A 576,716-nucleotide genomic window follows, 5' to 3' on the forward strand; every position below is an offset into this window, starting at 1 on the left:
CTATAAGGTCAGATGCCCTTTACTGTCGATTTACATAGGTGCACTATGTGTCTCTGGTTAGTGTTCATGGCTGGGAGCAGTACCCACTGGTGCCCATGTCTGCTTGGGGATTGGGATGGCCTGATAGCTGACCCCTGTCGAATATTCCCTCTGTGTTTCCTGTCCATGTGTGGAATAAACATTTACGTGTGCTGAGGCATGAGGGAATGTGCCCCCCCCTCCCTCTGGGAACAAAAATCCTCACGGTGGGCACTCTGCTAATCAGCTGGGCAGCACTGCCATCTCTCCCCAGCGGCCACACAATTGCACTGCTTACAGGGAACACCTCCCCAGGCCTTTTGAGAATGTTGGCCAAATCCCATTTTGCTCCTTGTGCAGGCGGAAGACGTTCCCCAGAGCTCCAGAAACTAACAGCGTGAGAAGCAGAATTGGAACCCAGGGGCTGCTGCCTTCAGGTTTCCTGCAGGGGGCTTGATTTCTGGAGCCAAATAATTGCTGCAGCAATCTTTGGCCAAACCAGCAAACAGGTTCAGCAGTTCAGGCTTGTGTTGGGGCACAGCTGGATGGGGGCTCTCTGAAGTCAGAGCAACTCCACGAACTCCAGCACAGTCCCTTTGGCTTGGCTCCACAGCAGGATGCCACCCGGTAGCATCACATCTGAGAAGAAATCAGCCTCACTTCAGCAAAACAAAATCAACAAAGACTGGGGTGGCAGGAGTGAGATGGGGAAGTGGAAGAATGGGGAAGGAGCTTCACCTACCAGCCATATTTGGCTTCCAAGCTCCACCCACCACCCCTATTTAATTCTCAGGCCCAGAATTCCCATTCATGAGGCCAAAACAGCCTGGGTCCTTCCTGTTCTTGGTCCTGGTAAGAACATGCTGGAGGTAGTTTCCACACACCCAGCAAGCTGGGCTCATGCTTTGGCCCTTTCTCCCTTCACAGCTGGCACTAGCTGGGCAAGGAGGTGGGAAGACAGGCTGGCATTCCCCTTGGGCTGTCTTTGTTTCTTCACCCCATTTGCTAGGCAGCCAGATGCCTTTTCTGGCTTAGGCATCCCTTTGACTTTGAGCAGCAGCAATGGTGCGGGGATTCTATTGTCCTCGGGCAGGAATGACTGGTCTCCTCTCCCAGGCAGCATGGCAGGGTTCCCTGGAGCAGAGGACCCCAGCAACAGGACTGGATCTCTGTGGGCTTCACAAGTGTTTCCTAGGCCAGTCTCCTGCTGCCCCCTCGGACCTCTGTAATCCGGCACTCTCTCGTCCCATAATACCCATAATTCGGCACGATTTTAGTTAGCTGGACGGCCGCTTACCATACGTCAAGTTTCCTGTGGTCTCATAAAGTTTGTTTACAGCCACCAGTCCTGTTTGTCAGTGTTCTGTGCTGTGATTAGCTGTGATTTACCCCTAAATATCCTCAAAGAGCCCAGTAAGCGGTGGACGTGTAGGTAATGCTGCTAGATGATACTGACCTCCCATGGTCCAGCAAATACTCTGGCTTGGCACCAGTTAGGTCCCCAGGGTGCCAGACTAGGGAGGTTCAACCCACAGTGCAAGATGACAGCCTTTTATTTTTTAAATATAAATATTTTTCTCCCTTCACCATAGCCATCTCTGCTTCACATGCTGTATTGATTTGCAAACACATAGACAGCCCGAAACAAACAAGACGGGTTTACCACTAGCAACAACAGTAAATCCTGTCCCGACTGTTTCATTGCCCCTCCCCTAAACACATACGTGACTCAGTTCCAAGCAGTCTGGTGGGACTATTTCATAAGGCAAGCATGCCGCCCAGCCAGCACTTCCCAGAGACGTCCCTCGTTGCTACAGATGTTTTGCTCAGTTGTCTCTAGTCTTCTTCAGAGGACCAAAGGAAGAAGATTGAGTGCACAAGCGCGTGTTTGTGTATGTGTGTGTGTGTACAGTGGGAGGAGCGATCAAGATTTTGAGGCACAAATATGAAACCGCTCAGCCCATTAAACCAAATGGAAATAATACAATCATAAAAGAAATTCTGGAGCCAACTCGAAAGCAGAGCTACATAAATACTCTCTGGGATTATTCAGTGTTCCTACTGCTCCCGGTCTCTTCCCCCCACAGGGGAAACAAATATGAGACATCACATAACTGTATAATAATAGTGTTTTCCTCCCTACTTCCTTACAGAGCATACAACACGTGGAGGGAGAAAGACGGAGTGCTTATTGGGAATGCCACACCACTTCAGGCAACCCCACAGCTGTGTGTAGAAGATGGTGTATGGACAGCATAACGCACTGGAAAGGCTGTTTGTCGGACAGGCACAATTTGTCTAGTGCCTCTACATATGCAGGAAGGAAAGTGGGCCTCCGCCTGCTCGAACCAGGTGGAGCAGACTGGCCCTCACCCGGTCGCTGCCTCCTTCTCGCTCCTTTTCTGCCGGCCCTGATGCTGTGCTACACAGCAACAGGAGTAGGGGTGAGGAAGCTCTGTGATTGCCCTTCTGCCCTGCATGGTCACTCCATGGCTACAGACAGCCTGGCCCTGAGGGATTCCACAGAGCCTGCCCTCAGGACACCAAACCATGTCACTCCCATTCATTGACTAAGCCCCCCCCCACCTGCTTCTGGTGTATTATCATCAAATTGGAGTAGCAGAGCACACAGCTGGGAAGTGCTTTGTCCTCAGGCCCAGGCTGCCAGGCCCTCACTCCACCACCTCCTCGCTGTGCTGGAATATTCCAGCTGTTTCTGAATCACTGGAGAAAGCAAGATCCATGCCTCAGTTTCATTTCCCTACTTATTCACTGACAGTGGCTACCTGGCTGCTCCCCAGTGGAGGGAGGTACCGTCCGTACAGGTAACACCAGCTGACAGGCTCAGAAAAGAGGCTGGGGTTGGAAGGAGTTGGACGCAGCACTACAGAAGTTTGGGCCCCGGTACTGGACGCGCTGCTGCTTCCTTCAGAGCTCTTTCGTTGTCCAAGCCAGCTTCCCAGAGGCAACAGGAATCTCTGACTTGCTTTCATTGAGAGATGTACTGGGCACTCAGCTGTGTAAGTATGATCTAGGGCAGTGGTTTTCAACCAGGGACTCCCTCAGGGGCTCTGAGCAGGTTTCGGGGGAGACACAATGCAGATCCAGCATTAGAGTTGCTGGGGCCCAGGGCAGAAAGCTGGGGGTCTAAAGCCTGGGACCTGAGCCCCACCACATAGGGCTGAAGCCAACAGCTGAACAACTTCACTTTGTTGGGGGCTTCTCTGGCGTAGGGCCCACATGCAACCCTCTAACGCTGGCCCTTGTGGCACAGGAGGGCTGGGGAGTTTTTTACCATGTTGGAGGCGGAGAGCTCAAAAAAAAAATTGACAACCCCTGGTTGAGGGAAGGTCAGGTAGATGTCATGACTTCTCTGCCAGCTGTCAGGAGCAATGTGGTGAGTGGGGGCCCATGTGGGAAGGGACCATATGAGAGCAACTCACAGCAGAATTAGGCATGTCTGAAAAACCCATTATCCTTAGTTTTAAGGCAGTAAAAAGCTCAGCTCTCTTGGTTCCCAGAGAGATACTGATCATCCCAGACAAGGAATTAAATGGCCAAAGGGGCTGAGGGCATGCAAGTGCTGCTGTCAACATACGAATGGTCATACTGGGTCAGACTACTAGTCCATCTAGCCAAGTGTCCTTTTTCCTGACAGTGGCCATTGCCCGGTGCCTTGGAGGAAATGAACAGAACAGGCTATTATTGAGTTATCGTTGTCCACCCTCAGCTTCTGCCAGTCAGGGACTAGGGATGCCCAAAGCATGGGGTTGCATTGCAGGCCTTCTTAACTAATAGCCATTGCTGGACCCTTCCTTCATAAATTCAGCTCATTCTTCTTGGCCATCACAACATCCCCAGTAATGAGGTCCACAGGCCATCTGTGAGTCATGGGATGAAGTTCTTCCTTGTGTTTGTTTTAAACCTGCTACCTAGTCATTTCATTGGGTGATCCTGGTTCAATCCATATTGAATTTAACTTTATTATGGTCACCATTACTGGGGGGATTCAGCTATCTTCACCTCTTGGACAGATCCTATGGTCCATTTAGGACCAACCTGAAGGAGACTGGTGTTTCTAAAATCTTTCTAAAGAAAGGTACATCTACACTATCCAGGAGATCGACTCGATCAGGGTCAATCTTCTGGGGTTTGATTTCCTGCGCCCAGTGGGGATGCGTGAAATCGAGCTATCCAGGGTTGACAGTCATCCCCTGTACTCCTCATTATTGAGAGGAGTCAGGGAGATCAGCTGGAGAGTTTCTCCCTTTGCCCGCTCCCCAGTGAAGACGGCCAGGTAAATCGATCATAGGTAAGTCAGTTCTAGCTATGCAATTGCAGTACCTGGAATCACATATCTACAATCGACTTTAAGGTCTAGTGTAGACCGTGTTTAGGATTGCTTTTACACTGGGAATTAAGTTCATTGTATTTGGCCATTACATAGCTAAAGAACAGCCATACACATAATAACCAGACTACTAAAAAGCAAGAGTAATCCAGTTTATGATTTTTAAATACTCCTAATTGCTTATTATGATGGCATAGTGAGATTAATTAATCGAGGGTTTTACATTCAAGTCTTTTACTCTTGTTTAAATATAATCATTCAAATGTTAGAAGCAGCAAATAACTGGTTAAAAATGCTGCACTATAAACATCACTTACTACTGAAGAGTCGGAAAGTGCTTCACTAACATTAACGAATGCTTGTAATGTACTCACAGCAATAGCGCTGCAGTTCTGATTTACACTGAACTCTAACTCAATTGCCACATGGAGGCAAGATGTTTACCACCACAGCCCCAGTGAGGGACGGATTTTTGGCGTCATTTTACTGAAGACAAAGTCCTGAACTAGACATAGTATTGGCACAACTGTCTCATTAAAAACCATAGATGAGGATACTAGCTGCTACCTACTTCCACTCGATAAACCCCTGCTTAAGCCATTGTGACCCCCCACTCTTTCCTAGTCCCTGCTCTTCAAAAGACAAACCCCTCCGAGCCTGTCGATGTGGTTCCATGAGGTGACGTTGCCTGGAACGGAAAGTTTTCAGAACGTGAATTTTCGACACAAGGACTGCCCCAGTGAGTCCAGCGCTACAATTCTCAGTCACATGTGAATTTCCGTGGCTGCAATTCAAGCAGCCAGTGTCAAACGGGAGGTGCAGTGTGCCCTCCCTGAGGTGTTACACAGCTGTGTGCCATATGACACAATATTTAGGGCCTTACTCAGAGTTCCCTCTAATTTTTATCCATCCATGGGCAGAATAAATTTTATTCTGTGCACCAAGGCATGTGCTGGTGTGCACCATCAGTAGAAACACAGGCCGCACATTGTGGGAGCTCTGCTAATCAGCGGGGTGGCACCTGAACCTCTCTTGGGTGGCCACTCAAGTGTTCGGCTTATAGGAAAGACTGGCCTTACCCAAAGCCCACTGAAGGCAATTGAACTCCAGGGACTTTGGATCCAGCCTCAAATGGTGTTGTGCACACAGCTGGCATTTTCCATGAGGGAGAGCATTTTTCTCCTGCCTTTTTTTTTGTCACTTGTTATCCAAGCTGCATCTCTGGAAATGACTTCAGCCTTTTGAGCAGCCGTTCTCCTTGGCTTTCTAAACAATGTCTTGATTTTGCCAAAGGGAAAGGGAAAGAGACTCTTTAAACCACCAGACTCCCCTTTTGTTATGTACCGTATAAATCTCAGCTTATCCCAAGTCAGCCCTTCCGGACACGCCGACAGCATTGTCCCCAACGCTGATTAATGGGAATCACAGCTGATAATAAAGAGAAATTTCCTGGCTCCCTTTTTAAATCATTTCAAAATTGAGCCCCAAAGCACTGGCTGGAGGAACACATCTGGCCGCAGGCCTGTGATGCCACATTAGCCATGAATCCCAAGGACTGCCCACTGGAGGTGGCATGTGACCAACAGGAAGAGCCCCTCCTGAAGCACAGCTGGAAGAAGGCACAGCCAGGCCCTGCCAAATGCTAGGAAAATTCAGAGTCAATGTCACGCTGCGCTGAGTTTGTTTATGTAACGCACGGGACTGGCTCATATCTCAATCTTTCATCACCCTGCCCTGGAACAGTAACACTTTAACAGCAAAACTATGGAAAAAATTAGGAGCCCACTCAAAAACAGGGAGGTTATTTTCTGATGCAGATTGAGGTCCGAAAATGCCAATCGCGGCTTCTTTCTGTAGAGAGACCCCCCTTCCCATTTTTATTTATTTAACAGCTCAGACACTTGTGTCATTCTGCAATTTTGAACCTGCGGCACCAATTGTGGAGAGGGACATTTCTTGTTTTATGCATTCTAATTACTGTGTAGGAGGTCTTGCTTCTTTCCCTGGTGGGTCATTAGAACCTATGAGTGGCATGTGGCCACCTGAACGCCCACCAAGGAAGCAGTAGATATGGCAGCTCGCTGGGAGCCTTCAGGACAAAGTGTGCTAGAAGCACCATTGATTGTTGAGCCTTTGTGGGATGGGACTCCAGAAAACAATGCTTTGGCCATGGATAGACATTTTAATAAATATTGTTTCAGCCGGCCTGCATCTCACATGCTGAGGACGTGGTCTTCAACCCTGGACCTGGGTCTGGGATTTAAACTGTATGTGAGTGAAGTAACCAGGCTGTGGGGCGGGGTAGGAGTTTACTCTTAAAGTTCCTGTCACCTTTCTTACACCCAGCTTCTGATAATGAATTGGTGAAGCGAGACAGATGGTACCACATGATGTTCAAGGGACACAGAATCATAGAATCCTAGCGCTGGAAGGGACCTTCGGAGGTCATCTAATCCCACCGCTGCCTATATGCCAGAATAAATAGGAAATCTCTTCACTATCCCCAGAACTTTATTTTTAGTACTGGGAAGGTCTTTGTTCCATTTGTATAGTTAAAAAAAATCCACATATAAAACCTTCAGTTAATTAATCTCACAAAGTCATTAGGATGACCCAGCACAATGGAGCCCCGGTCCAGGAGGAGAACAGCTAAACCCTATTGGAAGAAAAACAATACGACAGTTTACCACAGAAGAATCATAGGACTGGAAAGCCCATCCTGTCCAGTCCCTTGCACTTAAGGAAGGACCAAGGACCATGTAGAGCATCCCTGATAAATGTTTGTCTAACCTGCTTTTAAAAATCTCCAGTGATGGAGATTCCACAAGCTTCCTAGGCAATTTATTCCAGTGCTTAACCACCAGACAGTTAGGAAGTTTTCCTTAATGTTCAGCCTCTACCTTCATTTGTGTAATTTAAGCCCTTTGCTTCTTGTTCTCCTTCCTTGTAACAAACATTCATGTACTTGAAAACTGTTATCATGGGCAGCAAGTTCAAGGGGCCCATGGTACCTGGGCCCCAGAAATATTCCAATATACAATGCGTTTGGGCATTGTTGGCACATATATTGGACAGACTTCTAACTCCCTTAGACAAAGGGTCAACGGGCACAAAACAGACATCAAAACACTCCAGATCCACAAACCAGTTAGTCAACATTTTAATGGAATGGGCCAGTCTGTCAATGACCTCAAGGTATGTGTGTTACTGAAGAAGAATTATCGCACCATTCTGGAAAGGGAAGCAGCCGAGCTGGCTTTTATATTCAAATTCGGCACATTAACACGTGGTTTAAATCATGATGGGAACTTTCTGAGTCACTATAGGGGCTCGTCTGCATACTTGGCTCAGTCTAATTCTTGACCTTCCCCCTCACTCCTCCACTCTCTGATTTGCTCACCTTGATTATCTTTTTCTGATTTGTCCTCCTTGCTTACTGTTTTTGGTTCTCTGTGCCTTAAATATTGAGTCTGTTCTGGTCTGGCTATGGTCTGAAGAAGTGGGTCTGTCCCACAAAAGCTCACCTAATAAACTATTTTGCTAGTCTCTAAAGTGCTACTTGACTGCTTTTTGTTTTGACAGTGTATAGACTAGCAGGGCTTCCTCTCTGTTACTATTTCCTTCAGAACATGTCTTCCAGTATGTCCAGATCATTCTGACTTTTAACCCTATCTTCCAACATGCTTGCAATCCCTCCCAGCTTGGTATCATCTGCAAACTTTACAAGTGGTCTTTCTTTGCCATTATCCAAATCCCTGATGTACCCACTACATCAGCTTTGCACGTTTAAATCATTACATCCTCATGCCCCATACTTACCCACATCAGTTCATTCCCAGCTGTTATTACTCAGTTTCATGTGGATCAAAGCCTATTTACACCAGCTGAGAATCTGGCCCACTGGGTCAAATACTGCTCTCAGTAAGGTTGCTTTGGCAGAAGAGAGAGGGCAAGAGTGTAGCACATGATAGTGTATTTATGAAATGACACTGCAGTATTCCCTTAAATGGATATTTGACGGAATGTCACTTGGGGACCACACATGGGATGTCCTCAGATCTCAAAACAAAAAGCAGTCAAGTAGCACTTTAAAGACTAGCAAAATAGTTTATTAGGTGAGCTTTCGTGGGGCGGACCCACTTCTTCAGACCACGAAAGCTCACCTAATAAACTATTTTGCTAGTCTTTAAAGTGCTACTTGACTACTTTTTGTTTTGATAGTATATAGACTAGCACGGCTTCCTCTCTGTTACTATTCAACATGCAAGGCACCTCAGATCTCAGAATGAGATGTTCCTTCAAAACAGCCCATTATATTAAAAAGATAACCTGCTTACTCTTCTGAACTGCTGGTTTAATAGCCATTGCCAGCACCTAGACATTTGATCAAGCCTCAGGAATGATCAGGGCTGTGGTTTGACCTTTCTGAGAGCTGGACTCTGCATGCTTCCGCCCTCACGTGGGCCAGTCCTGCAGCATTGCCTGCCGCAAAGATTCAAAAATCACGAGTTATGAGATTATCTTTAAAAACAAGATTTTGTACAATAAATGCACGTGGGACTCTGTATTTGCCTTCTGGTTTGGGGGCTTTTGGGGTGCACTCAGGTCTCGTTTTTCAGGCTTTTCTCTGCAACCACACAGGCTGGTGACTTTCTGTAGTCAGGGAAAAGGAGGGGAAAAGAGGAAAAAGAAAGCTCAGGTTCTCATAACTGCTTATGTGAGGAGCTGGGCCTTTAAATAAAATACCAAGTGCTTGTGGTAGCAACACTGGAGAGTTGTTTCCATCATCATATTTACCCACAGCAAGAATGAGATTGCACAAAGCCAGTGAAAGGAGAAACAGCTCAGAGGCCAGATTCCATAGGCATTACTCATGGGCAAATCCCTTTCGATTTCACTGAGACCTGCTGCATGCAAAGCAGCAGGTTTTGGCCATTGGAGACCACTGCAACTATCTCTTCCAAACAGGTGTAAAGTGGGAGGGATCAGGACCCCCAGTTTTTCTGACTTGCTGTGCTACCAGCTGGCCCCACTGTGGAACTTGATCAACACCTTTGGTTCCAGGCATCTGAAGAAGAGTGCAAAAATAAAAAGTGAATAGGGTTGAGTAGAATGTACGGTGATAACACATAGATGCCACACCTGAGGCAAATTGGCTCAGCTCTATTGATTTCAAGAGAGCTGAAGGCTGGGCCCTGAATGTTTGAATGCATATTAAGACTACATCATACTTCCGGCCATACTACTGATACAGCCCCCACCCTCTTATGGCAGCATCATATTATTTCAAATGCTTGTTCTTACAAAGCCCACGGGAGGCAGGTAAATGCTATTATACCCATTTTACAGATAGGGAAAAGAGACAGAGAGACTAAGAGTTAGCTAGACAAAGGCTTTAGGCACCTCTGTGCAAAATTTAGATCCTCAACATCCTTGCTTAGATGTGGCCTAACCCTGTACACAGATGCCTGAAGTTTCTGGGCACCTAATTTTTCCCTGCCGTTGCTGCTGAAGTGCCTACATTTCTTTCAGTGTGTACATGCAAAGGAGTCCAAGTCTTGCTGCCTCGCTCACTGCTAAGCCCTCAGTACCCTTGGGCTAGGTGTTCCTCTGCCTGATTTGCCTCTGGGGACCCGGCTCAGTGGGTATGCTCAGAAGAAACTTCCCTGCACAAACCACAGCTGTGCCCTGTATACCCAACAACCCAATGGTTAGAATGTGCACCAGGTAAACCTTTGTGGGTCTAGCCAGCCAGTGTATGGTAGGGGTCAGAATTGAATTCATGACTCCTGAGTTCCAAGCTTGTAGCATAACCAGGCCCGCTGCTGGGCTGGGGAGAGGAAATGGGGCAATTGACCTGGGGTCTGAAGATTCAAAGAGTCCTGTTGCAGCAGTGGTGAGGGCCAGACCCCAGGGTCCTTTAAATTGCTGTTGGAGGGCTTCACCAGGTGCGCTGCACTGTTCTGAGGGCTGTGGAGACACCGTGCTCTGTGCAGCCCTGAGCTGGCCCTGCCCATTCCACCGAGGCCCCGCCCATTCCAGGATCATAGAGCTCCCCCCACCCCGCCCCAGCCACCATGGTCTGTGGCCCGTGGTGGCTGTTGGCCCCGCTGAGTGTGACCACTGAATCATCCTTCCACTCCCCCTAGATTATAACACACTGATTTCACTGGTGATACAGCAATCTAGCAGTTGAGTGAAGCAATGGTGAATCAGACTCACAGGGACAAAGGGCCCAGTCCCAAAGGGTTAGAAGTTGAAATAAAAAAAGAACAAGTTAAAAATCACTTAGGAAAATTAGATGTCTGCAGGTCACCAGGACCTGATGAAATGCACCCTAGAATACTCAAGGAGCTGATAGAGGAGGTATCTGAGCCTTCATCTATCATCTTTGGAAAATCATAGGAGACAGGAGAGATTCTAGAAGACTGGAAAAGGGCAAATATAGTGCCCATCTATAAAAAGGGGAATAAGAATAACCCAGGAAACTACAGGCCAGTCAGCTTAACTTCAGTGCCAGGAAAGATAATGGAGCAGGTAATTAAAGAAATCATCTGCAAGCACTTGGAAGGTGGTAAGGTGACAGAAAACAGCCAGCATGGGTTTGTAAAGAACAAATCTTGTCAAACTAATCTGATAGCTTTCTTTGATAGGATAACAAGCCTTGTGGATAGGGGAGAAGAGGGAGGTGTGGTATACCTAGACTTAGTAAAGATTTGATATGGTTTCTCATGATATTCTTATAAAAACTAGGCAAATACAATTTAGATGGTGTGTAACTGGCTGGATAACTGTACCCAGAGAGTAGTTCTTAATGGTTCTCAATCCTGCTGGAAAAGTATAACAAGTGGGGTTCTGCAGGGGTCTGTGTTAGGACTGGTTCTGTTCAATGTCTTCATCAATGATTTAGATATTGGCATAGAAAGTACGCTTATTAAGTTTGCAGATGATACCAAGTTGGGAGGGGTTGCAACTGCTTTGGAGGATAGGGTCATAATTCAAAATGATCTGGATACATTGGAGAAATGGTCTGAGGTAAACAGGATGAAGTTTAATAAGGACAAATGCAAAATGCTCCACTTGGGAAGGAACAATCACTTTCACACATACAGAATAGAGAGAGACTGTCCAGGAATGACTACAGCAGAAAGGGATCTAGGGATTATAGTGGACCACAAGCTAAATATGAGTCAACAGTGTGATGCTGTTGCAAAAAAAGCAAACATGATTCTGGGATACATTAACAGGTGTGTTGTGAACAAGACACAAGAAGTCATTCTTCCCTTCTACTCTGCACTGGTTAGGCCTCAGCTGGAATATTGTGTCCAGTTCTGGGCGCCAAAGTTCAAGAAAGATGTGGAGAAACTTGAGAGGGTCCAGAAAAGAGCAACAAGAATGATTAAAGGTCTAGAGAATGTGACCTATGAAAAAATGTTGAAAGAATTGGGCTTGTTTAGTTTGGAAAAGAGAAGATTGAGGGGAGACATGATAGAGGTTTTCAGGTATCTAAAAGGGAGTCATAAGGAGGAAGGAGAAAACTTGTTCTTCTTGGCCTCTGAGGATAGAACAAGAGGTAACGGGCTTAAACTGCAGCAAGGGAGGTTTAGGTTGGACATTAGGAAAAAGTTCCTAACTGTCAGGGCAGTCAAACAGTGGAATAAATTGCCAAGGGAGGTTGTGGAATCTCCATCTCTGGAGATATTTAAGAACAGGTTAGATAGATGTCTATCAGGGATGGTTTAGATAGTACTTGGTCCTGCCATTGGGGCAGAGGGCTGGACTCGATGGCCTCTTGAGGTCCCTTCCAGTCCTCGTGTTCTATGATTCTATGATTCTATGATCAAGAGAAGGACTGATTTCAGAGGGAGGAAGGAGCATGCTGAGGAATCGTGAAGGAGCTGACCATATTCCAGTAATATAAGCCACTAATGCTGGAGCCAGGATAGGCTGATTCCCAGCATCCAGGAGTTGTAGTCACCTCACTGCTGATGCTTTCCTTCTCTCTTCACTCTGCTGAGCAGAGCTCACACGCAGGAGAGAATCTGTCCCGATTTTGCAACAATAAACCCGTTTCCTCAGTCCACTTGGCCATAAGGGTTCAATGAGTGACACACATGGCCTTCAGCAACCTGGTGAAGCTTTCATCTCTGGGACAGAGGACCTCAGCAGAGGAGAAAAGTGCTAATTCCGGGCAATGGAAATGAAACTTGTGACTTGGTTAGCTATCGGCCCATCTGCAGGAACAGCTGCATGAGTTGCACAACTTGGTACTGTTACCAGATAACTGACTCACCCACCACAGCTAGACTCAAGGACAAACGTATCCCTTGCTCAGAGAGCTACATTCAATCACTACGAATTTCTTCTTGCCATTTTTTCTGATGGCTGCAGCCAGTCGCAGTTGGTAGCTTAACAAAAAGACCCTGACAAGAGCAGCTTTTAACAATGACAAGGATCCGATACCAGTCAGCCTTGAAAACGGCAAGCAAATGCTGCTATTACGTGTGGCTATTGATGCACCAGTCTTTCTCTCCATGTAATTTGCATTACGATTCTGAGAACAAGAGTTATAAATATCCTCAAAGAATCATTTCCTCCTGGAGAAATACTTGCTCCTCTTTTGAGTCTGATTTATTAAACATGTTTTAAAAATACTCTTTCTCCTCACCTCTCCCCATCTAGCTGCATGTTGTAATCCCATTGTGGACCAATATTATACAGAGACTAAGAATTCAGCTGTTGTAAACCGATGATGCTGCCTGACTACTCTGATCCACACCAGCTTGAGATACAGCCCCACATATTTGAAATGCAAAGGCACAGTTCTTGTCTCATGTAAGATGTAGATGCTCACCCACTTAGCCCTGTTCCTGGACTACAGTCCCACAGGAAATCAAATCTCTCATGTGTGTCTGAGGAGGCCACACCTTCGAACACCTGACTGAGAACACAGCATGATGGGGGAGCTTTATCGTGCCTGGCTGGAGTAACCATATGAGTGCCCCCAAACGAACCCGGTGAGAACCTAACTGATGAAAGGAAGAAGATTCATATATGCCTGGTGCTCCAGCCACTGTCCCAGAGCAGCACCAATTAACTTCAGGGGAACTACTCCCACCATGCCTGACCCAAAGGTGGTGGGAGCCAAATGGGAGACTTTCCCTGGGCTTCTGCTCAGGCCCGCGCTGCACTTGTAGAAATGAAGGCCCAGCGGTTCTGTCACTGGCAAATGGAGGACTCCGGATGAAACCTGACCCCCGCAAGGAGGACAAGCGAGCAGGTGGAGTGATTGGATGTTTTCCAGAGGAGGGGTAGACCTGTGTACAACTTAAGCAGAGAGAAAAACACTCTTGTGTCTATTCTTTTAATAGGGGTCCTGCCTTCCTCTGCTGTAGTGCTACGCATCCCCATGCCGCCCCCCCGCAGCCATTCTTTGTGGGCCTCCATCTTTCAAACAACACTGCCGTCTTTCTAGGGGATCTCCATCACTGTGAGATGAAGAGTTTGGTCCAAGAAGCCTGGGGCCTGAGTGGAATCCCTGCCTTCACGAAGACCTTTCTCTTAGCTATTGAGGCCCCCGTTGCTCCAGGTATAGTTTTTAATCTTCAAGCTAGTCTCTGCTCTGGCTGGGAAGCACAAATGTAACACCCGTCAGAGCTCCTGGCAGAGCTGGCCAGCACTGCTGCGGAGCAGCATGAGGTATAACCCCTCATCTGTCGTTGAAAGCAGGGGATGCCGGGCGCACCTTGTCCTGGGCTCCCCATGGGTCGGGCGGGGTGTATTTATAAAGGCAGCTGCTGAGGCTGTTGCAGCACATGGTGGAACTGATGCAGTGGACTCCTTCTGAGCCAGACCTGCCCCACTCCTCGGCATGTGGCAAAGGGGTACGGTGATGTCACTCAGACAGAAGGTTAAACCGATCTAACTTTATCTAACCTGATGCCTTGGGCGAGGGGGCAAGACGGCAGCCTGTGGCTCCACACCAGCATCTTGCCCCCAGGCTGTCCCCCACCCTCCACCTGCAGTGGCAGGGGTGTTGCTATGGGAACTCAGACCCAAAAGCAGCCGCAGGGGCCTCCTTGTCCCCCCCTCCACCGCCCCTAGAAAGGCAGAAATAGCAGCAGCGGCTGCTAATAGCCACCCCAGAAGCCAGAATATATCTGATGGGTGAGTGGGCCAGACTGGCTGGTCTCTTCCGCTCCAGCCTGCTGTTGGGCTGTTCTGGCAGCAGCCCCAGGGCAACGGGTGTGGAACGTAATCCCTGAGGGTGATACATGGAGGTGCCTCAGCTGTTCTTCCCAGCTCTCTGCAGACTCAGGCAGACATTGCTCCCTCAGTTACACTCAGGTACGTTCGTGAGCTTTTCGTTGCAACAAGGGCCAGAGACGTACATTTCGTCACCCGAATGAAAGCAGCGATTGCGTTACAGTCTCATGACTGCAGGAACTGGAGACTCAGGCATGGGCTTTTAATACAGCCCTAGTGCGACTCATAGATTCCCTACCACTTTCTCCAGTAGTAGGTAGGTATGGTCAACCTACCACCCCAGTCACGTTCCACCTCAGGCAATTACATGGTCTCTATTCAAATTCCTCTTGCAATTTTAGGGTAGGTCTACACTGCATCTGGGAGCCTGCCTTCCAGCCTGCGTAGACACACATATATGCAAGCTAGGGTGTTAAACACAGCAGAGTGACAGGCAGTGGGTACAGGACCCAGAAGGACCCTGAGGGTCAGGTGGCCTGCACTAGCTCAGCTAGTTTGTGCTATAACACCTACACTGCTGCCTTTAAGTCAAGCATTTTTAGCTCACTGTCCACAAAAGTAGTGTGAGTGGAACTGGCATGAGGCTGTTCCCTGAGCTGAGAGGCACATTTCCAGCAGAAGTGCAGGCATACCTTCAATGGCACACAAGCACTCAGTTTCACTTCCCATTTTGAACGGTGGTGTAACATTTCCATGTTAAAAGACTCACTGTGCTTTGCCCCAGAGGCAGCCGCTTTTTAACAAGAAGGAGGCATGTTCCTGGTAGATGGGTTGTAGTTATGTTAAGTTTGTAAAGCACTTGGAGATACTTTGTGGTGAAAATGCTACCTAGGTCCTTATTACTTAGCCTTGGTCTACATTAGGCAGATAAGTGAATTGTAGGTACTAAATTCTAGCTATGGCAATTGTGGAGCTAGAATCGAGTTATCTGCAATCGACTTACCTGGCCCATCAATCTCCTCTACTCCTGGTGACAGCGAAGAGTACAGGGGTCGACTGCTGAACCCCAGATAGTTTGATTTCTCGCATCTCCACCAGGTGTGCAAAATCGAACCCCAGAAGATCGATCCAGGCCGGGTCAATCTTCTGCGTAGTCTAGACATACCCTAAGGTACAGCTGTCCTAGAACTCACATTCATTGCATGGGGATGGGAATAGGCAGCTGAAATTTGAACCCAGATCTCTACTTGCAGATGCAAAACACTTAGGCTACGTCTACACGTGCACCCAACTTCGAAATAGCTTATTTCGATGTTGCGACATCGAAATAGGCTATTTCGATGAATAACGTCTACACGTCCTCCAGGGCTGGCAACGTCGATGTTCAACTTCGACGTTGCTCAGCCCAACATCGAAATAGGCACAGCGAGGGAACGTCTACACGCCAAAGTAGCACACATCGAAATAAGGGAGCCAGGCACAGCTGCAGACAGGGTCACGGGGCGGACTCAACAGCAAGTCGCTCCCTTAAAGGGCCCCTCCCAGACACACTTTCATTAAACAGTGCAAGATACACAGAGCCAACAACTAGTTGCAGACCCTGTATATGCAGCACGGACCCCCAGCTGCAGCAGCAGCAGCCAGAAGCCCTGGGCTAAGGGCTGCTGCCCACGGTGACCACAGAGCCCCGCAAGGGCTGGAGAGAGAGTATCTCTCAACCCCCCAGCTGATGGCCGCCATGGAGGACCCCGCTATTTCGATGTTGCGGGACGCGGATCGTCTACACGTCCCTACTTCGATGTTGAACGTCGAAGTAGGGCGCTATTCCCATCCGCTCATGGGGTTAGCGACTTCGACGTCTCGCCGCCTAACGTCGATTTCAACTTCGAAATAGCGCCCAACATGTGTAGACGTGACGGGCGCTATTTCGAAGTTACTGCCGCTACTTCGAAGTAGCGTGCACGTGTAGACGCAGCCTTAGGTATATGCCGGAGCGACTTTACTGAGTGACTGTTAAGCAGTAACGGTTTTCTCTTGGCAAAATACAGTCCGATTGTTATGCTCCCTTAATGGCAAAATAATCGTGGACAAAGCAGCCTGAATTCAAAGCCAAGCACCTAGTAAGACCTTAAAATCCCCTTCCCTATCTTACAGAAGTCCCAGAGAGAGGGATGTGTTTGTGATATTAGATGTGAAGATTCAGTTCTCTCTGTGGCAAAGAGAAAGAGCAGTAGCTTCCTAAAAGAAAGTAGGTATTGAAAGGTGAAGTAAGCACTCGCGATTCTATATAGAGGAAGCATATCTGAGAAGGAAGATGTAAGGTAACTACTCTGATAGGAACTATTTTCCAAGGTCTCTGTCCTGTGCTCAATGACATGAATAGGAGCATTGTTACTGGTGTCAATAACTGCAGGATCAACCTTAAGGCCCTGGTCTTACAAACACTGGGCATGTCATAACTTTATGAATGTGAACAGTTCCACTGACAAAGTTAAGCACATCCATAAATGCATGCACGATTAGAGTCTAAACGATCTGTAGCATGACAACTTTCATCTGCTCAGATTACTGCTAGAGATGTGAGTATATTTTACATACAATGAGCTATTGGACGAATTCCACCTTTTTTCCCCCATCCATAAATGGTTTGCAAGCAGATCATTCAGAATCATTTACAGAGTTCTTCAGTGACTAACATGGTCTCCGTTCAGCTGTGAACACTTCCTTGTGGATATTGGTAATCTGTACTCTGTGGTTTTATTATGGCAGTCACATGGTAGCTGTTCCTTGATTGGGTGGTTTATATAAAAAGCCAACAAAGGGCAATCTGTGAACTGGAAATTGCACAGCTGGGAAATTCAAAACTCACTTTTAGCACAAAGTCAAGTTTAACTTGATGTTGCCTTGGTGTTTATGTGCTCCCACTTTATATGAAGGTTCTATCTACAAATGATTAATAATTGACAACCAAATGCTATAAGCCTGTTACAAACATGAATAGTGTATCTTATCGGTGGGCATAAGCACGTCAACAAATGCATTACAGATGGTGATAAACCATGGTTATAAGCAGCTTCTTGACTTGCTGGATTCAAATAATTGATTAACCAAGCCTCAAAACATCTATGATTCCTGTATGAACCTTTTATAGACAAGGTAACCATTGTACTAGCACTGCTTGTGGCTTCAATTCAGTCAGAGTCTTTGAACCAATACTTTGAACATCACAATCTTGGCTTCAAATTGCCATTCAAATTTGAATGAAGAGTCTTCTACATTTTTCCCCCCCCATTTGCTCAGAGTTGGCTATTGCAACCAAAGCACTGGTGAATAGTGACGGAGAGATAGCCGTGTTAGTCTGTATTCTATCAAAACAAAGAGCAGATATGTAGCACTTTAAAAACTAACAAAATGATTTATTAGGTGATGAGCTTTCATGGGATGGACCCCCTGATCTGAAGAAGTGGGTCTGTCCCACAAAAGCTCATCACCTAATAAATTATTTTGTTAGTCTTTAAAGTGCTACATGACTGCTGTTTTGTTTTGAAAGCACTGGTGAGTGAGTGTTACTATAATAGGAGGAGGGCGTGGACTTCAGCCCAAACAAGTACATCCTGGATTCCACTCAATCCTCTGTATCTTTCTTTGTTTAACTGTGATCTCTGCATGTCTAGCAGCTGATTTTATCAGCCCAGCCGCTGTCTCCATCATTCTTCCACTCCAGGATTTCGCCAGAGTCAGAGCTACACCAGCGTATTCACGGTCGCTCCTGTCTGACCTGGGGAAACCTCTGAGCGTATGACAGCCCAAGTCACTTGCTGACACTCTGGCAGGGGATCTGGTAACATATCATGAAGAACAGGGCACTGACTTGCCACCTGGGAGAGGGACGTCAGGATTTGAGAGAAGAAAGCTTCTGGTCATGGGCAGCAAGTATGAGGCAAGAGGGGGCAATGCCTTCCCTGAGTTTCAGTGCTCAGCCTCTCCCCTCTTCATTATTCCAATTGTGACTGCTTCTGCAGGCCCCCCCCCCCCACATGCTGTTGCAGCCTAGTGAGTCTTATTCCAGAGCAGACCTACTAACTTAAACGTGAAAAGCCTTCCAGCTTGCCAGACCTCTTAGTATAACATTGAAGCAGTGAATAGTAACAGAGAGGAAGCCGTGCTAGTCTATACACTATCAAATCAAAAAGCAGTCAAGTAGCACTTTAAAGACTAGCAAAATAGTTTATTAGGATTTTTATAACTATTTTGCTAGTCTTTAAAGTGCTACTTGACTGCTTTTTGTTTTGATTGAAGCAGTGAAAGAGCCATTAAGTGGTAATGAAGCCATAGCAGAGGCATGTGCCAGCCTGAACTTATATACTGTCAAGTATCAGAGGGGTAGCCGTGTCAGTCTGGATCTGTAACAGCAACGAAGGGTCCTGTGGCACCTTATAGACTAACAGAAAAGTTTAGAGCATGAGCTTTCGTGAGTTAACTCACTTCTTCAGATGCTGGTCCTGGAAATCTGCAAGGCCAGGTATAAATAGGCCAGAGCAAGGCTGGGGATACCGAGGTTAGCTCAGTCAGGAAGGCTGAGTTGTATTGTCATCAGTAGATCTGGAGGTGTGAACTCCAAGAGAGGGGAAGCTGCTATATACTGTCAGTTTCTGAATTTAGTGGCGAAAACAGTTGTGCATTTCTGTAATATTTCTGCAGCACCTTAGGTTAAAATGTGCTTGAACAGTTTCATTAATTTGTTCCTGAAGATTGTAAAATTACTTCCCTAAATAATCCTCACGCAGGTTTTCAGATGCACAATCTGGCTCTTCAGACATACAGCTCTGAAATAAATTCTTTAAAAGACTACCATTATGTAAAACACAGATTTTAATTTTAACCACTATAGCACAAAAACTCGCTCTGAAAGTCCCTCTGTTCTCTCCTGCGCTACCTTCAAACCCCTGTTGAAGAGAGCCCTTAAAGGAACAACAGCTGGCAGCTGGACAAATGAGTTTCCCTGTTTTACTTCTCACTATCTGGTGAACTACTTTTGAGAGACCCCCTCCACCAAAATCAGTACCTTACTAAGATATAAAATCCTTTGGTATGCCTAAAATCTTTGGAAAGATATTTTTAACAAAAACATGATGAAATTTCATAAACATGTCTATTGTTATGGAAATCACACAAAATAAATGAGTGTTCGCTTTTTCTAAAATTAATGAACTTTGTTTTGAACACAACAAACCGCTGTGACAGATTAATTTTAAATGATGCATTTGTTTCAGTTTGTTAAGTATGTAGCGTTCTGGAATGATTACTTCATGAAGGCATAAGAGTACATGTAAAATATAAAATCAGCTTAGAAATACTGATGAAGAAAATGTAAAGCTGAGAAGGGCTGCATCACCTATTCCACAATATTTAATGATGTATATGACTTCACCAGGAGAGTGGTGAAGCACTGGAACGCGTTGCCTAGAGAGGTAGTGGATTCTCCATTCCCTGAGGTTTTTAAGTCCTGGTTTGACAAGGTCCTGGCTGGGATGACTTAGCTGGGGTTGATCCTGCTTGAAGCAGGGGGCTGGAGTAGATAACCTACTGAGGTCCCTTCCAGCCCTATGATTCTGTGATTCTGTGCTTCTGTATTCAGCACAACAGCTGGCTTGCCCTTACAACAGAGTTTTATGCGAATATATCTCTACAAACTTCAGGGTATATCACAAAACCTGTGACTGACATTTTTATTCCCAAATTTCATGCTTTTAGTTCGGTGCCTTCTTCATGTCCAGTTCTCCTAATCTGGCATCAAGTGGAAAACGTGTTCCATTTGCGTTAGAAAAGAGTAGTCATGTAGCACTTCAAAGACTAATAAAATAATTTATTAGGTGATGAGCTTTCGTGGGACAGGCCTGCTGTGAAGAAGTGGGTCTGTCCCACAAAAGCTCATCACCTAATAAATTATCTTGTTAGCCTTTAAAGTGCTATGTGACTGCTGTTTTGTTTTGATAGAATACAGATTAACACAGCTATCCCTCTGTCACTGTTGCTTTAGAAAGAAATTTTAGAAGCGTTGTTCTTTGTTCAAATGCTATTTGGTATATTTGTGTTCAGGGATTTGGCTGGAAGGAGTGAGGAGAGAGGGGAAGGGATGAGAAGAAGGCAACAGTGGGGAAGGGGCAGGACCTGGGCAGAAAGGGGGTGGGACCTAAAGAAGCTGGGGCAGAGTATGGGTGGGGCCAAAGACTGGGGAACTTACCTCCCCAAGCATCTCCCCAAGCAGCAGGCTTTCCCACTGCACCGGCTCTTGGGGAAGAGAATGGGAGTCTCCAGCTCCCATGTGGACTCTTGAGAGCCTATGGTGGTGTTACCCAAGACAGCAGTTATTGTGAACTGACAGCATCTAACTGAGCTCAGATTCTGTCCCTATGGGTTGAAATCAGGGTGAAGACAATTGTTGTCTCCCCTAGTTATTGCCTTGCCTTGTGTTGAGCAGGGGGTTATCCTTAGGGCAGGGAGCAGTGCACACAGAAATCACACGGTCAGCCATTGCTCATGGCCAGGAATAGTAAATGGGTGTGACCAGACCAACATGCAAACCAGCTTCTAACTCAGCAAACTGCAGGCAGGGTGGTACCCTAGGCAGCCCCCTCTGGTAGCATTTTATCATCTCATCTACATAGCTACTCTCCTTCTGGGAACTTGACACCTGCTCTTTAAAAGAGGAACCATCATTTTATCCAACTATTGTACTCACATATCTATGGACCCCTTCTCCCCATCCCCATAGCAGGTGAGTGCCGCACAATATCCCCAGTCGGCCAGCTGTTGCTGGCACTGACTCTGATACTGGAAGGCAAACGCGTGTTTCATCCCTCCCCTGAATAGGGCTGTTTTGTGGCTTGAAGCCGAAGGCTGAAAACTTGCTTTGGACATCTAGCAAAATGAAAGTCATGAGTCTAAACAATAGGTTTCCCATGTGTGAGGAAAACTGCGATCGGGACTCCAACAAACACTTAGAAAAGATGGTCACTGCCCCTAACGAATTCACAGGCTAAAGAGACACAACAGCGAGTGATCCGTGGTAACAGACCAGCTCAGCAGAAGAACAGAGACGACTAAGGTCCCCGGACAGAGAAGCTAGCAGCTTAGTTATTTAACCGCTCTGCCCTCAAAAACGTATCTACTGTTCTCAAATGCAGCTTTTCCTTTGATTCACTTACGGAGAGTCTTTTCCTCCTCCTCCTCTTCCATGCTGAATAAAACCAAACACGTTACAACCGTGCTACTGAAGTTAAGTAACAGGTTGCATAAATAGCAGACAATGCACTGTTCTTGCCATTTGCATCACCAGGACATACTCCGAAACATGCAAATACTTTGTTTGGGGGTTGAATTCTGTAGAAATGAATGGAAAGAAACAAGAAAACTGAGCAGGGATGAGTCGAATGGATTAGCTGAATGAGGCTCCAGACTGGGAAGCCATTGATAAGGTATTTTGACTGCAAAGAACAAAACTACATTGAAAACTATGGAGCACTGGCTGCTCGGGGAAAGAGGGTTCTACAACAGGGTAGGAGCAGGGGGGACAATGTTCATCTGGTAGCCACAGGGAGTTAGTTTCTGTCTCTGTTTTCTGGCATTCCATCAAATGAATGAATGGTGATTCCCCTCTGTAATGCAGGCCTGGCACAGACTTGTTCCCCTCTCCCCCACCAGTTAATGACACATATCCAGTCCAGTCTGAGCTGCAGAGCTAGGGTCAACCCTGAAATTCAGTCTGCCAGCTTGGGCTCCTGCAACAAGTGTGGAATTCCAGAGGAGTTAGTGGGATGGTGCACTTGTCTTTGCTTGCAGATAACATTGCAGGGCTGGGGCTTACGGCTGAAGGTCTTCTCAGATGAGATTCCTAACAGGTCAGGCTGGGTTCCAAACACCAGGACCAATGCTGGCCCTGGTAACCCCTTTTCCATGCAACTCCAGAGGTGGGGGAAGGGGAGCAAAATCCAGCTCCGTTGCAGAAGATTTTCTTTCTTGTCTTTTTTGGGAATTCTCCTGATTTTGCTAGAGCAGCAAGTGGAAGGTCAGGAGAGAAAAAATAATGGCAGTGGTGGGGCTGCCTATGTTTTGTACACCCTCCAAATAGGCTGGGTTTGGGATTTGCATGTGGAGCTAGACAAGAGTTCAAGAGGATTTTATTTCATGCAGCCCAATATGCCTCCCACTATTTGGACACTCCTTACATAATTGGTAGCTGTCACAGCAATTTCATGAGTTAGGAGGAGGAATCTCACTGTTCTCAGATAGTCCAATCTGGATCCTGATTGCTAATCAGCTCATGTCAAACAGGGCCACAAGATGGGGCAGTGACTAGAATATGGGCTTGCAAATAGGTTACCCTGCTTGCAGCATATATGACACCTTGGTCCTGTCTACACTACAAAAATAACTTTGAAGTTATTTTCAAGTTACTTTCTACAAAGGAGCAGGGTTTGAAGCTGAGCATCTGCACACACCCTACTTCGAAGCCGGGTATTACTCCATTCCCGGGAATGTCTTCAAAGTTGGACTCCCTTACTCTGAAATTAACTTCGAAGTAAGGGAAAACTTGTGTAGACTCTCTGCTGGGTACTTTGAAGTAGCACCTAGCTTTGAAGTTAACTTTGAAGTTAATTCCTAGTGGAGACACACACCTTATGAAACTTGGAGCAGTTCAGCTAAACCGCCTTTTCCATTAACTTTAATGAACTATGGCCATGAATCTTGCAGTTCGAGCTGGCCAAGCTTTTTCATGATTGGACATTCGGTTGGGACTTTTTTTCAAAGTTTGGAATTTTAACCAAAAAGAGGAATAGGATTGCATGATATTTTTTGGTGAACTTCTGCCTCAGTTTGCTGATTTGCTCTGTCTATTTGCCTGGGTCACATTTACCCCATCTGGGAGATGAACGTCACTTACCTCCTAATATGGTTGTTGTGAAGCTAAACTCAGAGAGCCAAAAGGAAGAGCCAAAGGACTTGTCCAGTATCACAGGACCATCTGGTAAAGGAGTCAAGAATAGAACCAATGTGCCTTCTATTTTTTCCATTCATGTGCAGAATAAATTTTGTTATGTGAATCAAGGCATGTGCAGATGTGTACCACCAACAGAAACACATGCTGCCCTCTGTGTGTGGCTGTGGGTGCTCTGCTAATCAGCGAGGCAGCATCTGAATCTCTCCTGGGCAGCTGCCCCAGTGCTCAGCTTACAGGGAACACTAGATGGAACCCAACCCAGACTCCTTACCTCAACCTCTGACATTATTGCTGTCCCTTTGTTGCTATTCTTGTGCAGATTGGAGCAATTTTGCCTCAAGAGTTGTTTTGAGGACTGGGGAGGGTAACAGAAGCATGTGAGTCTTACTGCCAGGGGCTAAGTAGTAGCTGGGTGAGCTCGTGGACGGGTGATGGAATGAAGGCTGGGGCAATGTGCTGGCAGCCAGTGGAGGGCTGATAGAATGGTTTGAACACCTGTAGCACCCAGGTGAACACAGCCAATAAGCCAGCACCAGGCATTGCCTCAGCAGGGGACTGGGGAAGCACCCAGTAGCAGCACTGACTGCCCCCTTCCAAAACATGCACTCCTTCCAGCCGTAGCAGGTGCCCAGGTGGGAACACGGCCCCAGTTTTTGTGGCTTGCAGCACTATCAGCTGGCACCATGATTGAACTTAATTCTGCATGGATGCACTGATGGGTAAGGAGGTTCTCACGCTCCCCTCCCCCTAATATCCAGCGTTTTCTGGTCAGAATCCCCCAGCTGGTTATTTCTGAACAGTTTCACCTCCCTGTCCGTTCTCACTCCCATCAAGGGAGCTGGGGTGCCAGAACCAGTCTGAGATCAGTGTCAGAGCTGTAGTATTCTTCTGCTGCAGGTGCTGCTCTAACTGGAACAATAAAAAGCAAATGACCCAGAGCTGGGCTGAGTGAGATAGCCACGGCAGCCTGTTGTTGTCATGTGCTACTTATAGTACATGCTCAGTTCCTGTCTCATTTCCCGCTGAATCCTCCTCCTCTGGAACAACAGGGGTGTCTTCTAGCAGGCTGCAGGAGCAGCTTACAGTTCTGCGTGACTGGAGATTCTCAGGTGGACAACCAAGTTCCTGTAGGTCCCAGGCCCCACATTGCAATTAACAACCAAGACTAATAGACTGTAAGTTGGGAGATGACTTATTGCAATGGTTGAGGGAGGGACGGAAGAAGGGAAGTAGTTCTATGAGCAGTGGGGGTGGGGATGGGTTGACAGGGCCTGTCACTTATAACTTACAGCCAGGCGAGCAAGCACATCTGCAGATCAGTGGTTCAATCCAACTTGATTATGGGCTTTCCAAACTCCCTGGGTTTGACCAGCAGTTTATTACCTGGGCATCAGTCCAAGACTAGTATCTGTCTGCAAACCACTGTTCTCTTAGGCTACGTCTACACGTGAAGCCAACATCGAAATAGCTTATTTCGATGTAGCAACATCGAAATAGGCTATTTCGATGAATAACGTCTACACGTCCTCCAGGGCTGGCAACGTCGATGTTCAACTTCGACGTTGCGCGGCACCACATCGAAATAGGCGCTGCGAGGGTACGTCTACACGCCACAGTAGCACACATCGAAATAGGGATGCCAGGCACAGCTGCAGACAGGGTCACAGGGCGGACTCAACAGCAAGCCACTCCCTTAAAGGGCCCCTCCCAGACACAGTTGCACTAAACAACACAAGATACACAGAGCCGACAACTGGTTGCAGACCCTGTGCCTGCAGCATGGATCCCCAGCTGCCGCAGCAGCAGCCAGAAGCCCTGGGCTAAGGGCTGCTGCCCACGGTGACCATAGAGCCCCGCAGGGGCTGGAGAGAGAGCATCTCTCAACCCCCCAGCTGATGGCCGCCATGGAGGACCCGGCAATTTCGACGTTGCGGGATGCGGATTGTCTACACGGTCCCTACTTCGACGTTGAACGTCGAAGTAGGGCACTATTCCGATCCCCTCATGAGGTTAGCGACTTCGACGTCTCGCCGCCTAACGTCGAAGTTAACTTCAAAATAGCGCCCGACGTGTGTAGCCGCGATGGGCGCTATTTCGAAGTTAGTGCCGCTACTTCGAAGTAGCGTGCACGTGTAGACACAGCTTCTGACACTAATATGACCCCCACTTCTGCACTACCCAAACAGTCTTTAGAACATTTATCTTCCACACCCCTGTGAGGTACAACAGTGTTATTCTCTCTGATGCATAGATGGGGAAAGTGAGGCAATGCCAGACTAAGTGACTTGTGCAATGGGTTAGGATTAGGGTTAGGGATAGGGTTAGTCTTAACTGAGGGAGGTTGATGGGAGAAACTCTCTCATCGACCTCCCTTACTACTTATTCCCTTACTGATAGCTTTCTTTGAGAGGATAACAAGCCTTGTGGATAAAGGAGAAGCGGTAGATGTGGTATACCTAGACTTCAGTAAGGCATTTGATACGGTCTCGCATGATATTCTTATCAATTAACTAGGCAAATACAACTTAGATAGGGCTACTATAAGGTGAGTGCAAAACTGGCTGGATAACCATACTCAGAGAGTAGTTATTAATGGTTCTCAATCCTGCTGGAAAGGTATAACAAGTGGGGTTCTGCAGGGGTCTGTTTTAGGACCGGTTCTGTTCAATATCGTCATCAACAATTTAGATGTTGGCACAGAAAGTGTGCTTATTAAGTTTGCAGATGATACCAAGCTAGGAGGGGTTGCAACTGCTTTTGAGGATAGGGTCAAAATTCAAAATGATCTGGACAAATTGGAGAAATGGTCTGAGGTAAACAGGATGAAGTTTAATAAAGACAAATGCAAAGTACTCCACTTAGGAAGGAACAATTAGTTGCACACATACAGAATGGGAAGCGACTGTCTAGACAGGAGTATGGCAGTAAGGGATCTTGGGGTTGTAGTGGACCATAAGTTAAATATGAGTAAACAGTGTGATGCTGTTGCAAAAAAAGCAAGCATGATTCTGGGATGCATGAACAGGTGTGTTGTGAACAGGTGTGTCATTCTTCCACTCTACTCTGTGCTGGTTAGGCCTCAGTTGGAGTATTGCGTCCAGTTCTGGGCACTGCATTTCAAGAAAGATGTGGAGAAATTGGAAAGGGTCCAGAAAAGAGAATCAAGAATGATCAAAGGTCTAGAGAACATGACCTGTAAAGGAAGGCTGAAAGAAATGGGCTTATTTAGTTTGGAAAAAAGAAGATTGAGGGGGCGACATGATAGCGTTTTTCAGGTATCTAAAAGGGTGTCATAACGAGGAGGGAGAAAACTTGTTCTTCTTGGCCTCTGAGGATAGAACAAGAAGCAATGGGCTTAAACTGCAGCCAGGGAGGTTTAGGTTGGACATTAGGAAAAAGTTCCTAACTGTCAGAGTGGTCAAACACTGGAATAAATTGCCTAGGGATGCTGTGGAATCTCCATCTCTGGAGATGTTTAAGAACAGGTTAGACAGATGTCTACCGGGATGGTCTAGACAGTACTTGGTCTTGCCATGAGGGCAGGTGGCTGCACTCGATGACCTCTCAAGGTCCCTTCCAGTCCTAGTATTCTATGATTCTATACTGGTGAGATTGTGAGTACAGGATTTGACTGTCGAACCCCTGATAGTTCATTTTCATACATCCCTACTAGGCATGTGAAATCAAACCCCGCATGATTGACCCTGACCAGGCTGATCTGCTGGGTAGTGTAGAAATCAGTAAGGACTCCAGAATTTGTCCTGTCATCATGGGCTCTAGTTCTGCTCTCACATGCTGGTTTGAAGCAGGAGTGAATTATGAAATCAGCGGAATTACACTGCTATGAGGCCTGTATGCAGGCATTTTTTGGGGGTAGGGGATGTGCTTTTTACGTAAATGTGGACTGTAAATTTTTAAATATAAAGGAGTTTACAACAATCATGCAGTGAGTGTGCATAGGGAGGTTAATGAAAAATCTGAGTGGTAAAATGATTTGTTAGAACATACTAAAATTTATACAGTAATAAAGGTTTTATAGAAATTATCTTCTGGGATCTTGCTGTGGTGTCATAAGTGAAAAACCAATATTACTTCTTCCCCGTCCCTTTTCTGTTGCTCGTGGCCAAGGACATGCTGGGAAATATAGTCCCTTCTCTGCTCCAGGGCCAGCACTCTAGGCAGGGGAGCTGGCCAAGGAATCACAACTCCCAGGGTGCCATGGGTTCCCCCATCATGCCCTCCAGGCCTCTCCTGCACAGTGCAGCAGGGAGAAACAGAGAGAAACTGAATGTGGGGTGGCGAGTGCATTCCCACCCTTCACCGTCCCCTTCTCCTGTATATGGGCCTGGCTGTAGAAATGAGTCAGTGGAGAATTCCTGTCCTGGAGAGATAGCAATCTAAGGGGCGGGGGGTGGAATCTGCCCTTCCGGCACTGTCTCTAACAGCTGCAAGCCATCCCACTGAGGGCAAAGTCACTGGTCCCAAAGCAAGATGAGTGAGGAAGACAGACGTGAGACCAGGCAGGACAGCATGGAAGGACTTCAGTAGTGGTGAGCGTGTGGATTACTGATGATGAGAAATAGGTCAGAGGGATGGTGTGAGGAGGCAGATTTCGTCTGTGTGTGCAGACAGCAGCCTAAACCTTTAGAAAAGGAAGAGCAATCTGCGTCATTATCACCTGTAGAACAAAATAAAGTCCCTTCCAGCAGCCAGCGCAATGCTCAACCTCCATGAAGATGAAACTACGGGATTTATGGAAGCAAGTCAGCTGATTTCAAACAGACACAAATGCAACTTTCTTTCTTTTAAATGGTGTGAGGAGGAAAAACACCCAGAGGAGTTAACATGAACAGTGATGTTACTTCAAGGAAGAAAACATACATCAGCTGTCATGTGTTTCCTGCCTCTCGAGCCACCTTGGAAAAAATCAGAACTCCTTAGCAAATACATGTGCATTTGATGACAATTTGGGTGGATTTAATAACTGCACAGAGACAGAGGCAATGACACACCAACACACCCTTGGTAAGACTAGTGCAAGTAGTGAAATAATTCCTTAACATAAACAATCCTTTGTGAAGTATTCATTCTCTTTGGATCTCCCTCTTGCTGAAAGAAGAAGAGTTAAAACTCAAACCGGCTTGTCCTGATAAATCTGGCCAGGGTTAAAGATGGCCTGTCTTCAGAGTTGATAAAACATGCTTTATTACAGCACACCAGATGTGTTCATTGTGGCCTCTCCTTTGGAGCATTTTTTAATATTTCTATTGCATAATTAATGATGGGAATGTGTACGCAGACTTGAGATCTACAGGCTCTTTCTAACATAAAAGAAGGCATGATAATGCAGAAGAAGGATGAGCGTCTGGCTAAGGCAGAGGGCTGGAATTCAGGAAATAGGGGTTCAGGTTGTCGTTACACCACCATGTGCAGTCTTGGGAAAATCAAACTGATCTGTTGCTCAGGCTCAGCTGCTGAGCTCAGGACCCATAAATGGGGCCAGATTTTCAAGGGAGGGCAGTTCCTATCTAAACCATGGGCAGATTTTGTCTCCTATCTTAGGGCTTCCCCTCTGTGAAGTGAGCTTCATACAAGATGACAACAACAAGTGTGTGTGTGGCGGGGTGCGGGGCGGGGCGGATGGGCCATCTCTCAGCAGTCCCATGAAATCATGCATCTGGCAGTAGGGCTGAAGCATGGGGGATGCACTGGGGTCACATATGCCCCCAGCATTGATCCACCACCGCCACCAGTGGGTGCGAGGACCGCAGTGCTCCGGAGATGGGTGGCACTCCCCACTCACACACCAGAAGCAGCATGGTACTTCCATTGGAAGACCCTGGCAGGGACGGGACGGGACAGGAGCAGGCGGAGGCAGAGTATGGGTGGGGATGGGGATCAGCACACGTGGAGCATGGGTAGGAGGGGGCAGGGCAGGGCCACATGCCTGGTGCTCCTCCCACCCTTGGAATCTGCAACTGTTACCACTGTGCAGAAGTAAAGACTTGCAATGTATAAGTCACAGTACCTTGACCAAGTTTATCTTGGGTGTAATTCCACTAGGGGATCCCACAGCCTGCCCGGCCCCTTAGGCAAAGCGTGTGGGTGGGGGGGAGGGGCAGCTCTGTGCTCCTGAAGGGGCGGGGCCTCAGGCAGAAGGGGCAGGTCCAGGGTCAGCCAGCCCTTCACACCACCAGGCGCATGGCACACCCCCTCCTCCTAGCCCTCAGAGCCACCACAGGGCCTGTGACTCTGGTCACCAGCACTGCCACAGTCGCAGTGGCAGCAGCTGGGAGCCTAGGGGACCCTTGAAATTGCCTACCCTTGGGGGAAACTTCCCCCTTTGCCCCCTCCCGCTGTTGGTGAGGCTGAATCCCAGTGTTTGTCTATTTAGTGTGTGCGTAGTTGCTTAACCAAGCAATGGTATCTTCAGCGGTACAATGCAATTCTTCTAAACATGTAGTTCCCAAACTTTTTCCGGTCATGGAACACTTGGCTATCACGGTGCACTCTGTGGAACATTCTCTTCTTTACATCATCATACTAACTATGAGGAACATTACTAATGGAAAATGTTTCATAATCATATTAATTAAATTATTGTACACTCACAGCAACTCAACGAATTATACTGAAACCAGACATTAACAAAATAAACATAGCAGGACGACAGCTAGAACATAAATAAAAGCAGCATACTTACTTAATAAATTTAAGCTATTAACAGACACAAGCGATGGCTTAACAAAGAAACCACTTGTTGCCTGTTAACAAGCAGCGAGGTTGAGAAAAATTGGTTACTGTATAGTCATTTCAGGAAATCTGCAAAATTAAGAAAGTTCCATCCCAAAATTCATTTTGTTCCCCTGAGACTGGGCAAGAGACCGCCATTACCCAATTTCATTGGCGGAACACTTTGCCATAGCTTGTGGAACACCCTTGTTCTGCCGGAACATAGTTTGGAACCGCCGTTCCAGGCCACCATTGGACGTCACCTGTATTGTGAGACGGCTGCACAAAGGGTGGTCACAAAGACCCCACTGACATTGGTTGCCTACACTGGGGCCTTGCCCTGCCTGTAACCTGGGGTGACAAGGGAAGGGTTGGGAATTATAACAGAGATCCACTCCTCTCGCCAGAATGTCATGACTTTAATTGAAGCATCACCCCACCAGAAGGTACGGCTCTTTTGCCTTTTTTTTTGTTGCAACTAGAGGATAGCGAGGGTTGATGTCTTAGCATATTGTTTAAAAAAGGAGTCTCTTTTCCTGCAATGCAAACGGAGGACTGCGTGAGGGGAATTACAGATGTGTGAGAGGGGCTACGTCTACACGTGAAGCCAACATCGAAATAGGCTATTTCGATGAATAACGTCTACACGTCCTCCAGGGCTGGCAACGTCGACGTTCAACTTCGACCTTGCGCGGCACCACATCGAAATAGGCGCTGCGAGGGTACGTCTACACGCCAAAGTAGCACACATCGAAATAAGGGTGCCAGGCACAGCTGCAGACAGGGTCACAGGGCGGACTCAACAGCAAGCCGCTCCCTTAAAGGGCCCCTTCCAGACACAGTTGCACTAAACAACACAAGATCCACAGAGCCAACAACTGGTTGCAGACCCTGTGCCTGCAGCATGGATCCCCAGCTGCCGCAGCAGCAGCCAGAAGCCCTGGGCTAAGGGCTGCTGCCCACGGTGACCATAGAGCCCCGCAGGGGCTGGAGAGAGAGCATCTCTCAACCCCCCAGCTGATGGCTGCCATGGAGGACCCCACAATTTCGATGTTGCGGGATGCAGATCGTCTACACGGTCCCTACTTCGACGTTGAACGTCGAAGTAGGGCGCTATTCTGATCCCCTCATGAGGTTAGCGACTTCGACGTCTTGCTGCCTAACGTCGAAGTTAGTGCCGCTACTTCGAAGTAGCGTGCACGTGTAGACACAGCTAGGGAGTGTAAAATGCCACCGACTTTGCACAGATGTTAATGATTACACAGGGTGAAAGGAAGTGGCATATCAAGGCCTGGTCAACACTTATTTATCCAGTTACAGCACTCAAGGTTGAGAAAAATGTTGCACACTGTTCACCACCAGTAGGTCATCCTCACCCCCAGTATAAACACAGCTAGATCTCTCAGCCTAGCCACCCCTCCAAGAGGCAGTAGGTGAATAACATCAGTGGAAATCCACTTTGCTACAGTGGCATAGCTGTAGGGCTCTCCCTTTGGTTCTCTAGCTCTTGTAGTGTAGATGGAGAGTGATGGTCTGAATTGTCTTGCAAGGACAATGGAGGTGTGATGCAGGTGTAATATAGGAGCAAGGTCTTTGCTACTCATACCATTGCGCATGGAGAATATTGACTATAACCTGGATCTCCTTCTCCTTCTTCAGCCCATGGAGAGACTTTGAAAGATCTGTCTTATAAATTTAAGACAGGCAAAGAGAAAATCCCTCTCTTGGACTTAGTGAGTGTTTTGCCTTAACAGATTATAGCATCAGAGCTTAGGAATGTCTTTGGTGGAAGCCCATTCACAGTCAGTGGGGGCATCACCTGCCCCCCCACCTGCAAATGCTACAAAATGAAAGTGGGTGCATTGTCATATACATCTTCAGCGGAAAATGTCAATGTTTGTAAAAAACCCAAAGGGTTCAGATTTCTGATGAACTAAAATGAAGCAGACACTTCCCATGAAAATGTTTGTTTACTTAAACATACAATCTCCTATCAAAAGAACATTTGGATGGACCAGGTGCAAAGCCATTAACTCTCTCCCTTTTGTTTTTGGGAGACAAGTGAGCAACAAATGAATGAAGTGTTTTAGTGCAAGTACTGGTTGAACCTCTCTTGCCCCACACCCTTGGGAACTGACCAGTGCTAGATGAGAGTATTTCCCGGACCACTGGCGGTCAATGTTGTCTAGTACATTACCTACACTTCCACTGCTAACTGGGCTCTTTGAAGACATTTAGGGTAAATAATAGCACAGAACACTGAAAGCCAGGAATGTTGGCTGTAAGCAAACTTTATGGGACTGCAGGAAACTTGGCCACACCCATGATAAGCGGTCATCTGGCTAACTAAAATCGTGCCAGATTACGGGTGTTGCCAGATGAAAGAGTTCCAGATTAGATAGTTTCAACCTGTAGTACTTACCCAGGCAAGGGCCCAAACACCTGCGTTTTCCATTACAATTTGCGAGTCTAATTTTGCTCTCCTGGAAGTGAATTGCAGAACTTTCATTGCTTTCAAGATTGGATTGAGTTGACTGGGACCCAATAACACTCTGTACAAGGTTTAGAGGGTGCACAGGTCAAGGGAAGCACCATGTGAGGAGACAGCCTGTGCCTAAGAGGGTTTTGTTGAGTGAGTGAAATAATAAACCAGCCGGTGTCTGCCCAGCTCTTTCCTTGGCAAACAGTATTGTGTAAATTTTTTTGAGTGCCTATAAATCATGCATTAGAAAAGATGCTTAAAACAATAAGAAAACAAGCCAATCTAGATTTAGATATGCAATTAGATTGTTTGCATAACGATGACGTCAGCAAGAGCTCACCCCAGGGGATTACAGTTGAGAGTCCCAGAAACATGTATAAACATTGCTACAAAGTCCTGCACTGCCTTCCTCAGAGATCATGCTGGGTGGATTCTGCTGGTTGTACCTAATGGCCTTCAGGAATAGTCTAATGGCTTTAACCATGACATCTGCTCCAATTAATTTCAGTGTACCAGCTTGTCTCCGATCATGGACCTGCTCTCACATCCAGTGAAGTCCATTTAGGGGTCAATATTGACTTTCATAGCAGCAGGGCTAGGGTCATGATTTTTCCCCACCATTGTGATCTCTTGGATAGCACTCTAAAGCTGTGTCTACACGTGCACGCGACTTCGAAGTAGCGGCACTAACATCGAAATAGCGCCCGTCGCGGCTACACGCGTCGGGCACTATTTTGAAGTTAACCTCGACGTTAGGCGGCGAGACGTCGAAGTCGCTAACCTCATGAGGGGATCGGAATAGCGCCCTACTTCGACGTTCAACGTCGAAGTAGGGACCGTGTAGACGATCCGCGTCCCGCAACGTCAAAATTGTGGGGTCCTCCATGGCAGCCATCAGCTGGGGGGTTGAGAGACGCTGTCTCTCCAGCCCGTGCGGGGCTCTATGGTCACCGTGTGCAGCAGCCCTTAGCCCAGGGCTTCTGGCTGCTGCTGCTGCTGCTGCAGCGGGGGATTCATGCTGCATGCACAGGGTCTGCAACTCGTTGTCGGCTCTGTGTATCTTGTGCTGTTTAGTGCAAGTGTATCTGGGAGGGGCCCTTTAAGGGAGCGGCTGGCTGTTGAGTCCACCCTGTGACCCTGTCTGCAGCTGTGCCTGGCACCCTTATTTCGATGTGTGCTACTGTGGCGTGTAGACGTTCCCTCGCTGCGCCTATTTCGATGTGGTGCTGCGCAACGTCGATGTTGAACATCGACGTTGCCAGCCCTGGAGGACGTGTAGACGTTATTCATCGAAATAGGCTACTTCGATGTAGGCTTCACGTGTAGACGTAGCCAGAATGTCATAGGTGTTAAACTCAGGAATCTCACTCCTGACTAGAAATTTTGGATGCCCGTTTGAGGCAACTAAAGAAAATGCTGATTTTTAAAGGGCAGGTGCTCAGCACTTTCTGTAGATTAGCCTCCTCTCTTTCCATTCAGGAGTCATAAAAATTAGACACTCTAATAGTGAGACACTTGGAAAAATCTCTAGTCACCGTGGAAAGTTCTGACCCAATGGCAGCACAAGGCATAGATAGTCTGACAAAACTGACAAAAAGAGAAACCTTCCCCCTCCTTCAGAAATTTCTGCCCAAAACTTCCAATTTTTCCTATTTTTGGACCATCTAAAATGATTGCTAATAAAACCTTTGCCATTGCCATTGCTACACACTTCTAGCTCGAGATGGTGTTTGGTCCTGCTGAGAGGGCAGGGGACTGGACTCAGTGTCCTCCAAGGTCCCTTCCAGTTCTATTTTGCCCATGGCACAGCATAACAGCACCCACAATATCTCTTCCCTCCTGTAGCCCAATATCCTTTAACCGGAAATCAGGAAGCTGAAAGGAAGCATGCATGGGTCTGGGTGTTGGGGTGAGATATCAGTTTACCAGACGATTTGCTAAACCTTAAGACTCTTTTTGAAAAATACGTTTTTTTTCCCCATGAAAAGCTCATTAAATGTCTTTTGTAGGACATACGAGAAATACCTTGCTCCTACATACCTGTGCCTGGCAATACAGCAGCTATATTATTAAATCACTGTCCTACAGCAGTATCTGAAGCATACAGTAATAAATGTGCCTTGCGTTTACAAACATGGAAGTAAAGATGATGTGTTTATAGAGTTACATGTGTTTATTCTTCTGTTCAGGCACTCCCAATGAGTGGGTTACTATATGACCGCAAGTTTTAACAAATAAATTAGATTACTTTACATTCAAGGTACAGTCTTCCCCCGCCTTACGAGCGTAATTCATTCCTGAAAAACTCCTCTTAGGGCGAATTCTTGTAAGTCGAAAATGTAATTACCATTAATTTCAATGGGAAAAAATTTTATGCGATCCTGAGCCCCAAATTTTATACCCATTTACGCTAAAACAACACCAAATCCAACTAAAATGAACACAATCAGTTCAATAGTTAGCATTAGTTACCATAACACAACCTAACAAGGCATTTTCCCTTCATTAATTACTCTACAATATGTCTGTTTACCTGCAGAGAGAGGGGAACGGAAATTGAAGAGCTCCTGGGAGGGGAGCGTAAAGCTGGGTAGCTGCCCATGGCTGCAGAAGTGGGGCCGGTGCTAGGGGGTCGGCAGGGCAGAGCAGGGCACAGGGAGGCAGCCCGGCCTGAGCACAGCTTAGGTTAAGTGGGAGGGGGTGGTGTCAGGGGCTGGCTGTGTGGGGAGCTAGGCAGGCACAGGAGGCCCCCAGTTGGCAAGGGGCGATGCCTCACTCGTGCGGGGCTGTGCGGCGGAGAAGCCCCGCCAGCAGCGGCCAAGGCGCTAAATGCAAAGGAACGCCACAGGCGGCAAGTGGCGCCTGAGGCACAGCTGCGCAAGGCGGGTGGGGGCTGCCCGGGGAGCGAACGGCAAGGGCAGGGTCGGGATGGGCTGCACGCCCTGCAGCCACACCTCGCGGGAGCACCTGTGAGCCTGCGGCCGCTGGCTGGGCTGGGGCGTGCCGCAGCTGCAGAGCCGAGGCGGAGACCCAGAACAGCCACAGGTAAAGGCTGGGCCGGGGGCTCTGGGAAACAGCCGCCAGGCGCTGAGGAGAGACGCGCCAGGAGGGATGCGGCTGCGGGCAGCCATTGCCTGGAGCTGCAGTCTTCCTCCCGCTGCAGGGCATCCGCATCCCGCTGAGGTGCACGAAATTGAAATCGGTCCTCGTAAATTCGAGGAAATGCCTTGTAAGACAAGGTAGGGGTTTGAAATCAAACTCCTCGTAAACCTGAATTCTCATAACCCGAATGGGTGTATCTCGGGGTATGACTGTATCTCTCATCCCAAAGGCTCTCATCCCAGAGCGTTCCCCCAACAGCACAGACAGACAAACTGGGCAATCTTGGTTGCAAGTGCGCTGAGTTCACATGAAGGGGTCATACCAGTCACCACTGAAATGCAGCCATCTCTGGGGTGCAACTTGGCAGCTCTTAATATTGCACAGCAATACTACAGAGAAGCTAGAAATGAAGATTATTATTTATGGTAACACCTCCAGGCATTACAAAAGCCCTCATTAATAGGCAGAAACCACCCTGAAGAGCTTACAGCTTAAACAGACAAAGGATGGGAAGGCCAAAGAGGTGTGGTAACTTGCCCAGTGCCAAACAAGAGAGCAGCACAACAGGTGTCATGAGTTCAAATCCAGGGCTTTAATCACTAGGCAACACCACTTCCTCACAGTAAGTGAGTGAAACTATTAGTGAATTAAATAGAGAAAGGCTAACCGCTTCCCTTCTTGCTTGGGTCCAGGATGCCTTGCCACTGTCCACTCCTTGAACAGCACCAGGGAATGAAGAGATCCCTATCGAATACCAGAGAGGTAGCTGAGTTAGTCTGTATCTTTCAAAACAACAAGAAGTCCTGTGGCTCCTTATAGACTAACAGATATTTTGGAGCATAAGCTTTTGTGGGCAAAGACCTGCTTCATCAGATGTGTGAAATTCCTCTCATGCATCGGATGAAGCGGGGTCTTTGCTCACGAAAGCTTAAGCTCCAAAATATCTTTTAGTCTTTAAGGTACTACAGGACTTCTTGTTGTTCCTGTAGAATAGGAAAGCAGCCTAACCTTTTCTCATTGGTTCAGCCCGAGGACAGTAAAGACATGCTTCCACCACAGCTTCCCTGAGACTAAATGGACGAGCTTTTTGGTAGGGACCGCCTCCTCCAAAGGCATTTGAAGGCAGTTATCCATTGACCTCAGTGGTCTGAGAATCAGTTCCTGGAGAGGAATTTCATACCACTCCCCTTTCAGGAGCTGGGCAGTTCTTGAGAATATCATTTGCACCACTTCATAATATAGATTCAATGGAATTACTTTTAAATAGAGAGGGAGAACCTGGAGCAAACTCCACTCTACTTGGACCTGGGTTGCCAAGTCAGCTGTTTTATGGAGCACTCGGAGAACTGTAAAAGCTTACTGCATGCTGTTTGAAAAGGTTAAATCTTATCTGGCTGCACAGTACTAAGGTAAAAAACAAGAGAACTAGAATAAAATCATTAGATAGACATCATAAAGGCCATTTTTTTCTTTTCTTTTTTTTCTGGGAAAACGGTAAAGAAAGTTTCTCTGGACAAAAGTTTCAAAAGAAGGGAACCGCACAGACAGACATGCTAGGGGGAAAAGAGTCCACCCAAAAAAGTGGGAAGAGTAGTAGAAGCAAGAGAGATGAAGAGACTTGTCCATGCTAATGTTCCCTGTTCTAGGTTTTTTGTTTCTACTGGTGGTGCACATTCTCACATACATCAGTGCACATTAAAATTATTCCATGCATGGATGAAAAAGATTAGAGGAAACACCAGTCCACAGCCACACAGGAGCTCAGTGACAGAACTGGGAATAAAACCCTGAGCCAAGTCTCAAACCTGGCCTCTGATTATTTCACTTTGTTATGTATTCCAGTCCTAATTTGGTCTCCAGTTTGTACCCTGTTCAGACCTATTTATGTCAGGGACAGCATATGGCCTCTGGATGCCTCTGCAGCTTGGGTTGTCTGGTACACCAGGATATTTTCTGCCTTCTCTTTTTCCTTGTAAAGTTTACAGGGTTCAAAACACTCCATGTGTTTACTGGTTATGAGCATGTCCTCCTGCCTCACACTCAGAGCAGGGAGCTAATTGAAACAGAATGTTCCTTTTCTGTTAATAATGAGTGTCATTTTTATTTGATGTGCTATTTCATGCAAAAGCCCTTCAAAGTGCAGAGAAGAATAGAAGAGCAAGCATCAGAAGGAGGACTGGAACCGTCTAACGCAAATGGCCCACAATGGGAAGAGAAGAGCATTCACAGCACAAGCCTCGACCTCGCAGTCCAAAGAGGGAACAACATGAGTAAAGGACATGTGGTAGAGAGAAACATACAGTCAGAGGAGAGTCAGCTGAGGAGGCTGCCCAGGTGTTCCTAAGCCAGAGAACAACGGGAGACTCAATCTCTTCAGGCTCCGAGCCAAGCAGATGGATCAGTCAGAAGTTGTTCACAGGACGAAGTTCTCACCAGCAAAGAGAAGGCCTGAGCAAAGGGGTTTTGTGTGGGAAAACTGTATGTTATAGGGGGCAACAGTATCCATCTCCCTCATCAGAAACAGCACACGGGCTTCCTGAGAGCGCTAATCCAGTCCCTAGGCTGGCACAGAGGTGAGGGGTCCCTGTGTGCCTTCCATGGGCAGGCTTGGGGAGCTACCTGGTGGTTCAGTCAGTGGCAACCCTGCCACCATCCTGGATCTACTCCTTTAGTTATGCTGAGGTGCAGTCCCTGTACCCTCCCTGCACTGACCTATGAGCCTGCTCCACTGACTTCAGCTTTGAGAGTTTTCCCATTGGTTTCACTGGGCCTTGGGACAGGCCCTGTCTAAAGTCACTTATAAGGGACCCTTGTGAATTGCCACCAAAGGGCTGCAACTCTGTTCCTGTGGCTTGGAAGGCTGTGAGCGGGGGCTCTAGGTGGCGCTGAGATCTGACTGCCTTTGCCCCCCACCTTCTGCCCTCAGCCCCTCCTCTTTGGGGGGCCTGGAGCTGCGCCCCCACCTTGCCCCAGAGGCCATTGTGCTTCTTGGCCCTGCTGTAAGAGATAAATCAGTTCGCTACCTTAGTGCCCTGCTTGTATATTGTGGGAGTGTTCCTGTCAAGCACCCCTGAACCTACAAACCTGCTGGCAATTTTTGTTGCACGAGGACCTTCAGGAGGTGGCTAAACTGCCGGTGTGACACAAACTAGCGCTGTTTGAGTTAACATGCGGAAAATAGCAGCATGGGCTTTGCCAGCCCTTGCCACCACCTGAGTGCTAACTGTCCAGCAACCTGGACCTCTACTTGGGTGGCTGGTCTAGGCTGCAGCTTCCACGCTGCCATTTTTAGCAGACAAACTCTCAGTCTCTTACTAACATGCGTTAATTTCACTTTCAAGAAGCCACCCACAGGCAACTAAAGGTTACACAGTCATCTCCCAGCAGGGTTGCCCGTTTTAATTGGACATATTCCTGGAGTTGTAATCACATGGCAATCTTTTAACTGTTCTGCAGTACCTCCTGGCCTCCTTCATTAATTCAAAAGTGTGACCAAAAACATTTTTAGAGTGTTGACAATTCATCATGCTTTCACAATTGAAGTGTTTTAACCAGTGGTAGGATTTACGTCAGCTAAGGTGCTGTTTCACAGTGCTGCCAGCCATGACAGGCTGATGCTTCTGAAATTCACAGGACAAAGTCCTGGTCCTGTTGATATCAGTTGCAAAAATCCCATTGAGTTCAACAAGTCCTGGATTTCACCCTTATAATATGGCTTGTGCTCTCCAGGGTGGCCTAGTTATCACAGAACTATCAAGCACTCAGATTCCCAGAGCATCAGTGAGAAAACATCATGAGTATGAGTACTGTTGGAAAGTAGAACTCTAGTGTCAAATCACAGAATACTTTTATTTATCAAGCTCCCCCAGAATTAAGGCTCTATACAACATAATGAAACAGTTTTGTTCCTGTTAAAAACAGTCAGAAGACACAGAAAAATAGGAGAGTCAAAAATTAAACCTCTGGAATGGTTTAGGACCAGCTTCTATAGTTACTGCGCCCGTTCTGGAGAGCACAAACGTGTGACTAAGCTAATCAATGCCTGTTCCCGTGCTTAAAGTTAAGTAGTAACAGAGAGGAAGCCATGCTAGTCTATACACTATCAAAACAAAAAGCAGTCAAGTAGCACTTTAAAGACTAGCAAAATAGTTTATTAGGTGAGCTTTCGTGGGACAGACCCACTTCTTCAGACCATAGCCAGACCAGAACAGCTTGGCTATGGTCTGAAGAAGTGGTTCTGTCCCACGAAAGCTCACCTAATAAACTATTTTGCTAGTCTTTAAAGTGCTACTTGACTGCTTTTTGTTTTTAAAGTTAAGTGTGTGCTTTTCTGGATCAAAGACAGAGTGTGTTTTGCACCTCATTGAATCAAGCGTAGATACAGCAGAAGTAAATAGTTAAAGGGGCCTCGGGCTGGCACTCCAACTCAGTGTGTAACATCTGAGTGACAAATTAGAACTCATTTTTAAAAGGAGGTTCTTTTTCTGATTGCAAGTTTTTTATTTTTGTTGGTTCGTTGTTTACTAGGAGTGGCAGCCAACCCTGTTCAAGACCTAATCCTGTGGTCCGTAGTTAGTCATGCACTAATATTAATGGAAACTATAAGATAGGATCCAGGGACAGGTGAATATCCTACTCACTCTATATGTTCTTGGTACAATCTAAATTCTCGTCCTTTTGCAGGAGTTTGAGTCCCATCCAAACCTTGCTGAACTCAATGAAACAAACTCCCAGCAATTTCAGCGATCTCTGGATCAGGCCCCAAATGAACAGGACTACGTGAAGTCCAATACAAACCTTATCCCTAGACTTGGCTGTTCCCAGGAGGGTTCGTTTAGACCCCTGTCCTGCGACAATGTGAAGGATTGTCCAGGCCAACAGTAGGTCACTCCAAAGAAAGGCCTGTTTCAAAAACCACTGAAGTCCACAGAAAAACTTCCACGGACTTCAATAGGCTTTGTAGCAGGTTCGTCCCAAAAGCAAATTCACGGCTACTAGTGAAAAAAAAATGAACAATGGCACCAGTAAATATAATACCAGGAAGATAACAAGAACTTGAATTTCCCTGGACACTCAGTGGCAGATTTAAGGGTGACAGTTCGAAACAAAAAAAAATTTAAAAATCGAATGGAGAGAGAAATCTCTGAGCTGCAATTTATTTGCAAATTTGACTCCATTAACCATGGATTAAACAGAGACTGGGAGTGGCTTGCATCTTACAAAGGCAGTTTCTCTGTTCTGGGTGCTATCATCTTCCCATTACACTCTGACAAAGGCTCACATCTCCCTGTCTGATCTGACTTGTTTTTCCTCTTTTGATAAGTGCTCTTGATACTGGGCCATTTCCACCTTGCTGAATAGACCTTGAAATCTCTGGCCCTCCGTCTTACTGGGACACCACTCTTTAAATACCCCTCTGAAACCACCCCCCACTCATGCATGTGATGAAGCGGGTCTTTGCCCACTAAAGCTTATGCTCCAAAATATCTGTTAGTCTATAAGGTGCCACAAGACTTCTTGTTGTTCAGGAACTTGAATGGGATTTAGAGCAAAATATTTCTGAATCTTTAAAGTGTGCTTTGGGCTTACTCTTTCAAAATCCACTCTTTTCGGGAATGTTTCTTATAAACCATCCCTTCAATGAAAGGTGTTTAATATCAAATGCATTCAGCCTGCCTTAATAAGATTTATTCAAGATACATACAAGCTACAGCCAAAATTTACCTGCTAGTACCAGTTACATCTTGTTGCTATTCCAAGGGTTAACGACTGCATTGTGACTTAATGCACTGCTTCTTTCCTAGCTGCACTCATATTCATCCCTGTGCCTGGCTATGCTAAAAATGGTGTATCCCTTCCTAGGAGGATTCTCATAAATCAATGCCATGTCTACCTGAGATCTTGGCAAATGTAACTTTAAATTCATCTCTCAAATTAATGGCACACATCTTGAGATTTACTATTGAATCCCCGCTTTAGTGTTCAATGTCTTGAAATTGCAGATGCTGTAAGCACGTGGGACCTGATCCAAAGCCCCTGTGTGGCAATGGGAATCTTCCCATCACTGTCATGAAAAATATGGAGAAGCACTCCACACTGGACAGGGAAAGAGGGAAGGAAATAGTGAGAGAGGCATCAGACACCAACGGGAGCTGAGTCCACTGTTGATGATGGTGATGATGATGAAAGGCAAACCCTGTGAATCAGCAATTAGGGTGCTTGTGAATTTGGTTTCCTGGGAACTGAGACAGCTATTCCACTGGTTGCTTTGTGCGTTTCTAAAGCAATGGTGTTATATCAGTCACAAAGGTATGTGGTTTTTACCACTGCAGTAATTAAATCATCTCTTCTGAGATATTTCTTTAGGAGTATTAATTTTTGACTCAGAAAATCCTGTGTTATGTTGTTTTGAACAAGTGTTTCCCAAAAGTATTTCCCAAGGGTATCATAAAAAGCCAGCAAAGTCTACACTGTACTGAAAATACTAATCAGTCCCTGCTGTTGAGATATTGTAATCCAAAGGCAACGTTTATGAAAAGAACATGGCCTAATTAAAAGAACTTTGTAAATGTATGGGGTAGGTCCTATTATGTACATTGGCATAATGCAAAACAATGGAACAGCACTGAGACTCTAAACCCTGATCCAATCTCTAGTCAAAAGAAACCCATTCAGACCCAAACTTCTCTTTAAAATAAGCAAATTGACTTTTCACTTGAGGAAACTATCAGGTTTCAAAGATTTTCAGACCTTCACAAGACTAGGAATGTGCTGAAATGTTGCGAACCATCTCCTATGGCAGCTACAATATTTCTACATTCTTCTGAATAAAATTATTGGCATTTTATTATAACTTGTTTTGAGCTGCAGTTAAAATACTGGCCAGATTTCCAGGTAAGATAACATAGGTCTTCTGAGATCAATGGGAAAAGAAAAATTTGCATAAGTTCTATCTAGCACCATAAGATCAGATTAAGTTATGCGCTTCAGGTCACCACATTTGGCTGGTGCATGGACCCTGGAAACCTCACTTAGTCAGTGAGTGACTTTGTCTTACGGGAGGGGTAAAAAGGAACTGGTGCATACTCAAATATCTGGCCCAAGGTTTTCTGAAAGAAGAATTTCAGAAAAATCTGATGTCTGAGATCACTGTAAATAGAGCTGGTCAACGTTTTTCCAATGGCATGTTTTTCCAATAGAAAAAAAATGATTTGGCAAAATGAAAGCGTTTTGTGCGAATGTACCAATTTTGTTGAAGATTTTTAGGGGAAATTGTTGGAATATTCCATTGTGATGACATCATTCTGAACATTACTACATTATAAAAGTCAAAATGGAAAGCCTCAAATAAGGTCAAAACAACAATAAAAATCAGTAAATGAAAAAAACAATGAGATTTCAATATTTTGTCCTGATTTAGGACAACCAAAAATTGTGAAGTCTTGGAATTTCCCTCAGGATGGAAATTATTTTTTTTTAACCAACTCTAATTATAAGCAGGCAAACATCACTTTTGATTGACATAAGATATAAATACTGACATATGACATTGAGCTTTTTACTTAGACTTCAGTGGAAATTTGCCTGAGTAGGGAATAAAAGAACTCACTTTCTGGCCTTTAAACAATAAATCTTGATGATCACCAGATAATGAAGTCAATATATGTATTGCAACACATATACTGAGGGGCAGATTTTTAAAGACCATAGGGCCAAATTCCTTATGCACAAATACACATGGGATTATATTCCTACATTTTTATGGCTAGCCATGTGTCTTAATAGACATTTGTGTGTCCTCCAACGTCTGCCTATAAATGTGGTAATTTTATGTTCAGATACAGATAACATATGTGAATTTCCTATGATGTGTATTTCATGACTTTCTAGCAACAACAGGACCTGACTATTTCCAGCTACAATAGATGGGACTTTTATGTCATGAATTTCAGACCTGGATTCATTTTCCTTTTCAGGTGAACACTTAAAAGGAGAGATGAAGTTGTGTATACACACACACACACACACACACACACACAAATCAATATTCTAAAACACACACACACACACATCAGTATTCTAATTCACCACAGAGGAGTCATTTGGGAAGTGGAGATTTACATAAATTAACTGAGAGGCCAGGAATATTGACTTTGCTCATTAGCACAGCCAATCAAAATGCAAACATTTGCTCAAGGCATGTGATTGATTGACACTGCTCCACATCTCTGTATTGTTCACTTCCAAGGAATAGATACTAGAAACTTGCTAAACTGCTGCAAGCCATTTTCTAGCCATTCATAAGTCAAGACTTTGTCAGTATTTAACGGCAAAGCTCTGCCAAAAGAAGTCCTTTCTCTCTTGTAATCGCCTCTCCCGTTTCCCTTGCTCTTGCAAGACAGAATAATTTATTGCCTAATTCTCATGCACTTCCAGAGACAACTGATCTTCCCTCACGCCCAGCCTATGAGGCTGACTAATCTCAGGATGCTGTGAAGCCAGGTTCACACTCTAAAAGAGAACCTTAGGATAGGTCTCAGTGTATGGGAGACCTACATGCATATTTTCCCTACCGTGGGTCTATATAGCAGTACAGATGGTGAGGCATAGCTTAGCTGTTTAGAGATGCCCGAAGGATGTGGGTATATATCTGTGTGCCCATCCTGATGTGCATCTCTACTTGCAAGGGCTGTGCCTCCCTGTCTACAGAGCTATTTTTAGCAGGGTAGTGTCCTGCTGTCCCAGCTCCCAGAACCTCTTTCCTCTGTCTGGCAATGAGGAAAGGCTCTCACAGCGGAGAAGCCGTGGACTGGACCCACACTGTGATGGCAATGCTGTGACTGCCTCTGGCAGCCGGGAGGCAGAGACCTGCATCTCCCACTGCCCCAGCCTTTTCCTGCCTCCGTGAAAGCCTCCTGTGGCGAGAAGCTGAAGCTTTAGCTTGATGCCTGTGATCTGAAAGAGCCAGTCACTGACTCATAAGCTATGCGCTGCAGTGTGGATGCAGCATGCCATGTGGATGCTAGCTCAGCTATCTACGTAGGGTAGACACAGCGCTTGGAGAAGTGAGCTCCAAGGGGGAAGTAGGAGAGAAGATAGTACAAATGCAGGTGAAAAGGCCAAGCGCTGCCTTTGGATCCCTGCACGCAGCAGCTGTTTGCACACAGGGGAAGGTGCAGAAATCCCAAGGCATAACTGGGGCTATTAGCATTGCAGTCACTCTTGGGATTCACATGAGTGGGTCTCACACGTGTTAAGTCTGACCACAAATACCAACACACATAGGCCCCTATTCTCCACTGGGAACCACACAGGATAGCTTCACTGCCCACACAAAGCCCCATAAATTTTAATGGGACTCTGGTTGTAGCTGTCTGTCTGCAGAGATCAAAGGGCAGGACCTGCCACACACATGACAACAAGGGAGTTATACATGGTCATGTCTTTCAATTGACTTTCTAGAACTGGCCATCCGATTTTAGCAGGGGAACATGTAATAAGCAGCAAGTGTGTTCTGGAGGTGACAACTGTATTTGATGAACACAGTTTCTCTTCCTCTTTCTGAATTACTTGCAAACAGACACAATTTAGCAAATTTCTTTGTTTACTGAAAGGGAGTCTACAAATAGTCTGCGAGAACATATTTCATCTCATATCTTACTTGGCCAAGAATTGGTCACATTTGCAAAAGCCACAAATTTGATTTATTTTTTTCACAGAAGTGTCAAATACAGATGAAAATTTCATAACATTTTCAAAGAAATTTGAAACACTTCTGGTGTAACTACATATTCATGCACATTCTTCTTACATATGAAAAAAACCCGCTCATTCTAGTGTTGTGTAGAAAGCAATGAAAGCACTTACACATTTGTGAATACTTTCTTTGCCACTATTCACACAGCTGTACTGCCCATATGGAATAGGCCTGTTGGAATACTGTAAATAATAAAGGTCCACACATTTTTCGCTATTGTATAGAATTTCATAAACAATCATATCCTACAGAATTCTCTTCACATCTTCTGCAAATCCCTGTCTCCACCCTGTTCAATTTTGTTGGATTTTTCTATAAGAAGCTTTGTCCTGAAGAGAAAAAAACCCATTTCTAGAATGCATATTTGAAGTGTTGTTCAAGAGTATTGGTCCCAGGACAAGACAGCAACAAGGTGGGAGAGGTAATGTTTTATTGGGTCAACGCTGGTATTCTGGGGTAAAATAAATTTTGTTATGTTCACTGAGGCATGTGCAGATGCGTACCACCAATAGAAACAGAGGCTACCAGCTGTGGGTGGCTGTTGGTGCTCTGTTAATTAGCTGGGCAGCACCTGAATCTCTCCTGGGCGGCTGCCCAAGTGCTAAGCTTACAGGGAACACTGGTCATCACCCCTGTTGGTGAAAGAGACAAACAGCTGAGCTTGCCCAAAGCTGAAGACCAACAAAGTTCTACAATAGATGGACAGGTAGAGAGACTCTTCACAGCGGTGGAGATGAACTGTAAGCCAGCTTAGTTTCAAGGTCTAATGGTCATTCACTGGTGGGCAGAATTGAGAGTCTGGTTTACACAGCTTATCTCTAGAGTCAAAACCACCTGTGCCTAATGGCCCCATGCTACAGTTATTTCTCCATTTATTCAGTGGGTCAGAACTGGGGCTGCCTTTCCACTCCAACTGTTCCTAATACATGAATATAAAAATAGCTGCAACCCTAACAAGCCCCAGAACTTCCTGCCAAATGAACTTCTGTGGCAACCAAAAGACAAAGTAAAGGTTTTGTTCATGGGGCTGTCAAAGGCAGCTTCCCACCCCCCGCCTAATAATGTTCTTGACAGACAGCTACAGAACTGCTCTTCTCTTAAGAGACTCAACATGGGACATTCCAAATCTGTTTGCTATTTTATAATCACCAAGTAGCAGCGCAATAAAAGTCAAGGGACTGCGCCACATGGTTAATGAAATGTCAGATTTCATGCCTGTCAGCCCTACACATGCAGACAGATACCTAAAACCACTCTGAACAAACCGACATTTGAATGAATTACAACTGCTTCGGAGGAGGTTGGAAGAGTGCAGGGTAATCAAGAGAGATGAACCTTCTCTTTGGAGAGACATCATCAAATGACAGGGAGGCTTCAAGAACCAAAGAGTACCGGTGCCAGCCCCACCCCTGCGTCTGAAGCAGAGCAGCAGTGGGTGGAGGAGGCTGGCGTGGCACACTCTTAGCTCATGTGCACTAGAAAGGGCTGCCTGGATAGGGCCACATAGAGGCACAGGGCTGAACTCACGAGGGGGCAATTTCTAGGGCATGAAGACAAAAAAGGGGCGGGGGGGGGTGTCTGCTTCTTCTCTCCCGGTGCAATGACGTTCGAGAACCCTTGCCCCACACTCTCTCTGGCCTCCTGTGACTACAGAAGCTACCCCCATTCTTTCACAGGTGAATTTCCTTCTAATTAGCTCTCCCACCCCCCCAGCCTAAATCTACCCCAGTTTAAAGGTTAATTGGCTGATTGGGCCCTCTGAGCCCAATTCCCTTATTGCAGGGCTTGTACAGGACAGCTGACAGAATTCCTGAGTCTGTGGCAAAGGGCTGGGGGGCTGGCTCTATTCCTCCAGAATGGGCAGGGCCTTGGGTGGATGGGGTGTGACTGGGGCTAACCTCCCTCAGCCAGCCCTTCCATGCTATCTGAAGCACACGGCCTTGGGCTCAAGTGGTGATTTAAGGGCCTGGAGCTCTGGCTGCTGCAGTGGTGATGTGGATGGGAGCCCTGAACCCTTTTAAATCACAAGCCCTTGGGTGCATGCCCCCTACGTCCCCCCAGCCATTGCCAGGATGTGTGGTTAGCACATCCCTCCTCAGCCTGACTTTTAAAAATATGTAGCTGCTAAACAGGCCCCTAAATACCACAAAAATCTGACCCTAACTCACTTTGGAAATGGAATTCAGGGTTAAGTTTTTAAAAGCACCTGGTAGATTTAGACAGTGGTGGAAAAAGTACCCCAAAAGTTACTTGAATGAAAGTACTGCTACTTTGAAAAAAACATAATTAAGTAACAGTCAAAGTATGCTTCTGGAAAACTGCTTAAGTGAAAGTACAATGGTGTTGCAGCTTGATTGTATTCAAATGTCCAGAAGTAAAAAGGACCCATCCTCCTATGGTTAACCACTCACATTATCATAGGGAACCTTTATTACACACACACACAGACACACACGTATGTATGCATATTTATGAAATGTCCATATGTGTGTATATATATAGGGTGTGTGCGCGCGCGTGCGTGTGTGTGTGAGATAGAACTGGAAGGGACCTCAAGATGTCATCAATCCCCTGCCCTCACAGCAGGACCAAGTACCATCTCTGTCATTCCTGTTTGAGATTTATACAATCTGTTCTTAAATACCTCCAATGACAGAGATTCCATGACCACCCTAAGCAATTTGTTCCAGAACTTCAATCACCATGACATTTAGGAAATTTTTCCTAATGTCCAACCTAAATCTTCCTTGCTGCAATTTAAGCCCATTGCTCCTTGTCCTATCCTCAGAGTCTAAAGAGGATAATTTATCTCCTTCCTCCCTGTAACACCCTTTTCAGTACTTGAAAGCTGCTGTCATATCACCCCTCAGCCTTCTCTTTTGCAGACTAAACAAACCCAGTTCTTTCAATCTCCTCTCATAGGTCATATTTTCTAGACTTTTAGTCATTTTAGCTGCTCTTCTCTGGACCTTCTCCAGTTTGCCCACAGCTTTCCTAAAATGTGACACCCAGAACTGGCCACAATCCTCGTACTGAGGCCTAATCAGTGCAGGGTAGAGGGAAGAATGACTGCTCAGGTGTTGCTTACTACACTCCTATTAATGTATCTGAGAATCACCTTTGCTCTTTTTACAACAGTGTCACACTGTTAACTCATATACTCAGCTTGTGGTCCACTATGACCCCTAGATCCCTTTCTGGAGAACTCCCTCCCAGGGAGTCACTTCCCATTCTGTATGTGTGAAACTGATTGTTCCTCCTTAAGCAGAGCACTTTCCATTTGTCCTTATTGAACTTCATCCTGTTTGCCTCAGACCATTTTGAATTCAGAGCCGTTGCAACCCCTCCCAGCTTGGTGTCATCTGCAGACTTCATCAGCGTACTCTCTGCGCTAATATCTAAATCGTTGATGAAGATATTGAATAGAATCAATCCCAAACCTGACCCCTGTGGAGCCTCACTTCTTATTCACTTCCAGCATGACTGTGAACCATTAATAACTATTCTCTGTGAACAGTTATCCCATCAGTTACACACTCACATGTATATTTGTGTACTATCAAAACAAAAAGCAGTCAAGTCGCACTTTAAAGACTAGCAAAATAGTTTATTAGGTGAGCTTTCGTGGGACAGACCCACTTCTTCAGACCATAGCCAGACCAGAACAGACTCTACATGTAAGGCACAGAGAACCAAGTGTGTGTGTGTGTGTGTGTATTATATACTACATACATGCAAATATACTATACATTTATATTTCAAATATGGAATTTAAATATAGTCACAGACTTCACTTATAAAGCTAAAAAGTGACGAAGCTAAATACAGGAGTCAAATTACAGAAATTACAGACTACCAGGAGGTGCGCCAGGACTGGGGCTGCTTTGGCCTGGCTGAAGCAACCCCACCCACAGGGCACCTGGGATGGCTGAGGATGGTGACTGCTCTGCCCAGCTGGAGTGCCCCTCCCTGCAGCACACTGGGTACCACTGTGGACGGGGGGCTGCTCTGGCCCTGCTGAGGGCACTCCCAGGCTGGGCTGCTGCTGCTGGGGGATGCTCTGGCTGCAGTGGAGTGCCCTCCATCTTTAGAGGTTCCACAGGCAAGGATGCTTCAGCTGGACCACAGCAGCACTGGTCCCCCATGCACTGCAAGCAGGGGCACCCCAGCCACCCTCCCACTCCCATGTAATCAGTTAACTGGTTAAACTTAGCATGTAACCAGTTAACCAATTAAACTGGATTTTACATCCCTAGTCTGGGAGGTAGGATGCTGGAGCAGGCTGGGAGTGGAGGTCTGCCTGGGAGGGAGGTGCAGAAGTAGGCTGGGGGGTGTGTCTGGAAGAGTGGGAGGGTGCAGAAGTGAGCTGGGGGTGGGTGTCTCACCAGGGGGTTGGATGTAGGAGCAAGTGAGGGTGTAGGAGGGGGGTGAAGGAACTGACCGTGGTGGGAGAGCTGGGTGGAGGTGGAGGGGGGGTATTCCAGGAGCAGATGGGAGCTGGGAGAGCTGGGTGGCAAGGGGGGGCATTGGAGAGAGATGGGGCTGCAGGGGCTGGCCACGAAGGGGGTGAGGAGGCACTTGCCTGGCTCTGCACTCCCTGCCACTCCCAGGCACTGCCCTCCGCTGCCCCTGTTGGCCAAAATCTGCCCATCTGGAGCGGTGGGCAAACCCGCCTATGAGCTGTTTCCAGCACCAAGTTCCCCCAGCCCGCGGGAGGGTTGCAGCAGTGCGAAGCACCAATCTCCTTCTCCCCTGCATGCCGGATCCAGCTTTTGAATGAAACAGTGTTGATGTGGCTTTTAAAAGGTTTGTGCTTGTTGATTGGTTACTGTGTGGGGATCGCATGTGTTGCGCATGTGGCTGTGCTTTTGGCAATTGGAACGTTTGGCTTGTGCAAGCGTCAGTGGGGTGAGGGAAGCAGCGAGTAACCAAGAGCTGCTGGACTTGGTAGTGGAGTAAAAAGTGCAATATTTTCTTAAAAACTGACTTGAGTAAAAGTCAACGCACGGGAAAAATTACTTGAGTAAAGTACAAATACCAGAAAAATGTCCTTGAGTCATGTAATTAAGTATTTCTACTTAGTTATTTTCCACCTCTGGATTTGGGCGGCTTCAGGTATACTGCTCCTGCAGGGCCTGGTCGCAGCTGCCCTGCTCAGCTGACTCAGGCACACAGAATTCAGGCTGGGGTGGGTTGTAAAATATCAGGGCAGACATTTGGGCCTAGGCTGAGCTCTGAGACCCTTCCTCCCACTGCGTCTCACTGGTTTTCAAAACCTGGGCTGTTGTTTGAGCCCAAATGTCTGCCCGCAAGTCTTAGGCCTGTAGCCCCAGCAGCGTAGGCTTGAGTCATTTGGTTCCAGCTCTGAGACATGCTGTAGTAGGTGGCATAGAGGTACCTTAAATGTCTTGTCAAAATCTCCTTAAATTTGTGTGGGAGAACACAAATAACTAACTCACATGTCTTGTTTTTTTGGTCTAGTGCCTTACCCACAACCAACTCTCCTGAGCGGGTGAGTTAAAGGTGGACTTGACATGGGATGTAACCTGCTCCATCACTCTAACAAGTTTCCCATCATAATCCTGTCATGTTCTGAAGAGCCCGAGCACCACTGAAATCTTTTCCTGGCACTTTTTTCAAAGCTTCAGGCTTTCAAGGAAAAGACGGCAAAGAAAAATATTTGTTAGGACCAAATTCTTGACGGGCTTTGAAAAAAAAAATTTCAACTGAAAAATATGATTTATCCTGGATGACGTTTCCAGGCTAGGGAGCGGCTGGAACATGAGTAAGTGTTTTCAAAGATGTTTTGCCTTGTACCATTTATGGCTCCTGCAAAGATTATGTGTATGTGAGTTCTCATTTCTGTGGAACTGCAGCTGGGTTTGTGTGGTTGCTGCTACAGCTACAGCATCAAAGCAGGCCCACGGAGACATTAGCGGGGTGTAGTTGTGAGACATTGGCCTCTAAGTTCTGCGTGCTTTCAGCGGCAAGAGGAGGCTTTTTACTTTCTCCACAGTGAACACTGTCATAGAGCAGGCATATAACTGGCTGGTGGCTGATTGGCTTCAGTGTTGGGAGAAAACAAGGTAGCAAAAACCAATGCATGAAAGCATCCTCCATGAGGAAAGTTAATACTCTGTGCCTGACTGCAAAACTCCAGAGACCTTTGCAAGTCAATAAATCACAAAGCAGCTCCCCGGGTCTGCTTCTCTAGCTCCTAACTAGAGAGAGCTTACAAATGAAGTGCTCAAAATTTCCAATCCCCAGTGTCTGTCTTTCTCTTTCTGTGTAAACACAATAGACTGCTGGCTGCAGCACTCACGGTCCCCCAACAGGCACTGAGCGACGTCACTGTTCAAATAATCTCACTTGTTTTGCTGGATTTGGTCTTGTCCTCTGCTGCCAAGCTAATAAGGGAGGACTTTTTGCAGTGACATCAGAGAGAGCAACAGCAGCATGGGGAGTCTGAAGAAAACAGCCAGCAGGCCATGGTGTTGACTGAGGAAATGAAAAAAAAATTTTTTAAAGTCGCTGCATTTGGCCTGTAGCAGGAATGCACAGGCCCTGAAGGCATTTGTGAAGAGCGATCGCTTTGTTCGGGTGTCTCACTATGGCTGGGTTTCTGCAAGGAGCAGGTGGTGGCTTATGATTCTTGGGCACAGGGGGTTAATGGGCAGGTTATCTCCTCGTGGTTTCACAAAGAACGAGCAGTCCTGTGTTAGCTTAGAGACCAACCAGTGTATTACGTCACGAGCTTTCCTTGGTAAACCCTACTTCCTCAGATGGATTTGGATGGAAAAACAGAATCCAGGGTCTATAAAGCAGGGAGTGGGCTGGAGGTGGGATAGGAAGTTACCTGTCACTAGGAGGACAAGTTAATGAAGCAAATTAAGTTGGATGTGTCTCATTCCCGTCAATATCAAAGCTGAAGTATCAGAGAGGTAGCTGCATTAGTCTGTATCTTCAAGAACGACAAGAAGTCCTGTTGCACCTTATAGACTAACCGATATTTTGGAGCATAAGCTTTCGTGGGCAAAGACCTGCTTCATCAGATGCACCTGACATCTGACAATATCAAAGCTGGGGAAATTGCCCCTGTAATGCATAAGCCATTTAAGATCTCTATTCAGACTAAGGTTCAAAGGTATTAAATTTGTACATGAATTCCACTTCAGATGTCCCCCTCTGTAATCTTGTGGTCAAATGATTGTGTAGAAGAATGGCTACTTTTAAATCCAGAACTGAATGTCCAGGGAGGTTAAAAAGATCCCCTAGAGGTTTGTGCATGAAACCATTCTTATATATCCTTTTATCCTTTGGTGCAGGGGTGATCTAGTTTATCCAGTGTACATGGCAGAAGGGCATTTCTGGTACATGATGGCCAATATCTGATTAGTGGATGTGCATTAGTGGATGATGGTGTGGCTGACATGGTTAGGTCCTGTGGTCCGGATCGAGGGGGTTCAGACCGGATGGAGATACAGACCCTGCAACAGATACAGTTATGTCTGTATTAAGGTGTCATGACTAGTATAACTTAGTCTTCTTTCTATATGAGAATAGCTTGACAGGTGTTGTATTATGAAAGAGAGTTGTATCCTTTCGAGTCCAGCAGCATTGCTAATGCAGTCCTTCACAATGTTTGTTGCTGGCTTCCCCAGGCTTTCATTCTGCTCCTGTAAAATGTGGATAATGATACTTTCCTACCTCACGGGGAGGCAAAGCCATGACTGAGCCCTGCCGGTAGGTGCAGTGAGGTAGGTAGCCATTTTATGGCCATTTGATAGTTGCAGACACCAAGTTAGAGGCAATTCTAAAAAAATAAAAGTGTTTGGCCTCAGAGTGTGTAAATTACACAGTAGCTGAAATTCTGTTCTTTTTGCACAAACCCAAAACAGAAGTGGGGAACACACAGGGTCTGTCAGAAGCGGGGAATGATCCCTTGATGATTCCCTGTTCTGTTCTTTCCCTCTGGGGCACCTGGCTGATCTCGGATGACAGGAAGCTGGGCTAGCCACATCTTTGGACTGGCCTGATCTGGTTATTCGTATATGCATAATCTCTGCCTAACCCAGCAGAAGAGGCTCAGAATGTCAGAGTATCACAAAGGCAGTAGTACAGCCACACACTGCTACACCCTCTCTCTATTATGCAGGGTTGTGGATTAGCAGGAAGGTAAGCAGTCACTGCTCTGCCATTCTCTGGCAGAGAGAAATATTCACCCAGATCCCCAGAGGGGAATGTGGCATTTCACAAAGATGTTCTTTTCGCTCCCTGATCTCTCCTCTGAGTAGCAGCATGGAAAATGCAGCACTATGTTATAAGCCTCCCAAAGCCCATGAGTTAGTCCAGCCTTCACACATGCAGCAGCATGTGTATGAAACATAGTTAAATAAATTATATTTTACCTATATCTGCGTAACTGTGGATCAGCAGCGCCTCAGGTGAGGTAAATCAGCTTGTTTCTATTGAATACACCAGTTGATGATCTGGCTTAATACCTATTTCTAAACTATGGGGATTTTTCAACAAACAAAATGCCCACTCAATCTGAGCTAATAGTGCTCCTGAGCACGGCAAGGGCAGATTTAAGTTGCCGGTCTGCATCAGGCAAACCATGGATTCGAACCCACATCTCCTCCATATTTGCCTTAACACCCAAGCTGTTCTGGCAGGGGTGACCGTCACCCTAATTTTTTTACACTGCTTTTTGAAAGGCCTTGTTTTCATCTGCTTACAGAATGAAAGCAAAACTCAGACTTTGAAACAGAATACCTGTTTTCTGTCCATCCATACCATAGGGCCTTACACTGTCCCTTTTACAGGATGCATGCCTACATGCAAGGTGATGAAGGAAAATGGAAATTGAGAAAAACCTGAGGGCAATCAGCCTGGTGAGAGAAATTCCCCTAGGTGATATCGGCAAGTAGAGCGAATGTATTTGTGTGATTTAACAAACGAAGAATATGAGGTTGCAAGCAGACTGTTTAGAGATACTTTTTGTATAAGCATATTTTTGTGAGTTTCTGTGGAAATCTTCAAATCTACTCACTTGTGAACCTGTGGGAAAGAGATGGAAGTGGTACATCATTTTCTTGCCTGTGAGCACCTGATTGTACATGTGCTGAGGATCAGAGGAGGGGGATTTCAGGTCTGATGATGCCAGCTAAGATGTCTCCTGGATCTACAAAACATTTTTTTAAAGGACTAAGTTTTACCAGTGGATTAGTCAAATACCAGGGTAGTTTCTAGTCAAGGCAGCCTCTGCTCTGGACACACAATCCAACTCTGAAGAGCAGCACTTTCCAGGAGAAAGAATGAGACTTGGACTAGAAGAATCACAGGTAATCAAAGAGCAAATGAAATAAAGAAATGAACAGGGACAAAGACAAGGCAAAAGAGAAGTGAGGGAGGAAGAGAAAATGCGAGAGGCTCTGAAAAGAGGGAGAAATGAAGAGCAAGAGTGGTGACAGAACAGAGCGGGGGGGTGTATCCTAATTTTAAATACTCAACAGCTTAGAGTCTTCAGGTCTTTGTTCAGACCTACCACCATCATGAGGGACAGTATGTATTTTACATAGGGCATAACAACTAAGGCAGTACGGTATGCCAATGACCTAGAGCAGTGGTTTTCAACTGGTGTGCTGTGAGAACTGTCCAAGTGTGCCATGAAATTTTGTCAGTTTCCCCTCGCCACGACTCTTTCCGGATCTCGTGCTCTCCGGAGCTGTCTCCTCCCCAACTCCACAAGCCACTAAGTAACTGAATTACTCACCATCCCTAGCATGGCACACATTCACTCGCCTGCTTTTTTTTTTTGACCTGTCGAAGACAGTATGTTCTGCGGTGGATTTGAAACATTAATGCGTTTGATCCTTATTTAGCTTGCTGTGCACGCTACTGTCTTGCAAACCTCTCTAGCAAGACCATAACCTTAGCAAAAGTAATGCTTATGAGCAGTTGATTCAACTGAAAAAAAGTGTGTGCGCTGTGGAACTGCTTGTCTCGTTCAAGTGTGCCGTGCTACTGAAAAGGTTGGGAACCGCTGGCCTAGAAGACAGGATAATGGGCTTTGATCTATGGTTCTGACCCTTAGCCTTATGCAAGCCCTTGTAATTCAGTTTCCCCACTTGTAAAATGGAAATAGCAATTTTACCCCCCCTTCCAAAGCACTTTGAGATGTAAGGGCGAAAAGCACAAAAGCTAAGTCCTGTTACAAAAGCTTTGGACAGACATCTTCCTATTGTAATCAGTTATATCTGCACTTGGCCGAAAACAGGGCACCATGTGGCAGCAGCAATGTAAGTGGGCCTTGTTTACTCACTCGTGACTTAAGAGCATTATGATTTGGTGGCCTGCCACATGCCCTTCAAACACATTCTTCACCAATAGCTGGAATCAAACTCCAGCCGAAATGAAAACAACTGTTGGACCTGCTTTGCCAAACAGCCCTCTCTCCAAAGAGGAAAGCGATTCCCCTTTCCCTCCCCACAGTAAAGGTTACAACAATATTTTGTTTGAACTTATGTGCGAGTAACTGCCAGGCATTTCTTTAGTAACTATTGCAGTATGTGTGCATGTGGAAAGTACCTTGGAATTCGTCTGCATTAGTCAAAGTGATTCACTGGTTGCTGCTGCTTCGGGACCTTTGGTCAGTGTTGTACTGCAAATTGGGTCTGACTTTTCCCCCCACCTTCTGACTTTGCAATGCACTGTGTCATTGTGTCTGAGCCCACATGTGCTTTTCCTAGACATTAGCAGTAAGTTCCTCTCTAGTTTTCTCTGTGGGATGCCTACTCACACCACTAATCTCCGTCCCGCTTTATCAGGCCAGATGCTCAAGCCTTCCCAACTCCAGGCAGAAAGGGAACTTCCTTAGCACTTGGGAAACCCTCTTGCATAGATGAAGGTTAGGGCCAGGTGGTTTAAGACCTAGACGGGGTAGGGAGGAAACAGCTTCAGTTCCCTGCCCTGCTGGAGGTTTCCTGCATGACTTTGGCCAGTCTGTTAAGCCTAGACTTAGAGAGGTACTTTGACATGGCAATGAAGCTCAGGTCGAGGTCATCAGATTTTTACTTGAAATGGAGCTTGATCATTGTTCCCTGTGAGAGGGAAGGTTGTGTGAAAGGAAACTTGTTCTGAGCAAATACCTTCGCAAATCTGACCCCATAGCCTCTAGGTGACTCAGTTTCCCACCTGTTAAATGTCAGGGTAGTAGCCCTTTCTTACCACCCAGGAGTGCTGTGAGGATAACTATATTACAGACTGCTCAGATATGATGGAAGTAGGGGCAACATAGCTGTGAGGCAGACAGGTGCCTTTAGCCCAATTACTTCATGCAAGTCATAAGGAATACCATGAGGTTCAGTGGTTACGGCATTATCATGGGTCTAGAGAAATCTGTGTTCAGTTTCTTACAATGCTCCATGTTTTCTGTGTGACCTTAGAAGAGTTACAGGAGACCAGTTATGCTGGGTCGTCTAGGTTTCTAGCCTAGTACCCTGTCTTCCGACTGTGGCTAATGCGAGCTGCCACAGAAAGAATGAACAGAACAATGCTAATCGAGTGATTAGTCTCCTGTTGTCTAATTCCAGCTCCTGGCAGTTGGAGATTTAGGGACACCTGGAGCACAAGGTTGTGGCCCTGCCCATCTTGCTTAATGACCATTGTGGGACCTATCCTCCATGAACTGATTGATTTCCTTTAAGAATCCAGTTCTGCTTTTAGCCTTCAGAACATCCCCTGGCAATGAGTTGCACAGGTTGACAGTGTGTTGTGTGAAGTGGCAGTTCTTCAGGTTTGTTTTAAACCAGCTGCCTAATATTGTCATTAGGTGACCCTAGTTCTTGTGTTGTTTGAAAGGATAAATAACACACCATTAAAGTTTTATACACTTCCATCATATTCCCTTTTTTTAAAGATAATTTCTCTAGTCACCATTTTTATGAAGAACACAAGATGACTTCCCTGCATCCCAGGGATGTAGTGAGGATGAACATACTAAAGAATGGGAGATGCTCTGTTACTATGGCAACAAGGATGCTTTAAGAACTTAAGACAGATGGAGGTGAGGTTCGAACATAGTGTGACTCTTAGTTACTCTAACTTTTGCAAGGTCTATTTTGTTCCCTTGAAGTTTTTGGGATCAGAGGGTTGAAAGGATAAGCTATGAACTTCTACTTCTTTGTGTGCTTACATGTTCCACCTGGGTATGGAATTCCTGAGGCTGTCAGTGGAAATTCTTTTGGTGTGCTGAGTGCAAAATACTGCAAATTAAGTAGAGCTAGTCAGTTAAAAATATTGGAGGGGTAGGGGGAAGAAAATAAGAATGGCCATACTGAATCAGACCCTCTGGCTCAGAATCTTGTCTTCCAACAGTGGTCAATGACAGCTGCTACAAATGGCATGAACAGAACAGGGTAATTTTTTCAGTGATCCTTCCCTTGTCATTCCATCCCAATTTCTGGCCGTTGGACAAATAAGAAATTCCAGACCTGAAAAAGTAGGTCTGTTCCACAAAAGCTCATCGCTGAATAAGTTATGTGTTTTGTCTTTAAAGTGCTACAAGACTGATTTTTTGTTTTATAAAGATACTAACTAACATGGCTACCTCTCTAAGAAATTCACAGTACAGACAAGAGGAAAGAAATGTATGCAAAAAATCAAACCCATTCCAAAGCACAGTCTATCATGTAATTTTAACAAAATGCAAAACTAATAATTTACAGCTTTTTCTTTTCTTTTCTTTTTTTTTTCATTATCAGCTGGAAAACTCATCCACTTCCATGAAATCTTTTTCTTGGAAACTTTTTGTTTTTTAGTAACGTGGGCCTGGTTTCCATTCTTATGCAAGAACAGAATACTTTTCAGATCACACTGTACAGATTTCTGAACAAAGAAAGAAAAGGGCTTTCTCTGAAAGCGGATTTTAAAAATATGCATTTTGGGATGTGAAAATAATTAACGTTTTGTGAAACATTTAATAAGAAAGGAAAACTGAGTGAAATTAGAAGGTTGGATGCTCTGTCCTCGTTGACCTGTGTTTGGTGCAAGACCAGAGTATACTTGCATAATTTGGCTTTACACCAATTCCTTGTTCCCTTGATCCTCACCAAAACATTACTCAGATTAACCCTAGGCCTTCTCCATGATAATACCCAGGACCTCAAGTTCCAGTAGCTAGAAACTTCTGGAGCATGATGTTGTTCTGGCCACTCCCTCTTTCTCCAAGAAATATTCCCCGGACAGGGGTTGGATTGGTAGTGATGTGAACTCATATTTTAGCTCTGTGCTGAGAGCTTAATTTGGGCAGGGGCTCGTTAAAGTGCAGGTGAGGCACCTCTGCTGTCTGTGATGGTTAGTAATGCATACAAGTCTACTTCTAAGTGCAAAGCATGAGCACATGCATAGGGTGCTAGCAAGATCACACTGGACAGAGGATACAATTTTGAGCCTGAGCATCTCTTCTTTACAACTTGAGCAGTGTCTACACCGCCTGAGGATCACTCGAGGACAAGAGATCCCCTAGTAGCCAGCTAAATCAGCTTCCAAAGGGGCCAAAGTTGGGTCAAAGATCTGGTCCTTAAGGCCTAGCTTTTCAAAAGAACTCAGGACCAGATGTGCAAGTTTGCAGCACCCAAAATTGAGGTTGGAGGTGCTGGAACAAGGCTTGCTGAGAATGTGCAGCAGCTTGAAGTGGTTTCTGTTACATACAAAGTTTACCATTTGGTTCAATGGCCCTCAGTACCTCCTCCCCTGCCCCGCAAGAATACTTTCCAGCGCCTTTGAAAGTGATGCTTCATTTTCAAACTGACCCAGCATGTTGATTGCTCTGGAAAATGTGGCTCTCGCTGTTCATGCAATACACACGCTAAGTACGCTCTCCGGGGTCTCATCAAATCAATACGTCATCTTTGCAACCAAACCTTTCCAATAACCCAGCATGAAAGGGGCTCAAACATGGCTGCATCTAACAACAGAGAAGCACTCCTTTGGGCTCTGACAGGCAGGCTGCTTTCTGAACTCGCCTCCATCCTCTACACATTGGAGAGGCTGCATGGCTCTCCTCCCAATGACGCCAGTTAGCACATGAACTGCAGCCAAGTAATTGCTGGACCTCACTGCAGAAGGCTCAGGGGAAAGCAAGGAAAGCCCGGCTGGTGCATGGAAAAAAGAGGGGGAGTAACCCAGAGAAGCATGGCATTTATGAATGGCTTGGCATGGAATTTACTGAAGCTAGCAGCATTTGATACAGTGTCTGGTGGAATCACATGTCAGAGCATAGGCTGGTAAGCCCAGTGTGCCTGTGCTTTTTTATTCATGTCTGTGCCCAAGGTCAGTAACTGGGGGAATTGAAATTTTGCATATGCTCTAAAGATGCAAATGGGCAAGTTCCTCCCGGGCGTAACTCCATTCAAGCCAATGAAGTTAAGTCAGGGATGGATTTGACTCACTTTTTTTTAACCCACGCGCCATTCAAGAAGTGGCATATCCATGCAATGGGCCAGTAGGGGCCAGATCCCCAGCTGAGGTCAAGGAGTGTTTAAAGACAGGATGCTAAGGGATCCTTCCCTCCCCCTCAGGTCTTGAGGATACTCAGTGGTGCATGCCCACAGCACAGACTAGAGAAGTGTGGAGGTCAGAGTCAGTTGTCAATGGCCTTAAGGAGTAGCTATGGTGACTGAGCCCTGCCGACACATCCCGCATTGACAGCTCTGCCACCCTGACAATCCCCTACCCAGTGTGCATGCTCTGAGGGCTAAGATTCACAGGGCTTTGTGCTGGTGGAGCTGCTCAAAGCAACTGGAGCACTGTCTCTATTTTTATCCAGTGTTGTTAGCGTGGTGGACCAAAGAACACTGGAGAGAGCACTGGCTGTAAACACAAGAGAGAAGAAAGCTCATCAGGTGGGGATGAAAAAGAGCTTCATCTCCGATTCAGGAGCAGGAGGAGAATTTCAGAGATTCGGCCCAGGACCAGTGTGAACTGTGAGCTCTTAAATGGGGCTCATTGCTGGATGAGACGGAGAGATAAGCCAGGTTGGAAGAGCGAGCACAGGAAAACTTGAATCTCAGACTATGTCTACACTACATTATAAAGTAAAATTTAAGGCAGTTAGATTGATATTATAACATGACTGTCTTCATGGTAAATAACATTAGCTTGATTTTAGGGAACACTAACGTCGATATGATAACAAAGTTGAAAGCGGCTAGATGTAGCATCAAGTTCAAATTTAAAAATTCGAATAAAGGCCAGTGGAGAAATGTCATGTCTTGAAATCAAATGCATTAGTGTCCAGAAGTGTCCTCTATGTGTCCCACAAAGCTACCCGGTTACCTGCTATGTATGGCTGCTTCCATCTCCTCTGCTCTCCAGGTCACAAGAAACTTGTGAATTTGAATTCAACACCAGCAAGCCTGGCACGTATAAAGGGCTCCCAGGAGCTATAATTTCTTTTACCCATCGCATTGCACCACATTGGTAGCCATTGCATCTGTAGCCATGTGTTGCAATCATGAATAATCTCCTTAGTTGTTCGGGTCGCAAGAGAGCTCCAGCATGGAGCCATCAGGAGATTCTGGATCTGCTTGCAGTTTGGGGAGAGGAATCAGTGGTGAGCAGACTTCGAGTGTCCAAGAGAAATGTGGACATGTTTGAGAAGATGTCGCATGGGATGAGTGCCAGATGTTGGGTGAAGGTGAAAGAACTTCAGCACACATATGACAAAGCCCGGGAAACCAACTGGCAGTCTGGGTCATCTCCAAAGACCTGTTGCTGTTATGAACAGACCCAAGTGCTTCTTGGGGAGGACCCGACCATGTTGCCCATTCTGAATTTTGACAGTTCTGGAGGCCCTGTTCCAGAGTCCGGGGTGAGCCAAGAGGACCTGGGGGGCCAGGAGGAAGAGGCCAATGGAGAGGAGGACCAGGGCAACTAGCAGGGGCCAAGGAAGCTGTTCCTGGAGGTAAGCTAGAATAAACCTCTGGGGCGACTTGTGCTTACCTAGAAGGGTATTTTGTAACGAAGAATAGAGGGAGGCCAGATCTACCCTAGCCATTGAAGTTGATTGTAGATACACAATTTTAGCTATGGCAATGGCATAGCTAGAATCATCTGCAATTGATTTACCTCACCAGCCTGTCAGAGGCAGATTGATGGGAGAAACTCTCCAGTTGACCTCCCTTACTCCATGAGATATTGAGGAGTACAGGGGTCAACTGCCGACTCCAGATAGTTCGATTGTGTACGTCGCTACCAGGCGCATGAAATTCAACTCTGGAAAATCAAGCCTGACCAGATCAATCTTCCACAGAAACTAAACATACCCTGAGTGAACATCATCATCTAACTCCAGCATTTGATACCTCCTGCAATTAAGAGAGCAAAGATTTAGGAATAAGAATTCACTTCTATGCTCACTGAAATTATGGGCATGGGGTCTTGCCATTGACCGGAATCTATCAGGAGCAAAAGCAGATCTTAGAAGATGGAACTTCAATAGTCAGGGGAGGAAGGAGTTCAGCAGAGGCAGGATTAAGGTCAAAGGTGGGATGCAAAAGTAAATCTGTGACAAGAGCGGCTCCCAGATTGAAGGAAAACAGCACGAACTTCTATTAGAGGGGAAAAGTCATACAGACTAGAAACTGCAGTGGTCCAGACCACAACTGAAGTGCTCTTTGGTGAGTAAGAGGACAGTGTAAATGCGTTTTCAGAAGGACTCTCAGAAAGGTCTGTCACATTTTTATAGTAGACTTTCCTCTAATTTTCTCCATCTGTGGGCAGAATAAATTTTGTTATGTGCACCAAGGCATGTGTGGATGTACACCACCCATAAAAACACAGGCGGCTGGCTTTGGATAGGTGTGGGCACTCTGCCAATCAGCTGGGTGACACTTGCTAATCTCCTGGGCAGCTGCCCATGCACTCATCTTCCAGGGGATTCTGGTGACCAGATGTCATGATTTTATCAGGACTGCCCCAATAATTAGGAGCTATGTCTTCTACAGGACTCTTACCTCTCCCCCTCTGTATTCATTGTCTCTTTGTTATCTGGCCACCCGACCATGAGTATCCCCACTGAGTCTTATCTCAATGGGGTTGCTATTACAGGGTACTTCTATGTACTCATGGCACTGGGTGTCAGAGCCTTGGGCTGTGGTGCTACAATTTACAGTGTAGATATTTGGTACTGAGATTCCCCTCCATTACTGTAGGGTCTCAGCCTGGACTGAACAACTACACTGCAATTTTATAAGCCACTGCCTGGGCCAGCTGAACCAAGCCACCCACAATCACACAGCCATACCCTCAATAACCCAACATCGTTCTTCCCAGTAGTATACCAAGCCTGTTGATACAGGTGAGGACTAAGAAATTTGCGATCCTGTTAGAAACAATTGAACCTTGGACAGTTTTAAAAATAATTGCCCGTTAAATTATATACAAAGATTAGTCAGCATAACCATTGGTATGGCCAAGCAGCAGAGGCATCAAATTAACAAACAATATTTAAAAACCGTGGCCGGATCCTTAGCTAGTGCAGGCTTTTGTATTTCCCTTGAACTTATTAAGACCGACACTGACTGACCTCAGCTGAGGAGATGGCTCAGAAGTTATTGGAATTTTGAAATCCCGTGAAAGAACCCACATTTTTCTCAATTTTGCTGCCTCAGTCCCATTTTGTTATGTTCTATTTTTAAACAAATAAAAGAGTGACTTGGATTTTATAATTAGATATAGTGGTTGGGATATTTTTATAGCCCTTTGCTGTTTTTCTTTAAAAGCTGAATTATAGGGCATAAATGGATTGCCTGTGGGGGTCCAGAAGGAGTTTCCTTGCTAGGGAATGAATTTAGGCTGCCAATTTGTAGGCAGCTGCAGTTGGATATATCATTAGCTCATCCATATTAGGCCGACCAGGGAGGAACCACTTCCTATGGTGTATTTTCCAGCATTTGCACGGTCCATTTTTAAATGAAAGAAGCAGTGGCGCTCCGCACGTTTCCCCTAGGGAACTCTTCCACGGACTAACAGAGATCACCATTAGGAAAATTTCCCTGAGACGGCGCTTCAGTTTTGTTCGTTATTATTATTTATTAGTTGTATTATGATAGACTCTGTAGCTCTGATCAGAGTCGTTTTACAAACATATATTAAAAATTACATTAAAACGTAGTGGACATTTGATGGTCTGGTTCCATAATAAACAAATGGCCTCCCTTGGGCTATGACTGCAGAATAACCATAGCACTGGCTCAGAGATGGAATTGTCTGGGAAATGTTTTTTTCCTGTGGTGGATAAAAACTTACGTTTTTCAGGTTTTGACTGAAAAAAAAAAACCCTCCACATTTTTTTTCCCTTACCTCAATTTTTCAGGAACTTACCCCTCCCCCCAGATTTTAGCTAGTCAGGACAAATTTTGGCTAGTCAGGCAAAAATGTCAGAATTCACCAACAACTTTCTGATTTTTCTTTCTTTTTTTGGACACAAAACCTGAAAGAAATTTCACCATAATCCCATTTCCCACATACGTATTAATTTTGAGGGGGAAAAAAACATTTTTCAAAGTAAAGTCATTTCAGACAAAAAGTTTCAGCCAGTTTGGTTAAGTACAATACAAGTACAAGTACAATACAGTCTGGGGCTATATAGTCAGCAAAACCCAACGAACTCAGCTGCAGTTTGGCAGGCTCATAGGCCCCTGGGGTGGGTGTCAGTGGGAATCCCTCCCCCAAAACTCATTGTTACAGAAGAAGGTTCAGAGGTAAAGTGGAAACTCCATTTCTAGTCCTCTCCGTTTTGTCGGGTCATTGTAGGGGTTTTCAGGTAATAGGTGCTCTTCTTAAAAGCAACCACATATGTTCCAAACTTAGGCGGAACGGGGTGAATTAAAGAAATAGGTCCAGCTCTTCCCTTTGAGCAACGCCAATTTACCTCAGCTAAGGGTCTGGCCTGGCAGTCCTCTTTTAACTCTGAATTTCCTGCCTTCTGTGGGTTCACTCCAAGCCTTGACATGGTTTGAACATAGGTTTCTTCCCTGTGGCTTGATGGTTAGCACAGGGTAATAATCGTGTGGCTGATCAGTCATTGCCACCACATGAGAATGATGATGCTTAGACGTGATTACAGACCCTCAGCCATTCCCGTGGTTTCCCGCGAGAGCGCCCATGGAGCTCTGAAATTGCTACTGGAGGTGGAGGGGATTCCCCGCCCCCTCCTTGAAGTTTGACATCTCCTCTGCTTATACCCAGTGTGATGTTTACCATTAGACAAGACTCTATGAACCAAACACGAAACTGAAAAGCTTTGTAAGTCAACAGCTTCCTAGCCTTTTGTGTGGGGAGGGGGACGGGAAGGTGAGGGTTGCATGTAGCAATTCTTGTTAATTATTTCCAGTCTCCTGTCTCCAGCCCTGAGCTCGCGTGTGTTTATTACGAAAATAAACAGGCACTGACTAGAGCTGACGGGTCTGCACTTACCACAGTTCTAACCCTCTTCTAGTCGCTCCCCTCTCCCTCCCTGGTAGCGCTGGAAAAATGGTTAGAGTGGGGGTGCTGAAAGTCACTGAACAAACCTGTCCGCCCTGTATATGAAGGAAAACATTTCAAGCCAGGAGTTTCAGCTCGTTCCAGTACCCCCCTCCCTCACTGTGCTTCCTTCAGGTTTTCTGGATTCCATTGCGTTTTCTCTCCGTTTCCTGAGCGTGCTCCTGCCTCTCCCCCTTACTGGTGTCTTCTCCTGACTCTTGATTTTTTGCTCTTTTCTTGCAGGTCCCTCAGTCACTCCCCTCCCCTTAGATTTGTTTGTCAAATCCTCTCACCTCCTCTCTTTCCTTCCTTTGCGTTTTGTACAGTTTGGGCCTGGTAGAGTTTCTTCACATTTTCTCTGATTCCCTCGTTACACATACCCCACTCACCACAGAAATCTGGTGCCCAGAAATGAGTGGGGGCACCCCAGTCCGTGGTAAAGGGGGTTTTATAAGTTGATTAGAGAGAAGTACAACCAAAATCCCAGGACGTCCTACAGCAGGGGTCAGCAACCTTTCCAAGGCAGAGTGCTGAAAGCTGAGTTTTTTAGAGGTACATAGAGGTGTATGGTCCGAGTGCCGGTGATACTTTTTAAAGTCACTAATAATCTTACCTACAACAGCTTCATTAATAAATACATTACGAGGCAGAGCTTTACCGTTAGGTGGTGGTGGTAGCATTAGCTGGGCTTTTGTTAATCCACAGGTGACATGGCTTTGAGCATGGGGGAGAGGGGTGGGGCTGAGCTACCACCTCACTTGCCAATGAAAATCGGCCCATGTGGCACACTTAGCACCCATCCTGGTGGTTGCTGACTTCTGTCATAAAGCAAAAGTAACTTTCAGTAGGACAACAAGAAGTCCTGTGGCACCTTATAGACTAACATACACCTTATAGACTCCCTTTGCCCACGACAGCTTATGCTCCAAAATATCTGTTAGTCTATAAGCTGCTACAGGACGTCTTTTTGTTCTCAAAGATACAGACTAACACAGCTACTTCTCTGATTCAGTAGAACATTTCTTATCCAGTGACATCAAAGCTCGTTAGGGTGTTCGGAGATTACTAATGAAGTGCCGGCATAATTTATGCATTTTTCTCTTGTATGATTCTATTTTAAAATTTTGTTATTTAAATTCTGTTTAAAATTTTGAGGAGCAAAGGGACTTCGGAGTAGCCCAGGCACTTTGAAGTACCGGCAGTTGACCCTCAGCTACACACAAGCCGGCTCTTCAAAGTTTCACACTTTGAAGTTGCTGCGGGGGGGCGGGGGGGGGGGGAGATTTAGCCTAATGAAGTGCTGCATATGCACCGCAGCACTTCATTAATTATCTCCCAACACCCTACTTGCCACACCCCCTGCAAAGTTGGGGGCTAGTCTAGACACAGCTGTAGTGAATGATAAGAATTTATAGGGACAAAGAAAAAATTGCATTTGATGGAATTCTCATTTTTTTAAAAAAATGTAAAAAGTTAAATGGAAAAAAATAAACAATCCTTTTTTAAGGAATCCCAAATAAAAATTAACTTCATAAAAATAACACTGTATTTTTGAAAAATAGAATCATTTAAATAAAGCATGCACATTTTCCTGTTATTTTACAAAAATACCGTTAACTGAGTTAATGACCCTTGCAATGTTGAGTAAATCTGCAAGCCTAAAATGAATAATTTTTTTCTTGGGAATACAATATTTTCATTTCATTCAAAGAGCCATTTTTCATTGGAAGAAATTTTGATGAAAATGTGGTGACTCATTTTACTCACAGCATAGAGTGATGCTGATTGTATTTAAATACTCCATTTTGTGGGTACTCTAAATGTGCATCATTAAAGAGAGTGGCATGTTACAGTAATAAAATACACTTAATGTTCTTCAAATAATTGGCAGGGTAGTCTCAAAACAAACCACCAAATCGCATGACATCAACCTGAACCTCCTGTAGTATTTTATTTTCATGGGTCTCCTTTTAACCCCTTAGTTCAGGGGTCTTTCAGCTTGCTCCCACTTGATGTTCTTTAACTGATGAGAGCTTTCAACACCAGTCACAGACACTTCCATGTCATTTGGGCAGATCATAATCACCCAACCTGCCCTGTTGGTTGGTACAATGGCTACCCTATCTTGTACTTTAAATGCCACTTGGGCAAAAAGGGCACAGGCATTATTTCAGACCTTCATAAAATTGCCTGTTATGCAACATTTCCCATTGTATTATTCCTCGAGGATACATTTCATTGATGGGAAAGTGACTGCAAACATACCTAAAACTCATAAGGATCTAGAAATGAATGTTAAACACGCAGTGTGAATTCTCTCTCTTCTCCCAACCCGTTTTAGATGAGAACACCAGCAGCACGTGGTGTGGTCTGCAGATCTATAGCCACAAAATGTATTGAAGGAATGCATTGAACTAGGTCATCCCATGGTTTGCACAGTGCATACAAGAGATAAAAGGTGCAAGATGCTGAAAGATGCATAAATTATGCCAAAGCCAGAGCAGTATTGTTTTCCTTCAGAAGGCACTTGAGGGACCCTGGCCTTCAATGGAGTTTGCTGTGATGGCAGCGCTTGCAGGAGGGTTGAGGCTGGAGACATGGACTCAGGGACAAGGGACATGGCCAGCAGACTGAGCAGTAGGCTTCCCCCAACAGCACCCAACTGGGAGCAGTGTGAATTGATTCCTAGAATGAGGTACAGCAGGGCGGAATGGGGAGCACAAGTAGCAGTGAGGGTATGTCCTATGATATGGCCATGCAGCCCCAGAAGAGCATCATCATGGAAACAAAATGAGGGCCAGGACCTGTCTTGGTGGAATAGACAAGACAGGGAGGAAACTCCTGCCTAGACTTTAGCAATGTGGATTGAAAAACTACTTCCAGGTTTTCCTCCACACATGCACCGCTATCCCCATCCGCAACTCAAGGCAGCTTGAGTTTGGGCATTGTGATGGTTGGGCCTAGTCACTCTGCCCATGAAAAGTTTATTCTGCAATCTTCAGTCTGGAATTAAGCCCTGTCCTGGCAGTCAGTCACAGGCTTAGTGGCTATGGTCACTCTTGCATGGTTGTCCAGCTGTTGCCCTTGGGTAGACTGGGTGTGTGTGTGTGTGATGGCACTGTCAGAAATACCACTAGGTGTATTTGAAAAGTGTGAGGCCCAATGGATAGGGCACAGTATGGAGCACTGGAAGACATGGATCCTTATTTTCCTGATGATGACCCAGTGGGCGACCTTGGACAAATCACTAGAGTCCTGAAAATCCACAGATATCTGCTTGTACCTGCATCTGTGGATGCAGCTATCTGTAGCTCATTTTTACAGATGGGGATGTGGATACCAATTTTGTATTTGGAACCCTGTAAATTTGCAGACATCTGCTTTATATCTGCACGTATCCAACCATGGATCATTACTGAAGATGCAGATACAAATTTTGTATCTGTGCAGGACTCTACAAATCACCTTGCTTCTTTTCCTCCCTTTATCATTCTCCTGTAATGAGGTAGAAAGATCTTCTGGGACGGGACTGTCTCCTTGTATTAGCACAGTGTCCTTTTGGCTCTGATCTCCCCTGGGGGCTCTTCCACTACAGTAATACAATAACAACAACCGAGAGATGATACAATGACTATCACATCTTGTACTGCATGAGCACTGTGAGATTTCAGCATCTGCTGAGGGAATGACGACCCGGTCCATTTTGAATATCATGGGTTCAGAGCAAAATCTGGCACGTTGTTTTGATGGATACTTGCAGTTTTGTGCTAGATGAGGGAAAAATGTGTCCAGATAGTTTAAATCTTGTCTTTGCTAATTAACTATCCAATGTGTATCTCAAAACGACACTCCCTCTTCCCTGCCACAGCTCCCGACCCAGATCTTTTAAGACCACCTTCATGCCATGAAGCAGCACCTCCTTCCATGGACTTTTTAATGACAACACAGGGCTGTGTTTTCCTTCTCCTTTGACAAGTTGAAGTTCAAACCAGTTCCTCACCCAGCAGATACATCAGTTCACAACTCTCCTCCAAGGCAAAAACAAATACAATAAAAAGAAGTCAATAGACTTGAAGGAAGGGCAATAAAAATCCATTGTGTGCAAGAACAGGAAGGAGAAGCCGATTTAATTAGGCTTTAAATCACAAGTTAATTAGAAATGTATGTCTCACAGGGACTGCTAATGTCATGCTGCCCTCTAATAGAATAGCAACAAGTGGGACAACAATGGGAAACAGCTTTTAAAAATAAAAGTACTTAAGTTAGCATTTCCAAGGGGGTCTTTGTTTTCTAGCTCCAAGTTTTTCAGATGGTTCAGAAGAAAATGGTTATTAACTAAAGCTGTTGCTCTTCGAGAGGCATTGCTCACATTCATTCCAATCAGGTGTGTATGCGCCATATATGTGACAACGGAAAGAGTTTTCCCTTAGCAGTATCTGTAGGGTTGTCTAGGGCACCCCCTGTGGCAATACTTTCAAGGTGCTCAATAGAGGGCCTTGCTGATCTGCCACCCTCTCTGTTCCTTCTTGCCAGCTACACCGACTGAGTGGTAGGACAGAGAGAACTGGAATGGACACGAACCACATATCTTGAGGAACAATGGCTACAAGAAGGTTAGTAACCATTTTTTTGTCTTCAGGTCAGTTCCACGTCAATTTCCATGAAGTGATTCCCAGGACTAAGTTTAGAGGTGGAGCTGGAGCTTAAATGTTTGCTGACTGAAGCCCCACTCTACCAAAAGTTGCACCATTTCTCTCCTGCTGGATAAGGCCCGATGAGAGGTGAGTCTTTGAAGGGATGACCACGTCACCTCTCCGTGTATCTCCTGCATTGGAATGTGTGGCTGGAGCACTGGTGATGAAAACTATGCCCTGTTGGAGTGCACTGTGAGTGGAGGGCTGGATACCTTTGCCAGGCTGAAGCATTCCAAGATGTAGGATGCGATCCAACATGAAATCCTTTGGGAAGAGACTGGGAAGCACTTTCATTCCATCTGCTACCACGATGAAAAACCGGATGGGCTTCCGAAAGTGTTTGATTTGCTCTTTTTTACCATGCCCTTGGTCAACATGCAAGGTGCTGCTGACAGGCCAAAGGGGAAGAGTGTGAACTGGGAGGGGCTGTGGTTGACCACAGACCTGGTCTGCTGCTGTATGGCCGCAAAATATACTGAGGTACCTTCTGTGGCACAGTGTGATCGCAACGTGAAAATACCCATGCCTCAAGTCAAGGGCAGCACGCCAGTGCCCCGGATTGAAGGAAGGAATGATGGAGACCAAAGGGACTAGGTGGGACTTCAGTTTCTTTGTGAACTTGTTGAGATCTCGCTGGTCTAGGATGGGCCTGAGGGCATCTTGGGCTTTCAGAATTAGGAAACACCAGGAATAGATGACCCCCCCTCACAGCCACCCCTTTAGCCATGGTACTGGTGCCTCCTCCTCTCCATCCAGCACTGCCTGTAGGGACACCTCTCCCAGCACAGAGAATCCTGTGCGGAAGTCTTAAGGCAGCAGCTCAGGAGATGTGGTCATTGCTCCGCAGGTGTTGAAAGAATGCCACCCCCCACCACGTACACACCCCATAGAATAGACCTTCCATGCAAAAAGCTTTTTGGCCTCCTGGTTGTCGGTCCCTGGCAGTCCTGCACATATACAGATTGGCTGTGTCCATGACCAGGGAATCTGGTGGGGCCTGGATATGCAGATATTTCTGTCCTTTGGAGGGGTGAAATGACGTCTCTCATTCCTCTTAGTCATGGGAGCAAAAAGATGGGGGCCAAGGTGAAGTGGCACAACTCAGGTCTCCCTGCAGCAGGCTCCTTGGGCTTGGTTGGGGCAGATCAACCTCTCACAGGCCTCCTTTTCTTCTGGAGCACCAGACATTGGGATTGGTATCTGCCAGAAATCTGGTCATGAGTGGACCATGGCAGAGTTGAGTGTATCTCGAAGAGTCTGCGCTGAGGAAGAGGTGCTCAGAGAGGGATCTGCCAGCCCAGGGTCTGATTGTGGGTGAGTTGCAGCTTCCATCAGGAGGCCCTTAAAGCACTGATCCCTGTCCTTAAAAGGATACACCCCCCTGACCGATTTTGCAGCTGTCCCTCTGATGACTCTCCCACAAACATTTCAGACAAGAAGTGGCATAGATTTGCCACAGTCCTTGTGGGGTTTAAACACCAGGGACCAAGGCATGCCTCTGTGCTGAGGGAGATTTGTGAGGGAGAGAAAAGTCTTTTGGGGACCCCACCAGGACCAGTGCAATTGGCCAGCATACAACAGTCACAGAAGTGACAGGTCAGTGCCGGAAGTGATGGATTCATCACTTCTGCCCCAGGCCCTGCGCCGACAGCTCTGGTTTTATCTATCTGGCTGTTGTGACTGTAGTGTGTGAACCCTCTTAATGAACTAATCCACTGAAAATGGCTGAGATAGAGTGGAATGCTGCCAACCCCATTTTACTGCTGGGAAACTGAGGCAGAGGCTGAGTGACTTGCCCAAGGTCACATAGCTAAGTCTGTGGCAGAGCTGGAACCTGCTTTTAAGATGCATGCTGGCACTTCATGCACCATGCCCACCATAAATAACAGGCAGCCCCAGGGTTCACTGGAAGAACAGATGGATGCAGGTTCTTTGCCACCCTCTCTTGTTAGGCCACACCTCTATCTGTTCTTCCATAAACTCTTCTATCTTCGAGATGCTCCCTCTTATGGCAACCGTTAATTCACATTCATAGTTACTCAGCAGCTTCTGCCTCCTGTGCTAATCTTTGGAGCAGAGTCAGGATAGGCCCCAATACTTTTAAATATTCTTAGCCCTTTGCAGCCTTACACTTCAAGTCATTGTTTGGAGCTGATGACTCCAGCTTTGCTTTCCTTCTTTGCAGGAGATTGATAACTCTCAATATAAACCCTGGGTTGCGCAATCTTCAGCAGCGGGGTTCCTCTAACCCTGGTATTTTCTCACTTTTGTCAATGACCGTCTCTCATATGACTTCAGATTTTTAATCTCAGATCAAGTCTCCTGTGTTTAATTTGGCCTAATCTGAAAGCCCTGTGAGCTGTAAAGTTCATTAGTTTTTCAAGTGCCTTGGGGACAATGCATGGAGTGGAAGAACCAAGGAAATGGACAGTGATTAATTAGCTCGCTGATTTCACCGGGGTTGTGTTTCCAGATTTTCTTGCTTTATCCTAAGTCCATCATTAGATTTGCAGAGGAGCAGGTGCTGTGAATCAAACAGCACTTAATGAAATATGGTGGAATCATGTCTTGGTGTGTGTATGTGTGTGGTAGGGGCTATCCAGTTTGATTTCTAGCATTTCCACTTCAGGTTAACACGCTCTAGCCATAAGGTGAAGGAACTTTCTGATTGATTATAACAATTAACTATTTCTCTCTCCTTTAATGTCTGTGGATTGGGCTAAAGGAACTGCTGAACCTCTCTAAACCAGCATTCTCTCATCCAGTAACATCTGTAATCCAACATGATTTTAGGTAGCCGAACGACCATTTACCATGGGTGTGGCCAAATTTGCTGTGGTCGCACAAAGTTTGCTTACAACCACCAGTCCTGGGTCTCAGAGCTGTGCTGTTACTTAGCTGTGATTTACCCCTACATTTCTTCTAAGAGCCCAGTTTGCAGCGGAAGTGTTGGTAATGCTGCTAGACAGTACTGACCTCCCTACATTTACAATCATGACCTCCCTCTCATTCAGCACCAGTCAGGCCCCAAGGGTGCCAGACTAGGGTGGTTCAACCTGTACTTACATAGTTCCATGTCCCTCACCCTCTGTAACCTGTTTATCTTCCCACCCCCTTTGTGAGGTGGAGACCTACTTGGTGGTCTCAGTTTAGAGGCAAACGTCTTCGCTGTTATGAGGAAGGATTATTTTTAACAGCACTGAACTGAGTAGACTGGAACCTCCATTCTCTGGGTGCCCCTAATCTGGGAACACCCGTGCTATGGAGGAGGAAGAGGCTTTGTGTACAGCTGCTCCCCTTCCCCCTGCTGTGGGAATGGCAGCACAGCAACACCCTTGCCCTGAGGCTTTGCCCTGCTGCTGCCAGAGCAGTGGTGGTCAGTGCCTGGAGGTGACAGCAGAATGGAGCCACATGTGTCCCCGGCAGTAGGATGCCAGATTAGCACCCCCACAACCCCATTCGCTTCATGCCTGGACCCTGCCTTGCCCTACCTGGCTTGGTAAAACCCTTTCTCCGGAATACCCTGTTTCCCAGGATATGCTGGATTAAAGAGGCTCAGCTGCATCAGGTATTTCCTAGCATCTGAACCCAGACCAGGATGCATATCCAGGGTTACTCTGAGGCTTACTGCTGTTGCATAGGGCTTGTCTACATCAAGCAGAAGATCAGTATTGCTACAGTCCGTCAACCGAGATTTGATTTAGCATGTCTAGTAGGAACTAGGAGCGGTCACAAAGAGTAAGGGACCTTCTGCACTGGGGCTGCACTGGAAACTCACTTGCAGGTATCTCAACTCCAGCTGTGCAATAGCTTAGGTCAAATTTCTTTGTTTGCGTAGACCAACCCTTATTATGCAAATATCATTCCCTGACACCAGGATCCTAATGCCAGGATACTTGGAGATCTCAGAAAGTCTATTATTATACACTTGGGTAACACTTAGGAGATACAGTTATGGCTTAGGACTCTGTTCTGGTAGGCGCTACACCAATAAACAACAAAAGAAGGTCGGTGCCCCCAAACAGGTTACGATCTAGCAGCAGGGCTCTTTCTGGGAGAGTAAATTGATTCCACGTTATTTGTATATCTTACTTCTCAGGTACAAAAGAACCCCTGGAAATATCAGTGGGTAAAAATACCCAGAGAAGTGGATCCTGAAAAGCCTGGTTGAAGGGCAGACGTGATTGACACAACATTAAGAGAATGAACCATCCTGCAGACTGCGAGTTTGTTCTGGTTGAGTTTTCTGACAGAATACTTGCAGGGCAAGTTTTCTCAGCCACATGGTATCTTGTACATCCTTCCTTTCACAGAGGTCTTCGGGATGTTCTCTCTAATCTTTTCTATCCCTATGCAGGTTCTTTTAATCCATGTGCAGGATAATTTTTATGTGCACTGAGGAGTGTGCGAATGTGCACCATCAGTTGGAATACAAACCTAGCTGTAGGTGCTCTGCTAATTAGCTGGGCTGCATTTACTCTCTCCTGCGTGACCACACAAGTACCCCGTGTACAGAGAACAGTGGTCTTCAGGTCCATATTTCAAACCAAGGGGCAGTGTTCTGTACAACCTAACTTGACTTAACGTAAACCCTTGTACTCTGGGTGGAGCATAGGTCAATCTCCTCCACTTCATTTTGTCTCAGGACAAAACTTCTTGCTGATCCCAGGAATACCCCAGTTATTGTCCTTCAAGCTCAGTAATCTTCTTCACGTTGTCTGAGGTCTTCCTCTTTTGCATTTTTCTTGTCGGTTCCATTGGAGAGCTTGATGGACTGTACTGGCTGACAGTTTTCTGAATCTAAACCCAAAATAAACCTGTCTACAATTCAGGTGTCCCATACATCCCAGGCATTGCAAGAGCACTTGTAGAAAAGGTAAACCTTCAGCATGGTGTATGGGGAAGTCTGTGTGTGAGCCCCTCCATCAACAATAATGGGAATTACATGTTATATTCGCAGGAATGGGACACATCTACTTAATTGGCTTCATCAGCTGGTCCTACCAATGACAAGTTACCCCCTTTCTCTTCCTCCCTCCTGCTGTATAAACCCTGGATTTTATTTTTCTACTCCATTTTCATTGGAAGAAATGGGTCTTACCCACAAAAGCTCATGACCTAATAATACATTTGTTAGTCTTGAAGGTGCTGCAGGACTGCTTGGTATTTATGTTCCATTCTCCTCAGCCTTGTATGGTCTGATTGCCAAAGTGAGACTTTATATATACAATGGGGAATTTTAGTCTGTAACATTGCAGCATGTTGCTCCGAAGCCAATCGTTAGAAAGCACAGCAGGATGTTTTAATAGCACAAGCCTTTTACATATAACGTGGAAAACATTGCAATCTACTGAGAAATGCAGGGAAAAGTATTGAAGTGTTAGTGTTTCAGAAGCAGTGAACACAAGTGATCAGAAATCCTGCATGTTATATATTGGAACTGGCTTTTTTTTAAGCTTTCTGGCAAAGGAGAAGCAAATCATGTGGGTTAAATTATTTTGTACACTTGGAAAAAATGTTTATTCTCTTACAGTTAGTAGGAGGCATGAAAAACAAGCAAATCTGAGCCTGTATTTATGTTTTTGAAAAGTGGAAGCTAACCATGATGTGAATGTGTTGCAGTACACACTTTTCTCCATGAGTCAACATATACAGACTAGTGATTGGTTTCTGGATAGTTGAGGCAAGTATTGCAATTTGTGATACAGTATCATCAAGATCCCATTGTGTCAGAGGTGGCACATACAAGCAATGAAAGAGTCTTGACCCCAAGACCTCACAATCTGAACAGACAAGGTGGATAAAAGGTAGAAAGGGAAACAGAGGAAGAAGCTTGCCCAAGGTCACACAGTAAGTCAGTGGCAGAACCAGGAAAAGAGCCTAAACCACCTGATTCCCAATGCAGTTCCCTACCTACTGGATCATGCCAGCTAAGTAATCTTGTTCTAGCTTACAGCTGAAAATGACTGATGCATCTCCCCATCTGTGCATTGCACAAAACTACTGCCCTTGTCCACTATAGGCCAGATCCTGCCTTTCTTACATTACCAAGTCTCACACCCTCTTCAGTGTCAACAGACAATCAAGCCATGTTAGAATAGTTGTACTAGGTAGTAACTTTATTAAATACTACCTGTTTTGTTGTTGTTGCTGAGATCTACAAAGGAACCCTCTGTAGGTCTCAAAACTTGTTAAAAAGGAGGCCTGTACTACTACCTCTTGTTTGTAGATGGAGAAACTAAAGCATAGGGAAGTGAAATGACTTGTCCAAGGTCACCCAGCAGGAAAGACAGTTACAGATCCAGCTCTTCAAGACAGGACTCCCAGATTCCCAGTGCAGGGACCTACCCACTAGACAGCACAGCATCCTGGGTTGCAGAAATTAACAATTAGTTGAATCTGAATGTCTTCTCTCTCTCTCTCTCTCACAGACACACACACACACACACACACACTTGTCACTCACAATGTTGAAATATCACTAACAGGGCAAATCCATGAGTTTTTTTAAAGTTTTTAAAATTTCCTTGACAGTTTTTTAGACCTTCGGGTGCACTTAAGACACATTTTGAGCTTTTCTTCACACCCCTGAGTGCTAAAACTTCTCTTAAAAAACCCAAGAGCTGAATTTCTCCTGTAATCCACCAGGAGCAGGGGATTTAAGAGAGAGACAGAGAGAGAAAAAAAGTACCGTAAGATTCATGGTACTATTGCAAAAGCTGGCAGCATTGGCAGCCACCTGCATGAAAAGTTTAGAAGAAAGTCAGAGTGACAGAACGTGTGTAACGTTTAACTCCATAAAAATTCAAACGAAGAGCAATGTAACTCGCGTGCAGCTAGTGGAAATGTGCAGTGTAATATATCCTGTTTGCTTGCAGCTTCACTTTTCTATAATCAGCACCAATGCAGAACACCTCCCTTTGCTCCCGTTAAGAAACGCTAAAACAAGCAGAACACAACCTTTCACTAGCAGTTCCATACAGCCCCAGTGGGGGATGCACAAAATCGAACTATCAGGGCTCGGCAGTCAACCCTTGTACTCCTCAGTCACAGGAGGAGTAAGAGAGGTCCATGGGAGAGCTTCCCTGGTCGACCTGCCTCAGTGAGTACAGCCAGATAAGTTGATCACAGATCCATGGATATGCCATAGTGGGAACTGCATATCTATGATTGACTTTAAGGTCTAGCATAGACCTGGCCTCAGACAGGCAGTAACGTCTGGGTCAGATGACTGCCAGGCACAAGTACTTGCTGGGGAGAGGACAAGTACTTCACTGCCAGAGCTGCAGGTTGGGCTGTGTCTACACCAGCATCGCTTGACCTGGAACCCTCCTGCTGCCTCCAGATGTTAGGGGCTCCAGGCCTCTGGTCTGTCCTTGATTTGGTTCCTGTTCCTGCTCCTGCCTTGCTCCGGCCCGCTCCCCCTTATCCATGCCAGGCTTTGACCTTCCTCCAGCCCTGCATCTGTTGCCTGACTTTCAGGCCCTTGGACAGACTCCAGCCTGGCTTTGACCTTCTGCCTGCATCTGGACCCCAGGTACAGCCCTGATTTGGCTTGTGCATGGACTCTGACTTCAGCTGTGACCACAGCCTGCCTTTGGTTTCAATGCTGCTCTCGACTCTATGGCCAGCTGCAACCCTTCGTATCTGTACTTGATCATGGCACTAACCATCAGGCATGACTGCCTAGACACCCAGCGGCTGGTACTACTTTGCCCTGGCCCACCAATAGCGGGAGCTAAGGGGCCAGTTGTTCCCAGGCCTGGTGTTTCAAATGGGCATGGAACTACAGCCACCAGCACTTCTACTTTGCCAGCTGCAGTGGCCAGAGCTCCACTTAGAGACACTGCAAAGAGCTGTGCTGCAGCTCCATGTGCAGCTATGAGTGGTGTGTGTGTGTGGCGGGGGTGGAGGTGGCCCAGAGCTGACCGGCCTAAGCCCCGCCCCTTTTGCTTGGCTCCACCCCTTCTGCCCTTGGCCCGGCCCCATTCAGGGTGTAGTGCTGGGCACTTCTCCCACCTTGCCCCTGGGCCTTCAGTGGCTCTCAGTGCTTCTGAAGTTGCCAGCCAAAAAAGTGGTCAAATTCAGCAGGGAATGCAGGTGAATGAATAAAGAGACGTTGAAAAGCCCAAGGAAGTTTGCATGGGTGGGGTGGGTAGGGAGTACCTGACAGCCAATCACCTAATCTGTTCCCTGCAGTCACAACTAAAAGGAGGCTGCCGGATCTGAGAAGAGGGGGATAAGGTAGTCTTCCCTGTCCTCCAGGCAGTGTGACATATCCCCTAACCAGTGTTCCCTGTAAACTGACTGCTTGGGCGGCCACCCAGGAGAGAGTCAAATGCTGCTCAGATGATTAGAAGAGTGCCCATCGTGCCCACAGCTGGCAGCATGTGTTTCCACTAGTGGTGCACACCCACACAGGTAGTGGTGCACATGACAAAATTTATTCCACACACAGATGGAAAAAAATTGGAGGGACTATTGCCCCTAATCTCTCTCATGACTGCTGGGGCTGAGAGGGTCTGGCAGTTTCAACAGAGCCCCGCTCACTGTTCCCTAACGGATGACAACGGGGAGACGCTGGATACTTTTGGCAATTTGTCTGCTTCAAGTTAGTTGATTTAATGGGAAGGAAACTCTAGAAAATCTCACCATCAATATACAGCGGCTGGTCTCATCATCCCTCTGTGGTTCCATTTCACAAAACAGTCCTTCGAGGCATTTTTCCATTGCATGGATTGAGCTGGGAGCTACATTATACACCCAAATTTCGACCCGATGTCAGTGCATCATCCAGTTATACAACCAATAGTGGACAGCTCCAGAAACCAGGGTACCTGACTTATTTTTCCTGCCTTTGCCATGTCTTTGTGTCCTTGGTCACATCTCTTCACCTCCCTGTGCCTCCATTTCCTCCTTTGTAATGATAAATAAGGATCCTGATTATTGAAAAGCATCTTTTTTAAACCAAAAACATGAATGGCAAATAAAACATTTGGCTCACAATTTGGAATGATTTCAGTACCATCTCTGGTAGTCTTTTTATTAAATATATCACAAGTACTTTAATAAAAAAAACAATCAGAAAAGTTTGTGAAAAAATGGATTTCTAAAGAAGGCCAGTGTTGAATCAAAAACTTTGTATCTGAAATTTTAACCAGATTTTTTCCTTATATTTGTGTGAATATTTCCATTTACAAGCACTCTCCATCAAACACTCAGCCACTCTAACATGCAAATAGTGATGGACATGGGGCAAATAACTAGTGAGTCATCATCCTAGAGAAAGCTGTCAAATCAATATAAACGTTGTCTCATTCCCATTGTCTGGGCCTCGATTCAGCAATGTGCTTAATTAAACCTGTGCCTAACTTTAAAAACACAAGGGCCGTGTCTACACTAGCCCAAATCTTCGAAATGGCCATGCAAATGGCATTTCGAAGATTGCTAATGAGGTGCTGAAATGCATATTCAGCATCTCATTACCATGCTGCTGGCCACCGCTCTTCGAAATTGCTGCTTTTCGCTGCCACGCGGCTCATCCAGACAGGTGTCCTTTTCGAAAAGGACCCTGCCAACTTCGAAATCCCCTTATTCCTATCAGCTGACATAGCCAAAAAGTCTTATCAAAATCAGGGGTCTACTCATGCATGAAGTTTGCCATGTGCTTAACGGGTTTGCTTCACCCAGCCTTTGGTCTGCTTCTCCTTCATTTTCGAAGGCATCCTCATGCTTCTAGAAGACCTTCTGCTCTGGAGGAGAACGTCAGCTAGTTAAAAAATTGAAGCAGAAGTAAAGGAAAATTAAGAATAAAAATACCTTCCTCTTGGTGCTTTTCATCAGTAGCTCTCAAAGTGCTCTCCAAAGAGGGCCCGTATCATTAACCCCATTTTACAGATGCGGAAATTAAGGCCAGAGAGAGAGCCAGTGCCTTGTCCAGAGTCATCTAGTAAATCAGTGGAAGAGTCAAGAATAAAACCCAGGTGTTCTGTCTGCTCACCTCGTATTAAGTACCTGCTGTCTTCATGAACAACCATGAGAGAACTTGGATGTCAGCACTGAAATGTTTGATGTGAGTCCAGTAAATGCAAATTTTGAAACAACAAATTATATTCAGGTGCAATTTATATTTTGACAACTCCGACCTAGTTTAACTCTGCTTGTAAAAGTACATGTACTGGGAGAGGTCGAAAGGACAGGTGGGCAAGCAGCTGTGGGTAAACGTGACACCAATGGGAGGTGGGTGCCTGTGAAAATCTTCTTAAGGACCAGATCCTTAGCGAGTGTGAAGTGACATAACACCGTAAACTGCAGTGAACCCCTGGCAATTTACCCCAGTTGAAATTCTGCCTTTATATATTTTAATCTGAATAAGTGCTCACCCTGGCCGCAGTTGCCAGCCCCAGTGTCTCTCCCTATTTGCTTCTGACAATTCCTAACAAATAGGTCATAGTTCAGGCGATGCTAACATTTGGATTCAAACATGGGACCTCTGGCACTTAGTGTATGAGTCTCCATGAGATGCTAAAAGCCACCTGCCTATTAGCGAAGGCTGTAGCTGGTCTCAGTGTCATTAGCTGGGACAGTACACCACACGCAGAAGACATGTGGATCACATTAATACTCACAAGTACCTTTATTTTAGCCACGGTGGTTTTCTCTCCAATTGTATTCATGAGCAGTACTATCTAAAAAATTGTCACTTTCCTGTTTCTCTGAAGCACCAAAGTGAGCAATAAAAGGAGGAGAGAAAATGACAAATTCCTTCCCATCCCAAGAAAAATATTTGTAAGTAATCTCTTCACACATGACCATATTATTCTGTAGACTCAGTTTGATGGCATCCAGGAAACCTCTGTTACAAATGAATTGCCGCTGATGTAGAAACATGCACTATAAAATGTGATCTTTATTCTGTAGCTCAGTAACAAGCATTAAAGGCATTATAAAATGCGTGATGGATTTCTACAGTTCCCTTTGCTAGGGACAGGTGTGAGTTTTCGCTCCATGTTTGTAGCCCAATGGAATGCCAGACTTGTAACTTTGCAGACCCTTCTGTTTGTGGCATCACAGTCTGTTGCCACAGAAACTGTGAAGATGTTGTGGTGATCCCTTACTCAACACAAGCCGGCTACAACAAGGATCAGATTGAGCTGTATGGTGCATGGGAAACACATGAAAGTGACTAAGTGCGTAATACGCACACAGAAATGTTGCCCTTCATATTAAGGCAAACATTCTATGCTCGTCTTTGTAAAGAGCCCAGCAACGGCAGCAGATGCAGATACTTATGGTGCATAGTCACAGATTTCCTTCTTCACTGCTCCCTCACAAGTCATCTTTCTTCCTCAAGAGTCAGTCTGGTAGACTCCTTAAATCCCTTAGCATTGCATCTTCCAACCCTGTTCACGGTTGGCCTTGTTCTAAATCCTTCCTTCTACCTGAGCTCTGTAAACATTCTATAAATCTTCTACTGAAACAGAGTCAGGCTGAGCCTCTCCAGTCTGGAACTCTTTTCTCTGGCAACATCTATTAATCCAGAATGATTTTAGTTAGCTGGATGACCTCCTATCATGGGCATTGTCAAATTTCCTGCAATCCCATGAAGTTTGTTTACAGCCACCAGTCCTGGCTGTCAGTGTTCTGTGCTGTTATTTAGCTCCAATCTATCCCTAAATGTCTTCTAAAAGCCCAGTAAGCTGTGGAAGGTTTGATAATGCTGCTAGACAATATTGACCTCCCGTGGTCCTGCAAATTCTCTCAGCCAGCACCAGTCAGGCCCTGAGGGTGCTGGATTAGAGTGGTTCAACCTGTAGTAACTTCAGCTTGTTGGACTTTAACATACTACCACAGTCCTCTTATTCTCAACTGGTGTAAAGAACCCAGGGAGATACATTTGTCATGGAGCTATAAACAAACACGTTTCTCTCTGAAAACAAAATCTAATGTAACAGCCCCCTGGGTCTGATTCTTATTTCCAGTAAGGACATAGTTGCACTGAAAGTTTTTGCTGTTCCAACTACGCCAGTATAGTTAGACAGAAGGGTCTCCCCGCTTCTCTAAATGCAAAAATACTGATCTAAAAATGCTTATTCCAGTACTGAAATCAAAATAAGATATATATCAATATAAGACAACATCACACTAGTTAACTGATACAAGAAGGCTTTTACAGGCATACCTGTATGGGTAAAAATCACCCCTCCTTACTGACATAGTTCTCTGGGAACACTTTAAAGTGCAGATTAGTCCTTAGGCCATTTTGCTGTCATTTAATGCTACTTCACACTAGCATTTCATTTCACCAGTGCCTGATCTCAAGAAAGGCTCAAATCAATGCAAAGACAATTTCATCAGCCTATCTCCCTGCAGTATAGTTTCCAAGCTTAAGTTACCAGCAGTACACCAGAAAATGTAATCCAGTTATCAGCAGGCCATTATATAATAGCGGAATTATTATCAAGCTGCTGAGAGATATAGGAGCATTTTAAACAGACAATGAAGCAAGGAGATGACTTCACTCCTGAGGAAGGATGAGCAAAAATAAACAACAAATTAACATCAAGCCATACAAGCAAACAAACAAAAAGCAGATGCAGGGAGACAGCTGGTCGCGTTGGGTGGTGGAATGTTATAATTTTGTAAAATCTCACATAAAACTCAATGTTTGGAACGTATTTGTGCTTAAAGGGAAAACAAACCAATCTGCTTAACAAAATTTAAAGAAATAAAATGGCGTCTTAAGCTGTTTGGTATGTGTGTGAAATAAAACATCAAAGATGTTGCTCCTTTCACAATTTTGAAAAAAAAAGTGTAAAAATTATAGATGTTGTTTTTGTATTTAGCCTAATTGTGGACCACAAATTTAGAAAACCACGGCACAACTTCCAATCCATATAAATTGTGAATTACAGGCTCCTTCTTGGTGTACTTCGAATGTTTGCTATATTTATGTACAAACCTTGACTTTCTGCCGAAAACTGCCAAGGAGAAGTCTGCTGTGTCAAGCCAAACGTTAAACAAAAGTTTAGGCTTCTCTGGTTTAATGAGATAGTGTTGGTTTTGGTCCCCATTGTCACTGTCTGTGGAAGAAATATATAAAAACAAGAGACCGATCGTGCTATTCTGCATAGTTACATCGAGAACATGATGAACAATCTCAGCTTGTCAGAAAGAAAAAGATCTTGGGTGAAATTTAAAAAAAAAAACAATGAGCTCATTTAGGGCCTGACTATCAGCTCTTACTGGTATTGCTGAAGATTTTTCACCAGGCAAGGAAACTCACTACCCTGGAAACAGCGGGGCCAACAGCCACTGCGAGACCTGGGGTAAGGTGAGGGGGCACCCAGCTCTGTGCCCCAGGAAGGAGTGAGATCAATGAGGAAGGGGTGGGGTCAAGGGCAGTCACCATTAGTGTCCCCCAGACCCTGGCACTGGGCTCCCTTCCTCACTCGGAAAGCTGTGAAGGGCAGCACTGCTCTGGCACTTAAAAGGTGACTGGCGCTTTAGCTGTATCTCCAGACCCCTTTGAAATGTTGGGCTTCAGGATATCCCGCTCTTTGCCCACCGCTGTTGGCAGTCCTGCTTGAAGTTCATTGTGTTTTACCAGCCCCTTTGATTTTCTTTTATCCCCTCATTGCAGTGATTAATGAAGTAACATTATTACCAGAAATAAATACAGCGGGTCTCATTCTCTTTTATGTTAGGCACTTTTTCCATCACTCGTTTTGGGGGAAAAGTGTTGGATTAAAATAACACCAAAACTATTTAAGGAAAGAATAAAGCCTTCTTCATTGGAAAGAGATGGGATATATTTTTCGGGCATGGTGTGCAACTTGTGTGTCGTTCATGCCAATATTGGTCATATTGAAACGTGTTTGAGAGCAGCAGAGGGGCCAACACCTAGTACGGGCAAGGTGGGAGGGGGGCCCCAGCTCTGCTTCTCAGAAGGGGCGGGGCCAAGGGCAGAAAGGGTGGAGCCTAGCACAGTCCAGCCCTTAGCACTGCCCAGATGGCGGCATTGGGGCCCCTCCCCCTCTCTCATAATTGCATAGCACCAGCCGGTCTGCTGAGGCTCTTTAGAGAGGCCCAGAGCTGCAGCCGCTGCCACTGCTAAAGTAGTAGCAGCGGCCGGACCCCTGGGCCCCTTTGAAAGGCCAGGCCCCTGGGGCAACTGCCCTCTTTGTTCCGCCACCCACAGAGCAGAATGAGTTAGAGAAAAATTGTATTTTTAAGTTCTTGTCATTTAGCACGTTCTGTTAATTGGTGTTATATTTGACTAGACTGGAAGCCCACCCAAACCCTGTTGCATTTCTTCTAGTATCACTCCCAGCTTGCCAAAAGGCTATCAAAGGAAGTTAAGAGCTCCATTTTTCCAAAGAAATTCAACAGCAAGGAGCTCTCCTGAAGAGCTGCTGGGTACTCAGTGTTCTGGAAACCCGGCCCACCTCAGTTACACACCTCACTAGGAAGCCAGCCCGAGACTGGGGGGTTTCTGAGCACTTTTAAAAAACCCAGTTTTAAATTAGTACATGACTGGAAACAAAGCCATAAATCTCTCAGCCTCCTTGAAGAAAAGGGGCTAGACAAAGCATAGTCACAGGAGAACCACAAAGGCCTCTCAGCAACCAGAAACAATCAGGAACACAGGGCCAAATGCTGCTCATGGGAGTCACATAACTTGCCCTTCACTGGTTTCTCTGAGCCTCATATCTGCTTGCAGAGGTGCTTTTGAGGTTCTGCTGTGATTATTTTTCATCTAATCTTATTGCCTTGAATTCACAAGGGTTCTTTGCTTATATGCGGCAAGCTATATTTCACCGATGAAGAATATGAATGCAATTATAGTGTCACTGAATAACATATGCGAGCAGTGGGGGTTAATGCATTCCCTGCCAAGCTTCCTATTACTGTTAACTTGGGTCTGTGGTCAGTAGAGATATTGGACTGATATTTTTAAGCATTTGTGTCCATTTGCTTACAAAGAGATTCGCCTGGTTTGGTGCCATGGTAATGATGCACATCGGGTGAAATACTAGGGCCTGGAGGTCAGACCTAATGTTCCCGTTGTTATTACTAAGAAAGAAACCCCAACACTGTTTTAAGTCCTAATGCTCTACACAAGGCCCTGATCCTGAACAGGTAGATCTTGTACTCATATTGAAGCAAATGAGTTGCCACACAGATACAAGCACCTGCCCGTGCAGATCTGTTTCAGGATCAGGATCTGTTTGTGCAGTGTCTGGAACAATAGGGTACGGATCTGTAATTGTGCCGTCTACGCCCCACAGCGATATAAATAACCAAGAGTAACAATACTGGCGCATGTCTTTTCTGATTTGTTTTTTTCAATTAAGTTAATGACCCATGGGCAGATTGCATCAAAATCCATTTTAAATATTTTAAAAATTTTCTAAAAATATGTTGTATTTTTTTCTCCTTTTGTGAAGTTCCCAGCCATTCTCTCTCTATTTCTGCTTCAAGTTTGGAGCGTCGAGGTTTTCTTTTGGGTTTTATCAAATTACATATTGAAGAAAGGCATACTTTTCAGAAACAGATGGATTTAATGTGCATGAAAATACATGCCTTTTAAAGAAACTAAATTAGTAGTTCCACTTCTTCCCCCTTTTATTGAAGACAGAGCTCCCCGAGAGACCTCTGCTATAAAGCAAAACTTTACAGACCTCAGCAAAATGTGATTTATTTGCATGGAAATTTGACAGAACATCAGAGGAGCCCTTTGCTACACCAAACTTGCCCACTTCAAACAGATATGGAGGAAACTGGGTTCTAAATCACAACTAACAGCAAACCATTCTTTTGGTAACCCCTATTTTAAGAACAGCGTGCACAGAATGATTTGTAATGCGATGCATCTTTACTACAGGATGTTCACAAACTTTTTACATATTCTATTTCCTCACACTTTATATGTGTGTTTGTACCACTGTCTTCCTGACTTTCGCTCCTCAATCTTCTCTCTCTCTGGAGGATGCTAGGGGGAATTATCCAATGGTTTGAAATCACATATCATTTGCTATTTAAATATGAGTTGTTTGTTTTTTGGACTTTTAGACATTCACCATTTATCAAAAATAACCAGGAAGGTTTTTTTTTTTTTTTTCGCTCTGCAATTAATAGCATTGGGAGCCACAAATAAGTCCTGAAAAAGTCCCGGTCTAGGTAATCTCTTTACATACTGAGAATGAAAAATAAGGACCTCATTTTCAAAAGTGCTCAGCACCCAATAAATTCCATGCAGTTGTTCCACAAACAGCAGAATCAGTGTAGTTGCTGCCTTCTCTCTCTACTCATCTCAGCATCATTGGTTTGGGTATATCTACACAAGTCTCAGAGCCTTGGTTGACAGACCCAGGCTGACAGGATTCACGGCATGGCCTAAAAATAGCTGCTTAGGTATTGCATAGGCCTATTACAAAAGCAGTTTCTCCCCTCTTGATGTTCCCACCTCCACATTAGCAGCTGACAATGGGCCACATCCCCCCGACTGAACTGACTTGATTTCTCCTTTCTTGATGTTCACAACTCCACGTTAACTGGTGATAATGGGCCACGTCCACCCTGACTGAACAGACCTTGTCAGCTTGGGCCCTCCCCTTTACTAAGACTCCCTCTTTAAATCCTCCTCTGAAACCCTCCACTCATGCAGCTGACAAAGCAGGTCTTTGCCCATGAAAGCTAATGCTCCAAAATATCTGTTAGTCTGTAAGGTGCTAGAGGACTTCTTGATGTTTTTGAAGATACAGACTAACTCAGTTACCTCTCAGATATCTTGAGCTTTGTCATCCACCCCTTGTTGTTGACTGCAGAGTTCAATCTGCAAGGTCTGTGCTTCCATTTTTAGCATTGGAGTATGAACCTTTTGGGCCCAAGTCTGCATGTTTGCAGTAGTCATTTCAAAACTGGCCCACAGAATGGGTGTGGTGATGGGATGGAACAGAAGGAATTGTGGGCATTTAAGTCCTGATTCTCTCAGTTCTTTGGGAGGTGTGTGGGTATCCCATAATACACTGGAGCATAAGGCAGAGAGGCCTGAGTGCAGCACAGAAGATTCTGGAGACATAACTGAAGGCCAGATTCAGTTTACTACTTCAGTACATGCAGTAGTATAAGTGTGTGACTCAGGCTACTGCTACACTACCATTCTCCCGTCAGAGGTGCCATGGTAATGAGGCAGTTCGAAGCAGGCTAATGAGGCGCTAATGTGCATATTCAGCACCTCATTAGCATAATGGCAGCTGCGCGAACAGACTTCAAACTGCAGATTGACAATGAAGAGGGGGCAGCTTCGAAATAAGTGCTCCACTTCAATACTCCCTTACTCCGATCTAATTCTGTGGGAGCAAGTGAGTGACTAAGTGGAGTGCTTATTTCGAAGCTGCCCTCGTCTTCACTGTCAAGCTGCAATTCGACATCTGTTTGCTTGGCTGTCATTATGCTAATGAGGCACTGAATATGCACATTAGCCCCTCATTAGCCTGCTTTGAATTGCCTCATTGCCATGGCACCTCTGACGGGAGAATGGTAGTGTAGTCACAACCTGAGTCTGTCTCTTTGCCATGTGCTTAAATCCTGAGTTGAACAAGGGTGAATTCTGGAATATGCTTACAATAAACCACATGCTTAAAAACTTTCCTGAATGACAAAATTGCCAGATTTCCTAGTAATATTCAGCACCTAGTATATTTCAGTTGTTCTCATAGGCCTGATTCAGGTCAGCATCCCTATTCAGGAAAGCACTTCAGGGTATCCTTATGTCGTTTCCTGAATAGAGAAGGATTTAAACATATGGCTCTTGATCCAGAGCCCTCTGAGTTCAATGAGGCTGCGATCACACAGCCAAGTTACTTCAGGATAACAGCTGTTATTTCAAAACAACTTTGCTGTGTCCATGCTACGCACACACTATTTCGAAATACATTCTAAATAGCTGGTGCGTTATTTCAGAATCAGTAAACCTCATTGCAGGAGGAATAGTGCCTATTTCAAAATCGGTGCTGTTAAGACACAGGATAGTGTTTATTTCAAAATAGCTAGTTTGAAATAAGCACTATTCCCTGTCTTAGCAGCACTTAGGCTGCATTTACACTATGAGATAAAACCAAATTTCAAGGCATTAGCTTGATATTAAAACGTTACTGTCTTCACAGTTAGTACTATTATCTCGATTTATTGAGCTGTAACACCGATTACAAAATACCAATATTACAGGACGGGAATAGCATCAAATTTGAATTTAAAATCTCAAATCAAGGTTAGTGTGGAAGCGCCATGTCCTTAATTCGAATTTATTAGCTTCCAGAAGTGTCCCACATGTATCCCACAAAGCTACGTGGTAACCCTCCAAGTATGGCTGCTTCGTTGCGTGCTGCTCTCAGGTGTGCAGGAAGAAGGTCAAAGCAAGCCCGTGAAGTTTTGATTGAATTTGAATTTGCATTAGAATTCGAATTGGAATTCAGCAGCCCAGCCTGGCAAATATAAAGGGTACCCATTATGAAAAAATTCCTTTGCCCATTGAGTCACACTGCATCAGTAGCCAGTGTAAAACATAGGTAGCAATTATCGACAGCCCTCTGCTGCAGTCATGAGCACTCAGGGTAGTGATGTCCCTAGCACTTCTCAGGCTCTCAAGAGAGCCCCAGCTTGGAGTCACTAGGAGATTCTTGATCTTAATCTTTTATTGCCATTTGGGAAGACCAATAGCTGGTGAAGAGACTTTGGGTGGCGAAGAGAAACACAGCAATCTATGAGCAGATAGTTATTTCAAAAGAGGCGCTATTTTGAAATAAGTGCTATGTGTGCAGACTATGTATTTCAAAGCACACTCTTGTGTGTAGCAGCCCTATTGCAAAACAGCTGTTTTGGAATAGGTATTCCACAATAGCTTATTTTGAACTAAGGCTGCCATGTAGATGCACCCAGAGGCTGGGTCTACTCTCACCTTGAATATCGACGGCTGCTACGCCAATTGCATATCAAAAAAACGATTTTGCAGCTGCTATATTCTGCCCTGTGCCCACTGCAGAATACTGATGGGCGTGCTTCTTCTGTCAGCATTGCTTATTCCTTGCAGCTTGCAAGGAGTTCTGGGGTCAACATTGACCCTGGAATGCACCGTTTCATGTGAAATGACACCCTGGAAGATTGAACCTGAGTTTTTGATGTTCCATGGCGAGTGTTGACCCAACCTGAGAGTCTTAAGGTGGAATTCAATGGGCCATCGATCAGGTTCATGTCTATGGGCTTCCCAGAATCAGGAGAATAGTTTTCAATGAGAGCTGCTGGGGACTGAGCACATTTGAAAATCTGGCCATAAATCAAAACATGATACTCAAGTAACTATTCAGTGTAACAGTAAACGGTTTCTTTTATAAACAGCTGGATCTTTATTAGCAAAGGATGAACATCAAAAATTTCAGAGCTCAGTTCTAATAAGCAGCGGAAAAGTCAGATGCTTATCTAAATCTCAGCTGTTTTATCTGAAGCTCCTGACCCAGCACAATTAGGTTAGTTATTACACAAGACCAAAGTTGTCTTCTGACATTTCTGCCACTTCCAGTATTGGTCTGGGCCAGAACTCAGCAGCGTGCCAACATAAAAAAGAAATGAAAAAGTACGAAAATGAATTTAGAACTTTAGGAAAGGGTTTGGTTCCAGTTCATTCCAGGAATGGCCAAAGGTCAAAATATTTTTTATAAACTGTCTCATTTATCTCCAATGTTATGTCTCCCCTTTTCAAATCCTGGCTGATTTTGTATTTGATCTCATGCTGTGCTTCTTCCTTCTATTTGCTCTGTCCAGCTAGTGATTGAACCAAGATCACCTTATGAAATTAATAGGAAGCAGGTTTAAAACAAACAAAAGGAAGAACCTCTTCTTGCAACATACAGTCAACATGTGGAACTCACTGCTGGAAGGATCTTTTGGAGACCAAAAGTATAAAGGAGTTCAAAGAATTGGATTAGTTGATGCATGATGGCTCTGTCAGTGGTTATCAGCTGAGATGTTCAGGGATGCAACCCCATGCTCCAGATGTCACTTAACATCTACCTGCTAAAAACTGGGCCTGGGTGCCAGTCGATGGATCTCTCAATAAATTTGTCTGCTCTGTTCATTCAATCAGCTGCTGTCAGAAGATAGGATACTGGACTACCAGTGGTTTGACCCACTGAGGTCATTCTTATTTTTTTATCGGACCAATGGATGGATTAGATAAGTTACGATGATGGATAGATGGATTAGATAGGAAGGTCAGATAAGATGGAGTAACTGGTTAAGCTATCTCTGTATCCACACTCCACACCCATCATAATAGTATCAAAGTATGCAGAACTATCAGTGATTTCAGCCTTAACTTTGACAGACTCTCTCAAGTGGAGAAAATGAAGGATGAAGACTCTTAGTCCCAGATCCCCAAAGGTATTTAGCCACTTGCCTCCCAATGAAACCAGTAGGTGTTCAGCACCTAAATACCTTTGAAAATTGGGGCTTTAGCCCTTTGTTTGGATTATACAACTTTCCCCCAGCAGTTCCTTTGTCCTGCTCCAGAAGTCAATGGGTGTTTTTCCGTGGATTTCTGTGTGAGTGACAATCAAGTCCTAAAAGATTTGCCAGGTATGTTTTTAAATGTGGTGGATGAACTATGAACCTATGCAAATTGTAGCTCCAATGACTTCAGCAGGTGGGACACGTGGAACTGAAGATAGAATGTGAATTATGATGTTTTTCAATGTTTTAAATTGGTTCTCTCCATCAGTATCACCCACACCATTGTCTGGGCAACTTCAACATAACAGTCAGCACTCTGAGCACACACCTTCCAGTGGCGTAGAGTATGAAGAGGACAACATTAAATGGGGATAGGAGAACATTATACAAATTTACTAGCGGAAATGGAAACAAAGAAGGCAAGAGATGTACATGGGTGATAAGAAGGTAAATATTAGCCAAGGTAGCCTTTATAATGCTAATATAACAAGATAGCAGTGAGGAACAAATATTCAGACACTCATAGCTGGCTTGATTGTTCCCAGTACCAGCTTGGCTGATAAAACAGCAGCCTGCTGTTGTAGTGAATGTGATTGAATGTGGGACTTTCTTTTTCAGCACTGGGAGTATTCTCTGGTAGGGGCCCAAGCCCAAGACCTCTCCTCTTATTGCTTGGGTTTGTGAGTTTATAGGGCATGATCCAAGCTCACTCTGCCCTCCCTTAGTTCTGACGCAAAGGAGCATCGCACTGCTGAACAGAAGTCCCTATGGAAATTTGACGGACAATTTTGCAGGGAAGCGAATTGATTCATGTTGTTGTGTTGTCTGATTTGATCTCGGGGTGACGGATGGGTCTGTGCATGTGCATTTGTTTACGTGAATCCTCGAAAAGATTGTTGAGTGCTCAGGCCCACTGATGGGGCAGGAAGGGAGGGCAAAGGGGGCAGTTGCCCCCAGGCCCAGCATTTCCAAGGTGCCCAGAGCTCCAGTCGCTGCTACTGCTACTTTGGCAGTGATGGCAGGTGGAGCTCCAGGCCCATTTGCAATACCACAGAAGCGCTGCTCTGGCTGCGTACACCTGTGAGGAAGTGTGAGGGGGTTGCCAGTGCCACGGTCTGGGTGGTTCTGAGGGCTAACTTGGCCCCGCCTGTTCTGGGCCATGGAGCCAGCCCCCCTCCCACCTCACCTCATGGGACACAGTGGCTACGTCTACATGTGAAGCCAACATCGAAATAGCTTATTTCGATGAGTAACGTCTACACGTCCTCCAGGGCTGGCAACGTCGATGTTCAACTTCGACGTTGCGCGGCACCACATCGAAATAGGCGCTGCGAGGGAACGTCTACACGCCAAAGTAGCACACATCGAAATAAGGGTGCCAGGCACAGCTGCAGACAGGGTCACAGGGCGGCCTCAACAGCAAGCCGCTCCCTTAAAGGGCCCCTCCCAGACACAGTTGCACTAAACAACACAAGATCCACAGAGCCGACAACTGGTTGCAGACCCTGTGCCTGCAGCATGGATCCCCAGCTGCAGCAGCAGCAGCCAGAAGCCCTGGGCTAAGGGCTGCTGCCCACGGTGACCATAGAGCCCCGCAGGGGCTGGAGAGAGAGCATCTCTCAACCCCTCAGCTGATGGCCACCATGGTGGACCCTGCTATTTCGAAGTTGCGGGACGCGCAACAACTACACGGTCCCTACTTCGACGTTGAACGTCGAAGTAGGGCGCTATTCCTATCCCCTCATGGGGTTAGCGACTTCGACGTCTCGCCGCCTAACGTCGAAGTTAACTTCGAAATAGCGCCTGGCGCGTGTAGCCGTGACGGGCGCTATTTCGAAGTTAGTGCCGCTACTTCGAAGTAGCGTGCACGTGTAGACACGGCTAGTGTCTGTTAAGGCTGCGGCAAGCACACATGGGGCAGTGGGTAGGCCTGTTCATATTGCAGAATAGTAAAAATTCAAACACATTCAAACTGAATGTTTTCACTCTCCTTCCTCTGAGACTGATTCTCATTGACTTCAGTGGGCATTGGATGGGACCCCACTGAGCAGGGACTTTCTTGTTGCTCTTTTCATTCACAAACTGGCATTCGTTATTCTTTTCTGCTTAGAGCTCTCCCCCCTCCACCCCGACTCTCACTTCTTTGGCTCCTTTTCCTACCTCCCACATGGTGGAAAAATATTCCCTTGCAAGCTGAGTACAATAGGACAGCAAGTAAATTACACACAACAGAGGTGCAGGCCTCTTCTGGTTGTGTGTGTGTGTATGTGTGTTGTTATTTTGTAAGATTTCCTTTGACAACTTATTGCAATTTCACATATTAAAGAGGATTGTTGCCTTGAAGCTGTGTTGTTCGCTAGGCGAGCCTATAATACCGCATTGGAGGAGAAATAGAGAAAAACATACTTTTCAGCAATCAAAAGAGAAAGCTCTCCAGATGCATCAGTTTTCTTTGTGGTTGCTCAATGGCTGACAAGCGTATGTTAAGCCCACACATTGTTGTTATTAATTATGTATACTACAGTAGCAGTTGGAGGCCCCAACCAAGTGTTTGGGGGCGGGGGTGGGGGGAGGGGAGGGAGGAACTATGCTAGATCCTGTACACACACTTGTTGAGAAGCGGTGAGAGTTTACAGTATAAATAGACAGAGATGAAAAGAAAACAGAAAGCACAGAGAGAAGAAGTGATTTGCTATGTCAGTGCCAGAGTCAGAAACTGGACCCAAGGGTGAAATCCTGGATCCATTGGAGTCAATTGCATAGCACTTCTTGAGTTCAACAGAGCTAGGATTTCACCCAAAGTCTCCACAGTCCTAACCCAGTGCCCCATCCTTTAGGTTGAGGTGAAAAAACTTTTTATGTCTGGCCCGCATGATTTGTCTGTGCAATTAGCAGGGCCTCTGCAACCTGTCTAATGTAACCCAAACTGATGGAAATTTGAGTTATGCTCACGTGGAACATATGGTACGTGTAAGAAAATAGGTCTGTAGTATGTAAAAACTGAATTAATTGGTATATAAATGTGAACACACACACACAAACAGTAACAGAGAGGAAGTTGTGCCAGTCTACACTATCAAAACAAAAAGCGGTCAAGTAGCACTTTAAAGACTAGCAAAATAGTTTATTAGGTGAGCTTTCGTGGGACAGACCCACTTCTTCAAACAGTAACATATTTCAAAATTTCTCATGAGATGCTCTAAGCAGAGAAGAGTAAGATACAATGGCTCTCTCTGCAATCTGGCAAAACTCAAAGCCAAAACTAAGGTCATGAAAGTTCTCATTAGGGAACTCCTCTTCGCAGATGATGCAGCTCTTGTTGCTCATAACGAAGACGCTCTACAGTCACTGATGGACTCTCTCTCCAGAGCCTGTAAATTGTTTTCCCTTTACATAAGCATGAAGAAAACTATTGCATTCGCTCAAGGTATACCTCAGCGACCCAATGTCATTCTGGATAACAGCCCATTAGATGTGGTTCAACAATTCTGTTACCTTGGATCTACTGGCACCACAAACCTATCCATGGAAAAAGAACTGAGCGTCAGAATTGGGAAGGCAGCTACCATTTTTGGCAGATTTACGAAAGAGCATGAAACGATCCTAAACTGACAGTGAAAACAAAGATACTAATCTACCAGGCATGTGTATTGAGTATCCTGCTATATGATTCTGAGGCATGGACCACCTACTTGAACCAGGAGGAAAAACTGAACAGCTTACATCTTTGCTGCCTCTGAAGAATTATGAATATCAACTGGCAAGATAAAGTTTCAAATGCAGATGTCCTGTCAAGATCTGGCATACCCAGCCTCATAGCAATCCTCAACAGCAGAAGACTTTGTTGGCTTGGTCATTGAGAAGAATGGGTGATGAACATGTTCCCAAACAAATCCTTTTCGGTGAACTGTCATGTGTGTTGAGAACAAGAGGAAGACCAAAGCTAAGAGTCAAGCATACATGCAAACACTCCATGAAAAAGGTCAACATCGATCCAAAATCCTGGGAATCTACATCATCAGATTGAAATACCTGGTGACAATTGCTTCAATGGGGCACATCATTCTTCGATAGTATATGTGGAAGCCACGCAAAAGAACTTTGTCTTAAAAGGAAAAACTCTCAGACTCCAGAATTTGGAAATAAACTGACGTGATTATTGCAACTGACTACAAATCCAGTGTTGGATGGATAAGCCACGAGAGAAGCTGCAGACTCAAACACTGCCCATAGATCCTCACCAGCACTGCTAACCACCATCTCTTGAGACAAAATCAGGCCATAGCATGAGATGGATGAGCCTGAGGCCCAGCAGCCAATCATGCTACACCACCCTTATGAAATTTCAGCCCCCCCCCACCTGCGGGGTCCCGCCCCCCACTTTGCACACCCCTACGTTAGGCCATATTGCTTCCCTGTCACCATTATTGCTGAATCATCATTAACATTTAATTAAGAAACAGACCCATTTTGATACGCATGTTCACACTGTATGCGGAGATAAAAGCTGAGCAACAAAATGCACCATTGTGGTATTTTATGCAAAAGGCCATACATCACTGCCGTGGAAAGCTGTGTCTTTTATAGCCTGCTCTGGTTTGGCACGTGAGGTGACAAATGAGTTTAGAAATACGTTGTTTCCAATAAAATTATCTTTTCAAAAACAGTTTTTGTTATTTAATGTCAAACAAACCGCTGTGTTTATTATTGAATGTTACAGAGCTCCATGAGAACAGTCTCTAAGATGATGGCTTTGCAGGGATTTTTTATGGCTGATTCCAAAAAAAAACAAAACAAAACCAACAACAGTTTTGCTCTTTTGGATTTTTGTGTTGGCAAAAGGCATCAGAGAGCCTCGTGTGATGAGAGCCATTAGAATTTATTTTCAGAGCCGACTGTAAACAATGTGGATCAAATATCTGCACGTGTTTCTTCCTAAAGACTTACTTGCTTACAATATCTTTTTCCGTCTTAAGAACAGTCCGATCCCCACTGTTCTGTTAACAAAACCAAATAGGAAACATACAGCAAAGACATCTAGGCCCTCAGTGAGATGGAAACATGAACTGTGTTTTGTTTTGCAATCTGGGGGATGGCAGCTGTGAGCAAGATTTAACATGCGTGTTTCTATTTGGTTTGCTTCAGAAGGCGGTTGGAGATGACACAAAATCGAGTCTGCAACACTTACAGTTATTGCTACTTATTTATTGTTTAGTTTAGGGCCTTGTCCACACCTAAAACAAAGGTTGACATAGCTACATTGCTGAGGCGGTTTAACTGGGTCAGCCTCACCCCTGATTTAGGTACAGCTAGGTCAAGGGAAGAATTCATCCTTCAACATCTCTGTTAGCTCTGGGACAGGTGGATTAATGACACAGAGGGCAAAACCTCTTTTGTCCAGGTGGGACGCAAGTACACTACAGCGCTTCATCAGAACTCCTGCAACTCTACAGCCATACAGCTGTAGCAGCTCTTGCATAGCCATATCCTGTGTTAGTGCTTGCAGTCTCTCACCAAGAGGGACCCATTGTGCTAGGCACTGGACTAACACATAGTAAAAGACAGTCTCTGCCTGCAAGAGCTTATGATCTGGACAGACCGAGGGTGGGAGTAGAAACAGACAGAGAGAGTTACCCAAAGGCACTGAGCGAATTGGTCTGAATGACAGGTTTTCTGACATCCAGCTCCGTGCCCTTCCACTAGCCTGCATTGTCTCCGCTTAGGTATGTGCTTCCCTTGCAAGCAACAGGACTACTCAGATGAGTAAAGTTGAGCAGGAACATAAGTTCTTGCAGCCTCAGGGCCAAAAGCTTTGCATATGTCTACACAGCAAAGGTGTTTCAGAATAAACTAGTCCAGAAGAGATTTTCCAGAATAGCTTATTTCAAAATGACACAGCTACACACAAAATCATAGAATCATAGAACCCTAGGGCTGGAAGGGACCTCAGGAGGTCATCTAGTCCAGCCCCCTGCTTCAAGCAGGATCAACTTCCCACTAAGTCATCCCAGCCAGGACCCTGTCAAGCTGGGACTTAAAAACCTCCAGGGATGGAAAATCCACGACCTCTCTAGGCAACGCATTCCAGTGCTTCACCACCCTCCTGGTGAAGTAGTTTCTCCTAATATCTAACCTACACCTCTCCCTCTTTAACTTCAGACCATTACTCCTTGTTCTGCCATCTGACACCACTGAGAACAGTTTCTCACCCTCTTCTTTAGAGCTCCCCTTCAGGAAGTTGAAGGCTATTATTAAATAACCCCTCAGTCTTTTCTTCTGTAAGCTAAACAAGCCCAAACCCCTCAGCCTATCCTTCTAGGTCATGTGCTCCAGCCCCTTAATCATTTTTGTTGCCCTCTGCTGAACCTGCTCCAGCACATCCACATCCTTTTCATACTGGGGGGGGGCCCAAAACCGGACACAATATTCCAGATGTGGCCTCACCAGTGCCAAATTGAGGGGAAAATGAATTTAGAAATAGCACTTAGTTATTCTGAAATAATGCTGCTACACACAGTAGAGCCTATTTCAAAATAGAGCCATTGGAGTCACTATGGCTTGTTTTGAAATAGTCTCTATTCCCTATCTACACTGCCCCTATTTCGACATAGCTATTTTGGAAGAGTCACTGTTTCTCATGCAATGAGGTTTACCTATCTCAAAATAAGCCAACCACTATTTTGAAATTATTTCAAAATAGCAGTTGCATCGTGTAGACACTATCAGAGCTCTTTTGAAACAGCGGCTGTTGTTTCGAAATAACTTTGCTGCGTAGACCTGCCCTTTGTGTGAGAAGCAACATGTGAACTTGAATCACACACGTTCGTGAGTTCTGCTGGGCTTCATTCTGAATTCCTCATACATGCAGAGCTGTCCCCAGATGCACAGGAGACTTCTCTTTGAAGGAATGATGGACTGGGCCTAATAAGGTGAATGTAGAATCCATAACATCATTGTATACCAGACCTAGAAAATTATGTTGATTTTCATACACATTCAAACAAAATTTAAAGTGTTCTGTGCTTTCCCACAAAGCAATTGGTGTGGCAGCCCTGGGGTCTATTCCCACCTTTGCCACTGACCAACAGGATGACCATGGGCAAGTCATTTTAACATTCACTACCTCAGTTTCCCTCTTTGTAAAATGAATGTAATAATACTACCCTCCCTTGTTAAGCACTTTGAGCTCTTCCGATGAAAGGTACCATATAAGAGTTAAGGGCAGTAGAACCTCACAGTTACAAACACCAGAATTATGAACTAACCAGCCAATCAGACACCTCCTTTGGAACTGGAAGTACACAATTCAGGCAGTGGTCAAGCCTTTTTAAGAAATGAAAGCAAATACAGCACAGTACTGCGTTAAGTGTAAATTGCTAAAAATAATGGGAAAGCAGAATGTTTCTTCTGCGTAGTAAAGTTTCAAAGCTCCATTAAACCAATATTCAGTTTTAAACATTTGAAAGAACAATCATAATATATTGTTCAGAGTTCTGAACATGTCCAAGTTATGAACAAATTCCATACCCAAGGTGTTTGCAACTCTGAGATTGTACTATAATATTATTATTAAACAGTTTATAAAAAGCCAGGCCTCAGTATGTGTCAAAGTGTCAAACTCTCCTGTATTCTCTCAGTTTCACTTGAGCCACACATCACTCTTTTATCCCAGTACCAGCCGAAGAACAGTTTTCCACTCAAGGAGAGAAATGGAAAAATTTCTAGCCATGATGAGTGATCAGAACTATTTCTTTCATTTTCAACTTTCACAAAAACCATTCTGCTATCGAGGGATGGAGGCTCAACACCAGACTTCGTTCACAGGTCCGCATTCCCATTTCTGAACATACACTCACAGACTCAGAGACTTTCAGGCCAGAAGGGACCATCACGATCAGGTAGTCTTACCTCCTGCACACCTCAACCACTCCTATAATGGACCCCTAAATGCCGGCTGAGTTACAGAAGTCCTCAAGTCATGGCTTAAAGACATCAGGTTACAGACAAATTCCCATTCAACATAGTCTGATAGCTTTTATGTGAGTTGGGTGCAAAGGTGGAAGGGCATTGAAACTGATCAGAAATGGGCAGCCGAGGCTAGTGAGTGGACCACATGGGTGACTGTCCTTCACCTCTGTGGGCCACAAGATTAACACAATTAAAATGGTCTCCCAGGAAAGGGTAGTTTTGCTAACTGCCCTCACAAACCTAAAATTTGCAGGATGTGTTGATTGCACCAAAGCAGTGCTTTGATTGCATGGCGGGAGTGCACATGGCTTTCCGAGCTAGTGTTGCGTGCAATCAGTGTGAACCTCACTTCATGTGCCCTTGCTTTATGTATTTACGTACTTTAGTAACACTGGTAGGAAAAAAACATACATGGATGGAAACCAGCGGACTCTGGCAGCCCTGTGTTTGGGCAATGGTAAACAAACCGCCTCTCAGGCCACATGCAGAACCCCAATGAACCACACATGGCTCATGGGGCTGCAGGTTGCCCACCACTGCGACTTATGGTCTCATTGAACTGTACGGAGCACAGCCTCAATTGACATAAGATGGCATAACTATATTGAACTACCCTAATTTACACCAGCTCAGAATCTGGCTGTCGGACCCTGTTCCCAGAACAGGTTCTGTGCCCAGTGTGAAAGCAGGGCAGAGTCTTGCTCTTGGGAAAGGTCCTCTGCTGTATTTGTAATATTTAAACGCTGACGTCTGCATCACTCGGCAGACAGTCATTTCCAAAGAGTGGTAAAAATAAGAGTATTTCAATCAAGTTTTAAAAGCATAATTTGTTTGTTCTCTATACCAGCCAACTCACCTCTGATGACACCTTCTTTTCCTCAGCAGCACTGAATTTATAAATGTAGTGGCAGGACATCCTTATTCCAGCCAATTTTAAAAAGTGTCTATAAACACCGTTAATTTCTCTGTGATTTAGCAGAGATATATAGATATATATTTTAAAAGAAAAACATTCCTTTCTTTGTGTGGCACTTCATATTAACTCATACAACTACACATCAAGGTCCCAGTCTGAAATCCCATCATTCGTTGGTGCACAGCAGCTGCTAAGGAAGTCATTGAAACAATTGTCTAAAGTGACTGCCATTACACAGCTTTCACAGCGCTTGATGTTCTGGGTCTATTCCTCTTCGCGCCTGACTTTTGTGATGGGCAAATTCTTCTCTGTTGGTAAGAGAGGAGGATGACATGAGGACCCTGGAACAGCTGATTTTAAAATGGACTTGTTTTACTGATATGTGGCAATAATTTGGAAAGGTATTTCTCAACATCTGGTCGTTGTTGTGTTGTTTACATATTTTTTGTTAACAATTATATAAATTGTGTAATGAGAAAAATGGGATCTGCCTCTTTAAGAATAGGGATGGGGCATGTGCAGTGGTGACGACAGCCACCAGGAGCCCTAGAGCAAGGGGGCGGGGGCGGGGCATAGCTCCATGCCCTGGAAGGGGCGGGGTCTTGGGCAGAAGGGGCGGGACCTTGGGCAATCAGGCTTTAGTGCCCAAAGGGCAGGGTGCTCTAGACTCCTTTGATTCTCCAGTGCAAGCGCTCTCCCTTCAACCTCTCTTCCTCCTCTGTTGACAGACCTGGGCATCTGAAGAGGGCTCTGGACAGTGTGAGCATAGCCCTGTGAGAAAGTGGGCAAAGCAGAACACTCAGCCTATAAGAAGCTCACAAGAAATGTTTCAGAATTCCAAGAATAAATAGAATTCTGCTTCAAAACAACCGCATCATTGAAGGTCCCCAGTGACGTTGGAATAAGCACGTTGGAACGCCTCACCATAAAACAGACCTCACTGAGCTCATCTCCTAAGCAATCCTAGCGTGAAGTAGTCTAGCACTGGGCAAAGAAACCAATTTTTTCAGTACTATGGCCCACCCCCTCCCCCGCCAAAAAAAAAATCAGAGAAGAATAAATTGGTTTGGGTCAGCCCCAAATTTAAAAAAAAAGTTTGATTTTCTTTTCCCAATGAAATGAAGAATGTGAAAAAATTAATTTGTTTTCATTGTTGAGGGTTGTCAATCTTAACAAGCTTTTAAGACCAAATGGAGTGAAATTTCAAAAGGAAATGCCTTTCTCAAATGAAAGGGCAGAGGGTTTCACTTCAGAAACATAAAGACGTACTATTTTCACGTTCCCATATTTTTCCAACTGAGAAGGTTTGATCAAGAGTGGGATTTTTAGAACCCTACAAGAATGGCATAACACTGATCCCTTTGAAATCAGCCATAAAATCAAATTGACTTCAGTGACAATTACAGCTGGTTGAAATTTGGAGTTGAAATTTTGACTTTTCTAAACTTCCTTTTTGGATGAAGATTTTAATTGACAAAAATGCAACTTCTATTGACAAAAAAATGCAATTTTGGTCAAACTGTGAGCAGTTGTGACCATTCAGAAAGCAGGTCAAGGAAGAAGAGTTGCTTTGTCCTTCAAATTTCACTTATACTTTTGAGATCCAGAGTCCAATCTGTTTTGGAACAGATCCCAGATGGACTTCTTCAATTCAGTGAAAATTCTGAAAACATGTCCCTCTTTCCTTCAAACTAAGCATTTTTTTCACAACTTTTTTGAAACTGCCACAATATCTAAGACTCAATTCTTCACCTGCACTACTGAAAATTCTGGCAGAAATTGTTTCCGAAATATCAATATGACATTATTAAAATAATTCATTTAGATAAGGCTGAAGTGCTTCATTCTGACTTTATCATTTGATTATTAAGGTATGTTATATACCATGGGCTTATATCACAAAGCCTTATTTTTTTATTGTACAGTTTACACCTCTCTTGTCTGGCAACCTCGGGACCTGACTGGGTGCCAGATAAGAGAATTTGCTGGGCTATGGGAGGCCAATATTGTCTAGCAGCATTACCAACACTTCCACTGCTTACTAGGCTCTTGGAATAGTAACATAGAGGTCACTGTGTTAGTCTGTATTCTAACAAAACAAACCAGCAGTCATAGCACTTTAAAGACGAACAAAATGATTTATTAGGTGATGAGCTTTCATGGACAGACCCACTTCTTCAGATCTGAAGAAGTGGGTCTGTCCCACAAAAGCTCATCACCTAATAAATTATTTTGTAGGGCTTTTAGAAACATTTAGGGGTAAATTACAGCTAAATAACAGCACAGAACACGAAAGCCAGGACTGGTGAATGGAAACAAATTTTATGGAACAACAGGAAACTCGGCCACACCCATGATAAATAGTTATCCAGCTATCTATAAACATGATGGACCATGGATGTTGCTGAACAATGAGAGTGCCAGATTAGAGAGGTTCAACCTGTATGTCAAAAGATGGTTTTATAACAAGAATAGAGAATTCTATGAGAAAATCAGAATAAGATAACAATAATGAGTACAAATGGGCAGAGGAGGTTGTGTGTGAATCCAAATTGAGGCGAGGGTAGAATTTAAATCTAAACTAAAACTCCGGGTTCGGTTTCAAGGCTAAATGAGGTGTAGATTTTGGATCAGGTAGCACCAAAATTGCAGTCTTTTCATGGGTGAAAATATTAGGAGAACAGTGGTTTGTGTCTGATTTTGGCTTATTTCTAACCATACCCACAAAACAGGTATGAAGGATTGATTTCAATATAGCCAGCACAGATGCCATAATATCCTTGTGTACAATATGCAGGAAATCTTATCTGCCAGAACCAGCACAGAGCACTACAGAATGTTGCAATTCAGGTGATTCCTGACCCGCATTGAAATACTGCAATTTTCTTTTAGATGCAAATTCTTTTTTTCAGTCAGAATTAAAAATGGCTCATTCTGTCCTATGTTTTAATGGCCCATTTGGGCCTAGATTTAGAACCAAGGTTTTGTATTATGCCTTAAAATATGCATAATATAAAATAATCTTTTCTGAAAAGGTATGTAGAAAATACAGAGCAGTGATCACATCAAGAAACAGGAAAAATAATAAATTTATTGAAGCTAATAATTAGCAATTGTTTCAGCAGTTTACAAATCTGGTTATAGAGCAACTCAGTTTAGTGGGGTAAGACATTAGGAAGGCTTTGGGAATTTTTGAGTTTGTTTTCTTTCTCTATATGGTTGATATATTATTTTGTAGTCAATATCAAGGTGACGACCTGATCATAAGAGTTTACTGTAATTGCTCAGCACATAGGTGTTTCTGGTGCTTCACTGTTAGCAAAACAGAGAAAATAAGTAACTGTTTTCTACCAAAATAATGTTTTCACAGAAAGGACCTCATTTTCTTGAAAAGATTCTTTTTCATTGAAAAACTGAAAAAAAATAAAGAAAAGTTCACATTTTCAGCAACTGAGACTTCCATCTCCCAATATTTATTTTGGATTCATTTTATTTTTTTTCGCCAAAAAGCATCAACATTCCAGCTTGCAACCTCTCCACCATTTTCCAACCCTCTGCGATGAAATCTCTACTGCAAAGAGCACTTTGTGATATACTTTCTGTTAAAAATGGCAGGTTTAACAAGATATTTTGTAACGTTATAGGTGATTAAAGAATCCATTTCTTGGATTTCAGATTTTTCTATGCGTCCGGCAGGGAAATACTCTGATGTTTGCTAGATGTGCTCCTAACTCTTATTCCCTTTTCTGCCAGTCTTATCTGATTTTGTTCAATACGTCTTGTTTCAAAACACTCTGGGCCAGATACTACTTTGGCTTGCAGATTGATCTGGTTGCTACTATGGCTTGGCCTGATGCTGATTTCAGGTTGTTGGCTTGCTCTTTCTTGGCTCTTTTGCTTAGTAAAATCTACCATGCAACATTTTTGTTGGATGACTGGTGCTTTATCACGTAGAGGATGTATCCACTGCAACAGTGCTGGGCTTTCACAAATGCTGCTTTTGTAAGACATGCAACCTGTTTAGGTATCCTCATTTTGCATACTTTTATTTTGCCCCTTCATATCCAAAATAGCTCAAAGGTGTGATGGACTGAACTCTTCCACCTCTATAATATCCTGGTGATGGCTTGGTCTTTTCTAGGAGCAAAACAAAGTTAAAATCACTGCAGTGTGACAAGCTTAAGAACATAAAAACCACCATACTATGTCAGACCAAAGGTCCATCTAGCCCAGTATTCTGTCTTCTAACCATGGCCAGACCCAGAGAAATGAACAGAACAGGTAATCATCAAGTGATCTCTCTTCTGTCAACCACTCTCCGCTTCTTACCAGCAGAGGTTTGGGACACCATTCCTACCCATCTTGGCTAATAGCTATTGATGGATCTATCCCCCATCCATTCATCTAGCTCTTTTTTGAACCCCGTTAAAGTCCTTGTCTTCACAACAGTCTCTGGCAAGGAGTTCCACAGGTTAACGGTGCTCTACATGAAGAAATACTTCCTTTTGTTGGTTTTAAAACTGCTACTTCTTTCCTTTGGTGACACCCAAGGAACTGAGGGTCTGATTCTCAGCTCTGGGAGACACACTTGGGCTAGCCCTTATGGAACAGTTGTTCCAATGATTGTAATGTCGCTGCAGTAGCTTGGACTGGCCACCCAGAGTCCAGCAAGGTTAGTTCTTAGGGTGGCTCCTGCTACTCACAGCTGCACTTGTTCCTGTGGCTAAGTTACTGTTTTTAGCATGCTAGGTCGATGATACAGGTCGAACCTCACTAATCTGGTGCTTTCTCATCTGGCAACATCTGTGGTCCAGCATATTAGTGAGCCAGATGTCCACTCATCATGGGTGTGGCCAAGTGTCCTGTGGTCCCATAAAGTTTGTTTCCAGCCACCAGTCCTGGCTCTCAGTGTTCTGTGCTGTTATTTAGCTGTAATTTACCCTTAAATGTCTTCTAAGAGCCCAGTAAGCAGTGGGAGTGTTGGTAATGCTGCAAGATGATACTGACCTCCTGTGATCCAGCAAATTCTCTTATTCAGCACCAGTCAAGTCCTGAGGCTGCTGGACTAGGGAGATTCAATCTATATATAAAGGGCATGTTGCCTTGTTTAACAGAGCAAAACTGTTTCTGAGTTAAGAAGAGTGTCCCTTCATTGTCATTTCCCTCTGCCAGTTTCTTCCAGCCCAGATCTCCGCACTGCTCTGAGGGCTTCATTTGTGATGCTGGCTGGAAGAGTGAGGAAAAGAAAAAGGAAAAATCAAAGGGGAGATTTTCAAAACCTCCTGAAAATCTGGTGTTAATAGCTGCCTCAAAGGCCTTTGAGAATCCCACCCAAATTGCAGTGGACAGCACTTGAAGACGTTTGCTTCCTCACTATTTGTTACCAGCAAACAGCATCTTTTCTGTGTGTAGGACTCGGACACTGGGCCAAAAAAATGCGTTAGAAACTTTGGGTGTGTATTTCTTCTTCCTGGTGAGCTTAAATTACTTCACTTTCCTGTCCTGTCTGCAAACATGCATTCCTTAAAGCTTGGGCTTTGCCAGCGTATGGAGCTGACTGTAATAAACTCTGATGTAACAGTCCCATTCCGGTACAGAAGCATAAATCCTTGACATCTTCATGCACCCAGCACAGTGTGCTGCTGCCCTGATAAATGTGTTAGTCTTTAAGCTGTTACTGCACTCCTCCTTTTTCCTGAAACAGACTAACATGGCTACCCCACTGAAACTTGTAATGATCTTCTTTGTCTTCTGATCTGGGCTATGCACGACCTTTCTGAATGTTTCAAGCATTCACAGATGTTAAGGCCTGGTGGCATGATGACGATAGTGTTAGCCAGCCCAGAGAATTTCAGCCAGTGATCTCCCCACTACCCAGGTCAATAATTTGTGGCTAAACTTGAGTGTATCTTCCAGGAAGTCATTCAAAATTGATTTAAAACATGCTCCCTCCCCCCAGGGCTGGAGAACTTATTGCCCCACAATATCAGGCTGCAACCCAAGGCCATTGAGTATCATGGCCATAGCATCCATCATAGAAAAGGATATTCCACATTTTCAGTTAGTGTTGCACTTGGGTTCAAAATGGTCCACTCCAGCGTTCCCTCTAATATTTTCCATCCATGGACAGGATAAATTTTGTTATGTGCACCCAGGAGTGCATGCATGTGCACCACCAATGGAAAGACATGCTGCCCGCGCTCTTCTAATCACCTGGCTGGCACCCGACTCTCTCCTGGGTGGCCACCTGAACACTCAGATTGCAGGGTACACTGGTCTCCTCTCCATGACTAGCCTGCTCTTTGCCTTATGACTAGAGCATGGCCAACTGTGCTTGTCAGGTAGTATCCCTAAACTGGTGGCCTTGCTACACGCCTGGGGAGCACAAACTGAGTCATTTTAGTTTGGAACCTTTCAATACCCAGTCAGAGCTGTGACTCCATGGAAGCTTAAGCTGGAATAACACTTGAGGTCCAGCTGTTTAAGGCCATGCTTCTCCTTAGTGGTAAGATGGAAAGGCAAAGAAGGATCCAAAACAAAACCCTGGGTCCAAGAAGTGTGTAACATCATGACTGGTGTTGAGAAAGTAAATTAGGAAAAGCTATTTACTTGTTCTCATAACATAAGAACTAAGGGGCACCAAAGGACATGAATCGGTAGCAGATTTAAAACCAATAAAAGGAAGTATTTCTTCACGCAGCGCACAGCCAACCTGTGGAACTCCTTGCCATAGGATGTTGTGAAGTTTATCAGGGTTCAAAAATAACTACACAAACCCATGGAGGATAGCTGCATCACTGGCTGTTAACCAGGATGGGTAGGAACAGTGTCCCTAGCGTCTGTTTGTCAGAAGCTGGAAATGGGCGACAGGGGATTACCTGTCCTGTTCATTCCCTCAGAGGCAGCTGTCATTGGCCACTGTCAGAAGACAGGGTACTACTGGGCTACATGGACCTTTAGTTTGACTCAGTGTGGACATTCTTAAGTTCTTAAGCAAGCCACGGACATTGTAGCTGTTCAGAACTGCACTTCAGAGCTCAGTCATCCATGGTAACAAGACCATGGGAACCAGCTAGTTCAACAAAATGGGCATTCCAAAAAAGTAGAAAAATATCATTACTTGCTAGAGGCAAGGAACATTTTGCTTTTGTATCTGAGACACAGATACATCAGATGCATCAGTTTTTCCTGGAATTAAAATGCAATGTCATCCTGTTTTTTTAATTTCCTTTTAAAAGCCTAGAGAGCCATAATTAGATTTCAGCAATAAAAGCAGAGAACACATTTAAAGAAAGCAAGCTTCACAGGATAGCTGAGGCATAAAACAAACAGCCCATTGAACTGTAGAGAGATGACTCAAACTAACACAACAACTTGAGGAGGAGTAGGAGAAAAAAGGATGAGCAACATTAAGGCTGTATCTTCCTAATTTTTTCCAAATCCTCCCTTGATAACTAATCAGCTGATTTACTTGAAATAAGTGAATTTCCAACACTCAGCCTCATCCCCATGGGCTTCCTCTCTCCATCAGCACATGAAGAGAAACCTGACACAGGTTCCTAGCATACCAGCAAAAGCTAATACAGGCATGGGACAAATAAATATATTAAAGGACTTGGCTGGAGGCTGGAAACCCAAGAAAGATCTTGCAGTAAGTGAAATGTAGAAAAGGTATGTATATAGTTTGGCTCAATTCCCTCTATGGGATGAATAATTACAAGTAACAGAGAATTTTGCAAACATGTATGTTACACTATCAGCCCATATAAATTGCCTTCCCTCTGTTGAAGTCAATGGAGCCGCGTCAATTTACACCCGCTGACAATCTGGCATATCATAATATATTTATGAGAAAAAGGGTGGATGAACTGTACTTGAAAGAGCCTGGGAGTGTCTGCTGCAAACATGGGGACGTGCTAGATGCGAGGGCTTGTCTTCACTTTTGCGAAGATCGAACCGGTCAGAGTTGATCTTCTGGAATTCGATTTTGCATGTCTGGTAAAGACACGCAAAATCGATCTCTCTGGGGTCAGCAGTCAACCCTGCTATTCCTCACTATCATGAGGAGTAAGAGAGGTTGATGGGAGAAAAGCTTCTGTTGACCTTTCTTAAGGAAGGCAGCCAAATAAGTTGATTTCAGATACATCAACTCTAGCTACGTAGCTACCATCGCTAGAATTGTGTATCTGAAATTAACTTATTTTCTTAGTATAGGCTAAGCCTGAGTGTATTTTAATGGGTATAAGAGGTACTGAGTTGGCAATAGACGTGTGCAAAATGTGGTGGCCTGATCCAAATAACCCAGATTTTAGAAGAAAGTGGACCAGTATCTACTCTAAATCCAGCAGTGCAAACCTCTCTGTCTTCTAAATCACTCCTTTTAGTGCCAGGGAAAGGAAGGAAACACAAGTTTCCAGTTTAAAATAAATAATTGTGTCAGAGCATCACGCAGCTAAGGAAAGATGACAGTCTGATTCCTCAAATCAGCCAGACCTCTGATTTGATTTTATTAGAGATGGATCCTCTACCGCATTCCTGTTGCTCTGAAAGCCAGAGGTGCTGAGCACCCTTCAAGTGTTTAAGGGCCAGGACTTCCTATATTCATTAAGCAGGCAAGGGTAGGGACACAAACCCAAATCCATGCACACTTTTATTTGATCCGCTAGTCCATGAGCTAAAAGCAGGATTTTCCTGTCACCTGTGTGTAGTTTGGGACACTGAGTCTTATCTCTTCCATGGAAGCCTGGCTTGCTATTGGCCAACAGAAGAGCATTGCTATTGGCCTGGAGCACTTGACAGAGTTCCAGACATCCCCAGGAGAAGTTGGAAAGTCTTCCATCTGAACTTGCATGAGGAAGGAAGACCGAGGTGGAAGGAAGACCAAACCCTTCATCTCTAAGACCGTGTTTCCCACGCAGCTGTGCAGCCCCACTCAATCTCTTGCCCTGAGCTTTCGTTCCCAATTTCCCAGAGGCTGGTCATGTGAAGCTAACAACTGCGAACCTGAGTGTAACTGGAAGTCTCTCTTCCGCTGCCTGGCCTAAGTGAAATGAAATGAGCATCTTCTCATCTCAGCTGGAAAATAAGTTTCCCAGGCACAGGCAAGCGGGGGTGAGAGAAGTGCACAGGAGGCCACATGACCCCCCCCCCACTGCCTCCCTCTGCACTCACCATGAGGGCCACACTACTTCCAATGAGTATAGGGGCATCCCCCGCTTCCCTGAGTGGTGCAGCCCAAAGGTGCTACTCCTAGGCCGTGCCACTGCAGAGGATGGTGGGGGCGGGGGGTAATGCCTCTGCACCCACCAGAAGAAGGGCAGTGCTTTGGGGGAACACGTAAGCAGAGGCAGGGGAGGGTGCGGCATGGGTGGAGCAGGGATGGGAGGGACATGGGCCAGACAGGGCAAGGGCACAACAGGGGTGGGGCATAGGCAGGGATGGGGTGGACGGGGGAGGGGCATGGGTGGACACATGGTGGAGCATGTGCAGAGCATGGGTGGCAGCAGGAGGAGCCTGGGTGGGCAGAGGATGGGGCATGGGTAGAGTGAGGTGGGTTGGGGTGACTGGCCGGTGCCCCCCAGCAATCCCTGCTCTGGTCGCCTCTGATCACCGGGAAGAATTAAGATCAATTGGAGCAGTCCATATTTCTGCAAATGCATCACCCCAATTTAGGACCACCCAGAGAAGTGCCGTTGATGTGAATGAAACCACCCTGTAAATACAGATTGACATGCTAGGACGTTGGTGGGGAGTTCACTCAAACAGAACTGGAGTGCCTTTACGAGGGGCTTATGAGTGACTTTGCTCCAGCTGAGATGGAAGGAACTAAAGAAAAAAAAAACCCAAACCAAATCGATCGTTTGCTAGCCTGGGTTGAAGAAGGAGGACGGCCTGGAAGTCAAGGCTCTCGGAAGGCTGTGGTTTGAGTCCTTGCTCAACCACACGCTTTCTGTATGAGCCTGGGGAAATCATTTAACCTCTACGTGGGTCACTTCTCCATCAATAAATATGGATAATGATTCATCCCTGGTCTACTAGAAGTGTAAAGCTCTGCAAAGCAGGGACCGCCTCTCATTATGTGCATGTACTGTATGTACAGGTGGAACCTCTCTCATCCGGCACCCTTGGGACCTGACCGGTGTCGGACAAGAGAATTTGCTCGATGACAGGAGGTCAATATTGCCTAGCAGCATTTCCAGCATGTGCACTGCTCACTGGGCTCTGAGAAGACATTTAGGGGTAAATTAGAGCTAAATAACAGCACAGAACACAGAGTCAGGACTGGTGGCTGTAAACAAACTTTATGGGACCACAAGAAACTTGGCCACACCCATGAGAAGTGGTCATCTGGCTAACCAAAATCATGCCGGATTATGGAGTTTGCAGGCTGAAACAGTTCCAGATTAGAGAGGTTCAACTTGTCGTACAGTGGATCCCAGTTTTTGGGTTCCAGGCTGTACAGTAATAGAAAAAGATAACGTTGATGAAAACAGATCTATCATGAAGCAGCAAACAAGATTTTAGTGCCAATCCAGGCATTCAAATAACACATCGTGGGCCCGGTTCCACATCTACTGGGAAGAACCATGGATATTTTGTTATTGATTATTATCTGGCCATTCCTTCCTTTTTCAGTCTTTTTCCCCCTTAGTTTCTTTTTGCTTTGCTTCATAGCTTGCCGCAGCTTTAACTCTACTGACTGCCGTCACAACAGCTACGCAGCTTGAGGTATGCCCCCAAAGTGGCACAGCTGGCTGAAATGCACCGACAATATGTTTATTTTTCAGTTTGTATTTAAATATGGGTCATTATCGTTCCCACTGTGAAGCTGTGCAGTCTGCCAGACCAAGAAACTCTGACCGCTCCTCCACTGAGACTGACCAGGATTTGAAAAAAAGGACATTCTAAAATTAAATGCTGCAATTTATACCTTGAAATTCCTTCATGCAGGATTCAGAAACTGATTAGCTGGTCTATGAATAAAGGACACACTAAAAACAGATGTGGTTCTCTTGTGTAATTTTCACACCCCGGTGATTCCACTGATGTCCATGGAGTTACGCCTGATTTACACCAGTCTATCTGAGAAAAGGGTCCATTCGAAAGGGTTTAAAAAGAAAATGTGGTCTCCTCCACTGAACACAGAGCGCTGATTTAACTGTCATTGTTGGGATTTTTCAGTGATGTCTAATATTACTCTGAGATGGGTGGCATATTTGTACAGTACCAAACACAACAGGGCACCGATCCCTGACTCGAGCCCCTTTGTCCAACTGTAATAAAATAATAATAATCAATCAGTCATTTAAATCATATAAATACTTTTGCCAGCATAACTAAGTACACATCAAAAAGATACTTGCTCCATCAGCATTACCCAGGGAAAACCCAGGGTGGCTCATGTCAGTCCTGCTCTGCTCTGGGCCTTACAAACTGTTATCTTATGGAAAGGACAAAATTGTTTCTCGGTGCAGCTAGCCAAATTCTTTTCCAGTTTAACTGCAATCAGTGGGAGCCAGTCACATAAGCTGCTTGTAGGAACATTGGAAAACCCCATTAGGCCCCAGTAGATGTTGTTAGTGCGTAAGTATCTGTGAGAATCTGGCCCTTACCTACTCCATACTACGGGTGCCTGGAAGACTCTCTCTCCTGAATGCACAGCGGGCATTGGGAGGTTTTCACTGACATCCCCCTGAAGTCAGCAGCAGCTGGTTTGCTCGACCCAGGGATGCCGCCCTCAGGCTCACAGGAGTGTCTGGGTACGTTTTTTTGCTCAAAGGGCAGAACTCATTGCCTTGAACACACTCCCAGAGCCACTGCAGAAAGCCAGGGATCATATTTCAGCCTCAGACTCCCATTCTGCTGCTGCAGGGTCCTGCATTACTTTGCCACCGAAACTAAACCCCAGCCTGGGACAAGACATGGAGGTGAGCTAAGGACAGGAAGGCAGCAGTAGCCTCAGGCCTTTCTTTGGCCAGGTGAGGCCTGGGACTTTGTCAGCGTGCAGCCAGGAGTGAGTGTGCCATGGGAGGACGAAGCCATGGCAGCTAACGGTGTGAGCTGAGTGTGGGGAGGGATGGTTTGAGAGCCCTGTAGCAAACGGAAGACAAAATTGCACTTGTTTTGGCTGTATTGCAGACTGTTACACAGGTGCTGACTTTCACCCAGTGTGCCAGAGGGTGAGGGGGACTTGATCCCTGACTTTGCCCCAAGTCCCACCCTTCCCCCGGGGCCCTGCTGCACCCCATTCTGCCCTCTTCCCCAAGTGCTCTACAACCTTGCTCCTTCTCCCCTGCCTTCGACATGCCACAAAGCAGCTGATCATGGTGAGCTGGAGATACTGAGGGGGCACAGGGAGGCACGGATGGGGCTGCTGGTGGGAGCTGAGCACCAATCATTTGTCCCATGGGTGCGCCCCCCACCCCCCCAGAGCTCCCCCAGAGTCTGCTGCTAGGGTGTGTTACATACAGCACTGATTTTTTTTTTTAATCACGCAATGTGGTGGAACTTCAAAACACACCAAAACCAAAACATCCTCCTCCCCTCCAAATTTTCCTGTTGGCCATTTTGGAAAGGAAACCTTCCAACGTTGGGTTTCAAAACAGTTTGCTGCGACATGCAGCTGAACTGAATTCAACAAAAAGTTCCACTGCCTCCCCCAGATGAAATGACATGTTTCAGATGGTCTGAAACGAAAAGGTTTTCGGGTGCTTGTTGTGGTGAGAATAATTGAAATGGTTGCTTTTCAGGCTGATTCTCAATGATTTGTTTTTGTCCTGGTTTTGTGGCTTAGCCACCAAATGAAGTTATTGGTTATTTGCTCAGCTCTACTTCCCTGTACCAACTATAGCTAGCCCCTGGGCAGAGGTGTAAAATGAAGGGGAAATTCCTTGCACCAGCCTGCAGAGGGCTGGCAAAATTCTCCCCTGGCAGGTTAAATATACCAGGGAATAAGACTCAGTGTTTCCTCTAATTTTTTCCATCCAGGGGCAGAATAAGCTTTGTTATGGGCCCTGAGGCATGTGCAGATGTGCACCACCAATAGAACCACATGCTGCCAGCTCCGGGTGGCTGCTGGTGCTCTGCTAATGAGCCAGACAGCACTTGAATCTCTCCTGGGTGGCTGCCCAAGAGCTCAGCTTACAAGGAACACAGGACATTACACTACAGAGTTTTGCTGACTCAAGCGATGTCGTCTCTCAAAAAGTGCTGTAATAAAAAATCAGACTTTCGTGTTCACACTTGTGCCTTCTGTTGGCCAAGCCCACCCAAAGTTGGGGCATTCACACCAATTGTGCGAACAAGGCCCTGTGGGCAACTCTCCCTCAGTCCAACTTTACACCTTCTGCTGCAAGGTCTTGTGGGAATGTAGAACATGGTGCATCTTGGGATCAGGAGCAATGTCCCATGAGCGTTTGTTTTCTGTGCCAGCATTCTGTGGGTGTCTACTTTCTCTTGTGGCATGTTTCAATAGCCCTGCTGTGCTGTTCACCCAACCATCTCTGTAGAAAGGGATGGTCCCCTCACTGCTCTGATTACTGTCACGAAAAAACTGTGGACATCCCACCTGCCTGACATACTGCACTAAATGATAAGCCCAACTGCTTTTGGCATTCACAAACAGCTGTAGAGGATGGACCATTTTGGGGGCTCTGGACACAAGAACTGAGTTCTATGGGCTTGAAGAATACTTACACTCCTTTGAAGGTACTGCATTGCCCCATCTGTCATCATTTGCCCCTGTGTGTATGGGGTGTAAAAGGTGTAAATCAGAATGGTAGCAGTTTACACATACGTTGCAGTCACTCTGCACAAATCTAAGTGACTAGACGTAGTACAGCAGGGAAACCAGGCCTTTGATTAAGACAGAGCCAGAAAATTTGATTTTTGATGTATTTTGCTGTTTACATATGGTAATTATATTGTTAATGCCCTGTGCCAGAAACATACTAGCTGGCAATGAGTGAACTGAATACTCTATTTGGAAAAGCATCTGTGATTTTTAGGTGCTAAGCAAAACTGCTGAGCTGTGAAACTATCCACTGAAATCATCCACTTCGAATGGGAAAAAAAAAGAGGAGAGGCCCATGCAGCATAACAATATGCTGAGTTTGGGTGGAAGGAAACAATCCACATTTTTCAAAACTTTTTTTTTTTTTAAATCTTTGGGCTGGGACGAGTTTGTATTTTGGTTAAAGGTTTGGGTCCATTCTTACTCCCTCCTTGAAAATTCCCTGTCACTTTTGTGTATTTATTTATTAGGCATTTAATATCGCTTCAGTATAGTCCAAATGCCTTTTCAGTGAGTCACAAAGACCTAGCTCCACCCAAATGCAGCTCAGCTCCCTACTGATTCACAGGAGCATTGTTGAAAGTCCTCCAGCCTTTGTCATCTTGTAATGTTAAGATGAAAAAAATAAACAAGAAGACTGAAAGGAATTTTCACAACACCTATCCCTAGAGAACAGCTCTGGATGAACGGACAGAAATGCAATTAAACAGCACACCGGAGCCAAAGTATCTGTGAATTATTAGGTGGGTTGACTCTTGTTAGGGGGAGGAGGGCGGATAAATTGGAAAGTATCTTTTAAAAAGGCTTCAGTGGTGGTTTCACTGATCACACATCTATTAGGTGCATGGCTATGTATAATTATAACATAGGAATCATAGAATCACAGAATACTAGGACTGGAAGGGACCTTGAGAGGTCATTGAGTCCAGCCACCTGCCCTCATGGCAGGACCAAGTACTGTCTAGGCCATCCCTGATAGACATTTATTTAACCTATTCGTAAATATCTCCAGAGATGGAGATTCCACAACCTCCCTAGGCAATTTATTTCAGTGTTTGACCACCCTGACAGTAAGGAACTTTTTCCTAATGTCCAACCTAAACCTCCCTTGCTGCAGTTTAAGCCCATTGCTTCTTGTTCTATCCTCAGAGGCCAAGAAGAACAAGTTTTCTCCCTCCTCCTTATGACACCCTTTTAGATACCTGAAAACTGCTATAATGTCCCCCCTCAATTTTCTTTTTTCCAAACTAAACAGAAAGACTAAGATTTAGAAGGTCCCTAATTTTTTAATATTTTGCATTTATATGCCAAGTTTCAATGCAGAGATTTCAAAGCCCATCACAAACAGCTATTAAGTCTCAGATTTTGCAAAGTCTGGAAGTAGTATTAACCTCATTTTACAGCTAGACCACTGTGTGCCTCAGTTTCCCTACTTGCCCCAGGTCCCACAGCAAGTAAGTGGAAGAGCCTGGAATACAACCCAGGATTGCCATCTGACTACGCCCAGTTTTAACAACCAGACAGCACATTCCAACACTATTCTGGCAACCTTAGAGAACTTTTAGAAAAAAATCATTGGCTCACGTCTTCTGGAGGTATTAATCAGCCCTGCTATAGAGGTATGTCACTTGATACCCTCTGAGAATCTGGGCCATTTTCTTTTAGTACTGTGTTTAGACTTGTAAGGTGTATATCTATAGATACACATGGTACTCCATAGCCAGTTACTGAGGTCACTGTGGACGAAATGAACAACCACGATATTCCTTTGGGAAGCCAAGAAAAGAAAAGAAACTGCCCCTAGCAGGAGTAGCCACATATTGTAGGGAAAGGGAAATGCTGTGAAATCACCCATCAAGTATATTTGAGAATGAGTCATTCCAAAGGTAATCATGAATATCACGCCAGCTATAAAAGGAAGATACCTATGCATTCTGATCCTTATTTATTTCATACCGTAGTTTTGTACTATAGAAGCCTTTTATAGGCAATAGTCTGAACATGGAAAACTCAGTGACTGAATATTTGGAATATAACCCAATCAGATCTTAGCTGGCATGAATTACCATCCATCCCCACCAGCTGGTTTCAGTAGAGCTATGCCAGTTTGCCTCAGCTGAGGCTTTGGCTGCAAACCACTACAGCTCTGCAGATTATCCCAGATCTAAAAAAAACACTTAAACATGGTCTTACCTTTAATACCATGGGGCAAAATGGGGCTACTATAAGGTGGGTGCAAAACTGGCTGGATAACTGTGCTCAGAGAATAGTTATTAATGGTTCTCAATCCTGCTGGAAAGGTATAAGTGAGGTTCCACAGGGGTCTGTTTTGGGACCGGTTCTCTTCAGTATCTTCATCAACGGTTTAGATATTGGCATGGAAAGTAGGCTTATTAAGTTTGCAGACGACACCAAGCTAGGAGGGGTTGCAACTGCTATGGAGGATAGGGCCATAATTCAAAATGATCTGGACAAATTGGAGAAATGGTCTGAGGTAAACAGGATGAAGTTTAATAAAGATAAATGCAAAGTGCTCCACTTAGAAAGGAACAATCAGTTTCACACATACAGAATGGAAAGTGACTATCTAGGAAGGAGTATGGCAGAAAGGGATCTAGGGGTTATAGCGGACCACAAGCTAAATATGAGTCAACAGTGTGATGCTGTTGCAAAAAACCCAAACATGATTCTGGGATGCATTAACAGGTGCGTTGTGAGCAAGACACAAGAAATCATTCTTCCGCTCTACTCAGCACTGGTTAGGCTTCATTTAGAGTATTGTGTCCAGTTCTGGGCACCACATTTCAAGAAAGATATGGAGAAATTGGAGAGGGTCCAGAAAAGAGCGACAAGAATGATCAAAGGTCTAGAGAACATGACCTATGAAGAAAGGCTGAAAGCATTGGGCTTGTTTAGTTTGGAAAAGAGAAGATTGAGAGGGGACATGATAGCAGTTTTCAGGTATCTAAAAGGGTGTCATAAGGAGGAGGGAGAAAACTTATTCTTCTTGGCATCTGAGGATAGAACAAGAAGCAATGGGCTTAAACTGCAGCAAGGGAGGTTTAGGTTGGACATAAGGGAAAAGTTCCTAACTGTCAGGGTGGTCAAACACTGGAATAAATTGCCTAGGGATGCTGTGAAATCTCCATCTCTGGAGATGTTTAAGAACAGGTTAGACAAATGTCTATCGGGATGGTCTAGACAGTACTTGGTCTTGCCATGAGGGCAGGTGGCTGGACTCGATGACTTCTCAAGGTCCCTTCCAGTCCTAGCATTCTATGATTCTATGATTAAGCACTGCTGAAAGCAGCTGTGGGCAGCCCAGTCTAATGAGTGGACCACATGAGTGGTCATCCTTCATCTCAGTGGGACATAAGAATGGTCATAATGGGTCAGACCAACAGTCCATCCAGACCAGTATCCTGTCTTCTGATAGAGGCCAATGCCAGACACTTCAGGGGGAGTGAACAGAACAGGTCACCAAAGCGATCCCTCTCCTGTCATCCATTTCCAGCCTTTGACAAACAGAGGCTACGGACATAGTGTCAGAAAGGCTCCTACCCATCCTGGCTACTAGCCATTGATGGACCTATTCTCCTTGCATTTAAAAGATTGTCAAAACCAAGATGGGTCTCCTGGGATAGTAGAGTTTTGCTAACTGCGCGTGCGTACCTAGAATTTGTGGGGGCGCCGACTGAACCGTAGCAGCACTTTGACTGGATGCAGAGGGAGCTCACAGCTCTGTTCGTGTTACATGTAATTTGCATGCAGCTCACTTCACGTCTCCTTGCTTTGCACAAGTCACTTTAGTAATACCAGAAGAGGAAAACACATGAAGACAGAAACTAGAGGAGTCTGGCAATTCTGCCTATGGGAGATAATTAAAAAATTCCTCGTGAGTCACGCCTAGGACCCCCATGGGTTGCAACAGGATTATGGCTTAAAGGATGCACGTGAATAAGTGCTGTCTGGCAAAGGAACGCTTAACTCATTGGCTCAGGTGAAGCCAGATTGTGTCAGTGGGTTTTCAGTGGTGACATTTTTCTCAGCGGTCACACCACAGATGCGTTCTTCTCCTAGAGATGTGAAATGAAAATAGCTGACACGTGAAGTACTCGGGGACAGCGCCTGTCATTTGTTTCTGGAAGTCAGTGAATTCCATGTCTCCATTACCTGGCTTGCAGCAAGCATTTTTTGGCAGCACACCTGATGCATCCATCATAAGTGACAAGACCAAGTGGTGTGAGCATCTGAGCACCTGCTCTTGGCTTGGCTGCTTAGTGGGCAGATTGCAAATCGTTTTGTTTTAACAAAGCGAGGTGAAGAAAAGACAGAAGTTCTCCAACCTATAAGCCTGTGCATGAGAGGCTAAAAGAGATTTTAAACTAGTCTTTAGCCAGCTAGACAATAGCCCTTCTAACGCAATCCAGTTGTAAATAGTCCGGAAATCGATTTAAAAGGAGGGCAATAAACAGCAGTAAGACTCACTTAAGTATGACTCTCCTCCCCCAACCCCCAAAGGTATTTCCTGCTCAAGTCATGGGGAAAGCTCCCCACAAAAGGACATTCAGTTCATTCAAGCCAAGTTGGAGCAGTTGGAAGAGACATTAAAATGGCGCTTCAAGGGTGTCTGTGCCAGTCCTCATGCAGGGACCAGGGAAGGATGTTTCCACCAATTGCTGAGCCAGTGCGGAGGGGGCTTTGTACTTCTATAAGGCGCCCCACGTCCCTTCCAAGCTTTTGCGAATGAGCCTCAGAACAGCCTCGTTAAGCTAGTGAAGCATTGCCTGCATTCTGCAGGTGAGAAAACAGACTCCGAGGGAGCTGTGGACAGAACCCGGTTCTTCCAACTTCACTGGCTCTGCCATGCAGAAGAGTAAGTGGGTATAAACCAGTGTGCCCTGTAAGCTGAGCACTTGAGTGGCCACCCAGGAGAGATTCAAATGCCACAGAGAAGCACGCTAACAGCAGACAACATACGTTTCCTACTGGTGGTGCACATTTCCATGTGCCTTGGTGCACATAAAATTTATTCCACACATGGATGGAAAAGAATTGAGGACTCACTGGTATAAATCCTGCTTGGTTCTGCTCAGATGGTGCCTCTGGCTTTGAGGGGGAAATCAAGGGCGACTCGCCTGCTCCTTTGCCCTGCGAACACATGGTCGGGACAGGAGCAGGCATGGGAAAGAGGCCTGCATTTGCCTGCCTGCTTGCCAGCCAGAGTAGCCGTCTGGATCCACAGAGTTCACTGAGAAGCTCCTCCCATCCCATCAGAGGAGAAACTCTCACTCAGTGTCACAGTTTGTTCTTGGGGCTGTCCCTTGAGCAGGGCAGCTCTGCAGTGCTTGCGGGTCAGGGCAGATTACAACAGTATAAACTAGCCCAGCACACCAGTATCACCAGAATGCAGTGGCAATCTGACCACACTCCTGCTTCGTCCCTTATTCTGGGGCCAGAAGGGGGAGCGTTGTAGGGACCACTAGGCCAGTTCTGTGCTACTTCGGAGTTCCTCAAAACACAGGTGTCCTAAGGTAGCTGGGTTCCTTGCTGTCCTGAAGTCCTGGGGCTACTTCAAGCATTTGGAGAGAGTGTGTCTGTTTGTGTTGAATGAGAAGCTGGCTCCGTAGCCCTATAAGGACTTTAACAGTGTGTATAAAAGATAACACCAGGGCTGTGCCTACACTAGCACCCAACTTTGAAGGGAGCATGGTAATTAGGATGTCAGGAGATTACTAATGAAGTGCTGTGCTGCATATGCAGCACTTTATTAATCTAATTCTCCCCCCACGGCAAACTTCAAAGTGCCGGCTTGAGTGTAGCCTTGGCTAACCCGCTGGTACTTCGAAGTGCCCGGGCTACTTCAAAGTCCCTTTATGCCTCAAATAGCCTGGGCACTTTGAAGTACTGGTGGGTTAGCCAAGGCTACACACAGCCGGCACTTCGAAGTTTGCCGTGGGGGGAGAATTAGCTTAATGAAGTGCTGCATATGCACCGCAGCACTTCATTAGTAATCTCCCGACCCCCTACTCACCATGCTCCCTTCAAAGTTGGGAGCTAGTGTAGACACAGCCCTAGTGATTTCGCATGCCTCAAGTTTTGGCTGCCCAAGATGACCCACCTTGAAGAGAACTGATTTTTGGATCTTGCAGAGCACCTGCCCTCCGAGCATGGGACACTTGGGCTACATCTGTGCCACAGCTATGCACAAAATGTGTTTCGAAATAGCTCCCAGCAATCCTGAAACAGCATGTCCGGAGACATAGTGCCTATTTTGAAATAGTATCATTGGATGCCAGTGTGGCTTATTTCGAAACAGCGTTATTCCATGTCCTAACAGCACCTATTTTGACCTATTTCAGACTAGGCACTATTCCTCCTGCAATGAGGTAAGTGTATAATGGATGTTATTTTGAAATAATTCTGTAGTGTGGGTGTAGCCTTATAAAGCTTCTCCAGGATTGGTTTGGTTTTTGAGAAACTCGAGCGCATGGGCTAAATTCCATTCTGCACCACGGCAATGTTATGAGCATTAGGTATTTGAATTCCATTTCAGCACCCAGAGTCCCCTTCCCTTATTCATGGGACACCAAAATACGTAAATCATTACTACTGTGTGCAGGCCTATCACAAGAGAAGGCACAGTCAAAGGCTGCTTCCATGGGAGGCCTAGATTATAATCATCACGGGAAGGTCCCGGTTCAAACTCATTCAAGTCAATGAGAGTCTTTCTATTGGTTCAATGGGTTTTCAATTGGGCTGTAATTCTGTATTCACCGTTTGAACAGCAAACATGGCTGTGTTCTCCATGGCCCGTGGATGTATCCGTTTCCTCTGAAAACCAAAGATAAATGAGTACATTTCCTGTAACTTGCAGCTTTGGATTTCTGAAGGGCTTCCAGTGCAATGGGGAAAAGAGAAGAGGCAGTATTGGTTAGCCTTATGCAAAGTGCTGTTGCAAAACATTACATCCATTATTCTGTTTAATTGCTGCCATCCATCAAGTTGCTGAGAAGAGAGATGAGCGATGCTGCCAGTATTTTTGGAATGGAAACTGCAGTGTTAAACAGCACATTCTCTTGCATACGCTAATCAATGCCAACTTTTTTTTAAGGAGGGCAAAAATTATGCCGGCGCTCGTTGTACTCCTGTATTATTTTCAGCTGTGATTCTCATGCAAGCGTTCAGTGTCACGTGCTGAGTCTTGATGACTTTTAATCCACTTTCCCTACCAGAATCTGTCCAATGATGAGAGACATCCAGTAGTGATCAGTTCTGACGGGAGCACATTGAACTCAGTGTGAATATACATTTCAAAGAACTGGGAAGGATCTTGGGAGGTCATTGAGTCCAGTCCCCTGCTTCTTAGCAGGACCAAGCACCATCCCTGACAGGTTTTTTTTTTGATTCTATTTGCCCCAGACCCCTAGATGACCTCCTCCAGGACTGAACTCACAACCCTGGGTTTAGCAGGCCAATGCTCAAACCACTGTGTTCATTGACTTCAGTGGGTTCTGGATTAGATCCTCAATGGGCAAAATTCCATCCTCGAACATATTGTTGTATGTAAGGAGGGAGAGTGACAGGATGACAAGGTGGGAGAAGCCCAGCATGGACTTTCAGTGGGGTCTTGCTTCCTTACTCCAGCCCAGAATGCACTGCATGGCATTCTGGTGGTGATTTAAAAGGCTCTGGGCTCCGACTGCTGTAGCAGGTGCAACAGCCAGGATCCCCAGGCTATTTGAATTGCTGGGCCCTGGGGCAACTACTCCCTTTCCAAGATGGCAGTTGGAGTTGCCAGTGTGTATATGAAGCCCAAATCACACTCAAAATCTGCAGGTTCTCTGGGGAAAGTTTGAGATGTTTATGTTCAGCCCAAGTAACTGGAAAACCCAGCGCAGTTTTGCATTTCATGAAGTCTTTGGAATTTCTTAAATGACCTCTGCCCACACACACACACCCTCCGCCACAAATGCTTCACATATTGTTTTTTTTTTTCTCCTCATGGAAAATTATTATTAGTTGAATGGAATTATTGAGGGGAGAACCAAAACTTTAAATAGTCTGTGATAACATAATGATGCTGGCAGTGAGTGGTACCTATAGGGCTAGGGAGAGAGATTAGCTCATTGGCTGTGAAAACTCAGGGGTGTGAGGTCAGTCCCTGAGGAGACCTTTCAAGGTTCTGGGGCAGGTTAGATTTTATTAAAAAAAACTACTGGAGATGGTGATAGGTGCAGGGGACTGGACTCAATCTCTCAAGGTCCCTTCCAGCTCTGTGAGATATGTATATTTCCATGTTTTAACCCTGATTATCTGACCTAAATGGGGCTAAAGGATGATTGGATAATGGAAACGGCAGGTAATGTGGAATACTAATGACACAAACAGGTACAAATATCTATAAACTCAATTTATTACTAATTTCAATGAAAACACAATACAACCATTCTTAAAAAGTCTTACATTCATCATGTCAGATAAACAGAATGTTGGATAATTAGGGATCTCCTGTAGTTTGATGTATAAATCCCTGATTGTATTTGCTTGTAACTGTCAGAATTTTGCTCCTTTGAGATTACATTTTCCACAACTGGTCTCCAAACAGAGACAATATGAACCATAGTTTTCTCAGCTTATTTGGAATTATAGTAAAGGACTCTGAAACTGACCTGCTGGGTGACTTTGAGCAAACCAAGTTATCACTCTCTGCCTCTGTTTTCCCTGTTATCTTCTGACTGCTTTGTCTGTTTACACCACAAGGGCTGTTTCTTTTTCTGTGCATGTGTACAGTATCTAAAACAGTGAGGTCTCAGTTATGGTCTCTAAGTTCTAATGGAGCACAAATAATAAGTACTAATAAATTCCTATTTGATCACAAGTATTTTTAATGATATACATATTAAAATGACCAAACACTTAACACAGAAGTCCAGCAAAATAAAAAACTTTAAACCAGAACTAAGGCTGTGAACTAACTGAAGTAGAAAAGAGAAGGTCCATGTTATTTAAAAATAAGCACCAGAGAGCAAATGAATTCCCAGATGTTTGACAGTACGGAAATGTAGCTGGAAATTATCCCAAATTACTGCAACCTGGCGTTTCTGAGGTATCAATGTGGCAAAGGCCAGCCACAGGACATAACAGCTGCAAGGTGCTGAGTACCTGACAGAAATGGCGCTGAGACCACATCGTTTTTATCATTTCCCCCATAAATTCTTGTAGTGTCTATAATTCTGCCATGGTGAGCCTAGTTCTTGGGTGGTAAAACCAGAGCCAGGAACTGAAGTTAGTAGCGCTACACTGGTATAGACAGCTGAGAATCTGGACCCCAATTTCCGGTCCCTACATTTTTATTACATTCTTTTGTTCTCATGGGACCAAATCACTCACTTCTTTATGGGCTCCTTAAGCTGAAAATTACAGCTTGCTCCACCTGTTCTGTAAATAGTCAAAGTTGAAGGGTTGCCTGTTAAAGGATCACTTATTACTGCCAGAATTAATGGACACGTCTACATTGTAAAAAAAAAAAAAAAAAAAACAACCACCCACGGCAGCAAGTCTCTGAGTCCAGATTAACTGACAGGCACTCACAGAGCTTGTGCTGTGGAGCCCAAACTAGCAGTGTGAGTACTCAGACTACAGCCTGGGAGCTGAGACCCTCCCTTGTTTTCAAACCCCTGACCCCAACCATCTACTGTGTTCTGTTCAGCTCAGTAACATAACTACCCTGAGCCTGAATCAGTTGAGGAGGGGTATTAGATTCACAACTCCAGCATTTTATTTTGCAGTGTAGACACATGCCCAAAAACATAATCTGGATAGAATGAACTGCGATCTCTCCTCAGATGATGGAAAAAATATATCCCAAACAAGCTGTGTCATCCCAGACTGACATGCCTGCTGCCAAAACCTGAGTACAAAAGGCACCAACAGAGCAGTATCTTTTGATTCAGCATATGAATGGTTTGCTAGGCCAGGTCTACACCAGACCTGAAGTTGATTTCAGATACAAATTGGAAATCAACTTTTGTGGCTATTTTCACTAAGGAAGGTTGGTGGGAGAATTTCTTCTGTCGACCTCCCTTACTCTTTGCGATAACCTGCTCCAGGCAGATTGATTTTGAGTGTCTTTACTGGATCCATCTTCCTGGAAGTGTAGAGAAGCCCCTAGTCTCCTAGCTTGAGGCATCTGCAGAACACAGTCACCATTCACCGACATTATTTAGGAAATGCTGCAGCTAACTCTAAAATTGCATTTTGAGTGGGGCTGTCAGTTAACCACAGAGAACTCAAGTGATTAATGCAAAACAAATTCACTAGGTTTAAAAGAGAGTCATGATTAGCTATACTTTCAATTGCACTGTTAAGCAACAATAGAATGCTAATTTATCTTTATTACAAAATTTTTGGATTTTTTTCTCAGATTTCCAATGTATTGATTTCCATTACAACACATAATACGAAGTGTACAGTGCTCAAGTTGTATTACTTTTGATTCAAATATTTGCAATGTAAAAACAGAAATAAAGGAAATAATAATTTTCAATTCATCTCAGACAAGTAGTGCAAGCTCTTCATCATGGAAATGCAATTTACAAAGCTAACTTTTTTTTGTTACATTACTTCTCTCAAAACCAAAACAATGAAAACCATTCGAGCTGAAAAGACCACTCAGTACTGCTTCTTGTTCAGCCAATCACTAAGACAAACAAGATTTTTTTGGTATATTAATGGGAAATAATGTTGCCAGCTTTTTATTTACAAAGCTACTTGAAAGTGAGAACTGACACATGGCACTGATGTATCCACCGCTGCAAGGTATTTATGTGCTAAATATGTCAAATACATCATGCTTCGACCATCATGTGCGAGGACATGCTTCGAAGCTGAATTTGAATTGGTATATTACTATTGTTTAACTTTGTGATTAAAAAAGGAATCAAATTTTAATCTCATGGTTAATTGCAATTACTTTTGGTTGTGTGAGAGCTCACATTTTCACACCTGTGAGGTTTCTGTTTAAGTTCTACATTTTGTCCATCCCTGATAGTAGCAGATCTATAGTGTTCAGAACCCATCGCACTTGCTGTCTGAATGCATTTATCTCGATTAATGAAGGTATTCAAAGCACGGAAAATACCTTTAAGTGAAAAAGAAAATATTTTTGTGCTACAGCTTTCAAATAGAATGATTTTTCATTTTGTGTCTGAGCCCACATGAGCACTGCCCCCCTTGATGGAGGTCCAAAGCCAATGTTGAATGGCAGGCCTGCCAACAGGGGTTGGGGAGCAAAGGGGGACAGTTGCTCCAGGGCCCAGGGCTCTGGCTACTGCCACTGCTGTTACTTTGTCAGTACCTTTGAAGTGTTAGTAACACTGATCTGCTACTCTGCACAGCTGTGGGGGGCCCAGTGCTGTGGTCCGAGGGGCGCTAAGGGTGACTACCGTTGGACCTGCCCCTTCCAGGGTCATAGCGCTGGGCTCCCCTCCCACTTTGCCCTGAGGTCCATGGTGGTTGTTGACCCCACTCTTCAAGGGATTTATCCATGGGCAGGAGGACCTGTAGGTTTTGGGGCTTCAGCCTGAGCCCTGGGAAGTGGAGTTTGGGCTTCAGGCTCGATCTCCAGCAAGTCTATTGCCAGCCCTGGCAACCCACTTTGGGATCCTGACCCACAGTTTGAGAAGCACTGTGCTGATTTACAAGAAGGCCTGTAGGATGGAGCCCTAATACTTACTAGTGCTGAGCTATGGCACAACTAGTGCTGCTCCCACCCACAAGCCTTGTTGCCTCATCCAAGGAGAACGTGTTGGTTTGATATGATTTGTCCTTGACAAATCCAACCTGAAAGTTATTTATCACCTTATTATTTCCTAGGTGCTTGAATATTTGCTCCATGATCTTTCTGCAGATCAAAGTCATCTCACTGGTCAGTACTTCCCTGGTTGTCCTTATTCCCCTTTTTAATAAATGGGCAATTATAGTTGTCCTTTTCTCAGGCCTCTGGACTCTGATCATATGATTGTGGGGAAGGGGTCCCAGGGACTGATGATTCAAAAGCGTCTGGAGCTCCCTACTCGTTAGGCAGCTCTTATGGCTGGGCGGACATGGCACACTTTGGGCAGCATTGAGGCCTGGCTGCCCCCAGCCATGCCTCTTCCACCCAAGGACCTGTCCCTTCTGGGAGCATTGAGTTACCCCCAGCCAGCTTGCCCAGTGACCCAGCAATTTTGCTGGCCTCACCTGCACACGCCCTCCAGGAGTTCCCAAGGATGATCACTAGTGGTTCAGAGACCTTTCAGGCCCCTATGCAGGAATTTCTGTGAGTGGGGAGGTGGTGCTTTTTTCTTGTTTTTTGGGAAATGTGGACCAGAGTATTTTTAAATATGTAGTTGTAGGTAGTCCGTTGTGTCTGATGATGATGTCTTGAGCTTGCGCAGGCTCGTTGGTTGTGGACTCACATCTGGCTGAGGAGTCCAAACTTTGAATGGCATGGATGTTCACAGTGGGGGCAAGGGAATTGTCCTGGCTGTGTTGGTGCGGCTGCTGCTGTTGCTTTCTTCCTCTCACGAGCATCAATGAGGCGTACGCGTCGCTGCTCTTCAAAGTTGTCATACGAGTGTCGTACGAGAGCACGCCAGCCTGTTCGGTCTTTTGCATGCTGCTCTCGCTGATCTGGTTTTAAACCAGCATGAGCAATGTTGGCCTTCACGCACTCTTTAAAAATATAGTCTTTTTAAAAAGTCTTTTAAAAACATAGTCTTTTAAAAAAGTCTTTTAAATATAAAGAAGTTCAAAAATAATCGTGCAGTGAGTGTGCATAAGAGAGGTTAATGAAAAATTTGAATGGAAACAATGACTGGTAAAATTGTTTTGTTATAACTATGGCAGACCAGAGGCTGCATACTTCAAGAGCCTGGTGGAGGGGCAGTTTGCTAAGAGCTGGATTAACTCCTTTCTGTTCCCTACCTAGGCTCACAGACTGTGCAGCCCAACTGCCGGTGCAGGCAGCTGGGGCTCATTAAGAAACAACTTGCAACAAAGGCTAATCAGGCACCTGTTGCCAGTTAAGGCACCCTGGCTCCCTAGAAGAAAGCTTGCCGCCAGGAGTAGCAGGGAAGGATCTGAGAGGCTGACGAGGAAGAAAGGCTAGAGGTTGGAGATTCAGAGGAGACAGGTGGTACAGCCAGGTACTGAGAGAAGTGGTAGGAAGAGAGTGACTCAAGAAAAAGGCTGCTGAGTTTGGAGCAGGGAAAAAGCCCCACCAGCTGCCTTTCACTTCGGGTCCCTGGGCCAGAGCCCAGAATAGTGGGCAGGCCTGGGCTCCCCGCACCCTTCCTCTAGAGTGCTGCCCTACTAGAAGGACAGGAATGTCCAAACCTGCTGAAGGGTGTTTGCTTCCCCTGCCCTTGGGACTTGCCGTGATGAGAATAGCTTGGTAAGCAAGGCAGCTTGGCCCTTCCCTTTGGAATGCCCCAAGGAAGTGAAAGGGCCACCAGGAGACTCTGAGGCAAACTAGAATCCACCAGGAATCACCGGATCCTATGGAGGGCTGACAAGGGGCTTGTCACTAACATACTAAACATCTATATGGTAATAAAGGTTTTATAGCAATTACCTTCTCCGACCTTGCTGTAATATCATAAGTGGAAAAACAATACTCCAAAGTACTTATCGCCCTCTTTTTCGTCTTTCCAGTGGCCAAGGGCATGCTGGAAAATGCAGCTCCTTCCCTGCGCCCAGGCCAGCTCTCTAGGCAGGAAGCTGGCCAAGGAATTACAGTTCCCAGGGTGCCTTGAGTTTTCCCATCATGCTCTGCAGGATTCTTTTGCACAGTGCAGCGGTGGGGAAGGGAGAGAAACCAGACATGGGGAGCAGGCTGTGTTCCCACCCTTCACTCCTCCTCACGTCCAGGCCAGATACATATTCAAGGATGTAGTTCTTCAGGCTCTTCTGACCTGAAGACATTTAAGTTGGCTAAATAATTCTTAACTTGTTCTTTCTCACTTTAGCCTCAGCTCCTAACCTATTTACATGCATATTTACTATGCTAGTCATCTGATCAGCATTAGCCTTTCTGCGGAAAATGGAAACCAAAAAGGCACCGAACACTTTGGCCACTGCAGCGTTTTCTGTTATTCCCTTTCCCTCCTCATTGAGTAACGGGCCTATCCTATCACTGGTTTTCCTGTCACTTTTCATGCGCTTGTAAAATGTTTTCTTGTTACCCGTCATGTCCCAAGCTACTGTAATGTTGCCTGAGGCCTTGGCCTTTCTAATGTCATCCCTGCATGCTTGTGGGTTTTTATGTTTATTTATCCATTCTAATTTGATCTAGCTTCCACTTTTCCGTGTGATTCTTTTTCTGAGTTTCAGGTCACTGAAGGACTCCTGGTGACTATGCCCTAAAATTGCTCTTGTGCCTATAATCATGCCTCTTTAAAGAACTGCCAATTCTCCTGTCTCCTTTTCCCTTCTTTGCACTTGATTCCTACAGGATCTTACCTACCAATTCTGTGAGTTCTCTAAAGTTTCCCTTTTGAAGTCCATTCTTTGCATGCCAGAGTTTTGCCTCCTATCATTCATTTCAATCACAATCACTGTCATTTCACGATCACTTTCACCCAGGCTGCCTTCCGCCTTCAAATTTTCAACCAGTTCCTCCCTATGTGTCAGAATCAAATCTAGAACAGCGTCTCTTGTTGCTTTTTCTGCCTTCTGAAGTAAACTATTGTCCCCAGGACGTTCCAAGAGCAAAATTAAAAACAAAACCCTACCAAAACAAAACCGTACACTGCACATACAGTTCACCCCTGGGGAGAGAAAGAGAATGTACCACACAAGACTTCATGTAAACAGTGGTTCTCAAATGTTTTGGCCCAAAGCCCACCTGGCACAACACGAACCTTTCCACAGACCACCAGCCAACCACCACATACAAGATGCATTCACTCATCGCTAAATACCTTAAATATTCAGTTATTCGTAGGAGGCGACTGGATCATAAATATGTAAATACACAGCTATAACACAACGGGTGCGTACACTTCGATCTGATTTTTACATTTTATAACAGAAGGGGGTGCATATGTTAAATCTTCATTTTAAACAAAGTAAAAATTTAATTTGTGCCCAAACCAAAAGGTTTCAACATTGTCTTTATTTATGGCAGGGGTGGGACCCCTTTTTGGGTTAGGGAGGGGGCCACTGGCCCACAGAAAATCAGTCAGGGGCCACACAAAAGTAAGAAAGAACAACAGCAACAAAAAACAACTCACACCTACTCCCATCTGAGATGCGTCACTCCCCTTGTGCTCCCCATGGTGGGTGGCAGAGGAAGGGCTGAGGTTCAGGGTTTCCCACAGGCCAGATTCATTCTTCTGGGAACCCCAGGACTAGTAGGATTTTGTGGGCCACCTTTGGCTCTTGGATGGGGCAAAAAATGAAGGTTTTAGTATTCAGGAAGGGGCTGCCCGGAAATGGGATGGGGTGCAGGGTCTTGGCAGGAGGGAGGGTGCAGGAGCAGGGTCGGGGTACAGGATCTCAATGGGAGGAGGGCACAGGATGACAATGGGGATTTCAGGTCTGGGCACGAGGGCCTTGGGGATCGCTTCCCTGGCTGCTTCCATGCATCACTCTATGTTGCTCCCAGCCAACGGGAGCAGCGGAGAAAGACTCCCAGCCAGCAGTTTCTTGTGCTGTTGTACCTCACCCACATAGAGAGGGTGCCGCGGTGCGTGGAGCCACTTCATCTGCCCACCCGCTGGAGTCGGCCTTCGAGGACTGGTGCTTCCCTCCCACCCCCCAGCAGGAAACTTGGTGGGCACAAGCCCCAAGCTGAAGCCCACCTGTAAAGTGGGCCTGGACCCTTAGTGGGCTGCAGACCACATTAAGAGAACCACTGAGGTAATGCAGCTGAGAACAGATAGGAGTCGGTGTAGAGCGAATGGCTCCATTGTAAGAGACAGTCACTGCTCCAAAGACCTGGCAATCTTCACAGGGCAGACACAGGGGGAGCGAAAGGAATATTGCTCCCAATCTGCAGCTGTGAAACTGAGGCACGGCAGAGCGTAAAGCCCTGATTCAGGGAAGCTCAAATCAATCAATCTTGAGCTCATGCCTACAGTTAAACCAGAGTGAAAGTGCTAGACTTAACAGAGGCCTGCAAAATGTACCCAGTGTCACACAGCAAGTCTGTGGCTTGGAGTTATGCCCAGCTCTCCTCCGTCCTAAGCTAGAGCCTAAATGTCGTCCAAAACCAAAACATGGCAAGATCTTTACTGTTTCTTTTTAATTGTCCATAAACACACTGGGTTTTTGAAACTTAGTTAGCTGTGCTGTTCCCACAAAATGTTCTGTTTTGTTGGAGATACACAGATAGAAATATATAAAATCTGCTGCAACAGCTTTAACAGATGTCTGTCTGTTTTGCAATCAGTTTGCAAGTTACCTACCTTTGTGATTGATTGCAATATAAAAGATAGGAAAAAAAAACAAACCCTGTTTCGTGCGAGTGAGTAATTGGAAGCAACTGGGAAATGTTTCTCAAATGCACTCCTTCATTGACAAGGATTTGCCGTGTCAGTTGTAGGAAGCAGGGTTTAAATCTCTATTAGCCATGGGTGTAAGGGGGAGGGGAACAGAGCGAGAGAGGGAGAAGTGAAAAAGTTCAGGAAGTCAGTGGCTACTAACTGGATGACTAAGTAGCTTTCTAAAGGTTCCCTTCATGGTCTTTACAAAACCATAAAGAATTGCTTTGTGGTAAGACTGGCTCAGAATTCAGTCAAAAAATAAAAGTGGTCACTCAGGTTCTGTGTAACTCCAGCAGCTGCAGACAAACAAACACAGACAGCAGCAGCAGCAAAAAAGAGCGAAAGAAAGCGGACAGCTCTTGTCCAGACCTTCTATATTTGGTTGACATTTTCCAGCAAGACGTCTTGGCAGCTGGACCATACCTCACATGCATCCTGAATACGGTGGATGTTGTGGCAGGGAATGGCCTAATTATACTCACACTGTCTTAGAGTATGAGTGTGGATGGAGAAATCACCACAAATGAATGCGAACCTATTCAAACCCAGGGAGACGCAAACATGGCTGGTTAATATTTGGATGAGTCGCTGCTGTTTATTCACAGATAATTCATGCAGTCTCTGAAGCTTCAAAGCAACTGGGTGCCAAATGAGCCCCTCTTTGAAACCTTTCAGGTGGGTTCATTTTCCACCAGGAAGAGAAATATCTTCTCTGAGATGAACCTGGTATCAGCAAGGATCCAGACAGACATCTAAATGGCTCCCCAAAACTCTGGGGTGAGTAAGTAGACTTTGGATTTAGACTCTGTTTTTCAGAGCCAGGGGCCAGCTGTGAGTGCCTGATACAGACTTCAATCCAAACTTGTGGGCTGATGAGGCCTCAGCTGGAGTACAGTGTCCAGTTCTGGGCTCCATGTTTTAGGAAAGATGTAGAGAAATTGGAGAGGGTCCAGAAAAGAGCAACTAAAATGATTAAAGGTCTAGAAAATATGACCGATGAGAGAAGATTAAAGGAATTGTGTTTGTTTAGTTTGGAAAAGAGGAGGCTGAGAGGGGGCATGATAGCAGCTTTCAAGTACCTAAAAAGGTGTTACGAGGAGGAGGGAGAAAAATTATTCTCCTTGGCCTCGGATGATGGAACAAGAAGTAATGGGCTTAAATTGCAGTAAGGGAGCTTTAGGTTGGACTTTAGAAAAAACTTCTTGTCAGGTCCTGTGGCATTTTATAGACTAAGATTTTTTGGAGCATAAGCTTTCATGGGCATCTGACGAAGTGGGTCTTTGCCCACAAAAGCTTATGCTCCAAAAAATCTGTTAGGCTTTCAGGTCTCAGAGACCTTCTCATTGTTTTTGCAGATACAGATGAACACAGCTACCCCTCTGATATGGGCTGTCAGGGCGGTTAATAACTGGAATAAATTGCCTGGGGGTGGTTATAGACTCTCCATCACTGGAGATATTTAAGAATAGGTTGGATAAATATCCAACAGGGATGATATTTATGGTGCTTGGTCCTACCAAGAGAGCAGGGGACTGGACTTGATGACCACTTGAGGTCCCTTCCAGTTCTAGTAGACTATGAGTCTATGGTCATACCTGCTGCTGTAGGCTTTATAACACATTCATAACCATAAGATGTGAATGCCGCACTGTCACATAATCATAAGCCCTTGATATATTCTGCTCTATTGTATAAATGCATGGACCAATCTCTCAGGCACCTTGCAGTTGGGTCCCAGCTTGCGTGCACAGAAGCATTACATATGCTCAAGCTAGTATGCTAAAACCAGCATAGACATGGCCTCGTGGATGCCAGCATACATGAATATGATCGAGTCTATGCCACAATGTCCAGACTGGTATTTTTAGTACGTCATCTCAAGGAGAGCTAGCACTTGTCTGTCTGTCTGATCTGGGAGACGCATCCCATTTGCACTGCAGACAGACCCTAAGGGATTTGTATATAATTGCATTAGCTCAATTCACAATGGAGGGGCGATTGAATGCTAGACCTGTGGAACGAATTCCTGCAGAGTCTAAGGATCATCGCAAAGCTCACCGCCTTCCGCTCCATTAGTTAGGTACATGCCATAAGAACAGCCACACTGGGTCAGACCAAAGGTCCATCTAGCACCATACCCTATATTCGAACAGTGACCAATACCTGCTGCATTAAAGGGAATGAGCAGAACAGGGAATCATCAAGGGACCCATCCCCTGTTGCCCATTCCTAACCCTGATAAACAGAGGCTAGAGACACTACCCTGCCCACAGCCATTGATAGACCTATTGTCCACAAAGTTATCTAGGTCTTTTTAATCCCCCTTAAAGTCTTGGTCTTCACAACATCCTCTGGCAGAGAGTTCCACAGGTTTAATGTGAGTTTGTGAAGAAATACTTCCTTTTATTTGTGTGTTAAAATGGCGACCTGTCCCTTCCAGCACTAGATTTTATGATGTTGGCCCAATTGTGCTGTGTGCATTACACATACATAAACATAAGAATGCTCACACTGGGCCAGATCAAACGCCTGTCTATACTGGACTGCCCGGCCACTCTCTCAACAAAACAGGCACTCGGGAGCAGGGCAGACAGGATTCCCATTGTTCTGGAAGCCCTGTCTATCGAGAGATGGTCCCCCCCGAGCATCCACACAGCTTTTTTGTCAACAGAATCCGTCAACAGCAGTGTTATGCCTCCTGGCTGAGAGGCAGAACGCTGCCAGCCAAAGTGCTGCGTTTTGTTGACAAACTCTTGACAAAATGCATTTTGTGTGTGGACCTTCCTACAGTTTTGCTGACAAAACAGCTGTGCACAGAGATGCGATGAAGTGGGGCATGAGGATTTTATCCCCCTGGTTCTGGTGTAGGTGTTTCTGACTGTCCTGGAGTAACTCAAGGTGGATACCACAGTTTCTGTTGGCACATCAGTGCATAGTTGGTGATAGGAGTTTCGGTGTGATGACTTCTCACACATATACAATGGTCCTCCATGGCATTTGTAACCCAGGCAACCAGGTGACACCTTCCTAGAAAGGCACTACTGGAAAAGAGGCAGGCTAGTGAAATAAAAATGCCAGGGGTGAGTGGTAATATCTTAATTCAACAGCTCTTTTTCCAGGTCAAACCATTTTGGATACTAGGACCAGACTGCTTACCACTTCTGAAGATGCGTGGGTGGGCTGACATACCCATCGTGGGCACTCTTGGTCAGAGGAAACTGAGCTGTAATCGTCTGCTGCATTTTATAAAATAGACTCGTCTTACAGGGAGGTGATGGGACAACTGTTGGCTAGCACAAGTATCAGCAAACATATATTTGGCATTCCAGAAGCCCAAAGGGTTGAGATTTAAAAAGGCTCTTTAAAACTTTCAGGGGGTTAAAAATCAAGAGAAATATGGAACTGGAAATGCTGGTCTCATTTCTCCGACAGACAGAGTGTGAGATTCAGGGGATAGAGTATTGAATAGGGGACACAGGACACCTGGTAGAACCTCACTTCTGCTGTCACTCCCCTACCTGATTGCTTTCTTCCCTTCTCACTTTTTGTCTACTCCTGTCTGACTTTCTAGGCTCCTTTTCCCCTCCCCTATTCAGCAGGGCAGATGCTGCAATTACTTGTCTTAAGACACAAGACTGTAAGCTCTTTGTAGTAGGATGCGTCAGTCCCCTGTGTTTCCATAGTGTCTACTGTGTTGTAGGCGTTACTATGGTGATACAAGGGTGCTTACCCCACACTTAAGAGCATCTGCCTATCTGTGGTGGTTCCGGTCCCACAGGCTTCACCTTTAACAGGCTTTTCCAAATTGTCCATGGAGGAATTTAGTGACAGGGTAGACAGAGGAGGAAATACTTTGTGCCTTTGTAAAAATAACTTCCCCTTTGTCTCAGAAAGTGACTCCATTTCTCCATCAACCTGTCTGCTCTATGACTGTCCCTGGCATCTGTATAAGATTTTCCCTTGTCTCTTAAAACAAGCAATTGCAGCATCTGTGGTGCTGAGTCGGGGGAAAAAAAACATCTCAGAAAACTCAGACAAAACCTGAGTTTGCTGAGGATAGTTTCTGTCATCAGAGGATGGTTGGGTGTCTCGGAGATTTGCCTACACAGCAAAGAAAAAACCCTGGGATCACAGGGTTCAGGCTGCGGGACTGTTACGCTGCTGTGTAAACTTCCAGGCTTGAATGCTGCAAAATGGGAGGGTCCCAAGGCCTGGGCTCCAGAAATCTCCCCAGCAATGAAACAGCGCCACAGCCTGAGTGGGCTGGCACAGGTTTCTAGCTGCGGTCAGGGCCGCTGGTGGAGGTGGGGGGAGGGAAAGGGAGCATTTGCTCCAGAGCAAGACAGGGCAGAGACCCAGGCCCTTTACATTCCCAATGGGGTGCTGCACTCCAGGGGGGCTCTCAGGGCTGCCTAGTGGGGAGTGGGAGGGGAAGCACAGTGTGGTCTGGGCACAGCTGAGGGCCAGCTGTTGCAGCCCCACCCTTTCTGCCTGAGGCCACCCCCACCACTGTGCCCAAGGGCCTGGCAAATCTGTCAGCCCCTGAACGTGCTGTATTGACATACCTATGCACAGTGCTTCTTTGTAAAAAGGGAGGTGCCAGTGCTCACCCCCCTGGCTGGGGGCAGGGGGACCCCATAGCTCCGGCGCTGGGAGCTGGCTGGGGTGCTGAGCCCTGCTGGCAGTCCCACATGCAGGGGGGAACCCCGCAGTCCCACAGCTGGGAGCCAGCTAGGGCACTGAGCCTTGCCAGCAGCCCCAGCCGTGGGAACTCTGGATGGGGGCAAGGGGAACCCTGCTGCCCTGACACTGATCCCCACCAGCAGTCCCAGCCATGGGAACCCTGGCTAGGCAGAACATTGACTTATTTTAGCAGAGGAGTTGGGACATTGTACCAGCACTTACCGCCACAAAGAAAGCACTGCATGGGCAAGAGAAAGAAACAGAGGATGCGCTTCCCAAAGACATTGGCAGCAGGACTCGTGACTGGTCTACAGGTTTTTGTTCTGGTCTAACTCTTTTGGTTAGAAGGTGAATATATATATATTTTTTTACCAGTATAAACCTTGTGGTTTCTATGTGAATGGAGTTATACCAGGGTAAAGATAACTTACACTGAGGGAGCTTGCTGTCCTTCCCACCCAGGACTAGCAATGCCCATATGGAAGCCCTTTATACTGCCAGAACTGTACCAGTGTAACCCACACACCTCCTGGGTGTGGTTCACTGTCCCATATATTGGCACCTAGACCAATTACAGAGACAAGGTGCTTCCTGTAGCGCCTCAGCTGAGCGCCAGCTGGCTTTTAGACAAAACTGTCAGGGGTCCTGTGCTACAGTCCAGGGTTCAAGTCTGCCTGTGGGCAGTTAGACCAGCACTAGGTGGGGTTTACTGCTTTAACTCTGTCAGAATTATAAAAACAGGACAACTTTCTAGCACAGACGAGGCATGAAGAAGGGTCCCTGAAAACCACCCTTACTATCAAGCAGACTGAGCAGCAAAAGTCCAGCTCGTTCCTGTGCTCAGATCTAGCACAAGTTGAACACACAGTTTAAATCACCGATACCAGGTACGGCTTTAGTGCTGAACAGGCCTCACGTACAGGGATGAATTCCACCCCAAGAGCCAGATAGCCGAGCTGCTCAGACCCTTTAACCATAGATGACTACAAGTGAAAGGAGGAGGGAATGTATTTTCTGTCCCCTTTTATGAATGGCGTTCTTGGCACACAGGCCAAATACTTAATTTTAGTGGGACATCAAAAGCGCCATTGACACAAATGTTCCCAGAGATCATTTTAATACGTGCAAAGAATAAATGCTGCAGTTTATGGTCAGCTCTCCTTAGAATACTGAGCTGACTGATCTCCTGGGAGTTTTTTAAAGTTGGGCGCTTTGGCACATGAAGACCGTCTGGGATTTCAAGAACTAAACATATTTTACTCAGGAGAAGGTTCTGTGAGGTGACCTAACTCTGGGTTATAAATATCTGAAGGAATCCCACAAGAGGCTGCACAGAAATTGAGGCTTTTCACGCTGCAGAGGTAAACGCTGGGGGCATGAAGGCAGATTAAAGATAGTCACTAACATGCAATAAGAAAAATACAGCGGGACATATGCCTGCCTAGCAGGAACCACTTCAAGTCTTGGACACAGCTCTACTAACTTTCATGTATGACATTGGACATGTGAATTAATCGGCCTGTCTCTTCCTTCCTTGTGCAGTTAGAGATGGCAATGTTTCCATGCCTGATCAGGGAGGGATAGGTATAAATTTGCTAACTTTTTCATAGGCATATGCTCCCCGGCTCGCGTTGCCCCCTCTCTCCCTGCACTCACCATGAACTGCCTTGAGGCAGGCACACCCGGCAAGTGAGAGAGTAAATACCTGCACAGGACATTTCCATCCTGAGATTTCCCACTGAGTGTAGTGAGCTTTGGATCTGGTCGGTTTAATCTGTACTAATGCTTATCCTCAATCTCATAATCTCAGCAAAGAAAAGATCACAGTGGAGTGACAGGCCCATAATAGCTCCATAGTGGCTTGCAATGTAACAGTGTGGGTCTGGCAGGTGGAGAAGTGTCCCAGGGAGAGAGCTCTCTGCAGTGGAAATGGGGACAGCTGGGGGCAGCAGAATGCACTGCGAAGAGAGGGATCAGAATCTGAGCCTTACGTTTTGCTCCCATACCCAGCATAGGAAGTGAGTATTCTGTGGGGACGCAGGAGAGTTGGCAGCCAAGGAGAGGAACAGAAGGAGAACCTCTGTGGCTGACTCTTCGACGGTCACAATCTAGAGAAGACTAATATGCCCTTAATTTTAAGCACAAGTAGCCCCATTGAAGTAAATGAGATGCATTGCATGAATATGGTTAAGGATGCAATGTGTTGGGTGGATCAGGTGTTTAGAACATTCCTGTGGTGGGTGGAGTATGGGGAGAGGGCTTGAGCCCCCTACATGCCAGCAATGGTCACCCGAGCATCCATCCTTCTCAGAGGAAAGGTCATCACATCAGGGAGCTTTTCAGGGAAGACTGGCTGGAAGAGGTGGAAAAAGCTAGCAGAGGATCCCTGGTATTGACCAACGAACACCTGTCTTTCAGTACGTATTGAACTTCAATCTGGGTGTGAAACGTCGCATAAGGCCTGCCTTGGTGAAAAACCCTCTCCTGGCAGAGAGACAAATCATCTAGTGCTAGAAACCAGCTAGTGAGAGACATGTTCCCCTTAATCTGATTTCCCATCCGTGAGCGGTTTGCATCTGAGACTGGGTGGCCTAGTGGCTAGGCCCCCGGCCAGGCCCTGTCGGGTGGGTCTTCAACCCCACTCAAAAGTCTATGGATTAAGTTTGGAGCATGGCCCTGAGAATCTAGTTCCCCCTTTGAAAGGAGAGGGGTTACCTGGGGGGGTGCTCTCCCCACTCCCCTCAGTGCCTGGGGAAGGGTCCTGGACTGTGCCCTCTGGCAGCCAAATGGGTAGCAGCTCGGGCTTGGGGCTTCCTGCCTCTTGGCTGGTCAGCCTCAAACTAGGCTGGCTTCCTTCCTTTTTTACTCCTCCAAGCCTGACACTGGGCGCAGGTGAACCAGGTTGGGGATGATTGGGCCAACAGGCCTTGTATAACCCCTGCCTTGCCTGGCCTCCCTCTCACACTCTTACACCATCACAAGAGGTAACCAGCTGAATATCTGAACAGACCTGGCAGGCTCCAGTCTGGCTCACAGCCTCAGGGAATGGCCTGTGTGTAACTGAAGCTGCATGTAATAGTTTCTGTGCTCAAGCGAAGCCAGTGCTTCTTGGTGCTGGCCCTGTCCACAGAATAGCAAGGATGGGTGAAGGGCAGGGAGATATCTTCGAAGAGTTGATTCTGTGAGACCCACAAGCTGATTTAGAACAAGAAGTCCTGTGGCACCTTAGAGACTATCGGATATTTTGGAGCATAAGCTTTTGTGGGCAAAGAGCTGCTTCGTCAGATGCATGAGAGGGTGGTGGGGTTTCCAGAGGGGTGTTTAAAGAGTGGAGTCCCTGTAAAAGGGAGGGCCAGAGCTGAGAGGGTCTATTCAGCAAGGTGGAAGTGTCCCATTATCAGTAGCATGTATCAAAAGAGGAAAAAAACAAGTCAGATCAGACAGGGGGATGTGGGCCCATTGTCAGAGTCTAATGGGGCGATATTAACACCCAATAATATCTCCCCATTCGATTCTGACTATGGGCCCGTCTGATCTGACTTGTTTTTTCCTCTCTTGATGCATACTACTGATAATGGGCCATTTCCACCTTGCTGAATAGACCTTGCCAGCTCTGGCCCTCCCTTTTACTGGGACCCCACTCTTTAAATACCCCTCTGAAACCCCCACCCACCTCAACTCATGCATCTGATGAAGCGGGTCTTTGCCCATGAAAGCTTATGCTCCAAAATATCTGTTAGTCTATAAGGTGCCACAGGACTTCTTGTTGTCCGCAAAGATACAGACTAACACAGCTACCGCTCTGATAAACTGATTTAGGTTAGTGCAACATGGATCTTAGCTGTTTGCAAATTTTGATGAACCACAACCATAAAATCTGAGGAAAAAAACCATACGTTTGATTTGCAGAAGCCAGTGACCGGGGTTGGAATTTTGCTCTGTAAAACTATTTGCAAAATCCTTCACTTTTGCTACAAAAATAATGTCACTACCTCCCATTCCCCCGCATCCTTTTGAAGCTTCACTGGGTTTTATTTGTGATTCCGAGGCATCGCTGGGTAGAGGCAGAAGGTCAAGTCACTACCTGCTGCAGCAAAATGACTCCTCAGACCTGACCTCTCTCACATGTCATCATCCTCCATGGGAGACAAGGCAGGCCAATGGGGACCAGAGCTTACCAGCCAACACAGATGTTTTATTGCTTTGTAGAGGCTCAGTCCTGCATGATGCAGAGAGTTCCCAGGAAGACCTTCAGATCTAAGTCATGCTGCCTACACACAGCCACTGCATACGTCAAGGATCTGGAATAGCTTCATGGATGCTGTACTCTCATAGACATGGGCTTTCCCCGGCCACTCCCTAAACCATGGTGGGAGTGGTGTGGAATCTGTGATGCTGGCCTTGTACCACCTGAAGAGTCCTCAGTGACAGGGTGGAAGGGATTCCTCATCTGCCTCTTCAGTGCAGCTGTCTGTCTGCTTTGCTCTGCCCTTCTGAGGGTTCAGGTTGAGTCCCTTACACGTAATGGAAGTAACTGAGATAAAGCCCAAGGTAAATTAAACAGCTAACAGCCCAAGGTACAAATGAAGAAAGATGCTCACTCACGCAGAAGTCAGACTTGTTTTTCCATGGCCTGTTTCCCTTGGCTTTTTTTGATTGAGAGTTTTAAGTTTTAGTAAGTCCATGCGACTCCATTTGGACTTGTATGGGCTTAACACGGAGAAATAGAGTTGTATATGCAGCGGGAGCACAGGCACACTGAACTAGTCCATGCACAGAAAGATAATCAATCATGTTTCAACCCTTACTATGTTCATTCACAACAATTGCTGAAATTTTTGTTGGCTACGTTTTTCTCTTGGGAAATGCAAAATGGACTAATTTGACTTTATCCGAGTGAAACCTTTGGATGTTGTTGAACTGAAACCTCTCAAAATTTCCGTTCCACAGTATATTTTGAGCTTTTGATTTTTTGTTCCACTTGCAACGACCATACTTTTCAAAAGGTCAGAACTTCCTGCAGAGCAGAAGTTTCATTTTCCGATCATCTCTAATTATTTGCCTTCCTATCAAACACTCTCCTTGTCCCCAGGAAGCTACTGATGTTATTTCCAATACCAAATTTTCCAAAATGGGGAGCCAGGGCCTCCACAACAAAGAGATTTAATGAAATAAATTTGGCATCTTTTTATTTCTCTTCTGCTGTCTGAGGTTTTTAGCATTTTCAAGCTTTTCTTTACAACCACAAGGAACTGAAATGTGCTTTAAAAAAAAAAACCTACCTGAGAGTTTCTCCTAATCACATGACTCGAACAATGTAATTGGAAGGTGTGAAATAAAACTATTAGAGGAGGCACATAGCTTTGTGGTGGACAGGGAACTACTGACTCTTCTAAAAGAGATATTCACTAGCTCATAGTCCAGCTGATTTGTAGCCAGAAAGGGACCTGATCTGAGCCATGGTCTTTTAGTTAACCTGAACAATATTACTAAAATGATTCAAGAACAAAAGAAGCTAAGGCTACGTGTTCAAAAGTGCCTAACACTGGCCTAACTCCACTCCCACTGAGGTCAATAGCAAGATGTCCACTGACACTGAGATTTCAGCGAACATTGAGCGCTCATGAAATGTAAGCGTATCAGGAATAAACTCCAGAGCAAATACGCGATCCTATCCCGATTCTTGCAAGGTACACATGTAGCCTAGTGCAAAAGCATTTTATTGCTACTGGGGAGTCTTCCAAACATAAACTCATTCTTTGCTTTCCTTCCAAAAAGAGGTTATAGATGTTTGCACGCTCTGCTTCACTATTGGATGCATTTGGTATAATTCTTTCCCAAGCATATCAGTCATCAACCTACGGTCACCAGGTATCATTGTAAACATCTCAAAATATCATGAACATATATATACTTTTAAAAAATGAGGTAAATTAAGGTGCGACTGAGCAATTAGTACATAGAATATTATTTACCTGACCTGATTTTCAGCTGATGTAAGATGCCATAAATTTATGGAAACAAACAGAATTTCACTGATTTATGCTACCTTAGGATCTAGCCATAATGGGTTTTTTCGTGCCATTAACTTAAAAAAGGTATTTTTTCACAACATCTGAGCTGTTTATTCAGTGTTCGCAACCATTCAGTCTTCTGACTGAGAGACAAATTCACAAGCCAGATCTCTTGCCTGCTTAGATGCTTATGTGCACATAACACCAATGGGTCTGGGTCTTCAGCAGGAGGGAACAAACCTGCAACCTTAGGGGTTAAAGATCTGTTCTCTATACCACATAAGCTAAAGGCCAGCTGGCTCTCAGTAAAGACTTTAGAGCAGAGACTTCATTCGCCCTAGTATGTTTTCTCGGTGCCTCTATGGGTTACATGTACAATTTCTGTTTACATCATAATTAGGGCTAAATGCGGCCCTCAGTTATTTCCATATGAACCCCTGTGCTCCCCCTGAAATCAGCAGTTAAACAGCAGAATCTGAGCTTTAGTTGACCAAATTCATCCTCCAAATAAAACCAGAGGTGGGAAAAATTACCACAAAAAGTTACTTGAGTAAAAGTGCAGTTGCTTTGGGGGAAAAGGTAATTAAGTAAAAGTGAAGGTGTCTTTCGGGAAAACTACTTGACTAAAAGTACAAATTTATCTCATGTTAACTGTACTCACGTATCTGGAGGTCTCAGTGGGTCTGCATAGGATGGCTGCTTTTTACTTCTGGATACTTGAGTACAATCAAGACATGACACTTTTGCATTTTTACTCACGTAGTTTTCCTAAAGAATACTTTGACTTTTACCTAATTACATTTCCCCCCAGAGCAGTGGAACTTTTACTTAAGTAACTTTTTGGGCTACTTTTTCCCACCTCTGAATAACTCCTAGTGCAGCTGTACCTACCTATGCTGTAATCCTGCCTTGTATTACACCATAGATATACCTCACAGGCCCACCATACACCAAACCTATTAACCAATCTGGGGGGAAGCTTTGATTTAGTGTTAACGGTGTTCCCTGTAAGCGGAGCACTTGTGTGGCCATTCAGGAGAATTTCAAATGCAGTCCAGCTGATTAGCAGAGCCCCAGCAGTTAGGTTTGTGTTTCTCCTGATGGTGCACATTGGTGCACCCAATAAAATTTATTCTACACATGCAAGGAAAAAATCCACACATGGAGGGAAATGATGAGATGGGACACTGTTAACCTAATTTTATTTTAGTTTCAGTTCAGAGTCAATTCCAGCTTTTCCTCATGCTGCACACTCCCGAGCAGGCATTCCACTCCTGGGCTGGTCCCCTCCATGCTGCCTGTATTCCCAGGCCGGCGCTCCACTCTGGCCTGGCCCCTGCTACACTGCTCACACTCCCTGGAGGGTGCTCCACTGCAGGATTGGGCTGGCTGCTGGGTGCAGGGCTGGGGCAGAGCACTGGGCTCGGGGGTTATTGAGGGAGCCACCATTTTCAAGGGGCCACCGAAATTTGCCTGGGGCCACCAATTGGCAAGGACCAGCCCTGCAGTTAAATACACACATCCTAGCCACAAGCTACTGGCTGTGCAAATGCTAGGCAGCCAACTTCTCTGATTTCCTCACAAGCCTTTTGGCATTTGGTGTTTTTCTGGAGGAAAAGAAAATTCTGCTTCTGAGAATCTCGGTTTCATAGAAAACAAAAAGCAGGGGGTGGGAGATGGGGTGTTAGCCCTCCTAGTTGCAGTAAAAGCTTGAAAATGTGAAGTGAAAATGGGTTTGAAAATCAGGAAGCAAGTTAAAATGTCAATCATTTCATTTTTTTCAAGCCTCATTTTTAGACCAATCTCATGATTCTGGGGGCCTGGGTCATGATTTTTGAATGTGTGTGCTTAAGACTGGGGCAAGTCATGGCAAAAAATACCTGTTTCTTTTAAATCTATTTTCATGAGGTCAATGGGAGCTGTTGAATGTTGAATACATCTGAAAATCAGGCAGTCACCTACACGTGAGCCTAATTTTTCAGCTCCCGTTTTTGAAAATCTCAGCTATTGATTTCAATGAGTTGGAGGAGACACACCCTTTGCAACCTAATCCTGCAAACGATAACGACCTAGCACATTGCTTACTCCCATATGCTCCTTGTAGCCAAAGGAAAGGTGGAATGGTTCCTGAAGCTAACGAACAGCCAGTTCAGCAGCTGAGCAGCCATGCAGGAGCCCAGGGAATAGTAAAAGTTATGGTGTTTTAAAAAATCTATTGTCAAAACCAAATTATGCTTCTGATGTCTATTAAATAACATGATTTTTTATTTTATCTTTCCCTTCTTTGGAAAGGATAGCAACACAGTTCTGAAACAACCACACAGATTTCCTTCCTCAGATTTGGTGGCCTTGGTTTGCTAAGGGGCTTCTTGCTCGTTTGTAAATGAGCCTTCTTGTTTATAAAACAGAAGGGAGCCTTATGGTAGGGTTTCCCTGGCTGTGAATAAACTTGAGTCAAGGCTTGGCTGAGGCCACTCCTTCCCTTGTATATTTTCTGCTCATGCTGCATCAGGTCCGATTATCATCATTATCTCAATTCTGTCACACTCTATAAATATATGCCTAAATAAACCAAATGTCATTAACTTTGCTCTTCTATTTCTGTCAGAGTGAAGCACAAGGGAGGGTTTCATTAGGGCCCTGCAAAACATTTTACAGATGAAAATGAAACTAGCCAAGGGCCAGATTCTGAAATCCTGGTGCAGTTTGGGTAGCACTTTACCCTGTGAGCAGCTCTCCAGATTTAAATGGGATGCTTGGTAGAATACAACATTGCTCAATGTACATACTGGGTCAGATCAAAGGTCCATCTAGCCCAGTCTCCTGTTTTCCGACAGAGGCCAATGCCAGATGCCCCCGAGGGAGTGAACAGAGCAGGTGATTACAAAAGCTCTCCTTCTCCTGACATCCACTTTCAGCCACTGACAAACAGAGGCCAGGGACATCATTCCTACCCATCCTGGCTAATAGCCATTGATGGACCTAACCTCCATGAATGTATCTAGCTCTTTTTTGAACTCTGTTAAAGTCCTGGTCTTCAGCCTCCTCTGGTGAGGAGTTCCGAAGGAGTTTGTGAAGAGCAAGACCAAGAACGGCAAAATCAAGTTCAATGTGTGTGTGCGAGAGGAAGGGAATGAAACTCTTTGCAGCTCCTTATCAAGGGCCAGTCCAACTCCACTAAAAGTTGATGGAAACAGTCTCAATAACTCCATGGTAGTGAGATCAGGTGCCCCTAAGTTCCTCCTACTTAGGCTGTTATGTTGTTACATAGTTAAGGTAGTTCTAAAAGATTGCAGGTATTAAGGGAATTGAGTTTCCATAATCCAACAGTTCATTCTCTATCAACAGTTTCTTTGTTACAGGTTGAACCTCTCTAGTCCGGCACTCTAGGGACGTGACTGGCGCTGGATGAGAAAATTTGCATACCTCAGGAAGTCAGTATTTTCAGGCAGAATTACCAACACTTCCACTGCTTACTGGGCTCTTAGAAGAAATTTAGGGGTAATTTACAGCTAAATAACAGCACAGAACACTTAGAACCGGGACTAATGGCTACAAACAAATTTTATGGGACTGTGGGAAACTTGGCCACACCCATGATAAGTGGTCATCCAGCTAACTAAAATCACACCAGATAACAGATGTTGCTGGATGAGAGAATTCCAGATTAGAGAGGTTCAGCCTATACCAAGATGTGAACAAAAAACCGCAGAAGACACAGCTCTGGTGTATGCAAGGAGAAAGTATTGGTGCATCCAAATGAACTAATTGGTAAAATATTCAGAAGCACGGGACTGAGTGATCATCAATGGGACTTGGACTTTTCCCCACTTAGGCATGTTTGTGAATTACATTCAATATATTTTTGGCTAAATTTTCCCAAATGATCTCTAATTTGGGGCGTTTCCATGCCTAGGTGCCCAATTTGAGATTTCCTGTTATTTTTAGAGGCTCCTACTGACTCCTGATGGGAGCCCAAACTTTTGTGAAAATCAGGACCAGGGGATTTTAATGGCAGCAGAGGCTAAAGTGAGAAACTTCCTGGAGCCATTGGCCCCAGCAGTCAGCCTGTGGCATGTGAGGAGTGGAGTGCATAACCCTGCTTTAAATTAGGTCGCACTTTGCCTAACACAGCCAGAAACTAAAGCGATGGGAGTTTCAAGAACAATGAAAGAAACCTGCTTGTTGCCCATGGTATGATTTACCTTTTGGTTCTGCTTGCTCAATTGTTCACTGAGTGACACGTGAATGCCTAATGGAAAAGTTTGCCTCCAAATGGAAGGGGTGGTAATGGGTTACATCATGCCATTTTTGAGAGTTGCTTCCTCTTTCCCTTACTGGAAATGTTTCTTGAGAACTAAGAGCCAGATCTTTAGCTGGTGCAAAGTGGGACAGCAGCTGGTGCAGGCCCACCAATAGGGAGTGGGGCAGGGAGGGTGTCAAGGATGCCTCAGGGCCCAGCAATTCGAAACAGCCTGTTGCTCCCAGGCACCACAGCTAACAAGTCAGTACCTGGAGCCCTGGGCCCTTTAGATAGCTGCTGGAGCAACACACTGAGGGTGTATGGTGTGTGTGTGTGGAGGGGGGGGACGGTGCTGCAGTCTGTGTGGTGCTAAGGGATGGCTGTCCCAGCACCACCCCTTCTACCCAGGACACCCACCCCTTCCAGGTGCACAGAGCCACCCCTCCTGCCAGCTTGCCCAGGGGCCTGGCAAGGCTGGTTGCTCTTCTGCATCTGTGGTGATGTCTACACTAAGGGGAAGATCGACGTTGCCACGGTTGATCTTTCGGGATTTGATTTAGTGTCCTAGTAGGAACATGCTAAATCGAACCCTGTGAGAACATCCATCAGCCACAGTACTTCTCACTGTCCCAAGGAGTAAGGGAAGTCAACGGGACAGTTTTGCCCACGACCATGCACTCCCCCTGCGCACCAGCCTCTCCTGCCAATGGAACCCAGTTCAAGTGCCACTCTTGGCTGACCCCAGCCCTCTGGTATGCCCTACACTTGTGTAGGTGCTCAGATTATGTACAAAGCGCATAACAAAAAGACCTCCATTTCCTCCATTCAGAGCCAGTGTCACAGAACAAATTTAATGAGGGCGGAAGCTGTGCCATCCAGGTGCAACGCAGGTTCATTGTGGAGGATCTCACCGATGCCTTCAAAGGCAAAGAAGACTGAAATCATATCTTCCTCTTTAGCCTTTCCCACAGGGTACTGGAATTTCTGGTGTGAGAGAGTGGCGGTAGGTGAAAATCATTGTCAGTGGGAAGGATGGCTTTCCAGTTAATACCCTGGAGTAGAACCCATGAGATCAAAGTTTAATTCTTGACTGCCACTACCTCCAAGTGAGGGAGTCACTTACTTTCTCTGTACTTCATTTTCTCATCTGCTTTTATCAAAACTCCATTTGTTTACAAAAGAAGGACTACTACAGAAAGAGACCTGGGGTCGTGGCGTAGAACACACTAAATATGAGTCAACAGTGCAACATTGTTGCAGAAAAAGCATCCTCCTGAGACTTAGGAACAGGAGTGTCATAAGGAAGACACGAGAAGTAATTCTTCTGTTCTGCTCTGAGATGATTAGGACTTAGCTGCAGCATTGTGTCCAGTTCTGGGTGCCACACTTCAGGAAAGATGTAGACAAACTGGCAAAAGTCCAGAGAAGAGCAACGTTAAAGATCTAGAAAACATGACCTATGAGGGAAGACTGAAATAATTTGATTTGTTTAGTCTGAAAAGGAGAAGGATGGAAGGCTCACGATAACAGGTTTAAAGTACCTAAAAGGGTGTTGCAAGGAGGGAGAAAAATTATGATGGTAAGACCAGAATCAATGGACTTAAATTGCAGCAAGGGAGGTTTAGATTGGATATTAGGAAGAACTTCCTAATTGTCGGGAAGTCCTGTGGCACCCTATAGACTAACAGATATTTTGGAGCATACGCTTTCATGGACAAAGATCTGCTTCGTCAGATGAAAAGTGGGTCTTTGCCAAAAAAGCTGATGCTCCAAAATATTTGTTAGTCTATAAGGTGGCTACAGGACTTCCCGACAATTAGGAAGTTCTTCCTAATATCCAATCTAAACCTCCCTTGCTGCAATTTAAGTCCATTGATTCTGGTCTTACCATCATAATTTTTCTCCCTCCTTGCAACACCCTTTTAGGTACTTTAAACCTGTTATCGTGAGCCTTCCATCCTAGTTCTAGTTCTAGTGTGTTGTTTTTTAAGATACAGACTAACTCGGCTACCTCTCTGATACTAACAGTCAGGCCAATTAATCACTGGAATAAATTATCTAGGGAGGTTGTGGAATTTCCATTATTAGAATTTTTAAGAGCAGGTTAGACGGACATCTACAAGGGATTGTCTAGATGGTGCCTGGTCCTGTGGTTGGTGCAAGGAACTAGACCTGATGACCCTGGTAGGTTCCTTCCAGTCCTATGATTCCATGATGGTAAACACTAAGGGCAGACACTCTTTCTTAGGGCTTGTCTATACTAAGTGGATGATTGACCCAGTCAGGGCAATCTTGTGGAGTTCGATTTTGCACATCTGGGGAAAATCTGGCAAAATCAAGCTCTCTGGGGTCGGCACCTGACCCTCGTACTCCATGCTATCACGTGGAGTAAGGGAGGTCAAGCAGAGGGTATAGACTCCAGGTTTTCACTGAGGAAATAAGTCGATTCCAATATGTCAGTTCTAGATATGCAAATATGGTAGGTAGAATTGTTACTGAAATCGACATTTCCCTAGTATAGACATAACCTTACTGTCTGCTTGTAGAGAGCTTAGTGCCATGGGACAGGGACATCAGTGAGGGCCTCTAGACATATTTGCCAAGTTGTGTGGGGGATTTAGGCACATATCACAGAAGACATGTCTAAATCTTTGTGAAAATGTTGAACTTCTCAAATAATACCTAGCAGCCCCATCTGACACCAGTGCCCAGCCATGCAAAGGGCTCTCCAAGCAGGAATAGAGACATTATAAAGGTTCTCAGCTCCCCAATACACAGGCACAGCTGTGGCCAGGAGCTGAGTGCAACTTTGAACATCCTTTGTCGGTTTAATAAAATCATAAGAGACATCATGGCAGAATCTTTCACAGATGCTTTACAGAGGTAGACAAGTACCAGTTCCCTCATCATGCAGCTGTAGAAACTGACACACAAAGAAGTGATGCAGTTTGCCCCATGTCACACAGAAAGGGATTAAGTTTGACTTCTGTGCCCATCCACTGGATCATGCAGCCTCCTAGAGATCCTATTTGCAATAGGTAGGGGAAGTGCAGCTTCTTAGCCAATACCCGCAGCATGCCAAGGAGTGAAACCAGCAGCAGTCCCAGAAGAGCAGACACATCCCCGGCTCCTGTCAGATCAGTTTTTCCTGGCTCAGTGCAACAGCCAGATTAGACAACAGATGTGCTAATTGGGAATGTTTGGGGGTTAATTGCTCTTGACACATCTGCATTGTAAAGAGTTTCCCAGGAGGGGCGTGGCCACAGGAGCAGAACACATGAACGCACGTCAAGTAGCGTTCTGAACCTGAAACAACCAGAATCTTGGCTCTTGCCCAGGCCTGTGGCATGGAGGAGCTGAGTGTATTTTCAGAGCAAAAGCCACAGCTCCACCACAGAAAGGTTTTCCTTCACTGGCTGTTGGCTTTTTCGCATTATTCAAGCCAAACAAATAGCACAAACAAACAGCCTGCTTTGGGGGCTAAGCTGTGTCAGGCTGGGACATCGTTCATCCGCTCCAGCCTTGCCAGGAAGGCTTTGTTCTTCACTGAAACATGCTAAGCAGAGCTGCCAACTTGGACTTTGATGCCCCAACAGATGCAACGTCCAGTAAAAGTTCTGGACTCACTAGCAGTGGTCATCGGTCCCGTATGGCTAATGGGTGGAGTATAATCTTTCTCCTACGTCCATGTAACATCCTTTTAGATACTTGAAAGCTACTATCATGTTCCCTTTCAATCTTCTCTTTCTCAGTCTAAACAAACCCTGTTCTTTCCACCTGCCCTCACAGATCAGATTTTGTAGATCTTCAATCATTTTTATTGTTCTTCTTTGGATTTTTTTTTCCCCAATCTGTCCACATCTTTTCAGAAACCTCCGTTGTCTAAGTCTCGTTTTTGAAAGGAGGTTAATTTCATTGAAAGACAACATGACATGGATTCCCAAAGCCCAGATTTACAGACTTTTTTAGTTGTTAGTCCACTCAAAGCTGCAAGGCCTAGCTCCTCAGCAACACTTCGGCATCCCTCTTCCATCGCAATTAAACTTAAGTACTTGAGAGAGTAAATTCCCATTTTCAAAAGAGAACTTCACACTTGGGAGTCTAGAATCGGGCTGGTCAGCCATCAATGGAGTCACAAATAGGAGGCCGACATAAAGAAATCCTACTCATTATCATGTGACGAAGAAGGAGTAGAAGAGATGTCCCGTTGGCTTGACTTAGGAGCCTAAGTACTTATGTCCAATGTTCTGTCTTTATTTTTCCTCATCCATGGGTGGAATAAATTTTATTATGTGCACCACAGCATGTGTAGATGTGCACAACCAACAAAACACATGCTGCCAATTTTGGGCTTGGTGGGTACTCTGTTAATCAGCCATGTGGCATTTGAATACCACCAGGAAGGCTGCTCAAGCGGTCAGCTTACCGGGAACATTTCTAAGTCACTTTTGAAAATGGATCTTATGCATCTATATCTGTTACATTTTTAATTTTTTTAACCTCAGATCTTAAGATTTAGCCTCTTGATCAGCTCAAGCACTTACTAGAAACTCAGAACCCAGATCCTTAATGCTGTAGTGTCTTTATTCAGTCCCTGCCTCGGCAACACTTGTTAACTTCTTTGAGTGTTTTGCCTGTGGTGTGAGATGAGTAGGAGTAGGGAAGAAGGCAGGGACATCAAGAATTGGCCCTTGTTAATAATTTATGTTCAGATGCTTGTTTGAGCCTCTTCCATCTAGAATCGGCCAGGAGCTCAAACCCACAAGATCTGCAGGGCTTCCTGAGTATTAAGGCTAAAAATGTCATGGCAGCAGCCTATTCAAGCTAGACAACATCTCTAGGATAAAAGTCCCTTCACTCCCTGTAGTCTTGTTCTTCATCGCAAGGGCTATCAAGTTTCATAGTATTGGTTTTCTGCCACAGAAAGCCTCTTTTCACATTGCAGAAGTGTGCAGATTCTTGGCAATGGAATGATCTGGATATGCAAATCTGAGCTATACTGTGCAAGTTGCATTGGTCAGTTTTGTAGGGTGGATTATTGGAATATTATTTTTTCTACTCTATTTGTATCTCTGCCCAAAGTCTCTTATGCTTGCAAAGCTACAGAGATTGTTTCGAGGGCATCTTTAGGGTATTCAGCCCTGCCAAACCAATGCACTTGTGTTGTTAGCACTATCCCTCTTCTGTTATATTTTCTTGGAGCACTAGTACATTTCTGGGGACAGCAACTTAATACATGGGATCTCCAACCAAAAACTATTATTCGGAAAGTTGCAAGTGACAAGAAGTGAACAAAGATCTCCTGCTCTCAGTCTTACTTCTGGTGAATGGGAGGAAACATATGATGTACCAAAAAGAATACAGCAAAGGTGAACAACAAAAAACATTAGAAAAATCACAGTTGCTGGATACTTCCCCCACTCTCCCAGGAGTAACTCTTCTCTATCTGTACAGAATGAACAGCTAGGTTAATGATAGCTGTTTAGTTTCAGAGGACATCAGATAGTACTAAATAGGTAACAGCAGAAAAAAGGATGATATTTGGAGTCTTGTAAACTGCTTTTTTCCCCTCTTCCCCTTTCTTCCCTCCATCCCTTTTATCTGGGATAATTCTGAACCAAAGGCTCTCAAAGAACGATGCAGCTCAGGGCAGAAACTGAACAAAATACAAATAACTGCAGGAGTGCTCCCCTGTCATTTTTGGAAACCAGAAATGACTTGGTGGCATCTCTGTGATTAGGTAAAACTTGTAATTTGTGTTTGCTGTAGTCAGCTCGGTGGTATTTTGGGACGAACAGCCACTCTATGCTACATATAGCCTGGAATTTTGCGGCTTTTATATAACTCTCCATTCTATGGTCAAGAGGGGATTAGAAGGCAAAGAGAAGACAAGGACACAGCACCCACGCTGAGACTTCTATGCCAGACTGTAGGACAATATTAGATATATGACCCATTGGGGTCTGGTTTCCAAGTAAGTGTGGTTATATGAATCTTTTATCAGAGCAGAAGGAGTAGCTATCAATACTCATCACATTTGCTGTCTTTTTAGAGGTTTCACCAATTGTATTTGAAAATGCTCAAAAATAACAGAGACTAGACAAAGCAGAACTCCACATCTGAACTCATTTGAATGTTGGGGTGAGTTGGAGTTGAATCTCCAGGCTCCCAGGTACCTTTCAATACCAGTCTCCATCACGATTTTCAAACTGTTCACGGGTTAAGCCCTGGGCATGACAAAGACTGAATTTCGGTCTATAACCCACCAGCCATGCACATCAGGGATAATGCAGATCATACGCCAAAAGAAGCAGGACGTGACGAAGCTGGGGACAAAGCATTCTCTGTCCAGAAGATCTGGCTATGGAACCATCTCCCAGAGGAAATCAGGCAGATCCAGAATATGAATAACTTTGGAAAACATTGCAACCCCTTCCACTTTGAGAAAGCTTTTCCACCATGGCCCAATATGAACGCTTCTTTGAGTCTCTTGCCTTCTAGAACAACTCCTTCATCTTTCCACATCCCACAAAATCACTTCTGCAAGCACAGATCTATCCCGATAAAGAGAAATGCATTAAAGACTCCAGCAAGGCCACTAGGGACTTCGTGATTGCCACTGATTTCATGAGGAAGTTACGTAGGCCTTGTCTGCATGAATCTTCACCTTTAATCTAATTCAGCTATGCAAATACTGTAGCTGAAGTCAACTTACCTACCACAGTGTCTTGTATGTGGTAAGGTCGATGGTGGCTGCTCTCCTGTTGATGCTGGCTACTCTTCTTGTTTTGGTGGGAGCTCAGAGATTGATTTATCGTGTCTACAGTAGACACAATAAACCAACAGCTGGTGAATCAATCACTACCGCATCAATCCACAGTGTAGTGGGGACAAGACCATTACTACTATGTTGATTTACAGCAGTATAAAGGGGGCATTTTCCAATCTGAGTTTCCATGTAGGTGATATTTTGCAAGACAGGCCTAAAAGATTTTGGATTACAGAGGGTGGACATCTCCTAACCACATTCAAACTGACAAGATTTTTGCTATTTCTGTCCATAATCTTGCAAAACCAGTCCCTGAGATTTGGATACACTCTGAAGCCTTGGAATCAGATGCATGCGTCAACACAGATGATGAAATATAGATTTATGAATTTAGAAGCCAAATTTTAGGCCCTCTAGCTGGAAGATTTTGGCCTAAGTAACTGACGAAAGGTCACACAGCAAGTCCAGTGAAAGCGCTGGGAGGAGAACATCTAAAACTTGATTCCCATTTGCCTTCCTATACCATAAGAGCCTCTGAAACCTTCACACTTAACTATAATGTCTGTTCTTGAAATCCTAAATATATTCAAGATGCAGAATTGAACAAATAGTAATTCCACAAAGAATTGGATCACATTTAGAGACTGAATTGTCTAGGAATCTTGACTCCAGGTAAATGTGTGCTGAGATATTGCCAAGTCCTGGAGGGGGCCAAATCTCTGTTAAATCTTGATTACGGGAAGTACGAATGTCGAGTTTTGTATTAAATGGCTGGATCAGGCAAAGAGAATCTTCCAAGAATTTCTCCTTGATTACATTGCTGATAAGAAGGGGAAAAAAAGAAGCAGCAAAGCCAAAACACATGTGACTTTGAACAGACTAACATAGGATCTTTCGACATTTTTGGCTTAAACACAAAATTCATGGCCAAGCATTTATACAAACAACAAGAATAAAAAAGGTAAAGTTGCTAGTTTTCTGCCTGCCGTGGTCCTCTCAACACTCCCATGGGTGAATCGGGTCAGTGTTTTGATGGGAGAGCCTACTGAAAATAAAGGAAGTGTTGGTGCTTGTTCATCATGTCATATTCGTCCATTTGTATCAGTTCTGCATCAAGACCTGGGGCTGGGTTTCGACTGTGCTTTTCATTGTTGAAGCTCTCATAACACTTTCTATTAATGCCAGTGCCGTGGGGAAATTCCAGTGCGGGCAATAACTGGAACAGGCTGACAAGTATCGGAGAAGTAGCTGTGTTAGTCTGTATCTTCAATAACAACAAGTCGTCCTGTGGCACCTTATAGACTAGCAGATATTTTGGAGCATAAGCTTTCATGGGCAAAGACCAGCTTCATCAGATGCATGAGTTGGGGGCCGGGTTCAGAGGAGGATTTAAAGAGTGCGGTTTCAGTAAAGGGGAGGGTCAGAGCTGGCAAGGTCTATTCAGTCAGGGTGGAAATGGCCCATTATCAATAGTATACATCAAGAGAGGAGAAAACAAGTCAGATCAGATGGCGGTGGGGCGGGGGTATATGGCCCACTGTCAGATTGTAATGTGGACGTGTGAACTTCCAGCACAGAGAAGCTGCTTTTGTAAGGGGCCAACCACTCCCAGTCTCTGTTTAATCCTTGGTCAATGGAGTCAAATTTGCAAATGAATTGCAGCTCAGAGATTTCTCTCTCCATTTGATTTTTGAATTTTTTGTTGTTGTAGGACTGCTACTTTTAAATCTGTTACTGAGTGTCCAGGGAGATTGAAGTGTTCTCCTACAGGTTTTAATATGTTGCCGTTCCTGATATTTGATTTATGTACATTTATTCTTTTATGTAGAGACTGTCCAGTTTGGCCAATGTAAATAGCAGTGGGGCATTGCTGGCACATCATGGCATATATTATATTATTAATATATATTTCCTGGACACTCAGTAGCAGATTTAAAAGTAATAGTCCTACAACAAAAAAATTTCAAAAATAAAATGGAGAGAGAAATCTCAAAGCTGCAATTCATTTGCAAATTTGACTCCATTAACCAAGGATTAAACAGAGACTGGGAGCGGCTGACTCCTTACAAAAACAGTGTCTCTGCTCTTGATGTTTACATCTCCACATTACAATCTGACAATGGGCCACATTCCCCCGACTGATCTGACTTGTTTTCTCCTCTCTTGATGTATACTACTGATAATGGGCCATTTCCACCCTGACTGAATAGACTTGTCAGCTCTAGCCCTCCCCTTTACTGAGACTCCCTCTTTAAATCCTCCTCTTAACCCAACCCCACACTCATGCATCTGATGAAGCGGGTCTTTGCCCACAAAAACATATGCTCCAAAATATCTGTTTGTCTACAAGGCACCACAGGACTTCTTGTTGGTTTTGGAACAGGCTGGAATTTTTCTCACTTTCCATAGGTAAAGAGAAAACAAGCTTGTCTCTAAATCACTCTTTCCCTATTACAGCTATGAGAATAGGACTGTTGAGAAGTGGGAGATTTAGATATTTCAAGGGAAACACGAATATTTACTGCTCTACCTGGTTTATGGTATCATCTCCACATAATGCTCCGAAGATACTAACTTCAGCTGATTCCCACTCTCGGACCTTCATGCAGACTTTACAAGAGCTCACGTAGCTGAAAGTTTCAGCCACTGATTTCAGAAGAGACAGTCCTGTGAAGTGTCCTGCTGGGGTATGTTCGGATTCATAGTAATAAGGCCAGAAGGAACCCTTATCCCATCTAGTCTGATGGCCTGCATAGCAATGGCCAGAGAATGTCAGTCCATTCACCCACCCCCACACACAATGAACCCAGTCATGTACTCATTCTTGGCAAAAGCACAATCTATGTTTGGCCAATGCATATTATCTGGAAAGGCATTCACATTTGGCCTCCTCAAGAGGAGGCGAATCGACTGCCTTCCTCCTGTTTACACTGGATCCAGTGTTCCAACCATCATTTCCATTCCAATGGTGGATGAGTTCTTTGCTGGATTTCCAGTGACGTAGCATGGCTCTTTCCTTACATTGTATCCTTGGACTTATTTAAGGGCCAGTTTGGCTCCCATTGAAGTTAACAGCAAAACACACAGTCTATAGCTGTGTGGGTTCAGCCTCTTATGCCTGGGCAATAAAGCAGTCATGCACAGGTGGAAGTGAGGACACGCAGTGTGAGGCAGTGGGCAAGTCTGTCCCGTCTCTGCAAATCTTTATGAGGGAGAGATTTTCAAAGGCACAAATACTAGTTAGGTGCTCAAATCCCATGGAAAGTCAATGAGAGTTAGGCTTTTAGGCCAAGATCCATACAGATAGGCACTTGATTTCCATTGCCTTCAGTGGAAGGATCTGGGCCTTACTACTAACAGCGTAATTGAAAACCTTCTGCCATAACCATGTATGATTAATCCCATTCTCTTAGTCCCCAACATGCAAGATACCCAGGGCCAATCCACTTCTGTACAGGGTGGACAAGGTTCTGCTATCCCTCACTTTCAGGAGAATTGTACTCCACTGGGGTTCATTGGAACTATTTGTGGACTAAGGTTCTACTCAGTGAATAAGCAGATTAGAACCTGGCCCAAGGAAGCACGATGAATTTGAAAAAGGGAATCTCACTATGATTTTTTCCCGCATCCTTCCCCTTTGCCAAACCTGATTCTGTGGTCATGGCACTGGTTGCACTGGAAAGGCCTTCAGGATGGAATTGAGTTGGCTGCATTAGGGAGATTATCAGAAGTGCAGACAAACTCTTCAGCATGGGTCTGGCATATGATGCCAGTAACTGCTACCACTTGACAATGGCATATTGTGGCTTAATTGCAGCAGGAAAAATCTCACTAAAAACTGGAGAAGATCAGATGTGGGTGGGGCAAAACCCACTTGGAAATGCGTGTGAAATTTGGAGTGGTTTACCTCGTTCCCTTGGGCGCTTTGAAAGGCGCAGCCTGAAAGCGTTAATGTAACTGGAGTGGGGAAAGAGCACTGACGGGTTTTGTTTTTAAAGCAAGTCAGCTTGAAGGATTCAAGCACAGTGGAAAACATCTTTTACTTACAGTTCCATGCCATAGATTGGGAGGATGGAATTTGCCTTCATGACCTCACCATGCTCCAGCTCAGAGGACGAGCTAATCAGGGCATCCCTATCCAGCAGAGATAAAATCCAGATCCTCACCGCAGTTATTACTCTGCCAGCTCTAATATAGACTGATGGATGGAGTACACAGGCGATTTGGCACCTTCTTATATACAGTCTATCACTCATACTACCCTACTATACACAGCATGCTACTTTTATAACCCATTAAGAAGCACATTTGGAAGAATATTTGCAGGCTACAACCAGCTGTCAAGCTTCTAAAGAATCCCTAAACATTTGAGTTCAGGTTTAAGTCAGAAAAAAGTTGCTGTAAGACGTAGTATTGCTGCATATGGTACAGCACATAAAGGATCTTAGCAAATGTACTAATCCTCCTTAACATAAAAAAGCCCTAATGTGTTCCATATGCTCCATTGTCCTATTGCTTCTTTAATTCCATCTGAAAGCACAATAGTTAGCAACCTTTGTATTGATGCTAAACACATTACATCAGTTCCAGCATTGATATGTTTTCTACTAATCCAATTCAACTTGTTTCAGCCTTATCCTGGTCAGATAAACACCACTGCTGTTGTGATAAACACTGCTGCTATGTCTCTAGAAAAAAATATTATCAATAGGAATATAAACACTGCCCAGAGAGCTGTGTTAAACAAGACCGTGGCATCATTCTGCTAACAATTTTTTTGCTGTGATTTCAGCGCTGCAGCTACACATGTACAGTCTGTGGCAAATAAGAAACAGCCATTGCCTTGCGGAATAACGATACAATAGTCAGAAGCAAAATAACGCTTCCCCAGTTGAAGCTGAACTTTCTGGTTACTTTTTAGATCTGTGTGAAAGAGAGGGTAGATTCTGACACACACCGCTCTCTGGGCTCCTTGCATCAAAGCTCAGTCGAGGGGGAAGAACAATGAATGTCCCTGTTTGGACAGCAGACGCAGGAATCACTGATGAGGACATAGCCTGGGTGGGAGGTGGGTTTCCAACAAACAGACCGTTCTGCAGTTTGCTGCCACATCACTTTGCCTGTACCACAGTGGGTTCCAGCCAGTTGCACTTCCTGATGTGTTTCACAACCTGGTCTCTTAAAGGCACAATCAATTACAAAGACGCCCTCCCCACCCCACATACACACGCACACAAACATACACTTTTCTGAGCTTCATGAGTGACATTCCACCCCCAGTGAATGAAGGGACACGAAGTTGTGGGGAAGGGAGCTCAGCCCTTCTCTAAGCACCTTCCTGCTGATGTCCTGTGACCCCCGTCACAACAGGCAGAGGACTGCTGTTCTGTAAATTCCCCTCAGACTTGACAAACTCACTACACCTAACATCACTGCCATAGTCGTTACCTGGAAAGAGCTTTGCGTGTGGTATCAGATGAAAGATGGTGACACACCAGTCACTGATATCATTGTGTGTTGTGTGTACAGAGAGTGTGCAAAGAATTAAGTACGTGTGCTGGAAATATGTTTCTAATAGATGTTTTGGGGGCAAACTCGAGAAACAAATCTGCCCTTGATAAAGGAACGTCTGTTTGCCTGTGCCTATAAGGTAATCACACCAGAGGGCTGCCAGAGACAATGGGCAGCTCACTTGCACCTGAGGTAAACAACAGTGGCCCGGAGGTGGAGGAAATAAAGTGCAGGCACAATGAGGCTCAGTATAGAGTAGGGGAGAAAGTTGACTTAAAATACTCAATTCCAGCTACAAGAACAGGAAAGCTGGAATTGACCCGGGAGCAGGAATCAGCAGTACTGATACAGCGAGGCTTGAGTTAGCTTGTTTAGTAGGGGTGTGCTAAATCAAACCCTGAGGGCATCCCTGTTGACACTTGTGCTCCTTGCAGTCATGAGGAGGAAGGGAAGTCTATGGGAGAGTTTCTCCCATCCATCTCCTGCTGTGGTGATGGCAGAGAAAGCCGACCTAAGTGTAGGTGCAGTAAGTGTAGACCTATCCTGAAGGACAAACCAGGGTCTGAACCCCATGGTCAGCCTGACTCTCAAGCCATTGAACTCTGAGGAATGGGACCAAACGGAGATGCAAAAGTGGTCTTCCGGTGATGTTTAAAAGTAACTGTAGGTGAGAATTAAAAAAGCAGTCACGTAGCACTTTAAAGACGAACAAAATAATTTACTAGGTGGTGAACTTTCATGGGACGGACTTCGTGGGACTGACCCACTTCTTTAGATCATCAAGTGGGTCTGTCCCACGAAAGCTCATTACTTAATAAATTATTTTGTTCGTCTTTAAAGTGCTACAGGACTGCTTTTTTGTTTTGATAGACTAAAGACTAAAACAGCGACCTCTGTCACTATGTAGGTGAGAAAAGTGCATCAGACACAGCTTGGTGCCTTCTAAGGTTACATGTAGATTGTTAGGAGCCTGTTTTCTTTAGCTTTGTTCTTATCCATTTTCTGTTTCTATTCTCTCTGCTTCATATCACTTAAATCTCCATTCTTTATGAATCAGGGTGTTTCTGTGTTGTCATAAATTCTTCTCAGGGCTGCTACGCTAGAGGGACACACACCTGCTGCGTTGGGGGTGTGTGCTCTCTTTTTGGAGACAGCTGAGTTGGTGTTCTGTGGGCACCCAGTGACAGGGTTGGATCAGATGCTGCAGTGCAACTCTCTTCTGGGGAGGTGGGGAAGGAAAGGCTGTCTTGCCCTGGAGAGTTGTTGAGTTGGTTAGTAGGCTGGGGCGTCAAGGAGGTGATGAACTGTTTAATAGCAGCAAATCTCTCTCACTAAGGCAGATGGGAAACCAGTTGAGTTACAGTTCTGGATGCCCAAAGGAAGCTGTGCAGATGTGATGGGGAAGCATACTGGATCCTGAAAAGTGGAAGGCAGAGTTCTCTGTAAGTTAAGTGCTTGGGTGGCGACCCAGGAGAGATTCAGATGCTGCCCAGCTGTTTAGCAGAGTGAGCACAACCATCCACAGCAAGCAACATATGTTTCTATTGGTGGTGCACATGGATGGAAAAAAAAGAGGGCACACTGGTGGAAAGTGACTTACACCTCCTCATCCAGACAGTTAGGCTGTGTCTACACTTTCATTCCTCTTTCAAAAGAGGTATGCGAATGAGGTACTCAAAATGCAAATGAGGCAAAATTGCATATCTGACATCTCATTTGCATATTTTTATTTCGAAATAGCTTCTTTCGAAAGAAGAAAACCAGTGTAGACACTGCTCTTTCGAAAGTAAACCCCATCTTTGAAAGAATCCTTCTTCCCTTTTTTATGGGAAGAAGGATTCTTTCAAAGATGGGGTTTACTTTCGAAAGAGCAGTGTCTACATTGGTTTTTTCAAATAAGAAATTGGTTATTTCAAATAAGAATATGCAAATGAGGTGTCAGATATGCAAACTTTACCTCATTTGCATTTTTGATTACCTCATTTGCATACTTCTTTCAAAAGAGGAATGCACATGTAGACACACCCTAAGTGGGGAACAAGATCTAGAGGGTAAGCCATTAGTCTGGAATTCAAGGCCGTGTCTACACTAGCTCCAAAATTCGAAATGGCCATGCAAATGGCCATTTCGAAGTTTACTAATGAAGTGCTGAAATACATATTCAGCACCTCATTACCATGCGGACGGCCGCGGCACTTCGAAATTGGTGCGGCTCGTCCCGATGGGGCTCCTTTTCGAAAGGACCCTGCCTATTTCGAAATCCCCTTATTCCTATGAGCAGATGGGAATAAGGGGACTTCGAAGTAGGTGGGGTCCTTTCAAAAAGGAGCCCTGTCGGGACGAGCCACGCGGTGGCAAGCCGCGTCGATTTTGAAGTGCCGCGGCCACCCGTATGCTAATGAGGCGCTGAATATGTATTTCAGCTCTTCATTAGTAAACTTCGAAATGGCCATTTGCATGGCCATTTCGAAGTTTGGGGCTAGTGTAGACACAGCCCAAGACACGCAAATTCAGTTCCTAGCTAAACCATAGATTTCCTGAGTGATCAAACAAATCACTTAGTTCGTGCCTCAGTTTCCCTTCTGTAAAATTGGGTCATATATTACTACATAGCAGATGTGCTGTGAGGATAAATGCCTTTAGTGAGGCACTCAGATCCTATGGCAACATGGCCCATATAAGCACCTATGTAGATAAAGTGTCTTGACCCACATGCAAGGTGGAGTCCAAAGACATAGGATGAAATCATGGCCCCTTTGAATTCAGTGTGTGAAAGGAATTGGGGAGGGAATTTTATGATTGAGATCTGCTGTCTAGCTCTAAATATATAGAGATTATAGTATGTGTTCATAAGGAATAATACAATAGATAAAACCCATCATACATTTGTAAAAACTCATCCGTAGGCAACCACATACAATGTGCTGCGTGGTCCTGAGTCCTCACATCCAAACACATTTGTAATTACAGCATGTGCTACACAGAAAGCTGCTCACCTGTAAGTTAGAGCAACAGAGAAAAAAAACATTGGTGTACAATGTGGCTCTGATGGTTCTCTTCAGATGCTGTCTCACAGCTTTTCATCTTATACTTTCTTTTCTGAAACCACCTCAGCAGAGAAGCTCGGGGGCTAAAAATCCAAAACAACTGCAAGGATTTAAGTGGACAAATGTAAAAAACTAAAGTCACAGCAATGTCTCTCCAGAATAAGCCCGTGTTGAATATTGTCAGACGACGCTATAAATGCATACATTTACAGAAACATATATTAGTACACAGAAGTGCTTCTGTCTCTATCAGTGAATGCATCCTAGCTAAATCCACACACTCAAGGATTGTGTGTGATGCTACACAAGTGTTAGGTAAAGGGATATAGCAAAATTCCCATGCTATTGAGCAAAAGCCTTTTATTGAGCAACACAAATCATGATTTGTGGCTAAGATACCAATGTGACAAAGCACAGTCTGGTTTATAAACCCCAAGCGCTGCCTTTTAATGAAAAAAAAAAAGTCTTATTGAATAAATTCTCAGTCACTTATGCCTAACCCCAGAACAATTTATTCCTGTGCTTAATCACGCTGACAATTTGAATTTTTTTCCCAATGTCCAATCTAAATCTCCCTTGCTGCAATTCATGCAGGTGTGATTTACTGAATATACTTATCCTAGATGTGTACATATACATAATTTTTGTATCTGAAGTCGGGAATATTGACTGTGTAACAATTATAAATGTTCTTGGACCTAGGGAATGCCCACTTGCAAGAATGCAATCAGCCTGGATGGGCCATTAGGGAAAATTTTGAAGATGCTAATCTCCCTTTTTCTTGAGATAATGTTTTGACACTGAAGGGTCAGATGGTCGTGTCAAATGGTCCTGGAGACCCTCTTGAACTGCAGGTATTTTTTCTCTAGGCTCAAACTAGAAAACAAAAGATTCCTACCTTAAGTATATCTGTTTAAGACAGTGGAATGAAATAATTAAGGTTGCTTCTTCAGGGGATCCCTGTCCATCATGGGTGCTGGAAACACCCAAGACTGAACTGAAGAAAGAGCTAGACTGAGGCTAGAGGCTACGTCTACACGTGCACGCTACATCGAAATAGCTTATTTCGATGAATAATGTCTACACGTCCTCCAGGGCTGGCAACGTCGACATTCAACTTCGACATTGGGCAGCACCACATCAAAATAGGCGCTGCGAGGGAACGTCTACACGCCAAAGTAGCACACATCGAAATAAGGGTGCCAGAAACAGCTGCAGACAGGGTCACAGGGCGGCCTCAACAGCAAGCCGCTCCCTTAAAGGGCCCCTCCCAGACACAGTTGCACTAAACAACACAAGATCCACAGAGCCAACAACTGGTTGCAGACCCTGTGCATGCAGCATGGATCCCCAGCTGCAGCAGCAGCAGCCAGAAGCCCTGGGCTAAGGGCTGCTGCACACAGTGACCATAGAGCCCCACAGGGGCTGGAGAGAGAGCGTCTCTCAACCCCTCAGCTGATGGCCGCCATGGCAGACCCCGCTATTTCGATGTTGCGGGACGCGGATCGTCTACACGTGCCCTACTTCTACGTTCAACTTCGAAGTAGGGTGCTGTTCCCATCCCCCATGGGGTTAGCGACTTCGACGTCTCGCCGCCTAACGTTGATTTCAACTTCGAAATAGCGCCCAACACGTGTAGCCGTGATGGATGCTATTCCGAAGTTGGCGCCGCTACTTCGAAGTAGCCGGCACGTGTAGATGCGGCCAGAATGTGTCTGTCCTGTTAAAGGAATATCTGTCTTTCTAAGCTGCAAGAAGAAAAATAGTTTGTCATCCTGAATCTCTGTAATCTGCTTAAAATAACATTTTGAGTGTAAATTACTATTTGTATCCTGTTTCGGTAGTGTCAACTAGTTTGTGTGTGCTTTATCTGCTTATTAATCTACTTTGATTGGGTTGCTCTCTCTCATAATCACTCAAAAGCCGTTCTTTGTAGTTAATGAACTTGTTTTGTTTTCTATACATCCATTTGTGGAATTCAGAACCGAAGAGGCAAAGAGCTGGGAATATCTTCCTCCACATTAAGGGAAAAGGTGGAGTTCAAATGTGGCTCTGTAGACCGTAACACCAGCTGCATCACACATCTCCAGCCTGCTTCTTGGCCTCCAAACAGTGATGAGTGTGAGGTAAATGTCTTTGGCTATGTCTGTGCCAGCCATAAAGTTGACCACAGATATACAGTTCTAGCTATGTCAATCATGTAGCTAAGCTTGACGTATCTGTGGTTGGCTTATCTGTCTCTACAGGCGAAGATCTTCTACCTCCCTTACTTATTGCAGCTTGCAAGGAGTACAGGGGTTGACTATGACCCCTGAGAGCTCAATTTCACATGTCCAAGCAGGATGCACGAAACTAGATGCTCATCCAAACTAGATGCCTGAAATTAGACCAGCTCAGGGTCACGCTTCCAGGGTTCATCTTCCTCAGTAGTGTAGATGTAACCTTCAAGAGCCTAAGTGGATGTAGACACCCTCTGATCGAACCCCAGAAAATCTGTGCTTTCTCATCTATGGGCAAGAACATCCACGATCACTCTGTGGAGGAGTATTTTACCCTGAGATAGCAAATCCAGCCTGGAGAGAACTACATAAATCTTTACTTGGATTCCATTTCCTCAGCCTGAAACAAGCCCATACCATCTTTTATGGAGCTTTGATCCTTATTCCTTTTTATTGGTACTGGTATTGATTTAAATGTATCATGCCTAAATAGACAGCACTTGAGTCACATTTTCCACTGATTCAAGTTCTTTTCCTGTGCTTTGAAAAGCACTGGGCTTGAATCAGTATGCACAGGCATGTTTGTGGGTGGACAAACATTAAGGCTATGTCTACACTAGCACACTACATCAAAGAAGCCTATTTCGACGTAAGAACATCGAAATAGGCTACTTCAACGCGTATCATCTACACATCCTCCAGGGCTGGTGCCATCGATGTTCAACGTCGAAGTAATGACGGAGAATGTCGAAAGGAGCCGTCCCAGAAGGAAATGTGGAGCGTCCACACACACAAACGCTCCCCGTCGAAATAAGGGGCCAGCAAAGCCCCAAGCCGCTCCCTTAAAGGCCCTTCCCAGACACACTCGCCCTGCACAGCTCAAGATCCACAGATCCGACAACCGGTTGCAGACCCCATGCATGCAGCATGGACCGCCAGCTGCAGCAGCAGCAGCAGGAGCAGCCAGAAGCCCTGGGCTAAGGGCTGCTTCACGCAGCGACCACAGAGCCCTGCAGGGGCTGGACAGAGTGCCTCTCAACCCCTCAGCTGATGGCCGCCATGGAGGACCCTGCTATTTCGACGTAGCAGGACGCGGATCATCTACACACACCTGACTTCGATGTTGAACGTAGGGCGCTATTCCCCTCTTTGGATAGGAATAGCGATTTCGACATCTTGCCACCTAACGTCGATTTCAACATCAAAATAGCTCACGGCATGCGTAGACATGACATGTACTATTTCGACGTGCCAGCTACTTCGAAGTAGCCAGCTAATGTAGAGGCACCCTAAGTGTGCATGCATATGTGTGTTTATATGTATACATGTAAGTGATGAGAAAATATGTGTGTACATACATGCAAACAAGGTAAGTGCTTGTGTCGTATAAATGAGTTTGCACGGGTGACTGACTGATCAAAATCCCTTTGCAGTAGTATTTTTGCTTCCAAGAGTGTTTTCTGGTACTGGATGCAGAGCTGGATTGGCTGCCAAGGAAGATGAGCCACTCTGCCACTGGTTCACTTGCCCCATTATTTACATGTACCTTTCATTCATAGCAGCAGCAAGCGCTTGGCAAGCTTCCCAGGCAGCCCCAAGATTCTGACAGAAGTACGCTTTTAATGGGCACCAAATTTGTACGAACATTATGTTCCTTTGACTAGCTTTTGATTCTGTGGTATTTTGTAACTTTCCTCTTTGTGTGACTCAGCCTTTGGATAAATTCAGTCCCGTACACAAGCCCTTTTGTGGTTAGCAATTTGTGTTTTCACATGCTTATTTATATTTGCTGTGGAAATCTGTGTGCTGGCCCCATATCAAGATGATTGCATTGCTCAGCTCTGTTCAACTGATTTGTATTTGACATACTCTCATATGGTTGCATTGTAGTTTTATCTGCATATAGTCATGCTCAAATACTGTGCGAATTTAAAACATTTTACATTTTCACTTATATTCTAGTTCCACTGCAGGCCCCAGCCAAGAGCTCATTGCTCACTGTGCTGGATGTGGTAAGATAATTCCTGCCTGAAAAAGCTTACAATTTAAATAGACCAGACAAAATGGTTATACCCATTTTACAGATGGGGCAATGAGGAACAAAAAACCTGCCTACAGGTCATAGGAGGTTTGTGGCAGAGCTGAGAATAGAAATCACACTCTTGGGTGCAGATCTGTGCCTGAACCACAAAATCAGCTCTCCTCCTTCAATTAAGGGACATATTGTCCCTGCATGAATTAAATCAAACCAATGAACTCAATATAATGTAACCATACATCAGAGCTCAATCCTGCCAAGCTTTACTGAAGTCAACAATCCTTAGTCATATATCAAGTGCTATACAGGTTTTACCTCTCTAATCTGGATTTCTCTCATCCAGCAACATCCATAATCTGGCACGATTTTAGTGAGCTGCATGACCACTTATCATGGGTGTAGCCAAGTTTCATGTGGTCCCATAAAGTGCGTTTACACCCACCAGTCCTAGTCTCAGTGTTCTGTGCTGTTATTTGGCTCTACAATACTCCTAAATGTCTTCTAAGAGCCCAGTAAACAGTAGAAGTGTGGGTAATGCTGCTAGACCAGTGTTTCTTACGCTTTTCAAGACCACAGAGCACGAAACAATAATAATAGTTGTTTATGTGTACCACCTATGAAAAATGTTCTCAAAAATTGTCAGCCCTCTCCCCACAAAAAAAAGAAAAAAAAAAGAAGAAAAGAAAACCGGCAATGTGTACAGCAAAACCAAAATGAATTAATTTAACCAGGTATCCTAGCAGTGAAAAAGTAACATTGTATCTGGTTTTAATCACAGAAAGTAACTACCATCAGTGTATGATATCAAAGAGTGTCAGACGCTCACAGCATCACTGCGAGTTGTTCACAGAACACCTAAGTTCTGTGGAAACATAGTTTAAGAAGCACTGTGCTAGACAATATTGACCTCCTGTGGTCCAGTAAATTCTCTAGGCCGGAGGATACCTGATTTGAGAGGCTCAACATGTATTACTATTTGCCTAAGAGCAGATTGCTAACACAGAAGAGGCGGCAAAAGTCAGTCAAGTCAACATATGGAAGTACACACATTTCTCAGTGCAAAGGCCAATCCCCTGCCAGATTTCAACTCCCCACTCTAACGTATGTGCGTGTGAACACTTTCCAGTGGAAAGGCCATCAGAAATGTTTTTAATGTTGAAGAACAACTTTATTTTCTCTTGCCTTGTTCTCAGAAACAGCTGAACTCTTTTGGCTAAAATTTGACAAAACAGTTTGGCCTGAAGCAGACACCTAGAATGCAAAAATTCAGCCCACAGTTGAAAGAGCTGAGATTTGGAGCAGCTACATAAGACAGGATCCTGTAATTGGAAAGGAAGTGCTACCAGCCCCACCTGTAACGAACGGAAAACCTAGTATCCCAGCTCTTCAGGAGGCTAAAGAAGGTGTTTCCTGCCCGGATGGCTTACCAGATGTGACACTTTAGCCCTATTTATTAGCACTGCTTTGCCCAGGATTCAAGCTAGCAATTCACATATATTGCGACAGGAGGACTGTAAGAATTTCCAGACTGGATCAGAGCCACATCCCGGCTCAGATGTGGGCGTCATCACACACATCTGAGGGAAATACTTGGCTTAATCTAATTCTTGACTCCCACCCCACCCCTCCGCTCTTTGATTTGCTCACCTTGATTATCTTTTTCTGATTTGTCCTCCTTGCTTACTGTTTTTGGTTCTCTGTGCCTTAAATATTGAGTCTGTTCTGGTCTGGCTATGGTCTGAAGAAGTGGGTCTGTCCCACGAAAGCTCACCTAATAAACCATTTTGCTAGTCTTTAAAGTGCTACTTGACTGCTTTTTGTTTTGATAGTGTATAGACTAGCACGGCTTCCTCTCTGTTACTGTCTGAGGGAAGTGTGAGAACTCTGCAGTGGACAGATGGAGGATAATCTGCTCCCACCACATAGGCTGAGTTTGGTTCAGGTCTGCCAATGAGAGAGAGGGGAAGAAGTGGCATCTCCCATGGGTCATGCAGCAGCTGCAGCCCCAGACCCTTTAAATCACTGCTGGAGCCCTAGGTAGCATGCTCTGGTTGGTGCTAAAGGATAGCCCCAGCCTCACCCCTACTGGGAGCATAGCACTGGCCCCCCAGTATTGCCTAAGGGCCTGGCAATTCTGTGGTCCTCCCACCCCTGGGTTAGTTTCTTAAGATATAGGTTGCAATTAAAAATCTGCAGCTGGCCCATGCCACCTGATTCAGGCAATGGGCTGTTGAATTATGACATGGACCGGGGTGGGCAATAAAAACGTGGCAGCCAGCCTGGTCAGATCCAGTCCACCAGGGTTAGCCCGTGGTGAGATGCTGCCATTATATTTACTTGTGCCTTCACAGGTACTGGGCAATCTCAAGCTCTCATTGGCTGTGAATTGCTGTTTGTGGCCAATGGAAGCAATGGGAAGCAGTGCAGACTGGGGTACTGCTTCTCACTGCTCCCATAGGCTGTGAATGGTGAGCCATAGCCAACGAGACCTGCGATTGCCGCAGCCCTGCTGAGGCACAAGTAGATGTAGAGGTGGAGGCCTGCCAGGCACTAACTCTGGTGCACCAGATCTGGCCTGTGGGCTGTATTTGCCCACCCCTATGAAGGAATTTGGTCTCAGCCTGGACTCTAAGGTCCTGCAAAGTGGGAGGGTCCCATAGGGTGGGTTGCAGAATGTACGCCACAAATAAACAGCCCCTGAGCCCATACCCCATGAGCTAAAGGCAGTTGACATGGGATGGCTGCAGCTGTCTAACTGCAGTCCAGACAGGTCTGATAGCTACACAGCAAAAACCCTCAGCTGTGAGTCTCAGAACTCAGGTCAACAGACTCCAGCTCCTGGGGCTTGTGTCTGGGCTTGAAGTGGGATCTGAGACCCCCTTCCCCAGTGGTTGTCCACCTAGGCCTGAACATCTGCTGTGTTCTATTGAGCCCACTCATTGACCCAGGTTCTGAGACGTGTTGCCACGGATTTGGTTTTCACTGTCAATGTACCTTAATTGTGACATTCTGGTTTAACCCTCAGAGCGCTAACCCTTGATTGCAATCTCCACAGTGCTTTGCCCTGAGTCTCTGTCATGTTACTGGTGTACACAAGAGCATGTCGTCAGGGTAGAGCGTTTCCCCGATTTTTCAGTGGCAGCCGTCTGAAAGGGGCTCAAAGCTGCAGAACAGGAACAGTAGCTCTCAGGGAGCTTAGCAGCTAAAGCGACAGAGTTTGTGGCTGGCCCCACATCCTCCTGGCCTGGTTGTCCTCCCCATAAGTCCAGGGAGACTTCAGCTCTGTGCAACACTCATGTCCCTTTATTCTTTAAGCGTTCTCCCACCATCGCTATTCAGCTATATACAATCTTTACAGGTTTCTTGCCTCCCAAAGCTGGATCAGTCACCAGCAAAAAGGCTTCCACCTTCATCGCTGACCAGCTGGCCTCATCCTTCTGGCTCCCTCCCAGCCTCTGCAGCTTCTGGCTTATCAGAATGGCAGGTGTTGCCAATTGGCAGGCAGATATAAGGCTTTTCAAGTATCAGAGAGGTAGCCGTGTTAGTCTATAGCTTGGAGAACAAGAGTCTTGTGGCACCTTATAGACTAACAGATATTTTGGAGCATAAGCTTTCGTGGGCAAAGACGGGGTCTTCAAAGCGGGTCTTTGCCCACGAAAGCTTATGCTCCAAAATATCTGTTAGTCTATAAGGTGCCACAAGACTTCCTGCTGTTTTCGTAAGGCTTTTCAGTTTATCGCCCTCGCTTGGGGCTGGTGTGGCAGGGGCCGATTAGGTGTGTTTGCAGCAGCAGCCTGCCACAAAGCAAAATAAAGGGATTGTTCGGCACATTGGGCACCTGATACGTTTAAGACATTGTTATTTATTAGAGCTATTTATGCCATGGGCATCTACAGGTTGAATCTCTCTCGTCTGGCACCCTCAGGATCTGAACAGTGCCAAGTAAGAGGATTTGTCAGACCATGGGAGGTCAATATTGTCTAGCAGCATTACACGCTGAGAGCTAGTACTGGTGGCTGTGCCCAAACTTTATGGCACCACGGAAAACTTGGCCACACCCATGATAAGTGGTTGTTGGCTATCTAAAATCATGCCAGATTATGGATGTTGTTGGACAAGAGAATACTGGACTAGAGAGGTTCAACCTTCAATGGCAGATTTCAGCGAGGAGCATCCTTTTGTCAGGAGGGAAAATACTATGGACCAAGTTTTCTGCCGCTCTGACTTGACGACCTGATGGCTCTCTGAGCCTGTAATCTTTAAAGCAAAATTCCCTCTGCTTACAACCGGCGTTGGCTCAGTTCCGATGATTTCAATGGGAGTTTTGCTTGCTGAAGCTACGCAGGTTCAGAGATTTATTTTTCTGTGGGAAAATGAAGGCGCATCCTTAGCATGTAACCATTGCTTGTTTGCGGGAAACATCTAGAATCCAATAGATGCAGGTGGTCTGGATTCAGTATTAAGAGCTCACTCCTGTTCCTCCTATTAAGGAGTTAAGCTACAGAAGCCCCATCCTCAAAACCACATTACCAGAAAGAGGAAGCAGGATTGCCTCGGACAGGAAATGATGTTTCCAAGACATAGGGCAGGTCTGTGATGCTTGGAATGAGAGAGAGCAAGAGAGAACAAGATGGGGAGGGAGGGAAGCAGGTGCATGAACGTGTAGGGCAGCCTCTCTCCTAAAGAGAAGGACTGAAAAGAAATCTCTATAAAGGAGAAGCTCAAAAGAGATTTTTTTCTCCTCCAGACAGGAGGTGGACGGATTGGGTCTCTGGGCATTTTACTGCTGCTGTCTTTGCCAAATAAAAAACAGAGAAGCTAATTGCCAGGGCTAAAGCTTTTTCCATGGTAGGTTACCTACAGTAACACTATAATCTCACCTGAAACGTGCTCGCATTAGGATATGCCTGATGTTAATGTAAGGAATACGGAGCAGACTGGAGTAATATGGAGCAGAAAGGCAAACTTACAAAGGAGTGATATACATAGTTGGGTGTGTACAGCTGGGAAAAAGAACTAATCAAGCCAATACAGTAAGACATGCTTATGGCCACTTTCCAGAATTCAAGCCACCAATCACATGCTTAGATTAAATAGATATAGTACCTCTGCGGTGCTAACTGAAAGCAGAAAAGTACTGGAGTCTAGAGTAGACCAGACACAAACCAATTGTTTTCTAGCAGCACAATTACTGCTCAAACAGTCTCCCCTTCTTTCATCCACTACGTTATCCCTGTTCCCACTCTGCGGCAGCCACTCACTGGTCTCTGAGGCATCCCAGAATCCTTTGCTCCTGTTGCTGATGCCCCACATTGGGAGGGTAACTGCTGTGGCTGGCGGCATAGCTTCTGAGAGGTACTTGGGGCTGGAAAGCACCCACTGAAGATGAGTGAGACATGACAGGGCGTCGCTCAGGAGCTGGGGGACAGAACACCATTGCTAGCAGGAGACAGGATGGGCTAGTCAGAGAAGTGGAGTAGAGAGTCAGAACTCCAGCACTAAAACATTTAGTCCAGCCCCTGTCACACTGGTATTACAAGAACAAATCCAGCTATAGTTACCATTATCTCATGCTTATATTGGGCTTGTATCTAGAGGCCAACCAGGGCAGCCTCCCTTGTGCTAAGCATTGTACAAACATAGATCTCTAATACGTAGAAGCTGTGTAATCTCCGTGTTTGTTTGGACCCCAGTCATGGCTGATCACCAGACACTACTGTAATAATCATAAACAATACTGCATAAATAAAGGACCGCCCCTGCCTCAAGTGTAATAATGTGGCAGCAAAGGCAGTGGCAATTTCAGTTGGGAGGATGCCCATGAAATCCTTGGGGGTGGAAATCTTAAGAAATGTGGCTCTTCCCTGAGAGCTCCCTTGTTTTGAGTTAAGTTAGAAATAATTGAAAGAAATAATCAAATTCTTGTGGCATCTCAGTATTCCTGTTCCCATCTCTGCTCCAAACCAGGAAGTGCAGAGGCGTGTCAAAACAAAACAATGAAAGACAAAGCTAACCAGCCTCTGCACCTCAGACCAGGATGTGTGCAGTGTTACTCAGAACTGGCCACACAAGATGCCCAGCTGGACTGTGGTGGGTGAGAAGCCTGAGCTGACTGGAAAGAAAAGCTGTTGCCTGACTTGCGAGGAACCGAACAAACTATGGGATTCACATCTTGAGCTCTTTGAATGATCTTTCAATGATCAGTCACAGTAGGACAGTGCCAGGAATTTAAAGGAAAGTTGGGCAAATGGTTCCTATTAGCGTAACAGCCTGCATGAACCCTAACTCAGAACTAGAACTGAACCTAGAGCAAATCAGCCTGATGGTTCAAAAATAGTTGGGTATCTTGGAGCCAGGCTCTCAGTTATAACTTCCCCCAGCTGTGTGTAATGCATATTTAAAGCTGCAGAGAATCTCTCAGTCTCATTAAGGCCACTTTTAACTGTTCTGGCAGTGTAAAGGAGCCTTCATGGGAGCGTAAGTGGAATTTACACACACACACACACACACACACACACACACACACACACACACACACACACACACACCCCTTCCCTCCCCACTGCACAGTGCCTTCAGTGCAGGACTGGCAGCTGACTTTGCCTGACCCTGGGAAATGTAGGAAAGGGCTTGGCTCTGGTTCCCCCAGAAGGGGCGAAGTGTAGGGCAGAAGGTGAGGGGCTGAGAGCTAACCTCCCTCACACAGCCCTGAGCACTGCCTGAAACTCCTGGAACAATCTAAAAGACCCAGTGCTCAAACCACTGCCACGGCTGTGATATCGGCCCAGAGACTCTGGCCCTTTTAAATCACTGGGCCACCATGCAACTGCTTCTTTTGTCCCCACCCCTCCATCAGTGGGCCTGTGTCGGAGGATGTATACCAAGGATGGTTCTGAAGAACTTGCAGGGTTTCTGTTAATGATTCATGATCCTGCAAGCCAATGCAAAGCTACTGGGCTCTCTAAGGAGTTTGTGTTGTTTGTCTGAATCAACTTCCTAGCCCAACGATCCATGCTTTCTTCATTTTACCATGCTTTCGTGTTTCAGTTTACTGACTCACTGTCTCTTTTTGGTATCCTGTTTGGTGTTTTGGTCTGAAACCCAGGGAGTGCCGAATAGAACATGTGCTTCCAAGCCTGTTTCAAAAATAAACCAATGGAGGGTAATTTTGTTAGTTATTTTATATTAGGTGGTGCATGGCAGAAAGCTTACATCCACTTTTAGGCTCCTTTAGACTCCAGAGGCATCTATAGGTGGTGCTAGGTCAACCTGGCTCTGTCATACAGGATGTGAAAGTTTTCAGTCATATATCTAGGTTGACCAGGCCTCTGTCAACAATTCAACTGCTAAAGCAGTACAGTCGCAACATAGCAGCTACTCGGCTGGAGGCTTGCATTGTCCAAAGGGGTTTTTCTGTCACTGTAGATAAATCCGCCTCTCGGTGAGGCGGTAGCTAAGTTGATGGATAAATTCATCTTTTATCTTAGCAGCACCTACAGCAGGGATCAGACAACATGTTTTTCACTGCCCTGAGCAGCGTTCCCAGTAAGCTGTGAGCTAGTATGGCCATTCCGGAGAGATTCAAATACTGATTAGCACACATTAGCCATGGCACACATAAAAGAAATGACTCCTCATATGGGTGGAAAAGATTAGAGGGAACATCAGCCCTGAGCAACGGAGTCAGGCTGATCTAATTTTTAAGTGCACAGCCAGCCTTAGAATCAATGAGAATCAGGCCCATTGTGCCTTTTCTAGTGAGCAAACAGTAGCACTCCTACCACAATTCCCTTCATTCCACAGCCTGTAGCAAAGCAGGCCAAGCAAGGCTGGCAGCTTTCCTGACTGACATGAGACGGATTCGGCCTTTTCGGGGGGAAGATGAAGGCCTGAGCATGCAAACCGAAAGGAAGGGATTACCCTAGCAGTGAAGAGTTATAGCAATTAACAGAGCCAAGGAAGGAAACCCCGGGAAGCTTTCGCTTTGGAGTTACGCAGCTGAGAGGTTCCAACAGCTGCCTGGCACAGCCCTTTCCTTTCAGAGACTGGTTCAGGCTCCAGGCTGGATTTAAAGCCCTTTGAAGAAAATGGGAATCTCCCAACTGGCTTTTGCTTGGGCCTTTGCAGTCAGCATGCATTGCAGTGTTAGCCATTGCACTTTGCAGACGGAATTTACTGAGAAAATTAATTGGATCACTCCATTACTGAGTAACTCAGGGCCTCACAATTTCAGTACATTGAAACACAACCATCCTTCATGTACGCAGCTTTCACCACTCCGCTCAGGTACGTTTACAGATAGGGAACTAAGACCCAGGTCCATAAAGGTGTTTAAGTTTGTAACATCCACTGCATTCAGTGGAAGTTGGAGCCTAAAGCTACAGCTACACTAGCCCAGAAGATTGACCCACTCAGGGTCGATTTCCTGGGGTTTGATTTCATGCGTCTGGTGTGGAGACATGAAATGGACATCTCAGGGGCACAGTTGACCCTGTACCCCTTGCAAGATACTAGGAGTGAGGGAAGTTGATGGGAGAAACTCTCCCACCAACCTTCCCTAGTAGGGTCAGCCAAGTTAGCCAAGCACAGATACATTGATTTGAGCTCTTCAATTGCCGTAGCTAGAATTGTGTATCTGTGGTTGACTTACTTTGCCTAATGTAGATGTAATCCAAGCAATTTAGTGGATCTGGGCCCAGAGACTAAGTGATTTGCTCACAATCACCCTGGAAGCAGGACAAGGAAGTGGTCTTGGGTCTGCTGAGTCTTCGGTTAAAGCCCTAGTCACTGGACTTCTCTTCCTCAAGGAGGTATGAGGTGCCAACCAGAACAAGAGGCCTCCACAGTGAGGAATCATGCTATGTGGTTCTAATGGGAAAGGTCCCTGGTCTGATTCAGCTTTACTTGTCTTTTTAAATATTTCTTCTGAATTATTAGTACTCAGGGGAGGGAGAAAGGCATCAGAGACTGATGGTTTTGGAGGCTGACATGGGCACAAGACAGGCACAACATGATCAGTAGCCACACAACACATATGGTAACACTCTGGCATTTACCACTCCAGATAAACCTACGGTGGGAGCAGAGGGGAATGGTTGGTTCAGGTAGGGGGTACTCCTGGAGTGAGCGTGGGCATTCACTGGTGTAGATGGAAGACTTATGGGCAAGAAGGGCAGTAGGGAGAGGTTGGCAGGTCGTACAGAAGGGGACCCTTCTAAAGGAATTCCAGTTTATGTCCTTAACGACACCTGTGAAGCTCTCATGAGCTCACTCAGAGCAGTTATCTTGGCTGAAATCCTACAGATCTTTGTGCGGCTAAATGGAGATAAGATCCTATTTAATTTCACTTATTTCATTTTATTTGTTTAATCTGAGATTTTCACCTTATCCCTGCGTTTATGTCCTTTTCTTAAAAACAGGTGGTTTTAGCTGATTTCCAAGATACAAAGAGGATGGGAATTAAATCCCTCCAATTCCTTATGCTCCAAGAAATTTTAAATTGTACTTTTAATTTCCTCAACCTTGCTCTGCATAGGTAGGTTTGGCATTAGCAAAGTGGTGTGGCAGAAGTCCCAGAGGAAATTAAGAACACAGGTTGCTCCTCCCTAAATTGGGCATCTTTGGGCCAGCAATGTCTATGGTCTGGCAGGACCATGGATGTTCCCAGGCCAGAAAGCCCTGGTGGCTGGGAGTCAGGCAGCTGGAGGGCTGACAGTTCAGAAATTGGCTGGGTAGGGCTGGGAGCTGGGGCTGGGGCATTCCAGCAGGGGCATTGGAGAGGGGTCTGGAAGCAGAGCCAGTGGTGAGCTGGAGGGGGAGCAGCGCAGTGTCAGGGAACCTCCCCTAGTCCAGCCAATTCCCTTGTTCGGGACTGAGCAGGTCCCGAGGGTGCTGGAGCAGGGAGATTCAACCTGTAATGACTGTGTTTCAGTTGGTCATGTGAACATAACTGCTACCAAAAGGAACACATCCCCACACACCACTGCTTTTATTTTTTCGTAAACCTCATAGCAACAAATATTTGTTTCCTCATATTTTCATAAAGCTTTGATTTCAATCAATGTCTAACAATCTCTGGGTGGGCTTTGAGACCTCTCTGAACGTCTGATCAGACTCTCGGAGATTCCTTTGATTTAAATAGGAACCTACTCCAACAACATGGATAGTACACAGAGGAGTAAAATACCAAAGAACCACGTCACATCTTTGAGGCTACCTGCGAACAATTTCATCCTGTGAGAGAGCTCAAATCAAATTGCTGTATGCTGGGTGTCATTTGTAGATTAATGATTTCCAAAAATCTATATTCTAGACCTGGGGATTGCAAAGTGGGGGGAAGGTCCCCTCTGGTTGGGGTGTTGAAATTTTTTAAGGGGGGAGGGAAGCATGATCAACTGCTCAGTCTCAGGCTCATTTTTGTCATTAAAATGTTGAAATGTTACTGTTTTATGTCTGCGTATTCACTTTCATATACCGATTTAATGAAGTTTTCACATTCTACAGACTTATTTTCTTACAAATGCCAAAAGGGACTTTTTTTTTTTACAGGAGCATAACTGAAATTTCCATCGGTTTGGGTTACTTTCAGCAGGTTGGGGGGTCCCTGCTAAGTGCAGGGACAAAAAGTGAGGGCTGACATGACAAGTTTGCTCACTCCTGTTCTAGATTCTCAACATAGAAATGGGCATCAGAAATTTCCGACAGAGTTAAACGTCCAGCGTGCTTCCTTCCTGATAATCTAACTTGGACTTATTCTGCTCTGAAGGGTGTAAATCTGAAGTGACGTCACCAAAAGCAATAGCTTTACAGTGGGGTAATGGAGAGATGGAAGGGGGCCACGTTAATGTACAAAGTAAATCTGGCTCTATAACCTATTGTAAAAGCTCCTAGTTCTAAGACTTGTTTCACTCATGTTTATGACAATCCCTATAACCCCACAGTAGCTCTGTGATGCATAGAAGTATTTTAAGCTCATCATCATCATCATCAACAACCCCGGGCTCAGCGCCCATTGGTGTCTGATGCTTCTCTCACTATTTCCTTCCACCTTACCTTGTCCAGTGCAGAGTATGTTAGCTTCTGTAGATTAGCTCTGCACCAATCTCCGATATCATCTACCCATTCTCTGTGGGGTCTGCCTCTCTTAAACTGCCTATTATACTGAATACCAGGGTCTTGATTTTTCAGTCATTGTTCATTCTGCAAATATGCCTGAATAGCTGTAACTTCCATCGTATAACCTTCTGCAGTCAACCTTGATTACTATTTTTGGTTCTCTATGTCTTAAATAGAGAGTCTGTTCTGGTATGGCTATGGTCTGATGAAGTGGGTCTGTCCCATGAAAGCTCACCTAGGCTACGTCTACACGAGCCCCAAACTTCGAAATGGCCACGCAAATGGCCATTTCGAAGTTTACTAATGAAGCGCTGAAATGCATATTCAGCGCTTCATTAGCATGCGGGCGGGCGCGGCACTTCGAAATTGACGCGGCTCGCCGCCGCGCGGCTCGTCCAGATGGGGCTCCTTTTCGAAAGGATCCCGCCTACTTCGAAGTCCCCTTATTCCCATCAACTGATAATAATTTATTAGGGCCGTGTCTACACGAGCCCCAAAACTTGAAATGGCCCCAAAATTCGAAATGTCTACACGAGCCCCATCAGCTGATGGGAATAAGGGGACTTCGAAGTAGGTGGGATCCTTTCGAAAAGGAGCCCCGTCTGGATGAGCTGCGCGGCGGCAAGCCGCGTCAATTTCGAAGTGCCGCGCCCGCCTGCATGCTAATGAAGCGCTGAATATGCATTTCAGCGCTTCATTAGTAAACTTCGAAATGGCCATTTGCATGGCCATTTTGAAGTTTGGGGCTTGTGTAGACGCGGCCCTAATAAATTATTTTGTTAGTCTTTAAAGTGTTACTTTACTGTTTTTTTGTTTTGATAGTATATAGACTAGCATGGATTTCTCTCTGTTACTTCTGTAGTAGGCTCTCTTTTGGTTATATCTTCCTATACAGGTCCTAACTGAGAACCTTTTGCATCCATCCTATTCTCAGAATCTTTCCATAACAACCTCTCTTGAATGTCAATGTTCTTCTCTTCAAATCTTTCGTTATCACCCATGTCTCACATCCATACATCATGCTGCTGAATACACACATTTCAAGAGGCTTCAAGCTTTGTTCCTAAGCTAATCGCTTTGCTTTTCCAGATCTTGTCCATCACCTTCAGACTTGCTCTTGCTTTCTCTATTTTAGTCACTATTTCCTCCTTCCAGTCTAGATCGTGTGCCGTGATAGAGAAATTGAGATTGCAAGAAGTTAAAACAAGATCACAGAAGAAATCAGTTGTAGTGCCAGGATGAGGTCCCAGTCAGTCTATATTCTGATCTGGTTCCTATCACCAAGGTAGCCCACTAATAAAAAGCAGCATGGTGAACTTAGAATTTGACCCCAAATGCCAGAGTGGACAAATGACCTAATTCTTGTCTAAATGATAATTCTGAGCAGCAATAGCACCATTTGTCTAAGGCTTAAAAGCCCTTTTGCAAGCCACAGTTAGACTACAAAGCTCACCTTTGAGGCAGGTTAACATTGTTCTCCTTTTGTAGCTGGTGAAACTGAGATTCAGTGACTTGTTCAAGTTTCCCAGGTGGTCAGCGACAGAGAAGAAAATGTCATCATGAGTCCCTCACCTTTCTCTTTATGGCATTCTTGGTTATATTGAAATCAAGGCAGATTTATCTTTAATTGTATGAGGAAGCAGCTGTAACTCAGTGTTTTGCTCCAGAGGTCTCCTTGAAGTTTCTTCACTGTAATGTCTATGTCAATAAATGAAATATATATGCAATTAAATAGAAGTGTGATTTTCAAACATATTCACTTCTGGCCTACTTCTGCACCCCAACTGGCTAAAATTTTCATACTTAGGTATCTAAAGTTAGATGTTGTAGAAGGTCAGAAAGTAACTGGAGATTCTGCAGAAACGTTTGACTTTTTGGGAAGACATTTTGGCCAAAAGCGGCAATGGCACCATAGGGCCTCCATGGCAGTTGTAATCTGATTGCCTTCTACTTCCATACTGCTCTGTTGACCAGGCTTTCCAGGCTGACTGCATATCCCCTGAGACACCACTTTCTTCTCCCTTGGCAGAGGAAAAACCTGAGTGCCATAGATGTCCCTGGCCACAGTGCATCATGGGAGATTCAGTGAGCCAATCCATACAGGAGAATGGATGCTTAGGTACAAATTCCATGAGGCACCACAGCACCATTTTGAATAAAAGTTTTTCTTCCCCCACCCTTTTATTTTGAGGGAAAAAATCAAAAGTTCTAAGGAAATAGATACTTTTCAGACAGAAAAGTTTAAATCCAATTCTGTGTCGTAAAAGGCTGTCAAATAGATTAATGTTTCAGAGGTTTTTAAAGACCATTTTTCCATTGACACTGTCCAACACTTCTGAAAATCAGGTCACTTATTTGGAAGCCGAAATTTAGGCATCCATATGTCAAAAGTTTGAGTAAAATCTTTCAGAAAATAGTCCCCATGTCAAATAAAACCTTGCCATAGTGGAAGAAAAATAACTAACAGACTTTTGGAAAATCAGTGCCCCCAAAACATTGGTCTCGGAGGGGTAGCCATGTTAGTCTGTAACTTTAAAAACAACAAGCAGCCCTGTGGCAACCTAGAGACTAACAAATTTATTAGGTCATGAGCTTTTGTGGCTAAAACCCACTTCCTCAGATGAGGTTACATAAAGTTCTCATTAGTCTTTCAGCAGCATTTCAAATATATTATTAGGCCATTTGACAACATGAGTACTTTGCAACGTACTCAAATGAAGACATTAAGGCAATTATACAGAATAGCCCTCGCCAGAAATAACCTTACATTTAAGGACATTTATCCATTTTAAGCTGTTCTGATTCTGCGGCCTGATATGAATGTGTGCCTGGTATTTTAAGTAACATAAACTGGCCCCCTCCTTATTACCATTACATCTTATGGCAGTGATTAGGCCCTTATCAGGATTAGGGCCTCATTTGTGCTAGGTGCTGTACAAACAGAGTAGAAGATTGCAGTGGGATCGACAGCTGCCACAAACCCCGGGGCAAGGCGGGAGGGCTGGTTCTGTGCTCCAGAAGGGGCGGGCCCAAGGCTGGAAGGGGTGGGGCCTAGGGCATTTGGCTTTCAGTGCCGCTCGGATCCCAACACAGGAGCCTCCTGCACAGTGGTGCGGCAGGGCTGTTGCAGCAATTTAGAGTGTCTTGGAGCTCATGGCAAAAGTAGCAATGGAAGCGGTGGGAGCTTTGGACCTCTTTGAAATGCTGGGCCCAGGGGCAAAAGCCTCCTTTCTCCCCTCCCCCTACTCAGTCAGTGGGCTTGGAAGACCGTTCCTGCTCCGAAAGCTTTACTATCTAAATTTACAAGAGCTATAGTGATCCAACTGGGCACATTTCCCACTTCCCTGAACTGCTTCACAGCTGGAGCTGATGCATTTTCTTTGGTCCTGATTCAGCAAACCATCTCTATCTAGCATTAGTCAGAGCAGGGCAGCTGGAATGTTTTTTACAGGGGAGGTGCTGAGAGCCACTGAACACAGCCGGAAACTGTGTCTATAACGGCAATCCCTTCAAGCCAGGGGGTTCAACAGCACCCCTCATTCCAGCACCTATGATTCAGGGTCATTAATAAGGACTTAACGCACATGCTGTAAGTTGAGCTTGTCGTTATATGTCTTGTTGAATTGGGGCCGTAGTGTTTTATTGCCATTCTGATGGAGTCGTAATGGCATGGGGCATCTGGTCAATCTGGCGCTGCTATTTGTACAAATGTTGAGCAGCAGCAAAGGACTTACATGTAAAACATAGTGTCAGGCACATACTGAGCCCTTCAGGTTTTAAAAACAAAAATGAAACACATCATAATGTGACATGTTCATTGACGTTGCAGGGCTGGAAGAGAGGTGTTGGGATGATCCAAAGGCGATGGAAGGGAAGGGGAGAGCAGTGTCAACAGGCATTGCTTCAGGTGTTATAATTTATGGGCAGCAGGAGGCCACCTACCAAGAACTCTATACATCTGGCTGTAGGAAGTATATTCAAATAATTGTAAATAAAAACAAAGGTGCGAATGGTATTCAGCTGTAAAAACTTTAAAAACAAAGAATATTTACCCCCACTCATAGCTATGGGTGCCTCATTCTGACTTCTTTCCCAAGTAGGTGTAAGGGAAAGAAGATGGGAGAGATGGCTTCATTTCTTTGCTCTACCACAAACTCCCCTGCTAGTCCTGGCTAGGTCACTTTGGGTGTCTACAGTACAGTGTAATTCTGGGCTCAGTCTTAGGCTTCATTCCCCATTTCTGTCTGTCTGGCTGGGACGAATAAGCCCTCAGGATGTGGGCCCTAGGACCTAGCGTGTTGGGGCTGATGTCTGAGCTGTGTTTTCATTAGGTCCAAAGGGCCTCATTTTGCACTGTGGAAGCAGCTGGGCCCCACACATCCCGACATGCACCCTGAGAACCCACTAATGCTAGTCCACATTCTCATGGGCCAACATTCCTTGGCTTTTCAACCCACCACAAGGCAATCAATTCTGAGGAAATAGAAGCAACTCCTGGGTCAAGCACAGCTACTTGGTGGTTTTAGGCCTTCCATTTTATTCTGCTACAGATCTGCAAGGAAAGTGAATTATCTTCCGCATTAGCTATGGCCTTCATGGGAAGTCATCCTCAGCCAAGCATTCTGCTAACTGATCAGGGGACCACCATCAGAGTCTGGCAAACCTCTGGGGCAAGTGGAGCAAAACTTAAGCTCAGCAAGAAAGCCAGAAATGTATATCAAGAAATGGCCACCAGCTGGCAATGCTGGGCATTCAATGGACCAGTGACCGCTGCAGGGAGCGGAGTAAGCAGCTGAGAAGATGAGAGGCAAGCAGGAGAATTGTACTTCTGGGAACTCCCTCAGATGGGGTGCTGGATAGTCCACCACACCCTGAGTCCCCAGCAGTTCTCCACAGCTTGATCAGAATGGATGGTGCCCCAAATCTAGTACAGCACTGGAAGGGAGCCAGTGGATCAGGCTAACGAAGGGTCACTGCTGCTCACACCAGCCATCATGGAAGCTATGTGGCCAAAGCAGCTGCAGAAATTCCTCTGTCCATACTGGAAAGAGCTGTTTGATGACTCCACCAGAACAGTAGCCTGTGGTGGAATAGGCAGCAGAAACAGAAATGGCAGAAGTAGCCATGGAAGGATTTACAGTTTATGACCCACTGCACATTTTATTACATGCTAAGGGGAGCAGTGTCCATCTGTTAATGAGAACAGCAAGAAGTCTTGTGGCACCTTATAGACTAACAGATATTTTGGAGCATAAGCTTTCATGGGCAAAGACCTGCTTCATCAGATGCAACATCTGTTAATGGTGGACTGCATGCCAGAGCTTTGCCATCATGTTCCAGAACCCCATGTTGAATTCACCAGGGAGATGGGGAAGTGCAAAGAGGAGTTAAATGAGACTAACTATTGCATGGTTACTACCCAGATATTCTTACAAAATGTGCTGGGGGAGGGGAGGGCTGGGGCTGAAAGTAAGCTCTATTGATTGCCTTCCCGTTGTGTTCACTGCCCAGAGAAATCTATTACACTGCAATGGAACGGGCTGCCTCTAAACTGCATGTAGTGGATGGGTGATGAAATCCCAGTTTGAAATCTAACAGGAGGAGATGGAGTTGCATTCAGTCCAGAAACAGTCCAAGGAAGGGCTGGCTGTGTAGTTCAGTGAGACCCCACATTGTCATGTATGTTTCCATGTCGTCCATAGATCAGAACAATCTTTGTCCTCAGCTGTCACTGCACCCAGGTAACTTCAGGAAAGCAGAGACTTCCAAAGCTTACAGGGAGACAGTAATCATTGTGGAGGTCTGTGCAGCACCCTGTTGATGCCCATATGAATTTTGACTGAATAACAGATGCTAATAGCAGAAAACTATTTCCATAGTAGGAATTCCAGGCTGGGCAGTTTCCTTTAAGGTAAGGATGTGTTTTTGGACTCATCTCCGTAAGACACTCACCTACTCCACTCAGAGATAATTTGTGCAGTCATAATAAGTTGAAAACCTCTCTGGCATATGCTGATGGCTTGCCACTGATACCTTGTACTAGAATGACCCTTTGCCTTCAAGAACTCCTAGGTTTGTCCATCCTTTGGAAGGTGGAACACCTAAAATGACGTTAGCTAGTAAGCCACAGCTATGGCATCCTCCTAACCCCTGAACCATGGCTAAAATGTTCTGCATTTTTTAAACAAATTTCACTATGTTATTCGCTGTGCAGGCTTTCCATGCTGGTTAACTCTCTGGTGTGTCCATGAGACATATAAGCAGTAACAATGCAATGGTTAATCTCATTTAGCGTAAGTATGGCTCTGAGAATATGCTGAAGCCAAGTATTACAAAGTATCATTTTTTTGGCCACAGGTAATTTTCTCTGAGGCTGCACAGAAGCTTTTCTGAAGAACTTTGACATCAGGATGCTGTTTGACATCTCTTGTCCACCTCTGCAGCCCAGCACTTCAGGACCTTTCACTTTGACTGTCCAATCCCAGTCCAATCATGGATTTTACACTGCCACCGAGTGGTCGAAGAAGAAGAGTGGCCATAACCAATTGATGGAGAATGTCCTGGACTGGGAGAAGATATAGGTACGATACCAAGGAGAAAAGGATACGTGGAGAGTAGAAAGGCACAGCCAGGCTCCAAAGCACAAGGAGCAAATTGCAAAGTGCAAGGGTAGTCACACAGTGCAGTTTCTATAGCAGGAACTTTGTTTGAGGAAGGAAGACAGAGTGCAGCAGAAAGACCTGTTTGAGAGGTTGCTCGTGCTAATGGCCACAAACATTCAAGCTTCTGCTCAAACCTTGCCACATCCAGAGTCCTCTCCACGATGCCACATTCGACAGAGCAGGAACACACTGGACGGTACCATGGCTGGATGGTCCATGCAACCAGGACTGAATACTAGTTATCCAAGGCTACATAATTCATCCCATCCTTCATAGCAATGCCAAGTGCATATGAAACATGGTGGAGAAGGCGGGGCAGGGGTACTCCGAAACAGGGGAGCTGTTTGCACTGGTTTCACTGTTCATTGTACTGTGCACTTCATTTTATTACTGGTTTGGGTGTTTGAATGGCAGCTGGCCTGCCTGACCATTCCTTAATGTTGCTTTTTTGTAATGCAGCCATGTTAACAAATAAAGGCTTTTATTTCATTAGAAAAGTTTATTACCATCCCTGCATCATGTCATACGATACGTATATTTTAAAAACGAAAAGATAAAGACATGATAAGGCACAAGCGGGGAGCCGTACCAACACACACGCTCACAATACATCTTTTCGGCCCAAGCCATCGTGAACATCCGCAGTTCACGTCACACAAATAAGGGGTTCCCAGCTCCATGGCACAAGTGGTAATCTGATCCACTCAACCCACCCCATTCTGCAGGCTACAGCAACAGTGCTGAATTTACAGCTAATATTGCTGTACAAATAGACCCATACAGGTACCAGTCTCCCTCTTTCAAGGAAGTCCATAATTGGGCTGCAACAAGGTGTTGTCCGGCTCTTCTCTTTTCAAGCTGCAAACTGCTCTGAGACTTGCTTGGTCTTAAACACCTTGTGCAATGTACTGACAATGCTTTCCCGACCACCCATACAAACTGGTGTTTGTATGTCGCCAGTAGCCCTCCACTTAGATCACTCAGCCAAGCAGGGGTGAGACAGAAAGGGTTTTCCTCCCAAGAGCTCTTGCCAGGCTCTGACCAGTGTTCCCTCTATTTTTTTCCACCCATGGGCAGAATAAATTTTGTTATGTGCACCAAGGCGTGTGTGAGTGCACACTGCTAGTAGAAACACAGCCTGCCCCCTGTGGATGGCTGTGGGTGTTCTGCTAATCACCTATGTGGCCCTTGATCTCTCCTGGGTGCTCAGCTTACAGGGAACCCCGACTCTCACTCCCAAAGCATGCCATGTATCTCTCTCTCTATCCACTCTTCCTCCCCCACCCCCCCAATCACTTCTTTCCAGTGCTTTTTCTCCTTGCCAGGTGAATGGGCACATTAGCCTGGCAGCACTCTCCAGCCCATCCCTAAGCCATCAACCAGGCACCGTTTTATCCCTCAGGTTTACTTCGGTGATCCGCTCTGGCACAGCTACTCTTGTCCCCTCTTCTGTCATGTGGGAGTACGAAAGGTCCCTAATTTTCTCTTGCCAGTGCACATCTTGCTGCAGCTGATTTTGCGAGCTGGGGTGCTGGTTCAGCAATCTGTGGCTGTCAAAGGTCTCTTTGGGCAGATGAATTATTGGGATCTCAAAGTTTATGAAGAGCACAGCAGCGAGCGGGAAGGACACTGGACTCCAAATTGTTCTGTGAACAGCACCTGTTGGCCATATCCACATTCCACCAGCATTCTGCCACTGCTGAGTGCAGTTGAATCCTCTTTGCCCTCTCTTGAGGGCTTTGAGAGAACTTTCACCAGTGGTACAGCTGCACCAGAGGAGCTGCTGGCGTGGAACTGCCATGTGCCCTCTTGTTCTGCTCTGCCTGTGTCTTTTCAGTATGCCACACCAGCTAATATCTTACTGGGAAGGCATACTGGAGCAAACTGCCCTCTTGCAGCAGACTTGTATCATTCTGGATTAGGCAGCTACCAGGTGGTTATAGCAGTCGCCTCCTGGAATGGCAGGGCTGCCATCATGCTTGTCTCAGATACCGGAGAGTGAGTGGCAAGCTTTTTTCATAGCTCCAGAAAAGTTCTACATGTGAAAGTTCTGGGCCCACAGATAGTCTGCCTGGGTCCTCAAACTAATGTGATCCCACCATTATGCATTTGTGGCCCTGCTCTAGCAGTGTCCATCTCTGTAGGAGGTGTCAACATCATACTGAGAGTTATGAGCAGCAAGTTCCAGTCTTCCATGTCTACATCCTCCTACTTTAATTCCTCCAACTGGTGGATCTGAAAATGCTGCTGGAATGTTCACCAGCCTCTTGTGGACGCTCTGCTCCTTCTCTGCCCCAAGGATGAATGCTCATGCAGGACAAGGTTTTCAAAGGGGGACTTTGTGTTGCTGGGAGCATGGAGATCCAGCTTGGCTTGGCAGGATGTTTGCAAGCTGCAGCCACTTTCTGTAAAGTGCCAGCAGAAGTGGAGTTTCCAGCAGTGCACCACAGAAAAAGGAATGAGCGCAGCTGCAGCAGGGAAGGACACTTAGGAAGTTGGTTTGACTCAGGTCTGTGAGGGACAGTTTGGATGCATGAGGGCCAATGCTAGAAATTCTAAAGTTAAGCTCAGTAGTCTGTGGAACTCCTTGCCAGAGGAGGCTGTGAAGGCTAGGACTATAGGAGAGTTCAAAGAAGAGCTAGATAAATTCATTAGGTTAAGTCCATAAAAGGCTATTAGCCAGGGGGTAGGAAAGGTGTCCCTGGCCTCTGTCAGAGGCTGGAGATGGATGGCAGGAGACAAGTCGCTTGATCATTGTCTTCAGTCCACCCCCTCTGGGGCACCTGGCACTGGCCACTGTCAGCAGATGGGATGCTGGGCTAGATGGACCTTTGTTCTGACCCAGTAATGGCCATTTTTATGTTCTTATGTTCTCGTCAGTGTGGGTGCTCAAGAACGGCCTCACAAACACCAACCTCAGGTCACCAAAACCTGGGCTTCCATTACAGCGTAGGCGTACTCTTTGTCCATCCAAGGTCCCAGTTTGTAAAAACAGCGAGGATGGCCACACTACAGACTGGTGAGTGTCATGTACGATCTTAAGGTGGACCACATGAGTAGCTAAGATAGATAGAGAAGTAAAGACATACAACTGGATTATGCCGATGAAAAAAAATCCATGGGAACAACATGCCACAATTTGGAAAAGAAACCTCAAGCTTGAACAGCTCATTACCTTTGCACCTTGAGACGCCATCTGGTAACCAAATAACTGTGCATTTCCAGTAAGAAGAATTCCACCTCCAGCCTCAAAGACAGAGTTCGATTGGGTACTAAGTTCATTCTTTGTGACCTCTGGATGATGATGATGATGACGATGATTAACAATAATTAGGATAATGACTTTAGCAGTTTCTGTGGCAGGCTCAGAAGAAAAAGAATGTCTCCATCCCAGAGACGTTCATGAAGAACAAGACAGCACAAGACAAACTATTCTCAGTTTCCTGACACCTCGGTATCCATCCTCTCTTAAATTGAACGCGTAGCAGCTGAATATGTTGTGTGCTTGTTTACATTGCAACTTTGCTCCCTTGGGGCTGAGCTCTAGGTCATCAGCTCAGTCCATCTGTGCTTACTCACCCATTTTATTACAGTAATAGAGTAAAAATAATTACTATTACTATTATTATTATTTAGGAACAAAAGATGATCTAGTCTCTGGACCACCTGAGAGTCTCTTGCAGGTTATGTTAATAGTTCCCTCTCATCTAATTCTGTCAGACTTGGCCGTGTCATAGAACTGCATAGATTAGCTCCTAATTTATGACTGATGTGGGGAGAGATTTTTCTCCCTCATCAAAACATGCTCAAAGAAAGCTTCTCATGAGGCTGGTTGCCTTTTTAATTTGAAATGCTTCATGACTGATTTCATTATAATTGTAATTTTTGATGAAAAAAATGGGGAGATGAACAATTCTGAATTTTAAAGAGAAGCCCTCTTTCTTGGTCATTCTCCTCGGTATTTTTCCAGCGGGGGAAGCCAAAGTCTTAAAAATGTGAGAGTATATTTTCTCCTAAGGAAATTTAAATACAAATTTGAGCAAAACGAGTATGTTACATTGCACTTATTTATTCCTTTCTTCCTTTTCTGTGTTCACCCTTTTCCACACCACTCTGGTTTCTAAATCCAGCTCTATTACATATACATTTTTCTAACGATAGAACAACTCTATTGTGCTCTATGCATACATTTTATGGTATTCAGACCAAGGACCATGTGTTTTCAGAGGTGGAAAAAGTATCCCAAAGGTTACTTGAGTAAAAGTGCAGCTGCTTTCTTTTCTGGGTATGTGAGTACAGCCCAGATGTGACGTGTGCATGTGCTTTTTCTCAAGTAGTTTTCCAGAGGGACACCAGTAACTTGTACTTAAGTACATCTCCACCCACCAAAACAGCAGCACTTTTACTCAAGTAACTTTGGGGTACTTTTTTCCACCTCTGGTGTTTATTAATGATTTAGCTTGTGATAGTATCTGAGTGATCTGGTTCAGTACGAGCACTGGACCTTATATTGTATAAACAAAGACAGTTTTTGCCTCAGAAATTGTACAAATTAAATAATTACTTGTACTCTTCTAGTGTCTAGCAGTCCCATTCTGGGACTATGTCCCTTGCCGTATACTAGGCACTGGGATTCATATCAAACAAAAAGCTTGACAACACAAGGGGCCTGACGTGCTCTCAGGGGTCTCAGTCAGAAGGTTGCCATTGATTTTAACAAAAGCAGGAACTACCCCTAAGTAATTTTCCTCTATGTTTGGAAAGCACAAAGAAAACCACATGCTGTGTCACAAGCTCAATCATTGTCATCAGCTGCAGCACCGTGAACCAGCTGCATTTGAATCTGTGTGCTAAATTTTAGGCTGCACAAAAGTCAAACTAGGTATAAGTTGAGTATTAAGACGGAAGGAATATATTCTCCTATTTTACTTATTTAAAAATACTATTTTTAAAATAGGATACACACAGGATACAGTATAAGAAATGGGGAAATGCAATTTGAATGAAGAATTCCCAATATGTGCTTCACAATTCCAATTTCACTGGTTCCTTGGAGATGCAGTTGTACTGAAATTATTCTGATTTTCATTAGGTGGGCACCTGGCCCAGTGATTCCAGACCCAGGTGTTCAGAAGAACAATTCTGCAAAGTCAGAGGATGGAACCAATGACCAATGCCTCTTTTCTCTGCAGTGTTAATGAGTTTATATGCACCGTTTTCATGGTTTCAATACACTTGAATAAAAATTCAAAGCAAAACCTAGTTTATCTGTTTTGGTGAGTAAGCCATGCACAGCCACTGTTTGGTTTAGTTTCACTTGAAATCATGACTTGTCCCGATGTGGCTGAAATCTAAACTTGAGATCATGAACTTTGGCAAAACTTCTGGAAAAATACAGAGGCCTAATTTTTCCTAAACTAATCAGGAGTCAGATTTTGGTTAGTTCAGAAACTGAAACCAGTGACTTCACAGGATGTGTATAAACAAAATGCTTTCAAGTCTTAAATGTCTAGCCATTCAGCCACCTCTCAGAATCCATAGGCTATGGTTACACTAGCGAGTTTTGCTGACAAAAGCTCGGTTTCCTCAACAAAACTCGTGGAGCCTATGCACACAAAATGTGTTTTGTCAACAGTGTGTTGAGAAAACTCAGCACTTTTGCCAGAAGCATTCTGCTTCTCAGCAACGAGGCATAATGCTGCTGTAGACAGAGTCTGTGGGAAAAAAAAAAACCAACCTGTATGGATGTTTTGCGCAGAGAAGGCTGGGTTTCTCTTAACTGACAGGGCATCCAGAACAAAGGGGAGCCCTGTCTGCTGTACTTCCGCATACCTGTTTTGTTGAGAGAGCAGCCGGGCAGTCTGGCCAATCTGTCCACAGAGCTGAGCACTCTTCTAATCTGCTTTTAGTGTGTGGAAGCACTGTCAACAGAAGCTTTGTCAGGAAAAGGAAATCTCTTCCAATAGTAACTTCTGTTGACAATGCTGTAGTGTAACTGTGGCCACAGGGTCCTGCGATAAACAACGGGAAGGACTAGAGAGGTAGCCGTGTTAGTCTGTACCTTGAAGAACAACAAGAAGTCTTGTGGCACCTTATAGAGTAACAGATATTTTGGAACATAAGCTTTCGTGGGCAAAGACCTGCGTCATCAGGTGTATGAGTCGGGGGTGGTTTCAGAGGGGTATTTAAGGAGTGGGGTCCCAGTAAAAGGGAGGGACAGAGCTAATAGACCTTACAGCTCTGGCCCTCCCTTTTACTGAGACCCCACTCCTTAAATACCCCTCTGGCACCACCCCCCACTCATGCATCTGATGAAGTGGGTCTTTGCCCCCAAAAGCTTATGCTTGTGCTCCAAAATATCTGTTAGTCTATAAGGTGCCACAGGACTTCTTGTTGTTCTCAACAGGAAGGACTGTCCTTCTCATCAGGTCCCCAAGTCACTAGGACCTTCAAGGAATATTGCGATTAGTGTAAAGGGAGCAAATTGATCAGGAGTTTATTCTAGAATGTGCTAGGTGTGCACTATATGATATTTAACACAATTTCTGCTTCCATAAACAGAAGATAACACTTACTGACCTGACAGGAGCACAATTTAGCATTGAGATCTTCCAATGGAAGATGCAGAAGATAAACTTCAGATAAGATTCCTTGCTGCAAATACAACATATTTGGTCTAATTCCTCCCCTGCACCACCCAACCCCTTAAGAACTGTCATTCATTTTCACTTTCCTTTACAAATACAGACCAGTTCAGCCTCCCCACAGCTCTTTGAAATACGTAATAAACATAATAATCTTTGTTCACACAGAAAGTGCAGACAGAGCGGTTGGATGACTTATCCACTGAAACAGAGGAAGTCAGAATGAGAACTCAGGAGTACACATCAGAGGCTCAGGGTATGAAAGCTCACTTTCCTCTCACAACAGAATGAGACATTAGCTCTCAACAGCTACCTAACCTTACTTCATGGATGGCTTTAAGGTCATTCCTTGACCTGAAAGAAATGGCTGAAATCCTCAGCTAATCACTTTCCAACTCTGTCATTAGCTTTTTCAGGACTACATAGTTCATCCAACCCCCTCAGAAAGCTCCCAATGATGACATTAATGCCTTGCACTCCTGCCCAAGACTTCCATGGCAGCTTGAGCAGCTGAAGTGGCTTGATAAAGGTACTCTACCTCATACCTATGAATACTTGTGTAACCCACCATTGCCAGTCAGAAGATAAAACATATGTTATTGCTGATTCCTTCAAGAGAGCTCTTTTGCTCAATCTGTAAAGACATGCGCCTTTTAGCTTGGGAGGTCCCTGGTTTAATCCTCACCTCACACTTGTGCATTGAGCTACCTATTGTTCTGGTGCAAGGGAGATTGGAGAGTCCAGAAATAAATGGTTATTTGGTTTGTTTGCTTGTTCTGTCACTGAGAGCAGCTAAGAGAAGGCACGGAAGTGCACAGATGTTTCCTTTTTTATGGTAGTCTGAAGAGTTACCCTATGGACATTGAGAATGTTTCTATAAAATAGAATGAAGATGTTTTCCTATGCACCAAATGGCCATGGAGCTGGGGGGAGAGGGGACATTCCAGTAGCATTTAAAAGCCCGTTGTGCAGCTGGGAGCAGGTTAGTGCAGTGAATACAAGGGAGGAGGGAAAGTGAAAGTGCAGAGATTAATTGGATAATTATTTCAATAAGGCTAATGCTGTATGCTACACCACGTTTGAATTCCACAGACTGTCCCTCAACTGGGAAGTATGGCTGTGCATATGTACGCATGTTTACTTCTCCTCCATTCAGGGTATGTCTACACTGCATCAGGGGGTCTGCTTCCCCAACAGATTTGTGTTAGCTGAGCGTTATCTGCTAAAAATAGAGATGTGAACACTGTGGCTTGGGCAGCTCAGATTGTGTAGCTGCCCGGATCCTCTGGGTCTGAGCTTGGGTGGCTAGTCTGATCTGGGGCCATAACGTCCCCGCCACCACTGTGTCTGATCTCTATTTATCAAAAAGTCAGTGGTGAAACTTGAGACACGTCTACTAAAATACACCTTTGTTTTCTTTCTGGCCTGATTCTGATGTGACATAGGCTGGTGTAAACAGAGTGTGACCCCACTGAAGTCAACAACATGATTTCCGGTATACTTAGAAGATGCTAAAGTTGGAATTTGGCCTCATCTGTGTGCGAACAGTCTGTTCTTGGTGAAGTACAAATACACTCTCCGGAGCCAAATTCTGATCTTGGTTATACTTGCGTAAATGAAGAGTAACTGCAGCAGTAAATGGTGGTACACAACAGCACAACAATTAAGCCAAAATAATAAACACTGCTCCAAACTTAAACCAGTGCAAATAAGAGAAGACTCTGGTCACCAGTCTCTTGCATTTCTACACAGAGGCAAAACGTAGAATTTTTTTTTTTTTGGCGCTGTACAAACCTGGAACACAGGTCCCCTCCCACACACATACCAAAATTTGCAGACTGGGCTGATCTGCCAGAGGGCCTCTGGGCCCCAGTAAAATGTATCCTCCCACTCCTGCCCACATTTGGGAGTCCTGTTTCTACATCTGTAGCAGTCACAGGAACCAGATAATAGCTGCTGCAGATTCAACAAGGAGGAGGTGGAATGATGCCAGTAAATTCTGAGAAGTATATTCTCCTCAAGGATCTCCTCAGAAGACACCACTACAAAGAGATGTATTATCCATTGTGCTGATCCTTTCTGGTATTAGGCAAAGTGAAGTTCCCTTATCTCCTTGAAAACTACAGCTGTGTCTACACTACAAAGCTCTGTCCACAGAACAGGCCTTCTGTCCACAAAACTAGGAAGTGTCCATATTGCAAATTAGTTCTGGGATGTCTGGCCACTCTCTGTCAACAGAGGGTGTTGACAGGGGGAGTCTGTATTAGGTGTGGACGTGTTCTGTAGACAGATGTTCCGTTGGCAAAACTCTGTCCACCGTGACTTCCGTAGACAGAACTTTGTAGTGTAGACCCAGCTTTATTGCGCTATGGGATTCTTTCATGTTGGGACATTCCAGACCCGGTATTAATTTTTATAAGAAGGGTTTTGGAAGTCCCCGGACTCCACTCGGAAAGATGAAAAGGTGAGCTGACCCTGCTGGGACTGCAATAGAGCTAGCCAGGAATTTCCCAATGGTATGTTTCTCCATTTGGAAAATGGTGATTTGTCAAAAGCAAAAGATTTTGTGGAAATTAGTTAATTCTGAAAAAAAAACTTTCAGGGAAAGAAGGAAAAGAAGTATTTTCATAAGGTCAGAATGGGATGTTTTGGAATAGAATGTTTCAATTTGCCATTACAAAAGGACCTTGAAATTGCTTTCATTTTCTATTGTAATTGTAATACATTTGTTTGTCCCAGACACTGGAAGGTCTGAGGCTACACAACCCCAATTACTAAAGAGGTTCACTTGGGTTGGATCAGGTGATTCCACTACAAAGGACAGTAGGAAGCTGCATAGAAGGTCGGGGAATGAGAAAAGTTCTTGCTGTCAGGGGAATTTGAGGGTAGGTGCTCCAGGGGCAGGAGGCTGTTGGGCAAAACCCTAATCCCAAACAGAGAGCTGGGAAGCCTGGCAGAAAAAAACAGATGAGGGCAGAAGAAAACCTCTGGCTGTGAGAGACGTCGCCAGAGCTAACTATCAACCTGAGTGTTCTGGTGGTTGGCTTCATTTTCAGACTTTGAGGATTGTTTTAGTTTTGTTATTAAACCAGGCCCAGACAGATTTACTGGAATGCTAGGTGACATATAAGACATTCATTGTCTTAAATTATTCACATAGCAATAAACGCTTAATACCAGGGCTTAGCATAGGAAACAGTCATAGAAAGGAAACCCCATTGGTTAGCATGCACTGGATTGTCCAAGTACACCTGCATGCGATGCCAACAATATGGGACCTAGATCTGCCTCTTTCTGACTGTGGCACATGTAATCATAACAGAACATGAATGGCATGCCAATGGTTAACACTACTCAAGAGACAGCATAACTCAGCACTTAGGGGGCTGACATGGGAGCAGACCAAGTACATGAGACTCTCTGTACCTGAATGCCTCTCCACCACACTTTCTTCCTTAGGGCTCCTGTGGGCTGGGATGGTGCCTTGGCTTTCCAGCAGATTATTATCCTCACCCCTTCCTGGGTAATGGAGTCCCTTAGTTCTAAGGCCAAAACCAGCACCAAAACAAAGAACCTTCAGCCGCTGCTGGGCTCAGCCTTCAGCTCCTTCCTTGCTGGTAGGCCCCATGTTCAATCATCCAGCCGGATCCACCCTCCTTCCAAGGGGCTCTGGCAAGCCAGGCTTCTTGCTTCCCACAAGAGCAGCCTGTTTTCTGTCCTCCCCAGCCAGACCACAGCCACTGGACTTTTTCTCTCTGATGTCCAATACTCCACCCAGGGGTATCAGTGTGAGGCTAATTGGATAGGTCTGGCTGGCACCAACGATTAATGAGGCAAGCTACCTGTTTATATAACTGCCCTACCTACCGCCATGCTTGGTCCCAGGTCAAGACCTACAGCTGGAAGTATCTAGCTTGTGCACTTTGCATGCAGTTATCCTATGATTTCTGCCATAGAGCTGGGTGGGGATGGGGTCTGTGCTTGTTGAGGTTGCAGCTCTCCTTCAAGCTCACTGACCAGAGAGAGTGGGCAGCATCTATCCTCCAGAGTTTCCTGGTGCTGTCCTGCAAAGAATACTAATAAGGAATATGCTCGTGCCCCTGCATCAATTACCCCACAGGACTTTGTACAGAATGAGCAGGACTCGCTCCAGGCCCCCTGAATCTTAAAAGAACAGGCCATCTTGTTACACCCAGAAGCACCTACTCTGAATCCAGTAGGGACTCTTGTGAACATCTAGTCTGCCTTCCGATGTAACACAGGCCATAGTTCCTGCTGGAGTTAGATGAGAACATATCTTCTAGAAGAGACATAGTCTCAGTCTGGGAGAATGTCTCTTATCCTGGGAAACAGCCTGAGCCTGAATGTCTACACCACAAATTTATAGATATGCTGCCCAAGTCAGCTGACCTGGACCGGCCTTGGTAATTTTACTGCAGTGTTGACATAGCCTTGGCTGCTTTGAAAACATTACCCTAAGTGACTTAAAGGTCACACAAGAAGCATGTGGCTTAGCAGGAAATGAAATGCAGATTACATTAGTCCTAGACTGAGCAGGGGGGCTGGAACAATTTATAGAATGTAGTGCTGAGAGCCACTGAACCAAACTGTAAATGTTACATATAATGGAAACCACTTCAAGCCACACTCATAATTCCTGCTTCACTGAGACCATGATCTTGATCATGAGACCTTTTTTCTACTCTTATCCAAGTAACATCCAGCATTATGAGACAATAACGATAAAAAATGCCATTAACAGTCATGGAAGCTGAATGCCTCAGTAACTGAGACCTGATTTCTCAGATGTGCTGAGCGCTCACAACTGCAATTGACGTCCATGGGACTAAATGATCTAAACGTGTGAAAACGAGGCCTTCTGGGATGCTGTAAAGGAATGTCAATCAGACGGGAAGGTGGGCCGGTACCGTGTAAAGCGCAGAGACAGCCATTCCACCCACTCTGTTGGTGGTCCTGCCGGTTGGGTCCAGCTCAGCTGCTGAGGATTGGAGCTAAAGAGGCCACTGCTCTGGGGTCCAGAAATTTTAATGAGCCCAGGGCTATGGTGGCCAGAGCCCTGTCAGGGAGCCGCAGACCCTTCAGATCTCCATGGGAGTCCCAGGGCTCTTGGCCACCATGAAGGATTGGCTGGGGAGTCTGGTCCCTTAGTCTCCCCCTATTCATGAGGCCATGGCCCTTCTGGCAGCCTAGAGCTATACCCTACTTCACCTAGGACTCCTGTACCAGTAAGTCCTGACACTTATTTTCACTCTTGCTATGTACCAAAAGTAGACAGAATAATTTTCACAGACCCTAAGTTATTGAACTAGAAAATGTAGAGATGTTCATATATCTGGGAAGCAACATAACATATGATCTAGACTGTAAGAAGGAAATAACGACTAGAATAGCGAAAGCAAGAGCAAGTTTGAAGGCAATGGATAAGGTCTGGAAAAGCAAAGTGATTAGCTTAAGAATGAAGCTGAGCATCTTGAAAACATGTATTCAGCAGCATGTTGTATGGATGTGCGATATGGGCGATAATGAAAGATTCGAAAAGAAGAATATTGGCATTCGAAAGGAGTTGTTATAAGAAGATTCTGAGAATAGGATGGATGCAGAAGGTCACCAATGAGGAATTATATAGAAAGACACAACTGAAAGAGAACCTGCTGGAGAAGGTTATAAAATGGAAGCTACAACTATTTGGACATATTTTCAGAATGAACAACGAATGAAAAATCAAGACCCTGGTGTTCAGCATAATGGACGGTTCGAATAGGAGAGGCAGACCCCACGGAGAATGGGGAGATGATATAGTAGATTGGCGTGGAGCTAGTCTACAGAAAGTAAGCCACTCCGCACTGGATAGGGAAAGATGGAAGGAAATAGTGAGGGAGGCATCAGACACCAACGGGCACTGATCCCATGGTTGTTGATGATGATGATGATGACTGCACAACCTTTGTGGCAAGGCCGCGTACAGGTCCCTCACTTTCATCAACAGCTAATGCACCTTCATAACTTAGAACACCACCCTGGAAAGTGTATAAGTAATAATAAGAGCTTGATTGAATTCAGGAACAAATATTTTCAATGAATGGCATATTTGTACAGTGTTTAGAACAGTGTCGGAATGTATGCGCCATGTAAGAGGTTATTACTGCTCTATTCTAAAGCCCTCCAGAGACAGTCAAGAAGATGAAGGACCAATGCCTGAGCTTAAAATGTGGTATTTTATTTGTAAATAAATGTGGGTGCCATCTTCCGATGAACCCTGCATGGTCAATTTATGGGGGTCACTTTTGAAAAGGGATAGTTGAATTAAAATGCATGCGAAGATCAGATTCTGACTCTAGTTACTGAATAACTCTGGATTTATTGAGCTAACCTCTCATGGTGTCTGAGTTGGAACAAGGAACACAAAAAAGGGTTAGACAAATTGAAGGAAAGCAACTAGCTAAGGGGAACAGGTTGCACCTCTCTAGTCCAGCATCCTCAGGACCTAACTGGTGCAGAATGAGAGCATTTGCCAAACCACAGCAGGTCAATATTGTCTAGCAGCATTACCAACACTTCCACTGCTAACAGGGCTCTTGTAAGACATTTAGGTTACAACTAAATAACAGCAAAGAACACTGAGAGCCAGGACTGGTGGCTCTAAACAAACTTTAACACCCACACCCAAGACAGGTGGTCGTCTAGCCACCAAAATTCATGCTGGATTACAGATGTTTCTGGATAAAAGTGAGTTCTGGATTAGAGAGTTTCAGCCTGTATAATAAAATGGGCTCCCTGCAATCTTAATTTACTCTTTACACTTTGTTCCACTTCATCTGAGAGTAAGTGAGACGGTGCTTTTCTGAAATGCCTTAGCCTCATTTACATATTGGCTTGTGGAGGGTCCATATAGTCTGACGAGTAAAAGGACTCCTTCACGCAACTGTGAACCCCGACCCCCCCCCCCACACGATCCAATCCCTGTCACAGTGAAATCTACAGCAGAACTCACCCTGACCTTATTAGAAGCAGGAACTGGCCTATAATGAGGCAGAAGCTGCAGGTGACTCTTTTACTGTATGTAAAGTAAATACTTCAAGTAAAATAGAAACCCTATAAAAGGCTCAGAGCAGAAGTTGGACCCATGTATTTTGGCTTGTGTAGCCACGCTGGGGACAGGATTGGGAAGAAAAGGGGATAGATGGGACCAGATTTTTGCTGATAACACAGGGAGTAGAAGATGCCTGTTTAATGCTTTTCCAGGACTTTGTGAATACTTTTGAGGAATTACGTGGTGAGAGGGATTATGTGGGCTGGGGGTAAGATGATTTCAGAAGGAATGTGGCTGGGGGGTCAGTGTGGACAGAGCTCTATGTGGGAAATGAGAACATTAGGAAGTGTGTTTGGGGGTGAGGTCTTTACACAGATGGGATATGGAGAACACGAGGACTTTGGGGGTGGATTTGCCATAAGGAATTTTCAGAAGCAATAGGGGTAAGGGTGGGGAGGGGGCCTTTATCAGTTGGCTGAGGAGCAGAAGGATCTGTTTGGAAAGAAACACAACTGTAACCCTGCCTTCCCTATTTGATAAACTGTTTGTGTATCCTCAGAGGGGCGAATCCACTGCTGTCAGCCATATGAAATTTCCCCACTGATATTAATGCTTTCTGCTATTTTAATCTACAGAACTGTCCCACCTCCCTGTCTACGTGGGGCTTTGGTGCAGCACACCTACGTTCCACCCTATTCTGAAGCTTCTGAGCAAAAGTTTGGTCAGGTCATTGGTAAATATTGCACCTACTTCAGGATGGGACTGTTCATATTGCCTCTGGCCCAATACATCCATCCAAACTAACATATTTAGCAGCCCAAATAGCATTAGGAATTGCCTGTTTTTTTAAAAAAAATATGAAATTTCAAAATTTGCAGAAAATTGCACAACCTCCCTGTCCTACGCCCCAGCTAGGGAATAAGTTGCTGATATTTCAGTGAATTTGGACAATATTTTCAACCTGCTGTTTAGTGGCCAACTTTTTATGGAATTTAGAAATGTTTCATAACTAGGGTGGGAATATTGGGGGAAAATGGAGAAAACTTGCCAACTTAATGATAGGAAAATGTTCCTTTTTTTAAAGCCTACCAACTGGGGTGATGAAAATTGGTCAAGACGTCAAAGTTCATCCTTTCAATGTAAAATCTGTGCTCAAGCTTTGCAGTAAGAAAACAGACAATGCACAGCTAATAACACAAGAGTGCAATATAGCTGTGATGGTCTTGTAATACTTCAATGAAAAATAATGTAAAAAATCTCAGATTCTTGTGTGTCTGTCTCTGTAGTATGTGAGCACCACACGGTCATTAACCTATTTATCCTGGTGTGAGGTAGGGAAGGGCTGGTATTTCCTGTACATAGATGAAAAATGGAGACACAGAGAATCTAAGTGACCTGCCCAGTGCTGCGTGTGAAAAAGAGGGAAACAGATCCCAGACCTTCCTTCCCTCGGCTCATGCACTCACTGATGGGCCATCCTTCCTTTTCAGCTGAACAAAACTAGTAAAATTCACGTGGCTTTATTGACAATAGGAAGCCAATATTTAAAATGCCTTTTTAAGGGAATACGAACTCTAACTGTGACATTAATTTATCCCTGGCCACATAGGAGGTTCTTAGTGTTGTCTTTGTGAGACAATATAGATACACATGCTTGACAGTAGTTAACCTACTACCTTGCTCTACAGACTAAAGTTGGTTTTGTGTTAGCTGATAATTCTGTTTGGAACTCCAGGGCTGTGTCCAGACCAGCCCCCAACTTCAAAGGGGGCATGGTAATTAGGGTGTTGGGAGATTACTAATGAAGTGCTGCGGTGCATATACAGCACTTCTTGAGGCTAAATCTCCCTCCACGGCAACTTCAAAGTGCCAACTTGTGTGTCGCCATGGTCAGCCGTGGGTACGTCGAAGTGTCCGCGCTACTTTGAGGTCCCTTTACTTAGCAAAATTTTGAGGAGTAAGGGGACTTTGAATTAGCACGGGCACTCCCAAATATGCGGCTACACAAATACTGACCCACAGCTACACAAAAGCCGGCACTTTGAAGTTGCCGTGGGGGAGATTTAGTCTAATATAGTGCTGCATATGCACCTCAGCACTTCATTAGTAATCTCCCAACACCCTACTTACCAGGCCCCCTTCGAAGATGGAGGCTAGTTTAGACACAGCCTGGTAGTTCCATAAAGCATTTTAGTGGTTTGGAGTTCACATTGTTATTCTTCATACAGAGACTGATCCAAATTCAGTTAAGGACAATAAAAGGGCACTGGGAGATGGACTTGAGCCATGATTATGTGAGAATGGTCATGCTGGGTGAAACCAATGGTCTACCTGGCCCAGTATCCTGTCTTCTGGCAGCATCCAGTGCCAGATGCTTCAGAGGGAATGAACAGAACCATGCAGTCGTCAAGTCATCTATCCAATCATGCAGTCCAAATTGCTGGGAGTTGGAGGTTAAAGGGCAGCCCAAATATGGGGCTGTATTGTGGACCATCTTGTCTTGTATCTACGGATGAGATTTTGTCATGCAAGTCACTGATGTTGTGACATTCAGATTCCTTCATGATATTTTCTGCTCCAGGTTCAGCCCTGGGGTGGTTGGGGTCCCACTGGTCTCAGATGCTGGAACCCTCAAGATCAATGCTGCCAGTCTTGAAGCTTCAAGCTGCTGCTGTGGATGACAGGAACCCTGGAGCTGTCAGCTGCCACTGTCACAGAGGGAGCTAGGGCAGCTAGTCCTCCTGGCTCCGGTGCTCAGCTCCCTCCAAATGAGTCTCAATAAAAGTCACAGCTAGGTCATGGCCTCCTGCACATTGGTATTTAATTCACATGACCTGTCCATAACTTTTACTACAAATAAACATGACAAAAGCTTTACCTTATTTATAGCCATTACACCTACATGTCTCATAGAGCTAGAAGGGACCTTGGGAGGTGACTGAGTCTCATCCCCTGCCCTCTCAGCAGGACTAAGCCCCATCCCCTTTTTTTTTTTTTAATCTATTTGCCCCAGATCCCTAAATGGCCCTTCAAGGATTGAACTCACAAGCTTGGGTTTAGCAAGCCAAGGCTCAAACCACTGATGAACCTACCCACTGATTTTTTTTTTAAATACAGTTCCACTTTTGACTTTCCCAACTTCCCCTGGCAAGAAGTTTCACAGGTTGACAGTACCTTGTGTGAAGTAGAACTTCCACATGTTTATTTTATACCTGCTGCCTATTTCTGAAAAGGCCCAAAACCTAATGAAGAAATGTTTGCAGCCTTGCATTAATCCATTCCATTTTATTTTTTTTAAAAGACTTATTTTCCAGTTGAACATTCTCAGCCTGTAAATATATTTTTCTCTCCCCCTCACAGATGTGGTATTTTTCAGAGTGAGGGTGGAGGTTTAGAGTATTCAAAAGCTTCAAATATCCCCCATATCATAAAAAGGAACATAAATACTCAACAAAACGCAAGAGAGAAATGAACTTCTCTCACATCTACTGCACAGGATGCAGTATATCAAATCTATCTGAGCACCGAATGAGACCTGTTCTTCAGCAAATACACCCTTTATCCCATAAAGATAATGAGTGTTACATTTATGTTTTTGGATGGACTAACAGAAGAGCTCTGTGAAGTGTCTCTGATTCTCAAAATTTGAGGCTAACAGGAAGCCTTGACAAACCTTTCTCAGGCCCTGATTCCATTTATTTTAGTGCCTAGGAGCACTGATCTGGAACCACAGCCCTCTGTTGCGCTAGCTGTCCACAGACAAATAACAAAGAAACGTTACAGTCAAAGAGCTGGATCAACAGAGCTCCACTGAAGTAATATCTGCCTCCATTTAAACGTACCACAGGAGCATTCGGAGATCGCAGACCATCCCTATGTTCTCTAGCCACATTGTGACTGTCTCTGGGGCCTAAGATAATGAGGAAAAAGTTCCATTCCTTGTCTCTACAGGGACAGGCCACATTGCGACCTAACCCAACACAGGTGAGTGGGAAGTCTCAGTGTTACACACATTTATACCTCTTTGTCCTGAAAGGAAAGCCCCATCCTGTAGTCATGTCCTGGAAGATAATTCACCATGAAAGCTGGCATGTGCCTTCACGTAGGGAGGGTAGTGAGTATTTTTTCTGGGATTTCCTGTGTTATTTTATTATGAAAAAGTCTGAGCTAATGACAAGACTCTGACTGCTGCTTGCAGGCTGGCTCTGTTTGCTTTGGTTTTCAGTGTTGCCAAATGAGCCAAGTCGTCTGATCAGCCGATGCCTCTGCAGCTGTTTGTGCGTCTGGAAGTGCACCCACTCGTGTAACATCCTTCAGTTATTTCAAACCCCCCTTTTTGAAAACAGCCCTTACCCAACCATTGCCTAATGGGGAAATTGAACCCAAATTGCTAATCAGCTCATCCTCTCCAGGCCAGCTGTACATGCTGTCTCTTGGGGTTTCATGACTCTGTAAGGCGGTCGTCTTTGGCCCACTGAAATCAGAGGGAGTTGTACTGTTGGCTTTAATGGGCATTGGATCATGTCCTGAGAGCTGCTCAGTGGGTACAGCTACACTATAAAAAAGAAAACAAAACAACCCCCCACCACAGATCCCTGCAACAGTGTGTCCCAGAGCCACAGTCGATTGACTTAGGTTCACACAGCCCAGAATACAAGACTACATGTAGCAGTGCAGAGTTCTGCTCCGGCTGGTGTCTGGGCCAAAACATTTACACTGCTGTTTTTAGCCATGTAGCAGGAATCCAACTCGGCTGACCCCAGATGAGAGGCTGACCACTGGAAGGTTTTTTGTTTGGTTTTGCTGTGTAGATGTACCCAATGCTAGCAACCTGGCAGGAAGGTATCAAATTTCTTCTCTGTATATGTGGATTTTCTCTGTAGTGTGTGAGGGAGTAATTGGTAAACACAGAGGGCCAGATTCTTCTGTATCTCGTGTAGTCATTGACCCAAGTGAATGTAAAATGTTGCCAGAGCAGAAAAATGTCCACACGGGCAAATGTGACAACACAAAATGTCATGCGACTGAGAAGCACACCCAAGAAATGCAAATGATAACAAGCAATTTGTTGCAACCGGTAAGTTCATAGCTGGGTGCGTCTATACTAGCCGGCTATTTCGAAGTACCTGGCACAACGTCGAAATAATACACGTTGTCTCTACACACGCAGTGCGCTATTTCGACGTTGAAATCGACGTTAGGCGGCGACACGTCGAAATCGCTATTCCTATCTGGAGATGGGAATAGCGCCCTACTTTGACGTTCAACTTCGAAGTAGGGCGTGTGTAGATGATCCGCGTCCTGCTACGTCGAAATAGCGGGGTCCTCCATGGCAGCCATCAGCTGAGGGGTTGAGAGACGCTCTGTTCAGCCCCTGCAGGGCTCTATGGTCGCCGCGTGCAGCAGCCCTTAGCCCAGGGCTTCTGGCTGCTGCTGCCCCTGCTACTGCAGCTGGAGGTCCATGCTGTGTGCACGGGGTCTGCAACTGGTTGTTGGTTCTGTGGGCCTCGTGCTGTGCAGGCCGAGTGTGTCTGAGAGGGGCCCTTTAAGGGAGCAGCTTGCTCTTGCCCCAGAAGGGCTAGTCTAGCCTGTGACCCCATCTGCAGGCTTTGCTGGCCCCTTATTTCGACGGGGAGCGCTTGTTTGTGTGGACACTCTGCATTTCCTTCCAGGGTGGCTCCTTTCGACGTTCCCCGTCACTACTTCGACACTGAACATTGACAGCACCAGCCCTGGAGGATGTGTAGACAATACGCATCAAAGTAGCCGATTTCAATGTTCTTACTTCGAAATAGGCTACTTTGATGTAGTGTGCTACTGTAGACGTAGCTGCTGTGTGTTCTTTAAAGCCACACTTCATAATAAAGATGACCTCTGCAAGCGTAAATAAATCCATTTGTGGATTAAATTGTGGGGAAAGATTAGCTGGAACTCTAGCACAATCTACCACATGCATGAAATGTTTGCAAGGACAGTCACAAGGGATTGTGTTTGGTGTTACATCAAGGGATTTGCTTCCTACAGTTCCAGGTCAGCAGTGAGCTCCTTGCAGATGGACGCCTACTCCCATGTTTGGATCCAAGGAAGGGGCCACATGTAGCTCAGCGCAGGACAGGGAAATAACTTGATCATTAACAGGATTCACTCATTGTGGCCGATGAGCCAGGCTTTCAGTTGTTTATAACTGAGCCAAGCTAGGCTGTGTGTGTGTGTGTATGCCTGTTTGTGTGATGTTTTACACAGTTCAGCTTAAATTCTCACTCCCTTCTCATTTAGAAGCTCTAGTGTCTCCATGCTTTGGAGTGGGGACTGGAAGTATCTCAGGGGGCTAGCCCTGGTGCCAGGGACATGCCTGTGCCATCCTTGTAAAGCATCACGTAAACTGGACCCAAGTGATGACACTGATAATCCAAGTTTGCACATGCTCAGTTCAGACTCTTTCCAATTTGGAAGCTAACATTTCCAGGGAGGATTATGTGCTTCATCACCACGTTGCAACCAGTGAAACACTAACCCAAGAACCTCTCCCTGCAACAAACCCCATTGCCAACTCTGTCTATGTACAAGAGACACATCACAGTACTAACCACAACAGCCACACCACCAGGGGCTCACACACCTGCAGAGCCACTCGTGATATAAGCCATCCTGCGCCATCTGCCACATACATTGGACAAACCGAACGGTTTCTGTGCCAAAGGGCAAATGGACATACATTAGACATCAGGAACTGGAATACACATAAACCTACAGGGGAACACTTTTACCTCCCTGGACATTGAGTAATGGATTTAAAATTAGCTGTTCTTCTACAAAAGTATTTTACAACAAGTTTACAGAGGGAGACATCTGAATTGGAATTCATTTGCAAGTCTGACACATTTAACCTGGGTCTTAACAGAGATCTCAACTATCTTATGTATTACAAGGGCAACTTCCCCACCTTTGATATTGTCAGGAATGGACACACCGTACTTAATTTGCTTCATCAACTGGTCCCTTTTCCCCCTCCTGCTTCCCCTGCTATGTAAACCCTGAGTTCTACTTTGTTCTACTCCATTCATCTGAGGAAGTGCATCATACCCACAAAAGGTCATGGCCGAATCCATTTGTTAGTCTCTAAGGTGCTACAGGACTGCTGGTTGTTTCCCTGCAATTATTGCTGCTGGCTAGGGAGGATTGATGCCTTGCATAGCCCCAGAACGAAGAGCAAGCAGTGTGTCTTTCTTGCGCCCTTGAGGTTCTTTCTACTGGGGCCCAGGCGGTGTGGCAGAGAATGGGGAACAGCCTAAGCGGAACACAGCGGGAAGAGGAGCAGGGACAGGAAGTCTGGCAAGAGGGAGACTGGAATGAGGAGTCAGTGGCAGGAGCAAAACTGGGATGAAGAGCTGGCAAGGTGTTTGATTGCAGATGAGGTGCTGGGACAGGTGGGAGATGGGGCTAAGAGGAGACACATCAGGTGGTGACTGAGGCAGTGGAAGAAGACTTGAGATGGGCTGAGGGCATGCTGGGGCTAGTCCAAAGACTGGCAGGCAGGATGAGAGGGAGAGGTATAACCCTGGAGGAAACAGGCGCATAAGGAGCTGTGCTTCCCTAGAGTACATTCCTTTCCGGAATCTGGGCCCAAACCCACAGCCTCTCCTGCCATCAATATCTGTGAAACCCACAGGCAAAGTGCATGTCTCATCCCCGTCTAGTGCTAGCCCACCCTGTGGATGACAACCTACTGCTGCTGTCAGTCACTCCTTTCTCTCCGGTGGCAGAGGGTTGTGTGGAACTAGAGGTTCTATCCCTGCTCATGACTATACGGTGCCAAAAGGTGGAAATTTGTTTTTTTTAGTCCTCTTGTTTTAAAAAGCTAGGAAATCACACACTAAGAGACATTAAAATTAAGATTGCCAGTGCAGCTGGACTCCAGCTCCCTTGAGCCGACACGATATGTGACAGTCTTTAATCATCTCATCACATATTAGTTTTTCCACGAGGTCGCTGGCTTTTTCAGTGCCCAGAATGCATGGGCCTCACTGACTGAGCAGCCATGGAATATTTTCTGTCGTCATTCATCAATGTCTGGCCCTGTGTCAGATTTACCACACACTCGTCCAACCCTGCGTCGAGCGCAGAATTGTTTATTTCCCTCGGGTGGAAATTACGGCTCTCATCACTGTCACATGAGCACCTCGCAGATATGAATGAGTTCCTCTTTATGGCCCCCTTTGAAATGGTCATTATGCCCACTTTAAAGCTGGGGAGGACAGAGAGTTTCATGTCAAAAGTGTCCTCTATTGCACTGGCAACAGACTTCAAGGGATCCTGGGCAATGTGTATGAGCATGGGAGAGGGGTTCAGTCCTGAACCTACAGAAGGTGGCGGGGCGGGGGGGGGGGGTGCTGCAGCAGGAAAGGGGTGGGGCTATAAGTAGTCATACTTCAGTGCCACCCAGACACTGCCAATTGTCCCTCAGCTAGGCCTCACTGCTGCTGGGGCCATATTGTATGGGGTTCTGGGTGCAATTTAAAGGGCTACCACTGTTGTCTCTGGCCTTTGTTTGTTCAAAGCCCAGCTCCCATTGACTTCAGTTGCAACTGTTAATTTTCAGCACTTATGCAAATCAGGGTCCAGTTGTTTCACAGCCCCCAGAAAATGAGCACCCAGGGGCTCATAGAGAATAGTCTGCTTTATGGGACTTGCCCAGCATCACATAGAAAGTCTGTGGCAGAGACAGGACTAGATTCCACTTTGGCAGAGTGGCATTTAAAGTTTTAAAGAGGAGACCACCTTTTCCTTTCCTGCAGTACCCTGGCACATCCAGAGCACTCTTCCCACCTTGTGCAATGAAGAAGGGCTCCCATAGACAGTAGCTTCTTTAACTACACAATCCTGATTCACTCCCTCAGCACTGGCCACCCTATGGACTGAGTGAGGCAGAGATCCTGGGGGCAGGCAGATGAAAAAAGTGATCCTGTAATAAAAGGCACTGGCTTAATAAATATGCAACAGCAGGGGAGATTTAGGGTTGAACAAGCCGCCTCGATTCTGGCATTTCCTAATTTTCAGGGCTTGAGTTCGCAACTTTCTTGTACTTTTGATGTAGTTTGGAGAATATTTTTTTTACAAATAGCTCCTAAAGGACCAGATTGAGATTGGACCTCAGGGTGCTGTACAACCCCACAGCAAGACAATCCCTCTCCCAAAGAGCTTACAGTCCAGACAGGTACAAACAAAGCATAGTGGAGAAAACAGTCAAAAGCTGACTTACCCACGAGCAAAGGGGAGGTCATGTGATCTGAGCTCATGCCCCCCTCTCCCCCCCCGAGATCTGGAGCTTGGTCTGGACTGAGGAGGACAATAAAGTTCTCCTAAACCCCTGAGGGCAGAACAAAAAGTAATGCAGAAAGGGAGGTTTAATTTAGACACCAGGGAAGACTTCCTATCAGGGTAGTTAAGCACTGGAACAAGTTACCTCAGGGAGGTTGTGGGATTTCCATCAGTGGAGGTTGTTAAGAACAGGTTAGACGCCTGTCAGAGAGGCTTTTGATCACAGCAGTGAAAAGTGTACCACATCCACCCTGCAGCATACAGGGCTTGGTCAGAGGAAAGGCAGCAGGGAAACACTTCGGCAGCTCCTCACTGCCACAGCAATATCGGTTCTCTTCTAGGTCCCCTGTCATGAATGTACAGTGCCTGTAAAGGGTTAAACCAAGAGAAAGTGGGTTCTCCGTGTAGGACCCAGAGGTACTGAGACCTCACCTAGGGGGAGCAAAGTCTCTGCTCTACAGACTCACCTGAGAAGTAGGTGGTCTTTAGACCCTGTGCACACAGGTTCTATCCCTGGTGCCAGCAACCCAGGTCTGCTGGTGCTACATTTGTTACCACTGAAACTTTTTAAACTGGATCCCAGGGAAGTAATTCTCTGTGCTTTAATGCACCCCCTTTTTAAAAGTTGCTGTATAACACGTAGCAACCAAGTATGCTTTAGCAGGTACATCTTTTGTTGCGTTAATAAATCACCTTTCTTTGATTCTTGTGTCCTCCGGAGGGGTCTGTGTGTATGGATGCTGAAGACTGAAGGGTCTGTGATCAATGACTACAGTTTATTGCTTTTCTCTCCATTTTCAAGCTCTCTTCTATGGCAGGGTTAAGAGTTGGGGCTACCCCACAGGGAGAAATCCCAAATGTGTCTTCCTGGGTTCTGAAAAAGGGTGTTTCCCACTTGGGTGGTAGCAAATACCCCCAGGGTCAGGAAATCTGTGTCCTTGGGAAGCTTTTAAGCAGAATCCTGTAAAGTCAAGGTATTTTAAGGTCTCTTGAAGAGACCTTCTGCACTCAGAGTGCCAGAGTGAGGAACAGCCTTAAGAGCCCCAAAGGTCTTTCCCCCTGTGACAGGAAAGGGACCCAGCAGTGGGGCGTAACATTGCTAAATATAGCAGTTGGTCACTAAAAATAGCAGTGTAGCTCCACTCTGGTATTTATAGAGTTCAGCACGTTAGGAATTGTGTGTGTGTATAAATCAGGCTCTGTAGCATCATAATGGGTGGTACTGGGTGCTAAGCACTCCACAAAATCTGGCTCCATTTGTACTGAGCACATAACCATCTGGCCTTGGGCACTTTAGAAAATCCAGCCCCTCAGCCTTCCAGTGCCCTTCGAAAATCCCCAGCATCATACCTGACAACACGATGCCAATCAGGAGTCAGGATCATGTGCTCTCCATGAAGACTGATTGCCGGGTATCCTTTACAAGAATAAGAAAGTTGCATCAGCTCTCAGTCCACCTATTCCACCCAAAGGCCGATAACAGCTGAGCTTTTCCGGCTCCATTTGATCCATCTCTGTTTCTCCATCTGACACCTCTGATGAATAGCACAGTTCCAGCAAAATTACTTGGAAAGGATATCTCAGGGACTGAGCATTACACACATCATGAGTCAGTATATTAAAAGGTCAGTGTCATTAATGGGATTCTGTTTTCATTTAGCTCAGCATTACAACACCTTCCACAAGCCACTCTCATTCTGCTCATAACTCCTAGCTTAAAATAGGTTAGAATGGTATTAGGAAAATGCATTTTCTGATACAACCTAAGTCTAATGCTTCCTGGTCTGGCATGCTCGGAACCAGATCAGTTCCAAACAAGGGAGTCTGCCAGACTAAGGATGGTTAATTTTGGCCCCTCTGCTGCCAACCTCTGGGTTCTCCCCAGGGGCTGCCAGCCTCCTGGCCCATATTCCTTCAGGGCTGTTGAACCCACTGCTGGATCAGGCCCTGCTGTGGCTTCTGGCCAGGCTCCCTGCCTGAAGCCACTGGAGCAGCTCTGCTCCCAGCCCCTTGGCCAACCTCCTGCTTTGCTCCTGACCTCACTGGCCCCTATGCTATGGGACTGGCTGCCGCATCCTCTGCCCCTGGATTCCCAGTTGGCCCCATTCCTAGATGCTGGGGCTCACTGGTCCGGGGACTCTACGATCCTGTCAGATCATGGATGTTGTGAGACTGGAGAGTCCAGGACCACAGATGTTGCTAGACTAGGGGTCCTGGACCAGAGATATTCGGCCTGTGCTCCACCACGCCATGTTGTAAGATGATTGCATCCGATTGGCTATTATGCCCACGAATTGTGCATTCATGTAGTTCATGCAAATACAGTCATTTCAGGCAGCAATGCAGGGGGAACACGCAGCTTTTGCTGTTCCAGGCATAGAGGAAAAGCCAGATTCAGAGTGTGTGCTGACTCCAGCACCCTGCCAGTTAAATGGGGGGTCACAGACAAGGCCCACGCGCCACCCTTCTGTGTGGAAGGGGTATGACCACCATGTGAGTAACATTACCTGCTACCACCACTTGGGTAGCCAGGGAGCTCATTCTGCTCCCTTAGGGTCTCACACAGGCCCACAGTTAGATAGAGAGGAGCCTACTGAAATCTCAATAGGCTCTTCTCTCCCAAAATTCATACCAAGTTGTTTTCTCTGCCTACTGGAACCTGACTTCATGCTTTCAGGGGGACCCCAAATTATTTTTTCCTGCATGTACCTCTAGGAACCAGCATAAGACAAATAAATAATCACAAAATTCCATATATTTTGGTGCAAACCACTTACCAAACACTTTTAAAGGAACACTTGTTGATGCTGGGCCACATCCTCAGCTAGTATAAACAGGCTTAACGCCAGTGAAGTCAATGGACAGCTGGGGAGTTGGTCCAGAGAACCATCAAAATCACCTTCTGCTAAAGAAGCCATTTCCAACATGCACTGAAATACTCAATAGATGTTTACATTGGTGCTATAATGTTTCTGTGAGAGGTGTATTTAAAGCTCTCTTCCAAAGGCAGTCATGCTGCCTATTACAAGTCTTGCCAAGGACACGTTGAACAGAATATCTTTAAAGTTTATATCCCTTTAGACTAACCATAGTAGGAGTAGCTTCAGTTCTCTAAGAAACTGAAAGCATAACATTTGCACAATAACAAGCATGAATGTAGGTGTGTATTATACGTGGGTGACAATGAAATAACCATTTAAACTTTATTAGATCTAGGTTGGGCAAGGATTAGTTCGAGGACTTTAAACAGCAGTCATAGCTGGAATCAACCATTTCAACAAATGGCTGGGCAAAATGGAACTTGCCATTCAATAGTTTAGACTTTGTGTACAATAGTGGTTGGTCCCATTGTCTTGCAAAGGGACTCTGATGGCTCAAGGAGGTTGGTTCTGTATTACAGGCCTTTCACAGAATCACAGAATGATAGGGCTGGAAGGGACCTCAGGAGGTCATCTAGTCCAGCCCCCTGCTTCAAGCAGGATCAACCCCTACTAAGTCATCCCAGCCAGGACCTTGTCCAGCTGGGACTTAAAAACCTCAAGTGATGGAGAATCCACCACCTCTCTAGGCAATGCATTCCAATGCTTCACCACCTGCCTGGTGAAGTAGTTTTTCCTAATATCTAACCTAGACCTTTCCCTCTTCAACTTCTGACCTTTCATCAGTGGTCACTGGTACAGTGGCTACCATCTGAGGGCTGTTTCATTGCCTATGCAGAACAGTTTGTGATGTTACTTTAGTGAGTTCCTAGTGCAAAAGAATCCACCTCACAAAACTACCACCTTAAATAATCAGCTGCTTAGCCTCAGCAAAAAGTAGAAGGACCAAAGTCTACACCTAGAGAACCATGTAAGCACTTGGTTAAATTTAAGCACATGGATAGTCTCATTGACAGCAAAAATCAACCTAATTTATGCAACTCCAGCTACATGAATGGTGTAGCCAGAGCTGATGTACCATAGGTTGAGGGTTCAGTGTCTCTACTGTAGGCGGGGGAAGATGAAGGTAGAATCCTAATGTTTCTTGTTCCAGTGGAGTACCTAATGCAACAAGATAGCAACTGGTGATTGATTTAGTGGGTCTTTACTAGACCTGCTAAATCCACCCCGGAAGGATCAATCACTGTGGTGCTGATCCACTGGGAAGGGTAGACAAGCCCTAACTAAGACATTGCAGAATTGCTGTTTCTCTTAAAGGATTGAGAGTAGATTTTGCTTTGTTTTTAAACCAGTTCTCTTTAAGTGCATCTCATTATCTTCATTAATTCTTTTTTGCTCCTTCCTACCCTGACTCCTAGTGATGAGGGGTTAAGGAGCTGCAGCCTCTGTGCTGTAGCAGGACAGTGTGTGAAATGGCTGGGCGTCTGCACACATATCATGCTGACATCTAGACGACTAGACAGGAAACACTGGTGTGACAAAAGCAAGATGTGGCTCATCATGTTTTCCAAAGATCCTCATCCTGCTTGGCTAGAAGAGACACAATTTTGGATCACCCAGACCCCATCCATCACAGATGTCAGTCAGTCTGCCTCCAAACCTGAGCTGAGTGCAAAACTGATGTCAAGCAAATATTGAGTTGCTGAAGTCCCACTGGCAGTTGCCTGGGATCAAGAAGTGCAGTCTGGTTTCTGAGTACATAGCAGCTTGACAGGCTTCTTAATGTTGGTATCACTCCCAGGACAGGATCAATTCACAGGGCCTGATTCTTATATCACTTACACCAGTGTAAATCAGGAGTGACTCCACTGAAGCGAATTGAATAGCACTGTTTGAAATCAGGTGGGAGTGAGATTTAAATTACAGTGGCCTTCGAATATCCTCTGGGAAATCCTGATTATAAGTAAGTTGTAGCCCTTGTCACTGGGCGAGGCCAGAGGACTACCTTAGAAGGGGAGAGAGGCAGAGACAGCTTGGTTAACAGAGGGCAGTGAAGAGCAGCCGAGAAGAGGCTGTTAGAAATCAATTAGGGCCTGCTGAGCTCATTTGAGGCTGCCAAGGGCCTGTTTAAAAAGCCATCCCTGCTGGGAGAAGGGGAGGAGAGCACAGGAGGAAGGTGGAGTGAGGTGAGGAGGTGACAGCAGATACAGTCAGAGTGAGAGAGAGTTAGAAAGCCGGAGGCTGGGGAGGGCCATTTATCCAACAAAGGCAGACCAGGAAGGCCCAATCCCAGCCACTTCAACCAAAGAATGCAAGTCCAAACCGTGATTAGGGCACGTGAGACCCAGACCCCAGCACCTGGATTACCTGTAGGACTGTGAGCAGAACAAGGAGCTGGGGCCCAGGAGTGAGGCTGACCCTGCCATACCCTATAAAGCTAAACATGGACAAAGACTGTTATTGGAGGGAGGCGAGGAGGAAGGGAGACACGTTATCAGGCTGGACTCGGGCGTTGCACCAATGACAAATGAAGCACAGCTTTTTGGTTCCACCAGGGGACTATCTTGAAACACAACCTGAGTTCAAGCCGATGATGGCATTTTCTTTTAGGAAGAAAATACTCTGTGGATTAATAAACCAGGATGAGACATTTGCTAATCATTTTTCCATTGGTGTAAAACTGCACTGTTCCTTCCCCAGCTTTGGTGAATGCTCCTGCGAGCACACATATAGCAGTAACGACTTTCATTAACAGAGACCTTGGATCCCAATGTATTTTCTCTATTTTCTTGAGGGATTTTCCAAATAAAATCCAGAGAGCTGTTCCACGTTAACTATATAGACAGCTAGAGAATTTCACTATTTCTTAAATGTAGGCTCTTCTAAAATCGAGCACTGAGGTTACAGAGCACTGCATACCTGTTTAGGACAGAAAGTGAAGAATATTACCTTCCAGTGTCTCAGCGGTCAGCTCCCAGATTCCCAAGGGACTAACCTGTAGGCCAGGAGCAGGAGAGTGATTCTTGAGAAGAAAATTGGTATTTGAAAACCTACGGACAAGGTGTTTCCTGTGACGGAGCTGTTAGAAACAAACTCATTAAGTTGGACACCCCCAGCTGCCTTTGCCAGCTGATTTGGGCTCTTGGGCTGTTTCAGTAACCCACCTTGCAGGACCCAGGAGCTCCAGCCAAAGTCCCAATAGCTGCATGGCAATTAAACAGCTCCTTAGTCGGAGTTCCACAAACCCCCGTTGGCTAGAACCTTTGGGCCAGCTGTAAGGGGAGAGCCAAATGTCCATCTGTTTGCACACAGGGCGCAGGAGGCAAAGCCCCTGATGGAAACATATGATGGAATTTTGATGACCATAAACTTAGAAAGTGTCTCTCCCCCTGCATGGGAGTAGCCCCTTCAGGGGATGATATAGCCATAAGTTATCAAAGCAGCAGACTTAGTAATTTGCTTGCAGTGTTGTTGTACAGCTGTCTTGGTCCCAGGATACGAGAGAGACAAGGTGGGTGAGGTAATAAATTTTATTGGACCAACTTCTCTTGTGGGAAGAAGGTACAAGCTTGGGACTGACACATGGCGCTTCTTTGGGTTGGGGGAAGGCAGCAGAGTGCCTGAGCCTCAAGAAATGCAATTTAATATTCCTCCAGTTTTTCCTGAGACATGGTTAATGTTACACTGCTAGCAGCATGTTCTTTGTACAGTGCTTTTTAAAAAGCCAATAAAAGGAGCTATTCAATGGAAAAATAATGCCATATATTTTTTTCCTGGATGTGCCTCCCTCTTGAGGCATTTGCAATGCAATTCATTCCCAAGATTTCCTCAAGTACATTGCAGAGCCCTTTCAAAAATGCCAACGCCCACGTCTTTGGCACAAGCCTTGGGTCATTATTTTTGGTGAGCATTGTGCCCCCTTTCCATTCAGAGAGTGTGGGTACATGATGTCTGCAAACGTTACAGGGTTCAGACTGGCCTTTTTATAATAGCTGTGGAATCTACTATTAGAGCTCGCAGGGATCTATTGTTCGTCTTATCCTCCACAGTAGGGAAGAAAGCAATAATGAAGTCACACAAAGCTCTTTGCTTTGGCAGGCAGTGCTGTTTGAGTTTTGATAAAGTTTAATATTTACCCAGCTAGCCTTCCAAACTGGGAAAGCAAAAACAAATGTCAATTTTATTTAGCAAAGCTGAGATCACCTCATGGTTATCTTGAAGTGGCGCTCACTAGGGCTCATGTGTTGCTTCAAACCCTTAAGCATACAAGGAGCCTTTAGTCATGCAGGTATTACTATTTATCTCCATAGGACAACTCAGGTGAGTAAATACAAGTTAGCAGAATGACTTGCAGGGTCAGGTTCTAACATTGCGTGTGCTTGGTATCAGCTATTAAATCACCATCCATCCTGTCTGGCACATTGATTAGGAAAAAAGGATTGCCCAGTGTAATTTCTCATTCTCATTTCCAAGTCAGAGGCCCAGTACTGCACGTCCTCGTTCGCACAATCTTAGCTCATGCAAACATTTTCCAGTGACATCTTTTAAACTACTTACAGCGCTGGGGCGGGTAAGTGTGCATGTAGGGCCATGTCCAGCAATTATGCGTACCATTCATCTGACCACATTGCTCTAACATCAAGTTTGTACGCTAGAAGTAAATGTTGCCATTAGTTTAAGTCTAGTAATTACCAGATCAATTCACTGTACTTTTCCCAATAGCTCAGGATCCAAGGACGAGAATTAGCTGGAGGATTCTGAAACTGAGGCACAGAGATGTTCATAGACTCATTTATTCCAGTTAAGGAAATCAGTTTTGCCCCAGGATACACCTGAAGCTTGTGGCAGAACTGAACACAGGACATAACTCTCCTTCCTCTCCATCCTGGTCCTTAGACACAAGGCCATCCTCCCTCCTCCCTCCCTATGCAAGCTATCCGAGGCGGAGGATGATTTTACATTTGTGCCTGCATTCACTGAATACCAAAGCAGGAAGGGACCTTGAGAGGTCATCAAGTCCAGTCCTCTGCACTCATGGCAGGACCAAGCACCATCTAGATCACCTCTGAAAGGTGTTTGTCTAACTTGCTCTTAAATACCTCCAGTGATGAAGATTTCACAACTCCCCTAGGCAATTTATTCCAGTGCTTAACCACCTTGACAGTTTGGAAGTTTTTCCTAATGTCCAACCTAAACCTTCCTTGTTCCAATTTAATCCCATTGCTTCTTGTCCTGCCCTCAGAGGTTAAAGGGAACACGTTTCCCTCTTCTCTCTTGTAACCACCTTTTATCTCCCCCTCAGTCTTTGTTCTAAACTAAACAAATCCAATTCTCCCCTCACAGATCATGTTTTCTAGGTCTTTATTCATTTTTGCTGCTTTTCTCTGGATCTTCACCAATATGTCCCCACATCTTTCAGGAAATATGGTGCCCAGAACGGGACACAATACTCCAGTTCAACAAGGAGTCTTGTGGTACCTTATAGACTAACAGATATTTTGGAGCAAGGGCAAAGACCTGCCTCACCAGATGCATGAGTGTGTGTGTGGGGGGGGGTCCAGAGGGGTATTTAAAGAGTGGGGTCCCGGTAAAAGGGAGGGCCAGAGCTGACAAGGTCTATTCAGGAAGGTGGAAATGGCCCATTATCAGTAGTATGTATCAAAAGAGGAAAAAACAAGTCAGATCAGACAGGGGGATGTGGGCCCCTTTGTCAGAGTCTAATGGGGAGATATTAACACCCAGGCAGAGAAGCTCCTTTGTAAGGGTCCAGCCGCTGCCAGTCTCTGTTTAATCTCCTGTTTTAATATCTCCCCATTAGACTCTGACAATAGGTCATATCTCCCTGCCTGATCTGATTTTGTTTTTTCCTCTTTTGATACATGCTACTGATAATAGAACATTTCCACCTTGCTGAATAGACCTTGCCAGCTCTGGCCCTCCCTTTTACCAGGACCCCACTCTTTAAATACCCCTCTGGAATCCCCCCCCCCATGCATCTGATGAAGTGGGGTCTTTGCCCATGAAAGCTTATGCTCCAAAATATCTGTTAGTCTATAAGGTGCCACGGGACTTCTTGTTGTTCTCAAAGATACAGACTAACACGGCTACCTCTCTGATACTCCAACTGAGGCCTACTCAGTGCAGAACAGTGCAGAGAAGAAGAATTACTTCACATGTCTTTCTTGCAACAGTCCTGTTAACACAGCCCAGAATCATGTCTGCTTTTTCCAACAGTGTCACACTGTTGGCTCGTATTTTCTTCATGATCCACAATGTTCCCTTAATCACTTTCTGTAGTACTCCTTCCCCAAACTCTTAGGGAAAGGTTGAAGGACAAGTGCTTGGGTGCTTTTCTTGGATTCATCCCTATAGCTATGAATACAAATGCTGCTCTGTTAAAATCACTCCAGAAGCACTCAGTGAGTGAGGATACTCCTCTATAAAGGACCACCTTTGTCTTCTAAGCGACAGCTAATGAGCATTGGCGTACTGATTGATGGTCTAACCCAGGGGTCAGCAATCAAAATAGCAAGAGGAGCCATTTTTTTCCAGTTTGGTAAGAAAAACTCATTAATTCAAGAGCTGCAATGCATGTGAATATGAGACAGTCCTTTATAAATAACATCAAACCACACTTTTTGTAATCCCTATTTCAAGAACAGAACACACACATTGATTTGTAATGTGCTACATGTTTACTCCAGGACATTCACAAACTTTTTACAAATTCCATTTCCTCACACTTTAGGTATGCATGTTTGTACCATTGTCTTCCTGACTTCCACTCCCAAACCTTTTCTCTCGTTCTGGAAGATGCTAGGGGAAGTTATCCAACATTTTGAGATCACATATCATTTGCTATGTAGATATGAGTTGTTCATTTTTGGGCTTTTAGATGTTCACTGTTTAACAAAAATAATCAGGGTTTGGTTTTTGTTGTTGTTGTTTTGTTTTGTTTTTTACTTTGCAATTATGGCTTCAGGCAGGTTGCAGATCCCAGGCCTAACCCCTACCATGGCCCTTTCTTTTTGTGGATGAGATCATCAATGAAGTTAGCAGACTGCTGAGTCAGATCTCATTCCAGTAAATAGAGTTATAATCCAGGTGAGAGATAAGGCCAATGGCAAGACAGCAGGCAACTTCCTGCTGTAGATGCTCTCATTTCACTTTATTTGCTTGTTGATGGTCACAGCAGCGTCACATGGTTACTCTCTGCCGGGAATAGAGCACACTCCAGACCCAATAGGAAACAAAACCCAGAGAAATTGGAGAGGGAAAGCACTCTAGTGTATTTTCCCTATATACCACCACTTTCCTGTACTTCTCTCCACATGCCACCTTCTCAAAACATTTATCCTTTGGATTTCAATCTTTGAACACGACTGGTTGTCAAGTGACCTCATCAGGTGCTAGATCCGCTCCAAAACACGTGAGACAGTCATCTAACCAGCGTCAAACCTCAGGAGTGATTGCATTAGGTGTCTCAGACACAACTCCTGGGCAACCAGACCAGTCATCGTCCTAAGTGTGCTCAGGCTCTGACTCACAACTGAGCTCAGTGCTGCGGGGGGCAATCAATCACTAGGACTAGCGGGGGGAGGATTATGAATGGTTTTCCCAGCTTCATGTTAAAAGGAGGAGAGAGGCATAGACACTTAATGCTCTCTCCTTACTCAGGGATGATCTGTGGCCAGTTGCTATAGAAAGCACAAAAAAGTATTCAACTGATGACAGGTTGCTCGTTAGCATGGGCTAAAGCTCCATCTCCTGCCACTCCTAGGGGAAGGGAAGTGGTTCATCTTGCATGAGGGATTTTGTAAGAGTCATGCATCTTTTCATTGAGTTACCCTGGGGCAGGCTGGGGGCAGCTGTCCCAGGGTGCAGCAATTTAAAAGGGCCCAGGGCTCCCAGCCATCAATGCCACCACAGTGGGGGTGGTGCTGAGCAGCGTTTCCCTGTAAGCTTTGCACCTGTGCCTCTGCTCAGGAGACATTCAAATGCTGCCCAGCTGATTAGCAGAGCGCCCCCAGTTAGGTGTGAGTTTGTACTGGTGGTGCACATTTTCTCAGGCCAAAGTGCACATAGAAAAATGTATCCTGCTCATGGATGGAAAAGGTTAGAGGGAACATTGGTGCCGAGGGACTCGCTGGGGAGGCTCCACCTTCTGCCTGAGGCTCCACCCCTTCCAGGAGCCTGGAGCTGTCCTTCCACCTTGTCCAGACCACAGGTTTTTGTATTGAGCATAAAGGGACTTCACTTTCTTCAGGCGCAAGGTAACATCCCCACAGTTGCTGGAAATATGCACATCACTGTTATCCTCGCAGCAGGATATTCACAAACAAGAAAATAAAACCTGGCTGTAATCTGGCCCCGTGTGCCTTCGATTGCTGCAATGGCTGTCTCTTCCGAAGCTGCCTCAGGGCTTCATGCTCTTTCGGTTATTTGCATCCTACAAAGGCTGCACAGGCTCAGTTTCACAACAGCCAGCAGGTGCATTGCTGCACAGTGCAGGACAGCTAGGAGTGGAGAAACAAAAGAGGGGATTACAGCAGGGTGTGGGTGTGTGTGCGTGGTGGTGGGTGGTTAATAGGAGATTTCCCAGGAGAATACAATCGGACCTCAGGTTTATGTGCACGTGAAAAAGAAAATTCAGAAATGACCCTTTTCAGGGAGGAGGAGCAAATCTTCTCTGAAGAAGCAGAGTGAGCGAGATGATCCAGCTCTTCTTCGTCCCTGCAGATAGTCAGCATCCTTAACCTTAAACGTTCCCATAAACTGCCGGCATTTAAGCCCTAAGAAGCTTCTGTAAGACAGACAAAGAGAAGAGATCTGTTAGTGAGAGGGAAAAACAGGAATTTTTTAATGGACCTTTACAAACAAACCTCAGTGCCCCAGTATAGCCTGTTTCAAGACAATGTTAAATGAGGGGACAGCCTTTCCTCTGCTTCCACGCATTTGGAAGTTCTCCTTTGAGCCACAGGCTCTCCTGGGACAGCTCAGACTGACTCCTCTTGAGCTTTAGGTATACAGGCTCCAGGGCTGGAAGAGCACACACGTATTCAGCAGCAAGTAAATAGCAGCCATGGACGTGTTTTCTTTTTTATGGCCTGACTTTTAGTGTTCTTGGGGATTTACTGAACACACTGGGTGAAAAGCTACCCAGCCGTCAGATGACTGCACATAACCTGTTTTACAGGGGTAAAGTCCAATTTGTGACTGTTAATTCTTGTCAGGATGCTAAAAAAATGTTTCATTTCCCTGCTGTTTCTTTAGACAGCCCATCACCATGGACAGGAATAACCCAATAGTGGTAACTTCTAGTCACCTCTCTCGCTTTCCATTGGTAACATTTCTCACAGGACTCCTGGGAATTACTACCATTTGACTCCCTCTACTTAGAGTTAGGCCAAACCTGCCACTTTAACTAGAAGTTCTGCCCGATGGGAGACAGGTCAGAAACTCAATTTGCAGTTTGAGGGACTCTTTTACATTTTTTTCCCTGATCTGTAATGAAACTGAATTTATTTGAAGTTTCCCCACACTCTGAAAATTCTGAAACAGACAAGAAGAGCGTCAATTTCATGCAGCCACTGTTTGGACCTCCAGGAGCTGCTCAGGAAGGCGTCACCCCTGGGATACCCTCCTTGTTAGACTGCATATCACATACTGTCCTGCAATTGCAGACCCTGGAAGGGCAACCCAAAATCTCCAGGCTCCCCACTACACAGCAGGGAATCTGGAAGCCGCATGACCCCCCCAGGTTTTCCAGGATGTGTCCCTCATGGGGAGTCTGCAAACCTCTGGAGACATGATTGGAGCAGGATTTCCAGATTTCTGGAGCCACAGACCCTGAAATTGCAGATCCTGCCTGGAGCGCAGTACCTATAGGTCGGGGTAGCTCCAGAGCCAGATCACGGGAGCCCTAGAGTCCTGTGCCCTGGGGTAGATGACTTCAAAGACCGATTTTGCTACACTCAGCTATGTTGTTTATTACAGCATATGCAAATAGTGGGCTGTAATTATCTGTTGCCTATGTGCTGCTTTTATAACAGCAGGATATTGGGCACTACTAAGAATTTTCTGTAACAGGATTTAAAAGACTCCTTGAAGGAGCGAAACAAAATCAAGCTTCCTGTCCCCGCCCCCCACACCTGGGTTCTAAGTCTCTCCCCCTTTTAGACTTGATCCTTCATGAGTAAGGTTGCTCCATAGGACTTTGATGGGAACAGGAGCCAGCTCTCAGCGACCAAATTCATTACACCTAGGTACACATCATTCCTCTGGTCTGCAGGCTCCTGTCCATGCCCTGATCCAGCTCGCGGGGGAGTAAGCCACTCGAAAGCATCTAGCTGATTTCAGTGGGCTTTGGATGAGGCACCTGGAGTTCTAAGGAACCTCTGCCCTGACTCAGTAAATGTTCTCTTTTAACGTAACGTTTTAGAATTATGCTCACGTTGATACGTAGGGGTGACAGAGAAGGGCAATGCATGCCTCTGTTTATCAAGGCACTGAGGATATAACTAAGGTCTGGATTGTACAGTTTGTTCCATGTAGGACAGATTTCTAATGAAATCAGGCCCCAAGTTGTTGCAGGCAATCCATCCCCGTGGAAGAAACTGAAGGGTCATATGGATCATGTTGTGCTGGGAAAGTGAACAGTTCCCACAAATAAGCCCAGTGTTCACCAGGCAGCCCCTCCACAGAGAAAAATCAGCATAGTTCTAGAGTATCCAGTTACACCAGTTATGGTCACTGAGGCTCTTCCCTCAAATTTTCTTCTGAAAACATTACATTCAACAGGTGTTCACACTCTCGTATTTTTTAAAGGGCTTTGATCACCCATTTCTTATTCCCTCCTCATCTGCTTTTTAAAACAACTGTAACCTAAATTGTTTTATTTTAAAATAACTGCAGTACTTAGACTTGCTAACATTCACTGGCTTATGATACAGAAATAAGTATAAAGAATTCCATTCACTCCACTGGAATTTGGATGAGGCCCCATGGAAAACAATATTCAAATTTAGCAATTACTTTAATTGCACTCCTGCTTTTGTTTACTTCCCCTTTGTTCGTGAGATTGTACAAGGTGCAGTTTATGGCTGTTATTCATTGACTTACAGATACATCAAGATCCGGAATTTCACTTCAGTTGTAATTAGAATGATAATTCCCAACCAAATCTGAAGTCTCACAAGGAAGATAGGGTCTAAATCAAAATTCCTGCTGCTCGTCAAACCAGCTTGCTGACTGGCTACCGAAAAGCAAGTCTAATCAAAAGGAGTCAATATATTAAGTGCTAGAGATGGTTTGCCAGCATCTGAGTCATAACACAAAGCTTTCTTTAACCTCATAGAGCAAGACATGCAGTCTCATGCAATCTGTCAATCTGCAGGAGACCAGCACATTTTAAAAATTCTACAGAAGGACAGTGAACAAATTAGTCCCAACTAGTAATTCCCAGATGATCAAAGTCCTAGTGTCAAAGGAGACATGTACCAATGAGGATCACATTGTTTAGAATCAAGTCAGAGACTCAATTTCCTTCTTCGCAATAACAGTCATTTGTTTTTATAGAGCACTTTTCATCATGGAGGATCTCCATGAAATACAGCTGTTTCAGGAACAGATGTCAGAATATAGACACTGTCTGCACAATGATGGTGTTCTTCTGAAATGCCCATGGGACATTTAATCTCCACCCAGGGGAGACAATATTGTGTTTTCCAATAGCTCATTACAAGACAGCCCAACATAATAAACTGTGCTACTGAACTTTGGGCCAGATTCCAGTCTGACGTAAAGGGACATTGCTTCATTCAAATAATTGATCTTAATGGAGCCATGTTGGTTTTAAAACCAGCTGAGAATCTATCTTCAAAGTTACCTGGATGCATTCCATTACATGAGGTGTGGTGTATTTTTCAAGTTTTGGGAATAATCTACTAATTCCCTTTATCATCAGTAAGCCATTCCCTCTTGCTATTTATTTTAATAGATGGATATGGAACTCTTCAATTTTAAAAGAAAATACCTGTAGAATCTTTGGTTTCCATACAGCAAAGCAATCAAGGACATGAACAGCCTAATGGGAGCTACCCAGAAGCTTAAAGTTAAGCACATGCTTAAGTGCTTTGCTAACTCAAGATTTGCAGCACATTTTCTCTTTGAAATGCAAGCACAATCATAGATTAATCTGCATGAATGCAACTAATGTTATAGTGTGACCTGGGCTGCTTGATCAACGCATGTGCATATTAGCCCAGTTTTGAAGTGAATTTGGCTGCTTATTGGGACTCATTCCCAGGGATCATTTGAGCAGTCCAGTCTCACTTGCACTAATGCCTGCAGAAAGTGAGTGTTACACCCACCACATCCCCATTGGACGTAGCATGATCTACTTGGAACTGGACCCTGCTTGACACAGTGAGAGAAAAGGCATCCCACAACAACTCCAAGTCCTGGCACAGAGGCAATTAGATGAATCAGATGAGGATATGAGCACGCCTTTCTCCACCAGGACCACACATAATTCATAGGCGTGGCTGTAATGAAAGAGAATTAAATTTCAACTCTGCACCCACCCCATAAATCATTGATCCAACTCATTTGTCAAGGAATGACGGCTCAGGCCAACCCCTGTGTGGCTTAGAAAGGAACAGGTTTAACATTTCCTAAAGTTTCCCAGTCTTGCTCCTCCTTTACCACTTCCATCCCTCAATGTCTACCCTCTCCAGTGTTCCCTGTAAGCAGAGTGCTTGGGCGGCCACCCTGGAGAGAGATTCAGGTGCTTCCCAGCTGATTAGCAGAGAACTGGCAGTGTGTGTTTCTGTCAGTGGTGCGCATCCACACAGGTATTGGTGGACATAATAAAATTTATTCTGCCCATGGAGAGAAAAGTTCAGAGGGAACACTGGCCCTCTCCCTGAGAGTTTCAACACCTCAGGGGTTTCTTCACACCCTCTTCCTTATGAGCATCATCTAGACCCCAGCGACGTTAATGGGAGTCCATCTGTTGAGCTCAGTACACAGAAATTAGGCTTGTCCATGTCAAACAGGGAACTGCAAAGAATATCACACGACTTACATGATCAATTATAAATCCAGATCACCTCAAATTTGGATCATCATGTATCAAATATCCCCACTGAATTGTCAGAGAGTAAGACAAAAACAGGTTATTTTTTTTTTAAAAAAGCGCAACCCTAAAACCACTTCAAAGACCACAGGCTGCTGTCTCTGCTAACTAGCAAAAAACTTGTCATTTGAAGAGTGCCATACACAGAAAACAAAGACATCACAGTTCAGTTCTGTATGCTCAACACGCTTCCATCTATTGATTTTATGAGGGAAACACCATGGGTATGGTAACGCCTTTTATTCAAATGACTTCTGTTGGTGAAAGGGACAAACTTTCAGTCTTCTCAAAATTCTTTTTCAAGGTTCTCCCTTTCATGAATAGAGGTCGATGCAATAAAAGGTATTACCTTGCCCACCTTGTCTCTCATATCTTGGACCAACACAACTCCAACACTGCCAGTATTAATTTTATGACCAATTCATTTCTGCACCTGTGTGTGGAGGGAGGGGCTTCTTTGTGGACATCACCAACAAAAGGACACCGCGCAAGCAGTTAATCCTGCATTAACAAAGCCTGAGCTGCATTGCGCTACATTATTCTATCATATCTGTCAAATAAGAACTATCTGACTTAACCTTTGTACTATGACTCACACCATGCCCAATGTATATATCTATCTCAGTAGGATGTTTACTGTTCCCTGAATGACTTGGTAAGATAGATATGCCAGCAGCCAATATCTGCCATGCTTAGGTGCATTTCTTCATGCACTTGCAAAGCTGTAGGAATTGTTATTATTGCTGAAGTGCGTAGGAGCTGCAGTCTCCCCCGTATAAAATTGGATCTGTCTGATCCCCCCTATTGTCCCCTTTTCAAGGGCAAGAAGCAATGGGCTTAAATTGCAGCAAGGAAGGTTTAGATTGGACATTTAGGACATTCCTTATTACTAGCATAAACTGGGGTAAACTGCTTACGGTGGTTGTAGAATCTCCATCACTGGAGATATTTAAGAATAGGTTAGATAAATATTTAACAGGGACGATACAGATGGTGCTCCATGCCCTCCTGCCATGAGGGCTTGATGACCTCTTGAGGTCCCTTCCAGTTCTGGTATTCTAACATGACCCTGGAATTTTTTCCATTGATGTCAATGAGAGCAGAATCGAGACCTGCATTTGTTTAATTTGCTGTGAAAATGTCAGAACAACTCATGTTCCATGTACCTATCTGTAGCTGGGTTTTGTTCCGTTTGCTGTCTGGAACTTCCACCCAGGTCTGTGTGTCCTACATTACCACCTCACCCCTTCATATCCTGGTGCTCCTGTTGTACTACACATGTGAGCGGGAGCAAGGGTTTGTGGACTATTTCATTTTATGAGGAGAACAAGAAACAATGAACTGCCATAAGAACAATATGATGGAGGTAAGCAGTACGGAAGGGCAAGCGGGCTCATAGCCAGTCTTTAACCTTCCCACTTTTTCTTTTAAAAAGCTCATTTGGGAGCCGCCAATTATCTTCACCTGAAAAATCCGCCCCTCATCAGAAAATGTGATATTTATCTAAAAAAATATTCTTGGGGGCAAAAACATTAATTTTTGAGGTTAATTTTCAAAATTTATTTTATCGGGGAAAAAACTAGATGAATTATTTTGAAAGAAATGAAAAAATTAGTTTTGGTTTTACTTGAAATGATGTACCATCCCTCCCCCTTTACTACCTCCTAATTTACCTTATTACTTATCACCCTTTTTTGTTCCACTGTGGAAATAATGAGAGGAATAAAAAAGTATGAGAAAACACAGGGCATTTTTTTGTTTTTACAGTTTTCCCAGTCAGAACACGTTTAAAAATATGGGAAAATAGAGAAGCAAATTAGTTTTCAATTAAGTTCTAGCTGATACTTCAGAAAAGCAATTTTTTTTCATTTTATTTTGAAATATCCCATGGAAACCAAAAGTTTATAATTGGAAAATTTTTAAAGAGGAATTTTCTGTGAGAAAAGTTTTGATTTCCTGAGCTGCTGTAGTTAACTTTTCTTCTTCCTCGCACATTACTTCAGCAACTTCTCATCCAGATTTCAGATGGAACTAGAAGCAGAAATAGTTAAATCTAGCAGGAACAACTCAAGATATTCTCAATCACTAGTTCTGGAGCAACAGATTTTATTCGAAATAGACCTGGTCATTTTTTTTCCAAATTTCAAAATATGGATGCACCTTTAGCCATCAGAATTTTGAAAGTACAAAATAGGGATGAGAGAATAAATTTAGATCATATATTTGTGAAGATTTCCACAGTTTGGTGACTCGATCTCAAGCTGACTGAAGCTTTGACAAAAGGAAAGAAACAAGTAAACAGGGAACATTCCTCCTATTTTTCAGCAAGCTAAACCTTTGAATCTGGATAAACTTTAGATCAAAAACCAAACTTAGCAGCCCTAGAAGACATATCCATATTGAGCTGCCAAACTCCAGATATTTTCTGCTCTCTAGATAGTCAGACGGCACAAGCAGAAACATCCCTACACAGTGACTATGTCTACACTGGGGGAAAACAGCTGACAGGAAAAAGGGGATTTTGACATTTGCAGGGTCCTTTAGAGAAAGGGCCCCTGTGTAGACAAGAGATCAAAACATAGCACTTTCGAAGTGACGCAGCCAACAGCATGCTAATGAGCTGTATTCCTCATTAGTATTCTCTGAATTGTCCGTTGGCATGGCCATTTTGAAATTTTGGCCAAGTGTAGAGATGGCCAACAATGTTTAACAAATCCTAGCATGCTCCTACATTAAAACTCAGATAATTTATGCTTCCATCCCAGACTTCTAAGAAATTGCCTCCTTTCAGATTTAGTTGAGAACAATGAACTCTTCTAATATCAGTGTTCTAAGCATTAACTACATTTCATATTGGGGTGAGCTCTTGGCTAGCTAGCTGAATGACAACCTATGCTCTGTGCATGCGTGTGCACACAGTATATATAGACACACATTTAGCATTTAGCAATAAAAGGAGGGTGTTGACTATTTCTAGAAGGAGATTTCTCTTCCTGCCAGCCAGGTCAGCCAGTTGAGCAAGTCCACATATCTACAGTGACTAACAAGTGCAAATGGACGACCATCATAAGCACTGGACCTGAAAGTGGAAAACCCATTAACTCTGGATTTTAACTGTCTACTCCAGTCTGAAAAGCTGAAGAAGTGGGTCTTACCCATGAAAGCTCATTACCTAACAAATACATTTATTGGTGTACAGGTTGTACCTCTCTCATTCAGCACCCTAAGGACCTGAGTGGTTCCGAACAAGGGGATTTGTTGGAAGAGGAGAGGTCAGCCCCCTGTGTTGCCTGGAGGGAGGACCTCATTCCTGCAGGGCTCCCCACAGGCTTGCAGGGCTCCCCTGGCTTCAGCCATGGTACCTACAGCTGCAGGGCTGGTGGTGAGGCTCCCACCCCAGCCAGCACCCTGCAGCAGAGCTGGTGGACAAGGGATGTTGCTGTACAAGGGTTTCAACCTGTACTCTGTGGTTTCAGAAATCAGAGTATGTTACTCCTCATTTGTTTCATGCCTTCCTCCATAGTCTGTTCTTCTGAAAGATGACAATATGACTCCTAGCAGCAGTGCTACAATGAGCAGGGAGCACTATCTGGCTAACAACTCAGTGACTGGGAAATATAGGTTGAACCTCTCTAACCTGGAACTCACTCATCCAGTAACAGCTCTAATTCAGCGTGATATTAGTTTGCTGGAAGACCGCTTATCGTGGGTGTGGCCAAGTTTCCCACAATCCCATAAAGTTTGTTTACAGCCACCAGTCCCGGCTGTCAGTGTTCTGTGTTGTAATTTACCCCAAATATCTTTTAAGAGCCCAGTTAGCAGTGGAAGTGTTGGTAACGCTGCGAGGCAATATTGATCTCCCATGGTCCAGCAAATTCTATCATTTGGCACAAGTCACGTCCCAAGGGTGCCGGATGACAGAAGTTCAACCTGTAGTCAATAGCATCACCTTTTTTTCAAAGCAATGTTCTGCCTGCTGGCCTTAACTGGGTCTCTTCTGGGTTTAGGGTAAAGATCAGGCTCATGCTTTTAATCACCTGGATTAAAAACAATAGCTGGATTGTAGCTTTCAATCATTGTAACACCACTTAAGGACATTAGGTCCTGTTTAACTGAAGAGGATGAGGAACAGATAAGGACCTGTGCTTAGATCTATGCTGACTTAAGGTACACTGACATAAAAGTGAGCACTGTTAGCCAGCAAGAGGAAATACAGCCAGGATAGCTAGCTAGTTTATCGTTCCACAATCCCCTAAGCAGCTTCTCCTCTGGAGCCCTCCACAGAGCTCATCAACATTTCTCAATTGAAAAATGTCACTGCCAGAAATTGGAGTTTCATGGAAAATGTGCATTTTTCATGGGAAAAATGGTCCAGCAAATTCCATCATTCGGCACCAGTCAGGTCCCAAGGGTGCCAGATTAGAGAAGTTCACCCTGCAGTCAATAGCATCACCTTCTTTTTTCAAAGGCACAAGCAATGTTCTACCTGCTGCCTTTAACTGGGTCTCTTCTGGGTTTGGGGTAAAGATCAGGCTCATGCTTTTAATCACCTGGATTAAAAACTGTAGCTGGGAAAAATGTCACTCCAGGTTAAGGTGTTCTGTGGGAATGTCTGAACGATTTGGTTTCAAGATGGAATTCATTGTTCTGATGTTGGAAATATGTACAACGTTTAAAATTTTGTCCCCCACCTTCCTTTTCACCCTTGTGTTCTAGGCTTGCTGTTTGCTTTCAGTTTTCCTGCTCTAACTTTTCCAAAGGTGAAGGTGTTTTGATAATTCAAAGCGCATGTGAGGGATGTGAGGGGGGGAATTAAAGAGGAAAAAAACATCCACCTAGGAAACCCTGAATATTACTTGTTTTATTACACTCTGAACACCAGGAAACAAATGAGGAACTATTTGAATTTTCAAAACTACTAAATTTGGTTTCTCATTTTACAAATATTTTAAACCCTCCCCTTACTCCCAGAAGTCCTTTTGAACCCTGTCAAACAGAAATAACTTGAAAAAGATCAGGGATATTAATTGAGGAGGGTCGGGGTGGGGGAGCGGTCATCAGCAGCTCCCACACTGCAAAATGAACCATCTTTCTTGGGAGCATTCCAGAAAACTTGGCACAGGCCACTTTGGACTCAGCAATTTCTGCTCGGCTCACAAATAATAAGCAGGCTTGTGGCACCTGAGAGACTAACATGTTGATTAGATCTCATAGGTAAAAGGCCCAATTTGTTTTGGTTTTGTGTTTTTTGCAGTGCTACCCTTACATAGTAGGAACATCTTTTTGTGCTTGTTTTATTTTGCCATCTGGACCTACTATGGTAGGGCTTTTATACCAAATTAATGGCTTGGTTCCCTTTGTGCTAGGTACTGTACAAACAAAATGGTAGATGGTCCCTGCCACAAAGTTTGCAGACCCAGGATATAATCTAAACAGGACAGGAGAGAGGGATATAACACACACTAGTGTGCTATGGTTTTTTGAGGAGGGGAGAAGCTAAACAGAAAGACAATAGGAGAAAGAATATGGGGGTAAGAGGGACAAGGCAGGACAGAAGAGGAAGGGGAGGAGGTGGGGCAGCTGTGGATTGAGGTAAAGATGAAGAAACTGAGGGAGGGGGAAGTAGATTGAAAGAAACAGCCAGTCGTTGCAGGACTGAGAAATTCCATCCTAAACCTTATCATCAGTGGAAGATGGAATGTCACTGCACTCATTAACAAATTTGTAGTTTCCTCTGCAAATTCACTTCTGCCTCTGAAATAGGCTCAACACATGGTTGCTCTGTGATGACCCAAGTGACTCAATCATTCATAGGAGAGCCACACCAATTTTTCTTCAACAGTAAGTAATTAGAGGCACATTCACTTCTATTTGCAATATTTCCCTACTTATATAGTTATTTGCTTAGGGAGCAATAGAAGGGCCAGACAAGTTCTCATCTTTTTTTTTTTTTTTACACTTCAGACACCAAGTCCCTCCTCCTTTTGTCCCTGTTCTGCTTCCTCACACTGGCCTCTATGGACATTCCCCTCTATTCCTCCTCAAGTGTCTTCTCTCCTTCACTTGTCACTTTTTTTTCCTTCTCTTCCATCATCTATCTTGACTATCTCTCCACTCTCCCAGCATTTAATCTTCAGGTCCTCTGTCACCCTTTCCCCAGATACTAAAACCCTCCAGAAATTAAAGTGAGAATGGGTTAAACCATAAGCAGTATCTAAAATGACCACCAGAGAAGGTTAAATAAAGTTGGCTGATTTGACAGAGCTGGACCACCTGTCTGATTTTAGCTCTCATATGAAGGGGAAAAGAATTTGTCACTGGCTTCTTGCCAGTGCCACCTCCCCCTGCAGCTCTGGGCTGCGTCTACACGTGCACGCTACTTCGAAGTAGCGGCAGTAACTTCGAAATAGCGCCCGTCACGTCTACACGTGTTGGGCGCTATTTCGAAGTTGAAATCGACGTTAGGCAGCGAGACGTCGAAGTCGCTAACCCCATGAGCGGATGGGAATAGCGCCCTACTTCGACGTTCAACATCGAAGTAGGGACGTGTAGACGATCCGCGTCCCGCAACATCGAAATAGCGGGGTCCTCCATGGCGGCCATCAGCTGGGGGGTTGAGAGATACTCTCTCTCCAGCCCTTGCGGGGCTCTGTGGTCACCATGGGCAGCAGCCCTTAGCCCAGGGCTTCTGGCTGCTGCTGCTGCAGCTGGGGATCCATGCTGCATATACAGGGTCTGCAACTAGTTGTTGGCTCTGTGTATCTTGCACTGTTTAATGAAAGTGTGTCTGGGAGGGGCCCTTTAAGGGAGCGACTTGCTGTTGAGTCCGCCCCGTGACCCTGTCTGCAGCTGTGCCTGGCTCCCTTATTTCGATGTGTGCTACTTTGGCGTGTAGACGTTCCCTCACTGTGCCTATTTCGATGTTGGGCTGAGCAACGTCGAAGTTGAACATCGACGTTGCCAGCCCTGGAGGACGTGTAGACGTTATTCATCGAAATAGCCTATTTCGATGTCGCAACATCGAAATAAGCTATTTCGAAGTTGGGTGCACGTGTAGACGTAGCCCTGGGGAATAGCTCTTACCAGGCCCTGCCTTCTTCTGAGGGTCTCTGTCATCTTTCACTTCTAGAGCTGCGGCTTCCTGACTATGGCTTGGCTTTCTAGCCACATCCCTAACGTGCTCCTGTTCCAGGAAGGTCTAAGTCGTTCCAGAGGAGGGACTCCCCTGAAGTCTCCAATACCCTGCACCACTTCCCAGTGACTCATAGCGGAATCTTTGCCCACCCTCTACACTGTGTTTCAGACTAGGGAATGCATAACAAGCAGCCTATGCCAGTTGGGACCTAACCCTTCCTGCTAGTTCTTTAGGCTACCCTCCTTGTACTAGATTTGCCACCACAAGCTCCCTCCTCCTACAGAGTTACTCTAGGCCACTTCCTGGGCTTTATATAGGCCCTTCTTGTTCCTGTCCAGCTGAGAGCCATTTCCACTGAGTGGCCTACTCCTTGTATCTCTCTTCAGGTGCAGCCTGAGCAGTTAATGGACGTGCTTGTTGCTTTAACACTCCTGATGCTTGTGTAGGGTGGGCATCCCATCAGAGGCTCCTAAGGTTCAAAATCTGAATCAAGATTTCAGGTTTCCAACCACAATGCAGAATCCTATAAAGACAACAGAACATAATAAGCTTAGCTGGCATGCACAAAGCTTTCCAGCCACGTCATTCAATGTAAGGATCATCTCCATTTTATAGGTGGAGGCCGAGAAAGTCAAAGCAACTTACTTAAGTCAATTACAGTAAATCAGCAACACAGCCAGGACTGCAACTAAGGTCTCTCAGTACTATCCCAGTTCCTTGGACCACTGCAATTTAAAGGTTCTGTGAAAAATTAAGAGATCTGAGTTTCAATTACAACAAGGCTTCTAGGCATCACTTTGGCACTATAAAGAGGATTTATAGAGAATGCAGAAATTTAACTTAATGGGCAAAAATGATCTTTAGTGTAAATTAGAGTCAGGTTCTAAAAATCTGGGTGATCTCACTTAGATGTGGGGTGAACTCAATATTCTGCCTGACCATTTTCTGCTGCCTTTCACCACCAGCTGAGTAACTTCCACATGATGGGGTCTGGGAGCAGGATTATCTCTAGGGACTTTTTAGAATAACTTGTTTTTCTTGTCTAGGTTATTAGTAGCTCCATCTGGGGGACAGCTCTTGTGGAATTTCGTCTTGACCAGGATGGTGATGGTCTGTCAATTTGGAAAGGAATGGAATCGTAGAATCATAGAAGAGTAGGACTGGAAGATTTTTACAACTCAATTTCATTCCCTGGCTGCTTTGGCATTAGAACTTCTTTCATGCTTTTTAAACCCTGACCCAGCCCATACTTAATGGAGCTATTTTTCTTAAGTTAAAAAACAAACATATTTTATTGTTTTTTTTTCCCTTCCAGAATACAACCTTTACAGTAAAATCCAATCACTTCTGTATCTGATTGAAATCTAAAATGCTTAAACATTCCACTAAAGACTCTGCTTAATTTTCATCATCTGCTTAAATCCTATGGAAGTTCAGTAGAACTTTATCAGATGCTTTTTAGTTCAATGCATACTTTGCTGAATTGGAGCTTTAGAAACGTGTTATTTGATCACAAGTGATGAAGCTGCATTTAATAAATATATAGCTCCTAGGAGCCTACTCATGGACCAGGATCCTGTTGTGCTAGGTGCCTCACAAACACAAGAATACAGTTGCTGCCTTTAAGAGCTTACATCTGAGTATAAGTCAAGAGACAACCTTGGGTACAAAAGGCAGTCCCACTTGTGGAAGTGGGCAAAGAAAGGCATAGCGAGGATTGCTCAAACTCACATACTGCTCTGAATCATCTGCTTTCAGGGTGAGCACTGCACTGACATTGGTCTTGTATTGAACGTGCTCCTAACACCGGGGTCATAGCTCTTGAGCCAGTGTGCTTGTGCACGTGTATTTTACACACGTGTGTGCACACAGTGTGAGGCTGCCTTTTGCACTGCGGTCTGTGTGGTACTCTCAGGGCCACTGTCCAGCACCATGAGTGATGTCAATACATTTTTTAAACATGGCTCTACTAGCATTCTTTGCAAACAGGTTTTAAAACATCCTAATACTCTGTTAGGATTCGTTGAGGGGTTTTTCCCCTCCTTGTGATCGGATAGAGGGACTGGATTCTTTTCTTATTTAAACAAGCAAGCCATGTGAATAATTGCAAGCATGTCCCTCCTTTGGAGCCCAGGCAAAGGGTTGCAGCTGCCGAGAAGACTTAGTGGAATGAGAAAAGCATCACTCTCAATGTATTGACTGAGTTTTGCAGGAGAGTCTCTCTTTGCTGCCTAAAATAAATCTGGATCTGACCTGAAAAAAGCTGTTTGGAGGTTGGGGTTGCAGGCGAGGAGGAAGGAGGAGGGTAGGGTAGCCGGTGTTGGGGGGGAGGGGAGGAATTCTGCTGTCTATTACACCACTGCCAAGGCAAGGTTTCTCTGCACTGGAGGCAGTGGAGTAACTGGATTTACAATGGTAGCTAATGGAGATCAGAAACAGTCCCCGGGATCAGAATTCCCTCTCATTTTTCCATCCAGGGGTGGAATAAATTTTGTTATATGTGTAACCTGACAGGCACTGACAAGGGAAAGTGAACCTGGGTTGTCGGCTGGAGGGCACAACCCTGTGGCCTTAGGGGCTACAGAGCCCTGCTGTACGGCATGAGCTAAAAGCCAGCCGCTTCTCAGCCCAGACTGTAGAGCAGAGGCATCACTTTCCCTTGTCAGTGGGCTCGGTGCCTCCGGGGTTACCTGTGCGCCCAGGCATAGGGGGATGTGCCCCACCAGTAGAAACATATGTTGCCACCTGTAGGTGCTCTGTGAATCAGCTGGACAACCCCTGGATCTTGGCTGGTGGCCCAAGCGCTCAGGTGGCAGGAATCACTGCCTGGGACTGAGAGCCTCCCGGAGAGCATCAGCACAGACATGTCAGAGAAATGAAGAACTGAGTCCTTGCCCCATCCAAAGGGAAAACAAGGACTCCATGGGGCCAGAGTCTCGTGTGCTGCAGCCCCTTTGTGCTTCTCAGTTGGTTGCCCCTGAGCGAGAGGAGAATCCCACCATGCACTTCTCCCCAGTGTAAACACAGCAGAAGCAGCTCCTGAGTCAGCCGCTCCTTTTCCTCCTCCCACCAGAAAGGCTCTGGTAGGAAGGGATGTTTGTGGGGCTAGCAGCATGGTGGAGCACTGCTCTGCTCCACCAGTTTTCCAGGAGCATGGAGCCTCCTTATGTTCTCCCGTAATCCCCTGGCATAAGATACCTACCTTGACACGTCCTAACATGCCAGGCTGACAAAGCATCAGGATAATGTAACCAGTTCCTTGATTCCTCCTTCCCACACCCCCTCCACCTCTGTGCTGTGCAGAGCTCATACACAGGGGAGAGTTAAGACCAGGTTATTTAAATAAAGACACAAAATTGTCTCAGTATCCTTGGTCACAGTTTCTCCACACAGTCCAACTTTTGTGTATCACATAACATGGTCAGGAGCTGCCACTTTCCTCCCCAGAAGAGACTGCTTTTCTGCAGCACTCCTCGAACTAGCAACATGCTTTGGAATCACAGGGGCTATATACATGTGCAGTTCATTATGGTATTATTAAACATATTCCCTTTTTCACACGTAGGAGGTAAAGAGCACATGTGGTGATTATTTTTTTGTTTTTTTTTTTTGCAAGGCGGCTACGGTCTCTAATGACTCCCCTGGCCTGCTAAGTCCCATGACCGCGTCTTCCAGTACATGTTCATTAGATGTTAGAGAGACTCGCAGCTAACCCCTGACTGACATTAACAGTAGGAGAAGATATTTGCCTTTGTCCAAACATTAATAATACAAGGGAGCATTTTCACAGCACCTTGCAGGCTAGGCTTTGAAAAGGACTCAGTTCCCACTCAGACCCCTTTTGATAGCTGTGTCTGCCCCTTTGGAAAATGTCTATTTTCAAAGCCTTCTGCAGACATTAACTCCTGGAGCCTTCCAGGCACCTGGGCAACAGGTGTGTGTCCACATAACCCTCATTTTGCCAAAGAGAAATGGGATTAGCACACTGGGGTCTCTTAACTCCCTGTTCCTACTGCTCATCCACACTCTAAACCTTTGCATCTGAATGCTGTTCAGAACAAAGCAACCAAACCCAGTAAGTGAGGCCTGTGTTGCCCTGTGGAATGCTCTGCCAGTGAAGGAATTATAAATCATACCCAGTGACCTTGGGAAAGTTATTTATTGGATGTGTGGCCAACAGAGAGCAGCTGGTCCACTAGAGGAGGTTGGTATATCTTTTGGTTAAATCAGTGCAGAAAATGCAAAAATCTCAGGTATAGGCCCTGGCTGCCCACAAAAATACTACTGCTTTAATCATACCAATCGAGTTTAAGGGGAACAGTCTCCATTACTGGTGCAAAGGTGCTTATATTAGTATATCTTATTAGGAGGGGACATAAAGTACATCGCTACAAAGCAAATCTCTGACAGTATATCTCCATCCACACTTGGGGTTGTATTTCAGAAATAAACGAGCAAAAATCCCAATCCTAAACAGCATAGTTATGTTGGTCCCAAACCAAGGCTATAGGAGTCTGGGCCACATTTTTGCATCAAGCCTCTTCTATGGATTTCTGTTGGCATAGCTAGGTCAGTCAGTGGTGTGATCTCTAACGGACATCACTATGCCGGCAGAAGCCCCTAGTAGCTGCAGTAGATTTTTGCATTTGCTGCACTGATTTAGCCAAAAGATGTGTAAGCCTTGGCAAGGGGGACAGCTACTCTCTGTTGGTCACACATCTAATAAATACATTGCAAAAGTGGTACATGGTCTGTAGGTATAAGCATCATTCTCTTCAGAAGTGCTTTGGTGCTGTAGTATATTGGGGCAGGTCTAGAGCAGTGGTGGGCAACAAATATTCCCTCTAATCTTTTCCACCCTCTATGTGGAATAAAATTGTATGAGCACAGAGGCACATGTAAACATGCACCACAAATAGAAGCCTAAAGCCCAGCTGTGGGAGCTCTGCTAATCAACCACGAGACATTTGAATTTCTCCTGAGCAGCCACATGAATGCGCAAGCTGACAGGGAACACTGGTGGACAACCTGTGGCCTGCTGGCCACATGAGGACCATGAGGGTAATCTGCCTGTGAGCTGCGAGATATTTTGCTGACCGTGACCATCTGCAGGCACTGTCCCCAGTAGCTCCCGGTGGCTTCAGTTCTCTGTTCCTGGCCAATGGGAGCTACGGGAAGTGTTGGCCACTGTATTCCTGAGGTTTCTTTGCCATTCTTCTCCCTCAGCCTGTAAATTATACCATTTATACCCACACAAATCCTCTTATGTTACTTCATAACAACTTCCCAACTCGTATCCTACAGATTCAGTTTCCAAACATGCAACCTATCTCCTCTGAGGTTGGGCCATGCTCTGGATTTTTGAGGTGTGCCTCAGAGAACCTCAGGAACAGAACTTAATTGCTGGGTTAGGCTGATTAGTGTGATTGAAAAAGGTATATTGGTAAGATATTAGTCCTCCTTTTACTGACCTGTTTCAAGAGATTTCATGGAACAAAATAGCAGATGAGCACTGCTGATGTGGAGACCAGAGAAGAGTTGAGGTTGTAGGACTTCACACAGTGAGGTGCTTTAGCCATAAGCCCTCTTCTTGGAGCAAGTGTACTCTAGAATAATGGAACCACGCCCATTGCAGCAGGAGGACCCAAAGGGGTTTTAGGGTCCCATGCTGAAGGCAGAAGTTGTAGCAAGCAGACTGTCTGCCATGGATATAGTGGCATATAGGCCTTGTTGGTCTGCCCAAGAAAGCAGGGCAATGTTGACCAGTTGGCCAGACCTGAGGAGGGGATGGAAGGATTCACTCTCCTTAAGAAAGGGTGAAGCCTAGCACTCTCTGCAGTGAATGGGGAATCTTTATGGAGAAGAGTCAGAGCAATTTAATCTGTTTAGAACCAACAAGAATTCCCTCCACTCTGCAATTCAGGTCAACGTTTGGAACTAGAGCTTTCGGAGGTGGAATAAACCAAAGCTCAAGAACCCCCAAACCAAGTGAACTGAAAACTTCCCAGTCAGTTTTGGGGAAAATAAAGAAAACCAAAAGCAGCACATTCCACACAACTCTGAATAAAATCCTTCCCACCATGAACACACTCAACACCGGGCACATCTGTACTACAGGTGCTGCAGTTAAGCTTCTGAAGGCCTGTAATGTAGACAACAATTCTTCTGTCAGCCTAGATGCATCCACAATGGGGATCTAATTGCATTGCATGGGGCATGAAAATTTCCCCAGCTCTTCCTCCCCCAAACCAGTCTTCTTGTCCAAAGAGTAAGCAATACAGGTTTTTAAAATTTTCACCCATAGGTTAGACTTGCTAAATCTTTTATCATTTTTGCTTCTTTCCTCTGGACTCTCCAATTCATCCACAATTTTCCTTGCATGTGATGCACAGAATTGGACAGAGTACTGTGAGGCCTCAGCAGGGCTGAATAGCAGTAAGCTATTACTCTTATGTCTTACATACAACACTCCTGTTAATACACCCGAGAATAATCTTAGCATTCTTCACAGCTGCACCACATTGTTGACTCATAGGCTACGTCTACACGTGAAGCCAACATCGAAATAGGCTATTTCGATGAATAACACCTACACGTCCTCCAGGGCTGGCAACGTCGATGTTGAACATCGACGTTGCGCAGCACCACATCGAAATAGGCGCTGCGAGGGAACGTCTACACGCCAAAGTAGCACACATCGAAATAAGGGTGCCAGGAACAGCTGCAGACAGGGTCACAGGGCGGACTCAACAGCAAGCTGCTCCCTTAAAGGGCCCCTCCCAGACACACTTGCACTAAACAACACAAGATCCACAGAGCCGACAACTGATTGCAGACCCTGTGCATGCAGCATGGATCCCCAGCTGCAGCAGCAGCAGCAGCAGCCAGAAGCCCTGGGCTAAGGGCTGCTGCACACGGTGACCATAGAGCCCCGCAGGGGCTGGAGAGAGAGCGTCTCTCAACCCCTCAGCTGATGGCCGCCATGGCGGACCCCACTATTTCGAAGTTGTGGGACGTGCAACTACTACACGGTCCCTACTTCGACGTTGAACATCGAAGTAGGGTGCTATTCCCATCCCCTCATGGGGTTAGCGGCTTCGACGTCTCGCCGCCTAACGTCGATGTTAACATCGAAATAGCGCCCAACACGTGTAGCCATGACGGGCACTATTTCAAAGTTAGTGCCGCTACTTCCAAGTAGCGTGCACGTGTAGACATGGCTATAGTCAGGTTGTGATCCACTATCACCCCGAGATCCTTTTTGGCAGTACTACCACCTACCCAGTTATTTCTCATTTTGTAGCTTTCGGCTTGTTTTTCACTTCCGAAGTTAGGTACTTTGCACTTGTTTTTAATCAAGTGTCATCTGTGGCATTCAACCTAAGTCTCCACTTTGTCAAGCTTGCTTCAAATCATGATCCTGTCTTCCGGAGTGCTTGCAACCTTTCTCAGGCTGGTAGCATCTGAAAATTGTATACACTTACTTTTCCACTTCACTATTCAAGCGATGAATGAAAATGTTGTCTAGAGACAGACCCAGTATTCTCCCATGCTGGACCCCAGTGGCTGCACGCTCCCAGTCTAACAGTGAACCATGGATAATTAGCCTTCGAATATGGACGGTTGTGAACCCACTTGTAGTAATTTCATCTAGACCATATTTTTCTAATGTGCTCAACCACATCCTTGAGAGCTTCGCTGGATGAGGCCCAATTTGTCTCTCTCACCTCCACTCCACTTTTCTGATAGTCTTGCCTAACTGGAACTCAAACCCAATCATGTTTCAGTTCAAGAAAAGCTTGAAGCCAAGTACTCTAATGGGTTTGCAATGAGACAAAAAATGATGCACTTGTCTTTAATGAAGATTGGCAGGCTGCCTGGGTGACTTGCTGGAGCTACAGCCGTAGAACTGCTATTGTCATTTCATCACTGTGGTATCTTTTTAGATAAAACCGAGAACCTTCAGGATATCTTAGGCAGACTGAATTTCAGCTGTTTTGTGGCATTATCCCTTTGAGGAAAACTTAGTAAAAACGAATTGATGATATGCTGGCTGGGAGGGATTATCGTATGCTGATAAAGAAATATGCATAAAACTTACTGGTGAAAAATGACGAATATGAATAGGCATCTGTATTTAATCCTGCTGCGGTAATAAATAATACTCTCAGACAGCTCAAGATTTGCTTAAATTTAGCTCTCTGGGCACCCTTTCCAGTCCCACAAACCCAGTAGGTGTATATTAACAACTGCAAAATTCCAACCTGGAGAGATTTAGTCATGTGCTTAACTTTGCTCACTGCATCATCCCCTTGAAGTCATAGGACACAAAGTTAAGCAAGTGGATATGTCTTTGCAGGATCAGAACTTACGTTATTAGGTCCTGGTTCAACTCTGTTAATTTAACCAGGGAATAATCAGGCCTTTGCCCATCCACTCTGAAAACTGCAGCTGGCGAATGTTGCTGCTGCTTTGGGACACTTAAACTGCATGCTGGTTCGTCTGAATCATAGCAGGAAGTTCAAGTTATTTTTCACCATCGAAGGGAAAGGCTGGATCCAAGGCACATGGAAACCAAGATGCCTATTTCAAAGACCTCGATCCAGCTCATTCTCATTAAGAAAACTCCTCCTATTCATAAATACATTTTCATGCAGCTGAGTTAGGTGAACTATGCACAACTCACTCATTAGGGCCTTTATGTCCCCTGCAGTGCCCGAGTCACAGAGGGTTTCGCTTTATTACAGCTTTCAACTTGAGAGGCTGTTTCTTGAACCCAAATGGTTGAGACTCTTCATTGTAGTTCTGGAGACCGATTCCAATTCCAGGCAGGGGAGTCAACAGCCTCCAGAAGCCCCGGGGCAAGGTGTGTGGAGGAGCGGTGCCATACTTGCAGAGGGGGTGGGGCCTTGGCCAGAAGGGGCGGGGCTGGGGTAACTACACCTCAGTGCCATCTGCCACATACAGCACAGTGCAGTGTCAGTCACTGACAGGGCCTGGCACTCTGGCTGTGGTGGCAGCAGCTGGGCACGCTGGGCCCTTTTAAGGAAAAATCATTAGACTCCAGGGCAGGTGCCCCCTTGGCTTCCCCACCACCATATCCCACTATCAACCAAGATGGCAGCCATCAGACTGTGCTCATCCACAGCTCGGTCTACTCCAAACCATGGAGCCCAAGTGAGCCACAGCTTATTTGTTTACTGTAATTTATTTGGGTTTTTTTTTCAACTGAAATTGTTCAAATTTCCTTTTCTTCCACAGGCACTGCAGTGAACAGGGCAGGGTTTATGCTCTTAAAATTACACACAAAAGGTTAAAGAGCAATTCTTTGTACAATCTCACTTTGAAAGGAGTATTTTGAAACTATTGATTCAAAAGCATTTCATGAAAGGACAAAACACAGGCACTGGTGTGGTTCCCAGTGCTGCTACCCTTCAAGGATATGTGACTCTGCTCAGAGTCATAAAGGCGCTGAGCTTGCAATTTTTCCTCCCACAAGTCATCCTGGCATATGCAAATGCCCTCTTGCCCTTCATGGATCTACTCACCCCAGCAAGGGCTGTCAGATGGGTCCCAAACATTACACGATAAGTAATGGCTTTGGTGAGCTTCATTTGCCTTCTGCAGAAAGTCTCAGAGTATTTAAAAACTCAAACCAGGGAGATGACAAAGTTGCTGTGCCTGGAAGAGTGAGTCAGATTTAAAATCCGGCCAACATTTCCCTAATGCCTGTATCCAACCTCCCCCCCACACCCGGCTCCAAGGCCAGATTGAAATTTTCAAAGCTGGCTCGAGGATTTAGCTGCTTTAAGGGGATTTGTGTGGCTAAACCCAGTCGGTTCTGAAACTCTTAGCCCCATCTTTACATAGGCTGTTGTTTTATCCCTGATGATGCCTAGAAATGGTATGAGCAGACTTTTCCCTGGGCCTGGGTGGAGCACTGCTGAAGCCAATGCAGGTGCAGGGGACCTCTTGTGTGGTTCTGTTTGCAGGAGTGGGCTCTTCATTGGGCACTGGTTCCCCACAACTTCTAGGGTTACTTGAGAAAACAATGCTTTCTGTAATCATTTAAACATGCATTTTGGGAGTGTTCCAGTTCAGCTTTTAAAACATTATCGTATTCACTTACAGACTGTAAATCTTTTCCAATCTCTCCGTCACTTGGAAACTCCAGGAGAAATTTTCTCAAATTTTGCATCGCTGTGCGATCTGAGAGCACTGTAATCATCGGAAAGATTCCCCTTGACTTGGGTGGACTTCACATCAGGTCCCAAGAGTTTGAATGGACATGCAAAGACTTCTGAGAGCATGTCTATTTCAATAAGAACTCAATGCTCTGTATACTGTGTGCACTGGGGAATGCAGAGCCTTCACCCAGGGTGTGCTACCTGTAAAGAGGAAGCATAAACCAAGGATCAGAGCAATACCCCAGGACTTGGATACCTTTAACTCAAGTTCTGGCTTTCTTGTAGCGTCCCTAGGGCACGCCACTTAACTTCTCGAGATACATTTACATTGCAGCTGGGACCAAGCAGCCCAGCCTGGGGAAGCAGACACATACCAGGTCTGCTTGAGTTAGCATGCTTAAAACAGCAGTGCAGCCTTTACAGCACAGCTGGTGACTAGGGTTACTCACTGGAGCTCAGAGTCAGGTGGGCTTGGATTTGGGTGGCTGATGTGATAAATCACAGCCAGAGCTGCAGTGTCCACCTTGGTTTTTGCAGTGTGCTCACTCAAACAGAGCCAATATGAGTCTGTCTGCCTGGGCCTGGCAGTGCTGGCACAGCACTGTTCCCAATCCCCACACTGAAGATAACAGCATGGCCTTGCCTCTCAGGACTGTCTTGAAGATAACTTCTGTTGTTAGGTGTTCTGGTGCTATAATAATAGGCAAAATGTAATTCCTCAAGAGGGAGCATTGACTTTCTTCCCTATTCCAAAGCCATCTCCTGCTGTTGATTACGTCTTGTTCAGGAACTGGGTGACCCAGTGTACAGAGAGTTAAGAGACCTGCTTTCTCTTCTCACCTAACCCAACCAGCTGTACAACTTGAACAAAGTCCCTTCACCTCTCTATGCCTGTTTACTTTGCAAGATCTTCAAGGGCTGAGACTGTGCAGGAGGGGGAACTGTTTCCCTTTGTATTTGTACAACACCTAACACAGTGGGATGGCCTATTTAGTTGGGGCCTCTTGGTCCTCATGTATTTAATAATTGGATTTTTCCCTGATTAAAAATAATTAATGAGTCTGTCAAAACACTATGGCTGTGTCTACACTACAAAAATAACTTTGAAGTTGCTTACTTCAAAGTACAACTTCGAAGTAGGCAACTTCAAAGTTGAGCGTCTACACACACCCTACTTCTAAGCTAAACTTTAAAGTAGGGCTCTACTCCGTTCCCATGAATGGAGTAAAGATTTCGAAGTCTGGCTCCCTTAACTTCGAAGTAAAGGAAAATGTGTGTAGACTGTCTGCTGGCTACTTTGAAGTGGCGCCTAACTCAGAAGTTAACTTGGAAGTTAGTTCCTAGTGTGGATGCACCCATTAAGTATTACTTGTCAGGAAGCCTGTTTTCTTGATAAATTATGTCTCACAATGCCAATCTCCATAGGCAGTAACATCCATAGAAGTATTCCCATAACATCATAGTCATAGATGTTAGCAAATGGGACTTAACGCTGCTTTCCCTAGACACAGAATAGTTCCAAGGTGAGATTTCATTAAATATGTGGGAGAGGGGAGAAGTAATATAGTTTCAAATCTTGCAAACATCGACAGCAAAAAGTGTTTGTGAATCCCAGTCAGACTCACAGCTATAGTGTGTGGCACTGATTTCCACCGAGGTACATTGGCCACTACCATTTGGAAAGGTAAAAGCAGAACTCTTGGGTCCTTCACTAACCTGGAATTCTAGCAGCTTCAACGAGCCTGACATTCATAGGGACGTGTTTGAGGTGTATTCTGGCAAGAGTTCTGCATGCTTCAGACTCATTCAGTGGTCCACCACTGCCAATCAGCCTACAGGAGGGGGACCATCGGCATGAGATCTCAACCCCTAAACTCAAGGAACTAATGCAAGGCCATCAGAGTTACGGTGCTGTTCTGCTGACAGGCACATGCTATTACAACATTTCCAAATAACAAGCAGTCCTATAGTGGGGTTTATCTACGAAAGCTCATGACCTAACACATTTGTTACTCTCTAAGGTGCGGCAGGACTGCCTGTTATTTGTGAAGCTACAGACAAACACAGCTACCCCTGTGAGAACATTTCCAAACGTTATAACACAGCGTAGTCAAGAAAAGTATATTCTTCATGCAAAAGAGAGGAAAGAATCCACATGAAATGTATGAACATGGTAAGGCTGGAACAGTAATAAAAGATATCACTGGGGCTTCCACTATCTCAGATGTGATTAACTCAGTGATTAGATCTCTTGATTGAAATATAGAAAAACCAGGTTGCAGTTTCTGTTCCAAATCTGGTGAAGCAGGGACTTGAACCTGTAGCACCCACCTTCCATGAGAATACATTAATCACCATCCTGTTGGCTACTTGTGGAGATTACTATTACCGATTTTGACTGGAAATTGCTCCTGATAAGATTTTTCTTAAAAGAAAATTCTGAAGAAAAGTCTTGATCCGTGATTCTGTGTAATGAGCTAGACCTGGTTTATATATTTACTTATCTAGATTTTTATTATAGCCAGAATTGACCCAGCAGAGCTGGTGGGAAGCAATGACCAGTTTCAGCTGGCGTTTGCACTGGGGTACAAACAGCCCTAAGGTTAACACCTGTTTTCTAAGAACCTTTAATGTGCATCCAGAGTGTGTGAAATGGAATCTGCCGTTGGGAAACCATTTATCCATGGTGCAGATTGCACAAGCACATGGCTTCTTCCCTGCTTCTCACTGACAATAAAGGAAATTTGATGACTGATTTCAGTGGGTGTTGGATTAGCTGCATAGTTTTGCAATCCCTGTAGCCGGAAAGTTGCAGAGGAGTGCTGATTGCACCTAGGCAGATCATCTGAAGATACACCATCCTGTTTTGTCTTTGGCTTGTCCCTGCTCCAGTTCTGAGACAAAAATTGGACCAGTCTTTGTCCAGTATCATACATGGATGATGACGTTTTGAAGGGTGTGATCTTTTATGCACTGTGCAGGTGAGGTCACACCAGTGGATGGGGGTCATGCAGTCAGGATAGACCTATCTCATTCCTAGAAGTATTGGAATGTCCAACGTTCTGGGGATGCATCAGTGTTGAACAAAAGGATATTCTTTTTTTCCTGATGCTATTTTTGAATGTGTAGGTTGAGTTGAAGAAGTGCAGATGTCTGTTTCCTGGGAAACTGTAATGGTGCTTTCAGAAGTCAAAGGATTCATTGGCACCTGGAAACCTCCAACTATAGCATATCATGAGGGACTAAAACTCCCAAGTTTCCACCTCCGCAGCAGATAGAACAATGCAATATCAAAAACTGGAAACAACTTTTGTCTACGATGAAGACCACCACTTGATGGAAAAGCTGAGTACATGCAACTTTACATGACATTGGATTCAGCTTTGGGCACTAACACACAGGCCCAGATTCTCAGAAGATTCCCAGAAGATATTTATACATCCAAGTGCTATCAGTTTCAATGGGCATTAGGCACATTTTGAGAATTTGGACCATTGTGCTTTTAACAGTTCCAAGGGCATTTCACCCAGCGAAGTCATTCTCAGATGAGAACAGTGCTGTCATTACTAATATCCACAGAGCATATGGTAGTTGTGGTCTTAATCGTGTTTTAAGATTTGCCCTAACAGAACAATTTCCAGTTCGTTTAATATAGATACACTGACCCAGCATCTTTGGGTCAATATTTTAACTGAAGTCTAGAGAGGTAGCCGTGTTAGTCTGTATCTTCAAGAACAAGTCCTGTGGCACCTTATAGGCTAGCAGATATTTTGGAGCATAAGCTTTAATGGGCAAAGGCCCGTTTCATCAGATGCAATAGGACTTCCTGTTGTTAATTGAAGATGGTGGCTCATTATTTTGCAAATAAAAACACAATATTATTTGACATATTATATAAAAGGCCAACTGTGAGTGTATGCTGTATTAGTGCTAAATACATTTTACTGAAAGTAAAGCAAGGGGCTGGTTCTAAGCCTAACTTTATTACCAGGTAAACTGTTTGAAATGATAATAAAGAACAGAATTATCAGGGAAACAGAGAGAGGATTGGTCAGTTGGGGAAGAGTCAACATCAGTTTTGTAAAGGGAAATCTTGCCTCACTAATCTAGCTCTTTGATGAGGTCAAGCAAACATGAGAACAAGGCTGATCCAGACAATACAGTGTATTAGACTTTCAGAAGGACTGTGACAAGTTCCAGCACCAATGGATCTTAAGCAAAGTGAGCAGTCATGGAGAAGAGAGGAGGTCCTCTCATGGTAACTGGTTCAAAGAAGGAAACAAAGGGTTAGAATGAATGGTCAGTTTTCGTAACAGAGATGTAAATAGTAGGGTTGCCCACAGATCTATACTGGGACCAATTCTGTTCAACATATTCATAAAACATCTGGAAAATGTTGGCAAAGTCTGCTGATGATACAAGATTACTAAAATAGTTAAACCCAAAGTAGTCATGAAGAGTTAAAAAGGGATCTCATAAAACTGGCTACCTACAATATGGTAGGTGAAATTTAATGTTCAGAATTGCAAAGTAAGGCGCAGAGGAAATCATTATCCCAACTATACATTCAAAATTAGCTGTTACCACTTAAGATTTTGGAGTCTTCATAGATGTCTGAAAAAATCTGGTCAGTGTTCAGCGTGCAATGACAGTCTAAAAAGCTACAATAATCCTAGAATCCATAAGGAAAGGGAAAGATAAGACAGAAAATATCATACTGTCACCGTGAAAATTCATGATTTGTTCACACCTTGAATACTGTGAGCAGCTCTGGTCACTGCTTCTCCAAAAGTATTAGAATTGGAAAAAAGTACAGAGACATCAATGAAAATAATTAAGGGCATGGAACAGCTTTCATATGAAGAAAGATTAAAAACCTGGGTCCATTCATCTTGGAAAGAAATGACTGACATGTCTATAATATCAATAACAGTGTGAAGAAAGTGATTAGTGAAGTGTTATTCACCCCTTCACATAAGACAAGAACCAGAAGGTACCCACTGCAATTCATAAGAAGCAAATTTAAAACAAAAATTAAATTCTTTCCAATATACTTTACTTCTGAGACTTATTGCCAGGGGAGGCAGAAAAGGCTAAAAATACACCTGTGTTGAAAAAAAAACACTCAATAAGCCCACGGAGAATAGATGCATCCATGGGTATTTGCCAAGATGGTCAGGGGCACAAACCCAAGTTCTGGATGTCTTTAAGCTTTGGACTGCCAAGAGCTGGGACTGGTTTATGGGGCGGGGGGCGGGTAGAGGGGGGATTGATCACTTGATAAATTGTCCTTTTTGTTTCATTTCCCCTGAACCATCTGACATTAGCCACTTTTTGAAGATAGGTAGTGGGCTTGATGGACTCTTGGTCCATCAAATGCCTGCAAGACAAACCTTGTGTTCTCATCCTGCAATGGCAACTCCTTTCATGGTTATAAAGAACAAAAGGAAACTGGGACCTTAATATATTAACTTTGTAGAAGTTCAATTCTTTTCCCTTGACTCATTCACCACCACCATGAGTAATTTACAGTGATCTTTCAACATTCACCATCTTTATTAGCTTCATGCGTGGGCAACTCTGAAGGTAAGATGTTTGCATGAGATTTAGATTCTAAATCTGGAATTAGCTTTCCTTCACCCACACTGCACAACTGCCGAGGAAACAGGCAGCAGTTTCTGCAGCATTGTTGTATCTGTCTCAGGGTATTTGAGAGACGAGGTGCATGAATCTAGCACACATGAACCTCTGTACTCTGGATGTACCTAATCTGGGAACACCCGTGGTACGGAGCCTGGCAGCAGGAGAAGGAAGTGGCTCTTTGTGCTGTTGCTCCACCTTCCCCCAGCTAAGGGAAAGGCAGTGCAGCAGCACATTGCTGACAGCCGCTGCAGGCCTGGGGACAAAGTGGGAGGGGGGCCTGGCTCCTCGCTCCCGGAAGAGACAGGGCCAAGGGTGGAAAGGGAGGGGCTTACAACAGTCAGCACTCCCTGCCCCCACCTGGAACAGTGACACAGTGCTCTGCAGTGCTTTAAATGTGCCCAGAGCTTTGGCCACTGCTGCTACTACTGCAGGAGCAGCTGGATTTCCTGGCCCTTTAGAAATGCCAGGCACAGGGTAACTGCCCCCTTTGCCGCCCCCATCAGCAGGCCTGTCCATTGCTCCTCTAGTGGGTGGGTGGGTGGGTGGGGGGAGTGTGCCTGGGAGTGGCAGTGGGTGCATATCCACTTGTGCCCATGGGAGCATTGCACCAGAACAGGGCCCCACCCATAACCCCGTCTGGCTCAAACCCCACAGTGCCCTCCTTGGGCTGCTAAATTCTTTAACCCATTTTCTATGGTTGCCAGATTAAAGAGGTTAAATTCTATCTTGTATGAGGGTGTGTCTTCCACGGCTTGATTTTACACACCTAGTAGTGATGCACGAAATCAAGGTCTCTGGGGTCAACAGGTGACCCCTGTACTCCTCAATATCATGAGGAGTAAGGGAGGTCATCAGGAGAATTTCTCCCATCAACTTCCCCCCTCTGAGGACCACCAGCTATTTCATTTGTAGATAAGTCGATTCTAGCTACGCAATTGCCACAGCTAGAATTGCATATTTGCGATTGACTTTAATGCCTAGCGTAGACCTGGCCTGGGACCAACTTCTGGTGGGGAGAGAAAAGCTTTTGCGCTGTACAGAGCTGTTCTTCTGCTCCAAGTATCCTGGCACTGCAGATTCTCACTGGTAGCTGCTGTTGAGTCTAGCTGGCATAACCACTCATGCCTCCTAGGTAGACAGTCACTTCTGGAACAAGGCCACAAGCACAGAGCAGTGGGATAGCAACATCATACAGAGTGGGTGTGACCACAAGTGGTTCCAGAACTTTCATGGGAAGAAAGCAACTTTCCTGGAGCTGTGGAGCAGCTTGCCTCAGCCTTCCACCATACAGGGGAGGTCAGTTTTGCCTGTCTGGAAGCAGCTTGCTGTAACCACCTGGAATTGGCTACCAAAGACTGCCACAGGTCTATGGCCAGTTTGACATCAGAAAACTGACTGTGGCTAAAGTGGTGGCAGAAGGAAGGAAGGAAATTGGGCTTGTAGTTATCTCATGGGGGTGAGCATTAAAGACATTCCAGAGGTGATTGTTGGGTTTAAGAGAATGGGGTTTCCTAACTTAAACAGTGCCATTGAGGAACTCATGTGCCCATAGTTTGTTCTCCTCCAGGAGGAAGTGTCTATAAACTGCAAAGGTGCTACTCCATTGAGCTGATGGTGATGGGGAAAACAGAGAAGGATGTATGAATATTATAATGGGTTGCAGAGGAAAAGTTTATGATGCCAGAGTTTCTCCATATGCAGCAGTCTACACTCATGAACAAGGCAGAATGCTATTCCTACCATACAAGAGACAAAAAGTGTTAGCTGTCCCCACTTATGTTGGGGGATTCTCTGGCACATACACCTTTGGCTTATGAAACTGTACTGGGATAAAAGAAAAAGTTTATTACACTCTCACCAGGTGCAGAAGGCTTGTTGAAAGGACTTCTTGGCAGATTGAAGTCACATGCGAGGTGCCTACAAACGCATGAAGTTACCAACCTCATCAATACTCTCTGCATTTCAGGGGCTTGCTGTGCTCCTCCCACCCTTTGTGAAGCCATTTTCCATGAATGGCCCTATGATTGGAGCCGTACTCTCAGCCCAAAAGTGTAACTACTCTTGCAAGAACAAGTTGCGCCAGGGGCTACATTTACACTGCTTTTTTAGGCAATTTAGGCAAATTGCATAAAGTATTTTGAAATACCTTAAGCTGAAACCGGTGACAACCAAACGGCACCCAAGTTCAGAGTAAGGGGCTATTTCAAATGTTCTATTACTTCGAACTGGAACACCATGCTCAAAACAGCAGTGCTATTTTAGGTGCCTCAAAAAGCCGCAATAACTTTGTATCCTGAAATAGCACCAGGTAGTGAAAGTAAAGGAAGATTTGTGTGCTCATATGATGGACTTGTATGACCCCATGTAACATGGGGAATAGTAAGTAGGTGGCTGTGGGGGCATTTTAGTGGGGGGTAGTGCTATGGGTGGTGGGGTTCTTGATTGCCATGTAGGGTGAGGCACTGATGAAGAGTAAGTTTGATTGTGATGGGGGCAGCAGAATGAAGTTCAGAGAGTGATACTGCTTGCTCTGTAACGCTTAATAACTCCTGAATGTGGTATAGCTTTATTATTTCACAACACAACTGTGTGATGGAGCGTACAGGCAGGTATAAGTTTTATTAACAAGCTGGCATGCTTTGTCGGTAAACAGTAAGCATCTCCGTCTTGGCCAAGCCACCTGCTTTTTCAAGACCATGCCCCCCAAAATATTCTCCTTCTATTGCAGCATGTCCTAAAGTCCCCCCTTCTCTTCCTTAGCCCTCACTTAGCAATGGGAGGAAAAAGGTTGTCACTGGAGAGGGAAAGGGAGGAAGGCCACACAGTCTTACGCACCCTGCCCAGTTCCTCATAAATCAGGAGTGCATGAGCCTCCCCCCAGTGGAAGGGACCAAGCTACTACAGGGACATCATGCCATAGTGCAGAGAGGCCACAGAGGTTGGTGCTCTTAGAATCACTAGAGGATGGCTGGAACGTTCTCTGGGATTTCTGCCCTCCGAATCCATAGCTGTTTTGCACACGCCATTTCTCTCCATGTGGCTGCACCTTTTACCTGGGCAGTGAGCCTCAGCCTCTTTGTCTGCCTACCTGCCAGTGTGTCATTGTCCCCCTCTTTTGCCCCTTTTCTGCTGGTCCTGGACCTGCTGGTCTGCCCTCTCAAAAGCATTGACCATCATTTCATCATGCAAATGTTTCCTTTCCAAATGGTCCATGAGTCTGGGAACAGCTAGCAATATAGGCCTAGGGGCCTGACATAGGTCAAGAAACTATTGTTTCAAGTAGCTCTGGGAAATCTCAAAGATAAAGGGTAACAGCTCTGAATGAGCCCACACAGGGTGCGACGGGATGCTTCTAGTGCTCATGCTCTCTTTGTGCAGAGGCAATGGTGAAAAAAATTCATAACTAATTGCCCTATGGAGGGGGAATCATAGCACCTTCACTGCAACAGAGGCTTCTTCAGGCCTTTCACATAAGGGAAGACAATAGTTTTGGTGGTGGTCTATTGACACCAGTAGTTTTTCTGAGGGAGTAAAGGGAAATATGAAGAAGAGGCAGAGGAGCATTCAAGTGAATAGCAACCAAAATAGTACATTTGCAAGTGGACGGACAAGGCAGTTGCACAAGGAGCACGGAAACTGAGTTCTTCACTTCTCTCCAGGGGATCATATCTGGAATTCCTGCTTCAGGAAAAGTGCAGCTATCAGCAGCCAGGACTGAGTCAGACTCCATGAGGGAATTCACATGATGCTACATTAGCTCACATGTGGCTTTCCTTATTAGTAGTGCAGCAAGCAAAACTCTGAAATCTCAAGCTTTAGTCCATTTCAGCCAAGATAACTGATGAAGGAATGAAGTAGATTTGGAAAGATAAAATACTGTTTCCCAAACACATCACACTCACTTCACAGGCAGATGCTCAGGAGGAGTGAGTGCAGAGTGGTGAATTTCTGAGTCCTGAAAGAAAAAGGGCTGAGGTCAGATTTGTTCAATGATTAAAATAACCTTTTGCGGCTGTGTGTGAAAGTTTGAAAATTTCATCTTGCCATTTGAACCTACCAGGTGGGTGGGAGTGGGGATGGGGGTGTAGATGTGATGCAGGTCAGACTTGTTTTTGCATTGCTTCTTAGAGCAGAAATCCCTCCTTATAACTGTACTCATCTTCCATTTAGAATCACACATTTATCAGACCTGGGGCAGCTTGTGTCTCCACTAGGTTCTTGGCAGCAGGCTGTTCCTCAGGGGTAGGGGCTCCAATCTACGTTTGATAAGTGACCAAGAATTGGCTGTTGATCATGGTGCACAGCCTACACCAACACTGGTTTCACCAAAAGTCACTCTGTGTGGCCAGCAGCAATCAGCCCCAGGCTGGAGTCCTCCTGGCCAATGAGCCATCACAACTCATCATAAAGCCTGGTTGGGTCTGTGCTGGGTACAGGGCCCAGTTCAAATCAGCATAAATGGGCATGCCACTGGTGAGTTGCCCAAGGTGTGATATTTATTTATCCCCGGTCTTCCTTTAGTCACTCTTTAGCCACTTAATTCGCTCCCTGAACTGATCACCTGTGCAGGAAGTCAGCCAAAAAGCTGACAGTTCTGCATTCTACTAGTATTCGTGGTCATTCAGTCCAGGTCATGGTCATTCGATCCAGGTTTACTAGCCTCACGCTAGAACCTTGCTGTACTTGCATGAACAGGAAGCAGCTTGCTTTGAAAAAGCAGCATGGATGGTCTTGGTCTCCATTGTCACCTCATCCCAAAAAAGAAAAATTGCCATTAGAAAAGGTTCAGAAAAGGGCAACTAAATGATTAGGGGTTTGGAACGGTCCCATATGAACAGAAATTAAAGAGACGAGGACTTTTCACCTTAGAAAGGAGGAGACTAAGGAGGGCTATGAGAGAGTTATATACAATTATGAGTGGTGTGGAAAAAGTGTTCCCATAATGTCAGAACTAGAGGACACCAAATGAAATTAATGGGCATCAGGTTTAAAACAAAAAATAATAAATTCCCCTTCACACAGTGCACAGTCAACCTGTGCAACTCCTTGCCGGAAGAGGCTGTGAGGGATAGGACTATAAGAGGGTTTTAAAAAGAGCTACACAAATTCAAGGAGGTTAGGTCCATTGATGGCTATTAGCCAGGATGGGTAGGAATGGCATCCATAGCCTCTGTTTGTCAGAGGCTGGAGACGGATGGCAGGAGAGAGATCGTTACCTGTTCCGTTCACTCTCTCTGGGGCACCTGGCATTGGCCGCTGTTGGCAGATGGGATACGGGGCTGGATGGACCTTTTGTCAGACCCAGTATGGCTGGTCTTATGTTTTTATATTGTAAAGCCTGCAGGCTCCCTAATATAGGGCTTACAGGTCAGTGAACAGGAGACAAGGAGTTAATGCTGACTTGAGCTGCTGCTTTTAACAGAAGTGGGAGGGGATAGCTGCTGCTTGCAATAAAGTACATTGAAGATTGTTGGCCTAAAGAGAATTAAGGAAGATGCCCCATGGAGCTCTATTGTACAGTCAAACCCAGGTCACCTGTGCACCGCAAAGCAAGAGGGCTAAGACCCTAGGTTCTAGCTTAACCATCCAGTATTGTGACACCCCAGGAAAGCATAATTGTGTGTGGATACAGTGGAGGATTGCCTGGAGTGAGGCTTAAAATTTCTGCATGCTTAACTGTTGAAATTTAGCGCTATGGGTCTATGAAGGCAGGTGATCAGTGGGGTTTTGTTTATAGTTGTCAATCAAGTTCTACTGTTGAGGCCCATTGTGCTGTCCAGGAAGTTAAATGCTAGCATGACTGTTCAAAGCGATCCCTCTGTGTTAGGCCTCTCAGTCCTCAGCCTCGAGGGAACCTGCAAACCACCTTCACTAGACAACCCTCGCAGCTTGAATTAATTACTCCGAGACACTACATAAATAAAATCATGGACTGAACATAGCAGATTTATGGCTGCAATCTATAACCCATTAATCCCACTTTTGGTCCTATGATTACATGGGAGTCACAGACCACTTCACGTCGAATGACCCTTAGCCTGTTCTAACCACCTGTGCTAAACTGTCTGATTTGGTACGTAACTGTGACGCTGGGAAAGGTCTGAAAAGCTGCCTAGCTCAAGTTTGCCTCTCACCAGCAGGATTTGGTCCCATAAGATATTTTCCTCACCCATCGTGGTGAAGTCTGTCTAGAAGTCTGCCTGCGGGATATCGCAGCAACGAAATATGGGTAAATCCAACAACAGAAGCAACTGGCCATCTGCTATTTCACCAAATTTCTATGACCAGAATTGCAAAGAAAAATGGATATAACAATTCCTAAAGAACGGTGGGTACAGAATTGGGTTAAACCAGCCATAACCTCAATGTGCAAGGATAAATCTCATGTGTAATCATAACATTACATGTTAAATGACCTCTACATTTTAACAGAGAATCTTTTCGCTTGACCATCCCCAGCTATTACACACATACAAAACACAATAGTATTTTTCTTAATGTGAATTTACTGTGTTATAAATTGTGCTTGAGAAGAGTCATGGGGAGATACACATTTGGGCCTGGAGTCGACCAGAGGTTACCTGCAGTCAATGATCGCACAGTAAGCCAGCATGTGGAGCCACAGCCCAATCGTCCGCCATGCACTAAGTGGCAGTTTGGGTTCCCCACAACTGCACACTTTGGCTACGTCTACACGTGCAGCCAACATCGAAATAGTCTATTTCGATGAATAACGTCTACACGTCCTCCAGGGCCGGCAATGTCGATGTTCAACTTCGACGTTGCTCAGCCCAACATCGAAATAGGCAGAGCGAGGGAACGTCTACACGTCAAAGTAGCACACATCGAAATAGGGATGCCAGGCACAGCTGCAGACAGGGTCACAGGGCGGACTCAACAGCCAGCCGCTCCCTTAAAGGGCCCCTCCCAGACACAGTTGCACTAAACAACACAAGATACACAGAGCTGACAACTGGTTGCAGACCCTGTGCCTGCAGCATAGATCCCCAGCTGCCGCAGAAGCAGCCAGAAGCCCTGGGCTAAGGGCTGCTGCCCACGGTGACCATAGAGCCCCGCAGGGGCTGGAGAGAGAGCATCTCTCAACCCCCCAGCTGATGGCCGCCATGGAGGACCCAGCAATTTCGACGTTGCAGGACGCGGATCGTCTACACGGTCCCTACTTCGACGTTGAACGTCGAAGTAGGGCGCTATTCCTATCTCCTCATGAGGTTAGCGACTTCGACGTCTCGCCGCCTAACGTCGAAGTTGGTGCCGCTACTTCGAAGTAGCGTGCACGTGTAGACGCAGCTTTTATGTTCTATAGCACACTGTGGTCTATTTCTATTCCAAATGGCTGGTCTAATTCTAGAGGTACCAAAAGGATGAGATTTCCATTACTCTCCTTGAGACACAGCTCCACCTTCTAACACAGGAGGTAAGAGACAAGCAGCTTTTCCAACTGCCCATTTCTATCCAGGAGTCAAGAGATTGAATTTCCTTCTATCATCTCCCCACTGATCTATTTACCTTCAAATATTTGTAAATTGTGGTAAATATTTGTCCTTTTAGCCTGGCTATGCCACACATTTAGTTCTTCACATCTTCTCCGCTATCTGCCATTCAGAATGACATTGAATTACAAACTCCTCTACAAATGTCATCCCTTTTATTCCTGGTTCTCTCATAAGAAGGTAGGCCAAATCATAACTAGTGTGCCAGGAGCAGTTGCAGCAGAGAGAGGCGCTGTTAATTTTCTGTTCTGCAATGTTGTGAGTCTGTGTTTTAAAGCTATAAAACCCTGAATCTTTCTTTGTGCTGTCCTGTCTCAAATAGACCCTGTTTCTGTCTTCATATACTGAAAGTTAAGCAGGTGTGTAACTTAGCAGGCAGTAAACTTCCAAACCTACAATGTCACCTACACACACCATTGGCTTCCTTTTCCTGTATTTGCAATAGATCTGCAGGGGAGATGCAAGCTAGCATTTTCAGGCATTTCTAAATTTTCCTGTGACCCTTTATATGTGCTGATTTTCATAACTGATCTCTATTTAGCATCTCTACAGTTTCACTCCAGGGCTAATTACTTCCTCTTTCAAATGAAGTGGACATTCATGCAGTATCCCTCTGATGTCCCCTCTCAGTGTAATTAACTTTGTCCACTATTACCATTGCTTTACACTCCTCCCACCTCTTCCCAAATACCATTGTAAGGTTATATATGCTAATTACTGGAGGCCACAGTCAAGATCAGGAACAACACCTTCATACAGTATCTAGCACTGATCAAGATACATTCTTTGCATTGGAGAACTTAGTTTAGCTGTGAAAGAGCTCTTTGTCCTAAAAAATTGAAGTAGATTTGCACCATCCCCATATACAATAAAGTATTAAGTAGAAATGAACGATGCACTATATATCAGGGGTAGCTGTGTTAGTCTGTATCTGCAAAAACAACAAGTCCTGTGGCACCTTATAGGCTAACAGATATTTTGGAGCATAAGCTTTCGTGGGCATCTGATGAAGTGGGTCATTGCCCACGAAAGCTTATGTTCCAAAATATCAGCTAGTCTATAAGGTGCCACAGGAGTTCTTGTTGATGATGCACCATGTTACAGGGCTGGAATACCTTGGTGGCAAAGTAGCCACACAACAAGATCTTAGTCAATAGTACATGTAAAAAGGGTGTTTACATGCAACTGAGATGTACATCCAAGACAGAGTCCTGATTAGGCCCCAGATCCTGAGCCTCTGAGGTCACCAAGGCTATGTCTACACAGCAGGCACTATTTTGGGATACAAAGGTACCTTGAAATAGCTGGCCATGTCTATGCAACACGCCCCTTGTGTCAAAACATTTGGGATAAGGAATGCACTATTCCAGCATCCCTATAAACCTCATTGCAAAAGGAGTACAGGGATTCCCTGAAATAGGGCTTTATCTTGGCATATGGCACCATTTAGATGGCACTGCATGCCGAAATAGCCTATTTAGAAATGAACTCAAAATAAGATAAGCAATTTGCATAGCCCAAATTGTGTAGTTTATTTCGAGGACAGGGAGCCGTCAGGCAATAGCTCAAGTAAAGCTGTTTTTCCACCAGGAGTAGAGGAAGCGTTTCTGGTGTTCTGATCCAATTTCAATGTTGCCTGTCTGTGGGTCCAATCCAGATTCCACTATAAAAGTTTACAGGATCATTGCTATGCTTTGGGGGAAAAGCTGTGCCCTACGTGTCCTTCTGCTTTGAATTTGTAATCTGAAGCAATACTGGGCAAGATGCTATGTGGTGTTCTGTTTTTATTGTGTTTCACTCCATAAGCAATGTTGTGTAGATTTTTGGGGGTGGAGGAAGGAGGTGTTAGCTGCCAACTTTGCAATATATCTTGGGGTCTGAAAGTCAACCATCCACGGTCATCCCAACTTAAATAAAGTGTCTGTCATTCAGGTGAAACTGACATGCACACTGGTGAGATTACTTGTAAGCTCTTGTTTTTTTGTTTTAAAAGACAGGTTGGAGTAGGTCACAAGCAATGGGGCTGGTTCCTTCTCTTCTAGGAAGTGAATCTGCAGCATTATGCACTAGGCCCATGGCATTTCTATACATGGATAGCACCGGGCAGTGCGTGGAGACATTATTATTGCCTTCCATTCTTTTGTTGGCCAAAAGTAATGAGAGCCTCATCAGAATTTACAGCCACATAAAACAATGGCCACAGGGTTCCATTTAGTTTACAGCACACCAGTGGGAAGTTAAAAAGAATACTTGGAGAGTTTTTGTAGAAGGAAAGGAGACTGGTAATTGAAATCACTCCATTTTATGGAAAATGAGCCATTAGATACAGTGCCAAAAGTAATAAAAGTTATTCCCCACCTTGCTTGTGTTTTCACTTGAAAGACATTAAGGGCCCAGACCCTCGGCTGATGTGAATCAAAGTGAATGGTCCTGCATCTTCTCTGCCAACATCCTTTCAGAGATGAGGGGCTAATGCTCAAATTACTGATTAGACCTATTAGGATCAGAGCTTCTTTAGTAAAACACACCCCAAGCCCCATTGGCTTCAGCACACAGGCAGAGGTATAAATCAGGGCAGAGATGACCATATCATGACCTTCTCCTTCCTCGAGGCTCACCACTTTTTGGGGATATTTTCACATTTGTAAGACTCTGTGATACAGCTTCCAAAGGACCTCTTTTCCTCCTAATCACTAGAGCTGACCAAATAATGTCCAAAGACATGAGAGTTGAATGGTGGGACAGTTAAAAAAAACTCACATAAAAAACATGAATTTCCAGATGTCAACTACCTGTACAGGTAGTCAAAAACTAGGGGCAGTTGCATCTACACAACACAACTGCTATAAATAAGTAAACCTCATCCTATTTCAAAATAGGTGCTGTAGAGACAGAGAATAGAGCCTATTTTGAAATAAGCCACAGTGCATCCAATGACTCTATTTAGAAATAGGCTAGTGTGTAGAATCTGTATTTTGAAACAGATACTGTCTACTCCAGGACAAGTGTTCAGTAGGATTTTCTTGGACAGAATGAAGACAGAATTCATTAGGCAGTTCAGGGAAGAACAGGCCAGCTTCCAAAGCAAGAGATCCTATACTGACAAAATGGCAACTCTCACAGTGATCACAGAACAGCCACTCGAGTAGAACTCTCCTCTGTACACAGCCTGCACAGACTTCGAAAAAAGCCTTTGACAATGTTTCTAGAGACACGTTGTGGAAACTGTGGCAACACCCTGGCATCCCATCCAAAATTATTAAGTTGATTAATTCAATGTGTGAACCCTCAACATGGCAAGTTGTTCACCGTGGCGTCTTGACAGAATCCATCAGCATTCTGTCGGCAGCATGACAAGGGTGCCTCGTGTCACCTTTCCTGCTCTTGATCACAATAGACTGGATTATAACAGGATCACAGATGGCCATCAATGAGACATTCAGGGGACACTTTTCAAACAGCTAGAGGACATCGAGTTTGCTGATGATGTCACCCTTCTTTCACACCAACATGAAAGCATGAAAGAAAAAGTCACTACCCTACACAAAACTGCCTCAGTGACTGGACTGAGCATTAACAAGGGAAAGACCAAGACAATGAGGATCAACCAGTCCAACAACAACTTCATCACACTGGAAGGGAATGACATGCAAGATGTGGAGCAGTTCACCTACTTGAGGAGTATTATGGGCATAGACGGAGGAACAGATAAGAATATCAATGCCAGGATAGAGAATGCAACAGCTGCATTCAAGATTCTCTGTCTCATATGGAGTTCACAAATAATATCTGCGGAGACAAAACCGCGGATCTTCTACACAAACATGAAGAGTGTACTCTTGTATGGATGTGAGACCAGGCATACTAAAAAGTCTTCAAATCACAAGTTACAGACATTCATAAACAGATGCCAGAGGTACATCCTTCACATCAAATGGCAAGACTTCATCACAAATGAGGAGCTTTGGAACAAAGGAGGACAACAGTCAATTGGTATTGAAATCAAAAGAAGAAAGTTGGGATGGCTAGGCCACATTCTCAGAAACCATCATCCAGTATAGTCCATCAAGCTCTCACATGGAACCTGCAAGGAAAGCACGAAAGAGGAAGACCTCGGACAACGTGAATAAGGTCTACTGAGTTTGAAGGACAGCAACCAGGGGTTGTTCCTGGAGCCAGCTAGAAGTTTTATCCTAAGATAGAGTGAAAGAAGTGGTGGAGACTTGTAGATGACCTATGCTCCATGCAGAGTACAAGGGTTAAGTAGTAGTAGCAGTAGCAGTAGCAGTAGCAGTAGTAGTAGTATTTTGAAATGCATTTGTATGTACCAGCATTATTTTGAACTAAACTATTCCACAATAGCTCTTCTGGAACAGCTTATTTCGAAATAAGACAGCCCCATCCATGCTGTGGCATTTGGCAAAACGTCACCAGATGCCTCTGCACTTGTTTTTGTACTCTGATTCCCAGAGTATCTTTACCACCACAGTCCCATTACAGCTCGCCAATAGGAACAACTCAATAGCAGATGAGCCTGAGGCCTGCTAGGGTCCATATAACTCTTTTTTTCTTCATACTGGGGCCAATGACCTTCCTCTGTCAGTTCTTCAGCAAGTATTACTGCTACTCTTCGGCCACTTTCAGGCTTTTCTGCTGAGCCAACTGTACTACCCTGTTTCAGTAGGTTTCCTACCAGTTTCAGGAGAATTGGGGTCTGCCTCTTTTCCTCCCTCCACCAGCCTGGGAAGGAAGAGATTTCACAGCCTTGGCTCCATTTCATTAAAGAATCTCAAAAGCTCAATGCCCCCTGCCCCACGCGCACCTGGTTCCTCCCCTTCCCATCTCTCCCCATCATGCCAAGACTCATCATCCCAGAGATGCCTCCTCTCACAAGCTCTGCTCAGCTTTAACTTCATCTCTTTAAGGAGCAGAGGCTCTTGGGGCTCTCACTTCCTTCTCCTGCCTCCTCCCAGGCTAGTTCTTGAAATAGTTCTGCCAGGAGTTTGGCCTTTTTTGGCATGGGGAAGGTAGGAGGGAGGGGCACTTCTTCTCTTCTGTGGCATCCTTCCACAGAAAACATAGTCCCAGTAATTCCCTTCTCCCTTAGCTGAACTCACATCTGTTTTTAAGTGAAATGCAAATTCTTCCCACCTGAGCCTTATGCATGCCCCAACCCATCAGTTGATCCTGCTCAGTTGCAGATGGGTAGCAAATCCATTACTGGCATGTCCTTCCAACTTCTCTTCAAGGACTAGCCTGCTTGTGACAGATAGTAGCATTCACTGTGGTTTTATGGATAATAGGTCCTGTCAGACAAGATCAGATCACAAGTTTGGTTCATAAAGGGAACTGTGTTAGCATAGCAAACATAAACTTCTGCAAGGCATGTGACTTAGTCCCACATCCTGATAAAAAATATTGTTACACAAAAGGAGTCTACCCTATAAGAAATGGATTAAACGTGGCTAACTGATAGATCTCAAAAAGCACTTGTAATTAGGGACTTGATGAGGGAGTCTTTCATGGCATCCTGCAGGGATCTCTTGTTGGTCCAATGATGTTCAAGGTCTTCATCTACATCTTGGTAGAAAATGTGAAATAACTATTGGGTGACAGTCTCAGATCTGCTCATACAGTAAGTCAGACTGGCTGAGCACACTGGTTCCCTCTGGCCTGAAAAATCTAGGAATTTCTAAATATAAGTTCTTTTATTATAGCATGTTGGTTCACAAGAGTAATATGGAGGCATTGTTCCCTCTTTTTAAGTTTCCTGATTCTATACCAAAACAAGCCTCAAAGCACTTTATAAGCACCAAATAATCCAACTTCACCCCCCTGGTGTACTTATGCTCACTTGAAAATGGGGAAATGAATGTCTTGATGAAAATGATACAGCAAGACAGAGCACACAGTAGAAACCAGGCTCCTGTTTCCTCATCACCCAAACAAATCACAGACAACAAGGAAGTGGTAGAATTCCCTGTTTCTACCTGGGCTGAGTTAAGGTGATGTGGATTTTTGCATGTGAAGCAGCGACTTCACTATGCAGTCCTGTGTTTTGTAATCTTGTGTGCTATTTTTGATGACGTTGACATTCCTTTCAGCAGTATCTGGGGAGACCTAACTGAACATTTCCTGGCTGTCTAATATTTGAGAGGAGTCTCCAAGTCCCATGTTCCCAAGGGGTATAGGAAGCAGAAGATCTTGATGTGGCAGTACCCATAACTCCATCGTAACACAGTGGTTTCTGAATGTATGCCATATAGCTAAGGCAGGAAAATGGATCTTGCTGCATCAGGTAAAGTGTAATAATAATAATACCACTGCTTGTCAGCAGGAGAGCTCAAAGTGCTTTCTTAAAGATGGGGAAAGTGAGGCACGGGGAAAGGAAGTATCTTGTTCAAGGTCACCAGCAGACAAGCCAAGAATTGATGCTAGGTCTCCTGACACTTAGGCCTGTGCCCTACCCCCTAGGCTATACTACCATCCTAAAAGGCAGTGAAAAAGTGTTGTTACTTCAGGACCGTAAAGTAGTGAGTGATCTCCTGCTGCTTTTAGCAAAGACGGGGGTGTGGTCTTTCCTTATTTACTTTAATCCCTGGCAGCGCTCACGTTCTTTGCTTCTGCAGCCAGGCTCAGAGGGGAAAAGAGAGAGCGATCAGGCCCAGAGAGCGAGGAAGGCTTGTTTAACAGCTGTTCCTCAAGGGCTCACTTGAAATTGTCAGCTTGGAAAACAAATCTAGTGTTTATTTGAAAACTGGGCTCTAGGCAACAGCTTTAAGCAATGTTGACTTTTGCCAAAAGCTGTTGTTTTTGTTTTGTTTTTTGTTCTGTATAGCTGTGCTTCAGACATAGTTCTGGACAGGGCCAGTTTAAAGGTTGCTTGTGGTTTCCATGCTGTGGCATTGACTCATTAAGGGGGGGTGGGCAGGACTGATGATACTGCTACACGGCTGCATCATGAGCTATGTGGGACCCTCTTTGTGCTTGCTGGAGTCCCAAAAGGGAATTGGACTGGAAGAAGGATGCTGCAGAATGAGCCGGGATTGGCTCAGAGGAGGGGAATGAACCACTTACACAGGGAGATGGATAGCTCAGTGGTTTGAGTATTGGCTTTGTAAACACATGGTTGTGAGTTTGCTCTCCGAGGAGGCCATTGAGCAGTCTAGTGCAGCTAAATTTTTAAATATAATATATATATCTATAAAATATATCTGTCAAGGGTGGTGCTTGCCCTTGACAGAAGAGTGAACTCAATGACTCTCAAGGTCCCTTCCAGCTCTAAGAGTTACGTGTGTGTCCACCCATTAAGGGGAGGATGGAGGGCCCAGTGGTGAGCACCCTGGCCTTATAACCCCCATGTTGTGGTTTGAAGCCATGAAGGGGCCTTTCAAGGCTCTGGGAGAGGTGAGACTTAAAAACAAAAGAACGTGTGAGGGAAGGTGATACGTCATGGAGGAGCCTGGACTCCAGGACCTTTCAAGGTCTCTTCCAGCTCTGCGAGATGGGAGGAACTAAAGGGCTGGACTCATTCTTTAGTCTGGCAGGGGGCTTTCTAGACCTGTCATTGCACTGTCTCTGCCAAAAAGGCAGCCCATACAGACCAAAAAGATTAGAGAAAGACAGGGAAGAGGAATCATTGCTGCCAACTTCACTAGTGCTGGGACACATGCATTTCAAACCACAGGCTGTGGAGATTCTTCATTCCCCCTCCTTGGCAGGCTGAGGCACTGGGGTAGTGGGCAGTCGGTGTACAAGTGTATCCCTCCATTGAGCCGTCACTGCTCTTCCCGCCAAACTCCATGGAAAACCTGCTGTCTCATGCTCTTTCACAGCAGCTAATGCCTGTGCAGTAATTAGACTCAAGCTATTTGCCAAATAACTACAAGGCCCCCCCCGATGACTCACGAGCGCTGGGCTCTCCTTTTTTTTTTCTAAGCATTCTTAACCCAGGAGGTTTAAAAAACTCAGCCAACTCACTGGAGTAGGAAACTCAGCCACGCTGCCAATTCTCCTTAGCGAGCAGGGTTTCTCTGGAGCTTTGTGACGAAAAAGGCCAGTCTCCACTCTGCCCTTGTGCCAAGAAGGTGCAGCTCACTTCTGCTTGCTTATTGGTGTGTCCTACTTCCTGGCTGTTTTGCCACCAATTCGCCATAATAGATGGGTCCTGGGGCAGGGTGGGAGGGGGCCTGGGTCCATGCCCTGGAAGGGGCAGGGTCAAGGCATAGAGGACGGGGCCTAAGGCATGCGGCCCTCCGGCCCCTCCTCCTGCAGGCACGTGCAGAAGGGTTGTGGGCAATTGACCCCAGGCTTCGGCAATTCAGCGGGGCCAGGAGATTCGGCCATTTCCACTGCTGCTTTGACACTGGCGGCCAGAGCTCCAGACCCCTTTGAAAGGTTAGGCTGAGGGTCAGTTGCCTCCTTAGCCCCTCCGCCCCTGTTTGCTGACCTGATCACAAGAGCTACGTCTACACTGAGATGCAACATCGAAATAGCTTATTTCGATGTAGCGAAATCGAAATAAGCTATTTCGATGAATAGCGTCTACACATCCTCCAGGGCTGGTGCCGTCGACGTTCAACGTCAACGTTGGACAGCACTACATCGAAGTAGGTGCTGCAGGGGAGCGTCTACACACCAAAGTGGCCCAAATCGAAGTAAGGGTGCCAGGAACAGCTGCAGACAGGGTCACAGGGCGGACTAGCACTTCTGGGGCAACAGCTAGCCGCTCCCTTAAAGGGCCCCTCCCAGACACACTCAGCCTGCACAGCACACGGTCTACAGAGCCACAGGCACGCACACCCCATGTAAGCAGCATGGACCCCCAGCAGCAGCAGCGGCAGCAGCGGCAGCAGCCAGAGGCCCACACACCTGCCCCTGGAGGAGCAGTGGTTGCCCTGCTCAGTGCCATGCAGGAGGCAGCTGACCATCTTTTATTTCAGGAAGATGAGCTGTCCGCGGGGGATGAGGAAGCAGCCCCAGACCTTGCTGCCCTCCCAGCTCCCCCCGCACTGTGGAGATACCCCACGAGCACTGACTGGTGGGAGCGGCTGGTGCTCGGCGAGTGGGACAATGACCGCTGGCTCCAGAACTTCCGAATGAGCTGGCAGACATTCCTGGAGCTCTGCCCCTGCCTTACGGCACCAGGACACACCCCCATGCGACGTGCCCTCACTGTAGAGAAATGGGTCGTCATCGCTGTCTGGAAGCTGGCCACTCCAGACAGCTACCGATCCGTAGGGCAGCAGTTTGGTGCGGGCAAGGCCACCGTCGGGGCTGACCTCATGGAGGTAAGAGGACCCGGGGTGGGGAGCCCAGGGGAGAGGTTGGGGGGGAGAGGGGGTGCCCGGAGGGGAGCCCTGGGGGGTGCCCGGGGGGGGGGAGGGCCAGACACACCCTGCACACCCCTCACCAGTGCTCTCTCATGTCCTTCCCCTGCAGGTCGTCTGCCCAATCAATGCCCTGCTGCTCCACAGGCTCGTGCGGCTTGGGGACCCGGATGCTGCCATCGCGGGGTTTGCCACCCTGGGCTTCCCAAATTGCTTTGGGGCTCTGGATGGGACCCATATCCCCATCCGTGCCCTGGAACACAGCAGAGGATGCTTCCTCAATAGGAAGGGATACCATTCGGTGGTCCTCCAGGCCTTGGTGGACAGCCGGGGCCGCCTCTTGGACATTTATGTTGGCTGGCCTGGCAGCACCCACGACGCCTGGGTGTTCAGAAATTCGGGCCTGTGCCACCGGCTGGAGGCAGGGACCTACATCCCCCAGCAGGAGATCCCTGTGGGGGACACCACCATGCCCCTTGTGTCGTCGTAGACGCAGCGTACCCCCTCCGGCCCTGGCTCATGCACCCTTACACGGGCTATGTCATAGCCAGCCAAGAGCGGTTCAACACGCACTTGAACCATGCACGCCAGGTGGTTGAGCGCACTTTCGGCTGCCTCAAAGGGCGCTGGAGGTGTCTCCTCACCCGCCTGGATGCAGGCCTCACCAACATCCCCCAGCTTGTGGGCACATGCAGCGCACTCCACAACCTGGTGGAAAGCAAGGGAGAGGCCTTCTTCCAGGGCTGGGCTGTGGAGGCTGGCAGGGCTGATGTCCAGCCACCCGCTGCCCCCAGTCGCCAGCTCGACCCTGAGGGGATCCGGGTCCGGGAGGCCCTGCGGGCCCATTTTGACCAGGCTGCAGGGTGAACGCTGGCAGGGCCAGCTGCGGGTGAGCCACCCACTGCACCCCCCCAATCCTCCACAACACTCCCTGCCCCCATGCCCACACCACAGAGAACCCGAGAGCGCACCCCCCGCCAACACTTCTGTGCAATAAAATGGAATTTTTTTTTAAACAAAACCTTGCAACCTTGTATTATTAATATTAAAACAGAAGAAGAAGGAGGGAACTATGTACATGGGGGGGGCAGGTACAAAACAGGGGTAGAACAAAAACTATTTACAACTATTTACAAAACTATTTACAAAGATGGGGGGAATAAGTCTAAAGGAGGGGACCTTGGGGGACAACGTTCTCGGCCACGCACCCCTATTGTCCTGCGCCTGGTGTTGGGGGGTGTGACCCACGTCTCGGCTGGAGGCCGGGTGAACCAGCAGATAGGGTCGGGCGGAGTCCAGAGGCCCATGGTCCCCCTGGGTGGCAGGCCCCAGGAAGGCCAATGGTGGAGGGATGGCAGGCGGAGCGGCGGGCGGAGTGGTGGGCAGAGTGGCGGGGGGGCCAAGTGCCGCGTGATGGCATCGAACGTGCACATGAAGACCCCCCCCCCAAGCCTCCTGGCGCCAGGCCAGTGCTCGCTTCTGGAGGTTGAGCCGCCGCTCCTCCACCTGCAGGTGCCACTTGGACACCTCCAGCTGATGCCGGAGGGTGGCGAGCAGCTGGGGGGTCCGTGGACTCCCGCAGATGGCTCCGCTGCTGTTGGGCTTGTCCTGGGGCTGGCCTGTGTTCTGCCGAGGGGCTTGCCTGGTGGGATGGCCCCGGTGGGCTCTCCAGGACCACAGACGGTGCGCCAGTGCTCTCCGGGCCCTCCGATGGTGCAGCTGCGGAACAGAGGGGGGAAGAAGAGTGGAGACAGCCGTTAGTCTGGGCCCTGACCTGTGGCCCTTGTCCCCCCACCCCTCTACTGCTGGTTCCCCATCCCCGTCCCCCGGAGATGCTGCTGCTGCTGTTGATGGGTGTCCAACCCCCCCCCCCCACCCGCTGGGGGACCCTAGGTTCCGCTCCCCCGATCCCCAGGGATGGGGCATGGTGCTGTCCTGCTGGGGGGCAGGGGCTGATGGAATCTTCTGAGGAACTTGCCACTGCTGTCCTCGGGGCCATGGTCATCTGGGTGTGTGGAGGGCCCTGGTCATGTCTCTTGTCCCTGCCCCTTAACCCCGGGGGTGTGCACCGGGGGGGTACATACCTGACGGTCCGCTCCCATGGTCGCGGGACACCCTCTGGGAGGACGCCCTGCTGGAGTTCCAGGACGGCAGGATAATCTGCAGCCCCCCATCGCTGGAGGACCCTCCTCCTCCTCCTCCTCCGGTGTCCCAGGGGTGGGGTCCTGGGGGGGCCCCTGGGGTGCAGGGCTGGCCTCTAGGGCGGACTCCATCTCCGGGGCCTGCTGGGGCTCATCAGCCGATGTATCAAGGGTGGCTGGGGGGGGAGGAGGTGTACCGGGGGCACAGGATTTCCCTGAGCTCCCTGTAAAAGGGGCAAGCGGTGGGGGTGGCCCCAGATCAGCTGGCCATAACCCTGCCGCAGCTCCTTTACCTTACTCCTGACGTGGTCAGGAGTGTGGGCAGTGTGACCCCGGGCAGCCAGGCCCTCGGCCACCCGAGCGAATGCATCTGCGTTCCGCCTCTTGCTCCCCATTACCTGGAGCACCTCCTCCTCGCTCCAGAGCCCCAGCAGGTCCAGAATCTCTGCCTCCATCCAGGAGGGGCCCCGCTGCCTCTTCCCCTGCTGGCTTGCAGGCTGGGAGCCCTGGGTCCCCTTGGGGGGGTGCCCTGTGGGCGCTTGGGGGGCTGGTTGGCTGCCATGGGGTGCAGGGTGCTGGCTTGGGGCTGCTGAGGGACGTGCAGGCTGGGCACGTGGCAGTGCTGCTGCCTGCACGAGCTCTCAGCTTCCTGCACAGGAAATAAGGGGGCAGGGAGCTTTAAGGGGCTGCTGCACGCAGCGACCATAGAGCTCAGGGGCTGGAGAGAGCATCTCTCAACCCCTCAGCTGATGGCTGCCATGGAGGACCCTGCTATTTCGATGTTGCGAGACGCGGATCGTCTACACGTGCCCTACTTCGACGTTGAATGTCAAAGTAGGGCGCTATTCCCATCTCCTCATGAGGATAGCGACTTCAACGTCTCACCGCGTTACGTCGATTTCAACTTCGAATTAGCGCTCGGTGTGTGTAGACGCGGCGGGCGCCATTTCGAAGTTGGCACGGCTACTTCGAAATAGCCGGCTAGTGTAGACGCAGCTAAGGTTTGTTTGCTGCTGCATTCTGCCCTGCTCAGTATCCACTTCCTCTCTGCCAGCGCTTGGCGCTCTTCAGCCTGAGCTCTGAGGCTCAGTTCCCTCCTAACTGATTTTTCAGGCTGGCCAGCCAGGGGAGGAGCACACAGCTGTGAGTTGCCCCAGCACTCGGCCTTTTGCAGCAGCAGCAGTGGCTGGAGCTCTGGGTCACTTTGAAATGCCACAGCACCACTGTGCCACCACTCCATGCTCGGCTCTGAGAGCGCATGGGTGAGGCCCTGGACTGACTGCCTCATGCCCCACTCCTTCCACCCTTACCTCCTCCCTTCTGGTGGGGCTGGGCCCTCCTTCTATTCTGACCCTGAGCCTACAATGGCTGTCAGCCCCACTGGTGATTTTACTTGCGTGTAGCACCCCTAGAGAAACCCTCCCTAGCTGTGGGACTTGATTCAGTCCTCTTCCTTTCACCTGCTCTTTCTCTCTCTCTTCATTAGTTAGACTCTTCCCTTCCACCTGTGTGATTTATTCTACCAGATCAGAATCCCACTGTGCTAGGCATCGCACAAATATCAAGCAAAAGAAAATTCCAGGCCTGAAGCATGTACACCAGCCAGCCATGCAGTGGGAGAAGAGAAGCATCTGCAGTCTGCACTTCTCAGATTCAAAGACAGCCCTCGGAACATCAGCATATACCTCGGCATGTAGATGATGTCAGTTATTGAATTAGGATTGCCATCCACTCTCCCCCCTATTTTTTTTCCACCCATGGGTGGAATAAATTTTGTTATGTGCACCAAAGCATGTGTGGCTGTGCACCACCAATAGAAACATATGCTGCCTGTGGTTGGTAGTCTGCTAATCAGCTGGGCGGCACCTGAATCTCCCCGGGCAGCTGCCCAAGCACTCAGCTGACAGGGAGCACTGTTGCCAGCTCTTCCAGACCAGACAGGGCCCCATGGGCTGGCAACCACATATTCTCAGAGTACTGAGAAGCCAGTGTCAGGGTGTGAGTCTTCGTTTTTCCCTGTCTGGTAAAGAAGAGCTGCAGGTCAGAAGGATATGGCTTCTTTCCCACTCTCTCCTATTATATGGCAGAATGAATCAGTAGAGGAGAGTTTATTAAAAAAACAACAAAACAAAACAGGAAACAAGGGGGAAATCACAACTTTGATGATTCATGTTCTCCCCATCAGGTGCTCACGCTGCACCCCATACTGGTAAGATTTGGAAATCTATAAATGGCCCATAATCTGCTGCTACAAGCTTCAGTTTCTCTTGCCTAGCCAGACCTCATTTCATCAGCCACTGAAGAGGCAGGAGAACAGAGAGGAGCGAAAGGAAACTGAGTTCTCCCACCCTTAGGATCAGCAGAGCAGAGACAATTCTGCAGGAGAATAAGGCAGAACTGAGCTCTTCATGATTCCCCTGAAACCAGGGAGTTGGCAGAGCCTGACTCCAAGTGTTTGATTCGGTGGCTTTTTCCTAGATAGCAAGCAGGACACAGAAATGCAGCTCAAGGTTGTTCTGCCAGGAGGGTTTGTCCAAAGTGTTCAGCATTGGGTGAACACCAGTCTCCTTACAGCTAAAAGTAAAACACCATTTATTTGAATGGGGCAGAGTTAGACCAATACTGGGCTAGTTTTGAAAATTCCTTCATGGGTTCCTTATTCAGGGTAGACGTGACAGACTAAGGAAGCCCTCTTTCTGTCGGACAGTTTTTACCAGTGACAACCATCACAGCCCATGACAAATCTCTGCCTAGATTCATGTCCATTTCCAAAGACATCTGCCTTTGACTCTAGCGTTGAAAGGACAGCTGGATCTGGAACTGATTGCTTTGATTTATTTATCCCCAAATTCTAGAATGAACATGATCCCAAGTTGTACATTTATTTTAAAACATTGCCAGCATGTTATAAGCGTGATATCCTGCTTTATGGCAAACATGCAATAAATTCAGGGCATACAGTTCTGCTGCGGTTGCAGTTCTGCCAAGCCCAAGCTAAACTTTCTACACAACATCCATTCCTAAACAAGTTCTGAAGATGATCAAGCCAGTTCAGATCTGTGAAATTTCTCCCCCTTCCTTGGATCTTTGCCCAAAAATTCCACTAACCTATTAGAGGCTGGGAAAAGTTCTTGGAATGTTGGGACCAGAAGCAAAAAGGACTAGTCTGTGATAAGCAATGCTGTTTCCTGAATTTTTCTGGCTCAAACAGAGGATGGAAGTAATTGCATTCTCAGGACAATGTTGAACATTCCAGCTTCTTTATTTCAGACCTGCAAGGCACCAATCAACTTGGATCACCAAGTAAATTTTCAGGTTGAACTTACCCAGTTTGAACGTCCAAACCTTCTTGAGACTTGCTGGTCTGCAAATGCTAGCCTAAAACAATGTAGCTCTGTGATATATATTTCTCAGAGGCTTTGGGATATTTCTCCAGTGCAAAGCACAATTCAAATAGCAATAATTAATCATGCCATGATATCGTCCTTGTCGTCATCAAGTCCACGTTACAAAAATTAGAAAGAACAAAGAACGCGAAAGGTTGTTCGGTCAGTGACATCTCTGGGTTTGCAAATTCCCAAATATTTTTAAAAACACCATCTGTTTCTAATTCTTTCAGAGCTTTCGACTGGTTTCACTCACTAGATTGAACTAATACAAATACCAGCTTGGCACAGCCCTACGTGATGTAAATCAAGAGAGACGACTTCAGCAATACAATTTAAACGAAAACATGCTTTTTTCCCCCGATCAGATATTTGCTGTCTGTTTGGATGAAGCATGTTTGACTTAAATGGATCTTGTCAGAACTGGCAAACCAGGGGTGGAGAGTATGTGTGTATGAGGGAGAGAGAGAGAGAGACTCCAACTGCAGATGCCTACAGGCCTTATCTAAAATCCACCGAAGTAGAAAGTCTTTCCATTGACTGCAATGGGTTACTGGTAGGCTCTTTGCATTTACACATACAGTATCTATTGTATAGAGCTGAAGGATGCTGCAAAAATATTTGTGAACATTCTTTCGAATAAAACCTGGGAGTTTGCTGTGCTGATATGTTTGAACAGAGATGGCCAGAAATAGTTCGGGGTGAAGTGAAGTATTTTACAAAAAATTGTGATTTGTCGGCAGAAATTTGAACACCAAAATATTTCAGACTACAACAGAAATATTTTGACTCAAACTCAAAGTATTTTGATTTGGAAATGCTGCCACAGTGCCGCCTTGGAGTTGTACTTTGGTTGCCTCATGCTGCTACTCACCGTTATGAGCCATGTTCCCTGATTGGAGTATTTCTGCCAGTGTGTACCACAATCTTTATTGTCTTGGGAAGGGTGTTAGGAGTAAAGGCCTGCAGCAGAACTAGTCTCCAGGCTGTTTCAAACCTTAATTGCCCAAATTAGAAGCTAAAGTTGAGGACATTTTAAAATATTGATCCATGAGAAGGAATGATAGATACCACCATGAAATAATTATTCTTGTAGGTGCTAAGGTGGTCACAGGAATGAGTTTAAAGCAGCAGCCAATTTGCAAATGATTTTATTTTCCCCAAGAAAAGTTTTCCTCAAAAAAAAGATCCTGGGTATTTTACCAATATTTTTCTTCAAAAGGTTTAGTTTTCTTGAGAAACTGACCATCCCACCCCTAAAGTTTCAGCAGATAGACTTTTTCATGAAAAAAAAATCTCTTGTATGAAAAGCTATTTTCCATAGAAAAAAGTCAACAGAAAAAAATAACAAAATCAGATGAAGAGGATCCTACCCATGCAAGCTCATTACATAGTAAATAAATGTGATAGCCTTTAAGGTGCTGCAGGACTGCTTGTTATTTTATTTTATTTTATTTTTTTATTTTGTGAAACTATAGACTAACACAGCTACCCCTCTGAGAAAAATGTAAATCGGTGTCATCTGTAGCATAATGCTTCATGGAGTAATGTAAAATACTTCATCCATCCCTAGGGAGGTGAGGGGACCTGGTATCCAGTCCCTGGCTTATAACTTGCTCTAGATTTTACTATTATTATTTATTTATTTATTTATTTACTTATTTACTCCTATGCCAGTGACACTCAGGAGAGTTTTTGCAAACGACAAGTCCATTGTGCAATCATTATAGGGACACAGTAGGAAGTTAGAACCTAAGATATCCTTTCACTGTGATTAACCCCTGGATAAAGCCACACAAAATGTTTTGAATTTCCTTTAATCTGTTGTCAGATCCCATGTAATTATTTCATTTATTTGCCAGATAAAAGTGACTAGATTTTAGCATTCAAGTGGGACTCCAAAACAGCAAATCAATGTGTTTGCATTTCTGTGTGAGTGAGAGAGAGATTGATCAGAGTAGGGAAATAGACTATACTGTCAATTTTCAAAGAAATTCATAAAAAAGAGATTTTCTAAGTTATAAAAAATATTTTGCTTGTATCATATCAAAGCAAGGGAACTCTGAGATCCAAAAGAACATATGTAAATGGTTCTGCAACATTTATTACAATTGTCATGCGATGAAATAACTCTTCTGTAATAGAATTCATACTTCATGCCAACACGCTACACTTCAAGGCAAAAGACTCATAATCCCATTGGTATTCAGTTTTAACTGCGTGTTATAAAGAGCTCATTGTATTGCATAATACCCAGAGTGAAACTTTGATAATGACTTTGTTCAGAATATTGTTTGCCTAAATATTCCTCCTCAGCATTAGGGCTCAATCCTCAGCTGTTTTGAGCTCACAGTCCTGCTTTGGGATCTGAATGGTTGGAGTGGGGTAGCCCCCCACCTCAGGTTACAATACCCACAGGGCTGCTTTGACTTATTTCAGCTGGAGAGGTCCCCTGTGGAGTGTTGCAGAAGCCCGAAATTCCCGGAATGCAGTGCACTCCTTCTTGGAAGATCCCCCAGGTACAGGCGTAAAGGGGACAAGGCCACCATAATTGAAGCATTAAAATTCACTTGCACGGCTGGAAAGATCCAAAGGGATTTTAGGGAGAAGCTTGGATCTGGTCCTATGTTTTTCATGGTATATGTGCAATAAAATAGATTCTGTGCTAGTATAAAATATCATTGAGCATAACTGCTTGTAGGTCTTCATGAAAAGTATACTTCTCTTGTAAATCACAGGATTTTAGTATCTTTTATTCTCACATATGCAATGTCGATAATAAGAATGCTTAAAAAGGCTCATGGTTTACATTATATCTTGCATCCTCAGGCATATTGGAAAATGTTAAAAACATAAACCTGCTTCTGCAAAGACTATTTCCTTTTAAGTCTTGTAGGCCGAACAAAGAGATGATCAGACTTTTTTCCTCATGAAAATTTTAGATTTTTCAGAGAAAAATTACAATATGAAAAGATAGTTTTGATTTGGAAATATTGCCAGGGTGCACCATGGGAGCTCTCATTTGTGTATCATTCTTCTTTATAGACTGGGCTATCAGTTTGTACATCATCCTGCAAAATCAGCTTAAGGAGAAGATTTTTTTTTTTCTGCTGCAAATTGATACAGCTTTCATGAAGGAAGTGGAAATATGCCAACGGACGATAGCTCGGGCTCTGTCCCCAGGACTTACTCAGCTGTATGAGACAGGTTTACTTGATCAAGAAACTTGAAGTTAGCTACAGTGAGCCAATAATTAATTAATGCATTCATTTGCTGATCTGACAACAGCATAACAATGAAATCATATTGCGGTAATTAAAATGCATGCCCTACTTTGCTCATATGTATTCATTACCCACCCACATTTGGTTTTTTTTTTCATAATCTAAACTCTGATAAAAATCTCTAAAATCTCTCTTCACTAATGAACTAACTATTAACAATGGGCCAGAATAGCTTTTTCATCATTTAATTACAGCACAGTTATTATGTTGTAAACTGTGAGTTGCAGAAAGCTGTTAGGACTTGCAAATGTCATTGCTGTTTACTTGTTTGCCAGTTTAATTATTGTGGCACTTGAAGAAGACCATATGTCTACAATTTTCAAAGGGCCTTAATTATTATTAATTTATGAGGTGTAGGATCATAGTGAAGGGCAGCCCCAGATGAGAGGCAGGACCCCAGAGTGCTAGGCGCTGCACAAATAGACCAAAAAAAGCCAAATACAGCCCAACCAATGGGATTGCAAAGAAATGACAAGACAAAATAGGTCACGATGCTGGGGAGTGGTCTTAGAACATCTGCGGGCATCATGGCAAATACCTGTGGAGGTATTCAAAAGAGAATAATGAGATAGCTTTGCAGATGCTTACAAGTTGGATGCCAAACCTCCAGTCAATTGCACCTAAACCCCTTATGGCTTTTTTGGACAAATCCCCAGCCATAACATGTGCAAGCTCCTCTCTGTTCATCTTCATTGCAATATCTCGTTTTTTCTCATACACACAGATTCCTCCTGACCGCACTAGCCATCTCGGCTCTTTTTGCAAACAGCAGTTATAAATGCATCTGGTTCCCATTACTACAAAACGTTACCTTACTTTAAACTATATTTCTAATGAGTAGGCATGCGGAAGGGGAAAAGGAGGGAGAGAGGAGGGAAATGATGTTGAATCTAAATGGCAATTTGAAGAGCTCAAATGATTTGTATTGGTGGCACAGCTGGTCTTGGTGACTAGGTTTTAATATAAGACGATGATGCCCAAAGTACTGATTAAAAAAACTTTCACACGGTGTATTCATTGTTTTCCAGACTGGCAATGCTTTGGATGGGAAGGATTGTCGAATGAGTGGGATAGTGGATGGATGGACTCAGGAAAACTGGGTACAGTTTCCACCTCAGACCTTGTCTACATGACATGGTGTATTGACACAGAAGCAATCAATCCACTGGCCAGTGATTCATTGTGTCTCATGTAGACACGACCAATCAATCTCTGATTGATGCCAGTACTCCTTCAAGATAAGAAGAGTAGCCAGTGTCAATGGGAGAGTAACCCCCATGACCTTGCCACATGCAAGACTCTGCGGTAAATATATCAACTTCATCTATGCTATTGGTGCAGCTGAAGAAGGTCGATGGTGCCGGTAAGTGTAGACAAGGCTTCAGTCACAAAGGCCCAGATCCCCTCAGGCATTGGTTCTCTCCTTATTATGCTTAACAACTCTCTGGCTCCCATTCAGCACAGACCTCAACCTGGCACTGGCTGGCCAGACTCACTATCCAGTGCATGGGGAGAATCAGGCATTAAAGCAATGGATCCTCAGAAGCCTGTGAGTTGGGCAGGGAGTCACCAGCTGAAGCAGGAGCAAAGTAGGAAGGAAAGGGCTTGATTTGCTTAGTTAACAGGACAGAGGCAGACAATTCCCTTCACTTGGGCTTCTTTCCTCAAGTCACTACCTTGTCTAGGTCAGTTGCTAATGTCCTAACAACTAATATCCTCGGTCTCTATCTCCTGCTCATCACCTATGCCACTCTCATTCTCACTCTACATTTCCCTGTCCATCCCACATCCCACCTCATTGGCTGGTTTGGGGACTTTGCTTCTTTCCCACCTATCACTGTCTGCCTCTGGCCCTCCTGCCATGAGGCCTGGCTGGCAGCAGATCCTAAATGTGTTCAGAGTATGTGTACTGGAACCAGTTCAGCTGAGCCGTGAGGCTTTCTCTTGCCTAGTTTGACAGTCCTGCTTTTGGGCCTCTGGAGCTTTGCCCTCTGCCAGGGCTCCAAATAGCTCATGAGCTGTGGGGCAGCACCAGGGCTTAGGCTGTGCAGCAACAGCCAGCTGGCAAAAGCTTCAGCCCCTTTGCAGTTCAGCACCTCTGAGGAGTAGTTCTGAAAATGTCAGTGATTTCTCAGTGGCAGGCTTAGTGCTTAAAGAGCCAGCAGGACACCTAAGTATCTCTGAACATCTGGGCCAGACTCCCTGGGTGGCCTTGAGCAAGTCACTTCATCTCCTCTGTGCTGATGTGGAGCCAGTAGCATTCTCCTGCTTGCCTGGGGTGTGGTGAAAATGCCAAGCCATTAATGATTACGTGCTATAGTGATGAAGGCCATATGAATACCTAGATAAGATAGCCACATCCCTACTCCCCTCACTTTCTCCTTTGTCCATCTGTGCTGTTGGAAAAAGCTGCGGCGTTTGCCAAGCAAATGCTGCATTCAAAAAGCGACTTTTCACACTCCTTTCATACTGATCCAAACTGCTGGGTCAGCAGCCCTCTGGATAGGAATTGTTTATGTGCTCACAGAGCAGGTACATCACAGAAGGTGCAGCATTGGCGTTCTACCCTGATCAATGGGAGTTGTCACTGCCTTTCAGGAAGAGCAAAAGGTTTTAATGAATGAACTGCAAAAGCAAAAGGTGTTCCATGCAAATGAATTAATTTCAGATGACAATTGCAGCTTCTCAGCTGGCTCCTTAAGGGCTTGAGTCTCTAACCCTTACTTAGGCTGAGTTAGGCCTTACGCTGCCAATCACGCCACAGAAATCCACAGGATTAAGGCACTGTTCATTGTGAGTCAGGGTGTCTCAGTCATGCCCTACGTAAGTAGCCCTACCTGGTGAAATTCCTTGCTGGGTTGCACAAGCGTAAGCCAGGAACTGAGCTGACTTCAGGGACACCACTCGGAGGAGGAAGTGCTGGTCAGGGTGAGTCAGGGCTGTAAAATGAGGTGCTAAACCTGTCAAATGGTGTGGAGCTATGTGCTGGAAAGAACTACACCTCCTCTGCTGGTAGTAGAGGGAAGGGAACTCTTACTGCTGGGGCCACAAGGCTCACCCCTGCACCTTACCCCTAGCCCTAGTGTATTTTCACTCAATCAAAACATTGCTGATCTCAGCTATTAGGAAGGATCAACACAAGGCATTCTATAGTCAAAGCCCAATGCAGGGCCAGTTTGTGGTCTATGCACTGCAGGTGGGAGAGGAGAAGTCAGGCAGTGGTTGGAGTCCCAGGAATCATCCCAGTTCACCTGTGGCGTACATGTGGGACCTACAACCTTTCCCCAGAGGGGAAGGTGTCTTGCCCTCTCTCTCCACCACCAGCCAGCTAAGTGAGCTGATGTGGAGAGAGACAGCAGGGTGGTGGAGGGGCAGCCCCATCTCTCCCTGCCCTCTTTAAAACAGGTAGTGGCCATAGTGCTAGCAAGGAGATGGAGTTTCAGAAAGCCTTGATGCAGAGGTGCCTGATGAATGTGTATGGGGGTCGGGAGGGGTAGCAATACTTTTGCCCTCCTACTCCTGCACACCAGGAGGGGTCCACCATAATCTTAGAGGGTTTTTTTCTCTCTGGAATGTATCAATGATACTATGCCTATGTGCCTGCGTGAAAGACAGCAGAGAACATGGGAGGGACAAGCCTTTGGAGAGTCTGCTGATGCAAACAAAGCCATGTACTGCCAGGGGTATAATACAGACCAGGACCATAGGATATTTTTAAGCAGATGTTTTCATGACCACCACTCAGAATTTCAAGATTCTGTCCAGTAAATGATGCCAACAGAGGCACAGCTTCCTGGCTTGGTAGCCAGAGATGTTCTTTACATCACTGATGTACAGGCCTAGGAAGCCAGCAGCTTGGTACAAAGCCATGATGCATTTGAACATTTTTAAAGGTGCCAATGGGTGACAGCTATGTTGAAGTTTAGGCTGCAAAATAACGGATCTTGATTCCAACTGCCCAACCTTTGAGATTCAAATTGTTGGGTTTCAAACCTGCATGTGTGCCCTGGACACTTATCTGAGCAGTCTGGGTCCTGTAAGGGACAGTTTTGTTGAACTGTCTCCTATGGGATTCAGAGAAAAAAAGTACTAGGGCATCTGAAAACCAGTGACAATGCAGATTTAAATGCTCACTCAAATTCTTCCAGATTGTGGAGTAATTACTCAATGGCCTTGAAGATATGGCCACATGGGATGTGATAAACATACCTGAGGACAATATAATCACCTCTTTGGGTGGTTAAATCAATGAGCATGCTCGAAAGAATGCAGAGGATTAGTGGCAGAAGAGAATGGTTCTGGAAATACAATCATGGATTAGGGGAGGTTTTAGCACCACACAGGTGAGGGAGCAGATTTCACTCTCTGCATTGAGTTGCTTTCTGTAACTGTCATTTTCAGGAGGAGGTGTTGAGAGGCGGATGTGGACTGTTCGCTATGTCTGTGAATGAGTTGTGTTTCTCAGCAGAACAGGGCAACCCTTCACTAGGAAAGAAAGTAGTTGTTACTTCCCTGTAATCTACTGTCACAGCAAGTGAGTGGAAAACACCTGATGCAACAAGGTGTAGCTAACATGGAGATTTACAGGAGCTGCTGAGTGAACTCTTAGTTCAAAGCCTGCCTCCAGCTCCACCTAAGCAAAGGTGGCCAGATCTTCAGCTGGTGCAGATTGGCAATGTCTCCATTAATTTAATGGAGTTAGGGTTATCTACACCAGAGAGCAACCTTGACAAGTGCTCTCTCTCTATACTTTGAATGGAGCTGAAACACTGAGCCAACAGCAGGGGAAATGGCAATACTAAAGAAACCCTGGTACAAGCTCCATAAGCCAAATACATGGACAACTAACAAATAGCTCTGTCAGCCTTACCAGAAATAGGCTCATAGGATTGTAGTTTTGGAAGATACTTCAATAGCGCATCAAATCCAACCACCTGCTCAAAGCAGGGCCATCCCAGCCAGGGGTTTGTCAACCTGGGACTTAAAAGCCTCTAGAGAAGGAGATTCTAACACCTCTCTAGATAATGCATTCCAGCACTTCACCACCATCCTGGTGAAATAATTTTTCCTAATATTCAACCTAGACCTCCCCCACCACAACTTGAGACCATTGCTCCTTGTTCTGTCATCTGTCACCGCTGCAAACAGTCTCTCTCCTTACTCTTTGTAATCTCCTTCCAGCAATTAATGGGGGAGGAATAGTTCAGTGGTTTGAGTAGTGGTCTGCTAATTCCAGCGTTATGAGCTCAATCCTTATGTGGGCTGCTTAGGGATGTGGGTCAACAAGGTTTTAAAAAAACCTACCAAGGATGGTGATAGGTACTGCTGCAAGGGCAGGGGCTGGGACTGGACTGAATGACCTCTTGAGGTCCCTTCCAGTTCCCTGAGATCAGTATCTGTCCATAGAATAGCAGTAGTCAAAGGCTACTATCCAATTTCTCCCTTACTCTTCTCTTCTGTAGACTAAATAAGCCAAAATTCCTCAGCCTCTCCTCATAGGCCATGTGTTCCACCCCCAATCCCTTTTGTTTCCCTCTGCTGGACTCTCTCCAGTGCATCCACATCCTTTTTTGTAATGGGGGGGGCCCAGAACTGGACACAGTCTTACAAATGTGGCCTCACCAGAGCTGAATAAAGGGAAATAATCACTTCCAGAGATCTGCTGGCAATGCTCCTACTCAGAACTCCTCTCTCTTCATTGCTTGGCATTGACAAGATTTGGCCCAACTGCCATCTGGAATTACAGCCCTGTGCTCTGGGGATTGAGCAGGATGCTTGTGCTCCACATCCAAGCCTCAAAAATGAGAGAAGCAGCCAGGTGATTGTTCTACTCCCTTGTGCATTGGTCCGTAGAGCCCATAGTAACACAGGGGATTGTTGGAGCCGAACTGCACAATGCAGCCCTCTCGCTGTGGGGTTTGTGACTTCCAAAGAACAGCTCTACTTGGAAAAGTGTCACGCTGGGGGATCAAGTTTGTTGTCTCTCTGCGTTCACCAAAGACACAGTGCTCAGGTGGGAAGAAAAAAAATCCTCTCTCATGAATTTCCATCCTTCAAGTCCTGCTTATATTCCAACAGTCAAACCTAGGCATTTTCCAACTCACATGTCACTTCGTCTGCAGCAATTAATATCCTGCAAGACAAACCTGCCTCCCGGTGACATCTGTGTATCCTTGTTGTCATCAGATTGTGCCCTTCTCAACATTTGTGCAGCTGCACAGATGTGAATAGGTGTGAACAGCTGTCACTAACTGGATTGTAGTAAATGACTCCGATGAAGTGCTTGTGTGAGAGTAAATTCCGTTCTCTCGGAGCTGTGTGGATTCTGAGGTACTAATAGGAAAGAAAACTTATTTGCGTCACTTATGTGCTGCAGACACAGGGAACCGGACTGTGGAGCTCGGAGGGTGTAGTTTGATATGGTCACTTTTCAGAGCAGAACTTTCTGCAGTCAAATGCCCATCCTAGTACTTGTATGCAGCAGCAAGCATATATGTTTAAATGTCCATCTCCCCCAGTTATATCACATGGGCTGTGATCCCCACTATTTGTTTTGTTCTCCAGCAGATGATTTGTTTTCTGATTTGTTTCTAATGTGGTTTTACACACAATGACGTGTTTGTTTAACTCACCTCAGGAGCAGGAACTTTTGTGAGTTCAGCCTGGTGTGATCCTTGAGGTCAGCCAGTGGCCAGTTCAGGGTAACTTCACCTGCATGCCCTCTCTGTGGGCTGCCAAGGGCACCTACTTTAGGGCCAATGATTTTCTCCCTTTGAACTGGGGCATATTCCCAGGCTGCACAGAACCATCCTCCATTGTTATAGTTCAGACTGCCTAAGCAGGCCTGTTTTGTCTTCTTCAAGAGCATAATTGCTCCCGGTTAGAAGATACCCCACAACTTTTCCTACACAAACACACTTAACTGTAAGGAGAAAAGCATTAGGGAAAAAACATTAAAAAACATAGTAAGGTCAGGGCATCCAGGGGCCAGAAGCTCCTGTCCATCTGCTGGAGCAGTAATCAGGCCCAAGTTAGCTGTACCGGAGGCTGTTACTCCAAAGGTCCTTTCTTTGTCTACTGATTCTCTGGAGAATCCACTTTAAACCATTATATGCATAGCTTTCCAGGTGGAGGTACCTTCTGGGAGGTGTTACAACCTGAATGAATTTGCCTAATCACCCCTTATTAACATGGTTCCTGGAGAGTTGTGGTCCCTTTCCCCCTCCTGGAATGAAATAAACCCCCCAATCTGTAAGGATATAAAAGCTTAATTCAATAAGGCTTGTCAAAGCTACTTCAGGACATTGCCATATGTTGTAATCATTTGTGCTGATTACTAATTTTTACTCCTTCAAGGAGCCTGATTAAATACATTGGAGCCTGAAACTTTCTATCTACAGTGTAGGGAAGGCATGAACATCTGTAGTGTATGTTTCTTTCCATCTGTCTCCTCTGAGGTCTGGAGAACCCAGCTATGGAAGACAGTGGGAAGCTTATTCTTCATATCGGTTTGGTACTTGGCCTCTGCTGATGCTGGCCAACTTTAGGGTGGTGTGACAAGCTTGCAATCACTGCCACAGTGCCTCTTGCCAGAGGTTCCAGGAATTAGCTCAGGTCCTGCTTTGTTGCATGCATCTCCAGGTGCTGTCATGCCTGCCATTAACTACTTCTCCCAAATCTCCACTGCAGCGCCCTCTTAGGACCCACGTCCCTCCCAGACTGTGACACCCATTCCACTGCATACTGCTCTCCAGGCAGCATCTGCATCCAGTTGCTTTCTTACCTGGAAGGCTCCAGTACCCCTAGTCCCACCACTTTCCTCAGTGGCCTACTGCTGCTCTTCAGCTAACCTAACAGGTCTGAATTGGTCACTCATCATGGGCATGGAGTGTGGACGTGATGCTTATTGATCCCCTCTGGCTGCTCTCTGAAACCACACCAAACAGTACCTTCTCTTGGGCCCCTGTGTCAGCGCCTGATCCTGGGAGCTAAGCTGGCTGGAGCCCTGCTGGCTCCCTTGCCTCTCACAGCTCTGCTCTGTAGTACCTGGATTCCTGTGTGGGCAACTCATTTCACAGTTTTGAGAGCAACTGAGCTTCTTCTAGCATTGCAGCTTTTTATAATGCCCAGCCTGGCACAGATTGGCTGCCTTTAGCCTTCTTCCAATTGGCTGATGCCCCCACCCTCTCCAGGGTCTGCCTTTTACCCCTTGTACTCATGTGGAGCAACTGCCACATCACAGGTGGGGATAGGTGAAGCCAATGGAGACATCTATTTGTTAGGCTAGTAATGGTTTCTGAAATGTAAAAGAAGATATATTTAGAAGAGGCCAGTCCTTTTCTGGTGCAAATCAGCATAACTTCAATTAAATTTGTCGAGCTACAGCATACTGAAGCAGTTTTTGGTCTGGTCTACTGTATTGCCTTCCTTCCTCCACCAGTGGTTCCATCAATCACTTCCTGAGTGAGAATGTCAGAATCTGGCCCCCAGTACTAAAGACCAAATTGAAAATCTAATTTTCATGGGCAACTCAAAACTCTGAAAGATTCAATCAGCTCTAAAAATTTGGAATCCACAATAAAAGGAGATGGGAAACTCAGACAGATCTGCTTCCCCCAGAAGCTCATAGACATGTGGAATAAATTACCTAGGAAGGTGATTAAAGCCAAGAGCATAAATGATTGTTTCATGAGCATAAAGAGATTGAAAGTCATGTTGGAAAAACAGGAAACTGGGATTATGGTAAACCAAAGGAACTGAGGAGGCAGATTAGACCATTTGGTCTTTTCCTCTTCTTAACATTTGCTTTTAAAAATATTGTTGTCCTTAATGAGCATGGAGCATCTTCTGTGATGGTTATTTGGTTCCTTGGCTTTTCCCTTCACACTTTAAAAATGTTGAAACTACACAGAGACACCCTCACAGAGGATATAGCAGGGAGAGGAGGAAAAATCCTTCAAAGGAAAAAAATACCCCCCAAAGACCATGAGCCTTTAGGGTTTCTCCTTCCATGGCTTTATTAGGCAGATAAGGGTAAACAAACCATGACAGAGTAAAGCTGACTGGCTATTTCTCAGTTCTATGCTTGCCTTGTGGCAGGTGGACGGTCAAATGCCTCTTTTTCTCAGAAGTCAAAAAATAAGAGAGATGTTCACAAAAGCTGCGTCTACACGTGCACGCTACTTCGAAGTAGCGGCAGTAACTTCGAAATAGCGCCCGTCACGTCTACACGTGTTGGGCGCTATTTCGAAGTTGAAATCGAAGTTAGGCGGCGAGACGTCGAAGTCGCTAACCCCATGAGGGGATGGGAATAGCGCCCTACTTCGACGTTCAACATCGAAGTAGGGACGTGTAGACGATCCGCGTCCCGCAACATCGAAATAGCGGGGTCCTCCATGGCGGCCATCAGCTGGGGGGTTGAGAGATACTCTCTCTCCAGCCCTTGCGGGGCTCTGTGGTCACCGTGGGCAGCAGCCCTTAGCCCAGGGCTTCTGGCTGCTGCTGCTGCAGCTGGGGGTCCGTGCTGCATATACAGGGTCTGCAACTAGTTGTTGGCTCTGTGTATCTTGCACTGTTTAATGAAAGTGTGTCTGGGAGGGGCCCTTTAAGGGAGCGACTTGCTGTTGAGTCCGCCCCGTGACCCTGTCTGCAGCTGTGCCTGGCTCCCTTATTTCGATGTGTGCTACTTTGGCGTGTAGACGTTCCCTCGCTGTGCCTATTTCGATGTTGGGCTGAGCAACGTCGAAGTTGAACATCGACGTTGCCAGCCCTGGAGGACGTGTAGACGTTATTCATCGAAATAGCCTATTTCGATGTCGCAACATCGAAATAAGCTATTTCGAAGTTGGGTGCACGTGTAGACGTAGCCAAAGTGGATTACCCCCTGTCCTGCCCCTTACAACAGAGGACACGGCGCAGAGCAGGGGTCTTGCCCAGAAGATTGACAAGCCTGTGGGCCCTGCTGGCAACACATGCCTTTGGTATCTCTGGCCACTGGACATTCTGGGTCTAGTTTTCCTTTCTCTAACCCTATTTCTACACGACTGCCATTCCACTGACTGGAAGAGAATTGCTCCTGTTTTACACAGGTGTAAGGGGTGCGGAACTGAAAGCTTGGAGAAAACAAAACTCTCCCAGGCTATACAGTAAGAGGTTAATTTATTTGTTGAGATTTAGGCCAGTTTTATTCCAAACTGGCCCAGCACTGGCACTGCCATACAGCTTACGTCAGCTGCTTTGTGCTGTCTGTGTTCTTTCTCCAAGGGCCCACGCTTTAGATAGCAAATGTGAGACAGCCTAAACCCTCTACTTCGGCTATTTATGCCTCCTAACAAGGGCTGCCTTCGTTGCTTTTGACTGAATGGGGACCCAACAGCAGAATATACAATAATGCTCTTTCCAGTGATGCCGCAGACTGGTGAGATGGGGCTGCTGTTTGTGCCAGGACATGATGAAATCCTGTGGCAATGATGAAATTGGGTTCTGTTGACATCACAAGAAAAAAAATAAGGGGCCCATATTTTTTAATAAAAACACAGTATAGTGCTGAGTGTCTCTCCTCAAGCTGTACAGTACCTCAGTGTATTAGACCAAGGAAAGAGTTTTAAAAAAAGTGGAGAAAATAAATAAAAAATGTAGAAAACACCAGATTTTCAGCTGGTATAAATCAGCATAGAGCTGTTATGGCCCACAGGCAACACAGATGTCATCTCAGTTCCCTGAGCACTCTGAATCTCCCCTTTGCTTCCCCTTGATTTGGGGTATCTAGAAATGCAGATGGTATAAGCTCTCATTTCAAAATAACCAGGTAGATACCTTGATAATCAAGATGTCCCCTTCCACTTCCCCGTGGTGGGTATGTAACCCAAGCATGCATTGCCTCCATGAGAACAGCCCCTACAGTTGCCTTGCCCACCCTGAACTGGCGCTTCGCGGACTGGTAGCTCTCCGGGGTGGCCAGCTTCCAGATGGTGATGATGACCTGTTTCTGCAGGTGAATTGTGGGCTGCATGTGGGTGTCCTGGTGCTGGAGGGTGGGGGGCCAGCCAGTGACACAGATCCATAAAAGTCTGCTTGGTCATGCAGAAGTTCTTGAGCCAGGAATTTTCATTCTACTCCCCCATGACGAGCTGGTCCCACCACCTGGAGCTTGTTCATAGCTCCAAAGGCACCAGATTACCATGGGCTGTGGGTGCAGACAACAGTCTGTGGAGAGGCCTGCAGGACCATGGCTGGGTGGGTGGCCCCCCAGAGACTCTGGAGGACAATGAGGAGCACCATGGCCAACAGGCCAACCATGGCCTCCAAGGAGTTCCCCGTCGGGGATCTGCTGGGGATCTGCCTGCCTGTGGACTGGGCATCTGCTCCTTGCACCGGGTCCGCTGTGCTGTCTGTGGCAAGGCAGTCCTCAGTGTGTGCAGGCTCAGGTGCATGAGAGGGAATCTTAAAAGGAGTGGCTGGCTGCAGCCCCCAGAAGGGCATGTCAGCCATGCGACCCCATCCACAGCACTTTCTGGCCAGCTCTTTCTAAAGAGTGTCAGGGGTGGTGCGGATGACCTCCATTGAAAGATCAGACTGGTCTTTCGAAAGAGTGGATTGAAGGCTTGATCCACTTTTTGTGTGTGGACACTCTCTTTCGAAAGGAAATCTTCCAGAAGACACCTGCTGGAAGATTGCCTTTCAAGAGCAATCTGTAGTGTAGATGTAGCCAACAAGTTTAGTAGCCAAAGTCCTCTCTAGACTTGATTGAAATACCCATTGTGACTAATATTTGTCATTAAATTAACTCCTATTTCTGTTCATGACTCCTGCCCAAAGTGATTTTTTTAAATCAGTCTATTACTTCTTCATTGATACAATTTTCATCTGCGGATTGTCTATGAATTGTTCATAGTAATATTGGTAACTCTTATAGAGCAGTTTTCACAGAATATCTCAAAGTACTTCACAAAGGAGCACTCCATCATTAACCCCATTTTACAGATTTTACTGTCTATCCTTTTAATGCTTTATACCCTCATCCCCAAAATGAAAATTGGTTTTGAGGGATTTTATTTTGAACTCCTTCCATCCCTCCTAAAAATAAAGAAACACTTTTTTTTTTTTCAAATTCTGCTGCATTATAAAGTCATTTTGGATCAAGTTGTGATTTAAAGGAAGAAATCTGACCAGGTTGAGGAAAGAGTAACCAATAACAAATGTGAAACCAAATAATTTAACATGACAAATAATGGTGAACCACATCATGTTTTCTATTTTAAAAAAATATTATTTCTTCAACTAGTCTTAATCTTGAGAGTTGAGGCCTCTTCAAAACCTGGCTCTCTGTAGCCACCTAGCAATCAAGCCAGCATGGTTCATGTTACTTTAAATGATCTTATTATTCCAGCACTTTGACTGGTATTATCTTTATAGGAGCATGCCTGTATCACGTAAGTCACTACATTCTTCTGTTTTTCAAAAGTGGCTGCTATGGTCCAAGCTCAAGTTTTTGGAAGTAATTTTTGTTTCCCCATCTTGACTGTTATAAAGGGGCTTGATTTTCAGCAAATGCTGAGCCCCCTCTTTCTGAAAATAAGACTCCTTTATGCTGTCTCAAGCTAGGCACCCCAACTCATTAGCCACTTCCAAACACTTTACCTTCAAAACCCAGTGCACAATGGGCTAAGTGCAAAATGAATTTTTTTGAAACAAATTCTTCTTTGTGGTTCCAAAGTTCTGGTCAGGAGTCCAGAGGAGAAATTCCCAGGACATTACAGTGTACTCAAGGATAAGTCACAGAGACGGCAACAACCTCAAACTATTTTCAAGAGGGAAAGAAAAACACTTATTTGTTTTCTGCAGTGGCTTGTTTTGTCTGCTTTTTTGGCTGGATCAGACCAATGGTCCATCTATCCCAGCTTTCCATTTTCCTACAGTAGCCGTTGCCAGATACTTCAAAGGGAATAGACAGAACAGGTAATCCATCCCCTGTCATCTTCTCCCAGCTTATGACCCCTGACCTTCACAACTTCCTTGGTGAAAAGTTCCACGCGTTGACTGTGCATTGTGAGAAGAAGTGTTTCCTTTTCTTTGTTCAAACCAGATCTTATTAATTTTATTGGATGAGCTCTGAGTAGCAGCTCTCATTAGAAGGGGAAAAATAAGTGATGAATTTTAGCCAGGTTGGCAGGATGGAAAAGATCAATTTAACAAACCAGCCAATTAGGTAATGATCTTCCAAAGATGTAAATAGATAAGGAATATCAAAACCAAATCTGTACGTATAAACAAACAATCACTCTTAGAAAGGTCCAGGTTTAGGATCCAAGAAATTACTGGGCAAAACATCCTGGATTGTTCCCAAAACATGGAAATGCCTTGAAGCATCAGTTTGATGAGGGGGTCACATAATATGTAAACAAGTCTCCTTTGCCATGTCACTCACAAGTAACTTAACAGTTAGTTAAGACCACAGTCTACGACACTGACCAGTATTGTGCTACTGTTTCCTTGTAATCTTCCATTGGCTTGTGTCCATCTATTGTTTATTAAGAACATAAGAATATAAGAATAGCCATACTGGGTCAGACCAAAGGCCCATCCAGCCCAGTATCCTGTCCACTGACAGTGGCCAATGCCAGGTGCCCCCAAGGGAGTGAACCAAACAGGTAATGATCAAGAAATCTCTCTCGTGCCATCCATCTCCATTCCTTACCCATCATGGCTAATAGCCCTTAATGGACTAACATCCATGGATTTATCTAGCTCTTTTTTAAACCCTGCTATAGTCCTAGCCCTTACAAAATATTAAAGCCACAGCTGAAGTTCCATCTGTAATACTTCATTCTTTTTGGTAGCTGTTCTCAAAACAACAGGGGATAATGTTATATCATTACTATTCATTATTATTAATAGCAAACCTATCACTCAAGCAATCAAAAATAGATCTAATGTGATTAGGGATGGAGGCTCCTCAAATGTTCGGCATTTCATTCTGAATGATTATCCAAAACTTCAGATGTTGAACTGAATCTCATCCAGACCTCTTGGGGCTTTAAAACTGGTTTTCAAATCTCACAAGATTTCTAGACTGACATTTCCTGTGCATACTGATATTTCTGTTAGGAAATCTGCTGAAACAGCCTCTCATTCAGTTTTTTAGCATTTTGAAAACATGCTCTCAACAAATTTCTAAACACTAAAAAGAAATTCACCAGATTTGAAGTTTTGTTGAAAGCTTGAAAATCAGACTAGGTTTAAAACAAAAAGCAGTCAAGTAGCACTTTAAAGACTAGCAAAATAGTTTATTAGGTGAGCTTTTGTGGGACAGACCCACTTCCTCAGACCATAGCCAGACCAGAACAGACTAGGTTTACTGAGAGGTTCATGAGCATTCATGAATCCTTTAGGATATTTTGGGCAATAAGCTTTGAGGCCAGGATGGGTGACAGTTTTGCATCACCTTCTTACAGAGTGTGTGGTTTGACTGGCATTGTACAAAGTTAGGTGACACTCAAGAGAGGTAACTAAAATTAATCTTCAGATAGTTTTATTTGCGTAAACCCCTGTCTGTCATTATGGAAAGCAAAATGCTGGGGAATGCGAATTCATGTGGCTTGAAACCAGATTAAATTCACTCAATACACAACAAATCAAAGTCATTGAACTTCTCCCAGCTAGGGAGAAACTGGACAGAGATTTTGTATTTAGGTTTTACTTCCAACCCAAGCCTAGCTGGGCACGTCTGCTTCCAGAAAGAACAAAGAAGTGAAGAGACAAGGAACGATGAAACAAACCATTAAAATACATTAAAAATGAGACCAAAAAAAAGAGATTATGTCTGGAGTTGAGTGTATTCCTATTCTTAGGCAAAGTTATTCACCCAGTGCTTAGCTAAGCCACCTGGTTGTACTCATATGGCTGCATCTACACTAGTAAGTTCTTTTGGAAAATCTTTTTCTGAAAGAACACATGGAGCAGCTAGACACAAAGGCCGTTTCTGCACAGGCTACTTCCTTTGGAAGTGGCATGCTAATACAGGGAGAGAAAGATGCTAATGAGGCATGGATGCAAATTCCCTGTGCCTCATTAGCATAAATCACATGACTTGGAGTCTGGAAGACCATTCTTCTGGACTCCAAAACACTGTGTAGAAGTGCAGTCATGGGGGTGGGGGGCTTCCGGAAGGAACTTCTCCTTCCAGAGGCCCCTGCTTCCCAAAAATTTTCGGGAAGAAGGAGCCTCTGGAAGAAGGACTTCCTTCCGGAAGACCCCCCTCGCAGCTGTGCTTCTACATGGCTTTTTGGAGTCCGGAAGAACGGTCTTCTGGTCTCCAAGTCATGTGATGTTATGCTGACGATGTGGGGGGAATTTGCACCCGCGCCTCATTAGCATCTTTCACTCCCTGTGTGTAGAAACGGCCAAAATGTGGTCTTTCGATCCTAAATCAAAAGAACACAGCTCTTCTTCCAGAAGCCCTCTTCTGCTCCCAGATTAGGAAGATCACCTTCTTTTCAAAGCTGCTTTCGAAAAAGGTGCATGCAGATGCTCTATGGACCTTTTTTTTTTTTGAAAGAGCTGTCCTCATGGTGCTGGAGTTTTCAATCTCTGGCCTACTCTTTTGAAAGAGCGGGGCTGTTTGGAAGTTCTCTATCAAAAAAGCAGACTGATTTTTATATGCTTTTATGTGTGTGGACGTGTTCTTGCAAAAGAAGATTTTTCAGAAGAGATCTGCCAGAAGAACTTCTTTCAAAAGATCACTGTAGTGTAGATGTAGCCATTGTGTGCCAGATCTAGTGAATATTATAATAGAGACATCACACTGCAGGGCCAAGTCATGTAATCTACATGCAGCTCTGTGCAGCTGTGTCTACACGTGCACGCTACTTCGAAGTAGCGGCACTAACTTCGAAATAGCGCCCGTCACGGCTACACGTGTTGGGCACTATTTCGATGTTAACATCGACGTTAAGCGGTGAGACGTCGAAGCCACTAACCCCATGAGGGGATAGGAATAGCGCCCTACTTCGACGTTCAACGTCGAAGTAGGGACCGTGTAGTCGTTGCGCGTCCCGCAACTTCGAAATTGCGGGGTCCTCCATGGCGGCCATCAGCTGAGGGGTTGAGAGACGCTCTTTCTCCAGCCCCTGCGGGGCTCTATGGTCACCGTGTGCAGCAGCCCTTAGCCCAGGGCTTCTGGCTGCTGCTGCTGCAGCTGGGGATCCATGTTGCATGCACAGGGTCTACAACCAGTTGTCGGCTCTGTGGATCTTGTGTTATTTAGTGCAACTGTGTCTGGGAGGGGCCCTTTAAGGGAGCGGCTTGCTGTTGAGTCCTCCCTGTGACCCTGTCAGCAGCTGTGCCTGGCACCCTTATTTCGATGTGTGCTACTGTGGCGTGTAGACGTTCCCTCGCAGCACCTATTTCGATGTGGTGCTGCCCAATGTCGATGTTGAACGTCGACGTTGCCAGCCCTGGAGGACGTGTAGACGTTATTCATCGAAATAGCCTATTTCGATGTAGCGTTCATGTGTAGACGTAGCCTGTGGGAGCAGTAAGGAGTCTTGAGGAGTGACCGGAGACAGAACATGTCAAGAGGTATAACCCTTCCTCGGGCTGGTTGATGCTCTAGGAGTAGAACAGATCAACTGGACATGATAGCAGCTAGGGATCTGACCACAAAATTGGTATTCTGAACTTTTTCCTGCAGTGGGGGATGGAAGTGGAAGTTACTTGGGCGGTGCATACCCACCAGAGGGCTGATTAAATCTGTCTCTTTAAAGAGGAAAACTACCAGGAAAAGAAATTCTGAACGAATGAAGAAGGGCACGTTTGGAAAAATAAGACAAAGAGAAAACAAAACGAGCAAGCAGAGCACTTCCATCCAAGCTTTCTTTAAAGACAGGCTGTGTCTGAACTGTCCCTGCTCTGTGCGAGCATCTGACTTTTTCATTTCCAATTAACTTGGAGATTGGAAACATCTTGGTGGAGTACATTCAAATGGGCTGCCACAGGATGTTCTTTATCATCTCCTTGAAAAGCTCTCTCCGTTTCAGTCATACATTGTTTGAATTGGCAGCTGGCAATACCCACATAAACCAATCCGCAGGGGTATTTTAACAAGTACATGACACTGCTCACAGTGCATGAGATAAAATCCCTGATGTGGAAGGCTTTGCCAGAGAGGAGATGATAAAAACCATCTGTCTGCGTAAGTGTTACTGTACTGAGCACACTTGTGGCTGAAAATGTCTTCTTTGATAGAAGGTCATGGCACAGAAAGAGATGGGGGCTGTAAGTAAATGAGTAAGTCTTCAAAATCACATTCTCAAGTGTACTGAACACCAGCGCTCCCTCTTTTCCTCCACCCTTCGGTGAAATGCATTTTATTGTGTGCGCCCAGGCATGGGTGGACGTGTACCACCAATAGAACCACATGCTGCCGGTCATCAGTGGCTAATGGACTGGGTGGCACCTGAATCTCTCCTGGGTGGCTGTCCAAGTGCTCAGCTTCAGGGAACACTGATGGACATCCATCAGCACTCACTGAATAGACTACAACCTTCTGAGTGTTCAGCATCTCTGGAAAGCTGGTCCTAGGTGCCAGAGTAAGAGGTCTACTGGAAAAATATGACTGTATATTGGGAACTGAGGGTTTTGGGGTAAAATGACCCCCAAAGTGGATTTTTTTCTATTTGACTTTGAAATTCAGGTGACTGAGCCCTCACTGTGCCCAAATCATGTGTTTCCTAATCTAAGTTTTAATGAGGTTTCCTCACAAATCTGACAATGGCAAAATAAAACATCCTGGGGTGGGTTAATCAGCCCCTGCATTCCTGCTTCTGGAATGCATTCCAGTTGTTCTCTGTGCATCTCACTTGTCAGTAAATGTACTGGCACTTTATTTTTTGTTTCTAGGCCCACTTCAAAGTCCCTTGGAGTCATTGAGAGGATCCCCCACCCCAAGATCAGCCTCTGTTTATCCTGGTATTACGTACAGCATCCTTATAGAGCCAGGCTATGTTCAAAGCATGACCATACCAGTTACTAGCCCGCAAACTTTTCCTAGTGTTGATTTACCATTGCAGTTGTCTTTCACACTGTTCATTTCATGTAAGCATTCGTTATAAGAAAATTAAATATCAATTTACAGTGTATATTCATAACCCAGGAGACAGAGCTGGAGTTGGCTCTCAATTACAGCTGTGTAAATTGAGAGTAATTCTAGTGAAGTCAGTGGAATTGCCCTAGGCAATGTCAGATGACTTAGACCACATATTGCAGCTGCATTTGTGCATAAATCTGCAGCTATATATTACTGTTTCCACCAAAGGCCCATGATGCAAGTGGCACAGCCGGAAAGATACCAGAGAACTATACCACTTAAAAATGAGTGATAAACTGTGAAGAAGCCTAAGGACTTATGGGTAGTTCACTCAAGTGAATGCAGAAAGATTTTTGAGATTAAAATAGCACCGAAGCACATAAGCGGTTTGTCATGCCTGGAAGCGCATGGTAAAAACAGTGAAATAATTATAACAACAAATGTACAACACAGATGGATTCTGTTTCATTTGTTGGACAGTATGATTATTAATTATTTACATTATTGTAAAGTCTAGGGAGCTCAAACATAGATTTTAATCCCTCTTGTGCTAGGTAACGTGCAAGACAGAACGTAGATAGTTCCTGCCGTACAGTGCTTACACTCTAAGTGTAAGAGGAGCAAAAACCAATAGATACGGTATGTGGAGAAAAACAGAAGAGTACAAGGAAACAATGAGATAATATGGTCAGCTGAGACACGGTGGTCTCAGCTGACCCACAGAGCAGTTAGTGTCAAGGCTTTCATAGCTGGATAACTTTGCTGGGAAAGGCCCATTGGTTTGTTGGGAGCAGTTTTTATTTTTTTTCCTCCCAAAATAGACCAATATAAGACTTTCAGGCTCTCAGCCTCCACAGTCAGGGCCAGGTTTCCAGAAGAACCCAACTTCCAAGAACTCGCATGTTGACATTTGAGGCCAGACTTTCTAAAGAGCTCACCACAGGCAAATTAATAATATTTCTACACAAGCTGACCCCATAAAAGACACACTGGAACAAAAGCAGCATTGGAATTTGTATGAGTTTAAGCTGTCCCTGCAAAAGAGAGACTCCCCAGCCAGCATCTCCCACCCTGACTTGGTACAGCATCACTGGTCCTTCTCATCTGGTATGCCCTGCAGTGATTTGCATCTTCTTGTGACTCAGCCCTAGGCCAGAACATTCATAGCCCTCCAGACACCTTCTGAATTAATAAAGGCCCACTAACAGATAGTTCAAAGACCTTTCATCAGTCACTGGGTAGTTCTTATACCCATGGTCTGAGGGCTGGATGACTTCATATGAAGATGTAAATTGATTTATTAATGGTAAACATTATGTATTACTTTTACTGTTGCTCATTACACTGAGTCATTAGTCTCATATCATCCTACATGGTGCCCAGTAGTTCAAACTACCTTTTCCCACCACCTTTTCTCATCAACAAATTCAAACCTAGATGTCCACATCCTTCATCATTTGTGCTCCATCTCGTGTTCTCAGGCTCTGGTATTCCACAATTTCATAACAATGGGACCCAAACTTCATTACGTTATTAACATTATTTTTATTTAAAGAGCACTAATCCTTTATGGTGTTCTTCATAACCATAACTCAAGGTTATGAAGAAAACCTTAAATATATCAATTAAAAGTAAACTGATGTACTGTTGACTTTTGGGCAGCCTGAAACAACAGTTCTAAGAGTAGTGCCAACTGCTTCATTTCTATTTCAGGACTAATAGTTAAATACAACAATTTGTGTCTTAATGTTGCCAACTATTTTGCTGCTGATCATTTTTCCAGAATCATGTGTTAACCTGGAATGCCTCTGAAGCTTTTCCTGGATCAAAAATCAAATTAAAACCTCCAGCTTTCCCCTAGACACAGATTCTGCTTCCCCAGTAACTTTTCAAGGTATCACTTGAGCATAGCTGACAAAATAATTGTCTTTATGATTGCATCATGCAGCCGATTGTGGATGGCTGCCTAAAATTACTGGATTTCATAGTGACTTGACCAGTCTGTATTAGACAGGGGCCATTTGTTCGCATTGTGAAATAGTTTGATGAATTATTTACCATATATTACAAATCCAATTAAAGAGCATTAATAATGGTAACTAAGAGGACTGAAAATTGGGTTTTGGACAAAAACATTATTTCAAGGAAAGTATCTGCAATCAGCTGAAATTATTGATTTGTCAAAAAGTGGAGTGCCTGAAAATGGAAAACACTCCCTATTTTTTTGGCTGAAAATAGAAATATATTTATTCTGAAATGCTGCTGCTGCTTCAGGGGAGTTGTGGTTTGGCTGACTCGTGTCTGCATTCTCCTCTCTGGGCCAGAGTTTCCAGCTGGACTTTGAATCCCATGATGCACTGTGACAATGGGCCTGTGAGGGTGAATTGCCTCCTGTCACCAAGAGGAAGAACCTGTGGACCACTGTAGAAGACGTGGTCTGACAGATAACCTGGCCCACAGTGAAGAATGAGCATATGAGGACCTGGAATTATTTTAGGGAAGTTGTATGGTATGTAATGAGGAGAATAAGATTAGCTGATCAAACGGTACATTCTGACCTTGAACTCTCTTTATCTACAACTCATCGAAGTCACCACTGAAGCATTCCATGTGGAAATAGTTTGTGATTTGGCCAAAATATTTTTATAGAGTCATAAGGCTGGAAGGGACCTCAGGAGGTCATCTAGTCCAGCCTTCTGCTTCAAGCAGGATCAACCCCCACTAAGTCATCCCAGCCAGGACCTTGTTAAGCCAGGACCTAAAAACCTCCAAGGATGGAGAATCCACCACCTCTCTAGGCAATGCATTCCAATGCTTCACCACCCTCCTGGTGAAATAGTTTTTCCTAATATCCAACCTACATCTCTCCCTCTGTAACTTCAGACCATTGCTCCTCATTCTGCTATCTGTCTCCACTGAGAACAGTTTCTCACCATCCTCTTTAGAGCTCCCCTTCAGGAAGCTGAAGGCTTCTATTAAATTATCCCTCAGTCTTCTCTTCTGTAAGCTAAACAAGCCCAAATCCCTCAGCCTTTCCTAACAGGTCATGTACTCCAGCCCCTTAATCATTTTTGTTGCTGTCCACTGAACCTGCTCCAGCACATCCACATTCTTTTTATTAGACTTAGACTTAGGTCCACCTGTGCATCTGGGCACATTTGGCAACAAGTGCTCATCAGCGATTTCGGTCGGCTGCAAATAATTCCACCTTCTCCCATGATATACCAATGTTTAATAAGTCTTCCTTAAATGTGGTGTGCCAGGTCTTGAGTGGCCTGCCTCTCTTCCTTCTTCCTTCTGCCAGTGTCCATCTCATTGCAGTCTTTGGGTTCTTTTTATACTGGGGTTTTAATTTTTAATTTTAATTTTTCTTTATAAATTTCTGGGAAAAGAAACTAAACATTTTATAACATTTTATGGTCAGCTCTAATCACAAAATATTCAGGCCCTGATCCTACCAACACTTACACTCCTGCTTAGCTTTAAGCATTTGAGCAGTCTCGCTGAAGTCAACAGGACTACTGATGTGCTTGAAGTTAAGCAGAGATGTAAATGTTTGCAAAATTTGGACTGTTACATTGTTGTAGAAAGCAGAGTCTTCTGGCACCTTCCTGATCCACCCATACGATCACAACTCACTGAAGATTCACAGCCAATTTGGGTATCACTACAGCAATAAGAAGATACATCACTCAAACTGGGGTCACTCTCTAAACCATGCCAAAGCTCTTTAATAATGCTGAGTGTCTATCTTGAGACTATCATTAAATACAGCACAAAACCGGGATAGTCAGAATATTTCATTCCATTCTTATGCAACATCCAGTTACTCCTTGCCAACAAATGTGTTTTCTTTTTCGTAAGCTTTGATTGCTTACCCTTCCATTGGAGATCTCCTCTTTACATATTTTAACATGGAGTCTTGGTAATCAACAGATACTTCCAAGAGGTGGCCAAGTTTGACACGCTTTGGAAATTGCAGAACCAAACAGACCCTACTGAAGGGTGAGTAGTTCATCACGGGCCATGAAGAATGAAAGCAAGGGAGGCAGGAGCTTTCACACCACTCTTGGGAGCATTGTTGGTTAACTCATTTTGTCACTGCTTTCCCTTTGTGAACTTCTACACTGCATGGTTTGGGTCAGACACATCAGTGGAGAAGTCACTTTGAGACAGTCTGGGCAGAGTAGAATTCCTCACAGTCCAGGTTCTTGCACTTGCTTAAAGGTCTGTCACCCGTAGAGCCAGGGGACTGTGGTCTAGCCACTCTTGAGCAGTGGTCCTGAAATCAGTACAGCTACTTTTGGAGCTGCCTGAAGCATTAATCTGGCTGCATGGTTGCAACTCCACTTAGATCTGACCCACCCACCTCTCTATACAGATTCAGGAAAATTGTTGTGATATGGGGGAGTCCTGGATGGTGGCATATAGGGGAATCCACTAAGACCTTGACTCTTGTCAGCATCGGCTCATGCGTTGTGTGAGTAACAGAGAGGAGATAGTTTCAGGCTGAGGGAGTCCCTAGGTCCCAAGAAATAGCTGAAATGACACCAGTGGCAGGAAACAGGAAGCACAGAGACAAATTTTTTCCTCCATCCTTTCTCCTGTAGCCTGAGATAAACTTAACTCTCAATGAAATCATCAGGTATTTCTTGTGGAACAGGGAGTGCCAGGACAAAGAAGTTTCACAAGGGAGATGTTTCAGTTTAGTTTCTGACGAAAGGGTGCATCATATCTCACAAAATGCAAACTTTTTTTTATATCTTCAGTTCCCAACCAGGCTGAGTTTCAAATAGCTTCTGACAGAGTTGGCTCATTACAAAAAGTAGCCTATTTGTGACTGTTTTCATAATAAAGTCCTCCGTTTGGTTTGCAATTATCCATGGCATAATGCTGTTTTTTTATGGTCAGTTGTTTGGACAATTATTGGGTGTTCCTGTACAGATCCAAAATTCTCAGCAGTTTCTCAAATTTTATCATAATCTATTACAAGCCGTTGGCATCAACTTTCCTCCCTTTTAAAAAGTTAAGTCATCCAATCAGGGAGGGAAAATAACACAACAAAATAACCAGCTGCAGAGCAGGAGTGAAAAATAACAAATAGGCAAAACATGGCTGTTCTCAAACTATTCCTCAACTGAAAGTCGTTCATCAAAATTTTCCTGCAAATGCTTGAGCATCGCAAGTAGATTAGGCTAGGGATTCTTTCCGTGTCTTTGCTCTGTGTGCGATATTAGGAAAAAGGAAACAGAGGGACACAGCTGAATTCCAAAGAACTATGTTTGCAAACTCTGTATAGTCATAGCAGGCTGAGACATACTCATACTGCTGGTCTGGCAGGTTTTGGTGACTTCTGCAATAGCTGACAGAGGAATCCACAAGAGGGCTCCCAAACTGTTAAAAGGGATTTTACCAAATTATAGTGCTCTGTCCAGGGAGGTCAAGCCCTCCAGGGAAATCATGCATAGGTCCGGGGAGAGGGATTGAATCCTCCTCCTTTCTTGATGGGAGAGCTTCATCCCACTTTGTGCAGTAACATAGCGTCATGTGGTAAAGAGAGTTGAGGGCCACTGATTTAGCAGAAACCAGGAAGGATTCATGAATAAAAAACTTTCCAAATTTGCGAAGAACATTTTTCACAGTGAATAATTCAAAAAATTTCCAGTTTTGGGGTTTTGGTGGGAAAGGTTTGCATAATTATGCCTATAATTCATATGAACTGAATTTAGGATTTTAAGCAAGGATCTGAACTATTTTGATAGACTGTGGAAAGACAGATAGGCACAAAAAGCAGATTAAACATCATATACCCTGGATACAGAGGACTATGCTTTGCTGTAAGTCATATTCAATTTGGTTTCATTTTGGTAAATGGGATTTGCTCTGAGTAAATAAGGACAGAAAGTCACTCGTTGTTTTTGGGATTCTTAAAAAAAATATAATTGGGGTTTCCTTACTTTTCAAAGTAAAATAGCTTGTGCATTATAGTGTTCATTAACTCTTTCAATTCTTTGTGTATGCTCATTCAGAACACGGATTTCTTACCTGGGAGGCTAAAGATGAGTTTTCAAAGCCTTTTAATGTCTTCCTTTTCCCCCCACCATAACTGTGTTTTGGATTTGAGCTGTAGGTCTAGCTAAGCCAAGAAAGGAAATCCATCCCCTTGGGGGCCATTCCACACAGCTGTTCTGACAATCAGCTGATATAGCCAACTCGTGATACAGATAAGCTTTCTATCCACAGTGTTAAAGGGTTCCAAGGTTACTGTGGGTTTGTTTGTGCAGCATGACCGGTAGAACTGAATGAATCATAATTTATTCAAGGAATTTCACCTCTTTTTCTTCTTGTAGAATGCCCATGAACAAGCCACGATTTTCTTTAACCCCTTCATTATGATTTAACAATAACATTCTTCACAAATGTCATCCACAATCTGAAATCAAAACTGAGGTTCTTCATTGTGCTTGGTCACCAGAGGCACATGCCATCACTGCTCCTTCACAATGGACTGAGCTTAATTCATAGAATCAGAGAGGGAGCCATGCTAGTCTATACACTATCAAAACAAAGAGCAGTCAAGTAACACTGTAAAGACAAGCAAAATAATTTATTAGGTGATGAGCTGTTGTGGGACAGACCCACTTTTTCTGATTTGTTCTCCTTGATTACTGTCTTTGGTTCTCTGTGCCTTAAATATTGAGTCTGTTTTGGTATGGCTATGGTCTGAAGGAGTGGGTCTGTCCCACGAAAGCTCACCTAATAAATTATTTTGCTAGTCTTTAAAGTGCTACTTGACTGCTTTCTGTTTTCACATAATCAGGTTTTTGGTGTGAATGTGCCAGGAAAGAAAGGTAGAAATTATCTGAACCCAATTTTCTAGTGGCCTTCTTCATGTGGAGTCATGTGCAGCATAAAAACACAAGTTTAAAGGCCAGGTTTACACTTGGAAGCAAAGTCCATTTTAGATACACGTCTCCAGCCATGAGGTTGTTTATCTGGAGTCAGTATATCTAAAATCAATTTTTGCTGCCATCCCCACAGTGGGAGGTTGATGGGAGAAACTCTCCCATAGACTTCCCTTTCTCCTTACAAACGTGAGAAGTACTGGGGTCAACGGTAGTGCCCTGATCATTCGACTTAGTGCAGTCCCACAATTTGTGCTAAATTGAACCCTGGAAGATCAACCTCCAGTGCTTTGATCTTCTGGTAAGTACAGACGTACCCTTAGACTGTAAGCTCTTTGGGACAGGGACTGTCTTTTTGCTCTTTGTATAATGCCTAGCACAGTGGAATCTGGAACATGACCAAGGCTTCTAAGCACCATGATGAAACAAAATGATGATGATCATCCTCGAGATTTAGTAGCATTTTACATGCACTTTGTGTGCACCTTGCATTGGTGTTTGTAAGTATTGCAGAGAGTGACTAGACAGGTGTGGCGAATGGAAATGCTATCCACTGGAAATTCTATATTTTGTTTTCCTCCCCAAAATACAACAAACATTGAAACAGCAAAACTTTGCATAGAATGAACTTTTCCCCACTTCTTTATCTGAAAATGTCCAAATGACAAACGGCTCTCTGGCAGGAACAAAATGTTTTAAGTTGGAATGTTAGCATTTTTAATATTTCCAGATACTGAAATATCAGTTTGAAATGATATTGGAAAAGATAAGAGATGCATTTGGAGCTGACCTGATTGTAACCAATAAACTACAATACTATGAACAAAGTAAAACGTCCCCAGATTCAGAAGCACACTACACAGTACAGGTTGAACATCTCTAATCTGGAACTCTCTCATCTGACAACATCCATAACCTGGCATGATTTTAGTTAGCTGGGTGACCACTCCTTGTGGGTGTGGCCAAGTTTCCCATGGTCCCAAAAAGTTTGTTTCCAGCCACCAGTCCTGGTTCTCAGTGTTCTGTGCTGTTCTTTAGCTGCAAATTGCCCCTAAATTCTTCTCAGAGCCCAGTAAGCGGTAGAAGTGTTGATAATTCCATTAGAAAATATTGGCCTCCTGCGGTTCAGCAAATTCTGCCTTCCGGCATCGGTCTGATCCCAAGGATGGAGGATTAGCAAGGTTCAGTATGTACTTCTTTTGGGATGTAAGTGAACAATAATCAAACACATTGTTTTAAAAAGTTGGGTGTTGGGTTCTAAGTGACCATACTTAGACAATGATTAGATAGCCATAACAAAAATAGAAAAGGAACCAGCAACAGCAAGGTGGTACTAAGTGGCCGACTGCTTTAATGACAAGTTCTCAACAATATATGAAGTGTTTTATCCTTAGCATATTTGGGCTGTGTCTACACTTGCAATCCTCTTTTGAAAGAGGTATGCAAATGAGGTCAATGGAAAATAAAAATGAGCTACAAGTTTTCATATCTGACCCCTCATTTGCATATTCTTATTTTGAAATAGCTTCTTTCGAAAGAAGAAAGCCAGTGGAGATGCTGCTCTTTCCAAAGTAAACCCCATCTTCCAAAGAATCCTTCTTCGCATAAAAAGCAAAAGAAGAATTCTTTGGAAGATGGGGTTTACGTTCAAAAGATCAGTGTCTACACTGGTTTTCCTCCTTTGAAAGAAGCTATTCTGAAATAAAAATATGCAAACGAGGGGTCAGATATGCAAATTAGTGCCTCATTTGCATTTTCAATTTACCTCACTTGCATACCACTTTTGAAAGAGGAATGCAAGTGTAGACACTTCCTTGAGGTGTGTCTACACATGCACAAAAATTTGAAATAAGTGACCCTTTTTGAAAGAGCGGGAGGAGCATCCACATGTGTAAACCCATCTTTCGAAAGAAAATCGAAAGAACAGGGCACAGACTTAGAAATCCGAACCCCGATTCCGTATCAGGAAGATCGCTCCCTTTTGAAATAATAAATTGAAAGAGTACACGTGTAGATGCTCCACAGTCTGCTCTTTCGAAATACGGGTCCTCCATGGCACCGATCAGTTGGAGCGTGGGGCCAGTCCAGCCAGCAGCAGCGGGGCTCTATGGTCTCTGTGTTTGGCTGCCTTAAAGCTGCATGCACTCAGAAAACCCGTGGCAGGAAGCTGAGAGTGTGCTAGGAGCAGCCTCCCCACGTGCTCCAGCTGCACGCTCCAGCACCAGCATGGCCAGCAGCCAGACCCCCACGAGCCCCACAGCCCCCACTCCAAGCCCCCGCAGGACTCCCAGGGGAGAAAAAAAGGGCCCCCCCCAGACAGAGTGGGAGCTGCGGGACCTCCTTGGCCTCTGGAAGGACGAAGAGGTCCTGCACCACATGGAGGTCAAGCAGTGCAATGCCACTGCCTTTGGCCACCTGGCGCAGGGCCTCCACACCAGGGGCCACCCAGAGTGTATCGTGGAGCAGGTATGTTACAAGGTAGATGAGCTGCACCAGGGCTATGCCTGGGCCAGGGACCAAGCTGACTACTCCAGGGCAGCTTCAGCAATATGCGCCCTTTTCCGGGAGCTCCGGGGCATCCTGGGGCCCCAAGAGACCTCCTTACCCCTGGCTTTCCTGGACACCTCCGGCGAGGAGCTGCAGCCGGAGGAGGACGAGGAGGAGCAGCCTGGACCAGGGACCCAGGAGGGCAAGGGGATCACCAAGAGGTCAAGTGAGGAGGGAGACCTCACCATTGTCATGCCCTTCCACTCCTCCAGCTGGGCGACCAGGAGCCAGACATCCCCAGATGTCACTGAGGGATCCTCCAGTACATACAGGGGGGGTGCATACCTGCTTCACAGGGTGGGGGTGATGCAACGGCTAGTTGCCCACACACAGGACCGGTGGTCCCAGGCCGCACACAGGCCACCCCCCACATGGGATGCGGCACCCCACAGTGGCGCACCAGCGATGACCAGCACCCGCCTTCAGTGGACAGCACCGCAAGCCGCACAGGGGTGGAGGCCAGTCGGTGCCAGACAGCGCCTGGGGCCCACACACCGCAGGCTGGGAAGGGCCACCGGCAGGAGAGACCCCTGGATGCACCCCCACACTGGGAGGCCCAGCCTGTGCGGGGGGGCAGGTTGGTGCCCTGTGGGGGCTGTCAGTGTCCTTTGGGAGGGTGGGAGCCCCATGGGGTGGGCTTGGGCGGGTGGGCCACAGTCCAGTCCCCTCCATCCGGGGCACATTACTGACATACTGTCCTCCTCTCCACACAGCCACACCATCTGTGGGCCAGGAGAGCCCTGCACCATCCCGTGTCCCCAAAAGCCTGCTCACGGCCCTTGCAGGTATCCGGACACCACCCCAGACAGCGCGCCATCGGGGCCATGGCCAGAGGGCCCCCCGCAGGGCCAAGGAGGACCCAGCCAGCCAGCGCCAGGCAGAGGTGGCCGAGCAACACCTGCGGCTCGCCCAGGCCAACGTGGAGTGGAGGAGGGCAGCCTGGGATAGGCTGCTGTCCACCTTGGACGGCATTGGCCACGCCGTCTGGGACCATATGGACACTGTTGCCTGCCTCCTGGCCCCCGCAGCAGCTCCCCCTGCTTGTCCTGCCCCCTCCACCCCCACGGAGTCCACACCCTCTGCCCACACCAGGCACACTTGCCAGCAATACCTGCTGGTGCTACCCGCACCCTCTCCTCCCCATTGGAGACCCTGCACCCGGGGAGGCAGGGGCTCCAGGGGCTGATGGGGCTTGCGGCCCACCAGCCCTGCCCCAGAATGAGCGCCTCTCCCCGCTCCAAGTTAGCATCCCCCCGCCCCCCCTCATAGTTGGGTTTCCCCTGCCTCCCTCCTAGTTAGGTCCTCCCTGCCCCTCTCCAAGTTTGCTTCCCCCCTGTACATAGTTACCAACAAAAATAGTTAGATAAATGTTTCTTTATTGTTCACCACTCCAGGCTGTGCTCCTCAGGGGGATGGTGGGTGGTGGATGTGCAGGTGAGGTGAGGGTGAGGGTAGCAGGGACAGTAGGTGGTGGACGTGAGTGGGATGTGGGTGTGCATGTGGGTCAGAGGTGGCTGTCGGCAAAGGCCTGCCTGGCAGCCTCCCGGATGTGGTGGCTGTCCTGGTGGGCCTGACAGATGGGGGCGACTCCTGGCTGCTCATAGACGGCGCTGGCCGGAGGGCCTCCCCCGGGGACATAGGCATCCCCCTTTCCCTCCATGATGTAGTGGAAGACACAACAGGTGCCCACCACCTGGTGCACATTGAGGACCCTGACCTCTGGCCGCATAAGGAGGCACCTCTACTGCCCCTTTAGGCACCCGAAGGCCCCCTCCACCATGTTGCGGTGTGGCTGAGGCACTCATTGAATGCCTCCCAGGTGGGGCTGAGGTGTCCCGTGAAGGGCCTCATGAGCCACGGCTGCAGGGGGTACGTCGCATCTGCCACCATACAGAGCGGCATGGTGACATCCTCCACCACTGGATCTCCTGCTGGGGGATGAAGGTGCCAGCCCCCATGAGCTGGCAGAGGCCAGGGTTCCGGAAGACCCAGGCATCATGGGCACGGCCGGCCCAGCTCACATAGAGGTTGGTGAACTGGCCCCTCACATCCACCAGGGCCTGGAGCACCACCGAATGGTAGCCCTTCCGGTTGATGTGGTGGCTGATGCTGTGTGGCGGGGCACAGGTGGGGATGTGCATCCCATCCAAAGCACTGACGCACTTCGGAAAGCCCAGGTCCTGGAAGCCGGCGACGGTGTTGTCCAGATCCCCCAGGCGGACAACCCTATGGAGCAGCATCTCGTTGATGGCCCTGACGACCTGCAGGGTGGGAAGGGGGACATGTGCTCTAGTACGGGTGTGGCGGCCGTCTCCCCCTGCTTTGGGCCCATTCTGCCCCTCTCCCATCAAGGCCCTGCCCCATCCAGTTCCTGCCCCCCCCTCCCAAGCAGCCCCTGTCCCATCTGGCCCCTTGCAGTGGAGGGTTCTCCTTGCCCCAACCCCCCCCACCTACCCAGCCCCACCTTACCTCCATAAGTACAGCCCTGACAGTGGTCTTGCCTGCCCCGAACTGCTGTCCCACGGAGTGGTAGGAGTCCAGGGTGTCCAGCTTCCATATGGCGATCGCGACCCATCTCTCCAGGGTGAGGGCTGGCCGCGTGCAGGTGTCGTGGTGCCGGAGTGCGGGGGTGAGCCAGTGGCAGATCTCCTCAAAGGTCTGCCTTGACATGCAGAAGTTCCGCAGCCACCTTTCCTCGCCCCACTCCCCTAGCACCACACACTCCCACCAGTCGGTGCTGCTGGGGTGGGTCCAGAGGCGTCGGGGCACCCAGGGGGGTGCCTGGTGGTGTCCCAGGGAGGGAACCCCGCAGCCCCAGGGGGACCGCCCAGCCGCCTGCTGACATCGGGTGCAGCTGCGGCAATGGTGCACAGCACTGCCAGCAGGGCATCCATGATGAGGGAGTCCCTCTGTAGGAGCTGTCGCTGGGCCTCCATGGTGGGCACGAGTGGGCTCTGCCAGGCTGGGAAAGGCTGGGCGGAACTTGGCTCGTGCGGAGGGGAAGGAGGGGCCCTTTAACGGAGGTGGCTGGCTGTGGCCCCAGAAGAGCTTGTTGGACATGGGACCCCGTCCGCAGCATTTCCTGCCTCCCTTCTTTCGAAAGAGGGCTTGGAGCCGTGTGGACGCTCTCTGTCGAAAGACCTCAACACCTCGACAGCACTTTGAAAGAGCGGATCAAAGTGCTGATCCAAAAGATGGCGGCAGGTGCTCCCTTTTGACAGCTGCTATGTCGACCACCGAACTTTGATTTTCACCCTTTCAAAAGGGCAGTCGTGTAGGCACAGCTTTGATGTGTTTTGTCTTGTTCTCAGGAAGAGATACACGTACCTACTCTTTTTCTTAGGCTCTGGATCAGGGCACGAGACGCTGCTTTCCTGGAAACCTGATGAGAGGCTACAACATTCCTTTCCTGCACAGGTCATTTCACCATTTTGTACCCCAGGCCCTGAGAAATATCCATCTCTTGCTCTGATTTACCATGCCATGTATGGGGCACCAAAATCCAAATAACATATGTGCTCATTTATGCAGCATGCATGCAGCAGTGGGTCTTTGCCCCAGCAATAATATCTGTCAAATATGGGCTTGCCAGAAAACGCCTCTGACAGCGGCTAGACAAACTTAGGAGTAGGCGTCTCAGAAAAAATCAAATTAGTTGTTTGACAACTGAGACAAGTGTTGCGTGGAGGGGGTCTCACAGAACCCTTTTGGTGCCTTTTTGAAAAAAAAATCATACCACTGAAACTGTGATAAAAATAATGCTGAATGAGTCACATCATAATCGCTGTCTCAAAATAAGATCAAGCTGATGCTAGAAAATCTGCTCAATTAATTTGGGGTCCGGCTAACCCCAATACCTTTCAAGTGACTTTTACTTGTAACACAAAAACCACAATGGGTATGCGGCCAAAACCAATGCTAAGAGGTTGTCCTCACCATAATATGTTGGAATACTTGAGGAGAGGAGAGGCAGTGGTTTGTCATGCTCTATTTAAATTTTTGCACACATTTAGGCTATAAGAAATGAGGGGAGGGGATAGCTTGGGGTCAGAGCCTTGGCCTTGGCCTTGGCCTTGTAAACCAGGGGTTTAAGTTCAGTCCTTGAGGGGGCCATTCTGGGGCAGGTTAGATTCTAAAAAAGAAATCTGCTAGGGATGGTGATTGCTCCTGCTGTGAGTGCAGGGACTGGACTCAATGACATCTGGAGGTCCCTTTCAGCTTTATGAGATATGTATAACTCCATATTTAGAAACAGGCCTGCTGATTGGGGTGGAGGGAGGAATCAGGGCAGTTGCTGTGGGGTCCAGTGAGTCAAAGAAGCAGGACTCCTGGTTGCATCTGGAGCCCCATTCAAAATTTTGTTGGAGCACCTCACTGTGTAGCTCTGAAGGTGAGGGTGGGGCACACCGCACCCCTGGTGGCATGGAGGGCTGGCTGGCCCAGGCCCTGACCCTTCTGGGAGCATGACCTGGCCTCTTCCCCACCTGGTCCTGTGCAGGTAGTTAGTTTACCTGTCTCAGAACATAAAACTTTCATTTGCTCCACTGGCTACATTAAAGAGTTTACCTCACCCTATTACTTCTAGTGGCTTGTTCCACCACACAAAAAAACCCACAATGTGTAGGATGATTAAACCAACGTGGAAAAATTAAGTGTTCTCAAACTAGAATGTGTTCAATGTATGATGAGGTACAGGTTTGCCACATGCATGAAAAATGTACTTAGGTTTTTGTGCAGGTTGTGGGTCAGATAGGAGGGTTGTGTTGTTTTATAGATAGTGTGGCTGGGACAGCACAGCCCTGTGTGCTCAGCAACAGTGTTAAAGGATGAGACTTACTCTGCAGATTTTTACCAGCAGTTCTGTGGTTCTTAGGTAGGGCCGCGTGGCAGAATTAGAAGAACAGGGACAATTACACAGACTGCATTTGTAAAGTGGTTTGGGATCTCCTGATGGAGGATGCTGTATAAAAACTCCCCCAAACTCAGATGGACCCACTTTTAGTCAACCAAACTTTTTCTTGATCTTTACATAAATCTTCACCTCTCTCTGAACTGCTTGGGACAGGAGAAACAAAGCACCAAGTACTTTAATAGCTGGAAAGGACTGTCAGAGAAAATACCGCAGAGAAGTTATTTCTGCAGTATTCCTGTTCCATGTAGATGGATTGGGAATACTGTAAAAAAAAAAGCCTGGTTTTGTAAGATTATTTGATCAAGGAAGTTCAGATAAGTTTTGATAACTGGATGTTTTCAATATTGGCCCATCTTTAGTGGCATTTTACCATTTCTTTGTTTTAACACCCAAAAGGAACCAGAAGATCATAAACTTCTATAGCTTCCGTTCTTGTAGTATATTGGCAGCTGACACACTAATATTTTTATCCTCAACATCTCTCTTTGAGACAACGAACTATAATTATCCCCATTCTAGAGATGGGGAAACTGAGGCATAAAATTTCAGTGACTTGCTCCAATGCTACACAGGGAGTGTGGGTCACTGATAGGGACTGATTACAGATTTCCTGAGTCCCAGGAAAGCACATTCACAGCCCGGCTATCCATCCTTTAAAGAAAGTAACATCTGGCAGTTTATGATCATGGGAAAACTGCTCTACTTTTCCACTTCTATGTATCAAAGTTTTTGTCAGGACTTGACATGAAGAGAGGCTGAATTAGTGAGTCAGTGTTTTGCTAAGTGCTCTGTGTCCCTGTTCTCCTCCAAGCCACTCTTCCCTCAGAAGTTCATAGCTTGGCAGAATCCCATAGTGATACATGTTTAGCTCATGACTAAGAAGCAGACTGCAGAGTGTGGCAGGGGTATTCTTCACGTGTCAATTTAGTATCTGTTTCAGAATCCATGAGTCACGCATGCAGAAAGGAGGACTTCTCAGAGAGGAATGTGAGTGCCAGTCAGTTGGTAATCTGAATCTATCAAAGAATGGGTTCACTCAAAGAAAATTGGAAGGGGAAATTGAAACTGAAAACTAAAGCTTTCAGGGGGCTACTCCAGCAATGCAACAGGCATTTGAAGCTGATTGATGTTATATTGGCTGGCAAAATCCTTTTATATTTGACCGAACTGAAAAAAAAAAGTCCCTTCAGACTAACCTACTAGGGGCCTTTGATATGAAATTGTTACCTACCTCCCACTCTGTCATCAAATAGAGCAACCACATCTGACTAAGAACCAAGCATGCAGACTACCTCTCCATCTTTTTGCTTTTCTTGGACTAGCGCTGAGCAAGATTCCAGACGCTTCTAAAATTGTGTTTCAGGCGAAACCTAAACCTGGAAAAGAACCTGAAACACACAAAGGTTGTGTCTACACATGCTGCTTCTTCTGGAAGTAGCACACTAATGAGCTGTCTGGGAGATGCTAATGAGGCGCGGATGCAAATTTTCTGAGCCTCCTTAGCATATCGGCACATGGTTCAGAGTCTGGAAGAGCTTCTTCTGGACTCCAAACCACATGCCGATATGTTAATGAGGCATGGACAATTTGCATCCGCACCTCATTAGCATCTTCCAGATAGCTCATTAGTGTGCTGCTTCCGGAAGAAGCGGCACGTGTAGACACAGCCAAAGTCTTTAATAGCTGGGAAGTAACCAAGATGAATTCCAACTTTTATGCTGGAGATCTACAGGCAGAGGGCTGTTATTGTGCCTGGGATTGTGGTAGTACCTAAAGGCCTTAAATCAAATGGGGGCTTTGTTGTGTTTGGTGCCGGACACACAGCTCCAGAGGAAGGCAGTCCATGGCCTGACATGTTGGTGATTGAAATAGACATGACAAAGAGTGGGAAGGAAATTAGAGAAGAGACAGAACCAATTTAAGGTCACCGAGAAGCTTAGCAACAGCACCAGAAATGGCACTCCGGACTTCTGAATCATGACCAACCCACAGGACTGCACTATTCCACTCATGGTCTGTAGCCATTCTGGATGGGCACCTGATTTTGGACCTACTAATTATTATACAGTGTTTTCTTAAAGAAGAGTAGCAGTCCCAGGGCAACTGGCTACAATAGTTTGGTAGAGGGAGACATAATCAGGAGCTGGGTGAAAGGTTTTCTGTTCCCTGAATAAACTGCCAGAGACTGCTGCCACATAGTAAAGGCAGACAGGCAGGCACCTTAGGCTAATTAAGAGTTAGCATGAAGCAGCAGGCTAATCAGGCACCTGCAGCCAATTAAGGCCTGATGGACCCCTTTAAAGGCTTCCCCTGAAGTAAGGAGGGATGAAGGAGAAGAGTGAAGGACTGAAAGGAGGAAGTGTGTTGCTAGAGAGCTGAGGAAAGAGTGTCTGTGCTGAGGAAGGAGAGGTTCACTCAGGTATCAGAGAGAGGGCACTAGGGGATGTGGCAGACCAGAAGCGGCTGCCAGTAAAGACCTAATAGAGGCCAAACATTTTGTGAGCTGCAGGAACGCCTTTTTGTTCCCCTCCTAAATCCCCCGATGATGCAGACCTGCAGGCTGGATAGACGGCTGGGGCTCGTTAGAAGTCAGCCAGCCACTGCTTGCAGTCAAGCACCTGCCACTGGTTAAGGCCTCCAGGCTCCCTATAAAAGGTTTTCCCAGGCAGCCGGGAAAGAGGAGTGCCCAGAAAGAAGGAGGCTGGAGTGGCCAAGAGAAGTACAGAGCAGGACAGGCTGAGTGAAGCCAAGGGATGCCAGCCACCAGGTACCAGAAGGAAGTGGTGGGTGCAGAGGCCCAGGGAAGGGGTGCTGCTGTGGGGCAGGGGCAAAAGCCCTGCTAGCTTCCTTCCCTCCTAGGGTCATTGGACTGGAGTCCAGGGCAGTGGCTGGGAATAGACTCCCGCCACCCTTCCCCTTGAGGGGTTCATACTCTGTCCTCACTTAGGACTGGCCTATCATGAAAATGGCTCAGTAAAGGGAGACCCTTGCCCTTGGGAAGCTCCAGGGCAACAAAAGGGCCTCTCTGAGTCTCTGAGGCACACAAGGAGCCTCCTGGAAGTGCAGGAACCCTAGAGGGACAGTTGTGGGTCTGTCACAGGGAGCATTTGGGGAAGAGACCCAGGGGAAAGGCTGCTGTATTGGGGCTGGAGAAAAATCCCATCAGGGCTGGAAACCCAGAGTAGTGGGCACGTCTGGGTTTTCCCCCAACCCTCCTCACACCACATAAAGTCTGCTCCTGCAATGGGGGCGGGGCAAGAATACAGAGGGATTTCACTGCAGTCCTTTGACTGTGCCAGTGAAGCAGATGGCCCAGTAACCTGTGACCCTGGCCTCAAGAAAAAGGTAAGAGGCAGAGTGGATGTGGAGGCGGGTCACAGCAAGCCTCTGAGGCTTACCATAACCACGTAGAAGCAGGGCCGTAGCTTTGCCTCAGAAGGTATGAGAAATGGCAAGAACAAAATGGATTTCCACTTGCTACTGTGGGCACTGTGGTTCCCCTGTGGCATTGTACCATTTTGCACTCTCTACCTATCCCTCTCGGGAAGTGCAGAGGCAGGAAGAAAGGAAGTCAGAGACACATGGAGAGAGCGAGCATTCAACTATTCTCCAAGACGCTAGCTCCTGAGTCCACAGTTCTGTTACGGAGGTGACAGTGAAGAAAAGCATGTCACGAAATACACTCTGGTTCCTCACTACTCTTCTTCTTCAGCTCTCCCTTAAATATACTTGCAACAGGACATGGGGCTTGTCCCTGAAAACGCCATACCAACACTGTTTGGCAACTCCTGCCAGGAGTCTGCTCCCATGGGAGTTAGTAACTCTGATATCACTGCAGAGGATTTGCTATGTACTGATGGATGAATGAGAACTGACATCCACCAGGAACCTCCAGGCAGTGAAGGAGCGATTGTTCCGTAGACAGGAAATTAGTGTCACCAGAGCAACAGTGCACCATGAAATGCTGATGTGTGGTATGTTTTAGCATCACCATGTCTGGGGCTGCATTTAAAAGCTTCGTGGTGCTTCTGCTGTGATGCATCTGGCTGTTTCACGGGGACTCTTGCTTTCATCATGCTTAGACCTCCCTTCAGGGTTAAGTCTGTGCAACATACCAAAGGCCAGAAGGAAAGGGGGATGCTCACTGCTCCTGAGCCAGTTGGATGTGATGTTTCTTCTTTCCTGCTCTGGCATCCCCTGTCGGTTGTTGATCTCATGAGGCAGTTCTTCAGTGGCTCAGCCCTCCAGCACAGTCGCCCAACTAATGGATGAAGGGACCATCTCCTTCCAGGCTAACAAAGGTCAGCAAATGGCCCGCCCACACCAGGGACCTGCAGCCCCATCTCTTGGCCTGGTCAAAATCCAGCACCTTTCTTGGGCTTGGACTAAACAGTCTTGTCTCCTGTTTGGGACGTAGGCCACTTACTGCTGCCCCCACTGCTGGTGGGTGTACCTAGGCCAACCCACTCTTCTTAGTCCCAACTCAGAGACCCTGTGCTGAGCTGCCATGTATTGCTTTCCTTAGCAGTTGCTGCTATATTCCCTGAGCTTCTTCCCACCTGGGCCCATCTTTACCATCATATGCTTTAGGGTTATACTCGCAGAGTTCTCTCTATCGTTTCCCCAGTTGAACAGGGTCTCTCTGAAGTGTCCTTGCCTGGAGAGTTTCACCATCTCCAGCCCTTCCTCCCCTTTCTTGCCCCTGTCACAAAGTGACCTGCACAGCCCTGCAGCTCTTTTTACCTGAGTTTGCTGGGCACTGACTGGCTGCTTTTGTGTAGCCTTTTAGGCAGACCATCTTTGCTGCTCCTTTCTGGGATTGTGTGTGGTATGAGGGACAATATGGCCTCCCGCATAGCCCTTGAAAGGCCAGATATAGCACATTCTAGCCACATTCTCAGCAGCTTCAGGTCAGAGCTCTGTTTGATATAGTTTATCCATCCTGTGAGGACAAGTTAGAGCAGCTCAGTGGTTGCTCTAACTTACAACTACTGGAACAGACCTCTGGAGACCATTCAACTAGTCCTGCATGCTGGAATGCAAGCACTCCAGCCACCCCTTGCAGAATGGTCCTGTGCTAGCAGCAGGGGTTTGGGTGGTACAGGCTTTACACCTCTGGGGGCCTCCAATGGGACTGGGGACTCCTCAGCTAGCTCTGTAGGGAAGTTTTAAGTCTCCATTGTGCTGTTAGGGGCTACGTCTACACGTGAAGCCAACATCGAAATAGCTTATTTCGATGTAGCAACATCGAAATAGGCTATTTTGATGAATAACGTCTACACGTCCTCCAGGGCTGGCAACGTCGATGTTCAACTTCGACGTTGCGCAGCACCACATTGAAATAGGCGCTGCGAGGGTACGTCTACACGCCAAAGTAGCACACATCGAAATAAGGGTGCCAGGCACAGCTGCAGACAGGGTCACAGGGCGGACTCAACAGCAAGCCGCTCCCTTAAAGGGCCCCTCCCAGACACAGTTGCACTAAACAACACAAGATCCACAGAGCCGACAACTGGTTGCAGACCCTGTGCCTGCAGCATTGATCCCCAGCTGCCGCAGCAGCAGCCAGAAGCCCTGGGCTAAGGGCTGCTGCCCACGGTGACCATAGAGCCCCACAGGGGCTGGAGAGAGAGCATCTCTCAACCCCCCAGCTGATGGCCGCCATGGAGGACCCGGCAATTTCGACGTTGCGGGACGTGGATCGTCTACACGGTCCCTACTTCGACCTTGAACGTCGAAGTAGGGCGCTATTCCGATCCCCTCATGAGGTTGGCGACTTCGACGTCTCACCGCCTAACGTCGAAGTTAACTTCGAAATAGCGCCTGACGCGTGTAGTCGCGATGGGCGCTATTTCGAAGTTAGTGCCGCTACTTCGAAGTAGCGTGCACGTGTAGACACAGCTAGGGTGTCACTAAGGGAACAGCCAAGGCTGGTCTCTATTTTTAGGTGATTTTAGTGCTCAGCAGAGAAGCTGGATTAACAGAGCTAGGGAGTAAAGTCCTTTATCTAGATACAGCCCTACTCAGTCCTGTTACCTGCCACATGTTCTCATGACCCCCAGGGCTTTCCAGTTAGGCTACATCTTTATCACACACCACTGGCTACATAACACTCCTGCTGCATTGAAGAGCACCTTTTGTCCACCCTGTGGTGGGTGGCTACACATGTTCAGCAGATGGCTCTGGCAGAAAGGAGACAGTGGGCAAGGGTCCTAGCAGCAAGGAGACTGTGGGATACTATGCTGTTAAAAAAAACCCAGGAAGAAGGGACGAGAAAACAGCTTGGGTGAGTAGAGAGCCCTGAAGTGTCTGTATTTTGGCATATACCTACACCCATCAGGTGTATCTTCTGTTTGCTCAAGCCGTGCCCCACCATCTACACTGCTTTCTATATCCATACTGGGGAAGAGAGGCTGCTGGAAGAAGCATACAATATATTTGCATCCTTTGTCTGCTGTGGCCAAATTTTCCAGTTTCCCATAAAGTTTATTTCCAGCCACCAGTCCTGACTCTCCCTGTTCTGGGCTGTTATTTAGCTCTATTTGCCTGGAAGAGCCCAGTAAGCAGTGGAAGTGTTGGAATGTGCTAGACAATATTGACCTCCTGTGGTTTTTGCAAATTCTCTGGTTTGTCACGGTCAGGTCCCGAGGGTGCCAGACTAAAAGAGGTTCAGCTGTATATAACTTTGTCATTAGCTTGTGCTTCTTTGTCCTTTAAGCTGTTGTGGCATGCAGTTAAAAATAGTAACATCAGAACTCAAAAATAACTAGGAATGGGGAATGGCAGAGGGAAACAGCCTCATTCTCAATCAGGCTCCAACCAGTTGCAGAGGGGAAAAAAATAGATGCTTACTGTAGTTGAGCATAGCAGCCTGTGGATATGTAGTTGGCCCGTTTTGGAGAGAGTATATCTATGTACTTATTAATCTAAGCATTTTCTTGTCTACCTAGGCCAGCATTCCCTCTAATTTTTTCCATCCACATGTGGAATAAATTTTGTCATGTGCACCAAGGTATGTGCAGATGCGCAGCCCACGTAGAAATCTGCTAATCAGCTGGGTGGCATTTTCACCCCTCCTGTGTGGCCGACCACATGCTCAGCTTTCAGGGAACACTGACTGGGGGCTGCAGTGGGACATGATCCTGATATCAAATGCAGCAAAAGAAGAACAGCTTAAAGGAGTTTCTAAATTGCACTGTATGGGGAAGTTAGATCAAGCCCCACCCCTTCCATTCAAAGACCCACCATTTCTGGGGGGCAAAGAGCCAGAGCCCCCTCCCTTGCTCAGGGGTCCTTAACCTGACCGTCATGGTTCCCACTCAGACCTGGCCAACTAATTCACAGCATAAACACTATCCTTTGCTTTACAAGTTAGTGGCTTTGTAATAATGACAAATTTGTTTTGCTTTTGAGACTGTTTGTGAGCCAGTCCTGGCAAATATTTGGTATTTAATACGTGAGCCTTTTACACGGAAAAGGTAGATCATTTGGCATGTTTCTGCTTCCAGATGAGTATGACTCTTAGGATCAGCTTTCCTGGGAGAATATAAAGGGACTACAAATTGGAACTCAGCTTTCCATAAATAATTAGCAATATGGGCTTTGAAAGGGGTACTTTGGTAAACATTCTTGTCAGTAATATTCTATAGAATATTCAGAGAAGCAACACAAAAGAGACAGGAACACTTTCAAAGCAAACTCATTTAAAAGTGTAACTGAATGCCTATGTGAGTTTTGGTACAGCATTCCCGTAGCCAAGAATGCAAGAAGAGGACCCTAACTTTGGAATGTCTTTGACATTATATCAACCCAATATTCTTTTGATACAGAGGGAAAGAACAGACATGAGAAGCTCTTCAAATATTCACTGCAATCGTTTAAAAAAATCGGTGGTCAATCTTTTAGAGGCATTTCACATCTGACCACGTTTAATTCAAAATCTGTATTTATTAGGCATTTATCATAACAGACAAGTCTGGAATGCTCTTCCAATATGATAATTTCTCAATTTTTTCTGTAGAAAACTGAAGGCTATTAATCTTTGTTCATAAAATAAACATTTCTGAAGTGTCCTGTTGAAATTTTCACAGAAACTTGATGTTTAAAGAACATTCCTTCCCTTGAACAGGCCCATCTGTTGTTTGTTTTCAGTTGTCCTGACTGGTCAGGATTCCCTATCATCTTTGTGTCAAAGGACAAGGGCCTTTGCTTGCTCAGTGGATTGGCCCAGACACACTCCATATTGAGGAAAGTTGTGTGGAAGGAAATGTGGACAGAGTCTGGAAACACACACGTTTATCATCAGGTATGAATGCATGTGCATGCACACATATGCACATTTATAATGTGAATGGAATAATATCCACTGAAATACAATTTTTCAGATTTTCCCTTCACAGTGAGGTGGTCAGCGTGCAGTTTTGTATACCTGTTTCAGGTAGGGCACTGTGATATGAGGCTTTCTGTCTTGCCTATTTGCACCAAATATTGAGACCTTAAGTGTTGTTTTGGTTAAGGGGCAAAGACAAGGATTGCTGCCCTCCCCTTTAAAAGCTCAGAGCTTTGAAGGAAGGAGCTGGCTAGGGACAAACAAGCGTGGCTGATTCAGTGTCCCCAACCCTGGTTTCATTGACACCCTTTCTTAGCCATTTATCTTCTCCTGAGCAGGCCTGCCGATGTGGGAGGGACGAAGGGGCAGTTGCTCCAATGTGGGCGATTCAAAAGAGTGTTGTTACTATGACAGCTGAAGCCCTGGGCCCTTTAAAAAATGGATGAAACCCTGTGTGGCATGTTCTGAGCCGCACCAATGGCTGCTTGTGGGAATCATAGAATCCTAGGGCTGGAAGGGACCTCACGAGTTCATCTAGTCCAGCCCCCTGCTTCAAGCAGGATCAACCCCTGTCTAAGTCATCCCAGCCAGGACCTTGTCAAGCTGGGACTTAAAAACCTCTAGGGGTGGAGAAACCACCACCTGTCTAGGCAACGCATTCCAGTGCTTCACCTCCTGGTGAAGTAGTTTTTCTTAATATCCAACCTACACCTCTCCTTCTGTAACTTCAGACCATTACTCCTTGTTCTGCCATCTGATGCCACTGAGAACAGTTTCTCACCATTCTCTTTAGAGCTCCCCTTCAGGAAGTTGAAGGCTGCTATTAAATCACCCCTCAGTCTTCTCTTCTGTAAATTAGACACTCGACATCCCTTCCATACAAGGCTCCATCCCTTCTAGGAGGGCACAGCGCCACCCCCACCTTCTCAGCCCCACTGATCCTGGGTTCCTATAACTAATTTAGAATCCAGTGAGGTGTATGAGTACTTCAAAGGTTCACCTTAACTCTCTAAATACGGTACACAAGGTCTGTCTGCTACAGGAACAGATGTGATTTCTTCTGCCCTGGTGTTTGCCAAGTTGATTCCCATCAATGCTAACACTCCACATATATCTAATTATTTTCCTTCCTGATTACCAATCATGAATGCCAATTGCTATAAGGATTAAAAAAAATGAACAGACAAAATCTCTGGGTGAGCAGTTAGCCACACTTAATAGTAGCCAAGTTTGGCATCTGTCCAAGCAGTTGTTGATTTCCCAGGTAAGACGTGAGGGACTGGATGAGGTACATGACAAAGGAACAGAGTGAAACTAGTAAAAAAAAAAAAGTCAGGGATTATACCTTCAGATCTTGTTCTAACAGAGAAGAACCAGCGGGGAAAGGAAATAACCCTAAAGTGACATGGTGTTTTGGAATTCAGTGTGTCAGTGGGTTTACATGCATGACTGGGATGGTTTCATTTACATTGTGATTTCAAGCTGATTCAGGTAAGCAAGAGCTAAAGGAAGTGTGGACAACTTATGTCCTTTTAAACTAAGTCTATTCTGGTTTGGCTCAAATGGATTAGGAACAAGTGCAAGCTACACTGAAACAAACTTCTCCTACTGAAAGAAGCCCACACCAAGCTCTTCTGATGATCATCAGCCATGAGCCAGACTGGGCTCTAACAGAACAATGGAGAAGCAAGTTCCACAAGTGAGAACCATCACTTGATCCCAGTGGCAAGATCTGTTATGGGAAACATCAGCATTGGTACTCCTGCTGATATTGCTGGGGAAGGCAGAAGGAGCTGCAGTTCTTGGCTATGTTCAAGGACTGAATGGTACAGCTCAAGAAGGTGGTGTGCAACCATTACCTTTCTGCCCCCTGTCATAGATAATATGGGCCCCATCCTATTCTCTGGTACAAATTAAAGCAGCCTGAATGTGATTTTAAATTGAGCTGGCTGATCGGCTTCAAAGGGCTGATACAGCAAATGGAAACTGCAAGCGTGTGTAGCTCTCCAGGCCACGTATCTCTGTCCCTTAGCTATACTTGCTGCATCAGGCACAAAGAAGCTTGTGGAAGAGCATAAGTGACTTCATAGTCTTTGTACACATGGCATGGATCCTTCTGTCTGGTTCAGCTAACTTTAGGGCACACAAACATGGAAAGCGAGGGACAAAGCTGCCCTAACTCTGTTATATTTGCCTACTATTAACTTACTTAGAGCCTGGGACTGCACTTGCTCCCAACTTTGAAGGAGGCATGTTAATCAGGGCGACGGGAAATCACTAATGAAGTGCTGCGGTGAATACGCCAAACTTCATTAGACTAATTCTCCCCTGCGGCAACTTCAAAGTGTCAAACTTGAAAGTGTGGGCATGCGTGTTGCTGCAGGCACTTGGAAGTGCCCACGCTTCTTCAAAGTGCCTTTACTTCTCAACCTTTTGCTACATACATGCTGGCACTTTGAAGTTTGACACGTCAAAGTTGCTGGGGGGGGGGAGAATTAGCCAAATGAAGCTGCATATTCACCGCAGCACTTCATTAGTAATCTCCCATTGCCCTGATTAACATGCCCCCTTCCAAGTTGGGGGCAAGTGGAGACAAGCCTCTAATGAATCTGCGTTCCTGAATTACTTATGTGCAAAACGACTTATAGCAAAGCAACTTATAACGAGGAACCCCTGCACTGGTAGTATAAATTGGACTATAATCTCTTTGGGACAAAGTCAGTTTTTTATTCCGTTCTTGTAAAATTCCTAACATTATAGGTTCCCAGTTAGGTGCTACTGTGCTACAAATTGATCATGATACTAATAGCAGGTAAAAATGGCTCAAACACAAAAGGAAAGACAATATAAAGACTACAAAATAGTTTGTTCTTGATAATACAAGAAAGTAGGGGACACAGATAGCACATCAAGAGCCTTAAAATCAGCTTAGCCAGGAAGAAATGTCAAAGATTCAGACCGAAACTCATATTTGTGTTAAAAGATATAAAATAACAGATCTGCAATGTAATTTAATCACAGCAGTTTGATTAATGTATATTATAATGAAATATGGTTAATAGTACAGATTTTTTTTAAAGAAGTCCTTTAAGTTAATGATCCCACAGAAAAAATCAGAAAGCGCGAGGTTAGCAATGGTGTTAACCTCTCCATGAAGGGATGTGTGAAGGAAAACTGAAAGAACGTGCAGTGTAAAATGACTGAATCAACGTACTTGGTATATCTTGTAAGAAGTGGGACTGCAAGCATAAAAGGGATTGCAAATAGGCCCAGACACATACCGCATCCCTGTCTTTCGAACCTAGCGTACAATTGGCTGTACAACTGGACTGTTCAACTGCGGTGTAAACATTTGGGTGAGGGCTCAAACCTGAGGGGAGACTCCTAGAGCCTGGGCTCTGGTCTGAGTTGGAATGTCTACCTCACAGTAATATAGCCCCACAGCCTGAGCCCAGTCAGGCTGAGTCAGCTGACACAGGCTAGAAGGCCTGCTGATGCAGGGGTGGAGAGGAGGCCAAAGGGGCATTTGACCCCAGGCCCAACATTTCAATATGGACGGGAGCTCCAGTCACTGCCACTGCTCATGTAGCAGCAGCAACGGATGTAGCTCCAGGCCCCTTTGAAATACTGCGGGGCGCTGGGATGTCACTTTGCGTGTAGCTCCGAGGGAGCATGTACAGGGGCAGGGCTGATTTCCTCAGCTCCGCCCCTTACACTCTTGGCCCCGCCCCTCCATCCCACCTTGCTCTCAGGCCTGCGACAGCTGTCAGTGCCACACCACAGGCCTTTAGCTGCAGTATAGCTATACTATGCCCTTAGGGTGTGTCGAGAAGAACATTTAGCGCAGGAGTCAGCAACTCCCGGTATGGGTGCCAAGAGTGGCAGGTGAGCCAATTTTCACTGGCATGTGAGGTGAGAGCACAGCCATGTTCCTCCTATGCCATGCAGGTGGGAGTTTGCTCAAACCATGCCACCTGTGGATTAACAAAGGAGTGGCTAGTGCTGCCAACTGTCACTTAAGCGGTAAAGCTCAGCATCTTCATTTATTTATTAATGAAGCTGTTATAAGTAGGACTGTTAGTGACTTTCAAAAATATCACTGGCACTCAGGCCATACATAGAGGTCAAAAGGTCAACCGTCAGTACTGTGCCTTGGAAAGGTTGCTGACCCCTGATTTAGTGCATGGCAACTTGGGGTGAAAATCTCCATTGCTTTAGCATGCTGCAAAGTAACTGGCTACATGCAACCTGCTGTTTTGCTATAGAAGTTCTCCAATACTCTTAGTCTCTCAAGCATTTTTCTCACATACAGTTAACAGAATGTGCTGCTCATAATGCCCTGGGGGAGATTATTTACATATTGACGTGTAAACAGAGAGCCCCGTATCTCTTCTTGGAATGGGTTACCAAGAGATGTCGGGCAAACCCCATAACTGGCGGTTTTTAAGAACAGGCTACACAAACTCCTGGCAGGGGTTGTTTAGAACAGAGGTCTGCAACCTGCAGCTCCAGAGCCACATGCGGTTCTTTAAGGACTTCTGTGTGGCTCCCCACATTATAATTGCAAAGTTAAAAAAAAAATCACAATTATTTTCGAAAAACAGTGAATGGGTAAAAACTCAACAATGAACAACTCCTGCCTAAATAGCAAACAATATGTGATCTCGAAAAGTTGGATAACTCCCCCTTTAATATGTGCAGTGCTTTGTGGGATATGGTACTGTGTCTGTATTTTGTTTGTGTTGCTAATAAAGTCTTACTCACATGCATTGCAGATCTTGAATTATTGAGTAGTTTACTGAATTTGAAGGAAAAAAAAAAGGCTCTTCTTGTTATTTTAGTTGCTGACCCCTGGTCTAAAAGCAGACACAACCCTGCTGCAGTGAGAAGGGATGGATTAGGTGATATCTTGAGGTGACATCTAGTCTGATCTGTAGAAGTGACAGCAAACTACCATGTAAATTACTGCAATAATTTAAGAAACCAGGATGATCATTACACTCTTTGCCACTTTCAAGCAAACTGTTTGGTAAAGATTTAGCTTTAGACAGTTTTCCTCTCTGGAAACTAAAGGTTTGGGCTTTTTAAAAATTTCTTGTCAGTGATGAAATCACTGGGGAAGACTGCACTGATAATCTCTGTGGTTTTTTTTAGTTATGCTGGTGCAACGGGTGTTGATGCACTGGTGGTGTGGCTAAAGTCGATCCCGTCTGTTTCATACCAGAGGGATCTGGTTTTAATTATAGATGGCTTCTGTGATTACTCTTTCACTCAGATGAGAGGCCTTAATCTAAGTCTTTCCCCAGCTCAAAGTCACAATGCAGAATTAACGGTAAGAACTCATTGTTTGTACAACTCCTAGCACAATGAGGTCATGGTTCATGAGTGAGCCTCCAATGCAGTCTGATAAAAATAATAATTATATTATATTAATATCTATAAAATCATATTTTATTTATTAGGAATACATAATTTTAAAAGTTAAACATAACTGAGCATCTTTAGCCCTAGTAAGGCCTCTTTGCACAGCTTAAAATGATGGTAACATCCAGCAAAACTGGCAAGCTGAGAATTCCTGCTGTAAGGGGTATGACCAGAGGAAGGGAAGAGTGGATCTGACAAATAGGTCCCAGGCTTACTGTGATGTCCTGGGAGATGGAACATGCGTGGAATATCTAGTTACATATTCTGCTAAAAATGTATTGCACTCAGGCTCACCTGAGACTTAAAAACATCAAAAAGAATTTAGTTGGGATAAAATACTAATTATGGTATTAGGCCTTATATGTAGATGCTAGTAAATCAGAGATGTGGCTTCATAATTTGCTGTAAAATAGAAGTGACTGGATAACCCAGAAATGCCATGTATATGGTAATGAATGGATCAGATCTGTACGAAATTAGATTGTTGGGAGAAATCACAGATGCTCTGGTGTAAGGCAGCTGGTTATGATCACTGACAATTGTGATTAAATGAGCCCAGCTGTATTCCGCTCACAAAATACTCCTTCTGTGCCCAATATACCCCCCAACACTAATTTACCTTGTGCCAGTTACCCACATGTTAATTAATCAATGGCGAGAACCCAGATTTCTCCCCGGTGAAGACAAGGGTTGAGTCTAAACTCTTCCTGGGGGTATGCAGGCTCCTGAGTGTGGCTTGAATATTGCTCAACAACCTGTTGTGGGGAAAGTGGATGTGGGGAGATGGGTAGTTCTTCTCTAGAAGTATCTCCTTGAAAGAAGGGGAACTGCTCAGTGCTTTCGAAAGGTAGGTCACTTATTCGGGCATCTAAACAACCAATCTGGCAAAGACGTATTCCTCTAAATTGTCTTGCTGACTTCAGTGAAACTGCTGAAATGCATCAACCCAAGAGAGTTCTGAATGCTCTGCAGGAAAAGTGTCCGTCTAGCAATGGAGGAGTCCAACATTAGGTACCTATTTTCAAAACCTCACCTGAAGTGAACTAGCAGTGGATGAAACAGTTCAGACAAAGGACAAGCCAGACCAAATCTTTCCCCCAAATTGCAGTCAAAGAACTCTTCAACCTTGTCCATCGAGAAAAGTTTGGCTATTATTAAGCTTTGTGGTCTACTGGACCAAACAGGAGACTGGGATTCAAGAGGCCCAGTTTCCAGTCCTGGTTCTACCACTGTCATGGCGGATGACTTTGGGCAGGACATTTCCTCTCCCCTGCCTCAGTTCCCCCACTTGTTAAATGCTAAATATTTCTACACATGTCACCACGTTATACACTTTCAGGCAGGGCAGCAAGAGAAGCCTTGCAGATCCTGAGTCTAAACATTGGCGGCTTCTAGCAGAATGGAGAGACACCCACATATGTGCTGTGCAAATCAAAATAAAATATTCAGCCGGCATTTCCTCTCCAGACTGAACAGGGGCATGCTCATAGAAAAGACTGACTCTGCAACATTCCAGCCCTGATTCCTACGTGGATAGGGCTGCACTACTGAAAAGCAATTGAGCTTTTCGATGGCTGATGTGAACAAAGCTGTCACATGAATAGGGAGTTGCTCACTGCTAGTCAGATCTTATTGATTTCTGTTCCCATACTCCATATGAGTGGATTATATGCCTCAGATTATGGTTTACTCAATTACCACAGCACCTTTATAACTAGAGATCGGAGATGCTGGCAAACTGCTCTACATGGCACTGCAGAAGGCACAGTGAGTGAGTGTGAGGCTGTGCTGCAGCCCAGGAGGGTGTACGCTCCCCTCCCATCCCCACCTCAGGGCTCAAATTCACACCGAGCAGTGGTTCCCAGCCTTTTTACAAGTGTGACCCCCTAACCCCCCAGACCATTTGCAGACTCCCATCAAAGCCAATTCTATCCACTTATTAAATGAAAAAGGAAACCACAAGATAGATTTTCAGATGGCAATTAACATTATTGGAAGATATTTAATTTAAACATAATGATTGATTGTAACTTTGCAATTTATTTAAAACTTATTTTCCATGATCATTTTCATTGATCTTTTATAGTTTTACAGACCCCCTGCAATACCCTTGTGGATTTCCAGGGGTCTGCAGAGCCCAGGTTGGCAACCACCGTCATAAGCATTTTACACAGCCCCCCTCATGTCCTTCCCCAATGTGCTATGGAAACTCCAGGGGATGGTGGGGGGTGGGGGATATTTACCAGAGCTCAGCTCCAGACAGCTCTGGCTGAATTTAAACCCTGCCCCCCTGACACGTCACCTCTGCTACCTGCAGTCACCTCAGAACCTTTACCTTGTGTCCCTCCTCCACAACTGAGAGTTACCCAATCACCCCCCCAGCCAATTGACACGGCAGCACAAATTTGTTTGGGTGGCAGAGCAGCCTCATGAACCAAGTCACAGCACCACCCACTGACTTTTGGTTCTGTCATGAAGACAGGGCCAAACCTGGGTGGTGCTGCAGTCCCAGAGGTGCAATGCCCAGAATGGAGAGCCAAGCCCAGTCAGCCCCACAGCACAGGAGTTGCCGCTCCCAGGGAGCAGGACCTAACCAAAACCACCCCAGGGCCTCCTTTCCCAGAGTGTTGACTGAGTCATGACAGACCTTAAACATTTACTAATGGGCCCCGACCCCTGTAAAATTGAGAATTTCTGGCTTACACAGGGATGGGCAGAGTTAGTCGCTGGTGGGCCTGTACCTGTATATTTACATGTGCCTCTGCAAGTATTGGGCGAGTGCAGCTGTCATTGGCCACGGATCACTGTTTGCAGCCAATGGGAGCACCAGAAATTGGCGCAGACCAGGACACTGCTTCCTGCTGCTCCCATTGGCTGTGAACGGGGATCCATAGCCAATGAGAGTGTCAGAAAGTGGTGTGGACTGGGACACCACTTCCAGCTGCTCCCATTGGCTGGGAACGGGGATCCACAACCGAGGAGAGCTGCAATTGCCTGATATGTGCAGAGGATCAGGTAAACATACAAGTGGCAGCCTGCCAGGGACTAACCCTTGTGGACCAAATCTGGCCCACAGGCTGGCCTCTGGGCTTAGATTGATGAAGACCCTGAAGTCTTCCTACATTTACAGAACTCACCTACCTTTCTTTCTTTCTTTCTTTCCATTTGCAGTCTACAGACCTGTTAGTTGGATACCCACTACCTATGCTCCCTGTAAGTTTTACCATCCATGTGTAGAATACATTTTGTTTTCTGCATCCAGGCACGTGCAAACGTTCACAGCAGTAGAAACACAAGTCGCCAGCTACTGCCTGCTGTGGGCATTCCACCAGTCAGCTGGGTGCCATTTGAATCTCTCCTGGATGGCCACCCAAGCGCTCAGCTTCAAGGGAATAATGCCCACTACCCAGCTCCTCTCTGTTCCATGCCATCTAATCTCCCTAAATTCTGTGGAAAAGTGCATCTTCTACACTGGCAGGGAAAGAGTTAACTGGAGCCAGAGTGCAATTAGCCTACTGGGGGTTGCAGCTGAAGAATGGACCATGGGCAAGTTAGGAGTAGGAGGTGAATTAAGGCTGAGATCCAGCTGAGAGGAGTTTGGTAACCTTAGAAGAAGAAAAAAAAAAAAGAGAGGGAGCATGCACGGAGGGTAGGGCTAGAAGGATTTCAGGTTTCTCAAAGGAAGAATCATCTGCAGGGTTTGTTGTGTTTTTTGAGGCAGGATACAGGGCTAGAAGAAAGAGACTCAGACACACCAAGAGCCTCTGAAGAGGTGGAGAAGGAGTTGGCCCTTGAGGAGGAAATCCCTGAGAAGTGTTGTTTGATACACGCACTGGGAAGAACCCTGAAGTCGTAGGGAAGCAGGGAGCCCATCATGCACTGGGAAGAAAGGCCTTGAGATGGGCTGAGGTAGGAATGAACCCATCCATGGAAGCAGCAAGGGGAGCATGACAGAACAGCCCGGAGCTGCTGGCTAGAAGATCCCTGGACTGCAAACCAGAGGAAGAGCTGAACCAGGAAGAGCTGAAGCTCAGTGACTGGAAATCAAAGAAGGTGGTATGAAAACTCCCCTGGTTTAAGGACTGCACATCCAGTCTGCCCCCCACCCCCAAGATTCTTGGGCCTTTGACTTCATATACATTCATGAAGCTACTGTTTTGTGAGACTGTTATCCTGAAAGGGATGGGACTGAACATGACCTGGCTGGAGAGTCTGAGTCACCAGAGGAATCTGCCTGTTGGCAGGGCCTGGAAAGTTGCCCAGCCAGAAGGGGATGTGCCAGTTGGTGAGTCATTTTTTAAGAGTTTTTATACTGTGCCTATTTCTGTGGTATTGAAAATGAGCTTCAATACCTGTTAACCTACAGGTGCTTTGGCAGGTTTTGATAAGGAGCACATAATTTCGCCCTCTGCTAAGGCTGTAACTTGCTCCATGGTGGTGATTTTCTTTGTAACTGACTGAAAAGCATTTTCTCCTAGCAAGCAACAGACTTCCAGTGGGTCTGGCCATGTGGTGAACATCACGTTATAAACAAGCCGACCTGCCATTTGCATTGATGTTGCATAGTGGTAAATTACCAGAGAATGCACAAGGGTTAAGCAGCTCTCAGAGGCTGCAATGGAAGTGACCTGCTGTCAGGATTACTGATCAGCTGAGAAACTTTGCCAGATGATATTACTCTTTAGTCATGTATTCTGCAGAGGGGAAAAAAAAAACGGTGGAGTGGAATTCTCAGAATGCTGCCAAAACTGGCTCACTAGCCTTCTTGCATTAGTTGAACAGTTACTCTAACAAAACAGTTGTTTTGTTCCAATTAGTCTTCAGGCTTCTCAATAGCCTCACACCCATCAAACTAACAGGAGAATAGCGCCTCAGCTCCAGGCAGCTGTCTTTTTTTTAAAGTGCATGCACATCCCTTTAAAATGTGTTATTATTTCCTTTGTGCCCTTCCCCACCAATATGTTACTGTGTTTTTCCCTTCCTTGTCAGGTGCAAGCATAGAAAACCAGCCTGGTTAGAACACTAGTCTCCCCTCTCCCACCCAGACCCCTGTGAAATATTTTGACTTGTATTGAAAAAATTGAAAACCCAGTTAAAATTATGGCCCAAAACTGCTGCAAACGAAAGTTCCGGGGTTTGGGCATTTTCCATTTAGCGATGAAAAAATATATAGCTTATTTGCAAATATATTTTTGCAAGTTTCTTTCACTTTCCTTAAAAAAACAAAAAAATCCCAAAACCTTATCCCTTGTTCCATTTTCCCTGCTGTAAATTGAGAGTACATCCATACTCGTTGCTTTGGATTTAAAAAAAAGGGTTACTGAAAGTAGAGTTTGCTTCAATAGTTAGAAAATGTAGCCACAGATGGGGTATACCTTCCAAATAAGGAGACACTTATCTATGTGAAAAGAAGCTGCAGCAATCATGAGATGGTAGATTTTGGGATCCTGAAAAAAACAAGAAAGGTGAGCAGTAAAATAGAGGCCTTTGATTTCAGAAGGGCAGACTTTGATTCTCTCAGAGAACTGATGGGCAGGATCCCCTGGGAAGCTAATATGAAGGGAAAGGGAGTTCAGGAGAATTGGCAGTATTTTAAAGAAACCTTATTGAAGGCACAAGAACAAACCATCCCGATGCACAGTAAGAAAAACAAATAAGGTAGGCAACCATCTTAGCTTACCAGGGAAATCCTTGGTGAGCTTAAACTCAAAAAGGATGTGTATAAGAAGTGGAAACTTGAATGGATGACTAAGGAGGAGTATAACTATATTGCTTAAGAACATAAGAACATAAGAACATAAGAACATAAGAACATAAGAATGGCCATACTGGGTCAGACCAAAGGTCCATCAAGCCCAGCATCCCATCTGCCGACGGTGGCCAATGCCAGGCGCCCCAGAGAAGGAGAACAGAAGACAAGTGATTTATCTCCTGCCATCCATCTCCTGCCCTTGTTATGAAGGCTAGGGCACCATACTTTATCCCTGGCTAATAGCCATTTATGGACCTGACCTGCAAAAATTTATCAAGCTCTTTTTTAAACCCTAATAGAGTCCTGGCCTTCACAGCCGCCTCGGGCAAGGAGTTCCACAGGTTGACTGTGCGCTGTGTGAAGAAAAATTTCCTTTTATTAGTTTTGAACCCACTACCCATCAATTTCATTTGGTGTCCCCTAGTTCTTGTATTATGGGAAAAGGTAAATAATTTTTCTATATTCACTTTCTCCACACCATTCATGATTTTATATACCTCTATCATATCGCCCCTCAATCGCCTCTTTTCCAAACTGAAAAGTCCCAGTCTCTCTAGCCTCTCCCCATATGGGACCCTTTCCAAGCCCCTAATCATCTTAGTCGCCCTTTTCTGAACCTTTTCTAATGCCAATATATCTTTTTTGAGGTGAGGAGACCACATCTGCACGCAGTACTCGAGATGTGGGCGTACCATAGTTTTATATAGGGGAAGTATGATATCTTTTGTCTTATTATCGATCCCTTTTTTAATAATTCCTAACATCCTATTTGCCATACTAACTGCCGCTGCACACTGCGTGGATGTCTTCAGAGAACTATCCACTATAACTCCAAGATCCCTTTCCTGATCTGTCGTAGCTAAATTTGACCCCATCATGTAGTACGTGTAATTTGGGTTATTTTTTCCAATATGCATTACCTTACACTTACCCACATTAAATTTCATTTGCCATTTTGCTGCCCAATCACTCAGTTTGCTGAGATCTTTTTGTAGTTCTTCACAATCCCTTTTGGTTTTGACTGTCCTGAACAACTTGGTGTCATCTGCAAACTTTGCCACCTCACTGCTTACCTCATTTTCCAGATCATTGATGAACAAGTTGAACAGGATCGGTCCCAGGACTGAGCCCTGGGGAACACCACTAGTTACCCCCCTCCATTGTGAAAATTTACCATTTATTCCCACCCTTTGTTTTCTGTCTTTTAACCAATTCCCGATCCATGAAATGACCTTTCCTCCTATCCCATGACCACCTAATTTACATAAAAGCCTTTGGTGTGGGACCGTGTCAAAGGCTTTCTGGAAATCTAGGTATATTATGTCCACTGGGTGCCCCTTGTCCGCATGTTTATTAACCCCTTCAAAGAATTCTAATAGATTAGACAGACACGACTTCCCTCTGCAGAAACCATGCTGACTTTTGCCCAACAATTCGTGCTCTTCTATGTGCCTTGCAATTTTACTCTTTACTAGTGTTTCTACTAATTTGCCTGGTACTGATGTTAAACTTATCGGTCTATAATTGCCAGGATCTCCTCTAGAGCCTTTTTTAAATATTGGTGTTATATTGGCCGTCTTCCAGTCATTTGGTACCAAAGTGGATTTAAAGGATAGGTTACAAACCACTGTTAATAACTCCGCAATTTCACATTTGAGTTCTTTCAGAACCCTTGGGTGAATGCCATCTGGTCCTGGAGACTTGTTACTATTCAGCTTATCAATTAATTCCAAAACCTCCTCTAATGTCACTTCAATCTGAGTGAGTTCCTCAGATTTGTCGCCTAAAAAGGCTGGCTCAGATTTAGGAACCTCTGTAACATCTTCAGCCGTGAAGACTGAAGCAAAGAAATCATTTAATCGCTCCGCAATGGCACTGTCTTCCTTGATCGCTCCTTTTATATCTTTATCATCCAAGGGCCCCACTGCTTTTTTAGCAGGCTTCCTGCTTCTAATGTATTTAAAAAACATTTTACTATTGTTTTTTGAATTTTTGGCTAGCTGTTCCTCAAACTCTTTTTTGGCTTTTCTTACTACATTATGACAGTTAATTTGGGAGTGTTTATGTTCCTTTCTATTTTCCTCACTAGGATTTGACTTCCACTTTTTAAAAGCTGCCCTTTTCTCTCTCACTGCCTTTTTAACATGGCTGTTTAGCCATGGTGGTTCTTTGTTAGGTCTCTTACTGTGTTTTTTTATTTGGGGTATACATTTAAGTTGGGCCTCTAGTATGGTGTCTTTAAACAGTTTCCATGCAGCTTCCAGGGATTTTAGTTTAATTACTCTACCTTTTAGTTTCTGTTTAACTAGCTTCCTCATTTTAGTGTAATTCCCCTTTTTGAAATTAAATGCCAGAGTGTTTGACCGCTGCGGTGTTCTTCCCAACACAGGAATATTAAAAGTTATTATATTGTGGTCACTATTTCCAAGCGGTCCAGTAACAGTTACCTCTTGGACCAGATCCTGCGTTCCAGTCAAGACTAGATCGAGAATCGACTCTCCCCTTGTGGGTTCCTGTACTAGCTGCTCCAAGAAGCAGTCATTTAAGGCATCAAGAAATTTAATCTCTGAATCCCGTCCTGAGGTGACATGCACCCAATCAATATGGGGATAATTGAAATCTCCTATTATTACTGTGTTTTTTATTTTGATAGCCTCTCTAATCTCCCTCATCATTTCAGCATCACTATCACTGTCCTGGTTAGGTGGTCGGTAATATATTCCTAATGCCATATTCATATTAGAGGAATGAATTGTTATCCATAATGATTCTATGGAACATTTTGATTCCTTTAGGATTTTTACTTCATTTGATTCTATATTATCCTTCACATATAGTACCACTCCGCCACCCGCACGACCTGTTCTGTCTTTCCGATATAATTTATATCCCGGTATGATAGTGTCCCACTGATTGTCCTCATTCCACCATGTTTCTGAGATGCCTATTATGTCAACTTCCTCCTTTGATATGAGGTACTCCAGTTCACCCATCTTATTAGACAGACTCCTAGCATTAGTGTAAAAGCATGTTAGAAAACTACCACTATTTATATGTCCGCCTTTCACAGACGTGGTGGATTTTTTTATGCACGATTGTTTCACATCTGATCTTGCCCATATATTATTTCCCACGTTCCCTATCTGACTAACTTCTAGGGAATCCCTGTCTATGGAGCCTCGTGTAAGAGAAGTCTCCGTCCGATCCAGGTGCTCCCCCGCACCAATCGGCTTTCCCCCACCTCTTAGTTTAAAAACTGCTCTATGTCCTTTTTAATGTTTAATGCCAGCAGTCTGGATCCACCTTGATTTAGGTGGAGCCCATCCTTCCTGTATAGGCTCCCCCTACCCCAAAAGTGTCCCCAGTTCCTAATAAATCTAAACCCCTCTTCCCTACACCATCGTCTCATCCACGCATTGAGACTCTGAAGTTCTGCCTGTCTATCTGGCCCTGCGCGTGGAACTGGAAGCATTTCAGAGAATGCCACCAAAGATGTTCTGGATTTCAGTCTCCTTCCTAGTAACCTAAATTTGGCCTCCAGAACATCTCTTCTACCCTTCCCTATGTCATTGGTACCAACATGTACCACGACGACCGGCTCCTCCCCAGCACTGCCCATAAGTCTGTCTAGATGCCTCGAGAGATCCGCAACCTTCGCACCAGGCAGGCAAGTCACCATACGGTTCTCCCGGTCATCACAAACCCAACTATCTATATTTCTAATGATGGAATCCCCCACTACTAAAACCTGCTTCTTCCTAACAGCTGGCGCTCCCTCCCCCGGAGAAGTATCCTCGGCACGAGAGGATACAACATCACCCTCTGGAAGGAGGGTCCCAACTACAGGATGGTTTCCCTCTGCTCCCCTTGACTGCTCTCCTTCCCTGAGCCTTTCATCCTCCGTAACAGCCTCAGGACTGTCAGATTGGAGGTGGGACAGCCCTACTATGTCCCGGAAAGTCTCATCCACAAACACCTCTGCCTTCCTTAGCTCCTCCAGTTCAGCCACCCTGGCCTCCAAAGCACGCACTCGGTCTCTGAGGGCCAGGAGCTCCTTGCATCGAGCGCACACATACGCCACCCGCCCACAGGGTAGGTAGTCATACATACTGCACTCGACACAATAAACAGGATAGCCCCCACTCTGCTGCTGGGCTTCTGCCTCCATTTCCTACTCTAGTTATATACGAGGGTTAATTAAATGTTTCAGATAGAGGTTGTTATAAAGGATTTAGTTTAAGGGCAACAGAAGTAAGTCACTGGCTCCCTCCAAGCTCCCCCTCTCAACTCCCCTCTCCAAACTCCCTCCTGTTAGCACGCACCCTGTTTGCCAGCACCCGGTCGCAAAGCTCCCTGGTCGCTTACTAGCAGGCAGGGTTTAAGTGCTCAGCCTCCCTGATAGCTCCTCCCTCTGCCTACAGCTCAGCCAATCAGCACACGGTGTTTCAATTCAAACCTAATCAGCTTCCAACTGCCTGCCTGCCTGCCTGCCTGCCTGAGCACACGGCCTTTCAAACAAACAAACACACACTCAGCTCAGCACTCCAAACAAACAAACTCCAAACTCCAAACACACACACAAGCCCAAAACCTCCAAATATAAGCAGCCACTTACCCCAAGGTGCTTTAGTTTGCTCCTTCCTTCTCCTCCTCCAGGAGAGCCTCTCCAAACTCCAAACTCTCCAAACACACACACAAGCCCAAAACCTCCAAATATAAGCAGCCACTTACCCCAAGGTGCTTTAGTTTGCTCCTTCCTTCTCCTCCTCCAGGAGAGCCTCTCCAAACTCCCTCCTGTTAGCACGCACCCTGTTTGCCAGCACCCGGTCGCAAAGCTTGGGTAATCAGGAAGACAAAAACAATTGGAACAGCAGCTAGCAAGGAATGTGAAGGGTAACAAGAAAGTTTTCTACAGTCATGTTAACAATAAGAGGGTGATGAGGGAGGTAACCTTGTAACAGGTGAGGTGGGAAAAGCTGAAGTACTCAATGCTTTTTTTTTCCTTTCTTCCCCACCTCTGACTTCATGGACCAGCTCAGCTTCCAGACTAGTGCACTATGCAAGGCAGTAAAGGAAGGAGCTGGGCAGCCCTCAGTGGGGAAAGAACAGGTTAATAGCTATTTAGAAAAGATAGACATACGCAAATCCATGGGTCTGGATTTAACATACCCAAGTGTACTGAGGGAATTAGCAAATGTCATTGCAGAGCCTTTGGCCACGATCTTTGAAAACTCTTGGTGATCAGTAGAGGTCCCATATGAGTGGAAAAAGGCGAATATAGTACCCAGCTTTTAAAAAAAGAAATAAGGACAATCCATTCAACTGTAGACTGGTCATCCTTTTCTCAGTCCCTGAAAAAATCATGGAGGGGATCCCCAAAAAAATCCATTGCGAAGCACTTGGAAGAGAGGAAGGTGATAAGGAGTGGTCAGCATGGATTCACCAAGGGCAGGTCAAGCCTGACCAATCTGATTAGCTTGCATGATGAGGTGACTGGATCTGTGGATATGGGAAAGGGGGTGGACATGATATACCTTAACTTGAGCAAAACTTTTGATACAGTCTCTCATAACATTCTTGTCAAGTTAAGGAAGTATGGATTGGACACATGGACTGTAAGGTACATAAAAAGCTGCCTAGATGATTAGGCCCAAAGGGTAGTGATCAACAGCTCTAGGTCTGGTTGGCAGTCAGTTTCAAGTGGAGTGCTCCAAGGATTGGTTCTAGGGCTTTTATTGTTCAATATCTTTGTTCATGACCTGGATGAGGGATGGATTGCACTCTCAGCATATTTGCAGGTGACAAGCTAGGGGATCCGGTCGATACATTGGAGGGTAGAGATAGGGACCAGAGTGACCCAGACAGATTGGAGGATTGGGCCAAAAGAAATCTGATGACATTCAACAAGGAGAACTGCAGAGTCCTGTATCTGGGATGAAAGAATCCCAAATATTGTTACAGGCTGGGGACTGACTGGAAAAATAGCAGTACAGCAGAAAAGGACCTGGGGATTACAGTGCATGAGAGGCTGGATATGAGAGAACAGCATGCCCTTGTAGCCAAGAAGGCTAATAGCATATTGGTGAGCATTAGGAGAAGCATTTCCGGCAGAGTTGGAGAAATTATTATTACCCTCTATTCTTCACTGGTGAGGCCACAAGTGGAGTATTACATCCAGTTCTGGATCTCCCGGTATAAAAAGAATGTGGATGCACTGCAGAGGGTCCAGTGGAGGGCAACAAAATGATTAGGGAGCTGGATCACATGACTTACGAGGAAGGGCTGAGAGATTTGGGTTTAGTTAGTTTGCAGAAGAAAAGAGGGAGGGTTTGATTTGATAGCAGTCTTCAACTTCCTGAAGGGGGGCTCTAAAGAGGATGGAGAGAGGCTGTTCTCAGTAGCACCAGATGGCAGAACAAGGAGCAATGGTCTCAAGTTACAGAGCAGGAGATTAGCAAAAAACTATTTCACCAGGAGGGTGGTGAAGCACTGGAATGAGTTACCTAGAGAGGTGTTGGAATCACCATCCCTAGGGGTTTTCAAGTCCTGTCTTGACAAAGTTCTGGCTGGGATGATTTAGCTAGTGTCGATCCTGCTTTGGACAGGTGACTGGACTCGATGACATCCTGAGGTCCCTTCCAGCCCTGGGATTCTATGATTCTAGGTGGTAAATATACCATGCTTCTTCCTAGAAAGGTATTCTAACCATTGATGTGCTAAACTTTCTTTTGACAAGATAATAAACAAAATTAAATAGAGCCCAAATGTCCTCGGCTACTCAGTAGAAAGCCAGGTAGCCCATGGAAGAAATACACCACGAAATCATGGTTTCTTGTGGGTATAGGTGACTTGACAGGGTGGAGAGTGCTTGGAGCTTTCCAGCCTAGTCAAAAACCAGCTACGACTCTGCTCCACGGTCAGTGGGTGACTGTGACTGTCTCCGGCCACACCTTGAGCAGATGGTGAAGGCCCAATTCAGTTTTGGCACTGGAAAGGAAGAAGCACATTTTGCTTCTCTGTTGGCTAGGGAAGCCTAGTTTCAGCCAAGAGTCTGAGAGAACAGGATGCTTGGAAGAGCCTTTGGGTAGATGGGACAATATGCAAGGAGGGGCTTTATGTGGGTAAACCCAGATTAGGAAGATTGGGTCGTGCTGAAGACTCACTGGATAACCCCATTTTGAGTTCTTCATTCTTTTACCTGTGGATTTCAATACACTGGAAGGGATAGGGCTTCAGTGTTCCTGAGAGGGCTAACACAGCACCGCGCCAGACCCCCCCACCCCCCAGAAGCAGCAAGTGACCTGAGATGGGATGATTAGTGCACCTTTGCCCCTCAGAGGGGCATCATGGAGGTGAGCCTGGTACAGTCCCCTATGCTGGCGGAGTGTTGCACTGGGAGCAGGATGAAGGTAGAACTTATGCTAGCTCTGCACTGACTAGGGAGGCTCCTGAATGGGGGGGCTGTTCTCAGGGAGCTGCTTCTGCCCATTTTAAGGCCCTCTAATGATGCCAGAGCAACAAAGGGCCTTTCTTTTACTAAGATCCAGGCCCAGTATCTTTTAGATGCGAGGACTGAAGAGGTGGGTGGCAATTGCAGGACAGCACTGGTGTTCTGGAGACACTTTGCCTTTTTCTCTCTATATCAAAATTAATTTGGAAGCACAATGGCCAACATGTAGTATTTGCAAAGGTCTGGCACACGATTCTAAAAATGGTCTGTTTTGCAGAGGGGTTCGTGTGTGAGTCATCAGAGTACCTGAATACTTTCTAGCTGTTAGCTGTGTGATAATTTACATTGCACAGTGTGCTGGTGGAGTGTTTCATTATGCAATTTATAGTCTGATGCAAGGCCAATAGAAACAAACTGAGGGCACTGACAATAACATGCATTTCAGGTGTACAAAGCTGTGCTTGACTTTCCACAGCAGCTAACTAGAAACTGGTGTTTCTAAGAACCAGAAAGGGCTATTATCTCACTACACTGTGGTAGTGCACATAAGATATGCTTAGCTTTCTCAATTATTCTTGCTCTGTCAATGATCAAAATCTTTACGTGAAGAGGTGCTACCTCCATACAACCTCCAGTCCTGCACAGAGCAAAGCAAACAAACTTACATGTGAAACTAGCAATAATGGTGTAGGTATATTTTACTTGTTCTTTCTACTGCAGCTTTAAATGTCTGAATATGTGTAGTCTGAGGATACCGGTGGACCTTCTGGTGTTGAGTTGATTATCTACATTCTGAATATGGTTTCTGCATTGTCTCAGGATCACTTCTCTTACTCTGTTTTCTCTCTTCTCTTGCCATAGTTTAAAAAAATCTGACAGACAATCTGTGTGTGGCTGCTCCTTGTTGCAAAGTGTAACAGCAAACATCTATCTGTGAGAATAAAGTGCTTAGGGTGGGGAAGAAGATTCCTACAAAATGCTGTTTTAGAAAGAGGCAGACCTGGGGTTGATAAGCACTTGGTTTTTTTGACTGGAATACCCAGCTGAAAAGAGACCCTTGCAGCTTTGGTCAGCACTGCTAACCAGGCTGTTAAAAATCCCATCAACAGGACTAAGGCAGGCTCCCTGCCTGCCCTGCCCTCTGTAGCTCCCAGAAACAGCCTGTATGTCTGGATCCCGGGGTAGGAGCAGCTACAGGGGCTGTGCATGCTGCCCCCTCCCCAAGCACCAGTGCTAGCTCTGCAGCTCCCATTGGGTGGGGACTGTGGCCAATGGGAGCTGTGGAGGTGGTGCCTGTGGATGCAGGCGGCATGCAGAGCTCCCTGGCCTCTCCACCTTGGAGCTGGACATGCCAGCAGTTTCCAGGAGCTGCCTACAGTAAGCATTGGTCTGGCTGGAGCCTGAACTCCAAGTCTCTGCCCCAAGTCATAACCTTGTTTTACACCCCAAACTCCTCATCTCTGGCCCCAACCCTGAGCCTGCACCGAGCTCCCCAGAGTCTGTACCTCATATTGGACATCATCCCCACGGCCCATCCTACAGCCACCTTCTGAGGCCTTCAGTCCTGGTGCCAGCCTGCACCTGGGCCACAGACCTCGTCTCCACCTGTAGCACAACCCCTTGCACCTCCCTGGGGAAAGTGAGCGAAGGTGGGGAAAACCGGAGGGAGGTGGGGATGGACTGAATGGTCCCTTGGGAAGAGGTGGAGCAAAAGTGTTTTGTGTGTGACTAGAAAGTTGGCAGCCCTAGGCAGACAACTTGCAACTTGGCAGTAATAAGGATGATAAAGGAAAGCTTCCAAGTGATTTTCAGCCCAAATATGACTGAATAAGATTGCTTAGCTAGGGCAGTACGCTTTCAGGAGTAAATAAAGACTGAACCCAGACCACCAAACCAACTGGATAATCAGTCATTAAAATGATCTTCAGAGTCTTGTGGGCTGCTTATAGACAACATGTTTTGATGATCCCCTAAGATCTGGACGGTCGTAGAATCATAGAGCTGGAAGGGACCTCAGGAAGTCATCTAGTCCAGCCCCCTACTTCAAGCAGGATCAACCCCAACTAAGTCATCTCAGCCAGGACCTTGTCAAGCTGGGACTTAACCTCCAGGGACGGAGAATCCACCACCTGTCTAGGCAACGCATTCCAGTGCTTCACCAGCCACCTGGTGAAGTAGTTTTTCCTAATATCCAACCTACTCCTCTCCTTCTGTAACTTCAGACCATTTCTCTTTGTTCTGCTATCTGACACCACTGACAACAGTTTCTCACCATCCTCTTTATGTAATTCTAACTCAGGTTTCACCTTTGCCTAAATGTTTTTGGTGGAATATTTGTTTCACAATCAACAAAAAAACAGATTGAGGGGTGGAGGGTGGCAGAACAAATGCTTCCAAAATTTTTGAACTCTTAGTTATTTTGGCATTTGGGATTTTATTTTGGCACTTTTAACCACTGATATTTTCATTGACTTCATTGGTAGTTCATTTATTAATCCTTATTTTAAAAATATTTTTATGTTTGTCTCCGTTACATGCTGAACATTGTATATTTCTTGTTTCAAAAGTGAACGGAATGATGGTTGGGAAAAGTTTAGTACATAGAACCAAATTTTAAATAACAAAAGTTGTAAAAATTCACGAGAACTTGAAACAATTAAAAGATCCTAGCATTTTTGAATGCAAAAGGGTGTACTTCAATAAAGACCAGCTCCGATTTTTTTTTCCCAGAGATATTTTTACATTATGCCACAGTCGGCTGGCCTTGCTTTTACGTCAACCTTGCTTGTTAGGGTTAACCAGCTGTTATGAGCTGCCAGTGGTTTGAACTGAAGTATTGTTGCAAGCCGGTTGGAAGTGAACAGCTTGCAGAGAAGAAAATAAATATAGACAGCAATGAGTGAAAGAGCGCGCAAACTGATCCGCCTATCACTGGGACTGCAGCATGGAGGATACTGGTGGAATCCATGTGAGGTGGCATGCAAAGCTGCAAGACGTGAAAAGGATGTCGCTTTCTTGCCTGGAAAGCCCTTCTGAGGATATGGTGCTGGAGGGACAACTCAAGATTCCCATAGTATTGGTGGAGACATTGCTCCCCACTGTCACTGTGGCGGCTTGGACAATGCTTGGCACCACCAAGCTGCAACATGCCTTCCATGAGTTACTTGTGCCTATGGAATGTGTGCCATGTCAACTTACCTGGCTCCTTTGCAGATAATTGTGCCAATTCTTCCCCTAACCCCCTGCCCCTTCTGGATGGCATTACATGGTTAGGAGATTTTCTACTGGTTCCCAGGGGAGAGGGTACATCCTTCCCACCCCCACACAAGCTGCCTACTTCCTGTGCATAGACCATGGGTCTAAAGAGCTCAATATGGTCTCTTGTTGTCCCAAATGGAAGAAATATGCAAAATGTTGACCTATCCTAGATGGGAGGAATCACCTGCTAATCTTGGCAGCACAAGATGATGTAGCATTTTCCCAGCTGTCCCTTCTGTGTCTCATACAACTAGTGCTGGGCTTCTTAGGCAGCATTTTGGTTTAAAGGAACAGAAACTATGCTTGTGCCAGACTTGAAGAGAAAACTAGGTGGGAAAAGTTCCTGTTGCCCCAGTAGGAATACGTTTGTGCTTGTTTCTGTGGTGTGACACAATCTTAGAATTAACTCATCCTTGGGAAAGAAGTCACGGGGGAAAAACCCAGTGTAGCTGGGAACTTTGTATCTGTGGTTGTGCAGACTTTCAGCTCAGAATTCCACTGGGTATTTGGCTAAAGACGTAGAGATGGCTGGTGTTCATGGCCCCAAGACATTATGGCTTGCTGCCTTGAGCCTGTGGTTAGGTTTCTAGTTTTGTTTTCAGATGCAGCATAAAGTTGTTGCTCTGTGGAGAAGCAGGAAAGTACTTTACAAAATGCCTTTGGCTGAGACTTCTGAGGCATTCTGCTTTCTGCCAACAGGGGGTTTCATGGCACAGGCCCCTTTACCTAGCGAGACACCTGCACACCAACGGGAGGAGGTCAGGTTTTATAATTTGCTATCAGCTGCATTGGTTTTGCAAGTTCTTTAAGAGATGTGAAAGCCACAATTTTCAGAAATAATACCCTAAAGTGTTCTAAATAATTGTGTTTTTCTTTTCTGAAGTGCTCTGCGACCAGCAACACTCAAGGGTTTTTCAGTTGGGCTTATGGGTTGCCCACACTTCTGAAAGTGAAGCAACAAACTTCTGCAAACACAGGAGGCATCTGATCAGCCAAGTTGTCTAGTGTCTGAAGATCAGGGAAAGCTGTGTAATTACATCAATCAATCACTGATGTGATTCCATACAGGTGACTGCAGCCTTCAGTCAAAAAAAAAAATCCTCCTCAGGTCTACTTAGACTCATCTGAGAAGATGAACGAAGTAACATTTGGAGTTCTTCAACCGTAAGTATGTTTGCCAAACCAGAAGGGACGTCTAAAGGGAATGTATCTGCAATCTGAGAGGAGCTCGCAACTCTGTCCAGACTCAGGGATAGAGTGTGGAATAACATCAAGTTGTACGCCCACACCAAAATGCAAGTCTACAGAGCCTGCATCCTCAGCACCTTCCTTTATGGCAGCGAGTCTTGGACCCCGTACGCCCTCCAGGAAAAGAGGCTGAATGTCTTCCACTTGCGCTGCCTCAGGTGCATCCTTGGAATATCATGGAAGGACAGAGTGTCCAACACCGCTGTCCTTGAGCAAGCTGGAATCCCAACCATGCACACCCTCCTCAGGCAGCAGTGGCTCCGCTGGCTTGGCCACGTCCACAGGATGAATGGTGGAAGGATCCCAAAAGACATCCTGTATGGCAAGCTAGCCTCTGGCAAAAGACCTCCTGGATGCCCCCAGTTGCGCTACAGAGATGTTTGCAAGAGGGACCTCAGGGAGGTAGACATTGAGCCGGACAGCTGGGAGAAGCTGGCAGACGATTGCAGCAGATGGAGGCAGGAACTACACAAGGGCCTTCACAAGGGTGAGATGAGGATCAGACAGCTAACAGAGGAGAAGTGAGCCCACAGAAAGCACAGTAAGGACCTGCCACACAACCACTACACAAGCAACAGATGCAGCAAGGACTATCACTCTTGTGTGGACCTTCACAGTCACAGTCGACACTGCAAATGATGATCCCACATGGAACTACGAAGGGCGTGATCCATAGTTTACATAGACTGAAGGATGCCTACTATTACTGAGAGGAGATACTTCAGGGAAGTGTTTATGAATCATGGAAAAAGATTCACTTGCTGATAATAAAAAAAGACCTCTTTATCTGTCTACGTTAAGAAGGCACCATCTGTTTTCTGAAATAGATAGCATTGTGCATGGCACAGGGTCAGAAACGGATCCTGCACCAGAATGCTTGTGGTCATATTTTAGCAGGCAGACAACACTAAAGGGTTAGTACCGAGGACTATTAGGCTTCTAATGAATCAGAATTTTCCCTATAAATTCACATTGGTCAGGCCTGGCTTGCAGCAAATACCAGTCTCTTCTACCCACGTGTGCACTCATGTACCAAAATTCATCGGATTTTAGAAAAACTTCAAGACGATGTTCTTAATAAACACTGTGTTCCATTTCATTTGCATCAACCTCTTTTGTTTTTATTTAGCAACACTGAGTGATTCGAAAAATCCCCTGTTTGAGACTTTTTGCTCCCACATGGATACCATCAGTGTTTATGTTACAAACCTCCGATTTCAAAGATTTATAACTGCTATAAAATTGCTTTGGGAAGAATTTTGGCTGATCAGCTTCTGGCCCCAGAGGGGGGGAATAACACAATTTACTGGTACTGACCACAACTTTGCACTTGCCAATAACTTCAAAATGAGAACCATTTTGGAAACTAGCAAATACAAGCTGCAGAAGGCCTCTGAGCAGTAGCTCATTGTGTGGCTCCCATTGCCAATGCAGGACTACGCCCCGCAGTATTAATCATTGAATAAATAAAATTAAATTTAAGGAACCATTAAGAATAGAGGATGGCTTAATGATCTAATAATCCTACTCAAATGCTTACATTTCTTAGAATGGCAAGTTTGCAGTCCTGGCAGTTTTATCTCAGATTGTACTTTCTTGTGTAGATACATTCAATATAATAAAAATCCCTGGACTAAAACAGCCGCGAACATAAATTGGGGGAAACGCCACTGAGCTCATGTTGAGGATCAGGCCCTCTCTAGAACTTTTTTGGGAGGAAACGTTAGAAACCCTGGTCCTTTAATTTCTCTGTGGGAGCTCAAGATGTCCCATCACTCGGTGTGGACAGCCTTTCCATTATCCCATCAGTGCACTGGAGGAGATTTCTCTCTCAGCTCCTGAGCTGGCTGGGCTTCATTTGTGCAATGTGCAGTTGGACATGAGTGCTTGAGATTTCTCGGGAGAAAAGGCAAATTAGCCATGTAGATATATCTGTGATCCAATATTTTCCCCAAAAAGAATGAATAATGAATGAGTTATTTGTAGTTTCAAATATTCATGCATGACAAACACTGAAAACTTTTAGGATAGCCTTTAATCTGAAGGGCATTTTTTGCTCTAAAAACTCACTAATAATTGCACTCTGACTGATCTGCACTGTAAATACAGGAAGAGCAAACAGTAGTTTCCATATAAGCACAAAAAATGGCTCAAGGAAAGAGGCTGAAGTGACTTAAGCTACATCTACACTTCACAGTTGACATGGAGCCAAAGTTCCCCATAAGCCATGCACTTGGGTGGCCACCCAGGAGAGATTCAGATGCTTCCCAGCTGATTACCAGAGCGTCCACAGGCGCCAGCATGTTGGTTTTAAGGGTGGTGCACATCAGCACATGCCTTCATGCACATAACATCTCTTCTGCACGTGGATGGAGTTAAAACTAGAGGAAACATTGCCTGGGGCACTGGTACCAGGTATCCACTGATTCCAAGCCCTGATGGAACCGGTGAAATCTTCCAGTCTGACCACCTTGCTGGGTAAGAGGGCTTTCAAATGACTGTGCCCCTAGACAGTACAGCAATGCAGATAGCACTAAGTGTTTCACTCTTACATGAGTTCTTTCCGAAAAGGGGCACGTCCCAGTCCAAATGGAAGTGGGCCCCATGCTCTAAAGCCACAACCCCCTCTGAGCAAGCTATCCCAGTGCTTAACATATACTCAGACCTGGATCTGAGGCTTTACTGTGTGGATGAGGCTGATGGCAAAGCGTAGACATACCCGCTTTCTCGAGGATATCCTTAGAGCAGAATGCAAACGTCTGAGTGGGCTGCATTGTGACTCTGTTTAAACAGGGAGGCATAAGAATTCCCCTTAGGCTTCTGTGGAAGCTACATCTCTTTGCAGTGGGAAGAGGAGCTGTCTTTTGGGTTGTGTTTGTAACACGTGGCTGATATGCTACCAACTGATTACAAGCCCTTGCTCTCTTAAAGCAAGGGGGGAAGTGGGGAGGATGGTCACCTCTGAGAACACAATCACACGAGGGGCTGGTTGCGGGATACCGCAGTTTATGCGCACACTCACACACACTTACACACACACACACCCTGCACTGTTTCAGGGCACTCTCTAAAAACCACACATCCCTCTGTTACGAAGTTCCAGATCTGCCACTGCAGCGGCTGGCTCTCTTTTGGGACAATCTGACATGCAGTGAGTGGTTTGATGGTCACAGATGCTCTCTGAGCCAGTGGTGAAGCTGGTGTGTGTGTACGACTGTCTTCCACCTGCATGGAAGCAGGGATGTTAAAATGGTTAACCTCTTAAACCACGTGCTTAACGCTTCTAACAGAGGTCCTGCTGGCCCTATCTGGCCATGGGATCCAAAGGCCCAACCCACCAGCCTCTCCATAGCTAGGGCTGTTTTGGCCCTGTGTGACTGGCTCCTGCTGGAATTAACAAGTAAGCCCTAGACAGCGACAAACACTCATTTTCACTCAATTAAAATCAGTGCTGAACTATGATTACTGTAATGGGGTGTGACTCAACCCCCCCAGGATCTCCTACTGGTCAAACAGGAATCAGCTCTTCCAAGGCTCCAGAACACCTTCCTCTGGTCACTAGCTCACCCACTTTTACCTGCTAATCTATTCTTCACCCACTCATGTCAGCCATTGCATCTCTTCCAGATCACTGAGCCCTACCTCAGGCCACTGCCCTGCCAGTCCCATATTCTGGGGTCCTCCCCTGTAAGGTATCCCTGATCCCCCTAGACCCACTTTGCCCCAGTGACCAACTGCCAGTCATCATCAGTCCCTAGCCTCCGGGGAAAACTGCAGTCTGAGATGGCTACTCACTGTTGGCAAGAGGGTTTTTGGACCTGCTGCCTCCTTGCAGCTTTACTACCTTGTCTCCCGCCCTACACCTGGGAGATTGCCTGGCCAGAGCTCTCCAGCTGTACCTGCTTTTTCTGTGCCAGGAAGCCACTGTAGCTTCCTTGACGACTAGTTCCCTCCAGCTCTGCTACTGGTACAAGAGTCATCTTCTCCCATCCACTGAAGGAGCCCTCTATTTATACAGCCCCAGTTGGGCCCTAGTTAGCTGTCGCCCTAATTGGCAGGCAATTGTCCCAGCTGCTATCTCTTTCTGCTTTGGCCCTCCCTCAGGGCTGCGTTTAACCATTTGTCTGCTGGAGTGCCCCACTACACTCACCTAGAAAGAAAGTGAAGGAGTCCCATTTTTAGAAGTCATCTTAATGCTTTTTCACAAGTGTCCTGGGCTTTCCTCTGCCACAGGGAGGTGGGGGGGTGGGTGGAGCGTATGTGTGTGCGGAGGAAAGCTGCATTCAAAGCTGTATTGGACAGGGTGTCATTAGCCATCTCTGTGGCACTTGGAACGTTTAAAGCAGGTCTAAGTATAGCACGCAATGCATTCTTGTGGTTACTTCTGCTTTAACGCACTGCCACAAAATAGCTAGCAGAGGTGCCAGCAGTCTACGTCAGGACATCCAAACTCTGCACAAACACCTGCTGGGGTTCGGAGTTGACATAAAAGACCAGCCACGTAGCAGAGTTCCCCCTGTGCCTCTCAGCATTTCCAGGTCCCGCTGGTGAACTACCCTGGTTGAATGAGGTCCTCTTTGTTTACAGCCTTATCAGTGGGAGTGACTTAAAGGAACAGTATCTTTCTCTTATCTGGAGGCAGTGTAGGTCTGATTAGAAAAAAATCCCCTGTTGGCATTGGAAGTAGTGTCCCTCCCCAAAAGGCAGGGCTATCTCTTTCATAAACCCCGCTGCAGGCATTGGGTGTCTGCTTGTGATCTCTAGTTGGCCTCGCTGCAAATCTGAGATGCACCCTAGGAAACTGGAAATTCCTGCTGGCAGCAAAGGAACGTCTGACAACTGATATTTGGCAGAGCTGCAGTCCCTGCTCTGAGCTGATGGCCTTTCAGCTGAATGTAGCAGGCTGCAGTGCAGTTCAAGCAGTAACCTGGGGTTATGGCTGACTTGGTGCTGTGCAGAAGCAGCAAGGACTTGGTGTTCAATGCCAGTCCTGGCTCTGAAGTTACTGGGATCTGGCCTAAGCATGTAACACAAGTGTGTTGTGGTCTGAAGCCTGTGGATATTGCTGAATGCTTTTCCTTCACTGCTTACAGGCTTTGAGTTTTTCTAAACACAGTACCTGCAGACAGTATCTTTTTCCTTAGGCGGAGGGCAACTGGGCCTACGGCTGCTTCATGTATCTTCACCCATGTCTGTTCTCCTGTGGAACCCAACTAAGGCTACACGCACTTGCCTGTGGGATTTAGGAGCACAGCTCCATTCCACTCTGTGGGTCTGTATTAGAGGGAGGGAAGCCCAGGCATATACAGTGATTGGACCTCTGGAGATGCACATCGTGTTCCCTGGCAACCAAGTAATACAGCTAAGTTTTTTTGTATAGCCCTCCTCAGGGCTAGAATCGTAGGGTTGGAAAAGACCTTAGGAGGTCATCATGATCATCAAGTCAAACCCCTGCTCAAAGTGGGACCAAACCCAGCTAAATCATCCCGGTCAGGGCTTTGTCAAGCCAGGACTTAAAGACCCCAAGGGACAGCAATTCCACCAGCTCTCTAGGAAACCTATTCCAGTTCTTCACTACTCTCTTGGTGAAATAGGGTGACAAGCTATCCCATTTTTCCCAGGACAGACTCTTATTTAAGCTGTCTCACAGGCATCCCGTTCTTTAAGAAAATGGCCTAATTGTCCCATATTTTGTGGGACTCCTGTTACCTGGCGTCTCAAGGTGGCAGGCCCCACTGCCAGAGAGCTCCTCTGCTAGGCAGCTGCATTCCCTGGCACCCCATGGAGACAGGCTCCACTGGTGGGGAGCTCTGCTATGGGGCGGCCTCTTCATTCCTTGCTGGCTCCCTGCAGGAGGTTGTGAAGCCTCCAACCTCCACTCCACCTCAGGAGGAGGCTGCGGAGCCCCCATCCCTGGTGCGTCCTTGTGGGCATCTACCCCCATCACTGAGGAGCCCTGCCATGGAACAGCAGCCCCCCATCCCTGGAGGCTAGTGTCCCGTATTTGCCAAAGGGCAATATGGTCACCTTACTAGTATCCAAACTGAATGTGTCAGTCCTGTCTTCAGTGGGGGAACAAAAAGCTCTGAGCTTATGTCTCTAATATATCTCCCCCAACTGCCCACGAGCTCCCTGGTTTTGAAGAGACTTGGTGTGGGGGAAAGCTGTATCTTCTGGATTGGGGCGATGCCTACTCCCAGAAAGAAGAGACGTGCAAGATTCCCCAGTAGGTCCTGGATTTCAGCAAGAGCTGCATCGAGATTAGAGTTTTCCTGAAAACTGCACCTGGTCCACTATATGTTTCATGTGAGGGGAAAACTGGGACAAATGCCTGTGTGTTCATAAAATCTCCTACTTCATGTACTTTCAGCAGTTGTTATAAATGGTCTCTCTGATGAATGGGGATATTATGATAAGCTACAACAAGCAAATAGGCTTTCTATTTACTCTTTGCTAAAGAAGGGACCAGTGCTGCAGTGTAAATTTGAGAGAATAAAGTATGTATTTATACTGACTTACTACTTAAACATTTGGAGGCGTGTACGATAAGATCTCTTTTCCCATAGCTGTGAGGCTTGGCATGTCTGTTTGTTTGAACATCTGGCGTATTTCTGTAACAATAATAGAAAAAACAATAGCATTCAAAAGATTATCACTACCTCAATCAAGGGAATTACTCAGAGTTTAAACAAGAACAAAATAAATGTCATTTTGCAATCCTGTACTGTATGGATTGTTCCTAGAGGCAGTTGAGCCTCTGCAAAGAAAAGTAAGTGAAGTGTTGGGATTCAGAACAGTTCAATAACTCAAAGTCTGCAATAATGGCAAGGTAAAAGCAGTACCCCCATGGGACTGGCTGGTCTTAAAAAACTATATGATGCTTTTTCATTAAATATTCAGAGGAATTAAATTGATGGTAAAAATATCCTGTGCAGCTCAATTTGGCAGGATGCACTTGAAGACTAGTGCAAAAGGGGTAACATGGAGTTTGCTTGTGCGTGTCCATGCCTAAAGAAGTGAGTTGAGATATTGTGCAGGACCTCAAGAGGACTGGGCTCACTTGTGCCAGGCAGAGCTTAATTTCTAACATTCTGCTCTGCTACCTCCTTATCAAACAGGCAAAAGACTGCACCAGCTGCAAGGCCCTAGAGAATCAGGCCTGTTGATGAAGTTTTAAAAATCCATTACAGTCAGTCTTCAGTAGAAATGGTTTCATACGTACACCATTGAGGAACCTTTGAGGAGCACCACATAAAAATTCCTTGCACTTAACTTTGTTTCTGAAATGACATAATGATTTTTCATCCTCTTGGACTTTCCTCTAGGATAAAAATGGTTTAAAAATGTATTGTGGGTTAGGTCTTTCCATGTTGCTTAGAAATGCTTTATGGTACATTAGAATGTAAATTTTGTCTGTGACCATTTAAACTCTTACATTCCCTATCCCCTTCTTTTATCGTAAGAAATCGTGGGAAAATTCCTCTTTATACATTTTCACTTTGTTGCAACTTTACCGTCCCTATCCCGACTGTATTTCAAAGACTCCCTGTAGCAAGTAAAGCTTTTTGACTTCCTGCTCTCAAGAATTGTTTGGTAATAGAAGCCCACCAAGCTTTTGTGAGAAAGGTCCTGGAAACATTTACTACTGGGCATAATGCTTCGTGACTATCCTGAGAAGTCTCATGAAAATCAAGGGGTAAATCTTCGTTCACATTAAGGGCCCTTTGCACAGCTCTAGCCATATAAAGAAACCTTTTATTTAAGCTGCATGGTGGGTGTAAATGATGTCTCTTTACACAGTGCTGACAGTGTAAGAAGGCCTTGCAGACCTTGGTTGCCTTAGTCATAATCTTATTTACGTGATCCCCGGCAGTGTTCCCTGTTAGCTGAGTGCTTTGGCAGCCCCCAAGGAGCGATTCAAGTACCACCCAGCTGATTAGCAGAGCACCCACAGTCATACACAGTGGTCAGCGTGTGTTTTTATTGGTGGTGCCCATCCACACAAGCTGTACTGCTCATAACAAAACTTATTCTGACAATGGATGGACAAACACTGGAGGAAATGTTTGTCCCCAATAACTGTGGTGTCTGGTTCCCCACAACCTTTTCTCTAGTTAACCTCATAATATGAAGTAGAAAAGGACTATTACTCGATTTTACAGATGAGGAAACTGAGGCACAGAGAGGCTAAATGACTGGCCTAAGGTCACACACAGAGTCTGTGGCAGGGAAGGGAATTGCATTTAGTTCTCCAGGGTAGCCTGCTTGTTCCACTGGGTCAGCAGGCCTTTCCTCTGATATTAGTAGCAAGCAGTTCAGATCAAATTCACTTCTGAGCTCAACCTGCTTTGAGTTGCTTTGGTGAAAAGCAGCCAGAAACCAGGGCTCAGGTTACACGGGAAGACTATTCTGGCACTGAGCACTTGAAGGCTATTGCAGCTTCCAAACATTGCTTTTCGGATGTATTCAAAGTATACTTTGGCTTTTTTTTTTTTTTTTTTTTTCCGTAAGACCTGGAACACTCCTAGAAACTCAGCTTCTCCTGCCAATAATATGAGACTGATGGTTACTTTGCGCTGTCAAAGAAACAGCACATGTGACCCATAATGCTTACTGACGTCACTGGTCCCACTGGCTCTCATGATACTAGGCCTGGAAAGAAGCAGGTTCATCTGGCTAAGCCATTTGGTCATAATCCTGTAAAATGTATGTTCAGAGTTTTTCCCTTCATGGGGGTAGAAATCTTGGCATATGATTTACTGGTGTCTTGGTTGGCTTGATTCAAATGCATGTTTGGAATTATTTACATGCAGTGTGAAACCCTGGCTCACCTTTGAGTAGTGATGGGTAAAATGCTTTGGCTTGGTAAAATAGCCACTTCTAAATTATGGCGCTCATCTCAATGCCTTTGTCTCCGAGCATGGATCTGAAATATGGGAGCTGCCTGTCTTCTAACAAATTGATGCTTCTCTTTTTGCATCTTTAGGTGTGCACTAGCTTCTATTGGGAAATTCGCAGTGACTTCAGGGGGAACTGGATTATATCTTCTGTGGAGCATTATGTAGACTTAAATCATGCACTTATTTTTTTTTAAAATGTAGCTTTTTTACTGAAGTCAGCTCTGTATACCTGATTTCAAATCAGATTAACACCATGCTCTTCTAAGTAGCGTTGTTTGGGTGTTACTTGCAGAGGTTAAAAGGAAAGACAGAACAAAATAAACCCTGACATGAAGAAATTAAATAATGAAATAAATCCCATCCTATTACATAACCCACAGTATTGGCATTGAACATATGAAATCAGAATGCAACCAAAGGTAACTCTCCCTTCTCTTCCACTATCATTTTTTTTACTCCGATGTCTTTTACTAACACTATTCAAAATACTTCCCGTGTCTTGGAATATTAGGGTATGTCTACACAGCAGCCTTATTCCAGAATAGCTGTTCCGAAATAGCATATTGTGAAATAACACTGCTACACACACAACTGCATTTGGAACAGCTGTTTCAGAATGCAGCATCTACACATGGAAACTATTTCAAAACAGAGCCATTTGGATGCACTATGGCTATGTCTGTACTAGAGCGATCTGTTGACAGAAGCTACTGTTAGAATTACATCTTCCAACAAAACTTCTGTCAACAGATTGCAATCAGACTGAAAAGTGGACCAAAAAAGTGATCTGCTCTGTCGACAGAGAGACAAGAGTGCTCGGCTGCTCTCTCGACAAAATGACCAACTGAAAGCTCAACAAACAGGACTTCCAAGTGCCCCAGAATCCCCTTCTGTCAACAGAAGGACCCCTGGAGCATCCACACTTGCTTTCTGTCAACAGATTCTGGTGACGGGTGTTGTGCCTCATGGGAGAACGGCAGAGCTCTGGCAACAAAAGTGCCACATTCTGTTGCTCTGCTGTCGACAGAATTCACTTATGATGTGGATGCTCTGTGTGAGATTTGTCGACAAAACTCTCTAGTGTAGATGTAGACTAAGGCTTATTTCGAAGTAGATGTTATTCCTCATGAAATTAGGTTTACCAATTTCAAGGTCAGATGGGTGCTATTTCAAATTTGTTATGAAATAGCGATAGCATTGTGTAGATCCAAGCATAGTTATTTTGAAATAATAGCGTGTAGACCAACACTTAAAGACTTTCCTCTCTGAGCAAACTGACCAGCTCTCTACTTTAAAATTTCTTGTGGAAATAAAAATACTGAAAAATATAAATTCCAAACATTGTGATTCATTCAAAATGCAATCATTTCACTTAACTAAAGTCAGCTCATTTTTTATCCACTTTTTATTGTATGTAATGTGTAGCATATTAAACTTGAACCAAAGATAACTGAAATTACAAAGTCAAAATAAAAAGCTGTTGGAAATGAAGATGATTATGATTCAGACTCAGCTGGAATATCAAAATGGGCTTTGGATCAGGACGTTAATGGAGACAAGAGGAAATAAGACAAGCGCATTCAAGTGCTTTCTGAGCACATTTAAGTCTGTGTGCAGCGACGGTTAACTGCTGCCCTTCTTAAGGCCCAGATTTTTGGAGGGACACACTTCCTGTCACTTGGGCCAGATCCTAATGCCATCACATTAAACTGAGCAGGACTGGCTCTGCAGATTCTTGGTGGGAATTGGAGAAGCCAGAACCTCTGAAAACAAAGCCCTACATGCATTCTGGAAGCATGGGAAAGTGCCACATTCCAGAACAATATAGAACTATTGTTCTAGGTCACTGTGCGCAGCTGAGATTTGACGGCTACTGGAAAGGAATTGTAGGGGCTTGGAGCACGAGGCTACGAGTGTGAGAGCATGCCACAGGGCGACCATTACTTTTAGGATAATAATTCCTATGGGGTTTTTACCATGAATTTAGCACTCTGCATCCCAATATTTAACTCGCCTGTGAAGGCAATAGAATTATTCAGGAGTAAGTGGCCTACATGAGTCAAAATTTGTCTCTAGGTGTGTCAGGTCATCACTCTTTAAACATCTAACCCAGTCTCCTCACTCGAATAGCAAAGGAACAGCAGACGTTTCTGGAAAAATCTCATTATGCTTGCTCCTGTTCTTACAGTCAATTGCTCACTTACACCAAGACTTTTTTAAGGCTCATTCACATTATCATAGCCATGTAAAGGGAAGGTAAATGTAACCCCTGTGTGAGTACCTGAACACCTGTCTGGCACTAATAGAGACCAATGCTTTCAACAGAAATGGGGTCGTGTCCTTACCTTCCTGCTGCCTGTTTCCTTGCAGACATCTGCAGCAGACTGAGTGCTCTGCCACTTATTGTTTGTATGTGGGTCAGGTAAAACAGAGGCCTTTTTAGAAAGACAGGCTTTAATGGCCAAATAAATTGATACAATCAGGATTCTCCAAATGTCAGGGGTGGGGGGAAAGTAGCTTAAGACCTTTCTTTCTATAAAATCTTGCAAGAAAGCTGTAATTTCAGAAGGAGGGTCCTCTTTAGACAAACAAGCAGTGGAGCAGTATGTTCAGAAGTGTCCAATACCTTTTGTCACCACTAAACCATGATTAACATACTTTCATGCAAAACATCTAATCCCAATATTGTTTCTGACCTCACCCTGCACACACAGGCCAGAGGAATTTTATATTCCATTGGTTGCTTTTTTCATAAACATGCTACTGTACATATTTGTCTTCTGTTTCCCTTTTAAACAACCAGGAACTATGTTTGTCGATTACTCTTTTCCTTTTGTTGTTGGCCTGCCCTCTCATCATAACAGTAATATTCATGTGAAATGATCCAAACCAACAGCTTAATACTGCCAGTAAATAAATGTGTATTATCTAGGGCAAACTTCTTGTGTGCGTGGCTTAGTTTTCCTTTAGAGCCACTGAGCGTGAAGAATCCAAAAACCTGTTTTCCCAAGGCACTTGGGTAGACAAAGATTAATAGTAAATATGTAAAGGAGAACTTGGGACAGAACTTCTGATTGTTCTGATTGGCTAGTTTGAGTGATGAATTAGTGTACGCCTGCAAAGATGATTTGTTATTTGGAAAGAAGAATTCCACCTTCTACTTGCAGTTTCAGATAAACTATTTCTGGGGAGAGGCAGTAAAGGAATTAGGTGCTTTGGACTGGTAGAGTGAGGGAGAATTACAATCCAAAAAGAGATCCTAAGAGGGTAAGGAAATTGACAGGACCACACTGTTTGCCTTCCACACACTTTGCACAGGTATAAAGTACAAATCAGTGGAGAATTGGGCCTGTTGTGCAGTTAGCATCTCCACTAAAATCAATGCACCAGTTCAGACCCCTGGCAATCTGTGACTCTGGTGTAAATCAAGAGTAGCCCTAGTGAGGATAGTGAGCAAACTTTGTTTACATCAGGCACCACTTTTCAGCCCTGCAATTAACAGCCTCCTTCCCCCACAACCTGTCTAATGCCATCCAAACCAAGGAAACTTCGGTTATTTTCATAAGGAAAAAAAAAACAACCTTTTGGCACATATAAGAAAATATGTAAAAACTTTATTAATAGATGTTTAACTGTGAATTCACAAACATAAAAAACCAGTAACATATTTTAGCATTTTAACGGGATGGGTGAGCCTGAGACCCAGCAGAAGATTGAAGTTTCACACCCTACCCCTCAACTTTGCCTACCTCTGGTATAGATATACATTAGGAGCACAATGTGATGTCTATCAATGTAAAGTAGTATTGACCAGAGTTACTTTTGATTTACACAAGGGGTGGTTGAGATCAATTTGGCCAATGGTACAGCTATAGTACTGCTACGGTGACACCAATGTGCACTTTAAAGTACCTGGCAATTAACTCTCCTGTGATTATTCTGATAGTTTATTTCAACTCGAGGGAGGGGGAAAGATATGCAAATGACTTCTTTAGAAATATTGGGTGAAGCAGGGGGGAATATTCAGATCTTACGCTTTTATTTTGTACAGACTGCCTATGAATTTAAATAAAGTGGGCACAGGTGTGGCTGACAGTGCTTTGTCCAGCTTGGCTGGGCTAGGCACAAGGGAAGAGGATTCCTTAACGTTCCCCTCCACTGCCCATTAACCCCTGCAGTAAAGGACAGAATGTTGCCATTATTATTTAAGCACAGTGTTCTTTTCTGCTGGTACTTGCTTGTCGTGCGTACCAGCACCTTGGCAGTCCCAGCCACGGGATTGGCTTGGGGCCTGAGTAGCGGCTCCTCTTATTTATTTATTTATTTATTTACTTACTTACTTACTTACAAAAAGAGCTTGGTGTAAGCATGGATGTAAATGTTACTCAGTAACATCCACTGTGTTATATTTGCATTAGAGGATTTACCTGGTGTTGCTCAGGCCCTTGTTGGGGTTCAGGGTAGGGGGTTGGCAGGTGTCGAGTGGGGCTCACCAGGGCTGCTCATGGTGGTGAGGGAAGTGCTGCTCTGGGGGTGGAAGCTCTGCAAAGTGCCCTCAGCTGCGCTGCTTGGGCAATGGGGGGCTGAAGAGGCTGACTGCTCCCTGGGGATGGGGCGCTTACTGCCCCTCTGGGGTCTAACTGTCCTTGCGATCACACTCCTCTCTCTCCCTTTGATAAGAATCAATCCTGTTGTCCTGGCACAACCCAACCCTGCCCTTGCTTAAAGTTTGGATAAGAGGAAGTGGCATAGCAAATTTGGTGCCCCAACGCTTATCATTTAGGAAGAGTTCTTGAACAAAGTGACTCATGACACACTCCTCCTCCTTTCTATGTCACCCCCATGGTGAGGTTAAATATGTGCAACACAAAATGGTCATTTCAACAGCAAGAGACTGTAATGCCTTAAAGAAAAGGACAGTATAGCTCTTATGTTAAGGCGCCTTTATTCTCCCCTTTCAGCTTATGTCACAGTGGCCCCATTTCCACTACCAAAGCATGGAAAAGAGTCCTCATGTAAACGGAAATCAGGCCTTATGACTTTCCTCTGGGGCCTGCTGGGCTCTTATGAAGGCACAAATGGTTCATGAAATAGAAAGAGGAATTCAAAACATAACGGTGCCATTAGCTGAGCGCCGTGCTTGGACCAGCTTGTTAAGAGGCTATTTGAAAGCTCTTAGACCCACGTCAGTGGCCACCGGGATTTGCTCCTGAGAAGGAAAAAATCCAACATGGCTGCCTCTGCCACCTCATCGATGCTTTTAAGCAAATCAATTTCCTTAAAAATTTATAAGTGTTATAAAGGAAATGGTCCCCGGGTGAGAGACCTAAAAATTCCAAGGGGTGAAGAGAAGCAGCCATAACCAATGAACCTCAATCAATTGGAGTGTGAACATGTAACGGTGGCCATCTAGGCCAACATACTAGAGATGAAATTGAGGACTCTGGAATTCCCTAACTAGGGCTGTAATGGACAGAGAGGGATGTGTAACACCCCACAGTGGTGGGCAGAGGCACAGACATAGGGCTAGAAAGAATGGAAAGTGATGACGTAATGGGCAAGGCCCCATGTCAGCCCCTCTGACGGGACCAGGCACAAGCTGCCTACTGAGCAGAGGCAGCTAGTATGACTGATTTGAAAGGGGACAAGGAGGGGACCCATTTCTCTTTTGCATTCAACAACCAAATCACCTGGCTTGAGGTGATGTTCCCAATGCATCCTTCCAGAAAGGCAACTGACCTACCATGGATCGTCTCCCTGCGGTACATCCCACTCCTGCCTACTCCCCTGCCCCACAGCCTCTTTCACACAACTCAGGAGCTGACGGTATGTTTACACCACATACTCTTCTCAGTGGGGTGTAGGGTACATACACTGTGTGCCTCCCATTCCCCCCATCACAAGTATAACCGGTGAGGTGAACAGAATAAAGACATGCCTGAACCCTGTGGGTAAGTACGCCACGAGCTCTCTGCTCACCCAAGCAGTGCACCCCCCACCCCCATCTACTCTTCTACTGTCAGCACTGTAGACTCCTGCTGCTGGGGTCTTTCTCCCCTGCCTTCCCCCAGCAGAGTCTTTTACTGTTCTGTGGAACTGCGCCATGTATCCGGAGCACAGGCTTGCTATGGTGTGTAGTTAGGTGTACCCTACATGAGATTGCTAGCAGTGTGCAGTGTGCAGTGTGCCTTGAATTCAACACAGTTTGGACTGTAATTGAACCTGAACCTTTATTCTCTGCTATTTACTCTCTTGTGGTGAGTTCTCTTACACTTGACCTGCGAGTGACTGTGACTGAGATAGAAGGATCAGAAGCATTATCTCCAGCGTTCCTTGTAAACTGTGCGCTTGCTCAGCCACTCAGGTGAAATTCAAATGCTGTCCTGCTGATTAGCAGAGTGCTCGCAAGTAGGTTTGTGTTTCTCATGGTGGTGCATATTGGCACATGCCTTGGTGTGCATGAAAATTATTCCACACATGGTTGGGAAAAGATTAGAGGAAACATCATCTATGACCCCAGCAGTAGAGTATTAGCCTACTTGACTCTTTTAATATTCACACACAACCTGTACTAGGATGTCACCCTATCTTATTCCCTGTTCTTTACCCAGACACTTTCAACTCATCCGCTTCTCACTTCTGCTTGGACTTACAAAGCTGTGGATACGTTCTTGATGTACAATGTAGCAATCCCATTTCTTCTTTTTTTTCCTGCCTGTCCACTTATATAAGCTACACTTCTCTAGCCCAAATCTACTCTTGCTGGTCACTTGGTAACAAGCGGGACATCTTCATATCACTCATCTATTTGTGAGTCCATAAACCAATATGCACTTATAAATAGAGCACAAAAATAGATATAAAGCTGATTTTTAGAAGTAAAAGTACCCCCACCCCTATTTTTATTTGAAGGGAGGATTAAATTACAGCTCAAGAGTTTTAAGATTTTCCCTCAAAATCTAAAACTATAGACTCAGTAACGATCTGATTATGCAGTGTGTACTAGCTTTACAATAAGGACATTTTCCTTGGCACCCAGAGCCGCAGCTTTGTTGGTGGGACAACACTTCGTAAGTTTGATTAAAGACATGGAAAATTTTACCATTTGTTGCTATTTTCTAAAAGTTCCTCAGCTTGACTCACAGACAGCTCTGAGAGTTTGAGGGCTGTAACAAACTGAAGAAGGAAAAAGGCAGTAGCATTGCAAATCAGTCAAACTCCTTTAAGGGTGTACAACAGGTGACAGCTAAACTGTAGTGTAAATAAGGACTTGAAATAACCCCACAGTTAATGATACAGGTGGGGTGCTACTTTAGAAGAAGGCAAGAGGGATTCCCACACCCACCATTGTGTGTATAACACTGATTGTCCCTGGGTATCAGCATCAGGGATTTGAACCTGCAACTTCACAGGGTAAAGCCCTGTGTGCTACCATGTGAGCTAAAGGCCAGCTGGTTGCTAGTCAGGGCTTTAGCACAGAAACTTCACTCTTCCTAGTACATGGTCTTAGTGCTTCTGGGGTTACATATGCATCATATATAACTAATTCCAGGTGTCTACTTCACCTTGCTGATCGGCTACTGTTGCTACACCAGGGATCCCAGCTGAATGGACTAGGAGGTAATTAAATCTAGGATCAGATTTAGGCATACCATCACATAGGAAGGCCCTGTTTCTCATTTACATGAAGGCCTCCTCATGCTGTCATTGCAGCGTAACGTGGGTGCCCCTTTATGCTGAAAGTGACCTTACTATAAATGAGAATCAGACCAAGCCCCTGGCCTCTGCAGGGAGTGATGGCAGTTTTACCTCTCTTTCCCAAACAAATTGCTTGCATTCCAAAACAATCTCGGTCTCCAGATGAGAAGCCACTCCGTCTTGTTGCCCTCACTGATGCACTGCAGTGAACATTTGATATTGAAAGATGAGCGTGATTAATGAACAGCAGATTCCTATATGACAATGGATTCATCTAGGTTGAGTGCAAACAGGCTGGAGGTGCTTCCAGGTTGATCTTCCCTTAGTATTTCTTTGTCAAACACCTGCTTACCTATTACTTTCTCCCAGGGTATTTTTGAACAAACCGTTGATGCGCTTGCTTTCTCAGAGCTTCAGTTTTGGAGGTGGTGGTGGTCATAGCTCTGTTTAAAGCTGAGTTGAGTTCTGCACTTAAAATCGTTTGTGAAAGCTCTGAATAGTAGCAGAGAGGTGGCCGTCTTAGTCTGTACTCCAACAAAACCAAGCAGCGGAAATGGAGCACTTTAAAGACTGACAAAATGATTCAGAAATGATCTGAAGAAGTGGGTCTGTCCCCAGAAAGCTCATCACCGAATAAATCATTTTGTTAGTCTTTCCAGTGCTACATTTTTGCTGCTTTGTGAAAGCTCTGGTTCTTCTCCCCCAAACCCCAGCACACTCGCAACGCCTTAGTAAATGAAATGACTAAACCATTCTATGTGGAATCTTCCAGATCTGGTAACCTGCTGTTGATCTGGAAGACGCTGCAGTCAATCATCAAACCTGAAGCTTTATGATCATTTTGCTCTGGTATATAGTCTCAGTGCTGTGCAAATGTTCATACCCTTGCAGATATAATAAAGGGCCAGAGCCAAAGGTGCTGTAAGTAATTCTCAGTCCAGGGAGCCAAAGGAGCTATGCCAGTCTATGTCAGCTGAAGTTCTAGCCCTCTATACATAACACACACAAATAAATACTATCTCATGTTCTAACCACTCACTAAATTCAGGAAAACTGGTAGGAGAAGGTCTGAAATTGATTCCCATGTGCACCCTGCATCAGCCAAGAGCATTGTGCCTGAGGAAGATTTCTCCTTTGAAGAACAGGAGCATTTCTGCTGCCGACCACCTCAGGCAGAGCTAGCTTAGATTTCTGCTGTGGCTCCGTAAGAAGCCAATGGTCAGGAGTGGTAGACACAGTGCACTCTTTCAATACACAGCACCCAACAGCGGCTGTGGAAGAGCTGGTTGGAACTATTTTCCTGTGGAGAACTTTGACTTTGTCCAAAACCAGAATCGCCAAACTGAAACTTTCAAACCATGAAAGAAACAACATGTTTCATTTGACACTGACTCAACATCAGGCCTGTATGCTCGAGTCCCCACGGGAGGCTCTTTTCAGATGCCTCAATCCCCAGTTCTCCTCTCTAGCCAAATATCTACAGCTACAACCTTTTCTTGCTGACCCATTGTCATGAGTGAATGCCTGTGAAGTGTTAAAGCCAAGGATAGTAGGCTCTCTGTTGGCAAGCAGCCAGGTGAGCCAACAGGAAGAGAGAAGGGGATTTTTGAATTGAACCACTCACCTACAGAGGGAGTCCTGCCTCACCCTTCTGGCCACACAAAGGAAGGGTTTAAGTCTGAATCAGGCTTGGAGGATTTTAGTAAATATCCAGGCCTCGAGAGAACTCTGGGTATACAGATATGTAAGTAGAAAGGAAAGGTTTGGTGAAATGTGATCAGGTTCTCCTTTTATTTTGGGTTTCATAGAATCATAGGATGCTAGGGCTGGAAGGGACCTCAGGAGGTCATGGAGTCCAGCCCCCTGCTTCATGCAGGATTAAGCCCAATTAAGTCATCCCAGCCAGGTCTTTGTCAAGTCAGGACTTAAAAACCTCTAGGGATGGAGATTCCACCACCTTTCTAGGCAACGCATTCCAGTGCTTCACCACCTTCCTGGTGAAGTAGTTTTTCCTAATATCCAACTTGCTCGTCTCCTGTAAATTCAGACCATTGCTCCTTGTTCTGCCATCTGTCACCACTGAGAACAGTTTCTCTCCATCCTCTTTAGAGCCTCCCCTTCAGGAAGTTGAGGGGTACTATCAAATCACCCCTTAGTCTTCTTTTCTGCAAACTAAACAAGCCCAATTCTCTCAGCCTTTCCTTATAGATCATGTGCTCCAGCCCCTTAATCATTTTTGTTGCCCTCTGCTGAACCTGCTCCAGCACATCCACATCCTTTCTATATTGGGAGGCCCAAAACTGGACACGATAATCCAGATGTGGGTGCAATCCAGTCCATTATTCAGGTTATTAATAAAGATATTGAACAACACCAGCCCCAGAACCGAGACTTCAGGCACTCCACTTGAAACTGACTGCCATCCAGATATTGAGCCATTGACCACTACCTGTTGGGCCCAGCCGTCAAGCCAGCTTTCTATCCATGTTATAGCTCATGTATCCCATCCATACTTCCTTAACTTATGGGTAAGAATATTGTGGGAAACTGTATCAAAAGCTTTGCTAAAGTCAAGGTATATCACATCCGCTGACTTCCCCATGTCCACAGAGCCTCTTACCTCATCATAGAAACTAATCAGATTGGTCAGGAACAACTTGCCCTTGGTGAATCCATATTGGCTACTCTTGATTACATTCCTCTCTTCCAAGTGCTCCAAAATGGATTCCTGGAGGATCCCCTCTATTATTTTCCCAGGGATTGAGGTCAGGCTGACTGGGCGGCTGTTCCCTGGATTGTCCTTCTTTTCTTTTTCAAAGATGAGCGCTACATTTGCCTTGTTCCAATTATCGGGGATCTTTCCCAATCTCCAAGAGTCTTCAAAGATAACAGCCAAAGGCTCAGCAGTGACATCTGCCAATTCCCTCAGTACACTTGGGTGCATTAAATCCAGACCCATGGATTTGTGTACATCTAGTTTTTCTGACTAGCTCTTAACCCGTTCCTTCCCCACCAAGGGCTGCCTTCTACCTTCCCATACTGCATTGTCTAGCACCATAGTATGGGAGCTGTCCTTGTCATGAAGACTGAAGCAAAGAAAACATTGAATACTTCAGCTTTTCTTACACCATGTGTCACTAGGTAACCTCTCTCATCCAGTAATGGCCCCACACCTTCCCTGATAATCCTCTTATGCCTGTAGAAACCCTTCTTATTACCTTTCACATCCCTTGCCAGTTGCAGTTCCAATTGTGTTTTTGCTTTCCTGATTACTGCCTGACATTCTCCAGCCATATATTTATACTCCTCCTTAGTCAACTGTCCATGTTTCCAGTTCTTATGTGCATCCTTTTTGAGTTTAAGCCGCCTAAGGATTTCCCTGTTAAGCCAAGCTGGTTGCCTGTCATATTTGTGTTTGTTACTATGAAGCAGAATGGTTTGTTCCTGTGCCTTCGGTAAGACTTCTTTAAAATACTGCCAGTTATCCTGAACTCTTTTTCTCCTTCATCTTCATTTCCCAAGGGATCCTGCTCATCAGTTCTCTCAGGGAGTCGAAGTCTGCTCTTTTGAAACCATGGGTCTGTACATTACTCTGGGTCTGCTCACCTTTCTTCCTTTTGTCAGGATCCGGAAATCTACCATCTGTCTCATGGTTGCTGCAGCCCAGGTTTCCACCCACTTCTATTTCTCCTACTAGTTCTTCCCTGTTTGTGAGCAGCAGGTCAATTTGTGCATGGCCCCAGTCAGTTCCATCAGCACTTGTACCAAGAAGTTATCCCCAACATTTTCCAAAAACGTCCTGAATTGTCTGTATACTGCTCTATTGGTCTCCCAACAAATGCTCGGGTGATTAAAGTCTCTCATGAGAACCAGGGCCTGTGATTTGTAAACTTCTCTTAACTCTCTGAAGAAATCCTCATTTATCTCCTCTCCCTGATCTGGTGGTCTATAGCAGACACCAACTACAATATCACCTCTGTTGCTTCCACCTCTAAGCTTAATCCAACCGGCTTTTCTCCCTCCATATACTGGAGCTCTGAGCAACCGTACCGCTCCCTCGCATAGAGTGGAACCCCTCCTCCTTTTCTTCCCTGCCTGTCCTTCCTAAACAGTTTATACCCTTCCATGACCGTGCTCCATTTATGTGAATTATCCCACCAAGTCTCCATTATTCCAACCACCTCATAGTACTTTGACTGTGCCAAGGCGTCTAATTCTTCCTGTTTGTTTCCCAGGCTTCTTGCATTTGTGTACGAGCACCTTACAGAAGTAGCTGATTGGCCCACTTTCTCCTCGTTGGTGCAGGACTTCTCAGGCTGGCTGATGTATCCCCCTAGGTGCTGTAACTTTTAAAACAAATCCCAGGGAAGTAATTCTCTGTTTTTAATAGCCCTTTTTAGTTTCTCTGGAGCACCTAGCAACCAAGTATGCTTTATCACTAATTCTTTTGTTTTGTTGATTCCCTTGTTTAAGGCAACGCTTTGATTCCTGTGCCCTAGAGAAGGGTCTGGGTATGCATGAGGAAGATTGAAGAGCCAGCGATCGGAGATTTCTCTTTGTTTTCAAGTGCTTTCTTAAAGGCGGGTTAAGAGCTTAGGGTTACCCCATAAGGAGACATCCCAAGTGCTGATGCTTCCACACTGAAAAGTTTCCATTTTCACCTGAATTTTAAGCTGTCTCTTTGCCCCACTCCCCACCCAAAAACTACTCCAAGCAAAGCAGATACATTGACTGGAACAAATCACAACTCCATTTTTCTGTCAACCCAGTTGAGACAGAACTTTTGAACATTTCTGTGCTGTTCCCATCATAAAGGAGTATATAGCTAAAGAGTGGGATGTTTCTCCTGGGACCTCCCTTTTGTATCCCTGTATAAGGCCAGGCACCATCTGTAGCTTAGTGTTGATCTTTTGCATTTTTAAATTATGATCTACATAGTTTATTCAGTTACTTATGCATTGATTCCGCGCACTGCCTCCAGGGAGACAATGTCTTGCTTTGCCAAGCTTATGAAGACACAAGAAGTATTTAATATAAGTAAATAATGTGTTCTCTGTTGTTATATACTACAGGACATATTGTGGGCCCAATTCCCTAAGACCAGAACTTGAAAATAAACACTAAAAGTCTACAAATCAGTATATAAATCAGCTTTAAAAAGCAGGCACGTCCTTCTCTAATTCTGTCCTTGCAATTGCATGGGCTGACCAGATCCTCCCAGCAATCTTCCATCTGGAAAGAGAATTATGTAAAGCAGGACTCTTATCTCCCTGCAGTGTTTGACTTATCAGAACCGCTGCTCATGCACATCTGACCGCTTTCAGAGTTGCCGGAAGTGTGAAAGATCCAAATTCCACATCCTACAGAAAGGCATACCATGTTATAACATGCCCTAGGATTTAGGAGAACCACAAAAGGTATGGCTACAGGAGAGCCAAACTTGTAAAGCTGAGTCTCTCCTAGGTTTGCATTTTCAAAATCCTCTGATTCATTCCTGAAGTTTTTGTTTTGTAGGATAGAGAAAATGATAGAGGCATAAATACTGCGCTGTTTTAAAAACCTCTTTTTAAGCTTTTGGCTCCTATTTTGCACATGCAACTCGGGTAACATCATTTTTGAACTTTCAGTCCCATGAAGACTTGACCCCACCCCATTCTTACTTTAATTTATCTTTGGCTCCCAGTTGTGTTGTCATGTTTAATATTGTTGATTTCCATGCCAGATTTAGCTGATGTGAATAACTTAAGAATGTAACTTAAACGCTTGAAATTAAACTTTTTTTTGTTTAATTCTAAAACTCTGAGCATTTTAATTTTTAATTTAATAGGCAAGGAAAAAAATGAACCACAGCCAAGCTGAAAAAGTCTGCAAATCCAGTGTTCTCAGCATCACAGCACAGCAGGCAGAAAAGCAGCACAATTGATTTTGACATTTTTTGTCAACAGCAAATATGATAGAAAATTTATAAATATCCAACAGTCCTATGCAAAGTATATTAGCCACAGGTTAATGGCTTAATGAGAGCGTGCTTCCAAGAGGGAACATGTAGTGGTCTTGGATCTAATTTATTTTTTAACATAGTTTCAGCACTGGTATCTGTTTTCTTTAAATATAATATTAAATTAAAGGTCTTTGTAGTTACTCAGAATAGCTCATAGAGGGTATGTGGTTATTCTGGTGCCTGTGCTCTTTAATTCAGAAAATGCATAGACTGAAAGATTTAACAACAAAGAACCCTTGAACTGCAGCCATGTGGTTCGTTGCCCGTAGAATGTTAGAGCGATCACGTTTTATACTTACCCAGTAGAAATACACTTGAGCCCTCTTAATCAGGCTGTCTGTAATCAGGGAACATCCATGGTTCGGTCGCATGCATGGCTGGAGCACCCTAATGAAATTAAAATAAAGTTTAAATCCAGTGCAACAAAAAATATACATACATTTGTATTGACTAGCACAAATTTAGTTTGTAAACATATGAAATTGCAGAGTACTGTACAATTGGTGGTTTTCTGCTTAATTACCTACATATGATGATAACAAAATAACAGTTTAAACACAGGGCATTAAAATTTGTCTTCTGACATGTTTGTTATACATGTACAGTACTCTAACTGTTTGTATATACAAAAGCTTTAGTAATAGATTTTGTTTACCCTGCATTATGGTGAACAGCCATGGTCTGGAAAATGCCATAATCTGGCATAGGGTATTGCCCAAGGTTTCCACAAAAAAGAGGTGTAAGTGCACTTGCAGTCAACAGAAGGCAAAGGAAAATGTGGGCTATAGAGGTAAAATGCACCCCTGTCCCCCAAAATATTGTAATGTGTGTAATATGCTTAGGTAATTAGCTGTCTTGTTTTTCTGTGCCTCTTTTGGGTGCTACTAATATAACACAGCAGTAAGCAGAAGCATGATCTCTCAGAGAAGGGTGTGTAGCAGTGTACTGGCTCTATGAATGAAATGACCATGCTGGAAATGCTTACTCATCTCTGCTAAAAAGTCACTTCCACTCTGGCTCCCTTGCGTAGCCAGTGGGTCATTGCCAGGTTAGCAGAGGGCAGGTTCTTGGATGCTTCATTCCGTATGTTAATTATTAGGGCGTGTGAAGTTGATACATTTTTAAAATGCTCCATGTTACAAAATGATACATGGAATTAAAATATTCAGTGCAGAGATGTATTATTTTGGAAGGCTCTGCCAGTTGACCCGCTGACTTAACAAGAAATAGTGGTATAATATATGCATAGTATAACACTTTTTTCCCCTTTTGTGTCCCTATAAAAATGATCAATACAGTCTACCAGCTAATTATGAACTAGATTCTGTCTTTTGCAGCTTTGGGGGTGATGCAGGAAGGTATAAGAGGTTCAGAAAGGACAACTTGCAGCTAATATCCCCAGGGGAATAAAGGATAGCTGTTTCTTCTAATGCTTTTTCTCTGCAAAACCAGTTCTTAAACATGAGTTAGCATTAGAGCCATCTATACACAGTTTCTAACGTGCTAAGTAACCTCAGGTATGTTTGTATTACTTCCAGATTACAAAATATTAGTAAACACAGCAATGGTGTGCATGAATGGTAAAGGTGGTCTTGATGATGAAGCATTCCAACAAATACTGAATTTTCAAACCTATTGTATGAAGCACTAGCACTTTTTCATACCCTTGCAGCAGAGAAAGATGGTATGCCTGTGTGATGCCCAGATAGGCAGCTATTCTGCTCGAAACACACACCTGATCTTGGCAGTGTGAGGACGTAGCCCTAACATAAAAAACCCAAACTGCTAATAACCCTGTCCACTCTGCTCAACTTTTAGGCCTCACTTCTTTCTACTGCTGTGCAGAGGAGATGGGAAAACAACTATAGAAATGGCAAAGATGGCAATCAATTTGCCGGCTGTAGCGAGTTAACCTTTAAATCCATGGTAGTATAAGAGGCAGAGAGATCAAATGCAGCGTGCAGCTTAAACCATGATAAAGAGATGGTTACAGTGAGCTAGATCGTCAGCCTTGGTGAAACATGAAACTTTCAGCACTTTGCAGACAGACAGCATTCAGAGAACTACACAGAGCATTCCGTCATCCTGTGGAAGACAATGCCAAGCAGCACTTGTTGCTAATATGTGCACACAAGAGCCCTCTGTCCCAGACCCATTTCATGTATCATTTTCAGGAAATTGGCTGCATGCATGCACAAAAGAAAACGTTCACAGACTTTTGTGGGATCAGGTGATTATAAGCTGATGTATTCCTGGGGTCTTTGAAAGGATCTGTCAGTTTCAGCAAAAGCAAGCCGAGCACTCTTTTTTAAAAGACAAAACCTCTCCAAGTAACTATGGCTACAGTTACGCTAGCAAGTTTTGGTGGCCAAACCCCAGTTTTGTCAGCAAAGCTCATGGAGCTTGCATGCACAAAATGCATTTTGCTGACATTACAGTAAACCCTCAAAATGCGCCATTTCAAGTTGCGCATTAATGCAAGTTAAGCGCGACTCAAAATCCCACTTCCCCTGGCCCTGGCTCAACGCTCCTGGCTTTGGTTCAGCCCCTCCCCTGCCCCACTCACCACCCCTGCATAGCTCCGGCTCATCCCCCACTGGGGGGAGTGGCTTCTTCCGGCTGCAACCAAGCCCTGGGGAAGCGTCAGTCACAGGCGCTCCCTGTCCAGAGCCCCAGGAAAGTGGCAGCCATGGGTGCTACCCTCTCAGGGAAGTGGCAGCCGTGGGCACTCCTGGCACTGGTCCAAACCCTCTGCTCGTGTCTCTGGTTCAATCCCTCCCCCAGCCCTGTTCACCCGCCCCCAGCACACAGCTCCAGTTCAGCTCCACCCCTCACCCTCCTGCAGCCCTAACCCACCCCAGGCTTAACCCCCCTTCCCCACTCCTATGGCTCCAAAATAACCCTGCCCAACTGCCCCCCTGACTCCAGGACTTACCTTCCAAAAGTAGCTCCAGGTGCTCCTGCTGCTTCCCCGGCTGCAGAAGGCGTGTTCCGCCAGGGAAAACGCTGCCCACCGACTTACACGAAATTTGGGTTATGCGAGGGTGCACAGGAATGGAACCCTTACATAAACTGAGGGTCTACTGTATCTGGATGAAACACGGCACTTTAGTCAGCAACGTTCTGTCTCAAGGCTTTGAAGCAGAATTCTGCTGTCCGTAGACTCTGTCAACAAAAATGCTGTGTGGCTGCTCTGGAGGGGCCTTCTCTCAACAGATGTTTCCTGTGCTTCCAGGTGCCTGTTTTGTTGAGAGAGCAGCCGGGCAGTCCGGCTGCTTTGTCGACAGAGCTGCGCACTCTCTCAATTGGCTTTTGTGTGTAGCTGCACTCTGTTAATAAAAGTTTTGCCGGGAAAACTCTCCTGCCGGTGACTTGTGTTGACAGAGCACTGTAGTGTAACCAGGTCCTGTTTCTGTTTCAAGTGTTTGTCAGGATAAGACAACATAACCCAAAAGATTATTTATGGGACTAAATTCTACATGCTGCTTTTCACAGCTTGGAATCTTTTGCATGAAACTTCTTCAGTGTTTGCAAAAGTCAGGTGAAATTCAGCTAACGAGGGGTTTTGGACAACTTCGTTGTTGTTTTCTATTTCCCTTGTAGGAGAGCAAGTATGCTGTCGTTAGGGATCAGCCCCTCTTGATGCAGAAGAGAAAGAGGGTTAGGATGCCACTGGTTAGACTTTTTTTTTGTCCTGAATTCCTTTATTAAAATAAGATGGATTTCGAAAAGAGGTGGATTTCATAAATCTGACACTTGTAAATATGGGGGGGGCAGAAAGACTGTGGGATTGGCTTCTGCATCAATTATCAATTCCAGGGTTTGAAGGGTATATTGTAGTCATCCATTCTGTGCTCCTATATAATCCCAAATAATTCTATGAGCAGATATGGTTGGAAAGAAAACATTCAATCTTGATTTAAAAAGCCACCCATGATGGAAAATCCACCATATGCCTTTGTGAATTGTTCCAATAATTAATTTCTCCCTCAGTTGAACACCTATGCCTTATTTCCCATCGGAATTTGTATGTGTGTACCAGAGGGCATATTTAATGGTCTCCCTATATGTGAAATACAGATGGGTCATATCAGTGAAAAAATCATTATACGTGATGTATGTAGTACATTTTTAGCCCTTTTCTCTGATTGCAAATTATGCATGAACAGATTAGAATGTTTGAAGTTTATTATCTGAACGTTTGTTATGACTGTATTAGAGTTTTAAAGTATTCATCAAGAGCAGTCTATTAATTAGTTGATATTCAGAATGTATGGTTTGAGTCAAGTTAGTCAGTATTATGTGTTCCCTAACTGGAATATTCTAGACTTTACAAACCCTTCTGCTTCCACCCACAAATGTTTGGTTATTTAATTCTTGATTTTAATTATTTTCCTTTAGGTTTGAGATTCTTTGCACAAACGTGGGCTTTTATCCAGCAAAGTACTCACAATATGTGATTAACTTTAAGCACAGGAGTACTCTTCTATTGATCTTTATTTTAAATTTAAGCATCTGCATAAGTGCTTTTGGGAACTGGGGCCAATTCAGGGGGGAAAATATGATGCCCTTGTTCTCAAACCAAGAATAACAAAAAGATATTCACAAGCCAAACTAAAATGCAGTTGCTGCTTGGCTGTACTGAGTATAGACGTGTTTTGACAGGATTTGCCCATGGGTCTTTTACCAACAATTAACAAATATGTATATGCTAATTTATTCAAAACCTCTCAGTACCAATTCAGGTTGAATAACAATGCAAGTAGGTCTGTGGATGCGGGGGAGGGAAGGTAAAGGGGGTAGTTGCATAGTGGCCTGTCATTTCATAGGGGCCAAGTGCTCTGGCTTCCACCTGCAGCGGCTCTGGGATGCTTCGTAGAACTGCGGCAGTACTGTTGTGCTGCTCCATGCAGCTGGGGGAGGCAGCGTTACAGGGAGAGCAGCGTTAAGGCCTGACTGCCATAGGTCATGCCCCTTCCACTCTTGGTCCTGTCCCTTCCAGAGTGAGGAGCTGCACCCCCTGACCTGGACCTGGGGCCAATGGTGGCTGTTGGTCCCACGCAACTTAAGTGACACCACCACAGAGTGAACACCAAGATAGTAAGAGACTTTTTGGTCCATCTTGAATATTCCAGCTTGTGGCATCATTAACCGAACCCTGTGCCTTTTTTAAAAAAATGGTGCTGTGTTTCAACTTCCAGTCATTGAGGGTAGATGCAGGAATCGGTGGGCACGTCTTTCTGGCCTGTGACGTGCAGGAGGTCTGTCTGGATGGTCATATTGCTGTCTTCTGGCCTCAATCTATGAAACTGCTTACATAGAGAGGAGAAAAAAAAGGCATTGGACCTCATTCACTATCCAGTTCCTCATTTCTTTAACTTATTCTATGGTAAGAGCCTTTTCGTCAACATCTGACTTCTTGCAATAAACATGCTCTTTAAAAAGGATGGTGTAAACAACAGAACTATTTTTATGACATCCACATGGCAAAGAATAATTACTCCTGGATCCCAAGGACCATCAACATTTAAAATTTGATTTCTGTTTATAATATCCCAACTTTTAAAAAATAAATTTTTGACACCCCCAAAACATTTGCCACTTCCAAATACTTAAATCTCCTGGAAGACCATCACCAGTCAACATGAGGAAGCAGCATGGAAGCTCAGCATCTGTCTTCGAAAAATGAGAAGAGATTCCACTCTTCCAGCCTGGTCTTCTGCTGGGGAATGGCTTGTCCTCTTTCTCTGCTCTCTTTCCTCACTGCAGAGGCACATGGATTGCAGCAGCACCCCTAAAAAGTCCCCTCTGGATCCCTGCTTTGCATGCACACTTGGTGAGATGGCTTCTAGGCTTTGTGGTTGGAATCCACCTCAGACAGAAATTGGGCTCTCTTCTGGCCTCCATTTTGGGATAGAACAGTTTGTGGGCACTTGGGGATAGAACAGTTTTTGAAGGCTATGCAACAAACAAAAAGGACTATGCAAGTTTTGTGAGTGTATGAAGTAACACTCCTGTCCCATCTCTGACCACGTGCTCGCAGTGCAGAGCAGGGGCTGCTTTCTACCTCCCCAGCACTGGGGTTGCACCTTTTCAGAGCAGAAGGAAAAGCCGGGGGTCACCTTTACTGTCACAACCCTGCCTGGCTGAGTAAGCACTGTGAAAAATCCAACCTTTTATCCAAGCCCAAAGCAGCTGGGGGATTTAGTACTGAGACTGGTGAGCAGAGGAATATGAAAAATTAATTCTAAGGGATCTCTTACTCCCATCGAAATGATACACCTGAGTAAGATGTGCTGGGTTTGGACACCAGGGAATTCACTGTCTCGTTTAACACTGAGGCAGACTCTCCTTTCCCTCAAAGTCAGCCGTCTCTTCTCATTGCCACCAGTGCCAGGTCTCCTCTCTGCTGCCCTTGCTTCCCTGTTTGCTTCTCTGCTTTCAGAGCATAGCAATGTCTGTGCTAACTTCAGGGCCAGCCCCTCTCCAGGGCCTTAAATGGAAACAAGCTCTGCCTCAGAGGAGCTTGTTTCTACTGTCAGTGTAGGGGTGGCAGTTTGTGCTTCAGCACAGGCTTTACAAGTCCACTGGGAGCCTGAAGTAACAACCCGCTGAAGAACTCCAATGCTCTGCTCCCTGCATGAGGCAAGCTAACGCTAGCTCAAGTATGCCTGGTTGTGTTTGTAGTCACAACCCATGACCCTAGTATAGACAGGACCTTAGAGCAGTGGTTTTCAACCAGTGTGCCATGGCACACTGGTGTGCTGTGAGAACTGTCCAGATGTGCCATGAAATTTCATTCATTTCCCTTTGCTGTGGCTCTTTGCAGAACCACTGTGTGTGGGCGGGGGAGGAGAGGGGGAATTGATGAACCCTGGGGCAGCTCGTTGCAGAGAGGAAATGTCAACACTGCCGGACCCTGTTTGCTCTGGGAGGCAGCTGAAATGTTGGCTGGCAGGGAGAGAGGGATAAGGGAGGGAGGGCGGCAGCCTGTTGAATCTGGAATGCAGTTTAAAGGCCGTGTCCTGCTCCAATGGGCTGGCAGGAAGGGGCGCTTGCTTTCTGGACCTGCCCCCACCAACCTGTGAGTAATCGAACATTTCAGTGGGTACTCGATTACTCAACATCCCATTTGATCCTTGTTTAGCTTGTTGCATGCAATGCTCTGTTGCAAATGTCTCTAAGACCGTAACCATAGTGAACATAAGTAAACGTGACGTTTATGAGCTATCGATTCAGCTGAAAAAAGGGGTGTGCCATGGAATTGTTTTTCTCATTGAAGTGTGCTGTGTTACTGAAAAGGTTGGGAACCACTGCCTTAGAGCCTTACAGGGATCAGCACCTTGATCCTGTTTCATCGTAAGTCCATCCTTATGCCTGTGGCAAGTACGCAAGGCCTGGGAGTGACTTTATCTGGGGGCTCTTTAAGGGCCAGGTTAGTTTCTACTGTAAAGTAGAGCTGCTTCCTGCCTGTCTGTCATGCTCTGCTTCTTCCTTGGGCTGTGGGAAGCAGAGAAGCACTTGACTACATTGTACTCTGGCCTTGTTTCATCCTGGCACCTGCCTTGCCCTTCTCCTCTCACTCCCTCACCTCGGACTGCCTCGCCACGCCCTCTAGACTGCTGCAGGGGAACCCCCAATGGCTCATTTCCGCCTACTTGACACCACTAGACTGTCAGGGATGGGCCTTATTGAAGCCAGGCACGACCTTCCGCCCTTGCTTCTCTTGGAGCGAATGCTGTGGTTGGCTTTAATGCAGCAAGGACGCTTATCCTTGCTGTACTGTATGTTGATAGCAGCACTGTGTCCTGTCCACTCCTTCCAACCCTTCACTGTAACATCTCTCAGGTGTAATCCCTAGCTCCTTTCTTTAGGTCCCAATCCCAAACTCACTGAGGACGAGGGTGGTTCTTCCCCACTGACCTCCCCAGGCATTGGACCAGGCCCATAAAGAACACTTTGAGAACCTTTTTCTGAAGGCAGCTGATCAGCACTTTAGCCGTCAAATGTTTAGCGTAAACATTTCAAAAGTAGCTAAGTGACCCATGTGCCTAAGTCCCTTTATGGCTCCTATTAGTCGTGCAGACAGAAATAGAAGGGTACTGTGGCTGGGTGCTGGGTGGCTGGGTAGCCTAGTTGCTAGCTGGCCAAAATGTTAAGTTTGTGGGATGGTCCCAATTGTCCAAATTTCCCCTGAGCTGGGTAGTCTCGTGGGATTGCGCCCTTTTCTGAGCGGGGTAGAGGTGGGGGCTTATGTGGTTTCTGCACTGAACCTCCTGCTCTGTCCCTCCAAGTCAGCCTCAAACTGAGCCAGGCTCCTTACTTTTCTCTTCTCTCCAGGCCTGGCATTGGTTGCAGGCAAAGCGGGGTGGAGTTGGCTGGGCCCAGAGACTCTCTTTAACCCCTGCCAGGCCCTTCTTTCCCCACTCCCTCACAGGTACATATTGGGAGGATGATGGATCCCCTTGGTCTTGAAGGCAAAGCCATATGGAAAATCTTCCTTCTCTTATATACTGTTTGATAAATAAAAGGTTTTGTGAAAAACATGAGAAATGCTTAATGGGATCTGGGTCGCGTTAGGGTGCATGCATCCCTGCAGGAGACTCTGGCATAGATTAAGTTAAATTCAGGAGAACATATGAAATGAAGGTTTTTTGGATACCCTGGCTGGTTCCTTGTGTTCCTAGAAAATATCTTTTTAAATGGGATGCAGAGGCAGGGGTAATCCCTAAATCTTAACATTGTTGTCTTTCAACCTTTGCGGGTGTGATGCGTCCTGAAGAACATGAACCAAATTCTGCTTCAGAGTGTAAATCCCAGATCCCTTTGCAAGAGGGTGAGGAAGGCGCCGTACCCTGTCCCTCACTGCACGAGGAGCCAAAATATGTCCCCTAGAATCAAGGTCTTTCCCTTTTGCATCATAACTTAAATTTTAAATGTGTGCTACTCAGCAATGTCCATTTAAATTTGACTAACAGCAAGAGAGAGCATCATTTTCCTGCACTGCAGGCGGCCTATGGATTGCCTTTTTTGTGTGTGTTCTAAAGCTGTTAAATCCCAACAGCAAACGACCTGAAAAGCATCCAACCTTAAGAGGCTGCAAAGACTTAGAGCTATATGAATAACTTAGTGGCTGTTATACCATATGCACTCTCTTTGGGAACTCTTGCCAGGAGGTTTTAAAAAGGGGCACTGTTGGGACAAGCCTGCACGGTTTGTTTAAAATATTCCTCTGGAGAAAATAGAAAAGCACAAGACAAACATAGCCACACACTGTGATGCAGGGCGGGTTTCAAACTACTGTCCTGGGGAAGTAAAATGGAACATAAGTATAGCTCCTGCTGGAGCATCCACGAACGCAAATCAAGGTCAAGCCCCTTTGTGCTAGGTGCTGTACGTGTATAGAGAAGGGAAGGGAATGTCTGTAAGGAGTTTACCCTCTTAATACACAAGACGAAGGAAGGAAATGGTAAAGGAACTTGTCTGGTAGGCCTCAGGGACTGCATCTGTACATGCTCAGGCTCCTGTCATCAGGCCCGCCAATGGGGGAGGGGTACTAAAGGGGGGTCCCTTTGAATTGCCACAGCAGTGCTGCTCCAGCTGCAAGGGAATGGCAGGAGGCAGGCAGCCCTGAAAGCCGAGTGCTCTTGGCCCTGCCCCTTCTGGGGCACAGAGCCAGGCCTTCCTCCCACCTTGTCCCAGGACCCATGGTGGCAGCTATTGACCCCCACTGCCTAACATCCTAATGAATCAACTAGGTGACCTGACAGACCACCCTGGCTGCCAAAACTAATAGGTGCATCCTTACACCCAACAGCAGCTCAATGCGCACAGCTGTCAAGTATCCGCCTGCCTCTGCTTTTCTGCCTCCAACTCCTGCCCTGCTCTTGCCTCGGACCCTGTCCATCTCCTGTCTTTCCTCACACCAGCTACTTGGTACTCATTACCTTAGCTCCAGTTCTTGGTTCTGTCTTGACCTTTGGAGCTGACAGTTGGATTCTAACCCCGGCTCTGTGCTTTTAGACAAGGGCACCAGGGACCCAATCTTCTGACGTTACCGAAATATCATTCGGGGATAAATGGAATCGACAGGAATAATGTGGTGGTGTCCTGAGTTGTACTCTAGTATTCTACCAACTAACTATCACGTTGCTTTCTGGAGCACACAGCCTAGAGCATCCAGAGAGTGCCGATCCAAAGGAAATATTTACTCACATGTCAGTGCGATGCTGGGAGACCATTAGTTTTAATGTAGAAAGTAGTTGGCATTTTTTATGACATTCTCATTTGAGCCAAGCTATGTTTGATATTCACTTCACCAGTGAAAGTCCTTGGGCTGTATGTTCTCCAGTCTCTCTACTAAATTTCAAATTTCTGCATTTGTTTGCAGTGGTGTTAGAGATGTTCAGAATAAAAGACACTTTCTTGTTTTAGAAAAAAACAAATAATTTTTCACTCTTTCCATGCCACTTCTTTCGAAGAAACTTTCAAAAGATGCTAGCTCCCAGCCTAGTAGGAATTTTTATCAGTGTTGAGTTAGCACAGTAAAATTGGAGAAAAATTAACAGTGGAAAAGGATCCTTTATAGTGGAAAAATACAGGCAATCTTACCTTGAGTTATAGGCTATAAACACACTACTCCCCTTCTCTCCTGCATTTCTGAAATGAGCTGAAGCCTGAGACTAAACATTTCTACAGTAGCTAAGTGACCCATGTGCCCAAGTCCCTTTGACTTTTAATTGAATTTAGGTGACTGAGTCACAGAGGTTGTTTTAAAAATATTACTCATAATGACTGACTATGGCAGCTGCATCTTCATCTGATGTAAATCAGCATAGCTACATTGAAGTCAGTTGAATATAGCAATTTACACCAGCTAAAGGTGTGGTCCGGGAATCTGAGTAAAGTTCTATTGTAAATATGACTACATTCTTAATTAAACATTCCATACAAATTTATAACAGATTGCAAATAGAGGCAATTGGGTCGAATAGATAGCACGCTTGGCTGAGAGTTGGGAGAAACAGGATTCTGATGTTGCCACTGACCTGTTGTAGCCTTGGACAAGTCCTTTGCCTCTGTTTTTCCTTCCAATCTTGGTCTGTCTTTTCTACTTGACCTGTAAGCTCCTTGGGGCCAAGGCTATCTCTTGTTATGCCAAGATTTTAAGGCCAGCTGAGCCCATTCTCACCATCTGGTCTGACCTGCAGCATGACACAGACTGATAACTTCAATTATCAAGCCTATAATTTCTGGTCCCAATCCTGGATCCACAGAAGTCAACAGCAAAATTTTCACTGACTTTAGGAGTGTACTCCAATATTAGCTGAAAGACTCAACGTGATGGTGAATCTACCATGTGCTGTTCCAATAGTTATTACTCTTGCTGATTTTTTTTTTAAATAACCTTATTTCTCATGAATCGGTCTAGCTACAACTCCAGCATCTTGTTAGATCTTCATCTATTAGATTAAAGATCCAGATGCCCTCAGAAGCCTTCTAACCATCTAGGCAATGATGGATCATAGTCAAGTCAACTCTTAACCTTCTCCCCATAAGTCAGGTTTTCCAGACATTGAGCTGTTCTTGTGGCTCTTCTCTGAACCATGTTGAATTTGTCAACATTCTTTTCCGAGCGTGTCTGCCAGAATTGGCCATGGAATTCCAGTAACTCTGATGAATATGTCATGTGGTGGCATTAACAGCTCGTCATTTCTCAAGGTGCATGTTTGTGGGGGTCCGTTGTTCCAGGCACTGGCTTATCTTGGTCAGGTCCTTTAGGAGCTATAGCAATATAAGGAATTAATGATGAGGAGTCAGTATTATTTACTGAGATGCAGGAGTGACAAGCTGGGGCTGGGTGGACAGATGTGGGAAGCTAGTTGAAATCTAGAAGTGCAGGGGAAAAGGCTACTTACAGAGGCAGAAAAAGTTCAGCTCTACTTCTAAGGCTGTGGGGTCCATACCACTCATCTTTCCTTTTAGCAGTTGTGCTGAGCTATACATTTTTGGAGGAATATGCCAGATGAGTACCAGTTGCTTGTTGTTGGCATGCATTCAACTGCCTTTAAAACCCAATGCACAAATTTGCTTTCTTGTTCATTCCCTGAGCCTTGCACAGTCTAGCAGTTTTATTTACCTTCTGGAAACGTAAATGGCAAGTGACCAAGTACTTCCTACTGGAGCTTTGATGAATTAGCTCTGAACAGAGAGTTTATAGTTCTGTTTAAGAAATTGGACCGTGAAATTTGGACGGGTGTCAGGAAACCTTAGTGTAAAACCCCTGCCACAGAGCAAATAGGATAGATAAACTCAATGGCTGTGTGGGCCTGTCTCTCCTTTGCACTGTTACCGCTGATATGAAATTCAAGGTATTCAAAGCTGACAAGGATGCCAGTAGAAATGCTGATGCCATATGCAGCATCTACATTGCTGGTGCAATTGGGTCAGCTAATAGCACGGGAAGCTGGGTTATTCGGTTGGGTGCAGGAAACAGCTTTGTCATGCTGAAGAAGACCAAGCCGTAAGTATGCTATAATTCCAGTGGTTCAAATTGTGGGTGGTAACAGAGAGGTAGCCATGTTACTCTGTACTCTAACAAAACAAAACAGCAGAAATGTAGCACTTTAAAGACTCATAAAATGGTGTATTAGGTGATGAGCTTTCATGGGACAAACCCAAAGTGGTCTGTCCCATGAAAGCTCATCACCTAATAAATCATTTTGTTAGTCTTTAAAGTACTACATGCCTGCTGTTATGTTTTGTCAAATTGGTGGTGGTGACGGCTTGTTTGCAAAGTGTCTGATTGCTGAACCCTACCCCCAAGAAGGCCAATATGCAGGATTTCTGGGGAGCTGGGGGCTTTTTTGGTAAAAGTGGGCCACATTTTTTAAAACACAAAGGAGTTCAAAGAAGTCGTGCAATGAGTGTGCCTAAGAGGTTAATGGAAAATTTGATAGAAACAGAGATTGGTAAAATGATTTTGTTCGAACAAACTAAAAATTTATACAATAAGAAAGATTTTATAGCAACTACCTTCTGGGACCTTGCTGTAACATGGTAAGTGAAGAACAATATTCCCTTGCCTCCCCTCCCATTTTTGTTGCTCGTGGCCAAGAGTGTGCTGGGAATCGTAGTCCCTTCCCTGCTCCAGGGCCATTAGTTTCTAGGTGGGGAACCAGCCAAGTAACGGCAGCTTCCAGGCTTCTTTGGGTTCCCCCATCATGCACAATGCAGCTGGGAGAGAAACTGGACATAGTTGGGGAGGGTGTTCAAACCCTTTGCACCCTACCCTTGCGTATGAGCTTGCATCGAATCATAGAAATGTAGGACTGTCAGGGAGCATAAATTGTTTAACCCAGCTCCTTGCATGGAGGCAGGACTAAGTAATATCTAGACCATCCCTAACAGGTGCATGTCTAATCTTTTCTTTAAAAAAACCTCCAATGAAAGAGATGCCTCACCTTCCCCGAGTGATCTGCTCCACTGTTTAACCACTCTGACCGTTAGGAAGATTTTCCGAGTGTCCAACCAAAGCCTCCTTTGCTGCAATTTAAGCCCATGTGCTGCTTGTTTTCCTTAACCACTAAAGATAGAATAACTTATCAACTCCTCTTTATAGCAATCTTATAAACTTGAAATCTGCTCTCACACTCCCCGTCAGGCTTCTCTTCTCCAGACTGAACAAACCTCATTTTAATCTGTCTTTGTAGCTTGCATTTGCTAGACTTTTTGATCGTTGCGGTGTTCTCTCCTGGTGTTCCCTCTCCATTTTGTCCACACCTTTCCTAGAACTGGACACACTGCTCCAATTGAGGCCTTATCAATGCTGAAGTGAACTGAAGAATCATTTTTTATGTCTTGCTTACAACATTTCTAATGACCACATTTTTGCCGGTGGTACATAGTTGCTACTTCTAACTTCTGATTCGCTTTAATTCCCCAACCATTGTTCTTCTTAGATAGTCCTTTCCCATTATGTATTTCAGCAACTGATTATTCCTTTCTAATTTCATTTGTGCTTGTCAGTGCTTTTTCTGTGACGGGACACGCTACATGGCGGCCCACCACCTTTTCACAGAACAGGCTGGGAACTAGAGCCCCTGCCAGCCACATGGCAGAGTGGGGCCAGGAGCTGGAGTTCTTGCAGGCCCCACAGTGGTATGAGTCTAGGAGCCAAAGTCCCCGCTGGCCTTCTGGCAACACAGAGCTGGAAGCCAGAGCTCCCACTGGCCCTGTGACAGCCCCAGCAGCAGGAACCCAGTGGAAGGGGGCTGACAGTGAGGAGTCATACCTCTCCTTTCTTAACAAAAGAAATGCACTGGTCCTTGTTGAATTTCACTGTTTGTCAGACCAGCTCTTTGCTTTGTCAAGATCATTGTGATTTCTAATACTGTCACCCAAAGCATTTGCATCTACCCCCAGCTTTGTCACTGTGGCATACCTTTAGTTTATGAGAGCAGCTGACTGTACAGTTTTTCCAGTCACACCCTCCATTAATGTAACTCAGGGTAACTTTGCTGAAATCCATGGAAGCACACCAGCTGAGACTGGCCCTTATTTCAAATTGTTCAGGTTGGTGGTTGAAGCCTCTGGAATACTGATACTGCAGATCCTAAAATAAAATCACAGAAGGAGAATGAATCACGGATGCCATTGTCTTCTGTGCATTTTATTTTATTTTATTAACTTCTGCAAGGAGTTTGACTGAGTCAGACCAGAGAGAATGTATGTTTTGCTACCCCCTGTTCTCAGCTTTGGCACCCAGATTCTCGAGTCTGGCTGAGCCGCACTCAGCGTGATAGAGATGGCTGGGGGAACAAGATGGATTTATGCCACTGATGTAGCTCTAACACAGATGGGCTAAGGCTACACTGTAGTTGTAACTCGAAATATCTTATTTCGAAAGCGGTGACATCCACCAACGTTCGAAATAAGGGGCTATTTCGAGGTTTCTGCTACCCTTCTCATGATGAAGGTTATGGAAGCGGAACACCACACCCACAATGGTGCAATCTTGAGCACAGTGTTTAGCCCTGGAGTTGCTATTTTGGAATATACCTGTATCTCGAAATATCAACAATAGTGTAGCCATAGCCTTGGGGACTCCATAACTTATCCTTTCAAGTCTCACAGTGATGAAATGAAATAGAAATAAAGATAGTCCGATAGGGCTAGTCTAAACTATGCTCAGCTGAGGTAGCCCCAAAGATCTGTTCAAGCAGTGGGGGTTCACCAGAGGTCAGTGGCACTCCATGGTGTTTCTTTCTCAGGCCTGCCCCTATGCTTGTGAGAGGGGGTTAGGTAACAGACCCTCTACCAACTCTCTGACTACAAACTGCTCTCAGCTCCAGGACTCCTGGGGCGTCTAAGGAAGAACCAACAAAAAATAAAGATCTGGCCACCTAGAACTGCAAGATGCTCCCGCTCACAACCTTAACACCAAGGAAACAAAGTCTGAGAAGCATTTGACGAAGCTGGTCTTTGCCCACGAAAGCTTATGCTCCAAAAAATCTGTTAGTCTATAAGGTACCACAGGACTCCTCGTTGCTTTTTTGGATACAGACTAACACAGCTCCCCCTCTGAGAATTGAATAGAACATATTTTAATGACTTAGAATGATGGAGCCTTTCCTTATGGTGCTTCAAAGGCAAAAGGCTTTAAAAAGAGCCAACTTCCAAATAAAATCATTACAGCTAAGGAACGTGAAAGCAAGAATAAAATTTTACAGTCCAATTTCAAACAGGATTTCCCCATAAACAATGAATAAACAGAGTCCACCTGTTCTGAGACTAGGCACGCTAATGATTCATTTATTGAAATCCAAAGCAACTGAGAGAAATTGGAGCATTATCACTATTAGCTGATCCATTCCACTAAGAAAAAAAAGTTTCTTATATCATTGCTTACATTATACTTAACTGCAGAGGGTTATATTTGGATGATGCATCTCCCTAGAGGAATTTCACCTCGTTCATACCCCCTTGTTTTTCATAGCACAGCTGGTAATTTTCCTCCTCTAGCATGCTTATGAAAGTACTAGAGTGCTTAAAAGCCAGGCTGGCTGTCAAATCAGCCTTCTTCATTCACACTAGAAAGCTCTGCAGTGCTTCACTAAGGCAGGAGTACCTAGTGGTTAAATTTTCACCATAACTTTGTAAAACATTCAACTTTTTTCTTGTACACTACTTCCATAAGGTTGGCCTCATGTATAATCCCTTTGCGCCCCTACCTTCATAACTAGTAATAGGAAGGGAAACCTGCATAGGAAGACTGCAGAAAGTATTGAATGAGTGCTGGCTGGCCAAGCGCCAGGGTGTGGACATGGGAAATTCAGAGGGAGGCTATAAATTAATGTGTTGGCAACTATTCCATAGATGAGTGGCAGCTGCTTTTTTTCCCCCTCTGGATCTTGGTCACTTGTCTCCCACTTCGTGTTATGCAAACTTGTGACTTTTTGGAAAAGGGCCTCCTTCAGGGAAAGTCATACTTGGGCACCACCTTGTATAATGGACCATTAAAATGGTCATTAAATGTAAATGCTCACGTACCTCACACCAGTCTTGGCTGGAGCTTTCCTTCACACCAGGATGGAAGGGTCAGGTGGGGGGCGTTCGGCATATAACTGGAACACCAGCTTTCATGTTTCTTCCTTATTGCTCGACTCCTTTAGCGCACGCTCTTTGACTCTGAAGAGCCTTAATCTGAATCAATAATTAATTCTTCTGTTGTCTTTAATGGGTGCTGGATCAGGCCCTATAGGAGGACAGGAAGTTGGAACATGGGACATAATCATGTCTTATAATCTCATTAATAAATTTATCAAGCTCCATCCAAAAACTAGTCAAGTTATTTACCCACAACCCCCACTATTATAGGACATGGTCAGACATGATTGTCAGACATATTTTCTTCCGATTTTTCAGCCTACTTTTCAGTCATGGCCAGTTTGCATCCAAAAACAGCAGGAAGTCCTGTGGCACCTGAAAGGCTAATGGATTTGTAGGAGCATAAGCTTTTGTGGGCAAAGACCCACTTTGTCAGTTCACAGACACTTGCTCTTGTGTCAGAATTGTTATTTAGTTCCAATAGCTCTTCTCTGTCCTGGGACTATGTTACCCTCAGTCTCTCAATGTATTGATTGCTCTCGATCATATCCTCCCACTGCCTTTGTTTATTCTAGGCAAAGTAAGACAAGATGTCTTAGGGTATGTCTATGCTTTGAGATGGAGATAAAAATTTCACCTTGAGGAGACATACCCATACCAACTCTGATCAAGCCAGCATGCTAAAAGTAGAATGTACCTTCTCATGCGTGAGCAGTGGTATGTAAGAACTAGGATGGTACATCTCCTTGAGCGGAATTTACATCTCCAGCTTAAAGTGTAGTCATACTTCACATCTTCTCTAATAAGACAGTTTATTTACAGAGAGCCTGAGAGCCAGATGTCTCCTTAGTGAATGTTTAATTACACAAATAGATTTATTGGCCTGAATGAGACCATTTGGATAAATGCTCATCCACATGATAAGGGTAATACAATCTAGCCCCAAGCTTTGTTGTGTTAGGATTGTGGAAAGCACAGGAAATACCAGATCCATAAAATGCTAGTTGTAGGGACTTATTAGGAAAGATGAGTCAGGGAAAGGCACACTTGAATGAAGAACCTCTGTACAGGATGAATATGATCAAAAAATGCTCAAATTGTAAATATTGCTTATCTGAACTCCAGATCACAGTCTGGCACTGAGTTCTCCTTTCTGTATCCTGCTCCTTGTGTCCCATTCCTTCCAGTGAGGCTCAGATGCGGAGCACAGGATCTTCAGTGGACCTATTCTTCAGATGAACTTCCCCTCATAGGGCATTCTTCATTTGCTTGCTCTCCTCTCTTCAGCCTCCTGGTCTGGGGGAGAATTGATCATTTTGTAGACAACTTGAAGGTCCTATTTAAATCTTGTCAGCCTTCAAGGGCTGCTCTGTGTACCACTGTGCTACTCAGAATCTTCATGGCCTACCCTGAAACATTAGGACGCCCCACCCTGCCCGCCTCTAGTCATGGTCCCAACAGCTGGACTTGCAAGGGGTCCTTACACTACAGCCTTATAGCTGTCTTCCACAGTGCCTGCACTGGGAGAATCCTGGTCCAGCCAGTGCAAGGTATCTAGAACCCCTTTATACAACTCCAACCCAGAGTGGGAGTAAAGATCATGTTGCAGATTTTTGGGGAACCATAGCTTGATATCTTTCCACTTCCCCAGTAAGGACAATTTTTATGTCCAGCTTGGATTATTTCATTTCATTTTCCAAGTATTTGTTACAACATTGCAATCCAAGTGCAAGTCTGAAGATTTTCCCATTTGTTCCTGTTAATTTGGAGCCCAATAGAAGGCTAAACTTTCCCAGTAATGTTTGGTTAGAAAGCATGTTTGGGTCCAGATTTGGTACTATGTGTGAAATTTTGAAAACAACCTTTGTTTACTGAAAGCCAAATATTTTTGCCACCACCCCATGCAATACTTCAATATTTTCCTCTCTCTTTTTCATTAGAAACCAAAATATGCCAATAGGGATTTGTTTTTAAAAAATGGGAAAAGTAATTATGTCTTTTTTACCAGCACTAGTCAATGCAGCATTACCTCTAGCTTTTCTATTTGATAAACTTGAAGCATAAACCTATGTGCCGAGTTGGATTCAATAAGAGGATTGCTAATGACATGTTCCCCATCATCAATAAAAGCCTGACAGGAAAAGACTTTTCCAAAACAAGATTTGTGTTGTTTTATGTCATAGAAGTTGAGAGAAGGGTGAGTTCTTCAAGACATTAAAAAACTGAACCTTGCCAAAATTTATACTTAGGACTCCTAAAAAAGGATTTTGTTTCCATCTTGGCATGGAGCTGAGATTGGACATGTCTTCTCATTAAGATTCTTTGGCCAAACCTTCAGAAATCTGGTCCTTCAAAAGGCTTTTTAGTTTAGTAAACCTCTACTATATTAAAACGGTTTTAAATATGAAACGTGATTCTGGTATTTAATGAGAATACCTTTGGCAAACACAATGTAAAAGATATGGAACGGAAAACAATAGGGTGCCTAAATCTCCAATAAACAGTGCATTGACAGTAGGGTTTTCAAAAGCACTTTGCGCTGGCCCAGTTGGATAGGTCTGCACTGTGGCTGGAAACCAGCCTTCCAGTGTAAGTAGACAGACTTTGTAGTGGGCTGACAAGCCCTGCTAGCACAATAGCTATGTGGATGTTACAATTCAGGCAACAGCTTGGTTTTGAGTCTAAGTTTTGCATGGACTTTCATGCTTCAATGTGCCCATCCTGCTATTTCTACCACACTAGTTGGAACCAGAGTCAGTCTACCTAAGCTGGAAAGCTCATTCTCAGCTGCAGTGTAAACCTAGGCCAATGTGAATTTTACAGCTGACTTCAATATGTGCGGTATTAGGACTGAGGGGAGTACTTCTCCCCACCTTTCTCACTCTCCAGTAGCATGCCAAAGTGAATAGATAAGTTTGTCTTCACTCAGCATTGTCCATGTATCCCCTTCAGCCAGGTGGCATGTCACCAGATGCTTGTTTCATGTCTAATAGCACGTCTTTCTCTGACAACCTGTCAGAGCCAGGCATTTACACCTCCCCAGGTTTATAATCATAGCTGCAAAATAATAATTATCGTCCTTCCCCTCCAAAAATATATGTCCTGCAATGCTCTTGTGGATTGTCATGCACCTGTTCAAATACTATTATGAATGTCTATTATTAATGGTTCATTTTTTTAATTGAAGATCCCTTTAAAGCTGATGTTATCTATGAATGGGTGAAATTTCAGTGATCCAAGCCCCATTTCGAGGGCTTAAGTGACACATGGAACTTTGGAGAGGCCTCGACACGAGGTTGAAATTCCACTTAGTTTTAATGGAACTAAGTGTATGTGAGTGCATCCAGAATGTCTTCTGAACGAGCTGTGTGGTAAAACAAACTGTTTTTTAAAAGGCAGACTCCGGCTTTCTGGCTTCTACTGCTCTTTTGTTCTGTTTGATATTTCCACGGAAGTTGGTGTGCTACCTGCTTGGGTGAAAGTGTGAAAATTTGTGGCCCCTCTTGCCCGCTCCTTAATCTGACAGTAAACACAGCATGAGAGAGGTTGACACTGAATCCATTGCAGGGGAGCGGGATGGCTTTATGATGCTAGTTTCAAGAGAGTGCTGAGTTCAAAACTTACTTTATCAGTGGTTTTGCTTGTCTGCCTTTAAGTATTGGATGAAATGATTCATATCATATGACTTTTATAGACATACTGTAAGTATGTATATATAGATTGCAAGCCACTCTGCAACCTTTAGTAAGATTGGCGCTATGCACGTGTGAGAGTATGATGCTTCTTGACAAGTTTTGGGAAACTAATAATCTTGATAGGCAACCGCCAGCTGAATGGTGATCACAGTCATGCTTGTTAGTAGAGAGCACTACTATGTAATCCCCACAGCTGTGTCTACACTTGCATTCCCTTTTTCATGGGAAGAAGGATTCTTTCGAAGATGGGGTTTACTTTTGAAAGCACAGTGTCTACGCTGGTTTTATTCTTTTGAACGAAGCTATTTCTAAATAAGAATATGAAAAAGAGGTGCCAGATATGCAAATCTGCACCTCATTTGCTTTCTCAATTTCCCTCATTTGCATACCTCTTTCAAAAGAGGAATGCAAGTGTAGACACAGCCCACATGTTCACCATCCCACATATTTGCACCTAGATAGAAAGTGAATCTCCTCTACATCTTGGCTTTTATCTGGCTTTTAGCTCAAGCTGTAGAAGCTCTTGCATTAAACTCTAGAGGTTCCAGGTTCAAGTCTGCCCGTGGATGGTTACATACAGATATTTCTGATGTCTCACTGTGGAAAGCTTATGCAAACTGAAGGTACCATGACCATCAAATTCGGCACATTAACATATAGTTTAAACCGGGACAGGAACTTTCTGAGTCACTATAAGGGCTCGTTTGCATACTTGGCTTAATCTAATTCTTGACCTCCCCACCCCTCCACTCTCTGATTTGCTCACCTTGATTATCTTTTTCTGATTTGTCCTCGTTGCTTACTGTTTTTGGTTCTCTGTGCCTTAAATCTGTTCTGGTCTGGCTATGGTCTGAAGAAGTGGGTCTGTCCCACAAAAGCTCACCTAATAAACTATTTTGCTAGTCTTTAAAGTGCTACTTGATTGCTTTTTTTTGATAGTGTATAGACTAGCAGGGCTTCCTCTCTGTTACTATGTACCATGACTGCCATGGCCATGTTTGTCAGATGTAAGGGCCTCATCTGAGACCTATTAAAGTCATAGGAAGTCTTCCTGTTAATTTCATTGGGTAGGTCCTTAAAAGTCTAATTTTCAGAAAGTAGTCAACATTGGTTTGCCTCTGCTCCTGTTTAAGTCAATGGTGATTTTTATCAGTGACCTCAATGGGACCACAACCAGGCCAGAGCTCAGCATGTTTGAAAATCCCACCCCAAAAACTTAGACAAGATAGGTGCTCATGGTGAATCGGGCCCATGAATTTTGAAAGTACCTTAAATGGTATGGTTTATATTGTGGTTATTCCTAGGAGCCCAAGTTATGGACCAGCCATTGTCAACCAACACAGAGAACAATGGTCAAGGTACTAATGATAAGCAGACTACTTTTCCCCTCCACCCACAAAACAAAACAAAACAGAAACAAACAGAGAAGAAAATTATGTGTATAACGAGGAGAAACAGTTGGAAAATGATAAATACTTCCATAAAGGAATTTAAAATATTCTTTTTTTCCCCCCCCGCTTAAAAACAAGAAGTCCTGTGGCATCTTATAGAGTAACAGATTTATTGGAGTGTAAGCGTTCATGGGTAAAGACCATCTGACAAAGTGGGTCTTTTCTAACAAAAGCTTATGCCCCAATAAACCTGTTAGTCTATAAGGTCTCATAGGACTTCTCATTGTTTTTGCAGATGCAGACTGACATGGCTATCCCTCTGATACCTTTTTCCCCTTGTAACTTTCATGGAACTTTAGAGTTTTGTTCATAGGAAAAAATTAAAATAAGACAATGTATGTGAAAGGGCCATCTTTTTTCAGAGGGGGAAAAAAGTTTCTGCAGAAAGTATTGACAAGCTCTAGGAAAGACAGAAGAAAAATGCAGAGTATGTGGCACCTTGCCACTAGATCAGCAAGGAACCACCATAGTAAAAAAGGACACAAGTTCAAACTCTGTTCTCGGTCTCATTGACATTAGCTACATAATCCTATCACAACTGTGAAATCTTAAGCTAGGCACACATGAGCACTCTTACATATTAACTTTGGCAAAATTTTCACACATCATGCCAATGGTGTGCTTGAAACTGAATAAAAGAGGTGAGGTTAAAACACAGTCCAAATTATATTCAGTTTTGAAAGGTAAAGGTGACATCCTACCCCCAATGAAATCACTGGGAATGTTGCCATTGCTTTCAGTAAAGCCAGGATTGCAATCAATAAGCATATATTTTCATAGCTGGATGTCAATATTCATCCAAAACTCAACAAATACATATAAATCAAAATGACCACTTTTTTCTTTGCAGACGACTCCAACATTATGATATGTTGTATCATCATGTCTTGTCCTGAAAGCTCCAGAGAAAGAATCTCTCTCCTTAAAATGATATGTTAGGGTAGATCTATTTTGTACTACTCTTATGCATAATCAGAACTCATTACTCTACATTAGCTGTGAATATATCCCTGGATAAGCTGTACCTCTCTTACGCTCTGTGTGTGTGTGTGCGCGCGCGGAGAGGGTAGCATAACCCATGTTTATCACAGTGGGGCTGTGTCTACACTGGAAAAAATCTTCGAAATAGCCAAGCTAATGGCCATTTTGAAGATTACTAATGAGGCGCTGAATTGAATATTCAGCGTCTCATTAGCATTAGCATGCTTCTGGCTGGGGTGATTTGAAAGCACCACTTTCAAACACCCACGGCGCGGCATGGCTACACAGGGGTCTTTTTTGAAAGGACCTGCACATTTTGAACTCTCCTGATTCCCTTCAGCTGAAGGGAATAAGGGGATTTTGAAATGTGCGGGGTCCTTTTGAAAAGCACCCCCGTGTAACCGCGCCGTGCCATGGGCGTTCGAAAGTGGCGCTTTCGAATCGCCGCGGCCGGAAGCGTGCTAATGCTAATGAGGCACTGAATAGTCAATTCAGCGCCTCATTAGTAATCTTTAAAATGGCCATTAGCATGGCTATTTGGAAGATTTTTGCCAGTGTAGACACAGCATGGCCGCGTCTACACGTGTACGCTACTTCGAAGTAGCGGCGCCAACTTCAAAATAGCGTCACAGCTACACGTGTTGGGCGCTATTTCGAAGTTGAAATTGATGTTAGGTGGTGAGACGTCGAAGTCGCTAACCCCATGAGGGGATGGGAATAGCGCCCTACTTTGAAGTTGAACGTCGAAGTAGGGCACGTGTAGACAATCCGCGTCCCGCAACATCGAAATAGCGGGGTCCGCCATGGCGGCCATCAGCTGAGGGGTTGAGAGATTCTCTCTCTCCAGCTCCTGTGGGGCTGTATGGTCACCGTGTGCAGGAGCCCTTAGCTCAGGGCTTCTGGCTGCTGCTGTGGCAGCTGGGGATCCATGCTGCATGCATAGGGTCTGCAACCAGTTGTCGGCTCTGTGGAGCTTGTGTTGTTTAGTGCAAGTGTGTCTGGGAGGGGCCCTTTAAGGGAGCGGCTTGCTGTTGAGTCCGCCCTGTGACCCTGTCTGCAGCTGTTCCTGGCACGCTTATTTTGATGTGTGCTACTTTGGCGTGTAGACGTTCCCTCACAGCACCTATTTTGATGTGGTGCTGCCCAACGTTGAAGTTGAACGTCGACGTTGCCAGCCCTGGAGGACGTGTAGACGTTATTCATCGAAATAGACTATTTTGATGTCGCTACATCGAAATAAGCTATTTCGATGTAGCGTGCACGTGTAGACGTAGCCCATGAGAGGCATATCTCAGTGGTTAGCATGTTGGCCTTGTAAACTCAGGGTTTTGAGCTCAAACCTTGACAGGGCCATTTAGGGATCTGGAGCAAACACATTGAAAAAATCTGTCAGGGATGGTGATAGGTCCTGCTGTGAGGGCAGGGGACTGGACTTGATGACCTTTCAAAGTCCATTCCAGTTCTATGAGATAGATATTTCTTCATATTTATTGTGCTAAGACACTCCAGGATCTTTCCCAGTGAGTTTTGTCTGTTGCAGGAGAATTTGTCTGCCCTACAAGGGGGATTATGGGATGGTCATTGGATGTCCCTCAAAACCTGAGTGATCTTGCCTTCATTTTCATTGCACGGTGGGTTGCTTCCAGCTTGGGGTTTAACCCATGGCCCCACCTGTGCAAACAAGCATGCTCTTGAGGGTTGCGTGCAGGGATGGATGACCACCAATAGTGGGTGGTCCACATGAGTGGCCCTCCTTCACCTTAATGGACAGCAGCAGCCCACAGGTCACTGAGATTCCATCTGTGATCCTGCGGCCACCTCCTCCCCTGCATACTGGGGCACTGGAGCCCTGCACTTACCTACTTCTCACTGCACCCTTGCTGTCGTATTTCACCATAATAATTTCATTTCCACTACCTGTGCTTTGTGTTCCATGAACCAATGGCCTAATGTGAAACCTATTGAAATCCACGAGAGGTGTTTCATTGATTCAAATGGGGATTAAATACAAACATGGCTTACATTTCCAATTGTGCCAGCTTGGACCCTTTGAGAAACTCATAGTTCACATGAGAGTTTTTATAGAAAAAAATCACATTTTTTTTTGTTTTTTATATTTTTAAATGTCAGCCCTAACTCTTCTGCTTCCTTGTGTTGATGGACTTAAATCAGGTCCCCAAACGTAGTTTTCTTTTACACAACATTTCTGCTGCAGGAAGCACATAACTTTTTGTTCCATATGACAGATAATCTTCAATTCCAAATAATGATATAGAATAGATGTGTGGTTGGAACATGTTTAGCAATTTTTTAGAGCCCCTTAGGAGATTTAACTGCAATTTAAGTAGGATCAAACATCAAGTAAATGTGTTGTTTAAATCTTTTTTTATGTTTGTGAGATTTGACATATACTGCATAAATATTAAGCACCAGTTACAGAAACTGCAATAAACCCCAGGTTAGTATAAATGTGAATATGTTAATGAGTAACTTGGAAGGACTAGAGAGAGCCTGGTTTATTTCATACTCAGCAAGGTCAATTTTTCATGCGTCTTAGAAAAATAAAGACAAATATTTAGGCAAAACTGCAATCCAAACAAAACAGAATGAGTCTGTGATGTATGTAGAGGTCAGTGTGAGAGCATATAGAGAACATACTGTGCTGGGTATATGTGTGCAGAGGATAATTTTAAGGCAGCAGCTAAAATATATTCAGAGAACTGGCAACTGAAATATCACATAAATGTGTAAGGCAGATATGCAGGTTAGCCTAACAGAGTTAATTAACTTTAGAGCCTAAAATCTGGATTGAGTAAGAAGTGTATCACCAGAGTGACAATTTAATTAAGCCTGCAATTGATTTATAGCCCAGACTGTCAAAGTAATTGAGCTAGTGTCTGCCACGCTCATTTGGGTTGAGTTGATCTGCCTGGGAATTTTCCTTCCCCTAAACCCACTTTTCTCCTCCTGACCATCATGAAAAGGTTCAAATGAAAAGCAATATTTTGGGGATTTATGTCACAAACCTTGAACTTTTCAATATTTTTTCAGACATAGCCATTTCGTTGTAGTGACGTTTTGACAGACTCTTTTGACCAGTTACAGAACTGAGTAGAAGTTTGCTTCATGAGCTGTCCCACTGAAATCAGTGTGACAATTAGAGCCGGGTGGAGAGTGGTCAGAGAAACTTTGATAGAACTTTGACTGAACCCTTTTCGTTTTGAAATCAGCACTTTTTTTGACAGAATTACATTTCAAAAGAAAGGTGGGGGGGTGTCACCATGATGCTGAAATGACTCATCTTGACATTTTCAGAACATTTCAATTTTTCATTTTCAACTGATTTTTAGTTGTTTTGTTTTAAAGACAATGTATTGTATGACTCAAAATAAAAATAAGACTATTGAACCAAAATAAAATTAAACATTTTGACTCAAAATAAGAGAAGGGGAAAAAACCCAGAATTTTCCTATGAATTTCAATATTCGGAGGTTTTGTTCCAATAGTGAACAAAGCCAGATTTTGAAATCTTTTGTGAAATGCACCTTTTTGTCCTCCACGCAGCTCTAGTGATGAGTTGAAGTGTGAAGTACTACACAGTGTTAAGGGGGACAGAATGAATCCCATGTTGACTTGAAGTCTAAAATATGTAGTAAGAGAGAGTTTCTCTGTGTCATACAGTGACCCTATGTTAAGACAGTTGTCATGCACAAGTAAGACTCCCAACCTCAGTACACATTTTAAATAAACTAGATACAAACCCCAGACTGATTGTCTAGATGTCACCAAAGAATTAACTGGTATAAACTTGGGCATTATATGGCCCTGATATGAAATTACAGGCAGTCTCCTTGGGCATTTGATCTATTGGCACCCAGGCAAGCTGCATTCTGATGGCTGGTCCCTCACTCTAATAATTATGACAATATAAAGGTTACTCCCAGTCTAAAAGATCAATCACTCACCCCAAGCCAATTTTACACAGATCTGAAACCAAAGACGATGCTTGTAGCCAATCCTGTAACAAACGGAAGGGTTAGTAACCAGAAAAAGAATAGTTATTTACAAAAGTATAACAGACACACAACTGAGCTTGAAAGCTAATAGTAGCTTCTGCAATAAGATACTTTTTATGTCCTTTGGGAATAATCAATCCCATGAGGTCTCTTGCTGATGAGTATGTCTACACTTGCACTTGACTGACAAATTTTGTAGTTCATGGGTTCTTCCTCTACCTGCCCCCCACCCCCAAGAATGACAAAGTTTAATTGCAACAAGTGAAAGTATGAATACCGCTTTATCACCAGGAACACTCTCCTGATGACAAAGTAAAACCCCTTCATAGCAGGGGTGGAAGTATTTTCTTGGTCAAAGTGCTGACAAACATCATTCACCCACATTGACCTTTAGCCATAAAATGGTGTCAATGCCACCTTGTTGCTAAAAGCTGCACAGTGTATAGACACACCCTGTGTTTAGGAAACTTTGCTCCTCAGAGGCTAGATAGTACAAAGATCCCAAATTCTCCTTACAGGGCATTTGATGCCCTTCCTCCAACATCAAGCTGTGATGGGACATGAGCCTGTGCAGGTAGCTGCTGCAGGGGTTTGGAAGAAGCAACCAACAAAATCTTTTATCCATAATGGCTTGCCTGATGTTTATAGGGCTTGCCTTTTGGGGCTAAAGATAACACCTCTTGTGGTCAACTAGTACTTCTCCCCAGTAATGCTCCTCACCTGAATGCGGGGGATTTAAAATATGTGTAAACATTTTTTACGGTTACAGAGCACACCTTTAAACATTACCTGTTAACATGGGACATGGATATAAGTAGGGTTAATGTGCTCAACCTCCCACAAGAGTTCCATAAAGTCTAAACATCTTCTTAGATTTCTAATATGTATTTTCATAATACTAACACACAGGTGAGCCAGCTTGGTTTCCAGCTGTGCATTTGTCCATGTTCAGTGAGGCCTCGGTAGATTGGCATAAGCTGGTACAAAGTCCACCAGTATCGCAACATCCCTCTTCCCTCCCATGTAGCTATTAACTAATGGAGGATGGTTGCAAGTCCCTAAAACCTAGCTGTGATGGTTGCCACTATCATGTTGAGAGCTTGGGAATTAGTACATGATTTTTAGGCAGGTGATTATTTACCAAAAGCTGGAGTTGGCATGTGACATGGTTTGTTTGTACTAAGGACTGCATAACTAAATGTCTGTGTAATGACAATTACTTACTTGAAGAGCAGACGTTTTTAAGAAGTACAGCCACAGGATCTTGGCCTGTGAGCTAAGGCAAAGGAAGACCAGAATATCCGCTAGATGGAGGGAGGACTACAGTCCAGACATGAGTTGTAGGCAATGAGATTTGATTGATTCAGTGACAAGTTTTTAAATGAGTGTTTTTCCTTTAAAACCACTTGGTGTAGTGTCGTTCTCTTCAACTGCACCTTGGCCTGGTTAACACTCGGGTGGAATGCTTGTCTGCCACCTAAAATTAATGCTATCTGGGTCAAAATATCAGGTGATGTCTACTGTTTGGCCCAAGTAAGTACTTGCCAAGTTCTCTTATACTTGAAAATCTAGATAAATCTTAGCTTAAAAACATCTTCCCCAGTCTTGCCTCCAACAGCAATAGGTTTATTTTGATTCAGGAAAAAAGAGGTCAGATATGAAGTGTTACTACTGGAACCCAAATGTTACTCATAAAATTAGCCTCCAACACTTGGATGTGCAACAAGGTGAACTTTGCCAAGTCCAAACTATCAACGGAAAATACTTCCAGCTCCATAGGATGCTTTCACATGAGGGAGGTACTGACTTTCTTGAATGTAGCTTCTAAATATAGTAATTAATATTGCAATTAATGCATAGTTGTAGCAAAAAGGAATGATGTGTAATCCCTCAGTCATGTGACAAATAGCTTTCCTCATGCATTAACAATTTTGGTTACCTTTTGTAATTAAACCTTTTTCAGCATTCACTGAAACCAGCCACTTTCTCTGAATCATACTGGCCAAACTGTCAAGGCTCAAATATGTTGTCACATATAACAGAGCTACATTAAATGTCACAAAAACCACTATTCATCCCACCAACTTAAAATGTTGTGTGACTTACCCTTTTAGTGTACATTAGCACTTTCCCTCTTTCTCTAACTTCCAGTCCATGATTTTTTTTTTTCTTTCTGTAAATTATCTTCAGCAAGAAAAATGAGGGAGGACAAATGTTTTTGGATGAGAGAAAAATTGGAATAAAATAGGTGATGTCCCCTGAAATGTCCCACTTAAAAGATCTGCTCAGTTGTCTTGTTGGAGTCGAATGTTCTCTAATTAATGGGCCATCAGATTTTAAGGAAAGGTTATCCAAATGTTACTAAACATTATCATGACCTATCTCTGTACTTTGGTTCATTCAATGGAAAGATTTGGATATATGCAATTTTAATACTGTATTAAGTTGATGAACTTGCAATTTATCACTACTTTAAAAACATTAAAATAAACATTAGTAAGCATTTCTTCACAAAACAAATCAAATAATCCTGTATCCCCTCAAAGACTAATAATTTTATTCATTAGGTAATGAGCTTTCATGGGTAAGATGCACTTCATCAGATTATGGAACAAAACTGAGAAATTAGGGAAATATGAAGCAAGGGGGAGAGAAGGAGAGGGAGAAAAAAAGAAGGAGGAACGGGAGTATAGAGAGGAGGGAGTCACTTACCATTAAGAGGACCTCTGGGAAGGGTAAACTAGTTAAGTGGGATGTCTGCCATTCCTGTGAACATCTAAGGGGGAAAAATTGTCCTTGTAATGGGTAAGATAATTGAGAAATCTGGTGGGGGAGATAGAAGGATGGCCTCAGATTTGTCCCTTTAAAATGGTTTCCCCAAACATCTGTCTTAATGGCTTCAACCATACAATAATTTCAGTGAAAAAATATTCTGTATGGCTCAAACGGCGGAAAATTATTTTTGTGTAGCTCCACAAAATATAAGGGGTGAGACCTCTGGGTTTGCTCCAGCCCTTTTACACTAGAGAGGAAAAAGTGGATTTGAAATGCCTGGTGTTGTCCCTGCCACGGGGCTGAGAGATGGCTACACAGCTCCTACAGCACGTAGAGAGATGGGTTTAGGAGAAGGATCACAGCATGTAGCACTGTGTAGGTTCTAAGTATCCAGCAGCCTTAGGGGGCTGCTGCAATTGAAATAGGTCCCCAAGGTTGTGGGAACCTTGGAGCACCTCAGGTTTGAGAGGATGAGGGGGTGCCCTAAAGCTGCCCCCTACCCTATGCCTCTTTTGGTGAGCATGTAGCCTAACCATGAATGGGACTAGCCAGCTGTTATGTGGGACAATCTCAGAACCAGCGTGGAAAGATTACATTGGAATTAATGTTGAACAGCAATGACCATGAGCTTAAATAAAAGATCTAGGGACTGGGAAGGTGTCATTCTCAGTTACAGTGACTGCAGCACAAGTGATAATTATCCAAGTTTAATAACTGTGCACCAGACACAGTTCTCAGTGTATATGCCCAAAATTCTACATCCAGTCATTAGATGACAAAACTGCACCCACCTCAAGCTGGTGGGAATTTTCCATCAGAACCATTTTCCTCTGGAAAATGCAGTTTATACAAAATCAAATTTTTCCATAGGAAGTGGGAGTTCAAGCCCTGGTTTTTGCATGAAAAATAGTGCATCCCACCCAAATTTTAAGCTCTTAATGTCTGAGTTGAATTTGAGTTTTCCACGGATTTCTAAGTAAATCTATTAATCAGATTCTAAATTGTAATTAATTATTTGCCTTAAAACCTACATTTTGTGTTTTGAGTTTTAAGCCTTCTAGCTTAAGAAATAAACAGTGGAAAATAAAATGCCGATAGTGAGAGTTTTGGGTCTCCCAGGGGTTATTAATTACTTTGTTCGTTAACAAAAATAAACACTGCTATTAGGGTTATTCATCATAATTTAAGCATGTGCTGCAGTTCTTCAATAAATAAAATTATTTGCATTGGCTATTCCTGTGACACACAGACAGAAACAGCTTGGACAATGGCATTTCCACTTCACCGCAACTTTTCAAATTCATCTTGTTCTCCACTGGAACAAAGACAAAACCTTTAGAATGTTTTCACAAAATGGAACTGCATCAAAACATCTCTGTTCAGATTAAAAGGTTCAGATTTTTTTATGTGGGTCTATCTAATTATCTAGCTAACTAGAGTCCACTCTGGACCTCAGAAATCTTCCTGTCCAAAAATCTATCAGAATAATTTCCCAACACATTTTGGCTTTAGCAAAACAACATGTTTTGAAAAAGAATCCTCGTATCGAAAGTGTTTCCATCAGCTGTAATGTGGAAGTCTTCCTGAACAATTCATCAGAAGTACACAACACTGGTACTCTCCTGTAATGTTTCCTGCTTCCAAAACTTGTAGCCAGGATAGTGCAAGGGGAATAGATTTTGCTGGGTCAGAAACATTTGTGAGACACTGGAGCAGATGTTTGATGGAGGATTAGAGCCTATGTCCAAGTTCCTATTCTCCTTGAAAATATCTTAAGAGCTCCACCTTTTCAGAACAGTGGCTACATTTTCGAAGATCTTAGTCTGTGTAAAATTTTTCAACCAGTTCAGGAATGGAACAATTGAGACAGAGACATTTTCTTGAAGAACAGGATCTGTGATGAAACAGTGGATATTTTTACTAATAGTAGGACCATCATGAAAATTCCCAGCTCAGTACTGGATCTCTTGATTTCAAAGAACAAGTTCATTGAAACATTAATCAAAGATCTTCATTTTCAGTGCACCACAAAAAATGCTCCTGAGCTAGCAAAATCTATTTCTTATGCACACTGTTTGGTCCTAGTGTTTAGTTTCCAAAGCAGAGAACATCATAAGATAATAAAAAGTAGCGGAGCTGCATTCCTCTCCTAAACTAGTTCTAAATGCTTCCACAAACTGCTTCTGAGCATGGAAATTTTGGGTGTTTGAGTAAAGCAGAGTGAGGCCTGAGGACATGTTAGTCTGTTGAATATACACTTTTGTTTCAAAAGCCAGTTTTCAGCAACAAAATTAGCCCACAGAATATGTGGCATTATTTTTGACATTGACCTTTTCCTGCCTTTATAGCCCAATCAAAAAGGCATTGCAGAACTGGTAATAAATACCTCAGAACAAGGGATAAATGGGCTGACTACCACTGGCTGTCATTCCTATTGATGAGCCGGGAATATCACTCTTTTTTGTTTCTATTTTAAACAAGTATTTACATTTATAGGTCCAGTTAAATTTGCAGAAAATGCAGCAGTCCCTTCAGGGAAAAAATATATCACTGTACAAAGAAAGCCTCATCTTGCCCACCCCTGGTCTAAGACCTGGTACCATTGGTACACTGGCACTGAGGGTCTAAGCTACACTTGTAGAAGTAACTAGTATCTTGGTGGTGGAAGCCATTGTCCAAACTATAGTAGAGCTGAGGAGCTGCACCTCACGTTGACCTGCTGATGTGACTTTGGACTTCATACCCCCAAATTGGAACAGATTTTGAGATGATCTGACTTGTATAGTGGTGCTTTGGGTCAGGGGCTTACTTTTATTATTGATATTTGCATCAGAAATGAAGTAAAAATGATTAACTGTGCTCTGATTGAAATAGAGCATGTTTGGCTTTTCTAGGAGATGACTACTGTGCATTGTAAATAGGGTTTCCCAGCCATATGAGAGCAGTGGGATTTGCTGCCAACCCCCAAGGCAAAGAGACACAAGAACCAGCCTACTTCTTCCTCTGACCCGTTTGCAATTCATGACACTTTCCTGTTTGAACAGATGGGCTTTTGTACGGAGATAAGGTTAGCTCGTCGACCAATCTCATAAATCAGTTTCTTTTATTGGGATGGAGGCTTTTTCCAGCACCCCACATTTTTGGCAAAATCAGCTTGCTATAAATATATCAGGAGTCATGTGCTAAAATTACAAAGAATCAGGGCTGGAAGGGACCTCAGGAGGTCATCTTGTCCAGCCCCCTGCTTTCAAGCAGGATCAACCCCCACTAAGTCATCCCAGCCAGGACCTTGTCAAGCCCTGACTTAAAAACCTTGGGGGATGGAGAATCCACCGCCTCTCTAGGCAACGCATTCCAATGCTTCACCACCCTCCTGGTGAAGTAATTTTTCCTAATATCTAACCTACACCTTTCCCTCTTCAGCTTCAGACCATTGCTCCTTGTTTTGCCATCTGACACCACTGAGAACAGTTTCTCACCCTCTTCTTTAGAGCTCCCCTTCAGGAAGTTGAAGGCTGCTATTAAATCACCCCTAAGTCTTCTCTTCTGTAAACTAAACAAGCCCAAATCCCTCAGTCCATCCTCATAGGTCTTGTGCTCCAGCCCTTAATCATTTTTGTTGCCCTCTGCTGAACCTGTTCCAGCAAATCCACATCTTTTTTGTACTGGGGGGCCCAAAACTGGACACAATATTCAAGATGTGGCCTCACCAGTGCCAAATAGAGGAGAATAACTACTTCTCTAGATCTGCTTGCTATGCTCCTCCTAATGCACCCCAGTATGCCATTAGCCTTCTTGGCTACAAGGGCACACTCTTTACTCATATCCAGCCTTTCATCCACCATAACCCCTAGGTTCCTTTCCATCATACTGCTGCTGAGCCAGTTGGTCCCCAGCCCATAACAATGCTTGGGATTCTTCTGCTCCAGGTGCAGGACTCTATACTTCTCCTTGTTGATTTCTCTTAGGCTGTGACGAATTTTTCTTAGTCTGTGAGGGATGCTTCCTGTTGTTCACACAACCCTATTAAGTCTCCCAACAATGTACAGGTCCTTGTTGAAAGATCACACTACTGCAGAACAACCCTTGAGTATGACTTGAAATGATGACAGCAGTGACACACCATCCCAAAACAGTCTGTAAGACATCCTGGTTTCTCCAATGGGTCAGATATACCACAGTATGTAAAACATCATGTCTGATTCTCAACAACTTCTTGGCTACTATGATTTTTGTAGGGAACATCTATTTTGACGCAGGAATGTTCAGGACATATCTGAATACATCAAGTAATGCCTCTGTCGGACATCATTAATATTCTGAAAGATGAATTAGGATGATCTGATTATGGTAGGTTGAAATTTCAGTATGGTGATGAAGTTATCTATCTTCTAGAATAGTTCCAAATAGGATCATACATGGAATTAATGGAAAGCAGCATGTATGCAAAAGGAAAAAAGCATCCACAAATAAAAAGTACCAATATTTTTCAGTTCTCTCCTGATCTTTCCTCTGCAATGTACTGCATCTTATCAAAGCTCTCTCTTGACAATTGGGTATGGTGACATAGATGTTAAAAAAGTTTTACAAGTATTAATGTGGGTAAATAATCTAGAAAATCAGTCTGTGTGTGGAGGGAAGAGGAACATTATAAACTCCTTGACTGGATTACATGTGCATGGAATTTAAGGATGGTGGAATTTTGTTGCTGATGAGGTTGTACGTTGCCATAATATTAGCTGACCTTTCAGTAGGGAGAATGAGGTTCCGTTGCCATCCTTCTACAAAGTGAATCCAACAGTAATTGTATTTGGTCTACACAGAAAATTTATTTCAAAATAACAGCTGTTATTTCAAAATAACTAGCCTAGAGCCTACACAGCTCAACCCCTATTTCAAAATAATCTTTCACCTTATTTGCATACTCACAGGGGATCTTGATTCTAGAAGAGCTGATTTTGAAAGCCAAAACAGCCATGTAGATGAGGTTCATTCAAAAGGAAACCCCGCTTTCGAAAGCACTCTTTTTCCTAATTTTCCTAATGTTCATTTGGCTCTCAGGGTATTTGCCAGTAAAACACAGAAGTTGCTTGGATTGGATCATAATTGTATACAGTTGTGTGGTTTTTGAGCATTGGCACATATCTTTATGACTTTGACTGATAGGTGAGCAAATAAGGGGCCAGGATTTGAGAGCTCAGAGACTTGATTCTCTGCCTGTGCATTAAATAAATCCCACTGAAGTCAATAAGAGCCATCCTTAACTTTTGGAGAGGAAAATCCAGTCTGAGAAGATGTGACAGATTTTATTTTCAGAAGAGAAAAAAGTTTTCTTAAATAAGCATCTTTGTGGGTCTGATGCTTGATTACATTAAGGTACCTTTTTATTTTAAGGGCTACCTATTTTAAGGCCTTTTAACATGGCCAGAATGGTATAAGGGATCATAGTGTAAAATGAAAATCAGACACTCCATGTCTTCTCACTTACCGAAAAAAAAAAAAGGCATGTTGAAAAATGTTTTACTTGTGATAAGGCATAGATATTGCCAGAAAGCTTGTGAACTCTCTACTCACAAAATTTAAATATTCCTTGGGCACATGTATATTTACTTGAAGATCGATGTTCCATAGGTCGATCTTTGGGAGTTCAATTAGTGAACCTAACTGGAACACACTAAATCAAACCTGAAGTACCCCCATCAACCACGGTATTCCTTACTGTTGTGAGGAGTGACAGAAGTCAATGGGAAATTTTTTCCTCCCATTAACCTCCTGCCATGAGGTTGTGTCAGAAGTTCAACTTAAAGCACATGACTCCAGCTGCACAGTTCTCATAGTTGGAGTTGCGTATCTTTGGTCAAATTTCCTTTGCAGAGTAGACGTAGCGTCTGTGTGAAATAGATATCTGCCCATGTATCTGTATCTGTCCCCCCAAAAAACAGGGCTTTGACTATCCCCTCCCTTAATTTCAGTGGGAGCAGAACATGTAGGACTGCAAAGATAATCCACAGAAGTTTTCCTTTCAATTTCTAAGTCCAGTCTGGATGTTTTTCTAAAAGTCTAGGTGATAGTGTGAAGACAAGTGGTGGGCTTTGCTCAGGAATTACTGGTTGAATCCATACGGTTGATGGTACGTAGAAGGTCAAACTAGTTCATCAGATGGTACCATCTGTTCTTAAAATCTCTGCAATGCTGTGGCTGGCTTTGCACTCCATGGCTTTACTCCCATCAGCGGGATGAATCGGTCTGAGTAATGTCTCATGAAAGATCCTGCACTTGCGTGATATTTCAATGTAACAGTTACATCTTACTGATAGAAATAAACAGTATGTCTCTGTATGGAACACATTATGGTGGCAATGGCATTGTGCATTGTTATAAAGGTTTTATCAGCATCAATTTGAGATGATTACATGACGAGTGAGTCACGCAGTCCATCTCAGACTGAGGCGGAGAACCCTTTAAAAACAGGCAGTGACATTATGCATACTGTGTATAATAAAGGAAAAGTGTCTCAGAGAGTTTTAGAGGGGGATTGGCTTTTTTTTATGGGCCAATATCATTTTATCCAGCTGCCAGCAAAGCCAAGTTCTTTTGCAGTTGTGAGAAGCCATTACATGAGCTGTGCAAGGTAGCTGTTCTTTGGTCATTCTTCCCTTGCCTCTTAATGGAAAGTCCCAGATCTGGCACTGCAGAATCATTTTGTTCTGTGTTCCTTAGGGCAGATGTGGGGTGAGATATTCTTGTAAGCAGCACTTGCAGAATTCCAAGAACTGCAACCGCATATTTATTTATTTCCATTAACAAGGGGGAGGAGGCGTAAGTGGATTCTGAAAAATAGAGCTGTGGAACCAATGAGTGTAGCAAAAGTATTGCCGGCTTGTGTGTGTCTGGTTTCCTTCAGTGGCAAAATGAGCAAACATAAAACCTTTTCACTTGCAACAGAAATGAATTTTACCACCCTCTGCTTAGATTATAAAAGACACGACATTTAGACATTGTTTCCTGGATGGTCCCACCTACCCACCATAGCTTTTTTCCCTGGCATCTTGTTTCACAAGCTTGATCATTGCTTGACAGGAATAACCACATTGCTCGTTTATAGATAGCACCGGGGAAAGACTGTGTAGCAATCAAACTTCAGAACGTGAACAGAGAAACAGCTAGTCATTCCTAATATTCTGTCATGCCGACAACCGGGGTTAACAACGTCACCAGCCCCATCGTTGTCCAAAAGCATCTAAACTTTCTAGTTTGAATGTTTCAGAATCAATGGTTTTTAGCAATTTAAAAAAATATTCCCCCAAAGATTTCTGGACAGAAGTCATTGAAATTCTGTTTTGTCAAAACTGAAACTGTTGTAATTTATTTTTGGGTGCAGGGGCAGGGTGTGAAGAACAAAATGTTAAAACAATTCTCAACAAGCTGTAATTTGTATCCCACATATTAGGCATATTCCAAAGTGTGTGTATTCAACACCAAGGGTCAGATGATTGTGACTTTGCACAGGTTTCCTAGTGTTGAGGGCTTAGGGCAAGTGGCCAGTTTGTTAAGCATTTCTGGATAGACAGCCCCCATGATGCTGTAATTAGTATTTCCTGAATGCAAGGTGGAGTGGGTATTTGTGAGAGAAAGGGAGAAATTTCATTCCCATGCCCCACAGACCCAGCATAAGTAGGAAGCAACAAGGAACATGAGCAAAAGCTGCCCCCTTTTGAAAATAAGCACAGGGCTGTAGGAAGGGAAGCTGGAACAATTGATATCATCACCAGCAGTGAGTGACAGTGTAGGGCCTAGGGTGAATTGGGTGGGACCAAGGACAGAAGGGGCAGGGCTTTGGAAAATCAGCCCTACCCCTCCAAGCTCACCCAGAGCTGCACACAGAGTAGTGGCACAATGCTATGTGGTATTTCAAGGGGGCCCAGAACTCCTGCCACTGCTACCTTGGTGGCAGCTGGAGTTCTGGGCCCCTTTGAAATGCCTGGTTATCCTAGCCCCTCTATTCCTGGGCCTGGATATAGTGGAGGTGCAGATGACTATTGAACCAAGCTGTCAACTGTGTATGTAATGAAGTCCTTCCATTCAAGGCAGGGGTTGCAGCAGTACCTCTAGTTCCAGCACCTATGGGTATAGGTGTACCCACTGTCCCCAGGAACATGGGAAGCAATGTCCACGATTTTTCACTGTAAATAAGTGCTAACATTAGGCTCCCAAATCTTTAACTAGACCCCTAACTTAGAGACCAGCCTATCAAATAAGCTGACACATCAGCTCCTCTGCATGTCAATGAGAACTGCTCTGTCCCATCTCATCTGAAAATTAGATGATTTATTTATATGCCTAAATATAGTCTTACGAGTCTAAAGTTAATCAGCTATTTTTGAAAGTCGTGTTTGTTATGTCTACCCCAGAGCTAGGACTAAAGAAGTGATTCATTTTTCAATAACTCCTAAAATGGGAATTAGATTTAGGCTACACAATGGGGAAATGCCCAGAAAAGATACACAAATTGCTTTCCCAAACATTTGGCCCATCCACATGGAGCCAGATGTCAGGAAAGGCCCCTCTGCCGGGGCATCTCTCCTGCTTCACGATGCGAGGTGTATAGGGATGTCAGTAGAATGCATCCGCTTTTCTGACAGTGGTCTCAGAAAAGTGGACTCATTGTCTGAATGCAGCAAACCTCTTCTGAGAGACAAGCCTGGGTACAGTGGAAGTGCAGACAGACACTGAACCAAGCTGTAAAACCTGTGCATAATGGAGTCCATCCATTTAAGGGGTTGTAGCAGCACCTCTAGGTCTCCTGGAAAGAATCTGCAGTCTAGACATAGCCTTTAAAGACCAAAGAAATGGGCACTATATTTCATCAAAGTCATTTAATTTGTCTTAGCCTTTCAGTGTTACCTATCCAAATATGACTACTCCCTAGAGTGCATTAGTCCTGTTATCCATGCTAGATATTGTTCTCCATTTCAAAGGCAATGAGAGAGGGCTTATCACAGGAGCTATGTGGAATTATATTGGTTTTGTTGATGTAAGGGAGAGATAATGGGATATATTGCCTAAAATGTAGGTTTTGGCATTGAGTAGAATTGCGTTTTCAAGAATCCTATTTCTCCTTTCCAAAACTTGATAGCACTGTGGAGTGGACATGATCATAGTATATTTATTAAGGGTTCCTTCCCCTTATTGTGATGTCATTATATCTAATCAATTATAAGTTTCAATTATACATTCCACAAGCAGAGTAATGTTAGAAGTGCTTAGAGATGGAGGCTACTGGCTATAAGTGACTGTATTTGAGTGTGCCACTTGAGACTTCTTGGGTTTGTTTCTTTCAGAAATGTTGACTATTCTTCCTCCTGTACCCCTGCAGTCATGCAAAAAAACTAGAATACAGAAAGAGAATTGCTTAAATTTTGGAGAAATAAAAATGAGGTCAAAATGTAATTGTGGAAGGTAAATTGTAAAACAGAGAAATGAGGGATTAAGAATGGAAACAACATTTTAGGTGTACTACTGCTAAATCTGAAGGGAGAGAGAGAAAGTGAGAGAAAATCATGACTATTTATTTAAATAAACAACAAATTCATTTTGATGAGGCTTGTGACTGGAGCTGGTTGAGAAGTGGAGGGAAAAAATCAACATTGTCTCATTTTTTCTGCTATTTTTGTCATAATTAAAAACCATTTGAAATTGTCTGACCAGGTCTTCTTAGAACTCCATTCATTTACTTCTGCAAATATTCATACAAGTACATTTTAATTTTTTTTAAAAAACAAAAGCATCACAATTATTCATTCAAACACTTGTTGGCTTGAGCACGTATGACTTCGGCTAACTTGAAAGAAATCTTTGGATTTGGAAGGCAACCCATCAGGGATCAGAAATGATGTCACCTTTCACACCTTGAGACAAGTGAATTGTGAGCAGTGAATACGTGAAGCGAGAGTTATGCCTGAGAATTAATGAGCAGCTCATCGATTGGAATACTTATATAAGCCATCCACTGAAAAACACAGGAATCTGTAAAATAAAATAAAATAAGTTGTGGCTAATAGAACTGGAAGAAGCTGTACTTGGACTGTCATAAGAATTATGAAAGAGCTTTGCTATTTAATGTTTCAAAATTTTCAAAATATATTAATAAAAAGGAAAACATTTGTATATTGTAGTAGGCACAAAAGGCCAATGAGACAAAGGTCCAGTTAGAGCTAGGGCTACAAAAACACAGGAAGAGATTGTCTCATACAGTGTTTCAGTATGCAGTAGGTACAAGAAACTTTAAGAAGTGCAGATGTGTATCCAAAAGGCCAAATTGTCAACTGGGGTAAAAAGACATAGCTCCATTGTTTCATTGCCAACTTACATAGATGTAACGTTAATACATATAATTCCCTGTCAAGAACCTTTCAACTATAGCACTACTTCATCCAAATGTTGTTTTAACACTAGGAAACAACTACCAACTATAAAATGTCAAGTACCTTTATATGAGCATTTTCTGTTATTTAATCCCCTTTCATGATGATTCATGCACATACAATGCAATTAATTGTTGCCTTTTTGAAACGTTACATTTCTTGTAAAGTTTATTGAAAACAGAGGTCTAGAGATTCAAAGGAAACAATTGTGAAATAATTTACAATAAAGACAACATGATTTCCCCCACTTAACCTCTTTCCCTATGATATACAGAAGAAACAAGTCCACTGCATTTTAGCAGTATTGTTACAGTACAGTTTGGTTGCCATGGCAAGAAATACTGAATGGATGAAGTCATAAAGTTCTCAAGGAGGTGCTAATAACTCAACAGGGCATAATAACTTCTTGAAAATATCCAAATTCATAAAACATTTCCAAAGGGCAACGATAAACTAAGAAAAAATGACAAAACAGAGTATTCAAGAGTGAGGTTACATTGTTCCAAATCCTTAAAAGATGATTATTACTGAATCTTTACTCCCTTCTCTGATCTTCTAAAATACACATAACATCTCTGTGGGGCAAATTTCAATATCCTTTTGCATATTAAATAGTACCTTCTACTGGGTAGGCATCCATGAGACTACTTGCAAAATAAATTTCTCAGTATGATTAAAGTTATCATGGCCTTTTGTGGAGCAGGAGAATGTTTCTGTGATGGGTAGAGGGGATGTAAGCTTTGAAGTTCTGCTGGACAAGTTTGTGTGAATCCGTGTGGATGAGAATAAGACCTCCATAAACCTTGAGACTTTGCCCAGAATTCAGAGACCCTTGAATGAGACTAGTGAATGGAACTTTTTATTTCATTATTTCTGTTTTTGTATTTCCAGGATCTGGCTTGGGCCAGACAGTTCCAAAGACCTTGGGAAAGGCTGGTGGGAACTAAGAAATACTTGTGCTTTAAAACGCTGTTCTTGTGAGACTTCTGTATTCACCTTGGGTGAAATCCCATCCTTGTTGAACTCAATGAGAATTCTGATATTGACTCTAGAATGGTCAGAATTTCACTGCTATAGTCTTGATAGTTCAGATGAGCTTTGGAGAAGCATCCAAACTTTGGGATAAAGAAGCAAAGGGCAACCATACTTTTGAGCTGAGATTTTTTTAAAGGAGCCTAAATTTAGGCTCTTATGTCTGGATTTAGGCATCTACAAAAAATAACCTGATTTTTTTCAGAAGTGCTGAGTGTGCAGCATCTCCTTGGGAAGTCAGGCTCAAAGCACAGCTGGAGTTCATTGTCATAGCTCCACTGATTCCACTGGATGGGGTAAATGATCACAGCTTAGCCTGTGTTGATTTCAGTGGAGCTACGAGAATATACCCAGCTGAAGCTCTGCTTCTGTTTGCTCAGGTTACGGTAACGTGTCACTTTTACCATAGGCATCTATCCAAAGAACTTTAATGTCCTTGCTTGGAGCCAATTACTCTCTGTGAGACCTGCATGTACAGAGGTCCACCCAGAAATGAAAGTAAGGGGGTGCTCTCAGTGCACAGCTCCTGCAAGAGGTGGCTGAGCTGCTGCAGAAGCCATCAGGGAGCTATTTAAAGAGCGGGTAGGTTACTGGAGTGTGATAGATACTTTCATCCTTGGGACCACCCAAATACAATTTCTCCTTCTGTTTACTGCGGGATGTGGGGCTCTATAACACAGTGCTGCCAGCCAACCTTATAGTGTGTGTGTGGGGGGGAAATAATAGAAATCATTGCAGCAGGGTTTATGCTGCTGATAATGATTTTAAGGAGGATTAGAGGAGGCAGCTTAAGTTCTCTGTCATCTAAAGTCTGACATGGTGTAAATAAATGTGTGGAATCATCAGGAGTTCTTGGGAGGCTTCTGTTTTCAGTTCCAGCAAAGTGGCTGTCTATAAGCCATTAGAAAATCGTGGTCTGCTTTTAATAAAATTATTTCTTCTCTCAGCACTCTGCTTCAAAATAACCAAGACTACAGTCCATTGCTCCATTTAGCGTGCATCAGTCTGAACAGCAAACCACCACTCCCAGCAGTGGTCCAAATACCCAATGCCTTAGAAAGAGAGTCAGGTTGAAAACTTGCTTTGATATTTAGTAGCCAGCCATGACACAAGAGTCCACCGCGCAATGACTTTTCACAAATTGTTTCCTTACAATATAAAACAATGGCATGTTAAATGCATGTTATACGTAGTAAGCACCTGAATTTTTAATGTGCCAAACTCTGCCTTCAGACTGTTTTAATTCAGATAAGAAAGACAAGGCAGGCTGAGTTCATATCTCTTATGAGACCAACTTCTGTTGGTGAAAGAGACAATAGCTCCACGGTGCTCTTCTTCAGGCCAGTGGAGCTTGAAAGCTTTTCTCTTTCAGCAACAGAAATTGGTCTAATAAATGCTATTACTTCATCCCACCTTTTGTCCATCATAACTGCACCAGCATGACTGTAACAACACTGAAAACACTAATTCAAAGAACAGCAGTGAGGTCAGCCTAGTTTCTTCAGATTTAAACTAATGTAACTGACTGTGTGGGTGTAGAAAAAATGTTCTGGTTCAGTAAAAAACCTTGAGAATATACTTAGTTTAAAGCTTCAGCTTAAATTGAATAGGATTTAAGACCTGTTTATATTTACACACAAACAAGTGCCTTCATGAGTACAAATGAATTTAATCACAGGCTTAACTGAACTGACGTCTAAAAGCACAGTTTAGTCTCATAAAGATAATACGGGGCAGAATAAAATATTTCCCTCTCCATTGCATTGGTATCATTTATATAAGCAAGTCTCCCAGTTGTTTGGAATTGGAAACAAGATCAAACCCAAAGGGCCTGATTCTGATTTTGTTAGTCACACTGATGAAGCTTTACTAGTGCAGTTTCCCAGAACACCGGTTTCTAGAATTCCTGTTTATTTTACTTGAGTAAAACAAAATCTTTTGTTTTTAAAGACTGTAAGTCAAGTACCTTTCTGTTTCTGTCACATTTTAATCAAGGTCAACCAGTAATATTAAAAATAAGGCAACAACATCTAAACTGGAGTGCAACTGGTAGAAAGTACCAAAATCAAACAAATATCGAAAGGCTGCTGAACTTTCTTTTATATTCGAATTCAACGCATTAACACATGGTTTGAACCAGGATGGGAATTTTCTGGGTCATTATAGGGGCTCGTTTGCATACTTGACTTAATCTCCCCCCGCTTCTGCCCCTCTACTGTCTGATTTGCTCACCTTGATAATTTTTTTTTCTGATTTGTCCACCTTGATTGCTATTTTTGGTTCTCTGTGCCTTAAATATTGAGTCTGTCTTGGTATGGTTATGATCTGGAGAAGTGAGTCTGTCCCACAAAACCTCACCTCATAAATTATTTTGTTAGTCTTTAAAGTGCTACTTGACTGCTTTTTTGTTTAAATATCAAAAGGTTTCAATTGTTTCCATTTCAGTGCTGGGCTACTGTTCCCTGTTTGGCATGGGGAGTGAGGAGGCAGCGAACATTGGTGACATGTGGCTGGAGTTTAAGGGCAGGTTTACACTACAAAATATAAAAAAAATTCAACCTAAGATACAAAACTTCAGCTACAAGGATTGGTAGTTGGAGTTGACGTACCTTAAGTTGAATTTCTGGCGAGGCACCGCTGTTGGAGGGTGACAGGAGATAGTCTCCCATTGACTTCCCTGACTCTTTGTGACTGTGAGGAACACTGCGGTTGACAGGGCACTTTCGGGGTTTGATTTAGCATGTTCCTAATTGGTGCACTAAATCGACCCCCTAAGATTGACCCCAGCAATGTCGATCATCTGCTTAGTAGGGACGAAGCCTTAGATTCACAAAGCCCAACACACGTGCGTCAGCACAGAGTGGAGAGTAATTTGCCCCACTGAAAGGGATTGTAATGATGGTGACTTCTCCATGGAGCAAGGAGGAAGGACAAGATTCAGAGTGGCAGCCCTTTGCTTGTATTCACAAAAACAACAAGGAGTCAGGTAGCATCTTAAAGGGTCTGTCTACACAGCAGCCTTATTTTGAAATAAGCTATTCCAGAATAGCTGTCCTGGAATAGTTTATTTTGAAATAATGCTGGTACACACAAACATGTTTTTCAAAATAGGACTTAGCTGTTTTGAAATATAGAATCTACAAACACAGGGCTGATTTCAAAACAGAGTCATTGGATGCATGATGGCTTATTTTGAAATAGACTCTATTCCCTGTCTTAACAGCACCTATTAGCTGCATCTACGCTGCCTACCCTCTCCCCCTCCCGTCGGAAGGGACATACTAACAAGAGCAGTGGAAGACGCAATGAGGAATGGATTAAAATATCATGACTCATTTTCATCGTCCCGTAAGACTAGTTCATTTGGACATTGGCACCAGGGAACTGCCTGTGCAGAATAACTTTCTGGCTTTGGGGCCTTCAAGACCCTTTTATGGGATGATCTGTGGCTGTACTCAGCAGTGTCAACAATCAACATGGTATCCCAGGCAAGGTGGGAGGGGCAGCCTGGCTCCATGCCCCGGAAGGAGCAGGGCCAAGGGAGGAATGGGTAGGGCATAAGGGATTCTGCTCTCAGCGCTGATTGGACCGAGGTGCTGTTCGCTCCCCAGCTCCCTCACAACTGGAGCAGTTCAAAGGGAGACAATTGCCCCGTTCTCCTCCACTCCTCCTGTCAGCAGGGCTGGTTGTGCTGGTACAACTATGCAGTGGAGGTGCTTGCTGACTGATGGATCGGTATAAGCCCTCATGGGGATGCAGTCTTAACAATATAGTTAAAACAGAACGTCTGTCTAAGCCTGGTCCTCCCTTAAAGGTTTTGAGTGTATAGCCATGTGGGGTAGGGGTGGACTTTTTTTCCCCATTCTTGACTGAAATAGCTGTGTTAGAAAAAGTACACAAAGAAGAGCTCTTCATGTCCATCTCCCCAAGGAGGGCTTACCCGTATAGCAATACCAATACACCTGTACTGCCAAAAACCATTCTAGTGTTGACAAGGCCTAATGTAGACAAGGCCTTAGTACAACACCTGCTTGTATTATCAGTATTGGAACGGCACAAATGTTGGTTCTCATGGGAAAACTGACACTTTCAAGAGCACTGTTGCCTCTAAGCTTTGTTGGTTTCTTTTGTAAGGCGGGCTTTATTAAAATAATAATACTCTAGGTAGAACTACAATTATCACTCTAAGCCATCTTTTATATTAAAAAACAATTTAAAGGATTAAAACTGGGAACTATTACTCTATCACAAGGCCAGGAATTTCCAGGCAGCCCAGCTTTGCTGCTAAATCCAATATAAAAAGTAGAATAATCTAAAACCGGGCAGTGCTCATGTCACAAAGGGTTTTGTGGGGTGATGAGCTCGCAGGAGGGCCTACGTAAGGTAGTCTATGCCTTGGGAATCCCTGGCTGCCTGTGCCCACGAGGGGGCCTCTTGGATACCTGCAGCTGGATTCTCTGCCAGCTCCAAACCTGCTATGCTGGCTGGTTCTTCCAACCCAGTACCCTGTCACTGAGGTTCCAGTGCCCACTGCTCCAGAGAAGGGTGCAGAAAAATCCATATTACACAGCTCTTGAATAACCTCTTCCTAAGGAAAGTTTCTTTCTTACTGCCAGAAATTCCAAGTTGCCTAGCGCCCTGGAACATAAGGACTTTTATATGCCTTCCCCAAACTCTTGGTTATTTTTAATCCTGTTATACCCCTGGGATATTCTTATTATCTATATAAATGACTGGTCTTTTTGGTGATCCTGCCAAGCTTTTGGGTTCAAATATGTCTTGTGGCCATGAGTTCCACAGGCTAATTGAGTTGCATGTGTACAAAATTTCCTTTTCAACTTGTTACCTTTCAACTGAATCAAATGCCTTTTGTTTTTCTATTACTAAAGAAGGTTCTTCCCTTTCTTTCCCCCCTGCATTTCCTCTTTTGCTTAAATAAAATGCTAGTTCTGATGCTTCACAGAGGGATGAACATTATTTACCATCTAGTCCAACCTTATTCATATCACAGGACAAGGAACCTCACTCACCCTGTCCTATAATAGATTCATAACCTCTGGCTGAGCTACAGAGACCCTCAAATTATGATTCACAGAGTTCAGGTTACAGAGAATCCTGTAAGGGGCCTGTCCCCCACACTGCTGAAGAAGGTAAAAAAAAAACAGGTTGTCTGCCAATCTGACCTAGGGAAATATTCTTTCCCTACCACAAATGCTGAGGTCAGTTAGATACTGAACATGTCAGCAAGATTCAGCAGCCAAACAGCTGGGAAGGAATTCTCTGTACTAACTCAACTCTCCCTGTCTTGTGCCCCAGCTCTAGTTGTAGGGGATGTTTGCTCCTGGCAGTCACAGATTAGCAGCATGCCATTGTGGGCAGGTTCATCAGAGCATTCTCTTCATAAACTTATCAAGCTCAGTCTTGAATACATTTAGGTTTCCTTGCCATCTCTCTGCTCCTGTTGGGAGGCAGTTCCAGAACTTCACTCCACAGCTGGTTAGAAACCTTTGCCAAATTTCAAGTTTAAACTTGTTGATGTACAGTTTGCATCTGTTTGTTCTGGTACTTTAATTTAAATAACTCCTTTACATCCCTGCTGTCGATCCCATTGCCAGTGGTTCCAAAAAGTGACACGGGTCCTGGACTGTAGTATGTGTGGGGGACAGCTCCATGCCTGGAAGATGGGGTGGGACCAAAGACAAAGCCTCAAAACACATTTTGTGTGTAGATGTTCCATGAGTTTTGTTGACAAAACTTTCTGGTATAGGTGTAGTCAAACGGTTTTGAATAACAAATTATAAATGTCCTTGTCTGTTCTGAGGCAAGCCGGAAAAAGGGCTAAATTCACTGAATAAATTGTTCACTCATAATAGTTTGACTGGTTTTAGGGCAGATGCAGATATGTGGATGTTGATCCACCCCTGAATGGACTTGTTGATCTTATAAGATTCACCCACTGGTAGTTCAAATCCCTGACTTGTGGCCTCTCTAGGGATGTATGAGAAACTGATTCTTGAGTAGACTAGCAGGGCTTTCTCTCTGTTAATCTTTCTCAAGGTTCAGTTAACATTAAAAAATGTATAAACTAACTAAAATACTAACTTGACCTTTTTCATTTGGTTTGTGTTGTTAAATCTTGGCTTCGCCTGCTAGTCTCTGAAAACCACCAGACAGTCAAAACTATAGAAATAAGAAAGAAGGTTGTGTCCTCAAATAGAAACAGTTTGGACATAGTAGCTGTGTCTACACGTGCACGCTACTTCGAAGTAGCGGCACTAACTTCGAAATAGCGCCCGTCGCGGCTACACGCGTCGGGCGCTATTTCGAAGTTAACTTCGATGTTAGGCGGCGAGACGTCGAAGTCGCTAACCCCATGAGGGGATCGGAATAGCGCCCTACTTCGACGTTCAACGTCGAAGTAGGGACCGTGTAGACGATCCGCGTCCCGCAACGTCGAAATTGCTGGGTCCTCCATGGTGGCCATCAGCTGGGGGGTTGAGAGATGCTCTCTCTCCAGCCCCTGCGGGGCTCTATGGTCACCGTGGGCAGCAGCCCTTAGCCCAGGGCTTCTGGCTGCTGCTGCAGCAGCTGGGGATCCATGCTGCAGGCACAGGGTCTGCAACCAGTTGTCGGCTCTGTGGATCTTGTGTTGTTTAGTGCAAGTGTGTCTGGGAGGGACCCTTTAAGGGAGCGGCTTGCTGTTGAGTCCGCCCTGTGACCCTGTCTGCAGCTGTGCCTGGCACCCTTATTTCGATGTGTGCTACTTTGGCATGTAAGCTGCGTCTACACGTGCACGCTACTTCGAAGTAGCGGCAGTAACTTCGAAATAGCGCCCGTCACGTCTACACGTGTTAGCCGCTATTTCGAAGTTGAAATCGACGTTAGGCGGCGAGACGTCGAAGTCGCTAACCCCATGAGGGGATGGGAATAGCGCCCTACTTCGACGTTCAACATCGAAGTAGGGACATGTAGACGATCCGCGTCCCGCAACATCGAAATAGAGGGGTCCTCCATGGCGGCCATCAGCTGGGGGGTTGAGAGATACTCTCTCTCCAGCCCTTGCGGGGCTCTGTGGTCACCGTGGGCAGCAGCCCTTAGCCCAGGGCTTCTGGCTGCTGCTGCTGCAGCTGGGAGTCCGTGCTGCATATACAGGGTCTGCAACTAGTTGTTGGCTCTGTGTATCTTGCACTGTTTAATGAAAGTGTGTCTGGGAGGGGCCCTTTAAGGGAGCGACTTGCTGTTGAGTCCGCCCCGTGACCCTGTCTGCAGCTGTGCCTGGCTCCCTTATTTCGATGTGTGCTACTTTGGCGTGTAGACGTTCCCTCGCTGTGCCTATTTCGATGTGGTGCCGCGCAACGTCGAAGTTGAACATCGACGTTGCCAGCCCTGGAGGACGTGTAGGCGTTATTCATCGAAATAGCCTATTTCGATGTTGCTACATCGAAATAAGCTATTTCGATGTTGGCTTCACGTGTAGACGTAGCCAGTGGGATTAAAGTTGAAACTATGGGTAAGGACAGAATACTGCAGCACTACATCAGAATTCCAAGAGGCCATATGTCCTTTTGTCTGGAATCCCTCTTTGATTTCAGCAGAGTATTCTCCTGAGAAAGTCTGAGATCAAGGCTGGAAGCCCATGTCTCTCAAGCCGCGTCTACACGTGCACGCTTCTTCGAAGTAGCGGCACTAACTTCGAAATAGCGCCCGTCACAGCTACACGCGTCGGGCGCTATTTCGAAGTTAACTTCGACATTAGGCGGCGAGACGTTGAAGTCGCTAACCCCATGAGGGGATCGGAATAGCGCCCTACTTCGATGTTCAACGTCGAAGTAGGGACCGTGTAGTCATTGCACGTCCTGCAACATCGAAATTGCCGGGTCCTTCATGGCGGCCATCAGCTGAGGGGTTGAGAGACGCTCTCTCCAGCCCCTCAGCTCACTGGTGGCCGCATGGAGCGGCCCCTTAAAGGTCCCCTCCCCCTCCCTTCCTGTGCAGGAAGCTGAGGGATCGTGCAGGCGGCAGCCTACACACGTGGCCAGCCTGCACCTCCCTCAGCCCCCCACCCAGCTGCGATGGCTGCCCGGCAGCCCCCCCCAGCGCGCCCAGGGGACCCCCCCCCAAGGGGAGCCAGGGCTCACAGCCCAGCCAGAAGGGCAGCCAGGCTGGCAAGTGGCAGCGGGGCCCCTCCTGGACGGAGGCCGAGCTGCGGGAGCTGCTGGGGCTCTGGAGCGAGAAGGAGGTGCTCCAGGTAATGGGGAGCAAGAGGCGGAACGTGGATGCGTTCGCTCGGCTGGCCGACGGCCTGGCTGCCCGGGGTCACTCTGCCCGCACTCCTGATCACATCAGGAGTAAGGTGAAGGAGCTGCGGCAGGGTTACTCCCGGGCCCGGGATGCGGCCGGCTGATCTGGGGCCGCCCCCGTCACTTGCCCCTTTTACAGGGAGCTCAGGGACATCCTGGGCCCCCGGCACACCTCCTCCCCTCTGGCCACCCTTGACACTTCGGCCGACGAGCCCCAGCAGGCCCTGCAGACAGACTCCGCCCCGGAGGCAAGTCCCGCACCCCGGGGGCCCCCCCCGGAGGCCAGCCCCGGGACATCGCGGCACGAGGAGGAGGAGGAGGAGGAGGAGGGGGGCTCCTCCTCTGCAGAATCCGGGCTGCAGATCCTCCTCCTGCCATCCCGGAGCAGCAGCAGGGCCTCCGCCCCCCGGGGATCTCCGGACTGTGGGAGCGGACCGACAGGTAGGTACCCTCCTCTGGTGGACACCCCTGGCCTTGAGGGGCGGGGGTAATAGATATGTGTCCAGGGCCCCCCACATGCTCACATGGCCATGGCCCCAAGGACAGCAGGGGCATGGCCCTCACAGCACTGCATCAGCCCCTGTCCCACCCCCACCATGCATGACAGTGCCATGCCCCGTCCCCGGGGCAGGGGGGAGCGGAACCTCGAGGGGCCCCCGGGAGGAGGGGGTGGGACACCCCGCAGCAGCAGCATGTGATGGAGTGCGGGGAGTGCAAAAGGGAGACTCAGGCTACATATGGAGCAAGAAGAGCCGAATAGCTCCCAGGGGCAAAGGAGGATCCTGGGGCTACAGCTGGCAGGTGACACCTCTGCCCTGAACAAAGAGGAGGGAGGAGCCGAGCTGGCTTGGAATCGGGGGGCGAGGGCGGGGGCCACAGGTAGAGGCTAGGGGAAGGGAGAGCTGGTAGGCAGCCAGCCTGAGGAGGGGGAAAGCTGCATCCCAGAGGGGCACCCCTTGGGGTCTTCTCCCTACGACGGGTTGGAAGGACTGTCTCTTCCAACAGCTGGTGCTGTCACTCCTGGGAGAAACTGGGCATCTGTGGCCTAAGAAACCTCTCCTGCTGTCAGACCCTGCGGGGTGAAGTGAGAGTCGCTCCCACCGCGGGACGGGGTGCAGGGCAGGGGGACCCCTGAACCCCATCCATCACAGCAGCATCTCCCGGGGATGGGGATGGGGAACCTGCAGCACAGGGCTGGGGGGACAAAGGCCACGGCTCGGGGCCCATACTAACGCCTGTCTCCATTCTTCTTCCCCCCCTCCTCTCCTGTGTCCCGCACCTGCCCCATCAGAAGGACCGGAAGAGAGCGCCGGCGAGGCCTCAGTCGTCCCGGAGAGCCCTCCAGGACCATCGCTCCAGGCCAGCCCCTCGGCCGAGGACTGACCGGCCCCACGGCAGGCTAGTCGGCAGATCCCGCGCCACCACCAGCCGACGGCGACGGACCCCCAGCTGCTGGCCATCCACCGTTGGCAGCTGGAGGTCGCGGAGCAGCACCTGCCGCTGCAGGAGCGGGCACTGGCCTGGTGCCAGGAGGCATGGGGGGCCTACATGGAGACTTTTAACCACTTGGTGGACTACCTGGCCCCACATGCCGCGCCGGCCGCCGCATCGCCCGCCCTGCCTGCTCCACCAGCCCCACCACCAGCTGCTCCGCCCGTCACCGTCCCGTCCGCCGTTGCCCCGCCACCCACCGCCGAGGGCCGGAGCACCGAGGGACCCCTGGAGCCACCTGAGACTCGCTGGCCATGCTACCTTCTGGTCCGGCCCGCCCCCACCCAGCCCCGGACAGGGCTGCGACCGCGGCGGGGCTCCCGGCCACCAATGCCCAGTGCCGGGCTATAGGGGCAAGGGGCCCGGGACGTGGCCCCACCCCTTGTATATAGTTTAAAGTTATTATTTGTTGCCCCCCGTTTGCCCCGTCCCCCCCATGTAAATAGTTCTCCCCTTTATCCTCCCTGGTTTTCTTTTTATTATTGAGGACACTTGTTTCTTTGTATTGTTTTATTTTTGTACATATTAGTTTTTTTCCACATGTTTGTACATAGTTTGTTTTTGGTTCAAATATTTACAGTTACAAAAAAAAGGTTCTGAAACAAAAAGAAGTTTAAATTCAGCCACAAGTGCGTGCTGTCATTTGTCCAGGAAAAGTGGGAGGGGGGTGCGGTGGGGTGCTCCATGGTGTAGGCGTTGGGGCAGGAGTGTGGTGGAGGAAAGGGCGGGCAGTAGGGGGCCTGGGCAGAGTTCACCCCGCGGCCTCTTCATCAAAGTGGGCCCGCAGGGCCTCCCGGACCCGGGTCCCCTTGGGGTCCACCTGCCAACTGGGGGCAGCGGGTGGCTGGATGTCTGCCCTGCTGGCCTCCGCAGCCCAGCCCTGGAAAAAGGTGTCACCCTTGTTCTCTACCAAATTGTGCAGGGTGCAGCAGGCACCCACAATCTGGGGGATGTTGTTGGGGCCTGCATCCAGGCGGGTCAGGAGACATCTCCAGCGTCCCTTCAGGCGACCAAATGAGCGCTCCACCACCTGGCGTGCACAGTTCAGGCGCTCATTGAAGCGCTCCTGGCTAGCGGAGAGATGGCCCGTCTAGGGGTGCATGAGCCACGGCCGGAGGGGGTACGCCGCATCTGCGATGACGCAGAAGGGCATGGTGGTGTCCCCCAGAGGGATCTCCTGCTGGGGGATGTAGGTCCCCGCCTCCAGCCGGCGGCACAGGCCCGAGTTCCGGAAAACCCGGGCGTCGTGGGTGCTGCCAGGCCAGCCCACATAAATGTCCTGGAAACGTCCCTGGCTGTCCACCAAGGCCTGGAGGACGACAGAATGGTAGCCCTTTCGATTCAGGTATCGTCCTCCACTGTGATGCGGGGCGCGGATGGGGATGTGAGTCCCATCCAGAGCCCCGAAGCAGTTGGGGAAGCCCAGGGTGGCAAAGGCCGCGATGGTGGCATGTGGGTCCCCCAGCCTCACGAGCCTGTGCAGGAGCATGGCGTTGATGGCACGCACAACCTGCAGAGAAAGCACATGGGACAGCACCAATGAGGGGTGAGCAGGGTGTGCGTGGCCCTGCCCTGCCCTGCCCTGCCCTCCTCTGCCCTCCCCCGCCCTGGCCTCCCCTCCCCTCCTCCTCCCCTGCCCTGGCCTCCCCTCCCCTCCCCTGCCCTCCTCTGCCCGGGCCCCCCTCCCCTGCCCTGCCCTCCCCCCGTGGGTTCTCTTACCTCCATGAAGGCAGCCCCGATGGTGGCCTTGCTGACACCAAACTGCTGCCCCACGGATCGGTAGCTGTCGGGAGTGGCCAGCTTCCAGACAGCGATGCCGACCCGTTTCTGCACCGTGAGGGCACGCCGCATGGCGGTGTCCTGGTGCCTGAGTACGGGGGTGAGCCACTGGCACAGCTCCAGAAATGTCTTCCGGCTCATCCTGAAGTTCCTGAGCCAGCGGTTGTCGTCCCACTCCCCAAGCACCAGCCGCTCCCACCAGTCGGTGCTGGTGGGGTAGCTCCACAGCCGCCGGCGTGTGAGGCGGGGGGGGGGCGGGGTGCTGCAGGGTTAGGGGTTGAGCCCTGCTGCCCTGGGGGGATCTCCTCCTCTGTGGCAAGGAGGTGCTCAGCTGCCTCCCGCATGGCATGGAGCAGGGCAAGCCCTGCTCCTGCCGGGAGGGCTGGGTGGACCTCTGGTGGCTGCTGCTGCTGCTGCTGCTGCTGCTGCTGCTGCTGCTGCTGCTGCTGGGGGTCCATGACTGCGGCGCCCGGGGTCTGTGTGCCTATGGCTCTGCAGACCGTGTGCTGTGCAGGCTGAGTGTGTCTGGGAGGGGCCCTTTAAGGGAGTGGCTAGCTGTTGCCCTGGAAGCGCTAGTCCGCCCTGTGACCCTGTCTGCACCTGTGCCTGGCATCCCTATTTCGATGTGTGCTACTTTGGCATGTAGACGTTCCCTCGCTGCGCCTATTTTGATGTTGGGCTGCGCAACGTCGAAGTTGAACATCGACGTTGCCGGCCCTGGAGGACGTGTAGACGCTATTCATCGAAATAGGCTATTTCGATGTCGCTACTTCGAAATTAGCTACTTCGATGCAGCGTGCACGTGTAGACGTAGCCTCAAAGAGAGAAGGCTGTTACTTTCCAAATTGTCTAGGGGTTTGAACATCTATGGGAGCTGAGCGCCTAAAAGACCTCGAAAGACCCTTTTGAAAATCTTATTTCTTTACCATGATGTTTGACAGTCTGGGAGCTGCTCCTGAATTTTGCATAGAGCAATAGCGTCTCACAAATCTACCTCTTCCTGATCGTTGGCTGGGTTCACTTTGATCCTAAATCCCCCTTTCGTTTTTCTGTGCCTCTCTTTTTATCCACAAGCTGAAGCATTCTTTTGATTTTTGGCAGGTCTGTTTTACTTGTTAGGACCTATTTGTTCAGACGAGGGTATGCAGACAATATATTCATGTAAATGCAATGTTGTGGTGCCTTCTAGGCTTCAGTCCTTTGTGGGTTTTTTTGTTTGTTTCCTTTGTATAGAATCCAGATTGGTTGCTTCACACCCTCACTGCATGAAGGCACCACCAGATTAATTTTGTGCTATTGTTGGTTCATGCACTGTATGTCTAATCTAGGACCTCCAGCTTTACTCAGTATTAAAAGCAGCTCTGAACAAGAGTTCTCTTTTGATTATTTTGTAAGCCATTTGAACGTGTTTTCTTTCCTGTTTGCTGATGTCATTGCAACTGATTTATAACAAAATGCTCATGAGAAAAGAGCCCTGTTACTTTACAAATGTTTGGAAGTGGTGTAATAATGCCTGTTTGAATTCAGTGTTTCACCCTGCATTGATTTAAAAGCAGGCTGGACAAAAGCAGAGGGTAACACACTATATACAACAATCCCCCCAGAGCTGGGAGAATAATTAGACGCTGCCATAAATCATTTTTTGTATTTAATGTCTATGACCTCTATTGTACCGTTTCTTTCTCTGGGCTTTTTAGGCTATACTGTAGCTTCACTCTATGCACGTATGGCAGTGTGTATCAGTAACCAACTTTCCACTTCAAGTTTGTGGGAAGGGATGGCTCAGTGGTTTGAGCACTGAGCAGCTAAACCTGGGGTTGTGAGCTCAGTCTTGGAGGGGGCTTGTTAGGGGTCTGGGGCAAATAGATTTAAAAAAATTCCATCAGGGATGGTGATAGGTCCTGTTGTGAGGGTAGGGGATGGGACTTGGAGACCTCTGAAGGTCCTTTCTGGAGCTATGAGATAGGCATATCTTCCCCAGCCGAATATAACTACTCTTAATTATGCTGACAGGAAGACCCTTGAGGGTCATAGCACTAATCCCCTCTTGGACTGTAGTGTGCTCTGGCTGCTCCTCATGTTCCCAGCCTGTGTCCCATCATACCTCCTACATTCAAAGGCCCTGGAGCCAGTGGCATAGAAGTCTGTTAGCATTGCCTAAGGATTCCTCTAATCATCGCTACTAAAAGATGCGTGGTAAGGGTTGGCCCATTACTCCTAAACTCCTCAAAGCATGGACCTGGTTGCATCAGGTGTATCGCTAGCCATCCTGTGGGATGTTTAACCAATAATACATAACTAATGATTCACAAGAACACCGTTAATTTCAAGGCAGGTTGTTGCTTCAAAATCTATGTTGAAATGCCATCCTAAGATTCGCCAATACATTCATAAGTAAGTAACTGAATTGAGGGCTCCATTTAGGATTGGCAAATTTTAGCATACACCAAAGTTTTTGGGCCCGATTACCCTAGTTCCCATTGAAATCAGTAGCAGATCCTACTCAGACTCAAAGAGCACAGTTGTGCCTGATTTCTATGTTGGTTTTGGACCATTCGTAGTACATATTCACATTGATATCAACCAAATTAATTCCCTGCATTACTCCATAGCTGCCGACTTACAATCTTACCCCAAGACAAGGGTTTAGTCAGTCATTCCATGGGTGGTAAACAATAGTTAGGCTTCACAAATAAAACGCAGTCCAGTGGCACCTTAGAGACTAACACATTTATTACGTCATGAGCTTCCATAGGTAAGACCCACTTCTTCAGATGAAAACGGTGTGGAACATACTCTGGGGTTTATATAGGAGGGAGAAATGTAGAGTTGGATCACACACTAATTATCCAAAAGTCTGGTTAATATTTGTTTTCCTGACCTTTTTCATTTTGGTGGCCTATTAGTATTCTTATGTATTATTTGAATTACTGAGAGATCTAGTTGCCATATGAATAAAGTGCGAAAATGACATCCCATGCTCACTTTAAAGGTTGTACTTCTCTTTTAATATGCATTTCATTAACATTCATGGAAACCTGACAATAGGCCTTGGTAGCTACTTCTGCCATCTACTCACTTAAAGGATGAGAATATCCATTTTCCTATATCTTCTGTTACCATCTATACCAGGGCAAATCAGTTATAAAATAACGCAGTCCTCAATATTGCCATCCTACAGTGTTAAGAAATCATGAGTTCGTCCCTCACTGAGGTAAGGATAATATCTTAAGAATCAGAAGATTTAAAACAAACAAATGTTGTTTGTGTATTTATTTGCATTCTGTTTTTTGAGCCTGTTTGGTTTGGCATTTTCAGGCTTTTCTTTGCAATTATCGTCAGGGCAACAAACATTTTGCGCTTGTAAATGAAAGCTGAGAGTTTTCACATAATGACATGATTCCAGGACATCGAGTTATACGAAAAGTACAACTCATTGTTATACTCCTGTTAAAACCACAAGAGTTGGTAATCTGAACTCCAGTCTAAGGGACCGGAAAAGAGAATGCGCTTTCCTCTTGAGGAGTTTGGTATCTTGCTAACATAAGTAACGTATGACAAAAGTGGAGCTGCCCTGTACTAACTCATGAATGCTGTATATTCTCCTACTTCTTGGGAAGAAAATATTGGGTTAATTTAATAGGGGGCTGTAAGGTAAAGCAAGCATTTTCCCTGAACATTTTAGGGTGGAAAATAGAAAATGCCACAGGGTGGGAATGGTCCACATGCACCGGAGCGCACAAGAACAGTGGCAGAACTAAAAAGGATATTCTCTCAAAAGAGAGGGGGCCTTCTTTAGGGGAACCAGACAGAGAAACAGGCCTTCTGCACAGGTTGAAAGAAATTAGGCCATGTTTACATTACCTGCTGGATCGATGGGCAGTGGTCAATGCAACAGGGGTTGATTTATCACATCTAGTACAGACACAATGAATCAACAACTGAGCTGTCTTCCCCTCGACTCTGGTACTTCACCAAAACCAGAAACTTAGGCAGACAGAGTTGCTGGAAGAGGGTCTGCCATCAAGTCACCGCAGTAAGTAGATCTGTGTGTGTCAATTTCAGCTATGCTATTAATGTCACTGAGATTGCGTAATTTAGATTGCTGGTCCATGGTAGTGTAGACGAGATCATAGATTATCAAGAGGAGATGATAAGGCAAATAGACATAAGTCTAGATTGTGACACACAACCCAGCCATCACACTCTACAGCTGTGCCATAACAGTACTCCCGTATTAGGAAAATAGGGCTACGTCTATGCTACAGAGATCTTTCAAAAGAATCCCTTCTGGAAGATCTCGTCTGAAAGAACTTCTTTCAAACAAGTGCATGCACAAACAAAAAAGCAGATCAAAAGAGAGCATCCACACACCCTGTGCTTTTTCAAATGAACAGGTGAGGGATTAAAAAAAAATCAGGCCCTGTCCGGACTATTCTTTTGGAAAAAAGCACCTGTGGTGCACCTATACAAGTTTTCTTTCGAAAGAAGCTTCGAAATGGGGCTGTCTTCCTCAAACGGAAAGGGAAGAGCGATTTCGAAAGGAGCGCCTCATTCTTTTGATTTACTTTCAAAAGAATGCTTTTTGTGTACAGACGCTCTGCTGGATCTTTCGAAACAGCCCCCTTCTTTCAAAAACTCTTTCAAAGGCTGCTAGAGTAGACGCAGCCTAGATATTTTAGAAATTGTGTGTTTTAAAAAAAAAAAACAGTGATAACAGTTTCATGAACAGAGGCCTTCAGGTACTTTGTTTATATTATTAATGTTTTTAAAATATATACATATATTCTTGTAATATAAACAGAGCGGTAGTTTGTGCCACCCCTCTAAGAATTAAACCTTATGTTTCAGGAGAGCTTATCAACTATATATATATATATATATATATATATATATATATATATATATTTCAGGAGAGGGTATTAATTCTATCACCACTGTACCAGTCACTGTACAGACAGACCTAAAACATAGCTCCTGCCTCCTAGAGTATCCAATCTAAGGCTATGCGTATACTAGACATAGAAGTCAACTGACGAAACGCAATTTTAGCTTTGCCACTTGTGTATCTAAAATGAACTTATCAGGGGTCGACTTCAATGTCTGTAAGGTTGACAGGAGCATTTCTCCCATCGACCTTCCTTAATCCTCACTGCTTGTAAGGAGCTCCGGGGTCAACTTGGATCCCGGAAAGTGCCATTTCGTGCATGCGCAAAACAAAACCCTGGAAGATTGACCCTGAGTGAGTTGATCTTCGCAATAGTATCCTACCCGAAGACATTACTAAATTGCGCTAAGCCAGGAGTAGCCCATTGTGCCTCAGAGACAAACTGTTGTGTTGTTAAAACAAAAAGCAGTCAAGTAGCACTTTAAAGACTAGCAAAATAGTTTATTAGGTGAGCTTTTGTGGGACAGACCCACTTCTTCAGACCATAGCCAGACCAGAACAGACTCCATATTTAAGGCACAGAGAACCAAAAACAGTAAGCAAGGAGGACAAATCAGAAAAAGATAATCAAGGTGAGCAAATCAGAGAGTGGAGGGGTGGGGGGGAAGGTCAAGAATTAGACTGAATCAAGTATGCAGACGAGCCCCTATAGTGACTCAGAAAGTTCACATCACGATTTAAACCATGTATTAATGTTCCAAATTTGAATATAAATGTCAGTTCGTCCACTTCTCTTTCTAAAACAGAGTGATAATTTCTCTTCAGTAACACACATACCTTGAGGTCATTGACAGAATGCCCCATTCCATTAAAATGTTGACTAACTGGTTTGTGGATCTGGAGTGTTTTGATGTCAGTTTTGTGCCCGTTGACCCTTTGTCTAAGGGAGTTAGAAGTCTGTCCAATATACAAAGCATCTGGGCATTGTTGGCACATGATGGCATATCTGATGTTAGTAGAGGAGCATGAGAAAGTGCCCGTGATTCTATGAGTAACCTGGTTAGGTCCAGTGATGGTATTTCCAGAGAAGATATGTGGACAAACATATCATATGACTGCTTTTTGTTTTGATAGTGTGTAGACTAGCACGGCTTCCTCTCTGTTGTGTTGTTGCTTCAGATGTTGTTACCCTATTACAGCTCTGTTATTGAAAGGAGGCAGGCAGCATGCTCCTTGTAGCAGAACCAGACAGACATTGAAATGAACTTAGAGTCACAGCTCCACACACTGTTCATCACTCCATGCTCATCTGCTTCCAGGGAGTATTGGACGGAGAGTAATAAGGCCCCCGTCCTGCACCACCTACAACAACAGGAGTTTTGCTATTGTCTTCAGTGAGAGTAGGCTGTAAATCTGGAGATGCTGCAAAATTTTTAGAAGGCTGCAAAGCCTAGGGAAGACAGAAAAAATTGTTGTGTTGCAGCAGAAGGAAGGGGTTAGGTAATAATTTCTTTGCCTTCAGTCCTACCCCTGCCGGCCTGGTATCCATTTACAAAGAAAACTGCCTTAGGTAAGCAGTCTTAAATCAAAGAATGGCTCAATAATTTTTTAAATACATGATCCATTCCAAAACAAAGCGTCTCTTTACTTTTAAACTGGGCTTTTTCCTTGTAAAGCCACTTTCAGGAACTAGCCGCAGCTTTTATATGGGCCTTTCTTTTCTTGTTGGCTATAGGAATCTGCTTTTCTTTACAACATTCTCAGGTGTGCCAAGGCCCTGGGAAGATAAGGAGGCTTTTCAAAAGGGCACTTCCATGTCCTAATCCTTCTGACTACAAACCAAATATTGATCTATTTAGTAAACTCGCCCAGAGAAGTTGAGATTGTAAAAGCTATTTGCTCTGCAGCCAGACTCTGTGACAGCTGTTCAATGGCAGGATTATGATGTCACAGTAATAAATAAACTACAAACAGGGGGTACGGTGGAAAAATAAAACATGAAAGGGAACTTTCATGCTGGTTACCAAGCAACAAAAAATATGTAACTGGAAGCCTTACAAGCATGTAAATTTCCCTGCGAGCTTCGCAGATGTCCTGGCTTTATAGCCAATTCTCAGTTTCAGTTTCAGTTTATGCTTTTCCCTTATTTTAGCCACAAACTAGAGCTGGTTGCTTAGAAAGAAGAGGGGAAAGACACAAAATAAAACCCCCAGGACAGCGCTGTATTAGGTTTGTGCTTGTTTTTTTTTTCGAGGCAAACATGCCATCTATATTGCACTGCTGTCTCTAAAAGCTCCCCTGCTCCCCTTCCAGCCACCGAATGGAACTCGATGGACACTTTGTATTCATGGAAGATGAACTTTTGTGTTCTGTGTAAGTCAAAAGCAAACCATATTCGTGTCCTTGAACTTCCGACTTTTTTCTTTTCTTTTCTTTGTTTTAAGTGATGGTAAAAGAAAATATGACTTTCTTTATTCAGAACCAGTGTTTGGCCCTCCTCTTGTCTAGTGAACTACACCAGCTTTGCAAATTCTCTTAACTATAAGCAGGCAGAGTTTCTAAAGTTCAGTTCTGTGTTTGTTACTGATGCTTTGGCTCTGAGCTTTCTCGGTCGAGTAATGCTAGCTCTGCGGTAACGCTCTGCGCAAAGATGATAGCTCTGCGGTAACGCTCTGCGCAAAGAATAAAAGATTTTCAAAGGAACAGACCAGCCCAGGAAATAAAATGCACATATTTTCCTCTGGGAATCCTACAGTGAAGCCCAATGGATATCTCCACACTTTCCACTTTACTTCACCATTCCCAACCATCACACCATAATGTGGGGCTAGCGTTTCATATGGGGGCTATCCTTTCCATGCCAGCATTTCTATTTAATAAGACCTCCTCTGTATCTACCACCTGGTGTGGGAGAACTTGGGGGTGGAGAGGCAGGATGGAGGTGGGCCCTACACCTACAGACATAGTCTGGAGAACAGGGAGCAGAAAACATTTTCACCTCACTCGTGCCTCTAGAAGCCTGGAGTGTTGTTGTTGTCATAGTCTTCTTGGTTCTGTATCTGTGAAGAGGCCGGTCATTTCTCTCTTTACTAGAAAGGCAAGTGAAGCGGGGCTGATTTTTTCAACCTAGGAATGCAAGAATGGTGGTACTGAATGAGGCTATAGTCGACCTAGCTCAGTGCTCCATCCTCTGGCGGATACTGTTTTGCAGCATTTAAAGTCTCAGAGGAGGAGGAGGAGGAAAGAGAATGTGGCACGCCCACAGGAGGGGTGGAAAGAAGTGGGGTGGAGATTTGAGAGCAGGGGTGGAGTGGGGTGGGGCCTCAGGTAGGAGTGTTTGACACCTCCCAGCCAGAGTAGAAGTCAGCACTTATAGGCCCAGGGACACCCGGAGAACAGGGGGTCTGATCGCAGTCCATCTGAGACTTGATGGACCTATCCTCCATGGACGTATCTACTTGGTGTTGTTTTGAATACAGTATAGTTTGGGCGTTCACAACATCCCCTGGCAATGAGTTCCACAGGTGCACTGTACAGTGAAATATTTCCTTTTCTTTGTTTTCAAATTGGCGGCCTGTGAAGTTAATAGGTGACCTCTGGTTCTTGTGTTCCATGAACAGGTACACAATACTTCTTTATTCATTTCTCCACCTACTTATGATTTTATGGACCCATGTGTGTCTTCCCTTAGTTATCTCTTTCCCAAGCTGAAGAGTTGCAGTCTTTCCAATCTCTTCTCATATGAAAACTTTTCCTAGGCCTGTAGGAGGTTTTCTTCTCTTCTCAGTATCTTTTACATTTATAATGTACCCGGTGCTGCTTGCGTCCTTAACTCAATCATTTGATTTTATTCAAATAAGTTATTACTCTGAGTTGGGGCCAGGTGGGGGAAGGGGGGACTATCCCAGCTGTCTCCTACCACAGCAGCTTGGGGCCAGGTGATTAGCACCTGTTCCTGGCTGCTGCAGCTCCAGCAGAAACAGCTGGGAGAGGGGTGCATGTCCCACAGCTGAGGCAGGTCCAGGTTCATCTGCCCCCCCTGTGCTCCCCAGCCAGAGTGAAGAATGCAGCAAACTGTGCTCTGTTCCCTCACTCCTTGTTGAAGCAGAGCAGCCCACAATGTTCTCATATGAACTGGGGGGGGGGTTCATGCCCCCCGACTTTCCTAAAGGGTGCCTGTGGGGTGGGAATCTCAGGGCTGGGGCAATCCCAGGATGGTATGCTTCCAAGCCACCCCTTTCATCTGCCAAGTGATTGTCTCTTTTCTGTACGGTTTTATGAGAAGCAATCCCATTCTGGGAACATCCCATTGTCCTGGCACAACCAAACCCCTACACTGCTCTAAGTGGAAGCAGAATACCAGATTTGGTGGTCCTGGCTCGTACCATTTAAGAGGAGTTCTTGAACAAGCAGACACACACTGACACAGACACTCAAATATAGCGTAGATCTCATGAACAGAACAGTATTCGGTCTGTGAGCACAAAGGATTTCCATTTTCTCTGCAAGCTTTTTCTCCCCTGCTCACCATGAATAGTCATGGAGAGTTCTAAGGTATTTCTTGGCCTCCTGTGAAGGCCAAAGAAGTTTCCTCTACAACTGGTCAAAAACTTTCCATCAAAATATTTTGTGAGTTGAAAACATAATTTTAATTAAATAGTTTTTATTAAAATAATCCATTTTCATTTAGTGTTTCGGTGGTGTCATCCAAAAAATGAAAAAAAATTGACTTTTTTCTTGTTTCATTTAGATGAGAAAAATCTCTGTTTACAATTAAATTTTGATGAGATAAAACATCTCTTTTTTATTATTCTTTGGGGAAATGGCTTGGGGTAAGCAGGGGAGGGATAGCTTTGTGGTTTGAGCATTGGCCTGCTAAACCCAGGATTGTGAACTCAGTCCTCGAGGAGTGGGGTAAATAGACATCAGGGTGGTGCTCAGTCCTCCCAGGAGGAGTGGATTAGATGACCTCCCAAGGTCCCTTCCAGTTCTAGGAGATGTGCATCTCCAATTACATTTTTTTTTTTTTTGTTTTTACCTCTTTAAATAAAAAGGTGGGATTTTTCCCACCACAAAGAAATTGAAAAAGGTCCCCATCAGGGCTATGGGCAGTCAGGACTATTGGCTGATATGGAAGTTTTGCCTACTGGTTACAGCTGGCTCTAGGGACTCAGAGTCTAGGAATGAGCCATGGGTCGGTACCAGAGGTATAGAAGCCGAACACCAGACCCAGAAGGTAACCCAAAGGCAGAATTAAAGATCAAAGCCAGAAGGGAACAGGGGTCTGGAGCAGGGATGGTCAGTTTGCGGAGCTGAAGCAGATTCCGAAACATGATCAGAACAGGACAGGGCTTATAGTAGTAAATGCTGGAACAAGGGCTAGAAGCAGGCAAGTGCAGCTGTGGATGTGGTACATGTTGAGTGCCACTGTTCTGCTGTGGGGCCAGGTTTAAGAGAGGAGCTATAAACCAGAAGCCAGGCAGGAACTGCAGCTACTTTGTCAGTTCCAAATTTGCCAAGCAGGCCATTATTTGTCCTAGCTGATCTAGTCTGACACAAATAAGCATGAACAATTTCATAGGAAATGGAAACTCAAGGGTGTTTTTTAAGCTTTTGTGAAAGACTTTCAGCCTGCTCTTGTGAGCAGAAGTCTGCCAGTGAATAATCAGGCAGTGTTCTGATGTATCCTACCTCATGGCAGCTAGTAACTGAAGAATAGATGTTAACGGTAGATGCTCAGAGGGGTAGCTGTGTTAGTCTGTAGCTTAAAAAACAGTCATGTAGCACCTTAAAGACTAACAAATTTATTTATTATTTTATTTATTAGGTAATGAGCTTTCTTACCCATGAAAGCTCATTAACTTATAAATACAAGTGTTAGTCTTTAAGGTGCGATGGGACTGCTTTTTCGGTGAAACAGAAGATGCTATCAGACTACTGTAAATTTCCTATTTAGTGTCTGCACAAAAGTGGCTACTTGTTGTGACCCAAAAGTAGGCAAGCGCAGGCAACAGTGACCAAGAGATAAAGGTGTGATATGCTCACATGGTGGTAAAAACAATGACATTTCTTTCTTGGCTCCAGTCATTGGACATGGTTGCACAAGATTATACCCTGTCAAATGGCAGGCATTAGCATCACTATAGTTACTGTTACATAATACAGCACAGCCTAAGGAACAGGAGTTGGAAGGAGCTCAAGATGTGAAGTAAAAAATGAATTTCCTTGTAATTAACGGTACAGGACTCATCACAACCATGCCCAGCAGATTCAGTGCAGTGATGACCTTCAGTGCCAGTGAAGGAGGAAGTTCTGGGGGGGTCCTATACTTGTCCTTTGGAAGCCAGTGGCCAAGATGTAAAGCCCAAATCCTCAAAGGTAGATAGGTTCCTAACCTCCCATTGAAATCAAAGTGAGTTAGGTGGGCCAAAGTGTCTTCAGAAGGAGCAGGATCAGATTCCGACCTTCTATTTTCCATCTTCTTTCATTGTTTTCCCTTTCCTCACATTTACTACTAAAAGCATCACATATCATGCCTTCCTGCTTGCTATAGGCTTAGGGACTACTAAGATTTTACAGGGTCTCACTTAACTGAGGCTGAAAATTGCTAAGAAACTTAAAGGCTCCATTGAAAGCTGACCTCCTAGGCTCCTTTGAAAAGCACAGTAGACACCCCTTTCCACATTAACATCCAGTGTCATCAACCGCCTTGCTAGGACCTGATGACTTTTCTGCAATCTTTGGGACCATCAAAGATTCTTAAAAATTATGTACTGTAAATTATACTTGAAAGCACAGAATATAATTTCCCTGTCCCACGCACACATCTTTTTATTTCAGACAAGACTAATAAAGGTTCACATAGCTCCAGAAAACCTGCTGAACCACCCCATTTTGGTCTGAACGTAGAGTGATTGCCTCACAAAGCAAAGAGGTAATTGCCAGGTAGTTGAGATGACAATTAAACCTGTTACTAGTAATTATAATTTAATGGAAAAAAATCACAGGGGCCTGCATCTATAAATAAACACCCACAGAGCCAGTTGAATAGCATTTTGCAACATCTTAACCTCATAAAGCAAAGCAGACTAGTGCTGACTAGTGAGTAGCGAAATCCTCACAAAAGCGGGGTAAGAAAAGCCTTGTGAGCCCACATCTGAGAGTAAACTTGACATAAATGTGCCTAATCTAACTCTGAACTTCCTTGGAGTTAGGTTGTGGGACGCAGTTCAGGACAGTCTATCAGAGACTCACAGGACCTGGGATATAAGTGTTATACCTGGTGGTGGTAGAGGCATGTGGAAGAAAGCCATTCCTTTTCACACAGGACTTCAGTATGTAGACATGGGGTTTCACTCCAGTTTGAAATAAGACCCCACCATTTTGAAATTCTTGGTGAAAGGGAACTCCACAAGGTTCTCAACTCTGAGAGGGGCATCCTGCCTGCCTACTCCAGGACTTCAGAACCTAGAAAACTCGGTGCCCCCGACTAGGGGACAACCAGCCTGTCTGGCTGCTTCAGAGCCACAGACCCTTGGATCTCAGCTTCTGAAGAGCTGCAAGCTGGGAGCTTGAAAACAGAAGGTTGCTACGATGAGTTTGCAGCCACTTACCGTGGAACATTTCTTAATATTTACCCGACTCCTCAGAATGCTTCGAGTTTGATTAATCAACATTTGCCAGACAGCTCTACTTGTTGTTCCTCAGTATTGCATCATGCTTTTTAAACAAATAGTCTTCACACCATACAGGTTGTGCCTCCCTGGTCCAGCCCCCTTGGAACCTCATCAGTCCTGAATGAAGGAATTTGCTGGACCAGGGTAGCTCAACTCCAGCCCTCCTGCTAGGCTCTTCTCCCAGATCTGCTCCTGGCCCCAGCTGCCCTGACCCTTCTGCTTGATTGCTGGCCTCATGTCTGCCTATGCAGCTGGCCCCCATCCCTGACCAGCTCCTCTATCAGCCCCAGCTCAGGTGCCAGCATTGACTGTGCTGCATGCCCCAGTTGGGATACTGGCCACTCAACCCAGCTTGGGAAGCTGGCCTGCTGTCTCTGCCCCACCCACTACGCCTGGCCAGCTGGCCCTGGTGCCCCTCCCCCACATTTCCTGGACACTGGGGCTCTCTGGCCCAGGAACATCTGTGGTCCTGCTGGACCAGAGAATTGCAGCTTTTAGAGGTTCAACCGCTACTGGCTCTTTGTGCATAAAAAGGAACATTCTTCTGTCTAAATATATCCCCATGAGTCACCAGGACATCCTGGCCACCAACAGACTCCATTGGTTTGTGTAGCATAGAATTTTGCTAAACCGTCCCCAGAGCTCCTATATTTCAGATGTTCAGGTGCACTTGTTCTCCTTTAACTTTCCTTAAAATTCTTCTTAAAATTCCTACTAGTGTTGTATTCTGGAGGAAGCTGAGTGTGAAGTTTTGCACAACTCCAGTTTAGCGTTTCAGGGGGTAGCCGTGTTAGTCTGAATCTTCAAAAAGAACAAGTTCAGTGGAACCTTAGTTTTAGAATGCCCTTTTGCCGTTCATTCCTGTCTTGAGGGATTGCTCCGAGTGCTCCAGTAAACACTGGTGTAGTCTTTATAGTGAATTTCCATGTTCCTCATAGCATCGTTCTGTAACACTTCCCATCATCTCTTGTTTCTTTTTTGTGTCTCCCCCTGTGGATATGTCAAGATCCATTAACATGGTTCTGTTCTCTTCTCTGTCAATGCTGTTCGCCTGCACCACTTCAGCTGTCACAGTTACCAGACTGAATTGGATAAGATTTCATGCATTCTTTAGAGCCTCTTCGTTTTCTAGTGTTAATTAGTATTAAGAGAGTATTGTGGGAGCATTTAATAGCTGACATGTGCTATCCCCTGCACAAACACAGAGCAAAAAGATGGCCTTTGCCCCCCACAAGCTTCTAACCCAAGTAAAAATTGAAGTATTTGCTTGGATATTTGCCCTTTTGGAATAAGAGGCCACTGTCTAAATTAGGCCGTATTTAAAACCCTAAAGGAAATGGAAAACGAACGTACTGTAACAAATCCAGAATTAGAGAAGAACAGAGTATTACTCAAAAATGTGCCCTCTTCCCAGCTGCCACTTGTAACTTGATAATGAGACTCAGAGGGGTTGCTGTGTTAGTCTGTAGCTGCGCAAATACCAAGCAGTCCTGTAGCACCACCAAGACTAACACATGTATTAGATCATGAGTTTTTGTGCGTAAGACCCACCTCTTCAGATGGTTGGAGCAGACAATTAGAATCAAGGGTTTATATAGCAGGCTGGTGGGGAGAGTGGGAAGCAAGGAGAGACAAAGGGTGGGTTACATGTTAATTTGTTTCATCTGTTGGTCCTGCTAGTAACAGATACCCTCTCTTTGCCCCCTCCTTCTTTTGTCCCCCTCCTCCTCACATAAACCCTGGATTCTGAGTGTCTACTCCAATCATCTGAATAAGTGGGTCTTACCCACGAAAACTCATGACCTAATAAATGTGTTAGTCTTTAAGGTTCTACAGCTCTGCTTGTTATTAATAATTAGGGGACACATTTCTATCATTATGCACTGTGATTTCTTCATGTTGCCTTCATAAACAGAAATCACAAGGTTGAAACATCATCTGTCAGTTAGAAAATTTTGCCCTCATCACAGTCTTTCAAATGCTCTTGCAGTTCAGTTGTGTTTGGTATATCAACAGTGATATCCACTAGATATTTAGGTTAATTTCCCCTTTGGAAAAAGCCTCCCTAGGCATACATTCACTACCCCCTTCTTCTCTTTCAAGGTGAAAGTCAAAACTAATGTGGTGTCAACTGCCCTTCATGGTCTGATTTTTGGAGAGTCTCCAAAGATTCTCTGGGCTGTGACTCACCCAAGTGGAATGATAATAAACAGGACAAGAATTCAAGCATTTTTGTATGAGCCTTTGGAATGTATTTTCCACAATACCAGCCAAATGTATGTTCAGGGGACAGCGAGTGGGGGGGAGAGAGAGAGAGAGAGAGCGTAACTGCAAAACTGTGGAAAATAGAGCATAATTAGGACAGGAATATTAAGGACTCAAAATGTAGGAAACCCTGTCTGGGGTTTGTCTGAGCTGTTATTTGCTATGCTTTGTTCACAACAAATTCATGCTGTTGCATCTTCTAGATGTTTGCAAATTGCTTTATTATTTGCTCCATTATCTTTCAGGATGCTGAAGTGAAGCTGGGAGGTCATGTAACACCTGGGTTGTCCTTATTTCCCTTACCACAGGTGGACACTGTATTTGTCCTTCTCTACACCTCCAGAATCATGCCTCTCTTTCATGAACTTTAAAAGAGAAACAATCACTAGTGGGTCAAACATCTCGTCAGTGAGCTACCTGTGTATTCTAGGAAGCATTTCATTGGGCCCTGGTGACTTGATCACATCAAACTCAGCTGTGTATTTTTTAATTTCTTCTGCTCCTATTTTCTCTCCCTCATTATCTCCTAGAGCTGCCATCCGACCCTACCTAGTTTTCACAAGCACTTACTAGTTTAGACATCCAGTTGTTACTAATCTTTCTGATGTAAACTGAAACAAAAAGTCATTTAGCACTTCTACCATTTCTACATTTTCTGTTATTGGTTTCTTCCCCTCATTGAGTAACGGCCTTACCCTATTCTTGGCCTTCCTCATGCTTCAAATTATTTGTAGAATTTTTTTTTTCCCTTTATATCTCTATCATGTTTAATCTGGTTTTGTGCCTTGACCTTTATGGTATAACTAACAAATTTAACCGGCTTTGCTTGGTCCTTAAGTCTCTTATGACGTAGGTTTTAGTTTTTTGGAAACAAAAGGAAAACACCCATGCTTTATTTGAATGATTGCATCTTTCAAAACCTGCACCCCTACACACACCAACTCCCTGCCCTGAGCTTCTCCTTGTCCCCTCCAACGCTGACTCCTACACCCAGCGACTGTCTGTCCTGAGCATTGTCCCATACCCCATGCCTGTGTAGTACCCAGAGGCACTAAGACCTAATACTAGGGGGAGTGAAGTCTCTGCTCTACAGCCTTGGCTGAGAGCCAACTGGCCTTTAGCTCATGTGGCAGAGCACTGGGCTTTAGCCCCTGTGATTGCAGGTGCTATCCCTGGTGCTGGCATCCTGGGTCTGTTAGCATTACACCTTGATTTCCTCTCCCCTCTGCACACACAGCCCTCCCCACACACAACTCCTCCATTGCTTGCTATTCCCCTTCCTGTCCCTGTGAGGGAGTGAAAGGAAAGAGCACAGCTCAGCTGCATGGTGCACTCCTGAGGCAGAGTAAGGGATGCAGCAAACTGGACTTTTTTCTCTCTTCCTGATGGTGATGAAAGGGATCAGCAAGCAAAGACTCTGGGGAATGAGATGGGTGGGCAAGGGGGAGGCTGCAATAGGTCAGTGCCTGTAAGAAAAGTAAGTGTGGGATGGAGTGCCAGGGGCTCAGGTGTTGCGGGGGGCGGGGAGCTCAAGGGAAGAGTTTGGGGCAGGAGGAATGCAGGAGTCAGGGCAGAGATTTGGTTTGTGTGGATGAAGGCATCAGGGAACAGGGCTGGGAGACGTAAGGGGCTCAGGGCAAGGGCTGAGGGGTGCAGGATTCAAGTAGGCCTCCCAACCAGGGCAACAGCCCTGGGGCCAGGCTGTTTGAAAGGAACTGGGGTTCGCAGTCACCACCCATTTCTACCACAGGAGTGGCAGTAGCTGGAGCTCCAGGCCCTTCAATCACTGCCTGAGCTCCATGTGGTGTACTCCAGGCAGCTCTCGGGGCGCCTGCCAGGGTGTGCTCGAGGCAGCACTGAGGGCTAGCTGCCCTCAGCCACTTCCCTCCTGGAAAAAAGGAGCTGCACCACCCTACCACACCTTGCTCAGGGCCTGGCACATCTGTCAGCTCCCCAGGAGTCAAGGGTGGGAGGCTCGGGGCAGAGGTCTGGAGAGGTCGGGAGGTGCAGGGGTTGAGGTGTGCGTAGGGGTTCAGGGCCGAGGCGTGGAACGTGTGGTGTGTGAAGGAGTCAGAGTAGGGAGAGTGAGATTTAATAGCAGCCTTCAACTTCCTGAAGGGGAGCTCTAAAGAGGAGGGTGAGAAATTGTTCTCAATGGTGTCAGATGGCAGAATAAGGAGCAATGGTCTGAAGTTGAAGAGGGAGAGGTGTAGGCTGGATATTAGGAAAAACTACTTCAGATATAGAGGTAGAGGTCGTTCACGAGTTCGTTTACCTTGGGTCCACCATCACTGACACCCTGTCATTGGAGTCTGAGCTAAATAGGAGGATCAGAAAAGCAGCCACAACTCTGTCCAGACTCAGCAAGAGAGTGTGGAATAACATCAAGTTGTACACCCACACCAAAATGCAAGTCTACAGAGCCTGCATCCTCAGCACCCTCCTTTATGGGAGCGAGTCTTGGACCCTGTACGCCCTCCAGGAAAAGAGGCTGAACATCTTCCACTTGCGCTGCCTCAGGCGTATCCTTGGAATATAATGGAAGGACAAAGTGCCCAACACTGCCATCCTTGAGCAAGCTGGAATCCCAACCATGCACACCCTCCTCAGGCAGCAGCGGCTCCGCTGGCTTGGCCACGTCCACAGGATGAATGATGGAAGGATCCCAAAAGACATCCTGTATGGCGAGCTAGCCTCTGGCAAAAGACCTCCCGGATGCTCCCAGTTGCGCTACAAAGAAGTTTGCAAGAGGGACCTCAGGGAGGTAGACATCGAGCCGGACAGCTGTGAGGAGCTGGCAAATGATAGCAGCAGATGGAGGCAGGAAGTACACAAGGGCCTTCAGAAGGGTGAGATGAGGATCAGACAGCTAACAGAGGTGCAGCGAGCCCACGGAAAGCACAGTAAGGACCTGCCAGACACCCTTTACACATGCAACAGATGCAGCAAGGACTGTCACTCTCGTGTGGGCTTTCACAGTCACAGTTGACGCTGCAAATGATGATCCCAAACAGAACTATGAAGGGCGCAATCCATAGCCTACGTAGACTGAAGGATGCTACTACTACTTCTTCACCAGGAGGGTGGTGAAGCATTGGAATGCGTTGCCTAGAGAGGTGGTGGATTCTCCATCCCTTGAGGTTTTTAAGTCCTGGCTTGACAAGGTCCTGGCTGGGATGACTTAGTTGGGGTTGATCCTGCTTTATGCAGGGGACTGGACTAGATGACCTCCTGAGGTCCCTTCCAGCCCTAGGATTCTGTGATGTGAGGGAGAAGTTGTGAGGTGGTGAGGTGTGCAACACTCAGGAAGGGTTGAGAGGTGTGTGGGGAATCAGGGCAGGGAGCTGGGGTGTGAGGCGGTTTCAGTGAAGTGGGTTGTAGATGTGAGTGAGCTCGGGGCTTGGACTGCCACCAGCATGCTGTCCAACAGCCAGATCCCTGGGGCTGGTTGGGGTGATGGGGACTGTGCTACATGGCCCCTGGGGCTGGCTGGGGAAACAGGTACTATGCAGAAGGATGCAGGTACCATTCAGAGCTCCTCTGTCAGCCAGGCAGTCTGGACACATCAGTTTACTTTCAACTCTGTCTGAGATTACGGGCGAAGATGTGAAATTTATTCCCACTTACTGCATGGGGGACACCTAACTCCTAATCATACTTGCTTCCTTTCACATTAATATTGAAAACCAAAACCTTTACATTCCCACTTACCTATTTCATGAGGACTTGGGTCTAGAGCTGATTTCTTGTTGCAATGAAGAAAAGAAAAGAAAAGAACCTAAAATAAAAAAAAAAAATGTTCAGAAAAAACCCCTGTAGCTTTCAATTGAAACATTCAAGCCTGAGGCCTCGTCTACACTCAGGAACAAAGTGGATCCCAAATACACAATTCTAACTAAGCCATTAACATAGCTAGAAGCAATGTATCAGAATCTACTTTCTGCCCTAATGTAGATCAGGGTTCTTCAGGCTTGCGCGGACGTCCTCTACTCCATGAGACAGCATGGATTACCAGGATTGATGACCAAGCCCAGCGAGATTGATTTTGCCACATCTTCACACATGCAGCAAAATCAAAGTCCAGAAGATTGATTGCAGTGTGTTGAATGTCTGATAAATATAGATATACCCTAAGTGATTTTTTTTAACAAAATCTTTTTTTTTTTTTTTGGTTTTTAGGGTTTTGGATAATTTTTTCACCCATTTTTTGCTCATTGTTCAAATAATTAGTACTTTAAAACAGAAATAGCAAAGTATGTAGTTTTGAAATGATCAGAATGAAATATTTTGAAATAAGTCAAAATAATTTGTTTGGAATGGGCAAAACTTTAGATTCTTTAAAATCTGTTTTTTCAGATTAAACTATTTGCTTAAATTGATCTAAATTCTCAAGTAGTTCTGGTGACTACAAAATTCATTTTAAGTCAAATTTGCTAATTAATTGAAAAGAAATCATCCAGAATTATGTGAGGCGTAAGCAACCGAGACCTGGTTTCAGAGAGATCCTCTCATATCCCGTAAAAATGGATCAAAATGTAAAATTCACAATCAATATTGGGGGTGTTTGGAGCTGAACTTTTTGTGGCAGCCTATTTTATAGAACAACAAGATGCAAATATGGACATTTTCTAAGACTTAGTGTGTCCACATTTGGGCTTTTATTTCACCCTCATCTATAGTAGCACACTGTCTTGGCTGACATATTATGCCATATAATTAAGTATAATAATAAATAGTTTACTAAGCAAGGTTTCCAAATTTTCTTATTTCTCTTCCTCAACAACAGTTATGTACATACTCCCAAATGTTGGGAAGGGAATCATAGTCATAATGGTAAGGGAGGTAAAAATTTTTGGACAAATTTATTCACTGAAAAATGCTGACTAACTAGTTAGTTTTCAAATTTAGGTGTAGTTTGCCAAATAGTTTTGACCAAAACAAAGGAGAAAAAAAGTATCAAAATGCCAAAACATTTGATTTAGAAATTCAGCTGGATTCAAGTTAAATAAAAGGTGAATGGAAATATTGTTCTTCCTGAAACTTTTTTTTTGAGGCAAAAATTTAACAAGCCTGTCATTGCAGGTAGACCTGAATGATGTGAGTTGAAGAAAAACAACTGGTTGAGCCACCAAAATAAACAAATCAATTAGTTTTCCAATCTTCATCATTGACAAGTAATAACATAGGTGATATGTATAATAAAATCTTGCAATCAGCTCCAAATGTATGATGTAGTCTCATGTACAACATATTATAGCATGGCAGCACTGACTATGCAAAGAATCTGTCCCTGTGCAAATCCTTCCAAAATCAAGAAAAGAACCCTTTGGCTACGTCTACACGTGAAGCCTACATCGAAGTAGCCTATTTCGATGTGGCGACATCGAAATAGGCTATTTCGATGAATAACATCTACACGTCCTCCAGGGCTGGCAACGTCGATGTTCAACATCGACGTTGCGCAGCACCACATCGAAATAGGCGCAGCGAGGGAACATCTAGGCTACGTCTACACGTGCAGCCAACATCGAAATAGCTTATTTCGTCCTCCAGGGCCAGCAACGTCGATGTTCAACTTCGACGTTGCTCAGCCCAACATCGAAATAGGCGCAGCGAGGGAACGTCTACACATCAAAGTAGCACACATCGAAATAGGGATGCCAGGCACAGCTGCAGACAGGGTCACAGGGCGGACTCAACAGCAAGCTGCTCCCTTAAAGGGCCCCTCCCAGACACACTTGCATTAAACAGCACAAGATACACAGAGCCGACAACGAGTTGCAGACCCTGTGCATGCCGCATGAATCCCCCGCTGCAGCAGCAGCAGCCAGAAGCCCTGGGCTAAGGGCTGCTGCACACGGTGACCATAGAGCCCCGCATGGGCTGGAGAGAGAGCGTCTCTCAACCCTCCAGCTGATGGCTGCCATGGAGGACCCCACAATTTCGACGTTGCGGGACGCGGATCGTCTACACGGTCCCTACTTCGACGTTGAACGTCGAAGTAGGGCGCTATTCCGATCCCCTCATGAGGTTAGCGACTTCGACGTCTCGCCGCCTAACGTCGAAGTTAACTTCGAAATAGCGCCCGACTCGTGTAGCCGCGACGGGTGCTATTTCGAAGTTAGTGCCGCTACTTCGAAGTAGCGTGCACGTGTAGACACAGCTTTTATATCCAGGAAAGTGCTTCCAGAGTCGAGAATAGCAGGTGTTAAACAGGACGGCATATGCAGGATGATTAGGGATCATTTAGAAAGTCAAAGCCAATCTCGCTTGTTTTACCTTTAAATGGGATTCGGTATGGATTAATAAGTACTTAACATCATTTCAGTGCAGGGTTATTAAGACAAATCAGTCATTTCTAATTCATCAGAATGGAAGCCTTCCTTCAGCCCCTCCCCAAACATTCATTTGGCTTCAGCTTCTGACATTGTCCGCCTTTTGTGAAAGATGAGCAATTTCTTGAAAGCATTTGGGAACGTGCAAGAGGCAAAAAAAATAGGCATGCTTCTCAAATACGCAGTTCCCTTAGCAAAGCTGTGAATTCGTTTGTTTGGTTTTTTTCTTTTTTCATTGACTGCTGTGAGCAAATCTTTCATTGCTTTTATTGGGCACACTGTAAAATATGCAAGAGAATAAGACAATCGGGCTATTTTAGTAGTTCATACAGGTTCTGATGGGACTGGATGAGTTTTATGATTGTTTTTAATAACCCAGGGAAATTCAATGTGTTACCAGCTCGTGACACAATTGCCATGTTACAGAACTCCTGTGACATTGTTTTATTTTACTTTCCGTCTGCCTGTGTTTCTTCATTTATTATGTTGTGTGGCTCTTTTTATCTGATTTGAGAAGAATTCTAGGCTTTAGGTGTGGCAATGTAAACCCAGCAACAAGTTATAGCTGCGGATGCAATTGCTGGGCTTATATTTGGTGCACTTGATTGTCAATTAATAATCTTCCATACCGTTTAGGATCCAAACTTGTGCAATTGAAGCCTATGGGAATTTTGCTATCGACTTCAGTGGGAACAGAAGGGGGAGCAGAACCCATAAGGAGAACACAATTACTATGTCCTTCAAAGATAGGGAGGAAAATAGGACACTGATGTGTGCTCATAAAAATATTATTGCTACCTGTTTTCCAGCAGTGCCTGGAGGCACCGTCTGGAATCAGGGCCTCTTTGTGCTACTTTCACATTGCAGACAGCCTTACTCATAGCCATCAATAGTCCATGTCCCAAAGAGCTGATACAGGAAGCATTAGTATCCCTATTTCACAAATGGCAGATGAGGCTGAGAAAGTGATCTGGCCAAGATTACACAGAAAAAAACTGAGCTGTGGTCAGAACTGAACTATGGTCTAAGCAGTCTTAAGAGGTCTAAACCTCCATCCCTTAAGTCCCAGCTTGACAAAATCCTGTCTGGGATGATTTAGTTAGGGTTAATCCTGCTTTGGGCAGGGGGCTGGACTCAGTGTCCTCCTGAGGTTCCTCCCATCCCTAGGATTCTATGATTCTAAGCCTTTGGCTTCAAGGTCATCCCCCCTCTCTGCAAAACCCTTGCATTGGTTAATTTGTCCTGCTGTAAATTAACAGAGCTCTTATACAAAAGCCTTCCTGGCAGGGATAGAAAAACAAATCAATGATGCAGCATTTCTACAGATATTGAGGTAACTTTAAGGGTACATCTACATGACACGGAAGGTTCACCAAGTCAGGATCGGTCTTCTGGGGTTCGATTTCACACGCCTGGTAGGGACTCTTGAAATCAAACTACCTGGAGTTGGTAACTCCTGTACTCCTCAGTATCACAAGGAGTAAGGGAGGTTGGGAGAAACTCTCCTGTCGACCTCCTTCTGTGAAGACAGCCAGGTAAGTCAACTGTAGATAAGTTGTTTCTAGCAACATAATTGTCATAGCTAGAATTGCATATCTACAATAGACGATAATGTCTAGTGTAGACCTGGCCTTAGTCTTCCTTCTTTGCCATCACCACAAGGTGGGCTGATTTGAAGGGTGCTGGTGAGTTCCACCAGTCACACATGGCTGAAGATAGGGCATTTCCTTTTAGTTAAAAAGAATCAAACGACTATACTTTAAATTTGAAAGTGTGCTTCCTTTGCTCATCTTGACTTCAATGGGACTATTGCCAGGAGTATGGTGGACAGGAGTGGGCCCTCCTCAAGAAAAAGGCCAGCATGGGAGACTGATTTATTTACTTCAGAACAGCCACAGCTAAAGCAGAATCAGACTTATATTCTTTACACTTCCCTCTGCTTTGAGGTGAATAATCCACTTCTGAGGACAAGAGACCCGTGGCATTTTTTGTTGAATGTGCCCCCAAGAGCGCTAGTGAATGCCAATTGAAATGATGATTGTCATGATGTAGCTACTTCTCTACAAGGAAGTGGACTGAGGACAATAATTCATTATATACCTTGGAATATGTGCCAATCAATTGATTGCTTACTAACCTGAGAAGACTGGAGTGGCTGACCTAGAAGTGAAAGTGCTGATTCCCATTAGATCATCTAGTGTCAAAGAAGCAAATCATTGTAATGTATTTGTAGGCAGAATGACTCTCAACAGCTGAATGTTGCCTCTGTGTGTGTGTGTGTGTGTGTGTGTGTATACACGTGTACATACAATAGTTGGCATGCTATTATGGACCTTGTTCAAATACAAATCAGACAGCAGGCCTTTCCTATAATGTCTTTGCAATACTGCCACTAGTACAGTTTTAGAAATGCAATGAAGCTGAAATTATCCTAGAAGTTCACTGTCTGGTAACTTTAAGAAAGCTATTGTCTAATAGCTATTTCCAGAATCCTGAGGTACTACCTTGATAACATACTGGTAAATCATCGTCTAAAATAGGTGTGGTTTTTTTTCCTGAGTCCTATAGTTGGCTCCAAAACTAAATGCATAATAAACACCTGAATTGAAAAATAATTCCTTTCTGAGGATGCTGATATCAGAATTTTCTAGTTCTTAAACGCAATGAAGTTTGCATAACTAATAATCCTGCTTGATTTCAGTTGTGCCAGCAGGGTGTGTGTGTGTGTGTGTGTGTGTGTGTGTTACTTATGGATTACTCCTTGGAAGTGGCTTAGAAGATGTTAATATAGCAGTCCCAAAGCCACTGATAAAATTCAAGAGATCCTCTGCAGTGTGCATTAGTAAATTATGGACAGAAAAGAACTGTAGAGAACAAGAATGATTGTGTGTTAGGAAATCCAGATTTCAATCCTGGCTCTGCCACTGACCTGATATGTGATCTTGGGCAAGTCACTTCATCTTTGTTTCCTATCTGTAAAACAGGGATAATGATATTTACCCTCCTTCATGAAGTGAGTTAATCTTGGTGGATGAAAAATAATCAATAATCAAAGGACTAATAATATTTACCACTGTGACCATCTGCACGAGGCTTCATCTGATCATGGGTGTAATGAGGACAGGAAATCTAGCCAGCTAGACAGGTATGACAGGTGCCTTGAAAACTTTAAATTGAAAGGAAAGCCAGGCAGTACTCAGCTTTCAGAACAGAGTCCATGTGTTCTTCTGGCTGGTTGCTTGGCTTTCAGATTATTGCAGTTGGCACTGGCTGCTGACCTGAATCTTTAGGCTTATTATAGTCTGTTGCTTCCTGATTTAGCTTAACAGAGTGCCAGAACTGTACTGCAGAACAACCAGTTCGTGCTTCTTAAGCAGAGAATTATGACGTACAATTCTGGAAATGAAGAGCCCTAGCAAAAAATAGGGCACTATTTAAATGGAGCTGCATGGTACAAATGTGGGTGTAACACACAACAATGCTCTCTGCGTTAGAATTTCAGCCTCCTACTAAAATAATACCATGAGTGACATCATGGTGCTATTTCAGAAAGCTTCGTTCAGAAAGAAAAGTGACTGAAATAGCAGCTCTGAACCAGAACAAGGATCCATCTCTCCAGGAACTGGGAATTGTCTCCATCCTTCTGGTTGTTGGGCAGTATGTTATTTAACAATGCTTCCATAGGAGCATCTCAGCCACCCAGTGTCTTAAGAGCCACAGGCTTTGTCTATACTTATAAGCTTAAAGAGCTACAGTTTTGTAGCACCGTGCTGTAACTTGCTATGCACCGGTTTCGGGTTTTTTGTTTTTCACACTCTGAGCTGGAAAGTTACAGAGAAGTAACTTGCCAGGGTAGACAAGCCATTCTATTTCTAGGAGTGATCTGCAGCTGACTAATTGCAACTAGAAATACCCTTTGCCATGCAAGAACTTTCCCCTGAGTTACCCTGGCTTAACATCAGGTGCACACAAGTCCCTTTGGATCATTCTCATCTGATGTCCAGCCTCTGACACTGGCCATACACAGGAGTCCCAGATCTTCTCACCAAGGGAGCAGTGTAGTCCAGTTTACCAGGTGTACCTTAATCCCCCACTTCTGCAAACCATACTGCAGTCACCAGCACTTATGATAAAATGAAAGAAGGGTAATTTAAGCAAGAATAAAGATATAGTTAGAAACAAGGGAGTGTGCTGGAAACAAGTTGTTTATAATACAAAATAAATCCTAAACTCCTGACATGGGTCTATGCTGATCGATGTTTGCCGTTCCTATGTGAGGAAGCAGAGCTCTCTGGTTTCTCAAGAATCAGGATCCAAATGTTTATGAAAGTATTCCCTTCCCCACAAGGGTTTTCTTCAACAAACTGATCCAGAGCATGTGTCCCTACATTGTTTTGTTATTAGTCACAGGCAAGCTGAAGTCCTATCTTGTTGCAGAGTTGTCCCTGATGGTTGCCCATTGATTGTGGTAAAGGTGTCCTGTACAGCCCTGCATTGCCTTGCTTGCTGACTCGATAACTTGGACAATTTCTTCTTGTTTGAATGGTTCATCATCAAGATGTATTGTTGCTAGAGGACTAACTTCTACTCCAGTCCATAAAGGATACTGTCAACATAAATTATCCATCCATACACGTTGCACAGGTTAGGAGCCTTGGCAAATGATGAGCTTTCTAACAATACTTTACATGTTATGTTTTATAGATTGATGTCCTATGAGATGCGTTTGGTATAGTAATATGGTTGAGTGTGAAGTGAGAACTGTTTGCAAGGAACAGGGGACTGCTTGCCCAAAGGTCCTAGTATCACAATACTTGAAGAGGCCCAGAGGCATAGTCCCGTTCATCTATATCTGTAAACATGAGGGGGTCCTTTAGTACCAAGGCTTTATTAAAGTGTAAGCTCTCATGGGTCAAACCCATTTCATCAGAGGAACTGGAGTGCAAATATGCCCTTAATTTCTAAAATGCTACAGGACTTCTCATTGTTTTTACCTGAAGAGGGACATTCATAATGAGGGACATTTTCAGATTCTTAATTCCAAAAATCACATATTCTCACTCATCCTTTTATCTTTGTTTTGGTGTATTAGCTAATTGCCAATGATATTTATGTTTGCAATATTGTATTTCAAGCCTGTTACAGAAACATTGCTATCATGGTTAGTTGGGAAGCTTTTCTACATTGTCATTAAAAACTATCAAGGTACGAGTCATTAACCTTCTTTTTTCCATCTAAACTCTTTGCACTATACAAATGACAGATTATGTGAACAAGCCCCATGCAATTTAACCACACCATAGAAGTGCATTCCTTTTAACTAAAATACACTTGTGCTTTAGAACTGGTGCAATCTAGGTATTTCTTAACCACCTGCTATTTAAATGTAGTACATTTCTAAGGCAAGCGAGCTCATAAAAATATGCTGTGATAAGAGCTATGAAAAGTTTTGGAAGCTTGAATCTAAGTAAATATAGGTTGAACTTTCTAATCTGGAACCTTCTCGTCCATCAACGTCTGTAATCTGGCAAGATTTTAGTTAGTTGGACAACCAAATCCTGTGTGTGGCCAAGTTTCATGAAGTTTGTTTCCAGCCACCAATCCTGGCTTTCAGTGCTCTGTGTTCTTATTTGGCTGTAATTTACCCCTAAATGTCTACTAAGAGCCAGTAAGCAGTGGAAGTGTTGGTAACATGATAGACAATATTAACCTCCTGTGGTCCAGCAAATTCTCTCCTGTCACACTAGTCAGCTCCCGAGGGTGCCAGAATAGAGAGGTTCAACCTATAGTCTATCTGTCCCTATCTCCCTCCGTTCAGGCATTAATTAAACATGTACTCTTCCTTTCTTTCTCAAGAATTCCACAGCACTTTTATTTTTGAAACATCCAAGTTCTTTGGCATTCTGTCTCTAGAACAAAAGATAACTACATCCTCATATGCAGACTTAGTATCTCTCTCTCTCTCTCTCTTTTTTCAAAAGCCCTTGTCTGTGCAACTGAATAAAGTTCTTTGCTTGCCTGGGGCTCATTTCTGCCAACATTGTTCATGCTAAGTAGTCCTGTCATGGTTTCAGAGTAACTGCAGCTGTATGTGTCTCTCCCCCGGCTTCCTGCTGTGCTTCACTCTTGGTGTGCCAAGTCATATCTCAGGTCTTCTATTGTCACTTGTCTCAATGCCTTCCGATCAGGGTGTTTAAGATTGATCAGGTTCCCTGCCTTACGCCGCGATAATGCCAGCAAGCCAGGTCCGTGCTTTGCTGTCTCTCTGAGGGCTACGAGCAGAATGTTGCCCTCACTTATAAATTAAAGACAAAATATGTAAAAACAATAAAATTCCTACAAGTTTACCAGCTGTCACCCTTCCGTTTTAGAGGGCCATAGAAGGGCAACGACTTTCCAACCCTTCTGGCAAAGACTGGGGCCTTTGAATGAAAGGTCTGATTCATTTGCTGGATCAGATAGATGACCCTGTGTCAAATTTAGCTAATCTTTTCTAACAAAATCCATTGTCTTCTCATCTCTGGAAAACCCAGTTTGAAACAGTATATGCAAATCACCCTAGGAATGCAAACTAGTACTTCTCTGGGATGCTTGGTCTTAGACTCACCTGAATAATGCCCCACTGTTTTTGATTCCCAGAGGAGCTGTGGCAACCCTGCCACCTGGCGTGGAACACAACCCCGCATACACAATTGATAACTTTAATGCCAGGCTTCCCAAAGATACAGCATGGAGCTGCAGCATCTGCCACAGCACTCCTCCACATATCAAATCACAGTCCCATTCATGTTACTAGACCCACTACATTAAACCCTGGGAGATCTATCTCCTAAGCACTGAACTCCCATTTAGCATAGACAAATCCGCAGAAGGATTCTGGTCTATAACAACAATTTCACCTAATTTTGACCTTGCACTGTTGCTGTAAACCCCATGCACAGAGCAGTGTTGTAGTGGCGTAAAAAGGGGCTATGTTAGATCAGACTCAAGCCCCCTTAAGAGCATAAAAATAAGGTCTCAACATCATTTTACAACGTGTACATAAGAAGTTCCCTCACAGCCATGGATAGCTGTAAGAACTTTAACTCTAAGTTACAATGCAAGGGCTCAAGTCAGTTGATTCCATTAGATTTATTCACCGGAGGCTGTTTCATTGCATCAAACACTTCCAAATTCTGTGTGAGAATTAAATGGAAAAGCATGTACAAAATTGCAGGTAGAGAAAATGGTAACTTTTTGCTCCCAGAACAAGCAAGAGCGTCTACTCCTGAACTCAACACTCTTCTAGAGGCATCTGGACCATGCTTCCTAGATTATATTCTTCTCCCCACCACCTATCAAAATCAAGTTCCTCAAGTCAAAGCACCATGTTGCCAGGAGCATCCCAAGTCCATGGATGGCTCTTGAAATCCTCAGCAAGAGATAGACATTACCTGCTGCAGAGTCTCCCGAGTGGGCAACAGTGTTTCCTGTGGCTTTGAGGAAAGAGAATTCACCCAGTCCTGTCCTCTAACCAGCTAGTGTTTTTCAACCCTCAGAGCTTCCACAAAGGAGTTCCTATGGGACTTGGCATTGTGAAGGTTGAGTATATCATGTAAATAGCTCTCAGCCCCTCCATATCTCAGCACTATCCCTATTGCCAAGCCCAGATGTGTGCTGGTAGATGCCCATGAATGGAGAGAAGAATGAGATCCATAGTTGAGGGGGTGGGGAACTAAATGCCTTTGGCAGAATGAAAGTGAACTGACAATTCCATTAAGAATATTGCCATTGAAACAAGTATCAGAGGGGTAGCCATGTTAGTCTGTATCTGCAAAAACAATGAGAAGTCCTGTGGTACCTTACAGACTAACAGATTTATTGGAGCATGTTTTCATGGGCAAAGACCTGCTTCATCAGATGCAAGTGTCCATGAATACTTTTGCTCTATTAAATCCATTAGTCTATAAGGTGCCACAGGACTTCTCATTGTTAATATTGCCATTGTGCAGAATTAGGACCTGCAGCTCGTTCTGTGTTCAAATTTCTCCTAGGTGGTTTATCTCAATTTTCATGTCACTGCTGAGTTATATAGAGTGAGTCTTTGGTATTGAATGATGATGATTATGCTAAATGGAAACAGCCTGCACCATATGGCTACAAAATGCGAACAATTGTGCCATTTACTAAGGGTTTTTTGGGCTTCAGAATGTAAAAGAAGCAGAGGAGTCTACGTGAAAAGACCCAGGGTTATTTCAAGCTCCCAAGAGTAAATTATTTAATGCATTCTTAAAATTGCATATTGTTAATATATGTAATTAAGTTTAATCCTTGTTTTAGCTGTCAAATCAGGTTTACAGAGCTGAGTTTTCTTTATTCAGCTAGGAAAGCAGTAGAATGGAAAGCTTCTATGGCTTAGAGGCATTGACATCACTTTCAATTGGCCAGACTCAATACCAGGTGTTTTTTAAGCACTTACGCTCCAGTTTCTTACACATGAAAGCTTTTTAAATAGTCTGAGAATGATACCACAATTGAAGAACTGGCATCTTTGGGATGCTTTTGGTGTTCTTGGTGTATAATAAAACAAAATCCTTGTAAAACTTGAGTCTGATTTTCCATTGCTTTGCACCTTGTGTCATCCACTTGCACCTGTGCAAACTGGCTGACCAATTTGGAAGCGTTTTATGTGTATGGCACACAGCTGTAAGTGTTTGCACAAGATGTAAGGCAGTGGAGGATCAGCCGCTACCTAGTTACATTTTTTGAACGTGCCTCAGCACCCAAAACAGGGGCCAGTTTTCAAGAGAGTTCAACTCCCATTTAGACACCCAAAACAAATGGACAGATTTTCAAGAGTGCAGCATATTGGCACTTAAGTACTGAGTTGTTTTGGAATTCCTGCTACATCCTTCTAAACACCTACCCTTCTCCTTGAGAAATAGTGAGCAACTGGAGCTGGGTTTATTTCCTGAAAACCTTTCAACACCAAACATGAAGAAACATTCTCAAATTGTTCAGAGGAAAATTTGGAATTGATATTTTTATTTTTGAGTTTTTGGCTAAATTTTCAGTGTCCTGGTTTTCATTTTTTCCCAGGAGACTTTGAAAATGGTGGAGGGAAGCAGGTATTCTGCATTAAAAGTTTCATTTAGGCACACTCCATTTCCTATTGGGAGGCCTGGGGCAAAGGACAGAAACTTTTCAATGTACTCAACCAGTAGCTGCCATTGAGATAACCCGTATTGTACTGTGTTCCCCATCCCACCCCCTTTCCCACACTCCCTGTTAGCCGGTATGAAACTGGAGCTGTGTCTACACGTGCACGCTACTTCGAAGTAGCGGCACCAACTTCGAAATAGCGCCCGTCGCGTCTACACGCGTCGGGCGCTATTTCGAAGTTAACTTCGACGTTAGGCGGCGAGACGTCGAAGTCGCTAACCTCATGAGGAGATAGGAATAGCGCCCTACTTCGACGTTCAACGTCGAAGTAGGGACCGTGTAGACGATCCGCGTCCCGCAACGTCGAAATTGCTGGGTCCTCCATGGCGGCCATCAGCTGGGGGGTTGAGAGATGCTCTCTCTCCAGCCCCTGCGGGGCTCTATGGTCACCGTGGGCAGCAGCCCTTAGCCCAGGGCTTCTGGCTGCTTCTGCGGCAGCTGGGGATCTATGCTGCAGGCACAGGGTCTGCAACCAGTTGTCAGCTCTGTGGATCTTGTGTTGTTTAGTGCAACTGTGTCTGGGAGGGGCCCTTTAAGGGAGCGGCTTGCTGTTGAGTCCGCCCTGTGACCCTGTCTGCAGCTGTGCCTGGCATCCCTATTTCGATGTGTGCTACTTTGACGTATAGACGTTCCCTCGCTGCGCCTATTTCGATGTTGGGCTGAGCAACGTTGAAGTTGAACATCGACGTTGCTGGCCCTGGAGGACGTGTAGACGTTGTTCATCGAAATAGACTATTTCGATGTCGAAACATCGAAATAAGCTATTTCGATGTTGGCTGCACGTGTAGACGTAGCCTGGGTGTGATATGAGAGAGAGGCTGGGGGAATACCGTGGAAACAAGATGTTCCTCTTGTGGTTGTATGGGCTGTTGCTGGCTACAGGGGAAACTACAGCTGTCGTTGGTGAACTTTGGCTATATTAAAATATTTTTTCTGTTGTTTTTGTGCAGTGTGGTCTCACCCTAATGTTGTAGTATTCAGTTGAAATACCAGAGTAGGCCCAAATGATAAAAGTGATGTAGTGAAGGAATGTCACTTGTCAATTGTAGGAATATAGAACATCAGCTTAGTAGCAGACCTTTTGTTTGTCTGAATTTTAAATATAAACTTTGCTCTAATTCTAAGATTTCTATTGTCACTTCAAGCTACTTAAAATAAGAAATGACAGATGGTTCATTAGTGATGGCTTTAGGTTACTACATGTTACACCCCCTTGATTCAGAAAATGAATGTTTGATCCTTAGTACTTTACAAACTGAAAACAACATACAGCATGGTACAGAGCAAGGCACTGGTATTCCCTCTTTTTCACAACACAAGAACCAGGGAAAAATTAGTGAAACTGAAAGGTGGCTGTTTAAAAACCGAAAAAGGAGATATTTTTTTACGTTGTGCACAATAGTCTGAGGAACACGTTGCTATGTGGACCTGTGGAGAACAAGTGCTCAACTGGATTGTTTTGAAAGAATTAGACGTTCATATAGATGATAATATCCAGAGTTAAAATCGGAAGGCTTAAAAGCAGACAAATGAAAATCAATGGCTTTTGAAAGGGATAAACACCCTGTGCATCAGACGAGAGGTTCTTCCATAACTACCTGCTACAGGGTTTTTTCTGAATCACTGTTTGAAGCAGGATCCTGAACAAGATGGATTGTTGAGCTGATCCACTTTGGTAATTACAGTGTATCATGTACATAAGGAATGTCTATTAACTCTGGCTTTCTACATTCAGTCACTTTGTTATTTTTATGGCTTGTGTCTGGTAGATAGAATGAAACATTTAATCAAAGAGTCTTTTAAAAGACAGACAGATGGGCATGTGAGCAAGGAACCAGATCCAAAATTTGAAGATCTATCTTTACCTTTAGCTCCACCCTGCTCCAAAATACCTCCCCACCCTCTAACCAAGCTACGTGTTTTACTGTGCTATTTGATGGTCAGTGCATAGGGAAAACAGATTGTTGGTAGAGCATATTGCTTCCAACGCAGCTGTGGCTAACAGGAATTGCAACACGTCTCTCTAATCATGAGGCAATAGAGTGATGTGTGGTAATTGATGCATTGAGCAATAGTCAGAGCAAAGCTAATCAGACTTCAGTACTGACAGGGTTGTATGAATAGAATATGCACTTAAAGTACATAATGATCTCAAATACTCCAGCTGTTAAATGTAGGGCTCAGTATAACAGACATGATAATAAATGTCATGAGGTAATAAAGGAAAATACCCAGTTCTTTACATAGTCACAAGTTAGTGGAACAGACTATCAAAGCACTCAGACACAGTGGCGCCAACAGCTGCCACAGGCCTCAAGGCAAGGTAAGAGGGGAGCACAGCTCTGTACCCCTGGAAGAAGTGGGGCCAAGAACAGTGAGCTTCACCACCACCCAGACCACCGTACTGGGACCCCTCACAATCACTTAAAACCACACGCATCCACAGCAGCACTGCCACAGCACTTCAAAGGGGCCAGGAGCTCTGCCCAGCACATCTGCCGAAACACCAGGCCTGGGTGAAATTGCTCCCCTCCCCCCCATCAGCAGGCTTGCTCCTACATTGCTGTGCCCATGACAGCTATTTGCAAGCATCTAAAATTAGTTATGAGGCTCATAGAATTCTAGGGCTGGAAGGGACCTCAGGAGAACATCAACTGTCTTAGAACAATGTAGGGGAAAATATACGACAATCAAAGCCTTTAACTGCCAGAAGATAGGCGTGACCAACAGGGACAAAACTCTTGATAATGAGCCTCTTCCAGTTTTGTCCTCTGAGGTATTGGGCACCGGCCAATGGTGCAAGACAGGATACTGGGCTAGAGGGGCCATTTGTCTAACCCAATATGGCCCTTCTTATGTTATTTAATAGTCTGTTCAGTGGAGTTACACCAGGAAATAATCTGTACCTGTCTAAATAAAACACCCTGAAATACTTGTCATGTCAGGAGCCACATGCTGTATGAAAAATGGCACCCAGAAGCCCTTAGTTATGACAGACCCATGAATGCCATCCCACTACTGAGATTTCACAGGTGTGCTAACAGGCAACTGAATATAGTACCTCCACTGTGGGCATGTAGCCTTTCACTCATTCCTCATACTTTATTTCTGTGGACTTTTGCTTTAATTCATAAGATGCAAATTGGAGCAGCACTTTGGAGTGACGCTTCATTTCCCCACGCATATATCTCATGTCACTATCATGGAAGCATGAGCCAGTTTTGCAGCATGAGCTCCTATCCTCCAAATCTTCACCCAGGGCAGTCTCAGAGAGGTAGTCATGTTCATTTGTGTAGTTTGTTTTGCCCAGGGCAGTTCAACAAGGGTTTCAGTTTCTTGAGAGACTGGAATATAGGCTTGTCTAAACACACAATGGGCGCTTCTTAAACTATATCGGTATTGTTATTTACTCTTGTATAGTTATTTCCATACAGGAAGTGAAATAAGCCATGCTGATGTAAAACGCATTTATACTAGTATGACTGAGTCCACATTTGGGGTCTTGTACCTCTATAAGTAGATCAGTAAAGCAGCCTGGCCCTCACCAACAATAGTACCCGGAGAAAAAATGGGCGTACAACAGACCTAAGTTTCAGTCTCGTTCAACTTCTGAAAAAAAAAATCATTCTTTTTATCTGTGTAAATACTCAACAATGACCAGCTGAATGCATGTTTCTTTCCTCGGCATATTTCTGAGGCTGTAAAAGAGGGCAGATTTGCACGTGGAAGTAGGGAACAAGTCTCACCTTGAAGAACATACCAGCACTAGCTCTGATCAAAACTCATGTGCTAAAAATAGCATATGAAGGGTGGCAGAAGCTGCAAGAGGAGCTGACTCCCTTGAATACCATCCTGTTCAAGACCCTGCGCATATTCTCACCTGGTGAGCTCTTCTCACAGCTTGTGCTATTGCAGCTAGCCTCTGTTTCCAGACTGGTAGGTTGGCTTGATCAAAGCTTGTCTGGTACATCCCCTCAAACTGGAAGTCACTCCCTCAGCTCAGAGCATGGACACAGACAGAAGGATCAGGCCTGTCACTTGGTCCACTTTGTCTGTGGGAAAGTTCAGCGCTTCTCTATGATTTAGTTTACTCTTGTCCATAAAATTACCACACTGCCGGCACTTCTGCCACTGTGCCCATCCCAGCCTCTCATGCATTTGTCTGTCTAGCTGTATCTTCAGGCTGATGTTCCTCATAACTTGTCCCTGCATAGTTTTACTACAAACTGATATTTGGTTTCCTAGGAACCAGCCTGTCTCGTGTAGGGGCCTGACTGACTATGGTTCTTTCCTTCCATGTTACCATGAATTTTAAGTACTTGGAGTGCAGCTAAGCTGTATTTGTTTCAGCATTTCATAGCTCCCAGTGTAAAGGGAAAATCGTGCATATTGACACGTTGGGCTATTGTATACACCTGCTACCCTAAGCACCCCCGCAAACATCTTGGAAAAGAATTGAAACGCTGCCTGAAGGGAGAACCCCTGAAGAATTTGCCTGTCTTCTTTACATAATCAGGTCAGAGGTCTTAGTTCTAATTGTCCTCTTCAGCCAAACTCTTGACTATAGAACCTGCTGACCCTTACAGACAACTGATGAATAGTGTAAAAAAAAATGAAAATGGCATCGTTCCCCATTTTTCGTGCAGAACTGCCTGTTATGTTATGAAGAATGACAAGCTGAGGCCAACAAAACAAGAGGTCTTCTTCCTCCCTCTGAAAGGGACACATGGGTTGATATCAAATTGTAATGCTATTTGCAGGCCCTCTGATGCAGGAGCAAAAGGAGCATCTGCCTCGAGGCCCGGCAATTCAAAAGGGCCCAAGGCTCTGACCCCTCTGCCATTGCTAATGCAGCAGTAGCACTGCATGGAGCCCAGGCCCTATAAACTGCTGACAGAGTGCTGAGCCACACACTCCTGGTGGCTTTGAGGAGGTGCTAAACCCTTCCTCACTGGGCCACACCCTTTTTGGGATCGTGGAACTGGGCCCTGCCTCCAACCTTGCTCAGGCCCTGGCAAGGCTGTGGGCTTCCTTGACTGTTTTTTAAACAAGCAACACCATTTTTAATCTCTAGCTAGTTGGATGGAGTCCTCAATGGGGTTGAAACGCCTATAAATTATTTCTTTTTAGTTTTATTCAGGGATCTATGAATTGGGATTGGAAAGATGTAGAGCTAGATTTGCCTCGGGTGCTTATGTGAATAGTGAGGTTTACAAAAGCTCCCAGGTACCTAACTCCCCTTGAAATCTATTGGGAGTTAGGCGCCTATGTGGGTTTGAAAATTCTATCGGGTGTCTATGTGTATGTTGAGATGCCTAATTGCTTTCCAATATCTGGGGCATAGAGACTGCAGGGGGCCAGAAAATGGATATGTTTCTCCATGGAAAGCTTTGATGAAAATGAGGAAAAATAACTTTCCATCTATATGTTCCAGGAAAAAAATTGGATTTTTTTTCAACAGAAAATTAAGAGATCAATACATCTGCAGGGTGGACCTCCCTGGTCCAGCACCCTTGGCACCTGAGCAGTCCTGAACAAAGGAGTTTGCTGAACCAATTCCAGCCCTGCTGCTGATGGACTCCAAGTTGTTCCAGGATCCATTAACAGACCCTGCTGGGCTCCCCTCCTGGCCACCCGGCTGCATTGCAGGCCTGGGTTCCATGGTTCCACAGCAGGCCTGGGCCACCATCTATGCTCTGCTCTGGATCCCAGGCACTGAACTTGCTGTTCTGCCAGTCCTACTTCCTGGTCCCAGCTGCCAGGCTCCCAACTCCAAAGTGGGCTCCACACTCATGGCTACTGGGTTGCACCATCATGCCAACCACCAGGTGTCCATGGCCATTGGGCTCCTGGCTGCTGAGCCACACTGCAGCCTCAGACACCCTGCTTCATTGCCGCAACCTCACCCACTGCTGGTTTCCTTGCCCCTGGACAACTGCCTCTTGCCACTGCCTCATAGCTCTCTGGTCCAGCGTCTTTCTGGTCTAGCAACATCTATGGTCAGAGTCCCAGACCAGAGAGGTTAAATCTGAATTCTGAAAACTGGAAAACTTTCCATTCTGAAATGCAGCTGCAGTGCCTCATGGGAGTTGTTGTATGTATTTAAGTTGCTCAGACCTCTACTATATTCCTGACTGCACACTATCTCGAATCTGGGCAAAACAAAGTTCCTACTTCAGATGTTCTCTCATAAGTCAAAAACCTTTTCCTGGCCACATAGTCCATTTCCTGGAAGAAATCCCCTTGGGAGCCAGCAAGATTTCCTGGTTTTTCAGGATTGGGTATCAGTATTTGGAAGGCAAAAGGAAAAGCGAAAGATGGTGTGAGCAACAAGATGGAGAAACTGTGTGGTTGGTTCCAGGAGGAAGAAGCCTGGGGTGCTAAGGTGCTTTATGGGCTAGGTGGACAAGTGATGAAGCACTTCTGATAAGAATTTCAAACTTGGGGGAGTTAAACTAATGGCCAACCCTGTTAATATTCACCACTTGCTTCTCCTTCTATACCTCATAGTATTTCAAGTGACTTAAATGCATTATGAAATCTGACTCCAAAATGGGTATAAAAGTGTCATGAAGAGACAGACATCTTTTGATGAAATATTTTGAATTATAGTGTTCACAGTTTGGAGAAAGAACTGTACTGGTGCCTTGTACAATCTCCGGAAAGCCCTGAGTTTCATATGTCACATTTGGATTGTGATATGTGTGAGAGAGGAGAGCCCTGAGAAATGTCTATATTTAATGGCAAACTAAAACCAACTGTGAAACTTTCAATTTTATCCCAAATTTTCAGGTGAAAAGAACTGTTCATGTCAAATTAAATTCACATTTTTTTCAGAGTACTGAAGCGGGCTGCATAAATTAGAAGCAACTTGAACCTCTATCTGAAAACTTAATTCCAATTTTAATTTTCAGAAAATTTTGGTAGTAATTTTCTTGGCCTTGGACATAGCTGTAGGGGGTATAATTGAAACTGGGGCTGTTGTGCATATCTGCACTTTGAGGACCAAAAACAACACGGAACAAAAAAGTATTTTTTCATGGTATCCATTTCCCAGCCCTGATGTGGTGCAAATGCCCATGTTCTTCATATATTTCTGGAGCAAGGGTTAACTGTTATAGCCCTGCAAAAGCAACAACGGTGTCTGTCTGTTTAAAAATGCTCCTCTTACAGATGGGTATCCTCAGGAATGGCGAAGTCTTCAGAGCTGGCTATAGTCGACTACCCTGTTGTGGGGGCAGGCAGGAGAAGGTGTGGCTGGGACATACTCTCCTGCTGAGGTCCCTGCTCACATAACAGTCTATACAGGACTACCACCAGCTAGTTGAAACTTAAGAGGAACCCTGAGGCTGCTCTAAATTTCTCTGGGGGTTTGACCAGCTCCCAAGATCAGGAAGAGGGGCAGAAACGTGTTGGTATAGCACTTAACTTCTCTTCCTCCAGCCTTCCTTATTCCTGCATCACCCATTGGGTGTCATTCCAAGAACACATCAAGGGAACCCCAAAATTGGGTCCAAGAGTTTTAAAATTATTTTAATCTTAATTTGGGGTCCTATTGGGAATATGCTTCATTAAAATACGTGAAAAACATGTTGACAGAGTCCCTTTGAAGACTCAAAAGAGAATACCTGACATTTCCAGCTGTGATGCTTGTCTAAAACAAAAACAGGTATGTTTTTGCTGCATACAAATGACAAGATTCATATGACTGAAATGCAGTTTTGGAAACTGAGTCTGTCTTTGGTATAGAAACTCTTTGCAGTCAGACAACCTCTTTTCCTTTATTTTTATTTATTTGGAATGAGGCCTCAAGTCTTCATCAAAAGTGTTATTTGTGAGGTTAATGGAAGGTGAGAGCAGCTGTTTGAATCTAACAAGAGATGACTGGTGAGGAGAAAGGGACACAGAACTGTCTATTATGTCTAAAACAAGCCAGGTAAACAACACTCTGGCAGCCACCTGCTAGGTCCATTATTTGATGTTGCCAATTACAGGTAAGAAAGTAACTTTATGGTGGGGATGGGAAAAGGGGAGCATGGCTCTGGGCACCCTCAAAGATGGACTAGAATGAAAACATCTCTTGTGGCTCCTAATTCAGGAAAGCACTTGAGCAGGTGCGAGTCCTAGTGACTTTAATTTAAGCCCAGGCCTGGCTGTTATCTCAAAGAAGAGATGCTGTGTGGCCTGAAATCATCACTTATTGTCGGATGAATGGCTTTTGGGAACAAATCTGAAGACGAACCTAAAGTGTGGTGCTGTCTCATGCAACCTATCCATTTCTAGCACATCCAATGGCATGATGGGAGATTGGCTTAGTCTTATTCTGAAACCAGCTACAAAATATCCTTGTGAGGTGCCATGTTTTGTAGGGGTTTTGACTGTGTACTTCTAAAGAAAACAGGTAGATGGTAAACTATTGTATATTTTAACCTAACCCCCTGAGCAAATGCTAGCACGGTCCAGGTGTATAGTTGCTATAATTCTCCAGTTGCTTCATGCTTCCTTGAAGGCTACGTACAATGCCTATTTAAAAAAGAAAACAAAACCAGAAACTTAGCCCTGTGTGTGTGTCTATATATATATAATATGTACACATAATAGTAGGCATCCTTCAGTCTGCATAGACTATGGACCGCGCCCTTTACATTTACAGCGTCTATTGTGACTATGAAGACCCACACGAGAGTGACAGTCCTTGCTGCATCTCTTGCAGATGTAGTGGGTGTCTGGCAAGTCCTTATTGTGCTTTTTGTGTGCTCACTTCTCCTCTGCTAGCTGTCTGATCTTCATCTCGCTCTTCTGAAGGCCCTTGTGTAACCCCTGCCTCCATCTGCTGCGGTCATCTGCTAGTTCTTCCCAGTTGTCCAGCTCGATGTCTACCTCTCTGAGGTGTCTCTTGCAGACATCTTTGTAGCGCAACTGGGGGCGTCCGGGAGGTCTTTTGCCAGAGGCTAGCTCACCATACAGGATGTCTTTTGGAATCTTTCCATCACTCATCCTGTGGACGTGGCCAAGCCAGCGGAGTCGACGCTGTACACATAATATGTACACATTAATTCCCCAGAAAAAAATAGACTGTACACAGGGCTAAGGTTCTGGTTTGTTATATATGTTTAAAAGGACCTGAAACATTAAATAACTTGCCCCAGATCTGTTTGTGGTGATACCAGAAGAGAATCCAGATCTTCTGAGTTCCAGTCCAGTGCCCTAATTACAAGGTCATCCTTCTGTCTCTATAGCAAAGAATAAAGGACAGCTTTAGCCATCAGATCATCTTCTTATGTTGATACTGTGGGGACAAAAGGCAGCAGCTGTTTAACAGTGTAGAGCAAACACTACACATCTGGGTTTTAGTCCTGGACTTAGCTGTACCGATGTTATGAAAACTGGTGCTGTTCTGTAGCTCTAAAACGTGCATTCACGAGTGCAGTTAACATAGGTGGCTAAAATCCCAGTGTAGCCAAGCCCTCCATGCAGAAAACAAGGACTGAAAATGCAGGAGACGTGTAGGCAGTCAGTCAGTATGCACAGTAATTACCCATGCTGGCACTAAGCCAGGACACTGGGGTTAAGAGAACTATTGTTGTAAAACCATTTGTGGTCAATTAGCATCTCTTCCAATACACAGCCATTCTAGCAGCACCATGCCCCAAAGCACCAGAACTGATTCATAGGAAGCATACCTCCCACTACCAATAATGAGTCATCACCACCACTTCCTACAGCACTTGGATTTTCCTTGAGAGTTGCCCAGTAAAGTGCTTGACCTGGCCAAGTCTTGAAAATACTGATAAATTGCTAAGCAAAGAGCGTGTATGGCTGCAGCCAGTGAAATAACTCTTACCAGTTTTATGGATATAAATGCTGTGTGCTGTCATTCCTGTAGTATGATCAAGCTTCTTACCTTCATCAGCATTCCTCCTGGCTCAAGACTGGTATGTGTCCTGCAAGAAAGTAACACAATACATGCCAGTGCTAACATACTTTCCATCTCTTGCCTTTGCTGTTTTCTTTTGTTTCTTTTCTTGTTTGTTTTTTACAATCTTTCTTTTATTATTGAAGCCCAAGTGAGATTTTAATGGCTACAACATGGAGAACTGTAAAATGATTTTTGGACCAAAAGCCACATTACGATGTAAGCTGTGAGGTTTTCCTCAGCCTGGAATATTTTTAAAAGTTGGTGCCAGTTTATTTTAAAACTTGTAAAACACAGTGACCTTTCATGTAGCAAGAACGTGAGGTTGTGAGTTTTCCAGGAAAAGTTCAGGTAAATGACCCTTATGCGTCCCATCTCAATGCCCATCTATTATTCTGCTCATTTTAATATAGCAGGAGAACCTCAGAGTTTTGAACAATTGAGTTGCAAATTGACAAGTCAATCACACACCTCATGTGGAAATGGAAGCACACAAGTATGCAATCAGGCAGCAGCAGAGACAAAAAAAAAAAGCATTAAAGTAAATATAATAAAGTACTCTGTTAAATGTAACCTACTAAAAATAAAGGGAAAGCGGCATTCTTCTGCATAGTAAAGTTTCAAAGCTGTTATAAGTGAATGTTCAGATGTAAACTCTTGAATGAACAGACATATTCTTGAAGAAAGACTGATAAGGAGAGAAGAGGAGAAAGTGGTAATGAGGAGAGATTAATAAGACTGACTTTTCAGCTTGGAAAAGAGATGAGAGGGGAGGTTGTGATAGAGGCCTATGAAAGCATGCCTTTTGTCAATAAACAGGGCTTCCAGGACATAGGGAACCACTGTTTGCTTGTGTTTCTGGTTGGCTATTTTGTCGAGAGAGTGACTGAGAAGTCCGGACGCTCTCTGTCGACAGAATGGATTGCTCTTTCAATCTGCTTTGCAGTTTGGCCTCAGTCTGTCGACAGAACTTTTGTCAGAAGATACCTTCCAACAGTGACTTCTGTCAACAGATTGCTCTAGTGTAGACATACCAAGGGGGGTCGCAGTCTGGTAGGGATGTGTGAAATCGACCTGTTGGCAGTTGCAGTTGACCCGTCTATTCCTCGCGAGGTGCAAGGAGTAAGGAAGATTGAGGAGAGAAACTTTCCAGGCGACCTTGTTAAGTAGGTATAGCCGAGTAACGAGAGCACAGATAGGTCAATTCTAACTACACAGTTTCCGTAACTAGAACTGTGTATCTGAGGTCATCTTACTTTGCCTAGTGTCTGCATAGACTAAGTGTATTAAATTAGAATTAACAGTCAATAAAAAGATCAAAACTATCACTCCCAACACTTGACTGCATTTCGTCTCCTTCCATCCTTCCCAAAGGAAAGTAGATTAGCTGTCCTTTGTAGTATCAAGTGAGACTTACATATCCCTGCAATTCACCAAGTTTACGCAGATAGCAAGGCACAGTTTCTTGTGGAGATGATGGTTCCATTTGAAAGAGAACCTTGAGTCGAGACAGTACGATCACTGCTGCAGCTTGCAGTGATGAGTGAGCATGTATGCAGTTTTATTTAGGCCCAATGAGCAGGTCCATGTAAGCCCATGAGACACTGCAGACCAGAACGACTGTGGCAATTGCTGATCCATCAGGTATTCATCAGCGATGATTATTTCCGGGGCTGTCTGCTTGGTTGTCTTCCTCTTATAAAAGTAATTTGCATTCTCCAGGGATTTGTCATGAGCATCCTAATGCTGCCACACCATTAAAAAGGTGTGTCACGTCCTACATCAATAAAGATCTGTAGAAGGTGATTAACACGACACATGGTTTAAAAACACAACATAATTTAAGAAGGGGAAAAGAAGTGTTGTGAATAAGCAAATCCCAAAGGGAAACATTTGGTGTGGATGACTCATCACGTGGCTCTTTCCCTTCTGAGTCACTGCTGACATGGTGGCAGGATACCCTTTGTGCTGCCGAAGGTGCTGGGTTTGGGATGAGTCATAAAGCCATGCTCCTGACCTCTTATGGCATCTTTGTACATTCTCTGCACCACTGCCATGATGTTCTGGGCAAATTAATAGTTGGATAATTCTGCCTCATTAAACCCCCAATCTAATTTTGATTAGATATTGATGTTGTTTTCACTTCTTGCCCTCAGGGGCTAGGTAGCCCTCCTTTGCACAATTACACGGCTGCCATATCAAACTCCAGAGCCAGCTAAATTTTAATAGGGCTGGTCAAGTAACCTATACATTATGGGCCTGATCCTGTAGTTCTACTTAATCAAAAATCTTATTTAAGTTAGTGAGAGTTTTGATAAAACAAGGCTCCCAGACTGGGTCCATAAGGACTAATCATGCTAAGGGCTGAGTATCTTGTGTGCCCTTAATTCCAAGGCATGATGAGACTATTTCATGCTACCAGGACAGTGAGAGGAAAACATCCAAACAAACTCTGAATCTACCAGCCTATGGAGTAGAAGAAATAGTCCAATGAAACAAAATGTCCTTTCAATTTCCAGGATAAAATACGGCCATTTCTACACAAAGTGGCATGCTAATAAATGGCCCAAAATATGCTAATCAGATGCAGATGCAAATTCCCCGCACTCATTAGCATAAGGTCACATGATCCGGGGTCTGGAAGATGCTCTTCCAAACTCCAAAACAATGTGCTGAAGCGCAGCTGCCGTGGGGTCTTCCAAACATTTTTGGGAAGAAGGGGCCTCCGGAATGAGCACTTCCTTCTGAAAGACCCCCCGGGTGACACGCTTCTACACATTTGTTTTGGAGTCTGGAAGAGTGTCTTCCTGACTCCAAATCATGTGACCTTATGCTAATAAGGTGTGGGGAATTTGCATCCATGCCTCATTAGCATATTTCAGGCCATTTATTGGCATGATGCTTTCGGAGAAAGTGGCACGTGTAGAAAAGGCCTACGAGTTTAGCAAAATGTCTTTCCCTCTACAAAATCCATCAAAACCCTTCAAATCAAGCTACCTATCCATTTTGGTTTCAAACTGGGGATTAGAATTTTCACATCCCTCAATCTAGGTGATCATCAACACTCGCACACCATTCACCTGGAGTGCAACCAACTCACCCAAAAGTGGTCTGTCCTTCCATACAGCCCAAATGGCAGGAAGCTCATTAGCCTGCCTGGTTCTCAGGGCCATGGAGCTCAGAAGGGAGACCTCTCAATGGAGACTTCAAAAGGTCTCCTACCTCAGGTACACCCCAAAGAAGGTCCCTTTCTGAGATCCACTACAACACCTGACTATGTTGGGGACAGATATTTCAAAAGTATTGGACACTTGTAGCTGCAGAGTCATCAAGTGCAATTTTTCAAAAGCACCTAAGTCAGTTAGGCATCTAACTCTAACTCCTGCTGGTTCCCATGGCAGTTAGACACCAAGAATATTTCAAAATCCACTAGGGTGCTGATGTGACTCTTTAGGCACCTAAATCCCTTTGGAAAGCTGACCTTTGATCTCCACTGATGTCATTAGACTCAAGAAGCCAGTGTTTTAGTCAGTTTGAACTCACTTGGCCTTGTAGGAAAGAGAAGAGAACAAAACTAGGGTGTACTGAAAAAGGTATGTTGTTCTGTATTGAATACTGAAGACATTACTGAAGCATAAGAGAATCACAATAACTCTTAGGAATGGCCATACAGCATCAGACTAATAGTCTTCCAACAGTAGCCAGTGCCCGGTCGTGAAGAGGAAATGGACAGAGCAGGGCAATTGTTCAGTAATCACCCCTCTCATTCAGTCCCATCTTTTAAAAGTTAGGGGGTTAGTGGTACCTAAAGTATGGGGTGCATCTCTGATCTTAATCAGAACTCTAGAAGTGGAAGGGACCTTGACAGGTCATCTAGTCCAGTCCCCTGCCTTCCCTGCAGAACCAAGTGCCCTCTAGACCATCCCCGATAGATGGCTGTCTAACTTGCTTTTACATATCTCCAGTGATGGAGATTCCACAACCTCCCTATTGAATTTATTCCCGTGTTTAACCACCCTGACAGTTAGGAAGTTTTTTTCCTAATATCCAACCTAAACATCCCTTGCTGCAGTTTAAGCCCATGCTCCTTGTTCTATCCTCAGAGCCCAAGAACAATTTTTCTTCCTCCTTCTTGTAGCCCTCTTTTAGATACTTGAAAACCACTATCATGCTCTCTCTATCTTCTCTTTTCTAAACTAAACAAGCCCAGCTGTTTCAGTCCCGTTCAGTCTTTCAGAACTTCTTGGTCAATAGCTTAATTTAGTGTCCCCAAAGTCGACAGACTATTCAAACAATTCAGGTTGAACCTCTCTAATCCGGCATGCTCTCATCTGGCAGCATTTGTACCCAGGCATGATTTTGGTTAGCTAGAAGTTCACTTATCATGGGTGTGACCAAGTTTCTCATGGTCCCATAAAGTTTGTTTACAGCCACTAGTCCTGGCTCTCAGTGTTCTGTGATGTTATTTAGCTGTAATCACCCAAATGTCTTTTAAGAGCCCATTAAGCAGTGGAAGCATTGGTGATGCTGCTAGACAATATTGACCTCTTGTGGTTTGGCAAATTCTCTCCTTTGTCACTGGTCAGGTCCTGAGGGTGCTGGACTAGAGAGGACCTTGGGTGTCTGTAATTACCTGTAATTACTTTCAATATCTGTGTAGTAATAGGTGAGACTTTGACGTTTATTGGAGAACTGTGGGTAGGTGTGGGTTCTGTGTTGACATATTCCTTTCTCCTGCACAGATGTTACCAGCAGGCAGACAGGAAGCCTAGAACGTAATTTGAATTGTTTACAACAAGTGCTCTCTTGGAGATCAAGCAGTTGTTTGACCAAGCTTCCCCAGAGGTGCCTCACTGAGTAGCTTATGCATAGACATTCAAGGTCCTGGAATCTGAGGCATCTAATAAAACTGGTGGTTTGGGGCTGACTAACACATGCTGTGGTTTGTAGAAGACATTCAAAACTGCTACACTGCATTGTATAGCCTCAATCTGAGTGAAGTCCAGAAAGAGGCTAATTTTCCATACCTCATCTAAAAATACATTTAAATACCGGTTGAACCACTCTAGTCTGGGACTCCCCTAACTGACAATATTTATAATATGTCATGATTTTAGTTAGCTGGATGACCACTGATAGATGTGCTTTGCTGAGCTGTTTCCATTGGTCTTGCAGGACTTTATCTCTACGGATCAGCTTATGAACAGCTAGAGATAGTTGGGTTAAGGGAAAAGCCTAAGACCCTGTTAACTGCTAAAACTGCATATTCAGTGCTGAGGCCCTGATTCAGCAAAGCGTTGTAAGAACATGCTTACATACTTTGCTGAATCTAGGCCTCTGAGTTCAGTTTTGCTCCCATCTAGTCAATAAGAATTTTCTCATTGACATCAATATAAACAAGTTTGGGTCTGGAGGTAGTTGAACTAAACTCTGTGGCAACCATCAGTCTTGAAAGATGAGTAAGCGTAAGTGCCAAAGCCGTTCAGTTACCATGTGCTGTGCTGCAGCATCACGAGTGGCTAAAAAATCCAATTTTCAGGCAACAATCCTGGCCACAAATGGTGCAGGTGAAAGGAGTGGGACCAGAAGAGGAAGCCAGTGTCTAGTAGTGCTTGAGAACTACTGTAATTTACTGGCCTGTCTCTAATATAATTATTTGACTTCCATGTGTGGTGCAGACCTCCCAAGTAGGCTGATGCTAGATGCATCATCTGAGCTTGCTGTTTTGATACTGATAGTTTTCAAGTCCCTCTTGCAAACATCCTTAAACCTCAGCCTAGGTCAGCCCTGTGGCCTTGGAGCATCCACGAGTTCTCCGAAGAGATCCTCTGGAATGTGTTCATCTTTCTTCGGGCACATATGACCAAGTGAAAGGGGAGGTCTGTATTTGGGAAGAATTATTAGACTTGTTTTTGCTTCCTCAAGTACTTCAGTGTTAGAAAGTTTGGTTTCCTACTTCATATGTAGAATGTGGCAAAAGCTGTAGGTATGTAAGGTATTTAGCCTTCTCTCATGCCTCTTCTGGGTGGTCCAGGTTTTGCCACACTCCGGCAGTGTGCTTCAAAAGCACGTCTGGCAGATGTGTAAGTTGGCATTCAATGCCAGTTTCCTGTTATCCCACACATACTTGGTCTATTAGCCAAATGTGGTGTCCGCTTTTCTGATGCAAGATTCAAGCTAATCATCTAGAGGTAAGTTATCCAAAGCAATTGATCTGAGACAGCAGCATGTGCACAAAACTTCTAGTGTGGGGCTGGCTATCAAAACTTGTGGGATACAATCAGCAGCCTTTTGCCATAGTATTTGTCTTCTTCAGAGTGATGCTCAGTACAAATTCACCACAAACTAGCTCAAAGCTGCTGAAAAGATTCTGGAGCTTCTCATCACTGCGAGCAATTCTTGCTTTGCTGGCAGTGAAAAGAATGATAGACTCATCGAACACTAGAACTGGAAGGGACCTCAAGAGGTCATCAAATCCAGTCTCCTGCCCCCACAGCAGGACCAGGCACCATCTAGGTCATACCTATTGGATACTTATCTAACCTATTCTTAAATATCTCTAATAATGGAGATTCTACAACCACCTTAGGCAATTTATTCTAGTGTTAATCACCCTGACTGTTAAGAAATTTTTCCAAATATCCAATCTAATCCTCCCTTGCTGCAATTTAAGCCCTCTGCTCTCCTGCAGTAGAATTATTCATTAAGGATGCCATTCATTTAAAGGAATCCATTTTAATGACTTATCTGTGTGTCACTCCAGAGGCACTGAGACCACTGACAAAGGAGAGTTAAGTCTCTGCTCTACAGTCTTAGCTGAGAGCAACCTGGTTCCTCAGCCTTACATGTACTTAAATCCAGATTTTTTTTTCACGTGCATTTGTTATTTGTCAGAGATAAGATGTTCACACATTCTTAATTGCATCAAGGAAGTTTTAGACTGGACATTAGAAAACATTTCAAACTCAGGCAAGGTTCAGCCTTAGTCCTGGTTGATGCAGAAATGAAAAGACATGGCCAAAAAAAAGCAAAAAAGCCAAAGAAGGTGAATTGTGACTTATGGCTGTAGAATTACTAGAACGAGAGATTAGCTGTTAGGAATCCCAGGCTTACTTTATTTAATGTTTCCTTGACATCACTGTCTATACCTGGGATTAGATTCTGGCCCCTGAAGCATGCTTTACAATAAATTTGTGGAATATCAATTCCCATTCATCACAATGCACATACTTGTGCTTTGAACCGTGATCGCCAAAGACTAAATCATTGTCTTTACCAGTTTGTGTGTCAAATTTAAATGTCATTGCCACAGATAGCATGGGTTGTGATTCAGAATCAGCTGGATTTTGTATCCAAAATCTTGATTTTCAGAGTTTAATTTTCTTTTTAAACAAAAATAGTTTCAATATGTTTTTTTTAGTTGCAGAGTGGCAAAAACAAAACAAAACAAACATAACCCCACTGAAAAAACATCATTTAAAGCACATTGCAGGTCACTTTTTGCCAACATTTTGGAAAAAAATATAAAAGATTTTAAAACATTGAAGTAGTGGTTGAAGAAGAGAAAATGGCTTTTCTGACTTTTGAAAGAGGAAAAACTTATAATGACATTGTGTATCCTGCGATTATAGGCTACAGTTACACGACAGTGATCTGTTGACAGAAGTCACTGTTGGAAGAGATTTCCCGACAAAACTTTTGTCAACAGAGTGCGGCCACACACACAAACCAGTTGGAAGAGCATTCGATTCTGTTGACAGAGCAGCTGGACAGCCACGCCGCTCTCTCGACAAATCAGGCATCAGAAGCCCTGCAGACCAGGCTGTCCATTATTCTGGGTGCCCTGAGTGTTGAGAGAAGGCCCCCAAAGTGTCCACTCAGCCTTTTTGTTGACAGCAGTGTTATGTCTCATGGTTGAGAGGCAGAATGCTGCCAGCAAAAGTGCTGAGTTTTGTTGACAAACTGTCAACAAAACACACTTTGTGTGGATGTTCCACCAGCTTAGCCAACAAAAAAAGGGTTTTGTCAGCAAAACTAATTAGTGTAACCATAGCCAGAATGTAGGGTGTTGATAATTTTTTTCCGATGTGAGGTATTAAACAGGGTCACAGACGCTGATCACACGGTCTTCTGCCTATGAGCCTTCTGCCTTTCCTTGACCTATGAGAATACTCTTCTGTTAGAGAGAGATGCCAGGTAGAGGCAGAGAAGAAAAGCCTCCTCCATAGCATTGTCCCATTGGAAGAGAAGGGGACAGAACAGGAGACAGCTTGGAACTATGTTACCTCCTTATTCAGTTGCTACACGGCAGTTCCAGGCCTCCTGGCCAAAGACAGTATGCTTCGTGATGTCACCGTGTTGCCATGGAATGGTGACCATCAAGGCCAACAGGAAGAGGCTGGGTATTAAAAGGGATTCCTGTGCCTGTAGATCCGTAAGAATACATAACAGGTCTCAAGGCTATCAAACTTGTCTCTCCCCCTTCATGTCAGTGCATGCCTTTCAAATGAGGGGCTAAGTCCAGGAACACCTCCCAAGCTGAAACCCAGACTCCCCCACTCTTCCTGGCTATCTCTACTATATTTTCTGCAGAAAGGAATAATCTATACCAGGACTTTGTTTGCAATAAAATCAGTTAAAGGAAATAGAGCAAAAATATGACATCAGACTTACTGTTTGCTAAATGTGAAAGCTATGTTCTTCATATATACCATATTTCATAACTTTATAAAGACCCTTTTCTTGTACCTAAAGTATTTGTTTCCATATGGCTACGTCTACACGTGCACGCTACATCGAAATAGCTTATTTCGATGTAGCAACATCGAAATAGTCTATTTCGATGAATAACATCTATACGTCCTCCAGGGCTGGCAACGTCGACGTTCAACTTTGACGTTGGGCAGCACCACATCGAAATAGGCGCTGCGAGGGAACGTCTACACGCCAAAGTAGCACACATCGAAATAAGGGTGCCAGGAACAGCTGCAGACAGGGTCACAGGGCAGACTCAACAGCAAGCCGCTCCCTTAAAGGGCCCCTCCCAGACACAGTTGCACTAAACAACACAAGATCCACAGAGCTGACAACTGGTTGCAGACCCTGTGCATGTAGCATGGATCCCTGGCTGCCGCAGCAGCAGCCAGAAGCCAGAAGCCCTGGGCTAAGGGCTGCTGCACACGATGACCATAGAGCCCCACAGGGGCTGGAGAGAGAGCGTCTCTCAACCCCTCAGCTGATGGCCACCATGGCGGACCCCGCTATTTTGATGGTGCGGGATGCAGATCGTCTACACGTGCCCTACTTTGACGTTCAACTTCGAAGTAGGGCGCTATTCCCATCCCCTCATGAGGTTAGCGACTTCGACGTCTCGGCACCGAACGTCGATTTCAACTTCGAAATAGCGCCCAACACGTGTAGCCGTGACGGGTGCTATTTCGAAGTTGGCGCCGCTACTTCGAAGTAGCGTGCACGTGTAGACACGGCCTATATGTGCAGTGGGCTAAAATCTTCGTAAAGCTTATCGTGGGTGGAGTTCGTTGTCTAAGGGCTTTTTTTTACCTCCATGAAACCAAAAGCCTTTTATTTTAATTGAAAAATATATTTCAGCACATTAACGGAATTGGAAAATATTTTGGGTTTCAGCATCAATACTCCAAAATGTAATCTGGTGTTGGGTTTGTTATTTTTTGGAGGTTTTCCATTTTTCAAAGAAAACCTTGTACTTTTTGATGAAAATGATTTGTTTGGTGAAAGTGTCTATTTAGTCAGAAAGCCATTTTAAAAAATCGGAAACAAAGTTTCAAGCAAAGAATATTGTACTAGCTCTACTAATAGGTTTCCTTCAAAGTATCTTACCTCCTGCACCAAAAATCACTCAGAAAAACCCAGTAGTTGATTAAACTCTTTCATGGGCTCTTGCAATGTCTTGCTACATACATCTCCTACTTTTGACTTAGGTTTTCAATGACACTGAAACAAAGTTTTCCTGAGTTCCAGAAATTCAAATTGTAATGTGCTGTTGCCTCCATGTAACTGTGAATGCAGTTCAACTTGTTTTAAACCATTTTTCCCCCACCTGGTACACGGCTTTCACCATGGGTCATCTCAGAATCCCTTTCCTTCCCTATTCACCAGCCAACCAATCTCAGATTAAATGAACTATTCTATGGCAAAAGGGTATCAGAAGGAGAAGGAAGAAAAAATATTCTCCTTGACATATGACGATAGGATTAGATGCAATGGGTTTTAATTGCAGCAAGGGAGTTTTAGGCTGGACATTAAGAAAAACTCTCTGTCAGGTTAATTAATCATTGGAATAAATTACTTAGGGAGGTTGTGGAATCTCCATCCCTGGAGATCTTTAAGGGTAAGATAGATAAACATCTATCTGGAGGCTGCCTTGTCCTGCCATGAGGGCAGGAGACTGAACCTGATGATCTCTCCCCTTCCATTTCTAGCATTCTATGACCCTATCTGCTCTGGAAAAGCTGACATTGAAAGTGGGAAACAGTCTTCCAAATATCTCTAGAGGTTTTTGAAGGAGACCAGAGCAATGGTCAGGTTCTCGTGAGATGATTTTGATCACAGCCGTTGTGGGATCCTTATTTTTAAAAATACTGTGTCCATCTGCAGTACCACACAGGGCATCCAGATTGGAGTATGTTCTTAACCTGTGAAAGAATGTGTGTCCGAGGTGCGGGGGACGCTGAATTGTGATAGTCCATTGTTTGTTTAAAGAACTATTTCTATCCGGAGAATATTCATTTTTGCTTTGTGAGGAAGTCCTGGTAGGTGCATTGTACTTGGCATTGCAAATGGCCTTGTCTTTCGTTAAACGAAGGACCAGTTCTTGAAAAAATCTGCCTGTTCCTTTTATGTGTTGTCCATGGCTTTCTGCCATAGGGAGGAATTTAGAGCTTTGCTATTTCAGAAGAAGCCTCATGTAAATGGTTAAGAAGAGGTAGCAGCTACTATAACTGAATCCATCTGCTAGTGGTTACAATCAACATAAAAATGTCAGTGGGAAACCCACATCTAGCCTGACATATGCAATGCTTGCACTGAAATTCTGAGAACCAACAAGCCAGGAATACACTCTTATTACACAATTGGTTTTATTAGAGCCTCAGGAGTTTTTGAAATTAGATTATGCTGCTGTGGCCAGAAAGAGACACATTGAAAGTGGATTGGTGACTATTCAAATCATAACTTCCTTCACCTCTATTCATGGGGCCTATTTCTTGCACTCTTCAGTCAGAGAGGGAGGTTCTGTGAGTGAGAATATCCAGGCAAAGCAACAGGACTGTGCACATGAGCACAAATGAGTGAGTATTGGTAGGAAAATCCTGACAAATTTGTAAGAAAGAGTAGTGGAGTGTTTTCTGTGACACGTTTTTTCCTGGGAACTCCTCAGCCTAACTCCTCACCCTGCCCGCTCCCTGCTTTCTTGGTCTATATTTTATTTTTTCACCCTGTTATAACCAGCCTGCCCTGTAAATGGTGTGTTCTCTGAAACACAGACCGGCTCATTGCAATTTATTTGTCATATGTCAAACAAATATGTTAGCACAATTGCTATTGAGGCCTATTGTGCTAGAACCAGGTCAGCAATAAGGGGCCTGCAAGAAGCTAGAGTTAGCCACTGCAAGGTCACCAGACACTTTATTTACCTGAGTATGTGCAGACACATGCCATCTCCTGGAGCAAGAAACTTTGGATGAGATCCTCCCTGCTCTCCCTGCATTCTGGGCCTGACTGAAAAAATTCTAACTAAATATTTCCCATTGGATGATAGTTTTGTTAACACTATTTTTAAAGGAGGACAAAGATACATTTCAGCTAAACTTTCCAGGAGAAAAATCTATATGGAGTGTTTGCTTCAAGTTGGATTAGCATCAATGTCTGCATCTGCCTTCATTGCCTCAGGCTATCATGGGTCCCTCACTCTCATGTTGCCCTTTGTGGTCTGCTCTCTTGGGCTATGTCTATATGGCCAAATTATCTCAAAATAACAGCAGTTATTTTGAAATAACTTTTGGTATTGTCTGAATGATGCACACACTATGTCAAAATACATTCAAAATAACGGGTGCATTATTTCAATTGCAGCAAACCTCATTTCCTGAGGAATGACACCTACTTCGACATAGGCCATAATGGGCTCCAATGGTACTATTTCAAAATAGCGCTACGGACTGAAAATGCTATTTCAAAATAGCCAAGTACTATTTCAAAATGCATTTTGTGTTTGGTATGGGAATATCTAATTTCAAAAGAGGGCTGTCATGTAGATGTAGCCCTGGATAGAACTAGATATAGATGTAGATGCCTAACCTCCACTCCAGATTGAAAACTGGGACTAAAGCTTTTACTTATTTATCCCAACAGAGCTATGCTTCATATGTACATATTTTTGATAACCAGACTAGACAAACAACTAGTGTACATTATCCAAAAGGCACAGAATCTGAAGAAATGCTCTGTATTTAGAGAAATAAAATATGACCCATAAAAGAAACAGACCCATTTCTAACAGGTTATTGAAGCTAGTTCAATAATGGTGATATTTATTTATTTATGACCCCAAAAAGGACTGGCTTTATGAAAAAAAATCACCCAGACTCTGAGCTGGTACATTTTTGCTCTGCATTGTAGCATTTTCCTACCTCAATACAAAGTGCTATGTTTAAAGATAAATAGTACTTAGCAAAATATCATCTAGGAATTGTAAAGTACAGAGTGAGATCAAAGGAATTAATTAAGTTACAGGGTGTTCTGGCAGAGCTCTTTAAAAACATACTGTGAGCCAGTCAAAGCAACTCATTGCTACGGGCAATTGCTATGCTATCAATACAGAATGCGTAACGTGCAAATATATGAATGCATTGCATGTTTGGGTATAGTTGTCACTTGGGGTAGAGAAACCTCTCCAGCAAAAATTGAAATCATTCCAAGTATCAGGCTTAAAAGATTTTCAGGGTTTGAGATTCCTTCCTGACTTTCTTCTTATGACTGTCCAGTGGTGAAAATGTCCAGTAACCTAAATCAGTCATTGCAGAGTTCAGAGGTTCAGGTGTTCTTGGCTGTCCTGGCTGGTACCTTCACATCTCACTCAAGTGTTTCTCTAGGCCAGAGACACACAGGGTGAACTCTGGCCCTATTGAAATCAGCTGCAAAACTCCCAGTGACTTCCGTGGGGCCAGTGATTTCACCCACAAGGTACAATTCCATAGGAAGACTTTGAAGCAATGTCAGGAAGGGCATACCCTCAGACTGTGGACAGGACGTCTGCACCAGCAGGGTTTATGGACCTTACAGAAATGACACAGTGAAATGCTGCAAGGATGTTTCATAAGATAAACTATATGGTCACCTCCCTGGGATAGCTCATCCCCTTGGGCCCAGGAAGAAATGATCAAGCGAGGACACAAGTTTTTCTGCTGGGTTGGACAGACCTAGATCATAGTTGAGAGTGAGTGGTGGGCTGAAAGTAGAATCTGCTGGTAGACTTTGCAAAATCATCATGCTAATGGTATCAAAATGAAAAAACAGTCCAGCAGCATTTTAAAGACTAACAAAATAATTTATTAGGTGATGAGCTTTCATGACAATATTTTTCTGATTTGTCCGCCCTGATTGTGATTTTGGTTCTCTGTGCCTTAAATATTGAGTCTGTTCTGGTATGGCTATGATCTGAAGAAGTGGGTCTGTCCCATGAAAGCTCATCACCTCATAAATTATTCTGTTGGTCTTTAAAGTGCTACTGAACTGCTTTTTTGTTTTGATAGTATATAGACGAGCACGGCTCTCTCTCTCTTACTATTCAACATGCTTATGGTGTTTTTGGTTCAAACTAGTGCCGAAAAATACCCCATTCCTGCTGCTAGGCACTGTACAAACAAATAGCAAAGGGTGGTCCCTCCCCTGGATTGTATATTGTTCGCATCTCAGACCTCTGGACATATCTCTTCTTTGCACATTATTGGCCACTCCTTGGGTTGCGCTGGTTGTTTCCAGTAACAGAAAAATGTTCCACCTTTCAGCAGCCTTATTCTCTGGTGAATTGAATACCTCACTGGTAGCTGTCCTAGACCGTGGATTAAATTCAGCCCATTAATTTGTTTATAGATTTAGATTTTGTGGGTGTTTTTTTGAGGTGGGGGGACATACAAAGAAGAGAGCTCACTGCTGAAGAAGACAAACACATTTCTCCCATGCTCATGAACTAACTCAGATTACAGATTAATCCCATTTGAAGCTATGACAGCATTTAATTATGGTTAGGCTGTATTGTTATATCCCTTTTATTTCCCTAAACCCTAAAATTAAGATGATCTTAGATAAATCATGGAGGCTTCATTGAAAATCCCTAATTAGCCAAAGCTGGTATGTCAACAGAGCTCTATTATTGAGATTATGTCTGCAATCAGGTGATCCTGGAAAGCGTGTGTGTGGCTTTAATGAGCTTTTCTTATGGAGCTGTCTTCAGTTTGGGTTTCAAGTTTGGATTCTGCCTACTTGTCTTATTGGCAGAATAAGAATTTAGGGTGAGGTTTTCCAGCATGCTCGGTGTTGTCCTTACTCAACTCCTATGGAAGACATATTGGTCAGAATGAGAATTTGGAAGCATGGTGCCTTTAAGAGGCAGGCCTTGAAGAGGAAACAGGAGAGGCCAGCCAGGGTCTGGGTAGAATGCAGAGTTCTAGAGCAGCTATCACCAAAGATTTTTGTGACTTTCCAAGGTTCTGTGGGTTGTAGAACCACAGCCTGCTGATCATTCCCTGATGGAGCAAACATGGCTTTCTCTCCACTCCCAGGATACAAGCTGGTGGAAACCATTAGTGAACCTCACATAGTTTCTTAACCTCTGAGGGGCTGTCCACCTCCAGTCGCTTTGAAACAATAACCCTCATGGTGTGGAACTTCGACCCGCTTTTGCAGGAGCTGGGAAACAGTTCTCCATGCAGGAAGTCCCCTGATGCTGCAGGATTCTCCAGGTGGCACAGAGAGAGCTAACAGCTCTGCACAGTTTCTGCTTGACGCAGCTAGTGCCAGGTCGTGCCAGGGATGATGGTTTTTGGGTGTGTGAGGCTGGAACTCACTGGACTCCAGTGCTTCAGGGCTGCCAGAGGCTGCATCTAGACGAGCCCCCAACTGTGAAGGGGGCATGGTAATTAGGGTGTTAGGAGAGTACTAATGAAGTGCTGCTGTGCATATGCAGCACTTCACTGGGCTAAATTTCTCCTGCAGCAACTTCGAAGTTCCGGCTTGTGTCATCCGCGGGTACCTTGAACTGCCCACGCTACTTCAACCCCTTTACTCCTCGAAGTACCTGTGGGTTAGCTGCAGCTATATGCAAGCAAGCACTTCAAAGTTGCCACAAGGGAAATTTAGCCTAATGAAGTGCTGCATATACACTGCAGCACTTCATTAATAGTCTCCCAACACCCTAATTACCATGCCCCCTTCGAAGCTGGGGGCTTGTCTAGACACAGCCTCTAAGACTGAGGCTGTTCCTGTTTATCCCAGGGCATTAAAGCTGTCTCTGGCAGCCTGTGAACCTGGGAAAAATGTGGTATAAAGCATATCTACATCCTCTGCCCCACACCCCCAAGCTGTCATTCCTTCTGAGAGAGAGAGATTTCAGAATCAGGGCCAGTAATTTCAAACATAGGATCGCTCCACTGAAGTTTTACCTTTTTAAAAGCAAAGCATGTTTGATTCATCCTCTGGCCCCCAAACCACTCCAAACAAACCCACTTGTATCAAAACAAAAAAGTGGTCATGTAGTACTTTAAAGACTAACAAAATAATTTTTTAAGTGATGAGCTTTTGTGGGACAGACCCACTTCTTCAGATCAGCCCCATGAAAGCTCATGACCTATTAAATTATTTTGTTAGTCCTTAGAGTGCTACTTGACTGCTGGTTTGTTTTGTTAGAATGCAACTAATACATCTATCTTTCTGTTACTAAATCCACTTTTAGGTGTGGACCATCATTGTGGTTACTCTGAGCTGACAGATGAAGGCAGGTCTTTTTCACAACTTTCATTTTAAAACCACAGAAAAGCTGGTTTCTGTTTCAAATAAACCGCCCCCAAAATCTCTCCTCTTCAGTTGCAAATAAACACCATGCATTTCTTCCTAAAGGAGAAGGAGTGTGTGCAAAAAAGTGCTTGAAGAATTTAGCATTTCAGTGTGAGAATGGACTGGCTCATGAAACTTTCATTGTGGAGCCATGAACACATGACCACCATAACGGTGCCAGCTCTCCCACTTGCCTTCTGTTCTGAGTCGAAAATGCTTAAAAATAAATAGGAGGACATCCTTGCACATAAAGGAGATGCAGAACTGGTCCAGCTATGCTGGGAACTATGGCTATTTGCATAATAATCAGCAGACACTTTTCTGAAAAGTCCATGCCCTTTGTCAAAAAGTCACCACCAGTGTTCCTGCTAATATTTTCCATTCTTGTGTGGAATAAATTTTGCTGTTTGCATGAAGGGATGTGTGGATGTGCACCACCAATAGAAAGTGATGCTGCCAACTGTGGATAGCTGTGAGTACTCTGCTAATCAGCCGGGAACACTGGTCACTGCACATCCATGCACCCGGAAGTCAGACACAATGAGTTTGTGAACTCAGAGGAGCCTTGTAGGGGTTTGTTCTCTCGTCTGAATTTTTGCAAACAGCTCAACTTTTACCCTTATAAGTGAATTCATCAGCTCAGGGGTTTTTGTTTTTGTTTTTAATGTTTCCACTTACTAATTTGGAGTACTCTCTGTCCTTAGCATTGCTATTCACTCAAATTGGCAGTAGACATACCAGCACTGTTGTTTTCTTACAGGACTTCTGCTAGTCATCAGTTTCCAAAATAAGAAGTGTGTGACATAGTGTTACAACACAAGGTAAACAAACTTCCTCTTTCCCTGACACCTTGTTTTTGCCAATATTGAATTAGATAACGTCTAAAAGTTTATGATCTTTTGAAATATTAAACGTTTGCATTACAGCTAAGTTGGCTGAGGGAGAAATACATGGTAAAATGAAGAAACAGTGTTACCGCGTGCTGGGACAGCTAGTCACGCACTTAGACTCCCAACATATGTCGGACTTCCCTGAAAAATAATTAACTTCCTTGTGGGGAAAAATGGTCTCCCCGTCCTTGAATGGAAAGCAAGAGAAGCCAGTAATCCTAAGAGTTGATGGATTCTGTAGTTTGAATTTTTCCCTTCTCCATGTGTAAAACTTTTTTTTTTTACAGTAATTGGTACATGTGGTACTTACGAAGAATTCATTTGCCATGCAATATAAATTGAAACATTTCATACTGAGAACCAAAAACAAGGAAACAGACATATCACAAACACCAGAGACTCAAACAAAGCACATCAGTATGTTTAAATTCCCATCATTTAAGTTCCCAATTCCTTTATTTCCCATCACTTAAATTCTGTCAGTAGTAGAAATACCTACCCCTTATAGAGCACTTTTCAGCCATGTCTACATTAGCCAAAAATTTCGAAATGGCCATGCAAATGGCCATTTCGAAGTTTACTAATGAAGCGCTGAAATACATATTCAGCGCCTCATTCGCATGCAGGCGGCCATGGCACTTCGAAATTGACGTGGCTCGCCCAGACAGGGCTCCTTTTCGAAAGGACCCCGGCTACTTCGAAGTCCCCTTATTCCCATCTGCTCACAGGAATAAGGGGACTTCAAAGTAGCCAGGGTCCTTTCAAAAAGGAGCCCTGTCTGGATGAGCCGCGCAGCGGCGAGCCACGTCAATTTCAAAGTGCCACGGCTGCCCGCATGCTAATGAGGCGCTGAATATGTATTTCAGCGCTTCCTGGTAAACTTTGAAATGGCCATTTCGAAGTTTTTGGCTAGTGTAGACGTAGCCTTCATCAGAAGATCTCAAAGCAGTTGACAAAGGAGTAGCAGTATCCTGAGGCCCATTTTACAGATGGAGAAATTGAGACTTAAATGGTGATTAAGCATAAAGTACAACCTGTGCTGAAGTGTTTTGCTGAACAGGAATGGATTTAGACACATGAGTAAGTGCATTGCTGAATTAGGGTCTTAGTAACTTTATGTAGACATTACCAACACCATGACAGATACTGCATTAAACATGCTTGGTAGGACCTCACCATTGGGGCTGCTTGATATGACCACTACACTTATACAGCTAACACAATACTTCTTACTTTAACTTGTGAAAATTAGGGTCCTTGTGGTTTTCTTGCTACTTTTAGTCTATTTTTAGCTCCTTCAGTTTTTGCTACCTAGATACACCAGTGCCCATTACCTTGTATTTATTTCTGAAGCAAAATATAACCCACCCTCAAAAGCATCTAACCCCCTCCCCTGGTGTTCCTGGTTCCCGGGGTTGAGCTTGACCCCTGCTATACCCCAGGCTTTGGCCCCTTTTCATGACTTCCTTGAAGCCCTCACCGCCTCCCCTTTCTCTTCCTGGCCCTTCCCCCACCCTGTTTCCTGCCCCACTCTTTCCCTTCTTGGCCAGGACGGTGTTCAGGCAGTGGGCTGCCGGACAGGGGAGGAAGGAGCTGATTGGTGGGGACAGCTGACAGGTGGGAGGGTTGGGAGCAGAGGGAGGAGCTACGTGGGCCTATTGGTAGGCCATGAGCACCAGTGTTCCCTGTAAGCTGAGTGCTTGGGCAGCTGCCCAGGAGAGATTCAGGTCCTGCCCAGCTGAGTATCCACATCCGGCAGCATGTTGGTACTGGTGGCGCACATCTACACATGCCTTGGTGCACATAAAATTTATTCTGCCTTGGGATGGAAATAATTCGAGGGAACACAGCTGAGCGCCCACTATTCTTCCAAGGCTGCTCCATCCTGACCCCCAAGCACCCACAGAGTTGGCACCAATGTGCCCATGTGTCAAAATGTGGAGTATTTCCAGCATTGCCCTATCGTTTTGCTGACTCACACGATTTAGCACCCTCAGGAAGCTTCTCTGATATATGTGCATCCCCCTTGACCTCACATAAGTAACACTGGTCACCAAATCAGCCACTTAACAGGTCCTGACTTCTCTTCCTACTCTGGAGCAAGGGTGACGAATGCAGCTCTTTGCTCCCCATCCCTGAATTCATTTGTCACCCTCTATCTGCTCTGGCCCAGTGGTTCTTCATCTTCCATAGAAACCTCCTGTAAGACAGGAGCCAGAACCAGGAGAGACAATCTTTGCTTAGAAACAGCCTTTAGGTCAGCATACAGCCCTGAAAAAAGGTGAGGTCAAAGGCAAAAGGTCAAGCACAAGCCCCATCAGATGACCGGGGAGGGGGTCAAGCAGAACCCCGTGCAGAAGAAGGGAGGCTGCACTGTATATTTGCCTTGTCTGGCATGGTCAGGAAGCACTGAGTGAACATAAAGAGAAAACTGCTTCAATTAAGGCTAAACGCTCTGGGTGACACCAGCATTTCACTGTTTCTTCTCTGTCACAGAGAGGCAGTGCTGGTGCATGTTCTTCCGTCTCTGTGGAGGTACAGCAGTGTTAGCCGTATGGCCTGCCAGCTGGATAAGGCATGTGGGAAATGGGTTTGAAATAGGCTTTCGGCTCATGCTCATGCGCTGTATGGTCTAACAGGAACGGTTTGTCTTGTGTTCTCCACCATATCTGTGGCGTCTCTCTTCCTTTCCCCTTGGCCTGGGGATGTTGGTGTTCTATGTCTCTGGCTCTCATTGGGTTACCACGCTGACCGCTTGTTGCAGCTGTGTGCACTCTGCTGGCAGAAAAGTGGCTATGTGGTGTTCCCTGTGCTACAAAGCAATCCATGTCCTTGATCTTTTTATAATTCTGGTTACGACCCGGGGCTGTTTACAGCTAGTTTTGCTCTGATGCTGCTTTTTCCCCTATGAAGTTACAGTTCTGATCCTATGTCTTTACGCAGAGTGGACATGTCCCAGGAGGTTCTTCCAGTTCCTTACTATACCCAGACAAGTTGGGCCTGGTCGGTACTGGTGAAACTAATTAAAAAAATTATCCCCACTGATTATAACAGCAGCTCAGCTATATTTGTGAGAGCCTCAGTACTGGCAGCATTCCTGTGGCCATATCTAGTTCTCCTGCTGTTTCTGTTAGAGTTACTTTCAGGTGGTTTGACTTGTACACCAATGTAGTGTCTCAGGACGCTGGAGCTGTGTCCAGAGCACAGATCTCTCAAAATTGTTATGTAAATTGACCAAACGCAAGCAAGGCCTCGGAGAGCGGTTCAGCAGTTCTGAGGAAGTTGTTTCTAACAGTTTGGATGAATTTTTGCATCCTGCCTGTACTTTTTGTTGAAAGTAAGCTAAACCCAGAGGTGGAAGGAATGTAAATGTGTAGGTCCAATCTTGCAAGATTTCCAGACCTGGAACTCCTGGTGAAATCTCTGGGAGGTGGACACTAGAGGAGGTTGCTGGATTGAACTCTGGGTGAAGAGCTGGATTCTCTGGCCCACATTACAACAATAGTGAGGAGTTGATCTAATCTGCAGCAGCTGGTTAATGCCCCCAGCAGATTTGGTATTAGGGAAATGTGCTCTGGCCTCTATGTCGTCCCTCACCATGGGCTGAGGGGTAGGACAAGAGCAAGGGGTTATGGGTAGTCCCTACTTATTTTGTGCTACTCAGGTGGTACAATTGCAATGGGGCAGGGCGTCTAATGGAAAAGGTAATTGGCACCCAGAGCTGGGGTGCGGAGTGGAAAGAGATGGAAAGCACTGGACAAGTATTAGAGAGGAAGGAAAAAGAGAGGATGTGAAGTTATAAAAAAACAGTAAATCAAATGTAAATAATGCTATAATTATATCATCGTGCACCTTCATTTTAGCAGAAGTTTAATTCTGCTCTTCAATCTTCCGCCTCCAGCTGCCTTCTCTCTGCGGCTGGTGCAGTTCGCAGTCTGGGGAGGGCATGCCAGCCATCAGAGCCAACTCTCATTCCAAATCCAAACACAAGCGATGTTTGTGAGATCAAAATTCCTTTGAGGTTCACCCAACTCCAATTTTACTCTATCCCTCTAGGGAAAGCATTTTCTCTTTGAAGCTGCTGTCCCAGTGCATTGTGGGATGTAGGCTTGGGTTCTGCTCTAGGCTACCCTACTCAAGCCCATTATCTTCACCGAACCCTCTCATTATGCCTAGTGTGTGTGCAGGCTGTGACAATGTGAAGTTGCCGGTGAGGTGATATTAAAAACTTGAAAGTAGAGATAGAAAGCATTCAGTTTTGCTATTGCCTCGGCTAAATTAAAAATTTAAAGACAAATGAAAACATATTTTAAATTAATTAATCCAAATGTTTCAACGTGCAACAATAATGTTGATTTATCTCTCACTTCTGTTTGGAATTATTATCAGGAGGAAGATGGTGACTATAGAGTTACGTTTTATTGTTCCCTTGCAGGCATGTGCCACAGGCAATAACTGATTGAAAAGAATCCTTTCTCCTTTCTCTTTTCTCCTTTGTCTGCTGGGGGGAAAGAAGAGAAACTATTATAAAGGTTGCAGTTGCAGTGTGTTAACTAAAGTAATTGAAAGGGGTGAGGAAGATGAAGACAACTTGTGTGGTAAATTTGCTTATTTAAACAAAAATTGTATGTATTATTTTTATTAGAGTAGCCTCTAGAAGCTGTAACTGAGATGACTGTTCCCCTTTACTGATTGCGAGGTACAAGGACTGTAAGAGGTGGGTGAGGAAGGACTGGAATGGGGGTGGAAGGATTGGAAGGTGGTACTGGTGGAAAGATTGGAACTGTGATGTTGAAGTACTGCAATGTGTTACCTAGAGAGGTGGTGGAATCTCCATGCCTGGAGGTTTTTAAGTTCTGGCTTGACAAAATCCTGGCTGGGATGATTTAGTTAGGGTTGATCCTGCTTTGGGCAGGGAGCTAGATTTGATGTCCACCTGATGTCTCTGCCAGCCCGAGGACGCTATGACTATCCCTGCCCTTAACGAGTTGACAATCTTAATTGACCACGCAGACACAAGGTGGGAGAAAGGAAAGCTCACTATCATCATGGAACAGAGGCAGAGCGAGATTAAGTGTTCTGCCCAGGGTTGCGCAGGAAGACAGTGGCTGGAAATTGAACTTGGAGCTCCTGCATCCCGGGACCATCGTGAATCGGCATACACCTACCACTGCTTTAAGCCATAAGGGGAAACTAGTGGCTGTAGATCTTCTCTCTGGTCACCCCATCCCATCCTATTCCCAGTGGGAGAGGAGAGAAGTAGTAAGTAACTGCTACGCAGAGCAGCGGAGCTGTTGGGGAGTGATGCTGGGAGGAACCCAGGCATCATTCAAGCCTTGGAAAGGGAGGAGACTGGGACAAAGTCCTTCGTCAGCTCCTGTGGGTCCCTGCGCTTCCTGGCGGTTCTCTGTTGTGCCTCAGAGACTCACGGAGGCCCCTCATCTGCCCAGGCCTTTCCAAAGGCAGGTGTCTCCATTTAGTGAGCCATCCTCATCACAGGCAAGTCCAGAGTGGGGAGGATACAGCCAGTCCCCTTGCAGGCCCGCGCCTGCTCCAGTGGAGTAATCCCTCTGGGGAAGGGTGGGGGGAGTCCGGACCTGCCCTCTACCCTGGACTCCGGCCTAGGGTCCCTACGAGAGCAAGAGGCAACTGGCAGGGCCTCTACCCCTGCCACAAAGTAGCAACCTCACCCTGGGCCACTTCGTCCACCGCTGTCCCGTAGTACCTTCTCGCTTGCTCTGCCCCGCTCCTCCGGTGTGCCTTCCAAAACCTTCCTTCCTGCAACCAGCTAGGGGGAACCTTTTATAGGGAGTGCCAGGCCTCAGCTGACCAATGAGGGCTGATTCCTAATAAGGCCCCAGCTGGCTGTCCTAATTGGCCTAGTCAGGGAACAAGAACGACTTAGCCCACCACCCTGCATATCTTCCTTCTAGAAGGTTCCTGAAGGTTCCAGGTGGGGGGTCTTCCACAAGACTGCTTGGTTGACTAACAGGGGATGATGCTGCTCTCTGACCATTGGGTGTCCAGGGGCCTTACAAGCTCCTCCCTGTCAGGATGATAGAAGATGAGCTGTGTGCAACCCTCCTCACCTACCCATCCTCGCAGACATTTGGACTTGGAGGGGCACAGGCTGCGAAATCCTGCCACCAGGCAGTTTGGTTTCTCCTGTGGTTCACAGGAGCGAAAGGGACATCTGCAGTTCCTCAATGAGAGGAAAAGGAGAGACAAGACCCAAGGAGAACTAGACAATGAAACAGAGGTCCCATTCCAAGAGCTCCTTGATCCCCTTTTGTCTTCTGTGGGACCTGGCAAGGGTATGTTTCTTCCTCCCTCCTTCCACTCTGGCCCTTTTGGCTTGAGGACTGGGCTGGTAGGAAACGAGCTCCGAGACAGAGCAATAAAGGGAGCCGTCTAGAATTTCTCTCACTGATAGCAATGCCAAGACCGTGAGTTTAGCACCTGAGTCAGTAGACAAAGCACCCTGAATTTTGTGATGTTCACCAAGGCATGTGCAGATGTGCACTGGAAGTGGGAATACGTGTTATCAGCTGGGGGCGCTCTGCGAATCAGCTGGGCAGCACCTGAATCTCCCTTGGTTGGCCACTCAAGCACACAGCTTTCTAGGATCTTCACAGCTCCATGGTCCTGGCCACCAGCACTGTGGTGGCACTTTTTGGCTTGCAGCAAGCTGGGAGGTAGATGAATGATCTGAAGTTCCCGGCGGCCTGGGGATCCAGAGGAGCTCACTACGTTGTCCCATCCTCAGGCTCCTGTCCACGCCCACGTGGGCAAGGAACGTGAATGTGTTTTAAATGAAGGACAACACTCTGATGCGAGCATGTGGCTCCGGCAGGTGGCCTGTGGGTCTGGGAGACATGGGGCTATAGTACTTGAACTTTAACTCCTCCTTTGAAATCAAATGCTGACGCTGGAGCAAAGGTGAAAGTAAGCCGGTGCGCCCTGGTGTGCCGCTCCAGCAAGGAGGAGGTAAGCAGGAAGAAGCCAGGCAGGTGAAAGGGACTTGATGGGACGGGCCCCACATCAGTCTGGGGCTGCCCCAGCCCCTCCCCTTCTCCCCAGGGTGCCATTTAGGGAGTGCGGGAGAAAGGGTTGTTGCTGTGTGGGCCCAGCGCTTTGTTACTCCTCTTTCCTCTCCACGGACTGTCAGGGAGAGAGGGGAAAGTGCCCAGCTCACTGGGCGGAGAAGTAGTTCCTGTCAGTTGTGCACTTTCTCCTCACCCGACAGTCGAGGGAAGGGGGAGAAGAGCAGCAGAGTCTGCGTTTGTGTGGCCACATCCCTCCCCACTTGCCTGTCATGTCACCCTTGCCCCCCAGCTCACCCCTATGCACATCTCAGCCTCAGCCCAGTGCCTGGACTCCTGCATTCCCTGTCCCCTTGCCCTGAGCCCCCACATACCTACACTTCTGCTCTGAGCCCTCCTCACCTCCAGCCCTGAGCCTCCCATGCTCCCGGCCCCATCTCTGAACACCCACTCCCCCAGCCCTATGCCTGCACCCTCACACCTCCAGGTCCCTGTCCTGAGCCCCACACCCAACCCGCTGCCCTAAGCTCCCAATCCTGACCCCCCGTAATTTCCCCCACACCCCAACCCTGACGCCTGCACCTCCCCACACTCCAACTCATTGCTCTGAGCCTTTCCTCACCCCCACACCTGACTACTGCCCCCAACATCTCCATCCCCCCCACACTCTGCTCCACATTTAAATGTCTGAGAGGTACTGTTGTCACGCCCCCGCCCTCCACCCATAATCTCTCTGCTCGGCAGGGCGTGATTTACAATAGTACTTGTTAGAAACCGAAGTTACCTGTACGCCTGCCATGGAGACAGGCTGGCCAATGCTGGGGCAGAGAGGGTACTGCTACCTATATTCTAGAGCAGGGGGTCCCCAGCCTTTTTGGCCTCATGCCCCCGCTTTGATTTTTGAGAAACCCTCATGCCCCCCCACCTCTATTTAACCATGGGTCAAGCACCCCAAGCTGCCTGTAAGCCACCTGCCTGACCTCCTTCCCCCCACAAAAGCCAGGCACAGCCAGCCCCTCATCTATCCCCACCCTCCTCCTCCTCTCCAACCCACACTCACTCTCCTTTGCAGGAGGCAGCCAGCTCCACATGGGCCTTCTCTGGCTTCCTGCTTTTTGTAGCAGCTACGCCAGGTAGCTCACGTGAAATGGCAGGGGCTGACAGCCAGAAGCAAGGGCCGGCTTTGTGTTCAGATGGGAGGACTGACTGTGGGGGAGGCTAGGTTGCCTCATGCCCTCTGGAATTTCTTCACACCCCACCCCTGGCGGGCATGCCCCCCAGTTTGGAAAACCATGTTCTAGAGGGAAGATGTGTGTCAACTATTACTGGGAAGGACCCACGGCTGCTGGAAAGCGGAGTGGGTGAGGGAAGTACATCCTTTGCTGGTAAGAACAAGTCCCCAGACACCAAAGAAGCGGTTGTTGTAAAGTCCTGACATGTTTTTATTGATTGGTTTCTATAGCCTCTCGAGTGCCCGCTGCCAGGTGCTGTACTAAGGTGGCTCCTGCTTCACAGAACTTGTTTTGTTCTATAACGGGAATAACAACAGCACTTTTCACAACGAGATCTCAAAGGATCTATACTGGTGTATACAAAGGAGTATCACTGACCCCACATCACAGGTGGGTAAACCGAGGCACAGAGGAGGGAAGTGACTGGTCCAAGGTCACTAGCTAGGAATAGACACCAGGTTTTGAAGCCCTGTCCAGTGCTTTAGCCCATAGGTCACATTGACTTTTCTAACAGAGGGTTTTGCCCATGGGTCAGGAGCATGGGCATTTGGAACAAGACAGCGTATGATGTCTAAGCCCTATTGCCAGCATAAAGTCATGCAGAGCCATTGCGTACAGCATGGGGACACAATTGTAGGCAACCAGGTGGCTACAAATTTGTTATAACATATCCAGCCTGCAGTGTGCTAGCAGGCCTGGTCCTTGCAATAGTCATCAGAAATATCCATCTACGTGCAAGGAACTATATGAAATGAGGAGTGAACTTCCCCAGGAGCCAAAGACCATCGTAATTACGCTGCCTTCCCCTCCAATTGCAAAGCACATTTCTTTCACTGTGTGTTATCTAACATAAACACATAGGAACAGATATATTTATATTTTAAACCAAACAAAAGAACCCTACCCCAATGAGACATGCCACGCCTAGGGAGAGAATGAGAGAGCAAATTCCACTTCCCAGATGTTAGTCATTTTCTTAATGGGCTACTGGATGGGGCTCAGATGCTACTGAAGAATTGGAGTAGAACACTTACTGAGTCATCACTGACTCTGAAATAAAGTGACTCATTCGGTTACACTGAGCTTTTCATATCACGGCTTGCAGGTTATGGTGGCGATGTGACCAAGTGATTGCTACAGAAATCTGATGCTTGCTATAGGATTTTACAGCCAGTTTATTCACTCAAATAAATGGGCTTTTCTCACGACTCTTTCCTTTACCAGACATGAGCTTAATAGAGCTCGCTCATTCAAAGGCAGGCAGCGAAAATTGTAGCAGGAGCTATGTTTGACCTAGGAATTGCAGCTTGGTGGGCACCTTCTTATGTAGAGATGTGTTACCAAAGAGGTATATCAACATAAAAACAAAAAAGCAGGCCAGCAGCACTTCAAAGACTAACAACAAAATTTATTAGGTGATGAGATTTCATGGGACAGACCCACTTCATCAGATCATAGCTGTACCAAAACAGACTCAATATTTAAGGCACGGAGAACCAAAAATAGTAATCAAGGTTGACAAATCAGAAAAATTATTATCAAGATCAATAATTATCAATTATTATCTGAGCAAATCAGAGTGGTAGAAAGAGGGGGTGTGGGAGTCAAGAATTAGATAAAGCAAAGTATGTAAAAGAGTCTTTATAATGAGCTAGAAAATTGCCATCCTGGTTCAAACCACATGTTAATGTGTTGAATTTTAATATAAAAGAGAGTTCAACAGACTCTTTTTCCAAATGATTGTTAAAGTTGTATTCAACCAACATAAAATGGTTAAGTATTGAGTGACTCTCTGTGTATGTACAGTGTTGTAAACAAAATGTTTAAACAACATATTTAAAGGAAAAAAAGAGTCCCCCTGTTGTATAATAAACAGGATGAAAATGTAGCTGGCATCTTCAGCCCTTTCAGATTCTCTATCGATCTAGCAAGCACAATAATAATACTTATTGTAGCTGCTTCATTGTATACTGGTTTACACAGTCAAAGTTTGTTACAAATTCAAATGAGGTTTACCTACCGAAGGAATCAGGGAGTGATAAACGTCTAGTGTTTAACATGCTCTGCCACAGCCTTCCTTTGTGGCCTTGGGCAAGTCACTTCAGGGAGGTCTATAGTGCAAAAAAGTGTGTTACTAACATGGGATAAAAGCAGGCATAGTATTGTGGCTGTTAACTAAGGTTAGCTGCTTTAGTTCAGTCCCAGGTTCCCCGTAGGCTTTAATTTGAGTTGCTAACCAGAGTTAAAAGGCGAGTTACCATGTCTTCACTCTGGGATTAGCTAACCTGAATTAAGAACACACTTTTTTTTTCTTTATGTACAAATAATCTCTCTGGGCCTCAGTTGTCAAATATACAAAATAGTACTACCCACCTCACAGAGATGTTTTTCAGACAAATGCATTTGATTCTGAGGTGCTGAGGTAAATCAGTAATGGAACACAATAAGTAACCCCAACTAGCTAGATAAACATTACCTACATGGTCTTGAAACTAAAGCCCGGATCATGCAAGCATTTTATGCCTATGAGTGGCCCCTTTGCAATCAGTGGGCTACTCACCTTAGCACATGCAGAAGTATTTGCAGCGTCAAGGGCTAAAACACTAAATCATCCATTAACGGGGGAAAGATTAGGTCCTGGGATACCAGGAAAATAACTGCTGTATTTATAATCAAGATAACAGATGTGATATATGAAGTTTTCCTTGTACTGCAAAGACCCAGTTATAGCATCCATGCGGTGTTCATACTTCAGAGCTGTCATACACTATTGGAAGAATTAAACTGTTTAAGGTATTACTTACTGCTAAATAAATTTATGTATCTAATAAGTGTATTGTACTTTACATAGCTAAGAAATGCATTGGGCAATTTTAATGCTGTGATTGCAAGCTAATTTGCATAAAACTGAAATGTTTCTGTTTTTTTTTAAACTAGAATGTGTATTATAGGCTTTTTTTGTTTGTTTGTTTTAGTTTTTAGGTATTTTCCAACTTGACTATAGTTTAAGTTTTGCTTTGTTTTGCTGGGGACAAGTTACATTGCCCCCTAAGTCTTTTATCTCTATTGAGCTCAGTTTCCTGCACTGATTAAAAGTTGTTATCTATGAAAAAAAACAAAAAGTCAATTAAATTAACCATACTTCTAAGACATCAAAATCAAAGTACTGTGTATACTCTATCGGTCACAGCAAAAGATTCAGAGAATTTATAGAATTTATATTTTAAAGTATGCAGGGAAGCATGTTTTAAAGTAGTATAGTTGGTGCAGAACTGTTAAGGAGTCTTCAGTCATTTAGGTATAAAACTGAGCTTTATTGTCTGTGCATAAATACTATCATCAGTCATATAATACTTGTTTCCGAGCCAGCACTGCAACAAAAGATAGAACATGTGGGCTTCTGATCCAGTTCCTCTTTTCTCTGACCAGAAAAACCACACAGAGATGGCAAAATAGCTTGAAAAAGCCTCAGGTCCAGGCTGTAGATTGCAGGCGACTTCAAAGAAAATGAAAGTATACAAGGCCTCTTAAATAATAGGTACAGTAAAGAGATTGACTTTCTCTAATGATTTGCAATAGATATGACCTTTCCAATCCCATTTGCAAGCCTGTGCAAAATATGTAGGTGGTCTCAACCCAGTTTCTAATGATGTATAACTCTCTATAGCATGCCCAGCTCAGGTGTCTAGCTCAGTAGAAATAGTCTAAAGAATAAGTGTGGATAGCCTCATGCACCCCTGACATCAGGTATTGAGCATATTTCCAGCAGCTGTCTCAGGAGCCTCTCCTTGTTACACCGTCTGCTATACCAGCTTGACGGATAAATAAAACATCCATTTCTTAGGTGTTGCCTATATACTACCTTGCAAGGGTATGACTAAAGGTATGAACCAAAGGCAAAATTCTGTAAAGACCCTGATAATCTGATCAAAATCTGGAGTATGTCAATTTGGCTTATGTCATCTCCTTGCAATTTATAGTAAACCTATAGAAATCACAGTTAAATCAATTTCAGTGACAGGTGGAATCTGGAAGTAGATCTGGAATGCACTACAGTATCTCATAATCTAGCATGAGTATAAAAACACGGCTATCTCTGGTGCTATTTAGCATGAGTATGCGATTGTACCACATGTACTGGAATGCCCCTCCCACGCTCCAAAAAAAAAAAAAAAGTTCTGAATCTCTCTTCTGGAGTATTCCAGTTTGTGCATCCCAATGTTTGCACCAGTAGCAGTAAACCTGGTCAAGAACTGCTTTTGGCTATACTGTCGCAACTTTGGAAAGGCCTGAAGATTGGCACATTTTACCAACAGTAAAGTCTTTCTTTTTAAATAAAAGAAATCATGTAGGAAAGAGCCATAGTCCTGACCAGCACGTGTGGTAATAAAGCTAAAATGTCAACTAACTGTTGAGAGAATTGAGCATTCAGTTACTGTGGAATAGTTGCTGCTAGTGGCATCGCTCTATAGTGTCAAATAGTAAGAGTAGCATAACTATATGCTATCAAAACAAAAAACAGTCAAGAAGCACTTTGAAGACTAGCAAAATAATTTATTAGGTGATGAGCTTTTGTGGGACAGACCCACTTTTTCAGACTGGTTCTGTAGTGTCAGAATCTAGAAGTGAAAGACTCCTTATCATCTGGTCCACATTTCACCTTGGGTAAGGCTGTTCCCTTTTATTCTCTCCTTCCAAATAACTATACACATCTCCTAGAACTGGAAGGGACCTTGGAAGGTCAGCTAGGCCAGTCCCCTGTCCTCTTAGGAGGACCAAGCAGCATCCCTGATATCTGCTTGCTCCAAACCCTAAATGGCCTCCTCAAGGACTAAGCTCACAAACCCAGGTTTAGCAGGCCAATGCTCAAACCGCTGAGCTATCCCTCCCACTGTGCAGCTAGTGGTCTTAAGTCCTTCACTCTGTTCTGTAAAGAAACTCAGGTACTGAAAATTCAAAAGTACTTTATTAATTTTTTTCAGGAAAAGAAGTTTTTGAGGCCCACTAACATTGTCGAATATGCTGTTCATACGACAGTGGAGATGGCTCTGTCAACACATCCAAGGATGGTGGAAACAATATGTCACGGTGTATAGAACTTTAAGACAGTGCTGATCAAAATCTGCAGAAATTTAGTTGTTCTGTGAAATGTAATGCCGAAAAAGTCAGAAAGGTTCTACTTTACTGTGTAGGCCAGAATTTCAATTAATTCCTTTTACTTGCACCCTGCTAGCTCTGATCATATTAGCATTTTGCCCCTCTAGGTATGTGAGCAGTGGACTAAAGTGTATATATATAATATGTTGCAGGAATGAATCAGAACAGCCACCCCAGTGTCAATGCTCACGGTTTGCCAGGTTTATCTATGCTGGTAGACCAATGATGAAGATGGGGGGTATTTGAACATGGGAACAGTAAAGCACTTAATCTGGAGTGTAGCAATGTGAACTGTTCACTTGTAAACCCTTGCAGGTGTTTTCAGAACCTTTCGTCTTTTCCTGACTTGCAGCCGAACTTGAGGGGCTTTATTGCTGCTAGAAACAGCACCATCTAGTGAGCAAAGAGGGTATGTTCTCCGTATCCAGGATGATTTAACCACAATTTAATGCAAAGATTGATCAATGGACAGGCACAATAAGAGAACTTGCTTTAAGCAGTAACTACAGATTTCGCTGACTAGAAAGCCCTGGAGATTTTCAACCTTCCTAGTGCAAAAAAATCCTCCTCATCTCTAACTGTGGAGGTCTAGTATCAGAGGGATAGCTGAGTTAGTCCATATCTTCAAAAACAAACAAATAAACAAAACTAAAAAAGAAGTCATGTGGAGGATCAGGAACTTGTACAACCACGACACAGATTTGAAATGTACTACTTTCCAATTTGCTAGAAATATCAACTCATTTTGTGATTTTGTTTGACAGAAAAAGAACTAAGGCATATTTCCAATTACCTCACAATCTTATGTTTACTGCAAAGGATTTTGATCAAGTGGTTGACGTAGGTTTTGAGAAGGGAGTCTGCATAACTGGATAGTCCAGTAGTAAGTGTGCCAATACCCAAAATGATAGGGTGTCCAGGTTTGTGGATTTTGGGAAAAAAATAAAATAATTCAGGTCAGAACTCAGATGGCTCGGGACCTTATTCACTCAGACACACCATTTGAGCCCCAACGTGGATTATTCTATTTACTTCCCAAAATACCCAAACCTGGAAACCCCAGATGCCCTATCATTTTAGGTATTCGCACCCTTTATGTAGACTCCCTCCTCAAACCCTACGCCAACCACTTGCGCACAATCTAACTGATCAAATCCAGAGCCTTTTCCCCTGGTTAGCTCTGTGTTAGTTAAACATCCACTGATAAGTTCTTAATGATCCTCAAGTGCCTGCTGAGAGCTGATCATTGCCTTTGTAGTTCTGTAGTGGTTCTGAGCCGTTACTTGCAGTTAGGGAGAATTAATTTTGTTACCGCACCAAGAAAAGTTTAGGAGGATAAATTAAATTATGTTTAATTTGAATTAATCAGGAGTCAACTATGTCTGTGATGGTTTTAATCCAGTTTTTTATACTCTAAGAAAGCATAAAGTATTGAGCAAACATCTGTATTACTCCCTTCTTCCCTCTACTTCTGTGTCAGTGTATCCTGCAACTGAATATAGCCCTTCTGTTTATTCAAATGTCAGGCTACTCTAAATTTTGGGTGTCCTAGAGACCATCAGGATAAACAGCAGTGCTTTCATTTTCGCCTTAGGGCATTTCAAGTGTGAAAAGTCCCATACCAAAACAAACTTGTTATATTTTCATCTATACAAAGGTGAAGTTGTAAAAATAAAACAGAAATCTAATTAACCAAATGTCTTACAACATTCCTTGTCTAAATCCACAGTAAGACTTCTAGAGGATATAAGTGCAATTGAGGTGACAAGAGACTTTAGAGGATATAGGGATGCAGATAACCCACAAACTTAAAGTTGAGCTGTTAATTATATTGATGTGAATTATACCCAGCTAAGGAGCAAACCATCAAAAAATCGTATGAGGATTGTATTTTCCCCCAAAATTGATTGTTTTGATTGTATACAAGATTCTAATGAATTACCAAATATTAGTATTAAAATTAGGAACAGAAAGTTTTTAATTGAAGCCAGTAAAACTTTGATAGAGATTTATCTAGCTATACAGTGACAAGTAACATCATTCATATGTGCCAAAAATCTGTGTTGTTTCATCAGGATATTTCCTTGTACTCACATGAAATCAAGAGAGGATATATACTTTTTTACGCCCTGAAAATGGGAAAATGTCCTCCATTTCATATGATAATTGCCACATTTGACCTCATATTTTGCCCGATTTTATCAGCAGTGAGATTTATTTATGTATCTATTTAGATAAGTTATGCAGGAAGGGTCAGAATTTTACCCTTAGCAGCTGGCTACACTCCCCCTACCAACCAACCAACCAACCTACCAAACAAACCCCATTGCCATTAGAAGACTTATTCATAGAAACTTCAGTGCAGATTACCACTTTTTCTCAGTATGTCCTCCTGCCTATTAATAGTGAACAATTGGTAACGGGTGAGGGCAGGGCAAGGGTATGTGTGTAGCCAGATATGTATTTTTTTTGTCAAATTTGAATAAAAATGTCAATATTTAGAGAGACTCTTCCTGTCCCCTCATCTCCTCTGTCACCTGATTTTGATAAAAAGCACTCAAGTAGCACTTTAAAGACTAGCTTATTAGTTTATTAGGTGAGCTTTCGTGGGACAGACCCACTTCTTCAGACCATAGCCAGACCAGAACAGACTCAATATTTAAGGCACTTACTGTTTTTGGTTCTCTGTGCCTTAAATATTGAGTCTGTTCTGGTCTGGCTATGGTCTGAAGAAGTGGGTCTGTCCCACGAAAGCTCACCTAATAAACTAATAAGCTAGTCTTAAAAGTGCTACTTGACTGGTTTTTGTTTTGATAGTGTATAGACTAGCACGGCTTACTCTCTGTTACTGATTTTGATACAATTTGAAATGGACTCAATTCTTTTCCTTTTTGAGAACCCCCTCATATTGCAAGCCTTTAAGACAGTTGTTCTCAACCTGGGGTGGTGCGTGATGCTCTTTCTGGGGCTGCAAGACATGCCAGATGTTTTTAGCAGGTAAATCATCAAAAACACAAATTAAACCCAGGCATGTCAGTACAACTACTTTGTTTCATCAAACCTATGTATTTATTATCATTATACATTTTTTAACTAGTACTGTAGTACACAAATGGAATATTTATTTTCAAGTTTTCAAGCTAATTATAGTGAAATTATCTCACTACAAAATAGAGAGTAACATCACGTTGCGGAGTATTTCTTAACAAATGTGCAGATAATGGTGTGGCAACAGGGTGGCTTTGTTTGAATTCAGTTAGCCGCTGATTACCGTTTACTTCCACAGCAAAACTCTGCAGTATCTCTGGGTAGTGCTTGCATATTTTTGTATGCCTACTGTGCTATTATTTATGGTGAGTAATGACATAAAACTATTTTACATATGCATTTAAAGGTGTATAGCCCGCCCCCCCCCCCCGCCGCAGTCTCCATTTTTGATTTTTGATAAGGGGTGTGAGAACATATTTTGAGAACCAAAGGGATGCAGGCTGTACTAAAGGTTAAGAACCACCGGTCTAAGAAGTAGCTTAGTGGTTTATGCCTTAAACCAGTGCTGATGCCCCAAACACCACATTTGATAGTCAGTTTACAGTGTACTTTCTCTTTCCAAGTCACAAGCTCGCAAACGTGTTTCTATTCCAGCATCCCCATGTCCATCTCCCAACGAGAGAAGAGCAATCTAAAGCACAGGTAAATAGCAACTCTAGAAGAATTAAGAAGAACTGGCCAAGTCCAGAGTTAAGGAAAACGGTGGTGGAGGTGTATTTGTAATTAGGCAAGTTCATTCATCTTATTCCCCCAGTTGGCTCTATAACTTATATTTTGTCTTCACGGAACATAAATATAGCTGCGGGGAGCATGCACGCATGCCGAACATTCCATACCTGCCCAGAAAACACACCCGTGTGGACTTTGATTCTTAAGTGGCCTTTCTGTCACTTTAAATTCCAATTTTAAGGTCAGAGGGGGGTCATTCAAAATTACATCTGGTCATCTAATCTCCCCTCTACATTACACAGACCAGAGAGGCTCACTCACTAATTTCTGGCTGAAACTCAATTTTTTTGTTGCTTCTTTTACACCTACAGTTTGCCCAGGGATAAAGTAATTATGTTTTAAGATTCTGACCTAACGAAAGCTCTCTGAAATCTTCCCAATGACTTCACTGAACCTAAATTAACCCAAATCTAATGAGATTTGAACCCAAATCTAATGGGATTTGGACCAGTATGTTATCTAAGAGAGTGATGAGAGTTTCAGGGCATACCATAATTCTTGATCGGAGGATTCAGTTACTTTTGCTCTTCCTGAAGTTAGTAATTGCTAAAAAAACCTGAGATAGGCTTCTATCAGTAGCTACGGTTACACTGACCTGAACTGCTGGCAGCAGTATACAAATAGGAGGTTTTGCAAAAGCAAATAGCTGCTCACTTGCATATTCACTCCCCAGCAGAGCCTACTTCTGGCAGAAAAAGAGCAGTGTAACTGTAGTTCTGGTGGCGATCCCCCCCCAACACACTTTGTTGGCATCCTCTTATGGCTGATTTTTTGCAGGCATAAGAGGCTGCCGACAAAGTGGGAAAGGGGTTCCCTGGCAGAACCACTTTTACCCTGCTTTTTTTCTGTCGGCAGCAGCCTCTGCCAGCAAGCAAATATGCAAATGAGCAACAATTTGCATTTCTGAGACCATCCATTTGCATTCTGCTGCCACAAAGTTCAGCTCTACATGCAGTTACGTGTTTTTGATCTGGGGTCTTTGTTCACTCTTTAAAAAACAGAGGCTAGTTAGAATGATCAGATCTTCATCTAAATTTTCTCAGCGTACTTAGGAAGAGGGGGGGTTCATTTAAACTCATCTCAGTTTAGAAGTTATTTACCTATGGAAATGAAGATTTGGGGGTAGGGAGTGGAGGGGAAGCAATACGAGTTATAATTGTCAACCAGGCTGTTTCAGGACAGCATGGTTAACTTTAAGTGTGCACTGAAGGGCTTTCCTGAGATGAGGGACTTGTGTTCACAGGTGTTTTTGAAATTGGATCCAATTGAGTTAACCTACCTAGGAAAAACTTGCATACAGACGAAGCAATCTATCACTAAGTACTAACTCCACTCTTATTGCAAACTCTGGAGACCTCTTGCAAATGTTTGCTTTGGATTGAATTAGTTCTCTCCTCTGTTCATGTGCACACAACCGGTGTACACCACATTTTCCATGTGTCCAGCAGGCCTCCCTCAGGGCTTTGTAGGTTGACCATTCCTGAGCTATCTGTTTACCTGTGTGCTCTCCATGTCCTGGTTTCCAGTTCCCAGGACAACCCTCCACCCTTCTGAAAGCTGGTGTGAAGCCTGATTCTGCCCATTTGTTCCCGACTCCTCATGAATTCTTTCTTTTACCATAGATCCACAATAGCATGCCAAAGGCCCCACAATTGGCCTCACCTGGAGCCATGCAGATCCCCTGGATCTCACTGCTGGTTGGGGAGAAATGTCACTTCAGGAAGCTCTTGTGCCCAGCCATTGAGTTAAGGATCTTTGTATGGACACAGCAAGCCAGATATGCAAGAGGGGCTGCAACCCTGACCAGTGCTGATAAACTGCAAACCACCCAGAAGATAGTACATTGAAAGGAGGGACAAAAGGAGACAATCCCTCAGGGAATGTGTGACTTGTCCATATAATGATGAACTAGAGGGGATTTGACCCACTGGAACATAATCCGCTGTTAATTCCATTTGGATCCTGCTGATGACATTTTCCAACCTATGGAGGCCAAGTGGCTAGACTCATTGGAGAATGAACAGGACCATGCTAGATTACAGATACACTAGAAGCTTCTGTTGATGGACTTTTCTCTCAGAAGAGATTTTCCAACACAATGTCTATTGACAGAGTGCAGCCACACACAAAAGCAGATTGCTATGTTGATTCACCCTGTTGACAGGGTGGCCGGACTGCCCAGCCACACTTTCAACAAAGCAGCCAACTGGAAGTGTGGCAGACAGGACTGCCAGTGTCTTGGAAGCCTGGTCTGTCAATGGAGGGCCCCCTGGAGTATTCACTTCACTTTTTTGTCAACAGCATCTGTGCACAAAGGCGTTCTTCCTCATCTGGGAGCGACAGAACGTTATCAGCAGAAGTGCTGAGTTTTGTTGAAAGACTGTCAACAAAACACATTTGTGTGTGGACTTGTGGCAAGTTTTGTCGATGAAACTCCGATTTTGTTGAAAAAACTACTAGTGTAGCCATAGCCCTGGAGAGGAGCTGCCTTCTGAGAGCCAGGATCCTTTGTAGTTGAGACGGGTCTTCGAACCCAGCAGCCAGGCAGCTGAAACTCCAGCATCACTGCTACCTTACTGCAGTGGATCCCAGTTCCTCTCTTGGGTCAGCTGAGCCTGACTCCCATCCTTAATGAATCCTCAGTAATCTGAGGAAGTGGGTGTTACCCATGAAAGCTCATGACCTAATAAATAAGTGTATTAGTCTTTAAGGTACTATGAGACAGAGGTTTTTTTATTTACAAAACTACAGACGAACATGACAGCCCCTCCGAGTCTAATAACACAATTTGAAGCATGTTGTGGAGCCTAGGGGTGAATTCAAGCTGCTAACCCAAGTCAGAAGTCAAGTTGTTGCATTTGCAAGGCTATTTTAACCTGAGGTAATTCAGCCAAGCTAAAAATGCACCTTTTTTGCAGTGTCAGCATATGCTTAATCTCTCAGTGTGTCAGATCCCCATCTTCTAAGTGAGGGCAGTATCGTAGGGGTGTGGAGGATAAATATAAGGATGATTGTGAGGTGCTCAGATACTATAATCATGGGGCTTTGATCGATACAAATTCCTGTAATTTCACCTCTGTCAAACTGATGGTGGCTCTTCCATTCAGTTGCCATCCTCAGATGTTGAGGAGGGAGGCAATGAGATGGTGGTGTTCTGATGAAATCTATTTGTTTTGTGTCTTCATCCCCCACTCCCATCCGGTCCCACCATCGTCCTGACATGTCCTCTCTGACATCCAGACGTGGAGCTCTCTGAGGAAGCAACTCTTTTCTGTGTGACTGATGCATAAAGTGCTTAGCCAAATGGGCACATGTTTGAAGTGCCTCATTAGTACCATAACACGTCTGTAAACTAATGACTCATTCACGCTGGCTGCACTTAGTGTAGGGCTGCTGGAATGTGAGGACTCAGTTTGTCCCTTCATATATATCCAACAAACCCTTTATAAAACTAAAATTAACTAGGGTCTAAATTTTTTTAATCATCCACACTGCTTGTGTGGCCTGAGGGCAGAGTCCAGCAGCCCTCCCGAAATAGACTTGAGAAACAAAACTGTATTTCTTCCTTTTTAAAATGCCCAAAGGAGACCTTCAGAGATTAAAAATGCTCTTGAGACAAAGCCAAATTGCACAAAGGATTAGCTAAAGATGTATTCTGAGCTGCTGAATGTGCTGGAGATGATCTGAGGGGAGAAAAAATCCATCCATCCATCCCATCCATCCATCCATCCAAAGCTCCAGAGGAATAAAATAGCATCCTTGGTGTCAACAAAACACTGCATGTGCCAATGTTGCCAAACCATTCTCTCTTTTTAAATAGGTGCAAAGTTAAAAAGCTCATGCGACAAAATAAGACAGAGGCTGCCAGACCCTCAGCTGGGGAAAACCAGCTTTGTTGAGTGGAGGTTATGGATACCTGAAGCGAAAAAGAAACAACTCAGGAAGGAGGAAATTTAATAATTTAATGAAAACTTGAATTCTAAAATGGGTGTAAACTCTGCTGTCTTCTGTAAAGAAAGATTAGTTACCTTTAAGCATTAGTATTACAAATAACAATGAATAGTGTTTTCATCTTTCATTTAAGGATGTCAAATAAACTGACACATCTAGGTAATGTCGTTGCATCGATCTAGTCAAAAAGATGCCAATTATTTTTCAGGGTTATAGCAAAATAGCTTTTTTTCCTTCCTGCCTATGTTCCCTGCAAGTTTGCAGGTTTTCTTTTGATGAAAAAGAAGAAAAATGGATCCTGAAAAAATTTTGGTTTTGAAGCAAGAAAGTTTTCAGTAAACTGTTCGGTCTTTGGTAGAAGTTTTTCCTTTTTTCATTCTCAAGGCTGACTTTTGTTTTAGTTTTTTTCACCAAAATTGCTTTTGTATTAAAAGCTTCTGCTGCTTATTTCAGTTTTGTTGGTCAAAATTTCAGAATATTTCTCAAGAAAATTGAAATTCTAAAATAAGTATAAAATCTGTGAAATACCAATTACAATTTTTAAAGCTCTAACTGTCTGGAAAGACTTTCCATCTTATTTTCATTTTGGTTGAAAAATCACATTTTCTTGTGGAGAAAATGTCTCCCTCCCCCACCCCAAATTCAAAGGTTCTATATTGATCTCACTTTACAAATGGAATTACTGAGTGATGTTCACATTCTCAAGGCTTTTAGCTGAGAAGTCCTGTTAATTTCCTGTTCTCTGCTGTAGCCATTATGTATGCTCTCTACAGCATACCACTTGAGCTGAGTGAATAATTGATTTTGTGATTCAGAGACCCAAACAAACAATAAAAAATCGTTCATATTAATTTTTTTTACTGAAACAAATATTGGAACAATTTTGGGGGGTAGAACACAACATTTTTGTTTCGCTGTCCCCCGAAGGCTTGTGAATGGTTTTACTCTTTGGTTTGCTTTTAAAACAAATATGCACAGTTTAAAACTGAAACATGGTTTTGAAACAAAAAGTTCAAATATTTCAAAACAAAATAGGAAAAACAAGCAATTTATTTTAACTATTTTTTCTTATTTTCAGGCTGCAGCTAGTAAATAAATTCCAACCAGAGTTGCTAATAGTTTGATGTCCTGAAAAATATATTTTTTCATTGAAAATCTGAGAAACTTAAACTATTATTTACAGTAACCACAGATGAGGGCAAAGTAATTCCCAGTAGCTAAGTAGACCCCTGTGAAATAGATTTCATCATAGGATTTCAAAGTTGGCTAGCCAGGTTTGTACTGGAAGTTGATATAGGAAGGATATTATTATCATCCAGTAAATATCTGCCTTAGAACAATTGATAGTTGCAAAACAGGACATATGCGATCACTATATATGCAAGGTAGAAAAATTACTTGTTGCTAAATCCTTATTAGTCTAGTCAGCTTTTTTTACTTGTGAAACTTGATTTCTCAGCACACATACTAGTGCATGAGTCAACTCTTAGTCTTATTGCTTATATATAAACAGTAATAACCTTTGTTTACAGGGTTTGTTGTATGTTCTTAGTTTAGCTCAGTCATTTCTGTAGACAACTGCGAGGAGATTCCATTAAAAACCTTCCATCTCTTAATATGTGGAACTCATTTTGCATTTTTACTAATGAGTACCATTATTTTATTCTGTATTTATTTATTATATGATGTCGTGCGCCATAGGACTTTGTGTTCAGACAAAACAATGTCATATGCCTTTTCCTCATTAGGCTTATGATTTATTGTGTCAACCCTGAATCATTCAGCTCGCAAATACTTCAGTTCTGGAAGATCAGCTCAGCAGAGGCAAATAAAATGTAAAATTACACACACTACATTCTTTAGAAAATGAATTATCTTCAATATCCTAAAGAGCATGGTCCAATATCTTCCTTGTTTAAGCACCAGCTCTGGAGAAATTGTTTTTAAATATTAGCCAACCAGAGTCTTGTTAATGTAAATTTTAGAATAGATAAAATAGTGGATAATAATAATAAAAAAAATAGACCTGTTTCATCAAAGTGAAAAAATGATGTCCCCAAATGGAAGTGCTTTGAATTTGATATGCTTGGCATGGTAGCCTCATATCCACATTCTCCTCTATGGGGTGGGCTTCCAAACTGGACTGCATCCTTCATGAGGATGCAGCATGACAAGGGACACCCATAAAGCACCATTTCTCTTCACCGAGAGAGAGAGAGAGAGAGAGTCAGTGCATGTTCCAATCTGCCCTAGTGCAGAGCCAACAGTGTATCAAAGACCATCCTTCCTCATCTGCTGCACAGATGAGGCTCAACTGCAGACTTGGCTCTGAGCTCCCATGAACATCACTGCAGCTTGGGTTCCAATCTGCGAATGAGCTTTGATCAAACTGTCTCACTAAAAATGGTGAAGCTACAGCAGCATGGGAAGTACACGGGCTAGCCATACTGGGGTCTCAGACTGGCTTGTACTCAGGTGGCTATCCCATGCCACTTCCTGTGCTGCTGTGGGTTCAGTATTTTATCTAGACAATAACTGTCTTGATGGATTCTCTGGTGCTAAGAGCTGGGGGCAGAGGTAGGAGTAAAGGCTTCCCTGAGTTCTAATTGATTGACTTGTTCTGAGACCTTGGATAATTGCCAGGATTTCTCTTTGCCTCTGTTTCCCCAGTTCTAAAATTCAGAAATCTCTTGCCCATTTTTGTAAAATAGATCTTCCTCAGATGGGTGAGAAAATCCTTAGAAAAAAGTATAATAAACTCTTCTTTCAGAGGCATTCAGTAAGCCTGGCTAAGAAGTTCTGAGAAGTTGAAAGGCAATAGGTAAGCACAGTTCTTTTCTTTTTATTTGACCAATACAGAAAACAAAGAATCTAAGGAAATAATAAGTACCATGAGTGTAATGGGGCTACTGAACTGGCATAATCAGCATGCAGAGAAATGCTGTATCATCTGCTTACTCGTTTGGTCTTACACCGAAGAAGAGGCAGCTACAGGTAATGTAGGACAAGAGTGGAGCTGAGAGACAGAGGAGGAATAGGGTGGTGTTTGTAGCATCCAGGATCTGCGCTAAATGTGTTTACATTGAGGGTTTGAAAAACCATTTGCACTGCTGAGGTGCCCAATTCTCTTTAACTTTAAGGGGACTGGGTGGTCCAGTCCCTTAGGCAAGTCTCCAGCTTCATGTTTCCTACACATTAGGGTTGGAATTGAATTTGGAGTTTGAGCCACGTTTCCTCCCCTTAGTCTCAAGATGTCCACCAGTTCTTCCTTTCCAGATTCAGGGGGTTCATTTTCCACTGAACAATTCATTTCCTGGTCTGATTTGTTCACTTGTATCCTCTTATTAGGCAATGACTGTTGTCATTTCCCTTGACACCCCCAGACTGATATAAGATGTATATACAATACAGCCCAACACTGAAGTTTTAGCTGCTGTGTTTTGTTTCACCTCCCAGCTAGTACCAAAGTGACCAGCCAGCTTGTCCCAATGACTTTGGAACACAAGCCCCTGGAAGAGGCAGAGTCAGCTACAAGTAACTTAGGGCAAGTTCTTCTGTCTCCTGGCTTTGCACTTGCCCTAAGTTACCTGTAGCTGACTCTGCCTCAGCTGATGATGAAATGAATCTGTTTTAGTTGCCTCTGAGGATAGAACAAGAGGCAATGGACTTAAATTGCAGCAGGGGAGGTTCAGGTTGGACATTAGGAAAAAGTTCCTAACTGTCAGAGTGACCAAACACTGGAACTAATTGCCAAGGGAGGTGGTAGAATCTCCATCACTGGAGACATTTAAGAAGAGGTTAGATAGATGGCTTTCAGGGATGGTCTAGAAAGTGCTTGGTCCTGCCATGAGGGCAGGGGGCTGGACTCAATGGCCTCTCGAGGTCCCTTCCAGTCCTACTTTTCTATGATTCTACGATTCTATGTGTGATGTGCCTGTTCCCCATCATATTCAGGATTTAAAGACTCAGAGCCAGCATCTTCTCTCACAGCAATATAGGTCAGAACATCCCCACTGCCACCAGTGAGAGTCGGGCCATTCATATTAAAAGTGAGAGCTCCAAAACTGTTTTTCACATCCCAGCTGTGAAAGGATGCTAGTTAGCAAGTCCTCTGCTCCAAAATAGCTGGGATGTGCTTTTATTTCCAACCAAGATACAGTAAACTCTTTCATAGCCGGCAGCCCCAGGACCGGGAGGTTGCCAGATATTCATATATGCTGGATAATAGAGAAGTACCCCTAGCAATGCACAACACTAAAAGAACAAGATTAGATATTAAGAAATAAACAAACACACACAAATGTGTGCACAGTATTTTATTTACCAACAACCATAGTACTGTACACTATAAACTTAGATTATATTTGCTGTATTTATTTGCATTTACTTTCACTATACCATACTTATGGAAAACATAACTAAAATTTAAGTATGGCTAAAATGTCAGTGATTTGAGAGTTCTGTATAATAGAAAGCTGGATATGAAAGAGTTTACTGTTTTATGAATTCTCACTTTTCATATCTCAAATAACCTTAGATCCCTTTATCTTCATTTCAATCATGTGGAAAGCAAACAAATCACATTTTTGGCATGTCTTTACTGCTTATCACATATGAATAACAATAGCAATTCACAATGATTCTTCTCATAATAGTGCTAACACAGGAAGAGATGTACCCAGCTACAAAAGAACTCAGAAATCCAGCTCTCATTGACTTCCAATGCAAATTGGACACCTAACTGCCCTTTGTGTCTGAAGCATGAACACCTTGCAGAGCTTTAAGGCGTTACTTGTGGAATGCTATAATGCTTTTTAAAAAGTGGAGAGATAGAAGAATGGGTATAGTGTTGGGTCTATAGTACAATGACCACCATTAAAATCCTTGGGATCACCTCTATTTATTTGTAGAGCTAGTAACTTATTCCCACACATACACCCAGCACCTATCCAAATGCATCCATATTCCCTATGCTAAAGACATTGTAAGTATAGAGAGTAATGTGTGAAATTCACCTGCCGGCAGTTATTGTTCAATGGCTATCCGCCAGTTGCATCCCACTTCCACCCTCAAAGATTGCTGAGCTGTGCCTGAAATGATGCAGGTTCTCATGAGAACACTTTGTATGGGGATGCATTTACAAGGAGAACATGTCAAGATTTAAGTAGAGACTGATGTGAAAGGGAAAACTCTGCTCTGGCTCAGACAGGTTCCCAGTGCTTCCTGCAAGGGGAAAGCAAGTGAAAAGGATCCCTCCAGTGTAGGTCTTGAAGCTCTTGCTTTGTGAAAGTTCCCCTGGATGTAGGGTATGTCTACGCTTCACTCAGATTGTGTGATTGCAGCTGGTGTAGACATACCCAAGTTAGGTTTAACCTCACTAGCTCAAGCACTGGTTCTGTGTGCCTACCTGGAATCCTGGGAAACTGGCATCTGGCTTGCACTGAGCTCTGTGATATTGCATCTTGCATGCTCTAGTACCTGAGCTAGAAGGATTAACACCAGCTGAGGTGTGTCTACATGAGTTGCAGTCAGACCCCATTAATGCAATGTAGACACACAATAGAGAGAGACCAGTGGGACTGACAGCCTCTCTGGGTCCCCAGCAAGGTAGAAGGGATATCAGGCAGAAGGGGCGGGGCTAGGGCTAGGCACCCCTCAGCACTACCCAGAGAGCTCAATCCCTTCCTTGGGAGCCCTCAAGTGCTCCGGACCCTTCTGTATCACCAGGCCCTGGGGCAGTATCCTCCCCCACTTGCCTGGCCCCTATCAGCAGGCCTGGGATAGGTAAGCACAGTGTGGATAGCTAAGGAAATATTGAGCCTGATAACTACTTTTGGCTTTTTTGTTCCATTCTTGACCCCCATTGACTCTGATGAGAGTCCTGGATGAGAAAACACAGCAAGGTTGAACGTTATCTAATGTGACCTACTGACGATGGCTCTGCCCTCCAGCAGTGCAGATACATATTTCCCTTTTAATAAAGTGATCTACCACAACCACCATCCATGTCCTCAAACCAAGTGCCCTCTACTGGCCATAGATTCACCTCATGATAACTAAAGACAAAATACATATAGATTGTCCGAAAGTGCCGGGCCTAAGCATCATTTCTCAACGACCTGTTTTCTGTGTACTTGGATAACTGGCCAGAGTGCCATGAGGGAGGGTAGTTTTTAATGGCATGGTTATTTCAAAGCGATGTGGCAAACTGCCTGCTGTGGGTGTGTTGTATGCTTCTCTGTGCAGCGTGTCAGAGGGAAGAAAGAAAAAAACATATTTGCAGTGCCAAGCAGTCCAGAGGCCTTTACCAAGGCCGGGATCTCTCATTGTGTTAGGAGCTGTGTGAACTCACTGTGAGAGAGTCCCTGCCCTGAGGAGTTCACAGTCTAAGTAGACAAGACGCAAGGAGACAGAATGGAAATACCCTCATCCCCCTTTCACAGGCAGGGCCAGATTAATGATTCTGGAGGCCCATGGTTATGAGATTTTGTGAGGTTCTCTAGGCTCTGGAATGGGGCCAAAAATGAGGGTTCATTGTGTAGGAGGGGGGCTGGGGGTTGAGACGTGGGATGAGGAGGGCTTTGACTGGGGGTGAGCTGGGGATGAGGCATTTGGGGTTCAGGAGAGACTCCAGGCTAGTACCAAGGGGGTTGCAGTGTGGAAGGAGGCTCAGGGCAGGAGGTTGTGTTGGGGATGTGGGGTCTGGGTAGGAGTTCAGGTTCAGGAGGGATCTCAGGGTTGGAGTTCAGAGTCTCGGTGTAAGTCGGGATGTGGGAGTGAGCGAAGGGCTGGGGCAGAAGCTGGGATGTAGGACACATACTTAAGGCAGCTTCCGTTTGGTAGTGGTGGAACAGGTGGCTCTACGTTGCGATTCACAGCCAATGGGAGCTGTGGAGGCAGAGATTCCAGGCAAAGGCAGTGCAGGGAGGAAGCTTCCCAACCCTGCTCCAGCTGGATAGTGGGGGAGAAGGCAAAGCAGGGTCTGTAGCAGCTGCACCTGGAAGCCGTGCGCTAAAGGAACCTCTGGGCTGCACCCCTAGAGCCTGTTTACAAGTGGGGAACTGGGGCACTGAGAATTTAAGTGACAAAAGAATCACATGGCAGAGCTTGGTGTTGACCGCGGATGTCTTGGGTTCCCCTCCGGTGCTTTCACAAGGCGGTTTGTCTGCTCTACTGTGCTCTTCATTAATAGGATGGCTGTGATGAGATGGTGCACGGCAGATAAAGTAACTGGGGAAAGATAGCCATACAGGAGCAATCTCATTTGCTCTGGCTACTTCATGGGTATTACTCCCTTTAAGGTCCCTACCTTGGTGTGCCCATAGCTTTGTTCCCTGCATCTTGTTATAAAAGAGCTACTTCTTTGTGAGGCTCTTGGCATGTAAATATCTAAGTGTACAAAACGCAGGTTTGCAACTAGAAAACGTCTCTTCCTTCTGACCGTGGTGAGCGTCTTAGCTCATTAAACTCACACACCTTTTGCTAAAACACGTGCCAGCAGTGAGTCAGAAACGCCAGGGACCTAAGAATGACTAGCACGTTCACAGCCAGCTCGTCATGGTCTCCTTTGCTGCTGTATTAGTTCTGACTAAAGGTGCTTGGGAGGGAGTTGAGCCCTGCAAGATTATTGTCTTAGGATCACTGTGGTTGGAGAGAGCGAACACTTATGGAAGTGTGGAAACTTATCACGTTCATCTCCCATCCCCTGCAGGATGTACTTGGGAAGGGATATTGCAAAAACAGCAAATGCCATTCTAGGGTGTTGTAATGAGAATATTTTATGCAAGACACAGGCAAGCTCATTGATGGGAGAGGTGCGAGAGAGGGGCAACTGCACAGGGGCCATGCAACTTAAAGGGTCCTCAAGCTCCTGGCTATTGCCACTGCCCCTTTGAAATGCCACAGAAGCATCACTCCATGCAGCTTCTGAAGGCTGGTAGGGGCAGCGCATTTCTCCAGGTAGCACTAAAGGTAGGCTGTGCTTGGCCCTGCCTCTTCTGCCCCAGGCTCCGCCCCCTTCCAGGGGCATGAAGCTGCCCTCCCACCTTGACCCAGGCCCTCTGTGGCTTTTGGCCCTGCTGGACACGGGAGAGAATTGTCTGCATTCCTTGGCACTGGTGAGGCCTTAACTTGGCTGAATTTTGCACACTGCACCAGGGGTCATTGCCCACGAAAGCTTATGCTCCAAAATATCTGTTAGTCTATAAGATGCCACAGGACTTCTTGTTGATAATGAGGACAGTGATCAATTCTCCTCCATTTCCACTGAGGGTAGGACAAAAGGTTATTGATTCAGTTTGCTGGAAGGGAGAAGTAGGTTAAATATTAGGAAAAACTTTGTGACTAGTTAAACCCTGGAACTGGTTACGTACAGAGGTGTATTCCCCACCACTGAAAGTTTTGATTTTAGGGTCACAGAATTGTAGAAATGTAGAGGCTACTGAGTCCATTCCCTTGCTCTGAAGTGACCAAAAATCTGTCAGGGATGGACCTTTCCGTCTATATTGTGTGCCTAATGCAGCTTTTATTTCCCACCTATTATTTTCTCTTGGTGCCATTGTGATCCATTTTAGCATAAAGCTACATTTTCTGGCCCTTAAAAATGGTTGAATAGGCAATAGGCAAGGCACTCACCTAGGATGTCGGAGACCCAGCTAAAATTTCCCCCTTCAAACCAGGCAAAGCAGGAACATAAACATTCTTGGTGAGCATCCTAGAGAATGGGTTATTGGATACTTTACTGGTTAATGGTGGTTTGCGACTCCTTCTCTCCAATTTCAGACGTGAGAAAGTTTCCATTTTGTATAAAACCTTCCAAACCTGCTCTACCGTCTAGTTCTTATATGCAACACTTCTCTCTATCATACAGGATAAAAATTTGAAACAAAGCAGCAGAAATGTAGCAAAATGATTGTTAGTCTTTCAAGTGCTACATTTCTTCTGCTTTGTTTTGTTGGAGTACAGACTAACACGGCTACCTCTCTGTTACTATTCAGGATGAGAATCAGACAACTGTGCAGCCTCACATTCACTAAGCCGCTAAAGGCAATAGCTGTTTTGGGAAAAGGAAGATCTGATTTCTATCAGCACTGCTGTGAAGAACCAAACAGTTGTCAAAGGGTCAACTGTGCAACACAGAGAGGCTGTAGGTTTGTCAGTGTTCAGATGTATGATGTATGGAAATTGGTGGTATGTTCCTGTGTGGGTGAAGTATATTATTTAATTATGATTTACGTTGACAGGAATGTTTTGCAGTCAAAGGCCAAGAATATGAAAATACTCGTCACTAGAATAACTGGTTATGGAGCTTTAATGGAACTGTCTTGCAATATGAGACATGTAAAGGCAGCTGCCAGTAAACTGTATAGTGCAGCAGAACAAGAAAGGTACTTTCAGAGGCTCAAATGAATTTCAGTCAGAGATCTAGGGATTTATTTCAAGTCGGTCCCAATTCTGCAACTGGCTCCAGTTGTCCCATTCAAGTATTTTCTGTGTGAGCGAAGAGGTCTGCACTACAGGGTCCGTTTGCAAAGTTTTGGCCTCTCTGGGTTCTGTCAACAGTGCTTTATAGAGCAAAGAAACAAGTCTGTGCTTCAGTGAGACCATGCAGCACCAATTACTGCCAACAGAGCCCGGTGCAGAGCACCACTGACTTCAGAGGAACTATGTGTGTGAGCATAACTGTCTGCCTGGATAGGGCCCCACTGAACCCAAAGTGAATCTGATTAGAGCTTCAGGGCAATAGTTTGGGACCTCACACATGAGATGATGAAGTGATGTTCAGGTAGTGTCTGATTGGCTGCGTCTACACGTGCACGCTACTTCGAAGTAGCGGCAGTAACTTCGAAATAGCGCCCGTCACGTCTACACGTGTTGGGCGCTATTTCGAAGTTGAAATCGACGTTAGGCGGCGAGACGTCGAAGTCGCTAACCCCATGAGCGGATGGGAATAGCGCCCTACTTCGACGTTCAACATCGAAGTAGGGACGTGTAGACGATCCGCGTCCCGCAACATCGAAATAGCGGGGTCCTCCATGGCGGCCATCAGCTGGGGGGTTTCGAGATACTCTCTCTCCAGCCCTTGCGGGGCTCTGTGGTCACCGTGGGCAGCAGCCCTTAGCCCAGGGCTTCTGGCTGCTGCTGCTGCAGCTGGGGGTCCGTGCTGCATATACAGGGTCTGCAACTAGTTGTTGGCTCTGTGTATCTTGCACTGTTTAATGAAAGTGTGTCTGGGAGGGGCCCTTTAAGGGAGCGGCTTGCTGTTGAGTCCGCCCCGTGACCCTGTCTGCAGCTGTGCCTGGCTCCCTTATTTCGATGTGTGCTACTTTGCCGTGTAGACGTTCCCTCGTTGTGCCTATTTCGATGTTGGGCTGAGCAACGTCGAAGTTGAACATCGACGTTGCCAGCCCTGGAGGACGTGTAGACGTCATTCATCGAAATAGCCTATTTCGATGTCGCAACATCGAAATAAGCTATTTCGAAGTTGGGTGCACGTGTAGACGTAGCCATTAGCTCTTTCACAGGATGAAGTAATGTGCTACTTTGCCTTGGTTGATCAGAGTGGGTACATGGATACCAGACACATCTTTTTACTGATCTTCTTAGACAATAGCATAGAGAGTATGCTTATCAAGTTTGCAGATGATACCAAGCTGGGAGAGGTTGTAAGTGCTTTGGAGGAATTCAAAATGATCTGGACAGACTGGAGAAGTGGTCTGAGGTAAATACGATGAAGTTCAGTAAGGACAAATGCAAAGTACGCCATTTAGGAAGGAACAATGTGTTTCATACATGCACAGTGGGAAGGAGTGCTGTGGAAAGGGACCTAGGGGTCATAATGGACTACAGTCTGAGCCATCCATGTGATATTGTTGTAAAAAAGCAAACATGCTTCTGGGATGCAATAACAAGAATGTTGTGAGCAAGATAGGAGAAGTCATACCTCCGCTCTACTCTGCACTGAGTAGGCCTCAGCTGGAGTCTTGTGTCCGGATCTGGGCACCACATTTCAGGAAAGATGCAGAGAAATTGGAGAGGGTCCACAGAAGAGTATCTAAAATGATTACAGGTCTAGAAAATATGACCAATGAAAGAAGAATAAAGAACTGGTTTTGTTTAGTTTGGAAAAGAAAAGACTGATGGGGACATGATAGCAGCTTTCAAGTTTCAAAAGGGTGTTACAAGGAGGAGGGAGAAAAATTATTCTCCTTGGCCTCTGGTGATAGGACTAGAAGAAATGGGCTTAAATTGCAGCAAGGAAAGGTGGGGTTGGACATTAGGAAACATTTCCTGACTGTCAGGGTGGTTAAGGACTGGTATGAATTGCCAAGGGAGGTTGTAGAATCTCCATTACTGGAGATATTTAAGGACAAATTGGATAAATCTTTAACAGGGATGATAGAGATGGTTCTTGGTCCTGCCATGAGGCCAGGAGACTGGGCTTGATGACCTCTTGTGGTCCTCTCCAGTTCTATGATCCCAGTACTAAGGGCAATCCCCAGGTCTCACTTACCCATATAACAGCAAAAGAAAATAGTTCCACCTCAACACATCCAAATGGTAAACCTGATGCAGAAGAAGAGGTCTGGGCCTGGACAGTGAGATTCTTTGCCTCAGACGAACTGGAGGATGTTCCAAGTGTGAGGGCTTGCAAGAAAGTTGGGGATAAGATGACAATGGGGAGGCACTTGAAAGGGCAGCTGGTGGGACAGTCTAGAAAAGGAGGAGAAATGGTCGGGTTAGTAAAACAATGCAACATATTCAAAAGACTCGCCCCACCTGAGCCTGGTTAGGAGAGGGCCCTGGCTGAATGATTTCACTGGCCCTCTGCCAAATTAGGCTCACTGAATATCTGACACATTTGTCTAATTTGGAAAGTCACATGAGAAAATTCAATGTAGAGATGTGGGGAATACAAGCCACCAAGTCTCGAACCCTCGTGCTCTGCTCTACCCAGTAACCAACCCTTCCTCTGGAAGCCCTGAATAAATGCAAACAGCATTTTCACTTGTGAGCAAACGATCTTATAGCAACAAGTCTGCAGCCAGGCCTGCAAGGGGTTAACTGACAGTACATCCCTTTCAGACATTTCACGGTACAGAAAGATGGTGCATTAGACAGATGCTGCTGCAGGCACATGACAGGTACCAGCCAGTATTTCTTAAAGCTTTTGGGACAAAGCCAAATGTAAGTAATACTTACTTTAGGCAAACACACTGTGCACCAGCCAACTGCTGTTCTTAAAGTATTGCTATTTAAAAAAAATACCATTCTGAACATATTTAACATCTACCCTATATTTTACAGTGGGGGAAAGGCAACCTCGGCACCAATAAGAGGTCCAGAAACCAAACAAAAATAGCTGCTTGCTATGTAGATGTCTGTCTGATTTCACAAGTAACCTCCAGTCTTTTCTTGATGTCAGTCATCTGCCTTCCGCTTGTGCTAATGGCTGCACCCTTTGGTGGAAGAGTTAATTCTTTGGGTCATTGTTACCTCATGAGTACCTGGGTAAGCACAGACTGTGACAACATCCTAGTAATATAATGCCATTTAATATGGGCAAACAGAGTGGCAAAAGAACTGTTCCAGCTACCTGGCAGGTAGCCTGGCCCTGTGGATAAAAACCAGCATGGGGAGTTTGGAATCAGGAATTCGGTACATTAGCTCTATTGTTGCCTTGAGGAGATCTTTGCTTTGTCTGTTGAATCCTGGTCTACCAGTTTATAATTTCAACTGGAGTGTGGTTTTCCTATCTGCACAGTTATGTCAGCCGAAACTTAACTGTAGATATAATTATATTGGTGTACAGGTGCCTTATACAGCTATGACTTATCCCCCCTTTTCCATGGGCATAACTACACTAGTTTGTTTTTATACTGCTAGAACTACATCCACAGCAGGGACTTGTATCAATTTAACTCAATGGCTGTAGACAAAGTGGTACCATTTTGTGAGCAGACAAGACTTTACCCTTTACACTCTTCAGAACAGGGTCTAGGTACAGAGTCTTTGATGAGCTACTGTGATAGCAGCAAGAATGGGTATAATTAGCCAGTTCTCACAGGTGGGTTATGTTTTGCTTAAGAGCTGGATGCTACCTCCCTCATTATCACAGAGTTGCATCTCTCTCTGCAGCTAATCCTATTGACTTCAATGGACCTATTGACAGGGAGCAGGCGACACTAGTTTTTATCAGTCATTGTCCATTAGACAGCCCATTAGGCTGTGCCCAGTTGAACTCATTTAAATGGGACCACGGCTGGAATCTGGAAAACTGCAAAGTGAGTGAGTAAGGGTGTTGGAAACTAGAAGTAGGGTTGGGACCATTTTTATAGCGGGGGTGTTGTGAACCATTGAACTAAACTGCAAACCCTCTCTGTGGTGGAAACCACTTTAAGTCGTGGGCAGGGGATGGGCAGTAGCATCTCCAGCACACCTAATTTCAACACCCTATGGACACTGGCCCAGAGAAAGGTGCTGATCCAAGTGAGTAGGGCCGGCAAAGTCTGCCCCTCAGTTTTGACTTAAAAAGGGTTTAAAGGTTTGTTTTATCAGTTGTTGATGCTTTTCAAAATCTCACCTATAGATATCACAACATGCAGCTCGACAGCTGATTATGCCTTAAATATAGATGACATGGCTATGTGGTAATTGTTTACCAAGTGAAATAATCTTTACATGGGCTTATTAAACCATTGTTGGAATAAGTGAAAAGACACTAAATCCATCTTTAAGAGAGTGAACCCAAACCCATATTGCACTCACTGGGGTTCAACAGGTAGAAGTGAGAGCAAAGCACAACTAGTAGATGATCTTAACAGGGAGACTAAGGTTATGTGTAAAGTTGCATTTCCATGACAAAATGTTTGTCGTTCATAGGTGCCTTCTCCCCACCAGTGAAGAACAAGGTTTTGCTGCACTGAGTGCACATGTGAATTCTGTTTTGTTGGCAGGAGCACTCTCCTGCTGACAAAGAGAAGCCCACTCAGTGGGGTGGAAGTATTTCCAAAGCATGAGTATGGGGGAGGAATAGCTCAGTGGTTTGATCATTGGCTTGCTAAACCCAGGGTTGTGAATTTAATCATTGAGGAGGCTGATTGGGTCAAATAGATGTCAGGGCTGGTGCTTGGCCCTGACAAAAGGGCAGGGGACTGGACTAGATGACCTTCTAAGGTCCATTCCAGTTCATGGAGATGTGTATGTCCAATTTTTGTATATAATAATAAGCATTCACAGCCACCAATTTTTAGCAACAGGGCTGTCAACAAAAGCTGTGTAGTGTAGACATACCCTAAGTCTGGGTTAGAGTCTGTGACTTAGAGCTTATTGAAAAACATTGGCTACTTCTACACTAGCCAAAAACTTCAAAATGGCCATTCAAATGGCCATTTAGAAGTTTACTAATGAAGCGCTGAAATACATATTCAGCACTTCGTTAGCATGCGGGCGGCCGCAGCACTTCGAAATTGACGTGGCTCGCTGCCGCGTGGCTCGTCCCACTGGGGCTCCTTTTTGAAAGGACCCTGCCTTCTTCGAAGTCCCCTTATTCCTATAAGCAGATGGGAATAAGGGGACTTCGAAGTAGGCGGGGTCCTTTCGAAAAGGAGCCCTGTCGGGATGAGCCGCGTGGCGGCAAGCCGCATCAATTTCAAAGTGCCGCAGCCGCCCACATGCTAATGAGGCGCTGAATATGCATTTCAGCGCTTCATTAGTAAACTTCAAAATGGCCATTTACATGGCCATTTTGAAGTTTGGGGCTAGTATAGACACAGCCATTATGTATTTTCAACTCACCATTTTGAACACAATGAAATATGTTCTTTTGTTATTTGTTCTGTTTTTGTTTTGGGGCTAAAAGGGGGAGATTTTTGGTGGAAAATGTTTACTTTCTTTAAAAACTTCCATTGGAAAACTAAGTCTGTTTCATTTTATTTAGTAACTGCAACTTTGTCTACTAACAATTATCTTTACCTTCAAAGACTGTAAACATTGATGTATAAAGCACCTTTAGAATTCCTCTTATAAACAAAAGAATAGGTGTGAGTTGGAAGTAGTGTTCTAATCGTATTCTTTGGACTGCTGACAAACTATGTTAACATGAGGGAGGATGGGAAAGAAGCAATGAGCAAACAGTAGTAATAAAAATGAGAGATTGGGTGTTGGATTTCCTTCATTCACTACATTGGCTCTGGATCAATTTTACCCTTTTTGGCAAAGCGAAATCAAGCTGTAACATTTATTTTTACATCATAATTAACAGCTTTAAGTTTAACAATTAGAATGCACTTTGAGATATTCAGTAAGTGGCATAATAATTCAGTTAAATGGTTGTCTTAACTTGAAGTCACCATAATGACATTTCATCTGCTCAGACTGACTTATCAACGTACCTCCCAAAGATGTGTTATAATGCATAGTTTTTCTTCTTTTTCTATTTTAGCTCTTTGTGAATAGAAAGAGAATTCTGGGAGTCTTGCTTAATGTACTTGGTTGAGCATTTTAGGGGTTTTCTGGGTCAGAAAATCTGTGAAAGGTGAGCTTGGATACATTTTACCATGTCAGACAGCAGCTGACACAGCACAATGCCATTTCGCATAAAAACTTTCCCCCATATCACTCTAAGGTAAAATTACCTCCCCCCAGGAATTGAAAAAGGCCATTCTCTACGCTGACTGATAATCTTTCCAGCCTAGTGGTTTCTAGGCTGAATTTAAATCTTTTTTTAGGATGGAATGAGCCCTGTGCTTAAAGCAGGCTCACTTGTCCCCAAATGGGCTTATATCTTTCAGAGCTGGAGCAGGCCTAAGGTAAGTCTTTCAGGGCTGGGGTGAATCTGCCGAACTACCTAAGCCTCAGCTTAGAACCAGGCTAATATCAGTCGCAAGACTGACTCAGCCTTCTAAAACTGGAGCAGGCCTTCACGCTTCCTGGGCTGTGAGCCTCTTTCAAAGCAGGTAAGCTTCATAGATCTTAACCCTCACCCTAACTAAGCCCAACCAGGAAATTGCCGTGGAGCCTGGTGATTTGACAGCAGTGATGCCTGACACCCCAGGCCCTTTGAATCACCACCAGATCTTGCATGGCTTGCTCTGGAGAGTGCTCAGGGTTGGTTGCCCTTAGACCCCCCCATTCTGCTAAGCCCCCCGTGCCTCAAGCCCTGCATTGCCCAGGGCCCAGCAAAGTCTTTACCAGCCCTAACCTCAGCCAATCACCAAATTCTCTGTGACTGCCCACTCTGTCACACCATGGAGACTAGGGGGCATGTTCTCTGAGGATACAGGCAATATTCTCCTTCTAAGGTCCTCTATAGGGAAACAAGCCTATTGGTATTCTCCTTTGGGGATCAGTTCATCCTCTCAGTTTTTCTCTCCCAGCCTTCACAAGCCTCAGGCTGGGCTGGCACATGTTTCGTGCATCAGGAAATCCAAACAAGCCAATGCATTTCAAAAGATGAAGACGCTGTAATCTAGTTCAGTGCATTCTCTTGTAGGCTGAGGAACACCACTGGCACAACTTCTATGAGAAGTCTGAATTTTCTGGCACCGGGGCTGCCCATGTGGCATGCTTTCCCATGTACGTCATCAAACCAGAAGTACTTATTCACCAGGCTTATGATCCCAGGCAGTACAGGCAGAACAAGGATATTGTTCTATGCCTAAACTGCAGCCTAAGCATGTTGGTTTAGTTCTAACACGCTATGTCGTATTTAGAGGTACTTCATTTTTCCAACAGTTAGAATAGAGAGGATCATAGAGTCGGACCTCATCTCTTTTGTTCCCATCTCAGCTAGTGATTTGCCATATGATTCTGGGAGAGCCACTTAAATTTCTCCAGGCTTTAACATTTGAGCTTTCACCCATCTCCATAACGCTCTTTTAAGCCCTTCAGATGAAATGTACGTACATGCAAATGGTGTATGATGACATCATAGACAATTAGTGGTGCACAAACCTAGCAAGTCATCTGTCCCGGCCATTCTTAGTCCCAGCCCACTGGAGAAAGGATTATATTTCACAGCCTAGACTTCTCTCCAATTTAGCAATATCGGAAGGGTGTGCTGGTCTCAACCCTCAGACACCAGTTCATGATTGCGGGTTGGGCATCTATGATCTAACTTATCCCTTTACCCTTTACTTGTCCCTTCATAGGAGGTACGTATCCTGTATTGCAATTCCTTGAGTCTCCTCTAGTCTAGTTACACATTCAGCTAAGTTCTAAGCAGCTGAAAACAAGCTGTTTCTGGAAAGTGTTAGAGAACCTTAACTATAGTGTTCCAGCAGTGCTGGTGGCCTTTTCTCTGGGAGATTCTCCAGCCCTACAAAGTTCACTGGTATAAAGTGTCCAGTTTTACATAACTACGTTTTCTTTTGTCTAATTTCATCCCATTGTTCCCAGTTACCCCACGTCAGTAATTCCATCTTTGGACCATAACATCCACTGCAACTTAAAAATAATAAATGTATAGGACCAGTTTGACTCAGGAGCACAAGCTCCACTACTTCAGAATTGAAGCTGGTTTGCAAACATCACGGGGTCCCAATTCATATACTTTATTCAGGCGGAGCAGTATTCCAAGTGTAACCCCACTGAAATCAACAGGACCAGACAGGGATTAAGGCAGTATTCAATATAAAGATGGCAGAACTGTCATATTCAGCCAATTATCCTCAAATGCTAAAATGTTCAGCTTTGCTCGGGTTCTCACAGAGACTAAGTGTGCAACCTTAACAAGTGTTATGGGGTAAGGTTGCCTTCATATTCACCTAATGCCAATAGCATTTTTCTGAGATTCCTACAGTAACAGGGACAATTCCAACTTCTAAAAAGTTCCCTGCTCCAGAAATTGCTGTGTGTAAATTTCACAGTGCAAGTCTACATAACATAAATGTTGTATTCATCAAAACAAAGGAAGAAAGATAGTCAATGTTTAGCCCAGTGAAAAATTACATCCATTGCCCAAATGGTTATTAGCCGGGTGGGGTGGGGGCGGATTTCTTCCCATGATCTGTAAGATTCCCAAATTGACAGACAGACTGGAATTTCAGGTCAAGAGCTGGCAACATGTTTAATCTGGGGACCATTGTAATACACTCAAGGAAGCAAGAACAGAAGATACCTTTTCACTGCTGGTGGTGTCTGAGGAGACATGGGAACATGAGAACGGCTCATGAAACAAAGTCCACAGACATCACTGACCTTATTAAAGGGATTTGAAAAAGGAGGAAGAATACTTTCAGAGGCGATGGGGCTATGTACTGTGTTCTGGCCAGCATGTCTTCTCAATCCCTGTGCATCAATTAAATTAAGGAGTCCTAGTGACACAGGTGTCCTTTATTGTAGCCTACCTTATTTACTCTTTCTGGGTAAATAAAGGTTTAATGCATGTAATTTCTGGCTATATTTTGAAACCTATAATTGTACAACACAACTCAATAGGATTATGTAGGCAAACAATGGGCCCAGCTGTATGCTGTCTATGCAGGAGTCCTCCCATTGGAGGAACTGCAAGCTGAATGTTTCTGTTACAGACTACAGAGGGAGATGAAATTTCATCCAGAGTTCAGATCCCAGACAGGGGATTCAGATAAAGATTTGTTTAAAAAAAAACAGTATTAGTTAAAGTAACTGTATTATTGTAGGTTATTCCCTCTGCAAAAACCGGTAACTTTTTCTCCTTCTCTCCATCCCAGTAAATACATACCCTGACTTCTCATATTTGCTCCAAAATCTGATGAACTGGGCCTTGTCCATGAAATAAATAAAATTGTTAGACTCTAACGTGCTACAGGACTGCTTGTTCTCCCCCAGGTCACAGCAGCACTACGTTCTGGCCGTGCTCAGTGTGTGCCTCTGGTGTTTGCACTTTATGTGCTTGTATTAAGGCTGACTCAGTAGCAGCTACCAATGTATAATGATACATCCTTTCAAAACACAGCAGCTCCTAGTGCTGCTAATGCATGTGCTGCTTTGCAATTAGAAACCGGGCTGAACCTTATTTCAACACTTGACCGTTGCTGAGCAGTGTGGGTAAGTGGGACTGGAACTTAAACATGGACTCTGCAGGTGTTCTCTGCATCAACTTTTCAATTGGCTAAGCAGAATCCCAGATTTCAGTAACTTCAGGTCCCCATCATTACATCACAAGGCACATGTAGTTTTCCCGCATTTATAGTCACTGAAGACGAGTCAGAATTAGAACTCCCAGTGGGTTTTCTGTGGCACCACTCAAAATGGTCTCAGAACCCTGTCTCTGACCTGTTTCGGCTCATTGGCTCTGACAGCTGCCAGGGGCCCTGGGGCAAGGTGGGAGGAGGGCCAAGCTTTGCATCCTTGAGGGGTGGGGGTAAGGGCAGTCACCTCTCAGTACTACCCAGACTGCACTGCTGCCCTGTACTCCCTCACAGTTGTGCACAGCCAGAGCAGTGCTTCTGCGGCAATTCAAAAGGTCCCAGAGCTCCAGCCACCACTGCCAAAGTAGCAGCACTGCAGACTGGGGTTCCAGGCCCCTTTGAAATGCTGGGCCCAGGGACAATTGCCCTCCCCACTCTCGGTAGGACTGCCTTGGGTTAAACATTTAACAAAAAGCATGCGAACAGTTAAGAGCTGCAGCTCAGGACCTCACTCTGTTAGGACTGCACAAGCAGTCCTAAGGTGCAAGGCTATTTGGCCCCTGCTCCAAAGAGCTTACAAATATGGAGATATACCTATCTCATAGGACTGGAAGGGACCTTCTGAGGTCATTGAGTGCACTCACAGGAAGACCTATCACCAACCCTGACAGATTTTTTTTTTAATCTGTTTGCCCCAGATCCCTGAATGGCCTCCTCAAGGATTGAATTTACAAGCCTAGCTTTAGCAAGCCCGTGCTCAAACCACTGAGCTCTCCCTCCTCCTGACTGAAGTGAGACAAGAAATGATAGATAAGTACAGACAGACATAGTCTATTCAGGTCCCTACTTCCAACCCCTACACATGGGATCTAAGTATTTCCCAATTGTGCTGTTAAGTGCCAAAACTAGCACCTGTCCATGGGGCTCATTACTTCCATTTTTCTCTCTTGCTCAAGAAAGACCAGTTCAAACAGGTACAGGTGCAGAGAACTGTTACCAGGCTGTTCAGGGGAACAGAGGGCCTATTTGGTTACCAGAGACTAGAATTACTTCGTTTGTTCACCTTATCAAAACAAAGATTGGGAGGGAGTCTCAGCCTTCTCTATAAATACATCATGGCACAAGTGTAATCATCAGGGAAGGTGAAAGGCTATTTAAGCTGAAGGACAATACTGGCACAAGCACGAGTGCTATACATTGGCCATGAAGGAATTTAGGCAGAAATTAGAAGAAGAGTTTTAGTTATGAGGGGAGTGGCATTCTGGAGTAACCAGTACTGAGGGTAGAGCAACACGCTAGCTAGTTTTAAGATGGAGCTTGGAAAAACCCCTAGAGAGGATTATATGGTGGAGTTGCTTGTGATAGCAGGGGACAGGACTCAGTGACGTAGACCACATCTACATTACTCAGAAGATCGACCCAGTCAGCATTTGATTTCACATGTCTGTGAATGTGCAAAATTGACCTATCTGAGGTCAGCAGTTTTTGTGAGGAATAAGGGAGATCGGCTGGGGAAACTCTCTCATTGACCTTCCTCAGTGAGGACAGCCAAGTAAGTCAATTTCAGATAAGTCAATTCTGGTTACTCAATTGCCGTAGCTGTAATTATATAACTGAAATCGACTCATTTCCCCAGTGTAGACTAAGCCCTAATCTCCTAACTGAAGATGATGAGGTTTGCAGGTGAAGTGAATACCAGATTGTGTGATGTATTCCAGAGCTGTAGTTACCATGGCGAAATCCAGACATTGAGAGGGAAACATGCCCATCATAGAAAATTTTGCTTCCTCGGCACCATCACAATCACAACAGACTCAAGGGCTGGTTCATGTTTCTATCCTGGCCGGTAGCTCTAGTATTGTTCGATACAGCTGTCAGATGGTGATCTCATGCAACATCCACCTATAAAACAACATGTTGCATGAAGCAACCGCAGAGGGAAATCAGCAAACAAGTTGAGCCAACCTAACCAACATTCCTCCTAGCACTCCCAAGGCCTGTGTCTGTGCAACACTTTAGCACACAGCACAAATGGGATTTTCACATCTCAGCTGTTTCCTAGGAAAGAAGGCTACAGGAGATGAGCTTTGCTGAGTTAAATTTTATGCATGCATTGCTTTACAAGTGTGGTTCATTATTCTGTCTATATACTTTATTGTAGTGTAGCTGCAGCCATATCGGTCCCAGAATATTGGCAAAATAAGGTGGGTGAAGTCATAGCTTTCATTGGACCAGTCTTTCCCAGGCCTAAAGAAGAGCTATGTGTATCTCAAAAGCTTGTCTCTCTCACCAGCAGAAGTTGGTTCAACAAAATATATGATCTCACCTCCCTTTTTTCATCTACACACTTGACTGTCCTTTTCCCAGAAGTTTGCAAAATGAACATTTTTGGGGAAAAAATTTTAAAAAATGTGTATTTTGTTTGTTTGTTTGTTGGCCTGTTGATCTTGTTCTTAATTGTACTGCATTGGAAAAGAAGATGTGTAAGTATTTGGAATGATGCAATCCTAAAGTTTGTGAAACCTGCTCTGGGTGAATCCACACTGCAATCAGAGGGTTGATGGCAGCTCACGCAGGTGTACTTGAGCAAGCTTTGATTTAGCTAGCTCCAATAACAATAGCTGTGCGACCTCCTGATTGCAATGTAGACATACCATAAGCCAAAAAGCTGCATTTCTGCAGGGGCTGACTGCCCTGCAACTTCCAAGCAGATGTGTAATTAAAGAATCCAGATTTTTCAAAGAGCTCAGGACAATGAAATATCTTGAGCAGACCTACTGTAAATTCAGGCCATTTTATTAGATGCATCAGTGGAAGCTGAGGCTTTTTGAAGATCTGGTCTAATAATATGTCCTGACAGGTTTTGCTTTTGATGTGAGCTCTTTCGCTTGGCTGTATTTCACGCCAATGCGGGCTCCTGAACGGGTCCCAAACTCCCTGAACAAAAGAATAAGCAATATTGGGACATGATTACTCTAGGTTAAAAAAAAGTTGTAAAGCTGTAACCCTCCTCTAGTCACTCATTCAAGCATGCCTGTCCAACTCCCATGCTTATATTCCTCTCTGCATTGCCAAGAATACACAAGGCATTCATTATCTTCCTATCTGTTCTAATAGCCTATGATAAGACTTTCCTTTCCGTTGGCCAGTGATTATGAGCTGCTTTGTACAGTGTGTCTTTCAAGGACCAGATGATTCATACCATACCTCAACAGAAATCACACATGTGTAGCTCAGAGAATGTTCAAAGAATGTTTATTTTGAAGATGGTCAAACTGTTTATAAAGATGTTACCACAAGATTTTCAAAGCTTTATTAAGGTTGTGTTAAAAGGACACAGCAAGGCTTGTAAGTAGTTTTACAAGGTAATTATTTGTGTAATGGTAAGCTTTGTTAGCTTGCTGAGTCTTGTTTTCTAGGAAAAGGTGTTGGGAGGGAAAATAGTTTGGTTCTGGTGTGTGGCTTCATGGAAATTTGTGGTAATAGATCTTTCTTCCTCAACCAATGTATAGCATTGTGAAGTGGATCAGATCGACTGTAGGAAGTGAGACTGGAAGTCTTGCTGGGCCTCTGGGCAAGGCAGGGGCGTGGTCTTCCTCTGAGATTCCTCTGGGCTTCAGGGACCATGGTGCCTCCCAGCCCTCAGTACAGCCAAAGGACTGTGCTCCAACACTGATACAAAGGGCCCAGAGCTCTGTCTGTCACCACTGTGTCTCCCACCACTGCCGCTGTAGCAATGGTGGCAGTCAGGAGGTCCAGGCCTCAGAGAAACTTGCCTGCTTTGCCCCCTCACTGTCAGCAGGACTGGTTAGTGGAAGCTCCAACCTTTCCCCAAGGTGATGGGCAGTTCTGGAGGTCGGACATCAGGCTTGTTAGAGCACTGATCTGATCAGGTATGTCAAATGTTACATGTCTGTGTAGTGCCCCAAGGGGTTCTTCAGCTCCAGAAAAGGAGGTAAATCATGTGTCTGCTGGAGTACTAGAGGGAAGAAAGAGCCCCACCAGAGAGCACACCAAGGTATGGGGCAAGCATGAGCTCACTTCTAACACTGGGACCAAGAAAAGAATGGATAATGCTGAAGGCACTGCTAGCAGCCCCTGAAGGAGCAAGACTGGGATGGGTGGGATGTCTAGGACCATAGCCCCGCCCCTATCGGGATGGCTTTGATTGGCAAAGCAACACTGCAGCAAGGGGCGCTGTCTAGAAATACTGTCATCAGTTAGATGGTATCAGGCCAGAGAGAACTAATCACAGGTGAAAGTGGCAGGATAAGTCCCATGAGCAGCAGATAGGGGACAACTGCTTCCCACCGTGAGCAGTATGTACTCCTTGAGCAGACTGCCTGAGCTCAGTAACGAGGCAGGATCCAGTGTGGCATTGAAGGAGTAAGGCACTACTCAGTGTGAGGGCTGCTACACGAACCCAGCCCTACATGAAATGCCAATGGATTCTGGACAAGTGCCCTTCCTGTTCCAAAGTCATAAATCACGTGAGACAAGACAGAAGACAGGAACATGTTCATCTTCCAAAGCAGCTGAGGGTAGCTATGCAGTAGCATCTTCTTCCAATATCTAAAGCCACATAATCATTCGAAGGAAGCAAGGAGGATGCATGGAGTGGAGACTGCCACAAGAAGAGAAGTGGCCCCGTTGGGCCCATTTGTGCTTTTGTCCCCATCCTAATCGTGCAAACTTGTCCTCCAATACCTTCAGAAGTTTAGCCTGGGAATTTAAGTTCATAACCTGCTAGAAGCCAAGGGCTCTGGACTTACCAGGCTCATTAGAACCCTTTGTAACACGCCACTTCTTAACCACCTATTTTAGACCCTTGATGCATAATCGCCCACACAACTGCCCACTTCATTTTAAGTGACATATTCAAAGCTGCATAACCAATGGCACCAGAACCTCTGTAAAGGTTGGGGCTGCCCAGACCACAGAGCCTCCTCCCTTTTGACAGCTGGCTGCTATTGCGGTGAGCCAGCTGCCCTTTCTTCTGGTGCCTCTGGTGGATAAAAGGTGTAACCGCAGGGTTATTATTCAGTTGGGGAAAATATCTGCGGAGGACATGAATTCTGCATATATGTTTCTTTTGTTCAAATTTTGGGGCATAACCCTCCCACTTTTAAACGTGGACATAAGCTCTTATTGCTTAACAATCTGCCTCAACTTGTACTTAAATTGGACGCTCCTCCCCTCCCCAGGTCTGTTTAATTATGTTTGGCTTTAAAGCTTGTATCTTCTATCAATGGAAGCTATATTCCAGTAGGTGATATTACCTCACCTACCTTGTGTCTCTCCGACTTGTCTGATACAACTACCTCACCTTCCTATATCAGAATTGGTTCCTGTACATGCTCAGCATTGTGCAGGATTGAGCCCTTCCATGAAGGACAATGGCCTGTCATGTTCACCCTTCAGTCTGCTTATAATATTCCACCTAAAAATTCAAAATAAATTGTGCTGGTAGTTTTACTAAGCAGCCATTTTAGGCTCTTTTTATTTGTATGATAGAAGCTCCTTGGGGAGACCGAGTCATGGCCTGGGAGTCAATTGTGCTGGGCTCTGTACAAAAATAGAACCAAAAAAAACTCCCTGTTCCAAAGTGTTTGCAGTTAAAGTATAGGACAAGAGACAACAAAATGATACAATGGGAGAGCAAAAGGAAGCAATCCGACAATGTGGGTCAGCGTGATAGGCTGTGGTTTCGCTGAACCAGCAGCTGATGTAGGAATCACAGCAAAAGGAAGCTTTAATGCAAATAATGAGATAGCTTTGTGGAATAGCACCTTCAATAGAGACACAGTGTAGAACAGTATTGAGAATAATGGCTGGGATCCCAGGACACCTGGGTTCTGCCTCTGGCTCTTTCACTGATCTGGGAAAATCATCTCTCCTCTCTGGCCTTTGTTTCACTTTGGGCCCTTTATCTTTTTTTGTGCAAGTCTTTAGGTCAGACTTTTTCTCACTGTGTGTGTTTGTTCAGGTACTAGCACCCTAGGCCCTGAACTTGGCTGGGGCTTCTGGGTCCTGATGACACAGATAAGGATGGTATACCTGTTGTTTGCAGTGCTGTTGTAGGCATGTTTGTCCCAGGATATTAGTGAGACAAGGTGTGGGGCGGGAGCGGGGGGGTGAAATATATTTTATTGGACTAACTTCTGCTGGAGAAAGAGAAAATCTTCCAAACTCCACAGAGCTCTTCTGTGGGGCACCTGAGCTCTGCATAAGCTTGGAAACCAATCTCTTTCGCAGTCAGAAGTTGGTTCAATAAACATCACCCATTTTGTCCCTCTCAATAATAATTGTTGGTAGTCTGAGCAGAAAGGCCCAAGAATGGACTGGGCAATCCACAGCATTAGAGACAGCTTCTCTATGTCATAGTTAATATGGCATATTCATATTTGTATTCATAGGCATGCACTGCCGATTCATACTTAACTTCGGTTTCGGCCATTCAAGCTGGTACCTTCAAGAACACTAAATCTTTGGGAACCAGAACAATGGAAATAATGATGACATTGGAGATGGTCTGGGAAAAGATCCAGCTTTCTTCCCACGAGGAATCCTAGTTCATTGAGGGCTGTTATAAATGTAACAAAATATGACCAAGTGTCAAAAGTTTTAGCAAGGGGGCTTTTATTCAGTCTAAATTAAATACAGTAATCAGAAGAAGTTTTGAAATTCTGTCTTGAAAGTATGTTTAAGGAAGAGTGAGTAAAACATCAGGGACAGAAATTTAGAAATAGTATAACCGGTTGAACCTCTCTAGTCTGGCACCTTCTGGTCTGGCAACATCCATGGTCTGACACAATTTTGGTTAGGCAGATGACCACTTATCTTGGGTGAGGGTGTTCGCATAAAGTTTGCTTACAGCCACCAGTTCTGGTTTTTAGTGTTCTGTGCTGCTATTTGGCTGTAATTTGCCCCTAAACATATTATAAGAGCCCAGCAAGCAGTGGCTGTGTTAGTAATTCTGCTAGACAATATTGACTTCCTGTAGTTAGGCAAATTCTCTGGTTCAACACTGGTCCCGTTCCAAGGGTGCTGGACTAGAGAGGCTCTATCTGTAGTAGCAGCATTTATAAGTGTTGAGATTTCAATTCTTCAAGAGAGAGAAAAGGAGACCCTGATTTGGTTTTACATATTGTTCCTTTTAAATCTTTGAATAAAAATTACGTGACTTGGTTTCTCTAGAAGATGTTGAAATACTGCAATGCAGCCTCTTTAACCCATTCTCCTATTTTAGTATGACTAATGAAAGGCTTGTCATTTAGCAATGCAGTTAGTCATCTGAGTATATTACAGTCAACCCCAAGACTGTGTAAGCACAGATTAGTATGGGAAGATTAGGAGTTGCATTATTATACTCAGAAAAGGCATTGTTCAGAAAGTGCTAGATAGTTATCTCTGTATGCTAGGGACACAAGCCTAAATAAAACAGTGTAGTAAGGAGAGTTGTTTTAATAATTCCTTGAATAAAAATACAAGAAAATATTTTATTTTCTCTTAAATATGACTTTTTTCTAGATTTAGAAGCATGGTAGTTGAAAGAAGAGACAGTTAATGGGTGATTTGATCAAGATCTGAGAGTACATACTTACAGGGAAGATGTTCGATAGTAGAAGATGCTTTAATGTAATGGACCAAGGCAAAAAAAGTTCAATGTGCAGAAGCTGAAAATAGGGGAATTCAAACTGGAGATAAGATGCAAATATTAACAGTGAAGATGATAAACCACTGGAAGATTTTACTATGGGCTTTGGCCAAGCTGTTGTTTGAGGTTATCGGGAGCAAGAGCGGTATTGAACCTTTAAACCGAGACTGGATGTCTTCCTAAACATTGTGCTCTTCAACTGAAAGTTATTAAATTTGATGTAGGAACAACTAGGCAAAATTTCCTGGGTGCCACTAGCTCGACTTACAGCTGCAAAAGAACAGTGCTATATCCTACTCTATTACCATCTTGGAGGAAACACACCAATTAAAGTGAGCAGGCAAAACCTTGCTGTTCAGTAAGATTTTTTCACAATTACCTGAATACTACTCACAACATCAACCATCTCCCTTTCCAGTGGTTTATCATCTTCACTGTTAATATTTGCATCTTATCTCCAGTTTGAATTCCCCTATTTTCAACTTCTGCACATTGAACTTGTTTTGCCTTGGTCTCCTACATTAAAGCATCTTCTACTATCAAACATCTTCCGTGTAAGTATATACTTGCAGATCTTGATCAAATCCCTGGTCATATTTTGTTACATTCAAATGAACCCAACCACAGATTCCCATAACTCAGAACAGAAGAGAAGATAGAGCTTCCAAGAAATGCACTGGGGACTTTGTTGTACATGTTCTTTAGGTGGAAAGCTCTCAGATACTTCAGGGATGAGTGACAGCATAAAACATATAGATAGCCAATTAACACTTCAGTATCCAGCGTCATTTCTGGAACTATATTTTCCTGGAGAGTGGAAGTGGATAAAACATTCACTGTTGGAAATGCAATTTGTAGTTATTATTGCCTGTTACCTTCTTGTCAGCTTGGGAAGAATCTCTGAACTACTATTTACCAAACATGCTTGCAGTTGCTTTTTGGTTTGGATTCTTGGGTTTCTACCGTTCTAATTCTTCTGACTGAAAGCAAGAGGAAAAGCCTTGAAAGAATCACCAGGGCTGTACTTTCTGAGGTAGCACACTCAATCTTCAGGATTAATCATTCAGCACAGCATGTCAGAGCCTAAAGCTCTGAGAGGAAAGAAAAGTGTGAGGAAGGGGGAAGACTAGAGTTATCCATTTATCTAAAAGCCGCAAAAGGTGTGCCGCCTGCTCTTTGGAACAATGATAGGTCAAATTCCATTCTGTTTTAACAATTTGCTTTTCCACTGAACTGTTGGTGGTATATGACAACCTATTTTACTGCAACATGAAATGTTAATGACAAGTTCACAAGCCAGGAAATTAAGTGTTACATTTTCATGTATTCTAGATATTGAATTTTAGGGTAGGATTTTCCAAAGCACTCAGTACTGGCCAAACTTCACCCCCTGCTGAAGTCAGTGTCACTAAATTCACTGTTTGGGTAACTCTGTTGCTGGGAATTTGACTTTCATATGACTAGGTTAATTATGGAGGTTAAGGCTCTCTCTTTCCACATGGAGGGCCTGATGCTTCAGTCCTTACCCATGTGACTCCTGTTAAAGCCAAGGGCAAGTGCTGCCTTCTGTTGTCTCCACGCATTAAGCCACTCTCTGAAAGCGTCCTACCCAACAAGTTTGAGAATAACTCCATTAACTGTTACATTTCCATGTTTTGGTCATGTGGACCTGATTCTTTAACCAGTCGTGCTGGCCCGCCTACAACTTCTGTAACTCTATTTAGCCTTCCTAGAACATGTTTAAGTTCTCAAACATTTTGTCAGCCTCCCTGCAACTGTTTTGCAAATGATTTTAGTCAATTTAACATAACTCTTCGTGGACACACTTAAATCTCATTACAGCTGGGTCGTCTTGGTTTTGTATCATTTAGTAATTACTCCAAATTTAATTACATTGGTTTTAAATTTGGTTTTAATTACGCCATTGCAATTTTTGATTGTGGACAAGGTCTTTAATACTGAGCTGGGGGAAACATTGATGGAAAAGGGTGACAGTTCAATTACATGCAGCTTGTTGCCTATTTCTGACCAACCATGTTAATGGAATTGGGTATGCAAACCGGTTGCAACCAACTGGCTGTCTTATTTTATCAACCGACTGTTAATTTATTATTATATTCAATACAATGGTGAGAACATAATGGAGAGGAATCTTCCAACAATTCTGGTATAATAGTTTCAGGCAAAATTTCAAGAGGATCTAAGTGACGGATGAGGAGACGCTGATGAATATGGGTTTATTTAGTTTACAGAAGAGAAGAGTGAGGGAGGATTTGATACAGCCTTCAGCTTCCTGAAGGAGAGTTCTAAAGAGGATGGAGAGAAGCTGTTCTCAGTAGTGATGGATGGGAGAACAAGAAGCAATGGTCTCAAGTTACAGTGGGAAGGTCAAGGTTGGATATTAGGAAAAACTATTTCACTAGGAGGGTGGTGAAGCACTGGAATGCGTTACTTAGAGAGGTGATGGAATCTCCATCCCTAGAGGTTTTTAAGTCCTGGCTTTACATAGCCCAGTCTGGGATGATATATTTGGATTTAGCCCTGTTTTGGGCAGGGGGTTTGAATCAATGGCCTCCTGAGGTCTCTTTCAGACCTAGAATTCTATTTTTCTAAGTGAGTTGATGGTCAGATTTTCAAAGTATCTGTGCAGCTAATGATGCAGAGAAACATCCCATGAGATTTTCAGAAGCTCCTCGGTGCCTGACACCTAGTGAAGTTAATGACAGTTGGGCACCCATGCCATTCAGAATGTCTTACGTGGGGCTTATTTGCATTCTTAGGTGCCTAAATCTCTTGGAAAATCTGGCTCTGGGACTGTCTCATGGGAAGTGAATGGGGCTTAAGATTCTAAATAACTTAACTGTTTTAGAAAATTTTAACCTTAATCCATAAGGCACCTATGAGAACTCAAAATCCCCAGCATAATATTTGATTAGTTCTGTGCAGAAACCTGACAAAAGGGAGAAACGCTGAAGGCCTGCTATTGTCAGAGTAACAGAGCAGATTCCCCATCAAGTTCAGTCTTGCTTTTACAATAATGACAGTGCTCTTGTTTTAATTTGGTTTCAGACAGTCTCTTCTTTGATTAGATAATTTTCTACAATGGTACACATGTTCTATCACACTACTAAGTAATTCCACATATTTCACAGGCAATTAAGGTCTCCTATTCCTGATGTTAGAGAGAAGATCAGTCTCACTTTCTGAGCTGTCCCGTGGGATTGTGAGGATGAAAGCGGGAGGGTTACCAGTTTTCTAACTGAACAAAATGGAACATCCTTCCCCCACCCTGTTTCTGAGACCCAGCTCCTTTCACTCTGTCTTCTTTCCCTCTGTTGCTCACCCTCCCTGACTCTCGCTCACTGGCTCATTTTGACCAAGCTGGGGAGTGTCACTTTTTGACCTGGTATTCAGTTGAAAACTGGACACCTGCCATTTCCTTCCCAGGGAAAAGATGTCTGTGGAAGGAAAAGTCCATGAGGGGAAATCCTTGAGTTTCCTCATTGCCCTGTTGGGATGAGGAGAACTAATTCAAGCAGATTAGAGATCCCTGAACCACTCACTCAACAGAGTCTGTGTCCTATATAATTTATCCAATCATCACATATTGATAATTAAAAATCCAAGTGGTGTATATGTGAACACACAGTTTTTAGGGACAGGAACGGAGGGAAAAGGCATTTATGACTCAGGTAGGCAGATAAGGGGTAGTGTCTCAAAAGGATGAGCGTGGCAGATCCTGTATGTACTTGGAAGAAGGTGGCAGAGACTGACTGAAAGAGCAAACAGCAAGCCAGGCTGAAAAGGAGGGGATGTGCCCAAAACTAGGGAGTCTTCTGTACTCTTCTGCGCCGGACAGTGGCTCTTGTGCCACATGGCATGGGATTTTCCAATCAGAGCAATGTGAGAAATGAATGCTTTTCAGTGATTTTCACCCCTCCCACTTTTCATCAAAATGTTTCCCTTCTAAAAAAAGCAGAAAGGTTTTCCAAATATGTCCCTGCCAAAAAAAGAAAAATCCACATACCACTGAAAAAATGTCCACCCCAGCTGCAAATTTGTGGGCCACACCTTCATGCTTAGCAGGGGCTGGGTGTGAGATTTGGCGAGAAAGGGAGGGGTTAGAAATGAAGTAAGGAGCATCCGTAGTGGAATGTGCACTGCTCAAGAGTGTGAAACTCTATGAAATTCAGTGGCATGTCACCCACATACAGAAAATGTGATTTTAGACTTTTCACCTCTCTCTTTTTCTCTTTGCTTCATTTAATTATTAGACATGCTGCTGATCAGCCAATCCGGATGCACTGACATCATGGGTGTGTCTACACTAGCTGGCTGCTTCAAAGTAGCTGACACAACGTCGAAATAGCACACGTCGTGTCTACACGCACCATGCGCTATTTCAACGTTGAAATCCACATTAGGTGGCGAGAAGTCAAAATCGCTATTCCTATCCGAAGATGGGAATAGCGCCCTACTTAGATGTTCAGCGTCGAAGTAGGGCGTGTGTAGATGATCCACATCTTGCTACACTGAAATAGTGGAGTCCTCCATGGTGGCCATCAGCTGAGGGGTTGAGAGACGCTCTGTCCAGCCCCTGCGTGGCTCTATGGTTACCGCGTGAAGCAGCCCTTAGCCCAGGGCTTCTGGCTGCTCCTGCTGCTGCTGCTGCAGCTGAGGATCCATGCTGCATGCATGGGGTCTGCAACCGGTTGTTAGCTCTGTGGATGTCGTGCTGTGCAGGGCGAGTATGTCTGGGAGGGGCCCTTTAAGGGAGCGGCTTGTGGCTTGCTGGCCTCTTATTTCTATGGGGAGCGCTTGTGTGTGTGGATGCTCCACGTTTCCTTCCGGGGAGGCTCCTTTCGATGTTCTCCATCGCTACTTTGACGTTGAACGTCGATGGCACCAGCCCTGGAGGAAGTGTAGACGATATGTGTCGAAGTAGCCTATTTCGATATTCTTACGTCGAAATAGGCTACTTCGACGTTTTGTGCTAGCGTAGACATAGCCCATGTGTTCTGAGGCAAAATAGGAAACTAACTTTCTACCTGAAAATCCTTCTGAAATACAACTGAACGGCAGCATAAAACTGGCCAGCCTGCCCACTAATCTGCCAAATTCCCCATTGCTGATCTGTCATAAATCCTTGTATGCCCCTTGTCACTGCAGTATCAGTGTGCCTCACTACATTTAACCTATTAATCCTCACAACACCTGTGTGAGAAAGAGAAGTGTTGATATACCTGTATCATTGATGGGGAACTGATGTACCAAAAAAACTAACTTGTCCAAGGTCACACAAGAGGTCTGATCTAGAACAGGAAGTTAAACTTGGGTCAAATGAATGTGAAGCTACAAACCTAGCCAGCCATCCTCCCTGCACTGTTACCGTACATAATTTACTTTAGTGGTGGCTCATTATGTAGCGCTATAAAATTGTGCAGTTAATAACACCTCTAATACCCTAATTGATACCCAGTTACCTTACTTCCTCAAATTGCATTATGATTCTAAAATCTAAACATGAATACAGTCAATGTAAAATTGAAATATTCCACAGTTCACACCAGGGGTGGGGAACCCTCAGGCTGAGGTCTGGATCTGGACCATGGCCTGCCTGCATCAGACCCTGAGGCAACATGCACCATCCCTCCCACCCAGAAGCCCTACAATCAGGGACCACATCAGGATGGTGGTTTTTTTGTTTGTTTGTTGTGTTTGTTTGTTTGTATTTTATTTTTGATTTGTGTGGCCCCCGGCTGATTTGTCTCTGGGTCAATGGCCATTGACCCAAAACAGGTTCTTCACCCCTGGTTTCCACAGTGGTTTTCTTACCACCAGCATTAGTCCTCTATGGCATATTCTCCACGCATTACACGTCACACTGCTTCTTATCTGAGCCAGTGGACAATTACCTAAGTTATGGAAAAAGAGGCCTACAGGATAGGGTGCTACCTAAAGCATCAGAAGAATCCTGTTCAGTTCCTTCCTCCTCCAGAAACTTCCTGTGTTATACTGAGCAACTCTCTTAGCTTCTCTGTAGCTCAGTTCCTTAATAACAGCACATGCAGGAGCACTGGGGGAGAAAAAGAAGCTTACCGGGAGCTAGCTGCTTTCACGCCTGAAGACATATTCATTTTAAAATAAAAATATAGGTCAAAATGATCAGATTAAGTTTTAATAAGAACAGTTTAATCATAAACCAGATCCTCAGCAGCTGTAGGTCTGTTGATTCTTCCTTGAACTCAAACCAGCTGCGGATCTGGTTGTACAAGGCTCTTTCTTCATTTTCTTTCTTTCTTTTTCTATTTAGCAATGAATGCGAATTGCGTGCCTGCTCAAAGAAGAGCTTAGGTATGTCAACAAAGATATTAGCACCTGACATGTCGCTCAGAAATTCCAGGTGAATTAGGGATAATGCTCTGTAAAGTACTGGACTAACATGTTTGTAGCACTCTTTGATCTTACTACAGAAGGCAAGGTGTGTCTGCAGAGTCTTGTGTGGGGAAGATTTCATAACTGATCTTGTGCAATTTGAGGTTTGTCCTCTGCCTGGCGAGTGATGTCTTCATGTCTACAGCAATGGAGCACTGACAGACACCTGTCATAGCTATGGTGTCTGAGATCGTTATGTGGCATTCTTCAGGATGATTCTATTAACCAAATGATGCAATGTTGTAAACACAGGACTCAACACTGTCAAACTACTCCTCATGCACTTTATAGAGGAATCGGCAACAAAGGTTGAAACTCTGAAATCCAGGAATCTCTCATCCAGCAACAGCCGTGCTCCAGAAAGATTATGGATTTTCCAGGACCAGAGAATCCTGGGGCTGGGAGTAGGGAGAGGTCAACTGGACCAGCAGCTAAGCCTGGGCAGCCATAGCGGGGCTGGTGGCAAGGAGGGGCATGCAGTGGACTTGGAGCCTGGGCCCAGGAGTGGCAGTGAGAACACCTCACGGTGGGAGCAGTGGCTGGGTCCAAGAAGCCAGCAGCCAGGACAGGAAGTGGTAGCTCATGGTGGCTTATGTCCAGGGACATATGGAAAGCCACAACCCAGGGAAGCTGCGGCCTGGGCTGGGGAGTGGGTGGTTGGGGCTGGGAGCCAGTGGCCAGGAAATGTCAGCTGGCAGCTGAATCATGGCTGTGGGGCCTGTTGGGGGTCAGAATCTGCATGCAACAGCTGGGAGGAATGCCCAAGAGTAGAGGCTGTAGGCCAGCAGAGGGGCATTGACCTCCCCTGGTCTGGTAAAATCCCTGTTCTGCAATAACTCAGATCCTAAGGGTGCCAGACCCGGGAGGCTGAACCTGTACTCATCTTGCTGGATACGTGAGGGTAAATTCTTTCGCTCGCACACAAGACCCAAGTGGAAACAGCTTACTTGATTATACATGACAGCAAGCAGAATTTGGCCCCTGGATTTTCATCTGGTTTCTTCATTCTGTTAAAGAAGAGGAAAAATGGATGGCTTTTTCTGGTCAAGACTCAAGTCTTGGAATCAGAAGATATTAATTCAATTTCCAGCAGTTCAATAGGAGGGCTGGCTGGAAAATAAGAGCTCCATTTCTTGAAATATTTTGAGGTTTCAACATTTATTTATAGTCCACATCAGAACCACTGGGCTACAGAGTCAGTCTCTCTCTGATCTAATAAATACTTAATTATTTAACAAAACAGAACTACTCCAACAGTAAGAGACACTGACTGTGTATCCTGGGAGTTTAGGGGTCTCAAATGGGAATTGGGAACCCCAAATCCAAATCTTTTCAAAATCAGGAATTTGAACCTGTGTGTGTCTCATCCCAGGTGATTTCCCTAACTACAGAGCTGTTGGCTACTCTGGGGTGGATGGGTCTCTCTTGCCTCCAAGAGTTTTAAAGGATTTGGCTGAGGCTTCCTGGATCATTAATGTTGATTTTCAAAAAAAGTCTTGGAACACTGGAGAAGTTACAGAAGACTGGAAGAAAGCTAGTGTTGTGTGAGAAGGGACACGCTCAGCTGCAGTAACATGCAGGCTCTTGAAAGAGTGTGTCCACATCCAAAAAAGTGGATTGCAAAATCAATCCACTCTTTCGATAGAGAGCATCCACACAGCCCTTGCTCTTTCGAAAGAACAGCCCGGGATCAAAAAATCTGGCCCCGTGAGGACTGCTCTTTTGAAAAAAGAGCCCACCAAGCATCTACGCACACTGTTTTCAAAAGAAGCTTCTGAAAGGAGGCACTCTTCCTGACCCAAGAGTGGAAGACGTCTTCCAGAAGAGCCACGTTCTTTCGATTTCAGAGTGAAAGAGCACATTTTGTGTGTGGACACACCATGTGTTCTTTTGAAAAAGGGCCTAATTTTCCAAAAGAACATGCTTGTGTAGACATAGCCAAAAAAGCAAAGCACTTCAGCACAGGTTTAACTATAAATGTATGCTTAGGTGCTTGTCTACATGGAAACATGCACTGGTTTAATTAAACATGCACAGTTGAAGTGATTTAATTAAATAAATAAATATGGAAATATAAACGTCTCATAATTAAACCAATGCAAGTTTGCATGTAGACAATCTTATTATGATTTTCATGGCTTAAATCCATATTTAATTTAATTCCTTATCAGTCTGAGCTAGATTAAAAGGAGCCACCCTTAAACCAAAATAAGAACATCTAGATAGGGCATCTTCTGTGCATATGCATGAATTTGGTCTATCCCTGTTCAGTAAAGCATTGAATGAAGCCTTAAGTTAATCCTATTCTTAAGTGCTTTGATTTAATGTTGAATTTTCTGTGTGACAGTGTAAGCCACACAGACCATTTACGACAGCGTAAACAAAACGACACAAATGCTGTGAAAATGGAAAACAACCACTGTTGAAACAGATTGACAATCCTCTATTGGCTTGCCTTCCTGCGGATGTGTCTTCTGAAGCTTTCTTCAAACAAACAGGAAAGTCACTAGGGCTATGTCTACACTACAGCGGTCTGTCCACAGAAGTTACTTTCGGAAGAGCTCTTCTGGCAAAACTTCTGTCAACAGATCACGTTCACACACAAAAGTGGATCAAAAGAGCAATCTGCTCTGTCGACAGAGAATAGCCAGACTTCCTGGCCGCTCTCTTGACAGAAGGGCCGATCGGAAGCTCAGCAGACAGGGCTGCCCAGTGAACTAGAAGCCCTGTCTGTTGACAGGGGGCCCCTCGGAGGGTCTACAAGGCTTTTTTGTTCACAGAAACGTCCGACAAAGGTGGTGTTCCTCATCCTGGAGAGGCAGAAGCTATGGGGAGAAGTGCTGAGTTTTGTCAACAGGCTGCTGACAAAATGAATTTTTTGTTTAGATCCTCCTTGAGTTTTGTCAACAAAACCTCTGTTTTGTCAACAAAACTCTCTAGCGTAGATGTAGTCCAGGACTTTAGAGATCCATGTTAAATTCCCTACTCCAGAACCGAGTTCATGTATGACTTTTGGTAAGTCACTTAGGCTTTCTGTGCCTCAGTTCCCCATCTATAAATCAGAGGTAATAGTATTTCTCAGAGAGGTATGGTGAGCAGAAATATATTAAACTGTGAGATGCACAGACCTCACTCCGATGAACACGGTATAAACACCTTTTTCCCTTGCACTGTGTGTATGTAGTAGTAGTAGTAGGCATCCTTCAATCTGCATAGACTATGGATCGCGCCCTTAAAAGTTTCAACTGAAGACTTCATTTACAGCGTCTATTGTGACTATAAAGACCCACACGAGAGTGACAGTCCTTGCTGCATCTCTTGCAGATGTAGTGGGTGTCTGGCTAGTCCTTATTGTGCTTTCTGTGCGCTCGCTTCTCCTCTGCTAGCTGTCTGTGTATTTGTGTATCCCAAAGGATAGGGAATAAGTGGTACGTGAATGTGTTTAATGCACCCCACTGTGTGCCACTGATGGACTGGACTGCAAACTAATAGCTGTTAGAAAAGTCAATGTCACTGCCCAGTCCAATTAGACTGCCTTTCATGGTACTTGCCAAGGGCCTATTACTGCATAGGGAACTCTCTTGCTCACATCTGTAGGTCTATGTGGCAGCTAAGTGATTTAATATGGTAGGCCCATGAGGAAAGTTCTCATGTCTAATGAACATTGCAGAAATAATGACAGATATTTCTAAATGGTCTCTGGAAAAATACTTCTTTAAATACCAGAGCTGAGTGAGAATTTTACAAATTTTGAAACTACAAAAGAAACAGAACAAGTAAACTGTTTACTATCAGTGGTTTGAGCATTGGCCTGCTAAACCAGGGGTGTGAGTTCAGTCCTTGAGGAGGTCATTTAGGGGTCTGGGGCAAATAGATTTAAAAAAAAATTAATCTGTGGGGGTGTGCTTGTTCTTGCTACGACAACTGAACTTGTTGCTTTCCCAAGGTCCCTTCTAGTTTTATGAGATGCGTAAAATCCCCCCAAAGCACCTCAATTCCATTTCCAGAACAGACTCTAGGCATTTAGCAGCTTAAGTCCCATTTACTGTTAATGAGACTTGCATGGGGTAATACATTCTACAAGGATGTGATCTGAAAAGCAAATTCAGATGTTGCCCATTAATAGGTCCATGTAATCCAGGTTGGGGCACTTTAATGTTGTTCACCTGCTGAGCCAAGGCCTGTTTTCCTTGTTTTCAGTGAGAATCAGCAGGGCTGACAGCTACTGTGGGCCCCAGGGTATGGGGGGGAAGGGGGTTCCTTGCCTCCCAGAAGGGCTGGAGCCAAGAGAAGAAGGGGAAGGGTTTAGGGCAGTCAGCCCTAGCCCTCCACCCCCTGGTCCCTCAGAGCTGTGTATGGATCAGTGGCACATGGCAGCCACCGAGTTTCAAAGGGGCCCCGAGCTCCGGCTGCCACTGCTGCTACTTGAATCACTTTGAAATGCCAGGTCCTGAGGTAACTGCCCCCTTTCAACCCCCCCGCCCCCATTGGCAGGCTTGGTGAGAACTGAGGTGTAAATTCAGTCTTTATTCCATAATAGGGGGACTTCATGGGGAGCTGGGAGGTAAGTTGTTCTTGTGGTCCTCATCCATGAAAAGGGAGGAGCAAGATTTAAGTGTCCCAAGCATGGGATGGACATGCCCTTCCTATGCTCAGCTCTGCAACAACCTTCAGAGCGTTGTGAGGGAGACATGTGGAGAAAGATATAAATGACAGCAGCAGAGCCAGAAAATTTGTTGGCACGAAAAAAAAACCCAAACCTTAACTCATGGTAACACCACCAGGTCTACTCATTAGCACTGTCCTCTGTGCAGGATGCATTTCAAATGTCAATGCTCTCGGAAAACAAAGTCATGGTGCAGACGCATACACCAGAATTTGCATGATTACTGCAAAGCTAACTGTAGTCTTAGCGATGTTATGTTCTGGAATGTGAAAGCACATGAGTCACAAAGCACATAGCGTCCATTGCTTTTATGGGGAAAGAACTGTAAACTGTAATCTATCAGCAAGTCTTTAAATATTTCTCAAGCCTTAAAACTAGAGCTAGTAAGGAAAAGCATGTTCTCCAAAGTTCCAATGTTGTTCCCCATGGCAAATTCTCCACAGAAAATACTGAGTTATTGGGTGTGGGCAAATTCCACCAGCAGATCTCCATTGTTCCCTGTAAGCTGCTCGCTTGTGTGATTGCCCAAGAGAGAGTCAAATGCTGCCCAGCTCATTAGCAGAGTGTCCATGGCTAGGTTTTTGTTTCTACAGGTGATGCACATTTGCACGTCTTGGTACATATAGAACAAATTATTCTGCACAAGGTTGGAGAAGGTTAGATGGAACATTGATCTCCTCTACAATCTGCGCTTGAGGAAGTCCTACCAGCTGCTAGAATTATCTGAACCCATCATGGGGCATCAATTTATGTACAAGTCATGTCCTGCTGTTGTCCTTTTCCCAGAAGGTGCACATTTAATTCCTTTAACCAGAGAAAGTCTTGTTGTACAAAGTATCAAGGAGTCTCGATTCCACTTCCAGGATGTGCAACACTTGGACATCCTCTTGACTGTTAACACAAACCCTGCAACACCAAGTCTATTGTGCAGTGATTACAAACCTTGCTTGCCTCTTGATGACACATCCTTGATTCAGGTGCCTCTGACAAAAGTGAGAGATTTCCGTGTCTGAACCGGCTGATGGAAATATGACACCAATTAGTGGTGAGCAGGTGAATGCTTTATTAAACTTCAGTCATGCTTTGAAATGGAAGGGTTTCGATTGCCACACAAAATGAAACTGCTGTTGTTCATCTTGCTCAACAGTACTGAACAACACGTCAATGAGTACGTAATACCAATACAAACCACTGATCCTTGCATATTTAGTCATCCAACTGGTAGCAATCTGAATGCACATTAAACAAGTACTGCAGGTGCTCTAGTTGACACTTTCACTCAGAATAGGAAGTGGAAATTCTAAAATCCCGTAGCAAAGGGTCATTTTGTGGCTGCCCTAAGAAAACTCGAGGAAGTTACATAAAAATGTTATTTTTCTGCAGGTAGATCTACACTAGGAAAGAAAGTCAGGGCTATGTTATCACCACTAGCTGACTACGATGTCCTTAAAACTTACCAGCTTTATCCTAGAAAGGAAAATCTCACAAACTATTCTTGCAAGGTTTTGTCCCAAAGTAGAGTAAAATCTCATGGGACTTCTGCAATCTTGAGCGAGAATCTCATGCGAGTGCTCACTTCACAGTGCCCTGTCCATGTTTAGTAAATTACCCACATTGGGACTGGAGAGAGATTGGATCACAGTAATGAGAAGAGAAGGATCCTCTTTGGCTTTGCAGCATAATGATGGTGATTAATGTTAGTGCCCTGTGTTTGAAAGGAAGTATTGCTACGATGGGCATTAAACCTTACATGAGAATAAGGAGGAGCGGCGGCTAGTCTTCATGGCATTTCATGCTCTGCTCTCGGCAGAATGAGTGCTGATGGCTACAGTTTATTTAGCTTTCTTGGAAGCAGCTCAAGGCAGCCCATGGTGACATATCTGCTGAGCTTTTCAAAAGCATCATTGCACTTCTGTACTTTCCTTAAGTCTTTTCCTAGAAGCAAAGAACCGTTACAAAGATTTGCACTTCTGTTGTGTTGCCTTAAAATGTGGGTGCTGAAAATCAAGGCATAGGCACCATATGCTTGTTCATGTAGTCTGGAGGTTAGGTTTATCTGGGGATATGGACAATAATTTTAAGATCAATTGGGGGAATCTATTGGGATCTTCAAAAATAACAAGAGTTCTGGGGCACATTATAGACTAACAGAGATTTTGGAGCATAAGGTTTTGTGGGCAAAGACCCGCTTCGTCGGATATATGAGTGACAATAGCTTGTGCTCCAAATTCCGTTAGTCTATAAGGTGCCACAGGACTCTTGTTATTTTTGAAGATACAGACTGACTCAGCTATGCCTCTGATATTGGGATCTTGACATTAGTTTCCATTTAAAAAGATGAACAAGAAGTCCTGTGGCACCTTATAGACTAACAGATATTTTGGAGGATAAGCTTTCGTGGGCAAAGACCCCCTTCGTCAGATGTGTGAGTGGGGGGGTGTGGCTTCAGAGGGGTACACTTCAATCTCTCTGAACACTCAGTAACAGATTTAAGGGTGGCAGTCCTGAAACAAAACAATTCAAAAATCAGATGGAGAGAGAAATCTCTGAGCTGCAATTTATTAACCAAGGAAGAAACAGAGATTGGGAGTGGCTCACACCTTACAAAAGCAGCTTCTCTGCCCTGGGTATTAATATCTCCCCATTAGACTCTGACAATGGGTCATACCCCCCTGTCTGATCTGACTTGTTTTTGCTCTTTTGATACGTACTATTGATAATGGGCCATTTCCACCTTGCTGAATAGACCTTGTCAGCTCTGGCCCTCCCTTTCACTGGGACCCCACTCTTTAAATACCCCTCTGAAACCACCCCCCCATGCATCTGACGAAGCGGGTCTTTGCCCACCAAAGCTTATGCTCCAAAATATCTGTTAGTCTATAAGGTGCCACAGGACTTCTTGTTGTTCTCAAAGCTATAAACTAACACGGCTACCTCTCATACATTTAAAGAAGATACTGATTTTAAGCAAATTGTTTGGGAATTTTTCATGTTAACCAATTCAGTCACTGCATTTTCTGGGTCTTTTTTGTATGAAGCCCTGCCATTGCTGATGGACATTTGTTTGCTGAAGTGATTGAAGCCCATTAACTGTATGCTGTCCCAGAAGAGTTTTAAGATTGCAGCTAAAGATGGTTGAAAATGTTCTGATCAGCTTTCCGTTGGAAAATACTGACTTGACCAAATCAAACAATTTTGGGAAAAGACTTTTTTTTTAATGTTATTTGCCATAGGATGGAAATTCCAGCTCCCAATCTGCTCTCACTGCAGTAGGTGGGAATAATCTCAGAGGAATGGCTGCGTTAATCTCAGCGGGGTCACTGTGTTAGTTGGCAGCTTCGCAAAAGTCAGATAGTCATGCAGTACCTTAAAGACTAATAAAATTGTTCACTAGGTAATGAGCCTAAAGCCAACACAAATTAGAGTATCTCTGATCCCACTCTACATTGCACTAGAGCCTAAAACAACACCAAGGACTGAGGAACACACATGGGGTTTAGAGCTGCTCTGGGTCCTCTCTCCCCACCAATTTGCTCCTCCCCCAACCACAGTTCTGCTGCCGGAATCCAAGGCTCGGAACCTTAGTCCACAGATGGTACTTCCATTGCCGCCACTGGAATGGGATAATCTGCAGAGATGAACCCGATGCTCTGATGCACCGTTCACCTCTTATTTCTGTACCTTGCCCAACATGTTAGAGACGCCCAGAGCCAGCAAAGGAGCCGACATTGTCAGAGGGAAAAATGGCCCTAAATTGTGCAGAAAAGGGCAAAAGAGGGTATGGCTGTGTGAATGGGGCTGAGATGACTCTCCACCTACTACACGGTGCCTCAATGCTTGTGACTTGTGCTCACTACATCAGCATCACACACATCAGACAACAAGTGGCCCCCTGCTATGGTAACGATTGTTATGTGTCTTCTAAATCAACTGGAGTGTTTGGCCTATTCCCAGCAGCCCAAAACTTAATAACAAAATATCCCTCACTCAACACATATCTCTTCATATTAGCCCTTGCAGAGCAACGCATTTTTCTCAATTAGCTCTAAGCCATGATCTCCGCACGAAGCGATGTATCTGAAAGTACTGTCCGTTGCCTTCTTTCCTGCTGGCTGTTGCTTTGCACTGAGTGGTTTCCAGAATAAACACTGCTGCTGAACCTATCACTCTCGAACCTCCCAGAGGATCAGCTGTTGAATGCTGAAAAATGCTGTAAGCCCTTTGCAGTCACTTCTCCCTTTTTTTTAATCCGAGGAAGGACACCAACTTCAATGTAGCAAGGAGAGTTGTCACCTGCTAGCTCAAATGCAACGTGAGGAGCAGAACATGAATCAACCCAACCCAAAACAATAGCACTGCACTGTGCTTTTAATCTCTGTGTTTCTGCCACAGAAAGGTGGATGATATGGCTTCTCTTGTTTGTTATAGTTTTGCAATGTATCCTTTTCTTGGAAAGCGATCAGAAAAAAAAGAACAACTTTTTTTTAACTCTGATTCAGGAGACAGAAGTTTTTGGAATGCCACGCCTGTCCAAAATGAAACCAGCCATGTAAAGAGCCAATCACGCAGCTGAGCCATGGGCCAGGCTCCCTTTGATTTCAGAGGCAGTTCTGTGTGACGAACTTGCTGGATTTTCGATGATGTTTTAGCCTTTGGGAGGGATTCAGATGAGGGCAGTTATATATTTGATCTGTATTGTGAACAGCAGAGGCCCCAGCCCACTGACCCAAGTCAGTGTTACAGAATGTACAAAACCCAGTGAAACCAATGTGCCTCCAGTACAGCAGGCGTGGGAAATGCATAGAAAGTCTGATGGGCAGTTCCTGTACATTGTTTCACCCCCAGAAGCACAGCTCCAGACTAGTCTCTGCAGCAAGCTTTCACAGAGCCTAATTTAGTGCTGATTGAAGTCTGTTCTATTTACTTCAACCAATGTGGGTCCCACTAGGATGGGGGCTTGGGCCAAAGGGGTTAGATGGGGTCACACTCAATGGACCTGTGACTACATATACCCACAAAGCAATACAGCAGTTGTGGAGTGGCTCAGCTGACGTGCACTGTTCTGATGGGATGATTGTCTGCTGCAGGTCTGGGTTTCTTTATAACCTCTCTTCCCCTTCCCTAATAAATGGCACAGTCACAAATCTCCTTGCAATGACTGTGGCAGGCTTTGCATATCTCTGTCATTCCACAGCTGAAAGAGACACACACACGGTCTCTAGCAGAAAACAGAACAAATCTGGGCTGCTGTCATGTCCTTGCTTGTCATTTCCATCATCTAAAAGTCTCATTCCCCTGTTTACAGAAGTCAGTGTAGTTCTTGGTTCAAAGCAATTTGGAGGCATCTGCTACCAAACAACTTATGTTGCTCAGTGAGGTCTGGGACACTCTGATGTCAATGAAACTGTGTTCTACCTATTCAAGTGATTTTATATCTTACAGCTTTGTGTGGCTATTTTAGTTAGGGGAACAACATTTTTCTACCATGACAACTAAAAAAAAAATTCACTACTGCACTATTTAGACCTCAGTATTGCACTAGTTAGACTGTTTTCAGAGTTAATTCATGACAAGCCATTCCAGCTCTCTTCCGCACTAGTTTCAGGTACTTGGGAGTAGAACTGGTTTGGAAAACAGAGGGGCATTTTTACACACACACGTGTCACGAACACATTTTCTTTTCTATAGAAATAAACAATTTGATTGAATTTTTTCAGCACTCTTGAAAATGTCCATCCCAGGTATACTTCTGAGAAAAACCTCTATGAATATCTCTCCTGGGATATGCCTACACTACAGTGACCTGTTGACAGAAGTTACTGTTGGAAGATACCTTCCAACAAAACTTCCATCAACAAAGTGCATCCACACGTGAGAATGGATCTCTCTGTGGATCTGCCCTGCCAACAGGGAGCAGCTAGGCTGCCTAACTGCTCTCCCAACAGAATGGCCACATACAAGCACAGCCAATAGGGCTGCCCATTAATCCAGAAGCCCTTCCTGTTGATGGAAGCCCCCCCGCACCCCGAGTCGTTCTGCTTCATGGGAGGAGAAGGCGGCCAACAAAAGTGCTGAGTTCTGTCAACGGTATGTTGACCGAACGCATTTTTAGTGTGGATGCTCCACAGGTTTTGCCCACAAAACGCCTGTTTTGTTGAAAAAACCCTCTACGGCAGTCTTGAAAATGCAAAATGGTAGCTCATTTGCATATTCACACAGGTAATATGTATATTCATCAGGCTAATTGGCATTTTGTGGCAGAAGTCAAACAGTGTAGATGTGGTTCTGTTGACAAAATCCCTCTCTGTCGGCAGCCCCTTATGTATGATTTTTCCAGGCATAAAGGGCTGCCAACAGAGGGGTTTTTTGCCATCAGAACCACGCCTACACTGCTTGATTTCTGCCCCAAAAATTCAAATGAGACAGTGCAAACAATTAAACATGGCAAATATGCAAAGGAAACACCATTTTGCATTTTCTAGGCTGCTTATTTGCATCAAACTGTTGGCACTAGGGCTCAGTGTAGACACAGCCTTAGTGTTTTAGAGCTCTTACAAGCAAGACACTACAGTGATGGTGTTTTTAGTATGCCTAAAATACTAGTAGTATATAGTCCTTTTAACTTTAAAAGTTTCATACATGCTGCTTACAATAAAAATATCATTTCATTAGTGTTAAAATTTATCCAGCTACCAGTTACACATAGTCAGCAAGAGTGCAAAAATACTGCAGGTGACTGGATCACTGTAATCTTGTACCGCTATTGGAAAATTGTAGAAGTGCTGTGGGGATGATTTAATTTACAAGAAGCTCGGAAGTTTACACTGCAAGTTGTTGACAGAGAAATTTTCAATCTGTTAAAAGCAGAACCTTATTTTAATTACTCATGTAGTACTGTCATCTAGTGGACATATTAGTTACTACGTGGTTAGGAGGTAACAGCTGTGATCTGAGGAGTAGAGCTAAACACCCAATGGGAATATTCTTTTATGCATGCAAGGAAATAAATGCTTTCTCTAGGCCCCGATCCTGCCAAATGCTTATGTATCTGCATAAGTGAAGTCCTGTGAGTAGTTCTGCTGATTACCATGGGTTACTGATGAGAGTAAATTTAGGGCCTGGTACTACTGATGGACTCAGTTAATAACTTTTTTATTATATAGAAATGGCATTCAAGCCACAAAGATATCAGTTTAAAATTTGTATAACTATCTGCAAAACATATACCATTTGACTTTTTTCGGTTGATAAACAGTTTACAGTGTTTTCAGATTATTTTTCAACATAGCCATATGAGTTTTTCACAACTGATGTGTGGGCCGTAGAGTGACTGTGAACCTGGAACCTTTCAGAAGCCCAGACTGCACTTAAAACACCCAATAAGGAAAATTGCTCATCAAGTTACATCCACTGTTTCGTGATTTGCACGTTCACCCCAATCCACACCGTGATGCTAATGTCAACATATGCCCTACCTTCAGATTGCTCCTCAGTCATACTTTATTCATTTCACTCTTGGTTTTGCAACATAATCATGCAAATGAGGTGTCTATTGCAAAGATAAGAGCACTCCTCTTGCAAAATGGACATAGCATTCACCTTGAGGATTGGAGCCTTTCTATGAGTATCTCTTCACCTTTAGGGAGAATGGGTGCGTGATCTTAACTCACATTAGCCAATTTAAATGAAAATAGCAGTGCAGACATGTCAACTCAGCTTTTAATTCAGGTGAGCAGCTTGAGTTAAACTTGTAAGACAGCACAGGGTTAAAGCCCCTACTGTGGTGTCCTTACTGAGATTTTAACCGGGCTGACTAATACCAGGTAAAAGACTCACCTACTTTTGGAAATGAACATATCGACTAATCAGTGGTGCATCCGTCAGAAAAAGAAAATGTCCCAAACTTGATCATAGTTTTGACCTGTAACCATTTGAAATATACTTCTCAGTCTGCCAAAGCCCAAGTGTGTGATGCACTGTGTGGACAAACACTAGTAACGAGGGACCCAAATATATTTATGCAGGGTATGTAAAATAATTGCTTTTATATATTTAAGCAAAGCCTAGAGGTCACACACTAGAACAGGGCACAAAGAGATGACATAACTTGTCCCAGGCCAGGCAGCAGATTTGTGGCAGGTCTGGAAAAAGAAGCAAATGTCCTGTCTTTCAATTCAGTGCCCTACGCCCTAGAGCATGCTTCTACTGCAAATGCGGCAACATTTTTCCCTTGGCATAAATAACCCATTCTAAAATCTCCATTTCACAGCTCTTTATACTGGATGTAAATAATTTGTAACAATAAAAGTGAGTTAGACACCAAATCTGCACGATATGCACATCACACTGTGCCTAAAATGCATGAGGTCTGTCGCCATGCAATGACCTCTGAACGGTATGTTCTGGTCACATTTTAGTCTGCTAGATTTGTTTCTGGTTGAATCAGGAGGTAGAACACTTGTACGTGACTGTTGCTTTTGCCTCATTTCAGTGCCGCTGAATCACTAGATTTTCTTTTATTTTGCATGAAGTTACGGAGCTGCACTGGCTCTGATTGTGAAACAGCTAGATCATATAAAACTGCACCCAGGGAGTGGCAGAAGGATAGATTATATGAATCATGGGCCACAATGAAGCTCTTCCTGTCATTTGAGTTACCTGCCAAATGCAAAGGATGTAAACTCAATGGAGAGACAAAGTATCATTGTCACAAACAAAAATTAAATCTATTGCAGCATAGATTTACTATGCAGTCATCTCTAAGGCTTTCAATGAAAAGTTAATTTCAGTACTGGATAACAATGACATGAATTTATGAAGATTATAAAGAAGAGCAACTGCTGTGTTCAGATACAAGCAAATATAATTAATAGCAATAGTTTTTCCCATATCATTCACTGCAAAGGAATAAGTGCATTGGTCTCCCATAATTTCAGTATGTGCTATGATAGTTGTAATTCATATGGCCTGAGGAAATAGAGGAATAGATTTGCAAGGTGTAATTTGCCCACATAAAGCTATCTAATCAGGTTTTCAATGGGACTCAAGCCATCCATCAAGAGGTAAATCTGGAAATGAAGATAGATCACAAATGTCCAGACTAAACATGAGCTCAATCATCCTGAACATGATCGAAATCTGAAGCCACATCTGAATTTTTCTAATGGCCTTCCTTAATGACCAAATCAAACTCTATATCTTACCATCTCTCAAAAATTGAGGAACTTGGGATGTCCCCTCTAATGTTTTCCATCCACGTCTGGATTCTTTTTCCCATCCATGTGCAGAATAATTGTTATGTGCACCAAGGCATTTGCAAATGTGCACCCCAGTAGAAAGAAGCACGTAGTTTTGAGCACGCTGATTATCAGCTGGTTTGCAATTGAATTTCTCCTGAGTGACTGCCCAAGCACCCAACTTACAGGAAACACTGTTTGGGACCCAAATAACTGTCTCTAATTCATCTCCAATCTGGTTTTTGGCTGTCACAGTCCAGAAACTGTCTGTCAGCAGCAGCAACCCTGTTATCCACTATTCAGTGGATTTATCTAATCAAACCTATTCAGCACATGCGTTCTAACTACTTACATAGGAAAAGGAGTTTAAATGGATTTCACTGCAGTCCATTTATTTTGAGCTGAAACTCTCTGGCCAGTATTTTATCAATGAAGTTGATTTTGAAAGAGATTATTGAGAACACTTTTTTACCATTACATTTGGCCAATATTTTCAAGCATGAATGCCTAATGTTAAAATTCTAATATTTTACTGCCTATATAGGAATGGATTGATTTGCAAAGATGCTAAGCAGCAGCTGCTTTCACTGAAGTCAGTGAGAGCTGCACAAAAACAGGACACTTCATTTCAGATAATTAAATATCAAGTTAGGATACTGTTTAGAAATCTCGTCCATGGCCAGTTATCAGAGGCATAAAAATAGAAGTACTGAAAAACACTGAATTGCTGGTAAGTTACTAAATGATATGAACACATCCTGTAAAATAAAATGCAGTCCTATTAGTAGAATTAGGCAAATAGATTTATTTATATTAGGCAGCTATAGGAATTTCCATTCTCTAGGAAATTATGATATTGAAAAAATCTGAAATGTCACTGAAAAATACAATTTTAGAAATTTTCTGTGGGGAAAATATTCCAAAATAAATGAATTAGGGATTGTAAACATGTTTAATTTTAACTGTGTTGAAATGTTTCTTTTTGATGTTGTATATACTCAAACTATCAATGTTATATGTGTCACGTTAAATATTACACACCCAGAATGTTAAATAATATTCTAATATAATGTAAAAGTCAAAACAAAATCAATCAAACCATTTTGATTTTTTCCCATTGAAAAATTCATCAAAATTGTTGCCACAAAATGTTTCATTTTCAATAAAACTACATTTTCTATGGAAAATTGTCTAATCCAATTTTTTTCAGATAACTCTAATATATAATTTATGCACAAATGTGGCAAAATTCATAGAAAAGTATGCATATAGTCACGGAATACTCAGCCCTGCTCCATAAGCTAATTTAATAGATTTAGATATTGCTGTACACACCCAGCTTATAGGTCCTGGTTGAGAATACATATCTCAAGTTGAGATTTCATTTACGTTAATGAAATTTAAGCACATGATGAAATATTTTCCTGAATCTCTGCATTGCTGATTTATTTCTTTGTTAAGCATTGTGAAATTCATGGAGTATATTATCCAATTAATTATTCTTTGGCTCTGCATATGATCATCTGTGCAATTAGGAACTGGAAATCCACAGTCTTATTTTGTGCTTGCACTAGTCAAGATTTATTGGTATTACGTTGAAATGTATATAGTCAATCTTTTATGCCTTGGCCCACCCTACTGGAATGCCGTCCCCCCATTACATATCAAGATTTTCCAAGTGGACATCTATGAACTATATGAAAAGTTGAGCTAGCTGCCAAGAAGATACCTTGTAGTGGATGAGCTATTTGACAAACACACATATCCTCTGTCCAGCTTTACAGTGTGGACTAAAAATAGGGCTTTCAACAAGAGCGATAGGGCTAGGATGACAAAACACAACAAATCTGAGTGGCCAGCAACAAAATGCCAAAGCTTCAAAGGAAATCTCATAAACTGCCATACTTGACCCTTAAATTCATTCTTCAGCAGGGTGAGCTTGGGATTCAAGTGGAAAATCTGACATACCAGGGACCTTTCTTTGTTGTGATCATTTAACAGATCTGGGACATCATTTCTGACTGGCTCACCAGAGTATTGTCATGATTGTTTTTACCAAGCATTTTTGCCTGTGTTCTCTCCAGTGCTAAAATTGTATGAATACTTATATTACTACCATTCCTATATTTTAGATCCGTTCAACTGCACTGTTTCCATGTCTACTGAAGGATGGGACCATAAAAGTATGCTGCAGGTTGAACCTCTCTAGTCCAGCACCCTTGGGACCTGACTGATACTGAACAAGAGAATTTACTGGGCCGTGAGAGGTCCAGATTGTCTAGCAGCATTGCCAACACTTCCATGCATATTGGGCTCTTAGAAGACATTTAGGGGTAGATTACAGCTAAATAACAGTACAGAACATTGGGAGCCAGGGCTGGTGGCTGGAAACAAATTTGATGGGACCACAAGAAACTTGGCCAGACCCATGATAAGTGGCCATCCAGCTGACTGCACTCATGCCTGACTACGGATGTTGCTGGACGAGAGAGTTGCAGACTACAAAGTTCCAACCTGTAGCCTCTTTGTGTTGGCGAAGGACTGCACTGGATTTTGGAGTTGATTTAGAGAGGATTTTAACTCCCTCATGGTGACAACCCTGAAAATATCTATCTCCTGCTATCTGGGTGTTTAAAGACTGAGCGTTTGCAAGTTGTGTTGCCTGCTGTGTCTGTGCAAACCATTTGCATTCAGATTTGGTAGCACTTTATGCCTATTTTGCACTATTATAAATGTCTATGCAAGGTGTAAGGTGAAGAAGCCTCTAGAGAATGAGAGAACATTCATTTGTTCAGATGCTATTAGCACTCCTATCATCTCCGTGATTTTCTGTCATTTTCTTTCCATCAAGTAGCCTTCAAATCAGACCTCCCTTCAGGGAATATAACATTGGTTTTTTTTAAATTACGCAGTGTGTTGAATCAAAATTTAGTTTGTGTTTATTCAAGAAGAGAGGGTGAAGCCTAAACCACATTGCATTAGTTGCATATTGAAATAATATTGGAACGCATTGCCAGTGCCAGGGGGAAAGATCCTAGTGAGCCAAGAAAACAAAAAATGTGTTTTCATTCAAAACCCCTCATTAACTTTGTTTCTCCATCCTCTCCCTGATCGCTTTGGTAACCTGCCTTCCAAGCTTGCAATTTAGCTCCAATATTTGTGCTTTGGAAGTGCCGGAGCAACACTTATTTAAGAGAGGGATTTAGGTGTGTTGTGTAGCTCCAAGGACATGGCACTCTATCACAGAAGAAAGTGTTGGCATCATTCCGGTGCATGTGTGGGAAGCTCCGAGTCACACAATAGAGAATCCGAGTTCAGACTTGGCATGAGGTTCCTCCCAGTCTGAACCACCTGGACTGGATGCAGAGGGCACCTCACTGGGCACCATTTTCATGAGGGCCCTTTGTCTTATTATCAGACACAAAAGGTCTTCAGAAGTGATAATTCTCTCCTTGTTTGCTTGCTCTTTAATATTCTACCTGAGCCTATGCATTGGCCTCAGAGAACATATTCTACCTCATGTTGGAATAATTGTTCTAACCACCATTAAAAGATGTTTATAATTGTAGTTTATAACTGTGTAAAATGATGTACTCCTTAGGAAAAAATGTGGTGCTGTTTGATATTCCAGTATCACGAGAAACAACGAGAAGTCCTGTGGCACCTTATAGACTAACAGATGTTTTGGAGTATAAGCTCTCATGGGCAAAGACCCACTTCATCAGATTCATCAATATCAGGAAATCTTGTTTCCCCATTTGCTCTTTTTTCACTGTAACTACACCAAATAGCATCTCCCTCCAGTCTAGCTTCCTGAGATGCTGGAGTCTTTTCTCCATGAGGGCAGAAGTCTTTTATCTTTACTTTGAGCAGCTGCCAACTTTTTGTCAGCACTGCTGATTTCAGTGGGACTGATTCAAGAGTGAGTTACTGCTTCTTGGGAGTAAAGATGGCAGCATCTGGACATTTTGGATCAGCTCCCTAAGCAGCAAACTGCTGGCGCCCTCATCAAATCTAGTTGAAATTGGGTTAGTTAAAAAGGTTGGACAGCTCCAAGCAGAATTCTCTTCTGGGTTTCAGTGTGTGTTATTTGATCCTCGCCACCCTTGTAGCTGAGGGTGTATCGACACTGCAGGGTAAGCAAGCTTCTCAGCTCTGGTCCACAGTCTTGTGTTGATGAAGTTTGTGCTATACTCTAAATATAGTTATGCAGACATTAGCTGTGTCTACACGTGCACGCTACTTCGAAGTAGCAGCACTAACTTCGAAATAGCGCCCGTCGCGGCTACACGCGTCGGGCGCTATTTCGAAGTTAACTTCGACGTTAGGCGGCGAGACGTCGAAGTCGCTATCCTCATGAGGGGATCGGAATAGCGCCCTACTTCGACGTTCAACGTCGAAGTAGGGACCGTGTAGACGATCCGCGTCCCGCAACGTCGAAATTGCCGGGTCCTCCATGGCGGCCATCAGCTGGGGGGTTGAGAGATGCTCTCTCTCCAGCCCCTGCGGGGCTCTATGGTCACCGTGGGCAGCATCCCTTAGCCCAGGGCTTCTGGCTGCTGCTGCGGCAGCTGGGGATCCATGCTGCAGGCACAGGGTCTGCAACCAGTTGTCAGCTCTGTGTATCTTGTGTTGTTTAGTGCAACTGTGTCTGGGAGGGGCCCTTTAAGGGAGTGGCTTGCTGTTGAGTCTGCCCTGTGACCCTGTCTGCAGCTGTGCCTGGCACCCTTATTTTGATGTGTGCTACTTTGGCGTGTAGACGTACCCTCGCAGCACCTATTTCGATGTGGTGCCGCGCAACATCGAAGTTGAACATCGACGTTGCCAGCCCTGGAGGACGTGTAGATGTTATTCATCGAAATAGCCTATTTCGATGTTGGCTTCACGTGTAGACGTAGCCATTGTGGCTCAGGCTCTGGACCAGTGAGAGCTCCAGAGCTCCAGCTCTAGCCCATGCAGACATCAAAGCAATGTCTCTGTACACAAGCCCGGCTACTAAAGTCTGTGGACCTGTCCAGGGAAGCTTCATCCCAGAGATAGTGTTTGAACTGCCCTGGACTTCTCAGAATTATTAATGTATTTAACACCACAACACCCTTTTGAGACGGGGGGGGGGACCTATTTTACATGTGAGGAACTTGAAGCACAGAGAGCCTCAGTGACTTGCCAAAGTCTACACAGGAAGTCTGTGAAGGAAATGGAAATTGATCCTGTTTCTTACATCTCCCATGCTACATCCCTAGCCTGTCCCGAGAGCAAGGTTCTCACTTATTTGGCTTGACTGTGACACGTTAACATGCATTGACTGGTGCCCTACAAGGAGACCCATTAATACTAGTGGGATTACTTGGGGGTAAGATACTGTTCAGCATGACAGCCTCACAAACTGTTTCTTTGCAGATTATCCATAGAAAGCCTGAATCTCGGCTTAAATAATTGGACACCAGAGTGAATACAACATTTGTGAACAACAAGAAGTCCCGTGGCACCTTATAGACTAACAGATATTTTAACAATTTTTACAAATATCTGTTAGTCTATAAGGCGCCATTGGACTTCTTGTTGTCCTCGACGATACAGACTAAAACAGCTACCTCTCTGATACTTGTACAACCGTTGTCTCTGATGTGCAGTCTGCAGACAGGATCCATGGATATAAAGCAGATACTCGCAAATCTGAGGAGTTCTAAAATACTCAGTGGCCATAGCTAGAAAGCACACCTTCAATTTTTTTTTCCTCCAGATGCATCTATTAGAGTAGTCTCCCACCTTCCATAAAACTAGTTTCACAGCCTTGAGGATGTTTATGATGTAATTTCAAACTGGTAAGACACCTCTTTGGGAGGTAAAACCCCCCAAAATACAAAGTATAAGGAGGTGGTTAGTGAACCAATTGCTTTAACATAAATAACAGCATTTTTGTATGCATGTTCAACTCAATGGGAATTGCACGAGATTGGTGGAAGCCCTGTGAGGTCTATGGCCTTGCTGTCAAGATGATTCGGCATTGCTCAAGAAAATGAACCATTCTCAACATGCAAATGAAAACAAGATAACACCAAATGTATGTGCTTAAAATAAGAGACGTTCGTTCCCCTAAATAGGCTCGACCCTTTTTTTTGTTTCCAGGGGCTTATCTTTGGGTCATAGGGAAACTATGAGGGACAAACAAAATATTCATGGCCTTGGTGTTATAGAAGATCACATGCTTATGAAGGATTGCGCATAGCAAATCCATTCTCAAGGAAAATAATTCTATTTCTGCACAAGACAAACAGCCTGTTTCACGGCTACAGAACTCCAACTTTAGAGTAATGAAAATTCATTTATCACAACTGTATTGAAGTCAGTGGAGTTATATCAGCCTAAAACTGAGAAGCAAGGATATATGGAGCTGGTCAGGAAATGATTATTTTTTGCTGAAAAAAAAAGTAGCTTAAACTTTTTAGGTTTTGTTTAATGTTTTCCTGCAAAATGTTTCAACTTCTCATATTAAAAATGAAGTGGAAAGGAAATATTTTCTTCACACAAAAGTAGCATTGTTTAGCAGCATTTTTTTTCCACCAGAAAAATGGTTTTAATTTTTTTCCCATCGGGCTCTAATGATGAACCAAGACACTAAGGTGAAATTTTCAAATGTATGAACACTCAGTTAAATAACTACACAGTGTTGAGTGGTGTGACGAAAGCTTTGACTCCAAGAAGAACTCCAAGTAGCAAGGGTAGGGTGTACATTCAAGTAGCTTGAAAGGGAAGAAGGTGTGCTAGTAGGAGAAAAATGTGGGTTTTCCTCATGGAGGTTGAAGTTACAAAGGATGAATATGGAAGAATGTGGAGACAGGAAGAGAGAAATCAAAGCATCCAAATCAGACAGGAAGGCTGAGGTGACAGGAATGGTTGATGAGAGCGACATGGAAGGAGAGGAGAAAGCTACTGGATGGAGTGCCATTCAAAAGAGGAGAAAGAGCAGGAAGGAGAAAGAGGGAGAGAGATTTTGAAAGCTGTGAATGAACAATATGCTTGGCAATTGTGAGGTAAAAAGGTTTATCACCTCTGAGAAGTGATACAGAGAGTAAGAGATCTTATTGCTGAGGTTAGAACAGAAAATGTGCTTCAATGAGGAGGAAAAAGTAGGACATAGAGATCAACATATAATGAGTGAGGGAAAAAAAGAAGAATGATGCAATAGTTTGGGACTCAGAAGGATAAGAATCGACACTACATGACACACCAACATTAATGCAGCTGACCCTAAATATATATTGAATTCATGCTGAATATGTATTTACATGAAGCTAGTTTAAGAGACCTGGCAGACTCTTTCTGAGAATCTATTCACAAATTTTTGAAAGCAAGGAAATACTGCAACCAACTAATTTTCTTCTATATTTCAAGCTTCTGAAACAAAAGGTCCGTCAATATCATGAACTGTGTCACAGCCTGGAATTTTGGATCTCTAGAATGCTGTTAATCTGAGATCTTTACCTACATGAAGTTATGAAATCCCTGGGATCCTCTCTGAATCAGTTAAGGTAGTACCATTGAAGTCAACGTAATTACACTGGTGTTGTCTCATTGGATTCAGAATTAGGCTCCTCTTTATTATGAGAAGGTAATAGGAACATAACATGTCAGAGTGATAGTGGGTATTCCACATATCTCAAAATATTTAGCCTGTCAATGGATACTTTAGGTATTGAAGTCCCTACCTACACTGTCTACTAGTGCACAATGAAAAAGGGGTACAGTGGGTATATCTCACCTAATTAGTACCCTGCCACCATGAGTGCCTGAAGCATTAGGGCACTTTGGTCCCTCCTGAGAGTTATATTTTGATGGTATTTGCTTGTAGGGTTGAGTGTGGAGGTAGTTGGTTGGGGTCAGTAGCCTGTGATATACAGAAGGTCTGATGGGCCTTCTGGCCTTCAAATGTATGGCAAGACTTTCCTGAGAGACATTGCAATATCTGCCAATCGGCTGTTTCCTATGAACTGGTATCACTCCCAGAAGAACAACTTTGCCCTGTAATCATGTTGTGGGAAACTGGCAGCCATTTTGAAGGGACAGCAACGTGGGATGGCCATTTTATCTCTTTCTCTTGAGTCAGTGTTCTGTTACTAGGGTTTCTTTGGTTTGTTTTCCATTTTGCATGGGTAGGTTTACAGGGCCTCAATCCTGCAAAAACTTAAGTTGCCCCCTCATGCATGTAAACACTTGCAGTAGCAGGGTGAAAATAAGCATGTGGCTTTCTCTTTTTTCCTTACAAATATATTTCTCATAAGAGGCACCTTTCTTTGTGCTCACAGCTGGGATGAGTAAATCTAAAAGCCTGCTCCCCAGTGGGAGTGAATCAAGCTCCTAAGTCCTTATTTGGATCCATCAGTAAAACTGGCCTGACTTTCAGAGGTGGTGATTAAGCACCACTGTCACTGAAGTCAAGGGGAGATGTGGAACAATAGGTCTCTATCATTCTGTGCCATTGTGTGCAGTCATTAACTTAAAAGTTGGGACCCACTAGTGATTGTTTCAGCTGATGTAGATAGCAGATCAGGCACCCACCCTTTCTTTGACACTACTGAGCTGCCCTAGGCAAGGCCGTTAAGAGTATGCTTTGCAGCTGAAACACGCTACAGTCAGTGGTGTGGTACACAAAAGCTTTTGCCTTCCGTGCACAAAAATAATTATTTGTTCCTAGTTCTGGGAGTATTTTTTCCCCTTGAAAAGACAAAACTTGGGAAATGAAAATAATAATAATAACCTGGAGTAACGTATTGATTCCCTTGGGTGTACATAAACACTGCACAGGCAGGGAGGCGTTTGTGGAGCAGAAATCAAGAGAACAAAGAGGAACATTTTATCTTCATAAGAAGTGTCTCTTTATGAGGAAATAAGAAATTAAACAAGAAGCTTGCTCTAATGCGCCCCAGTAACCAAAGCAAATAGTGGCATAGTAATGAATTTAGACATTACCCATGAAAGAGGATCAGGTGGTTCCTTTGATGAAAAGTGAAAATCACCCCAAATCAAACAAGTCTGTGCACAGTTCAGCACATCTTTATGCCGATCTTTCACAGGGATTGCTCTAGGCGTGTTTTAGATGTAACCTGGTTTGACAAGCTGCACTGGAAAAATGCCAGACTGACAAATCTACATTTCTTAATTTATACAACTAATAGAAACAAAGTTTTGGATTGCTTTATTTCTTTTCAAGTTCTGCTATTTCTTGCTTTGTCTCACTCTCTCTCTCTCTCTTTTATTTTATGTCATGTGTTTTCTGATTCTTCTAGACATGCCAGTATAACCTCTGCAAAGCCAGTGGTAAAAGAAAAGAGGGGAACAACAAAATGTTAGGAAATACAAGAGGTAGCCTGTTCTAGACCCCATGATCTCAGTGATTCTCTGAACACTGACTTGTAGTGCAAAGCTATCAGTATAAATTATACCTTTACTTGCAACTTGTGCAATCAGGCAAAATCAAAAAAGGTTGCGCAGGAAGTATGTAACAGAGCCCAGCTTGTCTCCTTACTGTCTGTCCTCATCTCACCTCTGTTAGCTCTGGTTATGATAACACTCACACCAGGCTAAATCAAAACCTGGTCAAACTAATTCTTCAGAGTGCTTTACATTACAGCTGGCCCTTTGAACACCTGATCCACTCACTCAAGTCAGCAAGTGCCTTGTTGTTATGGCCTTCAACAGTATTTGAGGAATCCTGGGTTAGTTTAATGAATGGAAAATCAGTATCCATAAGAACTCATCTAGCTCAGCTCAGCTCTTACATTCTTCTCCCAGAAAACAAAAGGGATAAACCAACAGCTGACCAAAAGGAACATCTTTACAATAAGATATATAAGCTGAACCTCTCTCATACTCATTCTGTGGTCCAGCAAAATCCATGGTCCAGCATGATTTTAGTTAGCCAGATGTCCACTTATCATGGCCAAGTTTCCCCTGGTCTCATAAATTTTTTTTACTGAGTACCTCACCTCACCAGTCCTGGCTCTCAGTGTTCTTCATTGTTAATTAGCTGTAATTTACCTCGAGATGTCCTTTAAGAGCCTGGTAAGCAGTGGAAGCGTTGGTAATGCTGCTAGACAATATTGACCTCCTGTGATCCAGCAAATTCTCTTGTTCGGCATCAGTCAGGTTCCGAGGGTATGGGATAAGGTTCATCCTGTCGTGTAATTACTGTGAGCTGGTTGTAATTACAATTTGTGTGTGTGTGTGAAGGGGGGAATGCCCTTGTCCCTTTGATTCATTAACTGCAAATCGTACAGTATAGCCAGTAGTTTTTTTAGTTAAAAATAAGAGGATCCAGTACCAGCCAGCTTCCTGCCTGCCTCTCCCCCCAGCCAGTTCTGTGGCTGGGGCTGCTGAGTTGCCAGTACTCAGTACTGGCAAGTACTGGCACATAAAAAGTACCAAGTATAGCTGAGATGATACAGTATAATAACGTTCTCTACTCAGGGTGTTCATTTAGGCTGTGCTTTGCTTACCACTAAAGCCAGTGGTATATTTTCTGTTGATGCCAGAAGGAGCTGCATCAGGTCAGGAGTCACCCTGAGAGAAGCCCATTTGGTAAAAAGAGAATTACTGTCAGTCTTCTCATAAAATACTTATAGCACCTTGAGGAAGAAAACCAGAGGTTTGTTCAGGGTTGTGGTTTGCTAGCAATGGTCAATGGAAGGATGACGGGGAGGGGAAAGCAAACAACTTTAGGATCCATTACTTCACATGGAAAATATTGTGTCCTCCATTTGAAATAACGCAATAAATAGAGCGTATTGCAAGAGATACGGAGATTGAATAAGACCACCTTTGTTCACAGATCACTGTATTTTTTACACCAGGGAATAGGCCCTGATTGAGCAAAGTACGTAAGCACGTGCTTAAAAGCATCTCTATTCAGCAAAACATTTAAGTATGTGCGTAACTTTAAGCCTTCACATAAATCCCACTGATGTCAATTGGACATAAGTACATTTTCAGCTAATGCACATGCTTTATTTCTTTTGCTGAATCAGGGTCTATGACAGACACATTTGTATTGCTTAGCTACATGTTAACTGAGCTTAGCAGAAAACATAAGGGCTATGTCTACACGTGCAGCCAACATCGAAATAGTCTATTTCGATGAATAACGTCTACACATCCTCCAGGGCCGGCAACGTCGATGTTCAACTTCAACGTTGCTCAGCCCAACATCGAAATAGGCGCAGCGAGGGAACGTCTACACGTCAAAGTAGCACACATCGAAATAGGGATGCCAGGCACAGCTGCAGACAGGGTCACAGGGCAGATTCAACAGCCAGCCGCTCCCTTAAAGGGCCCCTCCCAGACACAGTTGCACTAAACAACACAAGATACACAGAGCTCACAACTGGTTGCAGACCCTCTGCCTGCAGCATGGATCCCCAGCTGCCGCAGAAGCAGCCAGAAGCCCTGGGCTAAGGGCTGCTGCCCACGGTGACCATAGAGCCCCGCAGGGGCTGGAGAGAGAGCATCTCTCAACTCCCCAGCTGATGGCCGCCATGGAGGACCCAGCAATTTCGACGTTGCGGGACGCGGATCGTCTACACGGTCCCTACTTCGACGTTGAACGTCGAAGTAGGGCGCTATTCCTATCTCCTCATGAGGTTAGCGACTTCGACGTCTCGCCGCCTAACGTCGAAGTTAACTTCGAAATAGCGCCCGACGTGTGTAGACGCGACGGGCGCTATTTTGAAGTTGGTGCCGCTACTTCGAAGTAGCGTGCACGTGTAGACGCAGCTAAGCTGTGTCTACATGTGCACGCTACTTCGAAGTAGCGGCACTAACTTCGAAATAGCGCCCGTCGCGGCTACACGCGTCGGGCGCTATTTCGAAGTTAACTTCGACGTTAGGCGGCGAGACGTCGAAGTCGATAACCTCATGAGGGGATCGGAATAGCGCCCTACTTCGACGTTCAACATCGAAGTAGGGACCGTGTAGACGATCCGCATCCCGCAACGTCGAAATTGCCGGGTCCTCCATGGCGGCCATCAGCTGGGGGGTTGAGAGATGCTCTCTCTCAGCCCCTGCGGGGCTCTATGGTCATCGTGGGCAGCAGCCCTTAGCCCAGGGCTTCTGGCTGCTGCTGCGGCAGCTGGGGATCCATGCTTCAGGCACAGGGTCTGCAACCAGTTGTAGGCTCTGTGTATCTTGTGTTGTTTAGTGCAACTGTGTCTGGGAGGGGCCCTTTAAGGGAGCGGCTTGCTGTTGAGTCCGCCCTGTGACCCTGTCTGCAGCTGTGCCTGGCACCCTTATTTCGATGTGTGCTACTTTGGCGTGTAGACGTACCCTCGCAGTGCCTATTTCGATGTGGTGCCGCGCAATGTCGAAGTTAAACATTGACGTTGCCAGCCCTGGAGGACGTGTAGACGTTATTCATCGAAATAGCCTATTTCGATGTTGCTACATCGAAATAAGCTATTTCGATGTTGGCTTCATGTGTAGACGTAGCCATAGTGAGTCAAAAGGTTGTGTGCATGTGCATTTTTCAAAGAACTACGACACAGCCAAACAAAGACCAGTTTTCATGAGAACACCTGAAATTATTCCATCACGAGAGTTTTTCGCAGGCAAAATGTCATCATTCTACCACTCTACTTTGCTACTAGGTATCTTCAGGAGAACATCCTAATTTTTTTTGCATATTGGGGAAAAAAGGGGCACAGGATTTCTACTCTAAAACAATGTTATTCAAACTTTTAAAATAGTCCCATGGGAAAAGATGATGCCTGGAACATTTCAGCCTGAACAGTGAAAGTTTCAAAAAGCCACAAAGGAGTAAAGAAAGTGAGTTTGAAGGGGGAGTCACCTTGCAGCCTCAGCTATAGCCATCTCCATTTCTACTGACATAGTCAGGCTTTTGTCGTGCCCAATGCTGGGAGAGCAAAGGGGTTTGACATGGAAAAGCAGATGATGTTATCCACACAGCTCAGAAAAAAATAATAAAATGATTCACCATGGGCCTGACATGCTTTGAGAGACAAATGTTTCTGTAAAGTTGGCAAGACTAGAGGGTGCCAGATGATAATTGAGACCCTGGAGGCACAAACACGAGCCAAGTTTTACTCTTGTGAATCACTGAGACTGCAGAGAGGCAAATGCAGTGTGCAATTAAGGCAGATTATTGCAGATGAGGAAATAGCTCACGTAGTAGAAAGGTATTTTCTTCCTGGCAGGTCCCCCAACACTGTACACAGCACGGGTAGATGTTATAAAAGCTATTACCTAAGTGCGTGCATGTGTGTAGGCTGAAAATAAGACAGACACACAGAAAACAAATACATGAAAAATATCTTCATGCCAAATGCCCTTCAACTTAATTATGGGGTTCCCAACCAGAGACTCAATTCTTTCTTCCCTAAAAGGTGAATGAGAATCAACTGAGCCCAATAAGAATTTAAAAACTGCACAAGGCCTAGTAGAGCAATGAGACAGTACTTAAGGCACCTTGATTATGGTGAGCGTGATGAAATAAGTGAATGCTGGGTAAAACACACTCCTGGACTGTTTTACTTAATGTTTCCAGTTGAAACTAAAAATAAATCATCCTAAACCAGCAGTATCTCAATTTGAATCAGACTCAAAAGGTTTTATGCTTAATTCCATTGGGGCTGTCCCAAGCACTTTCCCCAGGCAGGAAGATAAAATTAATCACAAGTCGAAGGGCAAACAGTGTTCTTTAATTATTCAGTGCGGTGTGCGAGATCCCACCTGCCAGTGACCACCCTAAGTGAGACCTAGAGAAAGCCCAAGTGAGAACTTCAGATTGGAATTTTCTGGAATCTCAAGAGGAGGGACTGGATTTGAACCAATGGTGCCAATTAAGAGGGAATGGAAAGAGGAAAGAAGGCAAATAATCACCACCAAGGCTTTTGCATTTTCTCAAAGTTCCATAGCCCATGGTTCAACGGGGTCATAGGCCATCCATTTGAATGCAGGGTCTTATAGTGAATCATTATAGTTACTGCTGGAGTGTTCCAGATCATTCCTCCGGTCACACGTCTAACATTCGACCAAGCTGTTCTTCCACATAGACAGAGAGGCCGCAGATCCAAATGGCTTTGTGACCTGATGTCCATGATTCCATCCAACACCTAGCAGTTCCTGGGTCAGACAGAAGGGAAATTCCCTGCCTGAAGTCCCCTGGGAAGAAACGGGAACCAGCAGGGGCTGAAATACAGAGCGTACCAGAGGATGTAGGGACCATAATTTTCTCCCCCTCCCCCCACAAGAGACACCTGAATTGGCACCATTGAATTGAACCCAGCCATACTGGAACCTACCCCCTACAATTTAGGTTCCCAGTTGTATCCCTATCAGGTATGGTCTCATTCTTCAGTTCTGGTTTGCGTGTAATTCAAGGTGATTAAGTCTCATGATATCATCTGAATTCATGAGACTTTTACTACTTTGTGCTAAAATCTCACAGGAATGAGGAGAGTTCAGTATTATCAAATCTGAACCTGGGTCTTCTTAATTTGCCTCAATCCTAAACCCCAAAACCAATATGATCGGCATCTGGACATTGTTTCCTTGCCCCCTCTGTGCTGAATTATGGTAGTTTTGGGGTCTCAGACAGTACAATGGCCAACTAGAAATGGCTGAGAAAAGTCTTCCACTTGCTATAACATTGGCTAGAGAAGTATTAGAAAAAAATTTAATGCCGAATATGAAAAATACCCACCAAATATTAAATTTTAAAACATTGAAGTTCCTTTTATTTATTATGGTTACTAAACCAACACTAAAGTATGAATTCTGATTAAGTTCAGTTGAGTTCACATGATCGCCATCTGGTATCATTTTACATTTGTCAGCCTGAGACTTTCTTAACATGGAGAGATTTGTAATTTATCACGCTTCACTTCAGGTTATTTTTTTTCTCATAGGACTCAAAAGGTGGCCTGATTCATTTGTGGCAAACAGAGAGTTGGAATTTGTAATGGTAATAGCATTATTAAGTATTTAAGGTGTGTTCGGATGGGGTGTAGTCCTATTTTACCACACTCACGTATTGTTATTTTTTTGTTCTGGAAAGGTCATGAACTAACCTTTTATTAAGAAGTTGGATAGCTTAAATATCTCCTTTCTCTGGTTAGGGATGATAACAATATATTAGTCTGAGGATACATGTATTATTCATTTAAGCCCATAGTAGGAAGAAGAGAGACAGAGAGAGGCTGAAGCACATCATAGAAGGATGTCTGCTTGTGAAGCAAGGACAGAGGAAGAATGGCTTTAAGGATACAGGTTGAACCTCTTGAGTCCAGCACCCTCCAGACTTGACTGGTGCTGAACCAGAGAACTTGCCAAACCATGGGAGGTCAATATTGTCTAGCAGCCTGGCTGACACTTCCACTGCTTACAGGGCCCTTAGAAGACATTTAAGGGTAAATTACAGCTAAATAACATCACACAACACTGAGAGACAGGACTGGTGGCTGTAAGCAAACTTTGTGGGACTGCAGGAAACTTGGCCATGCTCAGATAAATGGACATCCAGATAACTAAAATTATACCTTACCACAGATGTTGCTGGACCAGACTAGAGAGGTTCAACCTGTATTACTATTTTTCCTTGTTCATGGCTAGAGCAAAGTGTGAGTTCTCTGCTTTTTCTGCACTCTCACACAACACTTATTTTTATGTGTTTTATGTCCATTCTAAGTACAGTAGGGTCTCAACATTTGCAAGTGCCACATTCACGAATTCGATTATTTATGAGCGGCCTCGCTTCCCTGAGGCTCTGGGGCCCGGAGCACAGGCAGCTGCCACGGGTTCCCTGGGGCCGAGAGAGCGGCTGCCTGCCGAAGTTCCCCTGGGCTCTAAGGCTGGGATCGCTGGCGGCGGCTGCTGCTTCCCCGGGGACCCAGGTGTGGATCGCCAGCAGCTGCCACTTCTCCGGGTTCCCAGGTGTGGACCACTGGCAGCTGCTGTTTCCCCGGGATCCCAGGCAGGGAGCACCAGCAGCCACCGCATTCCTGGGACTCTGGGGCCAGAGCTCCAGCAGCCACCGCTTTCCCAGGGCCCTGGGTGGAGAGCATTGGCAGCCGCCATTTCCCTGGGGCCCTGGGGCAGGGAGCACCCCCGGCTGACACTTCCTGGGGCTCCAACTCCCCCCCCGCCCCATTCATGAAAATCAACATTTGCGAGGGTTCTGAACACAGAACCCTCACGAATGTTGACACTCTACTGTATGTGTTCTTTGGGGTTGCTTGCATTCATGCTCAGAATATTACTGTGCTGTTCCCCGCACACATTTTTATGTCAGTGAAGGCTCAAACCACAGACAAAAGCCATCTCCTTCTGGAAAAAAATGTAAGTTTTACCCCAAATCAGGGAAAATCAGAAAAAGCTGATTACAGTTATTTTTGTAGGATCCAGCTTGATGTGGAATCTAGGTTATTTCCCTTCAATGCCAAGAAAATGGACCCACATTTTCAGAAATGACTAATGATGTTGTGTTGCCTCAGTTATTACGTGCTCAGTTGGAGATACTTAAAAGAGGGCTTGTTATTACACTGGGTGAATGACTGATCAGTCATGAATTTTATCCTCATGGTATTATTTTACAGCCCCAACAGAAAAATAAACCTTTTTTAATGAGACTCTTGGTAAAATGCAAGAAAAATTCTGTTCTCTATCAACTCTGCAAAGATGAAACATGTGAACACAATACATTTTCTCTTACTTCCAAGATAAACTACATAATATAAATCCTTGTATTAAATATGGAACAGGCTTTATTTGAACTCTGTAGAGTTTTTCACTTGTAATTTTAATATGTTGCCATTCCATTGGACTTGAATATAAATTATATTGTAGCTGCATTCTGCTTAGGATCTGTTTGGAAGGACATGGGAGCAGTAGGAAAAAAGGCAGTCGGGGAAAAAGCCTATGAAAATGAAGAAGAGGTGCAGTTTGGGAACTAAATGGAGAGAGACTGAGGAAGGAGGGAGGAGGTGCAAAGATAGTAGGGAGAAACATGCAAATGAAAAAAAACAAATACAGGCAAGTTCCTCAGCTGGTAAAAATGGATGTGGCTCCACTAAGGCCAAAAGAACAGTGCTGATTTACACCAGCTAAGGATCTGGCTTAGTGTATTACACTGTATATACCATATATTAAAAAAACACTTGCCCTTCAACCCAGCATTTCAGTAAATCTGGGGAAAAAATAGGGGGAATATTGTGAAAAACATTGTAAAATATTTTTCTTTGGTTTCCGTAAAAATGTGGGGAATGATTTGATTGGTTTTGCTTATACAAGAGACTGAACTTGATGGGAACACACATTTTGCTGTTGTTTTTTGTAGCTGAATCCCCCTTTATAAAAGAGAGAGAGAGAGAGAGAGAGGTTTAGATGATGAGTTAGCAAATTCTGGCTAGTTTTGCATCTCCCAGTAAAATAGTTTGTGAAGTTGATTGTGAAAATGAAATACAGAGAGAGGGATGACTTTAAAAAGCAACTTTATAGCTTTTAATTTTCTTTCAGGACAGCTCAGGTGACCTACCTGCTAATACGAAGGATTTATATGGGTCCAGTGTTATGTAAATTGGCCTCTGCACTAAATATTCTTTGCTGGGCCTTCTTAACCCTACTGCTAGGATTCATCCCACATGCATTTCCGATTGTCCTCCACTTGAGAAGGTAAATGAGGGGAATATATGAAAGGTACTTCAGCCTGAGAAGACTTATGATCTCCCTTTCTTCCTCAAGTGTAACTGGGTCCAACAGTTACTGGAAACCTTGTCAGTTGTGTGTCAATGGAAAAATTCCTTCCTGATCCCCAAAACTGGAGCTCAGGTAGCCACACAGTATCTTGGAAATGTAGCTCAAACCACACCTGCATTATAGGTTAGGGAGGTCAGGGAGTAACCATATTCCCTGAGGACTTTCCACACAGGAGGTAGGCGTGAGAGACAATTAAGTCTTCCTTTCCTCCCTCATCCCCACAGCCCAGCCAATAGCAAGGAGAAAGATGGAAGTTTTCTCCCCTTGCCCCCTGATGAGACATGTTCTCCACATGCATTCTGGGAATGAGGAAAGCCTGACAGAGATTAGGCATATCACACCCTTTCCCACTCTGCTCAGGAACTCAGGAGTCATCTTTCCCCTGTGTGTTTGATGAAACATCCTCCCCACTCACTGAGATGACAGGGGAAGAGAACAGTTTCAAGATCTGAAATGCCAAATGATTCACCTAACATTTGCTGTCATCTTAGGTCTAGTTCAAGCACAGTTCAGAGTCATACCACACCTTCGTATACTTGGGAGTAGGAACTCCCCAGACATGCCCATAGAGATTTGAAGACTGTCAGATGGAGGCATACTGTATGTACTATGGAAATCCATACAGGTCTGACAGTTGTATGTTGGTCTTTTCTATTGTCTTCCCTCTGGGCAAGGCGATGCCGCTTGCCCTGCTTGAGTCATCCGTACTTGTTGGTGCATCAGCCTTTCTGCAACCAAACATGGCTGCACACAGGCTGTTTTCTCACCTTTCAAAAATCCACATAAATATTCCCACATAAAATGGACTAGACAAGTGGTTCATCTCATCCTGCAAGTGCCAGTGGCCGACACCACTGAGGACAAAAAACCCAGATGGGAACAAAGCAAAGTGTCATGATTGGAATAAAGGAATATTTTGAGAGAAACTGCCATATTTCTTCCTGGTGCATTTCCATTGCGGCTACGGAGGAACACAATTAGAGGTTGAACCTTCCTAAACCAGAACCCTTGGGACCTGACCGGTGCTGCATGAGAGAATTTGCCTATTCATGGGAGGACAATATTGTCCATCTGCATTACCAGCACTTTCACTGCTTAATGGTCTCTTAAAAGACATGTAGAGGTAATTTAGAGCTAAATAACAGCACAAAACACTAAACACCCGGACTGGTGGCTGTAAACAAACTTTATGGGACCTCAGGAAATTTGACAACACTCATTAGTGGACATCCAGCTAACTAAAATCATGCCAGACCACAGTCGTTACAGAACAGAAAGTGCTAAACCAAAGAGGTTCAACCTGTATGACCATTCTGATAGACCAATGTCGCATACGGTGCAATGTCTTATCTCTGACATGACCTAGAAAAGCAATAAGAAATCCGACAGTGATGAAATAGCATGCCTGTGGGGAAATTTTCTTCTGGTCCACCCCCGCAAACCCTATTTGGAATTTGGCTTCTGCCCTGATGTTTGAGAGAAGGTGCCCTCCCTCGTCTGTTTGCCAGAGAAAAGTAGAATTTGACCTAGAGAGATCTGGGAGTTTGTCTTGTTCCAAGAAAGTATGTATGTGCGGGGAATTGTGTACAGCATATTGGGAGTGGGAGAAATTTATCTCAATGGATAACACAGGGAATGGTTGTTCTACGTGATGCTTTTCGCACTGACAGGCTTTTTGGACTACCCTGTAGTATGGATGATACTACAGAGCCAGCTGTCAGATTCTTTGATCTTTCAATGTGAATGAGGAGCGCCATAAGAGCTTTGTTTGTGCTGTTTGGAATCATGGACTTTGAGTGGGAAGACATGAGGAGGCAAATCTCCTCAGGGTGATAAAACCATGGAAGTGGAACATCAGTCAGAAGATGGTGTGATGGCATAAGATACCTGCCACCTTCTCCCCATTAGAAAGGTCTATAGGGAGGTCATCTAGCATAGCCACAATAGTGGGTATTTCTGGGCTGGGGGAGAGCGAGAGTGAGGTGGTCAAAGGATGCTCCGATTCAGAGCAGACCCTCAGCAGCTTGCATCAGCATAACTCCTATGAGAATGGTGGCATAATCTAAAGGTGCCTGTGAGTATTAGAACCTAAGAAGAAGGGGGAAGCTTCCTGCACACAGGGGCTCCACCTGCTCCGAAGATTAAGGTGATTGTTGGAGGCAGGCCAACAATAGGTCAGAAGAGGGCCCTTGGCATCTCTTGTATGGGTCCAGCGATGTAACACCATTTGCGAATGACACCGAGGGCTGAAGTGGCTATGTTAGCCCAATGGATGGAGAGGAGACCACAGAAAAATGTGGGCTGCAGCCCGGTGTCTCTTTTCTATATCTGGAGTTAGGTTATAGCTCGCCAGTAACTGCCTTCCCCCTAATGAAGAATGGCTGGCCACGCTCTATACATGCCAGAATGAACCCCTGGAATGGGATTTTTGCCAATTTACAATGGTGACTCTTAAGGTTATGCTCATGTCAGGAGGTCATTGGTTTGCAACCCTGGTGATATGATTGGATTAAGCTTTTTTTTGAAGGCTTCTTTATTAGCCCTGGCCTGGGAGTCAGGAAACCAGCCTTCTGTTTCAGGGTTTGCCTTGGGTATGTCACTTCACCTCTCTGTGCAGCTATTTCCCATCCCACTTCTTCTCCACGTATACTAGACGTTGCCCATTTGTACCAGGCCTTTCGCAAATGGGCCTGGTGTGGGTTGGCCATCTAGACCCTTCTGTAACAGTAACAATTAATGATAATCAGTCTATGTTATATAACTTATGTGGTTAAGTGTAACATTTAGAAAGTCACAGGGCTCTTGGCCATTGTTCCCTTTAATATCAGCTTTCCAGGCTGCTGTAAAAAGTAGCTGTGAAAGTGCAGAAATGGGCTTCAAGCAGCTCCCATTGGATTGAAATACTTTTTTAATTAGTCATTTCTTTAATGTGGACCAGGAAGAGTTGTTCAAGTATGGCACAGTTGCCACAGTACTTGGTATATTCCTCAGAAGGAACCTCTGTGGTTTGCCTTCTAGCTACTACATTCTCCTCCATTCGTTGTCTTTAATGATCAGTTGAGACATTGAATGCATCAGCATAAAGCAATGAGTCAGAACACTGGGAATGCAACTGTTTCCTTATTACTGCTTCCAAAGAATAGGAATACTGCAATTTAATACGTTTCTGGAACAAACCACATGATCTCCAGAATTGTCTTTTAAGCATATTTGAGAAAAAGAAGGGATTTTTTTCTATCTATTCTCCTACCAAAGAGTAAGTTAAACTAGAACTAATGTCAAGAGGTGCGTATGAGCGATGTAAGTGTGTAAAATATAACAAGAATATTGTAATTAACCCTGAAGCAAGCATTACAAATGCAGGAATTTCAGAACTATAGTTACAGAGAGGAAGCCGTGCTAATCTACACACTATCAAAACAAAAAGCTGTCAAGGAGCACTTTAAAGACTAGCAAAATAGTTTATTAGATGAGCTTTCGTGGGACAGACCCACTTCTTCAGACCTTGGCTTAATCTAACTCGTGACCTCCCCGCCCACCCCTCCACTCTCTGATTTGCTCACCTTGATTATCTTTATCTGATATGTCCTCCTTGCTTACAGTTTTTGGTTCTCTGTGCCTTAAATATTGAGTCTGTTCTGGTCTGGCTATGGTCTGAAGAAGTGGGTCTGTCCCACGAAAGTTCACCTAATAAACTATTTTGCTAGTCTTTAAAGTGCTACTTGACTGATTTTTGTTTTGATAGAACTATAGTTGAATTTAATAGAAATCAAAATGCAGAGAGGTATGAAATGCTATGGATACACTATGGAGGTATTTCAAATTAAGATACTTTGAAATAGCCATTTTGAAATATCTTATTTTAAAGTAACATAGCTACACACAAAAGCTGCATCTACACTAGCCAGGTCTTTCGAAAAAGCAGGCCCCAGTGCAAAGTAGCGCATGGCGCCTCTACACATGCCACATGCTCTTTCGAAGATGAAATCGACATTAAGCTCCACAGGAATCGAAACCGTTCTTCCAAACTGAAAATAGGAAGAGGCCTCTCTTTGGACATTTTTTCGAAAAAGGATGTGTGTAGACACTCTGCTTCCCGCTGTTTCGAAAGAGCAGCCATAGCAGCGATCAGCTGTTAGGCAGAGATGTGCTGCCCAGCCCCTGCGGGACTCTATGGTCTGTGCATGCAGAGGTTCTTAAAGCCGCACAGACCTGGAAACCCAGTTGCAGGAAGCTGAGAGCATGCAGGCAGCAGCTGATAAACATGCTGCCCCTGCACGCCTCTGTGTGACCCTGGGCAACCCCTGCTTATGATGGCCAGCAACCAGCCACACGAGCAGCCCCAGGGCTGCCCCCCCCAAGTGCCCTGAGTACACTCAGGCCTCTCAATTGTCCAGCCGGGCGGGAGGGGGTGGAAACACATCCTCTCCTGGATGGAGCACAAGCTCCAGGATCTGCTGGAGCTCTGGCAGGAGGAGGAGATGCTCCGAGTGATAGGGATGAAGCAGAAGAACGTGGCTGCCTTCACCAGGCTGGCCGAGGGCCTGAGTACCTGGGGTCACCCTGCCCACACTTCTGATTAAGTCAGAAGTAAGGTCAAGGAACCGTGGCAGGCTTATGCCTGGGCTCGGGACTTGGCCAGCTAGTTGGGGGGCCACCCTCACTTTGTATCCTACTACAAGGAGCTCAGGACTATCCTCGGCCCCCAGGACACCTCCTCCCCGCTGGCCCTCCTGGACACCTGGGTTGAGGAGCCTCAGCTGGACAAAGAGCAGGAGCTGGGACCATCAGCCAGCTCCATACCACCAGGGCCGGAGCCAGAGCCAGAGGCAAGTGCAGCAGCAGACTGGTCAAGCAAGGAGGGGGACCTGGTCATTGACCTCCGCTCCCGCACCTCCAGCCAGGCATCATCCAGACGGCCATCCCCCAACTTCAGTGATGGACCATCAGGTACATACTCAACACGAAACACACCCTGGATCATGGGGTGGGGGCACCATACACAACCAAGAGCCCCCCATACTCCCAGCAGACCCTGGCCCACCAGGGCCCAGCCAGACCATGGCCCCAGGATGGCAGCACAGCCACGTCTACACTGCTTTACTTCTTTTGAAAGAAGAATATGCAAATGGGGTGCCAGATATGTAAATCTACACCTTATTTGTATTTTCAATTTGAAATTTGAGGTTTGAGCATTGGCCTGCTTAAACTTGCACATGAGTTCAATCCATTTAGGGGCCGGGGAAATAAATGTTAGGGATGGTGCTTGGTCCTGCTAAGAGGGCAGGCAACTGGACTAGATGACCTCCCAACACCCCTTCCAGCTCTAGGAGATGTGTATCTCCAATTATTTAAAATGTATTTATTTAAATTTAGAAGTATTTTGTGGGCTATTAGGACTGTGTAAGGATCTCATAGAGCTAGCACCCTCCTTTATGGCAGCAAGACTTGGACCCTGTATGTCCGCCAGGAAAAAAGGCTGAACGTCTTCCACTTGCGCTGCCTCAGGCGCATCCTTGGAATATCATGGAAGGACAGAGTGACCAACACCGCCGTCCTCGAGCAAGCTGGAATCCCAACCATGCACACCCTCCTCAGGCAGCGTCGGCTCCACTGGCTTGGCCACGTCCACAGGATGAATGATGGAAGGGTTCCAAAAGACATCCTGTACAGTGAGCTAGCCTCTGGCAAAAGACCTCCCGGACGCCCCCAGTTGCACTACAAAGATGTCTGCAAGAGAGACCTCAGAGAGGTAGACATCGAGCTGAACAACTGGGAAGAACTAGCAGATGACTGCAGCAGGTGGCGGCAGGGGTTACACAAGGGCCTTCAGAAGGGCAAGATGAGGATCAGACAGCTAGCAGAGGAGCGAGCGCACAGAAAGCACACTAAGGACTTGCCAGACACCCACCACATCTGCAAGAGATGCAGCAAGGACTGTCACTCTCATGCGGGTCTTCATAGTCACAATAGATGCTGTAAATGAAGTCCTCAATTGAAACTTCAAAGGGCGCGATCCATAGTCTGCAGACTGAAGGATGCCTACTATCCTATCCAATTTCCCTCATTTGCATGTCTCTTTCAAAGAAGGAATGCAAGTGTAGACATAGGCAAAGGAAGGAGCACGGTAATGAGGGATTTCAGAAGATGCTTATGAGGCACTGCCATGAATATGCAGCACTCCATTAGCATAGTGGTGGTTGCACGGAAGTCAAAAGTGCTGCTTTCGAAATTCATGCTGCCCAGGTAAACTGGGACCTTTCAAAAGGACCCCCTGATTTTGAAAGCCCCTTATTCCAATTTGGTTTTGGGAAGAAGGAGCTTTCAAAGTCAGGGGGGTCCTTTCGAAAGGCCCCCATCTACACGGGTGGTGTACGTTTTGAAAGCGGCGCTTTCGACTCGCACACGGCTGCCATTATCATAATTAGGCATTGCATATTCATGGCAGCATGTCTTCCAAAATCCCTCATTACCATTCCCCTTCTGCAAGTAGGTGGCTAGTGTAGATGTGGCCAAAATGCATTTCAGAATAGCACCCAGCTATTTTGAAATAGCATTTCCAGACACAGAGAAATATTTTGAAATCGTGCCATTATTATTTCAAAATAGCGCTATTCTGTATGGCTGCGTCTACACTACCCCCTCCCTTTAGAAAGGGGTATGGAAATACCATGGATCGAAAATGCTAATGAGGAGCAGATATAAATATTCAGTGCCTCATTTGCATAACAGCAGCCACCTGGTGCATCAAAAATACTTCTTTCAAACTGAAAACTAGATGTGTAGACAGGGTTCCTTCAAAAGGAAACCACGACTTCAAAAACACCCTTCTTCCCCTTTCAAAATCAGGGTTTCCTTTCGAAGGAACCCCATCTACATGGCTAGTTTTCAATTCAAAAGCAGCACTTTTGGTGCTCTGGGTGCCTGTCGTTATGCAAATGAGGTACTGAATATTCATATAAGCACCTCATTAGCATTTCCAATCCACGGCATTTACATACCACTTCCAAAAGGAAGGGGTAGTGTAGATGCAGACTCTTAATAGCGCCTATTTCAAAATATCTTTTTCAAAATACATGTTCTTAACGTAGACACTAACAAAGTTATTAGGAAATACCAGCTGTTACCTCAAAATAACTCTTTAGTGAGCAGTTACGGCACCCAAACAACTAAGGTGGAATTGAGTAGACAAGTCGCTTGACCATGCACAAACACAACCTCCTGCAAAGAGAGAAATATTCTGTTGGAAAAACGACATGCTCCAATTTGAAACAAACTGGCAGTTGCTTCTCATTCACACCCTGAGCTGATCTTCTGAGGGGATCGTCTTAACACTCTGGTTTCTTAAAATTCTCATGCACACACACGGCACACAGTCTACAATGGTTATGCCTCTAGAGAATTCTAAGCAAACGGAGTTCTTTATCCTTATTTCCCAGTGGGATTGCATCACAAAACCACTTTATGTTGCAAAAAATAATGGACATCTGGCATCCTTGTTCCAGATATACTTGGCCTGTACACAAATAGAGCTAGTAATATCTATATAGGCTTACAATCTGGTAAAGCAGGTAGAAAGAACCCTACTTGTGCATCTGTTTCTATTATTCCACCCCATCTACCACACACACATTCACCTGATGTGAGCTTCTCATTTCTATGTTTTGGCTTGGTCCATTGCGTCAGTAGTACATGTCTTTAAAAACTTCTTAAATACATATTTGGAAGATTGCTGTAATGACCCAGATTTTTACATATATCCTAAGCACAAATGGAAGCATGTATCCTTTATAGTTACAAAAATGTGTAATGATCATACATTTAAAAAAACATGAAAAGACACCAAGGCATTTACATAACATACATTTTGATTTCTTTATTGGGATTAAAAAGACCACCTCCAATTTAGACTTCTGGTCAGCTAGACCACGGGTACTGGTCAATGGCTCAGTGTCTGATTGGTGGTCGGTTTCAAGTGGAGTGCCCCAAAGATCAGTTATAGGGCCAGTTCTGTTCAACATCTGTATTAATGACCTGGATGAGGGGATGGATTGCACCCTCAGCAAATTTGCAGACGACACTAAGGTAGGGGTCAGGTAGGTACATTGCTGGGTAGGGATAGTGTCCAGAGTGACCTACACAAATTGGAGGATTGGACCAAAAGAAATTTGATGTGGTTCAACAGGTCCAAGTGCACAGTCCTGCACTTGGGAAGGAAGAATCCCAAGCACTGTTGTAGGCTGGGGACCAGCTGGCTAAGTAGCTGTGCAGCAGAAAAGGACCTGGGGATTACAGTGGATAAGAAGCTGGATATGAGTCAACAGTGTGCTCTTGTAGCCAAGAAGACTAATTGCTTATTGAGGTGCATTAGGAGAAGCATTTCCAGCAAATCTAGAGAATTTATTATTTCCCTCTGCTTGGCTCTGGTAAGGCCTCATCTGGAGTATTGCGTTCAGTTCTAACCCCCCCAGTATAGAAAGGATGTGGACGCATTGGAGAAAATTCAGTGGAGGGCAACGAAAATGATTAGGGGTCTGGAGCACATGACCTGTGAGGTGACTTTGAGAGATCTGGGCTTGTTTAATTTTCAGAAGACAAGACTGAGGGGTGATTTGGTAGCAGTCTTCAACTTTCTGAAAGAGGGCTCTAAAGAGGATGGAGACAGAAGCTGTGTCTACACGTGCACGCTACTTCGAAGTAGCGGCACTAACTTCGAAATAGTGCCCGTCGCGGCTACACGCGTCGGGCGCTATTTCGAAGTTAACTTCGACGTTAGGCGGCGAGACGTCGAAGTCGCTAACCTCATGAGGGGATCGGAATAGTGCCCTACTTCGACGTTCAACGTCGAAGTAGGGACTGTGTAGACGATCCGCGTCCTGCAACGTCGAAATTGCCGGGTCCTCCATGGCGGCCATCAGCTGGGGGGTTGAGAGATGCTCTCTCTCCAGCCCCTGCGGGGCTCTATGGTCACCGTGGGCAGCAGCCCTTAGCCCAGGGCTTCTGGCTGCTGCTGCGGCAGCTGGGGATCCATGCTGCAGGCACAGGGTCTGCAACCAGTTGTCAGCTCTGTGTATCTTGTGTTGTTTAGTGCAACTGTGTCTGGGAGGGGCCCTTTAAGGGAGTGGCTTGCTGTTGAGTCCGCCCTGTGACCCTGTCTGCAGCTGTGCCTGGCACCCTTATTTTGATGTGTGCTACTTTGGCGTGTAGACGTACCCTCGCAGCGCCTATTTCGATGTGGTGCCGCGCAACGTCGAAGTTGAACATCGACGTTGCCAGCCCTGGAGGACGTGTAGACGTTATTCATCGAAATAGCCTATTTCGATGTTGCTACATCGAAATAAGCTATTTCGATGTTGGCTTCACATGTAGACGTAGCCAGACTGTTCTCTGTAGTAGTAGTAGTAGGCATCCTTCAGTCTGCATAGACTATGGATCGCGCCCTTTGAAGTTTCAATTGAGGACTTCATTTACAGCGTCTATTGTGACTATGAAGACCCACACGAGAGTGACAGTCCTTGCTGCATCTCTTGCGGATGTAGTGGGTGTCTGGCAAGTCCTTATTGTGCTTTTTGTGCGCTCGCTTCTCCTCTGCTAGCTGTCTGATCTTCAACTCGCCCTTCTGAAGGCCCTTGTGTAACCCCTGCCTCCATCTACTGCGGTTGTCTGCTAGTTCTTCCCAGTTGTCCAGCTCGATGTCTACCTCTCTGAGGTCTCTCTTGCAGACATCTTTGTAGCGCAACTGGGGGCGTCCGGGAGGTCTTTTGCCAGAGGCTAGCTCACCATACAGGATGTCTTTTGGAATCCTTCCATCATTCATCCTGTGGACGTGGCCAAGCCAGTGGAGTTGACGCTGCCTGAGGAGGGTGTGCATGGTTGTGATTCCACATTGCTCGAGGACGGCGGTGTCGGTCACTCTGTCCTTCCATGATATTCCAAGGATGCATCTGAGGCAGCGCAAGTGGAAGACGTTCAGCCTCTTTTCCTGGCGGGCATACAGGGTCCAAGTCTTGCTGCCATAAAGGAGGGTGCTGAGGATGCAGGCTCTGTAGACTTGCATTTTGGTGTCCTCATCAGAGACATGCTGTTCGCAGACGACACTGCTGTAGTGTCTCACACAGAAGACCAGCTTCAAAAACTGCTGGATCAGTTCTCCAAAATGTGCAAGGACTTTGGGCTTACCATCAGCCTAAAGAAGACAAACGTACTCGGTCAGGATGTTGCTGAATCCCCATCAATCAGTTTTGACAACTATACATTAGAGGTCATCCACGAGTTTGTTTACCTCGGATCCACCATCACTGACACCCTGTCATTGGACACTGAGCTAAATAGGAGGATCAGAAAAGCAGCCACAACTCTGTCCAGACTCAGCAAAAGAGTGTGGAATAACTGTTCTCTGTGGTGACAGATTAAAGAACAAGGAGGAGTGGTCTGAAGATACAGAGGGAGAGGTGCAGGTTGGATATTAGGAAAAACTATTTCACTGGAAGGGTGGTGAAGGACTAGAATGTGTTAATCAAGAGAGTTGGTAGACTCTCCATCCTTACAGGTTTTTAAGTCCCAGCTTGACATAGTTATGGCTGGGATGATTTAGATGCGTTGATCCTGCTTTTGGCAGTGGGCCAGATGAGATGACCTCCTGAGGTCCCTTCCAGCCCTAGAATTTTATGATTCTATGATTCTGTGAACCTTGGAAAACTTTTGAAAAATTAACTGTTTGGCAGTTTTAAGACCCAGATTCTAATGACCTAAATAGAATAACACCATAAAGAAAAGAAAGTTCTTAAATTTTATATGGTTAAAATTTAAACCTTAATCCCACAAAGCCAAAAAAATTCAGAATTTAAGTCCTAACCTAAAACCCACTCACGTCAGTGAAAAGATAACAGAAGAACACAAGAATGGCCATCCTGGGTCAGAACAAAAGTTTGTCTAGTCCTGTATCTTGTCTTGCAATGTCAGCAAATGTCAGGTGTCCCAGAGGAGTGAACAGAACAGTTGAACAGTTAATCCTCAAATGATCCATTCACTGTTGCTCATTCCCACTTTCTGACATCCGGAGGCTAGGGACACCATGCCTGCCCCTCCTGGCTAATTGCCATTGATAGACCTGTCCTCCATGAATTTATCTACTTTTTTTTTTTTGAACCCTGCTAAATTCATGGCCTTCACAACATCCTCTGGCAAGGAGTTCCACAGGCTGACAGTGTGTCCTTTTAGCCAAGAAAGCTAACGGCATATTGGGGTGCATTAGCAGGAGCATTTCGAGCAGATCTAGAGAAGTAGTTATTCCTCTTTATTCAGCACTGGTGAGGCCACATCTGGAATATTGTGTCCAGTTTTGGGTTCCCCAGTATAAAAAGGATGTGGATTTGCTAGATCAGGTTCAGTGAAGGGCAACAAAAATGATTAAGGATCTGGAGCACAAGACCTATGAGGATAGGCTGAGGAATTTGGGCTTGTTTAGTTTACAGAAGAGAAGACTTTGGGGTGATTTAATAGCAGCCTTCAACTTCCTGAAGGGGAGCTCTAAAGAGGAGGGTGAGAAGCTGTTTTCAGTGGTATCAGATGGCAGAACAAGGAGTAATGGTCAGAAGTTGAAGAGGGAAAGGTGTAGGTTAGATATGAGGAAAAACTTCTTCACCAGGCAGGTGGTGAAGCACTGGAATGCGTTGCCTAGAGAGGTGGTGGATTCTCCATCCCTTGAGGTTTTTAAGTCCCGGCTGGACAAGGTCCTAGCTGGGATGACTTAGTAGGGGTTGATCCTGCCTGAAGCAGGTGACTGGACTAGATGACCTCCTGAGGTCCCTTCCAGCCCTGTGATTCTGTGTTACATTAAGAAATGCTTCCTTTGTTTTCTTACAACCTGCTGCCAGTTAGTTCATTTGTTGACCCCGGGTGCTTGTGTTATTGGAACAAGAAAAAAAAAACCATTGTCCTTATTTACTTCCTCAACATCAGTCATGATTTTATAAAACTCTGTCATATTCCCACTTTGTCTCCTCTTTTCGAAGCTGAAAAGTCACACTCTCTCACTGGGATTCCCATTCAATATGTCTTGGATCAATTCTAGAATTTAGAAAAGGATTTAAATTTGTTTATTTTCATACCTATTCAGGAAGTGATTCAAGGCCTGCTGGAGTCAATGGAAGTTTTTGCATTTACTTTAATGAATGTTATGTCAGATCCTTTAAACATATGCTTAAATGCATATCGAGGCTTAAAAGCGTTGCTATCCAGATTATTTGGAAGTCACTCAGTAACTGCTGGGATGTGTGGTAACGAAGAACCTTTATCTAGGTTCAGCTGTTGTTCTGCACACTCATCACTTTGGAGAAGCTATTCAGTTGATCTTCACTCATGTTCTGGTGCTTTTCACTGTGCTAAAGGACTAGGGCAATAGTTGACCCTGAACACCCTGGCTATGTCTACACTAGTACCTTTCTTTCAGAAGGTGCATGGTAATGAGCAAGTTGGGAAGATGCTAATGAGGCACTGCCATGAATATGCATCACTTCATTAGCATAATGGTGATCATGCATGATTCGAAAGTGCTGCTTTCGAATCACATGCCACCCGTGTAGATGGGGGCCTTCCAAAAGGACCCCCCCGAGACATCGAAAGCTCCTTCTTCCTAAAACCAAATAGGAAGAAGGGGTTTCGAAGTCTGGAGGGGTGCTTTCTAAAGGCCCTCATCTACATGGGCAGTGTGATTATGCTAATGAGGTGCTGCATATTCATGGAAGTGCCTAATTAGCATCTTCCCAACTCGCTCATTACCATGCCCTTTCTGAAAGGAGGGGCTAGTGTAGATGGTGCCCCTATGTCCAACCAGGGAAGAGATTCCCTCTCAGCAGGCACTGTGAAAGACATCCATAAGGCTTTTTTACAAGGACTCACTCAGGTTCTTGATAAGTCCATGGTGGGAAAGGAAGGTTAGGGCAGGCATTTCTGGGGCCCTCAGGGCAGCTCAAGGGAGGGTGCTCCCCAGTGCTGCCTAAATTATCTCAAAGTTCACTATAGTCTTTGGAGCAACCCAGGATCAGGATGGGTGTAAAGATGGCCTATGCCTAGTGTACCATCCATTCCTATTAGGTTGCTTAGAAGCCTAGCAATAGATTTTGCCTGGTGACTTGTAGTAGCACCAAGGCTCAGTGTTAGAAATAGGAACTCACTGATTTCCCCTCTAAGTACAGAAGGAACTCTTTTTATTCCAGTGCTTTGAACTAGCTGTAAGTTGGTCATCTGGGCTACGTCTACACGTGCAGCCAACATCGAAATAGCTTATTTCGATGTTGCGACATCGAAATAGGCTATTTCGATGAATAACGTCTACACGTCCTCCAGGGCCGGCAACGTCGATGTTCAACTTCGACGTTGCTCAGCCCAACATCGAAATAGGCGCAGCGAGGGAACGTCTACACGTCAAAGTAGCACACATCAAAATAGGGATGCCAGGCACAGCTGCAGACAGGGTCACAGGGCGGACTCAACAGCAAGCCGCTCCCTTAAAGGGCCCCTCCCAGACACAGTTGCACTAAACAACACAAGATACACAGAGCTGACAACTGGTTGCAGACCCTGTGCCTGCAGCATAGATCCCCAGCTGCCGCAGAAGCAGCCAGAAGCCCTGGGCTAAGGGCTGCTGCCCACGGTGACCATAGAGCCCCGCAGGGGCTGGAGAGAGAGCATCTCTCAACCCCCCAGCTGATGGCCGCCATGGAGGACCCAGCAATTTCGACGTTGCGGGACGCGGATCGTCTACACGGTCCCTACTTCGACGTTGAACGTCGAAGTAGGGCGCTATTCCTATCTCCTCATGAGGTTAGCGACTTCGACGTCTCGCCGCCTAACGTCGAAGTTAACTTCGAAATAGCGCCCGACGTGTGTAGACGCGACGGGCGCTATTTCGAAGTTGGTGCCACTACTTCGAAGTAGCGTGCACGTGTAGACGCAGCTCTGATGAACTGGACATATTCTTTGCTATTTGTTAGATATTAGCAAATACGCAGGAGATGTTGCCTTTTTCTGCTTTGCTTCTTCAGAGATTATTAAGACTTACTCATCTTCTGAGGAAGAAAAAAGTGAATTGACACATCTGCACCTGTGTAGTTTCATCATATTTATGAAACTGGTTGCACAACAAGAATAATTAGCTGTGTCCTTCACAACTGGGACTGATGCACAGCTCCATTTTTAATAAAGTCTTATGTCCCTTGACAAAAACTTAGTTAATTGTGCACCTATCTGCAGTATTAGTCACCTGTGAAATAGGTGTCATGGGAACCAGCTCAGTAAGAACACCTGTAGGAAAAGCAGCGTCTATCCTCGTTGCTGTTCAGTGCCTCTCCTACCTGGGGGATTGAGGTCATGTAACACCGCTTTGGAAATTCAAGCCCTTCATGCCTTCATTTGAGAACCTGATTGATTGGATATAATTACTGTATTCCAAAGGATTCAGCATTCTTAGCTCAGTGTTTACAAAACTGATGCTTACAAGCCATAAATTATGAGATAAGGGCCCATTTCATCGTGGGTGTAATTAGATGCACTTTTGCTGGTGTGAAAGGAACTGTGTATGTGCACACCATGAAGATTATTATAAATTTTGTAACTATGGCTGCAAGTTTAAATCAAAGCCCCATTCTGTTGGGTAGAGATTCTTGGTGAGAGATGATCCTTGCCCTGAAGAGCATGAGTTACATAGCCAAAATAGACAAAGAGATGGGATAAGTATTTTCATCCCTTTTTAATAGATGGGAATCTGAGGCACAGAGAGATGGGTAGATTATGTGTGCTAGATTGGTCTGATTGCTAGAGCATGCTAAAAATTCCCTGCTGCATAAAATCACACCCTTTTTGCATGCATTGCTGCACTGTGTAGACAAGTTCATATGAGTTGCTCAAGATGGTACTTGAAGTTTGTTGCAAAACTGTGAACTGGCAGTAGATCCACTCCTGGACCAAAACTGGTCTCTTGGATGAAATATTAATCTAAGCTAGTGAGCATTAAAAAGTCACTTTTGTCAGTTATATTTGTTCTTAACAGGAACCACAAACCTGACTGAGGTGTTTGTGAACTTTGGGAAAGTTTGGCTCAGGATTAGAAGTGGTTTAAGCCTATATTTAATTTCAAATAAAAAGATCTTTCATACCAACTGGCATTTCAGGAGCTTCACTTGGGATGGCTGTTTTTCTGATGAAAAGTACGATCTTTTGAGACTCTAGAAACACAGAGGCACAATGCTGGAGGCTGCAAATTTTGCATTCATTTTCCTTTGAAGCTTATTCCATATACAGAAGAAGCTTAAAAATTAAACCTCAAACCAGGAGGTCATCCTTTTAATTGTGAACTTAGAATTTAATTGGGTAGTCAGCTGGTTTCACAATATGAGGAAACTGCAATGTATGAGGGCTAATGTAATAATGGAGTCCAAATTTGCACCACTTTTCAGGAGCTAATGAAATCCACAAGTGTACCCAAAACACCAATTTTAGTCTGAAAATGGCTATTGCAATTTCCCATGCAATTACACAAATTATGACAATAATAATGGCTAGCTCCTGTGTGAAATGTTTTAGCCTCTGTGTACAGACAAGAGTGTTCACTTTAGTGGAATGAGTAGAATTGTTTTCTTTTTAAATTAAGTTCCTCTGCATCCTCATTTTGAAGGCATTTATTCTCTCCTCGGTTGTCCTGGCATAAATTTGCGGTAACTGAGGTGAGACCTGCACTAGATATCTACACTGGAATAACTGTTCCATGCAGAAGTGTGAAAAAGCCACACCCCTGAACTATACTGTTATACTGATATAACCCTCAGTATAGACAATACTGTGTGAATGGGACAGCGTCTCCTATTGACACCCCCCCCACCTCTCACATAGGTGGGCTAACTCCATTGACAGGAAAAGCTCTCCTGTTCATGTAGGAATGTCTTCACTAAAATGTTATTGCAGCTTTTTCAGTGTAGTACCTCCCTGAGTCAGTTGTTATTTGAATGAATGAAATCAGGGGGGTTATACCAGATCAGAATGTGCAGCAAGTTCTGGCAAGCTGGGACAGAGTTCACATCACATCCCACCTGGGTAAAGCCAGGGTCACCCCACAACAGAAGCTAGATTTCCCATCTCACTGTGTCCTGAGCAGCGGCACTGATAACCACGGGCCCCAGGACAAGGTGAGAGGGGCGCTTAGCTCTGCATCCCGGAATGGGTGGGGCCAAGACCGGAAAGGTTGGGATCAATGTCAGTCAGCTGTCAGTGCCACCCGTACCACAGAGCTCAGCCCCTGCCCCCCACTCCCTCACAGCTGTGCACCACCAGAGCCGCACTGCCACAGCACTTCAAAGGCACCCGATGCTCTAGCCGCTGCCACTGCCAAAGTAGAAGCAGTTGCCTCTGGAGCTCCAGGGCTCTTTGAAACACCAGGCCTGGTGGAAATTATCCCCTTTGCCCCTTCCCACCTCCATCAGTGGACCTTGTCCTGAGGTAAAACTTTCATCAACACCTAAGTGCCATGGAGTTTCAATTATTATAGGCCACCTTGAGCTCCTAAGTCACTTTTTAAAAGCGACGCTTAAGATCCTAAATCACTTGGGGCTTTTGAAAATATTACCGTGCTTTCTACAACACTGCTGATGTAGTGTCTCATCTGACTAGGGAAAAAAGGAATATTCTGTGAAAATGGTCAGCAATTTTAGAAAATACTTCCTGTCTTGTTCAACCGGGAACTTTTATTCAACTATGTTGTTATGTAGTAGCCAGTTTTTCTGTCTTAAACTAAACAGTGTAATAATGAACAGAACCAGTTTTTCCCTTCCAGATGTTAAATAGTAGATTCTTTGGGGTTGTATTTTTCTATGTGTACAGCATAACAGATCACATATGAGGATGATTAGATGTCCTGGTTTCTAATGGTTTCAAAAGTCTTGGCCAGCTCTAGGTTAATAATGAATTACATACATGAGATACAATGATACTGTGATACATCTTCTTTGCCCAAACTAACTGAATTAATTTTGCTATTCTATAAAGTAACTGATCATTTAACTGCTTATTTTTTTGGTGCTCCTCTGGCTTTTAAGATTTAGTCAAAATCAGAAGGAAAAGTGTTGAAATACCACCAGAAAAGTGAGTGTTCTGGTATTTCTAGCTTGAGCAAAAGGCCGAAGAAGCAGAAGTCCTAGGAGAACAGTTTTTCTTGTGCCTTTGCAAGCCAAGTTCAGATAGTTTGGCTATCACCTAGAGATTTCAGTTCTTGTCGTCACAGAAATCCAAAACCACTGAGACTCATCCATATATAATAGATGGATAAGATGATGAGCAGCACCAAGTGAGATTATCTCAGCAGTGCGGTTGGTCAAGTTGAGACACCTACAAGTTGGTAGAATTGTGGAACAGCAATAAAGAAAGGAATCCCCCTGAAGGCTAGGAATTACTGCTGCTCAGAACCGCTCTGGCCCATGGTGAGTATCACCAAAGGACTGACAGCTACTCAGAGTATCAAACAGTTAGAATTCTGTCTGTTTTCTTTTTGAATCCAATCCAGGATTGGGTGACGATCCCTCTCAGATATGCCCTTTTCCAAGTTCCTACTCTTGTGGACTGTTTGTCTGGCCCTATTTACAGTATATAATGGAAAAATGTGTGCAAACAGTGACGTTCTGCAAGAGTCTGAGCTAAAAAGACCAACATAATCATGTGATATTTCAGAATAAAGATAGATGACGCAGCGCCCCTTTTCAAGCTATGGGCAGGGGATACAATGGAAGCATTATTTGACCAAAGAGTTTTCGACCCTGCACAAGAACACTGTTGCTATTGTCCCTGCTCAAGGAATGAACGTTCAAATGGCAGCAGATTGAAACTAACTCCAAGTCAATGAGGGACACCACAGTTAGGAATGTTTTTAGAAAAGGACTTTACTCTGGTGCTTCCCCAGTGTGACCAATACACACCTGTGACTGCCCTCCTGCCTCCCACACAGGGTGTGTGGGAAAAAAAAATGCTCGCGTGCAAGCCACAAAGGAGTAAACAGCTGTTGGCACCTCACTCACAAGGGTTTCCCTTACTTGCCTGCCAGTCTCCATAGCAACTGCCAGCCACAACCCGCAAACAGTTACCTAAATTGCATTACACGTAGCAGCAGAACTCCCAGAGAGGGAATCCTTGTTTATATTTCTGTTGCCATGGGATCTATTTCCGCTGTGATCTGGTTAGACTCTATCCGTGCGTGTTTGTGTGTGCGTACAGGCAAGTGACTTTTGCTCTAGTGGAAGCCAGTGTGTGTTTGGAGAATGACTTGTGGAAACCAAAGCCTGTTTGCAGAGTGACTGACTTAAACTCATTTATGAAGATGATGCGTGTAGTTTTTACTCGATGAAAGTGGTGTGGGGTGTTTCAGATCTGGGGAGAAAAATTCATTTAGCTTTAAACTAATGATGTGAATGTGCTGTGACTACTTCTTCCCCCTTAGGCAGCGCATGATAGTGACCACTGGAGCAGATTTTAACTTTTGAATTCTAGTTACATCTATCTCATAGGTCTGGAAGGGAGCTTCAGAGGTTGTTGAGTCCATTCCCCTGACCTCACTGCAGGACCTATCATTATCCCTGGCAGATTTTTTTTTTTAAAATCTATTTGCCCTGGATCCCTAAATGGCCCCCTCAGGGATTGCACTCACAATGCTGGGTTTGGCAGGCTAATGCTCAAACCACTGAGCTATCTGCTCACCCCTGTTAGAAGGGTCATAAAAAATCAACCTGCCCTTGAATGGTCCCCTCAAGGATGGAGCTCGTACTGCTGGATTTACAAGGCCAATGCTCTAACTGCTGAGCTATATCTACCCACCTAACTCACCCAGCAAAAAAAGCATCATCTGGCTGGAACCAGGCAGGTGAACTGTGGTGGCCAAAAGCAACGTGTTTGAGAGAGTTCCGAGTAGTTGAAATGAGGTTTTAGGGTTAACGAGCAGCTCTCCGCCTTGAGGCTTTATTGCTTTCATGAATGTGATATGCTGTGCATTCAAATGCTTTTTTTCTTTTCTTTTTTTGTTTTTCTTTTCACTGACACAAGTAACAGCGGTGCCACATTCAGCAGTGCTTTGTACAATGTGTGGATATTGACTCAAGTGCAAAGGGTGTGTAAAACGATACCCTTCTGGTTAGAAAGTGTTTCAAACAGGAGTGGATACACCCTGCCCCTCGTCTTCCCCCAAGGCTTCAACCCTGCTCCATCCCTGCCCTGCAAGGCCCCTCCTCGCCTCACCTCTTCACCCCCAAATCCCTCCTCTCCCCTCAAAGCCTCACTCCTGCACATTCTCCATCCCAGATGCCCCACTCCTGCTAAGCTATAAGCTGCAACAAGGCTGGGGGCTGAAAGCAGCCCTCCCCCGTTTCCCCACCTCCTAGGCCCCCAGGAAGGAACCAGGGTCCTCCACAGCTGCCCACATGACTTTTACCCCAACCCAGTTCTGGCCAAAGGTTGGTGTTCCAGACCCACATCTCGGACCTGGTAAGAGCCATAAGGGCAGCTGTGAGGAGCCGTGGTATGGATCCTCCACCTGCCCACGCAGGTGCCTGGTGGGCTGGTTGGACATGGCCTGGGGCTGCTGTCTGGCTCCCTGCACCATGGGCAGGCAGAGGGTCTGTGCTAGTTACCTGCCCTGTAAGTGTATGAGTGTGTGTACAGTGGGCAAATATTAAACTTTAGGAAGCTAGCAGTCCTCGGTCCCTGTATCTGCCTCTGGGGGCAACTGCTGCTCCAAAGTCTAGCACCTCACCTCAGGGGCAAAGTGCTATTTAGGTTGACCATGCTGCTCAGTGGCAAAGGCAGTGCAAGGCAGGGGAGGGGAGAGACCCAGGCCTGCCCGCTAATCTAGGTCCTGACCCAGGGCCCTCTAAGCAGCAGCCAAGTGCTGCATATCCTGAAAACCCTTCTATCCCTTTTTTCCCTAACCCTAGCATCTTCCTGGCCCTGTGTATTTAGGGCCCCAGTCAAATTGGGCTCCTGCTTCCCCTGGGCCCCTTTTAAATTCTGGGCATAGGGGCAGGCCTGGTTCTGTACAGCCAGTTCTTTTCTTTTCTTTTCTTTTCTTTTCTTCTCTTCCCTCATCCTGAGAGAGAGAGAGAGAGCACCTCTTCCCCCTGCAGCCCTTCTTATAGGTCTCAGCTTGGTCCTGATTGGCTGCTTCTAAGCCTACACCTGATTGGCTTCCAATCATCCTTTTCCTCCTTGCCTGGGGTCTGTGCAGCCTTTTACAGGCCCCTTCTATGCCCATATGGGGCAGCTGCCCCACTTCAGGAACACTTAAATATCATGTTTAAATATAATACTAGGGGGTTATGAACAGGCCTCCACAGAAGATTAGTTACTATTTATCAGACAACTGGTGGGATACATGTCCTGAGTCTAGCTGGTGGAGAATGTAGGGATTTCAGTTGTGATATGACAGAACTGTTGCCCCAAGAGAGCTTTATTACTAATATTAGGGCATTTCCTTTGAATGAGCTTAGAAAAGGGAAGAATTAATGACCTAATTTGTCTTTGCTTAAGATAGGAGGAAGTTATTAAAAGAGAGATAAAGCACCACCAGGCCCAGTTATGATTTCATTTTCTCTTGTGGGAATATAATATAATATTTTCCCTGAAACATAACCTGTGGGCCAGATAATGAGATCTAATCTGTGTCATGCCTTTATTCCCCAAATGGACGGAAGATTAAGTTGCACATCCCGGGTGTTACTCCCTTAAAATCAGACAGCATATACAACGCAGGGCTGAATTTGACTCCCAGGCACTCTATTTTTCTAACAGGCAGCATCTGCTATTTTTATTTGTGCATAGTCCTTTCGTATGGTGTGGGTCACTGCATTATCTCAACACCTTTCCAACAAGAGTGAATTTATTATCAGAGCACCAAGAGTCAGACATCATGAGTCCTGTTTGTGGCTCTTTCGCCAACTCAAGAAGCAGCCTACAACACTTCACTGTACCTCTATGTCCCTCAGTTTTCCCATTGGCTACCCAGGTGAGAGATACCAAATAGTGTTATAGAGAAAAGGTGGGTTAGACAATATTTTTTGTTGGACTCATGCATTCTGGTGAGCAAGACAAGCTTTCAAGTTACACCACATTCTTCCTCCAGACTGGCAAAAGGAATTCAGTGTCACAGCTAAATACAAGGTTCAACAGATAGTGCAGTGTAAATAGCACATATTCAAAAGGGCAGCTCAAGGCAGGGTGACCCGTTACCATGACTGTAGTCATAGAATACAAAGGGGAAAGGCTAGGGGATTGCAGAGTGTTGTAATAAATTGTAAATCCAGTGTCTATATTCAGACCTGGATTTTTTAGTGCCTAGCAAAGTTAGAATTTAAGTTTCCAGGCTCATCTTTTGAAAGTCTTGCGCACATTTCCTTTGAAAATGAGGACTGAGAGCTTAAATACAGAGTGGGCATTCTCTGAAAAGTGTTTACCCACAGGTGAAAGAGTGTTTTTATCTTTTATCATTTTTCCAGCATGACTTAGTTTGAGAGTGTATTGATTGTCTGGCTTCACCCACAGAGTTGTTGTTGAGACATTTAACACACTGGGGCTGTGTTTAGACTAGCCCCCCAGCTTCAAAGGGGGCATGGTAATTAGGGTGTCGGGAGATGACTAATGAACTGCTGTGGTGCATATGCAGCACTTCATTCGTCAAAATCTCTCCGGCGGCAACTTCAAAGTGTGAAACTCGAAGTGCCAGCTTGCATGTAGCTGCAGGTCAGGTGTGGGTACTTCGAAGTGTCCGTGCTACATCAAAGTCCCTTTACTCCTCGAAAGGCTGACCCGCGGCTACACGCAAGCCATCACTTTGAAGTTTCATACTTCGAAGTTGCCTCAGGGGAGATTTAGTCTAATGAAGTGCTGCATATGCACCGCGGCACTTCATTAGTAATCTCCCAACATCCTAATTACCATGCCCCCTTCAAAGTTTGGGGCTAGTCTAGACACAGCCGGGGTGAGGTATTCTGCACATTGTGACAGACATGCATAGGGCTGGGGCTGGGGCGTATGTTGAGCATTGTAGCAATGGAAATATGTCTACTGATTTTGCATGTATTGTTCTGGCAGGGTCTAGCCCTTCTCTGTTTTTGCTTCATCTGTGGGAAGCTTGGAGAGGTTGGGGATGGCTTGAAGGCGGGAAATGGAGGGTCAGGAAAGATTTCCTTCAGTATGGGTTTCCCATTAAATTGCAGTTTTTTGCATATCTTCTAGTATGAAGCAATGGTAGCTGAAAAATAGAAAATAGAGGTGCACAGTTGGAGGGAGGTTTATTTTTGTATCAAGAAAGGTTCTTTTGGTGTCTTTCTATGAGTCATTCCATGATGTGATCTACTTCTCTAGTGGAATATCTTTGTTTAGTGAAGGCAGTTTTCAGTGTATCGAGGAGTAAATCCCAGACTTTCTGCTCAAAGCCTACAATGTAGTATCTGGCTGTAGATAACAGATTTATTGATGTGATTACAGGGTCTGTGAAGGCCGATGTGGTGATTCAGGGGTTCAATTGTTGACACTAATTGCAGTACCCAGCAAATGGATACTTGTGTGAGAGTGTTTCAGAAGGAGTTTAATGGATGGGTGGTGGCTTAAGTAATTGGACCAATGGATGAGAATGTCACTGATGTATTTCCAGGGTATCATTGGTTTTGTGGTTTATTTGTCCAGAAATTCTTCTTGAAGATGGCCTATGAATGCAAAGTATCACTCAGCTGGGAGGGTGTCCCTGGCTTCTTGTTTGCCAGAAGCTGGGAATGAACACCAGAGGATGGATCACTTGATAATGACCTGTTCTGTTTGTTCCCTTTAGACAGTTGGCACTGGCCATTGTCAGAAGACAAGATATCGAATTAGATAGGCCTTTGGCCTGGTCATTGTTATGTTCTTAAATACCATAACTCTTCTGAAAAAATCCTGAAGATCAGTGCTTCTAGTGAAGGTGACTTTCTGATGGGATTTCATTTCAAGGTTCTGAACACTGGTGCTCATTAGGAATGAGATTTTCAAAGCCACTTCCACGTTTTAGAGATCAGGCACTCAGATGCCATAAGGCCTAATTGGACATCTTAATATTCGTTACAAGACATTTTCAGAGCCATCATTTTAAATTTCCTTTGCAAGACAACACCTTCTGCACATTATACATCTTATTGCTGGGACATAATACCGGCTCTGAGAAAAGACCACCACCCAAGGAATGGCCTAGGGAAAACGTAATGTCAGCAAGTTTGCTAACTACATGGTATATGAACAATACTTTTCATCAGAACCACGTACTCATCTTCTAAATGCAATCTGAAACCTTTCCCCAACAAGTAAATGATATCTATCTCCTTCCTAAGAATAAGCAATTGTATCACACGTTAAGAAATGTTTCTGTATATGGCAAAGTTGTGAGAATCCTAAAGGCAGCTGAGTTTGCCACAGAGTGAAATGCCATCAAGAGGGATTTGCTTTGAAGCCAATGGAAAAGGTGTGTTGTTAACATATTAGAAATGCTCTTGCACTGGCAAGATGACCTAATACTGCTGGCCTTTTCCACCTTTACTTTTGATGAGCACAAGTTACAGCAGATATTCTTCCATTATTGCAACTAATTGCCAGCACTTGCTTCATTCATTCCATGATATAATATATGGAAGCCTGCAAAAGGCTTGTAAAAATGTGCTTGCACATTGTTATTATTCATTACTGATGTCAAAATTGGAAAGACACATTAGGCAAATACATAACAGGAAAGCGACTTCAGAAGAATGCATGATGCACATTGATTATTTGTAATCAGGACATTAATAAGCATCCAAAATGAAATATGAAAAAAAGCGCAATTTTTTGGAGTGGAGGTGGATTCTTTAGGCCGGGAAAGGAAAATTAACTAATATGGCTAGCGAAAAGGGCACAAACTGGTGAAATTGTTCATTGTGAATAATCTTTCATCATGAACTAGAAGATTTCTCACAGTTGTGGATTGCTCACAGCTCACTCAGCTTTCTACACCTGCAGTTGATGGGTGTTTGCTCAATAATTTGGAAGAAAGTAGCGTGTTCACAAACCATTTTTCTTGGCTAGTTTTTGTCCTTCATGTGAGTGGTTGGTCACATGCTATTGTTTAGTGTATCCCTGATTGGAGGACTTTCTATACAGAAGAATGATGACTGAGAAATAACTCCTTTAGCAGTGCTAAAACTTGTATAACTTTTGGGATCTATGCGCATGTTTATGAATACCCAGCAGCGGTCTGAGTGATCATAAGTAAATGGTAAAGACCTGTGCATAGCAGCAAAGTGAAGTCATTCCATTTAGCTGTAAGTGTTGTGAATCAGTTTTTCCATTATTCTGCAATGTCAGGCAACTGACATTGAAAAACAAAGGGGGCCAATGGTTGGGCAGTCTTCAGAGGCAGAAATTCCATTTCCATGTTTCCCAGCTGTACAGTGAACATAACAGCACTCACTCATGTGGATTTTGCAAAGAGGAATATGTTCAAGATTGTGTGGTGCTCAGATACTACAATAATGGGAGTCAGGAGGAAACTAGGGTAGATGAACACCTCAAAAAGACTGACGTGCAATAACATTGGCCAGTATGGACTTGTCAGTTGTAGAGCTGTGCTGGTTGTGGATCATGTGCTGAGATCTGGAAGGTGCTTCACACGAAAGAGAAGCTTATCGGTTTAGGAGCCTGGGTGTGGAGCTGAATTGGAATGTGAGGAATCTTTGTCCTCCTTCCTCTGACCACTTCGACATTTGATGTTTTAGTTTAACGCTGTAAAAGAATATGGAAAATGT

The sequence above is a fragment of the Carettochelys insculpta genome, chromosome 5 (assembly GCF_033958435.1).
Source record: "Carettochelys insculpta isolate YL-2023 chromosome 5, ASM3395843v1, whole genome shotgun sequence".
NCBI lineage: Eukaryota > Metazoa > Chordata > Testudines > Carettochelyidae > Carettochelys > Carettochelys insculpta.